We start from the raw sequence: 576,716 nt of genomic DNA on the forward strand, positions 1-576,716 counted from the left end.
AAGTCTGACCTATCAAAATATGAAATATTTTTTTGGGGAAAAAAAGGGCAAATTTGTAGTTTTCTTTTCCGTAGGTATGGGAGCACTTTCTAAGCACCGATTCACCCTCTATCAACGTCTTCATGGCCGTACCTACCATCTACAGTAAACTGATCGATTACTATGACAGCCACTTCACCAAGCCGGGCATTAAGGACTTCGTGAAGGCAATGTGCCGGCAGAATATCAGGTATTATTACAAAGCTGGTGACATGGTGAATCCGTTGTATACTGTATGCCAGGATTTCTGTGATTGTTAGTTGACAACCCAAAGATGACCTTGTTATAGTGGAAACTTAAAAAGCAGCACCTCTGCTCATATGTTATATACCATCACTTTCAATCCTAAGGATCTGCAGCTTTCACAAAACTAGAAACCCCAACATGCTAAGATGTAGTTTTGCAGCAGTTGGAGAACCATAGGTTGAAATTATGTGATTGGATCACTTTTTTAGGTCTACTACTGGACAACCCACTTCTTAAATGCTAAAGTGCCCCTGAATAAAAGCACTGATTTTTCTATTTTTCAGGTTAATGGTGTCTGGGTCGTCGGCTCTTCCTGTGCCGATTCTGGAGCGCTGGAGAGAAATCACTGGTCACACTCTACTAGAGAGATATGGCATGACCGAAATCGGCATGGCGCTGACAAACCCACTCAATGGACCGCGTGTACCAGGTAACCCATCAGGATCTAATATTTGAAGACTGCAATACATATAGAAGAGCTTAGTGTGTTTCGATCTGGTGTCATCTAGGGACCCCCTAGTTCAGCCCTTAAATCATTCATTTTTCCGTGATCCTGCTTCACTTACTGTAGCTTCATGTTCAGGGGTCTATAAAAAAAACCTCTATAGGGAACCTCCACCTTTTATTATCTTGCTGATTAATTATCGCATATATGTCTAATTTCCAAGAGCAGCATTGTCCCTTTGTAGGTACTTTTCCACCAAATTTTTTTTTGTGAATCCGATGTGCCAGACATAAGCCATATGCAAATCAGGAAGGATGTGCACTAGGGGTGTGTCAATGAATATGGAAGGTTGCTTCCGTCCTCATTGCTTCTTGCTTGGCGCCACCTTCCTCTCTCTGACAGCTCTGGCCTCCATGGCACGACATCACTGTGGTCACAGTTGCCCACATGTAAGATCCAACTAGGTAAGGTGGTAATGAGACATATTCCAGATTTCCGCTGCAACGGCGATATCTTAACACAGGCCAGAGCTGTCACTCCGGCAGAGGAGGGTGGAGCCGGGTGGCGTTGCGCCACATACCCTTACCCGTAATGGTGACGCTCAGGTGAGCATTTGCCAGGTCCCATATATTTATACAAATCCTCAGACATTGATCTTGAGTCTTGACCCATCCCATCCCTAACTTGTAGGGGGCATCAGTCTCTTTCCACGCCATACTATAACATAAGGATGCAGAAGCTCCCCCTTTTTTTGTGTTTTGCAGAATGGGTTAATTCTGTTTCAGATGCCTGAGTTTTTTTTCTCTTTTCTCTCTCTCTCTTTTCTTCACGGCACAGAGCTATGAATTATTCATGGCTAGCTCACGCCTCGCCGGGTCTAATCAGTGCTTTAATTGGAGGTTTAGATCACAGTTGGCTAATGGCTGCTCCAGCGGGGACCCGGCGCATTGTGACAGGCGGATCGCGGTGTGTCTTATCACCGGCCTGTCTCAATCCTCCCAGGGCCCCATCGTACACAGCAGCATGTGGACCCCCTGAGCCTTAGCACATGCAGCATCCTCAATTACACAGCCCTGCTCTCAGAAGAAGCCTCCGTATATAGGATGGGGTTGCGGGAGGGGACATGTGTGCATCAGGGGGTGCACGGCTGTCGGGTTTACTGAGAGTACACGAATTAAACGCACTTCCAGATCTTATTTCTGGGCGATCCATGTGCATTATATTAATACGCCCTTTAATCAATCTCAGCAGCTTATAAGAGTATATTTCATTTTTTGTATTGGGACACGTTCATATGGAGTTTTTGTTTGTTTTATTATTTTTACATGGACTTCAGTGGTCAAAATTAGTGTTAAACTCATTTTTTTCCTATATAGAGGCAGATTTCACTGCAGTAAGTTTTATAGCTACCTCATCTGGTGAGATGTCCCTTACCGAGATGATTTCAGCACCAATTTGATGCAGAACGGGGCCAGTGTGTATGCGGATCTAGCTGCAGTTCTATTGCAAAAATCATCCTTCTGGTTTTTGCAAGTAGGCAGCGTGTGGAATAGACTTGCCCTTGAACCAAAATCTTCTATACTGGAATGTTGGTATCATTAAAGAGAATGGAAGTGAGTTGGTATTTAAAAAAAAAAAAAAAAATCCAATATGGCCACCTTTTTGACCCTGACCGTATTTATGAAGATGGCATCCTTGCGAAATCAGGTCTCGAAGTTGGTGCAAATACCTGTACTCAACTGGTACACCCCAAAAAAAAGAAATTGCACTTTCCAAATTTGGATGATAAATTTTCAAATACCGCTATTGTTTTTTTGGTTTTTTTTTGGCCAGGATCAGTCGGCAATCCACTACCAGGAGTGGATGTCCGTATAGCCACTGAGATCCCGCAGAAAGAAGGAAGCTCCTATACTGTCCTCGCTCAAGGAAACGCCAAAGGCACAGAGGTAATGGCACGTTGTGGGCAGTGCCAGCGAATTTTTTATTTATTTTTTTTGTCTCCTTCCGGTCCTCCTGTAATAACCTGATCACTTCCTGGGAGACTGTGTATGATAGAACGAATTAGGAAAGCAATGAGTTCAGCTGAGGTTACTACCAAACTATTTCTCAATTTTTTCTTTTTTTTTTGTCAATGATTTTTTTTTTTTTTTATTTCGAATTTCCTGTAACTTTGTAAAGCATGTAAAATAAGAAAAAGAAAAATCAGCGGGGAATGATAGTGCGTCTTGATTTTTGATTATTCCCTCATCAGATGGCTTTAGATGAAATAACGCCAAGCAGAAATATCAGTGCTGAAAGCAAATATGTACAAAGATTGGTGCATAATTATTTTACCCAGACCCTTAGATGTAGATTTTTTTTTTTTTTTTTTTTTTGCTTGCATTAAGCGGGTTTATTGCACCGATTCAAATAAACAGGCGTACAGGATGCAAGTTTTTTGTTATTGTCTTCTCGCCTTTTCTCGACAAATCCCTCCCTCCTTTCACCCTCTTATTTCTGCCAACTGGCGCCAACCCTGTGCCAAGACTCCTAACTGGCAGATGCCGCGCGCAGCAGATGTTTTCCTAAAGATGTGGGAGCGTTACCAAAACTGTAGAAATCGCACAAGGTCAACACCAGCTGCACAAAAGGCGTATTTTTAGAGGGATTAGTGGGGTAGATGGCGGGGGAGGCATGCGTCTCTTGTGTGGTATTGGTTAATTTCAGGTGTCTCTTTCAAGGTCTCCCCAGGTTTTGAGGATAGGGACGGAGAGCTGCAGGTACGAGGCCCAGCTGTGTTCAGAGAATACTGGAACAAACCACAGGAGACCAGAGAGGCTTTCACTCCAGATGGCTGGTTCAGAACAGGTAGGAGAAATGCTCGGCGGTACAAGACGGGGGTCATCAGAGAAAACCGATTAATAGGGATGATACAAATATACCATATTTTTTACACACACACACACACACACACATTTTATGTAGAGCTGTCAATCCTTACAATGTGGAAATTGGAATTGTATTTGTGGTATATTTGTAGCATCCTTAGTTATTGGTTTTCTCTGATGACCCCTGTGTGTATGTATATACAGTGGGTACAGAAAATATTCAGACATCTTAAAATTTTGCACTCTTTGCTTCATTGCAACCATTTGGTAACTTAAAAAAAGTTGAATTTTTTCTCTTTAATGTACACTCTGCACCCCATCTTGACTGGAAAAAACACAGAAATTTTTGCAAATTTATTAGAAAAGAAAAACTGAAATATCACATGGTCATAAGTATTCAGACCCTTTGCTCAGAGACTCATACTTAATTCACATGCTGTCCATTTCCTTGTGATTCTCCTTAGATGGTTCTACTCCTTCATTGGAGTACAGCTGTGTGTAATTAAACTGATAGGACTTGATTTGTAAAGGCGCACACCTGTCTATATAAGACCTCACAGTGTATGTCAGACCAAATGAGAATCATGAGGTCAAAGGAACTGGCCAAGGAGCTCAGAGACAGAATTGTGGCAAGGCACAGATCCGGCCAAGGTTGCAAAAGAATTTCTGCAGTACTCAAGGTTCCTAAGAGCACAGTGGTAAGCATCCACGCCACCATCACGGATGAAACAATAGTATCCAGGAATTCATCAGAAAAATGGCACCAAAAGATGAGATGCTGAGAGAAAGCCTAAGGCAGCAACAGATCTGGAAGGAAGAACAGGAACATGTACCATCGACAAATAATGGAAATGCTGACATGTAGAAATCCTAACAATGGCTGGAGAAGGCTGGACTCTGAGACAGCACAGATGCACTAATCATAGCGGCACAAGAGGAAGCACCAAGTACCAGATCCATGGAGCAGGAATCTACCACACAAGACAAGACCCAAGGTGCAGACAATGCAAACAAACTTCTGAAACCGTCCAACACATGGTGGCAGATGCAATAATCAAGCAGGAACAGTGTATACTGAAAGCCACAACCAAGTAGCGGGAATTGCATACAGGAACATCTGCACAGCATATGGGCTAAGTCCCCCTAAGTCCAGGTGGGAGGCCCTAGAAAAAGTGGGGGAGAATGAAAGGGCTAAAATCCTGTGGGACTTCAAGATCCAGACAGATAAGCAGGTGTTGGCTAACCAACCAGATATTGTGATAATAGACAAGGACCAGAAGGTAGCAATGATAATAGATGTGGCAGTGCCAAGTGACAGCAACATCAAAAAGAAGGAATGTGAGAAGCTGGAATTTACCAGGGCCTCAAAGGAGAACTGGAGAAGATGTGGAAGGTGAAGGCAACAATGATTCCAGTGGTGACAGGAGCACTTGGAGCAGTGACCCCTAAGTTGGAAGAATGGCTACAACAGATCCCAGGAGCAACATCTGAGCTCTATGTCCAGAAAAGCGCACAACAACTCAACTGAGATCCTGCACAGAACCCTCAAACTCCCAGGAGGACCCGAGAATGAGAAATATTACACACTGCAGTTTCACATGGTAGGGATTGACAGTTCTACCTAATATACACTGTGGCCCCAATCATTACATCATTTTTGCCAGAATATTTGACTCCCCGCTACGTCAAAATGTGTGGAGCTGGGGTGGGACAGCGGCGTGACACCACAGCTCATCTTATTGATGAAGAACTGTGGCGTTCCCTACCTTAGAAATCTCACTCCAGCCACTGACACTCAAGATTAAAGGAAACCTGTCAACACATTTTTGGGCTACCATCTAAAAATATAATTTAGTGTCACCTATGCAATGCACAACTACTTCTGATACCCCCTGACTCCCCATGGATCATCCATAAATACCTTTTTTATTTCTCCTGCGCTGTATGGTATTATGTTCGGTCCGGTCCGGTCCGATGGGCGTGGCTTAGTGTCCATCTCTCCCCCCCACCTCGCTTGTTCTACGCATTCCTTGCGGTGAATTTCGGTGATCGCGCAGAGTTTTTGCGCGTGCGCATTCGAAAGGCACCTCGTGCGTGTGCAGTATGCTTTGCCCAACTTTGAGCAAAGCCGAAAAGCAGTATTGCGCATACGCATTGGCTTTCTATGTAACGGAAGTATTTAACTGGGGAGTCGGGGTAACAGAAGTAGTTGTGTAATGCATGGGTGACACTAAATTAAATTATATTTTTAGCTGGTATCCCAAAAAAGTGCTGACAGGTTCCCTTTAACTTTCTATCCAGATGTGAATGGACAGCTTCACATCCTTGAGTAGGAACTAATAAAAATATATATATATATATATATATATATATATATATATATATATATAATACATACACACACTGCACATTGTGTGTGTGTGTATGTGTATATATAATCCTGACCTAGGATGATCTCGGTATATAAAGAACTGTAAATAGTTATATCACCTTTTACCTTAATTAATTCATCCACAGAATAGGGTGATAACTTGCTGACAGATGGGGGTCTGACCACTGGGACTCGGCACCAATTAGCAGAATGAAAAAACTTTTATCCCTATTAGAATGGACCCGCAGTGTGTATGTCGGACCACCACTCCATTTATTCCCTACGTGGCTGCCGAGCGCTGCACATGGCTTTATCTGGCGGCATCATAGATAATGAGATGGCGGTCGGGCATCCAACAAGCCGCAAAATTTTGTAATAGGGATAAAAATTCCCTGCTGGGGGTTCCCAGCGATTGGAGATCCACTGTTCAGCAAGTGGACATCCCCTTTAAACAAAGTATTTCTGTCTTAGACATTTGTAGCTGAGATGGGACCTGTCTATGTGAGGGGACTTGAAGTTGCAAAGAGTATGAAAATAGTCGATCTACACTGTTTCTGTATCTTCCATAGAAGTGATGGGCGCTACGGAGGCGCTAGCATAGCACTGTTTACTGGGATGTAATGAAGCAATATACCTCGCTGTGGTTTGCTGCTTCTGTAAATCCCGTTTGCTTTGATGAAATTTGCGGTAACAGCGTAGAACAGATTGCTCGACTGTTTAATGTAATTCCATTTTCCTCCAGTATTCAATACCTGTGCTTGCTGTCGTTCAAGAGGATACAAATCCGTCCGGCTCGTCATCAGAGTTGTGTTTTGTCACACGACCAGAACAGATTTGCGTCCACTGGGAGTTAACAAAAGTGTGCAGTTCAATGACAGCCAGCAGCCATCTTGATAACCTAAAGGAATTGACACAGAAAGTATATTTTCATAAGAACTTTATTTGCTGAAGGCATAATATACCCTTTTATCAAAAGGGTATATGCACAAAAGTGTCTCCGATGGAATCTGCTTCAAATTAGGCACGGTCCAATCAAAAGGTAGCGGAAAAAAACTTTTAAAAAACTTTTTAAAAAGTTGTTTCCACTAGAAGCCTCATACTTAGAGTGCATTCACATAGTTGTTGTTGGTTTTTTCACGTGGATTTTGGTAACTTGCCAAGATCTACGCTAAGGTCATCACTCAAACCTCTCCCATTGTTTTGGGTTGCGGATTCAGAAAAGACGCATGCGAATCCGCAGCAGAATTTCCAACTTCAGCCTTCCATTTTTTACACACGCACGCCAGGTTTTTCACGACTCGCAAACGTAAGTAAGGCGTTGCTAAATCCATCGTTGTTCATTACGTTTTTTTGCTTTCACTCACTGCTCCTCTAATACGTCGTATCTTGCAGATTCCTGTACATCGCTGGTCGGCTCGGGGGTCCCCAGAGCTCTCGCCCCCTCGTGTCCCTCTATGAGCAGATTCCAGCACTGTATCAATCTCGCTTAATAGAGTGAAAGGGTTATTGGCGGGTGGCTGGTCTCCGGGAGCGGGTGTGAGATGGATGGCTCGTCTTCCCCCCGCCGGCCTCGCTGATGTACAATGAAATATTTATGATTTATTCCGGCTAATAAACTGAGATGAAGAGTGTGATGTATGCGAGCAGATGGAGGACTATTGATGCGGCTCCTTATGCGTGCGAGAGGGGAAGGGGGGAAATCTGGGAGATACCACACACACTTGAGAGAGACAGTCAAACACAGCTCTGCTCCCCATTGAGAAGACACAGAGGCCGAGAACCCCCCTTGGTGTATTCCCAAATTTAAGAAGGGGAAAAAAGAGATAACTTTGTCTCTGGCCAATCACTAAAAGGAAAAAAAATGTGAAAAACAGCGCTCTTCTTACACAGTGCATCAGTAAAGTACACCTGGGTATAGGTTAAATAATTAATCGTCGTGAGAAATGCTGCATCATTACGGTTGTCATAATTGATAGCAATCTTTCTTACAATTTTGGACGAGCGCCACAGCTTTTTTTTTTTTTCTTTTATTTACTGAATTTTTTAAGTGCTTTTATATAAATGCAGAAGGATTTTTAACTTATGAATGTTTCCGTACATGAGAAATGCAGGATGGGAACGACGGTGTAAGACTCATCATCCGGCCTGCAAGGAAGCTGGACCGCAGCACCTTATTGCATTATAGAGGAAAATTCAAGTGGTCGTCCATTTTTCATTTAGAAGTGGGCGCCGATCCCTACAAGTTTGGTTTCTCTAACCCCTATTTCATCGTCCTACAAGAGCCCCTCTTTTTTTTTTTTTTTTTTTTTTTTTTTGTGGCTCTCCAATATGGTCTGATTTCAGAAAAATTCTGTCCCCGACTGCAGGTTGTGTGTGTGTGTGTGTGTGTGTATATATATATATATATATATATATATATATATATATATAAGCTTTACTCACTCTCCCTGGGTCCAGTGTTGAGCCTCCAGGTTTCTGTTATTTGTCTGCAGCGCTGCAGCTTTTTAGCGGCTCTCCTTGACCTCGTGATTGGTTGCAGCAGTAGAAACGTGACATCAGCGCTGCAGGCAGTAACAGAAAACGGGAATAGCTTTGGAGACTCAGCGCAAGTCCAGGGGAGGGTGAGTAAACCACTGATTTTACGTTATTGATTTCTTTTTTTTAAGTAATCTGCACTTAAGGACAGGGGTTTCCTGAAATCAAAAAATTCCTTTATGCTCGAGGAATCATCTGTGACATCAATATATCCTATAGGGAGTGTGGACACGGGTTTTTTTTTGTTTTTTTTTCACCTTTTTGAAAAAATTTTAAAGATTGGATTACTACTTTTTGTTGGAAGCGTTCCCTGGGGGTAAATTAAGCCCCCTCTCCACCTCGATCAGCTTTCATAGAAGAGGAAATAAGTTTGTAACATCTCCCTGCATGGAAAACGAGACGCCTATTGTGAAAGGCATGGACGGGCGGCCGCTCCAGGGTGGGAGTTTAATAGAGGAGGGTCCTGAAAAATGGCTTCAGAAGGGCATTTTACAAGGACTCATCTAGCCAGGCAATCTCCGTAATCCTCACAGTGGCGCAGAACAGGTCACAACAAAGCTATCTGAGACTTTTGGGGTCTTAGCTTTAGGCCTGTTTCACATATCCGTTTGTGTTCATCAGTCAAAATCCGCCGTTTTGCAAAAAAAAAACGGATCCGCCATTTTTCTTGGCGGATCCGTTTTTTTTCCCATTGAGTTGCATTACCGGCGGATGGCCATCCGTTGGATCCGGTTTTTTGCGGATCCGCCAAAATTTTGACGTCCACCGACATGCCCGACCGGACCATGCAAAGTTTTTTCGGGCGGCCGGATCCGCATTTCTCACTGCGCATGCCCGAAAGACTTCACTCAGCCGCAAATTTAACCCTAAACTCTGTTCTGGCGGCTGAAAAATTTTCTCTGTGTCTCTCTCTCTCTCTGTCTCTCTCTTTCTGTGTCTCTCTCTCTCTCTCTCTCTCTCTCTCTCTCTCTCTCTCTCTGTCTCTCTCTCTCTGTCTCTCTTAAAATAACGGTCCGGTGCCAAACGTTGTGGTCAGTACAGGAACGGATCCGTTATCCGCCATTTTAGCGGGTTTTGACTGACCAAAAAAACTGATGTGTGAAACAGGCCTTACGAGGCTTGGAAGGATAAAGATTGCGCCATGGGCTTCTTCTTTTGGAGAGAGCTTGAAATGAACTGGATTTTTCAGTGTTTTCATGTTCACTATTTTTTATGTTTTATGTTAAGACAAAGCCCAAATTTGGGATTTATTAAAAAAAAAAATAATTGTCCTAATAAAAGTACTTTTTTTTTTTTTTTTCACTAAGGGAACCAACTTTGCTTCAGTGGCGATGTGCACACTGAGGGGTTTTTAGAGGTTTCTGGAGAAGCAGCTCTCAAAATCCTCCTAAAGAATGCAAAACTTCTCAAAAACTTTGAGTTTCTGCTCCGAAAACTTAGTAATAAGGTTCCCTGTGCATATGAGCCATAAGAAGTTTTGGAAATTGGTATTTTGAAAACTAACGCGAAAAGGGCCATCAAGCGCCATAAATGTTTCATAAGATAAGATAATCCTTTAATCGTCCCACCATGGGGAAATTCAGAGCATTACAGCAGCAAGGCAGGAACAAGTACAGATGCATAAAGGCATTACATTGACGGTAGGTACATATACGAAAAAAAAAAAATGTAACCGGACTGTCACAACTTTGGATCTATCAGTTCTCTGTTTGGGTCATTCTCCGTTTTGGACAGTGCTGGTTATACAGCCTAACTGCAGCAGGAAGGAAGGACTTTCGATAGCGCTCCCTCTCACATTTAGGATGAAGTAGCCGGTCACTGACAGTACTGCACATCTTTGTCACAGTCTCATGCATGGGATGGGAATCATTCTGCACCATGTAGCACACCTTGGCCAGTATCCTCCTGTCGCCTACTTCCTGAACTGGGTCAAGGGGCATCCCAGGACAGAGCTGGCCCTTCTAATCAGTTTGTCCAGCCTATTCCTGTCCCTGGTTGATATGCCACTACCCCAGCACGCCACACCAAAGAAGATGACTGATGGCACAACAGAGTTGAAGAAGGATGCAAGGAGTGCCCCTCTAACTCCGAAGGCTCTCAGCCTTCTGAGCAGATAAAGCCTGCTTTGGCCCTTCCTGTACACTGCATCCAAGTGATGGGCCCAGTCAAGCTTATTATTGAGGATCACACCAAGGTACTTATAGGTGTCGACTATCTCAATGTCATTTCCCTGAATGTTCACCACTACTGGTGGATTTTTGCCCTTGCGAAAGTCCACCACCAATTCCTTGGTCTTCCCGGAATTAATCCTAAGGTGGTTCCTCTGACACCACTCCACAAAAGCTTGGTTAGTATCTCTGTACTCTCTTTCATCTCCTCCTGTGATGAGGCCTACTATTGCAGAGTCATCAGAATACTTCTGCAAGTAGCAGCTAGATGAGTTGCACCTAAAATCCGCAGTGTATAGTGTGAAGAGAAAAGGGGCAAGAACTGTACCTTGAGGTGCCCCTGTATTGCAGATCACTGTGTCTGACACACTGTCCCGAACCTTTACAAACTGAAGTCGGTTCGTGAGGTAGTTAAGGATCCAGGTGGAGAGTTGGAGGTCCACACCAACAAGGCCCAGCTTGTCTCTCAGTAGACCTGGCTGTATGGTGTTAAAAGCACTAGAGAAATCGAAGAACATTATTCTCACAGTGTTCCCAGGTTTCTCCAGGTGAGAGAGTCCTATCTAGAAGGTGGATAATGGCATCATCCACACCAATGCCCGGCCTGTAGGCAAACTGGAGAGGGTCCATATCAGAGCTCACTAGAGGACGGAGACGTGTGAGAACCAATCTCTCTAATACCTTAATCAGGTGGGATGTCAATGCTACAGGTCTATAGTCATTAAGGTCTTTCGGATAAGGTTTCTTCGGAACTGGTACCACACACGATGATTTCCACAGTTGTGGTACTATACCCATTCTCAGGCTCATATTGAACAGATATGTAATGATCTCACTCAGCTGGTGCCCGCAGGTTTTGATTAGCCTTGCACTGATGCCTTCAGGACCGGCAGCCTTCAAAACTTTGATCTTATTCAGTTCTTTTGCAACCTGGGTACTTGTGAAGAACAGACCCTGGCTCAGTTGACAAGTTGCAGCAGGGGGTGAGGTTATTGTAGCAGAGAGGTGTGAATGGTATGCAGGGGCAGGAGCAGCCAGTGTTTGATTAAATTTGTTAAAGAATAGATTAAGTTCATTAAGCCCCTCTTTATCTACAACCATCCTGGATACAGTCTGTCTATGCACAGATATAGACTTTAGACCCTCCCACACTTCATGGATCCTTTTCTGTGACAATTTCAGTTCAATCCTTTTCTTATAATTAGCCTTTCCCTGCCTGATTAGATACTTCAGATCCTTCTGAACCTCTATTCTGGGGCTGATCCATGGTTTGTTGTTAGAGAATCACCTCACTACTTTTGTGGGTACCATGTTGTCTACACAGAAATTAATGTAGTCCGTTATACAGTGTGTGAGACCATCCATGTCATCACCATAGGAATCTTGCAGCACTTCCCAAGTGGTTGTTTCAAAGCAGTCTCTCAGAGCATCATCACTCTCCTCAGTCCATATCCTCACTGTGCGAGTGACAGCAGGTTCTCTCTGTACAAGTGGCTTGTACACGGGTTGGAGGTGCACTAGGTTGTGATCCGATCTTCCAAGGGGCGGTAGGGCTGACGAGGCATATGCCCTTCTCACATTGGCAAAGAACAAGTCCAATGTTTTGTTGTCTCTAGTGAGGCAGGTAACATACTGTGTGCAACTGGGTAGTATGGATGCTGGAGACACATGATTGAAGTCTCCCGAAACCAGAAGGAGTGCTTGGGGGTGAAGGGACTGCATCATAGCGCTTATCCCATCTCCCTTTTTCCAGTTGGTGTCCAACCAGCATAAGGTGGCAGCACGCGCCCTGGGTTCCCTTTATTCATTGCTTATAGGACTTCCAAATACTGTCAGCTACATACCCAACTCTCATTGCCATGAACGTAGAGAGGACGCGCCATCTTGGTCTCGGGGGCACACACATCCCCACGTGTGAGCAGTGTGTGTTAGGTCTGAGGTCAGTTTTTTCGTATCTGTCCAGCATCGCATGTTCTACTAGAAAACCCTTTTTTTTTTTTTTTTTTTTTTTTACCTCCCAGACCATCCCGGCAGCGGTATCAGCAGTTCCCAGCTACACGGACGACTCCGGGAAATAGATGATATGAAAGTCTCTTAATTCATTCTGAGCCCCCTCCCTCCTTGCGGACCACCCTGGGGAGCGCTGCTGTGTTTACTACCTCAGAGACATGACGATCGAGGCTGGGGATAGATTATCTCGATGCCTCTTACCGGCTGGGATGGATAGCTGTGCACATTACATGGGCGGACTGGGAGCAATTGGTGTAAACTGGAAAGTCAGAGAGTACATGGGATGTCCATAATTAGATGGCCCTGACCCACGCAGCCGTTTGTAACCGGCTATAAATGAAGTGATCGGGGAAAGGCCGGTGTGCGGGGACACCCATGAGGAAGAGCAAGTGCTTAACGGTCTATTCCTTTTGCTACGAATAAGTTAAAAGAGATTTTCCGGTTTCAGAAAACCTCTGTCCCCAGGCGGCTTTGTTTAAAAAAAAAAAAATACTTTCCCTCCCCAGGTCCAGCGCTGAATGCCTAGGCTCTTATTGTTTGCACCGCTAACGTTACGCCGACGTTGCTGCTGCTGATCAGTGAGCTTGAGTTGACAGCCTGAGCCGCTGAGCTCACTGATTGACTGCAGCGCTGCTGATGTTCAGCATCGGACCTGGAGAGGGTGAGTAAAAAAAAAAAAATGTGCATCAACAGTGCCATCTGTGCACAGGCAAACATGCGCTAAACCAACCCATTACTACCCATGCAACATTGGTAACCACAGATCGCCATACAGGCTGCAATAGTTATTGGCCCATGAAACGTAAAAATATGGGTTTTAGTTCGTAGCGTAAGATTTATTTTGCCAGAGCAGATGTACGTGGTAATGGGAGTTTGGTTGGTCCTTTATTGGTGGTTTTGTATATTTTCTGTGCACATTTGTATATACAGTTTGTGTGTAATACTGTTGATGCATGTAGGCCTGGACATTGGTTTGTCTGATAATTCCCTTTATTGTGCCCTGCTGTCTTAGTTTAGTTTGATTAACGAGAAGAGAGAGAGAGAAAAAAAAAATCTAAGCATTAGTTTCCTATATATTCAGACCTAGCTTGGGGGAGCATTTATGCAGGGGGCATTTATGCACACTTTATTGAAGTACAGTTTATCAAAGTACTGGCAGTTATAACATGGCAGTTAGACAGGTAAGACATTTATATACATCTACTCCCTGTACATTTGGAGTACAACAAATATATACCTTATGCATTTGTGTAATTTATATCCTGGCCGCTGCATTCACACACATCCACCGCCCAGGCTTTAACTCTCTACACGCCATCCTTATCGGCCCCTCGCTCCTTTCCTCTCCTATGAATAGCGCTCACACTCTTTTCACATTGTTAAATTGCACAGATCCATTCAGTCCCACCATTCAGCATAAGAGACGCTCTCACAAATCACTTAACCATCTGCTCACTCTTTCTATCCTCCTTCTCCTAGTCGCAGGAGACATTGCTCCCAACCCTGGTCCCCCATGTTTTAGAAAGTCAAACCCCCCAACTGCTACACGCAGAAACCCCTCTAATCTTATTAATATTCCCTGCATGCCATCTGTCTTTCTTAATTGTGTCCTTTGGAATTCTCGCTCAGTGTGTAATAAACTCTCCTTCATCCATGACTTCTTCTTTTCTAATTCTCTTAACCTCCTCGCTCTTACTGAAACCTGGATCCAGCAGTCAGACACTACCGCTGCTGCTGCTCTTTCATATGGGGGATAAAGCTTCTCTCATACCCCAAGATCAGACAAAAGAGCAGGTGGAGGCGTTGGTCTGCTTCTATCACCAAAATGTACCTTTCAGGTTATCCCTCAAGTATCCTCACTAGTCTTCCCTTCTTTTGAGGTCCGTGCCGTCAGACTCTACACCCCCTTCTCCATGCGAGTGGCGGTGGTGTATCGTCCTCCCAGCTTCTCCCATCAGTTCCTGGATCATTTTGCCACTTGGCTTCCACATTTTCTCTCCTGTGACATCCCTACCCTCATCATGGGCGATTTCAACATCCCCATTGCTCTTCCACTCTCCCCATCTGCTACTCACCTTTTATCTCTAACCTCCCCGTTTGCCTTTCGCAGCTTACTAATTCTCCAACGCATGAAGACGGAAACTCCCTCGACTTGGTCTTCTCCCGGCTTTGTGCAGTGGATGATTTCACAAACTCCCCTCTCCCGCTCTCTGATCACAACCTTCTTTCATTCTCTATCAAGAACTGCCAGGCCGCCCAGGTCACCCCCACTGTCCATACTTATAGAAACATACAGGCCATTAACACCCAGAAACTTACAATGAACTTGCAGTCTTCATTGGCCCCTATCTCCTCCCTCTCATGTCCTGATTCTGCATTGAAGCATTACAATGAAACACTTCAAACTACCCTGGATGATTTTGCACCTCCTATACATAGAACACCACAACGCAGACGCGACAACCCTGGCACACCCTGCAAACACGTTTCCTGCAGCGGTGCTCCAGGTGTGCTGAACGTCTATGGAGAAAATCCAATCTATATGAAGATTTCATCCATTATAAGTTCATGCTTAGAACATACAACACTGCCCTTCACCTCTCCAAACAAACCTATTTCAACACCCTCATCACCTCACTGTCCAATAACCCGAAACGTCTCTTTGACACTTTTCATTCCCTGCTCAACCCAAGAGTGCAGGCCCCAACCACAGAGCTTCGAGCTGACGATCTGGCCAATTACTTCAAAGAAAAAATTGATCATATCCGACAGGAAATTGTCTCCCAATCATCTCATACCATGCACTGTCCTCCCTCCCCCACTGCATCTAGCTCACTCTCTGAGTTTGAACCAGTCACAGAAGAAGTAAGCAGGCTCCTTGCATCTTCTCGCCCAACCACTTGCACCAGTGACCCATTTCCGTCACATCTGCTCCAGTCCCTTTCCCCTGCTGTCACCCCTCACCTAATTAAAATATTTAACCTCTCTCTTCTGGTATCTTTCCCTCCTTATTTAAGCATGCCATCATACATCCACTACTTAAAAAACCATCCCTCGACCAAAACTGTGCCGCTAACTTATAGACCTGTCTCTAATCTTCCCTTCATCTCTAAACTCCTGGAACGCCTGGTCCACTCCCGTCTGATCCGCTGTCTCTCTGATAACTCTCTTCTTGACCCTCTCCAATCCAGTTTCCGCTCTCTACACTTTACCGAAGCTGCCCTCACTTAAGTCTCTAATGATCTACTAACAGCTAAATCTAACGGTCACTACTCCATGCTAATTCTCTTGGATCTCTCTGCAGCATTCGACACGGATCATCAGCTCCTCCTCACTATGCTCTGCTCCATCGGCATCAAGGACACCGTTCTCTCCTGGTTTTCCTCCTATCTCTATGACCGCTCCTTTACTTTATCTTTTGCTGGCTCCTCCTCTCATCTTCCCCTTACTGTTGGGGTTCCTCAAGGATTGGTTCTAGGCCCCCTCCTCTTCTCCTTGTACACTGCCCCTATTGGTAAAACAATCAGATTTGGTTTCCAGTACCATCTCTAGGCTGATGACACCCAATTATACGCTTCTTCTCCTGACATCACGCCAGCCTTTCTAGAAAACACCGGAGATTGTCTAAACGCTGTGTCTAACATCATGTCCTCACTATATCTGAAAGTGAACCTGTCAAAGACTGAACTCCTTGTGTTTCCTCCCTCTACTAATGTACCTATACCCGACATTGCCATTTCTGTGTGTGGTTCCACTATTACTCCTCAGCAACAGGCCAGCTGTCTTTTGGGTCACACTTGACTCCGAGCTTTCATTCACCCCCCACATCCAATCACTGGCTCGCTCTTGTTATCTGCATCTCAAAAACATTTCTAGAATTCGACCTTCTCTTACTTTTGACTCTGCAAAAATTCTTACTGTTTCTCTTATTCATTCTCGTCTGGACTATTGTAACTCTCTTCTAATCGGTCTCCCTCTTACCAAACTCTCCCCCCTCCAATCTGTCTTGAATGCTGCAGCCAGGATCATATTCCTCGCCAATCGTTAGACCGATGCCTCTACCTTGTGCCAGTCCTTACACTGGCTACCCATCCACTCCAGAATCCTGTACAAACTTATTGCCCTCACCCACAAAGCTCTCCATGGCTCAGCACCACCCTACATCTCCTCCCTTGTTTCAGTCTACCACCCTACTCGTGCCCTCCATTCTGCTGATGACCTGAGGTTAGCATCCTCGATAATCAGAACCTCCCACTCCCATCTCCAAGACTATACACGTGCTGCGCCAGTTCGTTGGAATGCACTTCCCAGGTCAATACGAGTTGTCCCCAATCCCTACAATTTTAAGCGTGCCCTGTAAACTCATTTATTCAGACTGGCCTACCGCCTCAACACATTAACCTAACTATCCCTGTTTGGCATAGTCAAAAGTTTTACCATAACCAGGTTCCCCATATCATTAGCCCTCTGCATCCGTACTGTTACACACTTAACATTATGGCTGGTCCAAACAATCAGGGCAATTGTTACCACCCACCTTTCGTGTCTCCCCTTTTTCCCTCATAGATTGTAAGCTTGCGAGCAGGGCCCTCATTCCTCTTGGTATTTGTTATAATCTATGTGATTATTGTTATGCTGTAATGTCTATCGTCTGTACAAATCCCCTCTGAAATGTAAAGTGCTGCGGAATATGTCGGCGCTATAGAAATAAAATTTATTATTATTATAGTATATACATACTTGAATGTGTATCTTCTCAGGTGACACCGCAGTCTACAAGGACAATTCTTACTGGATTCTGGGCCGAACCTCTGTGGACATCATAAAGAGCGGCGGGTATAAAATCAGCGCCTTAGAAGTGGAGCGCCACCTCTTGGCTCATCCTAGTATTGCAGGTGTGTAAATTAAAAGGAACCTATATTCAATTCATGCTGCCCAAACCATTGACAGCAGGAACGCACCCTTGCAGCCAGGTAGGTCCGAAGAGCCAGCTTGAGATTATAGGGAGAGGCGAGACTAACCTGCAGCAGTCCACCTGCTAGGCTCTAGTTGATTGACAGGTCTTTATCAATGTACTCACTTGAGAGACCTGTCAATCACCTGGAGTGGTGTGAGAAGAAACCAGCAGGAAGCAGCGCCAGACTAGTCTCACCTCTGACATTGCAAAGAAAAACATACCTTGCTGCAATCACGTAACCAGGCTCTGATTCACGCCATCCATGGTTTGGGCAGCATCAATCTATTGACAGATTTGATTTGAAGGGTTTCCCCAATGTTTTAAGGATAGAGGATAATTTAGGGATTTTGAACTCTGGGACCCCACCGTTCTGGAGAACATCTTAATGGAGTGGAGGCTGAGCACATGTACTTTGGCTCCGTTTTTTTCTTATATGGGACTGACAGACGTAGATGAGTACAATGCGATGAGTCCAGGTCTTACTGGTTGTCGTCCAGCAGTCATTAAGATATCTTCTTTCCTGTGTATATGGAATAACTTTAACCCTTTTCTGCCATGAGACTTACTATCCCGTCCATGTGCCCAGGGACTTAATTCCCAGGGACGGCATAATACGTCATAGCGATCAGCGGCGCCCACGTGGTGAGCGCCGCTGATCGCGGCCGGGTGTCAGCTGATTATCACAGCTGACACCCGGCACAATGTGTCAGGGGCGGTCACGGACCGCCCCCGACACGTTAACCCCTTGCACACCGTGATCAAACACGATCGCAGTGTACCGGGGGTTAAAGGGAAGCATCGGCAGGCAGGGGTCTCCCTCCGTGCTTCCCTGAGCCCCCCACGGCAGCGCAATGTACAGCGCTGCTGCGGGGGTCTCTTTCCCTACAGGCCCCCGAATCCAAGATGGCGACGGGGACCTTCGGGGGCCTGCAGGGAGCCGGCTTCCTCAGTGCCTGGAAAGCGCGGGCACGAGGAAGCCTGCTGCACTGCCTGTGACAGATCGCTGATGTGTCACAGTGATCTGTGATGTGACAGATCAGCGATCTGTCACAGGACAGTGATGTCCCACCTGGGACAATGTAAAAAAAAAAAAGTGTTAAAATAATTTTTAAATAATCGCCAAATAAATTAGAAAAAAAAATATTCCCCCAATAAATTCATTTTTTGGAAATAAAAAAAACCAAAACAATAAAAGTACACATATTTAGTATCGCCGCGTCCGTAATGACCTGCCCTATAAAACTGTCCCATTAGTTAACCCCTTTAGCGAACCCCTTAAAAAATAAAAAACGAAGCAAAAAATAATTTATCATACCGCCGAACAAAAAGTGCAATAACGCGCAATCAAAAAGACGCATATAAATATCCATGGTACCGCTGAAAACGTCATCTTGTCCCGCAAAAAACGAGCTGCCACACAGCATCATCAGCGAAAAAATAAAAAAGTTATAGCTCGCAGAATAAAGCGATGCAAAAATAATTATTTTTTATATAAAATAGTTTTCATTGCATAAAACCGACAAAACATTAAAAAAGACCTAAATGAGGTATCGCTGTAACCGTACTGACCCGAAGAATAAAGCCACTTTATCAATTTTATCGCACGCGGAACGGTGAAAACGCACCCCCCCCCCCCCAAAAGAAATTCATGAAACGTTGGTTTTTGTTCATTCTGCGTCCCAAAAATCGAAATAAAAAGCGGTCAAAAAATGTCACGTGCCCGAAAATGGTACCAATAAAAACGTCAACTCGTCCCGCAAAGAATAAGACCTCACATGACTCGGTGGGTCAAAATACGGAAAAATTATAGCTCTCAATATTTGGTGATGCAAAAACTATTTTTACAATAAAAAGCGTCTTTTAGCGTGCGACAGCTGCCAAACATAAAAACCGCCATAAATAGTAAATCATGTGTAAAATGAGGATGATTGACCTCATGGAGATCAACATCCAACACTGCGGAGACACCATCACGTGTTTCTCAACGCAGTGATTCTAGAGCACTGCCCCCATCCCTTATGGATCCTCATTTTACACAGTCTTCTACTAGGCATTGCTCCTACTAGCCAGTTTCCTACTCCACACTGATGAGGGGCAAATACCCCGAAACAGCTCTCTGTGGATGGATACCATGTTTTGGCATAGGTGGTTTCCTTCATTGGAGACTGCCCTTCCCGTGGTTGTTCCTTCCCGGGGAAGGACCTGGCTAGTCATTGCTTGCGTTGAGAAACATGTGATGGTGTCTCCGCGGCTTCTGTTTTGCATAAATAGTAAATCAAACCCCCCGTTATCACCTCCTTAGTTAGGGAAAAATAATAAAATTAAAAGAAAATGTATTTATTTCCAATTTCCCATTAGGGCTAGGGCTGGGGCTAGGGTTAGGGCTGAGATTAGGGTTAGGGGTGTGTTGGGGTTAGGGTTGGAGTTAGAATTGGGGGTTTCCACTGTTTGGGCACATCAGGTGCTCTCCAAATGCAACATGGCGTCTGATCTCAATTCCAGCCAATTCTAAGTTGAAAAAGTCAAATGGTGGTCCTTCCCTTCCAAGCTCTGCCATGCGCCCAAACAGTGTTTTACCCCCACATATTGGGTATCAGCCTACTCAGGACAAATTGCAAAACAACTTTTGGGGTCCAATTTCTCCTGTTACCGTTAGGAAAATAAAAAATTGGGGGCAAAAATATCATTTTTGTTGGAAAAAAAAATGATCTTTTTATTTTCACGCCCGGGCGTTATAAACTTCTGTGAAGCACTTGGGGGTTCAAAGTGCTCACCACACATCTAGATAAGTTCCTTGGGGGGGTCTAGTTTCCGAAAAGGGGTCACTTTTGGGGAGTTTCAATAGTTTAGGTACATCAGGGGCTCTCCAAACGCACATGACACCCGCAGACCATTCCATCAAAGTCTGCATTCCAAGACGTCACCACTTCCCTTCCGAGCCCCGACGTGTGCCCATACAGTAGTTTTCTCCCACATATGGGGTGTCAGCGTACTCAGGACAAATTGGACAACAACTTTTGGGGTCCAATTTCTCCTGTTACCCTTGGGAAAAGGAAAAAAAAATGGGGACTATAAGATCATGTTTCTGGAAAAAATACGATTTTTTTTATTTTCACGCCCGGGCGTTATAAACTTCTGTGAAGCAATGGAGGGGTCAAAGTGCTCACCACACATCTAGATAAGTTCCTTGGGGGGGTCTAGTTTCCAAAATGGTGTCATTTGTGGGGGGTTTCCACTGTTTTGGTACATCAGGGGCTCTCCAAACGCGACATGGTGTCCGATCTCAATTCCAGCCAAAAACGTCAAATGGCGCTGCTTCCCTTCCGAGCTCTGCCATGTGCCCAAATAGTGGTTTACCCCCGCATATGGGGTACCAGCGTACTCAGGACAAATTGCACAATAACTTTTAGGGTCCTGTTACCCTTGGAAAAATAAGAATTGAGGGTGAAAAGATCATTTTTGTGGAAAAATGATTTTTTAATTGTACGGCTGTATGTTATAAACTTCTGTGAAGCCCTTGGGGGTTCAAAGTTCTCACCACATATCTAGATAAGTTCCTTGGGGGGGTCTAGTTTCCAAAATGGGGTCACTTATGGGGGGTTTCCACTGTTTAGGTACATCAGAGGCTCTCCAAACGTGACATGGCGTCCGATCAGAATTCCAGCCAATTTTGCATTGAAAAAGTCAAACGGCACTCCTTCCATTCTGAGCTCTGCCATGCGCCGAAACAGTGGTTCACTCCCACATATCAGGTATCAGCGTACAGGACAAATTGCACAATAACTTTTGCAGTCCAATTTCTCCTGTTACCCTTGGTAAAATAAAAAAAAAATTACCCTGAAGTATTTTTTTGTGAAAAAAAGTTAAATGTTCATTTTTTTTTTAAATATTAAAAAAATTCCTGTGACGCACCTAAAGGGTTAATAAACTTCTTGAATGTGGTTTTGAGCACCTTAAGGGGTGCAGTTTTTAGAATGGTGTCACTTTTGGGTATTTTCTATCATATAGACTCCTCAAAGTGGCTTCAAATGTGATGTGGTCTGTAAAAATAAAATGGTGTTGCAAAAATGAGAAATCGCTGGTCAATTTTTAACCCTTATAACTTCCTAGTAAAAAAAAATTTCGGTTCCAAAATTGTACTGATGTAAAGTAAACATGTGGAAAATGTTACTTATCAAGTTTTTTTGTGTGCCTTATCTCTGTGATTTAAGGGCATAAAAATTCAAAGTTGGAAAATTGCGAAATTTTCAAAATTTTCGCCAAATTTCTGTTTTTTTCACAAATAAACGTAAGTTATTTGAATGAAATGTTACCACTAACATGAAGTAAAATATGTCACGAGAAAACAATGTCTGTCTGAATCACCAGGATCCTTGGAAGCATTTCAGAGTTATTACCTCATAAAGGGACAGTGGTCAGAATTGTAAAAAAATGGCCCGGTCATTAATGTGCAAACCACCCTTGGGGCTTAAGGGGTTAACACTTATAAAACTTATGACTATGAAACCTTATAATGAAACATTGTTGTTCTGCTCCTAGATGTGGCTGTGATCGGAGCTCCAGATGCAACATGGGGGCAGCGAGTATCGGCCATTGTGAAAGTACAAGAGGGGCATCTACTGTCCTTAAAGGCACTGAAGGAGTGGGGCAGGTGAGTAAATGATGGAGATGTGGGAAGGTGCGAGACGTAATGGTTACTTGGCATTAACATAAGACTCCGTTTTGTGGGTGAGTTTTTAGCATGTGTGTGACACTGTACTTGATTAGAAGCCCTAAATTTTTTCACCAAGGTTTGAAATTACCAGCAGTGCTTTTTGCTCTGTCGCAGCCATTTTGCTTTTTTTTTTTTTGTACAATGTATCTGAAATGCCTCTCAGACCTTGCATGTATCTCGGTCATTGCACAGTTTCGGAGTCTAGTCAGTAACTAGATCCAGCCTTGTGAAAAGCTGAATCAAAAAAGGAGAGTTTTGGGAACGGTGCAAATGCCGTCTCTGGGATCATCTTCCAACCTCTGTAAGCTGCTGTAAAGCTTTTTACTTTCTGTGGCCACCTATATTACAGATCCATCGTCTGGCCAATCGAAATATGCGGTAGGAACTTGGATAAATATGAGTAACATTAGGCGCTATTATGATTTTGCTGAGACTTGTAGTCCTGCAGGGAGCGAATATGTACTAAGTATTAGTACAGCAGTAGCTTTCTTTATTTTCTTGACACATTTTGCATGCAGACCCGGCTCATATGTGATACAAGTATCTAAGACCTGTTCCCTTTTCTTATTTAGGGCAGTCATGGCCCCGTACTGCATTCCTGCTGAGCTCATCCGGGTGGAAGAAATTCCCCGAAACCAGATGGGAAAAATCAATAAAAAACAACTGCTCGCTCTCTTCTATCCACAGTGAGAAGGGAGGGGGGCGCAGAATATACCGTACCTGCCTGATCACACACCAAGACGAGTCTGCACACAGCCCACAATGGAGAGTGTACACAGCTATGTACTCCAGGTAGGATGCAGATGTAGCAGAGCTGAGATGTTAAGCCATGCAATAATATAAAAGTATTATCTGCATTCCTATGGAAATACTGCAGATATTATTAATATTGTTTATTTGGCTCTGCTTCATCTGTATCACCCTGACCAGAGAGCTGTATTTTATTTCTACACTTGCACGTGAAACAAAGTCTGGAATCACATTTGTAGAAATCCACTTACATGCCGCAGACACATTTCCATGCATATGTATGTAACAGATTTTCAGTCGCAGATTTTCCGGCAGCCAATCTGTTGTGTGTGAACATACAGAGTTATTACTTGATCCATGTTACAATGTGGATCTCGGCTGTAATCGATGTGAGAATATGATCTCTTGGAATGGAAAGTCACACTGATTGTAAACGCAATGAAATCTTAATAAAATGAAATCCTTTCCCGTAAGATACTTACCTATCCAATATCGCTCCATTTTCCTGCCAGTGATGTCATTACTCACGTGGATGACACAGTCTGTGATTTTTCTTATATACGGTACTACAATACAGTTGCAGTTTGTAGAACAAGCAATTAAGTCCTAAAAATGTAGGTAAAATATAAAATACAAGTTTTGGAAAATATAAAAATGTAAATTACTCTTTTTCTTAAAAACAAAGGAAGAAAACACTATATCCAGATATGGTGACACTATCAAAAACAGAATTAATTAACGCGTGCGATGATCTCCGAAAAATAGACTCAATCGCCATACTTCCCTGAAAAATTATGCAATAAAAAGCGATCAAAATATCGTATGTACCCCAAATTTGTATAAATAAAGCTGTGAATTCATCAAGCAGAAAGTAAGCCCTATATTTATTTTTTTAAACTTTGAAAAATGGCAACATCATGATCTGTCAGCTAAATAAATATATATATATATATATATATATATATATATATATATATATATATATATATATATATATATTTTTTTTTTATAAACCGCTTATTTTTACAATCACTTTTTAATATATATTAAAGAGCTTTATAAGGATGTCAGGGACAAGATCATAGACCTGCACAAAGCTGGAATGGGCTACAAAACCATAAGTAAGACGCTGGGTTAGAAGGAGACAACCGTTGGAGCAATAGTAAGAAAATGGATGAAATACAAAATGACTGTCAATCGACATAGATCTGGGGCACCATGCAAAATCTCACCTCGTGGGGGATCATTAATCATGAGGAAGGTGAGAGATTAACCTACAACTACACGGGGGGAACTTGTTAATGATCTCAAGGCAGCTGGGACCACAGTCACCAAGAAAACCATTGGTAACACATTACGCCGTAAAGGTTTAAAATCCTGCAGTTTCTGCAAGGTCCCCCTGCTCAAGAAGGCACATGTGCAGGTCCATCTGAAATTTGCCAATGAACACCTGGATGATTCTGAGTGATTGGGAGAAGGTGCTGTGGTCAGATGAGACAAAAATTGAGCTCTTTGGCATTAACTCAACTCGCCATGTTTGGAGGAAGAGAAATGCCGTCTATGACCCAAAGAACACCGTCCCCACCGTCAAGCATGGAGGTGGAAACATTGTTTTGGGGGTATTTCTCTGCTAAGGGCACATGACTACTTCACCGCATCTATGGGAGAATGGATTGAGCCATGCACCATAAAATCCTGAATGACAACCTCCTTCCCTCCAACAGGAAATTAAAAATGGGTCGTGGCTGGGTCTTCCAGCAAGACAATGACCCAAAACATACAACCAAGGCATCAAAAGAGTGGCTCAGAAAGAAGCACATTAAGGTCATGGAGTGGCCTAGCCAGTCTCCAGACCTTAATCCCATAGAAAACCTATGGAGGGAGTTGAAGCTCCGAGTTGTCAAGTGACCGCCTCAAAATCGTAATGATCTAGAGAAGATCTGCAATGAGGAGTGGACCAAAATTCCTGCTGACATGTGCACAAACCTCATCATCAACTACAAAAACGTCTGACTGCTGTGCTTGCCAACAAGGGTTTTGCCACCAAGTATTAAGTCTTGTTTGCTAGAGGGATCAAATACTTATTTCTCATGCAAAATGCAAATAAATTTATATAATTTATACAATGTGATTTTCTAGATTTTATTTTTCATCTTCTATCTCTCAATATTAAAATTAACCTGCCCTTAAAATTATAGACTGTTCATGTCTTTCTCAGTGGGCAAACTTACATTACATTAAACAGGAACCATAGTTTTAATTAATACATTAATATATCTGATCAGAGAAATCTGCTTATTTCTCCTCTAGGACTCATCTTTCATTCTCCAAGTTCTTAATTCAATAGTAAATTCAATGAAAACAGACTTTTCCATTGCTGAGATAGGAGATGACAGTTGGTGCTCATAATGTTCTATGGAGAACTGTAACTGTCGCTTAAGGGGAGAACTTGCATCAGCATGTCATTGTTTGGCCTCTTTCTCTTCCCTCCACGTAGAACTCTAAAAGCACCAACTGTCATCTCCTATCTTAGTAATGGGGAGTTTGTGTTCACGGACTACACATTTTACCCATGAAATGAGAGTGAAATATGAGTGCAGGAGGAGAAAGAAACAAATTTCTGTGATAAGATATATTACAAAATTGTTTATTTTCACCCGTACTATTAATTTATGGAATAAATTTTAAAATGATAATTTCGATGTAAGAGCTGCAGATACTTTTCTTCACCTTGTGGCAACCTCTTAAATTAAGCGCAGAGGCAGAACCACCCCTAAGTTTGAATCACAGTGTTGAAAGACTGCCCACCATCAATACGCTTACTGGTCGGCCATCATTTTATAGCTATTTACACAGGCAGGTCTCGCTTCAGATTCCCACTGAATGATATGTATTAAATCTCTCAGCAGCTATTGTTCTCGGCAGCACAAGTCCAGTTTTGACAAGACGATGTGCTGCCGAAAACAATGATCTTTCGAGCCTTAGACATTCTTGCCTCTGCTGCAGATCACTTTTACATCCCAGAAGTTGCAAGGAGCCATAGTAAGCAAAGAGCTTCTCTCTTCATTTCCTCCTCCTCCTGTCATTCCCACAGAGATGCTGCCTGAATCGGGTTACAACAGCCCACAAGAACCTCCAGCTGTTATAACTTTCCGCAGAAAAAGTAGATCTATTTCCTGCAGAGCAGACATGTAACATGGAGCACATTAGACAATAATTACCCATAGGGGGGTAAAGCAGTGCATTGTGCTGTAATATCCTGCAGGGCAGTCCTGTAATATTATGAACATTATATTGTATTTTTCCATAGAGCAGTCATGTAACATAATTCATTTTTCACCATTTTTACTTGCGGAATAGTGGAGTACACTATACTAGAATTAGCTGCAAAAAGTCGAGTATGCAGTGTATACCGCTATACCCTGGCATACAGTGCGGTATTCAATAATTGCTTGTTAATCTATAAAATGGTCATATAACATGGATGAAAATATACCACAGTTACCACAATGCAGTTATAGGACATGGTGCACATTATAGCTGAACTTGTTTAGTACATTGTATGGCGGAGAGTTCCATAGTCTCACTGCTCTCACAGTAAAGAATCCATAGTCTCACTGCTCGCACATTAAAGAATCCATAGTCTCACTGCTCTCACAATAAAGAATCCATAGTCTCACTGCTCTCACAATAAAGAATCCATAGTCTCACTGCTCTCACAGTAAATAATCCATAGTCTCACTGCTCTCACAGCAAAGAATCCATAGTCTCACTGCTCTCACGGTAAAGAATCCATAGTCTAAGGCTATGTTCACACACAGCGGTTTTTTTCGCGGTTTTCCCGCGGATTTACCAAAACATCCGCTCAAAAAATGCCTAAAATAAGCTTCCTCTTCATTTTAATGCATTTTGCACTTTTTGTGCATATTGATGCGTTTTTTACCGCGAAAAAAATCACTTCACGGTAAAAAAACGCAGCATGCTCATTAATTTTGTGGTAAATTCCGCATTTCTGGCTATTTTCTGTGTGTCTGGGGACGCTCCGGAAAAAATTGCGGCAAAAACGTGCGGGGGGAAAAAACGCACATTTTCTGGGAAGGAGTCCGGTTTTCATGCAGAAATTTTCTGCATACGTGTGCACATAGCCTTACTGTTCTCACAGTAATGAATCCGTAGTCTCACTGCTCACACAGTAAAGAATCCATAGTCTCACTGTTCTCACAGTAATGAATCTATAGGCTCACTGCTCTCACAGTAAAGAATCCATAGTCTCACTGCTCTTACATTAAAGAATCAATCGTCTCACTGCTCTCACATTAAAGAATCCATAGTCTCACTGCTCGCACAGTAAAGAATCCATAGTCTCACTATTCTCACATAAAGAATCCATAGTCTCACTGCTCGCACAGTAAAGAATCCATAGTCTTACTGCTCTCACATAAAGAATCCATAGTCTCACTGCTCGCACAGTAAAGAATCCATAGTCTCACTGTTCTCACATAAAGAATCCATAGTCTCACTGCTCGCACAGTAAAGAATCCATAGTCTTACTGCTCTCACAGTAACCCAGTTGTTAAGATTCCATAGTCTCACTGCTCGCACAGTAAAGAATCCATAGTTTCGCGGCTCGTACAGTAAAGAATCTCTTCCTGTGATGATGTAGAGGATAGCTCCTTTTCATCACTGCAGATGAGGTGTGAAAAGTTCATTATGCGGGTCTCTGCTGTCCCTCCATACACCTGCAGGTTGTCAGCCATCGCCCTCATCCTTCGGTCACACAATATGGAGCACATTACACAGGAATCACGCAGAGCATGTACACAGCACACAGTGCGCTATACCGTAATTACCCCCAAACCAGTCCTATTCATGGGGTACATTGTACTGTAATTACCTGCAGAGCAGTCAGGCAACATGGCGTCCATTATACCCTAATTACCTGCGGAGTATTTCTGTACTGTAATTATCCCAGACTCGCTGGAATCAGTCAGCGAGCTGTCATATCTGCTGCTTGCTGCAAATTCCATGAAACTCTTCTATAATTGCAAAAACTTGTAACATGCAGAACATTGTGTGCGCGCCGTAAATCAGACATGTACCCTGCAGAGCACGATACCGTAATCGTGTGCAGAGCAGATCGCGTTCACTTTGTAATTCTGTACTTTCCTGCGCACTGTAAAGGGTTAATCCCTTGGCTTTGGTCCCCGGTGTGGCCCTGATTTTGGTGACATCTCTCGGACTTGGCATTCGGATCAATACGGAGCAGCAGAGCCTCATTCATAACTGCTCCGCTGACAGGCAGGACCCAGCAGGGAATAAATAGCAGGCCGGCCGCTAACGATCCATCTCTTGGCCAGTTCAGCCGTAGGTAATGAAGGGGAATATGCCTGTTTCTTTGTGTGTTGATTGGAGGGGGGAGCGACCGGGGGTCCGAATCATTAGTATAATTCTAGAGGAATCTGTTGTGATAGATTGGAACTAAAATGGGAGTATTTGGCTCGCCACGTAGCAATTAACCTCCTGACCTAGCCACAGGACTAGTGACGGGACTAATTCTTGCAGGAGTAATGACATGCATTTTCCAGGGCCAACAAATCCCCAAAAAACGGTGCGTACGTATAACATTACAGTTCCATGCAAAATGCATCAGAGAAAAACCCACTCAAGCAAAACCCCACTCAGGCCCGGCCCTAAATATAATCTAGCGCTTCAATTTTGTCCCTCTAAAGTTAAATTTCCAAACAGATCCTCAGTTTAGTAGTCGATGGAAGCAAAGGTAAAAGTTGTAGAGAAGTAAATATACTTTCAGTGATGCACAGGTGACCTAGCCTAACTCCCCCAAAATCCCTTTAAAGGGGTTATCCGGAGTGGATGTGAATAATGCTGATGATGTTCGGACCCCTGCGAGTGGATGATGAACAGGTACCATGCACGTGTCTCATTCACGGACGCGAATACGATCGGCCGGGTTGTGGGGTTAGACCGTCATCAGCACCGTTATAACGCATTTCATTCTTATGAACATTCCTCATTTTTTGGGAAGAAGTAGAGATCATGGGTGAGACCCTTTTTATGCTTTCCGTCTCATTGAAGAGCACTACAGTCGCGCTCTCCCAGCCTGAAACTGCTGATAGCAGGGAACAATAGAGTCTTTAAGGATGAAGGTAGACACAAGTCCTTCCAGTTCAACCTATAGTTTAACATGTAGATCCAGAGGAAGGCAAAATCCACATGAGGCCGCTGCTAATTGTCCCATAATAGGAGCAAAAACGGCAATGAGATCAGCTCTCTGGATCAACGTCCCATCACAGAATTTAGTGCCCATAAGCTGTCGTATTATATTTTTCTTGAAAGGCATCCAGTTTCTCCCTGTTCTTTTGCAGTGAATCGACCATTACAACAACATGTGGCAGAGTTCTTTAATTTTACTGCTCATACAGTAATGAATCCATAGTCTCACTGCTCGCACAGTAAAGAATCTATGGTCTCACTGCTCGCACCGTAAAGAATAAATAATATTACTCTCACAGTAAAAAAATATCCAGTTTCACTGCTTGTGCAGTAAGGAATCCATAGTCTCACTGCTCGCACAGTAAAGAATCTATAGTCTCACTGCTCGCACCGTAAAGAATAAATATTACTCTCACAGTAAAAAAAATCCATAGTTTCACTGCTCGCACAGTAAAGAATCCATAGTCTCACTGCTCGCACAGTAAAGAATCCATAGTCTCACTGCTCGCACAGGAAAGAATCCATAGTTTCACTGCTCGCACAGTAAATATTCCATAGTCTCACTGCTCGCACCGTAAAGAATCGGTGTGGATGATGATGATTAATCCTTCTTTCCTCACAACGTACAGCAAACCACCTTGACGCCGTCGTAGGCCTAAGTGTAAAAAGATCATTGTACCATTCTCTGTTCAATCCCCTTATATATTTGTACGGTGTAATAAGGTCGCCCTGAGCCTTCGTTTTTCGTACTCTATACCCGCCGGTCTGATAACCCATCTATCACCCATTTTCTTATCTTGGTGGCTGTTCTCTGTGGCTGTAGTCCAGCTGTGTCCTTATAAACCGACCATACCCAATATATACGATAAGTGTGCCCGCCCTAGTGACTATAGAGGAAAGGATGCATTACTGAATGCAGGTGGCATGGCGCCCTGTAATCCTGGGCACAGTCTATCTCCTGCCTCGCCGCCCCCCTGCTGTATTTTGCTTGCACTGCCCTGTGCCTCCTTGCCTCGGCACTATCATGTCTACTATGGGCTTCCGTGCCTTGATTAATGACATTATTCGGTCCTTTTGTAATATTCTTTTAAGCTGGTGACGCTTTTCTTTTGCATTGCACCCCACCCCTATATAAAGCGTCTTTTGGGGTTATTGTGTTCTGCCAGCTTTAGCGCCGAGCTCTTCCCGGTATTATGTGTCCATTGTGCCCCGCTCGTCGGGTGTAATGACCGCTTATCTCTCTGAGGTTATGCCATCCTTTCGCTTTCTGCCCTCTGTACCGCGTGCCCAGTGCATTGTCTGCTCCCTTGCATTGTGCCGCGCGCTCCCTGTGCTCTGCCCGTGCTGTGTCTGCAGCAATCAGCAGACGGTGGAATGTGTGCCCGGGGGGGTGCTGGGCTTCCAAGTTTCTTTATAGCTGACATTATCTTTTATTGCCAGATAAAAATTCCAGGCTCGGCTGGTTTTATTACTGCTATATGTGCGGCTCATCCTATCCTCGCAGGATTCTCTCCCTTGACAACACACGGTACACTTCTGGTACTTTGCAAGGGGGGGGGGGGGATTAATGCCCCTCTGCCTTTTTTTTTTTTTTTTTTTTTTAGGACAATCTTTATGTCTGTACGATTGTAAGAATGACCCTCCCTTGGCTCCTTAAACCGCCACGACCTCTGTAATGTAACATTAGACTGATGCATCTTTCGAAAGGTACTAGCCCCCCTTGTGGGGATCGGGGTCTTGCATCCATTCACGTGTTTCTCATGGATCGGACATATTCTCTACATTACACAACATTTTAAAGCAATTTTTTTTTAAGAATTTTAGAATGATGGCCTATGCTCTGTGAGGGTCTGCCATGGGGGTCCCACCTGCTCGCAGAAAGAAGGGGCAACGGCACCACTCTCAACCAAGTCAACCCCATTCAATTAAGTTTTTGATTGACATTCCCAGTGCAAAAGAAAAACGAAAAAAGTGTGCAAAAGGATTAGGATTCGGTCTAATACAAGCCCTCTTTCCGAAACGAGCCCCCAAAAAACTTTCCATTGCAAAAAAAAAAAAAGTTTGGTGCCATAAAAAGTGTACAACGATTCAGTCTATTGCACGCCCTCTCCGAAAGGAGCCCCCCAAAACTTTCCACCTCCCTCGGCATCTTAAGATCTATGCAAGGGCCGGGTTGCAACCCTAATATCCACCAGTTCCCGAACTGCGTAGCTCTCGTTCCATCAGAAGGAGAAACGCAGGTTGGGGGGGAGGGGGGACCTGACGGCCACACTCATGTTGCAACAAAACTCTTAAGACGCAATGATTATTATTTAGCAAGCCCTATAGTTATGCTATTAGGTAGTGCTGCTGTATGCACTTGGAGGACTTGTCACTTGCACATAAATACGTGATATTATGTCAATGCTGTCGTTTTCCTGAATCCGGCGATGTTTTTCTTTTGTTCCTGCGCCTCTCCATTCCTGAGATATGGCCTTGAATATAAATTTAGTCTTTTAGCCAAATAGGCGTGATCTTCAGCTCTTCTTTGTGGGCGTGTCCTTGAGGATTCTCTCCCAGTTGACTAACAAGACTAGTGTTTTGTACAAGGAAGAAGAGGCCGTATCTCAGGAACGGAGAGGAGCAGGAAGAAAAGAAAAACATCGCCGGAATCGGGAGAACAGCGGCATTTAAATCAAGTAAAAAATTACATATTTTTGAAAAGTGACTTAGTTTTGGTACATTTCTCTTTATTTAAATATAAGAGACGTAAATAATGCCCTGAAAATACCAGAAGAAACTTCTGCACAATTGGTATATACTTGTGAGCACGCACCCAGCCGTGAACGCTTTGCACAATCGCTACGTAATGTCTTCCTACTTTGTAGCGGTTATGTAGATGAGGTGAGTTAATGCATTCATTTTGGGATTTTATGGCAGAGGGGGGTGGAGAGTTTCTTCAGCTTTTGTAGTATTAGTGCCCAGGGCAATGTGAATCCTTCAGCTGGTGTGGAGGACAGACAGAATATGCTTCGTGCTGCTCTGGCATAATGTGATGTGATGTGGCTATGCCCAGGCTAGAGAATGCCAGTGGCAGGCAACATCTGCTCCGCTGCCCCTGTCCTGCGCGGCAGCAGGCAGGTCAGAGAGGGGAAGAAGGGTGGTGCCTATGGGTATAGGATGTGCGCTCATGTGGACGTACACGGTGGGGGCGGACTGCGCTCTTGTTGAACTGTCTAGTCCATTAACACGATAAACAATATCCGTCAGTGACATTAGTCAAGGACGCGGAGACATTAGAAGAGATAGATGTACAGACAGCGAGAGCAGTGACCACTGCACTGTCAGGGAAGAGTGACAGCTATTGTGACAGGCGGGGAGATTTTTCAGAACGTTTTTTTTTTTTTCCCATATACTACATGAATTTATATACATGGCGAACTGTATAGCTCACAAAATTGCACCTAGGAGAGGAACCTACCCTGCAAGTCAGCGTCTGACCCTTTTGAAGGCCTAATCCTCGTCCGTGATGCCATGAAAGGGTCTTAAATGCTCTTTAATGGAAAAGAAACGGTGGCAACACTTGCACATCATTGCCCCTTACATGGGACAGCTATGAGTACAGCTCACAACTAGCTCCGACATAGAGGAAAAATAGAGTGGCGTCGGCCACCGCTCCATTACGACAAGGCCCCGTTCTTGGGATCAGTGGGGCTTCCAGCTGTCGGACCCTTCCAATTCTCACATTATTACTTAGTCTTTCGGATAGGTGACTGGGATGTTGTGCAAGAAAGCAGATTTTCATACTTTTTTTTTTTCCCCATAGAGTTGGGCTCCTTAAGGAAAACTAACACTTTTACAAAATTTCTCTCAATGATGTTACCTTATACGTAAAAACCCAAAGTAATGTGATTTTTGTAAAATTTCCGGCAGCCAATATTGCCTTTGGTGAAGATTTTAGCTTTGACTTTCCATCGGGCTTCTCTCGTGCTGCACCTGTGCTCTCCAACATGATGCACTTTTCCCCTGCAGGTTCTTCTTTCAACAATTCAGCGTGCCCTATGAAATGGTTGGAGTAATTGCTAGACATACATATTTGAGGAGGCCGAAGACACTCAGCACCCGAGCATGCTCAGATAACACCTTATCCCAGCATGTTCGCTCATCACTAGTAACTATCCGTGCCCTTGCCAGGTCTTATCTGAAATAGACCGATGTTTTTATAAGTAGAACCAACCTCACTGTGAATTAAAATCTTATTTTTAGGATTTTTTTTTTTTTCGTCTTTTAATCCGACGATGGTGGAGGGAAGCTGAGCTGACGCTTCATTTTCTATATACTGTTAAGGAAGAAACCAGTTATAAACGCCAAACCGCACCACCAGCGCATGTTAACCAAGCCATAATATCACAGGATGGCTCATGATATTCATTTAGTAGGGAGTAACGTACATTTTCCCATCAAGCTAATGCACGCGCCGGCCGCTAATGACTCTCGGTAAGCCAATAACAGCGCATACGTTTACACCAGTATGGAAAAAGCCCTAATTCACCGTGCATCCATCCACCCGGCCACATCCGCACATTACTAATCCCATACGTGCCCAGGATGGTTAACACCTCCGTACCGCGCCATCCTGCAAAAATTAACACTACTCCGCACTCAGCATTTCTCCAGCCATTAACACTTTCATACACTCAGCATCTAATTCTCATCCCCCTAGATCTGTGATCGTGGCATATAATATCCCCAGCGGTGGCATAAAGTTAATGCCAGCTCTCTGCCGAAGCCCGGTGTGTTCTCAGCCATGTCTGCAGATAAGGCTGTGTGCACACTGCTGCGGAGCTGATATTCCCATAGGGAGACGGCCGGGGTCTGCCAAGGCGACATTCTCTTTTCTTTTCTGCAATGTAGTACCAACAGCTGGCAGCCTTTACCCACTACACCGTGTGCCAGCTCCTGTTCGTCGCCCTCTGCTGGAGACACGGCTTCCTTATAATCCAAGGGTGCCACCACTGTATGGTGCACGCCAACATTTTCGCGAGTTGGCACAATGCATCTTCTAAGTGGCTTTCCGTGATTTCAGGGACTATCATAGGTGGTAACTGCTGTTGTGCACTCATTAAACGGTCAATTTTGACTTTTAGGATCGCTGCTTCCAATAGGTGGCGCTAGTTATAGTCCTTTTCCTCTCTGAAGAGGCATAGTTTATTTCCCAAAGGAGCATGCTTTGATGCTGGATTCTCTGATGCTTTGGAGTGCAGATGCTGGATGTCTGATGCTTTGGGGCGCTGATACTGGATGCTTTGGAGCATGGATGCTTGATGCTCTGATGCTTTGGAGTGCTGACACTGGATTCTTTGGAGCACTGATGCTGGACGCTCTGAAGCTTTGGAGCGCTGATGCTGAATGCTCAGAAGCTTTGGAGCGCTGATGCTGGATGCTCTGAAGCTTTGGAGCGCTGATGCTGGATGCTCTGATGCTTTGGAGCGCTGATGCTGGATGCTCTGATGCTTTGGAGCGCTGATGCTGCATGCTCTGATGCTTTGGAGCGCTGATGCTGGATGCTCTGAAGCTTTGGAGCGCTGATGCTGGATGCTCTGATGCTTTGGAGCGCTGATGCTGGATGCTCTGATGCTTTGGAGCGCTGATGCTGGATGCTCTGATGCTTTGGAGCGCTGATGCTGGATGCTCTGATGCTTTGGAGCGCTGATGCTGGATGCTCTGATGCTTTGGAGCGCTGATGCTGGATGCTCTGATGCTTTGGAGCGCTGATGCTGGATGCTCTGATGCTTTGGAGCGCTGATGCTGGATGCTCTGATGCTTTGGAGCGCTGATGCTGGATGCTCTGATGCTTTGGAGCGCTGATGCTGGATGCTCTGAAGCTTTGGAGCGCTGATGCTGGATGCTTTGGAGCGCTGATGCTGGATGCTCTGATGCTTTGGAGCGCTGATGCTGGATGCTCTGAAGCTTTGGAGCGCTGATGCTGGATGCTCTGATGCTTTGGAGCGCTGATGCTGGATGCTCTGATGCTTTGGAGCGCTGATGCTGGATGCTCTGATGCTTTGGAGCGCTGATGCTGGATGCTCTGATGCTTTGGAGCGCTGATGCTGGATGCTCTGATGCTTTGGAGCGCTGATGCCGGATGCTCTGATGCTTTGGAGCGCTGATGCTGGATGCTCTGATGCTTTGGAGCGCTGATGCTGGATGCTCTGATGCTTTGGAGCGCTGATGCTGGATGCTCTGATGCTTTGGAGCGCTGATGCTGGATGCTCTGAAGCTTTGGAGCGCTGATGCTGGATGCTTTGGAGCGCTGATGCTGGATGCTCTGATGCTTTGGAGCGCTGATGCTGGATGCTTTGAAGCTTTGGAGCGCTGATGGATGCTTTGGAGCTCTGATGCTGGATGCTCTGATGCTTTGGAGCGCTGATGCTGGATGCTCTGATGCTTTGGAGCGCTGATGCTGGATGCTCTGAAGCTTTGGAGCGCTGATGCTGGATGCTTTGGAGCGCTGATGCTGGATGCTCTGATGCTTTGGAGCGCTGATGCTGGATGCTTTGAAGCTTTGGAGCGCTGATGGATGCTTTGGAGCTCTGATGCTGGATGCTCTGATGCTTTGGAGCGCTGATGCTGGATGCTCTGATGCTTTGGAGCGCTGATGCTGGATGCTCTGAAGCTTTGGAGCGCTGATGCTGGATGCTTTGGAGCGCTGATGCTGGATGCTCTGAAGCTTTGGAGCGCTGATGCTGGATGCTTTGGAGCGCTGATGCTGGATGCTCTGATGCTTTGGAGCGCTGATGCTGGATGCTCTGATGCTTTGGAGCGCTGATGCTGGATGCCCTGATGCTTTGGAGCGCTGATGCTGGATGCTCTGATGCTTTGGAGCGCTGATGCTGGATGCTCTGAAGCTTTGGAGCGCTGATGCTGGATGCTTTGGAGCGCTGATGCTGGATGCTCTGATGCTTTGGAGCGCTGATGCTGGATGCTCTGAAGCTTTGGAGCACTGATACTGGATGCTCTGTTGCTTTGGAGCGCTGATGCTGGATGCTCTGATGCTTTGGAGCGCTGATGCTGGATGCTCTGATGTTCCCGAAAGACTTCTCCAATCTCTATTAAAAATAAATCGGGTGAAATCAATCAGTGCAGAATTTTAAACAAAATCATGAAATGGTGTAAAAAGATGAGCATTCACAATTGGCCACATAATTTTTTTCACTTTGAGCTAAAAATATATATATATATATATATATATATATATATATATATATATATATATATATATATATATATATATATATATATATATATATATATTTGCAATTAGTTTTCATTACAATTGCCTTCTGTTGCTTCTATGTTGCACTGTCTATCGCTGGACCACAGAATGATTTAACGAAGACTCTGTCAGCGAGCTCATTCAGACGGTGACTTTAACTCTGTTATGTCTTTTTCTGAACTCCTCTCAGCTGATCGCATCAAAGTTGAATGTGTCGGGAAACAAAAATTCTATAAAAATAAAATGGTTCATTTTTTTTCAGTGAAACCCAATTGCAAAAATGATTTTTTTGCCTCAAATACATGCATATAAAGTAAAAAAAAAAAAAAGTATCCTTAAACGTGGACAACCCCTTTAAAATAAAAAAAGCTCAAAATGTGTGTGTATACATTTTGTTTACAGTCCCTTTAAATATGAGAACAGGATGGCCGTGTGTGCCAGTCTACCACCCTCAGAGGACGTCTAGCGCTATGTCGCTCACCGAGGTTGCGATCGATCGGGGGGACAGTCAGGTGGGATGACCGTATACGGTATATCGTTGTGCGCATTGTAGACACCGCCTCGTACCTCCAGCTGCCATCATATGAGCTGAGCATATGTGGGCTGACAAGATGGCATCGCCTGCGGGCATCCTGGGTGGCACAGCTTCTGTGACTATATGAGCTGTGACAGCAGGAGCCAGGAGGGCCTCTACAGCGCCACAGCCCGCGGCAGCAGCTCTCCCGCCTCTGTATGTGTATTCGCACAATACATACTGATGACATAAATTATTTGAAGTAAGTTTCGCTGACGGACACACTCACAAGCAGAGGTGAAAAAAAAAATCATCTTGTTAACCCTGTTGACTGCTAAAACAGACTACGAAAGGTGCTCTACAGGCACCCCAAAAAGTATATTGAAGTGTAGAGAAAAACCATTGTGCTTTTAAATGTCACAACTTTTACAAAAAGTCTCCAAAATGGCAGTTTCAGGTAAAAGATTGCATCACCCTATAATGTTATTTGTAACTTTGTGAACCAGGAGGCTCAGGATGAACGATAAATACTGCAGTGTACAGACTTGTGGGAAAGTGAATAAATTCCAATCTGGGTTTGATAGTACTTGAAAATACAAGCAATTTAGCAATTTACTGCTTATTAAAATTTCCATCCGTTCTTGAGATATTGACACTTTGGTTTACAGCTTGTTGCCTTGGAGACCGACCACCGCTGCTAGACAGCAGAACATGCACTGTGCTTATAAGCTCGTTTCTATTGAGCTCGTAAGTGCGGTTTTCAAGTTGGCCAGGATTGTTCGAACGCATTTTTACCCCCTAAACCAGTGCCAGCTTCAGCGCAGTGCTTACAAGCTCGACATCAGTGGTGGTCGGTCTCCTAGGTAACAAAATAAAAATGTTAATAGCTCAACACCGGCTGCAAATTTTAAAAAGCAGTAAAGTACAAAAGTGTCTTGTTTTTACAAGCGCTATCCGTTTATATCCATCTGTGAAAATAGGAATAACACGTTAACTATTGACAAGACTTGTAAAGGTATCCTCTGGTGTCTAACCCCAAGACGTTAGAAGCCGGTATGCAAATCAGACAACTTCTTCAAAGAAAGAAGTGGAAATCCCCAAAAAGGGTTTGTGCCAAGATTAGAAGTTATGCCGTATCCACAGAATTTCCTGTTCGCTGTGTGGACCATGAAGCCTACAACTTGGCCTGTACAACATTTGGGAAGGGGGTACATGTCACAGCCGCATGATGCCAGGACCTAGGGTTTCTCATTGTAGGCACTTTTGTCAGTGGTCAGGATCAGTACAAGCTCTGCATATCCTGACATCTTTCTATCATAGCCAACAGTAATCTGTTACAATAGCTCTTCTATTGGATCAAAACAGATGGGCTTGCCATCGCTTTCCTTGGTCGCATACGACCATGTCACTTGGTCACCGTTTGCCTATTCTTGGACCACGTTTGGTAGGTTCTAATCATTGTGCTCTAAGAACACTCATTAAATCCTGCAATTTTGGAGCCTCCTTAAGACTTCACCTTTGTTGCTCAGACCCTTACACATATCAATAAATCATTAACTTCAAGAACTGACTAATATATCCCACCCCCGACAAACACGATTGTATTGAGATAATCAATGTTCTCCTCTTCAGCAGTGTGTGCAAACAAGTGCACAATTCTGAGCAAAAATGTCCTGCAATAGCCCACCAATGGAGGGTGACGTTTCGGACGGCTATGTCCTTAATGTTACGGCTGATCAAGTCCTTAAGTGCTCCTGGACCTGGTTCTGCCTCTGCCTTAGGCACAGGATCTTCATCTATTCTGGTTGGTATTGGTTCATACGGTGGACTCTGTCGCCACCATCTGCTTGTGTTTGGTACTACTATGATGCATCAGGCTGTTTAGGATTTCCAGAGAAAACAAAAAGCAAAAACAAAAAAGTAAAAAATGTATACTGCAAATAATGCATAAAGGTAATAATAATAAGGGTATTTAGTAAACATAATTTTGATCAAAATAATGTACAAGCCATCCCGCCACGTCACGGCAACCCTTGTGGGACAGTCCCTACTCTAGTATTTAAAACCTTCTCACTTGCCAAGTGGCGTGAATGTGAACAAGGGTCGAGCGGCTGAACCACTAGTAACAGTGTAGGCCAGACTGGATGGCTTTCCCAGCTCAGAAAGAGGGCGGTCACACCCATATATGCACTGAATGCACAATGAAACGAATAAAAAACAAATCTGAACTGAGAATAGTAAGTTAATGTGTATGCACAATGTAAGCGCATATCAACACATGACCATTAACCAGAGAAAACAAAAAGCATTCTCTGGTTAATGGTCATGTGTTGATATGCGCTTACATTGTGCATACACATTAACTTACTATTCTCAGTTCAGATTTGTTTTTTATTCGTTTCATTGTGCATTCAGTGCATATATGGGTGTGACCGCCCTCTTTCTGAGCTGGGAAAGCCATCCAGTCTGGCCTACACTGTTACTAGTGGTTCAGCCGCTCGACCCTTGTTCACATTCACGCCACTTGGCAAGTGAGAAGGTTTTAAATACTAGAGTAGGGACTGTCCCACAAGGGTTGCCGTGACGTGGCGGGATGGCTTGTACATTATTTTGATCAAAATTATGTTTACTAAATACCCTTATTATTATTACCTTTATGCATTATTTGCAGTATACATTTTTTACTTTTTAGTTCAGGATATTTGTGTTTTTGCTTTTTGTTTTCTCTGGTTAATGGTCATGTGTTGATATGCGCTTACATTGTGCATACACATTAACTTACTATTCTCAGTTCAGATTTGTTTTTTATTTGTTTTTTATTTGTTTTTTATTTGTTTAGGATTTCCAGTATAGTGGTTAAATCCACAGCAAGAACAGATATTCCCACAAGCGGGATGACCCCTTAGCAGAAATGCTTAGAATGACAATCCTGTCCTCAGGGATGTTAATGAAGCCATATTGGGGGTTTGTGCACATTGAGGTTGTTTTTAAGAAGTTTAGGAGCAGAAACCCCAGGATTTTTTTTTACACCCATTAAGTAAAATAGGTTACTTGCATTTTTCCAAAAAAACTCATCATAGAAACCACTTCAGGAAACGCTTTTTTTTTTTTCAGCTTTTTGATTGGAAAGTGCCTAGTTTGGAGCAGTTTCTGTCAGGATCCGCTTTAAAAAAAAAATGACACGTTTCTTTTTTCCACCAGGCATTTTTCAACAGATTCTCAGGGAAAAAAAAACTCTAAAAAGAACCCATCATTTGAACAGCAATGTGGATTTCCAAAAGAAATTAATAGGAAATGTTTTCCTTGTGTTTTTGGAGGTTTTCTTTAATCCTATATAGTTTTATTGTTAGCGTGGCTGGTCTGGAGCCGGAGTCTCCAGGAGTGGACCCTCTGGGCCGTGGCACCGAGGGGCCCCGGGCAAGCTGCCAGGTGGAACCGACCCCTACACAGGGACCGTTAGGAGCAGGCCCAGGGGTTCGAGAACCACGGTAGCCGGTACCGAGAGGGGCGTCTCAGGATGGACTGGAGTAGGACTGTGGGACTGAAGTGTAGATGACAGGACAGAGCTGGAACACATGAGACAGGAATGGAGTAAGACAGTAGACTGGAACGTGGAGGGATGGCTGGAGCAGGAACACAGGAGACCGGATTAGAGGAGGACGGAAGGACTGGAGCAGGATGGAACAGGAACACCGGAGGCAGGACTGGAGCAGGATGGAACAGGAACAAGGAGGCAGGACTGGGGTTGGACGGCAGGACTGGAGCAGGATGGAACAGGAACACTGGAGTAGGACGACAGGACTGGAGCAAGATGGAACAGGAACACCGGAGGCAGGACTGGAGCAGGATAGAACAGGAAAACCGGAGGCAGGACTGGAGCAGGATGGAACAGGAACACCGGAGGCAGGACTGGAGTGCAGCAGGGGACACGGATAGCCAGACTGCGAAGCTGCTGCAGGGAGCACACGAGAACAGGACTGTGAGACTGCAGAGAGCACACGAAGAAGCAGAAGGGAGGCGCGGCCGCGGCCTATGGCGCATGCGCATTGCATGCAAAGATGCCGTCGGCCGCGCACCTGTCAGAGGTGACCGCCGTGGCTGTCAGGCGGCGAGGGGCTGTGGCGTGGGAGCGATGGCCGGGTGAGTATGCAGAGACGGCATGACATTTATCATGTGCCAATCTGTTTAATTGTCCTTTTTAGGATGGACATGGGTGAAATACAGTAATAATAGCTGATACACAAACACGTACTGCACATAGTCTAATTCTGCACTTACAGTGGGATCGGAAAGTATTCAGACTCCTTTACATTTTTCACTCTTTGTTTCATTGCAGCCATTTGGTAAATTCAAAAAAGTTCAATTTTTTTTCTCATTAATGGACATTCTGCACCCCATCTTGACTGAAAAAAACAGAAATGTAGAAATGTTTGCAAGTTTATTAAAAAAAGAAAAACTGAAATATCACATGGTCATTAAGTATTCAGACCCTTTTCTCAGACACTCATATGTAAGTCACATTCTGTCCATTTCCTTGTGATCCTCCATGAGATGGTTCTACTCCAGAGTCCAGCTGTGTTTAATTAAACTGATAGGACTTGATTTGTAAAGGCGCACACCTGTCTATATGAGACCTCACAGCACACAGTGCATGTCAGACCAAATGAGAATCATGAGGTCAAGGAACTGGCCAAGGAGCTCAGAGACAGAAATGTGGCAAGGCACAGATCAGGCCAAGGTTACAAAAGAATTTCTGCAGTACTCAAGGTTCCTAAGAGCACAGTGGCCTCCATAATCCTTAAATGGAAGAAGTTTCGGACCACCAGAAGTCTTCCTAGACCTGGCCATCCAGCCAAATTAAGCAATCGAGGGAGAAGAGCCTTGGTGAGAGAGGTAAAGAAGAACCCCAAGATCACTGTGGCTGAGCTCCACAGATGTAGTAGGGAGATGGGAGAAAGTTCCACCACGTCAAATATCACTGCAGCCCTCTACCAGTCGGACCTTTATGGCAGAGTGGTCCGACGGAAGCCTCTCCTCAGTGCCAGACATACAGTACCTTGCGAAAGTATTCGCTCCCTCTGGAACTTTTCCACCTTTTCCCATAAATCATGCTTCAAACATAAAGACACCAAATGTAAATTTTTGGTGAAGAATCACCAAGTGGGACACAATTGTGAAGTTGAAGGAAATGTATTGGTTATTTTAAATTTTTGTGGAAAGTCAAAAACTGAAAAGTGGGGCGTGCAATATTATTCGGCCCCTTTAACTTAATACTTTGTTGCGCCACCTTTTGCTGCGATTACAGCTGCAAGTCACTTGGGTAGCCAAGACCATGATCCCATGGTCAGAATCATTAAACAAGGTCGTGCAGGAGCAACAGCTACCTGCAGAGATATCGTAGATTGCGAGTCAGATCGCGATGGCCGGAGACTACGTAATCAATGCATCTTTGGATGCGGCCAATTGCTCGGCACTTGCTGCCGCTAACGCAGTTTCTATCAGAAGAGCTCTATGGGTAAGGAAACGGCGGGCTGATTCTACTTCCAAGAAGTCCTTGACTTCCCTGCCCTATCAGTGCGGCCGTCTATTTGGGGAGAAGTTAGATCAACTTATATCCGACTCCACAGGAGGAAAGAGCGGTTTTCTCCCTCAGCAAAAGGTCAAACCAACTTTTCGCCACCCTTTTCACGCACGTTTTCGGGCCTTTCCAACCCCGGGTGGACCACAGCGGCCAATTCCGCCGCTTCAGGCCGCCCCAACCAGGATAGGGAGCGGCAGGTCTCATATAGAACCAACCCATTGGGGAGAATGTGCACTCAACAGCCCAGATCGAGGGGATCCAGATCCCAAAATCGTCAGCCAAATGACTCGAGGTATTTACCGGACGACACCAGCAAGATGGGCGGCCGACTACTCTGGTTTCGCCACGTCTGGTTCAGTGTAGCAGACGATGAATGGGTAAAGGAGTTGGTGGCCTCGGGTTACAAAATAGAGTTTGTCAAACCTTCCAAAATGTTTTTTTCTTTCTCGTCTTCCCAGGGTGGATACCCAGGCAAGAGCTCTGTTGGGAGCCATCGAATCGCTCCAGCGCAACGGGGTCATTGTTCCTGTGCCAGAGCACAAAAGGGCTCAGGGCTTCTATTCCAACCTGTTTGCGGTTCCCAAAAAGGATGGGTCTGTCAGACCTGTTTTGGACCTCAAACTTCTGAACAAATTCATCAGGGTCAGACCTTTCCGGATGGAGTCTCTCCGTTCAGTCATATCGGCCATGGAGCAGGGAGAATACTTGGCCTCGGTCGACATCCAGGACGCATATCTACATATTCCCATCTTTCCTCCTCATCAAAGGTTCCTGCGTTTCGCCATCAACGGTCGAAATTTTCAGTTCGTGGCGCTACCTTTCGGTCTAGCCACGGCTCCCGGAGTGTTCACAAAAAGGTTATGGCAGTTGTCATGGCCATATTGTGTTCTCGAGGCATATTCGTCTTGCCTTACTTGGACGACCTATTGGTCAGGGGCGGGTGGCAGGGAGGCATATGCCCCCCGGGCCGCTCCCCCAGGCGCACACGTCGGGCCGGCAGCTTTCTCTGAGCTGTGCATCGCTGTCTTACCTTGACAGCTGCGCAGCTCTGACTCTCTCCCTCCGCCCTCTCTGGACGTCTTGTCATGTGACATGGCTGTAGCTAGAATGTAGGGGCTCCTTGCAGGTCCTGACTACAGCCCATACATTCTAGCTGTCCCAGTAGTCACTGCTGAAAATGATACAATGTATGGTTCAGCGTCTACCATGACAAGAGGAGCTGTGCCTGCTGGGGATCACTTGTGACGTAAGTATGAAAAACATTTTTTTTTTTTTCTTTATAAAATTAATTAAATGGGTGAGGGGGGCTGCAAATGATGAATGGGGGTGCTGGAAATGGTGGAGGGGGCTGCAAATGATGGAGGGGGTGCTGGAAATGATAAAGTGGGGCTGCAAATAATGGAGGGGGTGCTGGAAATGATGCAGGGGCTGCAAATGATGCAGGGGCTGCAAATGATGCAGGGGCTGCAAATGATGGAGGGGGTGCTGCAAATGATGGAGGGGCTTGCAAATGATGGAGGGGCTTGCAAATGATGGAGGGGCTTGCAAATGATGGAGGGGCTTGCAAATGATGGAGGGGGCTGCAAATGATGGAGGGGGCTGCAAATGATGGAGGGGGTGCTGGAAATGATGGAGGGGGCTGCAATTGATGGAGGGGGTGCTGGAAATGGAGTGGGCTGCAAATGATGGAGGGGTGCTGGAAATGATGGAGGGGCCTGCAAATGATGGAGGGGCCTGCAAATGATGGAGGGGGCTGCAAATGATGGAAGGGGCTGCAAATGATGGAAGGGGCTGCAAATGATGGAAGGGGCTGCAAATGATGGAAGGGGCTGCAAATGATGGAAGGGGCTGCAAATGATGGAAGGGGCTGCAAATGATGGAAGGGGCTGCAAATGATAGAGGCGGCTGCCAATGATGGAGCGGGTGCTGCAGTGCAAATGATGGAGAGGATGCTGCCAATGATGACAGCGGGGCTGCCAATGATGGAGGGGGTGCTGAAAATGATGAAAGGGGCGATGCAAATGATGGAGGGGGGTGCTGCAATTTGCAAATTATAGAATGGGGCCTGCAAATGTTGGAAGGGGCTGCAAATGATGGAGGGGGGCTGCATATGATGATGTGAGGGAGGGGATAGGGGACTGCACATGAACGAAAGGGGACTGCACATGATGAAGTGAGGGGAGAATGGGGGACTGCAAATGATGAAGTGAGGGGGGAAGGGAGACAGCGAATGATGAGGTGAGGGGGACTGCAAATGATGAAATGAGGGACGGAGACAGCAATTGAATTGAAGGTGGGGGATGGGGAGAACAAATGAGGACCTGGGGGAGAGCAAATAATGAATTTTCAGGGTGATGGGAGTAAGTGATGTATTGAATGTGAGGTAGAGCAGTTGATAATGAATAGAGGGTGGGAGAGAAAGACATGACAATGAATTGGGGAGGAAGGGGCATATAAATATAATGAATTGGCGCGGGAGGCATATAGTGGGGGACATTGAGGATGCAGTGACTGGTAATGAATTGGAGGAAGAGTACAGGGGCTAATTAATGTATATATTAGGTGGGGAAATTGCTATTTATTGTTGGTGGGGGCGCGGTGGTGAATTATAATTTGTATTTGGAATGGTGTATTATTATATATTAATGGTGGGTGCACGTCTGTATTTGGATGTGTAGTATAGAAGAAGGGGGAAAAATGGGGAATGTGCTCTGGAAGCCGTGCTCTGGTTAACTTTGTGTTATTTTATGCAGAGACGAGTCCTGGCTGAAAGAAATGATGGCGGTCTGTGCTGAATAAAAAAGAAAATCAAAGATGAGGGACTTCAGCTGGAGACGTCACTGGTGAGTCAGTGTACTACCTGTACACTGACACTATAACCTGTTCACTGTGCACTATATACAGAGCTTCTGTGTATAATGTCACTGGTAATCACTGTATTACCTGTACACTGACACTACATACAGAGCTCCTGTGTATAATTTCACTGGTGAGCTCTGTATTACCTGTACACTATATACAAAGCTCCTGTGTATAATGGCATTAGTGTTGTGTTTTTTTATTAATGATCTGTATGGTAGTATTCGGTCACTATATGGTGGTAGCATGTGATCTGATTATGGCGGTATTTCTCCCTGCATCTGGTATTATTTGGCACTATGTGATGGTAATATGTAGTCTGGTCATGATATGGAGGTATTTGTTCCTTCTATATGGTATTATTCGGTCGCTATGTGGTGGTAATATATGGTCTGGTCATGGTGTGACGGTTTTTGTCCCTTGTATGTGGTATTAATGGTCATTCTAAAAAATATATGCGACTCATTCCCTTAAAGAAAAATAAATAAAAATAAACCTAAAAAGAGTATTGGATATTTTAGGAAATGTTTAATAAGTAAGAGTAGAATATGGCCCGGCCAAAAGAGTCTACCTTGTTGTGGTGGTGGCTTAAAATTTTTTTTGGCCAAAACAAAAGCTGCTGGTTATGTATGTGATCTGGTGTTTGCTGGGAACTGTTAATAGATTGGTGAGGACGTGGTGTAGAAGATGAGTTTTTCCAAGAGCGGGCGGTGGGACTGTGGAAGGCTCGAGGTGTGGCGGCAGAACTGGGATGGAGCCTGGGTGGAGTCTCAAGGGGTCCCGAAAATTTTGCCAGTATGGGGCCCCGAGATTCCTAGTGGCAGCCCTGACTGTAATCGTGTGTGTTCTGCAGGACTGGTATCTACCAATATACGGTTCCTCTAAGGTGGGACTAGTGCTCTTTTTAGTAGCATTTGTTTTTTATTTATTTATTTAGTAACAGCTTAATGTGTTTCAATCATTATGTAGTAGAAGGTGTATGGTGGTGTCATTGGTCTGATTTAGAGTGTTTTGTTATGTAGAGGTAATGGTCATATTATATTATGTATTCGCGGTGTGGTGGTGATGGTAGTGGGCATTGTGCAGACGTATTGTTTTGGCCTTTTATAGTAGTAATATTGATCATATTAGTCATTGCATTGTGTGTTTTTGGGTAGTAACAGTGGTATACTGTAATTATATATACATGCCATTTTAAATGGCTAAAGGTTGGTCTTATGGGGGAGACATGCTTTTTGGGGCTTGGGCCCTTGAGCTTTAAGGACCCTGGCAATGCCCCTGCCGTATTGTGTGTTTAAATGTCCGTGTTTCTGGAGTTGTATGTTTGTAAGTAAGCTCAGTTATGGTACCATATCTAAGCAGCAACCTTCGTTCTGATACTGTATTGATGTAGTAATCTAGATTCTGGTACAATATGTATGCCATAAGCTTGGCTCTGTTTCTGTATCTTGTAGTAGACATAGTAAGCTCTGTTATGCTTCCTTATCTCTCTAGTAAGCTCGGTTCTGCTCCCATATCTTTGGAGTAAGCTCCATTCTGCTCCCATATCTCTGGAGTAAGCTCCGTTCTGCTCCCATATCTCTGGAGTAAGCTCCGTTCTGCTCCCATATCTCTGGAGTAAGCTCGGTTCAGCTCCCATATCTCTGGAGTAAGCTCCTTCTGCTCCCATATCTCTGGAGTAAGCTTGGTTCTGCTCCCATATCTCTGGAGTAAGCTCCAGTCAGTTTCCTTGTCTACATAGCAATCTTGGTTCGGGTCTCGTGTTTATATAGTCAGCTTGCTTCTGTTACAGTATCTATGTAGGCAGCAAACTTGGTTCTGTTCCCATATATATGCAGCTAGCTCAGTTCTGTTCCCATATCTATGTACCAGCCTGTTATTAAAGCCTGTTATCTCTGCTGCTTTAATCCAGCGGCCAGAGATAAGCAGGCCAAAAGCACCGCAACTGGAGGGCCACTGCCTTGTGATTGCCCCCCAAACTGAAAAGTGCCAGCCAGCCCCTGGTCAAGGGCCCTTCAAGACGGGCGAGGGAAATGTCAACATCACGCTAGATACTCTTGCCTGATTAGGGTGGTTGGTCAATGCGAAGAAGTCATCCCTTGTGCCAGCTCAGAGGATTTCCTTCTTCGGAATGGTCTTCGACACTTGCTGAGGGTTGGTGATTCTCCCTCAGGAAAAAGCCCTAGCTCTCCGGCAGGAAGTTCGGACTCTTCACCAACCAGTCCCTCATACTGTTCGTTTCGGGATGAGGATTCTAGGAAGAATGATGGCAGCAATGGAAGCAATATCGTTCGCCCAGTTCCATTTTCGCCCCCTGCAGCACTCTCTCGTCAGCCTGGGACAAGAATCCTTTCACGCTCGATCAGCGATGCCGACTGTCCTCTCAAGTCAGGCAGTCGCTCGGATGGTGGATAACGAGTTCCTCTCTGACCCAGGGGAATCCCTTCCCCCCAGTCCATTGGTTGGTGATAACAACCGACGCCAGTCTCCTCAGCTGGGGAGCGGTGTTTCGCCACCACACGACCCAGGGACGGTGGTCGCCACAGGAGGCACTCCTCCCGATCAACTTATTGGAGACACGAGCAATTCATCTGGCTCTGCAGCAGTTTCATCACTTCTTAGCAGGCTGCCCCGTCCGGATCCAATCGGACAACGCCATGGCGGTGGCTTACATAAATCATCAAGGGGGCACCCGCAGCAGAGCAACCATGCGCGAGGTGGGGCACGTTCTTCAGTGGGCCGAAGCAAACCACTCGGTGATTTCGGCAGTCCACATCCTGGGCGTGGAAAACTGGGCGGCAGACTTTCTCAGCTGGCACGGTCTTGTGTCCGGAGAGTGGTCACTACATCCCGAGGTCTTCCAGCAGTTTTGTCAACTATGGGGAACTCCGGATGTGGACCTGATGGCGTCCAGAGTGAACGCCAAGGTGCCCACATATGTCGCTCGGGCCAGGGACCCGCAAGCAATCGCTGTGGTTGCGTTGGTTCTGCCATGGAACCAGTTCCACCTCCCATATCATCTATTTCCCCCACTGCCACTACTCCCGAGAGTCATTAGAAAGATCAAGATGGAAGGGGTTACAGCGATTCTGCTGGCCCCGTCGAGCGTGGTACGCAGATCTAATGCAGCTGCTTGGCGACTGCCAGAGCGCCCAGATCTACTTTCTCAAGGGCCGATTTGTAACCTGAACTCAGGGGCCCTGTGTTTGACGGCATGGCCGTTGAATCTTGGATTCTAACCCAGGCTGGATGTCTCTTTGAGGTACCTTTCCTGGAAAGTGGTGTTCCTAGTGGCCATCACTTCTATCAGGCGGGTTTCAGAGCTGGCGGCTCTATCCTGCCGAGCTCCGTTCCTCACTTTCCATAAGGATAAGGTGGTGCTCAGACCAGCCCCTCCTTTTCTGCCGAAAGTCGTGTCCTCATTTCACATTAATGAGGATGTTGTCTTGCCTTCATTTTGTCTAGCACTGGTGCACCGTGTGGAAAAGGCTCTTCACACATTAGACCTGGTAAGAGCCCTCCGGAAGTACGTGTCGAAGACGGCACCCTTTCGTCAGACGGACATGCTGTTCGTGCTCCCCGGAGGGCGCAGGAAGGGACTCGCTGCCTCGAAATCGATCATAGCCAGATGGATTCGTTTGATTATTCAGGAGTCCTCCTGCATTAGAGGCACGCCGATTCCAGCAGGGATCAGAGCGCACTCTACTCGGGCAGTGGGCGCCTCCTGGGCGCTTCGGCACCAGGCTTTGACGGAACAGGTGTGCAAGGCAGCAACCTGGTACAGCCTGCACACATTTGCCAAACATTATAATATCCATACTCAGGCCTCAGCGGATGCGAGCCTGGGTAGAAGGATTCTCCAAGCAGCAGTGGAGCACCTTTAAACAAGAGGTGCATGTAGCTTGGATTGGTGAGTCAATCTCCCACCCAGGGACTGCTTTAGTACGTCCCACAGTATCTGTGTCCCCCAATGAGGCGAAGGAGAAATAGGGATTTTTGTGATAAACTCACCGCAAAATCCTTTTCTCCGAGACGCTCATTGGGGGACACAGCACCCACCCTATTAGCCAAGTTGGCTTCTATTTTGTTTAATTTATACGCATTTATTTATGTGATATAAGGGTGGTCTTTTTTTCTGGACATGTTGTACCTGTATTAAGGCTGATTTTGTTGCCCTCCTACTGCTTTGGCACCAAACTGATTTCCGACCGCAATCGGGTCGAGGGTGTATACGGCGGAGGAGGAGCTATCCTCTTTTTTTCACTTAGTGTCAGCCTCCAAGCGGCAGAAGCATACACCCACAGTATCTGTGTCCCCCCAATGAGCGTCTCGGAGAAAAGGATTTTACGGTGAGTTATCACAAAAATCCATGTTTTTTGAATTTACCAAATGGCTGCAATGAAACAGAGTGAAAAATGTAAAGGGGTCTGAATACTTTCCGTACCCACTGTATGTAATCCCTCCATCTGCCATTCCTTCTTCTGTCTGTAGGTTAGACGAGGGTGCAGTAAAGAGAGCAGATTTGTCTCCAAAGGGTATGCAGCATTTAAGGACCATCTTCAACTGCTTTTTCCATGGCTGTCGATGGTATTGAAGTATGAATTCTTCTTCATAGGATCCTGTAGAAGAGGGAAAACCTCTAAAAAGTTTCTTGGGCAGCGGAACTTTCTGCAATGACCGTGGAAACTTGCCTATGGTTGGTCTTCTAATGTAGGTTTCTTCTATAGATGAAATATGTTTTTCATTCATCATCATCATCATCATCATCAAGAGAGTAAGAGCACTGATACTGTATTACACTTCTTATTTTTCACATACAAGTTTGCACCAAATATGCACCGTGTGCAATTATCCTAAAGTTGCCCATGCACCCTAGAAAGCTGTTGCATCGCACGTGCATGCATGCTCAGCTCAGCTGAGAGAGCATGAGTTATCAGCGGGAAGTAAACTGCTACTAGACACCTTATCTCCTCCATGCCAGATCATTCCTTCACCCCCCCATCATCTGTTGGGGGGGGAAGTTTAGGAGACCCTCATACAGTATAGCTAATGTGTATGGCCAGCTTTGTATATGGCCCCTCAAAGTTCTCAAGATAGCGGTGCCCTCCCGGTAATCCAGCAACGCTGCCCAGAAAGTCCAGACATCTTGAGAATAGTCCTGTGTCTTTAGCTTTCTCCCTGACTGTGTCGATGCCTGGTAAGTGTGAGTCACTGAATGCAGCTGTCTCGGCCTCACCCATCTCTTTTCCTCCATAACTCCCTCATTGCTAGCGTAGGCCGACGTGCCAACCATGGCTGAGCGATGGCTGTGCCCCGATGCTTCTCTTCTTCCTGATGACCGCACAGTGATATTTCCCCCCCCTATTAGTGCTGTACACCATCATAGCCCATCTGTGCCTGGACTTGACATGGTTAACCGACTGGAAACTAACAACCATGATGATATCATCAAGAACATCGTGGTAACGGCAAAATCCGGAGTTTGTTCTGGATAACATCTGAAATTCCTATTCTCCTTTTATTCTGGAGTAACAGGGTGTTAACACTTTATAGGTCAAGGTGGCTCCACCTGTCCGGTGGTGAAGGGAGAGCAGCGCCTTACACCGTGGGGGATGCCTCCTGCAAAACAAAAATCCTAGTGATCTCTTTGTCGTCCCTATATTACTACATACATACTTATATCTGTGTTTGGATGCCATTACGATTTTACAAATTGACTATATTGAGTCAATATTTTAGTTTTGTGGTAGCGCTCTGTATAGCATGGCACAGTAACCCAGAGTACCATCCCAACCAGAGACAAAGGGACACTTTTTTTTGGTCTCTCCTTAGTGAAAGGAGCTCTATGAATACATTTAAAAGAAATCTATCATAGGTTTTTGCTATGTAATCTGATAGTAGCATGATGTAGGGGAGGAGACCCTGATTCTAGTGATGTGTCACTTGCTGGGCTGCTTGCTGCCATTTTGATGCAATCAAATACAGAGCTCAAATATAGAGCCCTGTATAATCCCGCCTCAATCGCTGATTGGCAGCTTTCTGTGTATACTGACAGAACGCTGCCAATCAGTGGTGGGGGCGGGGTTACAGAGCAGGAGGACTAGACACCTAGTCCTGTAGTGATAATCTGCTGATAAAACACTGATTTACAACACACAGCCTAATAAGTGATGCATCACTGGAATCAGGCTCTCAGCCCCTACCTCATGCTACTTTCGGATTACATAGCAAAACTTGTTAACATATTCCCTCCCTTTAAGAGAGAGTGCAAGGGTAGAATATTTGCAAGCAAGCCCCCTTGCCTCGGAAACCAGCCACCCCTGATTCACTGCAGAGGTGGCCTGTAACCTGGGAAATGAAAATCAACCCATAGTAATAAAAATACCTTCATTCCTGAGAACGGAAAGGAGTTTTTAATAAGAGGTAAATTACAAAGTTGCTTGTCGTTCCAAGCCCTTGTACTCCTTTCAGAAGTTGCGACCAACCTTTTATTGCGCCCTGAATCGTAGCCGGACCTGGGGAGCGTTCACACACACGGATCCAACTGCAAAATCGTATAGGCGCTCCCTCAAAACACCTGTTCAGAGCGGCTTATCACATTCACTAATCAAAGTCATTCTCTGTGTAAGTGTGCGTGTGTAGCCCATTCACTATCTCCATCCATCCTTCACCCCTGCAAGATGGCTGGACCTTCATTGTAAATACAACATTGTAAATACACACCTGTACTCTGTATCTCCCTCACCTCATTGTAGATTGTACGCTCTCACGAGCAGGGTCGTCTTATTTCGTCTTATTTTGCTTTAATTATTGTATTGTTAGCGTTGTTACTTATGACTTGTGTTTTGAAACTGTTAAACTGTAAAGCGCTGCGGAATATGTTGGCGCTATATAAATAAAGATTATTATTATTATTATTATTATAGGGTCAAATTAAATTTAGTTGTTTTTTTTAAATTTTGGATGTGATATTAATTTTCTTCTCATTTAATAGTTTGTGATCACGGGAAGTCCGGACTCGCAGCAGACATCCTAAATGTCTCGGGGATCACGCGAATCTCTTAAGTCGGCTCTTAATTAGCGTAATGGAGCTTCTTGGCCCAAGACGGCAGATCAGGTATTCTCATCAGCGACGCAGACAACAGATGGGAGAGCGGCACCGATCACTATGGGAGCAGGGGAAGACGAAAAACTGTCACCCCGTTTCTTAGTTTTTGGGGGGGCGACTTGTCGGACAGCGGGGATCGCTCTGCGTTAATGGGATGAACGTTTTAGCAGATCCTCTTAGTCATCGCTTGCATTGTTATAGGGGTTTTGGCGAGATTTCGAGTAACAAGCGCCCACTGTTTCCCCACCGGACCCTTTTAACCCTTCCAGGGAATAGGCAGCCCTGCGATTTGTGATACGATTGATCTGGAGACAGGTGGCACGTGTTACATTGCACATACGGTTCTCTCCTGTATGATCCCCCCACCCCACAAGAATACAGGGGTCCGAGAGCCGGGAAGTGACCTTGAAACAGAGCAGAGTCTGTAATGGGCACAGCTGCAGACCCCATTCTCCCCCCTATACAAACACACAGCGTACACCCCCGACACCCCAGTGATTCCCCCTCCCACCCCACCGACTGGAGTAAAGTTACAACTCACAACACTTGTGCTGTCAGTCACCCCGGGAAAGGGAATCCGTCACACAGCCAGGCGGACGCAGACTCTCGTCCTTTTCCCACAGAGACCACTTCATTCCAAGCAGGATGGAAAGACGGATACTCCTGGCCATGTGCTGCCTGGTGTCCACCTGCGGACAGGTAAGAGACCACATCCGACGGCGTAGGGCTCTGTGCACACCTGTATGGTCTCACCAGAAGTCTGCGGGGAAGGAATTGCAGTAATAGGATTACTTTCCAAATTTCCATTTTCAGAGCGATTTTGGGGATAAGCAATGAAACCCTGAATTATAGAATCTGAAGTTCAAGCTCGGACGCCCGCTGACTCCTGGCATTGCCATAGCGTGACCTCGATTTTTTTTTTTTTTGTCAGGTTGGGTACGCAGCGGCGTACACGACCAGTTTCTATTCTGAGAGTCCGTAGGGCACTGACTCCCCCCAACCTATGTCATATTTCATTTAAACAATTTAAGTAGGAGTTCCCCTTTAAATATATTAGGCTTTGATGGCGCCCCTATATGTGTATGAGGACAAGATGGGGAGCCTGACGGAAGAACAGATTCCAGCAATGGCGGTGCTTATAGAGGGGCACATTATTTCCATATATGAGGGGGTGCTTCCACAGACATAACTAGGGTGACGTGTTTATGAAAGGGTGCAGTATTTTGGGGCGTTCATGAATTGCACATGTATTAATGCTGTACAGGCCTATCAGAGCAAGATTTAACCATTGATGTGAATGGGCGAAAAAAACGGACATGCCTCTGGATTTTTTATTTTAATGGACACTTGGTGAGAAAAAAAAAAATACGGACATGTGACCCTCCATAGACTATAATAGGTACGTGTCCTGTCCGGAGAGAATACACACGTGAAATAACAGACGTGGATTGAGGCTGTAGGTGGAGTTCCCCTTTAACTCAGCGCTTTGTGTATTTGTATATATTGTATTAAATGGAAAAAAAAAATGTATAAAAGTGATCTAATAACTGGGAACATTCAGAGTACGGATCGCGATGTCCGGACCCGCCGCAGATGTCCTCACCTGGACTTAGCAGCCGCTGTGTATATGAGGCTGGGAACTTGGGGTCAGGAGGATCGTGGCTGGTCGAGACATTCAGTGTGTCACTCCTCTAAGTAGGGGTTCTCCTGTAAAGTGTTCATTTTCTCAATTGTTTCTGTAAAAATAATATAATGAGTGTGAATATTTTAATTATGGAAAGTTCTGCAACTTTTTAATATATATTTAGTTTTGATCTGTGTTCATATCTCACTATACAAGCTGCATACATTATTAAAGGGTTATTTCCCCGCAAAAAATCAAGTTCTTCCCTATCCATGGGACGGGGGATAACTTGTTGAACCCTAGCAGTCCGAACATCGGGACCCCCAGTGATACCGAGATCAGGGCTCTGCAGCCCCGTCCTGAATGGAGCACAGGTGCCAATGTACAGCCTTCCCTACATTCATTGTCCATAGGACTGCTAGAAATTGCTGAGTGCTGTGTTCTGCAGTCCCATGTAAATTATTGGAATGGAGGCCGAGCATGTGCACCTCTGCTCCAGTTGGGAGAACTTGTTTTGTTTTTTGTTTTTTTGTTTGTTTGTTTTTTTTAAGTTGGGAGGAACCCTTTAAATAAATCTATTTGAACTGATGAGGCTGGTGTACTTACTATGAAAACCCATAGCAGAATGTCTGATTTTAAAAATGAGCATTTTTGAGTCCGGCTAGAAGGTTCATTTTAATGTCAGACAGGAAAACTTACAAAAGGAATGTACAGCCAATTGTGTTGTGGATTTTAAAGTAAGTACACCAGCCTCATTAGGTCCAAGAAATCCATTTAATATCGTATGCAAAGTTTGTTTTGTGAAGGCTGGCGAGAGATCCGCATTAGCTGCTAGAGGCGATGCTTGCTTCGTCTCAGTGTATCGGCGCACTCTCTCGCAGCAAGTCATTTGCACATAATCAGGACATTACTGGAATTTTGCATATATATTAGTACGGGTGCACCATGATGAATGGATATATAAATGTGTGTTAGTGACAGCTACAGCATCGCTCACATTATATCCAGATGTCCCCCCATAATAATTTCGCAGTACATATCAGACTGTGTCATTATAATTCTCCAGTTAAAGAGACAGCGCCGGAATAAATAACACCTTGGCGCTGTACGTCGCCACCCCGCGCCATAGTGGTTTGATTAATGGCAATCTTTATGATAATTTTGGTATCTCTCACAGCAGCCTGTGAACTGAAACATATGTATCCGAGCTTTTATCTGTCTGGGGAGAGTAATGATATGTCCTCGTGATGATACAATCAGCAGACGAGGACCCCGCACGTGCTCCCAGCCCTCGTACAGTGGCAATTACACAGTTAAAATCATCGTAATGATGAAATGACTGCGCCGCTCTTTTATTCCCATGATTACAGGTGCATTATGGAAAGTGCAGAGGGAGGAAATAATTGCAAGAAAAGATACAGGACCAGACTCAGGGGTGGTGGGAATTTGGCTTATGAGCAACATATGGGCTATTAAATGGTCTACGCATGACGGATGGAGGAAGCGGCGAGATAAGCACCTGAGCAATGGCCAGTAGGTTACTGGGCATACTGGTTATGTAATGCTCTGGATAAATCCAAAATCTCTGGACTCGGGAAATATTAGGCTTCTTGAAAAATGGTGCATCGTAGTAAACCAGCCTGGATTGTCACATCCTAGACATGGAGGTCGCCTCTGGGGAAAAGATAAGAGCTGCTGCTCTCTGTTGTCTGTCAGTAAGCTGATCAAGTATGTACACTGGGGTAATGGATATTCGGTATTTCCCAGCATTTTTGGACAGCGAGGACTACGTGTCACAAAGAAGATCAAAGCCCTTCTCCACTCTGATCATTATATCTCTATGGTACCATGACGGAGCCTGCACTGATCTCTCAGGATTAGTGGTCTTCCGGGACAATGTGATAGTTTCTGGATTGTAGATGGCCACAGCCTGGTCTTGTGGGTGAAGTGCAGGGTCCTGGCGCTTTTATAATGCTGGTAATGTGTGTAGGATATTCACCGGTGACAACTATTACTATTAGACAGTGAAGAAAAGTGGTCTTCTATAGCTACATCGTAGCTAAAAATCTGTCATAGGAAATCTGGTTTGGGCAAAGGGGTTTTCTTTTGGCTGTAATTTTTTTTATCTTTTAATTATATTCGGGGGGAGAAGGCCTGCTGCTTTGTCTCCAGAGCTTGGCACACAACCTACGTGAAGCCAAGTCCTAGCTGTAGATGGCGGGGAGCTTCCCTTTTTCCACCTGCTCATGGATCCCCATGGCACCCTGAAACACCCATAGGGTTGTCCTCCAGTCTTCCCACACGTCATACCTTTTTGACCCTGGTTTCTTTCACAATGGTCCTCTTGTGGGTTATAGAGTCTCCCTTTTCACCTGCGTCTCTCGCTCTGCAGGTAATCTCTTCCTTTGCAAGGGCTCTCCCAACCAATCAGGTAGAGAGCCTCTATATTTTCCATATAAATTCAATAATAGGCAGTACGTTGGCTCAGTGTGTTAGAATATTGTCAGATAAAATTGTAATAGGGGGCGGCACGTTGGCTCAGTGGTTAGCATATTGTCTGATATAATTCTAGCAGAGGGCGGAACGTTGGCTCAGTGGTTAGCATATTGTCTGATAATTCTAGCAGAGGGCGGAACGTTGGCTCAGTGGTTAGCATATTGTCTGATATAATTCTAGCAGAGGGCGGAACGTTGGCTCAGTGGTTAGCATATTGTCTGATATAATTCTAGCAGAGGGCGGAACGTTGGCTCAGTGGTTAGCCTTGCAGCGCTGGGGTCCTGGGTTCAAATCCCTCAAAGGACAACATCGACAAGTTTGTATGTTCTTCCCTTGTTTGTGTGGGTTTTCTCCAGCACTCCAAAATCATACTGATAGGGAATTTTAGATTATGAGCCCTAATGGACACAGTTGGGAAAACATCTCACACAATGGTGTGGGGCTTCCCTCTTGCCCCGGCTCTTCCACCGACTAGGAGTCAGCAGTGCCCGTGTGCCGCAGCCTGCTCCCCTTGAGCGCCCACAGGGCCACTCTTACCAACTTTTGTGGTTTTCCGAGTCCATTGCAGATAGTGCAAGCGAATGAGGTCGCATTTGCAATACGCAAGGGATTGCAACAAAAATTCAACTGGTTCTCAGTTTTTGCCAGCTTGCTTGTTGCAGGTGCAGTACCCTGTGAGTGGCAGTGCCACCCCATTCACTTGCATTATGGTGCAATGTAGCGGAGACAGAAAGTGATCTTTGACCATATAACCTGAGTAGCTAAGTCATCACCCCATCATGCCTTTAAAGTTCAGTGGTGGAAATTAGAGGGAACAGCTGCCAGATACTTGGTACCATCTCAGAACAGAAGTAAGAGTATCAGCAAGGAAGATACTTGGGAGGATTTGGCCACTTATCTCCTGCTGAACCATTAAAATAACGCTCCGGTGGACAGTGCCAGTGTGCACGTTAATGGCGAAGTTGGCTTTTAATGGCGTCTGTATCGGCATCAATAATTTTGACGGTGAAGAATATTGCCATATGTAGGTCTATACTGCCATTTAAAAACGAAACATTGAACCTAAAATACGGACGCGTGACCGCACCCTGAACGCCGCTGTTTTTCTATTCTGACCCACCGACCATAAGGACACGGCAGAGGAATCTGTGACAGCCATGAAATGTCAGGAATGTCTTCTATCTGTGACTCAGGGAGGACCAAATGTTTCTTCATTTAGCCATGGTGCAGATGCCTCATATATCTGGGTCACCGAGAGGATCACATTGACACATGGTCATGGGAATGTATGGAAAGCGATCACATATGGCCTGTGATCTGGTGATCAGTAATGGTAGATTATATACAATTGTTATATGTGGTGTGTCGTAGTCCATGTAGAGCTTTTACATTGCTTTATGTCGGGCTCGGGGACGTTGTTAATAAGACATCCTATAGGGGGGTAAGCTGTATGTAATTTTTATATAGATTTTTAGTGGGGTTGCTATATCCTAGGTCTTATGCACAATTGCCATATTGGTTTGGTATTTCATTTTTTGACTCTTCCGTCCCTGTATTAGTGCTTTCCCATACACAGATTGTACTCAAGTTATATAGCAATCTGCTATTCTGTAAAAGGGACAGGAGTCGGTGATTGGATCCTGCATCAGCACCTAAATAAAGTCCTGGTTTATGATACACCACATCCCTACATTGTTCTGCTCCTCACTATAACTCTCTGCCTTGCTACCATGTCCTGTAAATATCATGGGTGGACAGCTGGACATACTTGTAATACTCTACAGGAGCTGAGATGAAAATTACATCCAAGGCTGGGTCAAGGGGTAGGCCTAGAGCGCTGCCTCTTGCCTCCCCAAGGGGGGGGGGACCCTTGATAAAAAAAAATATGCCATGACTGAATGTCTGTGGCCGCCCACCATCTTCCTGTGTCCGCAGACATTCAGCACAATCGCATCCACCCGCTTACAACATGCATACAGTGCCGACATGGCAGAATATGCATTACATCCATGCATGGTAACCATAATGGCTTGCAATCACAAGGTCACTAATTACCTTGTACTTCATTGCTCAAGTGTAATTGTAATGCCTTTTATGACACATTCGACTTTCACAAGTGTCATCAGTTTGTACCAAAAAGCTAAACATGCTGATCGCAGAAGGTTCCCCCAGGGATGCCAGGATCAAGTCTTTTGGAACTCCAAGATTGTAGCTCTGACGCCCTGTTCTGAGTGGAGCAGAGGTGCACATGCTGGTCCTTCTCTCCATTCATTGTCTATGGGTTTGGCCGAAGAGTACTACGTGAGTCCCATATACAAAATGAGCGGACGTGTGCACCTCGGCTACTTTTCGGATGGGGTTGCTGAGCTCCATTCTTGGGATTCCATAGTCCCACTCTCTGGATCGCTCGGAGTCCCAGCAGTCAAAACCTCCAATGATCAGCAAGTTATTCCCAAAACTATGAATATGAGAATTTTAGTTTTTGGGGTATTAACCCTCTAAAGACTATTTAATGACTATTTCCTCTGCCGTAGGACTGACCACATCCCAAGAGCCAGGATCCCGGTAGCTAATGGGGCTACAAAAACTTGTGTTTGACTTAAATACTTGTGCAAACTCCAGTATAGATCCTCCAGGCTTCCAGACTAGCCATCTTCTTTCTAATTTCTGGTAGACACCTTCTATGTTTTTCTGATCCTCTGCCCGGTAGCTAAGATCTCCATTCCTATCTTAAGTAAAAAAGTGATTCATGTGCAAACACATTTTTGCAATATAGTTCTCTATAGCCTTCTTTAACAACTTCATCTTTAACATCTAACCTAGTTGGTGCCCTTGTTACTCCACCACAAGATCTGCTGATGTCCCAATATAAGGGTAAAAAAAGAGAAACATTTGTGCTATGCAAGAAGTGCGTCACCTCCTCTGACCAAGAAGTGATGGATTTTGACTTGGTCAATGTTCACACTGAGTTTTTTAGGCGTTTTCCAATAGCACTCCTCTACTATCAAGGGTCTTTAATAGCATTCGTCTCCTCTCATAGCCCAGACTGTTTGTGCCTCCTTAGCTCCAGAGCTTGAGTGAGACTGTAACACCTGCAACCCACTGTGGTTACATCTTGTCAATCAGATCACAGCTAAAATGCTGAAATCTGATTGGCGACCTGTAAGGTATGTGTCGCCATTACAGAGAATAATGCACTATTGAGTAGGAGATGTACAGTGGCCTGCAAAAGTATTCACAACCACCCCTCTCCACTTGGCAATTTTTTATGTTTTGCTGCCTCACAACCTGGAATTTCACTGGTCTGTTCTCCAAAACATTTACACATTTCTCCTTAAACCACTGGAGTGCTGCTTTAGTAGTATGCTTTGGATCATTGTCTTGTTGGAAGTTGAACCTCCGTCCCAGTCTCAAATCTCTGATAGACAGGTTATGCTCAAGAATATCCCTGTACTTTGCACCATCCATCTTCCCTTCTCCTCTGACCATTTTCCCTGTCCCTGCTCCCGAGAAACATCCCACAGCATGATGTTGCTACCACCATGTTTTACTGTGGGATGGTGTTCTTGGGGTGATGAGCTTTGTTGGTTTGGTGCCAGGCATAGCGTTTACCTTGGTTGACAAAAAGTTTAATTTTGGTCTCATCTGACCACCGCACCTTCCTCCATACATTTGTGGAGTCTTCCGCCATGTCTTTTGGCAAACGCAAAAAGAGCCTAACAATTTTTATGTGGAAGTAAAGGCTTTTTTTCTGCCCACTCTTCCATAAAGGCTACCTCTATGGAGTGCTTATTGTGGTCGTATGGACAGATTCTCCAGTCTGTGCTTGGGAACTCTACAGCTTCTTCAGGGTTACACGTGGTCTCTGTGCTGCCTCTCTGATTAATGCCCTCCTTGCCTGGGCTCAGAGTGTTGGTGGTCGATCCTCTCTTGTCAGGTTTGTTGTGGTACCGTGTTCTTTCCATTTCATGATAATGGATTTGATGGTGTTCCGGTATCATCAGAGATTGGGATATTTTTTATAACCCAACCCTGACTTGTACTTCTCAACAACTTTGTTCTTAACTTGTTTGGAGATCTCCTTGGTCTTCATGGTGTTGATTAGAGCTCAGACTGTAATGTAACAAAATTGGCAAAAAGCCAAGGGGGGGGGGATACTTTGGCAAGCCACTGTAAGGCTATGTGAACACGCTGCTGTTTTTGCTGCGGATCCGCTGTGGATCCACAGCAGTTCTGCAGACATTGTACAGTAGCATGTAAATCTATATGATTTACAATCCGCAGTGCAGATGCTGCGGATTTTTAACTGCGGAAAAGCTGCGGTTTTGAATCCGCAGAAAGAATTGACATGTCACTTCTTTTCTGCGGATTCTGCTGCGGTTTACCATCTTCTCCTTTGTAGAGGTGATAAACCGCAGGTCATTTTACCTGCGGTTCCGCAGACCAATCGGAACGTGTGCACATAGCCTAAAACTATTCAGAGTTGCTATTTGGGTTTCTTGAAGCTGTAATGGTGACCATGTGTTTTTTGTTTTTTTTTAAGCTGAGATCCTTGAGACTACAGCTGTTGCCAAAGCAACCAATCACATAGCTGCTTTCATTTAATAATCTGCTTTGGAGAATTGTAAGCTGGAATCTGATTGGGTGCTAGGGGAAGCAACTCGCTTTTTCCTCTGCTAGAGTTTTCTTTATCTCTATATACATTTCCAGGGAAGATGGTAATTCTGGATATGAGGTTCGGCTGGGGCGTGAGGTCCCCATGTGTAGGAAAGGGCACATAAGTCCCTCAGTCAGGCCGTAGGTGCGGGGTAGGCCTCACTCCCAATTTTGTGTAGGAATGAGGTAAATTCCTCAGATGTCTGTAATGTGATGCCGCTCTTGAAATCCAGGGGGGCAGGGGCAGCAGCTGGCACTTTCGGGGCCCCTGGGGACAGCTATACTCCAGCTAATCCCACATTTGTTTTCTGGGCAGCTGTATAATCAGTTACTGCACTCGGCAGGGAAGGGGGGGTCATCCATTAATGCCACACACACCTGCTCGGCGGGCGAAGGGTTAAACGTTGTGCCATATAGCGCGTCCTCTGTTTTTTCCTCCGCACGTTTTATGGGGGTCCACGGGCATTGCCAACATGGGTGTTGCTATAATGCAGTGGGGGGCCATATTGTAGATTTTGGGATTTATTATATGTATATGGGAAATGTCGGCGTCACATTAGGTAGCACAAATCAATCCATTCCTATAGTGCTGACACTTTTGCGTTACTTAAAGGGGTTTCCACGGGTCATCGATATCAGTTTGGTGGGAGTCTGACACCCGGCGCCCCCAAAATCCGCTTTTTTTAGAGCAGCGTTCACATCTAGCCGCCGCCGGAGCTTGTAACAACTGATCGCTGACTTCACGACCGATCTGATACTGATAAGTCATCAATACCCTAATAGTGGAAAACCCCTTTAATCAGCAGCAAGCAATCGGATAAGAGGTTTCCATATAGGAATCTAGAAGCAGTAGAGCACCCCCTTATGGTCTGTGTATTGTGTATGCGTCACCACAATACACTCGGGGTCCGATTTATTATTGCATTTGCGCTTTTTTTTTCTCTAGTTTTTCACCTCTTTTTGTATTTGCTCCTTATTTTATCTTTTTATTTTTATTTATTTTTTTTTTATAATTTGTCCCCTTTATGAAACCTGTTTTCTGTCTTTGCCTGTGATTTTTATTTATTTTCTAGGTTTTTTGGGTTCATCATTGTTTTGTAGATTTCCAGAAATCTTTGTCTGATATATCAATTTCAACTTTTTAAAAAGTTGTGCAGTTTTTGCTCCATTTTTCTCTCCGGAGTGATTTTATATAAATCCTGATTTTTTTTTAAAAAAAAATTTTCTGTACAAATTTTGTATCATTTAATTGAAGTCTTAAGAAAAAGGTTAAAACAAAATAAAAAAGCTTTTATATTGTTTTGTGCAAAATTAAAATAATGAAAAAAAAATTCATATCACTTCTTTGACGTGGATCCCGACCAAACTGTCCAATCAAAAGGCTGCAAAAAAAAAACTCTTCCAAAACTCTCCAAAGTTGGACCCCACAATCTAAGGAAAAGGGGGTTCATGGGATTTTGGCCCCACACTGATGCCGCCATTACTGTACGCCGCCTCACGTGCAACAATCAATCTCATTACATCGTATTTGTTACATAATTAAATGGCTTCTGGCGACAGTAATGAGTGTCCAGCTCGGCGGAGGGTGGGGAACCTCGACAGATGGCTTTTCGTTAATTGCTGACCCCTCTGTGACAGGCACCATTTGGCTTTTCTGGCAGACAGCAGCAGCTTGGATATCCTGAAGTCAGGGACAAATTACTCGTTACTGAGAGAAGGGGGCACAGGAACCATTAAAAAAAGGAGTACTGGGAGTGTAAGAGTTAAAAAAATAAAAAAAAATGTAAAGGCGCAGATAGCTGGCTATATGGAGGTAATCAATAACTAAGGAGCTGTAGAACTAATAGTTCCAGCAATGCTTCACCAGTGCGGGTAGTAGTAGGGATGATGGGGCTTGTCCCCTTCAAGCATGACACCGACTCGGCGTTTGTGGACCGGTTCCACGTGTAAGGGGCATTATTAGGGGCCACACCTGCTGCTCTATGCCATCGCAGGGAATGCAATAATGGTAATCTTAGAGGAGATATTTGTGTACGAGGCTTTTTCCTAGGATTTGTGGCCTTAAAAGGGGGTTTTACAAGATTAGAAAAAAATATGGCTGCTTTCTTCAGGACACAGCGCCACTCGTGCCCACAGTTTGTGTCTGGTATTGCAGCTTAGCTTCACTAATTCTGATGAGCTGCAATACCAGATCCAATACATGCCATACCCATACACTCCAACATATACAACATTTTTATTTCTTAAAGGGGTTTACAAAAAATGGTATCTTTCTGATCGCCGGGGATCCTGAGAATAGAGCATGGTAGCACCAAGGACAAGGCCCTGCAGATCCGTCTGAGTAGAGCGTAAGTGCTCATGCTCCATTCATTGTCTATGGGACTGTCGGAAGTAGCCGGCGCTGTACTGGGCTTTCTCCAGCAGTCCTATAGACAATGAATGGAGTGTAGGAGCTGTCCTCAGGCCTCCGGTGGCCTTTTCTCAGGATTGCTGTGTTTTCCAGTGTTCGGACCCCCAAGCGAGTTATCCCCTAAAATATGCATTGGGGCTAATTATCAATTTTGGGAAAACTAGTTTTAATGTACATGATTAACACAGAGACTTATTTCTATCCTCAAAGTGAAGACATGATTGACTTTGGGCGAGGAAGTAAATGTGGAGGGGTCAGGGGCACGACTGGTGCAGGGCATTTTGATAGAAGTCTCATTGATGTGAGGAATTGCAGCCATGATGATGTGACGACTTCTGCGGTTTCTCGTCGGCCTGCACACTTGTCTTTGTGGGATTTATGTGGGATCAGCTCCGCTCTGTACATTCCCGGGATCCGGGTATGTGAGCCCCTCAGAATGAATCCCACCAGGTGTTCCCCACAGACTTCTTGGTACCAGTGTTGTGACACCTGCGGCCCCAAGCAGCTGATCTTGGAGGTAGTGATTGGCAGCGCCCGGGTGAGCAGATCAGGTAGCCAAAGATGCCCAGACCCCACGAGGAGTAGTGATAAGGATCAGACATAGTAGCACAGTGCGATGTGTGATTAGTGGTGACACGGGGCAGCGGGTTTATTATATATATTTATAGCCACTTTCTCTGTGCCCTTCCTCACCTGAAGGGGACCAACAACAATGGGCAAAGCATTCAGATACCATAGGGGCCCAATGCTAATTGCTCCAGCCCCCTACAATGGACCACCATTGCCAGTAAACTAAATCAGTGGGCCATGTGATTTTGAAATCTGTCGAATTCAAGCTCATTTGACCAACATCTATTCCTCATCCCCCCTATACACCTGCACACTCAGTTCAGTCATTGTAATGCGGAGAGGGGAGAAAGCGTTTGCTAGACAACTCTGGTGGCTCTCCTTCTAGAACAAGGATTGGACATGATGAAATCCAGCAGCCTGATCCTCCCCCCCCCCAATATCTGCTATTGGGGGACAAGTGGCACTGTGCACATTAGATGGTTGCCTGATAATTGTGGGTTCATCAAGGGGTCTGGAGGGGAAAGGTTCAGGCCCTTCTGACCTTGGTGGGCAAACCAGGCATCATAGTAAGGGATCCTTTTTAATCTTCACTATGAGACCCCATTCTGGTAATGGGCCTGAATGTGACCCGAACGCCCTGTAATAATGTGATATAACGCGGCAATGTCCATCTCGTCCCGCAGGTCATCAGCGCAACACAAGATGAAGAAGTTGGCGTCCTGCACCCCTGGCACCAGCTGTTTAAGGCGATCGGTGAGATGCAAAGATCTAAAAGAGCCTGGGTCATTCCTACAATTTCTGTCTCAGAGAACCTTAAAAGCATCCCTTCTCAAATAGTGCAGGTATGGAAAGCAATGCTTTTATGTGCACAAATATTCCCACACATCTTGGCCCAATAGGACTTACAGTAGGTGTTATTTATGCCCCAAAATCCTAAGTCCAGCGTAACTGATCCAATTACTAATAAGAACGCAGTTTTTTCTTACATAGTTTACTGAGTACAAGGTGAATGCTGCCCTCTGTTGTACACAAGTTGAATTACATAGTAAAAATTTGCCATTAAATTCAGCTTACAGTGCAAATAATTGCGATCTGCAGACGTTCCTGTTTAGCACTGTATTTTTTTATGAACAGAAGTACCAAATTATTAAGTTGTCTCCAGTTGTTGGATCATTTACTGTGATCACTTTTCTAGTAAGCCCAAGAATGGGGCTCCGTCTGAATGGAGCGGAGGTCAAGCATCGTCACCTGCACGCCATTCGTTCTCTATAGGACTGCCGAAAAAAAAGTCTAGTGCAGTGCTTGGTTACTTCCTGCAGACCCATAGATGGTGTGTGCATGCTCGACCTTCGCTCTTTTAAGGCGATCCCCATTCTGCGGGTCACATCCCCAGCGATCGGTAAAGTAGCCCCTATCCTGTAAGATCCTCTATGTGTCGGTTAGTGATTATTTGTGTTTCCTTCTTGCAGATTAAGTCAGATAAGCAATACCAAAGCAGCGTTATATACAGCATCAAAGGGCCAGGGGTAGACGAGGAGCCCAAAGGAATCTTCACCATCAATAAAACAACCGGAATTGTGTATCTGAACGCGGTGCTGGATCGTGAGAAGATTGATCGCTTCAAGGTATATTGTACAGCAATATCTTTATATCCGTACATATTGCGTAGATGTCATCATTTCTGAGACTTCATCGCCTCTTTCTCCTTCCGCTTAGCTTCGGGCGTTCGCACTGGACAGCGATGGAGCTCCCCTCGAAGACCCCACTGATTTAGAGATCGTCGTTCTCGATCAAAACGACAACCGTCCGGTGTTCTCACAGGCGCTGTTCAAAGGATATGTGCTGGAGAACGCAATTCCGGGTAATGTGGATTCACCTATATTTGTAGGTTCAGGAGGTCCATGGTCCCCCCTACCCATACCTAGGAGCTTCTTTTATCTTCCTGGACCCTTATAATAACCGATTAGAGTGTATAGACTGTGACCATCTTGTTTATTTCCCCCCTTTAGGAACTCTGGTAATGAGGGTGATCGCCAGCGATGCAGATGATGCCAACACAGACAACGCTCAGCTGAAATATGCCATCGTCCACCAGGACAGTCCAGAGATGTTCAGTATTCACCAGGACACAGGAGAAATCAGGACCGTCCAAGTGGGGCTGGACAGAGAGGTAAAGCCACCTCCATGTTACTCGTATGAAGATTGGCGAGATTGTAATGGAACATTATATTGGATCCCTGTCTCTGTCCCTACAGTTGGTGGCATCATACAACCTCACTGTACAGGTGGCCGATATGATGGGAGACGGGTTATCCAGCACGGCCAGTGCAGTCATATCCATAGGTGACCTCAATGATAACGCACCTCTGTTCACCCAGGAAGAGGTAAAGCCGCAAATCACAGGTGTCCTAGTCCTTTTGCCCTATGAGATTGGATTTTTTTTTGCCTATAAAGAATCTACTGAGGGGTCCCGTAGAATAATCGAACCCACTGACGGGTCCCGTAATATAACCGAACTCACTGAGGGGTCCCTTAGTATAATCTGTGTGCCTCCAAGGATTAGAGATTCTGAAATCCAACCTTCCTTATTCTACCCCAACATCTGGCATTAGGGAACAGTCAGGGAGACCCCCATACACATTGGATGATTGGCAGGATTCGCTGACCTATTTTGTATATGGCCACTCTGTCTCCCATTTTATAATAATGTGTATTTCTGATTTTTTTCCACTTATCTTTCATTGTTGTAGTTTGTTATGGATGTCCTAGAGGAGAGAAGCGGGTTAGATGTTGGCAGAGTGAGTGTGACAGACAGAGATCTCCGCGGCTCCCCAAACTGGATGGTCAAATATTCAATCATCAGCGGAGACCCTCAAGGTGCCTTCTCTATTTGCACAGACACGCAGACCAATGAGGGAATTTTGTCCCTTGTCAAGGTAAAAACAAAACAGGTAGATGAAATTTTAGTAAGAAAAAAAAATAAATATAAATAATAATATATATATATATATATATATATATATATATATATATATATATATATATATATATTTATTTACTTGCAGTACCATATTGTAGCCTCCAGGTGGTACTGTGTGCACTACATTTACCCAGAAGTGTCAGGACCGGTTTATGGTATCGGGATCAGTACGCTCTACACAACTTTAGGGACGGGCGCAATTTGGGATATTTTAAAATCTAAATAATTTGGCATGTACACTCCCTGACAGAAGTTATGTCGCTTATCCATGTTATGTAAATAAAAGCTTATAACCTGACGTTACATTCATCCATTGGTTGTATAAATTACTCTTTTGAAAGCTGAAACCCTCCGAAATGTGGTTTAGGTTAAGAAAATAAATTGGCATCAATGCAGAAATATTGATCAAGTTTTGTCGCCTGGTCATATAATGCACCCAATCCTAGTTTACATCCTCACCTGTGTTCAGTAAATGAACGGTTAATTAGTGGGTGTGTATAAAAAGAATCCCAGCACCCCAGACCTTCACTTGAGCAGCAACCCCAGCTCTGACAACATGCCAAAAATCCACCCTGCGACCATAATGTTTGATGATCAAATACCAGCACTTTACTACAAAATATAGAAACCCAGGTCTTGATTCACATTTTCTGATGAGCGCTGAACTTGCAAATGTGGATATTCTGAGTTTATGAAACCAGTTCATGTACTGTACTGTCTGGCATGTCACTTTTATTTTTATTTTTTTTTAAACTTAAAATCATTTTTGCAACTGGTTTTCTTTAAAAATGTTGCACCATTCACCTTCTATAGCCCTTTTATTACACATTCAATTACTGGCTGCAGAATGAGTTAACTGAGAAACCGTCAGCGAGCTAGTTCTGACAGTCCATTTGGGGGAGATTCCTTTTTTTTTTTTTTTTTGCTTCTTGGAGCTGATTCATGACCACAGGCCACATTAATGTTGGATGTGCAGAAAAACAAGGAGCCTGTAAAAGTAAAATGATGCAAAATATTTAGTGAAACTAAATTAAAAAAAGAAAAATGGTTTGCTAATGATTTTAATCTATGTTTTGCATAAAGTCTCCATGTATAATTGTGCATTATGGGGGCTGTTATAAGCGATGTTTCTGCCAGCAAAGTGCTAAATGCAGCTTTGGGTGTGAGTAGAGCGAGTCTGCTTTTTTTTTTTTTTTTAATCTGATTTGGAGTTTCCAAAAATTATGAGATGTAAAAAAAAAAAAAAAAAAAATTGAATAATTCTTCTGTCTCCCCCAGCCTCTGGATCACGAAGCAAACGCCATGCATAACCTGACTGTGTTTGCCGAGAACGAAGCCCCACTTCTCCCCTCTGTTCCCCGCACGTCCCGCTCTCGAGCCCGGATAAAGGTCATTGTAAAAAACCTAAATGAACCCCCCGTCTTTACGGAGAACCCCATGATGGTGAGGGTGAAGGAAAGGATTGACCCAGGCAACGTTATTGGCATCTTCACTGCAAAGGATCCAGATGTCAGTCTGTCCCAGGACATTCGGTGAGATGACGTGTAATGTGACTTTGCCATATTCCCTCCTACAGCAGAGAGCTTGGAATCCCAGTATACTTGCTGGAGAGAGACCGTCTTATAGAGCGGAGTAGTGTCCATATAAAGAGTCCTTCAGGTGACTTCTGTCAAGTTAGGTAATGAGTGAATATAATTATTTGTATGAAGAAATGACATCAACTTTTCCAGGATCCTGAATGGCAAACCTGCCTAATGATACAGTATTACACATTACTTTGGGAATATATGACGTGCTGATCTGCTTCTTGATAACTTCATTTTTTTTTTTTCAGATATTCGTTGGTTTCTGACCCTGCAAACTGGCTGCTTGTAGACGTTCAGTCTGGACAAATAGGGACCAGATACAGCATGGACCGGAAGTCGCCGTTTCTGGAGAGAGGGTGGTACACGGCTCTGATCACCGCTTCGGATAATGGTGAGAGTGGATATACTCCTTACAGTGTGGTGTATGGATGTAATATACTGGTGCTGGACTCCTAAAAAGAGGCCTATTGGGTCCTGCTGGGATCTGCAGTTCATCACCAGCGAGGGTGTTGAAGTGTATTTTATAGAGTTGATGGATGTGAAACCTAAGAATCGCCTTCTACCTCCTGGCGTCCGTGGCTCATCTTCTGATTAACATCGTCGCGGAGCGACATTGTGCAAGTCCGGATCATCAAAAAGGAGAGCCACAGATGCCAGGAGTGAAGAGGCGATTACTAATATTTTATAGCTTATTTTATGTTCATGTCACCATTCTTGCATTTCAGCTGTGCCCCCACTGAGCTCCACAGGAACACTGTCTGTGGAGGTGATCGAGCTTAATGACCATGCTCCGGCGCTGTGGCAGCATTCTGCGGAGCTGTGCAGCAGTCCACACCATGGTCAGGGGATACTGCTGAGCGCCACGGATGAGGACATGCCACCCCAGTCGCACCCGTTCCACTTCCAGCTGGATCAATCCTCCATAGCCCTCACCCGTAATTGGAGCATCAGCGACGTTAACGGTAAGTGGGGGAAAAATCGTCTCCTCTTTTTCTTTTCATTTATCTAAGATGTATTTCCAGCTGTTTAGGATTTATAAAGGGCAATCACGATGGATATAAATCTGTGACTGTGATATGAAACATCACGGGCAAATCTAGGCCACAACCCTGACTTTAATGTTTAGGCAGAGGCCGCCATTACTTCATGTTGGTGGAAATGTGAGATTATCTTGGAGTGAATGTTTGTATAGCGATTTCTCCGAGTTGGCAGTCAGTTTGTTACTTCAAAGGTCAGAACAAAGAGTCCTGCAAAATACTTAAGATTTGCTCAGTAAAGCATGTCTCCCCCTCTCCTTAGGTACCCACGCCATGCTGGAACTGCTCAGCGAGGTGGAAGAAGGAGCGTACACCCTGCCCTTGCTGGTGTCAGACTCCGGTGACCCACCCTTGGCACAGCTGCACATGCTGAACGTGTCTGTCTGCCGCTGTGATGCTGTGGGCATCTGTCGTGGCAGCGCAGCCGCTCTCTTCAGCTCCGGAGCCGGCATCAGCCTAAGTGCCCTCATCATTATACTGAGCAGCGTGGCCCTGTTATTGGGTAAGTCTGAAGAAACATGCTCCGCACATGTATGTGAGCCTTCCCGTTAAGCCAGCACTAAATATTACTTTCTGCCCCCGCTCAAATGATGCCCGGTCTGGATGTTGGTCATATTCATTCCTTTACTCTAGAAGTGTAAGGACTGGTGAAGCTCAGTGTCAGGCAGCTGCATTTTCACCAGAAAGCCAATTATATTCCCTCAAATTAATTTTTAGAAATCATATTGGTAAGACAGAAACACAGACAAATAGCACGGCAGCGTATTTAATCATGTAAAGTGGCACATTCAGGCTGCTGAGCGCTGTTAGACATAAACAGGTCTCCTTCATATACAAAATCTTTTTGTCAGTCTAAATTAATCTGACCAAAATAAATCACGTTGGGTCAATACCCATCTATGTTATAATCTACAGTACCATGAAGACAAGGTATCCTCCATCATATACTGCACAGTACAGTAACAGCAAAAAAGAGAGTGAGAAATAATTCCAAAATCCACATTCAGTGAATCTGATCCTTTAATTCTTCATGATAAGAGCCACTGCCACAGATATCTGGCAGAGCGCTCCAGTGTATGGGAGTCGGACGGACCATCGGATGGCAAGCAGGCAGCCATCTCAAGGATATAGTCCTCAATCCTCCACCCTAATTTTATACATCTTTGTTCTGACCGCAGATAAGCTGCCTTTCTGAATGGAATCAAAAGGGGCTGACAAGTGATGCGTAAATGTACTCCGATTAAGTGTCATCTGAGCATGCTCAGGTGCTAACCGAGTATCTTCGGCGTGCTCGAATAATATCTTCGAGTCCCCGCACCTGCATGTCTCGCGGATGTTCAATAGCCGAGAGACATGCAGCCGCAGGGACTGGAACATATTATTCAAGCACGTCGAAGACATTCAGCAGCCGAGCATGATCAGATAACACCTTATACAAGCATGTTCGCTCATCACTAGTGATGACTCATTTACTGCCATCGTGGGGGTGATTGTCGAAATGTTTCTAAGTAAAACGACTCTAAAGTGCAATTTGTTTTTTTTTACCCAATGGGAAAAAACAAAACAAATATATTAAAACACTATGTAGTAGAAAACCTTTCCTATTCACCTGCTCACAATTATTGCATCGTTCATACAGCCACAGAGGTTTGATTTTCCTTTACCAAAAATGGAAACCTCAGATACGACACTATAAACAGAAAGTTAAAACTCATTAAATACAACGTATGATAAAAACAAAATGTGCAAATGCTCTACAGTAAGTAAATAGTAAATGTAAATAGCAGTGCATGGTTTTGATCAAGAAAACATAAAAGCCATCCCACCGCGACAAGGTGACCCAGTTGGGATGGTCCTCTCTTGAATGAAAAGCTTCTGTATGTGCCAGCATACCTCAATAGATGGGGCAGAGTAGGAGCCAGACCTTACTGTTCAGACACCAGCCTGGGGAAAGCTACATAAACTAAATGCACGTCATCTATCGAGGCCGGCGGCACAGGGAGTGGGTTTTACATTAGAGAAGACCATCCCCATGTGTACACCTTGTCATGGTGGGCTGGCTTTTACATTTTTTTTTTTGTTAATCAACAGTGTTACCTAAGCACCATATGATATTTACATGTACTATTTACTTCCTGCAGGGCATTGGCTGATTTTGTTTTTATTCTAGGTTATGTTTGTTAATTGCCACAGTGTGAATGTGCTCCTGCACACTGCACGTATATCAACATGTGCTCCAGCTCATTTCTTTGGTTTTACCCTCTACATACAGGTACAAAAAAAACCCAAGCATTTAGGCCTCATTCAGATGATCCTATTGATTAGAAATACTCATCTGACTGAGGTCCTACTGTCAGTATTTTCTATCAGTATCGGAGTGGAACATATCTAGAGAGAAATCTGTAATGGAACGGGAAGATTTGTTCGTCTTCCATGTTTTGGCTTACAAATAGGGGTGGAAAATACTGACCAAAATACTACAATGTGAATGTGGCCTAAGGCTTAAGTTACACAGCTCTGGAGATCTCCAATCCCTCCACATGTAAAATCCTCATTTACCTCCATTACATTGATGAGTGATTCTGAGCCCACCAGTGGAAATCTGTGACAAATATACCCCATAACAGTAGTAGAGAACACGGCACTCATGAAAAAAAAAAAAAAGGTGATTTGGTGCTCAAGTGAGGTATCCAACCCGTTGAATATGTAAAAATATACTTAGCACTCAGGAGTGAAGAAGCGTTTTTCTTTTATTGTGCATCCAGACAAAATTGACTCCTATCATATGAACGTTTTTGGTCCGGCAAGGGACCTTCATCAGAAAATTCCTTTAAATTCTTTAGCGGGAACTAGAATTTACAAAAAAGTAAACAAAAGACAAAACATAAAATAATTTGTCGCAAGTTGCAACAGAAATACATTCCTAGCGCAGTTACAAAAAAACACTTCTAACAGACCGTCAAGAACGAGTAATAAAGAATGGCGACTGCAGAGAATTCAGTCCTTCAGTGCTCGAATAGCGTACGAGAATTTCAGGGAAGATTTCATCCGGACTGTGTGGAAGGTAAAACATGATTAAGGAAAAACACGAGACCATAGAGAAATGGAAATAATGAAGATGAGATGGATCTTGACCCAAGGACATTGTGAACACGAAAAGGAGATCAGTGTGCGCCAAAGTGATCGTGGGATCAGTAGTCACTGTAGTATATATGAAAATAGAGACGGATACATGAGAGCGATATCAGAGGAAGATATCCTAAGGCAAGACTCAAGTCTACAGTGCTGGAAAAAATATATTATGCAGAAAATAAGTACACCGGAAAGCAAAGTATTTTTGTAATGTTCAAGAGCCCATAAATAGTGTTGCTAAATAGGCATGAGCTTAAAAAGATGCCTCATTAATATGAGGTTTCTGGACGAAGCGTCTATTTCAGGGCATAAAAAAAGAGAGGGGGTAAAGGATTATAATCGGTGATTCAAATGCATATGTGTTGTAGGTGGCCAGTAGAACTGCCCATAAAAAACTGTCGGTACAGATGCCATTTACCTGGATGTGGTGGGGCACACGGGACAAAAATAGAGATGCAGCGCTTTAATATGCAAAACCTTGCTGACGGGACTGGCGCCAGTAAACAATTACCAGTTCCAGCCCCAGTGAAATAGACGCTTCCTCCAGAAACCTCATATTAATGAGGCATCTTTTTAAGCTCATGCCTATTTAGCAACACTATTTATGGGCTCTTGAACATTACAAAAATACTTTGCTTTCCAGCACTGTAGACTTGAGTCTTGCCTTAGGAGATCTTCCTCTGATATCGCTCTCATGTATCCGTCTCTATTTTCATATATACTACAGTGACTATTGAGCCCACGATCACTTTGGGCGCACACTGATCTCCTTTTCGTGTTCACAATGTCCTTGGGTCAAGATCCATATCATCTTCATTAATTCCATTTCTCTATGGTTTCATGTTTCACCTTCCACACAGTCCGGATGAAATCTTCCCTGAAATTCTCGTACGCTATTCGAGCACTGAAGGATTGAATTCTCTGCAGTCGCCATTCTTTTTTACTCGTTGTTCTTGACGGTCTGTTAGAAGTGTTTTTTTGTAACTGCGCTAGGAATGCATTTCTGTTGCAACTTGCGACAAATTATTTTATGTTTTGTCTTTTGTTTACTTGGTTGTAAATTCTAGTTCTCGCTAAAGAATTTAAAGGAATTTTCTGATGAAGGTCCCTTGCCGGACCGAGAACGTTCATATGATAGGAGTCTATTTTGTCTGGATGCACAATAAAAGAAAAATGCTGCTTCACTCCTGAGTGCTAAGTATATTTTTACATACCCCATAACATCTGATTTTTCCATTCAGGTTTTTTCTAGTGCAGGAAAACACACGGCCCAGACCTAACTGGCTATAGGGAATATGGACGATTTTCCATTGGACTAGTTTTCCAAAATGTCTCCAATTGACCGAAAAAAGAAAACATTCCCACTAGAGGATGGCTTTTGAGTTTTCCACTCCAGGAAAAATAAATACTTGAGTTTCAATTATTGGACAACCCCTTTACCCACAAAACTATATATCCATCTGCTTTGCAGCGGGCGGAGTGGTACATGGGATGTAGAATACATTCAGGGACGTTGGTCTCCACCGGATCAAACATGGCAGACAATAGCAGGATCTGCAGGTCACAGTGATATAATATGGTTATGGCAGACAACTCCACAGCTGCTCCATCTGTCAGACATAGATAAGGAAGTGCAGTAAGCTAAACAGCAAAAAACCCAAATACTACCTGTACATGAGATCCAGGACCAGATCAGACCTGTTTCTAAAGTATACATTTAATTAATGCACCTGTTATTTGTTGCAGTCCTCGCTTTACTGCTTCTCCTGTTTCGCTGCACGGCTAGTAGCACGGCACAGAAGGGGTTACTGTGCGAATCGGAGGACGACATACGGGACAATATCTTCAATTATAATGAGCAGGGAGGTGGAGAAGAAGACCAGGTACCGGAGTGCATTAATAACATGTTAAATGGAGTTTGACCGCATAAACGCAAGAATCATACCTTCAGTTTCTGAAGAGATTATGACCCTAAGGCCACAAATTCATCAAATCTGGCGTAAAACACTTGTAAAATCTGCAAAAATTTGGGTATTCTTATGCCAGGTACGGGCAGATCTGGGGAAGAGTCTCCCTTCAAATTCTTTAGAATCAGAGCACCCTATTTATTTTGTCAAATTGAACCCGACAGGTGATACATGCTGCCCTATCCAGTCTGTACCACGTCAGGCACTTGGGTGAGTAGTCTGAGGATCCTGGGCAGCGTCATCTCCTCCCACTTCCCTTTAGTGACTGTCTCCCTATGTGTGTGCATAAGGTGAGACCTGTCATTGTAGGGGGGCAGGGAAAAGCTACTGGGGTCAGGCCTCTAGGACTAGTCACCCGATGTTACACGCTGCCCCAACCATGTAACTGCAAGCAGGTTTCTTTTATAATTGCTGTCTCCGTTCTGCAGAAACAGAAGGTGCGATTTTTCTATCCTCCACAGGCCTTTGTGCTTGGATTATACATTATTTGGGGAAGACTTTTGGTTTGCAGTTTTACTGCAGAAAACACCAGTAACAATACTGTTATCACACAGGAAGCCTATGACATGAACCGTCTCAGGAACCCCGCCATGGCAGTGCCACCGTCACCCCGCTTCAAGCCTCCGATCAGGAGAGATGCTCCGTACAGTCAGACACTTCCCCGCTATCCCCGGAGACCCTTGGACCGACCTTCTGACATTGCAGACTTTATACAAGATGTGAGTTGTTGGGTTTTATCGTTTCCATCCTTCTGGTGCCTTGTGATTGCGCTGTAACCACTGTTCTTCATCTCTTCTGTAGGGATTGCAGACGGCAGATTCGGACCTCAGTGTTCCCCCATATGACACCGCGCTCATTTACGATTATGAAGGAGAGGGGTCAGTGGCCGGGACCCTGAGCTCCATCTTATCGAGCGAAGAGGACAGTGACCAAGATTATGACCACTTGCAGGAGTGGGGTCCACGCTTCCGCAGGCTGGCAGACATGTATGGCAAGCAGTGACTATGATGACAGATCTCCATGAAGAGACTATAAATCCTCTGTCTTATGCTGGGGACATTACACCAGTCTGGGGATCAGAAAGTACAAGCTTCAGTCAACATTTTTCACAGCAATCCCAGTGTATATATTGATGGTTCGGAAATGTGCCATTTTTGAGACACTGTAGGTCTCCATGGTCCACGTGTAAATGTAAGACAGAACGGTTTACTTATTTATGGAGCGACAGGCTAGTGGGACCAGGAGGGGTAGGGTGGTGTGGAGAGAAGACGTGGCCAATCACAAAGTTTCGAGGCTTCTCTCTGCAGCAGAAAGTTTGGATCAGGGGTCCAATAAACGAGAGACCCCCCTTGTATTAATGCTGAGGACTAATACATAATGGATGGTGACTGGTAGAAAGAGTGGGGGTGCTGCTTGGAAGGATGTCATTACACCTTGATGGAAACGGGTTGGTGGTTTTACATTTTGGGAAACTTCCTGATAATTCCACATTTTATACGTGTAATAAAAAAGTCACTTTGTGGCAATCGTCAGTTGTGCCCCATCGTCTGTGAGAAGGAACGATTCCTGGTGTTTAATCATTGGTCAGAGCTTTATTTTCTTGCCCATTTATAGACTTCGTTCTAATCATTTTCTTTGTGGCACTTGCTAGCCGGGCATAGTTATCCGGATTGTAGTCGGCGCGGGCCTTGCCATGGGAAAGCAGCGGCACCGCATCCTGAGTGGCTTGTAAGAGGAGCGGAGGACGGCGCAGGCCATCTCCATGTCTCAGCGTGTCCGGGAGACCTTTCCTTTTTGTTTCTGGCAGTAGGAGAAGACTCAGGACCGATAAGATGCAGAAGGAGGAGAAGACAACATGGTGCAGGAAGTATCCAGATCGCTGCTGGAGGATGATGATTGGAAGAGAAGCACGGCCCAACATACTGAGCCCCAGAATAACGCCCAGGCCAGAACCCCTAGATGGAAGATGGAAAACACGTTTAATATTATAGTCTGTAAGCCGGCAATAGAGGACAAGGTATGAAATCCACAAACCTTAAAGGCTCCTGGCCATAGGGGTTAGTATAGAGAAGGTATAGCATGTAAGGCTCTGTTCACATCACATTAAAGGGAATCTGTCACCGGAAGTTGGAGGCCTACGTCAATGGCCTGGGTCCGGTCCGATGGGCGGTGTTTCTTCTTTCTTCTCAACCCCATCCGTGGCCCCTGTCCGCGATCTTCTCCGGTATTCTTCTCCATCGTTCGCGCGTACGCAAAGCAATCTTGCTTTGCCCAACTGCGGGCAAAGCCGAAAATCATTACCGCGCATTCGCCGGTATACTATGTTCCGGAAGTATTTTGCTGTGTTCCGGGACATAGTGACCGGCGCCATGCGCAGTAAGGATTTTCGGCTTTGCATACGGTTGGGCAAAGCATAGTGCACGAAGCAATATTGCTTTGCGCACTCACGAACGATGGAGAAGAATACCGGAGAAGATCACGGACGGAGGCCACGGATGGGGTGAAGAAGAAAGAAGAAACACCGCCTATCGGACCGGACCCAGGCCATTTACATAGGCCTCCAACTTCCGGTGAGAGATTCCCTTTAATGGCCTCTGACATATAAGCCAGGAAAACCTCCTGACAGATGCGTTCAACAGAGGTGTCAGACTAATACCATGCAACGGCAATAGTCACCCATAGGGTCCCATATTAAAGACTCTTGTAATACCAAGGTGTGCAGTCGTGGTATCTACTACACGATTTCATTCCTTTTTATTTATTTATTTTGCAGTGCGCTGACATCTGCCAGCGTGGAGGAGGCCAACAGGTTAATGGAGCCTTTAGCTATATACCAAGTGTGCGCGCGCTAGGATCTGTCCCAGCATACGTACTACACAACATAGCGTAAGGCACCTGCAAACACAATGGGGAAATAGATGCGTGTACCAGAGACTGTCTTTTGTGATTTGCATCATATTTACTATATGCTTTAGACACTTTCTGCGCCTTTTCTGCTTAGAGGTCATGATTTTTCTGAATGGTGTTTGACTTAGTGGAAAAAGCAAAATAGTCCAACTTGTGCCAAAATTTGGGAGCAAATTTCTGGCCCAAAGTAAGCAATTGTTGTACTTACCTGATTACTGTTGGCAACACCTCACTGGCGTAGAAGACACTCAGCATCACTACCGCATGAGCAGAGAGGGACCCCAGCACGGATATGGCTATGGATATTGCAGTAAAGAGGTCTAGATGGGAGACAAAGTGAGAGGGGGCTGTTATTACTGAAAGTATAGGGAGCAGGATAGACTGTAGGACCAGCGGTGTGTATGAGGGTCTTACACTGTGTCAGGGCCAGGAGCAGCAGAGAGCAGAACCCAGTCAGGATGGTGCACAGGAGGAGGACCGCACGACGGCCCCAGTGGTTCACAGTGATGCAGAGGAAAATACAGGCAAGGAGTTCACTACCGGCTTGGAGAAAATAAGGAAAAGAGCCACCGAGAGCCATGAGTTTCTGAGCAAAGCATGGTGTGATGCCACAGCCGATAAACCTGTGTGAGGGGAAGATCATGTGGGACTGCATGAATATTGGCATGAAAGCCTCGACCTGTACTTGTTCAATAAGCGTCCAGGCAGAGATAAAGGTTCGTCTATTTGGGCCGGTTGCATCCAACTTTCATGGTCCAAGTACGGACGGAGTTGTCCAGACCCCAATCTCATACGCCTGTGAGGATGTTGATTTGGGATCAGAAAACTGGTCCATGTTATGTGGTCCGTACTCAGATTATGAATGTCAGATGTGAGAAAACAGATTTATGCATAAGTGGTTGAAAACTGAGGCTCACTAGGACTGGGGAAGAGACTTACGTAGTAAACCCAAGGATCAACGCGTTCCGCCAAATAAGACGGGTCCCGAACAGACTGCAGAAGCTGTAATACCGAGGACGAGGAAAACCCTCCCAAAGCGAGTCTATTTCTGTAAGTGAGAGAAGGTCAAGGATGCACTTAGCGGAGAAGCATTAATAATTGGTATTCATTCCAGTACTTTGTAGCCGGTCTAGAGGCGAATTCTCATCTCAGATATTTATTCATTACATTTCTGGATCTTATTAAATGCTAAATTGTGCTTGAGCCGCTCACCTGAGAACAGAGTCTCCCGGCCGGCAAAATCCTCTCCTGTGTCAATCCCATTCGCCCTGGAGAAGACGCAGAGTTCGGCTTTGCATCGATTTAACTGTTGTGTTGCCAGAAGCCAGCGGGGCGATTCAGGGAAAAGTAACCGGCAGCTAAATACAAGGGGAGATGTGAGCAACGTGGGAAATGATGAAATGATCGCAATCCCGAAGCCCTGAAAAATTGGATTTGGACAGAACCCCCAATTTGAACCATTCACTACTAATAGGCAAGTGGAGTCAGTGTTTTCAGCCCTCCAGTCCAGTGTTTGGGAGGACAGACGGAAAACAAAGAAATGGTCTCATTTTCGTTGATGGTTCCTCGGGGGCGGTTCCAATACCATTTTCAAGTCTTCTAACGGGAGTCCTGACTGAGCAGACCCGAATGTGACGTGACCCCAGCCCACTACAGGAATCACTTACCACCAATATCCTGATAGTAACAGTAATGCTCCCGTTATTGCCCCTTGTAAGATCTTCCAGTCGGAGCACAGCACGGCCATCCCTGGCAGCAGCAGTTTACCTCCCAACCAGAAAAATCCTCCAATCATTGTAATCATGAGCCGGAGACCGGGCGGACAAAGCTCTATCCCTGAGGAGTCCGGAAAAAGTCTTTAATTTTAGGGAGTATAATCGTCACAGCAGGTAGAAGAGAGAATGCTCACCTGAGAGTCTGCCACATCCAGGAAAGCAGAATAATGAGAAAGCAGAAAGAAGGTTAAGCATCTTCCTACAGGTGACTAATAGGGGGATTATTGATTCTTACAAACCCCGTGGTTATAAAGCGACAACTAACCCTACAAGAGAACACAATGACCGATTTTGTGCGATGCGCCTGCCTTCAGATTTGGCTGCTGTTACCCGGCTCGACGAGTTCTTCTCTTATGTACACAGTATTTATCGGCAAACATCCGTGCGGAGACACGAGCCGCAGGCTCAGCGACTCCGGCAACTGCTATTAACAGGCTCCCAATGGCGGATTTTATAGGGTGTCGGTAAAATTCTCGGACTGGTTAAAATATAGCTTCACTCCGGAAAACCTGAACAGTTACACATTAAATCTGAATTCCGCAGAAAACAGGATCTTATGTGTCACCGTCCTGGATATGTGTCATAGAAGAAGCTGCCCATCTGCAGAGTCGGTGTTGAGTGTGACGTCCACACCTAATTCTGCATAAAGAATGGACACGCTGCAGAGAAAATCCGCCTAGAAGGTTAATTATAGAGGACGTGTAGATGAGATTTTTTTTTTTTTTTTTAGACCTCATTAGCTGGAAATATATTACAATTTTTTTTCTCTGCACAGAAAAGCTGCAGCGTGCGTATGTATCCGATGTTGTCCACTGCTGTGATTTGTTGCAGTGTAACGTGTACACGCCGTCCCCCGCACCCTCCTTCCACTTCACACTTCGGTCACAAAGTTCCAGCAAACACTTAAACCTCCCAAAGCAAATAACAGGAGACAAGGCGAGGAGGAGCAGAGACGCTGAGCCGGTGCCCGAGCGGCCCACATACTGCACTCACTTGCTATATAGAAAGACAGGAAGATTCCAGCCAGAGCCGAACCAAACACTATTCTCATGGCCAGGAAGCTGAGGTACCCAGGACAGAAGCACAAGGCCACCCCGAGCGGCAGCGCCACCACCAGGGCACTGATAAAAGCGTTCCGTCGTCCAAACCTGAAACACACAGACAGATGCAGTGAAGGATGAAAGTAAAAAAAACATTTATGCACTTTTATGCTTCGCTAAATAAAGTCCGGGTAGCGGAGGTCGTGTCATCTCTTACCTGTCACATACACATCCGAATATGATGTAGCCCCACAACCAGCCAATCAGGTAACAGATCTGCTCCAGCGGCACCTTCCATCCGTTCTCACAGACGAGGTCCCACTGATAAGAGAAGGACAAGATGCTGTGAACTGTCAGGTCCTACCATAAAGGGACACTTCACACCCCGAGGGTAATGCCCACCTCATACATGAGGGTATAGCAATATATCACTGTGGTTGGTCAGTCTGAGACCCCTGACTGCTTACAACAAATTATTTTGGGTCGTTATCGCCCGCCAGTGGTCACATGCCCAATATTAAACCCTAATCTGAGAAGTTAAAGTATCAGAACGGTCTTATTCACTAGCTTCCCGTCAACCATCATGGCTCCCGGCCGTGTCCTTCCGTTGATTTTCTGACAAGAATGACGCCCCGCTGGGATCTGACGTCCATCTCTGCCGTTCCGGGCAATTAGCCGCATTCCTGTTGCATATCTAGTGCAGAAATGTCTTTTTAAAGTAATTTCCAAGAATTGTGTGTATCTGAGCCGTTCATGTGCGATACAGAGGGGCGCACAGCACTATGAAATCCTCCATGAAGAGCTCCAGAATCTTAAAGGGGTTGTGGTCCCATAAGGACAAAGTTTTCCATATATCCTAATGCGATTGCCCAGAGGACTGATCACAACCCGGGAGACGCAGCAAGTTCATAGGGGGAAGAGGTGCAATTAGAAATGGCCATGGGTGGCTGGCACCCATGGGTGCCCGGCCAGCATTGCAAGCCTAATTCTGTATTTGCAGACGGCCCCGATGTTCCCGCAGGCAGCAGAACATGTCACGGTGCCACAAAACACGTGGCGGGTATGGCCACACCTCATCGCCCCGGGGATCTGTGCGATCAAGAAAGCAGAGACGTTAAAACAAGAAGATGAACACGACGGGAAGAAAACGGGAGGAAAGAAAGAGACTTCTAACAGCGTGGAGCCCCCTTATTACACCTTATATACAACGTGGAGCACAGAGCCCCCCATTATTACACTTATATAAAGCGTAGAGCTCAGAGCCCCCCATTATTACACTTTATACACAGCGTGGAGCACAGATCCCCAAATTATTACACCTCATACAGCGTGGAGCACAGAGCCCCAAATTATTACACCTTATACACAGCGTGGAGCACAGAGCCCCCTATTATTACACTTATATAAAGCATAGAGCTCAGAGCCCCCCATTATTACACCTTATATACAGCGTGGAGCACAGAGCCCCCCATTATTACACTTATATAAAGCATAGAGCTCAGAGCCCCCCATTATTACACCTTATACACAGCGTGGAGCACAGAGCCCCCCATTATTACACCTCATATACAGCGTGGAGCACAGAGCCCCCCAATATGACACCTCATATACAGCATAGAGCACAGAGCCCCCTATTATGACACCTCATATACAGCCTGGAGCACAGAGCCCCGCCCCCATTATGACACCATACAGCCCCCCATTATTACACCTCATATACAGCCTGGAGCACAGAGCCCCCCAATATGACCCCTCATATACAGCATAGAGCACTGAGCCCACCATTATGACACCTCATATACAGCCTGGAGCACAGAGCCCCCCATTATAACACCTCATATACAGCGTAGAGCACAGAGCCCACCATTATTACACCTTATATACAGTGTGGAGCACAGAGCCCCCCCCCCCCACTATTACACCTTATACACAGCGTGGAGCACAGAGCCCACCATTATTACACCTTATATACAGTGTGGAGAACAGAGCCCCCCCCATTATTACACCTATACAGCGTGGAGCACAGAGGCCCCATTATTACACCTTCTATACAGCACAGAACCCCCCATTATTACACTTTATATACAGCATGGAGCACAGAGCCCCCCCCCCCATTATTGTACCTATACAGCGTGGAGCACAGAGCCCCCCCCATTATTGCACCTATACAGCGTGGAGCACAGAGCCCCCCCCCCATTATTACACCTATACAGCGTGGAGCACACAGCCCCCTAATATTATTATATACAGCATGGAGCACATAGCCCCCATTATTACACCTTCTATACAGCACAGAACCCCCCATTATTACACTTTATATACAGCGTGGAGCACAGAGCCCCCCCAATATTGCACCTTATATACAGCCCCCCATTATTACACCTTATATACAGCCCTCCATTTTTATGCCTTCTATACAGTGTGGAGAACAGAGCCCCCCATTATTACACCTATACAGAGACTAGGACACCATTATCTCTGTATTAGAGCTCAATTCCCCTTTTCTGATTTGTCACTATTTCTTTTTCTTACAGTTAGAAACATTCTGGAAACCATCAGCAAGCAGTTTAGATACTGCATCATAAGTAAGAACAAGATCTTAGACTACAGTCCTTGTTCTTAGCCATGATACATTTACCCAGGCTGCTTGCTGATGGTTTCCAGATTGTCTTTAATTCATGCATTTTGCCTTGTGCTTTAGATAGCAGACAGCAATCCCCCACCTCCTCATTTCCCATACACAGGTACACTACGCTCCTCCATGTTTTCATTGGGGGGAGGGGAGTAAGTTCAGTTAGCGGCTACTTATCCCCCCCCCTCCCAGACCACAAGGATCGGACATATAAAATTCACATGCCTGATCCTTCTCTCCCAACATCTGCCATTGAGGAGAGTCAGGACCCCCCCACACACACACATTAGGTGGACCCCTGCCTTTTTAGGGTCCATAAGTGTAATAATGGGGGGTACAGGACCCCTGTCTGGGCCAGAGAGGGGGGCGGCACTAACAACATGGTTGACATGGGGATATTAGAGCATCCACAGTTTGGGTGGAAAACGTGTTATTCACAGGTGGACCCCATAATAGCCGCCAAGGAACCGAGCAAAGATCCATTAACAGCAACTTGCTGATGGTTTCCAGACACTGAATCCTGCAATTGACTGATTATAAAATAAAGACTAAAAAAAAAAGAAAAAACGTAAATGACGTCTATGGAAGTTGTCGGATTCCGCTCCGTGACGTCCATGACGGTTTCTCCCTACGGGGTACGGATGGCGTCTGCGGGCGGACCCTGCAGGGTTTGGGGGCGCTGGGCTTTAGTCACTGATCAATGGGAGAATTACATTCCAGGATGGAAGCAAAAATGCAACGAAGTATAGCTTTTTTTTAAAGAGACAGTACATGAAAATTAAGAGAAACCCTGCGCCTCATTAGTGCTGGAAGGGTTAACGGTGCCACGTGTGGCCCTCACCTGGGTGACGATGGTCTCCTGCAGCCAGCTCGGGCTCTGGGGCCCCCAGCCTGCGGGGCAGCTGCTGCCATTGCGGAGTGTGGCCCCCGGGCTGCTGCTGTTGTCGCCTCCGCAGGGGCCCCCGCTCTGGCACTGGGATTCCGGGGCGCCGGTGAACAGGACGTCTGAGGAGAAGCCCAGAGACACGAACACATTGGGCAGCCAGGAGGCGGCGGCCACCAGCCGGGTGTAGCGCCCGAAGCCGCCGGCCAAGGGCCACACTTTCCCGTCAAAATCCATGCGAGTCCTGGAAGAAGCCGAGAACGGAGGAGAGAGGCGAGAACGGAGGAGAGAGGCGAGAGCGGCGGCGGCGGCGGCCACAGCTCCAGGTGTCTGCGGACGACTGACAGGAGCCGGGGCGGCGCCACGTCCTCTAGTGACAAACCAGAAACCAATCACAGCGCAGCTCTCATCCAAAAACCTGCGCGTTACACATGAAAGCTGCAATCTGATTGGCTGCTCCCATGTAAGGCTCCAATAAAATGTCACCATGCCTCCAGTTTTCACACTGTCATGGATGCTCAGGGCCCCGGCTCCAGGGGTCCTCACGTCCCAGGGGCCACTACTCGCTGTCCAATGTCCCGCTCCATACAGCTGTATCCGGGGCTTATTGACCGCGGCAAGAGCTGGAGATTTCGGAGTCGTGCAACATTTTTATCTCTTTTTAGTCCATATTTTTGGGGGCAAAAGTAACCATAAGGCTGTGTGTCGCGCTCCGACGTCATCGCGGTCATTCTCGCAAAGGATTGCTGGGACCGGAAGATGCCGGGAGCGTGGAGAGAGGCGGGAAGGCTGCGCGGGACGCCGGAAGGTGAGAATAACAATATTTTTTATTTCAATTCTATTTTTTTTTACAGGGATATGGTGCCCGGAGGACAGTCTCCTCTCCTCCGGACCGTGGGTACCATCCGCAAATCTTCTGCTTACTTTCCGCATGGTAGGCACAGCCACATGCGGAAAGTAAGCAGAATAATGCATTCCTATGTTGGCGGAATCCCCGCGATGCCGCAAAATTAATGAGCATGCTGCGGATTTTACCGCGATGCTGGAAAATCCGCAGCATTAGCACAGCATTGCGGAATCACGCGGCAAAATCGCGCGTTTAAAACCGCCACAAAAAAAACCGCGACGTGTGAACGCAGCCCTATTGTTTCTATTATTGTGCTGTGATATTTTGCTGTCTTTTTTTCTCCCTCTTCTTGGAGGTTTTAGCCCTGTCAATTTTATGACTATTTTAATTTGGCTATTAATAAATATTGATTTTTTTTTATCATACTTTTGTTGCAGTCGCTTCTAGTCTAGTGGCCATGATGCCACAAATGGTCATCCTTTTATCCTTTTGAAATACATTATATGAAGTGTCTAACGACTATCACCTATCGGACATACACAGCTCTGGCAAACATTATGAGACCACGGCACGGTTTTAGAAAAATCAGCTTCTCTCCATGTCTGACAGCCATTCCATTCCAGTGTCAGTTGAATTCCAACCAGAGTACACCTCATTCTACTTAATGTGCTTCTGATTAGGTGATCACCTGAACCAAATCTTATTTAACAAAGGAAAGTATAAAAAACCCTGCTGTGGTGTTCACAATCCTCTTGCAATAGGACAAGCTGGATGGCAAAACAAGTGCTAGTAAAATCCCAAAAGTAATAGGAATGAAAAAAATAACTTTTAACCATGCCAAAGGAGTTGAAAAGGAAAGTCTTGAGTGAAGAAAAGAAGGACTCAATTCTGGCTTTACTAGCAGAGGGATACAGTGAGAGTCATGTTGCTTCCATCCTTAAAATTTCTGAGATGGCAGTCCATTACAACAAGGTCAAGCAGCAGACATTGGGGACAACAAAGCTACAGACCGGCAGAGGGCGAAAACAACTCTCCACTCACCGGGTTGACTGTCATCTTATTCGAATGTCACTCAGCAACTGCAGGATGACATCAAGTGACCTACAAAAGGAATGGCAAATGGCAGCTGTGGTGAAGTGCACGGCAAGAACAGTTCGTAACAGGCTTTTAGAGGCAGAGATCAAGTCATGTAAAGCTAGAAAAAGCCTTTCATCAAAGAGAAGCAAAGGAGAACCAGGCTGAAGTTTGCCAAGGACCATAAGGATTGGACCATAGAGGACTGGAGTAAGGTATTCTTCTCCGATTAGTCTAATTTTCAGCTTTGCCCAACACCTGGTCGTCTAATGGTTAGACGGAGACCTGGAGAGGCGTACAAGCCACAGTGTCTTGCACGCACTGTGAAATTTGGTGGAGGGTCAGTGATGATCTGGGTATGCTTCAGCAAGGCTGGAATTGAGCAGGTTATTCTTTGCGAAGGACGTATGAATCAAGCCGCATACAAGGTTATCCTGGAAAAGGAGTTGATTCCTTCTGCTCAGGCAATTTTCCCCAACTCTGAGGACTGGTTTTTCCAGCAGGACAATGCACCATGCCACACATCTGGGTCAATCACTGTGTGGATGATGGACCACCACATCAAATCCCTGTCATGGCCAGCCCAATCTCCAGACCTGAACCCCATTGAAAACCTCTGGAATGTAGTCAAGAGGAAGATGGATAGTCACAAGCCATCAAACAAAGAACTGCTTACATTATTGTACCAGGAGCGGCATAAGGTCACCCGAAAGCAGTGTGAGAGACTGGTGGAAAGCAGCCAAGATGCAGGAAAGCTGGGATTAACAATCATGGTTATTCCACAAAATATTGATGTCTGAACTCTTCCTGAGGTAAAACATTAGTATTGTTGTTTGTGAAAATAGTAGAGAGAGCTACTGACCAAAAAACGCAGGGATCACCAGAATACTATAAATATTATTAGGTTCACATGAACAACACCAGATAAAAACATTTAAAAGTCAAACAGAGTGACAATGCAAAAAGCACAGAAAGAGCTCATAATGGAGCCAACAAGGCCGAGCCTTGGGAGCAGAATAAACGGCTTCACAGTTCAAAAAATGGAGACATTGTGGATAGCAAAGAAAGAAAGATGGTTACACAATCAGATGGAAAACGGAAAAAAATAAAGAGATCAAGTAGCTATTAATAGCAAAACCACCTGTCTGGAACCGCTAATATGTTACCAATTTGCCCATGGAAATAAACGGGCCATGATGATTAATGATAAGAAACATACATGTTAGAAATCAAGAGCATTCATAAATAATAGCGCCTATAAGGCACATTTGCATAGATACATTTAAATGCCCAAAGACGTTACCGGAGGGTTAATTAAAGTACTCACAGTATAGAAAGCCAGCAATGCCCGTATAAATAAATGAACCGCTTGCCATAATAAGCTAAAGCCACACAGAAGACAAAGCAAAAAATACTATAGACAGGCTAGAAAATAAGCAAGTTAGACAGAAGCCATGACAAACATAACCTAAGTGATAAAGGCTGAATCCTGCCCGCACTGTCCTAACAGAATCCGCTCACATGGAGGAGCTTGTGGAGTGCCCGACGCGTGTCGCCACCAAGAGGTGGCTTCGTCAGGGGCTGAAGGGTATGTCCAATGTAAGTCCTATATATATATATATATGTTTGATAATTAGTATAATGAACTACAGCTGCGGCAAGTTACCTAATCGGCCGCGTTAGATCCAGAGGCCAGGACGTGCAATCAGACGGGGATCCAAAGCATGGTCCGTGACTCACAATGACTTCCGGGTAAATGCAGGCTGGTGGATAAAAACTGCGTGACGTAACCCATCACCCATACGCAGGCGCGAGAGGGATGGTTGCCGCGGTGACCAGTGACGCTGATACTTAGAGCAATCCGGCTCAAATAGTCACCAACGCGCCTGTGCTGAAATCCCAAAAAGTCGTACAAAATTAAAAAATTAAAGATTGTATTAAATGTTGCGCACTCACAGAACTAGAGAAATGTCGTGCATTGATTGGTTGAGACTGTATAACAAAACCAATCACTCATGCGCAAGCGCAAAAGGAATGGTTTCCGCGGTAACCTGTGACGCTGCTAACAATAGTGATCTAGCTCACAAAGTAACCAACGCGCATGTCCTGAACACCCGAAATGTAAACCTGTGCGCTTATTGTCTCCTCCAGGGTAAGAAAATAGCAACACAATGTCCAAATATAGCATCCACCATATAATAACTGTTAGTATTAAATAATGATAAACAATGTGTGATGCGCAGGTAATGCCGATGTCTGGAGGTGGAGAATAAACTGTATTAAGCACTACATACTCAAAGAGCAGAAAAATATACCAATCACTAACGCACCTACATAGTAACCGCCTGCACCGCGGTATAGTGACCGGAGTGTCTTCACACAGCAGCAGATTTGGTGCAGTGTATGTGTGAGCACTGTGTCTCTAATGACACAAATACTGATGGGAGCAGCCTGTAACAGTGTGAAGTGTTGGGGGGTGTATGTATGTATTGTGCTGCTTTCACAAATACAGGATCGCTGCTGTGTTCTTTCCAATGCTGGAATGTTGATAAAGATGAGTGCTGGTGCAGTTTACTGCCAGCCAAAGAGTGGGCAGTGGGTGGTGCTGGTCACTGGAGCTTACTGGGAGTTTGCTGGAGCTTCGCACATACACTGCACCAAATCTGCTGCTGTGTGAAGACCTCAGTGACACAGAGCTGTCTCATTCACACAGCAGAGGCTTTGTCACACAACAGGTTACATCAGTGACTGCCATCCCCTGTGCAGATTAGAAGCTGCAGACCCCCATCACTGGCCATCACACAGTCTGTTCTCACTGCTGCCAGCAGCCTGGGACAGTGAGGGAAGGAATCAATGATAATGAGTTATGTATTGTAATCATGGAGTGGCCCAGAATACAGGACGATTTTCACTCCTCCTCACTAGATTCACTTTCCATAGATCACTGTTCAGGGTGTGTGCACATGCTGCGGATTCTGCTGCGTTGTACAGTACCTTTATTTCCTATGGAAATAAAAAGCTGTGCACATGCTGCGTTTTTTTCTGCGCGGTTTTGCTGCGGTTTATAAACCGCAGCATGTCAATTGTTTGGTGCAGAAACGCTGCAGTTTTACACCTCATAATGGATGAGGTGTAAAACCGCAGATAAACCGCAGGACTTTTGTCCTGCGGATTTACCTGCGGTTTTCTCTACAAAATCCGCACACCCAAAAAACTACGTGTGCACATAGCCTCAGCGTGTGTCTGGGGGAGGAGCAGCTCTCTGCTCTGAGGCTGCTAGAGGGGGAGGATTTGTTACTGTGTGATGACGGCTTCTTCATGTGGACGGGGAGGGCCTGTAGCTATGGAGGGTGGGGTTGTTGCTATAGAGGGCATGTTTGGAGTAGAGTAGGAGGTTACGACTAGTTCTCATTTCAAAGCCATAACACCCCCCCCCCTTGGACGTTCTGTTCAGAATATCTAGAAAACCGATCAAACTAGTGACAGAAAGTAAATTACTTATTGTCATAATTCTGCAGCCCAGATATGTACTGAGATTATGTGAAGAGCCCGGACAACCCCTTTAAATCGCTCTGCGCATACGATGTCAGTAAGACAAAAAGATGGACTGCGACGGAACGGTGCACTCACAGACATCATATGATCATATCATCTTAACAATGAAGAGAAGCTGATGTTGTGGCGGGAAGCACTATGCCGTATAAGGAGCCGGGAATGAGTTCATTTTAAATATGAACTCCAGAGAGGGTAAGGCCATGTGCACACGATGCAGAATTCCTGCGGATCCGCAGCGGATTTTACCGCGCAGAAACGCAGATCCGCATTGTGATGTACAGTACAATGTAAATCAATGAAAAAAAAAACCCGCTGTGCAGACACTGCGGATTTTTCCATGGTACAAAATCCGCAGCATGTTACTTCTTTTGTGCGGTTTTCCACCTCCCCAGTCTCCAAATCCGCAGGGGGAAAACCGCACAAACACCGCAAGAAAACCGCATTAAAAATGGAAGAAATCCGCAGGAAAAATGCAGGTCATTTGACCAGCGGATTTCTTCCATTCTGCGCGGAAAGGCGGTATTAGTATCATATGTGTCTATTATAGCTTCTCTAATATCATATATTATGTATATATTAACTAATTCCTGAAAGCCATTGTTCGACAGTAGTATGACCATAATGCTTTCAATTTAGCATCATCTAATACTATGGCAAATATTATCTGGGTAATCTTAGTAACACTAATGGCCGATGTTCGGTGGTGTACTCTCATTACAAACATCAGGTCGCTTGCGTTATAAAGGTCTTGTGACTCCATGACGCGGCTTGTGAGTACACTGTGGAACTACAGCCCACTCCTGTGTGTTGCTATCACTGCATGTGCAGAGCGGTCTAATAAATGAGATCTTTGCACAGTCTGCAGCCATCTTTGGCTGTGCTCTTCTTCTCGGCGCTTCTTTATGGTTTGTGCACTAATGTGAAGTTTATAAGAGTTGAAGTCTTGGCCGCGGTGTGGAGTCCTGTTATCTTATATAGGGCAGATCAGCCCTATCAGCCGGTCATGGAATCGTCTCACCCTCTCCGGAGTTCATATTTAAACTGAACTCATTCCCGGCTCCTTATACGGCACAGTACTTCCCGCCACAACATCAGCTTCTCTCCATTATTAAGATGATATGATGTCGGTGAGTGCACCGTTCCGTCGCAGCCCATCTTTTTGTCTTACTAACATCGTACGCGCAGAGCGATGACACAAATGTGATCTTTACACATATTTTCTATAATGACATTGGGCTGTGTTCTGTTTTTGCGCTTTTTCATTGCCTGCGTCTTCACCCTAGTTTATGGGAAGTCTGGGCGTTCCATGACCAGTGTCTCCTGATACGGCTCATTAGTTTGTGAATCTGATATCGATGCGTTAGGGCATTATCTAGCTGCAATTCATTTGTTTCTGGTGGACAGTGTATACGGGATTTTTATATCGACTCTGGACGTATGGAAATTGTTGACCTATGGACGACTATTGCAGACGCTCTCCCAGTCATGAAGTGTAGAGTAATCCTCGGCCATATTTCGGCTTTTAGCACCTTTGGATCAGGAGTGTAAAACCTCCGGTCACTATACCGCGGTGCAGGCGGTTACTATGGAGGTGCGTTAGTGATTGGTATATTTTTCTGCTCTTTGAGTATGTAGTGCTTAATACAGTTTATTCTCCACCTCCAGACATCGGCATTACCTGCGCATCACGCATTGTTTATCATTATTTAATACTAACAGTTATTATATGGTGGATGCTATATTTGGACATTGTGTTGCTATTTTCTTACCCTGGAGGAGACAATAAGCGCACAGGTTTACATTTCGGGTGTTCAGGACATACGCGTTGGTTACTTTGTGAGCTAGATCACAGGTTACCGCGGAAACCATTCCTTTTGCGCTTGCGCATGAGTGATTGGATTTCAGCACAGGCGCGTTGGTGACTATTTGAGCCGGATTGCTCTAAGTATCAGCGTCACTGGTCACCGCGGCAACCATCCCTCTCGCGCCTGCGTATGGGTGATGGGTTACGTCACAGTTTTTATCCACCAGCCTGCATTTACCCGGAAGTCATTGTGAGTCACGGACCATGCTTTGGATCCCCGTCTGATTGCGCGTCCTGGCCTCTGGATCTAACGCGGCCGATTAGGTAACTTGCCGCAGCTGTAGTTTATTATACTAATTATCAAACATATATATATTTATAGGACTTACATTGGACATACCCTTCAGCCCCTGACGAAGCCCCCTCTTGGTGGCGACACGCGTCGGGCGCTCCACAAGCTCCTCCATGTGAGCGGATTCTGTTAGGACAGTGTGGGCAGGATTCAGCCTTTATCACTTAGGTTATGTTTGGCATGGCTTCTGTCTAACTTGCTTATTTTCTAGCCTGTCTATAGTATTTTTTTCTTTGTCTTCTGTGTGGCTTTGGCTTATTATGGCAAGCGGTTCATTTATTTATACGGGCATTGTTGGCGTTGGCTTTCTATACTGTGAGTACTTTAATTAACCCTCTAGTAACGTCTTTGGGCATTTAAATGTATCTATGCAAATGTGCCTTATAGGAGCTATTATTTATGAATGCTCTTGATTTCTAACATGTGTTTCTTATTATTAATCATCATGGCCCGTTTATTTCCATGGGCAAATTGGTAACATATTAGCTGTTCCAGAGAGGTGGTTTTGGTATTAATAGCTACTTGATCTCTTTATTTTTTTCAGTTAACCATCTTTCTTTCTTTGCTATCCACAATGTCTCCATTTCTTGAACTGTGAAGCCGTTTATTCTGCTCCCAAGGCTGGGCCTTGTTGGCTCCATTATGAGCTCTTTCTGTGCTTTTTGCATTGTCACTCTGTTTGACTTTTAAATGTTTTTATCTGGTGTTGTTCATGTGAACCTAATAACATTTATAGTATTTTGGTGATCCCTGCGTTTTTTGGTCAGTAGCTCTTTCTACTATTTTCACAGTTTTTGTCTATACTGATTGCAGGAGTAACCCTATCTTCTACCGATCTTATTAGTATTGTTGTTTCTAAATAATTGCAGACTTGTTTTCTTCGCATTATTTGAGGTCTGCAAGCACTCTGCATTTTTTTTGTTATTTTGACCATTTCTAATGTTCTGAAAATAAATACAAAATATAGTGCTTGGAAATTTGGAGACATGTTGTCAGTAGTTTATAGAATAAAAGAGCAATTTTCCTTTTTTGTTCAAAAATATAAAGAGAAAAGTCAGACAGACTGAAAATTTTGCAGTTGTCTCTTAATTTTTTTTCAGAGCTGTAGATATTACTATAACAATATGTAGTATATAATCGCAGCTCACATGCAAGACCTGCACTGGAGAATAAAGATACGGGACCAGCCGGACACGGTGGTGAACCATCCACTGACCCAGTGTGAGGATCAGGCGGTGTCACGATCCATTTTTGCATTTGTGGCAGCTCTGGTTCCACTGATTTATATGGTGCTATTTTCCTTTCAGGACCAGCGGGGGTTAATGTCAGTTTCCCTTGCTGGAACCCTGCTGCAACTGCAGAGTAGCTAGGTCAGCTGATGTGGGTGGTGACCACTCCCACCGTCCTTTAAATAGTCACCTGATGCATCAGCTGTCTGTCGGTGGTAGAGCATTCTATACTGACCAAGCCTGGAGGAAGGAGCTCTCTGGCTGCTGTGGTGTTTCAGCTGGTTTCGTGGTCTGGGTGCCTTTCTTCTCCTGTGCAGTGCTTTGCAGCAGAGAAGGCTATTAAGCTAAGCTTGGTGTTTTTGTCCTCGTCTGTCTTTTGTTTGTCACTGTCCCCTTTGTCACTCCATCTGCAGTGATGAGGCTAGCGCCCTTGTTGGCCAGCGCACTAGCCAGGGCAGTGCTAGGTGACAGCGAGGGACGAGGTTACTGACGGCGGTGGGGGGAAAGACCCACTTAGGGCATTAGGGGAGTGCAGGGTCAGTGTCAGGTGTGAGCAGGAGGTGTCCATCCCTCATTTCCCTATCAGTAGGGCCTTCCTCTCCCCATTTCCATCCTGTTGCGTGTGTGTTGTGCTGTCCGCTAAGCTAACCCCTGTAAGGTCTCTATATATCGATCAGGCGGCCGCAGGGCACAACGCTTTGTATATGGCATCATACATATGCATTTGCAGGACTGGATTGCTTGACATAAATATGGCAAAAATAGTAAACTGAGAAGGAATACCCATTTAATCATTTAATTATTGTGATATCAAACATTCTGTAGCTTTCTTATATAATCTCTGCCTCAATCCTATCTATCCATAATGCTCCCATCACCCATCTACATCATCTATCAGCCATCCATCTTACGGAGCACAGTGCGGCTGTAGAGGACCTGACTGTCGTCTCTCGGGGCCCGTTTCGTCCCTCTTTCTCCCACATACATTTAGACCAGTTTCTCTTTGCTTCTCTTGGCACCACTGGGCATGATCACAACTGATGGAGATGATCTTGTTGAAGCTGCTTCACACCTCTTTCCTATTCATCACATGCGCTGTGTTGTGCACACGCTGCAGCTGGCAATAAGAGACAGTCTGCAAGAGGGACATGCTGGAGCTCTGATTAGCAAAGTGAGGACATTGGCTATTGCTGCCAGAACCCCTAAAATTGATTCCATCTTGAAGAGACGTGCTGGGAAAGGGGCAATTGTGGATCAAGCCACTCGGTGGGGCAGCACCTATTTAATGACTGAGCGATTGCTTCAGCTGAAACCCTTCCTTGTAGATATGGCAGACCCTCAGGTAACACTACATGAAGGTCAATGGACACAGGTGGCAGAATTGAAGAAATTGCTTCATCACCCATTTACCGTGACTAAAAAGTTACAAGCTGAGGATTTAACTCCTGGCATTTTTATAAAGGAGTGGAAGAACTTGCTATTTTGCCTGTCCCAAAGAGGAGGTTTAATGGCAGATGGCATTGCTGCTTCAATGAGACGGAGAGAGACACGGCTATTAGAAAATAACATTCTTCTGGCAGCTGTTTATGTGGACCCGAGTCATCGTATATTGCTGGATGATCAGCAGCTACTAAAGGAAAAGAAGCTCTGACTGAGGTAGCAGGTAGGATGAGTGGGCTACAGGACAAGAGCAGAGGACTCGGGTCCTGCCAGTGCTGCTGCTGCCGTTCCTTCATCCTCATCAGATGAGGAGTTTGATTTCGACAAGTATTTGGACGACATGGAGCAGACAAAGCGTTGCTGCAAGGAGAAAGATTCCACTCCCATAGAAAACACACTGACCATATTTCAGCAACATTTTTCACTTGCTCTCAAAGAAGTCGAAGAGTTCAATCGTTCATCAACCCTGACTGTGCACGAGGCAATTCCTCTACACCCTGACATTGTTAGGGATGTTCCCATGTGGTTACGGCTTTGTCACCAACCCAAGTTACTGTAGAGAGGTTGTTCTGTAGCTTTAAAATAATGAGGTCAGATGTGAGGTCCTCTATGGAGGAGGATCTGATGGAGGCGATACTATTCCTCAGAACAAATTCATAGACTGCACACACGTTATTCAGGACGTTTTTGCTGAAAACTGTTTTTCCCACTTACTGCACAGTGTATAATAAATTGTAAGTATGCAAAAGGTTTCTGTTCTAAAGTTGTATTCTAATAAATATATTATATGTTCTATCTAAATGACTTGATTATTGTCTCATAATAATGATTAAAAGCCTGATGTCACCATTTTACTACAGCAAATTTATCACTTACACACGAGCCATGTATGAGGGAGTCGGACTTGTGGAAATTGAGGAGTCGGATTCATAGGTTTGGCTTACCGACTCCACAGCCCTGATTTTGTGTGACTGTGGGTTTCCTCCCATGTTCTGAAGACAGACCTGTAGGAGATATGACCCCTGATGGGCGCAGTGATGTCTGTAAAGTGCTGTTCAATCAATATGCTTATTTATTATGTTTCATAAGAACGGTCTCACTCTGCAGCCATTATTGCCCCGTCAGGACTCGCATCCTATCAGTATGTCTTTGGAAGTGGAGCTGCTCACACTCTGCTCCATTCATTGTTTATGTGACCATCTGGGAAAACAGACCTCTGTTATTTCCAGACATTTCTTTTTTTTTTTTTTTAAACAATCATTTTTATTAAGATTTTATATAAAACAGATTATACAATGCAACAAACATGCGGACAGTTGAAAAATTTGTCCTATATAACAGCAGGACAATAAAATTCAAAGTAAAAACAGATAACAGCTGAAAATTCTGCATAGTAGGGTTAGAGGATACAATGTGCAACATAGGAAACAAGGGTAGGGATGATAGGTAATAAGATCACAGGTCCACCAATCAGGACTGGAAGGGCGAGAATTTGGACACCACCCAGGGGAACCAGCGATTCCTTATTTTATTTTTGGTAAACAGATCTGAGGTCAGAAGGAGCTCGTATTGGTAATATTTATTGATTTTTTGGATTATTTCCAATTTAGAGGGGATAGTTATTTCTTTCCAGTGATCTGCCAGACACATACGTGCTGCTATTAGAATGTGTAACATTTCTATAGGCAATGAATGCAGTGGAGGATAAGCCCGCGCACCTCTGCTCCATTCAAGAATGGGTTGGATCTAGGACACTTGTGCACCGAGCTCTGGAGACCGTGTCATGGAGATTACTACGTGATGTTTTCTAGTACGTGGCCGTGTCAGAAATGTCCCACAGTGAACGGCCGCCCTCGCCAGTCTCTTGTCTGAAAAGACGGATACTATAAGCCTGTTGCTCCCATCTCATAACTCAGTGCACAGCCTGCTGTTGCTGGTGGTTAAGCACCCATGGGGCAGCATGGGAACACTGGGGCTTTCTTTTTCTTGTCGCTGTTTTCATTACTTCAGCTCTGACCAAGAACAATGAGATTCCTCCTCTCAGACACATCTCAGAAAATGAATTCAGTGACCACAAGGGAACCTGCTCTTCCTTTTCATGACCTGTCGGTGGGTACTGATAGGCATATTGATGAGCTAGCCATCAGGTAATTCTATAGTGGCTCAGTGGTTAGCTCCATTACCATTCAGTGATTGGGTCCTTAGTTCAATTCTGACTGAGGTTGGAATAAATCTACTTCTCAGTTGTACTTTAGAAATTGATAATGGGGCCTTCTTTAGTGTTTTCTGTCCTTTCTATAGGTGCCAGGAGTCATATAGATGACTTATGCAGCGTATAGTTCTCAGTCAGCATGATGGCCAAGTGGTTAGCGCTGCTGCTGTCCAGTGCTGGTGCCCTGGGTTCAACTCTGACTGAGGACAATGAGATTCCTCCTCTCAGGTGTATTTTAGAAATTGTAGTCAGTGATTGTAATGGTTCCTGCGATAGTCTTTTCTGACCGTCCCATAAATGCTGAGAGTCCTATTGATGATCTGGCCAGAAATAATCTCTCAGGCAGCATGGTGGTTAGTGTGGTTACCTTTCAATGCTTGGCTCTTTAGTTCAATCCTGATTGAGGACATGTCTGCTTTAGAAATTGTAAATGGACCTGCTCTAGTTTTTCCTGATCTTCCCATTGGTGCTGGTAGTAATATCAATGACTTTGCCAAAGGATATCTTCTGAGCAGCACGGTGGCCCAGTGGAAAGTGCTGGTGCTTTGCAGCATAGAGTCCTGGGTTCAAAGCCCACCATGGATGACATCTGCAAGGAGTTTGTATGTTCTCCCTGTGCTCAGGTGGTCTGCCACCCATGCTCCAAAGACATACAGGTAGGGGCTAATGATGGTGTTACCTGTGCAGCATCCAGGAGGGCTGCTTGCCCCCTTCATTGGGCAAGTAGCCACAGTCCTTATTGGATGAATGTGCTGATACAAGTGATTGGCTTGTATATAAGCAGCTCAGGTGCACCTGAGCTGTCAAGACCTTTAAACATAAGTTTAAAGGTCTTGACATATATATATCTACAAGCCAATCACTTGTATCAGCACATTCATCCAATAAGGACTGGGGCTACTTGCCCAATGAAGGGGGCAAGCAGCCCTCCTGGATGCTGCACAGGTAACACCATCATTAGCCCCTACCTGTATGTTTTTGGAGCATGGGTGGCAGACCACCTGAGCACAGGGAGAACATACAAACTCCTTGCAGATATCATCCATGGTGGGATTAGAACCCTGGACTCTATGCTGCAAAGCACCAGCGCTTTCCACTAGGCCACCGTGCTGCTCAGAAGATAAACTTTGGCAAAGTCATTGATATTACTACCAGCACCAATGGGAAGATCAGGAAAAACTAGAGCAGGTCCATATGCAATTTCTAAAGTACAACTGAGAGGTAGAATTACTCAGACCTCAGTCAGAATTGAACTAAGGACCCAAGCATTGAAAGGTAAACACACTAACCACTGAGCCACCGTGCTGCCTGAGAGTTTAGTTCTGGCCAGATCATCAATAGGACTCTCAGCATTTATGGGAAGGTCAGAAAAAACCAGAGCAGGTCCCATTACAATCACTGACTGTAATTTCTAAAATACACCTGAGCGGAGGAATCTCATTGTCCTCAGTCAGAGTTGAAGCCAGGACACCAGCGTTGGACAGCAGCAGCGCTAACCACTGGGCCATCATGCTGCCTGAGTCCACACCTCTTGGTAAGTCATCTATATGACTCTCAGCACCTATGGGAAGGTCAGGAAAAATAGACATAGCCGCCCAACACATCTAACCAATCTGTTCATTGATTTCAATTTCTAAAGTGAGGGGGAAATTACATGTATTTAAGCAAAAAAATAAATAAAAATTGAACTGAATCATGGCCAATAGTGGAAGCATCGGAAAAAAATGTAACCTGCGTAGTAATCATCATGAAGGTGCAGTCCCCCTCCTACCAGCGATAACAGGGGCTTCATTGCTGACAGACTCCAGCTGCAAATTACTGGAAGCATAACCCAAGTCTCCAGATTGCAACCCGGCTGCAAATTGAAAGAGATTTCTCAGCTGAGAAAACCCTTTAAGGGAATGTTCAGAAAATTATCTATTGTTTTATTCAAGAATTATGTAAAATGTATTTTTTTTACATTTGCTCTAGTCATTGCACAAGAGGCGGAGGAGGTGAGTTGTGACATCACCTATTGTGGATGGTGGATCCTGTGTTATCTACTGTATATAACTTTGTGTAAATCACATGATGCTCGCTCACACTCACCAAAATTCTTCAGGGGGAAAAAAGTGTTTTAAATAACAGCCTCTAGTCGCTTCCTGTAGCTATTCATGAGTTCCTGGATCCTGGATGAAGGTATTTGTGACCATTCCTGTTTACAAAACAATTCCAGTTCAGTTAAGTTTGATGGTCGCCGAGCATGGACAGCCCGCTTCAAATCATCCCACAGATGTTCAATGATATTCAGGTCTGGGGACTGGGATGGCCATTCCAGAACATTGTAATTGTTCCTCTGCATGAATGCCTGAGTAGATTTGGAGCGGTGTTTTGGATCATTGTCTTGCTGAAATATCCATCCCCTGCGTAACTTCAACTTCGTCACTGATTCTTGCACATTATTGTCAAGAATCTGCTGATACTGAGTTGAATCCATGCGACCCTCAACTTTAACAACATTCCCGTTGCCGGCATTGGCCACACAGCCCCAAAGCATGATGGAACCTCCACCAAATTTTACTGTGGGTAGCAAGTGTTTTTCTTGGAATGCTGTGTTTTTTAGCCTCCATGCATAACGCCTTTTTGTATGACCAAACAACTCAATCTTTGCTTCATCAGTCCACAGGACCTTCTTCCAAAATGTAACTGGCTTGTCCAAATGTGCTTTTGCAGACCTCAGGCGACTCTGTTTGTGGCGTGCTTGCAGAAACGGCTTCTTTCGCATCACTCTCCCATACAGCTTCTCCTTGTGCAAAGTGCGCTGTATTGCTGACCGATGCACAGTGACACCATCTGCAGCAAGATGATGCTGCAGGTCTTTGGAGGTGGTCTGTGGATTGTCCTTGACTGTTCTCACCATTCTTCTTCTCTGCCTTTCTGATATTTTTCTTGGCCTGCCACTTCTGGGCTTAACAAGAACTGTACCTGTGTTCTTCCATTTCCTTACTATGTTCCTCACAGTGGAAACTGACAGGTTAAATCTCTGAGACAACTTTTTTTATCCTTCCCCTGAAAAGCTATGTTGAATAATCTTTGTTTTCAGATCATTTGAGAGTTGTTTTGAGGAGCCCATGATGCCACTCTTCATAGCAGAATCAAATAGGAGAACTACTTGCAAGTGGCCACCTTAAATGCCTTTTCTCATGATTTGATACACCTGGCTATGAAGTTCAAAGCTCAATGAGGTTACAAAACCAATTTAGTGCTTCAGGAAGTCAGGGGTGCCCAAACTTTAACATATGACTGTAAATCCCATTGATCACCTGTGGAGAGATCTTAAAATTACTGTTGGGAGAAGACGCCTTCACATATGAGGGACCGGGAGCAGTTTGCAAAAGAAGAGTCATCCAAAAATCCAGCGGAGGGGGGGTAAGAAGCTTGTTGGTGATTATAGGGAACGATTGATCACAGTAATTTATTCCACAGGGTGTGCAACCAAATATTAAACTGAGGGTGCCAACAATTTTGTCCAAGCCATGCTTGGGGTTTTGTGTGAAATTATGTCCAATTTGCCTTTTTTGTTGTTCCAATGCACACAAAGGAAATAAACAGGAGTATAACAAAAAAAACGGAATTACAATAATTTTTGTGACATAATACTTAATTTTCTGGAACAATTTAAAGGTTGCCAACACTTAGAGCCATGACTGTATATATAACCATCCTCTACACTCATTCAGACGAGTGTATAATAGGAACTTGAGTGCCATGGAGCACACCTATACTAGCCGGTGTACCAGTTTTATTATTATTATTTATATAGCGCCATTAATTCCATGGTGCTGTACATTAGAAGGGGTTACATACAAAGTTATAGATATTGCTAACAGTAAACAAATTTACAATGACAGACTGGTACAGAGGGGAGAGGACCCTGTCCTTGCGGACTTATATTCTACGGGATAGTGGGGAAGAGACAGAAGGTCGGGGGTGCAGCAGCTCTGGCGGTAATGAGGCGGCGGCGAGGCGGCAGAATGGTCATTGCAGGCCGTAAGCTTTCCTGAAAAGATGGGTTTTCAGGTTCTGTCTTAAGGATCCGAGGGTGGTGATTAAGCAGATGTGTTGAGGTGTGGAATTCCTGAGGATGAGGGATATTCGGGAGAAATCTTGGAGGCGGTTGTGTGAGGAACGAATAAGTGGGGAGGAGAGTAGGAGGTCTTGGGAGGATCGAAGATTACGTGAGGGAAGATATTGGGAGATTAGTTCAGAGATATAGGGAGGGGACAGGTTGTGGATGGCTTTGTAGGTCAGTGTTAGTAGTTTGAATTGGATTCGTTGGTGAATTGGGAGCCAATGGAGGGATTTGCAGAGAGGAGAGACATGGGAGTAGCGAGGAGAGACAGAGGAGTAGTGAGGAGAGGTGGATTAGTCGGGCAGAGAGTAGAGGACTGCAAGAGTTATTGGGGAGGCCACAGAGGAGGGTGTTGCAGTAGTCAAGGAAGGAGATGATGAGGGCATGTACAAGAGTTTTAGTTGATTGAGGACTGAGGAAGGGACGGATTCTGGATATATTTTTGATCTGGAGGCGACAGGAGGTGGCAAGAGTTTAGACGTGTGGTTTGAAGGACAGGGCAGAGTCAAGAGTTACTCCGAGGCAGCGGACTTCAGGTACGGGAGAGAGTGTGATGCCGTTTACCATATAGATCGGGTAGGGAAGATACGTAAGATGGAGGAAAGATGATGAGTTCAGTTTTGTCTACATTGAGTTTTAGGAAGCGAGAGGAGAAGGAGGATATGGCTGATAGACACTCCGAGATTCTGGACAGCAGAGAGGTGACATCTGGGCCAGAGAGGTAGATCTGAGTGTCATCAGCATAAAGGTGGTACTGGAAGCCATGGGACTTTCTGAGTTGTCCTAGGCCAAGCGTATAGATGGAAAAAAGTAGGGGCCCAAGGACAGAGCCTTAGGGGACTCCCAACAGAGAGGGGGCGGGATGAGGTAGTGTTGGAGTGGGAAACGCTGAATGTGCGGTCAGAAAGGTATGAGGAAATCCAGGACAGGGCAAGGTCTTTGATGCCAAGGGAAGAAAGAATCTGTAGCAGTAGGCAGTGGTCGACAGAGGACGGGTCGTGAAGGAGGAGGATGGAGAACTATCTGTCAGCTGTGTCTAACATCATGTCCTCACTATATTTGAAACTGAACCTGTCAAAGACTGAACTCCTTGTGTTTCCTCCCTCTAACTAATGTACCTATACCTGGCATTGCCATTTCCGTGTGTGGTTCCACCATTACTCCCCAGCAACACACCCGCTGTCTTGGGGTCATACTTGACTACGAGCTTTCCTTTGCCCCCCACATTCAATTACTGGCTCGCTCTTGTAATCTGCACCTCAAAAACATTTCTAGAATTCGACCTTTTCTTACTTGTAACTCCGCAAAAACTCTTACTGTTTCTCTTATTCATTCTCGTCTCAACTATTGTAACTCTCTTCTAATCGGTCTCCCTCTTACCAAACTCTCACCCTCCAATCTGTCTTGAATGCTGCAGCCAGGATCATATTCCTCGCCAATCGTTACACCGATGCCTCTACCTTGTGCCAGTCATTACACTGGCTATCCATCCACTCCAGAATCCAGTACATACTTATTACCCTCACCCACAAAGCCCTCCATGGCTCAGCACCACCCTACATCTCCTCCCTTGTTTCAGTATACCACCCTACCTGCGCCCTCCGTTCTGCTGATGACCTGAGGTTAACATCCTTAATAATCAGAACCTCCCACTCCCGTCTCCAAGACTTTACACGTGCCGCGCCAATTCTTTGGAATGCACTTCCTAGGTCAATACAATTAGTCCCCAATCCCTACAATTTTAAGCGTGCCCTGAAAATGCATTTATTCAGACTGGCCTTCCGCCTCAACACATTAACCTAATCTATCCCTGTATGGCACAGCCAAAAGTTTTACCATAACCAGGTTCCCCGCATCATGTTCCCACATGCTTTATGCATCCATTAGCCCTCTGTGTCTGTACTGTTACACATTTAACATTATGGCTGGTCCATAAAATCAGGGCAATTGTTACCACCCACCTTTCGTGTCTACCTCTTTCCTCATAGACTGTAAGCTTGCGAGCAGGGCCCTCACTCCTCTTGGTATTTGTTATAATCTATGTGATTATTGTTATGCTGTAATGTCTATTGTCTGTACAAATCCCCTCTGAAATGTAAAGTGCTGCGGAATATGTCGGCGCTATGGAAATAAAATGTATTATTATGTTAGCTTTGGCTGTAAGTCACTAGTAATTTTGGTCAGGGCAGTTTCGGTGGAGTGGTGGGGGCAGATGCCAGATTGCAGGATGTCAAGGAGGGTTAGATGAGAAGTGGGAGGAAAGTTGATCATGGACATGCTGCTCAAGGAGTTTGGAAGAAAACGGGAACAGAGATATAGGGCGATAGCTGGACATAGCGGTTGGGTCAAGGTTTGTTTTTTTGAGGATGTGTGTGATGGTGGCATGTTTGAAGGCAGAGGGGAAGGTACCAGAAGTTAGGGATAGGTTGAAGAGATGGGTTAGGGCTGGAATGATCATGTTAGTGAGGTTGAGGAGCAGGTGGGAAGCGATGGGGTCAAGTGCACAGGTGGTGAGGCGTGATTTGGAAATGAGATGAGTAAGCTCTTCTTCAGTGATGTTGGAGAGGGAGGTTATTAGGAAAGGGCAGAGGTCTGGTATGTGAAGTGGTTGGGGTGGTGGAACAGTAAAGGTTTGCCTTGTTTTAGGAGTACTTGTGCTTACCAAAACCAGCGCCATCCTAAACCCAGGGACTATGATGATACGATGTGTCGCAGTACAAAATTCACAGTCCATATCCAGACCATGACTTTCGGACTGACCGCAATTCTCCCATCCCTGCAGACTCGTATACAGTCCCCTGACGAACGCTGTGCCGAAACGCGCGTCGGGGAGATGCTCGAGTTCTGACAGCCCCCACCTCTCTCCCACTGGTCCTCCCTGACGATTTTTGTGATTAATCATTTGGTATGTATTTCACAACTTTGCGCTGTTATGTGTGTATATTTCATCTATGATTACGCATGTGCCTGATGACAATTATGTCATGCTATGACACTTTAGGATTGGCTCCATGGGGAGTATTTATTTATTGGTTATAACTTTGACAAATTGTATATTAATTATGTGGGGTATTTCTATCACCACACCAGCGCCCTGTGCTCTTTAGCTGGATCCACTTTGTGGTGTTTTTGCCTTTTAAAACCTGTAAAAAATTTTAATAAAGCATTTTCTACTAATTTTTTGAACATAATATGGACTATGTGGTCGTTTTTCTGTTTCTTTGTTTTTTCTTCGAATACAGCATGGTAACAGTCTCACAGCCGCTCCATAGGACACACATGGTCCATAGCCGTTTGATGTGGGCGATATAAAAAGGGTTAACCCCCCTGCAGGCGGCTCCGACTCCTCCAGCACTCATGCTATTACATTCCTGGGCCCAGCCCATCGCTTCTGGCATGTTATAAGGACGTTGTGCACGGACTGAATCCACCAGAATCACATCCTAAGTGTTAAAGGCTACATCAGATTGGCTTAAAATATATATTTTCTCATGTTGAACCAGCGCCTCCCTTCTCTACGGACAGCGCCAGGTAGTGCGCCACACCTACATTAAGATGACATACACGTGTCCTTTATGTAATCTTGTACTCAGTCTCCACCACGGAAGGTTTTACCTTTACCTGTTGTACTTGTTAAAACCAGTTACACACTCGCAGCCCAAGGGGATGATGATCCGGAATAATCCATAATGGGTGGCACGCTGCATGTACAGGCCCGGAGCAACACAGGCTGTACAAGATTGTGGTTTGTGATATATAAACAGGCTAAAGCAATGGAAATCATCAAAACACCTAGGAAAAAAAAAAGTAAGAGTGTGTGTGGTCTCATTTTCCGTAGCTTGTATATGTTATCCGGTCTGTCTGCGCTTATAAAAGAGAGCGCTTATATCAGGTAATTGCTATTTACGACATCCCTATCTCTAGCTACAAACTTATATGCGTTTATATTCTGCAGCATGCAGGTATATCAATACACTGCAAGCTGCTCTATCCCTTCACAGCCCAAATCCATCAACAGAGCCCAATAGCCGCGAGAGAGCACAGCTGTGAATGAGCACATCATTCCCAACTATGGGGCAAGCAATGTGGATGGCCAGATCCATCAATGCTTCCTTGTTTTGATCACTCGGCCCGTTCTCCATGAGGTTGTGCAGCAAATGTGCCCACGTACCAATCTCCTGTGCTCCTGACATGTGACAGCACACTACTGTTCTCTGCTCTCTTTTACAAAGCTATTGTGCCGTCTTATGACAGAGGATGTGAACACTATCCAGGTGGAGGAACGCACATCTTGGCTCAGAACCATTCGCAAGATAAACGCCGGGTGCAGAAGGGAAGCTCCTTACTGTGATTTGGATATGGGCAGTGAGAGGATAAAGCAGCTTGCAGTGTATAGAAACACATGCAAGCTTTATACAAAAGAAACGTTTCAGAACTGGGACGCTGGAGACTGGGATCTTGTCACATAAGAGGACACCTGCGCTACAAGTGACTGATGAGGACTGTGGAGGCCCCCGCTATTGATTTTATATGCTCTCACAGGGGATTTAAGCTACTTGTTCTGAAAAATCAAGAGATGAGACCAATCTAAGAATCCTGCTTATCAGCTGTTCAGTGATGAGAAAGGGACGTGCGATTACGCTTTTATCAGTCTGACAATTGAACGATAGAGGAAAAAGTAGGAAAAGGTTACGTTTCCTTCGCCCGACCGTCTTCTGCGTCAATGGGAAGCGGCGTTTTGAGATCTACGTAAGAGATTTGCGCAGCGCAGGTAATTATGGATTCCAAGAGGCAGAGACAAGTGTTAGCATAAAGTGCCGTAAGTGTCACTCTGCTGACCTGAAGAGAGGAGCGCCGACCTGTACAGCAAGTTTTTTGACTTTTTTTTTTTTTGACTCAGAAATTATCACTGAACCCTCTAAGTGTGAAAACTAATACTACCAGATCTACTGGGAGACAATCCATCCTCCGGAGCAGCGAGCAATGACAACGCATCAATATTTAAGTTTTATAATAACTAGCTGAAGAGCCCGGCGCTGCCCGGGCATAGTAACTAACTACAGTTAGAACAAATTATAATGAGATATATATATATATATATATATATATATATATATATAGCTGAGTGTAGAGCCCCGCCCACTCCGCATAGCCACATTCACTATACTATCCCACATCATCCCATCAGCCAGAGCTACCGGACCACTACCCCTAATATCCCACATCGTCCCGTCAGCCAGAGCCACCGGACCACTACCCCCAATATCCCACATCGTCCCGTCAGCCAGAGCCACCGGACCACTACCCCTAATATCCCACATCGTCCCGTCAGCCAGAGCCACCGGACCACTACCCCTAATATCCCACATCGTCCCGTCAGCCAGAGCCACCGGACTACTACCACTAATATCCCACATCATCCCGTCAGCCTGGGGTCAGAACCAGAGCGCTGAGTGGAACGGTCCTAACTTCCATACCAGGGATCCCTTTAAGAGAGGCCTGGGGTCAGAACCAGAGCGCTGAGTGGATTTGCCCTGACTTCCATACTGGGGATCCCTTTAAGAGAGGCCTGGCATCAGAACCAGAGCGCTGAGTGGATGTGTCCTGACTTCCATACCAATGATCCCTTTAATAGAAGCCTGGGTGAGAATCAGAGCGCTGAGGGATTTACCCTAACTTCCATACCGGAGATCCCTTTAAGAGAGCCTAGGGCCAGAACCAGAGTGCAGAGTGGATTTGCCCTGATTTGCATACCAATGATCCCTTTAATAGAACCCTGGGGTCAGAATCAGAGCGCTGAGGGATTTGCGCTAACTTCCATACAGGAGATCCCTTTAAGAGAGGCCTGAAGTTAGAACCAGAGCATTTGAAGGCAATTGCCCTGACTTCCATACCAGGGATCCCTTTAAGAGAGGCCTGGGGTCGGTACCAAAGCACTGGATGGATTTGCCCAGACTTCCATACCAATGATCCCTTTGAGACCCTGGGGTCAGAACCACAGAGCTGAGTGAAACGGTCCTAACTTCCATACTGGGGATCCCTTTAAGAGAGGCCTGAGGTCAACACCAGAGCCCTGGATGGATTTGCTCTGACTTCCATACCAATGATCCCTTTAAGAGGGAAGATGTGCCTATGGGATGGAGGATGGCACAGGAGGGAGGGGGGAATCATTTGTCATGTGCTCTCTGCTCCTTTCTGGGGACAGACAATGGCTGGGAGCTTATGTTCCCAGGGATGCTAGATTTATCCCTCCATGTCAGTGTCTGCTGAGGTGTTGTCAAGTGAGAACACTGTTGCTCATAGCAACCAATCACAGCTCAGCTTCTTTTGAACAGCTCTGGTGAAATGAAAGATGCTTCGTGATTGGTTGGTGATACACACATTCATTTTTATTTATAGAGACTATTTTAGATCCATAACCAGTCCTCCTCCATAATGTAATCTCCCTGCACTATCTCCAGTCCATAATCTGTGTATGTGGGTAAAAGGATATTACATCAATCTCCAGCCCATTCACTATGCGGAGCGGTAACTGGAGACTGTCCTCCATAATCTGATCTAATCTCCAGACATCTCTACCCTAATCTACCACTTCCGCCACCATCTTTGGTCCTTACATGATCTCCTTTGCTCTTTGTCCGCTCAATATAGGCTCCAAAACATCTCATGCTTTCCGTACACCTTGGACCTTTCTCCCAACGAGACTCTCCCCCACCTCCAAAACCTTCAAAGTAAACCTCTTCAGAAAAGCCTAGAAACTAGCAATCACTCTGCTGTGGTCACCACAAAACCACGTTAGTAGCTTCTACCCTCGCTGGTCATGGGGGCAATCATTTTTCAAAACCGCTAATCAATCTGTAGGACAATGGGTCTTGTGGAAGCCTAGATAGGTCCACCAGGGTCTTCTCCACCATTATCTTGCTCGCATCAAACCATCAGGTTGATCTTCCTCTTCGCCTTGCTCCATTAATTAATTCATCCTTCTCCAGTGATTGCTCTGTTCGTACGATGGGTCTACTGTAGGCATGCCATAGCTTGGTGATCCTTGCTTTGAGTGACATGTCTGGCTTGATTTGTTCCAAGGAGGATTACTTTGTTCTTCTTCTCATCCATGGTATTGATAACATCCTTCTCCAGCATATTTTTCTACACGGCTGCGTTTGTTTTCCAGCACAAAAAAAAAAAATTGCAATGTGAACTTAGTCTAACGAGATGAACCCAGATAGTAAGAGGCAGCTGCCGCCCCCTGGTGTCGAAATTGTGTAATAGATCAATATTTCCCAATTTTAGAATTTCTCCACCTAAATCTGGCACATACCGCATCTTTCTTGGTGTCAAGGTTCCTACAGCTGAACAAGCCCATTAAACAATAGAGCAATAGTTTCCATCCTGTGGGACAACCACAACTCCCAGCATGCAGGCAGGGCACTCATGGAACTTGTAGATCTGCACAGAATAGAAACATTTGCTCTATGGCCAATCACTTGGAGAATCCAGCTTTGTATTACACACAGTACTTACCGTCAGCTGCAGAAACAATCACTAACGAAATTCACATTTATTTTTTGGCTGGTAGCAAGCCCTTCACTCTGTACCAAGGGACAGAAACTTCCATTCTAGGAGCTGAAAAACACTTGAAAAACTTTAAAAAGTGCACCAGGCAGAGTCATATTTAAAGGGGATCTGTCCAGTGAAATAAAACATGGCTTCATGTGCTTAGAAGTATATTAGGACGTTGTATTACTCCAAGGCTACAAATGTCTCAGCCCCTGGCATGTATGAAAACTTCCCGCGCCCAAAGGGTTGGAAGCCGGCTGGATAATAGGGCTCAGGTAAGATTTAACATCTGCAATTATACAAAATGATCTGCGAGTATAGCAGAGGGGACAGTGTTGAAAGGTGAGAAAGTGTTACAGGTTGAACATTTTGTTCATGGTCTTTCCACACAAATTTGACGAAATGAGCAGCTGATTTCAGCCAGACGGGCTGTGACCAAATCCTGTCATTGAGAAAAATAAAAGGGTGATAATTGCACTTTTAACACCCAAATTCTTTTCAGCCAAGAAAAGCCGCTGCCAGAGGAGTCAAGTAAAAAGAAAAATCGGACGTGTGCACAGCCCCATAGACTATCATAGGGACAAGATCCATCAGCGAAAATCACCGATAGCTCTACACTGAAAAACATAGCCCTTCTGCACGATCCCTAAAGAAGCATAAACACCATGTATTGGGGAATGAGGGGCTCAGGACCACCCAATCTTAGTGATTGGTGGTAGGGGTCCTCACCTATCCAATGTAAGCACCCACTGAATACATCAGGGAAGGGCATCAATGTGATAAAGGGATCAAGTTATGCACAGAACTGACTGATTTAAGACTTGAGGGGCCAAGTCCCATTTTGCTGTAGGACTTTGGTTATAAGCAGAAGTTCGGTGTTGAAGCGGTGCAGACAGGGTCATAGTGATAATTGGGAAACGTAGACGATAACTTGTCACCTTTATACCCATGTATTTCTGCAAAACCTAACATTCACAACTACCAGCACACATGGCATCATCTGCAAAGTCAGATTTCAAAGAGCCACCTTGCCAAAGAAAATATATATATATATATATATATATATATATATATATATATATATATATATATATATATATATATGTTTTATTGTAGACATTAGATCTTCATGGGAGAAATACAAAAGATTTCTACAGCCAATTCCTACAAAACTAATTCCCCCAAAAGTCCTTAAAGAGGGGTTGAAGAAGGATAGGACAAGGGTTTTAATATTTACTGTGGAAATTCTTCCGCCAGACTACAGTAAAGAAACCACTCGGGTCAAAAGTGGCCAGAACTGCTGTATGGCAGATTAAGAGGGGAAAAACTTGATTTTTTTTGGGGGGGTCTTATAGGAGTTGGCTTCTAAAATTCCCTTAATGTTGCAAAACTTAATACTGTGAACAAAGCTCTTCCAGCAAGACTCTAGAAGTCTGGAGACTTTTTTTTAAGCTTGTGGAATAAGCTCAGTGATTGCAAAACCAGCAAATGATAGAAAAAAACCCAAAGTCCTTCTCCGTCATTTAAGGATTTCCAAACCAGCCCTCATAGCTTTACACCTAGGTAAACACTTCTCAAGAAGGGCTTATTGGGTCATAGTGAAGGAATAATTTCAGTAGGTAAAATCAAGCAGGTTTTTCCGGTATTGTCTGGTCTGCGTAAAGCGCAGGTATCCGACAACCTCCAATTATGTAGAAAGACAATTCTCAAGCCGCCGGGTGCACAGTAATAATTTCTCTGAACATATGGCATAGCCGGTTTTGCCTCTACAGACCGGCGGCTGTCCATGCTATATAATATCTAAGAACCAAGACCATATTCCACTGTCTTACCCACTGGAGGATGCGCAAAAACAACGACACGTTGTACTTGAGGGAATGTTTAACATTTGTCATCAGTTTCTTTCTCTCCATGGAAACAGAACAAATCCTGCGCATTCCGATTCTGAAGTCCGACCTCCTGTATCGCCCACCTTCAGCCATCGTGCAGACGGAAGGAAGTACCAATGTGGACTCTGTCTGCAGCGCGTATGCAAACGCTGCATAGTCAAGCTGTAGAGCTTACAAAATCTCTTACCTTCCTCCCCTATGTAGGTCTATGAAAATTACTTCATGTTAAGGCCACAGAACTTACGCAAATGTTCGTGTGACTACTGTGTTTTCTGTACCATGTCCTAGTGGTTCGCTATTCACCTGCTGGGAGTACAGGGTGCTGGCGTCTGCTGACTATGACCCACAGGCACACAAGTGAAACCAACCGAATGCTGACCGGTCTGTAGGGAAAATAACTGCATTTATGCAAAAAACTTAAATTACGCCTCTGTACAAGCCTGTGACCCAGAATACACTTTGACCCCTGGCTTTAGAGAAACCAAAGTCATTAGCTGCTCTCTTCAGAAACTAAAGACGGCACCAAGTATGCCCCCCTCCCCTATTCATGCTTCATACCGTGTGAAAAGGTGCAATAGATGAGGATAAAATATGGATTTTTGTGTACTCACAGTAAAATCCTTTTCTCCGAGCCAATCATTGGGGAACACAGGACCATGTTGTTGCTGTCTCCCCCAATGAGGCTTAGGAGAAAGAGGGATTTTTGTTTACTCACCGTAAAATCCATTTCTCCGAGCCAATCATTGGGGGACACAGCAAGAACATAGTCGTGTGTCCCCCAAAGAGGTGTAGAAAAAAAAAAGGTCCGTATAAGCAGCTCCAATAGTATTGCAAATCCCATGGTAATAACGGAAAGCTTAGGAAATGATAAATCAAAAGACACACTAAAGATTTTTTTTTTTTTTTGTTTAATTTATTTATGAACAATATCTCTGAGGGACAAGAGCATTTCTGGCCTTCGTTCTGTACATGCAATTGTAGAAAATAACATTTTTTTTTTATTGTGTTGTATTCTGCAGGAAGTTGTATACAGCTGAATGATTGAACCGCAAAAAAAAAAAAAAAAAAGGGCAGCGCAGTGCAAAGGCAGCACCAGCACTGCCAAAACAATATGTACACAAACAAGTGGAAAATAAAAGAATTAAGAAAAAAAAAAATTAAACATTTATCAAGAACGCAAATTCTGGCTGCTGTATCAACCCACACACTGTATGGACGTGAATTGTAACAAAGGGTGTGGAGCGACCTGCTAGCTCGATATATATACAACTTATGTACAATGTCTCGTGGAACAATTACAGGAGGGAAATTTACAATCTGATGAGACATGAATCAAACATACCACAGGTGAGAAGAATAAATAATAGTTGCTACTTTACTTTGTTTGGATTGTGAAAAGACTCATGCCCTGGAATTGGGACGGGTTAATTTGTAATGGGAGAGGGGGGAGAAAAAATTTTTTTTTTCCAATAAGAAATTTACTTTAAAAGTCTGAAACAGCAAAATATTTAAAAAGGTGGATAAAATTTTTTAAAATAAAAAGAAAATTAAAAATCCAAAAGCTGAGAGGATTGAGATTGGGAAAGACTAAGGCAAAAAAAATCAAAGAGGAAAAAAACAAAAAGACTCCCAGCACGAACGTCAGCACATAGAAAAAGCGGGTCTGCAGGAAGAAAGTGGGTGCAACTTGTCGTATGTCATAGTCAGATTTTTACAGACTCCCCCAGAAAGTTTCAATTCAAATTTTACTTGCTAAAATCCAAGTTGTCGCTGAGCAGATTTCTCAGTCGTCCCGCGATGGAACGACCGGCTCCGGGTCTCCTGACCTAAACTTGACGAGGATGTCAAATCGGCGCAGGAGACCGGCATCCAGACCGTACAGCGTGGTCTGATATACATGGACGTCTGAACGCAGCATTTATTACTGCCATTTCCCCCATCAAAATCCGATAAAGATCACGCCCACTTATGTGCGCCAATTTCAAGCACACATCAGTCCCCAACATAGATTAAAGATCAAAGGGGCATCTACAAATTTAGGGAATACATTTTGGAATTTTTTTTTTTTTTTTAAAGTTTTGACTCAAATTTCCCAACAAAAAAAAATAGTCTCAATGAAGTCATTGAACGGCATTTGTTACCTGCTATGAAACGGATGCCCCCTAATCATACCTCCCCCCATAAAGCAGCAATATAACATTTTATTTTTAGTTATTTTTAACAGTTTAAACCATAAAATCGCTAGTGATTGTGGAGCCTATGAGGAGCCTTGTGCGTGACTATTTTCTCCCATGGATTTTTAGGCTTTCTTGATGCGTTATCTGGGTTTGCATTGGATTCTTGCAGATAAAACTATAATTTTGTATCCCGACCCCACCAAAAAATTAAAAGATTCTTTTGAAAAACATTTAAATAGGAGTCAACACCGATATCCCACAGCTTCAGCATGCCGACTGATACCAGCTCAGACGGCAGGAAAGTCTAGGCAGGTTGTGTTTGGTCATCCTTTTGGGGGGGGTGACAGTCACTGGGGCATGCAGAGCATGACCTCAAATACAAGGGATCCCTTTAAGGGGAGAAGGAAGAAGCTCCTTGCCTCAATAGGTCTACAGATTAAGCAACAAAGTCATGTGGTTAGTCCTAAAAATGACATTGGGGTCTGTGCTGATGAGCGTTGTGGCCATGGATGGGGGAAAGACAGGAAACACTAAAATGACTGTGCGGCAGGTATGTGCGATGGAGACGTAGACGGAGGTGGAAAAGTCCATCTAAGCAGAGAGTAAGTCAAGGGCAACTTTTCTGCTCCACCCAAAACAATTTCAGCAGACTAGGGCTGGAAAAACCAGCCCGCAATATACGGACTGGCCGGCAGCTCTCCCGAGCGTGACACTCATGTATTTCTATGCAGTAGCCCGCTCGGGTCAAGAGACGCTGGCCAGTCTGTGCATAGCGGACTCATTCTTACAGTCATCTGACTGCGCCCCTACTGGGGACTTGCTGTCATTCCGGATACATTACCGGCCCCCCCAATTACACACAAGTCATCAGTGACAGACACCCCCTTCTAGAAAGCTTCATTAGGACTACATGTACGATCACAAAAGATCACTACAATGTGCTAAAGCCAACCTTACGAATCATACTAACCAGCCGCAGCTTAGCAGATACAACAGCTATGAGTACCAAGACGGCAGAAAATAAACCCAAAAGAGATCCACCAGATCTCTAACAAAGCGGATGACCAAAAACTACATCCGAGTGTCAAATGGTCCACTGCTTAAAGAAAAAAAAACAAAACTGGGTTATTGTACCCGAGCCCCTTCTTGCCGGGTGTGTACAGACTAAACAAAACCAAAATGCTAACATGGAGACATAAAATTAGGAAAAAAAAAAATACTGAACAGAATTCTTTTTTGGCCCATCTGTCGCCCACACTCTCAGAACCCGTCTCTTCAGAGAAGTGCTGCCTAGGGTGAACTATATTACAAAGTGTTTTTTTTTTTCGTTTTTTTTTTTCTTTTGTTTTCTTTTTTTTAAAGTCATTTATTTCTTTACACAAAACTGAAAGTGATGTTACAGTACATAAGTTATTTACAACTGTGCAGTAATGTGTTTGCAAAATAATTTATCTAGAAGGCAGCAAAAAGTACATAGGGTAATGTGTATAAAAACTGTACATAATTTACCAGATACTTTTTTTTTTTCTCTTTTTTCTCTTCGTCTTTTTCATACATATAGGAGTATTGGCTCTGTAGTGTTTCAAGTTAACTTCTCCAACAAGAGAAACAAAATGCCCAAAATGTTAAAAGATCTTGTTAAGAAGGAAGGGGAAGAAAGTGACACAAACCGAGCGTCAAGTCTCTTAAAACTGAAAAACATTGGATCGCCGATGCTTGGCATGGTCAAACGCAAAGCATGGAGGGGGGAGGGGGAAGTTTTGGAATCCTAAACCAGTAAGAACCACATGCAGTATCTGCAATGGGGGTACAAAACGTAACAAAATTACCAATTTAAAAGGAACAGACCGTCTTCGCTTTGCATCGGCGGACTGGGAATTTAAAGGCTGACATGAGGTAGTCAGCGGCTGAAGGCGATTTTTTTTTCCTTTTATTAATTTCTTGTCTTATTGACAAGATGGAACGAACGTAAGAGGGAGCGGGGGAATAGTCAAATGAAAGTCTGTTCTTTAAACTTCTTGAACAACCAGATCTGGGGGAAAAAATAAAAAAACAATAGCCGTGATGAACGGGTGCACCTTCCTCCACCGGATCTTCTCTGCGACATCTCTGCAGCACAATGGAGCAGATGGCAGCGGTGTGCGATGGCGACACGCGTGGCATCCTTTGATCCCTTGCTCCGCCTGTGCATGCCCCTTCCACGGTAGATGTCTCCGCCTCCTACCGGGAGGAGTGGTGGGCTTACGCTGTGAAGAAAGTGCAATTCCTGTAAAAGGGGGTACTTTTTTTTCCCATATTAGTTCTATCATAATGCTTCCTCCTCTCATAAAGCAGCGGATTCATCAGCAAGCGAAAAAGATGCAAGTGAAGTCTGAGCTCTTCTAAGCCAAGGGGTCCGGCCCTTGCCAGTTACAAATTAAGAAAAAAACAAAAAACCTCAGGAGTCCGCCTTGTCATGCTGGCAAGAGCACAAAGTCATCGTTCACGTCCACCATTGGCACATAGAAAGAGGGAACTTCGTTGACGCACAGGGACTTGTGGCTCGTTGGGTCCAACTCCTGCATCTTTAACTGCCATTCCATCCTCTGCACCGCATTCAAGGCCGCCGCTTCATGCTGCTGTCTCATTAATACACACGTCTGCAAGAAGAAAAACCCCACAAACATCTTAGATGTCTGTCCAACAAGTAAGAACTAGATTATGAATATTTGATTGGGGAGGGGGGGGGGATTACAGTCCACATCTCGTACCTCCACTGATGACAATTTAGCAGCTCCCATTAATGTGGAGCAAAAGATTGGCAATACTCGATTCAGCAGCCGAGGCGGTAGTCTGTGGCACCAGACCAGGAGCCCTGCCGCCCCCCTACCTGCATCATCAGGGTCTTACCCAATTATTAGGTCCAGAATGTCATGACTGCACTGGGGACACAGACATATTTGGTATCGCAGATCTCAGAAACATTCGATCAAAATAAAGTAAATTAATCTATTTGGTAAATGGCGTAGTGAGGAAAAAATAAATCAAGAACACCAGAATTACTTTTTTTTGGTCGCCACATTAAAATAAAATGCAATAATCACCAAAACATCATATCTAACCCCAAAATACCCCCATCAATAAAGAAGTTAGATCTCAGCTGGCCTGGGGAATCATAGTGCCAGGTCAATTTTAGCCTTTAGTAAACATAGTAAGAAAATATATTTATAAAAAAATAAACGGATTTGCAAGGTGGTGAAGGTGTTGAGATTTTCCTAAATCCCTTGTTCTTAGGGAGGGATGGAGATCAAGCTGTTCTTTCTGTTCAATGTGTTACCCACCTAGGTGACACCTTTAACATAACCCTAAATTTGTGATGACTGATCCAAGTGAAAGGTGCATTTCGAAGGAGTAATATCTACCAATCGTAATCTTAACACGTGTGACTACTCTGACATTTGCAAAGAGGAAGCCCTCGAAGCAGGGAAGGGGGTTGCTCTGTAATAGGCAATGACTTCCACACTCACCTTCATCCTGTCGTACTTATCGTCAACATCTTGTAACCAGGACAGGAACTGGCGAGCGTTAAATCGGTCCCTGACAGACTTGTTTTCATCTCCCTACAAAACACAAGAAGTTATTGGACAGCTTATACGGAGGGGGAAACCCCGGGGCTAAACTACATATGTACACCGCACGTGGTCATGAAACGTGCCATGACCTTAGAGAACCGCCGCACATACACCTCTGCCTGAGCAGGACGCATAAAGCACTGACCTGATTTTCCAGAGGCATGTTATACACCTCCGAGTCCAGCAACATGGTGCAAGCGCTGAAAGGCACAGCCTGATTGGCAATAGTCCGGGCTGCTCGGCAATGAACGCGGAGGTTCTCCTGCTCACAAGACACAATCAGCTTCTCCTGGGGAGTAAAAAGACGATCGGATGTAAAAACCAAATGCTGGGAGAGGGCTCCCTGCTCATAGGAAGGTGACGAGGAGGAGTGTATTTGTTCGGACAACGATACCTACTCTTTCAATGCTGTGTTGTAGGCGAAGCTTCCCTCGAACGGCTTCCTGCTGCCTGAAAAGTTCTTTAAGTGGCTCCGACAACGATGGAGGAGGTGCAATCTGCAGATGTAACACAAGGATGATTTAATGGATGTCCTCTTAGTTTTCAGCATGGGAGACATGGTGCAGAGCTCACCAGAATAAAGCCAGTAGAATATGGGATAGGGGAGTTACCATGACTATTCGCAGTGCGATGCAAGCGCAGCACGTGGTCACAGCCGGAGGAATGTGAGAGGGCCGAACATCACCAATCACACTCATACTGAGGGTCCTGGGTGTCGGATGGATAAGGATTAGTAATGAGTGAGCGTGCTGGGATAAGGTGCTATCTGAGCATGCTCTGGTGCTAACAGAGTGACTTCAATGAGTCCCCCGAAGCTGCGTCTGTTATACAGCCGCGAGAACGCTAACATTTTTCAAGCACGCCGAAGACACTCTTAGCACCCGAACATGCTCCGAGACCTTATCCCAGCACGCTCGCTCATCACTAATAAGGTTCCTCAATGCTCGGCAGCACATGCAATATCCTTTGCTTTGTGTGATCATTTTCTCCTTTTACCGCTGCTATAACCTAGGCAACATGGGAGGATTTTTAAGTAAAACGCAAATGTGCTCAATTTAATAAACACTTTGCATTTTCAGAACAAGAGAATAACCCTTGAAAATACATTGTACATCTTTAAAAAAAAAAAAAAGCCATTTCATCCCTGCGCTGATGCCCTGCTTCATATAGCACAAGCAATCACAACTTTAATACAGTAAAAACTTGAGTTTTCAAAAATATAAATTGAAAGGAAAACAGAAAGATCAGCCCCATTGAAAAAAAGAACAAAACAAAAACCGATGCATACATTTTGTATCGCTATATTCAGAAATATCTAATTTATCAAAATTAATCTGATCAATAAACTGCGTAGAGAGAAAAATTAAAAATTCCAGAATTATAGTTTATGGCCACCGCAACACTGCAATAAAATGTGTTCAAAATATTGTATCTACCCCAAAATGGTTTCCGTAAAAAAAAGATAAAAAAAATAAGCCATCACATATTGCCAGGAAGCACTCACCACTGGAATGTGAAGCTTGCTGAGTGGTTTGCCATCCAGTAAATAGGAGCCGGTGTAGGTGACATATTCAGCGTAGCACTGTGGGGCTTGGGGAGTTATATAGCACAAGATTTTCCTCTTCTCTTCTATCTTCTTTCTAATTTGCAAATATTCAAAGTAAGGGTTCGACCGGTCGCTGTGATACGGTTCGATGTCATCCAACTTGATGGCGTCCACTATGGCAGCCAAAGTCTGCTGTATCATCTCCCGAGTTTGCTGACTGGTGTTGCTTATTATCTGCTGCTGGTTCGGTTTCTGCAGCTTTCTCTTTCGCGGGTGTTGCGTTTGCGGCTCTTCCTCCTCGCTGACTTTACTCTTGCCACGGGTGGTCGGTGCGGTTACCACCAGCTGCTCTTTCTCCGCCGTTGCGGAATTCTGTTTATTCTGGTTGGCAAGCATCTGAGCCCGGTTTCGGGTCATACGTAGAGGTATTTCTTCCACTTTAGGAGGCTTTGGAACGTCAATAGTCGTTTTTGGGGCCTGTTCGGGAACATCTGTGTTGGGGTTGATTTGAGGAGCCTCTACTTGGACGACAGGGTCACTACAGACTTTTCCGACTGGTGAACTTTCATCTGCCTTGGTATCAACAACCACAAGGTTCTTAGGCAAAACCTGAACACAGGTTTCTAAAGCGTTTAGGTTTGCCTGAACTTTAGCCTCAATTTTTTCTAGAGATTCCAACTGTACAAATGGAAGAGGAAACAACGCCAGGTCAAACAAGGGCTTTGAAGGTTGGGTTACTTTGGGAGCTTCCAAAGTCGATTCTTTAATTGTCTCCGCAGCCTTTTCCTCTGGTATTTGAGGCGGCGACTTAACCGCCTCCACTGCACAAGGTGGATCTTCTGGAGTTTCTGGCCTCGGAAGATCCATCTCTCCAGGGTGCATTTCACTTGTTGTACTCTCGACAGGATCATCAGAAGGAGCAGGTGGGCTTTCAGCAGTAATGTTCGACTGTTCACAGGTTTCTCTGTCATTTTCATCTTTGACTGGAAGAGGAAGTTCTGGTAATGAAAAAGATTCAAATTCCAATTCATCAACTACGGAGGAAAACGGATTAGACCAAGGCTCTGGATCTTCTTGACCGCTTGGGTGGACTTCACCAGACTGTGCAAAATTTTCTTTGACAGATGCTAAAGTGTCTACAAGGGGGTCGATGCTAACCTGGGGCTCTGTTGGTAAAACTTGGGGTTCCTCTGAATGAGTTTTGCAATTATCAAAGAAACCAGTAAGAGAAGTAGGAGACATGTAGGAGACCTGATCTTCAGGTGGAGGTGTAATTTCCTCCTCTTCCTCTTTAATTTCCTCAGGAGCGGCTTTGCATATTGGGTAAGAAACAGGAGATACTGGGTAAGGAGAATCAGATGAAATGAAAGGAACTGGAACAGGAAGAATTTTGTCTGATTGGCAGAAATGCTTCGGTGACTCGGCGAACCTTGGCGGTGACTTCACAAGATCGGATCTCATGGGCCAGCTTCCATGTTCCTCTGAATTGCTACACATTAGACCCTGAGGGATAACAGACTCAGAGTTATTTGCTGGACTCACCCAACCTAGATGGCGATCAGAAATGGTGGAATCCAAGGTATTTTCTTCAACCGGAGGAAGAAAACCAGACTCTGGTGGTGGTGGAATAAAAGCAGGTTCAGGAGGTAGAAAGGAGGGATCTGAATTGGAGGCTTGAAAGTCTGATTCACGAGGCAAGTAAGCACTCTCAGAAGGGGCAAAATTGGATGTGGCATGGATCACAAAGTTTTGTTCTGATGGTATAAAGGACGGCTCTGGGGGCATAAAATCTGACTCCTGAGGTAGAAAGTCTGGCTGTTGAGAAACATATGCAGGGTCATGGTGCAAATAATCTGACTCATGTGGTATAAAGTCAGGCTCTGACGTATAGCCATTACTGTCTGGAATAAAATTATTTTCAGTTTCTAGAAAACCAGACTCCTGCTGAATGAAGTTAGACTCTGGTGGGGAAAAGCTTGGTTCTTGAGGAAGAATGGATTCGGTAGCTTGTTGTGCTTCTGCAGAATCGCACTGCAGGCCAAGGTCTGGTGGAACAGCACTTTCTGTAGAAGGCTCTAGCAAGTCATCTCTTTCTGATGGTGAGGATTTTGCTTGTACACCCGAGTAGACACGGTCAGGAGATGGAGCAATGCCTGCAATATCACCAGGTGCAAAAGTATCATCAGGCTGGTAGCCTGGTGAGTAATAACCAGGTGACAAACATGGAAACTTCTCTGCAGGCACAAGAGGTTGGACCTTTTCTTCCACCATTATCTGCATGGGTGAACTGAAGCTAGAAGATGCTGGGACACTCTGCTGTCTAAAATATTTCATCTCGGAAGCTGGAAACTCTTCTTCAGGAGCTCTCCTTACATCAACTGAGACCGAACGACTTCGGTTAATGGAGGAAGATAATTTAGTCGGTGTTTGGTTTGGTGTTTCTGACAATCCAGTAGTCGAATACCGATCAAAGAAAGTTGGGGAGCATGCATTCATGGACATGGCAGACACGGGGAGAGTATGTTGACTATCTGAACAGTCAAACATGAGCTCTGGGTAGTCCTCAGTGCTACATGATGGCGTCCTAGGGGTCTGCATGACTTCTTCATAGCTTGGGCATGAGATTACAGATGTAGGCGTTGGGACACCGGTGGGCCTGTTTTGATCTGGTCGCGGGGAAGCTGTGAGCACTTCCTTAATTTGGGGGCCATTTAGCCATTCTTTAGAGTCATTCCCGATAACAGCTTGGGTTTTATTTTCAGGGGCAGGTATAATTAAAGGGGGCAAATCTTTATTTTTCTTTTCTTTCTGAACAGTGTCCGGGACAGATGTTTTCTTGGTACTCAAATCCAAGTTTCGCTTGCGCAACTCTTCGGCTTTCTTCTCTTTCAATTTTGGATCCCCAGATCGGTGCCTCATCTTTTCCATTTGCTTCATCCGCTCCTTATGCTTTTTGTGCCGCTCTTCTATTTCAAGATCTTTTTGGCTCAGCATCCTTTCGAAGCTAGTCATCATAAGGTCTCCATCACCCAACAGTTTCTCCCTCGGCCTGGCGTCTTTCTTGTTGGACTCTTTCATCAGTAACAGCTTCTCATTTCCATTACTGATTTTTACACTGTCAGTTTTATCTTTCTCTGTGTTTTCTTTCGATCTGTCTTTCAGCCGGTTTTCACTAAACTTCCCCAAGTCATCTTTAGATTTATCTTTCGAGTTTACTTGAGGTGATTCTTTATCTCTAGCGTTTTTTATCTCGTCCCTGTGATGCTTATAGAACGCCTCTAATTTGTCTCGGTGCTTTTCGTCTTTACTTTTTTCCCGGTGTTTATCTTTCTTTTTCTTCTCTTTTCCAGCTGATGTGTTCATGCCGTAAACTTTGTCCTTTTCGGACTTCTTTACGAGCTCTCTTTCAGAATCGTGCATATAATCGATACTTCGGTCCAATTCCTCTTCAGTCTCAGTCTTGACGCTAAATACAGGAAAAGTGTCAGCATCTCCGGCAGGAGTTTCTCGCTCGTACTGCATTGACTCACGCCTGCTGTAAGAATCCTTATCATCTGTTCGCTCAGATTTTTTCTCAGACTTTTCTTTCCGTACTTTATCTTTCTCATGACTTTTCTTCGAGGACGATGAAGAGTGTCTATTTCTTTCCTTTTCTTTCAGTTTCTCTGCTAAGCAAGGCACGGGCACCGAATCCTTGTATTTTTCCTCAACTGTATCCATGTTGGTTATTCCAGGAGTCTCAAACATGTTATTTGGATCTTGTCCTCTGTCTGTAAAACTGTCAGAAGAAATTTCACTAATTTTATCATTCGAGTCATCGTTAAGAGCTTCTTCCTCCAATTTCTCCAACATACTTTTTTCAGATTCGCTCTTTGAGAACTTCTCCTTAAAATGATCGGATTTCTCTTTGTGTTTGGTCTTTATTTTCTCTTCTGTGGGATGCTTCTTGTCCTTTTTGTCAGTTGGGGCTTTTATCTTACAGTTCTTATCTTGGTTGGAGTCTAGGGACACCCTATCCTTACGGTATTTGTCAAGAGAATCCTTGTCCTTTTTGTCTTTGTGTTTTTCTGTGTTCTTCTCTTTTTTCTCTTTTCCGGATTCTCCTTGACCCTTTTCCTTTTTCCGCTCCTTCTGTTCTCTGTCTTTCTGTTTATCCCCAGAATGCTGCTTGTCGCTGGAGTATTTTCTGTGTTTCTCAGACTGAGAACTCTCTTTATCTTGTTGGGTGTTCTCCCTCTCGTGGTAGCTGTGCAAGTCATTGTAGGCTTCAGTGATTTTGAAGTTTTGCACAAACCTCTGCTCTTCCTCCTCACTTTCGTCGGTAAAAATGTCTGAGATGTTATACCAGTTTTTTCCCTTTGCTTTCTTTTCATCCTTCTTGTCACCAAAATCTTTTTCGACCGAGGAGAATGCTTTATCTTTTTTCTCGGTTTTTTGATCAGAGAAGGATTTTCTGTCTTTGTGCACATCTTTGTGTTTTTCTTTCGATTCTTTCTTATCTCTAGACGCTTTATCGGCTTCCTTTTCCCTCTGACTCCTCTCTACAGATTTATCCATCTTCTCTCGCTCAGAGTCTTTAGATTTTTCTCGATGTTTTTCAGATTTTGGTTTTTCCTTTTTTTCTGAGGGTTCTCTTTTCTCCTTGCCGGAGTGATGCCGCTCTCGAGTCTCAGAATTTTTAGGAAAGGTCTCTTGTTCGGACTTCTCTTTAAAAAAGGTTTCTGAGCCATAGTCATTCAGGTCTTCTTTATACAATTCTTCTTGTTTTACTTTGGAATCTCTCCGATCCTTGCTCAGCAAAGAATCTCTTCTTATCGAATCTCCATCTTTCCGGATTTTCGTGCACTCTACAGAGTCCCTCCGTTTCTTGTCTTTCTCGGCTGGGTAAGAAGGGGTGCTTTTGTGAGAGTCCATTTGGTCTTTCTTTTTGTCGGAAGCTTTGTCTGAAGAGTCTCGATCCTTCCTTTTAGGGGCTACCTCCTTCTCTGGTTTATCTCCGTAGTCCCTCTTGTCTTTGCTTTTAGACTCTTTATCCTTGGCTTCTTCCTTAATAGACTCCATTACAAGTTTTGGGATTGAGTCGTTTTTACTCTCTCTAAAATCTGTGAAGGACGAGTCCCAACTATCTTCTGCCTTAAAATCAAAAGAATCGGAGGACATTTCAGACATCCATAAACCTTGGTCATCTGAAGTACTATACTTTGCTTCCTCATCTAAAAAATTACTTTTGTTGTTAAACTCTTCGAAAGTCACTTCATCCTTGTGAGACTTTTCCTTCTTCACCTTCTCCTCTTTGAAGATCTTTTCTCTCTCATTTTTAGAAGCTTTCTCCTCTTTAGTTTCAGCTTTCTTGTCTGCTTTTGAGGATTTATCTTTCACTTTCTTCTTCTTTTCCTCTTTGTGCGTTTTAGGTTTGTCTTCTTTGGGAGATTTCTCCTTGACAGGTTTTTCTCGATCTGCTTTGCTAGAGCGTTCTCGGTCCTCTTTGAACGTTTTACCATCTTTAGCCTCTTTTGTCTTTTTCGATGACTTCTCCTCTTTGGCAACTTTGCCTCCCTCGTCTCTAAAAGACCAGTCCTTTTCTTCTGACTTAACCTTGGGGAGGGACTTGTCTTCTTTCCTGAGGTGATCATGATCGTGTTTTAATACTTTTAATTTTTCCGGAACGTCAACCTCTAGGTTTAAAGACTTTTCTGATTTCTGCTTTGAGTCATCGTAGTCAAAAGAAAAGCTTTTAAGGATCTTTATCTCCTGGCTGGTCTGATTTTGAACCTTTTCTTTGCTTTTGTGTTTATGTTTCGTTTTATGTTTTTTCACTATTTTACCTTCTTTGTCTAACTTGGGGATCGCACCTTCAACATGAAGATGGAAAGAGTTCTTTTCGTAAATGCTATTATGCGCGTTACTTTTCTTTTTGTGCTCGTGTTTCTTTTTAACCTGTTTCAAAGACTCCAAGCTGGAATCTTCAGAAGAGTAATCGTAATCGCTAGTTAATCGTGTCCTTGTGGAATCTGACAACGAGCTAACATCTGACCAGGCGGGAGAAGATACAGTTTTCCAATTGTCTGTCCTCCAATGCTTGGAGTGCTGGTCTGGGATATTAGCATTGTGCTTCTGTGATGCTAAACTCCCTTGAGAAGATGCAGAAGATGCAGATAAAGAGCTAAACAAAGAAGTCTCCTTCAAAGCTAAGGCAGAGTCTTTCACACAGTTTGAGTTATCTAAGGAAAGCAGATCATTCTCCACATCGCTCTCCAAGTTCTCACTTTCGCTTTCTGAACAAAAAAGATTGTTTTTCTTCCCAAACTTTACTTCTTTGTTTTTTGTATCCTTCTTCCGCTTCTTTTTCACTTTATTCTTTTCTTTATGCTTGGACACAGGTTGCTCTCTGGTTTTATTGTTCGGTACAACGGTGTGAGCTGACAACAGGAGCTTTTCGGGAGCCCCTAAGGAAACAGAGTTTTCTTCCTCGTCCGATGTGTCGGACAAGATACGGCGAGCAGCTTTCTTTGGTGCAGTCGTATTTTTAGAGTAAGTTTTTACTTCCATTTTAGGAATAGCAATAACACTGTTCGCCGTCTTAGTCTCTTTACGGAAGTCCTTTTTCAACAGGTGCTTGTCGTCCACGGGAGGTACGCGGTCTTCCTCGTCATCTTCATCGAACTCGTACTCGTCCTTCACGGGCGTGCTTTTCGCTGCCTCCTGATGTTTGCCTTTATGTTTCGAGCCCTTTTCAAACTCTGAGTCCGTGTTATTGCCATCAACTGAGCTGGAAGGTGCAAATGAGGGTGCGTCCTCCTCTTCTGAGCTTTCTGTTAAGAAATAGAAAAAAAAGAAAGCTATAAGACTCAAATGAACAGGCAAAACAAGAAAATGTGCAATCAAATTATTTATTTTTACCTAATTCCATATAAGAAAACTTTGTGCTTTTAATACATTTATTCCATATTTTCATATTTTAATTTATAATATATATTTTTGTTTTACTATAAAGAGATTTCTCTAGTTACCTTTATCTAGAATAAAGCTAAAAGTATAAAAAATATGAAAAATTAAAAGTAAATATACAAAGATTTAAAAATACAAAATATTACGTTTATTTTCCACTCACCAGTTGAGCTTTCCTCGCTGGAGGTGTAGGTGCCTTTGCCGAGGAGAAGATTAACCATTGTTGGAGAATTAGCGACTTTTAAAGGGGTCTCTCCCTTTCGGTTACTTTGATGAGGATTGCCTCCATATCTCAACAGCAGTTTCACAACCTGAAGGAGAAAAAAAAAATTATACGCTGATTTTTTTACCTTCATTTAGCAAATATGACGAGAAAAGCTCCCGATGGCATGGACGGTTAAATGGATACCTGTGACGGATGCCATAAAATCATCTGTCTTTCAGACTTTCCAAGTAAAAAAAACAAAAAAAAAACCTTTATGCTTATTCTATATTTTCTAAACAACTTTGCGGGATGGAAAAGCATAGTATAACGTCTTGTTCATCCTGCATTATGTGGCACTTGGCCTCAGTCTAACCGGTATAAGTCCAAGAGGACGCTGATGCCATCTGGAAATGGACGGGTTAAACAAGAGCATTCCTTGTGTACATGTCAAATGGAAAGCAAAAACATTATGTAAACAGGGCCTTATAGAAAAGAAGGGAATGAATGTTGCAGCTCAGAAATGTGATTACAGAACAGAAGATTGCTACCAGGGAAGGACACACCATCTTAACACATATATAATGTGTGTAAGTGTACTTGCCTTGAAGTGACCATTATTAGATGCATCATGTAGGGGGGTGTCATCGTCCAACCCTTTGGTGTTGACCTCTGCTCCAGCAGCCAGCAACTGTTTTGCAACATCGTAGTAACCTCTGTTACAGGCCTCGTGCAAGGCCGTCCATCCTGCCAAAGAGATAAATATTTGTCTATTCCAACCAATAATCAGACACAAGGCGTTTGTATAGAGCAGGGGGTCGGCAACCTTCGGCTCTCCCGCTTTTGTGAAACTACAGCCCAAGCATTCTTACTCGTGGTCAGACAACTCGTCTGGGCATGTTGGGAGGAGATGTAGAGCTACGCCACCTGGAGGGCCATGGGTTGCCGATTCCTGGTATGAAAGGACACTGAACGGATCAGTATACAGAGGTCTAAAAAAATCAGTGATCATTTAACCCGGTAAAACGCACAATAGAAATACACAGAACGCACGCAAAACAATCCCTAGACGTTACCTGCAAAGTCTTTAACGTTGACATCTGCGCCCTCATTTATGAGCTCTTTGATACGCCGTGCATCGCCTCTTATGGCCGCCCGGTGTAAACGAGTCTCCCCCCGCTCATTTCGCTTGTTCACTTTGTCTTTGGTTTTGGAGGCAGAGTTGGGGGTCCCCTTTTGACCGACAGACTGAGAAGGATGCTTTGGTGTTGTGTCAACTAAAGGGGTAAAACAAGTTAAGATGAATTCTTATCGAAAGTTAAGTGTTCACAGTCTTTTATTAGGACAACTTACCTCACTACAGAAAGGGATTGTATTTAGCCATTATATACCATTACTCACTGTTCATCTGATCATATAAACCCCACCCCAATGATTGTTGAACGATGGGGTTGCAATACTAGTAAAAACTATCTTCTCCTGCTTTCCTGTTTGCTGGGGAAGGGTGTGCTTCAAAAGACTGGCCGTTCGGGCATGTGACATGGCTGCGCTGGTAGCCTAAACTGTGTGCTATCCAAAGGTAACATTGCCTCCGCATTCCGGAAGAGAACAGGATCTAGTTTTCAGTCCAGCTTCAGAGCAGAGTAATGGAACTCTGCCTAGGAGACTACCTCTGATAAGACTGCAGAAGTGGATGGTAAACTAGGCAACCCGCAGTAAATTTCTGTTCTTGAAAAATTGGATTTTTAATAGAAGGTAAATTTCAAAGTATAGGACAGCCTTTTAATCAACGTTGCGATAACCCCCTTTAATCAAAGCAGCACATTAGTTTTTTCTTATTTTTTATGTACAGCATTAAATTACAGCTTCCAAAAAAAAAAAAAAAAAAAAAAAATAGTAAAGGGAGTGACCACAAATCCTTTTTAAATAACAGAAAAAGTCCTGCCTGGGACAAAAAACAAAACTCTTTGTAAGAAAAAAAGTGGCACATTCACACACCTGTGATCAATACCATGCATACATCAATTGCATAAAACAGGCGATACCAAGAAAGGAAAGCTTCCTTTTTTCTGTATGTAATGTGACCAATGTAGAAGAGGGGAAAAATAAAAATCTGGAGGGAACACAATACATACACATAAATCTTGACTATTAAGTCAAACTGCCCAGTGAACGCACCGGATTCAAGCAATACATGTGCTGCTGCTTGATCATTGTAAACCCAGCTTAATGGTCTAATAAATTGACAAACAGATTTCTATTGATTTTTTTTTTTTATTTGAAGGTATTTAAAATGCAATTTGAACCACTTTTTCAGAAATGCCTTGCAATCTCAATCATTACCACAAGAGGGGGCGCCTGCTACATAAACACTGGACGTGGCTCTGACGCTGATGGATGGATTAAATAAAGCAGAACACAAATTGGAAATCCGGGAATCTGGAGGAAGGATCGTACGAAACAACATTACTAAACCAAAGACAGGAACGTATTAAACAAGGGCAGCAGCAAGACGAGGTGTGACATTAGTCGGCATGATTGTGCATGTCTGGGTGAGAATACCCAACCCTAGCTTAGCGGCAACTGGATTTCAGAAAGGAGGTAAAAGGCAGAGACGCCCCCCCATTCAGAGAGTACAGATGCCATTTACATGCAGCAGATTATGTTGGAGAGGGCAGCTGTGGGGGAGGACGTGCGATTTAACTGAAAGGCCCACACATACAGACCAATTTGGATCATTTTGTAGAAGGTGTAGTTTTTCTACTCCATAGGACGTCCCTCCCGCGCACATCCAGCTTATATGCTCGCCTCCCTGCAATAATCCTGGGATGAGCGGCCTTCTCCAGGCCGTCGTCACTCATTACCTGGGCTGTTGGCAGACTCTTCTGCTGTCATCTGCATAAGCAAAGCAACCTGCTGCCGCTCCGATAACGGGTATCCAGCTCGAATTCCAGATATCCCAATACCGAATGGTAAACTACACTTCCGGTTGGCAGGCTCCTTCTTGATTCTTTTCTTCTCCGGACCTTGCTTTTCTGTCGGAAGGAAAAAAAAAAATAAAAAAAAAAATAATGAATAAATTCTCAGTAATAAAGCTTTGATTTTAATTAAACATATTACAATAAAAGCTTCTGGAGCTGCTAATCCTATACAAATTTAAGAAGTGACTTATCATAGAATCCAGCAAAGAATCCTACATTTAATTTTCACTGGGTAAAAATGAGGAGAGATGGAGGTATCCGGGTTCAAAATAGCGGGTGCCCCGAATCGGTGGCCAAAGGACAGTCATGAGGCATGGGAAAAAGTCCTAAGGCATTTATACGAGTAGGTGCCAAGTCACAGACTAACAGTGAACAGTAGAATTGTGATTGCAGCTCTGGAATAAGTACAGATTATACACTGTATACTTGTACTTAAATATAAATAAAATATATATGTTAAATGAAATAAGTAAAAAGTAATGCTTACAATAAATATTTTATTTTTTTTATATAGGGTATCACTAATATAAATAAGTTTCTTATATTTATTTTTTCAAAGCATGCTTGTATCTACCAGCATGTAATAATGCAGCTGGAGCTTAGCAATGCAGACATGCCCATGTCAAAATCGGCCAGGTACGAGTCCCGGACCCAAGTTCATGGCACAGATGGAGTGTCAGACATGGCACCTACTGTACTACTTGCACTTATAGCTTTCATGGGGTGCGCAGTCCTTGCCTTTCATCTGTGCATTGCATGTGCATCCGCTGAAACTCATTACCTGTGTAATCTGCAATACCTTTTACTGAATGAAAAAGGTGGTTTTAATATGTGGGAGACCATTTTAAAGCCAATGACTTTCCAATGGTTTAGTGACAGGATACAGTGTATACAGGTCACTAGATGCCCAAACACTGGCGTTCCGAGTCCAATGCTGCCGGACTGAAACAAACCCCAGCTCCATTAAACAAAGGTTAGCTAATTTTTTTTTTTAGATTTAGTAAAAACCACGATACAGGTGCAAGTCTTCCTTATCCCACAGCAAACAATCCTTCATGAAAGGGGCCCTCAAATCACCAAAACAGGTTGTCTCTTCCTGCAGCTTTAGAGGTTTCGTGTCAGCGGATGACTTCTCCCTGGAATTAAAATCCTGGGAACATGAGAACCCTGAGAAGATGATACTTTAACCCTTCAGTGACACCGATGCCCTTCACATAGAAATTAAACGTATCAATGACATCTGCAAGTCTACCATGCGGGCGCGCACTACTGGTGAATATGGCAGCCACCCGACTTTAACATTACATGATACTGTTAGGAACATACAGCAACAAGCATCCCACAAACATTCAGCTTCTAAGATAATTTGCTTCCTCTGTCAACTCAATGAATATGAACGTACTTTGGAAAGATTGCGGCATTCCCTTAAAATCAGCCATTTCTTTCCATACAGGCGGCAGTTTGCACATATAAGCATAGGGTTATACGTACATTTCTAGAGGTTGCAGGATGTGGGTCACAGGCCCCGGCTTCCTGACACCGCAACTCTAACACTAGAAATATGGCCGCTTTATATAGGACTGAAATGTGAAAAATAACCACAAAGCAAAGCTGTAAAGTCAGGTCATGTTTACAGTAACAGCGACCACGTGCTCCGCCACGTTACGGCAGTACATCTGAGGCCGAGGTCCACGCCACACACCGAATGCCAGGCTTCAGCATACGGTCACTATATACCGCTGCATATCATTTTTTATGTTGTGGCTTTATAACGCAGAAATCAATAAATCCCTGCCCCCACAATCACCTATAGATCTACCAACTCTCCGGCACAGAGACCTCCAAGACAGATACTGGGACAGCTCCTCGTACCCCTGCACTCTTACACGTCTCATCTTGAAACCTTAATGGCCAAATGCAATATTGTAGGCACAATCCCCGAGATGCGATTCTCCCGCCTTCCCGTAGAAAGAGGTCATATTCCCAGCCCGTGGTGACGCCGCCATGTATCACCTCCGCAGCGCTGCAGGGGAGAAAATCTTCCCTTTGCGTTCTCCATTTCCTCCCATTATATCTTGGTGTTACGCAACATCTATCAAACAAGTTTAAGAGAAATGTTTTGCCCGAGCTTTATTAATAATAGGAGGTTGTGCAATAGGAACAGACGGAAAGCTGAAGAAGCCAAACGTTACAATGTATCAGGTTTCACGCGAGTCAGGAGGCGATCTGCTGAGTAAACTGCTCGTGCCACGTTCAAAACATCCAGACTTATTATTTCCCCGTCTGGCCTGGGCTGAGGGTGTACTCACATCCACGTGGGCAAAAACGGTATCATCAACTAAGGTTTTATTTATGTAACAAGGGAAACATTTTTAACATTCCATCTGAGGAAAAGAAAAGCCGAAACGGCATTAATAACCCACAGATCGGCAAAGCAGTTTATAAACAAGGTGAAAACCACCTCAAGCTCCTCGAGGAAAATCATCCCCTTAAAAACCCATCTTGAGGAAAGGCGACCACTTCAAGTTCTCTTCCCCCAATAAAACAATATGTACCCACAGACAAGCACTGGGGTATGTGGAGGAGCATGGAGAGAAAGATGCTGGTGACACAAATGTTCAGCTGTCAGCTATTGGGTGTACGGCCAGGATTGCCAAACACATGCCTTCCATTACATACTTTACACGTTCTCACCCAATTCCAGATACCTATACAGGCTAATGTCCAATATTCTACACAATCTCCCCATGAAACGTTAGTTGGGGCTACTAACTTGGCTCTAAATCCATAGTAAACACACAAGCTGCGGCTCAGAGGGAGGAGGCGCATATAATCCCATCCTATCACTCCACCATTAGGTTTTGCACCACTTGCATTTGAAGAGGAATCAGTGTGGGAAAAGCTGAAACCACCAGGAACTGGTCATTTTCCTTTTGCAGACGAGGTCATGCGATCTCTGAACCAGATAAAGCCCCACAATCAATCGGTGTCTCTGGTCTGGAGGACGTTTTCCCTGTATCCTCTGCAGTATTTACAGACGTGAAGGACACGTTATTACCGGACGGTATTAGGGTATGTGCACACGCTGCGGATTCTGCTGCGTTTCCGCAGCGTTTTTGGCTCTGCAGAAACGCTGCAGATTCTGCTGTGTTGTACAGTACCTTTATTTCCTATGGAAATAAAAAAAAAAGCTGTGCACATGCTGCGCATTTTTCCGCGCGGTTTTGCTGCGGTTTACAATCTGCAGCATGTCAATTGTTTGGTGCAGAAACTCTGCGGTTTTACACCTCATCCATTATGAGGTGTAAAACCGCAGGGCAAAACCGCAGAAAAACCGCAGAAAAACCGCAGAAAAACCGCAGAAAAACCGCAGAAAAACCGCAGAAAAACCGCAGCACTTTGTCCTGCGGTTTTCTCTACAAAATCCGCAGAGACTAAAAACTACATGTGCACATAGCCTTAGCCTCATCACTGAAGGCAGAGCGGCCTCGCAGACACAGAAAGAACAAGCTAAAAAGTAGAGGACATCACAGCCGACATTACCCCAGAGAAAGAAATTTTTAATTTGAAGAAAATATGCAAAACACTACAGTCCACTGGCATCTATGACATGCCCCTACACCCAGGCTGAATCAAAAGAGTCATGAAGAACTGTCATGGGGACATCAGGCCTATAATATCAATACATAAAACCTGTGCATGAGACCACCTAGGTTATCATCTGCCGAAATTCCATTGTTAGGTACACCGATAGGTATGGAAACACAAAAATGACAGTGAACAGACAAGGACACCAATGTGCGCCCATCACACCTCTCTGGGGGTCTCCAGGTTTTCCCCAAATTGTTGGGTTTTGTTTCACACTGTTTATGACAGGATCTTGTGCGGTAAATGCTTAACAGCGCTTCCGACATACGTGAACCAAGTCTTAAAAGGCAAGTATGGGGGTCTTTACATAATGCTGGTAACATGCACTCTTCTGGTCACCATTAAAAGCCATGGATATTCCAAAGGATCAAGTTCTTCCCTTATTTTTTATAGCTCATGCATCGTACCATCAGTTTGCCCCCTGTAATGTATGCCGACATATCACACTGGCCACGATCTATAAGCACTAACTATATCAAATAAAAAGCTACAAAATACTCAGAAAAAAAGATTACAGATCTAAATATTTGATGGCTTAGGACCGAGGATTTAATGCTCATAGTAAGGAGCTAGAGTACATAAAAGAAAAATAAAAAAATATCAATATCCATATATACAGTGCCTACAAGTAGTATTCAACCCCCTGCAGATTTAGCAGGTTTGATAAGATGCAAATAAGTTAGAGCCTTCAAACTTCACACAAGAGCAGGATTTATTAACAGATGCATAAATCTTACAAACCAAAAAGTTATGTTGCTCATTTAAATTTTAATAAATTTTAAACATACAAGTGTGGGTCAATTATTATTCAACCCCCTAGGTTTAATATTTTGTGGAATAACCCTTGTTTGCAATTACAGCTAATAATCGTCTTTTATAAGACCTGATCAGGCCGGCACAGGTCTCTGGAGTTATCTTGGCCCACTCCTCCATGCAGATCTTCTCCAAGTTATCTAGGTTCTTTGGGTGTCTCATGTGGACTTTAATCTTGAGCTCCTTCCACAAGTTTTCAATTGGGTTAAGGTCAGGAGACTGACTAGGCCACTCCAACACCTTGATTTTTTGCCTCTTGAACCAGGCCTTGGTTTTCTTGGCTGTGTGCTTTGGGTTGTTGTCTTGTTGAAAGATGAAATGACGACCCATCTTAAGATCCTTGATGGAGGAGCGGAGGTTCTTGGCCAAAATCTCCAGGTAGGCCATGCTATCCATCTTCCCATGGATGCGGACCATATGGCCAGGCCCCTTGGCTGAGAAACAGCCCCACAGCATGATGCTGCCACCACCATGCTTGACTGTAGGGATGGTATTCTTGGGGTCGTATGCAGTGCCATCCAGTCTCCAAACGTCACGTGTGTGGTTGGCACCAAAGATCTCGATCTTGGTCTCATCAGACCAGAGAACCTTGAACCAGTCTGTCTCAGAGTCCTCCAAGTGATCATGAGCAAACTGTAGACGAGTCTTGACATGACGCTTTGAAAGTAAAGGTACCTTACGGGCTCGTCTGGAACGGAGACCATTGCGGTGGAGTATGTTACTTATGGTATTGACTGAAACCAATGTCCCCACTGCCATGAGATCTTCCCGGAGCTCCTTCCTTGTTGTCCTTGGGTTAGCCTTGACTCTTCGGACAAGCCTGGCCTCGGCACGGGAGGAAACTTTCAAAGGCTGTCCAGGCCGTGGAAGGCTAACAGTAGTTCCATAAGCCTTCCACTTCCGGATGATGCTCCCAACAGTGGAGACAGGTAGGCCCAACTCCTTGGAAAGGGTTTTGTACCCCTTGCCAGCCTTGTGACCCTCCACGATCTTGTCTCTGATGGCCTTGGAATGCTCCTTTGTCTTTCCCATGTTGACCATGTATGAGTGCTGTTCACAAGTTTGGGGAGGGTCTTAAATAGTCAGAAAAGGCTGGAAAAAGAGATAATTAATCCAAACATGTGAAGCTCATTGTTCTTTGTGCCTGAAATACTTCTTAATACTTTAGGGGAACCAAACAGAATTCTGGTGGTTTGAGGGGTTGAATAATAAATGACCCTCTGAATAAACTTTTCACAATTTAAAAAAAAATTAAACAAAGAAATAACATTCTTTTTTGCTGCAGTGCATTTCACACTTCCAGGCTGATCTACAGTCCAAATGTCACAATGCCAAGTTAATTACGAATGTGTAAACCTGCTAAATCTGCAGGGGGTTGAATACTACTTGTAGGCACTGTATATATATATATATATATATATATATATATATATATATATATATACACACACACACATATATCTATATATATATATATCTCTCTCTATCTATATATATCTCTCTCTCTATCTATATATATATATATCTCTCTATCTATATATATATATATCTCTCTATCTATATATATATATATATATATATATATATATATATATATATATATATATATATATATCTCTATCTATATCTATCTCTCTCTATCTATCTATTTATCTATCTATACACACACACACACATATATATACACACACACTGTACACACTTACACTACCCATCTGTCAACTCCCAAGAAGTTATCAATGGTAACGTTATCCCTCACAAATATCTGCCAGCTGTCCATAACAGCCGGACTACCAAAGGTTCTCCAGTCTTAATCTGCGAGAGTGGATGGGGAGCAGGATGAACGCCATCACATGAAACCTTAAATTTATCCTCACCCTGAGTACGGTTACCCTAAAGCCATATATAAACAGCACAACAAGCGTTAACGGTATGCCAGGGGTTAATTAGGCTCTCACTACAAGTGCATTATACAGAGGAACCAAAAGCAGCACTCAGCCGGGAGGAGGAAAGCTTAAGGGTGTGTGCACACACTGCAGATTTACCTGCGGATCTTGCTAAACCCGCACAGATCAATCAGCAGGTCAAAAGACCTGCAGATTAGCCTGCGGTTTTGCCCTGCGGTTTATCACCTCTACAGTGGAGAAGATGGTAAACCACAGGAGAATCCGCAGAAAGAATTGACATGTCAATTCTTTCTGTGGATTAGAAACCGCCGCAAATCCGCACCGTCTGCACTGCTGTTTACATTTCCCATAGGATATTATGGTACTGTACACCGCAGCAGAAACTGCTGCGGATCCGCAGGGTCAATAATGCTGCGGATCTGCAGCAGAATCCGCAGTGTGCACACACCCTTACCCCTCTCTCAGAATTAAGGTGGAAAAAAATTAAATAAAGACAGCTATGAAAAAGATTAAGGGTCACAACCTCAGCAAAAGAGTATCCAAGTAGCAGAAATAAGGTATGGCTGCATATGTGAGGCAATTAAAAATGTCTCAATACTCCATCTATGTGAAAGGCTCGGCCAAGTGTGTTTTGTTACACCAGATAGTTGCAACTTCTGTGAGACCCCGAGTAAATATAAACTAATTTAGGGCTTGTTCACACATTGAGGCTTTTTTGCAGCACAATGTATGAGTATGAGCCAGGTGGTTGCTATTTCTGAAGTCTCATGCATATGCTGCCTATTTGTTTCCTTGGAGATTTGAACCTTTACAAGTATCTATTCAATTCTGCAGCTTGTCATTTATTTCAGCAGTTATCACCAAAATGAACAGGAAAAAACAAAGTAAAAACTAAAAAAACTTGCATTTTCCGTGCCAACAATGTTCTTGCAGGAGAAAAATCTGCGGCAAGTACTGAACTTGTGCACATAGCCTTACAGTAAAAATAAAACCAGTTTTGCAGTGTGACAACCCTAGAAGTGTAGGTAGGTCCACAAAACCTTCCTCCGACCTCGCAACCAACTCTGACAAATTACAATCTGGCTTCTGACCCCACCACTCCATCACAAATTACTAACGATTTACCGCCAAAGCCAACAGACAATTCTCTATAATTCTTCTAGACCTGTCCTCTGCCTGACACAGTCAGCCACTCCAATCCGCTCTTCCCTTGGTGTCCAAGACCTTGCCCTCTCCTGGATCTCCTCATACCTTTCTAATCGCACATTTATGGTCTCCCACACTACCTCCTCATCCAGCTGTCTATGTCCCTCAAGGCTCTGTCCTGGGACCCCTAGTCTTCTCCATCAATAATTTTGGCCTGGGACAACTCAAAGTCCCATGGCTTCTTGTATCATCTATAGGCGGACACCACTCAGATCTACCTCTGTGGCCCAGACGTCACCAGCACTCTGCTGTCCAGAATCCCAGAGTGTCTACCAGCCAAATCCACCTCCTCTCGCTTAAAGCTTAATGTGCACAAAACCCAGCTCTTTCCTTTCCTCCATCCCACTCAACTCCCCTATCTAATCTATCACAATTGCCTGAGTATCAACTCTACCCTCTCCTTCAAACCACACATTCAAGCACTTGCTTATTTCCACGACCCATTCCTTTCTCAATCCCGAATCTACTAAAATGTTAGTGCATGTCCTCCTCTGAGGCCTCTCAGCTAACACTCTCGCATGTCTTCAGTCAGTCGGTCTTTAACCCTACTGCCCAACTAATACACCATCCTCCTCAGCTTCTCCCCTCTGCGAATCCCTTTATTGGCTCCCAATTCCCCAAAGTATCAAGTTCAAAGTACCAACATTGACCTACAAAGCCACCCATAACATTTTCCTCCTCCATATATCTTCGACCCAACATCCCAATATCTTCCCACATGTAATCTACGGTCCTCCCAAGACAACCTCCTCTCTTGCATGTTCACCTAATCGCCTATGGGACTTGTGAGTATTCGCCATCCTCTGGAATTCTGTGCCCCAACACACCCGATTATCCACAATCTGAAAGTTCAAAACTGAAAACCCATCTCTTCTGGAAACTGGACAGCCACATCCCCCACAACCGAAGCTGCTGCAACAACCCACTTTCCTACGGTCTCCTTCCCCATTAAACTGTAGATTGCCAAGCCTGTAAGGGCAGGACCCTTCTCCTCACTACCAGTCTGCTCATTATAAGCTCTATTTGTATGTAACCCCTTCTCAATTGGTGTGTGACAACGTACTGCCATAGCTGGCATATTATGAAGCACCCTTGAGACAGAGTGATGCCTCAAACTTGTCATAGAATTTATTTGGGAGAAGTCTGGATGCTCCAGGATTCGATGAATGCCTCCTCAGCCCCTCGATATTGGCAAGTCTCAGCGTAAGTAAAACGGCTGTATTTGTGCAGAGACGACGGATCATGACTGCTGTGTGCCGTGCAGAGCAATATGCAGCACTGCAATCACATGGCTGGGGAAGTGAAAGGAGGAAGGAACGGGGCCAGATGCAGCGGCGGTGAGCAAGGCCAACGTGGTGTAATAGAAACAGGATGACAATACACTTTCAACCAAGACGCTGTATGGCCGGTACCCAACACCACTTTCACTACGATGGTTTCTAAAAAAAAAAAAAAAAAAAAAAAAGTGCAATCCCACAGTTAATTTGGCATTTTTTGCTAGGTTCACTAAATGCTAAAACTGACCCACCATTATGATTTTCAAGGTCATTACGAGTTCATAGACACTAAACATGTCTAGGCTCTTTTTTATCTAAGTGGGGAAAAAAAATTCCAAACTTTACTAAAAAAATTGCGCCATTTTCCGATACTCGCAGGGGCTACATGTTTCGTGATCTGGGGTTGGTTGAGGGCTTATTTTTTGTGAGCCGAGCTGATGTTTTTAAGGATACCATTTAGGTGCAGATACGAATTTTTGCTCGCCTGTTATTGCATTTTAATGCAATGTCGTGGTAACAAAAAAAAAAAAAAAAATGGTTGGCGTTTCGATTTTTTCTCAGTACACCATTTAGCAAACAGGTTAAACCTTTTTTTATTGATAGATCAGGTGATTCTGAACGGGGCGATACCCAATATGTGCATGTGTGATTTTTTTTTTGTTTTTTGGGGCAAACTTTTTAAACTTTGTTTTTTTCATATTTTTTAAAACTATTTGTTAAGTTTTGGCATATTTCAATAGTCTCCATGGGAGGCTAGAAACTGCCACAACTTTATCAGCTCTGCTACATACAGGCGATGCTCAGATCGCCTGTATTTAGTAGAATTACTGCATTGCTATGAGTGCCGACCATAGCAATCTGGCATCAACAACCATAGTGGTCTCCAGGAGACCTCTGGTTGTTAATCCAAAGAACCGATGACCCCCGATCACATGACGGAGTCAGCAGTGAGGGCATTTCCGGCCAGATGGCTGGGAGCGCTTGTTAAATGCCGTTGTCAGTTTGACAGCAGCATTTAACTAGTTAATAGGCGTGGGTGGATCGTGATTCCACCTGCACCTATTGCTTGCACATCCCGGCTTTGATGCAGGCTCACCGCCGGAGACTAAATTTTGTTACTGCCACTAAGTGATAGCACCATTTCAGAAGTTTGCCAGGCATGGTGGCGCACAACTTAAGGATTGCTACGTGATTTACATTATTTACATTAATAACCATAATCATGCATCAAAAGCTGCAAGTGTCAAACCATAAAAACAGAGCCCAAGAGGGAAAGCCTTGTCCATCTAGAGAAGCAAGGAGAAGCTGCTGGGACAAGTCATTTAAGGTGCATAGTCCACAGTTGGCTTTTCAAAGTATGTTTTAATGAACGAGATCTTGAAAAAATAATTTCCACAATTGGATGCGATAAAAAAAAAAATAAAAAATAAACATTCCCGTGCCGAGTTAATGTTGTGCACCTGCTGTGTACTGTGTAGTGGCTGTGTCTGAGGGTACCGTTACACATAACGATGTCGCAGCGATCCCACCAAAGATCCGACATGGATGGGATTGCTGGGACATTGTTAGCTGATCGCTGGTGAGCTGTCACAGACAGCCCCCTCCAGCGATCAGGACCTGCGAGCACGCTGGTTACCAACGTAAACATCGGGTTTCTAAGGGCCACGGCGCGGGGGGCGATCCCTGCTGGATGTCACACACAGCCATCTTGCAGGAGAGATCGCTGATGTGTCACAAAATCAGCGATATCGCTGTGTGTAACGGGCCCTTGACTGTGCAGGAACATGGTCTGATCGTACCACAGCTCCTTGGCAGGGGAGGAAGCAAAAGATGTATACAGAAATTACAGCAGATAGGTCGCAGCTGATGCTCTGAAGTGAACATTGCTTAATAACAGGTAGTGAAAGGTTTTATTCACAAAAAGAATAGGCTGTGATGATCCCTTGGCTGTGCTGTAATGTCAGTATACTCTCTTGCTTCCTCCCCTGCACAGGAGCTGTGGAATGATCAGACCATTTTCCTGCACGGTCACACAGCTATTACACAGTACACAGCAGGGTCACATTTATAAGATTATCTCAGCACAGGAACTTTTTTTTAACACATCCAATTGGGGAAATCATCATTTCAAGATCTGCTGGTTAAAATATACTTTTGTCACAACTCCTTTAAGCATAAAACATACACGGCAGCTTATAACGGAGACATGATTTGGGGAGCATGAATCATTCCCTTTAATCTGATGAGCGGAAACCAAACTCTGCCTACAAAAAAGGACCGATATCGCTACTTATTCCAGGCCTCATCATGCCACAGCATTAGAACCTAATAAATCAGACTGCCACCTTCATGGTAAGTCTACAGGTTTTGTTTTTTTGCTGGAGAGGGAGCTCAAAAATTGCAAAATGACTTTCATTGGCAATTATACTGTCACCTTCTCAAACAAGGTTAAAAAAATAAAGCGAACATGTAGAGCTGCCACCAAGATACTTACACACAAGAGCAACTAGTATATTCACGTGACTAAAGACCGTAACATCCCCAAATGAGTGCACTGCACAGACACTAAACAACCTGGATCAGACTTTCGGCATCAGCTCAAGTTTTCTTCTCAGCGCTCTGATTAAAGCAACAGGTTAAAAGCTTACAGCTGAATGGGAATGTTATCGATATACCCTGCCCAGAAGACCGTGCATCCCCCACACTGCTGCTCCGGTCTGCACAGGTCCATTAGGCTGATTCAATTAAAATGCCTTCCTAAAGATAGAAACTGCTGTAATGGACTTGATAGAATATGGCAGTGAGCAGACGGTGTGTGGCGCAGACTTTATGATGCCCTCCTGGCAGGCTCTTTTTAAGCACAGGCCGCTTATCTGAGGGATGTGGAATCTCCCTTCTACATTGCTGTTTACATCTGCGTGAAAAACTGATAGAATAAATGGGATAAAACAATGTTCTGAACACACAATGTTCTTAGAACCAATGTTTCCAACAAATGCAGCTTTCTATCTAGATTCCATAGGGGTCAAAAGAGCCATCAGGCGAACAATCAGCTGCTGCGGCCAAACTGTGTGCGCGTGGAGAGGGAACTACAAGTGCCAGCACTAGACCACGCAACATGCACATGTAGGCCACGTGTCTGAAGGTAAGAGCAGTAGCGCATAATACAAATATAGGCTCATCAGAAAATCACTATATTGAGTGCTGATACTACACAGTAAGGAAAATCACAGCTTACCAGAGCCACAAAATCACTGAGTAAACAATTCAGGCCATTGTGAGGCCACGAGAAGAAGAGAGATCCCAAATATTAGCTTGAAGATTGCAATGGGTGAAGTCAGAAAAACCTAGGCCATGCTGCACAGCTGACCATCTACCGCATGCCAGAAAATCCACAATGATATCTTCCCTGCAGCACAGCAACGCAGATTTTGGATGCAGACCATTTAGGCCGAGTTCACACGTGGCGTTTTTTTTTCACGTTTCCGCGGCGGTTTTAACTGCGCGATTTTGCCACGAAAACGCGAAAAATAAGCATCCCATGCATTCCTATGGGATTCCGCAATGCCGTGCTAATGCTGCGGTTTTTACTACGGCGGAATCGCTTCGCGGTAAAAACCGCAGCATGCTCATTAATTTGCGGAATCGCGGCGATCCCGCACCCATAGGAATGCATTGTTCCACTTACTTCCCGCATGTGGCTGTCCACACCATGCGGAAAGTAAGCAGAACAATTGCGGATGGTACCCACGGTCCGGAGGAGAGGAGACTGTCCTCCGGGCTGTGGGTACCATATCCCTGTAAAAAAATAGAATTTAAGAATAAAAAATATTGTTATTCTCACCCTCCGACGTCCCGCGCAGTCTTCCCGCCTCTCTTCACGCTCTCGTTCCCAGTAGTCCTTTGCGAAAATGCCCGCGATGGCGTCCGTTCTCGCGGGATCGCGAAGTCTCGCGGTCATTCACGCAACGTCATCGCGAATTACCGCGAGACATCGCGATCCCGCGAGAACGGACGTCATCGCGGGCATTTTCGCAAAGGATTACTGGGACCGGCTGCGCAGGACGTCGGAAGGTAAGAATAACACCATTTTTTATTTTTTTTTTTTTTACATTCTTTTACTACTGATGCTGCATAGGCGGCCTCAGTAGTAAAAAGTTGGTCACACTCGTCAAACACTATGTTTGACGAGTGTGACCAACCTGTCAATCAGTTCTCCAAGCGATGCTACATATCTTTTGGAAAACACTAGCATTTTGCAAGCTAAATACGCTTGCAAAATTCAAGTTTTTCCGCGGGAAAATCGCGGGAATTTAAAATGCGATTTTCCCGCGGACTAGAATTCCGGAATTCTCGCGGTACAGGAAAGATGTATATCTTTGTACCGTGTTAGCCAGTAGATAGAAAAATATTCAGGATTGAGAGTCCTCAGTAGTTGATACCTTTTAATGGCTAACTGAAAAGATGGTAATACATTGCAAGCTTTCGAGACTACTCAGGTCTCTTCATCAGGCTAGACTAATACAAAATCTGAAGTCACATATTTATGCACAATACAGCCTAGAAAAAATGCAATAGATAAGACAAGTGACGTGAAGCAGAACTATCAATATGGGAGAGGGAGAAACATAAATATAAACATTGGACCAGTTCATAGATAAGGAGTCTGGATGTTTTATGGTCCTCTGATTGGGGTCTAGTTCTGTGTTGCCCTGCAAGGTTTTAAAAGGAAATTCCTTAATTGATGTAAAAAGACATAAATCCATGCGACACATTCATTCCAGCACTGAGAGTGTCAAAGTTCGTCATAAATTTGTACTCCCAAACTCGTCTCTCTATCTGAGATGTGAAGTTACCTTTCAATACCAGTAATTTCATATCCATGCTGCTGTGATCAGGGATACAGAAATGTTTTGCCACAGGTAGATCCATTCTTTTTTCTCTTATTGTGTGACGATGAGCATTCATGCTCATCGTCACACAATAAGAGAAAAAAGAATGGATCTACCTGTGGCAAAACATTTCTGTATCCCTGATCACAGCAGCATGGATATGAAATTACTGGTATTGAAAGGTAACTTCACATCTCAGATAGAGAGACGAGTTTGGGAGTACAAATTTATGACGAACTTTGACACTCTCAGTGCTGGAATGAATGTGTCGCATGGATTTATGTCTTTTTACATCAATTAAGGAATTTCCTTTTAAAACCTTGCAGGGCAACACAGAACTAGACCCCAATCAGAGGACCATAAAACATCCAGACTCCTTATCTATGAACTGGTCCAATGTTTATATTTATGTTTCTCCCTCTCCCATATTGATAGTTCTGCTTCACGTCACTTGTCTTATCTATTGCATTTTTTCTAGGCTGTATTGTGCATAAATATGTGACTTCAGATTTTGTATTAGTCTAGCCTGATGAAGAGACCTGAGTAGTCTCGAAAGCTTGCAATGTATTACCATCTTTTCAGTTAGCCATTAAAAGGTATCAACTACTGAGGACTCTCAATCCTGAATATTTTTCCATGGAATTCTCGCGGTAATTTCCGCGAGAGTTCCGGTACGTGTGCACTTAGCCTAAAAAGGGCATTCCAGACTTAAGGCCCCTTTACATTCAGCGATACACCAGCGATCCAGACCACGATACGACCCGGTCAGGATCGCTGGTGCATCGCTAAATGGTCGCTAGTGAGCTGCCACACGGGCAGATCTCACAGCGACGCAGCAGCGATCTAGCGGTCGTTACTTACCTTTCAGACGCGGCGATTTTGACCTCCTCCCGTCCGCGCGTTGCTCGTCGGCGCCAGCAGGAAGCGCCCGACGAGAAATGGAGCTGCGCGATCAGCGATGGACAGCGGGAGAGCCGGTCGGCGTTAAGTATCACACACAGCGATATCGCTGCTGCGTCACCAAATCGGTGATACTTTAGCGATATTGTTAGCAATATCGCTATGTGTAAAACTCCCTTTAAGCCATGGATTATCTGACCGTTGTGGGTCAGACAGCAGACACCACCAATGGTTGAATTCAGTTCTGACTGAGTGTATAAAGGGCTTTCTCAGAACATCCATAAGATATTGATCTGAAATTGATAAACTATGGGGCAGAGTCGGACCCTACCGATCTTCTATTGATGACCTATTACAAAGGCTCACTTACACTGAGCGCTGTGCAGTGTTAAGTGACCAGCACCGTGCTTGCAAAGTGGTGTTCGCTTAATATCCTATTTACACACCAACCGACCTGACATCAGATGCGCAATCAATTATCGCTGTGCATAGGCTGCCATTGTTTTCGGCAGCACAAATCCTAGTAACAATCTTAAAACAATCTTTTATGCAAAAGTTCATTTAATATGAAGAATTTCGCTCATCAGTCGAGTGATCGGCAGCTTGTTTAGACCGCTCAATGATCCGGAAACAAGCGTACAAAGGAAAGCTCATTCACGATAGTTGATTATAAATGGACTTTAACCCCTTTCTGACATCAGGCGTAATAGTACGCCAATGTTGGAATCCCTGCCTTTGATGTGAACTCAACGCCGGAGCCCACATCTTTCCCGGGACATATCAGCTGTTATGAAAAGCTGACATATACCTCTAACAGCCGCGGGTGGAATAGCGATCCACCCGTGGCTGTTAACCCGCTAAATGCTGCTGTCAACCTCAGATCGTGGCATTGATCTCGCGCTTCCAGAGGGCGCACTGGAAATCCCGCCCATCGGTGACAGTCACGTGATCGTGGGTCACCGATGGGTTGGCATGACAACTAGTGGTCTCCAACAGACATCTATGGATGTCTGTTATGAATGGGTCACCGAATAAAAAAAGCAAAACAAGCTAAGTCACAGAGAACCAGAGAGGTTGGTAACTATGCAGATTGCAGATCCCTGATCTTACCACACAACTAGCAGTAGCAATGGAGCGTGCCTACGATGTTCCTAGACGCCTCGTCATGGCCGGAGGACTAAAGCCTAAAGCATGAAAAGGGAAAACTAGCTGCCCCAAAGCAGACCCCAAAGGAATAGATCACCCCCACACATGTATTGACGGTGAAACAAGATGACGGCACAAACACAGGCAGGAAAATAGGCTGAGCAAATGATAGAGCCCAAACTAACTAGAAAGGACAGGAAAGGAAAGATACTGTCTGCAACCTGCAAAAAACCCTACAAAAATAATGTCCAACACTTCTGATAGCAAAATTAACCCTGAAGTCACTAGACTTCTCCCACTATATCAGCACTCTGAAATATTCTGAGACAGAGCCAAAAGAGACCAAACTAGTAAGGGACAAAAAGCCAATTGACAAAATACTGGTAAATAAGAGTGGAAATTCAGCACAGCCCCCAGCCGGGGCTGGCTGACCACACCAAAAAACTGAATAGACCAACAAAATCAAGTGTGAACATTAGCAGAAAAACTGAGCTTTAGATGACTGGAACAGAGCTGAAAACCAAGAGCCGACAAGCCAGAAGGAATCACCAGCAACTGAATAGGGCGTCGGCTGTCTTAAATCCAATCTGAGACTCCTGAGATCCAATCGTCATCCTCATTCTCAGGTGGCAGATCTCCACCGATCAAATCAGCCTCTCTACCTCCTGTTACCACCAGAGGGAGTCTGGAAGGAAAACTCACAACTGGTGAACCAGAGAATGAACTCACAACAGATGTCACTGCTGGATTGCTATGAGAGCTGCCCTGTGGCAATTCTGCTACATACAGGCGATCTAATAGTAGCTTGTATGTAGCAGAGCCGATCGGGTTATGGCAGCTTCTAGTCTCCCTTGGAGACGATTGAAGTATGCCAAAAGTAAAAAAAATATATTTTTAAAAATATTTAAAAAAAAAAAAAAAAAAATGTTTAAATCACTCCCCAATTGCCTCATTTAAAATAAAACAAATCAAAACACACATTTGCTATCGTCATGTTCAGAATCACCCGATCAGTCTAAAAAAAATTATTACACCTAACCGCTAAACAGTGTAAAGCGCTAAAAAGGCAACACGCCAGAATTACTTTTTTTGGTCACCACAACACTGCATTAAAATTTAATAACTGAAAAGCAAAAGATCATAACTGCATCAAAATGGTTTCATTAAACACATCAGCTAGGAACGCAAAAAATAAGCCCTCACCCAACCTGAGATCAAGAAAAATGGGAGACGCTACGGGTATCGGAAAACGTCGCAATATTTTTTTTTAAATTTAACGAACTTTGAAAACTTTTTTCACCACTTAAAGAATCTAGGCATGTTTGGGGGTCTATGAACTTGTAATGACCTGAAGAACCATAATGGCAGGTCAGTTTTAGCAATTAGTGAACACGGCAAAAATTTAATAAAAAAAAAAAAAAAAAATCCTGTGGGAATGCACCTTTTTCCTGCAATTTCACTGCACTTGGAATTTTTTCCCCCGTTTGAGTACATAACATAGTAAAACCAATGGTGTAGTTCAAAATTACAACTCGTCCCACAAAAAAAACGAGATGCCCATTTTGACCAAAAAATAAAAGCTTATGGTTCTGAGAAGGGAGCAAAAAATGAAAATGCAAAACCAAAAATATCTCAGGTCGTTAAGGAGTTAAGGAAAACCCCTTTAGTGTCATTACCCAACAATCTTCTCCATGCTATCCTGCTGCAAACTGAAAGGAATTCTCCAATTCGGAGACCCCTTTCAGGGCAGCAGAAAATGCCATGACTTAACCAGGAACCCCAACAAATAAGTGGCATTTCAGCAGCTCCTATGCCATTGTATCCTTGACATACATAGGTGCATGTCAATTAGTTCCAGTTCATCTGAAAATGTACCGTGTGTTCAGTAAAGGGGCACTTGTATCTATCAATTTCATGACCACCGATCGGATGCACATGAGATACAGACATCAGTCGGTCAGTTGACAGCTGTGTACGTATGGCGGCATTTCATATCTCTCACCAAATGCTCTGCAGCTCATCTGCAGAGGACCAGCGAGTAAACTCCTTAGCTCAAATACTTCTCTCCTGACATCTGTGTGGGGAGACTTGGGAGGCCTCCATGTGTAATGACACTCCAGAAACCACAAGAACTTTCCATGTAAACCAACCAGACCATCCGTCATGTGGATACTCTTTACCATAAAGACTTCCAAGTAATCAGTACATATATAAAAGTTATTCTGGAAAACTCATGCAAATCAGAAGCGCATGCTGAAAAATCCCCTTTACATTTTAGAAACCAAAAACCAATAGATAAAACGTCAGCTAAAACAAGGATTTGTTTTTTACCTATAGAAAGACCATGCCTCTTTAAAGGGGCCTCCAGGATTGTACTACCATGACTGCTGTACTCCTCCTGGGCCGGCCCTCTACACGCCACACACTGTACTGCTCACACTAAAAGTTGGGCAATAAACAATGCTGGGCAGACGTTACCTGTGTCTGAATCTTTCTGATCTCCATTTGTTCCTACTGAGAAAGGCAATTTTCTTTTAGTAGTTTTCTCTTTCCCTCCATCATTTCGATCCAACTTTGGAGTTTTATTCACGGAAACTTTATCTTTATCCTGAAAGGAAAAAAAAACAAATATGTATATAGATCCTTTAAAATCCAAAATTATAGACGGCCATAAGAATTAAGCTTTTCATTTTGGGCACATTGGTTCAACAAAATACATAGCTAACAGGAAATAGTGATATTTGCTGATAAATATTTCAGGTTGAATTTGGAACTTTTATGGGAATAGGATGTCTAACAACATTTAGAGTTGTCCCAAAACTGCAAGTTTTCCTCTGTGGGACCCCCAGCAATCAAAATCGGGGCCCTGGAAACCTGACTTGGATGGAGTGGAGGCGAGTAAGCTTGGCATCCACTTCATACATAATATATCAATGGGACTGTGACACCGCCGAGCACTGTATTCAGAGTCGCCGGCAGTCCCTTAGACAATGAGCGGACTTCAAGGAAACAAACTATTTAGATCGATTCTGTACTATTTCACAATCAAAGTACTTATAACTAGGAGAAGGAAGATTAGCGATACTATGCCCGATCATAAACGCTGCTCAAAACCTAGAAGTCGGGTAGAGCAACATTTAACTTCAATATTCAACTCTTGGCCTTAGACCGTATAGATATTAAAGTTGTGTGCAAAGTTTGGAGAAAAGTCTATTTTTCCAATTCCTATTGCCCACAGCTTCATAAGGATATACATTATACACAGTTAGGAAAAAGGTCCTATAATGAAGTCTGCTTGTGACAAACCACAGAGCCCACATTACACAGCGACTATAAGGGTATGTGCACACGCTGCGGATTCCGCTGCGGTTCTAGCCGCTGCGGACCCGCAGCAGTTTTAGCTGCAGTGTACAGTACCATTGAAATGAATGGTAAACAAAAACCGCTGTGTAGACGGTGCGGAAAAATCCGCGCGGATTTCCTGCGGTTTTGAAACCGCAGAAAGAATTGACATGTCAATTCTTTCGGCGGAATCCGCAGCGGGTTCCTATCTCCACTAATGCGGAGATGGTGAAACCGCAGGACCAAACCGCAGATAATCCGCAGGTCTTTTGACCTGCGGTTTTATCTGCGGTTTTTGCAAAATCCGTGCGGATTAATCCGCAGCGGATTCCGCAGCGTCTGCACACACCCTAAAGATCTGCGTCAGAAGCAACACCGAGTGGGGGAAAAAAAACGACAACACAAAAAAACCTTCCCGTAACAAAACCATTGATCGATTGTGATCTTCACTGCAGCTGGACCGCTTATTAGCGATCACCTAAAATTGAAGCAACTCAGACAATGGTGGTCTCTATTAATAGACAAAACAGGAACCGATATTGTCTTCCAAGTGGCCCAAACTGACTGCAGCCAGGGAAACCGCCCAGAAGGAAAGCAGGAAGCTGGATGGAAGCTTGTGTTACACGTGTAACTTACAGGCGCGCTGGCATCGGTTTATAGATAAAGCCAGATGGTAGACTGGAGCGCCACACACCGCAGCAAGAAAAGCAATTATCACTGGCTAAAAACTGGGGTGCAAATAGCTGGCCTGCACGACAACAAAAGCAGGAAAACACTGGGGTTAAGGTCACCAGAGTGGTTAAAAACAAAACTGGAAGACGGGGAACACGATCGCAAGAAACAGATACCACTGTTCTGTGCAAGGACGGCTGGCGGCTCTGCTGAATGAGGTTTACACCAGCTGTAGCGGAGACCGTTACTTGTGGCCGAGTTACATAAGAGGATTGGTTGTATTTGTGTTGCACAAGTTACAGTCCTGTAACACGTTACATGTATACCATTATGGATCTTGCAGGGCAGCTCCTGCTTCAAATCAACAAATCGATAAACCTCCCTTTGTATTAGGCATTTGCTGCATAAGTAATTTCTTATATTCGTGCATTATTTTTCTGGATGAAGTCAGCAAGGCAGCTGTCCCACTACATCTCCCAGCAGAAAGCTTTCCAGGTTCCAAAGACTGGAAACATCTATGAAGAACATCTGTGCAGGTTTCTCCATGATACAAACATTTGCATTACAACTTTCTAAGGCTGGACCCACATCGCGTTAGTGCCACGCGTTTAATGCATCCCTTACTAAGCGGCACTAACGCTATGTAACGAATGCCTTACTGCACCCATTGCCAGGCATTATCGTAACGCATGTCAAACTCGGCATGCGTTAGCGATGTTCCGTTACTTTGTGACGCACCCACTAACACGGTCTACCGTGTTTTCGGATGCGTTGGGTGTAACGCACAGCGAACGGACACGTTCACTGTGCATAGACCTCTACTGTTAACGCAATGCTACCATGCTTTAGCGCAATCGGTCCAAAAAAAGCCAAAAAGGACATCGGGGTTAGTGCATCCATTTAACGGATGGCACTAATGCGATGTGAACCTAGCCTAATTATTGCTTTGATCTGGTCGGTGAAATAGTTGTGAAGCCACCGGTTTATATATATAAAAAAAAAAACCTATTCACACAAAAGAGGTCACAAACTGAAAATGGCCATGGCATGAAGGGGTTATTGTGCTTTAATTTGGGTATTCGTAACATTGAAATTAAAATAAAAGTTAACTCAAAATATATTAAAGGGAACCGGTCGTCCTTTAATATTAAACTTCCCCCAATATCTTGCTAGTGATGCAATGTGCAACACTTACATGGTCTTTTCAAGCAAAGCTTGAATCTGGGTGCAAGTCCTCAGCACCATTTCATACCTGCACATGCTCCGAAGCAGCGGCGAATCAGTGGCTAGGTGACGCATGCGCTGTGAGCACGCATGCCATGCTTGACTATTCCCAGAGCTCCCGAGCATGCACAGATCTGAAATGAAGCTGGGAACGTACACCTAGATTCGGGGTGCATGCATGGGGACCCGATAGTCCGTGCACAAGCGTGGGATTAATGGATTCATTGCTGTCCTATCGGGGCAGTCCAAGAAATTAGGCTGCGATGAATGTGAAAAATTTGAAGAGGCTGTGGATGGAAGGAGAGAGCGTCACCCCTATGACTGAAAGGAGGTATGTGAAGCAATCACCCAAGGATAGTTTTTTTTTTGTTTTTTTTTAAATACACAGTGGGAACTTTTGCTTGGAAAGACCATTTTAGTGATGCAAATTCATCACTAGCAAGATATTGGGGGTACTTTAATATCAAAAAACGACGTGACAGGTTCCCTTGAAATCAGCCTGTGATTGGGCGCACCAGCAACCCTTCATACCTTTACGCCTTGACATTTTAAGTTAAAATATATAAAATCACATCAAAAAGGGTGTAAAACACTTGCTTCACCAGTAAATTGCTTATTCTCCCACAATAGCGAGAAAAGGGTTAATAGTCACATCATTATCTGCTATGGAGATGGCTGTGAGGAAGATCTTCACCAAGAGACCAAAGCAGCATCTAATCCTAACTAGATCCCGCCAGATGAAAGGTTGGGCACAAGATCAAACGATTTCCACTGACCCAGAACACAGTGTAAGGGAGAACGAGAGCGAAGTAAAAAATGGAATTGTATTAAAGCAAGCCATTACCATGATTGCCCACATTTCGCCCAATTTAATGCCCGTGTTTACATGTGCACCCGCTCACATGGCTGAAAGCTTTGTAATCATGTCAGTAAAGTGCCCTTGTTTTCCAGGTGGTTATTGGATGCACCTCCGGCTTTAAGTCTCTGAATGTGCCTGCACCATCCGCTGGGGATCTGGACCTCCAAACAGACGATTTAATTCATTTTCACACCACCTAAAACAGGCCCAGTACTTATTTTCAAAAAACCAATAAATCTTGACATATCGCACGCACCAAGACCTATCTCTACCTATATATTCAGCCCACATAAGGACCCACTGCAAAAACAGTGGCCCTCTCTATAGGGAAGATAAGGGCGCAAATTTAGTTAACTAAAAGGTTAGTAGATGCACACAAGACAGGAGGAGGCTACAGGCAAAGGTGGGCCTATAGCAGCATTAAAGGGGGTCAGAAGAAAAGTCTGCAAACATATTATGTGACTGCAGACTGCAAGTCACCGTTGTTGCTAATCAACGACGACCCCTTTATTGAATTTGGGGGTAATTTTCATGTAGTCATAAATACAGATATTCCTAAAAGATATTATGGTGAAAACGCAGCGTAAACATTAGTGCAGGCAAAAACCCAGCACTACAGATAGAAAGGACCGCCGTAAGGACATACTAGATGGCCAGCCGCATATTGTCATCTCAATATAAAAATAAATGTTGTCCGTACAGGACGATCACAACCCAATAATGTCATTATACAGAAGACAGCTAATCCCTCAGGAAAACATGGAAGATTCCCTCCTTGCAGCAGCAAAGCCTGAGCTGTGAGTCACCATCTCCAAGGCCGGCGAGAACCACAAAAGAAACAACCAAACGCAGACCTGAGATTTATGTTCAAAGGAATTCTTCATTTTAGTGACAATACAGTTTTCCAATAAGGCATGTTCCCAACAGGCATATACACAACAATAACAGGAAATTTGCAAAGGTGACCAATTTCCTGGGCAACAAGCCGCATGAGCGGTGGCTGGTCTACGGAGGGCACGCTTACAAGCTCTTTACCAATAAGCAATGCTCTGGTGCTGGACAGATCCAGTGAACTGACTAACATCAGTGCACCCCCTCAGATGCTGCAGAGGCAACGCTGCCGGCAAGCTCAAGGGGAGATCTGCAGGGGCGGACACACCATGAGTGTAACCATACAGGGTGACGAGTAGTAAGGGGGCCACTGCCACCTCCAAAGCAGCTTCTGGTCAATTACTGGACTGCAAGGGCCCCTATACTGTTCTTATACTGGGGCCTTTTTTTTCCCCCCTTTAATTCGTTCTCTCTTAGGAAATAGATCATGTAAAAACAAAACGCTGATAAAACTCTGAAGAAGCGCTTCCATTCTTAATCAGATCCTCAAACTTTGTATAACTAAGGATGCCCTATACTCATTCATTTAGTGGATCAGTCTCGTCCAGACTGGAAACGGATTTGAAAAAAAATAAAAATAAAAAATGTGGGCATGGATCACTGAAACTGTGTTTAAGCCTTCCTTACAGGCAATTATCCATCTTTTTTGAACTTCATTTCATTGACAGATGTATGAGGGCTTAATTTTTTTTTCTTTCAGCAGGACAAGTAGTTTGAAATAAATGGTAAAATGAATGGAGGCCATGTATTTGCAGGGGGACTTTTTTTTTTTTTTTTAGAAGATTGAGGGGATAACCCAAAAGCCACAACTTTAGGTTGTGTTTCTACAATATTCAACATATGGTAAAAACGACTGGTCACCATAATTCTCCATGTCCATACATACAACTAAAAGGGAATCTGTCAGAAGTTTTTGCTAAGGAATCTGATAGCAGTATGCTGTAGGGTCAGAGACCCAGATTCCAGTGATGTGACACTTACTGGGCTGCTTGCTGCAGATCTAGCAGTTTTCTCTGAATGCTGAGCTCGGTATCACCCTGCCCACATTACCGATTAACTGCTGTGTATACTCTGCATAGGCAGAAAGCTGCCACTGATTGGGGCGTGGTTTTACAGAGCTCAGGAATGGGGGGGGGCACTACGTGGCAGCAGGTTTAATAGTCCTTCAGTGATAGAACAGTGATTTCATCAGCAGGAGGATATCAAGACTACAACAAGCAGCGCAGTAAGTGATACATAGTTGGAATCCGGGTCTCCAGCTCTATATTGTGCTGCTCTCGGAATAAAGATGGCAAAAACCTGGCAACATATTCCCTTTAAAGCGACTTTTTTAGTAAAGAAAAAAAATGAAAAATTAGAACAGTTGGAAAACAAATACTTGTTTGTTCCTAATACATTTTTTTGATCAATGAAGCTGTGCGAAGGCTTTGTGTGATGAGCAGATTTTTTTATACTACTTTGGGGTATGTAAGAAATTGATAGCTTTTATTGCGGAGCTGTGGCGACTTGCTTTTTGTTACTCTTTACTAACTGAATTTTTATATTTTGTTAGATCAGACTTTTAAGGCTATGTGCCCACGTCAGCGTTTTAAAACTGACAAAACCTGACCTCCTTCCTAGAAAACGCGTGGAAAAAAACGGGCGTTTTTGCAGCGATTTTTGCGCAAAAAAGCGCGTTTGATGCGTTTTTCCCACATGTCTTCTGGACTATAGGAAATAGCTAAAAACGCGGACTTAAGCGGAAATTAATTAACATGCTGCGTTTTTTACCGCTAAGCGTTTCCTTAGCGGTAAAAAACGCATCCATTGGCACAAAAAGGCCAAAATGCATTAAAATGAATGGGATGCTTATTTTAAGGGTTTTTTATGCGGTTTGACCCCGAAAAACACATCAAAAACGCTTTAAAAAAAAACGCAACGTTGGCACACAGCCTTAAAGAGGCAGAAATATCAAAATGTGTATTTTCTTTTTAATGGGGGATAAACTCAACTGAAACTGCCCTAACTAAAGTGACTAACGACTTACTAACTGCCAAGAGCAAGTGACACTACTCTGTCCTCCTTCTCCTGGACCTGTCCTCTGCCTTCGACACCGTAGACCATTCCCTCCTGCTACAGACTCATCTCTTGGCATCACAGACTTAGCCCTATCCTGGATCTCATCATACCTAACAGACCGAACATTTAGTGTCTCCCTCTCACACACCATCTCCTCACCGCGCCCCCTGTGTCAGTGTTCCTCAAGTCTCTGTCCTAGGACCCCTACTATTCTCCATCTACACCTTTGGCTTGGGACAGCTCATAAAATCCCACAGTTTGCAGCATCACCTCTATGCCGATGACACGCAGATCTACATATCTGGACCCAACCTCGCCTCCTTACCGACTGAAATCCCACAATGTCTGTCTGCTATCTCAGCCTTCTTCTCTGCTCGCTTTCTCAAACTGAACATGGACAAAACAGAATTCATCATCTTTCCCCCATCTCACTCTACCCCTCCACCAGGCCTATCCATCAATGTCAATGGCAGCTCTATTTCCCCAGTCCCGCACGCTCGGTGCCTTGGGGTGATCCTTGACTCTGCGCTCTCTTTCAAACCACATATCCAAGCCCTCGCCTCTTCTTGCCACCTCAAACTCTAAATTATTTCCTGGATCCACTCATTCCTCAACCACGAAACCACAAAAACACTAGTGCATGCTCTTATCTCCCGCCTCGACAACTGCAACCTCCTACTCTCTGGCCTCCCCTCTAGCACTCTGGCTCCACTCCAGTCCATCCTACACTCTGCTGCCCACCTGTCTCCCCACTATTCCCCAGCCTCCCCCCTATGCCAGGCCCTTCACTGGCTTCCTATTGCCCAGAGGCTCCAATTCAAACCCTAACCATGACATACAAAGCCATCCACAACCTGTTCCCTCCATACATCTGTGACATGGTCTCCAGGTACCTACCCGCACGCAACCTTCGATCATCTCAAGATCTCCTTCTTTACTCCCCCCTTATCTCTTCTTCCCACAACAGCATACAAGACTTCTCCCGTGCTTCCCTCATACTCTGGAACGCTCTGCCTCAACACATTAGACTCTCACCATCAACGGAAACCTTCAAGAAGAACCTGAAGACCCACCTGTTCCGACAAGCCTACAGCCTGCAGTGATCCTCGGTCTACTGAACCACTGCACGACCTGCTCTACCCTCTCCTACTGTATCCTCACCCATCCCTGTAGACTGTGAGCCCTCGCGGGCAGGGTCTCCTCTCCTTATGTACTTGTGTGTCCCTTGTCTTACACATGTTTATTGTACCTGTCTAATTCCCCTTTTCACATGTAAAGCGCCATGGAATAAATGGCACTTTATAAATGCATAATAATAATAATAATAATAATATAAAGGCAACAGATTCACATTTCTTTTAGCTATTTTATTACTTATTGGCTGGCTGCCCCTTAAAGCTTGAACCGATGCTCGAAGCGTCACATATACACAGTGAAAATCAAGAGTATAGTCATGGTAAATATGGGGGCCTTCAGCAGACCCTTGGCTGCCATAGCATAGCATGAGAGGGGATGGGTGTGTGGATTGGCACATAACTATGCAAGGATTGACAGTGGGATTTAAGTGGCTAACAGCAGATATTGGCCAGGAAAGGGGCAAGATCAGTACCTGAGCGTGCATCAAAGGCTGGGAACCCAACCAATGACTTTATAGTACATCATATGTTGGAAAGGCTTTAAAACAAAAACAGACAGCAGCACATGGACGTGTGCAACGGATGTATGAATGCAGCCTAGTATCTGCAAACATTGCTACTTTCCAGGAGACCCATATAATTGCAAGAATCAACCCATGCATTGAACATGCTATGAGTACAGAAGTGCAAAAAAGGCAGACTGGCTTTTTTCTTTACCTTTTTCCCAGTTTGTTTCTCCACCATGTCGTAGCTGAGAGAGAATTCTTCTGGCTGTGGTGTTTTAGAACACCCACCCTTGGGCATCGTTTTGCCTTGCTTATTTGGCCTTCATTTATGCCCCTATCGCTTCGTCATCAACAGTCTGAAAGACAAAATAAAATAGGTTAGCGGCTCATTGATCATTTACTTGCACATAATTTTAGAGAACATTTTATGCTTTTTGTGGTATTGCTGCATTGTTATCTGCATCCAGCACAGAAAAAAAAAAAAAAAAACTACGATAAACCCTAATGTCACTTGTTAAACAGGATTACAATGAAAGATAACACTCAACACAGGAGCCATCATTCACAATAGCCAATGGTCACAGCTCATCTCCTCTTTCCTCCTGTTTACAATGACCATTGCCTAGAAAGTCAGTAAACCTAGGTTACAAAAAAAAAAAAAAAAAAGTTATTTTCTGATGACACATTCCCTTTAACTTGGATTAGGAGTCCACAGTCTACCATGTGTCTAGTACTGTGAATCTCTTTCCAGGCCTCAGTCACAAGAATAAAGCCGAGAAATGTGGACATGTAATACAGATTGATCTCTCCCTATTTATGTCTATCGATTTCTTCTTGGGTTATGTCAATGCTCAGTTTTTTTTCTATGGTTTCAGTCATATTTCCTCCATTGCTCAGCCACAAATATAGAGCAAACATGGGAGCAAAAAAAAAAAAAAAAAAAAAGGGGGAGGGGGGGAGCAAAGAGCAGAATGCAGAGAGACTGAGCCATGTGAAAAGTGGTACTGACCGATATTATATCCACGCTCCAAGCATGCTAAGCAAGTAAAATAGCAGCAGGGGTATAACACTGGTGCCGGACACCCAAATCTGTCAGTTTGGTTGATATTAAAGGGGTTGTCCACTTTCAGGAAACCCCTTTTTGATCAAACTGTTTAGCGCCAATAATAAAGCCTATACCTCCCATGCCACTGCCATTCCCACGGTATCTGCACTCGCAGTCCAGGGCTCGCGTGTGGTTGTTGTCACACGCCCCACCGACGCATAATCAGAGCCACAGTCCCTGCCTTCACACACATCGAACATGAAGAGGATGTCCGGGCTGCAGCTGATCTGACTTTTCAATTCAACTGGAGGCGGGGGACAGTGACGCCAGCGTCGAATGGGTGCCAGCGTTGCGTACCATGGGAGCCCTGGGAGACAGAGTGCCAACACCGTGGGAAACAGCGCCGACACAGGAGGGGAGTATAGGCTTTATTTCATGGGGGCCAAGCGAGGGGTATAAAAAATTTCTGCATCTCTTGGCAGGAAAAACAGCACTTTGTGTTCCGACAGCAATGAATGCTATAGCGATAAATAATAAAGACAGGCATATAGACAGCCATATAATTGCACAACCCCTGACATTATAAAACTGCACCCTGTGGAGCTTATTGGACAGCTTTTTATGACTAAATATATAAAAAGCTGACGGCCGTGAGCAAATATCAGGCTGGGAAGGTGGTCCATGGTTATTGGGCCATTCCCAAACCTAAAATATACCAACACCAGCCCACAGCCGCCCCTAAAGTGGCGCATCACATGAGATGCTTTAAGTCCAGCGCTTTGCCTTAGCTCTTCCAGATTGCTCTGGTGGATTGACAATTGGGGTTGATGTCAGCTGTGTAGCGTCCAAAAACATAGCAGGCATCAAGCCCTGGTATTAGTAATGGAAAGGTGTTTATCATAACGTGGAGGCGGAGTAAAATGGACTGAATGAAAATATATCATAAATTGGATACAGTAGTAAAATGCAGGACGTGCAGTGACGTTTTCACGAGAATTTGGTAAAGTTCTGAAATGTCGTATAAACGCCTGTTCTATTCATGATCTCAGGATCTGGGCTTTTCTACTGCACGTCACGCTCCGAAGTGTGGAGTCAGAGAAATTGAGGAGTCTGAGGTTTGGCCTACACACTCCACAGCCCTGCGGGAGCCTACGTTGGACCCGCGTGGGAACATTTCCTTCTAATAAATTGGTGGTGTCTCGTGTTTATGCCACTTTAGGTTTTTCAGGTTACCATTTGTGGACTGTGTTAGGTTCAGTAGACTACGGAACAGGGTGGGGATAGATATAGATATATATATACACACACACACACACACAGGATAGTGTTGGGGGGAGTTTGTTTGAATAAAGTATTATTGTTTTTTTTCTTAATGGGTTAGTAATTGAAGTATCTGATAAAGACACCTCTCCATTACCAACACCGGAGCTTTATATGAGCTGTGTTTTAGGACAATTCACAGCCAACATTGACCCCAAACCCCATTAGCCCAATTGCCACAACACCAGGGCAAGCGTGAAAAGCTAAGGCAAAGCGCCAGAATTTGTGCATGTCATGTGCCGCTCCACCTCTGGGGCGGCTGTGGGTTGGTATTTTTAGGCTAAGAAGGGCCCAATGACCAGGGACCTTATCAGTCTAAATATCAGCTCAGTCTGCTTTATCTTCACAGGTTACTAAAAATGGGGGGGGACCCCCTTCATTTGATTAAATGCAATCAGAAAAAGCTGTCCAATAAGTGCAACAGGGTACACTTTTATAATATATTGGGGGTTCTGCAATTATGTCAGTACATAGGTCCATCTATATCTATAACTTGCACTGCTGCCTAAAAACACATGTAAAAATGCTACAAAGATGGAGTAAATCTGTATACATTTTCAGACCTGCATTGAATTAACTTCATTGAATTCAATAGGTGAAAAAAAAAAAAAACCTGGAAGAATTGCAATCTGCCCTAAAACCGCAGGTCACAAATAAGCAGTGTGCGCCTGACCCGTCAGGATTCTCATGTGCTTCCCTGGCATCAGGATCCCCTTCAGGTTTTGTGACAAATTTAGGCAGCAAAAGTAAGAGGTGTGCACAGCCTTAAGGTATGTGCACTCGGTGCGGATTCTGCTGTGGTTCCACAGCGTTTCTGCACTTGCAGGTCCGCAGCAGATTCTGCTGCGTTGTACAGTACCTTTATTTCCTATGGAAATAAAAAGCTGTGCACATGCTGAAGTTTTTCCACGCGGTTTTGCTGCGGTTTATAAACCGCAGCATGTCAATTGTTTGGTGCAGAAATGCTGCAGTTTTACACCTCATAATGGATGAGGTGTAAAACCGCAGGGCAAAACCGCAGATAAACCGCAGGACTTTTGTTCTGCGGATTTACTTGCGGTTTTCTCTACAAAATCCGCACACCCAAAAAACTACGTGTGCATATAGTCTTAAGGGTGCAGTCACACTTTCATCCACAGTATATTAGTCACATTGTTATGCTACAAAAGTCACAGATTCGTTTAGCAGAACTTGTCTCAAAAGTGTCATTTATGGCCTGACCCCATCTTTATCTCCACAACAAGGGTCCCATCTCCACACTCCAACTGGCATCCCACCAGCAGGGCACATTCGCTTGGTTGTATTCAGAACCCCTTAAGGCCCCGTCACACTAAGCGACTTACCAGCGATCCCGACACCGATATCAAGGTGTCAGGATCGCTAGTAAGTCGCTATGTGATCGCTGGTGAGCTGTCACACAGACAGCTTCACCAGCGATCAGCACAGCGATGCCGAGCGGCCGGCATAGCTTGCCATCGCTGTAAAAAATAGAATCAAAATAAAAAATATAGTTATTCTCACCTTCCGACGTCCCGTTCAGCCATCCTGCCTCTCTCCACGCTCCGGTCCCAGTGATCCTTTGCACGAATGACCACAAGATGTCACAGTCTCGAGGGATAACAGTCTCGCGGTCATTCGTGCAAAGGATCACTGGGACCGGAGCGTGGAGAGAGGCAGGATGGCTGAACGGGACGTCGGAAGGTGAGAATAACTTTTTTTTTTTATTATTTTTTTACACCTGATCGCTGGTCTCTCGCCTGTCACACAGCGATGCGTGCTGGCCAGCGGGAGACCAGCGACCAAAGAAGTGTCCAGAGGTTTCTTCCAGCGATCAGCGATACCGGCAGGGGGGCCGCTCGCTGATCGCTGTCACACATAGCGATCTCGCTGGTGAGATCGTTAAGTCACAAAAGTTGTGACTCAGCAGCGATCTCGCTACCGAGATCGCTTAGTGTGACGGGGCCTTTACTGTTTTATCTGATACAATGGCTGATCGGTAAACTTTTACTGATGTATGGTAGTTTGTTTACAGACCAAAGCAAACGCTGCCAACTGAGCGATGTATAAGAAATTGCTCGGCGTGCACTGACTGCCATTGTTCTACGCAGCACGAGTTTTTTTTCCCCCACAATATGTGCCACCAAGAGTAATGAATGTTTATGAGCCATAAACTATTTCACCCGATGTATGTGCACTTTACTTGTTCACTGCAGGATCGGCAGCCTGTATATACAAGATAATCAAGAAATGAGCATTTATGGTGCAGATATATGGAGCACGCTCAGAAGATGAGCCCGCACCGTGCCCATGAGACGCTGGCAGTGATGCACAGTTGGCATCTTGAAGTATCCAGTCACTTTAACTATTAAAATCAGGGCTGTGGAGTCGGAGTCGTGGAGTCGGAGTTAGTTTTCGTTGGAGTCGGAGTCGGTAGAAATGTACCGACTCCAGCTTTAAAAAAAAATGTATTAATATTTCTTAATTGAACTTTCACATGAATTTTATAAATGTTACTCAAATATATATGTTCTATCAAACTATGAACAAGTGTGATAAGCAGTTCTGCTGGAGATAGACATTTCTTACTTCTTGTGTGTCACTGTTCTCCACTGCCCTTATCTAATCTTATACTTGGTTAACCTCATGCTGCCCCAACCCCCCTACTTACAATGTATGAAACTGAAAGTGAAAATGTGTTGCAAATTCTTAGTAGTAAAGCTCCTCCTCTAGACTAGATCATACTAGGTGTGCGTCTTCCAAGCATCTCACAGCTGCCTGCTACTCAGAAGAGGAAGACTGTAAGAAGTATTATCCTTTCAACAAACTTTGCATCAGTTAACTGTGAGTACATGAGGAATAACAACAGTATTACTGACCATTATATCAGTTGTACGACCTGGCAATAATTTTGAACAATTGTTTTTAGGAAAAACAATTGTCATTTGGATTGTGAATGCAGAATTAAAAACCTGAGAATGTCAAAGAAGCATCATATTAAATCAGCTGTATTTGAACATTTCACCATCACTCAAGATAGAAAACATTATGTCTGTCAGTGTATGACAAATGATCCAGACGAAAACAAATGCTGTGAAGCCAAGATGAGTGCATATTCAGGCAAAGATAAAAATGCTCCTACCAGAGCTTCTAATCTAAAGAGACATTTACAGCGCTTTCATCCAGAAGTACTGAAAGCAGTGGATGAGAAAGACTGCATCCAAACCAATGAACCAGTGCCCAGCTCTTCCAGCCAAACAAAGGAACAGAGAACTTTGCAGCCATCAGTTGCAAGATATTTTGTCAGTTGCAAAGTTACTGTGACAATGACAGTAGATACATTTAAAAAAACAGATCATAGAGCTTGTTGTAAAGGATAGTGTGCCTATTTCATTATTTTCACGACCAGCTTTTATGTGTCTGAATGGGGAAATGGCCCGCAAGCTTGGTGTTTCTCTGGAGTGAGAGAGTATTAGAAAATTAGTAATCGAAGAAACTTTTAAACAAAAGGAAGAACTTAAAAAAAACTCTCAAGGGACGCTTTCTGTTTCTTAAAATGGATGCCTGCACACGTCACAGAGAGAACTATTTTGCCATCAATGTCCGATTTGTTTGTGAGAAAAATGAAATAGTTACCAAGACATTGGCAGTAAAAGACACCAAAGCTCATCACACCAGTGAGTTTCTCCAGGTCTTGGTGGAAAAGGTTCTGCAAGACTATGAACTTAAAAAAGAGCAAGTTCTTTCTGTCGTAACTGACAATGCTTCAAATATGATAAGTACTATTAAGCTAATGAATGAGAGTAATGATGGTGACCAGCAGCTAGAAGAACATTCTGGGTCCACAGACACAGAAATGTTTGAAATAGAGGAACACAGTATTGTAACTGAGGAGCAAACTGAAGTTGCTTCAGATGAACAGCAACATGATAGTTTAGATGATCTTGTTGAAACTGTGTCAATATGTTCTTTCATTCATCACATGCGCTGTGTTGTGCATACGCTACAGCTGGCTATAAGAGACAGTCTGCAAGAAGGACATGCTGCTGCACTGATTGGCAAGGTGAGAAAATTGGCTACTGTTGCCAGAACCCCTAAAGTTGACTCAATTTTGAAGAGACGTGCTGGAAAAGGGGCAATTATTGATCAAGCCACACGATGGGGCAGTACTTAATGATTCAGCGCTTGGTTGAACTGAAAACCTTTCTTGTAGACATGGCTAACCCTCAACTGACGCTAAATGAAAGTCAGTGGAATCAGGTGACTGAGCTGGAAAAATTGCTAGAGCACCCATTTACAGTGACTAAAAAATTACAAGCAGAGGACTTAACTCCAGGTATTTTCTTAAAGGAGTGGAAGAACCTGATGTTTCGCCTGTCCCAAAGAGGAGGGTTAATTGCAAGTGGCATTGCTACATCAATGAAACGGAGCGAGGAGCTACTATTACAAAATAACATTCTTTTGGCAGCTGTTTATGTAGACCCAATGCATCGGATTCTTCTAGATGATCAACAGCTAAGTAAAGGAAAAGAAGCTCTGTTTGAAATAGCAGTAAGGATGAAAGGGTTGCAGAACAGTCAGGAGGAACAAGAAGAATTTGGTCGTCCTGCCACATCTTCACCCTCATCATCAACTGATGAATTTAATTTCGAAAAATATTTGGATCACAAGGACCGTGCAAAGCGTTCCCTCATAGAAGAGTCATCCCCATCAAGGAACACAGCCAGTACATTTCAGCAGAATTTTTCATGTGCACTAAAAGAAATTGAGAAATTTGACCGTTCATCAAAAATAACAGTGCAACAAGTGATTCCTCTGTATCCTGACATTGTCAGATGTTGCCCGAGTGGTTACTGCTTTGCCACCAACACAAGTTAGTGTAGAGAGGTTGTTCTCTGCTCTCAAAATAATTAGATCAGATTTGAGGGCATTCATGAACGAGGATCTGACAGAGGCAATACATTTTCTGAGGACAAATTTATAGATTTCTTCTTATTAACTGCATAAAAAAGTGTTTATTGCATATTTACTTACAGTTTAGAAAAGTTTATAAAAGTTATTTGCTATATTCTAATTGTATTCTAATAAATGTAGTTTTTGCTCTAAGTGGTCTGATTACTTATATGATGGTGAGAAACTGAATACGATGTTTAATATTTTACAACAGTAAATTTGTTGTTATGAATTGGCCATTTATGAAGGAGTCGGAGCCTGATAAAATCCAGGAGTCGGAGTCGCAACTGTGGCTTACCGACTCCACAGCCCTGATTAAAATATCACTTCCAATCACTGAGCACATCATTTAAACAGCGCGATCATCTATGCATGCACCGGTTCCATCACCCCACCATAACACATTTGCTGGGTGTGGGGGCTGATGGGTCATCACGCCAGTTGGGGACCTGCTGGAAGCCCTCCATGACCACAATCTTGCCCTTCATTGAAGCATAGGCTTCATACAAGAATGTAATTTTATCTACATAAAATAAGCAAACAATCAAAAGGTTCAAATTTCCAATAAGACTAAGTCTCCCACATCCCTCAACAAGCAGTAAATCAAACAAAAATAAGCATATCCGACATCACCACTGTAGTAAAAGTTGGAGCTGTCAAAACAAAATTAAACATTCTAAATTAGGAAAGAAAAAAAAAAAAAAAAACTTAAGAAAACCTAGATACTCCAACAGCAAGAATTTAGTTTAAGTTGCAGCACCTGCCCAAAAGTTTGCAATAAGTGATCAAAATAGGGAGGGGGGAAAAAAAATAAATCACAACATTGCAAGAAAATAAATATTCTGGTTTTATATAATCAATATCTACTGCTTCCTACTGTACTCTAATACCACCCTTCCCACCAAGCAACTGCAAACACTACCCAGTCATGCTGGCAAACAGCAGCTGTTCACATGACTAGGGGTCTGACACTGCTTTTTTTTTTTTTTTACATGGCTTGTATGTAAATCTAAACTATAAATACCCTGGGAAAACAGATGACTAAAGCAGCTATGACAAATATACGGTACTTTATTTTGGGACACTTTCTTTTAAAAATGTGGCAAATCAGATCTCACTGCCTGAGGTCGCAGAAACACCTGAGCTGGCAACATCCCAGAGCACATAGGTAGGCACACTGGTTCTGCCATTTCCTCATTTATTGATTTTACTCATTTATATAGCGCCATTAATTCCACAGCGCTTTACAGACATTATCGGCACTGTTCTCGATGGGGCTCAATCTAGAATCCCTATCAGTATGTCATTAGGGTCTGTGCAGACGTTGCGCATTCTGCTGCGAATCCGCCGCAGATTCTGCTGCATTGGTACAGCACCATTAAAAGGCTATGAGAATTGAAAACCGCTGTCCACATGCTGCAGATTTTTCTGCAGATTTAAATCCGCAGCATGTTAATTCTTGGTGCTAATCCGCAGCATTTTGAGACCTGCTCCTTTATAGGAATCCGCAGGTGTCAAAACGCAGGAGAAATCCGCAGGTAAAACGCAGGTCATTTGACCTGCGGATTTAGCCAAATCAGCGCTGAAAAATCCGCAGGGTAATCTGCAACAAGTACACACATACCCATAGAGTGTGGAAGGAAACCGGAGAACCCGGAGGAAACTCACGCAAACACTCCTTGCTCATGCCTCAATACTGGCATTATACAGCTGGTACCATCATGTACATACTCATAGTTTTGCTTTGTTCCATAGATTTATAGTGATACTTGTTCCATGCATTCCTATGCTCATGCCCAACATTACCTTTAATACAATTATCCATTTTATACATAGGTATATTTATCCTCTACATCTTGGTGAGGATGTTCTAAAGTCTCATGTTATGGTCATTTTTTTTCTCATAATCAATGCCACAGAAATCTCAAGTGAACCGTAACGAAAATGAGTACTGGATTTGGCTTTTTTTTTTTTTTTTTTTAATTTTTAAAACATGAGAACATTAGAAGCCAAAACTAATAGAGTTTGATACATTAAACATTGGGACCTTTCTTATCTGCAGCACTGTCTGGACAAGATTAGTTTGTTTGACAAGTAAAAACTGGATTTTTTGCATTTCTTTTGTTAAGTTACAATTTTATGCTAGTTAATGCCAGCTAAAATGGAACTGACCCCAGAAGAGACAAGGTTAGCCTGACCCCCCCCCCCGAAAGGCAGAATGGTAATCTGGGGGCGCCCAGCTCGCAGCTGAATATCCACAGCGCCTCTCGGAGGGTGTATCCGCCACAGCGCGCTTCGCAGGACACATGGCTGAGGTAGGACATGACTGTATTCAGAACATCTTCATGGTGCCTTTAATCTTGACACAGCCATTATTTCTCTTCTAGGTAAGTGCTGCGCGCAGACATGGAAATGACAAAAGATTGCACCGGTCGGGTAGTGTTGCCAGGAAACAAGGTCAGGAATAAAAAAAACAACACAGCTTCAAACAAACACTCAGGTACATGTTGTAACGAGACCTGAACCGCTGCCGGGAACATGGAGAAATTAGAACAAATTTTTATTTATCCCAAAGGAAAAAAAAAAAAGTTTACTAAAGAGCAAAAGTGCAACTTTTCACCCATCGAATACTTGCAAGAATAAGTTGATCAGACACAAGCATGGGCACAACTCTGCAAAAACCTTATGGATTTGATGACCACTCCTGAGTAATGCGACTGCATGATCCGACCATTTATATTGCTGCACAAGGTCAGGTGAAAGTTACTAAAAAAAACTGCAACATTCACACGTCAGTCATAAGGAAAGACTCCGGGGATGGCTGCAATGAGAACTGGCAACGGCAGCAAGTAACGTTTCAGCACTTTAATCTAGAACATGCAACGAAGCCCAAGATTGTCTAGACGACCATTTCTAGGAGCAAAAAATTGGAGATGTCTCTACTTTAATCTTTTATCTACAGACATTAAGTTTTTAAAGGATATAGAAAAAAGATAAAGTGTCTTTCCTGCCATCAACGGTAATGCCGTTTGGGATGTGTTCACACCCATTATGTCGCCCATTACACGTGCATGGGGCAGCAAAGTCTGGCTTCCGTCCAGAGATCGGTTATGTGTGACCTTGAACAGGACATTTCAGCTTTATGCTGAGGAAGAAGAAAATAAAAGATTACAAAAGTCAGTACCTCTTCCGTTCACCAGTTTTTGCAGAAAGATACAAAAAGACCATAAAAGAAAAAAAAAAAGGTTTACAAATCTGCACTCAAATCCAAGTCTACAACAGAGCCGAACCCCAGACTGTCACTTAATAGGGAAGGGGAGAGGAATAAAAGAACAAGATAAACCTTGTAACGCGTCACCCACGTCCTGGTCATTAAAAAAAAAACAAAAAAACAAAAACAAAAAAACACGACAACAAAACAGTGACTACAGCAGCGAGCAGAGGCAGGCCGAGCACGTGTTCCTGCACATTACAACCCGTTGCCCAGCAACTGTAGCGTACGGATCGTCTCACCATGGGGATGGGCTTCAGCGTTTCCTGCCAGAGCTGCAGGTTGTCATCACTGAGGTCTACGTTTAGCTGCCGTCCAACATTTAATTCTGCTCAACAGTTCAATGGAGGGAACAAAAAAAAAACCAAAAAAAACCAAAACGCAACAGATACATGGATAATGCGCTTGAATAAATGCTTTTGTGCAATAAAAAAAAAGGTTATCTGTCAAGCTCTAGATCTATCCATCAAGTCCTTACAGTATACACTGCGTTCTACCTGTACACATACTGTGACCCACTCTGGACGGGCTGAGCCTTCTGCGTACGATGGACAGGCAGATGCAGACCAACTTTGGTGTTGATAACATCTCAGAACTACAACGCCTTTCTGTAGAAAATTTAATTTTTACAGAATTTGGTATTAAGATATAATGGCAAGAATCAGTGCACTGTTTACAAACACCAGACATGCATCATATACAGTTTAACGAAAGTCATGAAAAGCCACTGAATGAATGGGTCAGGATACAGCTGTCAAGCAAATGCCATTGGAAAACCACTATTTATCCATATAAGGCAGTGTTCACACATACAGAGCTCTCCACCAAAACACTGGTTCTGTGCAGGTTTCCATGTGCCCAGGATCTGGAAGTAGCAGCGCTCTGGACGAAGCATGTTCACTGCATCCAAAACATCGCCTTCTACTGAGAAAGCAGGTAAATCCGCATGTGTTCACTGAACCGTGCCGATTTATTGCATTTAATACATGTCTGTTGCAGAGATTAGCATCTCACCAAGAGAAATTTACATGCTGCGGTCCTGAAATACGTGCCGCACGTCAGTGTCAGCAGGTGATCTGCAGGCGCACACGCACGCATAATAGTCAGAGGATTTCTACAAATCCCAATCCTGGCATGAACACGCAGCGTCAAAACTGCACCAGTTCCTGATTTTGGGTATGTACCCCAAGGGTATGTGAATACAAAGTCGTTGCAGAATTGTGATTTGGAGAGTGCTTTTGAAGCAGAAAGGAGTACCTTTGCTAACTGTCTGGACGCCGTCCTACCAGCATTTATTTTTCTACAGACATGCAAAAAAAAAAAATGTGATCTTTCTATTAAGAGTCTACAAGATGGAAACCACACCTGTTCTTGTGATTTAGTGATGTATACCAGCCAAAAGGAGGCTAAAAGGACACGGTTCTGGTCTCCATCTGGTAACAAGTTTAGTGTTTCCCAAGCAGCTTTTTGGGTATATATACCAAATAGATGGCAAAAAAAAAGTTATGGGAACAGGATCCCAGTTTAACCCCTTCCTGACATGAGACGTACTATCCCGTCCACGGTACCCGGGCCCGTATGACCGGGGACGGGATAGTACGTCTACCGCGATCAGCGGCGCCCACGTGGTGAGCGCCGCTGATCGCGGCCGGGTGTCAGCTGATTATCACAGCTGACACCCGGCACAATGTGTCAGGGGCGGTCACGGACCGCCCCCGACACATTAACCCCTTGCACACCGCGATCAAACGCGATCGCGGTGTACCGGGAGTTAAAGGGAAGCATCGGCAGGGAGGGGGCTCCCTCCGTGCTTCCCTGAGCCCCCCACGGCAGCGCAATGTGCAGCGCTGCTGCGGGGGACTCCTATCCTCCAGGCCCCCGAATCCAAGATGGCGACGGGGGCCTGGGGAAGCTGGCTTCCTCAGTGCCTGCAAAGCGCAGGCATGAGGAAGCCTTGTGCACTGCCTGTGACAGATTGCTGATCTGTCACAGTGATCTGTGATGTGACAGATCAGCGATCTGTCACAGGACAGTGATGTCCCACCTGGGACTATGTAATAAAGTAAAAAAAAATTAAAAAAAAAGTGTAAAAATAAATTAAAAAAAATCGCCAAATAAATTAGTAAAAAAAAAAAAAAATATTCCCCAATAAATTCATTTTTTTAAAATAATAAAAAAAAAAAACAATAAATGTACACATATTAGGTATCGCCGCGTCCGTAACGACCTGCCCTATAAAACTGTCCCATTAGTTAACCCCTTTAGCGAACCCCTTAAAAAATAAAAATAAAAAACGAAGCAAAAAATAATGATTTATTATCATACCGCCAAACAAAAAGTGCAATAACGCGAGATCAAAAAGACGCATATAAATATCCATGGTACCGCTGAAAACGTCATCTTGTCCCGCAAAAAACAAGCCGCCACACAGCATCATCAGCAAAAAAATAAAAAAGTTATAACTCGCAGAATAAAGCGATGCAAAAATAATTATTTTTTATATAAAATAGTTTTCATTGCATAAAACCGACAAAAACATAAAAAAAGACCTAAATGAGGTATCGCTGTAACCGTACTGACCCGAAGAATAAAAGCGCTTTATCAATTTTACCGCACGCGGAACGGTGTAAACGCACCCCCCCCAAAAGAAATTCATGAAACGCTGGTTTTTGTTCATTCTGCGTCCCAAAAATCGGAATAAAAAGCGATCAAAAAATTTCACGTGCCCGAAAATGGTACCAATAAAAACGTCAACTCGTCCCGCAAAAAATAAGACCTCACATGACTCGGTGGGTCAAAATACGGAAAAATTATAGCTCTCAATATGTGGTGATGCAAAAACTATTTTTACAATAAAAAGCGTCTTTTAGCGTGCGACAGCCGCCAAACATAAAAAACGCCATAAATAATAAATCAAACCCCCCGTTATCACCCCCTTAGTTAGGGAAAAATAATAAAATTAAAAAAATGCATTTATTTCCATTTTTCCATTAGGGTTAGGGCTAGGGTTAGGGCTAGGGTTAGGGCTAGGGTTAGGGTTAGGGCTAGGGCTAGGGCTAGGGCTAGGGTTAGGGCTAGGGTTAGGGCTAGGGTTAGGGCTAGGGTTAGGGCTAGGGTTAGGGCTAGGGTTAGGGGCGTGTTGGGGTTCGGGTTGGAGTTAGAATTGGGGGTTTCCACTGTTTGGGCACATCAGGGGCTCTCCAAATGCAACATGGCGTCTGATCTCAATTCCAGCCAATTCTGAGTTGAAAAAGTCAAATGGTGCTCCTTCCCTTCCAAGCTCTGCTATGCGCCCAAACAGTGTTTTACCCCCTCATGTAGGGTATCAGCCTACTCAGGACAAATTGCAAAACAATTTTTGGGGTCCAATTTCTCCTGTTACCCTTAGGAAAATAAAAAATTGGGGGCAAAAATATCATTTTTGTGGAAAAAAAATGATTTTTTTATTTTCACGTCCGAGTGTTATAAACTTCTGTGAAGCACTTGGGGGTTCAAAGTGCTCACCACACATCTAGATAAGTTCCGTGGGGGGTCTAGTGTCCAAAATGGGGTCACTTGTGGGGAGTTTCAATAGTTTAGGTACATCAGGGGCTCTCCAAACGCACATGACAACCGCAGACCATTCCATCAAAGTCTGCGTTCCAAAACGTCACTGCTTCCCTTCCGAGCCCCGACGTGTGTCCATACAGTAGTTTTCTCCCACATATGGGGTGTCAGCGTACTCAGGACAAATTGGACAACAACTTTTGGGGTCCAATTTCTCCTGGTACCCTTGGGAAAATAAAAAAAATGGTGACTAAAAGATCATGTTTGTGGAAAAAATACGAATTTTTTATTTTCACGCCCGGGCGTTGTAAACTTCTGTGAAGCACTGGGGGGGTCAAAGTGCTCACCACACATCTAGATAAGTTCCTTGGGGGGTCTAGTTTACAAAATGGTGTCATTTGTGGGGGGTTTCCACTGTTTAGGTACATTAGGGGCTCTCCAAAGGCAACATGACACCCGCAGACCATTCCATCAAAGTCTGCATTCCAAAACGTCACTACTTCCCTTCCGAGCCCTGACGTGTGCCCATACAGTAGTTTTCTCCCACATATGGGGTAGCAGCGTACTCAGGACAAATTGGAAAACAACTTTTGGGGTCCAATTTCTCCTGGTACCCTTGGGAAAATAAAAAAAATGGTGACTAAAAGATCATGTTTGTGGAAAAAATACGAATTTTTTATTTTCACGCCCGGGCGTTGTAAACTTCTGTGAAGCACTGGGGGGGTCAAAGTGCTCACCACACATCTAGATAAGTTCCTTGGGGGGTCTAGTTTACAAAATGGTGTCATTTGTGGGGGGTTTCCACTGTTTAGGTACATTAGGGGCTCTCCAAAGGCAACATGACACCCGCAGACCATTCCATCAAAGTCTGCATTCCAAAACGTCACTACTTCCCTTCCGAGCCCTGACGTGTGCCCATACAGTAGTTTTCTCCCACATATGGGGTAGCAGCGTACTCAGGACAAATTGGAAAACAACTTTTGGGGTCCAATTTCTCCTGGTACCCTTGGGAAAATAAAAAAAATGGTGACTAAAAGATCATGTTTGTGGAAAAAATACGAATTTTTTATTTTCACGCCCGGGCGTTGTAAACTTCTGTGAAGCACTGGGGGGGTCAAAGTGCTCACCACACATCTAGATAAGTTCCTTGGGGGGTCTAGTTTACAAAATGGTGTCATTTGTGGGGGGTTTCCACTGTTTAGGTACATTAGGGGCTCTCCAAAGGCAACATGACACCCGCAGACCATTCCATCAAAGTCTGCATTCCAAAACGTCACTACTTCCCTTCCGAGCCCTGACGTGTGCCCATACAGTAGTTTTCTCCCACATATGGGGTAGCAGCGTACTCAGGACAAATTGGAAAACAACTTTTGGGGTCCAATTTCTCCTGGTACCCTTGGGAAAATAAAAAAATGGTGACTAAAAGATCATGTTTGTGGAAAAAATACGAATTTTTTATTTTCACGCCCGGGCGTTGTAAACTTCTGTGAAGCACTGGGGGGGTCAAAGTGCTCACCACACATCTAGATAAGTTCCTTGGGGGGGTCTAGTTTACAAAATGGTGTCATTTGTGGGGGGTTTCCACTGTTTAGGTACATTAGGGGCTCTCCAAAGGCAATATCACACCCGCAGACCATTCCATCAAAGTCTGCATTCCAAAACGTCACTACTTCCCTTCCGAGCCCCGACGTGTGCCCATACAGTAGTTTTCTCCCACATATGGGGTATCAGCATACTCAGGACAAATTGGACAACAACTTTTGGGGTCCAATTTCTCCTGGTACCCTTGGGAAAATAAAAAAATGGTGACTAAAAGATCATGTTTGTGGAAAAAATACGAATTTTTTATTTTCACGCCCGGGCGTTGTAAACTTCTGTGAAGCACTGGGGGGGTCAAAGTGCTCACCACACATCTAGATAAGTTCCTTAGGGGGTCTAGTTTCCAAAATGGTGTCATTTGTGGGGGGTTCCACTGTTTTGGTACATCAGGAGTTTTCCAAACGCGACATGGTGTCCGATCTCAATTCCAGCCAAAAACGTCAAATGGCGCTGCTTCCCTTCCGAGCTCTGCCATGCCCCCAAATAGTGGTTTACCCCCACATGTGGGGTATCAGCGTACTCAGGACAAATTGCACAATAACTTTTAGGGTCCTGTTACCCTTGGAAAAATAAGAATTGAGGGTGAAAAGATCATTTTTGTGGAAAAAATATGATTTTTTAATTGTATGGCTTTATGTTATAAACTTCTGTGAAGCCCATGGGGGTTCAAAGTTCTCACCACACATCTAGATAAGTTCCTTAGGGTGTCTAGTTTCCAAAATGGTGTCATTTGTGGGGGGTTTCCACTGTTTTGGTACATCAGGGGTTTTCCAAACGCGACATGGTGTCCGATCTCAATTCCAGCCAAAAACGTCAAATGGCGCTGCTTCCCTTCCGAGCTCTGCCATGCGCCCAAATAGTGGTTTACCCCCACATGTGGGGTATCAGCGTACTCAGGACAAATTGCACAATAACTTTTAGGGTCCTGTTACCCTTGGAAAAATAAGAATTGAGGGTGAAAAGATCATTTTTGTTTAAAAAATATGATTTTTTAATTGTATGGCTTTATGTTATAAACTTCTGTGAAGCCCATGGGGGTTCAAAGTTCTCACCACACATCTAGATAAGTTCCTTAGGGGGTCTAGTTTCCAAAATGGTGTCATTTGTGGGGGGTTTCCACTGTTTTGGTACATCAGGGGTTTTCCAAACGCGACATGGTGTCCGATCTCAATTCCAGCCAAAAACGTCAAATGGCGCTGCTTCCCTTCCGAGCTCTGCCATGCGCCCAAATAGTGGTTTACCCCCACATGTGGGGTATCAGCGTACTCAGGACAAATTGCACAATAACTTTTAGGGTCCTGTTAACCTTGGGAAAATAAAAATTGGGGTGAAAAGATCATTTTTGTGGAAAAAATATGATTTTTTAATTGTACCGCTGTACGTTATAAACTTCTGTAAAGCCCTTGTGGGTTCAAAGTTCTCACCACATATCTAGATAAGTTCCTTGGGGGGTCTAGTTTCCAAAATGGGGTCACTTGTAGGGGGTTTCCACTGTTTAGGTACATCAGGGACTCTCCAAACGTGACATGGCGTCCAATCTGAATTCCAGCCAATTTTGCATTGAAAAAGTCAAACGGCGCTCCTTCCATTCTGAGCTCTGCCATGCGCCGAAACAGTCGTTCCCCCCCACATATCAGGTATCTGCGTACTCAGGACAAATTGCACAATAACTTTTGCAGTTCAATTTCTCCTGTTACCCTTGGTAAAATAAAAAAAATTGAACCTGAAATATTTTTTTTATGAAAAAAAGTTAGATGTTCATTTTTTTTTAAATATTCAAAAAAATTTCCTGTGACGCACCTAAAGGGTTAATAAACTTCTTGAATGTGGTTTTGAGCACCTTAAGGGGTGCAGTTTTTAGAATGGTGTCACTTTTGTGTATTTTCTATCATATAGACCCCTCAAAGTGGCTTCAAATGTGATGTGGTCCTAAAAATAAAATGGTGTTGTAAAAATGAGAAATCGCTGGTCAACTTTTAACCCTTATAACTTCCTAACAAAAAAAAATTTTGGTTCCAAAATTGTGCTGATGTAAAGTAAACATGTGGGAAATGTTAGTTATCAAGTTTTTTGTGTGCCTTATCTCTGTGATTTAAGGGCATAAAAATTCAAAGTTGGAAAATTGCGAAATTTTCAAAATTTTCGCCAAATTTCCGTTTTTCTCACAAATAAACGCAAGTTATTTGAATGAAATTTTACCAATAACATGAAGTACAATATGTCACGAGAAAACAATGTCAGAATCACCGGGATCCATGGAAGCGTTCGAGAGTTATGACCTCATAAAGGTACAGTGGTCAGAATTGTAAAAATTGGCCCGGTCATGAACGTGCAAACCACCCTTGGGGGTGAAGGGGTTAAGAGTTATTCCCATATCCTTACTGACCGCTTAGACCAACAGCGATCCTGGGATCAGAGGGGTCTGAAACTGGGCTGTGCAGAGACTTATGAGTGAAGCGGACGCATTCGCGCTCCACTTCTACTCCATTCATTGTCTATGTACTAGTGCTGTCCTCTGCTTTCTACAGGAATCCATCTTTCAGGATAGTACAGAGTTCAGGCTGCCCATTTCAGGAATGGCCCTTTATGTAAAATACTATACTATGGCATGGTTTGTACATTACAATATATGCAGCCTTCACATTATATAGCCTTCAGTAAGGTGTTCACTGCACATTTATAATATAGCTGAAGATTCCATCATCACGTTGCTCCTCGGCAGGACTATCCCACGTTATCTAAAGCCTCTTACAACCCCCAGGAAGTCAGATTGTGTATGCAGCAGACACAAAGTTCACCATGAGGGGAGAAAAGCTAAAATTCAGTCACATTACATTCAGATGCAAGGATCACAGTAATATGTTGAACACACAGTATCATTTTAATCTCCCCATGGGGGACAACTACAAGAATACACAGGAACACAAGGACTGCCAGCAATATGGCAAGTACATAATCTTATTAAGGTCAGACTCCACGCATGGGAAAATTGCGTGGAGGCATTTCAATCCCAACCTCCCCCTCTTCCCCAGACATCTGCACGGCATAACTAGGCGCTATGTTCAACAGACCTGTTTGACAGGGAGGAGAAAATGACTGGAGCGAGTATGATGAAATAAGGCTGCAAATTCCAGCTCTCTACTAGGTCACAAGACATTGCACGTGGTTGACAACTACATTATATTCTCTGCAGGGTTTAGATTGGAAAACACTGCTGTGGAAGGAGTGATGGCCAACCCTGCAAGGCTTCTTCAGAAGGACCAAGACGTGGACATCTGTCAAACTGTATATGATAAATATATGCAGGTAAATGCTGCAACGTTTCCACTAATAGATGAACAGAGACCAAATAAGGCTACATTCAGACTCTGCACTACAGTGGCAAAACAAAACCACAGCACAACTACTCAGTGAAAATCCTGAAGACTACGACTTTAGTGATCGAATCACCCACAAGGGACGAATGGCTGGGATACAACTGCAACGTTTGCGTAAATTGGTTCTTTATTCAGGATTGCACCACGCCGCTGCCTCCTGGCTTCTTGTAGGCCAGGGGAGGTGCGCTCCTGAAGATTTGACAGTTCGGGCGTGCAGCATGGCTGCAATTGCAGTCTAAATGGAGGCAACTGAATCCAGCAAGCTTCATAGCTGCACTTGAAGGTACTCAGGCAGAGCAACACACGCTCCTTTCCTAGCTCACAAGCCACACTGACAGATAAAGCAGAGTGGCCTATAAACTAGGCTACCCGCTGTACACAACAGAACTTAGAATTTCTCTTCGTGGAAAATTACAGTTGCTTGTTTGTACAAGTCCTTTTGATTTCACTTATTAATGAAGAGAAGACAACTGAATGGAAGAAGATGGAGCCAAGAAGCTTCAAGCCTGTGAGCCTTCTATACCTGGAAAGATCTTTGAACAAATTATTCAACAGCATGCAAGTACCTGGACAAGAATGCTGTATTTAACCAGAGCCAGCAAGGGTTGTAGCAAACAAGTCTTGCCAGGTTAACCTAATTTTCTTCTATGATGGAATCACTGACTGGGTGGATTAGGGAAATGCAGTAGACATAGTATTCTTTGATTAAGTATCTCACACTAACTTTATTGAAAAAAATGTAACAAGGCAACGGTTAAGGTACTGTCACACTTAGCGATGCACCAGCGATCCCGACCAGACATGTGACGCTGTCAGGATCGCTGGTGCATCTCTAAGTGGTCGCTAGTGAGCTGCCACACAGGCAGATCTCACCAGCGACATCGCTGGGGACGGGGGTTGCTACTTGCCTGTCAGACGAGGCGATCCTGCGTCCACCCGCCCGGCTCCACGCTCGTCTCTCCACAGAAGCGCCGCAGGAAGCTGACGAGAAACGGTCCATGACGTTCTCGTGCGATCAGCGATAAGCAGCGGGGGAGCGGTCGGAGATAAGAATCAGACACAGCAATATTGCTATAACGTCACAAGTTATAGCTATATTGCTAGAGATAACGCTTAGTGTGACAGGCCCTTTAGGTGGATTCATAACTGGCTTAGTGATTGTACTAAGTGGTGGCAAACAGTTGCACATGCTATTGGAAGTGTTTCAAGTGGGGTTCGACAAGGTTCTGTCATGGCCCCAGTGTTGGCCAACATTTTTATAAATGATCTAGATAAGGACATAAGGGAACTCAAGGTAAAGTAATCAAATTTGCAGACGATGCAAAGCTAGGAGGGATAGCCAACACTAGAGAAGACCAAGTATTCATAAGAATCTAGATAAGATTGAGCAATGTGCAGCGACTAGTAGAATGGTATTTACAGGGAGAAATGCAAGATTCTACATCTGGGCAAGAAAAACAAAAGTTACATCTACAGAATGGGCGGATTAGAACTAAAAGACTTGGGTATACCAGACTGTACATAAGTCAACAGTGTGATGCAGCAGCAAAAAAGGCAAATAGTTCTGTGATGTAATAAGGGAAAAATAGAGTCTAGATCATGTTAATTATCCCCTCTACTCCTCCCCCTTAGCCAGGCCTCATCTGGAATACTGCGTCTATTACTGGGCACCGCATTTAAAAAAATAAAAAAATAAATAAACATTTAAAAATTGGAGCAAGTTCAAAGAAGAGTAACCAGAATAGTGAGCAAATTGGAAAGTATGTCCTACAAGGAACGGTTAAAGGATCTGGGAATGTTTTGACTGCAAAAAAAGGCTAAGAGGAGACTTAATTGTCTACAAATATCTCAAGGGAAGTCAGTGTGTATTAGAATAATTCTTATACTCCTCTGCACGTGGAATGAAATGGAAAGGGAGAAGGTACAGATTAGATACCAAAAGATGAAAAAATGACAGTGAGGGTGATCGTGTGGAACAGGCTGCCACGAGAGGTTTGTACGCATACATACACACACACACACCTGCTAGAGAGACAAGTTTTTCTTTAAGCCTCATTTACCTGGTGATGCACTTTTCTAAGAAAAGCTGTATAAAAACTGCAGTCTGAACTTGAATCCTGTACACAGCCTATAATGATGGCCCACGTTTATTGCATGAGATTTAATACAAAGGCCCTCATGCAGTCAAACGTGTCTAATAGTATAATCCAGAACAGCTCTTAATACGGCTTGCATTGAACATGAGACAATGACCCTATTCACATGTCTGTGAATACACGGTCGATACACGGACTGACTATAGGGCTGCGGACCTGAATCTACATCCCCAAGTTATATATAAATGTTAGTTTAGGTCACAAGACCTGCAATGTGTAATCATTAAAGTCCTATACCACAGTCGGGTATAGGATCAGAATAAGGGATCATCAGACTTCTTGTTCGGCACAACACTCAATGCAACATCGCTATCAATTGAGATGTATCTGCTGCATGGGGGATCAAATCACAGGTACAATAATATAATATAAAAAAAAAAAAAAAACACGATATAGGCTCAGTTCTAAAGCCCCAGTCACACAACGATCCACAAGTTTTGTGACGCAACAGCGATCTCACCAGTGAGACACTTACGTGCGTCGCTTGTTACCCGCCTGTTGCTGTCCTGATTGCTGGTGAAGCTGCCTGTTTGGCAGCTCACCAGCGTTCCTGACAAGGTAATAGCATTGTCGGGATCGCTGGTGCGTCGCTATGTGTGACGGGGCCCTAAGGCAACGAAATAGCAATTTCTGATAAGGATTCTGACTACAGAATGAAGAGTTACCAGTTTTCATGATCAGGTCATGGAGACCGTGTTATACACATACAGGCCACAGAACGGTCTACATATCCAGACTCCCATTTACACACGACATGCAGTTTACGGCCGCGTCATACTAACTACAGACTGCTAATGACCGCATTCACACATCAATACATTGGTTTATAAATTGTTATGTTATTGCTTAGCAACTAATAGGAGAAAAAGGTCTGGTTCTAGAAGTGCCGCTCATACAGCGCTCATGTGCTCGTCCTCTTCAGCTGAAATGTTATAACACCTCAACAGCTGAATATACCACATAATCGTGAGAGCCATAAACCGTGTGCAGTCACCACACATACTACATAATCTGGCCATAAAAAAAAAACAGATTCAAGCTTGATAATTTGGGCAGAAATCTGCTGACAATACAATGTGGGAACTTCAATAGCAAGTGTCATGATCCCGATGCAGGTTTTGACCTGCACGTCAGGGGTTAATGTCTTGAGCTCAGTGCAGGCTTTGACCTGCACACCTGGGGTTAATTATTGTGGCCTCTCTTTGGTTCAGGCAGAGCTTTTTATTGCCCTGAGATACTCCAATCCCTGTCAGTTATACTTTTGCCTTTGGCCGAGTGTTGTGACCCCTGTGTGTCTGTTCGTTGTCTTATAGCTTGCTTCTATGGTTCTGATCCCGTTCTGTCCCCCGTTGTGAGTTTGCCTGTTGATTATGTACTGTGTATCTGCTTCTCTGGTTTCTGACTTCTTGGCTACGTCTTGACTATCCGTTCTGTCTTGCCCTTTCGTAATTGTCGTGCTATCTCGTGCTTTGACCCCGGCCTGATCTGGTTTATTTCCCTGTCTATGCCTATTAGTAACTTTGTTCCGTAGTTACCATTCTATGAGTTTTCCTGCAGCTCCTAACTCTCGTGAGTTTAGGCCACGCCCCCAGCAGTCACATGCTTCAGGTCCTGTGGGTCTGAGGCACTCATCTTCTCTGCTGTTGCCCTGCTCCACAGGTATCTATGAGCCAGTGCACGTGTCCTGAGTAAGACAACCTGTGCTCAGTGAGCAAGTGCAGTGTGGTGTTCCTGACAGCAAGTTGTTTTTTTATTTACTTTACAGAAAGTGTCAAGTGTAAAGGCCCCGTCTCACTAAGCAATCTCGGTAGCGAGATCGCTGCTGAGTCACAACTTTTGTGACGTAACAGCGATCTCACCAGCGAGATTGCTGTGTGTGACAGCGATCAGCGAGCGGCCCCCCTGCCGGTATCGCTGATCGCTGCAAGAAATCTCTGGACATTTCTTTGGTCGCTGGTCTCCCGCTGGCCAGCACACATCGCTGTGTGTGACAGCGGGAGACCAGCGATCAGGTGTAAAAAAATAAAAAAAATAAAAAATATAGTTATTCTCACCTTCCGATGTCCCGTTCAGCCATCCCGCCTCTCTCCACGCTCCGGTCCCAGTGATCCTTTGCACGAATGACCGCGAGACTTTGTTATCCCGCGAGACCGTGAAATCTCGCGGTCATTCATGCAAAGGATCACTGGGACCGGAGCGTGGAGAGAGGCCGGAAGACTGCGCGGGACATCGGATGGTGAGAATAACTATTTTTTATTTTGATTCTATTTTTTACAGGATGGCCAGCGATGCCGGGCGCTCGGCATCGCTGTGCTGATCGCTGGTGAAGCTGTCTGTGTGACAGCTCACCAGCGATCACATAGCGACTTACTAGCGATCCTGACACCTTGATATCGGTGTCGGGATCGCTGGTAAGTCGCTTAGCGAGACGGGGCCTTAACACTAAGAATGGTCGCATAGTTAGGTTAGCATAATGTCTGATAAAATACGGTACTTCTAAATGGGGGCAGCATGGTGGCTCAGTGGTTAGCACTGCAGCGCTAGGGTCCTGGGATCGAATCCCACCAACAACAACATTTGCAAGCAGTTTTTATGCTCTCCCTGTGCTTGCCTGGGTTTCCTCAGACACTTCAAAGACATGCCGATGTCTAGGTTATGAGCCCCAATGGAGACTGTGCCAAAAATGTCTGTTGGCGCTATGAGTAAAACAAATTACATTTAAGTCAATGTACAAACCAGGAAAGGACTATTAGAAAATAAGGTGGAGAAGATAAAGGGATGAAGGGTGCTTTTCAGTGCTGGGGCCCTAGAATTGCCCAATGACAATCTTTGCAATCAATTCAACAGGGCTTGCAGAAATCCATGCACATGGTACAGAAAAACTACCACATTCTAATGTAAGAAATATATCTTCCATAGAAACTCTTAGAATTATCCCAAAAGTTACCCAGGGACCATTAGCTGGGGTGCGGAATCTCTCTCCCACCAAACAAGTGATACTCACCTACCGGGCTCCTATGTGGATCTAGCGTGGGTTGCTCCACGGCCTGCACGGACTCAGGAAAAGGAGACTGCAGGATTGCTGCAACCTGTGATTGGCTACAGCGGTCAAAAGTTTTTCTGAAGACACTGCTCAAATGACCTGAAAAGCTGCAGTCAATCACAGGCAGCTGCAGTCCGGCTGATGGTGGATTGCTGAAGTCTCCTCATCCTGTGTCGGTGCAGCCAGCGCTGGATCCAAAAGGGAGACATTAAGCAGTTATCACACCTAAGCAAACCTGCAACAACAGACATAGCCTTTTTTTTTTTTTTTATTTACAACCCCCTTACATTGTTACACAGAAGACAAAACTCCCCCCTAGAAAAATGGTTATGAAATAGTCAAATGTACTCCAGGACTCCATGGACCCCCTGGTTTAGTAACAGATTGGGAGGGAAAGCAAGTTAGTTTTAAGTTTTAAACGATCAATTTAAAAAAATAAATATATTATATATATATATATATATATATTTATTATGTAGGGAACAGTGGTGTTTCTCTTTCGCTTCAGCAAACTGGGAAAAAAGTGGGGTTGGAGTATGGATCTGATCCCTAGTCAAATTAACCTACAATGGGACATCACCGTCTATTAATATACAGGCAGTGTATATAGTGGCAAGTATACACGAATAGTGTAAAATTTAAAGAAAGATAAGTCCACAAAGAGGCTCAGTGGTTAGCATTGTTGTCTTGCTCCACTGGAGTCCTGATTTTTAATCTGACCAAGGCTGTATTCACATCTGTCACACACGTCCGTGTGCTGTCAAAAAAAACAAACAAAGAAAGCGGACGGCACATAGACCCATAGCTACACTTATCAATAACACATTTGATTTACAGAGGGATCAGTGTGTCCGATACAATGAGATTCATAGCATTCCTTGTTCATCGGTAAGCCGGATCAGGTTTGGCCATTAAACATCTTTTTTTTTTTTTTAAAGTCTCCAGAAAGTATACCCCCCCTTCAGCTCCAGTTTTTAAAACTGCGGAGAAAAAAAAAAAAATTGGATGAAACTCCTATACAATACGGATGAGACTGGAGAATAATTGTCTGTTTTACACGGATGTTAAAAAAAAAAAAAAAAAAAAAAAAAAAAAAAAAAAAAAAAAAAGGAAAACAGATGTGACTGTAGCCCAAGGACAACATATACATGGAGTATATGCTCTGCCCTAGTCTGTGTGGGGCACCTAGTGGTCCTGCTTCCGCTATAAAAAAAAAATAAAACAACAAGACTAAACTGGCTTATGATGCAAGAGACGAGGAAACGATTTGAGAGTCGCGACGATCTCTACAGCATTTGTTGACTACATCAACACCATACTATGAAAAGAAATATGGATGTGTATAGGAGAAAAAAAGGTGGGGATCATAATTTCTCACTATTAGCTAAAGTATCAAGACTTGGAAACAATAAAAGAAATTAAAAAAAAATTGTTTTCATATCCATAATGTCCATGAGAGCAGCATGTGGCAGTCACAGTGTGTTGCGACACAGTCCTCTATATTTACTATGAAGCAATCGCAGAATGTGCCTGCTACGGGAAGTTATATCATAAGGTTGTATTATTGATCCCTTTAATGCTCTAGAAAGCTGGTTACGATCAGTCAGCAATTTCTTGTTTAAAGATGCATCATCTCACTAGCATTAAAGTGGGCAGCATAATCACAAGGCTACATGCCACACGGCCAAGGCGGGCAGAGATGGAGCATGAATCAATGGGTGGTTGGCCCTGGGACGGCGATTGTTCCCCTTGATACACATGGATATAAAGGAAAAGGTATTTACTGAGCTGAAAATGAAAAACAATTACCATCAGCACCAATACATTTTGCAATATTGTATGGTGATTTCCACCATTCGTTAATCCCTTTCCCCAAAGGCATATCTAAAGAAGAATATAATGCTGTCTGCAGAACCTGCAGGGCACAAAACAGATTACTAAAGCTGACAATGAATTGAGGCATGCAAGAGACATCAAAAGCAATAATAAAGGTTTTTGGGACTATGTCAGAAGTAAAAAAGAAAAGTCAAAGATGCTATAGGATTTTTATGATGAAATGGTAAGACAGGATGTTGAGAAGGCCAAACTTATAAATTCCTATCTTGCATCTGTTTTCTCCCAGAAAGGAAACGTAATATCAACTGTTCTTCACTGTCCTATTAAGGGAATAGAAGAATCCAGGATATCTATAAGCAGAAAGTGAGGAAACACTTAGCTAACCTAAATGAATTCAAGTCTCCAGGTCCAGATGAATTACACCCCAGAGTACTGAAGGAGACAGAAGAAATTTCAGAACCCCTCTCCATAATCTTTGAAAAATTATTGGAGAACAAGAGAAGTCCCAGAAGACTTAAGAGCAAATGCTGTTCCCATCTTCAAAAAGGGGAAGTAGGTGGACCCAGGCAACTATAGGCCGGTGAGTGACTTCTACACCAGGAAAATTAGACATGTTTGTCAGTACCTGGATAAGAATGAAGTGATTAAACAGAGCCAGCATGGGTTTGTAACTAATAAGTCATGTCAGGCTAACTTAATTTCCTTCTATGACAGAATCACCCATTGGGTGGATCAGGGAAATGCTGTAGAAATAGCATATCTTGACCTCAGCAAAGCATTTGACAAAGTATCTCACACAATCCTTATTGAAAAAATAACTAAGTATGGAATGGACAAGGAAATTGTTAGGTGGATTCATAACTGGCTTAGTGATCGGACCCAAAGAGTGGTTGTAAATGGCTGCACATCCAGTTGGAAGAATGTCTCAAGTGGGGTACCACAGGGCTCTGTCCTGGGCCATGTATTGTTCAACATCTTTATCAACGATTTAGATGAAGGAATTGCGGGTAAACTGATTAAATTTGCTGATGACACAAAGCTAGGAGGGATAGCTAATACTAGAGAAGAGAGAGAGAGGATTAAAAAAAGATATAAATAAACTGGAGCAGTGGGCAGCAGCTACCAGAATGGTTTTTAACGGGGAAAAACGCAAAGTACTACATCTGGGCAATAAAAAGGAAAAAAGCATACACAGAATGGAAGGAATAGGGCTAAGCAACAGCACATGTGAAAAAGACTTCGGTATACTAATAGATCACAGACTTTATAGGAGTCAACAGCGTGATGCAGCAGCCAAAAAGGCCAATGCAATTCTAGGATGTATTAACAGAAGCATACAGTCTAGATCACGTGAAATCATTATTTCCCTCTACTCCTCTTTGGTCAGACCTCATCTGGAATACTGTGCCCAGTTTTGGGCACCACATTTTAAAAAACGACATCAACAAACTGGAGCAAGTTCAGAGAAGAGCGACCAGAATGTTGACCAGTCTGCAAACCCTGTCTTATGAGGAAAGGTGGCAGGATTTGGGAATGTTTAGCTTGCAGAAGAGAAGACTGAGAGGAGACTTTATAGCTGTCTACAAATATCTGAAGGGCTGTCACATTGTAGAAGGATCATCTTTATTTTCATTTGCACAAGGAAAGACTAGAAGCAATGGGATGAAACTGAATGGGAGGAGACAGATTAGACATTAGAAAAAACTTTTTGACAGAGTGATCAATGAGTGGAACAGGCTGCCACAAGAGGTGGTGAGTTTTCCTTCAATGGAAGTCTTCAAACAGAGGCTGGACAGACATCTGTCTTTGATGATTTAGCGAATCCTGCTTTGAGCAGGCGGTTGGACCAGATGGCCCAGGAGGTCCCTTCCAACTCTACGATTCTATGAGGGTATTGGAATAATGGACCTACGAAAAAAAAAATATATATTTTTGGAGCCACTAAACCCCTAACAGATGAAGTGAACACTAATATTCTTGCAAATCCATCATGGGAACTCACTGCGTATGGAACCATGTAGCTGCAGACTGGTCAGAGCCCATGTAGATTCTGGTCAACCATCGAAAGTCTGCAAAGAGCACGAAACCTAAAGAACTGGACCGTGGGGCAATGGAAGCAGGTGACCTAACCTGACTAATCATGCATTTCCCCAGGTGATGACATGTAGCCGGCCATCCACATGGTATTGGGTGGGAGGTGGAGTTTGGGAGAGACGGCACCAAGATGCACTATTGGACACACAATCTGGGCAATCATGTTAAGGTGACATGCACCACTGACCTAAAATATTGTATAGACCAAGCACCTCATCCTTCATAAAAGCAGTATTCCCCAACCTTGGTAATGCCTTTGATACACAGCAGTAAACTTGTAGGGACGTGGGACAGTTCAAGATGATTACTTCTCCAAATTGCATTCACTGCAAATTTATGCACTACAATTTCTGTGATCACCCTTGGAAACCTAATATTCTGTGTTCAACTCCAAGCTATAAAAGACCCTAAAAAACAAAACAAAATCCCCATTAGCGCAAAAAAAAAATAAATAAATAAATTGTACGGTATATTTGTCAAAAATAAAAAAGGAAAAAAAATATTCTATACTAATGCAAATAAATGTATTGATGGTGTAGGGCAAATCCATGCCACCCCCCCAAAAAGAAAAAAGCAGCTTAAACCGTTGTTATACAAGTAGAGTAGCCGCCACGAACAAGAGCGCTCACTCAGTTTCTGCCTTGCTTCACGTGTAAATGCAGCATAGATTTTGAGCATGAAAGCTGCCCCAAAAACCAACATGAAAATCTCTAGTATCATTTTCGTTAGATAAGACTGGCTCACATTTCCTCTGAAAACCTCCCAGAGCGACCTTGGAATTTAAATGAGGCAATTTGGTGTGCAGAGATCCCCGGTCTCACTCGCTCGCCTGCTCCAATCCCCCACGCACTGAACACTGCAGGAAATAAGGCACCAGAGCTGCTCAGTTTACATGCACCACAGTGTAGAACATACATGGACAAAGTCTCTGCAATCATAAAACCAGGCAACGGTGGTGGAGGCGAGACAGGCGTGTTACCGAGCCATCCATTCAGAATAAAGCTCTGGCCTAAACATGTATTTTTCTCTGGGTGAGAAAAACACCATCCAACTTGCCCCGATACCGTTCAGCAGAAAACGTATTAGTGAGCCGCGAATGCTTTGCACGCAGGAAGGATTGCAGAGGTCTTTGCTTATTCTGGTTCAGTATCCTGGCAACTGGAAGGCCATCAGTCTTGTGATCTGTGAAAATTAATTTCATTATCTCTTTTCTTACACCATAGCAGCAAGAGGAGAAGCCAAATAACCCAAGAGTGCATAGTGATGATTAACCTTGCAAAATGTCACAAAAAAAAAACAAAAAACCCCAAAGCCTCTAACCTTAAATTGGAAAATGTACCTAGGAAGCGTAGGTAACCCATTTAGTTGATCCTATGGATGTGTGTGGTATCAGCTTCACAAGCCACTGGCAGAATGTTTATGAATGCACTGGAAACAGACTACAAAAAACACTTGATTAAAGTGGCCCCAATCTGCCAACAATCTGATATGAATGGGGGTCTCTCGAAAACATAAAAGATCATGCTAGGCCCCATTCTGACAATCACAGACTACACGAAAGGGATTTGGGCCACACAAACCCAACATAAGATGCACCAGCGATCCCGACCAGCGATATGACACGGTCAGGATTGCTGGTGCATCGCTAAGTGGTCGCTAGTGAGCTGCCAAACAGGCAGATCTCACCAGCGACATCGCAGGGGTCGGGGGTCGCTACTTACCTGTCAAGACGAGGCGATCCTGACGTCCTCCCGCGTCCACGAGTCGCTCGTCTCCACTGCAGGAAGCTGACGACGAGAAACGGTCGAGGACGTTCTCACGCGATCAGCGATAACCAGCGGGGGAGCGGTCGGAGGTAAGTATCAGATATAGTGATATCGCTAGCTATATCGCTATAACGTCACAAAAACCAGTGATGTTATAGCGATATCGCTAGCTATATCGCTTAGTGTGACAGGCCCTTTAAACTACATATACAGTCATATAGGGAACACAGCCCTGCAGTATAGTTTGTACTTTCGTAGCTTTTCAGCAAGCTTCTCAATGCACCATAGGGGAATGTCACAAGATTTTCTCTCCATCTGACAAAAGCGGTTTAATTTTTCTGATCTAAATGGGATTCATTTCTCAGGTGAGGTGGGGGTTCTCCATCATGTTAGTCCATCCAAAATGGACTACACTTGTATGTCATCTGAGTGCAGTCCGATGTTTCCTATGGCCAATAAGGGTGTGTGCACACGCTGCGGAATGGTCTGCGGATTTTTCAGCGCGCATTTAGTAAAAATTTGCAGGTAGATCCGCAGGTCAGAAGACCTGCAGTTAATCTGCGGATTAGCCTGCGGTTTTGCCCTGCGGTTTATCACCTCTACAGTGGAGCATATGGCAAACCGCAGCAGAATCCGCAGAAAGAATTGACACGACAATTCTTTCTGCGGATTTGAAACCGCAGCAAATCCGCGCGGAAAATTCCGCAGCATCTGCACTGCAGTTTCCATTTTCCATTCATTTTAATGGTACTGTATAACACAGCTAATTCTGCGGCTGTTCCGCAGGGCCAAATCCGCTGCGAATCTGCAGCGTGTGCACACACCCTTAGACTTGCACTGCAGATTTCAATCTGACATAGGCACATGAAAACCAAAGCTAGCACTGGTCCGATATAACCGGTCATGTGCATGAGCCCTTACAGTGGTTAAGCAGTCAACGCACACTTCGCCTCCTGAATCAAGCGAGCAGTACCTGAAGTGAGCGTGCACAGTGTGGGCGAGCTCATCCTGCTTTGCATATGCAGCTGTCCCAAAAACTATTTTATAGAGGTGATTTCTATAGGGTCCAAGTGCTCTATATGACTGTATAAGAGGAGATTTGAGGTTGACCGACTCCTTTTAAAGCTTAAGTTTCACTGATCAAGGTCATGTGCGCCCCCCCAATGCTGAAGTTTGCTTTAGTTGTTCCTGTATCTAAATGTTCAAGCCTATCACGGATGATGTAGGGTATGTGCAGACTTTCAGGCAACACTGCGGGTTGGACGCTGCATACTCGTGGAGCGTCTAAGCAGAGTCGAAATGTTACAGCATAGTGGATGGGATTCAAGAAATCCCATATCCACTATGCGTCAGACTCCTGTGGCTCACCCGCAGAGAATGACATGTGGTGCATCTTTCCAAACCACATGCCAATTTCTCTGGCGGAGACGCTAGTCTCCGCCAGAGAAATTTCACCAATAGAATGTTTTGGACACGGTGAATATGCACTCTTCAGGGTACACATGCAGATTCACCAGACATAATAGACGGCTGCGCTTTGGATGCAGCAAACATGCGCTGAGTACAAAGCGCTGCCACTTCCGGATCATCTGCCCAAACCAAAAGAGTCCTTTGGGGTGAGCTTATTAATAGTAAACTGAAGTGTTAGGCTTTTTTTTCACACCTAATAAAGGGGTATTTTCATCTTCAAGATCCTACACTAATATGTAGTAGGTGTAATAGTGATATTAGCACATACCCCCAATTTGGAAATGTAGTAAAGTTTCTGATTCATTATGTCTTTCCTCATGTGCAGGCATTGCAGAACCTTGCTTACAACCAATGATATAGTGACAGCTAGGTGGCATCCATGGTTAAGACCACAAGCTAGCTAAGGTCCTCCAATACCTGTACATGAAGAAAAACATTGTGAATCAGAAAAACTATACTACATTTTTAAGTGGAGGTATTTTATTAATAGTATTTTTATTACCCCTATTACATATTGGAATTGGATCTTGGAGATGGGAATACCCGTTTAAACACCAGGACAATTTTCATCTCTCGCTTTCATTTTTTTGCCATTTCTTCCAAGAGCCATAGCTTCTTTTTCCGTCCACATAGCTGTGTGATGGCTTTTCTTTTTGCCGGACAAGTGCTTTTGAATGACCCCATTAATTTTATCATGTGATACATTGTAAAGGAGGGGGGTTCCCAGTGGAAAAAAAAAAAAGTGCAATTTCTTTTCTTTCAGGGGCAGTGGGGGTTACTTACCACGTTCAATACAGGGCCGTGGAGTTGTCAAGCCAAACCTCCGACTCCTTAATTTCTGACCCCACAGCACTGAGAATGTGCATAAAGTGCAGCACAGATTCATCTCAACTAAAAGTCAAGATCCTACAACCGGCAATAGAACAGGACATTTCATAACTTGCCCAAATTCTTAAAATTTTTTACAGTGCCACTGAACTACTGTATCCAATGATTACATATTTTAGGAGTCTGAATTGGTCCATTGTATACAAACTCCACAGCCCTGGTTCAATATACAGTAAACGTGACTGGGCAAAAAGACTCTCCCGGTCAGTACGATTGTGCAGCTACCAATTATGTATTGTTTATGTGTGGATTTTTAATGTGATAAAGTGGTGGGGAAAAAAAAAAAGGGGGGGGGGGGACCAAAAAACCAAAGGAATAAAAAAAACCATAAATTGCGAGGGTCGTTAGTTTGCGGAACCTGTATCGGTTTAATTTTTTTTTTTTTTTTTTCGGGATATGGGGCTGTCTAAGGATTTTTTTTTTTGCGCCCGGAGCGGACGTTTCTAATTATACCATTTGGGGGAAAAACAAAAAGGTATGAACTGGGATAAACTGGTGTGCGTGCAGCATATAAACACACACTTGTCCACTGAACAGAAAAAAAGTTGAAAAAAAATAAAAAAAGACAGACCAGACAATGATTAAACACCATGCAGTAAATAAATAGCATAGTGCATAAATATATACAGTAAGTAGGTAACATTTATTTATCAAAAAAAAATGCCAAAGCTATCCCACCTCTACACGGTGACTGTAATTGGGACAGGGCCAACGCTAATATTAAAAACCTTACAGTTTATCAAGTGACATTCAGGTAGATGAGGGCGGAGAGGGACTGCGCCCAACTAGAGGACACAGCCATGGGAGACCACATCAACAAAATGCCCAGCTCAAAGGAAAGGCGGCCACCCCTTTATATGCACAGGATGCCAACAGACAGAACGCAAGAGGTATGAACTGGGATATAAACTGGTGTGCATGCAGTGTGTGAGCACAGCGTCACACTTAGCCACGGAACAGAAAAAAATGGACAAAGGCTTTTACTTTTTTGATCAAAAACATGGTAACTAAGGACCGTATATTTTTACGCTTTGTGCTATTTATTTACTGCGGGGCATTTAATTATGTTTGTCTTTGGTTAATACCATTTTGTTTTCTTTTTAATTCCAACGTTGTGGCGCCTTAAATTTTGATCGATCGGAATTAGTAGTGCAGCAATACCAAATGTGTATTTGTTTTATTTTTAAATGGGAGTATTTTAAGCTGTTTACATTTTCTTCATTTTTCTCTTTTTAAAGCATTTAGGCTGCGTTCACACGTCACGGTTTTTAACGCGCGTTTTTGCCACGAAAACAAAAAAAAACAGCATCCCATGCATTCCTATGGGATTCCGCAATGCTGTGCTAATGCTGCAGATTTTCCCGAGGCAGAATCGCGTCACAGAAAAATCCGCAGCATGCACATTAATTTTGCGTAATCGCGGGGATTCCGCCCACATAGGAATGCATTATTCTGCTTACTTTCCACATGTGGCTGTGCCTACCATGTGAAAAGTAAGAAGAACATTTGCGGATGGTACCCACAGTCCGGAGGAGAGTAGACTGTCCTCCGGGCTCTGGGTACCATAATCCCTGTAAAAAATAGAATTAAAAAAAAAAAAATATATAAAATCGGGTTATATTCACCTTCTGGCGTCCCGTGCAGCCTTCCAGCGATGCTCCTGTTCCCAGTAATGCCTTGCGAGGCCTTTGATGACGTCGCGGTCTCGCGATACTGTAGCGGTCCCTATTCCTCACGTTACTGGGCATTACTGGGAACAGGAGCATCGCTGAGGCCCGGGAAGGCTGCGTGGGACGCCGGAAGGTGAATATAACCCGGATTTTTTATTTATTATTTTTAACATTAGATCTTTTTACTACTGATGCTGCATAGGCAGCCTCAATAGTAAAAAGTTGGTCACACTCGTCAAACACTATGTTTGATAAGTGTGACCAACCTGTCAATCAGTTCTCCAAGCGATGCTATAGATCGCTTGGAAAAAAAAGCTAGCATTCTGCAAGCCAATTACGCTTGCAAATCGCTAGTTTTTCCTTGGGAAAATCGCGGGAATTTAAAATGCGATTTTCCCACGGGAATTCCGCAACGTGTGCACATAGCCTTAGTCATCTTCAGGGACTTGAAGCTGCGATAGTCCAATCTCTTTTGCTATATAGCAGCGCTACAGCACTGATCCGTATAGTGAAAATCAAGGTCTCCCATGAACGCCGCCTTTCACAGGAGAATAGTCTTGATAAGCACAGAGGTCTTGAGCAGCCCGCAATCATGTCATGGGAGCACTGATGAGTGCGTCGAATTAACTCAATCTAAGTCAGAGGGATTTAACTGGCGACCGCTGTGGGCAAAGCTCCGCATCCCCCACGGCTGTTAAAGGCACATGATGGCTAATTAAATCAGCCATCATCTGTTGGCTCAACATGCGAACCCACATCAGAGGCAGGGAGGGACATAACGTATGACTTAACTGTGCATCATACGTAGTGAGGGGGTTGCTCTATGCACCTCCACTTTGACAAGGTGAGCAGCTGCAAAGAGAAAACTTCATTTTTTTCCCCCCTGTGGCCACATCTTCATTAAGCCTGACATACACGATTTAAGTGTCATTTACCTGTAGATTACCCTTATAATCAGCAGCTGTATAGTGTTTCTGGCATCAAAAGGTTCTAATCCTTGTAAATGTATATTGGAGAAAGGACAAAAAAAAATTAAACACCTTTTAGTCACTTGTAGAAATTACTTTGAAAACCCCAATATTAACTTTTTTTTCTGTATCCCTGTTAAGCACAATCTGCAAACCATAAACTCATCCCACCCCCAAAAGTAAAGAGCGATGAGATTTACTCTAACAAACATCATGCGGCCTCCAGATCACTTGCACCAGAGGTGCGGCATAATGAATAAACCTCTGTAAAGGAGAAAATGTGTTTTTGCTTTAATGCAATCCACAGAAGAGCTTCAGGAAAAAAAGGAAAAAAAAAAAAACAACACTCCCGGCAGGCATGCAAAGGCCTGACTGGAGTCAATTACTGAAAAATGTGGGGAATTGCTGCCTAGCGTGTTCCACACAGGCTACCGAAAATAGACCAGAAAAACAAATAGTGTGCGAGTGTGTAGGCTCTTAGTGTAAAAACCTACTCCCATGTTAGACGCTGAACACGTATCGCGATCTGTGGAAACACAACTGTGTGGCAGCCTGCCATCCGCTGCCTGCAAGTTCATGGGAGAGGGACAAGAACCTACAGCACAAGGAATAACAGTATCCAAAGATATTCTGACAAATCATTCAGACCACAGATCCTCAAACACATTTGTCTTCACTGCGGATATTTGGGAGAAGTCAGTCTCACCCCCACCTCCGTTCTTATAGAAGTAAAATCCAGCTGGAAAGAATATAGGATGCACTCTCCTATCTACAGAGTGTACAAATTTTAATATAAAAAGTAATCGTTGAGTTGAAATACACTGATCATTAATGAACTCTTAAGATTTGAACTGCTGGGCTGCTGTACGATACCAAGCACACATGGGGCTCAGACACATTGCTCCCAATACAGGATTAGGCGCTCCACATTTTTGTAGGCCTTCTGGAGTTCTGGAAATTTAAAAAAAAACAAAAAAAAAAAAAAAAAAAAAAAACACAGAAATGTAACCCATAATGCTGCTCTTCGACACGATCACCCAGCGAAGAAGCATTTCCTAGATCGCGGAAACGTTTACATGGAACGATTGTTGGTAATGAGAGAGCTAGTATATCGATCATAGAAGGTTAATATTTGGAAGGAACCTAAATAGTAGTGTCTAACCCACTGCTAAATGCAGGAGTCACTAAATCATCCCAGACAGATGTCTGTCCACCCTCTGGGCCAAGACTTCCGTTGAAGGAGAACTTACCACTTCTCATGGCAGCCTGTTCCACTCATTGTTTACCCGCACAGTCAATAACTTTTTTTATTATCTAATCTGTATCTTCTCACTTTCATTTTCATTCCATTGCTCCTCATGTTTCCATAGAGAACTCTGGAAAGGCTTGTTTACTACAAAACCATGCAGGCTCTGCTTAATTACTGTAATCTTATTTAAATACTTGCATACATTCAGTTTAATAATTCTTTCAAATATCTTTCCTGGTATAGCAGTAAGGCTTACAGGCCTGCAGTTTCCTGGCTCCATCTTTCCTATTTTTTGTAGATCGGGACAAAATTTGCCCTTCTTCAATCTTCTGGGAATTCTCCTTGAGGCCGTCTAATTATCTAATCAGTATTATGCTGCATCGGGGAGGCCGGAAGATTAACATTGACTTCACAGACCAAAAGATACTTTGTAGGCCTTCACTAGGAAAACTGGATACTTCTGATATCATTTTTTTTAACTATCCCATGCATATGTGCAATGTGAACTCACAACAAGGTCACGCTCACACAAATTTCACATCTCTTGGACAAAACAAGTCTGCAAATCCATACAATCAGTATCGTCCCGGACAGGTCCAGGATCTATCTACCCTAAAAAGTAGCACTGTTACATGTTAATAAAAAGCCTTCAAGTGTACCCAAAAATTGATTAGGAAGAAAAAAAAAAAATAAAATAAAAAAAGGGGTTGTCCACTACCTTATACTCACCTGTAGTGCCAGCACTGACTCACAGGGATTGCGCAACATTATGTCACGCTAACCCTGCAGCCAATCGGCTGGCGCTGAAATCTCCCCTCCTCCTATGGCTGCAAGATCCAGAAAAAGTGTCAGCTGCGGCAGCTCTCACTTCCTCCGAATGTTTTGATGTATGCACTGCACAGGATGGGCGAGTGAAGGAGCTGATTAGTTTGTCATGTGAGCCTCGGGGAGAGCTAGTGAAGACACCACTAGAATGGTACGAGCGGCGAGTATAAATATTTTACTGGGGTAATGACAGGAACCGAGAAGGGGTTGTTTGAGAGGCGGACAGTCCCTTTAAGAATGTCTGTACATGAAACTGCAGGACATCTAACAACCCTTGGAATATAAAGTTAGGGCTATACTAAGGCTACATTCACACATCTGTGTTTACTCTCATCAAAAGTCAATGGCTAAATGAACCATTGAGAAGTGAATGGAGGTCTGAAGTATACACAGCGTTTCATTAGCTGTATGCCGATCCCCATAGACATTAGTGGCAGAGTTTGATTCACAATATGGATAAAAATAGGACACGCTCAGTCTCATGGATCGGTTACAATGGATGAATAAGGACCAATGAAAGTATGGGTCTGGTCTCTATGTGGTCCGAGGAAGAAAAAAAAAAAATCTAAAACAGACAGAAGTGATCAGAAAAGTGAATCATGAAGCAAAAATGTCAAACCGCAAACCTTCCTACTGAATATAACATCCAATACTAAAAGTAGGTGAGGGTACATAGACCCAGGGTTTCACAATTGCTTCTCCACACAAGGTGAATGCTACACAGATTAAAGGACACCTGTAACCTGTGGGTGCAGCAATACAGGTGGTGACATAATATTGCTTTCTTCCTCCGACCATTCTTTAATCTTCCCATCCCCCCAGTTTGAGGCTCGGCTTCTGTACTCAAACCACCCCCTCTCTCTGAAGCACAATGCTGGATCGTGTTGCTCTTCACATCAAGGCTCGGATCCTATTACCTCACTCAATGCAGCTTTTGAATAAAGCAGAACAGCTTATTCATGATGGGGGAGAGATGCGGCAAAGGGCCTGTACAATACTAACTGACAGGCTGGCTTCAAGAACACATTGTGGACGGCATGAAACAATGTCCTATCGAGACCTCGGGTTACAAAAGGAGTTTACATTTGCTTTTTCTAAAGGTTTCAAGATAAAGATGTAATAGTACACTGTACAAAACAATGGCTATCATATGCTACACAGAAACATACAGGAATACTAGGTTACCAGTGTGTTTTATCTGGCTGAATAGCATCAGCCGCAAACAGTGAATTCCCATTACCAAAATCCAACCCCAGTGCATTTGGGAGAAAGCTTCATTCTGACACGGGACTTTGTACACCAGGCCTTAAAATTTCACATTCGCGTTTTGTGGGCTGGCAGCCAGTGGGTCTCCTCACCCAAACTTAGGGTCTCTAACGGTTGTAAGTTTGGGTCGTGATACCTGCAGGTCACTCAAATGCACCAGTCTGAACTCGGTCTTTAGTGCTTATTACTAAATTAGATTATCAAAAAGTTCATTTATTTCAGTTCAGTACAGAAAGTGAAACTCGTATTATATAGAGTCATTACAGAGGGATCTATTTCACGTGTTAATTTCTTTTAATGTTGATGATTATGGCTTACAGCCAATCAAAACCCAAATGTCATCTCAGTAAATTTGAATTAAAAAAAAAAAAAAGACATCTGCAAAGGCTTCCTAAGTGTTTAGAAAGGTCCCTTAAGCCCCCGTTACACACTGCGATATCGCTAGCAATATCGCTGTAAAGTCACCGATTTTGTGACGTTGCGATATTGCTAGCGATATCGCTGCATGTGATACTTACCTCCGACCGGCTCCCCCGCTGGTTATCGCTGATCGCACAAGAAGCTCCTGGACCATTCCTGTGGAGCCGGGCGGGAGGACGCAGGATCGCCGCGTCTGACAGGTAAGTAGCGATCCCCGTCCCCAGCGATGTCGCTGGTGAGATCTGCCTGTGTGGCAGATCACTAGCGACCACCTAGCGATGCACCAGCGATCCTGACTACGTCATATCGCTGGTCGGGATCGCTGGTGCATCGCTAGGTGTAACGGTAACCTTAGTCTGTTTCAGCAGCTCCACAATCATGGGGAAGACTGCTGACTTGACAGATGTCCAGAAGGCAGCCACTGACACACTCCACAAGGAGGGGAAGCCACAAAAGTTCATAGGTAAAGAAGCCAGCTGTTCACAGAGTGCTGTATACAAGCATATTAATGGAAAGTCGAGTGGAAGGAAAAAGTGTGGTAGAAAAAGGTGCAAAAGCAGCCGGGATAACCGCAGCCTTGAAAGGATTGTTAAAAGGCCATTCAAAAGGGAGTGGACTGCTGCTGGAGTCATTGCTTCACACCACACACAGACGTATCCAGGGGTTCCATGACAATTGTGTACAAGATAATTGTGTACGGACAATTGTGTACAGAAAATTGTGTACAGGCCAATTGTGTCCAAGGACAATTGTGTCCAAGGACAATTGTGTCCAAGGACAATTGTGTCCAAGGACAATTGTGTCCAAGGACAATTGTGTACAAGGACAATTGTGTACAAGGACAATTGTGTACAAGGACAATTGTGTACAAGGACAATTGTGTACAGGGCAATCGCCTTGTACACAATTGCCTTGTACACAATTGTCATTGTACACAATTGGCCTGTACACAATAGTCCGTACACAATTATCTTGTACACAATTGTCCTGTCACCGTATCCAGGACATGGACTACAAGTGTCGCATTCCTTGTGTCAAGGCACTCATGACTAGTAGACGCCGCCAGAAGCGTCTTACCTGGGCCAAGGAGAAAAAGAACTGGACTGTTGTCTGTGGTCCAAGGTGTTTTCAGGTGAAAGTAAATTTTGGATTTCATTTGGAAATCAAGGTCCCAGAGTCTGGAGGAAGAGTGGGGAGCCCACAATCCAAGCTGCTGGAGGTCTAGTGTGAAGTCTCCACAATCAGTGATGGTTTGGGGAGCCATGTCATCTGCTGGTGTACGTCCACTGTGTTTTATCAAGACCAAAGTCAGCGCAGCCGTCTACCAGGACATTTTAGAGCACTTCATGCTTTCCTCTGCCGACAAGCTTTCTGGAGATGGAAATTTCATTCTCCAGCAGGACTTGGCCCCTGTCCACACTGCCAAAAGTACCAATACCTGGTGTAAAAAAAAAAAAAGCAGTGTCACTGTGCTCGATTGGCAGCAAAGTTGCCAGACCTTAACCCCATAGAGAATCTATGGAGCATTGTCAAGAGGAAGATGAGAGACCAGACCAAACAATGCAGATGAGCTGAAGGCTGCTATCAAAGCAACCTGAGCTTCCGTAACCCCTCAGCAGTGCCACAGGCTGATCGCCTCCATGCCACGCCGCATTGATGCAGTAATTGATGCAAAAGGAGCCCCGACCAAGTATTGAGTGCATTTACTGAACATACATTTCAGTAGGACAACATTTCGGATTTTAAAATGATTTTTCAAGCTGGTGTTATAAAGTACCGTATTCTAATTTACTGAGATAATGACTTTTGGGTTTTCATTGGCTGTAAGCCATAATCATCAACATTAACAGAAATAAACACTTGGAATAGATCATTGTGTGTAATGACTTTATATAGTATATGAGTTTCACTTTTTGTACTAGAGAACTGAAATAAATTCAATTTTTTGATAACATTCTAATTTAGTGAGAAGCTCCTGTATATACCAGTCACTCAGCTCTCATTTACCAGCTTGAACATGGAGGCAGACGGGGCTGCAGCTGGACTTCCTCTTCCTGCTCAATGCGACAGGAGGCGGGGACAGTGACGCCATCACTGATTAGGCGCCGGCGTCACATGACAACAGCACAGGAGCCCTGGAGACGGAGCGCCGAGATGGAAGGGGAGTATAAGCGTTTTAATAAGGGGGCCAAGTAAGGGGTATGAGAGGAAGTTGGCCATGCAGTGGACAACTTCATTAATAACGTTTCCCACATGTGTACTTGACATCGGCCTAATTTTTTTTTAACTTTTTTTTTTTGTTAAGAAGTTACAAGTGTTAAAAGTTGATCAGCAATTTCTCATTTTTACAACACTTTTTTTTGGGGGGGAACCACATGTTTGTTGTGACTTTGAGAGACCTATATATGAGAGAAAATACCCAAAAGTGACACCGTTCTAAAAACTGCACCCCTCAAAACCACATTCAAGAATTTTAACAAACCTTCAGGTACATCACAAAAGTTAATGCAATGTGGAAGGACACAGCAAACACAGGCTTTCACGTGTGCCTGCTACTTAATGGAATGAATATTCACTTCCATGGGCATGTAGAACACGGAATATTCATTCCCTTTAGCTGTGGGCACACATGAAAGTCCTACAGCTGCAGGAAGCCAGTAGCTGATGCTACTGTGCCCGCTTCTCAAGAGCAATTAATACTCACTGCTCTCCATGCACATAGTCCCGGCGTGGGGAGCAGTGAGTATAAGGCCTGTTTCACACTTCCGTTTTTTCAAATCCGTCAAAATCCGTTGGTTTCCGTCAAAAAACGGATCCGCCATTTTTTGCAGGATCCGTTTTTTGTCCCATAGACTTCCATCACGGTTACCGCGGATCCGTCAAAAAAACAGATCCGTTTGCATCCGTTTCCGTCAAAAAAAACGGAAACGGATCCGTTTGGCGGACACAAAAACGGAAGTGTGAAACAGGCCTTACGGAAGATGTGCTCTGCTTGTAAGCAGCACATGACATTACTGCTATGGCACGGCTTACAAGCATAAATCAGCTGCTGGAATCGGAACATGATGCCGAGAGGGAGCGCAAGTGGGATGGTTAATTTTTTTAATGTTTTTCTGATGGAACCATGCATACCAGGATAGGGATGAGGGGGGCCTGAGGGGGCCATGCACACCAGGATAAGGATGAAGGAACAATTTATACCAGTATGGGGATGAGGGGGGACTATGTATGCCAGGCTTATAATAGAGGCCATAAAGTTTTACCATTTTTTATTTGGTCAAATTAGGTGCCTCTGCTTATATTCAGGTTCGGCTTATACTTGAGTATATGGTATATTTTTCCAACAAAAAAGTTGTTTTAGCGCCATTTTTTTTTTCCAGTTTTACAAGGATAACAGGAGAAAATGGACCTCAAAATTTGTTGTAATTTTGAGCACAGATACCCCATATGTGATTGAAAACTACTTTTGAGGCACAAAGCAAAGATCAGAAGGGAAGCAGTGCCAAAATGGAGTTCAGATTTTGCTGGAAAGGTTTGATAGTGCCAGGTCACATTGTCAGAGCCTATGAGGTGCCAGAAAAGCAGAAATTACACATAAATTTACATACTACACCACAATGATTTCATCTAGGCGTGCAGTGAGTATAGTACAGTCACAGAATTTAATATCATTGGGTGGTGAAGAAAGAGGAATTATATTTTTACTAAAATGTTTTTAGCCCCAAGTTTTTAATTTTTCTAAGGGCTAGTAGGGAAAGGGAAAAAAAAAAAAAAAAAAGGGACCTTAGTATGTTGTAAAATTCATTATGAATGTGCCAATACCCCAAATGTAATTCGGGAAATACCGTATTTTTCAGACTAAAACGCACTTAATCCCCCCAAAAATTGTGGGGAATATGTGGGTGCGTCTTATAGTCGGAATATACTTACAAATTGTGTGGCGGCAACAGGAGTCGGGCAAACCTGCCGCGGTCCCAGACCAACGCTACAGGGCAATGGTCACACTCCCTTCCCAGGCTGGTGCAGGAGGTTCGGCGATACTGTTGTGTGAGGGGGGCTCTGCCGGCAATTTGTGAAAGCCTGGAGGCCCCCACACATCCATAGCTGCAATGCAGTTGCCTCAGGGAAAATGGCCACCGGGGGCGGCACATGCTCAGATTGAGAGCTCGGCACAGAGATCTCAATCTGAGCATGCGCCACCCCCGGCGGCCATTTTCCTGGAGGCCACTGCATTGCAGCAATGGATGTGTAGGGGCCTCCAGGCTTTCACAAAATGCCGACAGCCCCCGAACCAAGTCATCGCCGAACCTGCCACACCCAGTCTGGGATGGGAGTCATATTACTGGCCACCCAACACCCCCTGTGACCACACCATCAGCGCTGCCAATCTCCCCTCCCCACCCCCAGTAAGCTGAAATCAGACAGCAAGATGGACCCCCATTTGGCATTAAATTTTATTCCCCAATTTCCCTTCTAAAAATTTGGGGTGCGTCTTCTAGTCCGAAAAATACGGTACTTTTAAGGCACAGTGCAATACTCAGGTGGTGAGGAAAACAATTTTAGTGCAGATCTCATTATGGTTTGCGGGTGCCATGACCCAGAGGGAGAGCCCCTGAGGTGCCAGAATAGCAGAACACAACCCAAAAGTGACCCCCATTTTAAAAATTACACCACTCATTGAATTCATCTTGAGGTGCAGTGATCATATTGACACCACAGGTGTCACAGAATTTTATAACCATTGAAGAAAAGAAAAATTTCATTTTTACCACCAAAATTTTGTTATTGCCCCAGATTTTACACTTTCACATGGGAAAAAGGATAAACCTGGCACCAAAATTTGGCCCACAATTTTGGTTGAATGTAGAAAAACCCTATATGTGGCTTACAGTAGTGTTTAGGTATACGACGAGACTTGGGAGGAACAGAGTGCCATTTGCTTCCTGGAGCGCAAATTTTCCTACCACAGTTTGCAGACTTGATATACAGACTCCCCCTAGTAGTGTTAGAAGGGTAGAATCCCCCCCCCCCCCCCCCCAAGTGACCCCATTTTGGAAGTTATACCCCTTTGGGTATTCAGGTGTAGTGACGATTTAGACTCAATGGGTGTATCTCAGAAACAAGCAGCAGTGGATGTTGCCAAGTAAATATTGCAAACTTCCATAGCAGTGCCCAGCTTGTGCTTCTGGAGACACGCACCTGTAGATTAGGCGGGCTCTCGTCGCTACAGAAATGCCATACATGTGGGCGCTAAATGAGGTTTAGGCACACTGGGGCTCAGAAGGGAGAGAAGAATTTGGAAGCACAGAATTTCTTTTGTGAGACGAGGAGCCATAGTACTTTTCCAGAACCTCTGTCCTTCCAGTAACATGGCAGCCCCATATATTTCCATTGACAGATGACATACCCGAGTGGGGACTTGCTTCTTTTTTTGGTGGATCAAGTTGAAACTTAATAGGAACATTTTTTTTTTTTTTTTTTTAAACACAAATTTTATTTCAAATTTTCATAGACATTGCTTCATTTCACATGACAAGTCATTTTTCCAATAAACAGACAATAACTCAGCCTATCATCCTCCCTTCCTACCCTCCCTTAAACAAACCCTCTTCCTCTTACATTTTCAATGGTCTCCCCTAGCAACTTCGCACACGTTATGTCTAGACCACTTGTAAAACACAGATTGCAAGCATCACCTCTGTAAAATATCACCACACATTTATCCTTTTTAACTCCTGTCCCTACCAGGACCTTACACCTCGCCTTCATTAGCTAACTTCAGATTCCCCAAATTGTTTTGGATGTCTTCCAGTAGGTACCATTCAGTATATTTAAAGGGCCTTACTATTCTCCTTATTTCCTCTTCATCACATTGTCTTACTATGAAAAGCCTCCATTTTTTTAAAGAATTTACCCGTCAGACCCTCCTTGTTCCTTTCCGCCTCCAGCTGTTCGATTCTGAGTAAAGATTTAATCTGTCCCATCACCTCTTCCATCAACGGCACACTTCCCTCAAGCCATTTGGACAGTAGAGCCCTCTTACCTATCATAGCCACCCCATGAAACAATTTTGGTAATTTGGGCCTCTGTTCCTCTCCTCCTCTTACTACCTGTCCCTTGTTCCTATAATGAAAGATCCACAGCAATGGATCCATTTCAATTTCCACACTCCCCACTTTTTGCATTAATAATTGCAATCCTTTCCAGAATTTCTGGCTCTCTGGGCATTGCCAGATCCCATGGAACAGGTCTGTTTTTGGCAATTTACATTTGGGGCACTGAGTCACTCTGTTTATCTGTTGTGTATTTGGGATGTTAAAACCATAAATTGCTCTATGCATCAGTCTATATTGAGTGTCCCTCCAACCTTCATTAATCACCTCCTTCCTCATCTTCATCCACCCCTGTAATATCTTCTCCCCTGCTTCAGAGTCACCCAGTTGTCTTGCCCATGCTCTCCAGACTTGTTCTGGGCAGATTGGAATCAAAACCTCCCTCAAAGCTTTATATAATGCGGAGATAGAATTCTCATGTCGGTCTTTCATAATAATTCTGTCCAAGTCATTCGTCACCTGTTCCATTCTAACATCCCTCAGTTGTGACATTAGCCCCTTTTCTATCTGTTTGTATTGGAGGATTTGAAATGTGGATAGCCCATATTTTGTCACGATTTCCTGGTATGTCAGCCATCTATTCTCCACCTCATGTATTAGATCTGTCACCCTTTTTATCCCCTTGTTCTTCCATTCTGAAAATAATTTGTTGTCTCTTCCCGCTGGGAAATCTGGGAACCTCCATATATCAAGATGCTTGGATATTCTCCAAGACAACTTGAATTTTTTCCTCACTGCCTTCCAGGCCATCACCGTATCTCTACATACCAGTGAGTGTTTAATGTTCCTTGGTATGTTGGCCAATGACGTGTGTAATAGTGCCCCTAAATCCCAGGGTTTACAAAACTCACTCTCCAAACGTATGTCAGAATGCCCATTTGTCTTCCTCAACCAGTCTATGGCATGTCTCATCAGGCATGCCAAATTATACCCTCTAATATTTGGCAGTTTAATGCCTCCTTGTTCCAAAGATTGCATCAATTTTTCCGTTTTAATTCTCGGTCTTTTCCCCCTCCATAGGAATGTCGAAAATGCTTTATTCAATCTATTTATGTCTGTATGTTTCAACAACATGGGGATGGTCTGCATTGGGTAGAGTAACTTTGGAAAGCACATCATTTTCAAGAGATGATTTCTACCTAGCAGAGATAACAGTAGCCCTTCCCACAACTTCAATTCCCGTTCTATTTTCTGTATCAAAGGTTTGTAGTTTAAGTCATATATCGATGCTGACGTACATCCCATCTGTATTCCTAGATATTTAAGATGTGACTTTGCTATTGGTATCCCACAGATTTCCCCCCTTGTTCCATCTGCTACCATTAGTGCCATCCTTTGCCCACAGAGAAATAGTATTTCACACTTTGTTCTGTTCAATTTAAAACCTGACAAGCTCCCAAACTCCTCTGTTTTATCACTTTCGGTAGGTCCCTCTGAGGATTGTTCATGAATAATATAATATCATCCGCAAATAGCGCTGAGTGCAGTCGTTCCTTCCCAACACTAATGCCTTCGAAACAATCTCCTTCATTTAACAGTCGAGACAATGGCTCAATGGCAAGGTTAAACAGAAGGGGTGACAATGGACATCCCTGTCTAGTCCCTTTGTTCAAAGGGAAAGACTGCGACAGGAACCCGGGCGTTGCCACCCTCGCCTGAGGATTCGCGTATAATACTCCTATAAACGTACGAAAGGCTCCCTCTATCCCCATATTGTCGAGTACCGTCTCCAACCATGTCCACCCCACGCTGTCGAACGCTTTTTCAGCATCCAGCGTGACCATGGCTGGACATTCCTCCTTTCGAAGATCCCTGTGTCTAATAGCATCCATTACCAACATGGCCCTCCGCACATTTGTCACCGCTGCCCTCCCTTTAACAAACCCCGATTGTGCCGGTGAAATTAAATTTGGTATTATCTCCGCCAACCTATTGGCCATCAATTTGGCCAAGATTTTAAGATCCTGATTTATTAATGAAATTGGACTATAGTTTGCTGGATTGTCTAGATTCTTATCACCCTTGGGTATCAATTTTATGTACGCAGTGTTGAGACGTCCCGAAATTCCACATCCTCCCAGTATTTTATTGTACATTCTAGTCAAAACCGGCGCTATCTGCTCTCCCATTTCTTTATAAAATTCCCCATTGAACCCGTCAGGTCCCGGTGCCTTGTGTATATTCAAATCCCTTATTACCGACTGTACTTCCTCTATTGTTATTTCCGCGTTCAATCTAGACAGCTCTTCCGAATTTATTTGCGAAAGTTTTATTTTTCCCAACAGATCACTTCCCCTGTCTCCCGTCTCTTCCCCCCTGCTATATAAATTCGCATAGTACTTCCCCAAAATCTCTGTAATCTCCTTTGGGTTTGAGGATTTGCTCCCGTCCGGTCTAGTCATATTAGTTATCAAGGTCATTGGTCGTCGTCCTTTCGCCAGATTGGCCAATAATTTCCCCGCTTTATTGCCAAATTTGTGTAGATCAACTTCCTGTTGTGATCGTATCAGATCCTCTCTTTTCCCCACCCAAGAGTGAAATTCCTGTCTCGCTGCCTTCCACTCCTCTTTCGCACTTTGTGTCTTGTTTGCTAAGTACCCCGCGTATTTCTCTCTGAGGGCCTCGCTTGCGTTTTGGTATTGTTTATGAGTATGCTTTCTAAGTTTAGCTACATGTCCCATCAATCTACCTCTCAGTACTGTTTTTGCAGTTTCCCAGAACAACATTACATCCGCCACATGTTCACTATTAGTACTGCTATAATCATCCCACCATTCGATCAGAGTTTTGGCAAATTCCTTGTCTCTAAGCAAAAACGACGGAAACCTCCACAGATAATCTGTCCCCCTCTGTATTGTATCAGTGATGTCTAAAAGCACTGGGCTATGATCCGATATCACCATATCCTCAATAACCACATCTCTAACCCTATGCATCAAAAGTTAGTCAACCAAAATGTAGTCAATCCTGGACCACGCTTCATGAGGATGTGAATAGTGAGTGTACTCCCGGTCATTTGGATGATGCAATCTCCAGCTATCTTTCAAATTTGTGTCCTCCAAAAGCTTGGCCATTAAACCTTTTACCTCTCTAATCGGCCTACCATCATCCCTACTATATCTCTTATCTTCCCCCCTTGATACCACCGCATTAAAGTCCCCTCCAACCACCCTTATGAGTTCCGTATCCTTTTCCAATTCCTGAGTGATGAAGTTAAAAAAAGAAGTTTGTTCATTATTGGGGGCATATATGTTATGTATACCAAATTCTCCCTGTGGACTGGAAAGCTTGATGTAGATATACCTCCCTTCCTCGTCATTGGTCTGAGACACTATCGTGTGGTTAAAATTTTTGTTGATCAAAATCATCACCCCTGCCTTGCGTCCCATGGAGCCTGACCCAACTACTTTTCCCACCCATAGTTTTTGCATACGAAAGAAATCTCCCTGGGGTAGATGAGTCTCCTGTAATAATGCTATATCCACTTTCAATCTTTTGAGGTGCCTCAATATCATCATATGTTTATGTGGTGACTTCAATCCTTTTACATTCCATGTCACTATTTTAACCATTATCCCAATTCCTCAAATATGTCAAGTCGCCATGTGGTCTTTCATATGTGTGGTGTTTTGCTTCCTTCAAGCGTTCAGTGCGCTTATGCCGTTGCATTCCCTGTACCCATCCACCCTTCCTGTATCCATTAACAATTAACAACCCCTCAACTATCCCCCCTGTACAATCAAATGTCTCTGCACTCCCATTTTTTCTGTGATGCTCCTGGCTCCGCTATTCTCCCTCAGCCATTTAATTAAGAATTATACGTAGTCTAGCCCTCATTAATTTATTACCCAACTAACCCAAACAAGGCCTTCTTGGTCAGTAGTCTAGCCAACATATAGCACCCCCTCCCTCCTTTCCCATGCATAATATTTGTCATTACTGAACCCAGAATCTTTCTTCCCAGCTTTGTGGATACCTCAACATCCAACAGAGGAGTTTATCAAATAAAAATATAAATGCGAAAGAAACCCGATCCCCCCCAGATATTAGTACTCCCCTACCCCTCAGAGTAAGCAAAACCCCAATATCAATAACATCTGGAGAGACGAGAGGAACCAGTAAGAAGAGGCCACTTCAACCCCCACTATCCGTCAATCTCTCCTCTCATAAATCCCTGAGTTCAGTCTTCAAACCTACTCCCCAGAGTCTCTCTCAAGGCACTCCCCTGCCCTGGTTTCCCGACTTGTCTGACGGCGATCTTCGTGCCTTAGGGTTCTCCATGTGAGGCTCCTTCCCTTCCGCTCTCCTTTCAGTCCATTCGTTCCAGCCCTCCTCCCGAACCTCCCCTTCCCTCTCCCCGTGTCGACCACCCCTCCTCTCCGGAGATTCACTTGTCAGGTTTCTGTCCTCCATCTCCTCCATCCATCTCTCCGCCTCTCTCAAGTCCTTTGTCACAAAAAAAGATCCATTTCGTTTTGTCACTCTCAGAAGAGCAGGGTAGAGTAGTTGAAACTTTATACCCTTGCGGTACAGTGCGGTGCATATCTTGCTGAAGGACTTCCTTTTCCGGGTGACCTCTGCCGAATAATCCCCAAAGATCAATATTTTATGTCCTTGAAGAGACAGTGGGGTCCTTCGTCCTCTAAATGCTTGCAACAACTCTTCTTTGTCCTTGTATTCCAAATATTTTATTATGACTTGGCGCGGTCTGGCTGTTCCAGTCACCCCTGCATTACCCTCCTTCCCGTCCGCTCCCCATGCGCCCGTGTTTTCTCTTACAGGGCCCACTCTGTGCGCTCTTTCCACTCTGCATGTGTGTCAGGCCCAGCGCCTTGGGAAGCTCTGCTTCACAAATGTTATCCAGCTGCCGCATGGTTATTGATTCCGGTAACCCCACCAGTCTTAAGTTGCTTCTCCTGGACCGGTTTTCTAGATCTTCCAGTTTGTCTTTCATAGCCTGGGAACCCTCCTCCATCTCCTTCATTTTCCCCTTTAACGTTGTCACCTCATCCTCTGTATTAGATAATCTTTGTTCCAGCTCTGCCACTCTGGCTCCCTGCTGTGTGATCTGTTCTTTAATGGGGGATAGCGCCACCCCCACCATGGCCTCCAGGGACTCATTTATCTTGTCTGCCAGGTGTGCTGCCACTGCTCCTGCCAGGCTATCATAGTCTATGAGCACGTCCGTTAACTGACTGCTCTGCTGGGCTGCTGGCTGCTCATGCTGCCTTCTCCCCTCCTCCTCCTCCATCAGGCTCTGCTCACCTCCCTGCAGACCGCTGTATCCCGCGCCCGCCACCATTTTGAGATCTCGTGCTGCGTGGTCTTCCCCAGCAGCTCCTGGCTTTAAATGCTTGCCGCCGCTCCGGAGAAGGTACCGCTCCATATACCGGCGTCTCCTACTACTTATCCCTCACTTCCCGCTGTCTCCCGCAGCCTTGGGGTGATCTTTGTCGGTCTTTGTAGCTGAGGGGAGCGCGGAGCTCTGTCTCCTGCGTCCTCACATCACAGCGCCGGAACCGGAAGTAGGAACATTTTACATAACATTTGGGATCACATTTATCTGGCGCTCTATGATGATCACTCACATCGGGGGTTTCCATCTATATCTGAGTGACATGATTCAGATGAAATCCCCAATGGACTCATTCACTACAATGAGGCATCAGAGTTACTCTGGACTTAGTCTGGCCTCTGTTCAATATTGTCCTTTTCAGAAGTGCACAAAACTGGTCAACTGCGCTTTTACGCACAAATAAAAAGACTGACACGGCTGGATCATAGACCAGACAGCGTCTACAGTGTCTCATTCGGCCTCATTATAGGGAATCTTCCGCCAGGGTGCCGTCTGAATGATATTTCGGAGATTTACACGTAAACCCCGATGTAAGCACTCAGCACAGGATAAATATGAGCTGAAACTTACTGCGACCTTTGGGAGGCAGAATGAACAAATCAGCAGGTGAAAAATTGTTATTTACGTTGTTTCTTGTGCTGCGTAAGGGATTAAACGACTTTATTCTTAAAGTCGGTGCAACAACAAGGCTGCAAAGGTCTTGAGACAGCTCACTGATTTTACCAATCATGAGATTTTTGTGTGGCACCCTGATGAGACACCTTTTTATAGGCCATCAGTTGAACCAGCTGATATTTTTCACCAAGTACAAAGATTGCTTTCTAATTACTGATTCCAGCTGGTGTCAGGACTTTCCATGACTTTTTGCACCGCTCTTGATTCATGTGTTAATAACTATTTCGGTGTCAGTTCTCATTACACAATTTAAAGCATGGACAGCTCTAGTTTGGTTTCTTTTCTAAATATGCTATTGACAGGCAATTGGTGACATGTTCAATACTTATTTCAGCTGCTGTAAGTAGGCATGCATATAGTTTATAAATAAAAATATATCTATACATCTATATCTAATGCATACATATATACATATGTTCATGTATAATATATACACAGTATGTAAGCATATACATTTTTCATTATGCTAAAAATGTTAAGACATTGTTGGCTTTTAGTGTTTACAGCAGCTAAACTCAGACACTATTTGTGAATATGTATGGCAAATAAGGAGAGCTAAAAGCAGGCAGGATTTCATCTTTCTGCTTTGCCTTGACCTGCTGGAGATAATACAGCAGAACAGAGGATACTAAACATTTCTCAGCCTCTCACTAGGATTGCGTAGGTGTTGAATTCTCAACAAATCACCTTAGCAACTGCTCTAAACATATGTGCAGCAAGATCAGCTGATACAGATCTGTAAATAGAGGGAAGGGAGAAAATAAAACCAGGGAGGGAAAAAAAAAAAACCTTTACGCTACAAGAAAGCAAAGCAGACGCATAAATTCTTATTACAATGAGTTCTAAAGGCAATAGAGAAAAGCCTATTATGAGAGCACAGGATGGGACAGTATATAGTTTGTTCAGGTTTAAAAAAAAAATGCCTAAACTATAAAAAACAAAAAAACAGATTATATATACATACACTGCTGAAATAAATAAAGTGAACACAAACAGTACAGATGGACAATCGACATTGCTGCATTTGGTTAAATCAAAGCAGAAAGTATCTGTCTTCGAACATTAGTTAACCGATGCCATTGGAAGCCATGCATGCTTGTGCCATCACACTGCCTCCACCATGTTTTGCAGAAGATGTGGTGCACTTTGGAGCAGGAGCTGCTACAATCCTTCTCTATACTTTGCATATGTCTTCCCATTATTTTTGTACTGGTTGATTTGCATCTTCTTTCCAAAAAGTGCTTTACCTAAACTCAGCGGCTTCTGTAGATGTATTTTGGCAGTCTCATCTGACATTAGGGCAAGTGCACACGCTGCGGATTCTGCTGCGAATCCGCAGCGGTTTTGGCTCTGCGGGTCCGCAACAGATTCTGCTGCGTTGTACAGTACCTTTATTTCCTATGGAAAAAAAACGCAGTGCACATGCTGCAGATTTTGCTGCGGGTTACAATCCGCAGCATGTCAATTCTTCATGCGGTTTCCGCTGCGGTTTCACACCTTATTATGAGGTGTGAAACCGCAAGGCAAAACCACAGGCAAATCGCAGGACTTTTGTCCTGCGGATTTTCCAACAAAGTCCGCACAACCAAAAAGTACGTGTGCACTCACCCTTATATTTTTAAGGCTGATTAATGGTTTGCACCTTGTGGTTGCTGTCATGATATCTCCTCTTTATGGTAAACTTTGGTAATGAGACACCTTCCTGGAGTTTGCAATTGGGTGGAAGTTGTGAAGGGGTTTTATTCACCATGGAAAGAATTCTGCAATCATCCACTGCTGTTCTTCTGTGGATGTTGCGTTCCAAAGATCACCTTTTTTATACACTGCTCAAAAAAAATAAATTGAACACTTATACAACAGAATATAAGTCCAAGTGAATCAAACTTCTGTGAAATTAAACTGTCCACTTAGGAAGCAACACTGGTTGACAATTTCACATGCTGTTGTGCAAATGGAATAGACAACAGATGGAAATTGGCAATTATCAAGACACCCTCAATAAAGGAGTGGTTCTGCAGATGAAGACCACAGACCACATCTCAGTACTAATGCTGTCTGGTGACGTGTTGGTCACTTTTGAATGTTGGTTGTGCTTTCACACTCGTGGTAGCATGAGACGGACTCTAAAAATCCACACAAGTGGCTCGGGTAGTGCAGCTCATCCAGGATGGCACATCAACGCGGGCTGTGGCAAGGAGGTTTGCTGTGTGTCAGCGTAGTGTCTAGAGGCGCTATCAGGAGACAGGCCAGTACACCAGGAGACGTGGAGGGGGCCGTAGGAGGGCAACAAGCCAGCAGGACCGCTACCTCAGCATTTGTGCAAGGAGTAACAGGAGGAGCACTGTCAGAGCCCTGCAAAAATTAACTCTAGCAGGCCACAAATGTGCATGTGTCTGCACAAACGGCTAGAAACCGACTCCATGAGGGTGGTCTGAGTGCCCAACGTCCACAGATGGGGGCTGTTCTCACAGCTCAACACCGAGAAATGCCACATCACACAATTACTGACCCACTGCCAAACCGGTCATTCTGAAGGATGCTGCAGGCAGCAAATCGCTCTCCACATCGTCTCCAGACTGTCACATCCACCACATGTGCTCAGTGTGAACCTACTTTCATCTGTGAACAACACAGAGCGCCATTGGCGAATTTGCCAATCCTGGTGTTCTGTGGCAAATGCTAAGCGTCCTGCACGGTGTTGGGCTGTGAGCATAACCCCCGTCTGTGAACGTCAGGCACTCAAACCATCCTCATGGAGTTGGTTTCTAACGGTTTGTGTAGACATGCACATTTGCGGCCTGCTGGAGGTCATTTTTCAGGGCTCTGGCAGTGCTCCTCCTGTTCCTCCTTGCACAAAGGCTGAGGCAGCGATAGTGCTGCTGGGTTGTTGCCCTCCTACGACCCCCTCCACGTCTCCTGGTGTACTGGCCTGACTCCTGGTTACGCCTCCAGCCTCTGGACACTACGCTGACAGACACAGCAAACCTTGCCACAGCTAGAGTTGATGTGCCATCCTGCATGAGCTGCACCATCCTGGATGAGCTGCACTACCTGAGCCACTTGTGTGGGTTGTAGAGTCAGTCTCAAGCTACCACGAGTGTGAAAGCACAACCAACACTCAAAAGTGAGCAAAACATCAGCCAGAAAGCATGGGTACTGAGATGTATGTGGTCCACACCTGCAGAACCACTCCTTCGAGGGTGTCTTGATAATTGCAAAATAGTTTCCATCTGTTGTCTATTCCATTTACACAACATGTGAAATTGATTGTCAGTGTTTCCTAAGTGGACAGTTTGATTTACTTGGAGTTATATTCTGATTAAGTGTTCCCTTTATTTGGAGAATATAAAATATACATACACATATATACACAGATTTTATATATGTATATACACACACACTTACCAAGAACATGGGTAATTTTAATTTTATAGAGTACAGCTGCATGCCTAGGTTGCCACACATCCTGCAGAAAGACCCTGGCTGGCTACCTAGGCACAGAGCATTTTTCACAAGCAGGCTTCTATGTTTGCATCCTACTCGTGCAGCTCTGAAGCTGGCCAGGTTGTGGCATCAGACCAGCCTCTGTTCCTGTGCGTTATTTCCATGCTGCGCCAGCAAGACTGCCAGTGCCAATAACCTGGGAAGAGAGCACAAGTTTAGACCAACTATCGATCATTCTCTTGGCCCAAATACTTCCCCTCCAACTGGCAAAGCAGGAAGCGGTGCACTCCTGAGGCTGCGTCTTGAGACATCCCCTCTTAGAAACACAGACACTTTTACTATATACCAAGTCAATGGAGGTCTAAGCCAAATATTGTTTGTGGGTACATGTAGACCAAGTATTGGCAGCACATGTCCGCTGCGTCCAAAGCGCTGCCAGCCATTGAATGAAAGGGATTCCGCAAGATAAACAGACATGCTGCGTCTGGAGATGCACCCATGTCAGTCTCCGCAGGTGTCTGCATGCATAGTGGGCATGGGACATTTTAAATCCCATCCATTATGCTACAGCTCTGCTACTGAAGAACTGTCACTGAACAACTATAAAGCTCAGCACAAGTTCTGCTGTAACACATTCAGTTACCAGAGTGGTGTTCTGGCTGCTATCAGTTTATACATAGCGATAACTGCAGTTGAGCAAGCACACAGCTCAAAAGTGAGAGCAGTGATGCTGGGGGCAGAGCAGAAAGTGATTTTACAGGGTTGAAAAGAACAGCTATTCAGTTACCTGTTTACCTCCAACACTTATACTGATGTGTAGAAGTCAATGGGATGGAGAGAGATGGCTAGTATGCTATGAGTTCTCCTGGAATGTAGTTACTCTTGGTCAGGGTCTGGGCAGGCACTGGTGGTCAAGTTCCAAGGAAACCAGATGTATACTATGTAAGATAAGTGGTCATTGCAGAAGAATAACAAACAGAAAAAGCAAGTAAATCGCAACTTTATTTTCATATGGTCTAAAGAGATTTGATATCTTGATGACATACCTTCAATTTTTGGTTCAGTATCTGTGTAAAGGTTTGCATGCAACAATTGTAACAGATCCTAAAATGCAGTTTCTGGAGAAGATCAAGAGCCTGTTTCCTATACTTAGAAGGGTATAGGACGCTGTGTACTTTTGCAGCATCCAGATGTAAGAGTGACCGCCCTGCCAGAAACCATAAATGTAAGAACCGTATTTTTCATTGTGTAAGACGCACTTTCTTCCCCCCAAATTTGGGGGGAAATAGGGGTGCGTCTTACAATGCAAACATACGTTTTTTGGGCTGCCGCTGTGGGTTTCCGTTACTTGCCGCCACCACGCTGGGTCCTCCCGAGATTTCAGCGCCGAGATCTCCATCTGCGCTTGCGCGGCGGCCATTTTCCAGGAAGCAAGCCACCACGCAGGCATGGATGGAATGGCAGAGCCCCCCACGCAGCACGGGACAGAGCCCGGTGGCGGCGGCAGGCACTGGGGGACACAGCGCGGTGGCGGCGGCAGGCACTGGGGGACACAGCGCGGTGGCGGCGGCAGCACCCGGGGGACACAGCGCGGCGGCACCCGGAGGACCCAGCGCGGTGGCAGCAGCACCAGGTACAGAGTGGGCGACAGCACCCCGGGGACAGACTGGTAAGCAATAAGACGCCTGGATTATAAGAAGCGCCACCATTTTATTAAAAAACTTTTTTTTTCCTATTTTTCTCCTCAAAATTTGGGGTGCGTCTTATAATCCGGAGCGTCTTATAAAGCGAAAAATACGGTAGATTTCAGAGTTGTGAGGTGCTCATGGGACAACTTGAGAATAATCCAATGTGGAAAGCAGTTCTGTTCACTTAATCTGGGCACTAATGCAGTATTTTAACTTTGAACTCAGCCCTGGATAGTGTTCTTCAGGAACAGTAATTCAGATGAACACCAACGTGTCACAACTAATGGTCCATTGCTAGGCAATATTCGCCTAATGAATATTTAAAAAAAAAACCAGCACTCCACTTTATCAGCCTGCCAACGTTCACCCAATGAATGATCAAAAGTTTGCCAATGACTTCCAGCATCGAAATAGTTCTCAGAAGCAAGCCACACTGTAAACCGAGGCTGTGCTGGCGATAACAGGATTCTGCAGGAGGATAAAGCGATTGCATAAATATTCTCTCCCACCCCTCGTTTGTGTTAGGCTGTGTGCCCACGTTGCGTTAAGCGTTTCCACAGCGCTTTTAGACAAGCGTTTCTGCTGCGGAAACGCTTAAGAAAAGCATCCAATGTAATAAAATGGAAAAAACACACATGTGCTAATGGTGCGTTTTTTCCGCTGCAGAAACGCTAAGCGGAAAAAAAACAGCATGTTCATTAATTTTGCGGAAATGTGTGAGTTTCTGCATACATTCAATTATATTGCAAAACCGCTTAGTAAAACGCATGCAAAAACGCTTAACAAAAGCATCAAAAACGCTTACAAGAGCGCTTCATAAAACGCATGAGTTTTTCCCGGGAAGAGGGTGTGCGTTTCCGCTCAGGAATATTCTGCATCAAAAACGCTACGTGGGCACATAGCCTTCATCCGTCCAGTAAACGGGCACAGATAGACTATTACGTAATCATTGGGTGCTTGTTTACTAGTCAAAATCGGTCTAAATTAGGGCTTGTTTACCGTCCATGTCCTTTTTTACTCCGACCCAAAGGCAAATTCGTGGGGACCGCAGTGCTTGGACCAACAGCCCTGTTTTATTGGCTGTGGGCCCTTTAATTGCTTCTTGCTCTGCAAGCACACAACATTCACTACTAAACGCTGCGGGGGAAGCAATAATCACATCTTGCAGTCTATGATGTAAATGCTGCAGCCAAGTGTCTCATGTGATGTATATGCTCCAGCATCTCCTATAAGGTGCATATACACAAGTTTTGAGGTCCATGTGTTGTATATGCTGCAGCCTCAGTGTCTCCAATGTGATGTATGTAGCAGCTCCAGCATATTCTATGTGATGTATATCCACCACTGACCCATGTTTTATATAGAGCAGTCTGTATATGACATACACTGTGTTCCACATTATGCAAAAAATATTTCCTCATATTTTCTCTAAATTACCTATATGAATTGCAGTCATTGTTATTTTCCAGTCATCTAATATTCTAGTATAATTGCAATGTTTTTGAACAAACTGCCTATGAAAAAAAACAGTATATTGTTAAAAATAACACTCAAAATGCATGTTCCAAATTATTATGCACAGCAGAGTTTTCAACCTTTTTATTTTCATTTTGAACAAAAAATGGTCAAATGTGAAATTATAAGCATTATCAGCCTATTACAAAATGAAATCAAACAGTTTTCAAGTCAAAACTTTATTCTAGGTGATGTTACATTTGCACATAGGACCCTTTGTTGGAAAGAAGCTTCTGAACTCTCTCGTCCATTGAATTTGTCAGTTTTTGGATGGTTTGTGCTTCAATTGTTTTGCATGTGGACAGAATACCCTCCCAGAGCTGTTGCTTAGATGTGAGCTGCCTCCCGCCATCATAGACACTCCTTCTGATGATGCTCCAGAGGTTCTCAATGGGGTGGAGGTCAGGGGAAGATGGTGGCCACACCATAAGTTTGTCCTCCCAAAGCAGCCAGAGATGCAGATGTGTTATTTGCAGCATGAGACGGTGCATTATCATGCATGAAAGTGATCTTGCTGCGGAAAGCACGGTTCTTCCTCTTGAACCATGGCAGGAAGTGCTGTTTTAGAAACTCCACATAGATTATGGAGTTCATCTTTACCCCTTCAGGGATCCTAAAGGGGCCGACAATCTCTCTCCCCATGATTCCAGCCCAAAACATTACTCCACCTCCTCCTTGTTGTTGGCGCCTTAGCCGTGTTTTCATGGGGTGTCCATCAACCAGCCATCCTCCACTCCATCCATCTGGACCATCGAGCGTTGCACGGCACTCATCTGTGAGCAGAACAGTTTGGAAGTCAGTCTTCATGTATCGTTTGGCCCATTGGAGCCGTTTCTGCTTGAGTGCAGTGGATAGAGGTGGTCGACAGGATGGCTTATGCACAGCTGCACACCTCTGAAGGACCCTGCATCTTGTTCGGGGGACATTGGCGGCACAAGCAGCTTCAAAAACTTGTCTGCTGCTATGACAAGGCATTTTTGCCGCTGCTCTTTTAACCTGACGCAATTGCCTGTTGGAAAGAGTCCTCAATTTTTCCTTAGCACGCACACGTGTGTGCTGGGAATCAGCTACATACTTCTTGATTGTGCGATGATCACGATGACGTGTCTTGGCAATGTTGATTGTAGTCATGCCTTGACCTAAATACTCCACAATTTGTTGCTTCTCAGCAGCCGACACATCCTTTTTCTTTCCCATTTTGGCAAAAAATGTAGGCTGCTTAATAATGTGGAACAGCCTTCTTCAGTAGTCTTGCCTTTATTTGGACACACCTGCCAAACTAATGTGCACAAGTATCTGCAATTGCTTTCAGTGATATAAAGAGCCCTGACACACATCACCATCAATGAGTGTAAATGACAAACAAAAAAAATTCTAACCTTATCACTCCTAAACTCTTTTTGCATAATAATTTGGAACAGTTTATACTGCAGACCTCCCACTGTTTAAAGGAGTATTCCCATCTCATAGATCCTATGCCAATATGTAGTAGGTATATCAGCAAATACCTCACATTAAAAATGTAGTATATTTCCATCTGGCTCGCCATGTCCCTTACCTCATATGCAGGGTATTGCAGTAGCTTAGGCATCCACCAAAAAACAATGTATTCCTAAGCTGCTGCAATACCCTGCACACGGGGGTGAACATAGCGAATCATAAGAATCATACATTTCTAATTGGACATAGCATAAAATTTTTAATATATACACATACACATATATACACACACTATATATTTAGGGTGTTTCATTTTTTCGAAGTTATGATTTTCATATGACTTTGCTTGAATCGTTGGTCTAAGTCATTTAAAAGATCCATGTAAAAAATTTTAGCGAAATCGATTAATATTTACAGGTTGCACACTTTGATCACTTATCTGAAAGTACTGAAATTCATGAAAACGTATCATCGACATCACACTAATGTGTATGTTGTGTTTCTATTATGTTTTGCACGTAGTTAACCCCTTAGCGACAGCCAGTTTGCAGCTTAATGACCAGGCCAATTTTTACAATTCTGACCACTGTCCCTTTATGAGGTAATAACTCTGGAACGCTTTAATGGATCCCGCTGATTCCAAGATTGTTTTTTCGTGACATATTGTACTTCATGTTAGTGGTACAATTTCTTCGATAAGTCTTGTGTTTATTTATGAAAAAAACGGAAATATGGCGAAAATTTTGAAAATTCTGCAATTTTAAAACTTTAAATTTTTATGCCCTCAAATCAGAGAGATGTGTCACACAAATTTCTTAATAAATAACATTTCCCACATGTCTACTTTACATCAGCACAATTCTGGAAGCAAAATTTTTTTTTTGTTAGGAAGTTATAAGGGTTAAAAGTTGACCAGCGATTTCTCATTTTTACAAAACCATTTTTTTTTTTTAGGGACCACATCATATTTAAAGTCATTTTGAGGGGTGTACATGACAGAAAATACCCAAAAGTGGCACCATTCTAAACACTAGACCCCTCAATGTGCTCAAAACCACATTCAAGAAGTTTATTATTACCCTTTAAGTGCTTCACAGGAACTAAAGCAATGTGGAAAGAAAAAATTAACATTTAACTTTTTTTTTTGCAAAAAATTTACTTCAGAACCAATTTTTTTTATTTTCACAAGTGTTAAAAGATAAAAATCAACCACAAAATTTGTTGTACAATTTCTCCTGAATACGCCGATACCCTATATGTGGGGGTAAACCACTTTTTCAGCACATGGCAGAGCTCGCAAGGGATGGAGCGCCGTTTGACTTTTTCAACGCAGAATTGGCTGGAATTGAGATCGGATGCCATGTTGCGTTCGGAGAGCCCTTAATGCGCCTAAACAGTGGAAAACTCCAACAAGTGACCCCATTTTGGAAATTAGACCCATTAAGGAACTTATCTAGATGTGTGGTGAGCACTTTGAACCTTCAAGTGCTTCACAGAAGTTTATAACGTAGAGCCGTGAAAATATAAAATCCATTTTTTTCTCCACAAAAATGATCTTTTCGCCCCCAAATTTTTATTTTTACAAGGGTAACAGGAGAAATCATACCCCCACAGTTATGCGATTTGTCCTGAGTACGCCGATACCCCATATGTGGGGGGGAACCACTGTTTGGGCGCATGGGAGAGCTCGGAAGGGAAGGAGTGTCATTTTGGAATGCAGACTTTGATGGAATGGTCTGCGGGCATCATGTTGCGCTTGCAGAGCCCCTGATGGGACTAAACAGTGGAAACCCCCCACAAGTGACCCCATTTTGGAAATTAGACCCCCCAACGAACTTATCTAGATGTGTGGTGAGCACTTTGAACCCCCAAGCGCTTCACAAAAGTTTATACGCGCAGAGCCGTGAAAATAAAAAGTCTTTTTTTATTTCCACAAAAGTGATTTTTTTAGACCCCAATTTTTAGACCCCCAAAGTTGGCAAATAGTGGAAACCCCTCAATTCTTGCTCCAACCCTAACCCCAACACACCCCTAACCCTAATCCCAACCCTAACCCTAATCCCAACCCTAATCCTAATTCTAACCCTAATTCTAGTTCGCCCTAACCCTAGTCGTGACCCGAGCCCTAACCCTAACCCTAGCCCAACCCTAACCCGAGCCCTAACCCTAACCCTAACCCAACCCCAACCCTAGCCCAACCCCAACCCTAACCCAACCCTAGCCCAACCCTAGCCCAACCCCAACCCTAGCCCAACCCTAACCCTAGCCCAACCCTAACCCTAGCCCAACCCTAACCCTAGCCCAACCCTAACCCTAGCCCAACCCTAACCCTAGCCCAACCCTAACCCTAGCCCAACCCTAACCCTAGCCCAACCCTAACCCTAGCCCAACCCTAACCCTAGCCCAACCCTAACCCTAGCCCAACCCTAACCCTAGCCCAACCCTAACCCTAGCCCAACCCTAACCCTAACGGAAAACTGAAAAAAAATTAATTTTCTTTATTATATTGGCCTATATAAGGGAGTGATAAACGGGGGGGTTATGTACTATTTTTTTTATTTTGATCACTGACAGTGATCAAAATAATGAATGGAATCTGCCAGCCGGAGCCAGAAGATTCCCGGCGGGCGCACTGCGCATGCGCCCGCCATTTTCAAGATGGCGGCGCCCATCGGAGGATGCCGGCGGGACGTGGGACCACCGGGAGGGGACGGAGGGTCACGGAGAGGTACCGGGGGGGGATCGGGGACCCTATTTCTCTCTCCTCTGATGTGCGATCACATCAGAGGAGAGAGAAATTAAATGTAAAATTGCGGCTTTTTTTTTGCGGTCGCCGTTATAGGGTTAATAACAGCGATCGCAAAAGCGGGGGTCGGTAAAAACCGACCGATTCATGTTCTCTGGGGTCTCGGCTACCCCTGGCAGCCGAGACCCCGGAAAAAATCCGACACTGGGGGGCGCTATTCACTTAAATCACAGCGCCGTGAATTAACGGCGCTGTGGTTTTAGTACACTTAATTACCGCCGTTAAAAGGCGTATCGGCGGTTGTTAAGGGGTTAAACTGAAATTGAGTACTAGAAAGGGAATTTGGTTATTTGAAAATTTGACTGGCGGTGAATTTTTGGGAGCTCGACTCCCTTCCAAGGAACAAGTGCTTTTAGTTTTTATTAAGGCTATGTGCACACGTATCCAGAAAATTTCTGCATAAAAACCGGACTCCTTCCCAGAAATCGCGCATTTTTTGCCGCGATTTTACCGCAATTTTTTCCCAGAGAGCCCCCAGACACAGAAAATAGCCAGAAATGCAGAATTTACCGCAAAATGTTTTTTTTTCGCGGTAAAAAAACATCAATATGCACAAAAAGTACAAAATGCATTAAAGTGAATGGGAAGCTTCTTTTAGGCGTTTGAGTGGATTTTTTGGTAAATCCGCGGGAAAACCGCGAAAAAAAAACGCAACGTGTGAACACAGCCTTACCATCACAAGGAAATGAAAGACTCTCGTGTGCGGCTAAATCCACAACTATTAAACTATAGGAAATGTGGAAGAAAGCAAGTATTCCTGTCATGACAGAGGAGAATATCCGAACTCGTACACAGAAGTTATACAAGGAATATCAACATCTGGGTAAAGAGAAATCAAGAAACACTGACTAAGCAAATATGAAGCAGCAGATTTGGAAAGGTGATCTTGGTGAGCTATTTGATATTGCCAGGCAAAATGTGATGGCCATGAATAGCGTACTAGAAGACAAAGCATTCCTTACGTCACAAAAAGAGGATCCTATGAGTTCAATGAGTGGTGTAGATAAGGTTCTTGCCTCAAGTTAAAAGGAAGAAAATACAGAAAAAAGGAGGCATACAAGATGAAACATTATAAAGAAATTGCCAAAATGAACAAGACAGTTATAGTGGAACACTCAGGCTATGTGCCCACGTAGCGTTTTAAAACGCTCACTAAAAACCGGGCTCCTTCCCAGAAATCGCGTGTTTTTTTCCGCGCGATTTTACCGTGATTATGATCGCGATTTTGCCACGATTTTCGCGTGCGATATTCAAGCACTTTCCAAGCGATTTGAAGCATCGCATGGAAAGTGATTGACAGGTTGGTCACACTCGTCAAATATAGTGTTTGACAAGTGTGACCAGGTTTTTACTATTGAGGCCGCATATGCGGCCTCAATAGTAAAAGATAGGATGTTAAAATGCTAAAAAAAATAAAAAAAAACATCGGGGTATATTTACCTTCCGGCGTCCCGCGCCGCCATCCCGGGCCACAGCGTTCCCAGTAATGCCTTGCGAGACCTGTGATGACGTAGTCTCGCGTTGCTATAGCGATCTCACGAGACCGCTAGAGTCACGCGAGACTACGTCATTACAGGGCCTTGCCGCAAGGCATTACTGGGAACGCTTAGGCCGGGAATGCAGCGCGGGACACCGGAAGGTAACTATACCCCGATTTTTTATTTTTTATTCTTTTTTTTTTACAGGGGTATGGTACCCAGGGCCTGGAGGACAGTCTCCTCTCCTCCACACCGTGGGTACCAACCGCACATGAGACGCTTAACTTCCCGCATGGTCGGCATAGCCACATGCGGGAAGTCAGCGATTCTCATGCATTCCTATGGGTGCGGAATCGAGGCAATTCTTTGCGATTCCGCACAAAAGAATGAGCATGCTGCGATTTTTTCCGCGATGCGATTCCGCTGCGGGGAAAAAAGCGCAGCATTAGCACAGCATGTGCGGAATGCCATAGGAATGCATGGGGGGGGCGTTCTGTACACGATTTTTAAACGTTTTCGCGCCAAAAATCACACCGAAAACGCTTAAAAATCGCTACCTGGGCACACAGCCTCAGTCTCATCTCCATCATCATCAATTCACGAAGAGGACGAATTTTCTGCACCACCAGTGAAAAAAAAAATCTTCTGCAGGTCGTAGATAAAAACCTCTTGATCACACACTCACGGCTACATGGGATCGAGAACAACTCTCCATTCGACAAGTACTTAATTTCTTGCAACTGCAAAAAGCCTTAGTCACGATGTTTCATGCTTTTCCATATCGCCATCTACCGTTTTCCGAGCTCGGGCGATTAACAGAAGACAAATGGCTGAGAACATGGAAAAGTTCCAAAATCAGTGGAATTCAGTTGATAAGAAGTCCTATTCCACCATGTTAGATGAAGAAAATCCCATTCAAGGTTTTCTAGAAGAACGTGTGAAAATGGTCTACCTCAACAATGTCTTGAAAGATGGCAGTCATCGAAGAGAAGATTACAAGGAGCTATTAGGCTAGTTTCACACTAGCGTTTTGGAGCGCAGCGACGGCCGCCGCTAAGCCCCGCCCCCTGCCGTGCCTCCGCCGGTAGCTCCGCCTACCGGCGCATGACGCTGCATGCGTCCTTTATCTTTATCACTGGGGGGGCGCAGGCCGTGCGCAGTATGCGTTTGGCGGCGCATGCACCTTTTTGACGGTGCGCAGGCGCAACCAAACTGCAGCAGGTTGCGTTTGGCGCAGGTCAGCGCACCGCCAAAAAGGTGCATGCGCCGCCAAACGCATACTGCGCACGGCCTGCGCCCCCAGTGATAAAGATAGGGGACGCAGGACGCATGCAGCGTCATGCGCCGGTAGACTGAGCTACCGGCGGAGGCGCGGCTGGGGGCGGGGCTTAGCGGCGGCCGTGCGCAGGCCGTCGCTGCGCTCCAAAACGCTAGTGTGAAACTAGCCTTACAACTATCACTTCTATATCTTGGAGGTTGGGATGAAAATGATTTCGAATTTAGGGTTCTAGGGGCTCTGACTGAAGCAAGGTGGATGGCAAAGGCCATATACCGTATGTACTCAAAATTGTGATATTCACTGCACAATTGCATATTTCTAATACCGAATTGAAAGGAATAAGTAGCACTTTTTGTCTAATATATGTTGGCTTTTGGCACGAGGCAGTTGTAAGTCAATAGGCTCCAAAGAATGATTTGGAGATGCTACAGCTTTGCAATATTATCCAGATAAAGGTGTCAGAGAACGTGCCTTCTCGGTGGCGAAGAGACACATTTGGTATCTGTCAGAAACTAACATAGGATTGGCATTTTTGATGAACGTATCGGCCAGGCTGAGAAGGATAAGATGTTTGAAAATTTAAGAATCAGGCTGAGTTCACACGTGGCGTTTTTTTCACATTTCCGCGGCGGTTTTAACCGCGCGATTTTGCCGCGAAAAATAAGCATCCCATGCATTCCTATGGGATTCCGCAATGCTGTGCTAATGCTGCGGTTTTTACCGCGGCGGAATCGTTTTGCGGTAAAAAACGCAGCATGCTCATTAATTTGCGGAATCGCGGCGATCCCGCACCCATAGGAATGCACTGTTCCGCTTACCTCCCGCATGTGGCTGTGCACACCATGCGGAAAGTAAGCAGAACAATTGCGGATGGTACCCACGGTCCGGAGGAGAGGAGACTGTCCTCCAGGCTTTGGGTACCATATCCCTGTTAAAAATAGAATTTAAAATAAAAAAAATATTGTTTATTCTTACCTTCCGGCGTCCCGCGCAGCCTTCCCGCCTCTCTCCACGCTCCCAGTAATCCTTTGCGAAAATGCCTGCGATGACGTCCAGTCTCGCGGAATCGTGAAGTCTCGCGGTCATTCGCGCTACATCATTGCAAATTACTGCGAGACATCGCGATCCCGCGAGAACGGACGTCATCGCGGGCATTTTCGCAAAGGATTACTGGGAACGGATGCGTGGGACGCCGGAAGGTAAGAACACTTTTTTTTTTTTTTGCATTCTATCTTACTACTGATGCCACATAGGCGGCCTCAATAGTAAAAAGTTGGTCACACTCGTCAAACACTATGTTTGACGAGTGTGAGCAACCTGTCAATCAGTTCTCCAAGCGATGCTACAGATCGCTTGGAGAACGCTAGCATTTTGCAAGCTAAATACGCTTGCAAAATGCTAGTTTTTCCGCGGGAAAATCACGGGAATTTAAAATGCGATTTTCCCGCAGAATGGAATTCCGGAATTCTCGCGGTAATTTCCGCGAGAGTTCCGGTACGTGTGCACTTAGCCTTAAACCTGCAAAGAAAAAGGAACTGAAACGGTTGGAAGGTAAAAACCTAGTTTTTGAAGGAAAAGACCTCAGCGATTTTGGTACAAGTAAAACAAAGACATTGTTTGGGATCAACGACATAGTGTATCACTGCAATATTCTTCTAAGAAGCTCCGTCAATGCTCATAAGGTGGTGAATGACACTGGGGTATTGCTCTGACAATAATAATCTTTATTTTTATATAGCGCTAACATATTCCGCAGCGCTTTACAGTTTGCACACCATCATTACTGTCCCCGATGGGGCTCACAATCTAAATTCCCTATTAGTATGTCTTTGGAATGTGGAGGTAACCGGAGTACCCGGAGGAAACCCACGCAAACACTGGGAGAACATACAAACTCCTTGCAAATGTTGTTCTTGGAGGGATTCGAACCCAGGTCTCCAGCGCTGCAAGGCTGCAGTGCTATCCACTATTTCAATCAGAGATGAACAACAGAAACAGTTCTTGTTAAGAGTTGTAAAGTATCATAGAAAAGCCGTCACCAAGCGAACAAAAGAAGGAGTTGCATCTTTCACAGCACATTAGTGAAAATCATTTAATACATATGGTACTGCCTATCAATGTTAATGCTTATTGTCACTATTATTCTAAGTTTTTAAATTGTTTGAATTTCTAATAAAAAATACTTAACATTGAAAATCTGTTGTTTTTTTTCGTACTTCCATTATAAACTGATAAAAGTGTGCAACCTCTAAATATTGTTTGAACGTCTTGAAATTTGGCATATATACTTTTTTACATTAGTGAGACTCGGGGCGTAAGCAAAGTCTGCAAAAATTTGACATTTTAGTTTTTACCATACAAAATGAAACATATCACCTTGGGATAAGATTTTGGAGATGGGAATTCCCCTTTAAAATCTATAAATATTACTGTACATGAGCAGCTAGGAAAATCCCACTATGAGAAGGCATGTAGCACAATATACATTTGTGTTCAGAACTTAAATGCTGCAAGTTCTTTTAAAAATTCATCCCCGAGGTGACTTGTGCTCCAGACCAACGCAAATCTGGAAAAGCAGTTGCCGAGTACCATCAATACCAACCTAACATCACATGTCGTACCAAAAAGAAGCAGCTCCCGCTAACCATCATCTTCAAACGGCCCCTGCAGGATGATATCAAGTGTTCCCTTGCACAAAAAAAAAACAAAAAAAAAAACACCCCACCCCTAAATGGGCCATAAAGTTAATGCAAAAATCATCCTTTAAATTTGTTGCAAGTGACAATTTATGCTATTCAGACAACAAATCTGTGTAAGGCTCCGTTTTTGCATGCTATTCTCCACGTCAAATCGATATAACAATCTTAAGGAACTTGTCAGAAAAAAATTAAATTTCTTAAAACATCTCCAGAGGGAACATATCACCGCCACATTGAACAAGTGGAACTAATTATAATGGAGGAAGAGAAACATGGGACAAGAGAAAGCAGACACTTCACCCTCAATTGAAGTAGAGATCTTCTGCAGTGACCAGGAAATTACAGCATGGAATTTTGCCGGGACGAAGAGAAAGAGGCTGAAATTCATTTACGGATAGGAGGGAAGTAATACTGCAAACCAAAGACCTTCCTCTGATCAAAAGGTGTTTTTTTTTTTTTACAGACCAGTCGGTCGAACTGGGCAGTGATTATTAGCGTCTGCATCAACCCGATATTTACGGGACAGATGTTCAGCGTCGTAGCGAAGGGACAAACAAAATGGATTCACTCACATTACTGTGAAGTCAGCAGAACCCCTCCAACTCAACGGACCAATGGATGATGCTACCAATGTCATGTTCCTGACATCTCACAATCAGTCTCCACATGAGCTCATTTAGGATGTTTGAGGGCTTAACCTTGATCTAATAAAAGAAGATTTTGGGGCATATGCCCACAATCAGGCAATGCTGAAGGTTTGACCTCCAGAGGGCAGCTGTGACAGCATAGTGGATACTGTCATAGCTGACCGCTGCGCCCACAGATGCCTGAGGATCACCTGTGGAGACTGACATGTTCCACAGCATGACAATTTCTCTTGCAGAGACACTAGTCTCTGCAACAGAAATCAATAGAATGTATTGGATGCTGTAAATCTACAGGGTTCATTGAACACAAGGCGATTTACCAGCGTTCAATAGCAGGCAGTGTTTGGATGCAGCCAACATGCGCTGCGTCGAGAGAGCTGCTAGTTTCAGATCGTGGGCACCCGGCCTTTGGGTCATATGTTCGTCCTGGAAGGTACAGCTTGCTGTGAGTTCTGTCAGTTTTCCCGAGTACCACAGCCCTCCACTAAGCTATGAACCATTTCCGTGACATCAGGTTTAGTATTTTTGTCATCCTTTTTAAGCCGAAATAATTGTATATAGTGCATTATAAACACTGCCTACCTTTCTGGATTAAAAAAAAAATATAATTTAACAGCTGTTCTTCTTGCTTTGTAAACTGCACCCCTGAAGCCATACGCTATGTGTAATGGGTATCCAATCGGCATGTATAAAGTTCCCCATTAACAGGTCTAGTAGTGTAAGAAGCCGTGGTTTTGTCCATTACTCGTCAGTCAATTCCATTATTGTCCTGAGCATTGAGGCAGTGGAGTGGCATTCCCTTAACAACTGGTAGCAGCAGTGGGATCTGTGTGATCTCTAAAGTGTCATCTGTGACAAAGCGGTAACAGCGGTGGGATCTGTATGACCCCCCCCCAGCTGTTATTCTTGACAGAGCTTACTCGTATAAGCCAATAAAGAGTTCAGGGTACAAAGGATCCATAACTACTCTATACCTTTGTCTCCAAGGTTAACGGGAACCCATAATGCACCAGTGAACAGACTCCAGGCTGCCTTCCATACAGCCAACACTCCCGTCTGCCTTTCATACATGATGGAGATTTATAGTTTGAGTGTTAAGCAAATTGAAAGCAGCAAGTTATTGTAGGCTTTAGATGCCTGGTAAATTTAAATTTAGACTAGTAACCATGAAAAAAACTGCTAGAGATCAATACAAATTAACCTAGCAAACCCCCTCAGAATATAAGTGCAATGATGACGAGGCTCCTCTGATGCTTCAGGTTTGTATTACCATATGGCACAGTCTTCACTATCGGCGACTCCAAACTGTACTTACTTTGGCCTATGACTACACGGAACATAAAATGCAGGCCAAACATCACGGTAGACTCAGCACGTTACCCAGTCATCTAATGGTCCCTTCCACAGTAAACAGGAAATCCTGCAAAGATGCCAATGAGGTTACAGGTCGGCTGCGTGTCCCTAGTCTGATCCAATATGCAGAGACAACCATACGAGTAAATCTCCAAAACATTTGTCTCTCCAGAAATACACTGATCTGTGACAGAAACAAGCGCTCAGGGAATGCTCGGTCGCATAGCCATATATGCACAGCAGCACGTGCAATTCAAGGAATCAGACTGATCTGAGGAGTCCACAAAGATTATAAAAACCAATGGAGAGAAACTGCAGCACCGGAGCCAGACGTGCATGAGAATACACAGCACTACTGCAGCATGGAACTACAGCATGAACAGACCGAGCCTTAATATTAAATGGGTAAGATCTTGTGCAGACGTGAACATCACGGGTGCTTTGTAATACAGACCCGTCTTAACCATACTTCGCTAGAACAAAGTTGGCCTCTGACACATTCTCCCAGAATCCTTTAAGCCAAATCCTCCGCTATGTGTTACAGACTCCAATACTCCTGTAATGTCAGTTCTATTTTCCTCAAGTGGAAAAAAAAAAAAGCAATCTCCATGCAAATATTGTCAAACTCACACCCTATACATTAGGCCTGCCATACACACTGCTCATCAGAGAGGTGGTGAGGTCAATGGTCTGGCTTCAAATCACAGTATTGGGGGAGGTGGAGGCGAGGGCCATTTACATATGCAGGACTCCTAAAATGAGGATCATCAGGATGACTCCTAGAGGATTAATGCATGACAAATTGAGAGATTACAGCAGGTAATGGTGGAGAGTAGCAAAATAAGTTACATGCCCATATAGTATATGAGGTAACAGACTGCACAGGGGAGGGTGCATGCTTTGATTTCTAATGTACAGCTCAGTCCCATAGCATTTTAGTTCTGCTGTGCTAACCTGTGGCAGATCAGACTCGTCGCTCTTTATGCAAAGCGACAGGAAAATGTATATATTTTTTGCATAGCAAAAGTGATCTAACGTGCTATATACTGTAAAGATATTAAGTATACACCCATATGAACCGATGGGACGATAACATGCAGGGCTTGTTTACACGGCAATTGTAACCAAAGCAAAGATAACCTGACCATCTCCGCACTTCACAATTATCAGCCATTTTATTTCGCTTCTCAGTATGGTTCAGTTAGGCTACTATTAGGGTAAGTTCCCACATTCAGGAGCTGCTGCGGTGTTGACGCTGCATATCTTTACCTAGTCCAAAGAAGAAAAAATGCAGCAGCCAGATGTTACAGCATGGAGGATGATATTTCTAGAAATCCTAGCTCACCCATGGAAAAAGACACGTGACGAGTCTTCCAGATCCATGGCATTTCAATTTCTCTCACAGGTACGCATGCAGATTTTCCCCATAGACTTGCATTAAGGAAAATCCACATACCAGTATGTAAAAAAAAAAAAAAAAAAAAAAAAGTGTTCACAAATTTGCATAATAGGTGCGGACATTCCACAGCAGATGCTGAACGTGGGAACGTACCCTTAATGGTGATGTTCAAAGTAAAATAGAAGCTTCTTAAAGCCTGCATTCAACATGGTACCCTAAAGGGTTGTACACTCAGACAATCCCTTCTGAATCCCTCCCCCAGTAAAACACCATTACTCACTTCTGATGCCGTTAAACTGGTGTCTGTACTGGCTCTCAAGTGATTGACGTTAACATTGTTACATCACATGATCTTTACAGCCAGTCAGCAGTGGCTTCGCTCTTCTCATCTGGAGGAAGTCAGAGCTGCAGTTGCTCTCACTTCCTTTGGATGGCAATTACATATGGTAAGTAGGATGGAAGAGTAGAGCCTGTGCTGACTTGGCTGCAGGGATCGTGTGGCATAAAAATGTCATGCAATCCCTGTGAAGTACAGTGCAGAAACCGCTGGAACAGCACCAAAGGCAAGTATAAGTGTTATAGGGATTCAGAAAGGGTTGTCCGAGTAGAGCACAACTGCTGTAAATATCTTTTCACAAAGGAAGACTATTCGAAACGTATTAGCACACAGAGGGATGCGCTGCTGCAGTTGTTGATGGACATATACATACACACATACACATATATATATGAGCCCATTAGGTTCCAATTGAAACTAGAGACATTGATATTAAACAAAGTCCTTATTTCATATTGCTAAATAATCAAGTTGATAAACATTCGCAGGAAATCCATCATCTTGTTTACGCACCTTCATAAATGGAACAGAACCTTATGCCAAATCCTGCAACCACTGCCAACATGTGACAATACAAAAAAAACCTTGTGCGTATTTAAATGCCCAAACTCCCAATGATTTCTAGCACAGAATATTTATATTTAGCTGACACATTCTAGAAGGGAGCAATGAGACTGCGCAGACCTTGAAATAGACAGGAATGATTGGTTACAAGCACCTAGACCAATACTTGAACTGAAATGTAGGGCAGCACGGTGGCTCAGTGATTAGCACCGTAGCTTCACACGCTGGGGTCCTTGGACAACATCTACAAGGAGTTTGTATGTCCTCCCTGTGATTGTGAGGGTTTCCTCTGGGTTCTCCTGCTTCCCCACACACAGATAATGATAGGGAATATAGATTGACACCGTGATATAGGTGTCAGTAAAGTGCAATGGAATAGGATAGTGCTATATAAGCGAAACTAACCCCTTGGTGACAAGCCAATTTTGAAGTCTGATCAGTGTCACTTTATGTGGTAATAACTGATACGATTTGCGCAGATTTATGAAAACGGATATTTTTTTAAAAAAAAAATATGAAGTTGTTGCAATCTTATTTTTTTGTCCTCAAATAATCCAGATGTATCTTATAGTCTTTCTGTGGATGAGAGGGGGGCGGTGGTTAAGCAGCGGGTCACAGGAGGCAGGAGCAGTCTGCTGTGGCCAACACTGATCCCACTGCTGAAGAAAATGAACATTCACCGCTCTCCATGCCCATAGTCCCAGGTCTGGGGAGAAGTGAATATTCTGGCAGCTGATTAAACTTTTTTTTTTCCCCTCCTCTGACACATACTGTAGGTTTATCTTATAGTCTGATGAGTCTTAGAATACGAAAAATATGGTAATTACTAAATAACATTTCGCACTACTTCACTTCAGGACAATTTTTGAAACCAGGGTTAAAAGTTGACCAGCAATTTCTCACATTTTTTTGTGCCGCCACATTTTAAACGACTGAGGTCTATGAACAAATACAAAAAGGTGACAATTCTAAAAAACTGCACCACATTCAAGAAGTTTATTAACACATGTTCTTCACCAGAATTAATGCTTAGGGTACCGTTACACCTAGCGACTCACCAGCGATCCCGACCAGCGATATGACGCTGTCAGGATCGCTGGTGAATCGCTAGGTGGTCGCTAGCGAGCTGCCACTCAGGCAGATCTCACCAGCGATATCGCTGGGGACGGGGATCGCTACTTACCTGTCAGACGCGGCGATCCTGCGTCCTCCCGCCCGGCTCCACGCATCGCTCGTCGTCACAGCATGAAGCGCCGCAGGAAGCTGACGAGAAATGATCCAGCAGCTTCTCGCGCGATCAGCGATAACCAGCGGGGGAGCCGGTCGGAGGTAAGTATCACATGCAGCGATATCGCTAGTAATATCGCTGCAACGTCACAAAATCGGTGACTTTACAGCGATATTGCTAGCGATATCGCAGTGTGTAACGGGGGCTTTAGTTTATTCGCAAGCAACAGAAAGAACCCAATGAACTAACTCACTGAACGTGTACAGAGACTCATACCAAGGTCACATTTTTGGACCGGATCTATTTTATGGAAAACATAGGGCCATTATAGCCCAACAATGAACCCGTCCAAGGGTCAAATTTAACAGACAGGAGCTTTTTGCTGTGCACAGGTATGAAAGTGTTTTTTGTTAATGTTATTGTATATACCATTATAATTAAAAGATACATACATTAATCAAAAAATCCCCCCATGGGTGCCCATGATCGACTCCTTTGCATCTGTTAAGTAGCTATGCTGATCATAAAAGGGCAGAGGAAAGGCAGCTATAACAAAAAGGAAAGGAAAGGAAGAAGTAGCTGGAAACAAGACCTGCAGTAGGGTAAAGTTCCCAAGACAAGCTTGGCCAGTCTATCAGAGGGGTCACTAAACTTGTTATTCAAGTACAAGCTCAAACTCTTACACAAGAAGTCCACGAACAAGTCTAAAGTAATATCGAAGCCTGTTGCCAACAAAGAAATGCTGCCTGAAGAGGATTACATCATCCTCGGGCGTAGCACACAAGGACGAAAATCAGATATATAGATCAGCCTGAAGGAAATGATAGCAATACCGGGAAGGGCAAGTAATGCAAAGCTACGTGGGCCTTTAAGAAGCAAACCAATCTACATTATTCACACTATATGGGGCCACAAACGCACATCTACTACGACAGTAATAGCCTAGCTACACATTCACTTGTTAAATTAGGGCCACAACGATCTCATTAGGCAATCTACATTATAAGGGTCCACTGTTAAGAATGACAAATGTAACTTTGCTAGTCATGTATCCCTCTTTGCAAGGGGAAAAAAACAAAAAACAATGCATATGATGATGGCTTAGACAGAACCATAGAGGGGCAGGGGACTAAGCCCATGCTTTATATGGCAGTATTAGGTTTGTGAGGGAAACGGCAGCTGGACAGGAGGGAGAGAACAATGAGAATAGTCAGCTTTCTGTGATGTGACCTTACTAAGGCAAGGAGCCAGAAGACTATACATAATTGATAGCAGCAGCTATCCTAGCCAAGAAACTAATGTACAGGGCTTACATACAGCCGAGTACGATTACCCATTACATCATTGGTGCTCTGCTTAGCAGCACAGCATTTTTATAGCTCTAAATTATACATTGCAGAGGGACTCAACCTGCTTGGTCCATTCAAACCAAGTGCAGTGTGCAAAATCACAAATTAGCTTTACGCATGGGTCATAAATATAACATGAGGGACTAGAGATGGAGTGCTATGTTAAATTTAAAAAAAAAATAAAAAAATACAAAAGCAGGCCCTTTTAAATTATTTCACAAGAAAGCACTAGTCTTTCTTCAGTCGCGAGCTCTGGCTCGGTTTCCTGTAGGAGGACGCGCTCAGGAATGCCTTTTGTCCAGAGTCTTCCTGTGACTGGAATGCGGTAATGTGCCACAGCTTTATAGGAGACTGGACCCGACTGCTGCTCTACAGTTCAGCGCAGGTTTAATGGCAGAAAGGTTCTGCAAAGTGAAAATACTTCAAGTGTTCGCTAGGACTATGGAAGGAGATGTAGCCTGAACAAGTTTTTAGCATTACTACAAAGTGATAACACTGTCACGACGTTCCTTCTGATCGCATCCACGGCATCAGGACAGCATTATCCTAAGAGCAGATGCCCCAACACATTGCAGATGGAGAAACACTCACAGGTAAACAGACCCCACATGGTAATAGGAGGGGGTGAAGGAAGGCTGAGACTCCTTAATCAGCCCACAGGCTCAATAAGAGACTAAAAGGGGAAAAAAAATTACAATATACTATATATTACACAAACTACTGTGCAAAAGTTCCAAGTAATCGATCTCTCTATGGTTCTTTCACTTTGCAGTTTGGTTAACGGACAAATTACCATATATACCCGAGTATAAGCCGAGGCCCCCAATTTTGCCACAAAAAGAAAAAAAAACAAAAAAAACTGGGAAAACTTATTTACTCAAGTTTAAGCCGAGGGTGGGAAATGCAGCAGCTACTGGTAAAATTAAAAAATAAAAAAATAGAAACCAATTAAAATTGAGACATCAGTAAGTTAAATGTTTTTGAGTATCCATATTGAATCAAGAGCCCCATATAATGCTCCATAAAGTTCATGATGGCCCCCATAAGATGCTCCATACAAAATATGGCCCATATTATGCTGCACAAAGGATAATGGTGGCTCTAAGATGCTCCATTGATATACATGCCCCACAAGCTGCTGAAGCTGCTGCTGCCATTTAAAAAGAAAAAAATGACAAAAATGACACTCATCGCTGGGGGCCAGGTGCCGGTGTCCTGAGCAGGCGGGGACACCGACACGCTATGCGGGTCAGATGCCGGTGTCACCGCTGGCTCAAGCCCCCGGCACTGGCGATATTTACCAGTCTCCACTCCATCGCTGCGTGCCGCTCTGTCTTCTGAGTCCCTCTGCAGTGACGTTCAGGCAGAAGAGGGCGCGGAGCGCACTAGCTACGCCATCGCGCCCTCTGACCTGAATGTCACTGCAGAGACCCAGAAGACAGAGCGGCACACAGCGATGGTGCGGGGACCAGTAAATATCGCCAGGGGCCTGAGCCAGCGGCGACACCAGCACCTGACCCCCACAGCGCGATGATGTCCCGCCTGCTCAGGACACCGGCACCTAGCCCCCAGCGATGAGTTGAGTATAATTTTTTCTTTTTATCGCAGGGACCGTGACTCGGTAAGCCGAGGGGGTCTTTTTCAACCCAAAAAGGGGGCTGAAAAACTCGGCTTATATACAGTAACACTTTTAAAGCACTTTGTAGCATTTTTGCCACACACAAGATCAGTGCTAATTTGTTTGTGATGTCTGGATGTCAAGGAAGGAAAGTTGTTAATACGATCTTTATGCAGGGTCTAAAAAGATCGCCTCACCAGACGAATGAGCATTTTGCTTGTTTGTTAGGGAGATTGACATTTTTACATGGGCTGATGTCCTGGAACGAGCATTCATCGATCAGCCTGTGGCATAAGACATTAATTTATGTTGAACGTGTGTGTCAGAGATCCAAGGCTTTATGTTGAGAGTTTATTTACACGCACTGACCGGCGGCACTAAACGATTGCAAACTGGTCAACCTTTAGCAATCAGCAGTCATTTGCAGTAAAATGAAGAGCCGACCGACCTGTAAATAAATCGCTCAGTGCACATAAGCTGCCACTGTTCTTGGCATACACAGGCCGATAAGCCACTAAGGAACATGATATTTTACGCTGTGCAAAAGATCATTTCACATGATGAATGAGCATTTTGATAGTTCATCAGCAGGAAGTTTACACCAAAAAGTAACAAGCCTTTTCAGGGTAAATGCGGCTTAACAGTGAACAGCAAATCTGAAGATTCACCCTATGGTGATAATTGTAAGTGTTTGACCCCCACCACACAAAGAAAAAAAAAAAAAAAAGTGACATCTCGTTAGATCCCTCCATTTAATCTTTAAAATGCACATACCTGGGGGGTGTCAGACATGCCTTTCATATTCATGCCATGCAGATTTTACGTATGGAATGTGACACATGTACACAGACCTGCAGGCTGGATTCACACCAGCATTCACTAAGAGGTCACAACTCCTCTTCCCCTCCGGGCACAATCACCTCTGCACAGATCACAGCGCTCGCTTATAGAAATCAAGGATTTTGTCTACATCCCATGTAAATGCTGTGAAGTATCTATCCAAATGTGGAGAACAGCAGGTCAGTCAACAAGACTGCCTCCATAATCATGTACAGAAAACAGCGCTGAATGATAAATATTTCACACAACAATAAAGGCAGGATAGGAAAAGCTATAATACATACATATACACATACAAAATCTTTCCCTAACTTGTCTTTGTTGTGTGACTACACATTGATACAAGCCGTTTAAGAAACCTCCCTCAAAACAGTCCACCAAAAACTGACAGCCAAAGGACGGCATGCGAATGCTATCCAATTTTTTCCTGGATCCATGGACTAGCATTAACAAGTTTGATCCACGACAGATCAAGATCGCCCACAGACCACTGTCTGCAAAAATACTCGAACACATGAGCAGAACATAGAGTAACTCGTACGGGTACAAGCGACGTCTGAATAATCCCTTGGCCGTAGATATAATTATAGCCTGCAATAAAAGGTGAAAGAACTGAAAAAAAAAAAATTTCTAAGTATAATTTCTTAACAAATCCGATAATGGCCGAGCACCACAGATCTAGCAGCACAATGTACCCTAGATTAAAAGGGAAGACCTTGGGTCTGTCTGTAATAAGAAGGGTCATAAAGATACCAGCCCCAAATACCTTTTCATTTATACCAAAAGCACTGGCAGCCGCATGCAGGATTACAATATGTAAGGTGATCACGAGAGAATAGATTGAATAAATCACATGGGATAAAATAGTGATAATCCCTCTAAATGCAGTGTATTAAAGCCTTTTCATGAAAGACATGCTGGGAAATGGGGTCAGGAGAGAGGCCACTGGTCTGCCTTTACAAGGAATCATAGGATCTGAGAACTCAGAGCATGAGGTGAAAACCAGAATCCCCTGTACTGAACTACGGAGCAAAAATACACGGCATGATATTGTACATGAAAGGACACCTGCACAAAATAAATGACTAGTAACGGAGAATGAGCAATCTACATTTGGTTTTGTGCATGCATCAAGAAGGATCCCCTGGAAGCAAGCCATACTTGCCATTATTACTGTGCCTTTAAGTACTTACTACAGCAGAGGTGGGGAACCTCAGGTCAAAAAGAAGTTATTCTCCAATCCCTGGGATCTAAGTGGTTGGGCCAGCAGCTTGGTGTAATGGCCGCTGACCCTGTAATTTCTTGTCTGTGAACGTAAACAGGCGCACGCGGCACATGCAATGACAGATTATGTCCAAGCCAGTGCCAGAGTGAGGACGTACTGTGCGGGTGAAATCAGCGCATTCGGCGCTCCCACTCCACAGAAGAAAGCAGCCCCGTGTCCCCTCCTGCGTTGTCCTTCAATGCTACGGCCCCGTGTGCCCTTTTTTGACATCCATGCAGCCAATCCGGATCCCTCTCCTGTGAAGACCATGAAGCATCACCCATGCCTGCTGTCATGTATGTACTCCAGTGTCTCCTATGTGATGTATATACAGAAGTCTCTGAGCCTCCTTTGTGATGTGTATATAGCAGGCTCAGTTTCTATGTGATGTATAAATGCAGATCTTCAACTGCTTGAGGTCTATAAATGTAATGTCAGCAGTGATGAATTTCCCACTGTGGGGAGAGCTGCTGTGTAACATCTGTGTTCAGTACAACTTGATGCTAGGAGTTCTTTACAAAACTTCTAGCCAAGTCACCTGTGCTCCAGATCGACACAAATCAGGAAAAAGCATAAGATCATCATCGATACCACCCAACATCACCAGACACAAAAAAAGATGTTTAAGCCAAAACATTTAGGGTGAATTAAATGTTTGACCAAATATAGCAGCATATTTTTCAACAGGGTGGGCCATTTATATGGATAGACCTAACTAAGATGTGAATGGTTGGCGATAACTTCCTGTTTGTGGCACATTAGTATATGGGAGGGGGGAACTTATCAAGATGGGTGGTGCCCATAGCGGCCATTTTGGAGTCAGCCATTTTGGATTCAACTAATTTTTTCAATGGGAAGGGGGTCATGCGACAAACTTTGAGAATTTCAAAAGAAAAACAATGGTGTGCTTGGTTTTAACATAACTTTATTCTTTCATGAGTTAGGGCCCCGTTACACGTTCCATGTCCCAGCGATCCCACCAACGATCCGACGTGGATGGGATCACAGGGACATAGTTAGCTGGTGAGCTGTCACATAAGAAAACTCACCAGCGATCAGGACCAGCGAGCACGCTGGTATCCAGAGTAAACAGCGGGTTTCCAAGTGATGCACAGTGCTTAGTTACCTGCTGTTAACCCTGGATACTAGCTCCCAGTGTCTGCTGTATGGCGCTGGGAACTCAATGATCGTTGGTCTGTCGCTGTCACACGTAGTGATGTTTGCTGCCCAGCGGGATTTATAGCCCAGACCATTAGGCAACGATTAACTGATCGCTGATCGTTGCTACGTGTCCCATGCAACAATGTCGTTCCCCCATCGCCGCAACGTCACCAATATCTTCACAATAATGTGAATAACTTCACAATATCGTTGCGTGTAACGGGGCCTTTATTTACAGGTTTATGACCACTTATAAAATGTGTTCAAAGTGCTGCCCATTGTGTTGGATTGTCAATGCAACCCTCTTCTCCCACTCTTGACACACTGATCGCAACACCGCAGAAGAAATACTAGCACAGGCTTTCAGGATCTTTTGTTTCAGATGCTGCACATCTTGTAACTTCACAGCATAGACAATTGACTTCAGATGACCCTAAAGATAAAAGTCTAAGGGGGTCAGATCGGGAGACCTTGGTGGCCATTCAACTGGCCCACGACGACCAATGCACTTTCCAGGAAACTGTTCATGTAGGAATGCTCCGACCCGACACCCATAATTAATGGTATGGTATATGGGGTACAAGGATAGTGGGGCCATTCTTCATCAATGGAAACCTAAATGCCACTGGATATCTGAAATTGCCACATGATGTGTTGCCCTCTTTATGCACTGAAGATGGCACGTTCCCCGAGTTTCTCCAGCAAGAGGGTGCACCACCACATTATGGGTGTCAGGTCTGAGAGTTCCTACAAGCACTCTATCCCCTTAGACTAGCATTTCTTCTGCAGTGTTGCCATCAGTGTGTTGAGTGGGAGAAGATGGTTGCATTGACAATCCAACATAATGGGAAGCACTTTGTAAGTGGTCATAAACATGTAAATAACTCCTGAGAGAATAAAGTTACGTTAAAACTAAGCACACCATTGTTTTTCTTGTGAAATTCTGAATAAGGTCACATGACCCTCTTACCACTGAAAAAAAAAAAATAAAGTTGGAACCAAACTGGCCGACTTCAACATGGCCGACATGGTCACCACCCATCTTGAATAGTTTCCCCCCCTCTCATATACTAATGTGCCACAAACAGGAAGCTGATATCACCAACCATTGCCACTTTATTTAGCTGTATCCATATAAAATGGGCCACCCTGTAGTTGGCAAGTTTTTATGGCCCCCAAAGGATGGTATAAATATCCAAACAACAACTACTGGCGGGGGGGTGGGGGGGAGAAAAAGATGCTCCATCCATATACTAGAGAATATATAGAACATACGGCGGCATGTAATGCCATAAAAGCTTTGCTCTACCCCCTCCCTGGCTTGGTTGAACAAATTGACAGCTAACACTCTGGGTACCCCTCTCGCTGCACCAAATATTGAAAATCAGCTGGCCTCCATACAACCATCCCCTCCATGTTTTAACGATGAGCACTTGTTTAGGTCTTGATGTTGCCGATTTTCATTACGTTTTGTCTCGTTTAAAATAAAGCTTCTGTATTTTTCACAATTCCTGGTATTTGGCTTTGACAACTTTAGTCATGTGTGGATTCAACACTTTTTTTGCACGTTTCCAAAGCAGAAACTCTAAGTGGATGGGACGTTTCACATCCGCAACACATTGTCTCTTGTGGGTACACTGAATTTTCTGTGGGGATTTTCACCAGTCTTGCATTAGATGCAAAAAAGGGAAAAAAAAAAACCTAACATGTAATCTGCACCCAATCATATCAACACAGTTTTGCTTAAGCCAAATACCAGGAAGTACCGAAAACAGAAGCTTTATTTCATGCACAAGACAAACTAATGTTAAACATTATAAAAGGCCATAGAGAAATAATGCAGAAATTCTGCAACAAAAAAATGCAACACAAAACTCATGGTAACATGGAAAAGAAAAAAAAACAAAGAAAAGAAAATTCAAACTCTTTAAAGGCCCATGTTGAAGCATGCTGTGCAATTGGCCCACGCAAGAAATCTCACAAGTAATCACAGTTACAATTAGGGCTCGTATTTTCGGTCCATGGAAAGGGAAGAAAAAGAAAAACACGACACCATTTTCTGACTGATTTTTTAAATATATGCTTGTGTGCGCCTTAACAAGCAGGTGTTTTGCGCATTTACAGTGCCTACAAGTAGTATTCAACCCCCTGCAGATTTATCAGGTTTACACATTCGGAATTAACTTGGCATTGTGACATTTGGACTGTAGATCAGCCTGGAAGTGTGAAATGCACTGCAGCAAAAAAGAATGTTATTTCTTTGTTTAATTTTTTTTTAAATTGTGAAAAGTTTATTCAGAGGGTCATTTATTATTCAACCCCTCAAACCACCAGAATTCTGTTTGGTTCCCCTAAAGTATTAAGAAGTATTTCAGGCACAAAGAACAATGAGCTTCACATGTTTGGATTAATTATCTCTTTTTCCAGCCTTTTCTGACTATTTAAGACCCTCCCCAAACTTGTGAACAGCACTCATACATGGTCAACATGGGAAAGACAAAAGGAGCATTCCAAGGCCATCAGAGACAAGATCGTGGAGGGTCACAAGGCTGGCAAGGGGTACAAAATCCTTTCCAAGGAGTTGGGCCTACCTGTCTCCACTGTTGGGAGCATCATCCGGAAGTGAAAGGCTTATGGAACTACTGTTAGCCTTCCACGGCCTGGACAGCCTTTGAAAGTTTCCTCCCGTGCCGAGGCCAGGCTTGTCCGAAGAGTCAAGGCTAACCCAAGGACAACAAGGAAGGAGCTCCGGGAAGATCTCATGGCAGTGGGGACATTGGTTTCAGTCAATACCATAAGTAACGTACTCCACCGCAATGGTCTCCGTTCCAGACGAGCCCGTAAGGTACCTTTACTTTCAAAGCGTCATGTCAAGGCTCGTCTACAGTTTGCTCATGATCACTTGGAGGACTCTGAGACAGACTGGTTCAAGGTTCTCTGGTCTGATGAGACCAAGATCGAGATCTTTGGTGCCAACCACACACGTGACGTTTGGAGACTGGACGGCACTGCATACGACCCCAAGAATACCATCCCTACAGTCAAGCATGGTGGTGGCAGCATCATGCTGTGGGGCTGTTTCTCAGCCAAGGGGCCTGCCCATCTGGTCCGCATCCATGGGAAGATGGATAGCACGGCCTACCTGTAGATATTGGCCAAGAACCTCCGCTCCTCCATCAAGGATCTTAAGATGGGTCGTCATTTCATCTTCCAACAAGACAACGACCCAAAGCACACAGCCAAGAAAACCAAGGCCTGGTTCAAGAGGAAAAAAAATCAAGGTGTTGGAGTGGCCTAGTCAGTCTCCTGACCTTAACCCAATTGAAAACTTGTGGAAGGAGCTCAAGATTAAAGTCCACATGAGACACCCAAAGAACCTAGATAACTTGGAGAAGATCTGCATGGAGGAGTGGGCCAAGATAACTCCAGAGACCTGTGCCGGCCTGATCAGGTCTTATAAAAGACGATTATTAGCTGTAATTGCAAACAAGGGTTATTCCACAAAATATTAAACCTAGGGGTTGAATAATAATTGATCCACACTTTTATGTTTAAAATTTATTAAAATTTAACTGAGCAACATAACTTTTTGGTTTGTAAGATTTATGCATCTGTTAATAAATCCTGCTCTTGTGTGAAGTTTGAAGGCTCTAACTTATTTGCATCTTATCAAACCTGCTAAATCTGCAGGGGGTTGAATACTACTTGTAGGCACTGTATATTGCTGACAGTCAATTGATAACTGTATAAATCATCCTTCGATATAGAATGACCCTTCATCAGCACAAAGAGGTTTAATGCTAACCACTATTCTATGAACTATATATAATTAACACCTTGCATATGTATGAAAGCTTTATCTACTAATTAAATATAGGTAGAACTTAAACCCACGTTACACACTGCGATATCGCTAGCAATATCGCTGTAAAGTCACCGATTTTGTGACGTTGCAGCGATATTGCTAGCGATATCGCTGCATGTGATACTTGCCTCCGACCGGCTCCCCCGCTGGTTATCGCTGATCGCGCGAGAAGCTCCTGGACCATTTCTCGTCGGTCACTTCCTGCTGGGCTTCCTGTGGCGCCGACGAGCGACGCGTGGAGCCGGGCGGGAGGACGTCAGGATCGCCGCGTCTGACAGGTAAGTAGCGATCCCCGTCCCCAGCGATGTCGCTGGTGAGATCTGCCTGTGTGGCAGCTCACTAGCGACCACCTAGCGATGTACCAGCGATCTTGACCGCGTCATATCGCTGGTGCATCGCTAGGTGTAACGGTACCCTTAAAATAATTTTTTTTTTTTTTTTTTTTTACTATGAACCCTCTACACAGATAAAGTTTAGTTTATCTGGGCAATTGGCGCTATAGGCTTGTAGAATTAATGATAGAGTGTGAAGTACTACTGCGCTCATCAAAACGTGCATAACACGAGTACTCTTATCCAATTTTAGTAGCATTGCCTATTATATCACACTCCACAAGGAGAAACGTTACCCCTTAGATTTCAGTCCAGAGCCTCTCACCTACCTAAATCAGATTTCATACTTTGCACTGACGAGGGGCAAAACCCTGAAACACCGTGTCTGCAAACTGAGATTCTGATTTGGCTTTTATGCCGAGTCATACTGCAAGGGTCGATTGCAACTCGTAGGATTTCTGCTTCCAACAGGTGGCGCTATAGAGTTCTAAGCCTCCTCATCTCTGAAGAGGCAATTTGGATTTAGGAATTAGAGATTAGTGAAGGTGGACAATTATACCGTATATTTAAAAAAAAAAACAAAAAAAACAGCAGAACAAGTGAATCATACTTCACTATTACAGCTGACCGGTACTTGTTAGTGGTACATTGGTGGGCTGAAATAAACATGTCAAAATGCACCTTTAGCTTAGATGGTTACAAGAAAACCAGGGGAAGAGTCTTGAGGAGATCATTTGCATATTCCCAGTGCCTTCTGGGATAAGTGAAGAGTCTCCGCGAGCTCAACGATCACTGGGTTTTGGCCGTTGCAGCTGAAAAGAGGAAATCGGAATTTTGGCTCATCTTTCATCGTTTTTAAGAAATCTCAAGATGGAAGAGGCCAGGAGCCATTTGGTAAGCTGCATTTCTTGCTACATGTTCACAGATTTACCAGTGGAAAAGCCAAACTTCACATGCCACAAATGCAAGCTTGTGACCCTGTTGGAGGAAAAGTTGCAAAATCTCGAAGAGAGGTTAGCTACGTTGAAGATCATTAAGGAAGGTGAAGAGTTCTTGGACAGAGCAGAATTATCTCTTCATGTTACAGAAAGAGAAGAAATTCGAAGTGCACCTGAAGAAACAGAGGAATGGAGACATGTGACCCAGAGAAGCAGGAGGATCAGGAGGCAGTCAGCACCCATACTGCTCAGAAACCAGTACCAGGCTCTCACGCAGGAAAACGATGAAGAAATACATCAGGATAAGACTTTGCCCACAAACAGCAACCTTGTACGCCTTCAGAGTCCTCCTGGATGGAGAAAGAAAAATGTTGTGAAGAAGAAACGGAGAGTGGTGGTCATGGGTGATTCCCTGTTGAGGGGAACAGAGGCCGCTATCTGCAGACCGGATATAACTTCAAGAGAAATGTGCTGTCTTCCAGGTGCAAAAATTAAAGATGTGTCTGACAGGATATCAGGACTCTTCAGACCTACAGATGACTACCCATTCCTGCTACTACATGTGGGGACAAATGACACCGCAAGAAACGACCTGGAAACCATCTGCAGAGACTTTGAAGACTTAGGCAAGAAAGTGAAAGAACCGGGAGCGCAGGTGGTCTTCTCTTCCATCCTCCCAGTGGATGGCCATGGAACAAGGAGGTGGAATAAGATTCTGCAGGTGAACAACTGGCTACGTCGATGGTGCCGTCAGCAACGATTTGGATTTCTGGATCACGGAGTGAACTACTTATACGATGGACTACTTGCTAGAGATGGAGTGCACCTTACGAAGACTGGAAAGCAGGTATTTGGAAGTCGCCTTGCTACACTTGTAAGTAGAGCTTTAAACTAGAACAACATGGGAAGGGAAGCAAAAGACCAGAAAAAGCCATACACCTGACAAATGCTATTGAGAACTCTGCTATTAGAAGTGGAAAGGAAGAACAAAGACGAAAGAATCTAATTAATAAAAATATTGGAGAAAGAGAAACCAATCACAAACTAAAATGTTTCTATACTAATGCACAAAGCATGGGCAACAAACAAGGAGAATTGGAACTACTAACACAGGAAAAGAAATATGATGTCATTGGAATCACTGAAACTTGGTGGGACAATACACATGATTGGAATACAAGACTAGAAGGATACAACTTATTTGCAAGAAACAGACTTGATAAACGAGGAGGGGGTGTTGCATTGTATGTTAGAAACACGTATATCTGCACAGAGATTGAAGCTTCAGAGACTGGGAGTTCTGTGGAAACTGTTTGGGTAAGAATACAAGGACAGAACAATGGAAAGGACACCATTGTAGGCATTTACTACAGGCCGCCTGTGCAAGCTGAAGATATGGATGAACTCTTTATGCATCAAATGGCCAAGTTCTCCAACAAATATGACATAGTTGTCATGGGAGATTTCAACTATCCAGACATTTGTTGGGAATCTCTCTCAGGCAAAACTAACAGGTCAAGGAAATTCTTATCCTCTCTTGCTGACAACTTTATCTTCCAAAAGGTAAGGGAGAAAACAAGGGGAACTGCTACCTTGGATCTAATCCTTATAAACAGGGAGGAAATGGTTGAGGAGGTAAAAGTGGCTGGGACCCTAGGAGGTAGCGACCATGCTATTTTAGAATTTTGGATAACTAGAGGCGGAAGACCTGTGAAGACTCAGACGTCAAGGTTAGATTTCAGAAAGGCAGATTTTAAGGGATTCAGAAAGAATTGGAGGGATCCAATGGCTGGATATCCTTAAACACAAAAGTGTCCAGGAAGGATGGGAAATCTTGAAAAATGAAATTCTCAAAGCACAGTTGTTAACAATTCCGAAAAGAGGGAAGAATAGGAAGCATTTAAGGAAACCAGGATGGATGAACACAGAACTTAAGCACATGCTAAAAAGGAAGAAAAAAATGTTTATAAAATGGAAAGAGGGAGGCATATCTAAAGAAGAATATAATGCTGTCTGCAGAACCTGCAGGGCACAAATCAGATTAGCTAAAGCTGAAAATGAATTGAGGCTTGCAAGAGATGTCAAAAGCAATAATAAAGGATTTTGGGGATATGTCAAAAGTAAAAGAAAAGTCAAAGATGCTATAGGATTTTTACAGGATGAAAATGATGAAATGGTAAGACAGGATGTTGAGAAGGCTGAACTTTTAAATTCCTATTTTGCATCTGTTTTCTCTCAGAAAGGAAATGTAACATCAACTGTTATTCACTGTCCTATTAAGGGAATAGAAGAATCCAGGATATCTATAAACAGAAAGATAGTGAGGAAACACTTAGCTAACCTAAATGAATTCAAGTCACCAGGTCCAGATGAATTACACCCCAGAGTACTGAAGGAGATAGCCGAAGAAATTTTTGAACCCCTCTCCATAATCTTTGAAAATTCTTGGAGAACAGGAGAAGTGCCAGAAGACTGGAGAAGAGCAAATGTTGTTCCTATCTTCAAAAAGGGGAAGAAGGTGGACCCAGGCAACTATAGGCCGGTGAGTCTGACTTCTATACCAGGAAAGATCTTTGAACAAATTATTAAACATGTATGTCAATACCTGGATAAGAATGAAGTGATTAAACAGAGTCAGCATGGGTTTGTAACTAATAAGTCATGTCAGACTAATTTAATTTCCTTCTATGACGGTATTACTGATTGGGTGGATCAAGGAAATGCTGTAGATATAGTATATCTTGACTTCAGCAAAGCATTTGACAAAGTCTCTCATACAATCCTTATTGAAAAAATGACTAAGTATGGAATGGACAAGGCAACTGTTAGGTGGATTCATAACTGGCTTAGTGATCGGACCCAAAGAGTGGTCGTAAATGGCTGCACATCCAGTTGGAAGAATGTCTCAAGTGGGGTACCACAGGGCTCTGTCCTGGGCCCTGTATCGTTCAACATATTTATCAACGATTTAGATGAAGGAATTGAGTGTAAACTGATTAAATTTGCTGATGACACAAAGTTAGGAGGGATAGCTAATACTAGAGAAGAGAGAGAGGATTCAAAAAGATTTAAATAAACTGGAGAAGTGGGCAGCAACTAACAGAATGGTTTTTAACAGGGAGAAATGCAAAGTACTACATCTGGGCAATAAAAATGAAAAAAGCATATATAGAATGGGAGGAATAGGGCTAAGTGACAGCACATGTGAAAAAGACTTGGGTATACTAATAGATCACAGACTGAATATGAGTCAACAGTGTGATGCAGCAGCAAAAAAGGCAAATGCAATTCTAGGATGTATTAACAGAAGCATACAGTCTAGATCACGTGAAGTAATTATTTCCCTCTACTCCTCTTTGGTCAGACCTCATCTGGAATATTGTGTCCAATTTTGGGCACCACATTTTAAAAAAGACATCAACAAACTGGAGCAAGTTCAGAAAAGAGCGACCAGAATGGTGACCGGTCTGCAAACCCTGTCTTATGAGGAAAGGTTGCAGGATTTGGGAATGTTTAGTTTGCAAAAGAGAAGACTGAGAGGAGACTTAATAGCTGTCTACAAATATCTAAAGGGCTGTCACATTGTAGAAGGATCAACGTTATTCTCATTTGCACAAGGAAAGACTAGAAGCAATGGGATGAAGCTGAATGGGAGGAGACACAGATAAGATATTAGAAACAACTTTTTGACAGTTAGAGAGATCAATGAGTGGAACAGGCTGCCACGAGAAGTGGTGAGTTCTCCTTCAATGGAAGTCTTCAAACAGAGGCTGGACAGACATCTAACTGGGATGATTTAGCGAATCCTGCTTTGAGCAGGGGGTTGGACCAGATGGCCCAGGAGGTCCCTTCCAACTCTACGATTCTATGATTCTAAGTGATCTCATTGCATTTTCTCAGCGTTCTTGGAAGTTTAAGGGCAACTACAACTATAATGACTGAAGCTTACAATCAGCTCATAAATAGAGTGTATTGCATAGACCTACACACATAGCATGTGCATAGAGAGAGAGAAGCGAGAAGCTTTAGACACCTTCACTCCAAAAATAAATGAATCATAGAAACTGCAAATCAACGATCTGCTAAACACATGTGATACACATCAGATGTTCCGCTGGTCTTGTCAAAATCCACTCGTTCAGCCAACTTTCATCCAATGTTTGTGTGTGTCTTTTAGGCCAAGATTTAACAAGCACATAGGCAGATGTGCTAATGCACCTGTACAATCGCAAGGCACCAGATTTTATTCATTTTTTCTTCATTTTACAGTTCCACAAGTCACCAGCAACTGCTGTTTACACAAAATCAAATTGACCCATGTAGTAACTAATCAGTAAAAACATATCTAGTGATGAGGCCTGTGCACTATATTACGTACACACAAATATATGTCGTATTTGTATATATACACGCATACCATACAGTTGCAGGCCAAGGCTTATTGCTCAACTGCAGGATGTTATTTTCCTGCTCCACACACAGCTTTTCTAAAGATGTACTGCGATATACTCCGGCTGCTGTTCGGAGCAGACTCATCCAGCCCAGCCCCCTCTTTCTCCATCACCCCCCCAACCCCCTTCTCTTCCCAGTCTTCACCCTCCCCCACTGCGGCAACGCAGATGGCAGCAGTGTGACCTCGCTGTTCCTGCCTCCTTGTTTTGATCCTGCAGTCTTGATTGTTCAGGCTAATCCCACACTCTGAGCCTTGGCTGCCGGCCAGATCTGTTATTAATGGTACAAAAGCTTCTCGGTCCTCCTACTGCTATATCCACCAATGCCATGCCTGTTTATTTTCCTCTCCGAGCCACTGTGACCCTGCACATTACAACTCTACTCACAAAACACATCTAGCTGTGAGAGCGTGTCTCTGGCACAGGGCTGTCAACTTTCTCTTCTGTGCTCTCCTGATTGGGGCCTCCATATAAGCTTGTGATAACGCTCCAGCCTGCAAACTGCCAATGTGCTGCATAACTGAACTAGGCCTGGTGATTAAGAGCCACAATGTCGCGCCATTTACCCAACCTACCATCACCGCATTCACTTACAGCAAGCTGCCTTCTACCCACAACGACCACTGCTAACAAGGTAAAATATGTCAGCCGAGGAAAATCCTGCTCTGCAGCAGGCGAGGGAAAAGGCTGGTCATAAAATTGCAGTCGCTGTCGACTGTAAACTATTCCCCTCCCCATATAGGAGTTATTTGGTATGCACATGTGAAAAGAGTGAAAAGGAATAAGCTAAAGCCAGATTTAGGCAAGATGCTCCATATACAACAGATAACCGTCATCCATCTCTACCGACTACTCTATGCACGGGAGCGATTGGCTGCAGCTTCTCACAGAGCGCAAAAAGGATAGGCAGTCTCTAATTAGACATGCTGGATCGTTATCTTCCCATACACATTAGACAGACGGCCAAGCCTGCCAATATTAGTCGGTTCGGGCACTTTCGCCTGATGTATACGATAGCCTTAAGTCATGGCTCGTCTCAGGCGCCCTAAAATTTAACATGCAAATTAGAGTCTTCCGACAGTTCGGAAGCAACCACAAGGTCACCTTACATGTCAGATGGTCATTTGGTCAAGATGGAGGGGAATATGTGGAATACTGCCAGTATATACACCAATGTCTGGCTCCGGTTTGATCCCCCCCCCCCCCCAATGACATGAAGATATATGTACAGTTCACAAATATGTTTAATCAAAAAATATATACACTGCTCAAAAAAAAAGGGGACACTAAAATAACACATCCTAGATATCTCTAAATGAAATATTCCAATTACAAATTTTTATTCCTTGCATAGTGGAATGTGTTCAGAACAATAAAACAATCAATATAAATCAAACTGACTATCCCATGGAGGTCTGGATATGGAATGATACTCAAAATCAAAGTGGAAAATCAAATTACAGGCTGTTTCAACTTCAGTGGAAATGCCTCATGACAAGGAAAAGGTGCTCAGTAGTGTGTGTGTGGCCTCCACGTGCCAGTATGACCTCCCTACAACGCCTGGGCATGCTCCTGATGAGGCGGCAGATGGTCTCCTGAGGAATCTCCTCCCAGACCAGGACTAAAGCATCTGTCAACTCCTGGACAGTCTGTGGTGAAAGGTGTCAGTGGATGGAGCAAGACTTGATGTTCCAGATGTGCTCAATCGGATTCAGGTCTGGGGAACGATCGGGCCAGTCCATAGCTTCAATGCCTTCATCTTGCAGGAACTGCTGACACTCCAGCCACATGAGGTCTGGCATTGTCCTGCAATAGGGGAATCCAGGGCCAACCACACTAGCATATGGTCTCACAAGGGGGTCTGAGGATCTCATCTCGGCACCCAATGGCAGTCAGGCCACCTCTGGCGAGGCTATGGAGGGCCGTGCGGCCCTCCAAATCATTGCCACCCCGCACCATTACTGACCCAGTGCTAAGCCAGTCATGCTGAAGGATGTTGCACGCAGATCGCTATCCAAGGCAGCTCCAGACTGTCACATGTGCTCAGTGTGAACCTGCTTTCATGTGTTTAGAGCAAAGGGCGCCAGTGGCGAATTTGCCCATCCTGGTGTTCTGTGGCAAATGCCAAGTGTCCTAAACGGTGTTGGGCTGTGAGCACAACCCCCATCTGTGAACGTCAGGCCCTCAGGCCATCCTCATGGAGTCGGTTTCTAACAGTTTGTGCAGACACATGCACATTTGTGGCCTGCTGGAGGTCATTTTGCAGGGCTCTGGCAGTGCTCTTCCTGTTCCTTCTTGCACAAAGGCGCAGGTAGCGGTCCTGGTGCTGGGTTGCTGCCCTCCTACAGCCCCTTCCACATATCCTGTTGTACTGGCCTGTGTCCTAGTAGCGCCTCCAGCCTCTGGACCCTACGCTGACAGACAGCAAACAGTCTTGGCACAGCTCACATTGATGTGACATCCTGGATGAGCTGCACTACCTGAGCCACTTGTGTGGGTTGTAGAGTCTGTCTCATGCTACCAGGAGTGTGAAAGCACAACCAACATTCAAAAGTGACCAAAACATCAGCCAGAAAGCATTGGTACTGAGATGTGGCCTGTGGTCCCCACCTGCAGAACCACTCCTTTGAGTGTCTTGATAATTACCAACAATTTCTCTGTTGTCTATTCCATTTGCACCACAGCATGTGAAATTGATTGTATATCAGTGTTGCTTCCTAAGTGGACAGTTTGATTTCACAGAAGTTTGATTCACTTGGACTTAAATTCTGTTGTATAAGTGTTCCATTTTTTTTTTTTTGAGCAGTGTATAAAAAAGGTGATCTTGGGAGCTCAACATCCACAGAAGAACAGCAGTGGATGATTGCAGAATTCTTTCCATGGTGAAAAAAAAAAACCTTCACAACTTCCACCCAATTGAACACCCCAGGAAGGCGTCTCATTACCAAAGTTTACCATAAAGAGAAGGTATGACAGCAGCCACAAGGTGCAAACCATTAATCAGCCTTAAAAATATAAGGCAAGATTAGACTGCCAAAATACATCTACAGAAGCCACCGAGTTTAGGTAAAGCATTTTTTTTGAAAGACAAGTCAACAGTACAAAAATAATGGGAAGACATATGCGAAGTATAGAGAAGGATTATGTAGCAGCTCCTGCTCCAAAGTGCACCACATCTTCTGCAAAACATGGTGGAGGCAGTGTGATGGCACAAGCATGCATGGCTTCCAATGGCATCGGTTAACTAATGTTTATTAGAAGACAGATACTTTCTGCTTTGATTTAACCAAATGCAGCAATGTCGATTGTCCATCTGTACTGTCAGGCGTCGTCCAATGACCCAAAACACACAGCGAAAGCAACCCAAGGCACAGAAGAGGACCATTATACTGCAATGGCTAAAGGTACTGTCACACTTAGCGATGTACCAGCGATCCCGACCAGCGATATGACGCGGTCAGGATCGATGGTACATCGCTAAGTGGTCGCTAGTGAGCTGCCACACAGGCAGATCTCACTAGCGACATCGCTGGGGACGGGGGTCGCTACTTACCTGTCACACCAGGCGATCCTGCGTCCTCCCGCCCGGCTCCACGCGTCGCTCGTCGTCACAGCAGGAAGCTGACGACGAGAAACTGTCCAGCCTGTTCTCGCGCGATCAGCAGCGGGGGAGCGGGTTGTAGGTATCAGACACAGCGATATCGCTTAGTGTGACATGCCCTTAAGTCACCAGATTTCCACCACATCAAGCAGTATTTCATGTACGCAAGACAAAACAAGGCAGAAAAACCCACAAACACGCAACTGAAGTCAGCTGCATTAAAGGCCTGGAAAAGAATCACAAAGGAGGAAACCTAGTGTATGGCATCATCCATGGCTTCCAGACTAAAGGCAGTCATTGCCTGCAAAAGATTCCCTACAAATAATTAAAAATGAACATTTCAATTACTTTTGAGGCCTTAAAGAGTATTTGCAGTAAAATGGTCACAATTTAACATTTCACAGGATATTTTTGTTCAACTCCTTTAATTAACCCCAGTGTACGCTAAGGGTATTTATTCCCTCATTGCAGTTTTAGAACAGCGATATGGAATAAGGCTATAAAGCTGTAGAGTAGGAAAATCTCCAGGGTCTTGGCTACCAGGGGTAGTCGAAACTCCAGAGAACATGATGGCCAGATATTTCGGTCCAAGATCACATGATAGCCATTAACTGAATCTGATTTTTTCAGCCATCCCCGAGCCTCCTGATCCATCCCGGATTCCTCTTCCTGGTTGATAAAAGCGGCATGTGCAGTGTGCCAGTCAAGATCTGTCAGCCAGTACTAACAGGAAATTTTTCCTATTGCTTACTTTTGACCACTGAGACCACAACAGAAAAAAAAAAAAAAAATAGGAAATCAAATCCCCCTTTTCACCCTTTTAAATATTTTTTTCTTTTCTTTGCAGTTGGGGGTTAAAAAAAGGTTGTTTTTTTTTTTAAAGTAAATAAAAAAATATAAGATTGATTTGACGGCTAGCGTTGAGCGCAAGTACTTGCTACACGAGTTTGCATCAGATGCTTGGATATGCACGGAGTACTGCGGATCCCCACATGGTTTTTATTATTGGGGGGAGGGGGGTATAAGCCACGAAACATGAGGGGCAGGGACTTGAGCATGTCACTCAAGCAACCGTAATATTCGATGCATACCAGAGCACCCAATGCAAACTGGAGTAGCAAACACTAGCGACCTCATTCAATGGCTACATGTTATCAAATTCTGTGGCGTACCTGTGGGTCCAAAATGCTCTGGAGAAAATCCTTCAGAGGTGTGGTTTCCAAAATGGGGTCACTTGTGAGGGGGGAGGAGTTTCCGCTGTTTAGGCACCTCAGGGGCTCATGGCATCTGCTAATTATAGCAAATTTTACATTAAGGCTGTGTGCCCATGTTGCGCTTATGCGTTGTCCGCCGCAGTGGAAACGCTTAAAAAATGCTAATAAAACATGCAATCCTATGGAATTCCGCAGTTGCTGTGCCATTGATGCGAATCGTATCGCGGTAAAATACGCAGCATATCCATTATTTCTGCGGAATCGTGGCGATTCCGACGCCATAGGATTGCATTGAAACGCTCACTTTACACATGTGGCTATGCCCACCATGCGTTAAGTGAGCGCTTCATGTGCGGATGGTACCCAGGGTCTGGAGGAGAGGAACGCAAGCATTCTGCAAGCTAAAAACGCTTGCAAAACACTTGTGGGAAAACGCATGTGAGTTCTGCATGTGTTTTACCTGCGGAGGGTAGCTGCGGACATTTCCGTAGCATTTCTGCAACGTGGGCACTTAGCCTGAAAATGATAAATATCACTTCTTCCCTTCAGAGAACTGTTGTGCAAACAAACAGTAGATTTCCTCCATAAATGAGGTATCACCAAACACAGGAGAAATAGCACAATAAATTTTGGAGTCCACATTTTTACCGCTACCATTGTGAAAATAAATTTTAGGTCTAAAGTAAATGTGAAAAAAAAATAAATAAATAAATTGTTATTTTTTCCCTTCAACACTGCTTCAGTTCATGTGAAGCAACAGAAAGGTTAAACTTTGTGAATATGGTTTTGTGCACCTTGAGGGGGTGCCGATTTTAGAATGGTGTCACTTTTGGGCATTTCCTGTCTTATAGGCCCCTCAAAAATCGCTTCAAATGTGATGTTTGGTATTGATCGGCCAACAATACACTAATAAGAGTATCAATATGGCAAATTCAAATTCAGCAACAGATTCCGAACTTATTCGCTCCACTGTTTATAACCTCAAAGTGAGTTGTCAGAATTCTAAAATTTGGCTTGGTAAGGCTACTTTCACACTTCAGGTTTTCGGCGTCAGGCGCGATCCGGCGTCGTGCCGGAACGCCGGATCCAGCAAATGTTTAGTAAAACCGGATGTGACGGATCCGGTTTTCTGCCGGATCCGTCTTTTTCTTGACAGACAAAACCGGATCCGTCTCATCCGGTTCATCCGTTTTTCTATCCGTTTTTCGACGGATTACGCCGGATCCGGTTTTTAAAATTGACCCTTGTGGCCTTCCGAACGGGATTGGCTACTGGAAAACTATATATAGCATGTTCCTACAGCCCTTCTTTGACAGGTTGTAGAGGAGAAAGTGCAGGTTGGAGAGAAGAGCAAGTTACTGGCGAAGATGGATGTTGTCATTGGAAATATTTTGAAGAATTTGGCGGATTTTATAGCGGAGGCGAATCGTTTGAGGGTGATTGTTCTGGAGAAGGAGAGAGCGAGACAGCAGCGCATCAGGCATCGTAGACTACGTTTGTGGATCCACCCCATCACAGCCAAGAGAATGACGCGTGGGGTCTATTCTACACTCTGCATGGACCTTCGACGAAACCCGGATAAATTTTTTGGATATGTTAGGATGAAAATGGAGAATTTTGATTACTTGGTGGAGCGCATTGCACACCTCATAAGAAAAGGGGACACCTATTGCCGCTTCTCTGTTTCACCCGCAGAGCGTCTGATGGCGACTTTAAGGTAAGCCACATTTATTGGATGTGATCGCATCAGAGCACACTTTCACTGCAATCTTGTTGGTGGTAATTTGTATCTCCAAGTGTTATAGGTCAGTTTTGGTATGTAATGCTGTGATTTAAAACTAATTTATTATTTTTTAATTCCCCACAGATTTCTTGCAACTGGAGAATCCCTTTCGTCACTGCATTTCCAGTACAGACTCGGGATTTCCACCATATCTGGAATTGTGAAGTACACATGCCGTGCACTGTGGGACTCCTTAGCTGAAGAGTTTTTACCAGAGCCCACAACAGAGAGGTGGATTGAAATTGCTGACAAGTTTCAACAGATATGTCAGTTTTCCAACTGCTTGGGCGCTGTGGACGGGAAACATATCCGCATTGTAAAGCCAGCTGGATCGGGATCGGAATATTTCAATTACAAGAAATATTTTTCAATTGTCCTCATGGCCATCGCTGACACGGAATACAAATTTATTGCGGTTGATATTGGGGCCTATGGCCGCTCCAATGACTCAAGTTTTCAAACTGTCTGCCATGGGGCGTAAACTGTATGGAAACACCTTCCAGTTCCCACCACCTAGACCGCTGCCGCAAACATCTGGTCCACCTATGCCATTTGTCTGTGTAGGGGATGAAGCCTTCCAGCTGTCAGAACACCTTTTGAAACCGTACTCTAGCAGAGGATTGACAAGACCAAAACGCATTTTTAATTACCGCCTCACAAGAGCAAGAAGAATGGTTGAATGTACCTTTGGTATTCTGACAGCCAAATGACGGGTCCTATTGACTGCAATCAACCTCAAGACAGAAACTGTGGACGAGGTGATCAAAGCGTGCGTGGTACTCCACAATTTTGTTATCTGCAAGGAACCCATTTCCATTGAGGACACCTCTGAAGAAACCACCTTGCAAGATTACCATGACATTACCACTAGAAGTTCTGTGACGGTTTCAGTAATGAGGGACAATTTTGCACTATACTTTATGTCACCTCAAGGCAGAGTACACTGGCAGGATGACAGAGTGTGAAAGATTTGTGCCCAACCAAACTTGTGTACCTTCTGTACCAACAGTATATACCTTTGCCAACCAAAGTTGGCTATCTTGTCATGGTCTCTATTTTTAGCTTTAGGCCACAGGTGTGTACCTGGTTGTGTTTTATGCAAAGTATTTCACCTTTTAACAAAAGTTGTGTACATTGTTATGAAATCACCAACAATAAACACAACTTTTTAGGTGAAATACTTTGCTTCAAAACACAACCAGGAACACAACTGTGGCAAAAAGCTAAAATTTACCCACAGTTATATACCTAGTTTTGAATACCATTTCACCTTTTAAATACCCTGTATTTAACCTTTTTCGCCGCAGAAAGAAATGACAGACAACCAGTGTAAAATAATTTAACTTTTATTGAAAAATGTTTTTTTTAGTAAACTTTTTTAAAATTTTAATAAACTTGTTTAATAAAGCTTTGAAAACATAAAACTGGTCATTTTTATTTAAATACACACATTATAAATCTGTGTAGTGTGTGGTGGAAATACTGCTGGAGGGGCTGCGGGACACTTCGACACTGGGAGTGTGGAGAGAGGACTGGGATCGTGGTGGGGAAGGAACAGTTAGAGGTGAAGGTGTGGAAAAAACTACAGAATGGGTGGACATGTGGGAAGCAGAAGAGGTGGTGGGTGGTGGAGTGGAGGGTTGGGCAGGGACTGTAGGAGCAGATGATGTTGATGACAAGTTGTATGGGGAAGGAGTTTGGTACGGGGCAGGTTGCTGGAAGTGGGGAGATGTCTGGTACGGGGCAGGTTGCTGGTGCTGGGGAGGTTGCTGGTGCTGGGGAGGTTGCTGGTGCTGGGGAGGTTGCTGGTGCTGGGGAGGTTGCTGGTGCTGGGGAGGTGGATGGTATGTAATAGGAGGGGGAGGATGGAAAGTGGCTGGAGGGGGTGTAGATGTAATAGAAGGGGGAGGATGGAAAGTGGCTGGAGGGGGTGTAGATGTAATAGGAGGGGGAGGATGGAAAGTGGCTGGAGGGGGTGCAGGTGGAGGAACTACTGTGGTGGGAGTATGAGGTTGGGTGGTAACTTGCTGGAGAGCAGCGTGGCATGAATGCATTACATGCATCTGCTGGGCAGGAGAGAGCGTTTCCATGCGCTCCACAACAGACCTGAAAAAGGTGTGGTTTGGCGAAGATCTTGCTTCTGAATGCATGGTTTGCAGAAGTGTCTTCACCTCCAGAATGCTGGAGTTGATCTGCTGATAGCCTGCGGAGATTTGCTCTGACAAGACTTTTAGACAGTTCTGGAAAGATGCATTCAGATGCAAGACCTCTGGCGCATAAGTCTTTTCCTGACCCCTCTGCCGCTGCCACCCAGTACCCGCAGGTGTACTAGAGGTGGCAGGGGCAGAAGGGTGGGGTAAAGGGAAAGCGATCTCCTCACCAGCAGCTTCATGTAATGTAGGCGGCCACGATGCTCCTGTGCTGGTGGATGGGACAGATGGGTCGAATGTGTGGGAAGGCTGGGAAGGTGCAGATGTACCGGGGCGGTCGAAGTGTCCCTCGGTGCCGGTCTCCTCAGGGATCGTCTCAGAAGGGTCCAATCGTGCAGGCTCCCGAGTGCTGCGGAATAAAGAGAAAAAAAAACAATTAAAATAGTGACATGGTATGGCCCTGGCTGAAAAAAAAAGTTACATCTAAACATTTTTTTGTCACATGTGGTGTGTAATATTTACCTTCTGGTGAGCATTGTCTCCCGGAGGAACGACAGGGCTCGTGCGTACTTGTACTTGCTCCTGCGTCCTCCAGATCCACTCGGGGCCCGCATCTCTTTATTGAACTCCTTCTTGAAACGATCCCTCACAGACCGCCACCGCTTCACAATTCTCTCCCCTGAAACGAGAAAGGACAAAGTGGTTAGTATACAACATCAGTGTTTCCCAAACTCCAGTCCTCATGGTCCCCAGGGGTCATGTTTTCAGGATTTCCATAGTAAATAGAAATCCTGAACACATGATCCGTGGGGACCACGAGGACTGGAGTTCGGGAAACACTGGTTTAAATCAAGCAACCGGTACTGTATATACTTACGCTCTTTAATCTGGGCCCGAGCTTCGAGGTCCTCCCAGCGGTCCACAAGGAGCGAACAGATTTCCTCCCAGAGTCGTCGGGTAACGATCAGGTCAGCGTGGCGTCGGTCAGCCATATTCCAGAGCGGCTCCCTTTCTCTGACGAGATCGATGAGGCGGTCCACATCAATCCCTCCATCCTCACCGTCAGAGTCGGGAGCACGCTGTGAAGGCTGTTAAAGAAAAAGACAAAAATAACATAATTAGCCTCCACAAAAGAAATGAAATAAAAAGTGCAAAAAAAACAAAGCAAAAATATTTATACTTACACGCTGGTGACCGCCGCGTTGCTGTCGCCGACGACCCTGGGAGGCACTGCGAGGACCTCTTGGCCGAGCACCAGATTGGGAAGACTAGAGAAGAAAACAAAAAATGTTATGTCTTTGGATGTAGGCATTTGTTTGCTGTGTGTGGTCTGCAGAACATTGTTTTCTATGTGTTGTGTGTAGTGTGATGTTGTGTTTCTGCGTTTGATGCAAAAAACTTACCAATTGTGAGCCCACTCCAAGTGTCTGTCCACCCCTTCCTTCTTCTGGGAGCTCCTCTTCATCTTGTGATTCCTGTTTTGAAATAAAAGGCAATGAATACACACATTACAGAGATGATGGATTTTGGAAATAAAAACTTACCGTCAAACGCTGACGATGCGAGGGAGGGCTCCCAGAAGATGTGCTGTCTTCCTCATGGCCAGACTCCATGGCTGTGGGTGGTGTTTCTGCTGCTGCCATTGCTGCTGCTGCATCTATTGGGCGGCTGTTGAATAAAGAGAAACAAAGGGCCAATGAATATCTTGATATTCCATAGCCCTAGTTTGGAGGAATGGGGGATTTGATAATTACCGTGTCTCATCTGCTGCTGGACTCCCCTCCCGTTGTTCAGCATGCTGCTCCATTTGGGGTGGTTCTGATGGTGCTGCTGCTGCAGATGTCTGCTGCCTTCTCCTGCTCCTGGTTCTTGGCTTGGGTGGCATGTTGGGTGTGGCTGAGGGTCCCATTGTCTTGCTTTTATATATGTCCTGTGGGCAGAGCTACTGAGCATGCTCAGACCAAAGAAACGGGATCCGGCCGCCGGATCCGGCGCATTGCGGCGCTCATAGGCTTTCATTGTATGAAAAAGCCGGATCCGGCGTGTCCGGCTTTTTCGACGGAGACAAAAAAACGTTACAGTCTTCGTATTTTCCAGACGCCGGATCGCGTCACATTGCCGGATCCGGCGAAAATCGGATGAAACGCATGGCCATCCGGCTCGATCCGGCTCTAATGCAAGTCAATGGGGGGGGAAACCGGATCCGGCATTGCATTTCGACTGATCCGGTTTTAGTCAAAAGCGCCGGATCGCGCCTGAAGCCGAAAACCTGATGTGTGAAAGAGGCCTAATGAAGGTCAAAATTGGCTCAGTCATTAAGGGGGCTAGACCTGAAGGTCTACTTCAATTGCATCTCAGTTGTCTAACTTTAAATAAAAAACAGTGGTGGCCTGCAGCACAATAATTAAAGATATGGTCACTGTCCAACTACTTCTGGGCCCAACTCCACATTCAGTAGGACGCTCAGTTTACTCTACTAAACATGTCAACCCCTAGCCTTACTAAAGGGGGTTTTACACTAAGCAATATCGCTAGCAATATCGCTAAAACGTCACTGGTTTTGTGACGTTATAGCGATATTGCTAGCGATATCGCTATGTGTGATACTTACCAGCGACCGGCTCCCCCGCTGTCCATCGCTGATCGCGCGAGAATGTCCGGCTCCATTTCTCGTCGTCTGCTTCCTGCTGAGACTTCCTGCTGTGACGACGAGCGACGCTGGAGGCGGGCGGGAGGACGCCAGGATCGCTGTGTGTGAATGGTAAGTATCGTGCGCTGCTTCGCTGCTGCATCGCTGTGAGGTCTTTCTGTATGAAAGCTCACTAGCGATCATTTAGCGATGCACCAGCGATCCTGACCGGGTCGGATCGCTGGTTGGATTGCTGGTGCATCGCTAAATGTAAAAGGGCCTTAAGACTCCAATCATGTGAAACAGGTTTGACCAGAGCTTCAACAATGTCCTTCAAGTGAGCTGACCAGAAGGCCTCAGACGGCCAATATTCACATCTGTGTTCGTCGGTTTTCACAGACGGAACACAATCTCATCACTTCAGTTGGTCATCAGTCACGGGTCAAAAGTCACCAGCACAGGTTTATGGGTCATAGAAATTGACAAGGTAATGGTCCTCTTATCAGTTTAACAAGGAAGACCTACATTAAAAGTAAAAACTTAAATAAAATCTATATAAGCAGTAGAATATTCAATGAGAATTTAAAAAAAATAAATAACTTCATGGTGCAGAAAGACTACAATTTTAAAGAATTATAAATTATATTTCAGACACATACAATTATACACAGACTTAAAAGGATATTTTTTTATGCTTCAATATTTATTCTTAAGTGATACTTTCTTCATGTCTTGTATTAGGTTTTTGTTTTTTTAAATTTTTGTCATTGATTCCACACTTTTTTGGTTCAGCCTTTAACAAAGCACTCTGTAAGAGAAGCTTTGCATTTCTAAAAATGGATACTAACCAAACCGGAAAAAAAAAGGAATTAAACTTTTAATTAAGTCCAATACCAGGACAATTCTACAAGTTTTTGATTGGTTACCGCCTAAGTGGTTTGTCTCACATGAACAATGACCAAGGGCCCCGTCACACACAGCGACTCACCAGCGATCCCGACAACGATATGAACTTGTCAGGATCACTGGTGTCGCTATATGATCGCTGGTGAGCTGCCAAACAGGTAGATTTCAGCAGCAATCAGGACAGCAACACGCAGGTAACAAGCGACGCACGTCGCTTAGTTACCCGCAGTGTACGTTAAGATACCAGCACGCTGGTAACCAAGGTAAACATCGGGTTTCTAAGTGCCGCGCGGTGCTTAGAAACCCGATGTGTGCGTTGGATACCAGCGCGCTGGTGCAGGGAGCTGGTAACCAAGGTAAACATCGGGTTTCTAAGTGCCGCGCGGCGCTTAGAAACACAATGTTTGCCAGCTCGCTGGTCTCCCACCTGCCACACGCAGCGATGCGTGCTGGCCAGCGGGAGACCAACAATCAAAAAACCGTCCAGGCCATTCGAGCACGATCAGTGATACCCGGCAGGGGGGGGCGGTCGCTGATAAGCATCACACAGAGCGATCTCGCTGGTGAGATCGTTGTTGCGTCATAAAACTTGTGACTCAGCAGCGATCTCGCTAGCGATATTGCTGTGTGTGACAGGGGCTTAAGAAACCACTGCAAGATTCACCATGTTTACGATGGCAAGTGACCTGATCTGGATACATCTGCACCACAGACACCGGGACTGTCAAAATGGGTCATTTATTGGTTGCCCATAGACATCTTTAAACTTTAGCAGTGAACACAGCTTACCTAACAGTTGCTAGACACCGACTTGGATTATTCATAGGATGGCACAGGTTAAAATCCAACCACTTTTATACTATTTCTCCCTCTACAGCAGGCGCGACCGCAAAAGACCAAAACAACGTATTGCATCATTAAACGTTAGACTTGTTTCATGTGGAGACGCAGGCCCGGCTACCTCCAGGTGGCCTATTTACTGTGCTCCATCACCTCCTCTTTCCAAAACAGAGGCCCGAGCGGACTAAATGCGGTTTATTACATGTCGTCACAGACATCGGTTTGCATAAGAGCTGCAGGTATAAAATAGTAGAAAGCATTTAATCAAGCTCCTTTTGCATAACATTAAAGAGGGACTTTTTGGTGATGTGACTAGAGAATGAAAGGTGGAACCTGCACGTGCTACGATGAGAACAATATGAAACAAGTACAACAGAGGGGTCCCAACTGGGTGGTAGGTTAAGAGACAGTGATGCAATAAAATTGGACAGATGGTAAGCACATACTTAATGATATAATAAAAAAAGTGAATACACCCATGCTGCTACAAGATGACAAGGCACATTTCAGCTGTCAGATCCTGCCTTTCTACATACACATTAGTGGCACTGTACTCTTGCTAGCGATTACAATAGGCTAGGCAAGGTGAATTTAGAAATTGCAAAAGCCAAACCTATGAACAGACTGAGGCGCTTTGATCTGCTGCAATCACAGAACACCCATGTACCCAGCTAAGAGTCTCACCACACACCCACACGTCGTCCAACATGGGAGGCGCCAGGCCTTGATTCTGAGATTTTTCCTGTCTAAACCAATCTGTGTTTGGTAACTGCTGTAAGGAGTAAAAGGAAAGTAGGCCAAAGTCCACGTAGTGAGCAGCCGGCATTACACGCATTCTAACGCTGCAACCAAACAAGCAGATTAAATACAGCTTAGAAATCCTTTTTTTTGGCACGGACTGTTCAAAGCTTCATACTCCACAAAGCTGCAAATGGACGATAATGGAAAACTACTACCTGGTGCTTCAGGTGAATCACTAACAGATATCCAGGATGTGAATCTATGCTTTATACTGCAGCTGTCAGTGGCCATAGTGATCTAACGGCATGACTGACCAATAAGACTACTATAATCAAGAACAGCATGTAATTACACCGACGCTCCTCTGTATGTCCAAATTGTTCCTGTTCTCAAGTGTGCAATTGTGGGAAAATAATCCCACAACCACCATTTTACCTGTACAATCAGAATAAATAGTAATCCTTATGACACCTGTATTAGGTCAGTGGAGAGCACAGGGGTTGTAGCACTAAGTTACTGCACATCCAAAAGTCCTGTTCTCACTGACAGAAGAATGCGTGTCTAAGGAAACGTTCACAAAGGCCTCACAGCACCTGATCGGACCGATTCAGGTTAAATAGGTATTCCTAGCTGCAAGACTATCCCAATATGCTGTAGGAGTAATATTAATAGATTTCTGATTGGGGCTAGTTATTCTCATTTCCCATGTCTTTCCTCATGTGCAGGGACATCCTTAGGTACCCATAGGTACGACCACTAGCAACTAGCGAACTCACTATAGCCGTTGTCATAACCATGCATACCACCTAAGGTCCTGCAATGCCTGCACATGAGAAAAGACTTGGCAAATCATAAACTACATTACATCTTTAATTGGAGGCATTTCTAACATTACACAGACTACATATTGAGATAGGATCTTGGAGATCGGAATACCCCTTTCAGTGGTAGCTATATACAGTATATTATAGGATACATTATATGAATCCTAAAATTTATGAGGCAAGTACTTTACAATGATGCCCTGAGAACCCCATTACTTGGGCTAGGTGAAGACTAGTACATTCTCTAATCTCAGAGAAACTGGGGATTATGCCAAGACACACTGATAAGAATTTGATCAAAAGGTGAACCAATTCTCTTAAATGAGAAGATGGAGAGAAAAAAAAAAAGTCTCCATTGTGTCAGCGCACAGATATCGGACTGTACTCAGAAGTCAAGAGTGCAGTGCGGCGTTTTCCACGGACGAGTGCAAAATGAATATCAGATCAAACCCGGGTTTGCTGCGACTTTTAACTTGGGCAGTCTTTGTTGGAGGGGGTGGGGGGTGGAATAATAAAATCGGACATGCACACAGCCACAAATAACCGGAGGTCGCCTTGTTGTTGGCTTCTGGACCCGCATGAACTGGCCAAGTAATATGCCAAGCATCTTTATTTTTTCTTATCTAGAGCAGTAATGCAAATCCAATTTCACGTTTGCACGTTATAGCGCTACAGAGTGCGACTTACTAGTCTGAAAGCAATCCGATGTTACTTCGGATCACACTAGCCGAAAATATGGCGCTTTGCACGAGCCCTTTCAGTCAATGCGAAGCTTTCATTTGTTACTGACAAAAAAAAAACCTCATGCCATTTTCAAGCTGCTGTTTTATGCCCTTTAAAAGCTGCTTTTTACTGCATTTCAGAATCCTCATGCACTCACTCCCCCCCCTCCAGCAACCAAGTTTGAGAACTGCAGAGTTTATGAAGTTTGCATCGTGTCAATGCTTTCCACAAATTTATTTTCAAATACATTTCAAAAATCGCAGCTGTGCTTTTGCAGTTGCTTAATTTCACTATTATACTAGAGACAGAACACAATCCGCACCCGAAAGGGACATCAGAATGGGTGTTTGGGACACACCGGTTTTACTGCATGTTTTGGCTGCGGGGGGGGACCCAACGTGAGATCGTTTAAGTTACACAAACGTGGAAGTCTAGGGATCTCATATGCTGACACCATCAATTTCCCCAAAGCTCTTCACACCTTGACGGATTTAGGTCAGTAATATTACATTGGCAAGGTGTGACACTAAGTATATAGAGCTGTGCTTGGTAACCAATAGAGAAGATGTAGTGGGCTTGCTGAGACTTGGATCCTCCCCAGACCAATACAGATGTCTACCATAAAGGAACTACAAGGCAGTCACCAGTCATCAGTAATGCTCGTCACATGGCCATATTCCGAAATCTAGTGAAGAAAACACTTTAGAAAAAGCAGCAAACATGGAATAACTCCCTTATTATTGGGTTGAGAGTACCAGGTAAATAAAAATGCACCAAACTGACAAACTATACTGCAAGTAAGTAAATCAGACATCTACCTAAATCTTGGACAAACTCCTAAATCACAGCCTAGACCGTGAAGACGCATATACGCCACAACACTTTGGGGGAAAATTCAATTGATTTGTGGTTTCCCTCCAAGCACCTGTTGGATGAGCTGCGTCTCTACAGCACCAGCTGCCCAGAAACCTTCACAGAGAATAACTATGGCCTCCAAGAGACTTCTGTGCCTGTGCATGAATACAGCTTTGCTATATCTTGTGAAAGCTTTGTGTAGCCCTTTGCACGCTCCACAGATGTTAATTACCCATCGGAAATGGGCTGAATTCGCTCTCAATTAAATAGTGGATCTTAAACACAAACACACAAGTTACTATTCGAGGCCGCCTGACACGAGAGCCGGTGCCAGCAAACAGGAAACCCAATAATGAAAAAAGTATGTGTATGGGCAGATGTGTGGCACAACACCGCACATCCATGAGTGGACAGGATATAATCGCAGCATTCAGCTTGCTTTTAGGGATTAAGCCTAAAAAGGGGAGGAAAAAAAAAAAAAATACACAACTACTTTGACTTAACACCTTAATGACCGCCAATACGTCTTTTAACTGACGTGAGATAAGAGAATAGCATCCCCATACAGGTGACCATCCAGCAGCTGTCGGCTGTACACTGTAGCTGACAACTTGCTGCATCAGCCACGATCAGTTTGCACCGTCCAAATCATTTTAACCCCTTAGGATGCTGCTGTTAGTGACATATAAGTGGTTAACAGAGTGTGGGGGCTTCCTCTTTATCCCCATCGGCACCCTGAGATCATGATTGTGTGGTCCTGATGTTTGCCATGGCAATTCACGACAAAATAGCGGCCTTAGAGCCTGACGGCTGTTGTAACCTATTCAGAAGTTAGCGGCATTTAGGTGGTAAAAATACACTTTTTCATTTCTGTCATGCCACTTTGCATTCATTCCTGAAAATGACCTGAAGGGTTAAATAAACTACCTGACAGCAGTTTTTAATATCTCAGGTTTTAAAATGGCATAACTTTTGGGGATTTTCCAATATATAAGACCCCCAAAGTCACTTCAAACCTGGATAGGTCCCTAAAAAAAAAAAATTTTTTTTGTAAATTTCCTTGATAAGATGAAAATTTACTGCTACATTTTTAAACCTTCTAAAACGCTAACAAAATAAAACATTTTACAAATGGTGCTGATGTAAAGCTGACATGTGGGAATTATTTATGAATGTTTTTGTGTGGTATGACAATCTGGATTAAAGGGATAAGCATTAAAAGTTTGAAAATTTGCAATTTTTTTTTTTAACATTTTTCTCAAATTTTTGATTTGTTTTATAAATAAAAACAAAATATATTGACCCAAGTTTACCATTACCATAAAGTACAGTGTGCCACGAAAAAACAGTCTCAAAATCATTGGGATTTGTTGAAGCGTTCGAGTTATTACCACATAAAGTGAGACTGGTCAGATTTCAAAAATTTGGTTCCGTCACTAAGAGGTTAAAGAGACTGTCCAGCAATACAAGCATTAAAAAAAAAAAAAAAAGAATAAAATTAAAGCATCAATAACAATCACCACCATATCTCCAGGTCCATGAATGGAGAGAAACTGGTCGGGAAAGCCTGCTCGGCCAATCAGAGCAGACTGCTTACAAACCAATTTTTTTTTTTTTTTTTTTTTTTTTTTTTTTTAGGACCCCATCACATTTGAAGTGACTTATGACAGAATATACCCGAAAATGACACCATTCTAAAAACTGCAACTCTCAAAACCACATTCAGGTAGTTTATTAACTAAAGCAATGTAAAAGGTAAAAAAAAAAAAAAAAAAAAAAAATTTTTGTGAAAAAAAAGTCAAATGACTTTAGCTCCAAATTTGTTGATTTCACGAAGTTTACAGTAGAAAACGGACCTTAAAAATTTGTTGCACATATGTGGGGAAAATCCACGGTTTGGGCGCATGGCAGGGCTCGAAAGGGAAGCACAGTTTGACTTTTTGAACACAAAAATGGCTGAAATCCAGGTCAGATATGTGGCATTCTGAGAGCCCCTGAGGTGCTTTAACAGTTGAAACCCCCAACAAGTGACCCCATTTTGGAAACTAGACCCCTTAGAGAACTTATGTAGATGTGTCATTAGCACCTGGAACCCCCAGGTGCGTCACAGAAGTTAACAGTTGTGAAGATACAAAATCACATTTTAAATACAAAAAAATGTACTTTTAGCCCTAATTTTTTTTTTCTAACAAGGGTAACAAGAGAAAACAGACCCAACAATTTGATATGAAATTTCTCCCGGGTGCACCGATAACCCATATGTGGAGAAAAACCTGTTTGGGCCAACGGCTTGAATCGGAAAGGAAGGATTGACTTTTGGAACGCAGACTTTAATGGGATGGTCTGCAGGCATCATTTAGAGTTTTGAAAACCCCTAATGTGCCTAAACACTGAAAACCCACAAAAAGAGATACCATTATGGAATCTACATCTCTCAAGGATTATATCCAGTGGTATAGTGAGCATTTTGAACCCAGATGTACTACACAATTTGATAACATTAGGTTGTCATATTCAACTTTTTTTCCCCCCACGAAGATGATTTGTATTTTTCATAATGGATAATTAGAGAAAAAGGATCCCATAATTTGTTGAATAATTTGTCCCATATGTGACTATGCGCCATTTATTTTCCTGGGATAGACTGTGAAAGCCATGTCGCATTTGAAAAGCCCCTGACATGTGAAAATAGCTCAAACCGCCATAAGTGACCTCATTTTGGAAACTTGACCCCTCAATGAATTAATCTAGGGGTGTAGTGAATTTATTCTTTTTCCCCCCTTTGGAAAGTAGTGAGAATTTTGAACACATAGGTGCCTCACAATTTTATAACATTGAGGCCTAGGAATGACATTTTAGTGGTAAAAAAATATATAATTTTTTGTATTTGCAAAAAAACTTGTGTCCGGTACACAAGGGCTAATAGGTGAAACCCAAACAGTTATTCAAAACTTTTAACTCCCTCCTCCACCCACCACTGCCCTATCCAACCTCCCTCATCTCTGCTGAGGATTTTGCCACATTTCAAAAATTAGATCGACCAAACAAGGCAAGTCTTCATTATTCAACCACGACAACCCCTTGGATACCAGGCCAATGCCCAAACCCCATACCTTCCCCCTCTCCAACATCACTGAAGGGGAGCTTAATTGTCTCCTCTCCAAATCACACCTCACCACTTTGTGCACTTGACCCCATCCCATTTCCTCCCCAACCTCACCACCATTATTATCCCATCCCTAACCCACCTCTTCAACCTATCACTAACTCCTGGCACCTTCCCCTCTGCATACATTGTGCCAAGCTTGCGGTTCTGGCTATACCCACCTGTAAATTAAGCGCCTTCTCTCCATTACAATAATGCCAAACATGTGGCCGCTTAATCCCCCGTCACACACAGCGATGTCACCAGCGACCGCAAACCCCCCCCCTCAACCGGGTATCGCTGATCGTGCTCGAATGGCCAGGAGATTTTATTGAATCGTTGGTCTCCCGCTGGCCAGCACGCATCACTGCGTGTGGCAGGCGTGAGACCAGTGATCAGCGAGCTGGCGCTGGTAACCAAGGTAAACATTGGGTTTAGGCACAGTGGGGCTCAGGAGGGGGCATTTGGATTTGGGTGTGCTGAATTCACTGGGATTTTATTTGGGGGCGGGAACCATGTCGCTTCTCCAGAGTCTTTGTTCTGACAGTAACATCGGAACCCCCAATAGCTCCAGAGACAGATGACGAACCAGAGAGTAGACTGGCTTTGGGCTGCATAAATTAGGGGTTTTACTGGTAACATTTTGGGGTACATAATATTTTCCATAGCTTCGAGAATAAGGTTTGATTTTATTCTTCCGAGTAGATCTCAAATGTAATTTAGACAAACACTCCCACAACCAACAGAACCATCCACCATAAGGCAGATGGAGACACTTCGTACTCTGCTTGGCATCTGTCCAGTGGTCTCCATCATTTTAGGTGTGCACAGAGCTGTGGTCCCCCACACCTTTGCATGAAAAAAGATGCGACACCACCAGAACCCAGGCAGTCCAAAGTGACTATCTGCCTCCTAAGTGAGGGGCTCCATCTGGGGTTGTCCGAATCGTGGTTTTGGGGTATTCACATGGAAATCCCGAGCCTTATCCAGATTTTTTGGAGGTAGAATGAATAGAAAGCAGTACAAGAATAGTTATTTTTGAGCGGTACTAGTGATAAGGCGGATTTATTCTTCAGGTCGGTGCGATTACAGCAATGCCAGATTTATATCGGAGCTTTGGTTTTTTTAAGCATGTTTTCACAGGAAAAAAAAAAAAAAAAAATGATATATATTTATTAGTTTTGTCACCATAGTTGTAGCTGTAACTTTATTTTTTGGCAACTAGAGCTGTATGAGGGCTTATTTCTTGTGGGACAAGTTGAAGAATTTTTAGGTATTATGGGGCACATAATATTTTTATCACTTTTTATTCTGGTTTTTCAGACACAAACAAATCCCAGCAATTCAGATTTGTGTTTATGCTTTGCCGTTTTTACACACTAAGATTTTTTTTTTTTTTTTTTAGCAAAATGAGTTTGTTTTCGCATTGCCATTTTCTGAGAGCTGCAACTTATTTTCTTGCCTAATGAACCATATTAGGGCATGTTTTTTGGGGGGACGGTTTGGCTTTTTTTTTATTAATTTATACAATTATGTTACATATGACTTTCTGATCCTTTTTATTCACTTTGTGAGTCACCATGACGAAAAAGCGACATTTTTGGAGTGTATTTTTTTTTTTTTTTACAGCGTTCGCCAAACTAAATAAATGCCAGTTTTATAGAGCGTTCTGGACGTGGCGAAATTAATGTGTACAGCTTGTTTACTTCAGTTTTATCAAACGCGTTTTGAGTGGCAAAACAGATTTTTGTGCTTGTTGTGTTTTTTACATATTTTATTTTTATTTTACTTTTTTCACTTTTATGTTGAGACATGTATATATATATATTTTTTTTTTAATCACTGGTCTCATACACTGCTGTACCCTTATTGCTGGTTCTCACAGGCCACCCTACCCTTGGGTCATCACATGACCTCAGGGTACCATGGTAACCATCAGGACCCACGATTCTCATCGCAGGTGGCTTGTTATTAAGGGGGAGGGTCTTGTGACCCCCTCAAAACAACTTAAATACCGCTGTCTTGATTAACAGCGGTATTTAAGGTTAATTACACCCCAATTGGTCGTAAAACCGTCTGCGGCTAATACAGCCGACACCTGCGGGAATCGCAGCCGCTCAGCAGCACTATTCTCATTTCTCAGTACCGTTAAAATGCGGCGCTGAGGAATAAGTACACAGGGTATCGGCGGTCATTAAGGAGTCAAGACTACTCCTTTAAATAAATGCCAAGACCACTGACAGCTACAAGGAAGATAAATAGCAAACTATTAAGTGTGTAACCAATAACAAAAAAAAAAAAAAAAAATCCAGTGTAACAAAAAATAAACTATGCAGAACTATGTTCTAGCAGCCGGTGGGAGTCATGGGAATAAGACCATCGATAACTTCTTCAAATTGAGATCTAGGTTTCATCTTGCAGCTAAAGTAAATCTTCTAGTTATGCAAAATCCAGCAGGATAATCACAAGCCTCATATCCTAGAATCCACACAGACTATTTACAAGTGCAGAGAACTACTCACACACGGAAAGAAAACTCAAACTCACTGCGCCACCATCCTCGGGAAACCCACATCTCCAAGCTTTAGTTACCATGTCTATACTTGCACAAGAAAGTTCAGTGACACAAGTATTCTGTAATTGAGAAACCCAGTGCTAAAGACAAAACGAAGAAAAAGCAAAAATAAAAATCATAGTGGAGAGTTGGGATTTGGACGTCAAGCAGTAAAAAAATAAAAAATAACACCTGTAAAAACGATGGATTATCCCACAGGCCTCTTCCCCCCTTTTCTAGGACCTCCACATTTAAAGTTAGCCATACACAAGATAACGTAGCAGTAGTAACCATTGGACGAAAGCTCAGTCAATTTTGGTCCACGTTTGCCTGTCTGAACAACAGTAATGTCCATATATAATCAATGACCAGTCAAATGATTTTCAGAGCAGGCTCTTGCCATGTTTTTACACTGTGTCCATACGCTGAAGGTGTGTCATTGTTTTAGTTCCCCAGTTCTTCACTCATTTTGATCAACTTTGTAATGTCTATTGCCACCTTCTAGCTGGCCATAGCCACGACATGGCAGTCGGCCAACAGCTCAGCCTCCAAAATCGCCATACACACTTGTGTTTGGAAATCATTAATGCTAGAGCCAATTGGGAAAGAAAAGACTGCTAGAAGCAACTCCTCGTTAAAAAAAAAAAAGTAAAAAAAAAAGTGATGCATTGCAATTCCTACTGACACTATCAAGGGGGAGAATTGGGACCGTCTGATATGAATGGGAAACTTTATCACATTCAATACGCCCACTAAGGTCTTCTTCACAATGCCGTGTTCTCAGTTCATGTGGGCACTCATGCAACAGCAGTGGTGGTGGTGGTATGCTGGGCTCACCGGAGCTCCTCTCAGCAGCTGAGCGCTACACACTGCAGGAGCGATGATGTTCCGGTCAGTCTGTATCCGGCGACCAGTTAGAGCAATCGCATTTCCTGATGTGACTGTTCTACTAGCGAGATTGCCGTTGGAGACTCCTGTCTGCCGTAGTCCACGTAATCCAGAGACTATTTGGTTATTTTTGACTGTTTACAAGGGACATGGGCATTAGCGATTGGTTGTAAAAGATTTTTTTTTTTTATAGGAAACAAGGGCATCAGTGATTTGGTGTTAGGCGAGTAGTGTTTTTTTATTCAATATTTTTTTTTTTTTATTTGTAAAGTTTGAGCACAGGACATTCTCCCATGTATGGCACCTGCCATCACGGTTACCAGTGAAAGTGGGTGCTGGCTGATGGGATTAGTAGTCTCATGAGCCGACACCTGTGACCTGCAGTAAGCTTTTTTACTCCTAGTCAGTCACATCTGCAGGGTCACCCTGACTTCTGACAGCATGACCCCGCAGCGCTCTGGCCTATGGTAATGATTTTACTCGCAGTAGCGTCGCAGTCGATCAGAGCCGCTGGGGTTAATCAAGCTCTCACACAGATGACAGCGAGGGAAACACCATAGAAAGTCAGTAAAACCGCAAGCAAGAACTCAAAATCCGCAAACATTTTTAGGGTATGTGTACACGTTGCGGATTTGGCCCTACGGATCCGCAGCAGTTTTCCATGCGGCGTACAGTGCCATGTTATCCTATGGAAAACAAAAACCGCTATGCACATGCTGCGGAAAATTCTGCGCAGAAAAGCAGCGGTTTATTTTCCGAAGCATGTCAATTCTTTTTGCGGAATCTGCAGCGTTTTTACACCTATTCCATTATAGGAATCTGAGCCTGCATCAAACAGACTAGGTACCAGCACGTCAAGTCAGGAAGGGGTTTAACCCACTTTATGGTTGCAGACACATGCAAGTAATCCAATTTACATAATAGATGCAGAAACTGCAACACTAAAATATCAAAATACTCATCGTGAGAAAGTAGCCATAATCAAATAAAACCAAAACTTAAGAGGCATTAAATAAAAATTGAAAGACTAGTTTCCAGCCATCTTTTTGCATAACACATTCTGAAAGCAAAAAAGACCACATACATTTCCCACTGACATCTCATTACATATCAGCAGGGTAAGGTAAAGCAGAGCTGTGCCCATTAATGCCATTTCAAATGTGAAAGTTAAAAACACTTTCATAAAGTCACAACTTTAGTTTTCCATTGATGTGTCTGAATGAGGGCTTGTTTATTTGCAGGATGAGTTGCGTCATTCGTTATACTGTACACAATGTACTGAATAACGAAAAAAACTATATATATATATAATATATATATATATATATATATATATATATATATATATATATATATATATATATATATATATATAAGTTTTTTTTTCCTTTTCCACAAAGTTTTTGGGGTCGTTTTTACACCATTCATTTTATAGTATCATTATATATACTTTTCTATCAATGGAACTGTGTGAGGGTTGGTTTGTGGGTTTGTTTTTTTTTGCGCACGGCAAGCCAACATGTTCAATACCATTTTAACTGCAATTTCTTGGGAGACGTGTTAGAAAAAATTTAGCAGCACTGTTGAACACACTGTTCAAAAAAATAATGGGAACACTTATACAACAGAATATAACTCCAAGTAAATCAAACTTATGTGAAATCAAACTGTCCACTTAGAAGCAACACTGATTGACAATTTCACATGCTGTTGTGCAAATGGAATAGACAACAGATGGAAACTATTGGCAATTATCAAGACACCCTCAATAAAGGAGTGGTTCTACAGATGAGGACCACAGACCACATCTCAGTACCAATGCTTTCTGGCTGATGTTTTGGTCACTTTTGAATGTTGGTTGTGCTTTCACACTCGTGGTAGCATGAGACGGACTCTACAACCGACACAAGTGGCTCAGATAGTGCAGCTGATCCAGGATGGCACATCAATGAGAGCTGTGGCAAGAAGGTTTGCTGTGTCTGTCAGCATATTGTCCAGAGGCGCTATTAGGAGACAGGCCAGTACACCAGGAGATGTGGAGGGGGCCCATAGGAGAGCAACAACCCAGCTGCAGGACCGCTACCTCCGCCTTTGTGCAAGGAGGAACAGGAGGAGCACTGCCAGAACCCTGCAAAATGACCTCCAGCAGGCCACAAATGTTCATGCATCTGCACAGTTAGAAACAGACTCCATGAGGATGGTCTGAGGGCCCGACGTCCACAGACGGGGGTTGTGCTCACTGCCCAACACCGTGCAGGACGCTTGGCATATGCCACAGAACACCAGGATTGGCAAATTCGCCACTGTCTCTGTGCTCTTCGCAGATGAAAGCAGGTTAACACTGAGCTCATGTGACATACGTGAGAGTCTGGAGACGCCGTAGAGAGCGATCTGCTGCCTGCAACATCCTTAAGCATGACCGGTTTGGCAGTGGGTCAGTAATGGTGTGGCGTGGCATTTCTTCGGAGGGCCGCACAGCCCTCCATGTGCTTCCCAGAGGTAGCCTGACTGCCATTAGGTACAGAGATGAGATCCTCAGACCCCTTGTGAGACCATATGCTGGTGCGGTTGGCCCTGGATTCCTCTCAATGCATAACAATGCTAGACCTCATGTGGCTGGAGTGTGTCAGCAGTTCCTGCAAGATGAAGGCATCAAAGCTATGGACTGGCCCAACCGTTCCCCAGATCTGAATCAGATTGCGCACATCTGGGACATCATGTCTCGCTCTATCCACCAACGTCACATTGCACCACAGACTATCCAGGAGTTGGCGGATGCTTTAGTCCAGGTCTGGGAGAAGATCCCTCAGGAGAACATCCGCCACCTCATCAGTACCATGCCCAGGCATTGTAGGGAGGTCATACAGGCATGTGGAGGCCACACATGCTACTGAGCATCACTTCCTTGTCTTCAGTGGAAATGCCTTAAGTTGGATCAGTCTGCAATTTGATTTTCCACTTTGATTATCATTCCAAATTGATATCTCCATGGGATATTAAGTTTGATTTACATTGATCCTTTTTTTGGTTTATTGTTCTCCACACATCCCATTATGCAATAAATAGAAGATTTGCAACGGGAATATTTCATTTAGCAATATCTAGGATGCAGTATTTTAGTGTTCCCTTTATTTTTGTGAGCAGTGTATATCATACAACATCTGAAAATACAGCAGCATGCCAGAGAACTAAAACACTCCAGAGTTTTTAACAAGGCCTCTTCCAGTAGGTAGTGTTGGCCTGAACCCAGAAAAAGCAAAATGTGAACTTGGCCTAAGGAATAATTTCCAGGGCTTGTGTACATGACTGCATCTGCGATCACACAGATCCTGAATATGCTCAGTGTGAGATTAGGTCCCGTGCACAAGGTCATACACTGGATTTTAATAGTCCCTTGATCTGTAAAAAAAAAAACTGGATATCTGTATAAAAAGTTTAAGAACACGCAGGCATTCCATCAGTGCAGTCCGTTATAAAGAAAACGAGATCCATAGAAAACATGGTCATTTAAGCTCCTGGCTTTAACCAAATTTGCATTCATTATTTCAGTGGTAAACTGATGAATGTCCATTCTACTACCATGAACATTTGTGGGACGAGTATGGTGGCTACGTCTGACTTCGGGTGTATTCAGACATGAGTGATTTTTTTTGCATATGTAAAAATAAAATGACTGATTTTTCATTGGGACTTTGGTTCAGATTTTCATCAGTGTTTGGTCTGTGAGTTAGTTTTTATCATCAGTGTCTCTGAAATGCAAAAGGAATGGGAAGAAAAAAGGAAAAAAAAAAAACCTGATGTCTTCTCATATTAAGAGGTCATGTATACATGATGGCAGGTTAACCAGTCCTTTAACTATAAAATCAGTTTTATCAACATTAATTCTCAAAACTACAGAAAGCAGCCCAGTAAGTGTCATCTATGGAATCGGGGTCTGTGTCTCTATTATGCTGCCCTAAGATTAGGTAGAAAAAACACATTATTGCACCTATCAGCTCTCTGAGGTCATTGCCAAGAAAACATTACATTATATTTTAGTGGTTGGGTGTGTGAATAAAACTAGGCACAGTTAAACACTGCTTTAGATCATATATTGATCGCTTCCTCATATTAACAGGGAATCACAGCTCCCGATTTCAACTAGGAAGGTTTTGTACACCGCTGATAGCGGATCACATGAAACACATAGAAAATGCACCTAAAATATGCAGAGACACGCTTGAAAAACATCTCTATAAAACTTTAAGGCAAGACAAACCAGGTTGCTAAGCTCATGCTCCTACTGACCCTTATGTAAAAGCTAAGGCGTTCACTGGCGTCTGCAGCTTATCAATGCCAACATTGTTCCAGCTAGCCAACCAGACCAACATCTATGCCCAACAAGCTCAAATGCCATCCTGAAAGTTAGGATTCCTGGATGGAGAGTACATTGCACATAATTAAATCTACCATGCAGTGCTTTTACCATCGCCAAAAATGTAGGCCTTTAAAGACAAGGGCACCCCTGTGGCCAAAACACCCCTATTCCAACTGTTTAGGTGCCTGTGCACACAAATATTACAGACCAGCACAGCACAGATACATACTGGCATGCTCCAACACATGGTAGATTAGTGCAATATTTCTTTACATCTGCAGAGTAGGGATCATGCATGCCACCATACAAGGGTTGAGAACATCTACAAATGCAGAGTTGTCAGTCAGATTATATTGATTGAAGGATTCCACTGCTCCTCCATTAGTTGTGGCTATCAGGGAATGCTGGGAGTTGTGGTTTCACACCAGCTGGTATGCCAAAGCACAGAAACTGGACTAGAATTGAACTATTCTACCCAATATAAGCTAGGTGCAATTGAAGAAAGTGACTGAATAGCTACAGAAAAAATACAAGACATGCTAAAAGGTAAAAAAAAACAACCAAAAAAATGGGAGTGGAAACACTCCATGTGCTCTATGGCATAAACCAGCTTAGTCTGGGCAAATAATAGCAACGCAGAAGCAGACAGGAAGTTATGTCTCTGGAAACTCCGGGTATACATTAAATAAATGGTGCCCCTGAATTGTCGTAGCCAAGGATTGTATAAAACCAAGTGTAAACAGAAAAAAAAAAAAAAAAATATATATATATATATATATATATATATATATATATATATATATATATATATATATATATATATATATTAAAAATTAAAAAACCTTACTTTGCAATAAACACCTTCTCCCCCCTCCTCCGCTGTTGATGAGGCAATATCAATGGAAAACACAACTATTCCTACGACCAATGTAAAAAGAGCCACACTGAGACCTATTAAGTAATTCAAGATCGGAAAGTTAGAAAACGCCTGATTTCGACATTCCACTTAGCAGTGTCTAGGCGCTGGGGGATAACTGCAAAACCTTCAGTGAAGAATGTCAAACTCAGCACCAAAGTGCCACAAACAGACCAGAAAAGGGAAGAACACCGAGCCTGCAGATCATTATAATTAAACACCCGCGTAGAGGAGCAGTCAGTGTTTAGCAGGCTCGCAAAGCTTCCCAGACTGCAAGAATACACAGACCGCTTATTACATTCTTAAACGTGAGAAGGAAAAAAAAAAAAAAAATAATCGGTAACCAAGATAGTGCGAACAATTTTATACATTAGGCTCAGTACATTACACATGTTGGTACTTTTTGGGGACTAAATTAGCCTTTGCAAAAGTTTTTACTACAACAGGCCTCTTTGTCAAAACTGCCCAAATTGTACACAGACATAAGTAATGAATACCTGAACACTGCTCCAAGACCCCTAAAGTCAACAGACCTGTGGTAGAACAGTTGCACAGAGGTGGCACCATGTCCACAGGACAGGATCAAGTGTCCACTTCCCCAGGTCTGCCCTCTTTTACAAAAGTGCTAAAACATTAAGGCAAAAAGGGTCTAGTAATTTACCAAGTGACAACCGTAGTTCTGTATGGATACCACTAAAGTACAGGCAGTGGGATCTCCCGAAAAATAGCGCAGGGGAAAGCAATTTGGGCAATGATCGCCTGAGCATTTAAAATTGGAGAGGTTGTCTTTATAAAAACCCATAGGCACCTCAATAGCAACAAAATCATTAGATCATCATAAAGACATAGGTTTAAAAGGAGGGGGCTTCAAACAAACATTGTCTACTGGCCCACACTAGGAAGATGGTGGTGATGCTTAAGTCATGGCCATCTGCTGCCTGAGATTACCTTTTTTCGGCCCCCGGGTAGATTCCCAGGACCCCTTACTTTCTTCCTCTGTGAGCACACGCACGCAGCTTTCACTACTAACAAGGCACAAACTATGATAACGTCCGGACGCCATTGCCAACGTCACAATGTACTTCATGGGCAGAGGAAGCGAGTGATTTGTTCGGCCCCCGAGGGATGGTATAAATATCCAAATAGTCCATGGCAGAAAAAAAAAGGTTCCCCACCCCTGCATTAGAGGAAGCAGGAGCTCAGGTAACAGCTGCCGCTTTGTTGCACCACTCCTTTATTTCATTTGTTTGTAAACAGAAGGAATTTTGTGGGCTCACTGTCCACAAGGGATGGGTGAGGCTACAGTAGGTGAGGGTAGTGCAGAGGTTTGGAGAACGAGGGTTACTGCAGGAAGAGGTAGGACTTCGGTTTATTTTGATGGTTTCTACAGCATCAGGACAGCATGAAAAATTCCAAAGACATCCTGATAGGGATTCTAGATTGTGAGCCCCATCAGGGACAGTGCCAATAATGTCTGTAAAGTGCTGTGGTATTAATGGCGCTATATATACGGTAAATAAGTAAAAAAAAAAACTCAAATAGCAGATGCCCCAACACATTACAGATGGAAACACTGACAAGTAAATGGACCCCACATGGCAAAACGGAAGGGGGTCAAGGAAGGCTGGAGACTCCTTGACACAACAGGAGTCTGGGATGTTCCTCAACTCAAGCCTGGATTGCTCAAGTATAGCCAAGTCTATGGCAGCCTTTAGTTAAAGGGGTGGTTTCATGAAGACAAACTTTGTCAACGTGCACCATTATATACATCAAGACCTCCTCCTCAACTACACCAAGGGAAAAAAAAAAAAAAAACTTTATGCCCTAGAATGCTATGAAGTGGCATTTATTGGCCACAATATAATACTGTTGCAGTCAACAGAACGGACCATGTTCACATGGCCAACAAATCATTAACCTTTTTGAACAGTGGCAAACTGGTAAGAGTGCAAGAAAAGGTTAAGGGGGGGGGGGATACATTTTGTTAATACTCCGCATGCAGTCACAGGAATGATTCATAGGCCTGCATTAACCAAATTGAAATGAACCAAGTTCTGAAGGTTTCCAGTATACTCGAGTCATGTGATTCCTGAGAACAGATGCTAAACAGTGGAAAAACCAGCATGTTTACACCGAGATAATCCATGGGAGGATAGACTGCACGTTGGCTTCATCCCCTCCTGCACTGTATACAGTAGGGAACACCTCCATAAAGTCTGGTCCATTTATAGTAAAACATACAAAAAATAATGCACAGTATACTATAATAAAAAAAAAAAAAAAAACACAGTTCCTCCAGGAACCAAAAAGGAGCAGAGTACCTATTTCTACCCTCACGATTTGTATGGAAATCACAGTAATTCAGATTTAAGCCATGTTCAGCTGATCCAGCATGTACGGGGGGGGGGGGGGAATCAATTTTAAAACTTGAGAAATCCTCGACCGCTCGTCTGAGCCTACCAACACGTTGCGTAGCAACAGACGAGGCTTTTCTAACCCGGAGCACATATAGACTGCTCTCATCCAACATGACAGATGTAGAGAACGGGTAGAAACCTTCAGTGCATTTATCTGCTGCATATTCAGTGTAAAGAGCGAGTCTACAGCAGGATCATTTGCATTGAAAAAGAGAAACTTTCTTTCGCTTCATGGTTCAGGTCATGATGCCACATCCAACACCTCTACAAAAAGTAGCAGCAGGCTGATAAAAGCAGTATGCCTGCAATCTCTGAAGCCATATTTGCAAAAGACACAATGTGAGTTTTTGTTACAGCCCTCAACTGCCTTAACCCTTTCACAACATCCGCTGTACATGTACGGTGCATGTTGCCGGGCTCTCACCCCATACCCAGCAGGTCATGGCTATGTAAAACGGCCAGGACCTGCCGCTAACAGTTGTGGGTAGAACGGTGCATCACTTGCAATTGTTAACCTGATCAATACCGCTGTCAATCTTTGACATGCGTGCGCATCATTTTCGTGCACGTGTCGCCGATGGGTTGTTGTGACAGCAAGAGGTCAGCCGATGACAAAAAAACAAAAAAACACATCAAGAACGAGAAATTTACTTTTTTGTCGCTACAAAAAAGCGATTAGTCACATCTATCCCAAAATGGTACTAATGAAAAACATTGTCTTGCACTGCCAAAGTTAAGCCATCACAGCTCCATCGGGGGTGGAGGGGAGTGAGTACAAATGTTAAGGACCTCGGAAAATAGTGACGTGAAGGGGTTAATTTAAAAAAATATAATTAAATCCACGGTCCGCATTACTTTAGTATTTGCTGTGGATTGGATGCTGCGTAGAGCCGCAGCGTCCAGATGTTACAGCATAGTGGAGGGGATTTTAGGAAATCTGGCAGCCCTGCGTAACTGGACATGCGGCGCGTCTTACCAAACCGCAGCATGTCTATTTATCTTGCAGAGACGCTCCGTCTCAGGAAGACAAATTATGAATAGGATGTGCCGACTCCGCATATGTTCAATGAACACATGCGGCATCACCGCAAGTATAACAGGGGGCGGAGAGGGGTATCTGCTGCGTCCAAAGTGCAGGGAATCCAAAACTGTGGACTCATACCCTAAAGGGGACATGAACAGCCAAAGTACATTTCCATCTACAGAAAATGCAGTGTGTTCAATGATTACACACCTCCAGATGTCCTCTGGACAGTATCTGTGAGGAGAGGGCAGAGCCGACAGTGCTGTGAGAGAAGAGCTGCAGTCATGCCTTTGTTGACTCAGTTCTGCTGTATTCTCCCTCCCCTCACACAGACTGCTGAGAGGAGATCTGGAATTGTTATTCATCAAACTCTGATTAGTGATCAATGTTATATGTACACAATGAAAACCCTCAGAGCTCTACTGTCAGAAATAAGCAAAGTGAGGACAAACCAGATCCCTTGGCAATACTAAGTATGTTGATGGCTCTTGAGTAATGGAGTTTGGGTGCAAGGTTGTACCTAGATTAAAATTTGCCAAATGGGGAGTTTGAGCACTGAGGGAGCATTACTATGCGGAAGCAAACTTTTCTGAAAATAGGTTAAGGCTGTGGGCCCACGTAGCGTTTTAAAACGCTCACTAAAAACCGGACTCCTTCCCAGAAATCGCACGTTTTATTCCGCGCGATTTCACCGCGATATTCAACCACTTTCCAAGCGATTTGAAGCATCGCTTGGAAAGTGATTGACAGGTTGGTCACACTCGTCAAACATAGTGTTTGACAACTGTGACCAGGTTTTTACTATTGAGGCCGCCTATGTGGCATCAATAGTAAATGATAGGATGTTAAATGCAAAAAAAATAAAAAATAAAAAAAAAAAAAAAAAAAAAATCGGGGTATATTTACCTTCCGGCGTCCCGCGATGCATTCCCGGGCCTCAGCGTTCCCAGTAATGCCTTGCGAGACCTGTGATGTCGTAGTCTCGCGTTGCTATAGCGATCTCGCGAGACCGCTAGTCACGCGAGACTACGTCATTACAGGGCCTTGCCGCAAGGCATTACTGGGAACGCTAGGCCGGGAATGCAGCGCGGGACACCGGAAGGTAAATATACCCCGATTTTTTATTTTTTATTCTTTTTTTTACAGGGGTATGGTACCCAGGGCCTGGAGGACAGTCTCCTCCCCTCCACACCGTGGGTACCAACCGCACATGAGACGCTTAACTTCCCGCATGGTGGGCATAGCCACATGCGGGAAGTAAGCGATTCTCATGCATTCCTATGGGTGAAGAATCGCGGCAATTCTTTGCGATTCCGCACAAAAGAATGAGCATGCTGCGATTTTTTCCGCAATGCGATTCCGCCGTGGAAAAAAGCGCAGCATTAGCACAGCATGTGCGGAATGCCATAGGAATGCATGGGGTGCGTTCTGTACACGATTTTTAAGCGTTTTCGCGCCGAAAATCGCAGCAAAAACTCTTAAAAATCGCTACGTGGGCACATAGCCTAAAGTTGGCATGCCAGGTGGATGGTGGACCTCAGTGGCAGGGTAGGAATCCAGACAATGTTGGAAAGACCACAGCATTTACCGTAGTTTCATTGAAGCAAGTTACAATCACTGATGCGTCACAGCATGTCACGTTCAGGGGTACCACATGTTACCACATGCCTGGATCTTGGCGTGTTAGCAGGCCGTGGATGTTTGGTGGCGTGGCAGACAGAAAATTTTATTGTAGCCATTATACCAGTATAGAACCAGGGATGGTAAAAACAAAACACTTCGAGCTAATCTATTTTAATTAATCAGCAAAGAGAAATTGCCAAGGCCTTAAATAGAAAGCATTCTAAAAAGAAAAAGGTACATTAGCTACAGTGCTCATGATGTTCGCCCAGCCTTGATACTACTCGGATTAATGAAATGTCAGTTTACCAAACGCACCAATCTCTCTGGCAGCAAATGTTTAAGACTAAACGGAAATGGCTTTCTTTGCACTGGCGCTGAGGTCCTAAGACACACCAGAAGAAGCAGTAAGTAAATGTCTTCCATGTAGCAGCTTGTTAATTGAGTTGCACGCAATAAGCCATGCAAGAGCGGGAAAGCAGGGCCTCAGCCTCAAAACAAAGAAATAAGCAGACTTAACAAGCTACTATATGGAAAAAGTCACGTGAAAAAGAACACACGCGCTCCGAGGCATAAAGCAAATGGTGCGGGGGAGAGCACACAATGTAACACTCACAAAATGAGCCCATTAAGATGCTTGAGCCCAGACATGCAACCAGGAAGCGCTATGACAAAATGCAAAGAAACATCAAGGATTCTGCTGAATTACAGCCAAATGAGAGAGATCACCAACAACAAAAAAGAAAGTTCTATAAAGCACAATCCTAGAGATAAGGAATATAGTGATAAGCTAAAGTGCTCGGATAAGGTGTTAACTGAGAATGCTTGTGTGCTAATATAGAGTGTCTTCGGCATGCTTTAAAAATATGTTCAAGTCCCTGCGGCTGTTAGATGCAACGCATGCAGGGGTTAACAGCCTCAAGACACGCAGCTGCGAAAACTGAGCATAATCTGTGAGCACGCCGGTCACTTGGTTAGCATACAAGCATGCTCAGATAACACCTTGTGAGCACATTCACTCTTCTCTAATAAGGAACAAAAACCCTGAATCCAACAGATCATGCAACTAGCAGATGTCTAAATTGTTCATCAATGTTGCCAAGAAGATCAAATCCACCTTCAAACAAACTTCACATCATTTCACAAAAAAGTACCTACATGAAACAATGAGAATAGGAAACAAGATAGGGCAACATCTCTGAACTTCTTGCTTTGCATGTTAACGGTCAATTGGTGACATACCACATTTCCATTAAAATATTTTTGCAAAAAAATGAAGGGTGTAAATAAAAGGCCATTAAACACAACCATGAAAACAATCCTGTACCGAAGACATACTAATAATCCAACACCGCAACAGAGCATCATAGTAAAGCAGATAAACATTGACGGCGTCCAAAACCTTGTGATCAAACAATGCTTTTAACCAAATGAGCAGTAAAGCACACACGCTAGTAAACTGTATATAAAAGGCAATATAAAAAGCATGTAGTGCAGTAACCCTTCAAATCTAAAAGTCTGCAAAGCAGATAATTAAAGGGTAAAAAAAAAAAAAAAAAAAAGTCATAAAAAGCACTGTCCACAATATTCTTTTATATCATCAAGTCACATACTGAAGCTTTATAGCCAGAGTGTACGGCGGGTGGCATCAGAAAGGGTGTTAAAAAAAAATTGCAGTAGAATATTTACCGACTCCATAGTGGAAAGCCGCGATGAGCTAGTCGCATATAAAAATCCAGTGTTTTGCCCAAGCTTGTGGGAAGATTCTGAAATAAGACAGACATGGGATTTGTTAGATGTACACTGGTAAGACAACGTGGCATTTGCATCTCAAATGTGACTAACTACAGTGCGACGACGGCACAACGCCTTTGCTCCAGTCACAATTTGGGTTCCCATGAATGAAGTGGCTTAGTCTACTTTCACATTTCCGGATTTTAAATCCGGCGGGCTGCGGCAAAAAGTTGTCAAACCTGATCCGGTAGGAACCGCAGCCCGCCAGATCATCTGTTTTTGCCGGATACGGTGCAGGAGAGGGAGAGGGAAAGAGTCTTTGCCCATGCGCTCTGCAAAAAAGCGGCCCGGCGCTGTCAAAAAACGTTGCATGGAATGTTTTTTTGCAGACGCCGAACAGGCATTTTTTGCTGTTTCCGGTTAAAGCCGGAGACGCCGCATGGCCATCAGGCGCAATGCGGTGATAATGTAAGTCTATGGGAAAAAAGCCGGATCCGGTGGCAGCAGGCGCCAGATCCGGTTTTCCCATTTTTCGCCGCATCGCGCCTGATGCTTCAAAACGGAAATGTGAAAGTAGCCTTAGCGCTGCAATCAGGACTGCGGCCCAATACAACGTATGGTGGGACCTATAAACTGTTGTAATATTGCAATATAAAGTTGTCAACTTTTATATAAGACTTTTCACATCTAAATTATAAGCATCTTTACACATTTTTCAACATTATATATATGCTCGGACACAAGTACCACAGCTTATATCATTAGACGTCGAGAAACATGCCAAAGCCAGTGCGTCACCGCATGGTGCAGCTACAGCACCACGGCAGAGACATTTAGCCTAAAAGCAATATTACCATCTTTTTTCATTTCCCCCCTCCCCAGTTGTTCAACTATAGACAGTTTGGGCCTTAGTAAAATCACATGTGATGAAACATGCAGAACACGACCGTGGGAGAGAAACATTAACATCGTACGATACAAACCTTTCATGCACTAACGCGAAAACATAACCACATGGGCTCCAAGCACGTCATAGCCAAATTATAAGGAGTACAGCAATAGAATAACAGGCTTACAGGCACATGGCAATGCCGTGCGATCAGACATGGCAGTGCTCAACACCCAGATGCTCATTATGCTGCTTTTGTGGCTGCCTTATTCATCCCTAGGTAAGGACAGCTCTGTGATACAGGAGGCCACAATCATTTCTTCTCAGATTCATTATAAGACGGTACAATATTTGCACACGGTGCTACAGTATGGCCGCTGTATTATCAGTCTCTACCATACACTCCTAAGCCAGCAAACCACCTTGCTAAAGAAACCCTACACTGCTGTGACTGCGGCATTAACAGGTCTGTAGCAAAGGATATGTGATGCATCGTTAGCAGTCACCAACACTGATCATCAGTTGCTATAGCAGCAGTCATGCAAGATTTACATGTAAAAATATCTAGTATCTGTACAAAATAAATAAGTGGGTGGCAGCAGAACATGCTCAAGGACGTGGCTTGTGAAGAACGTTCAAAGCACTTCTCTGCTTCATGTCACAAGTACAGGAGGATTTACAAACAATTCCCCAGGGTACAATAGTTTCACAGCAAAGCCCACTGCATTATTGTTAGTGGCCTTGACACAGGCAGGAAAAAAATAGAAATGACGTAAAGTACCAAAATACAAGGTGATTAAACATAAAAAAAAAAAAAACCACAACCCATAGGGAGACAACCAGCTTTACATCACCCAGCTAGGTTTTACATGTAAAGTCCTCATACAAGATGGTCACTTGGATATGCCGAAATTGCAGAGGTTTGCCGACTTTCATTTAAGGCATATGAGGGCCTTAGAGGAAAATCTATCACAAGGATTTTGCCATGTAATCCAAGAGCAGGAAAACATAGAAAGAGACCCGAATACAGCGTTGTGCCACTTACTGTAGTTTTGATAAAATCCCCATTTCATCAACGGGAGATCATTAGATGACTAGTATATCTGTTGTCAGGTAGTCCCATTCACGAGCTCGGTATAACCCCACCCCCAACACGGATTGGTAGTTTTCTGTGTACACTCTGCATAGGCAGAAGGTTGCCGATCGGTGGTGTGGGTGGGGCTATAGAGCTAAGCAGTCGAGCTCTGCTAGATCAGCAGCAGGGAAAACGGTCATTTTATCGTCAGTTTCTGCCCATACATTATGCTGCTCTCACACAGAGGGGAAAACATGGTTACAAGTTTCCCTTTAAGGGATCAGATGACCAATGTGCCACACTGTGTTCTGACTGCCACTGTAATACAAACCCTAAACTTACAGCCTCATAAGGAAATGGCCACGAGCTGGACACTTGCATTGAATTAATAACGTATACAGTTCAGCCATCTCTTAATAGGATATTCTCATATTTGATAAAAACGGTTAAAATAGCAATAGTGCAAGTTACTCATCACTGAAAATCTTCTGTTCAAGAAAGGAGGGTTCTTTGGTTTAAAATAGTATTGGCGTACAGATTAAAACCTTGTAATACCTCTTGTTGTCCTCTCTGCTTGTGAGCGGCGCCATCGCTGACCGCTCACCCGGCATCACGTGACCTCAGCTGAGGCAGCCGCTATCTGGTCAAGTTCCAGGATCCCTTGCATCACCCAGACATAACCCAGTCACGTGCACACCTCCTGATTAACTGGGCTGTAGGCAGAGTTTTGTCGCACATCACAGCTCAGTCAATCAGGAGGGGTGCACGTGACCGGGTCACGCCCAGGTGATGCAAGGGATCCTGGAACTTGACACGACATCAGCGGCGGCTGCAGCCGGGCTCACGTGATGCCAAGTGAACGTTCAGCGATAGCGCCGCTCACATGTACAGATCGCAACAAGAGGCATTTACAAAAATACTTCTTTACAAGGTTTTATTCTGGGGGGGGGGGGGGCATTATATAATGTAGAGGACAACCACTTTAAGGCTTATAAGCACTGCACTGAAGCTGGAGAATACTGTTCACCCCCCAATTCTGCAGAGCCAAAACTATCTTCTTGCAGCCTTTATGCGTACAGTTTGGACTGGCAGCACAACAATGCCACCATTTTGCATTTTCAAAAGAGTAAGATGAGAAAATAGACCACACACTTTGTTGTGCAATTTCTCCAGAGTACACATACCCCCATACATGGTGGAAAACTACTTTGTGGGAACATGGTAGGGCTTGAAAGTGATGGAGCACCCTTCAACTTTAGAAGTGAAAAATTGGCTGGAATCCATAGCAGACACCATGTAGCATTTTCAGAGCCCCTGATGTGCCTTAACAGTGGAAATCCCCCCATCAAATAATGCCATTTTGGAAGCTACACCCCTCAAGAAAACTTATCTAGAAGTGTGGTGAGCACTTTGAACCCCCAATTGCTTTATGGAAGTTTATAATGTTGAGCAGTGAGTATACCAATACCCCAGATGTGGTTGAAAACTACTTTTGAGACGCAGTGCAGAGATCAGAAGCGCCATAGTTTGAGGGTCTAAAGTCACACTGGCAGAGCCCCTGAGGTGCCGAAACAGCAGAACCGCCCCATTAGTGACCCAATTTTACAAATTACACCTCAATGAATTCATCTATGGGTGCAGTGATCATATTAACAGCACATGCCTCACATTATTTTATACCATCGAGCAGTGAAAATAAAAAGCTTTCCCAATAAAAGGTTTTAGTCCCAACTTTAGTTTTTATAAGGGCTAATAGGAAAAAACAGACCTCACAGTTTGTGGTTCAATTTCTTCTTAGTGCGCCAATACCCCCTACAAGTAATCACGAAATACTTTGAAGGCACAGTGCGAAGCTCAGAAGGGAAGTAGTGCCATATTGTAGTGCAGATTGTTATTGTTTGCGAGTGCCATGACCCAATATGAGAGCCCCTGAGGTGCCAGAACAGCAGAGCCCCCCCCCCCCCCCCCCCCAAGTGACCCCATTTCACTAACTACACCTCAATAAATTCATCTAGGGGGTGCAGTGATCATATTGACACTACAGGTGTGTCTCAGATGTTTATAACATTGGACTGTGAAGAAATACATTTTCACATGGGGAAAGAGATTAAAACTAGCAACATAATTTGTCAGTGTCAGCAATACCCCATATATGTCTGTACACTACTGTTTAGCTACACGGTGGGACTCGGAAGGGACTAAGCGCTATCGTAGAATAGTTTGCAGACTGCATGTATAGAGCCAATAAGTGTGTGTGTGTGTGTGTGTGTGTGTGTGTGGGGGGGGGGGGGGGTGGGGGGGGAGAATTCTGCTTTTCAAGAAAATTGTATTTTGGATGTTACACTACTCTGGAAATTTATGTACAGGTCTAGTGATGATTTTGAGTCCCGGTGTTTTCCAGAAACAAAACAGTGGATGTTGGAGTGAAAACTGCAAATCATTGCAGTGACCAGTACATGCTTCTGGCAACATGGACCTCAAAATTAGGCTGGCTCTCATCGCTACACAAATACCTAAAATGTCAACGCTAAATGTTGATTAGGCATACTGTGGGGCTCAAAAGGGAGAGGGGGGAACTTGGATTTTCCAGAGCCTTTGTGCTACCAGTAAAGTGGAAGCCCCCTATATTTCTATTGACATGACTGAACTGAGTGGGGACAGTCCACACACTGCCTCATAATAAAGAATCTTCAGCCAGAGGTTCTGTCTATCATGCATTACACAAATTTACACAAAAACTCCAGTGTAAGCGCTCAGCGTGGAGCGCAGGATAAACACGAGCCAAGCCTTACTGCGATCTTACGGACACAGAATGAACAAAACAGCAGGTGAAGTATCTATTTTTACAATGTTCCTCGTGCGGTTTAAGGGATTGAACGACTATCCTTTGGGTTGGTCCAATCACAGCAATACCAGATTTATCTTTTTTAATGTATGGCTGATGTCACACAGACTTTTTCAAGGAAAAAAACAAGTTTTTGCATTGCCACATTTTGAAAGCTGCAATTTATATTTTTTGTGTGACACGTTAAGGTTTTTATTGCTACCGCTATCTGGCACATTTATCCATCATTGTCCATTCTGATTATTTTTTATTTTATTTCTTTTTGGGGGGGGGGGGGATTAACAAAATCCTGCAATTTACAGAATGTTATTCATTTCATTGTGCATGTATGGTTGTGACCGCCCTCTTTCTGAGCAGGGAAAACCATCCTGTCTGGCCTATGCCTTTACTAGTGGTTCAGTCCCTCGATCCTTGTTCACATTCATGTTTTAAATACTAGAGTTAGGACTGTCCCACAAGGGTTGCCTTGGCGTGGTGCGATGGCCTGTACATTCTTTTGATCAAAATTATGTTTACTAAACACCCTTATTATCATCTTTATGCATTATTTTCAGTTTATTTTAGGATATTTGTGTTTTTTGTTTTCTCTGTGTAATGGTCATGTGTTAATATGCACTTACACTGTACATTTACTTTCTCAGTTCAGACTTCAGTTCTTTAATTTAAAGAATTGTTTGTTTTCTTAGGTCGTTCACTGCATGGTAGAACTGATAAGGCAGCTTTAGGGTACCGTTACACATAGCGATGCACCAGCGATCCAGACAACGATATGGATCGCTGGTGCATCGCTAAGTGGTCGCTAGTGAGCTGCCACACAGGCTGATCTCACCAACGACATCGTTGGGGTCGGGGGTCGCTACTTACCTGTCAGACGCAGCGATCCTGACGTCCTCCCGCCCGCGTCCACGCCTCGCTCGTCGGCGCCACAGGAAGCGCAGCAGGAAGTGGCCGATGAGAAATGATCCAGGACCTTCTCGCGCGACCAACGATGAGCAGCGGGGGAGCCAGCCCGAGGTAAGTATCACATGTAGCGATATCACTAGCAATATCGCTGCTACGTCACAAAATCGGTGACTTTTCAGCGATATTGCTAGCGATATCGCAGTATGTAACGGGGGCTTTATTCTTTGGATCAGTACAATTACATCAATACCACATTTACAGAATTTTTTTGTATTTTGCTGCTTTTACGCAACCTATTTTATAGAAAAGAACAGTTTTTGCATCGCTAGATTCAGAAAGCTATAATTTTTTTTCTCCATTGACAAAGCTGTATTGTGGCTTGTTTCTTGCTGGACAAGATGGCATTTTCAGTTCTACCATTTTTATTTCCATTCACCTTTTTTATTGTGTTTTTTAATTCAACTTTGGCAGTATAATGAAAAGGAATTGCTTTTTTACGGAGTTCAATAAAGGGCTCACCTAGTGACAGTTTCATAGGTCGGGTCATTTAGGACGCTGCAATACCAAATGTGCATTTTTTTCACATGTGCATTTATTGGCATATTATTTCTTAATCTTTTGTTTTTTAAAAAAAATATGCAATTAATTTTTTTTAAGTTGTCATTTAGTTTTTCTATGGGACTTTATTTTACTTTGATTGCTGGTGTAAGGTGTTCTAATGCATTATAACTTTCAGTGCTGTACTGACAGAATCCCCTCAGACCATGCTCTTGAGTATGGTCTAACAGGCTTGACATAGCTAACTAACCCAGAGGACATCGTGGCAATGATCGGGCCCTTGCAACAAAGTCGTGGGGGCACCATTTCTTTCTCACAGCCTTTTAAAATGCTGCAATCTGTATAAAATGCAGTATTTAACAGGGGGGGGGGGGGGGGGTAAATGTCCCGATGAGGTGTGGGCACTGTTCGTGGAAGAGACGGTAGAGTCTCAGCTCACCTTAGAGGGGTTATCCAGTCCAAATTGATAGGTCTGCAGTCAACTGTGATAGCAGACTTAAGTATCAGCTAACCAACAGGGGGGGGCCCTCGCTTAGCCCCCATAAAATTATATATTCACCGTTCCCTCGGCGTCAGCACTCAGCCTCCAGGGGCACCCGTGCTTAGTGACACATGACGCTTGGGCCCAGTCAGCACTGGTGTCACTGTTCCCACCTCCTGCCGAGTTGAGTAGGAAGAGGAAGTCCGAGATTAGCTGCAACCCGGACTTTCGCTTCAGGTTTGATTTGTCCGGAGACAGGGACAGCGACGCCAGCGCCGATTACAACACCGCACGAATGACGTCCGCACGGGAGGAGTATAGGTATTTTCTCGACGTCAAATATTTTATCAACGAGGGGTTGTCCTGGTAGAGGACAACCCCATTAAATAAGTTTGGCATCATCGTAATTATACTGATATAGACAACTATATCTCCAAGTCATTTAAACAGCACAATGAACTATTAAAACAAAACTCAAAACAAATAGTGGAGTTGCATATTTAACCCCCAAGTCTCCACCGCAAATTGAGCTCCCTTTGATCTTTTTGTTTTCCACTTTTTTCAGTACATTGTATAGTAGAATGAATAATGCCATTCAAAACATCAACTCATCCTTACACATATCCCTGCACCCCATGCCTGCCGCTCACTGCTTATTTGTCTTTTGAAATAAAAGGACTGAATTCTTTCAAAGAAACGGTGAGTGCCACATATTTCTCATACTTGCGACACGGACAACTTCTCTTGTTGAGCACCACCTGTATCCTTACAAATAGTGGTAACTCATAGGTGCAGTACTGTCTCCATAGAAAGTGGTATGGTGCCTTGGACATTCTCATAAATCGAATTCATCCTGCAAAAAAGCCCACAGACAGCAATGCCAAAAGGTAAAAATTGTCCACTTGGGAGAGGGTTAAACATTAAGTTTGCATTGTAAAATCTGGTGCCAGGTCCACGAGGCCACTCCAAAAGACAGCTTAAATTCTCATTCGGCTGATGGCGTGACCCCCTATAAATATGCAAGCGTCCGTACAAAACATTGACCAAAGATTAACTCAGAAAGCATGGGGGGGGGGGGGGGGGGGGGGGGGACATGAATAGTTCAAAACTTAATTGGGCAAGTTTCTGAAAAGTAATTTTTTTTTTACTCTGCATCATAAACAGGATGTTTGCCATCCTAGCACATCTGGACATGACGCATTTCAACTCATGAAGTGATTCACGACTTTTTGCTGAAAAGAGCTTCCATTGTGACTTGGTGAGGTTTAACAGATAAGTGTAAGGTTATGCACATGGAAAGGAGAAACAGATGCTATAATTACTTACTAAATGGGAAACTGCTGGGGAAATCAGACATGGAAAAAGACTAAGGCTAAGTGCACACGTACCAGAACTCTCGCGGAAATTACCGCAAGTATTCCGGAATTCCATTCCGCGGGAATGCCTATGCGGCATCAGTAGTAAAAGATAGAATGTAAAAAAAAAAAATAGTGTTATTCTCACCTTCCGACGTCCCGCGCATCCGTTCCCAGTAATCCTTTGCGAAAATGCCCACGATGACGTCCGTTCTCGCGGGATCGTGATGTCACGCGAATGACCGCGAGACTTCGCAATCCCGCGAGAACGGACGCCATCGCGGGCATTTTCACAAAGGCTTACTGGGACCAGGAGCGTGGAGAGAGGCGGGAATGCTGCGCGGGACACCGGAAGGTAAGAACAATATTTTGTATTTTAAATTCTATTTTTTTACAGGAATATGGTACCCAAAGCCCGGAGGACAGTCTCCTCTCCTCCGGACCGTGGGTACCATCCGCAATTGTTCTGCTTCCTTTCCGCATGGTGTGCACAGCCACATGCGGGAAGTGGAACAATGCATTCCTATGGGTGTGGGATCGCAGCGATTCCGCAAATTAATGAGCATGCTGCGTTTACCGCGAAGCGATTCCGCCGCGGTAAAAACCGCAGCATTAGCACAGCATTGCGGAATCCCATAGGAATGCATGGGATGCTTATTTTTTGCGTTTTCGCGGAAAAAACGCGCGGTTAAAACCGCGGCGGAAACGCGAAAAAAACACCACGTGTGAACTCAGCCTTAGGCATCTTAGTCAATAAGCTAAATTGGAGTGCCCAGTGTCAGGCAGCTGCCACCAAAGCAAATAGGGTCATGGGATGCATTAGAAGAGGTCTGTGGACACGAGAAGAATACATAATTCTCCCTCTGTACAAATCACTCGTCAGACCACACTTGGAGTATTGTGTGCAATTTTGGACGCCGGTGCTCAAGAAAGACATTACTGAACTTGAAAGGGTTCAACGGCGGGCGACTAAAATGATAAATGGAGTTGGTTCACTACAATACCCAGAAAGGCTATCAAAATTAGGTCTATTAACTCTAGAAAAGAGAAAACTTAGGGGAGACCTAATATATATGTACAAGTATATCAGAGGGCAATACAGAGATCTCTCCAATGAACTGTTTGTAGTACCAAGGACTGTGACAAGAACAAGGGGGCATTCTCTTCGTTTGGAGGAAAGAATTTCTGCACCAGCATAGAAGAGGGTTCTTCACGGTAAGAGCAGTGAGACTCTGGAATTCTCTTCCAGAGGAAGTGGTGATGGCCAACTCACTGAATGAATTTAAGAAAGGAATGGATGCTTTTCTTGTGAGTAACAGTATAGGTGGTTACAAATAACAGAATATTATAGGTAGATGGTTGACCCAGCTTAGGGGGAAGGAATATTTTTTCCTTATGAAGAAAATTGGCTTCTACTCTGTGGGCTTTTTGCCTTCCCCAGGATCAACAATGCATAACAGCTGCACTAAAAAGAGGCTGAACTAGATGGACATAAGGTCTTCCTTCAGCCTTCAAAACTATGTTACTAGTTATAGAGTTCACTACATTTAAGAAACCCATACTATTAAATAGCCACAGACAAGTTGTTTGGTGGAATTGCACATGCTGACGGCTTCAGCGTCAATGCACAAAAAAAAAAAAAAAAAAAAAAAAAAAAACACCTTCCAGACACTATAGCTTTGGGCTTCTGCTGAAGTCTGGCAAGAATTGTACACGTTTTCTCTGCTAGCCAGGCACTAGTAAACATGACTCAGATGTGAGATACATAAGGCAAACAACTCACCTTTATGCCTCATGCATAGGCGCCTGGTCATTAGCACAAGGAACGCCTCCAGTAATAGACTACAGAGCCTCTCAACCTCAACCGAGTAAAGGCCCTGCATAGCAACACCCATGGTACATTTTATCAACATGTCTGCTGAAAACACAACTATCCCAACCCTTCCAGTCTCGTAAAATACTTTTTGATTAGACTGGCTTGCACACTACACCCGTGTTTTATATTAGAATTACGTGTCTATAAGGCTGAAAAATAAATACACGTGAATGAGATGTCTCACAAGGGGATGTACAGATAATATGGATCTGTTTTCCAGAGCATGTAGATACACGATGCCTCACACATTCCTTCTAAAAAAGGTGCTTGTCGGAGTCACCATGTGTCCGCACTACGGCACCGCATGCATGAGGAAGGGATAAGGAGAGGTTGGAGCTTGACAGCAATAAGGGATGACCCAAGGAGTAACCATCTTACGACTATCAAATGTGCATCGAGATTAAAACCCAAAATGGAATTCATATGCCAGTCACAGAACACGTTCTCATATAGACACATACGTGGCCGCCAAGTTTGGGTCAGGAAAGTAACAGGTCCAAACATGAGATCTGTATTCAAACTAGAGTGTGGTGGGGGCAGGGGTGACACAGAAATAAAGTAAAAAAACAAAAATCAACTTTTTTTCAGTAAATTTGGTATAACTCACCCATTCAACTGTATGGAGCAAAGAAAAAAAAATTGGGTTCCTTATGGAGACAAACTGCACTTTTTTATATAGGAAACTAAAATGGTCTTGCAAAAGATTAATAGCCACTGCAAGGCTTGTATACAGATGACATGTAAAAGGAAAAAAAAAAAATATGGTCGTGTGAACCGACGCTCACACTAAAAGACATCAGTGAATTATTTATGTAGCTCCATTGATTCCATGGTGCTGTACATCAGAAGAGGCTACATACAAAACACAGATATCACTTACAGTAAACAAGCTAATAATGATAGATTGGTACAGAGGGGAGAGATGACCCTGCCCTTGCGGGCTTACATTCTACAGGATGATGGAGAAGACAGTAGGTTGGGGGGTTGCAGTAGCTGGTGGTGTTGACGTGGTAGAGTGGTCGTTGCAGGTTGTATGCTTTCTTTAAGAGATGGGTTTTCAGGTTCCATCTGAAGGCTCCGAATGTAGGGATAATCTGGCATGTTGGGGCCCAGAATACCAGAAGGATATTCGGGAGAAGTCTTGGGAGGCGATTGTGTCAAGAACAAGAGGAACAAATAAGTGTGGAGGAGAGCATGAGGTCTTGGGAAGACTGGAGATTACATGATCAAAGATAACAGGAGATTAGTTTGGAGGAGAAAGGGTAAGGATGGCTTTCTAGGTCATTGTTAGTAGTTTGAACTGGATACGCTGAGGAATTGGGAGCCAACGAAGGGAGGGGGAGAAGCAGATAAATAGCGACGAGAGATGGATTAGTCAGGAAGCACAGTTAAGGACAGACTAGAGAGGTGTGAAATTGTTGGAAGGGATGCCACAAAGGAGGATGTTGCAGTAGTCAAGGCAGGAGACGATTAGGGTATGCACAAGCATTTTAGCAGATTGAGTAAAGGACAGATTCTAGAAATATTTTTGAGCTGGAGGAGACACGAGGTGGCAAGAGTTTGAAGGACATTGCAGAGTCAAGGGTTACGCTGAGGCAGCGGCTTTCCAATAAAGGGGAAGGAGTGATGTCATTTATTGTGATAGATCAGGTAGGGAAAATACGCAGATGGAGGAAAGATAATGAGTTACGACTTGTCCACAATGAGCTTGAGGAAGCAAGAGGAGAAGGAGGATGTAGCGGATAGACACTCTGGGATTCTAGAGAGCAGAGAAGTGACATCTGGGCCAGAGAGGCAAGTCTGAGTGTAATCAGCATATAGTACTGGAAGCCATGGGACTTTATGAGCTGTTCTAGGCCATGGGTACAGAGGGAGAAAAGTAGGGGGCTTTAGGACAGAGGCTTGAGAACCTCCAACAAAGAAAGGGTGGGATCAGGAGGTAGCGTGGGATGAGGAGACACTAAATGTGCGTTTGGAAAGGTGTGAGGAGATCCAGGATAGGGCAGGTTCTTTGATGCCAAAAGGAAGAGAGGATGTGTAGTACGAGGCAGTGTCAACTGTGTCGAAGGCAGAGGACGGGTCTAGAAGGAAGAGTATGGAGAATTGTCTGCTAGCTTTGGCATTAAGTCATTAGTAATATGGGTCAGGACAGTTTTAGTGGAATAAAAGGGACAGAAGCCTGGTTGTAGGTGGTCAAAGAGCAAGTTAGATGAGAGGTGGGAGTGAAGTTCAGTGTGAACACGCTGTTCAAGGAGTTTGGAAGAGAAGGGGAGCAGCAATATGAGGCAATAGCTGGACATAGCAGTTTGGTTGAGTGATGGCTTTTTGAGGAAAGGCCAGATTATAGCATGTTTGAAAGCAGAAGAGCAGGTACCAGAAGTTAGTCACAGGTTGAAGAGATGGGTTAGTGATGGGATACATGTGGTGGGGAGCAAGTGGGATGGGGTCAAGTTCACAAGTATTGAGGTGTGATTTGGAGAGAAGACTAGTAAGCTCTCTTTCAGTGATGTTGGAGAGGAAGGTTACATGGTTAGAGCATTGGTCTTGTATACAAAGGGGTTGTGGTGATCGAACAATAAAGACTTGTCTTGCATGGTCAATCTTATTTTTGAAGTGCTTGGCAAAGTCCTCAGCAAAGTTGAGGGAAGTCGGAGGAGGCAGTTAAAAATTCAGAATAACTGGGGTTATAGGATAAGGAAGATATGAAGGTTGTGAAGTAGGGCTGTTTAGCAAAGGTGAGGGCTGATTTGAATGCTGTTAAGTCATCTTGCAAATCTGTTTTCTTCCAACACCTAATCCCACCAATAAAGTAGAAATGGACATTACAAGGTTTAAATTAAATTTTTATATTACAAGGTTAAACAAAAGTGTGCGTGTTTACTTTATAGAGCAAACAAAATGCTCACTGTTTTTTGGGGGATTTCCCTTTATATTTTTTTTCAAATAAGAAAACAGGTTATCGAAGACAACAAAAAATAAAAAGAGGGAAGAATAGTGGGCGATAGGAGGAGTCCAATCATGAAGAGGCTTTTCTTCCAAACCAGGTTTGCTTTGCTGTTGTGGTTTATGGAGGAGGAGCAGCCTAGTAATGAGGTATCCGCTTTTGCCTTTCTTCCCAGGCACAGCCTTCATTTGTGTACACACACATAAAAGGACTATCTTGATCCAATCTGTTATGCAAGCTCGCACACCTCATGGAATCCTGTGTGGCCATGTGTTTACACATGAGCCAGGAAAACCCTATATGACCTGCACGACATAAGTAATCCTGTACTCTTGATTTGTACAACATTAAGGAAAAATAGACTTGAGCAAGAGGAGCGTCTAGCCAAGACGTCTTTGCCCATTGCTACTGCAGAAAAAAAAACAAGCCTATCTTGCATACAGGAAAGTTAAAACCATTAACTACCATTAAAAAACAGCAGAAGCCAACAGTATCACAGTTTTGAGACATGGAGGCACAGGTTGCTCCTACAATTTTATCCGAATAGTCTAGGATCACCTCCCACCACTATTTAGTCTTAACATTTGAAAATATCTGACTTTTTTGCGTTGCTGCATCAATATCGGAAGTATATTTAGTAAAAGGAAGCAGAAAACAATCTTGGAACATGGTCATGACTCAGTGTGAGCAAGCACAAAGCCATACGCAAGCTTGGCAACAAGTTACTATGTGCAAAGCACTACTACATTATAGCAAGCCTGTGTGCACGCCAACTAGAAAACAGGCGAGTGGTCACTTTTGGCTTGGATTACTCTGCGACTTTGGCTGAAAAGTCAAACATCGCTCTGTGCAGCTGCTACATCGCAGTAAAACAGGTAAACGATTTGCTGAAAATTACAACTAATTGGATTTTTTTGTAACTTTCCTGTCGTGGCACCCCCTGGGCCGCAATGCAGTCTCATTCACCTTCATTAGGTAGCAACGGGTTAGCAGCGGCATAAAGCCATTTTTGGGCCGTGTACCATTTAGGAAAAATCACCGAATAACCACAGTGTACAACGTTTTCCACCGAAGAAAGCATTGGCAAGTAGAGTAGAACGGCAAATACTAAGCGTGTAATGTACACAGTATTAGGATTCAGCTCTACGAGTCAACTCCAATAGTCATCACACGACTAAAGTTTATCAGCACTGAAAGAAGCGAATAAAAAGCTAATTTCCATGTAAATCACATACTTGTGGTCACAGAAACACTGCTCGGACCCAAACCGGCCACCCAATTCTTACAAGTGTGTACAATACACAATTAGCCTTCAGGAAGCTGCACTGCTTGCACTGGAAAACTGCTTAAAAATATTACTTTTTGGGATATTTCTGGTTGCTTTACAACTCAATTAAATTGAAAAACATGGACTGCTGCAAGCTACAAAACAGGAAACCACATTTAAAAAAAAAAAAAAAATTACACCTAACGGAAGTCAATTTGAGTTATACCAAAAGTTCAATGAGAAAATAAATAACCAATCTATAAAACAGTCCAACTGAGCTAAAAAAATTTCAGTGTGAAGATTGACCGTATAATAATCTGGTTAGGTTTCTCCATCAAAAGTGATCCTAAGGAAAGCTACATTCACTCAACAGGCAGGCATTCCTCCATGCCCTATGGAGGTTCCTGTAGGCAGCACGTGGCTAGGGTCCCCTGCTATTGTAATACACTGTAAACCCAGAGAAAATCCACAATTTCGCCACATGTGAAGATACCCTTATGAAGCTTTTCATACCACATTATGTCATGTAGTTACTGAAGGTTTTAGTAGCTGAGATGAGATGTTTTCAATATAAAATTAAAAAGCACAAAAACACTGAGGAATTTTGACTTTTTAAACCCTGCACACCAAGCATAGGAGTTTTTTTTTATGTCATCTCCCATTGGTCTCTTTTAAATAAGAAAAAACACTCAAAACCATACAATCTTCATGAAGGATGCCCAAGGCCTCTTTCACACATCAGGTTTTCGCCGTCAGGCGCGATCCGGCGCTTTTGACAGAAACCGGATCCGGCGAAATGCAATGCCGGATCCGGTTTCCCCCCCCATTGACTTGCATTTGCGCCGGATGGCCATGCGTTTCATCCGGTTTTCGCCGGATCCGGCAATGTGTCGCGATCCGGCGTCTGGAAAAAACGGTGACTAACGTTTTTTTGTCTCCGGCGAAAAAGCCGGACACGCCGGATCCGGCGCGTCCGGCTTTTTCACACAATGAAAGCCTATGAGCGCCGCAATGCGCTGGATCCGGCGGCCGGATCCGGTTTTTTGGTCTGAGCATGCTCAGTAGCTCTGCCCACAAGACATATATAAAAGCAAGACAGTGGGACCCACAGCCACACCCAACATGCCACCCAAGAAAGCAACCAAGCGAAGCAGGAGAAGGCAGGAGACCACTGCAGCACCATCCGCACCACCACCACCCCAAATGGAGCAGCAAATAGAACATGCTGAGGAGGGGAGGCCAGCAGCAGAGAGACGGTAATTATCAAATAACCCATTCCTCCAAACTAGGGCTATTGAATATCAAGATATTCATTGGCCCTTTGTTTCTCTTTATTCAACAGCCGCCCAATAGATGCAGCAGCAGCAATGGCAGCAGCTGGAACACCACCCACAGGCATGGAGTGTGGCCACCAGGAAGACAGCACATCATCTTCTGGGAGCCCTCCCTCGCATCGTCAGCGTTTGACGGTAAGTTTTTATTTCCAAAATCCATCTTCTCTGTAATATATGTCTATTCATTGCCTTTTATTTCAAAACAGGAATCACAAGATGAAGAGGAGCTCCCAGAAGAAGAAGGAAGGGGTGGACAGACACCTGGAGTGGGCTCACAATTGGTAAGTTTTTTGCATCAAACGCAGAAACACAACATCACACTACACACAACACATAGAAAACAATGTTCTGCAGACCACACACAGTAGTCTTCCCAATCTGGTGCTTGGCCAAGAGGTCCTCGCAGTGCCTCCCAGGGTCGTCGGCGACAGCAACGCGGCGGTCACCAGCGTGTAAGTATAAATATTTTTGCTTTGTTTTTTTGCACTTTTTATTTCATTTCTTTTGTGGAGGCTAATTATGTTATTTTTGTCTTTTTCTTTAACAGCCTTCACAGCGTGCTCCCGACTCTGACGGTGAGGATGGAGGGATTGATGTGGACCGCCTCATCGATCTCGTCAGAGAAAGGGAGCCGCTCTGGAATATGGCTGACCGCCGCCACGCTGACCTGATCGTTACCCGACGACTCTGGGAGGAAATCTGTTCGCTCCTTGTGGGCCGCTGGGAGGACCTCGAAGCTCGGGCCCAGATTAAAGAGCGTAAGTATATACAGTACCGGTTGCTTGATGTAAACCAGTGTTTCCCGAACTCCAGTCCTCGTGGTCCCCACGGATCATGTGTTCAGGATTTCTATTTACTATGGAAATCCTGAAAACATGACCCCTGGGGACCATGAGGACTGGAGTTTGGGAAACACTGATGTTGTATACTAACCACTCCTTTCTCGTTTCAGGGAACAGAATTGTGAATCGGTGGCGGTCTGTGAGAGATCGTTTCAAGAAGGAGTTCAATAAAGAGATGCGGGCCCCGAGTGGATCTGGAGGACGCAGGAGCAAGTACAAGTACGCAGAAGCCCTGTCGTTCCTCCGGGAAACAATGGTCACCAGAAGGTAAATATTACACACCACATGTGAAAAAAAATGTTAGATGTAAAAAAATTTTTCAGCCAGGGCCATACCATGTCAGTATTTTAATTGTTTTTTTTTCTCTTTATTCCACAGCACGGTGAGCAGCACTCGGGAGCCGGCACGATTGGACCCTTCTGAGGCGATCCCTGAGGAGACCGGCACCGAGGGACACTTCGACCGCCCCGGTACATCTGCACCTTCCCACACATTCGACCCATCTGTCCCATCCACCAGCACAGGAGCATCGTGGCCGCCTACATTACATGAAGCTGCTGGTGAGGAGATCGCTTTCCCTTTACCCCACCCTTCTGCCCCTGCCACCTCTAGTACACCTGCGGGTACTGGGCGGCAGCGGCAGAGAGGTCAGGAAAAGACTTATGCGCCAGAGTTCTTGCATCTGAATGCATCTTTCCAGAACTGTCTAAAAGTCTTGTCAGAGCAAATCTCCGCAGGCTATCAGCAGATCAACTCCAGCATTCTGGAGGTGAAGACACTTCTGCAAACCATGCATTCAGAAGCAAGATCTTCGCCAAACCACACCTTTTTCAGTTCTGTTGTGGAGCGCATGGAAACGCTCTCTCCTGCCCAGCAGATGCATGTAATGCATTCATGCCACGCTGCTCTCCAGCAAGTTACCTCCCAACCTCCTCCTCCTCCCCCCACCACAGTAGTTCCTCCACCTGCACCCCCTCCAGCCACTTTCCATCCTCCCCCTCCTATTACATACCAGCAACCTCCACAGCACCAGCAACCTCCACAGCACCAGACATCTCCCCACTTCCAGCAACCTGCCCCGTACCAGACATCTCCCCACTTCCAGCAACCTGCCCCGTACCAGACATCTCCCCACTTCCAGCAACCTGCCCCGTACCAGACATCTCCCCACTTCCAGCAACCTGCCCCGTACCAGACATCTCCCCACTTCCAGCAACCTGCCCCGTACCAGACTCCTTCCCCATACAACTTGCCATCAACATCATCTGCTCCTACAGTCCCTGCCCAACCCTCCACTCCACCACCCACCACCTCTTCTGCTTCCCACATGTCCACCCATTCTGTAGTTTTTTCCACACCTTCACCTCTAACTGTTCCTTCCCCACCACGATCCCAGTCCTCTCTCCACACTCCCAGTGTCGAAGTGTCCCGCAGCCCCTACAGCAGTATTTCCACCACACACTACACAGATTTATAATGTGTGTATTTAAATAAAAATGACCAGTTTTTTGGTTTCAGTTTTATAGTTTCAAAGTTTTATTAAACAAGTTTATTAAAATTTTAAAAAAGTTGACTAAAAAAAACATTTTTCAATAAAAGTTAAATTATTTTACACTGGTTGTCTGTCATTTCTTTCTGCGGCGAAAAAGGTTAAATACAGGGTATTTAAAAGGTGAAATGGTATTCAAAACTAGGTATATAACTGTGGGTAAATTTTAGCTTTTTGCCACAGTTGTGTTCCTGGTTGTGTTTGAAGCAAAGTATTTCACCTAAAAAGTTGTGTTTATTGTTGGTGATTTCCTAACAATGTACACAACTTTTGTTAAAAGGTGAAATACTTTGCATAAAACACAACCAGGTACACACCTGTGGCCTAAAGCTAAAAATAGAGACCATGACAAGATAGCCAACTTTGGTTGGCAAAGGTATATACTGTTGGTACAGAAGGTACACAAGTTTGGTTAGGGCACAAATCTTTCACACTCTGTCATCCTGCCAGTGTACTCTGCCTTGAGGTGACAAAGTATAGTGCAAAATTGTCCCTCATTACTGAAACCGTCACAGAACTTCTAGTGGTAATGTCATGGTAATCTTGCAAGGTGGTTTCTTCAGAGGTGTCCTCAATGGAAATGGGTTCCTTGCAGATAACAAAGTTGTGGAGTACCACGCACGCTTTGATCACCTCGTCCACAGTTTCTGTCTTGAGGTTGATCGCAGTCAATAGGACCCGCCATTTGGCTGTCAGAATACCAAAGGTACATTCAACCATTCTCCTTGCTCTTGTGAGGCAGTAATTAAAAATGCGTTTTGGTCTTGTCAATCCTCTGCTAGAGTACGGTTTCAAAAGGTGTTCTGACAGCTGGAAGGCTTCATCCCCTACACAGACAAATGGCATAGGTGGACCAGATGTTTGCGGCAGCGGTCTAGGTGGTGGGAACTGGAAGGTGTTTCCATACAGTTTACGCCCCATGGCAGACAGTTTGAAAACTTGAGAGTCATTGGAGCGGCCATAGGCCCCAATATCACCCGCAATAAATTTGTATTCCGCGTCAGCGATGGCCATGAGGACAATTGAAAAATATTTCTTGTAATTGAAATATTCCGATCCCAATCCAGCTGGCTTTACAATGCGGATATGTTTCCCGTCCACAGCGCCCAAGCAGTTTGGAAACTGACATATCTGTTGAAACTTGTCAGCAATTTCAATCCACCTCTCTGTTGTGGGCTCTGGTAAAAACTCTTCAGCTAAGGAGTCCCACAGTGCACGGCATGTGTACTTCACAATTCCAGATATGGTGGAAATCCCGAGTCTGTACTGGAAATGCAGTGACGAAAGGGATTCTCCAGTTGCAAGAAATCTGTGGGGAATTAAAAAACAATAAATTAGTTTTAAATCACAGCATTACATACCAAAACTGACCTATAACACTTGGAGATACAAATTACCACCAACAAGATTGCAGTGAAAGTGTGCTCTGATGCGATCATATCCAATAAATGTGGCTTACCTTAAAGTCACCATCAGACGCTCTGCGGGTGAAACAGAAAAGCGGCAATAGGTGTCCGCTTTTCTTATGAGGTGTGCAATGCGCTCCACCAAGTAATCAAAATTCTCCATTTTCATCCTAACATATCCAAAAAATTTATCCGGGTTTCGTCGAAGGTCCATGCATAGTGTAGAATAGACCCCACGTGTCATTCTCTTGGCTGTGATGGGGTGGATCCACAAACGTCGTCTACGATGCCTGATGCGCTGCTGTCTCGCTCTCTCCTTCTCCAGAACAATCACCCTCAAACGATTTGCCTCCGCTGTAAAATCCGCCAAATTCTTCAAAATATTTCCAATGACAACATCCATCTTCGCCAGTAACTTGCTCTTCTCTCCAACCTGCACTTTCTCCTCTACAACCTGTCAAAGAAGGGCTGTAGGAACATGCTATATATAGTTTTCCAGTAGCCAATCCCGTTCGGAAGGCCACAAGGGTCAATTTTAAAAACCGGATCCGGCGTAATCCGTCGAAAAACGGATAGAAAAACGGATGAACCGGATGAGACGGATCCGGTTTTGTCTGTCCAGAAAAAGACGGATCCGCCAGAAAACCGGATCCGTCACATCCGGTTTTACGAAACATTTGCCGGATCCGGCGTTCCGGCACGACGCCGGATCGCGCCTGACGCCGAAAACCTGATGTGTGAAAGTAGCCTAAGTCTTTCAATATCGTCTGGGACCTTTTTTTTGCCATATGAAACACTTACCACTCACATCAGAAGACCTCTCCTGGCCTAAATGCTTCATGAATGAATCCGTTCGCTCAGGTCAGTAGACCAGACAGTCACATTTTCCAAGGACGATCCATGTATCATGCATGTATGACACCGGCCTAAGAATCAGTGAGCTGGTTTGGTTTATAAATTATCTTCTTTCTTCTGAATCCTCTAGGCTGATTTATTACCACAAATTTCAGCTCAATTTTCAGGTTGTCATAAACCTTTAGAAAGCTCTCCCAATAAGTCAGGAGACACAATGCATGAAAGCCATCTGCAGAGACAACTAAAAGGAACTTTACAAAACAAAAATGGCACAGACAAAAGTCACCGGACTGAATATACTGAAGGAAATATTTTCACAGAAAAACCACAACTGCACCTCAGCCACACCTTAATCAGAAGGCAGCCACTATAATTGCTCCTGTGACAATAGCACACTTCTTTCAAGACTGCCATTACATAAACCTGTGCACCAGCCAATTGCAGCAAACATTACACTGTATTCTTTGTCAAACTAAAGGGCCTGTCACACTAAGCGATATCGCTAGCAATATCGCTATAACTTGTGACGTTATAGCGATATTGCTAGCGCTGTGTCTGATACTTACCTCCGACCGCTCCCCCGTTGGTTATCACTGATCGCGCGCGATCGTCCAGGACCGTTTCTCGTCGTCCGCTTCCTGTGGAGAGACTAGCGTGGAGCCGGGCAGGAGTACGCAGGATCGCCTAGTGTGACAGATAAGTAGCGACCCCCGACCCCAGCGATGTCACTGGTGAGATCTGCCTGTGTGGCAGCTTACTAGCGACCACTTAGCGATGCACCAGCGATCCTGACTGCATCATATCGCTGGTCGGGATCGCTGGTGCATCGCTAAGTGTAACAGTACCTTTAGTTAAGAAAATATGGGAGCAGAAGATAATCCAGCCTTAGGAGCACCTAGTTATACGAAAGTGGTCAAAACAGTAAAACCAAATGGCTTAAAAATAAAGAATAGAGTAGAGCAGAGAATGTCACTGGAGATGTGCAGCAAAGCCTCTCCCTTACATCGGGGTCACACTCACGAGTGCAATGCGAGAAACCTGCCTCAATTCCCGGCACTGCCGGGACCTGAGTGTGGCTGCATGTCTTTCTATGCAGGTGAACACTCTGGTCCTGAGTGCCGGGTATTAAGGCGCGAGTTTCTCGCACTCCACTCGCAAGTGTGACCCCGGCCTTAAAGTTTAACATTCACAGGAGGATGCAAAAACCTAAATGCTGCACCATACAGCAGCACCGGACAGCAATCTCAGACAACACGTTTGTTCAGGGGACTTGGAGCCAAAACCTGCATTGAAGTCAAAGGGAGCCAAGTCACAAGCAAACTTGCAATATTTTTTTTTTCCCTGATCATCAAGTGTATTTCTGACTCAACCACAATGAAGGGGAAGAGAAAAAAAAAAAAAAAAAAAAAAAAAATCTTATTTCAGGCAGTTCCAGAGATATTAAATGGAGTGGAGGTTTGACTTCTAGACCTTTGCTCCAATCAGATGGGGCTCTTATGATCAGCGATCAATAATTTATCCCCTGTCCTACCAATAACACTCATTTAAGAAGTAAAAAAAAAAGCCACCAAAATACAAGTTCAAGAGAATTAGGCAGGTGATATAGCTAGGCTTTAGGAATTTAAAGAGAAATACCCAGATTGCTGCATGGCCCATATATCTCAGAGGTAAACTTTGTTCCTCACCTATTAGAGCAAAAAGCTGCAGCACAGGAGTCCTCATACTCCTAGCACAATGTTAATAGGTTTTGCCTTTCTAATTGTCTCTGGATAGTACCCAGCTAGGCAGAAGTTGCACCAATGCTCCCTAATTTTCTGGCATCCTTCAAGCCTTTAAGGGCCTATTCATTAAGAATGGCATAGCATACACTGATGCTATGCCAGTCGTGATGGAGTTCAGGAGGCGCTGAATTCGTCAAGAGGCACTCACCAGTTAATACATTCAGTGTCTCATGAGCGGTGTGCCTTGCGCCAGAAATGATACTATAGTCAAGGACTGGAGTAGTATTTCCAGTGTAGAAAAGCAGGAAATATTGAAAAATCTGACAGGCGGGCGTAGGGATGCCCCCAATCTGGAGAACCTGAGCCAAACTGCCAAAATAAATTAAAAAAGCCCAAAAAGTTGCACAAATTTTTTTCCCAATTTTTCAAAGCTCTTACGACGGTTTTCTGGCATAAAAGCTTTGATGAATTGTCCCCTTACTCTTTATCTCAGTCACAGACACAGCTCCAGCCAACGTGACAGGCATCTCTGATGTGACCAATAATAGCGCATCAAAGAGGAAACAAGGCAGATGACCACTACACCAGCTGGATCTCTCCATGAAGAGGTCTGTGGTCTCCATTTATTCATTCTTGATGAAATGCTATCAGGGCCAGGATACATTACAGCAAATGGCCTGCAGATTAAAGCACTTGGAGAAGTAGAACAGGTTATGCAGAGACATAATTAGGTTCCAGCATGAATCTAAACAAGCCAGCCGATGTAAACAGCCTTCCATAATGGAAACCTTACAGTAACGGCAGAGCCTCAATATTGGCTGTTTGTCTGCAGATACCAGCATTAGTATGTTTGACCAAACACGCAGAGATCTTCCGCTCATGCATTTGATGAACACTGCATGTGAAGCATACACTAGGATTATCATGAATAGGTATTGCTTTCTGGCAGGCCTAGGATTTAAAAAAAAAAAAAAAAAAAACACTGCCTGGGGAGGGGTGATAGAAAGGGGAGCAGAAAAGTGGATATTCAGGAAGAACTTAAAATAAAGCATTGTTAACCACGAGCAGTTTTCCGCCTTCTCTGTATGACACTCCAACATCAGCCCACGTTCTGAGGACAAGACTGGGTAGAGTGATAAAGTGTCTGCCAGAGATGAACAAGGTGCACAGTGCAACAAAACTTGCAACCGCGTAACACCCTGTGCACGGTCACCATGCACTTACAGCAATGGCAGCAACCATGTATTATGACAACTGATTTAGAAGAACCATGACTTGCTCACAGAATACTGTATATAAAACCACAGTCACAGATTATACCCACAGCGGTCTATGGGAGCCTTTTGGAGGCTCTGTTCCATTCAGATCTGTTGTACAGTCATGGCCAAAAGTTTAGAGAATGACACAAATATTAATTTTTACAAAGTCTACTGATTCATTTTTTCTAATGGCAATTTGCATATACTCCAGAATGTTATAAAGAGTGATCAGCTTAACAGCAATTACTTGCAAAGTCAATATTTGCCTAGAAAATGAACTTTATCCCCCAAAACACATTTCAACATCATTGCAGCCCTGCCTTAAAAGGACCAGCTAACATCGTTTCAGTGATTGCTCCATTAACACAGGTGTGGGTGTTGATGAGGACAGGGCTGGAGATCAATCTGTCATGATTAAGTAAGAATGACACCACTGGACACTTTAAAAGGAGGCTGGTGCTTGGCATCATTGTTTCTCTTCTGTTAACCATGGTTATCGCTAAAGAAACACATGCAGTCATCATTGCACAAAAATGGCCTAACAGGGAAGAGTATCGCAGCTAGAAAGATTGCACCTCAGTCAACAATTTATCGCATCATCAAGAACTTCAAGAAGAGAGGTTCCCTTGTTGCCAAAAAGGCTCCAGGGCGCCCAAGAAAGACCACCAAGCGCTAGGACCGTCTCTTAAAAGTGTTTCAGCTGCAGGATCGGGCTACTAGCAGTGCAGAGCTTGCTCAGGAATGGCAGCAGGCAGGTGTGAGTGTATCTGCACGCACTGTGAGGCGGAGACTCTTGGAGCAAGGCCTGGTCTCAAGGAGGGCAGCAAAGAAGCCACTTCTCTCCAGGAAAAACCATCATGGACAGACTGATATTCTGCAAGAGGTACAGGGAGTGGACTGCTGAGGACTGGGGTAAAGTAATTTTCTCTAATGAATCCCCTTTTCGATTGTTTGGGACATCTGGAAAACGGCTTATTCGGAGAAGACCAGGTGAGCGCTACCACCAGTCTTGTCTCATGCCAACTGTCAAGCATCCTGAAACCATTCATGTGTGGGGTTGCTTCTCAGCAAAGGGAATGGGCTCTCTCTCAGTCTTGCCTAAAAACACAGCCATGAATAAAGAATGGTACCAGAATATCCTCCAAGAGCAACTTCTCCCAACCGTCCAAGAGCAGTTTGGCGATCAACAATGCCTTTTTCAACATGGAGCACCTTGCCATAAAGCAAAGGTGATAACTAAATGGCTCAGGGAACAAAACATGGAGATTTTGGGACCATGGCCTGGAAACTCCCCAGATCTTAATCCCATTGAGAACTTGTGGACAATCATCAAGAGACGGGTGGACAAACAAAAACCTTCAAATTCAGACAAAATAAAAAGCACTGATTTTGCAAGAATGGACTGCTATCAGTCAGGATTTGATCCAGAAGTTGATTGAGAGCATGCCAGGGAGAATTGCTGAGGTCCTGAAGAAGAAGGGTCAACACTGCAAATATTGACTTGCTGCATTAACTCATTCTAACTGTCAATACAACCTTTTGTTACTCATAATATGATTGCAATTATATTTCTGTATGTGATAAAAACATCTGACAAACACAAAAACCAGAGGCCAGCAGATCATGTGAAAATATAATATTTGTGTCATTCTCAAAACTTTTGGCCATGACTGTACAGATGTGTGTAAGAGCCCTAAGAGTAGACAGTTGGGTTATGTCTCATAGGGCTCTGGTTAAAAATGTTTAACCCCTTCATGACCTGGCCATTTTTTGCAATTCTGACCAGTGTCCCTTTATGAGGTAATAACTCCTGAACGCTTCAACACATGCAAGCGATTCTGAGATTGTTTTTTCGTGACATATTGGGCTTCATGTTAGTGGTAAATTTAGGCCGATAATTTTTGCATTTATTAGTGAAAAAAAAATCAGAAATTGTGAAAACTTTCAAAATTTCGCAATTTTGAATTTTTATTCTGTTAAACGAGAGAGTTATGCGACACAAAATAGTTACTAAATAACATTTCCCACATATCTACTTTACATCAGCACAATTTTGGAAACAAAACATTTTTTTGTTAGGACGTTATAAGGGTTAAAAGTTGACCAGCGATTTCTCATTTTTACAACAAAATTTACAAAACCATTTTATTTAGGGACCACCTCACATTTGAAGTCACTTTGAGGGGTCTATATGGCAGAAAATACCCACAAGTGACACCATTCTAAAAACTGCACCCCTCAAGCTACTCAAAACTGCATTCTAGAAGATTATTAACCCTTCAGGTGCTTCACAGGAACTAAAGCAACGTGGAAGGAAAAAATGGACATTTTAATTTTTCCAACACAAATTTTCTTTTAGCATCATTGTTTTAATTTTCACATGGGCAACAGGATAAAATGGATCCTTAAATTTGTTGGGCAATTTCTCCCGAGTACAGCGATACCTCATATGCGATACCAATATGCTGGAATATTCAGCGCTTGCCATGTCAGGTTTGGAGAGTCCCTGTGTGCCTAAACACTGGAGCTTCCCCACAAGTGACCCCATTTTGGAAACTAGACCCCCCATGGAACTTATCTAGATGCATGGTGATCACTTTAAACCCCCAGGTGCTTTACAAATTGATCCGTTAAAAAAAAAAAAAAAAAAAAGAAGTACTTTTTTCACAAAAATGATCTTTTAGCCTCAGTTTTTTCATTTTCACATGGGCAACAGGATAAAATGGATCCTAAAACTTGTTGGGCAATTTCTCCTGAGCACACCAATACCTCATATGTGGTCATAAACCACTGTTCGGGCGCACGGCAGGGTCCGGAAGTGAAGGAGCACCATTTGACTTTTTGAATGGAAAATTAGCTCCAATCGTTATTGGACACCATGTCGCGTTTGGAGAGCCCCTGTGTACCTAAACATTGGAGCTCCCCCAAATTTGACACCATTTTGGAAACTAGACCCCTTAAGGAACTTATCTAGATGTGTAGTGAGCACTTTGAACCCCCAAGTGCTTCACAAAAGTTTATAACGTAGAGCAGTGAAAATAAAAAATAATTTTTTTTTCCCTCAAAAATGATTTTTTAGCACGCTATTTTTTATTTTCACAAGGGTAACAGGAGAAATTGGACCACAAAAGTTGTTGTCCAGTTTGTCGTGTGTACACTGGTATCCCATATGTGGGCGGGGGAACCACTGTTTGGGTGCACGGCAGGGCTCAGAAGGGAAGGAGCGCCATTTGACTTTTTGAGATGAAAATTAGCTCCAATCGTTAGCGGACACCATGTCGTGTTTGGAGATCCCCTGTGTGCCTAAACTTTGGAGCTCCCCCACAAATGACCCCATTTTGGAAACTAGACCCCCTAAGGAACTTATCTAGATGCATAGTGATCACTTTGAACCCCCAGGTGCTTCACAGAAATTTATAACGCAGAGCCGTGAAAATATTTTTTTTCCTAAAAAATATATTTTTTTAGTCTGCAATTTTTTTATATTCACAAGGGTAACAGGTGAAATTGGACCCCAAAAGATGTTGTACAGTTAGTCCTGAGTATGCTGGTACCCCATATGCGGGGAGGACCACTGTATGGGCACACGTCGGGGCTCAGCAGGGAAGTAGTGACATTTTGAAATACTGACTTCGATGGCATGGTCTGCGGGTGTGATGTTACATTTGCAGAGCCCCTGTGTGCCTAAACAGTAGAATCCCCCACATTTGACCAAACCCCCACATTTGACCTCATTTTGGAAACTAGACCCCATAAGGAACTTGCCTAGATGTGTGGTGAGCACCCTGAACCCCCAAGTGCTTCACAGAAGATTATAACACAGAGCCATGAAAATAAAAAATCAATTCCTCAAAAAAATGATTTTTTAGCTTGCAATTTTTTATTTTCACAAGGGTAACAGGAGAAATTGGACCCCAAAGGTTGTTGTCCAGTTTGTCCTGAGTACGCTGGTACCCCATATGTGGGTGGGAACCATTGTTTGGGCACATGTCAGGGCTCGGAATGGAAGTAGTGACGTTTTGAAATGCAGACTTTGATGGAAGTCAGCGGTCGTCATTACGTTTGCAGAGCCCCTGATGTGCCTAAACAGTGGAAACCCCCCCACATGTGACCTCATTTTGGAAACTAGACCTTCCAAGGAACTTATGTAGATGTGTTGTGAGCACTTTGAACCCCAAAGTGCTTCACAGAAGTTTATAATGCAGAGACGTGAAAATGAAAAAAAATCTTTTTTTCCACAAAAATAATTAGCCCCTAATTTTTTATTTTCCCAAGGGTAACAAGAGAAATTAGTCCCCAAAAGTTGTTGTGCAATTTTTCCTGAGTACGCTGATACCCCATATGTTGGGGTAAGCCACTGTTTGGGCACACGTCGGGGCTTGGAAGGGAGGAAGCACCGTTTAACTTTTTGATTCAGCAAAATTGGCTGGAATCAATGGTTGCACCATGTCGTGTTTGGAGACCCCCTGATGTGCCTAAACAGTGGAAACCCCTCAATTCTAACTCCAGCCCTAACCCCAACACAACCCTAACCCTCTTTCCAACCCTAACCCTCTTTCCAACCCCAACGGAAAAATAAAAATATTTTATTTTATTAGTTGTGCCTACCTATGGGGGTGATAATCGGGGGGTTTATTTACTTTTTATTTCATTCTGGTCACTGTGAGAGTGATCAAAATGAAAGAATGGAATCTGCAGCCGGAAGATTCGGGCGGGCGCATGCGCATTTTCCAAGATGGCGGCGCCCACGAGCCAGACCCGCGGGACATCGGGGGCGACAGGGGGACTCAGAAGCTGGCGGGGAGCAGAGGGAATGGGAGAGGGGCAGATGACAGCGGCGGCAGATCGCCGCTGTCATTCAGTAGCGGGGGGGGGGTGATCGCTGGTGGGGGGGGGAGGTGTCGAATCAGTGTCTCCAGCCATGGCTGGATTGTAATATTTCATCAATTTTCATTGATGAAATATTACTATTGCTCCAATTGGCTGTTTGACATTTAACAGCCAATCAGAGCGATTGTAGCCACGTGGGGGAGAAGCCACGCCCCCTGTGGTGAATTTCAAAGCCCCCTGTATGAGGTGACCTTTCATTGACCCCGGTCACCCGACCCGCAGGGGGGCTTTGAAGTCATGACACAGGGTATGCGTCATGGGTCGGATTGGCACCGACTTTCATGACGCATACGCTGTGTCACAGGTCGGGAAGGGGTTAATCTGGGCAACCATCACTGAATAAGCAAACACTCTGAAATCCCAGGATAGAGAGACAAACAGATCTCACTTCCTGCATACAGCAATGTGATAAGGTAGAAAAAGAGGATTTCCTCAAACTCTTGCCAATTGATTCATAGCACAGAAGGAAGGATCAAACAAAAGACCAACCACCTATGGCAGAAGTCTTGCTTGTACTTCCAGTACCCCCACGGAGTGCAACTACCATCATGCTCAACAAAACATTAGCACATTCGACACCTTCAGATTTAATCTTGGCTTCTAACCCATGTCCTCACGTAGGCGATATAGTCAATGGACACTTCGGTCTTGTCAGTCTGAAGAAACGCAAACAATCTTTGATCACTATGGATTTAAGAGACAAAAACAAACTGGTGCATTATATTGGCCCATGTGAACCACCCATGGAGAAGAGCCAATAAATAAACCATTTTTCTGTTTGCATAGAATTTACTATGGTATGCTGCAGTTTTTTTTAATTTTATTTTGCACCATAGGTTGGTGGGTTATAACCTGTGGGCTGGCAACTATACCCGCACATTTGCAGCTCTAATTTTTCCCTTGTACTAAAATATATTATTTTTCATCCAACGTTAAAAAAAGTTATGTTTTTACTTTTGCACATCTTTAGCTAAACACTTTCTGGTATTTTAATGCAGGTTGGGAATTAATCATCTGCAGAGACTTTGCATATCCCCCACCCTCTCCATCTTGAACGACTTAAGGGCCCTTTACACATAGCGATATTGCTAAAGCGTCACCGATTTTGTAACGCAGCAGCAATATCACTAGCGATATCGCTACATGTGATACTCACCTCCGACCGGCTTCCCCGCTGGTTATCGGTGATCGCGCGAGATCGGCCTGGTCCAATTCTCGTCGTCGGCTTCCTGCTGGCGCCGACGAGCGAGCCATGGACGCAGGCCAAAGACGTTACCCTCGCCGCGTCTGACAGATGAGTACGACCGCTGCTGCATCGCTAGTGAGATGTGCCTGTAACGGGGCCTTAACAGTACTGCAGACAGTAGTGACTTTGGCATGCCACGAGATAATGATATCACACGCAAGATTTATCAACAGGATCAAATATGGCATTGCCTAGAGCAACCAGACGTCAACTTTCATTTTCTTTACAACAGTGATGTGCGGCCCCTCAATATGGACTACATGATGGTCCACATCAGCAGATTACTATAGTGAATGATTAGAACCAGAAGTGAACCTCTACACGAAGACATACGGATATTCCCCAATATTTAAGCAATATACAAGAGACTTAAAATTTCACTAACTTAAGGAGGTTTCACATTAGCGTTTCAGGGCGCAGCGACGTCCTGCGCACAGCCGCCGCTAAGTCCCGCCCCTCCTCCGGTAGCTCCGTTACGCGTCCCCTATCTTTATCACTGGGGACGCAGGCCGTGTGCAGTATGCGTTTGGCGGCGCCAGGTTGCGTTTGGCACTGGTCGGTGCACCGTCGCCAAACGCATACTGCGCACGGCCTGCGTCCCCAGTGATAAAGATAGGGAACGCAGGATGCATGCAGCGTCATGAGCCGGTAGGCGGAGCTAGCGGAGGCGGGGCTTAGCGTTGGCCGTGCGCAGGCCGTCGCTGCGCCCTGAAACGCTAAATGTGAAACCACCCTTAGATGGTACCGCATTGGTCTGCGGACTTTCCACATGTAAAAATCTTCAGTCATTTTCCCCTAATGATCAATAGTTGGGCCAAAAATCAACAATTGATGGTTAGTCAAGAATCTGCATACATTAGTGCATGCCCTCATCTCCCGCCTTGGCTACTGCAACCTCCTGCTCTGTGGCCTCCCTTCTAAGGGTCCCGTTTCACTTAGCAACGCACCAGCGATCCCGACAACAACGATATGACCTGGTAAGTATTGCTGGTGCATTGCTAAATGGTCACTAGTAAGCTGCCAAACAGGCAGATCTCTTCAGCGACGCAGCAACGATCCAGCGATCCAAATAACGATCTCGGCGGTCGTTGGGACCTTGTCACACAGCGGCTTTTCTGACGATTCTCGCCTGCGTCCCTGAGTTCTGCGTCGCTAACGAGGTCGCTCGTCGGGGTCAAACACAGTGATGAGAACTGGCCAGCAGGACAGACGATTAAAAAATGGCTCAGGACATTCGAGCACGATCAGCGATATCCAGCGGGGGGGGGGGCGGCCAGTCGCCGCTGAGTGTCACATGTAGCAAGATCGCTGTTGCGTCACAAAATCGGTGACGCTTCAGCGATCTCGCTATGTGAGACGGGGCTTAACACTCTTGCACCCCTTCAATCTATACTAAAATCTGCTGCCCGACTAATCCACCTGTCCCCCAGCTATTCCCTAGCCTCTCCTCTGTCAATCCTTTAACTGGTTCCCCACTGCACAGAGGACTCCAGGTCAAATCCCTAACCATGACATACAAAGCCATCCACAACCTGTCTCCTCCATACATCTGTGCCCGAGTGTCCAACTACTTATCTGCACTCAACCTCTGATCCTCAAAAGATCTCCTTCACTACTCCCCACTTAACTCCTTCCCACTATCACATGCATGATTATTCCTGTGCACCCCCCCCTACTCTAGAACTCTCTTCCCCGACACATCACTCTTACCTACAATGAAAACCCTCAAAAGGGAACCTGAAGACCCACCTCTTCCAACAAGCCTACAATCTGCAGTAACCCTCGTTCCACCATAATGCTGCATGAACAGCGCTACCCTCACCCATCCCATGGGGACAGTGAGCCCTCGTGGGCAGGGTCCTGTCTCCTCCTGTACCAGTAGGTGACTAGTTTTGTTCAAGATTATTGTACTTGATTTTCATTATGTGTATCCCTTTTCACATGTAAAGCGGCAAGGAATTAAAGGCGCTATAATAAATAAATACAATGGTTTTAGACAACGCAATGTGAAGAACAATGTCAGCCTCATTAACACTATCCAATCGCTTTACTGATAGTCACGCCTGGCCCCATACTTCCATTATCATGGCTGTTCTGAGCACCTATACGGGGCAATATCAACTGTACTGTGTATGGCTGCATCGCCGAAAAAAAAAAACCCCACACACCAGGCTGACGTATGCTGTACTTTTTTCTACTGTGTATGACTGCCAGCATTTATCTAAAAATATACTAATCACCGTCTTCCCTTGGTCATTGAGCAGTGGCCCTATCGGTCTTGGTTTACAAGCACACAGGACTCAAGAGATCATTTACCATGCTACTATCATGGTGCAGTGTTGATGCCAACAGCATGTGGACAGAGCCCAACCAGACTAACATTACTCTAACCAGCAAGACAATGGTGCAAAAAAGTGACAGCTCTCAACACCCGTCTAGAGGCCACAAACAAGGCTGCGATAGGCACATCGATTTGCGCCAGCGCTACATGTGACCTCGGAAACCCACTGATCAGAGACAAGTTTGTAAACAAAGGCCGACGACTCCTACCTTGATAAATGAGGACAACGCACTGTATGTCATCCGCAGAACCCTGCATAGTTGAAGGGCAAACCAAAGTGTGTGTATTCAGGGCTTAGGAGTCAGTAAGCCAAACCTCCAACTCAGACTCCACAATTTCCATAACACCGACTCCTACAAACCAGGGCTGAGGAGTTGGTAAGCCAAACCTCCAACTCCACAATTTCCATGACTCAGACTCCCTCATACCAGGGCTATGGAGTTGGTAAAGCAAACCTCCGACTCCTCAATTTCCATTAGGCCAGTTTCACACGTCAGTGTCTCCGATACGTGTAGTGACAGTTTTCTCACGTACCGGAGACACTGACACACGTAGACACATTCTAATGAATGTTTCTATGCAGATGTCAGCGTGTTTTCACAGACCGTGTGTCAGTGTGCAAAATATGCTGACAGGTCTGTTTTTGTGCAACAGCACGGATCACACGGACCCATACAAGTCAATGGGTCCGTGTAAACACGTACCGAACACGGATGGCGTCAAAGTCAAAGGGTTAACATTGAAACTAATTTTTCCAATACACGGATGGTACACACGGACATACGGATAGCACACGGATGGCCTACATATGCACACGGACAGCTCCGGCACCGGTTTTCCCGGATAGCACACGGATGGCCTACATATACACACGGACAGCTCCGGTACCGGTTTTCCCGGATGGCCTACATATGCACACGGACAGCTCCGGTACCGGTTTTCCCGGTACTGGAATTATCTGGAAGTGTGAAACTGCCCTTACACTGATTCCACCAAAATGGGCTCCGACTCCACAGCCCTGCCTGTATTTCAACTGTGCAGGTGCAAGATATGTAGGGATCTGTGGAAGACGTTGGGACGAGGCATTCATATCTATGAGGTACAGACCCCAGACGTGTACTCAACTGGACCGCGACGATCACATGGTTCAAACTTTTAGATAGGTCCTGCTCTCGGGATGGGCCCTCCCCAATGCATATCTCAAATTCTGTAGATAGGGTGCCCAGTGGCATACTGAGTGCTGGGACCCCCATAGATCCCAAGAACAGAGAGCCCCATCCGGAAACGTGTAGAGGTACCAGAGACCCCAAAACGGTGACGACTGAGGGAGGGAGGGGTCTCAGCACTCAGGAAAAAGTCCCCTGAGTTCTGAAGAACAGAGTCCAATACTGAATGGTGTAGGAGGTGCCCGAGACCCCCAAAGAGGTGCTGAGGGGATTACTTATTGAATGCTGGAACCCCCAGAGATCTCAAGAACAAAGCCCCATCCTGAATGGTGTAACGGTGCCCAAGACTGCTGGAACTAACCAAGTGGGACAAACGGCGTGGAAGACATTTACACCCCCATTATCAAGTTCATCCAAAGCCTCATGGAAAATAATCCACAGAAATCTCCAGATTCAATCCACTACCACCCAAAAGACCACCACCACATGTAAATCCCAGCGCTGCAGCCAGGCATCCCCCATGGTAGAGGCTACGGGGTCCGCCCCCCCCCCATGGTAGAGGCTACGGGGTCCGCCCCCCCCCCATGGTAGAGGCTACGGGGTCCGCCCCCCCCCCCCATGGTAGAGGCTACGGGGTCCGCCCCCCCCCCCCCATGGTAGAGGCTACGGGGTCCCCCCCCCCCCATGGTAGAGGCTACGGGGTCCCCCCCCCCCCCATGGTAGAGGCTACGGGGTCCCCCCCCCCCATGGTAGAGGCTACGGGGTCCCCCCCCCATGGTAGAGGCTACGGGGTCCCCCCCCCCCCATGGTAGAGGCTACGGGGTCCCCCCCCCCCCATGGTAGAGGCTACGGGGTCCCCCCCCCCCATGGTAGAGGCTACGGGGTCCCCCCCCCCCATGGTAGAGGCTACGGGGTCCCCCCCCCCCATGGTAGAGGCTACGGGGTCCCCCCCCCCCATGGTAGAGGCTACGGGGTCCCCCCCATCCCCGGTGAAGAGGATACGGTGCCCCCCATCCCCGGTGAAGAGGATACGGTGCCCCCCATCCCCGGTGAAGAGGATACGGTGCCCCCCATCCCCGGCTCTTACCGTGCGCGCTGCTCTCCGGGCGGCAGTGGTCAGTCCCGACTCCCTGGCGGTTGGGGCCCCGCGGTGTTCGGACCGGTTCTGAGGAGGAGGAGGAGGGAGGGAAGGCCGCGAACTTGCGCATGGACCCAGCGGGGACCGCGGCCTACCTCCCCCTCCTCCCCTCCTCCGGTAACCGGGATGGAAGTGTGGGGGGGAGGGGAACGGAAACCAGCGACAGCCGATAACCCAACGTGTGAGCGCGGAAGGGGGTCGGCTGCGAAGCTTCTCCTGAACAGCAGCGTCCGGTAAACGAGGTCCTGACAGGAAAAAGGGGAGGAGGGGGAAAAAAGGCCCAAAATGAAGTAAAGGTGACCAAAAACACGGCGAGGCTGAGTCCCGAGCGCGCGGCGAGCGGCGGTGGTGGGGGAGGCGGAGCCCCCGCTGCCGGTTGTGTCTCCTCAGAGGCCGCTCCCGTGCGCGCCCCCAAACGCTTGCATCGCGAGCCGCTTCTACGCGCCCTTTGACTCCCTCAAGGCGCGCTCCCCGGGAGAGAAGAAAGTGGGTGGGTAGAAGGCGACGTGACGCGCTCTCCTATTGGCTGACGCCTCAGCGACTGGCTGCCTCGGCGACTCTCATTGGTCGAGTGACGCAAAGGACAGATGCGGAGGTGGGAGGAGCGAGAGAAGAGGGCGCGAGAAAGGGGGCGGGGCGCTGCTGCCATCGCTTCCCTGCTTCTGTTGTGTGTATGTTGGGATTGACGTCATGAGAGGGGCGGGGCTAAGTCTTATCTGTCAATCTTAGATAGACTGCATTCTGATTGGTCTGATCTCCTTCTGTTGCTACACACAGACGTTCCCGCCCCTTTGCTGCACATGACTGAGCCCATTCCATGTACATAGCATGTGGACATCATGTGTCATACCTGTGTGATTAGGGAGTTTTTTAAAGGGGTTGTCTACTTTTGGAACCATTTTTTTTTTTACTTAGATGCATAGATTTGAGGCAAAAAATTATTTTTGCATTTGGGCTTCATTAAACATTTTGCACCGTTTGGCTTTTACAGGCGCTTTGTTTCCCTCTAAATTCAAGTTTGATGTTATCTTTGCTCATAAATAATCTGAGACGAGCTAGAAAAAAAAAGACATGCAAGAGTTATCAACTCGCCTCTGAGCTCGCTGACAGATTCTCAGTTAACTCTCAGAAATAAACACCGCAGCACGGAGTCTATAGAAGGCAATATAGCATTGTCATGGCGTGTAGAAGGCCGTGTCTGCCATGGCTGTACTCCCATGACACTGGGCCAATTGCAGGGTCTTCAGAGAAGATTGATCATTGTGCACCACATACATGTAATATATATACAGTATATATATATATATATATATATATATATGGGCAGGGTCTAGTGGAGCGACGGACTATATTCACCGGCTCAAACAGCATTGCAGAGGCCTCTGCCAGGACAGGAAGCAATGTAATTTGACTGCTAAGGCTTGTGATTGGCTGCAGCGGTCAGGAGGCTGTGTCCCAGCTGCAGCCAATCACAGACTTCAGCGACACATCATCGATTCCTTTATCAATCGACCTATGCTAAACCATCGGGAGGCAGAGTCGGGGAGTATATCTTCTTTAATACTTTATAGCCAACACCTTCATGGTTGTCACAACCCCTTTAAAGCCCCCCATACACATTAGTGCAATGTCAGCTGAAGCCATCAATTTCAGTGGTACGGTCAAAATGTCTTATGTGCACGAGCAAAGCTGCTAATCAGTGGCTGGACCGGCGGGAGGCACAAGACAACTAGTCCTGCAGTGATAATCTCCTGATGATAAAACACTCATTGTAGTGAAACAGCAAAGTAAGCAAGTGGCACATTGCTGGAATCAGGCTCTCTTCCTCTACATCATGGTGCTCTCAGATTATGTAGATAGCAAAAACCTGCAGACAAATTCCCTTTAATAGGAAAACGGACCGTGCCCTGTAATTTACTAGTCTACTTGGGCAACAGATCCTCTTTAATTCCCCCCAAAAAATAACATTAGTGACTGTAAATATCTAAAAATACGACCAGATTATTTTTCTTGTTGTCAACATTTCGCCTAAGTGGTGCCACAAGGTGACCGCACAAACCTCCCCCAAGATGCCCCTTTTCTTTAGTATAGTGTCCTTATCCCCCGGTGACTCTGCCCTGCTTCCCGCGGATCCATGACACCTGGTTTGGGGTTTTTGCCTGCTGTAATCGCTTTTTTTCGGAGGAACCAAGGTTTTTAATCTTAGTTATGACCTTGCTTGTCAACTGAAGACATCTTGCTATCATCAGTGGAGAGCTGCGACCCCCGATGCCAGGACAGCTGGAATGACCATGCATCTTATCCAGAATATTTGGGCCCGTGCCCAAAAGATGGAAACTTACCCCACAGAAGACGAAGACAGAACCACGTCGTGCTACTCTGTGCAGATTTCCAAAACGTGTTCTAAGGTCATTGGGAGACCCCACTGCAATCCGTCTAAGATCAGCGATCCATCTTAAAGTCCCGGATTGCCCTCTTAACGGGATTGATTCAATGTATTCTCTGATCTCCAGAATGGAGGGATTTTTAATTTTACAGATCTTTGGCCTCCTCTGCAAGTTGCAAGCGCAGTTATGAAGTTGACCGGATTGCTGGATCCCACCATTTTCAAGCTGCTGAGGCAAAGCTTTCCCCATCACTGCCCTCCCTAGGGGGGAGCACACCACCCCCCAGCCTCCCAACTCCCTGCCTGCCGGAGGCGGTGCGCTCCTGAAGATTGACAGTTTGCTCCAGCGGAGGGGCGATGAAGATGGCCAGATAAAGCTCTCTAGCAAACCTTACAAGATCTATGAGAAAGAGCTTGTAAAAGATGCACTCCTTGCTGAGGCATCTAGCTATCACTGATTGACTGCAGCGGTGACCTGGGAAATGAGCAGTAAACAATAACATTCCTCGAGAATGAAGAGACAAGTACATTGTAGTGTTGCTTGTTTTTATTATTTTGTTATGCTTACTTATATATATATCGACATCATATTCCGCAGCGCTTTACAGACATTATCATCTCTGTCCCCATTGGGGCTCTCAAGTTCCCGATCACTCTGTCTTGGAGTGTGGGAGGAAACCGGAGAACCTGGAGGAAACCTATTCACACACGGGGAGGACATACAATGAGGATGAGAATATATATACACTGTCTACACCTATATCCATTACACGGCAGGCAGTCGGTGTCAACCCCCTCTAGTTCTACGTTATTGGGGGACAGTATTTACTGGGCGCGTTACGTCACTGGTCATACATCTCCTTTTCCTTCCTGTTTTTGTCGGATGTGACCCTACATACAGTACAAAACACGGCCTTCTATTCGTTATAGTGCGGCGCCCTCTGTCTTTCAGGTTGCACATTCGCACAGACGCGCGCTCTGCGGGACGGGGAATCCGACGATTGTTAGGAGCATCACTTATATTCCCACTGGGGAGCGGCCGCGTTATTACAGGGGTTCTCCACTACTTTATATTAATTTTAAAAAAAATGGTCCCATGGTTCCTCTATCAGTGGGGACGTCAGGGGCCGCTGCAGCCAATTTGATTCTCTTTCCAGTGGAGGATGTCAGGGGATCACTGCAGCCAATTTGTTTCCTCTATCAGTGGGGGATGTCAGGGGACCACTGCAGCCAATTTGTTTCCTCTATCAGTGGGGGATGTCAGGGGACCACTGCAGCCAATTAGTTTCTTTTTCCAGTAGGGGATGTCAGGGGGCCGCTGCAGCCAATTAGATTCTTTTTCCAGTGGGGGATGTCAGGGGACCACTGCAGCCAATTTGTTTCCTCTATCAGTGGGGGATGTCAGGGGACCACTGCAGCCAATTAGTTTCTTTTTCCAGTAGGGGATGTCAGGGGACTGCTGCAGCCAATTAGATTCTTTTTCCAGTGGAGGATGTCAGGGGGCCGCTGCAGACAATTAGATTCTTTTTCCAGTGGGGGATGTCAGAGGACTGCTGCAGCCAATTTGATTATTTTTCCAGTGGGGGATGTCAGTGGACCGCTGCAGCCAATTAGATTCTTTTTCCAGTGCAGGATGTCAGGGGATCACTGCAGCCAATTAGTTTCCTTTTCTAGTGGGTGATGTCAGAGAACCACTGCAGCAAATTAGCTTCTTTATCCATTGGGGGATGTCAGGGGACCACTGCAGCCAATTTTATTCTTTTTCCAGTGGGGGATGTCAGGGAACCGCTGCAGCCAATTAGATTCTTTTTCCAGTGGAGGATGTCAGGGGACCACTGCAGCCAATTAGTTTCATTTTCTAGTGGGTGATGTCAGAGAACCACTGCAGCCAATTTACTTCCTTTTCCAGTGGGGGATGTCAGGGGACTGCTGCAGCCAATTAGCTTCTTTTTCCAGTGGGGGATGTCAGGGGACCGCTGCAGCCAATTAGCTTCTTTTTCCAGTGGGGGATGTCAGGGGACCGCTGCAGCCAATTAGATTCTTTTTCCAGTCGGGGATGTCAGGGGACCGCTGCAGCCAATTAGCTTCTTTTTCCAGTGGGGGATGTCAGGGGACTGCTGCAGCCAATTAGCTTCTTTTTCCAGTGGGGGATGTCAGGGGACTGCTGCAGCCAATTAGATTCTTTTTCCAGTGGGGGATGTCAGGGGGCCGCTGCAGACAATTAGATTCTTTTTCCAGTGGGGGATGTCAGAGGACCGCTGCAGCCAATTTGATTATTTTTCCAGTGGGGGATGTCAGGGGACCGCAGCAGCCAATTAGATTCTTTTTCCAGTGCAGGATGTCAGGGGATCACTGCAGCCAATTAGTTTCCTTTTCTAGTGGTTGATGTCAGAGAACCACTGCAGCAAATTAGCTTCTTTATCCATTGGGGGATGTCAGGGGACCACTGCAGCCAATTTTATTCTTTTTCCAGTGGGGGATGTCAGGGAACCGCTGCAGCCAATTAGATTCTTTTTCCAGTGGAGGATGTCAGGGGACCACTGCAGCCAATTAGTTTCATTTTATAGTGGGTGATGTCAGAGAACCACTGCAGCCAATTTACTTCCTTTTCCAGTGGGGGATGTCAGGGGACCGCTGCAGCCAATTAGCTTCTTTTTCCAGTGGGGGATGTCAGGGGACCGCTGCAGCCAATTAGCTTCTTTTTCCAGTGGGGGATGTCAGGGGACCGCTGCAGCCAATTAGCTTCTTTTTCCAGTGGGGGATGTCAGGGGACCGCTGCAGCCAATTAGCTTCTTTTTCCAGTGGGGGATGTCAGGGGACTGCTGCAGCCAATTAGCTTCTTTTTCCAGTGGGGGATGTCAGGGGACTGCTGCAGCCAATTAGCTTCTTTTTCCAGTGGGGGATGTCAGGGGACCGCTGCAGCCACTTAGCTTCTTTTTCCAGTGGGGGATGTCAGGGGACCGCTGCAGCCAATTAGATTCTTTTTCCAGTGGAGGATGTCAGGGGACCGCTGCAGCCAATTAGTTTCCTTTTGTAGTGGGTGATGTCAGAGAACCACTGCAGCCAATTTACTTCCTTTTCCAGTGGGGGATGTCAGTGGACCGCTGCAGCCAATTAGATTCTTTTTACAATGGGGGATGTCAGGGGACCGCTGCAGTCAATTATCTTTCTCTTGTGGCTGGGGACATCTGGTGACCACTGCAGACAATTAGCTTCCGTTTTCGGCAGGGAATGTCTGGTTACTGCTGCAGCCAATTAGAGTCTACTTTTGGTGGGGGACGTCAAGTGCAGACAATTAGCTTCCTTTTCCATTTGGGGATTTCAGGGAACTACAGCAACCAATTAGCTTTCTTTTCCAGCAGCGGACATAAGAAGACCGCTGCAGACAATTACCTTTCTCTTCCGGTGGGGAACATCTAGTGACCGCTGCAGACAATTACCTTTCTCTTCCGGTGGGAACATCTAGTGACCGCTGCAGACAATTACCTTTCTCTTCCGGTGGGAACATCTAGTGACCGCTGCAGACAATTACCTTTCTCTTCCGGTGGGAACATCTAGTGACCACTGCAGACAATTACCTTTCTCTTCCGGTGGGAACATCTAGTGACTGCTGCAGTCTTCTGCTGGGTTTTTGTCATGTTCCCCCACCCTGACCCACCAGATCCCCCTTCTTGTACAATTTTAGTTTGCAGATGTTTATAGAACATGTCGGCTTGACGTTTCCAGGAGGAATAACCGCAGCTCGTGCCACAAAAGTCTGATACACTCCGTCTACTAAAAAATGGAAAAAAAAAAGTTATGTCCCTAGACTTTGGTGATTTCAGGCATTTTTTTGCAAGTTTTTATATATTAATTTTTTAATACTAAAAAAAGGACAATAAAGAAAAAAAACACCTGGTCCTAAAGGGGTTAACACAGAGCTATTATAACATGGAGCACATTATAAGGATTTATATTACAGGACAATGAGGATGAGGGGCAGTGATGGCGCCTCCTCCGGTGACGGCTCCTGGGCTGGGGCCTCTGCTCGTCTGATGACAGTGGGCGGGCAGAGCCCTCGGTCTCGGAGTCTTGTGCTCAGTCACTAGGCCGCGGAGAAGCCTCGGCCTTGATTATCAGCCCGGCCCACACATGGGGCCACTGCTGCGGGCTCTCGGGAGGAGGCCGGCCGGTCTGTGCGGAGCGTGGAGGCTGCTGAGCAGGACAGGGAACAGGAGCAGCAGCTCCGGGAGATTACTACAGGTATATGGGGTGCAGAGGCAATAATACAGGGCAGATACAGGGGTGACAGGGGTAATAATGCAGGGCAGATACAGGGGTGACAGGGGCAATAATACAGGGCAGATACAGGGGTGACAGGGGCAATAATACAGGGCAGATACAGGGGTGACAGGGGCAATAATACAGGGGAGATACAGGGGCAATAATACAGGGCAGATACAGGGGTGACAGGGGCAATAATACAGGGCAGATACAGGGGTGACAGGGGCAATAATACAGGGCAGATACAGGGGTGACAGGGGCAATAATACAGGGGAGATACAGGGGTGACAGGGGCAATAATACAGGGCAGATACAGGGGTGACAGGGGTAATAATACAGGGCAGATACAGGGGTGACAGGGGCAATAATACAGGGCAGATACAGGGGTGACAGGGGCAATAATACAGGGCAGGTACAGGGGCAATAATACAGGGCAGATACAGGGGTGACAGGGGCAATAATACAGGGCAGATACAGGGGTGACAGGGGAAATAATACAGGGCAGATACAGGGGTGACAGGGGAAATAATACAGGGCAGATACAGGGGTGACAGGGGCAATAATACAGGGCAGATACAGGGGTGACAGGGGCAATAATACAGGGCAGATACAGGGGCAATAATACAGGGCAGATACAGGGGCAATAATACAGGGCAGATACAGGGGTGACAGGGGCAATAATACAGGGCAGATACAGGGGTGACAGGGGCAATAATACAGGGCAGATACAGGGGTGACAGGGGAAATAATACAGGGCAGATACAGGGGTGACAGGGGAAATAATACAGGGCAGATACAGGGGTGACAGGGGTAATAATACAGGGCAGATACAGGGGTGACAGGGGCAATAATACAGGGCAGATACAGGGGTGACAGGGGGAATAATACAGGGCAGATACAGGGGTGACAGGGGCAATAATACAGGGCAGATACAGGGGTGACAGGGGAAATAATACAGGGCAGATACAGGGGTGACAGGGGAAATAATACAAGGCAGATACAGGGGTGACAGGGGCAATAATACAGGGCAGATACAGGGGTGACAGGGGCAATAATACAGGGCAGATACAGGGGCAATAATACAGGGCAGATACAGGGGTGACAGGGGAAATAATACAGGGCAGATACAGGGGTGACAGGGGCAATAATACAGGGCAGATACAGGGGTGACAGGGGAAATAATACAGGGCAGATACAGGGGTGACAGGGGAAATAATACAGGGCAGATACAGGGGTGACAGGGGTAATAATACAGGGCAGATACAGGGGCAATAATACAGGGCAGATACAGGGGTGACAGGGGCAATAATACAGGGCAGATACAGGGGTGACAGGGGAAATAATACAGGGCAGATACAGGGGTGACAGGGGAAATAATACAAGGCAGATACAGGGGTGACAGGGGCAATAATACAGGGCAGATACAGAGGTGACAGGGGAAATAATACAGGGCAGATACAGGGGTGACAGGGGAAATAATACAGGGCAGATACAGGGGTGACAGGGGAAATAATACAGGGCAGATACAGGGGTGACAGGGGCAATAATACAGGGCAGATACAGGGGTGACAGGGGAAATAATACAGGGCAGATACAGGGGTGACAGGGGTAATAATACAGGGGAGATACAGGGGTGACAGGGGCAATAATACAGGGCAGATACAGGGGTGACAGGGGAAATAATACCGGGCAGATACAGGGGTGACAGGGGAAATAATACAGGGCAGATACAGGGGTGACAGGGGCAATAATACAGGGCCGTTACAGGGGTGACAGGGGAAATAATACAGGGCAGATACAGGGGTGACAGGGGAAATAATACAAGGCAGATACAGAGGTGACGGGCAATAATACAGGGCAGATACATGGGTGACAGGGGAAATAATACAAGGCAGATACAGAGGTGACAGGGGCAATAATACAGGGCAGATACATGGGTGACAGGGGAAATAATACAAGGCAGATACAGAGGTGACAGGGGCAATACTACAGGGCAGATACAGGGGTGACAGGGGCAATACTACAGGGCAGATACAGGGGTGACGGGTAATAATGCAGGGCAGATACAGGGGTGACAGGGGAAATAATACAAGGCAGATACAGGGGTGACAGGGGCAATACTACAGGGCAGATACAGGGGTGACAGGGGCAATAATGCAGGGCAGATACAGGGGTGACAGGGGAAATAATACAGGGCAGATACAGGGGTGACAGGGGAAATAATACAGGGCAGATACAGGGGTAACAGGGGAAATAATACAAGGCAGATACAGAGGTGACAGGGGCAATAATACAGGGCAGATACATGGGTGACAGGGGAAATAATACAAGGCAGATACAGAGGTGACAGGGGCAATACTACAGGGCAGATACAAGGGTGACGGGCAATACTACAGGGCAGATACAGGGGTGACGGGCAATAATGCAGGGCAGATACAGGGGTGACAGGGGTAATAATGCAGGGCAGATACAAGGATGACAGGGGCAATAATGCAGGGCAGATACAGAGGTGACAGGGGCAATAATGCAGGGCAGATACAGAGGTGACAGGGGCAATAATGCAGGGCAAATACAGAGGTGACAGGGGCAATAATACAAGGCAGATACAGAGGTAACGGGAAATAATACAAGGCAGATACAGGGGTGACAGGGGCAATAATGCAGGGCAGATACAGGGGTGACAGGGGCAATAATGCAGGGCAGATACAGGGGTGACAGGGGCAATAATGCAGGGCAGATACAGAGGTGACAGGGGCAATAATGCAGGGCAAATACAGAGGTGACAGGGGCAATAATACAAGGCAGATACAGGTGACAGGGGAAATAATACAAGGCACATACAGGGGTGACAGGGGCAATACTACAGGGCAGATACAGGGGTGACAGGGGAAATAATACAAGGCAGATACAGGGGTGACAGGGGCTTTAATACAAGGCAGATACAGAGGTGACAGGGGCAATAATACAGGGCTGATACCGGGGTGACGGGAAATAATACAAGGCAGATACAGGGGTGACGGGCAATAATGCAGGGCAGATACAGAGGTGACGGGCAATAATGCAGGGCAGTTACCGGGGCAATAATACAAGGCAGATACAGAGGTGACAGGGGCAATAATGCAGGGCAGATACAGAGGTGACAGGGGCAATAATGCAGGGCAGATACAGGGGTGACAGGGGCAACAATACAGGGCAGATACAGGGGTGACAGGAGCAACAATACAGGGCAGATACCGAGGTGACAGGGGCAATAATGCAAGGCAGATACAGAGGTGACAGGGGCAATAATGCAGGGCAGATACAGAGGTGACAGGGGCAATAATGCAGGGCAGATACAGAGGTGACAGGGGCAATAATGCAGGGCAGATACAGAGGTGACAGGGGCAATAATGCAGGGCAGATACAGGGGTGACGGGCAAAAATACACGGCAGATAAAGGGGTGACAGGGACAACAATACAGGGCAGATAAAGGGGTGACAGGAGCAACAATACAGAGCAGATACAAGGGGTGACAGGAGCAACAATACAGGGCAGATACCGGGGTGACAGGGGCAATAATACAAGGCAGATACAGAGGTGACAGGGGCAATAATGCAGGGCAGATACAGGGGTGACAGGGGAAATAATACAAGGCAGATACAGGGGTGACAGGGGAAATAATACAAGGCAGATACAGGGGTGACAGGGGCAATAATGCAGGGCAGATACCGGGGTGACGGGCAATACTACAGGGCAGATACAGGGGTGACAGAGGCAACAATACAAGGCAGATACAGGGGTGACAGGGGAAATAATACAAGGCAGATACAGGGGTCACAGGTGAAATAATACAAGGCAGATACAGGGGTGACGGGAAATAATGCAGGGCAGATACAGGGGTGACAGGGGCAATAATGCAGGGCAGATACAGAGGTGACAGGGGCAATAATGCAGGGCAGATACTGGGGTGACAGGGGCAATACTACAGGGCAGATACAGGGGTGACTGGGGCAATAATGCAGGGCAGATACAGGGGTGACAGGGGCAACAATACAGGGCAGATACTGGGGTGACAGGGGCAATACTACAGGGCAGATACAGGGGTGAGAGGGGCAATAATGCAGGGCAGATACAATGGTGACAGGGGAAATAATACAAGGCAGATACAGAGGTGACAGGGGAAATAATACAAGGCAGATACAGAGGTGACAGGGGCAATAATGCAGGGCAGATACAGGGGTAATAATACAGGGCAGATAGAGGTGACAGGGGCAATAATACAGGGCGGATACAGGGGTGACAGGGGCAATAATGCAGGGCAGATACAGGGGTGACGGGCAATAATGCAGGGCAGATACAAGAGCGACGGACATTAATACGGGGCAGATACAGGGGTGACGGGCATCAATAGAGGGCAGATACAGGGGTGACAGGGGCATCAATACAGGGAAGATACAATGGTAACAAGGGCAATAATACAGGGCAGATACAGAGGTGACAAGGGCAATAATACAGGGCAGATACAGAGGTGACGGGCAGTAATACAGGGGTGACAGGAGCAACAATACAGGGCAGATACAGGGGTAATAATACAGGGCAGATAGAGGTGACAGGGGCAATAATACAGGGCAGATACAGGGGCAGTAATACAGGGCAGATACAGAGGTGACGGGCAGTAATACAGGGGTGACAGGAGCAACAATACAGGGCAGATACAGGGGTAATAATACAGGGCAGATAGAGGTGACAGGGGCAATAATACAGGGCAGATACAGGGGCAGAAATACAGGGCAGATACAGAGGTGACGGGCAGTAATACAGGGCAGATACAGGAGTGATAGGGGTAATAATAATTTCGGCGCTGATACAGGGGTAACAGGGGCAATAATACAGTGCAATGGTGACGGGTAGTAATACAGGGCAGATACAGGAGTGATAGGGGAAATAATACAGGGCAGATACAGAGGTGACAGGGGCAACAATACAGGACAGATACAGGGGTGACATGAGCAACAATACAGGGCAGATACAGGGGTGACGGGCAGAAATGCAGGGGTAGTAATACAGGGCAGATACACATCTGACGGGGAGAAATACAGGGCAGATAAAGAGGTGACGGGCAACAATGCAGGGCAGATAAAGGGGTGACAGGAGCAACAATACAGAGCAGATACAGGGGTGACAGGAGCAACAATACAGGGCAGATAAATGGGTGACGGGCAACAATGCAGAGCAGATAAAGGGGTGACAGGGGCAACAATACAGAGCAAGTAAAGGGGTGACGGGCAACAATACAGGGCAGATAAAGGGGTGACGGGCAACAATACAGGGCAGATAAAGGGGTGACGGGCAACAATACAGGGCAGATATAGGGGTGACGGGCAACAATACAGGGCAGATATAGGGGTGATGGGCAACAATACAGGGTAGATAAAGGGGTGGCAGGGGCAACAATACATGGCAGATAAAGGGGTCACAGGGGCAACAATACAGGGCAGATACAGGGGTGACGGGCAGAAATACAGGGGCAGTAATACAGGGCAGATACAGAGGTGACAGGGGCAATAATACAGAGCAGATACAGGGGTATCAGGGGCAATGATACCGGGCAGATACAGGGGTGACAGGGGCAATAATACAGAGCAGATACAGGGGTGACGGCAATAACACAGGGCAGATACAGAGGTGACAGGGGCAATAATACAGGGCAGATACAGGGGTGACGGGTAGAAATACAGGGGCAGTAATACAGGGCAGATACAGAGGTGACGGGCAATAATACAGAGCAGATACAGGGGTATCAGGGGCAATGATACAGAGTGATAGGGGCTTATAATACAGGGCAGATACAGGGGTAATAATACAGGGCAGATACAGGGGTGACTGGCATCAATAAAGGACAGATATAATGTGACAGGGGAAATAATACAGGGCAGATACAATGGTGACAAGGGCAATAGTACATGGCAGATACAGGAGTGATAGGGGCAATAATACAGGGCAGATACAGGGGTGACAGGGGCAACAATACAGGGCAGATACCGGGGTGACAGGGGCAATACTACAAGGCAGATACAGGAGTGATAGGGGCAATAATACAGGGCAGATACAGGGGTGACAGGGGCAATAATACAGGGCAGATACCGGGATGACAAGGGCAATAGTACGGGACAGATACACGGGTGACCGGAGCATTAATACAGGGCAGATACAGAGGTAACAGGGGCAATAATGCAGGGCAGATACAAGAGCGACAGGCATTAATACAGGTCAATACAGGGATGATGGGCAGTAATACTGAGCAGATAAAAGTATGACGGGCAGATAAGAAGGAGCAGTAGAGGTTACTGGATTTTACAGGTATATTTGCTGTTTTATTTCATGTATCTGAGGTTTTCTTTCTTGGAGAATCTCTGACCCTGTATTTTTTTTCCAGACATTACTGTGCAGGAAAGTGACCCCGATATCTGACGGAGTAACAGGATTCCTAATAAGACGACACGCCATTGAGAATCCGGCTCAGCTCTGGAGGCTCCTAGGTCTGTCATTTCACAGCTTACATTAAAGAAAAAAAACATATGTAAGGCGAGTTAAAGGGGTTCTCCAGATTTTCAGTATGGGTAGAGGCTGTTCTTGAGTCCCACAGCTTAGCTCCTATTACAGTGAATGGCAGCGGAGCTGCAGACCCCGTAGTAACAGGCAGTTCACACCAGCTTTGTGCCTTGGATGGTGATACAATATTGGCTCTTTATACAGGGGGAATCCATTACTTCCGCTCCACTGCTGAAAGGAGGAAAGAAAATCAGAATGAAGATTCCAATAAGAAAAACCAGAAAGAAAACGATGGTATGTAAGATTGGGGCAGGGCGGGAGGTGGACAGTAAGTGATGGCGGCAGATCAACCGACTTTTCAGACTTCCATCAAAGTGATCTGATAGATTTCCATCAGATGCTTGTTTGTGGCCAGAACAATATACAGACTTATATGTCACATTTTATGTTTCTCAGATGAGGATAAGAATAAGGAGCACCTCTTGTCAGTTTACCGAATATTCACCCTCTCTATCCTTGCCCTGGGTATATACTTTATAACCACCTTGAACACCATTCACGTGTCCTGGAATGAATTTGTAAATGAAATGTTGGCCAAGGGCGAAGTGAAGCGAGTGGAGGTCGTACCCGAGAGCGATTATGTCCAGATCTTCCTCCATGAAGAAGCCGTGGTCCTTGGGCGACCGGTAAGTTACATCCCCTAATACCCTGGCACTTGGCTTACTGCATCATTCACAGTTGGTCTTGGCCACAAATAACATTGATCCCTTATTGCCACAATTTTTTTTTAATAATTTTCTTCAGCCACTGGTGGCTGCCATTTTCATTTGTTGGTGTGTACGACACTTACATACCTCAAATATGGCAGCCCCTGGGCATAGGTGACTGCGGTCAGTGTCCGACCGCATCTCCTACACTGTGGCTGACCTGGGCACACCCACAGCTCTGGGAGGAGATTGCAGCCATTATGTTGTAGCCCACAGCTACGCAGCGATCTCCAGTTTCCCCCTGTCATCACCCACACTGCTCAGTGTGTGCAGTGACAGGAGCTGCTGGGGGAGCAGAAGTCCAGGGTGAGGTGAATATCAGCGATGGTGATCAGCAGCCTGGGATTGGTAATAACCAGGCTGCTGATCACCACTTCCCGCCACTGTCATGACAGTGTTCAGAGCACAGCAGAGTATCTTCCTTCTGTGCCCTGATCACTGACACAGCTCTGCTATGTCACTATAATGTCTCTGAAGGAGGCATACGCTGCCATACCATCGCTGTGTATATAATGCCATCATAAGTGATACGCCCCAAAACAATGGAGGGCTATGGGGTGTGCAGTATACTATATGGAGGACTTTTTTTTTTTTTTTGAACAATAAATTTTTATTGAAAGTTTACATTTTACAAATAAGGTGATAGCAAATCTCAATACAGAGCTGTATTTGCAATATGCATAAGAGAGCATGTAAACGGTTGACAAACAGACAAACTAACAACAGGGTAGGAGGTAAAGGGGGGAAGCCCGAGGAGGGGGGTATGTTGTGTCCAATTATCGTTAATGATTCAATCAGAATCAAGGGGATCTGGGTTGGTTAGATGAAATACAGGTGTGGCAAAGGCGGTGTGGTTGGCGTACTCCGCCCAGGGAAGCCATATTTTCTCAAACTTAACGACTTTATCTGTAAGTATGGCAGATAATTTTTCGTTGATCATATATACCAAGAAAGGCGTGTTTTAACCGCAGATAAATCTAAATTTGTTTTTCATGCCATAGCTATGGTTTGTTTGGCTGCCAGGAATATGAATGCAATGAGGGTTTGAGTGTGTTTAGGGATGTTGGGGATGCGTTTGTTGAGTAAGGCCTCCCAAGGTTTTTTTTTTAAGGTTTATATTTGTTATAGAGGAAACCAAATGGTAGATTCTGATCCAAAATCTACGTACGGTCGGGCATAGCCACCATGTATGGAACATATCTCCTGTGGAGTTGCACCCTCTAAAGCAATTTGGAGAATAGTTGGCGACTGCCTTAGCCACTCTGGCTGGGGTCAGGTACCATCGGGTTAGCACCTTATAGTTAGTTTCCAGCATAAGGGTATTTAATATTCCTCCAGTAGAGGAGGACCAAATTTGGGACCACTCCGAATCTGTCAAGGTGGAACCAATGTCGGACTCCCAGCGAGAAGTGTATTTTAAGCAGCGCCTATGAGAGGAGGAGTTGGAGTTGATATGTGAGGAGAGATATAGTACCTGGAGCATGTGGATTTTGACGGCATTTTTGTTCGAAGGGAGTAAAGGAGTAGGGAGGAGTAGAATTTTTTAGTAATGAGTTGACAAAGCTTTTAAGTTGTAGATAGCGAAATATCTCTCCAGGGGGGAAATTATATTTTTCACTCAGAACCGAGAATGGAATAATCCTGTCAACGTTAAAAAGATGGTGGACTCTGGTTATCCCTGCAGCGACCCATAAACGAAAGTTCCTAAGGGATTCCATGCCTGGGGGAAACTGGAGATTGCGCCAAAGGGGGGCGAGGGGTAAAAATGGTGAGATTAGCTGCGAGGAATATTTTAACGAGTCCCAAATCCTAAGAGAGTGCGTTATAATAGGATTCGAGATGTGTTTTCGCTGGGCTGGGAGAATCTATAGTAGTGTGTCGAGGGTACCTGAGTGAAATTCAGGGGCCTCTAGAGATAGCCACAGTGGGGGTTCGGAGTAGGCATGATATAGGGTCAGTTGACCCAATTGGGCTGCATGGTAATATTTAGAAAGATTGGGAACTCCCAAGCCTCCTTTCAAACGGTGACGGTAGAGGGTAGCTCTATTAACCCTGGGAAGGCCACCTCTCCAAACAAAAGCATCTACTAATCATTGGGCTATTTTGAGGTAGTCTATATGGAGGACTTTGAGGAGTGCATTAGACTATGGGGTTTGTTTTATACTATATGGAGGACTGGGGAATGCATTATACTGTGTGGATGACACTGGGAAGTGTATTATACTTTATGGGGGCTGCAGTATACTATACGAGAACTATGGGGGGTGCATTATACTATATGGAGAACTATGGGGGTGCAGTATACTATATGGAGGACGATGGGGTGTGCATTATACTATATGGAGGACTTTGGGGTGTACAGTATACTATATACGAGAACTATGGGGGTGCATTATACTATATGAAGAAGTATGAGGGTCATTATAATATTTGGAGGGCTGTGTGGGAACCTTTATACTTTATAGAGGACTATGTGGAGCCCATTATACTGTGTGCAGGTGTATACATTGTGAAGGTTTGTATGGGATCCATCATACTGTGTAGAGGACTGTGTTGGGGCCATTATACTGTATGGAAGGCTGTGTAGGGGGATCATAATGTGTTGTGGTCACCATACTTTGCAGGGAGAGTTGAGGTGGGGTACAGTACGGTCATCATACCGTGTGTGGAGGGTACTGTGGAGGAATTCACTGTGGGGGTATCATACTGTGTTTGGGGGGCACTTTTGTTGGCATCATACTTTATGGGAGCAATGAAAGCGGAATCTAGGGGCTTCAATAGAAGGAGAACTACTTTGTAAGGGCTGCAAAGTTGTGAGACATTCTTCTGTGACCTTCCCCTTGAAAAATAAAAATATATATATATAATATAATTTTTTTTTTATTTTTTTGGTGTGGGGAGGGGGGTGCAATTCAAACTTCCTCCATGGATCCTCATTATTTCTATGTATGCCAATGCTCCAAAGCTTATATCTAACTATCCTGCGGCCAGCAGTAAACAATGCAACGCTAGATAAACTGTGCAACTTTTTTTGATGAAAATTAATTGCGATAATCAGTGTGATCCTAAACTTCATTCTCTCTTCTCCTTCTACAAACACCCAGAAGGGGAGGAGAGGAGTGATGTCACACACATGTGACCAGACCCCGCCCACTTTTACTGCAGTCGTAATGTGAGCTAGTGGTACGCTAGGTTTTCAAAGCAAATTTCAGCAGCTGCTCCCCCTAGTGTCTAATAGTGGAAAATATCAAACCTATTTCAATTATTTTTCATATGTTACTCTATTAATCTATTGAAAACAAATGATAATATAACATTTTTTATTCAATTTTATTGCACCTTTCCTTTAAGGTAGCAGATAAATGGCTGTTCCTTAAGGGGTCCTATCGATCCCCAGCCCCCTTTCTGCTAGTTGTGTTAGAATTGAATGTTTCAGCATGGTATGAATATAAGTTTATCGCAACCTTGCAGGCAAAACTTTCAATAGTTTCATTTTTTTCCTTCCATCGCCCCCTTCTCGTAGGCCCGGACTTTGTTCTACAGAATGAAAGTGGCCAACATTGACAAGTTCGAGGAAAGGCTGCGCGACGCAGAAGACGCCCTGAATATCGCTGTGACCGATCGGATTCCTGTTTCTTACAAGCGCAGTGATTTTCTTGGAAAGTAAGGGCATGGCTTCTATAAAAGATGCCCTGAAGACGAGATGATTTGAAAATAGCGTGTATATATAGACTTAATCCTGCTTTGTGTCTGTTTTTCCCCACAGTGCTGTGTACACCGTTGCTTTCACGGCTCTCGCCATCGGCCTTATCATCTATTTGCTGCGTCTAATTGGCCTAACCGGTCGCCAAGGAGGTTTCAGTGCTTTTGTGAGTTACAGTATATACTCGTGTGTAAACCGACCCCCTCCCCAATTATGCAAAAAAAAAAAAACTGGGAAAACTTATTGACTCGCGTATAAGCCTAGGGTGGAAAATGCAGCAGCTGCTGGTAACTTTCAAAAATAAAAATAGATACCAATAAAAGTAAAATTAATTGAGACATCAGTAGGTTAAATGTTTTTGAATATCCCTATTGAATCAGGAGCTCCATATAATGCTCCATACAGTTCATGATGGCCCCATAAAATGCTCCATACAAAATACACCTCATATAATGCTGCACAAAGGTTAATAATGGCCCCATAAGATGCTCCATAGTATAGGCCCCATATGCCGCTACTGCTGCAAAAAAAATGACATACTCACCTCTCCATTGCTGGGGGTCAGGTGCCGGTGTCACCGCTGGCTCAGGGCCCCGGCACCTGAGATATTCACCTGTCCCCGGTCCATCACTGCTTGCCGCTGTCTACTGCATCCTCTGTCAGTGACTGCTCAGGCAGCAGAGGGCATGGCGCGTGCTAACTATGTCACCGCGCCCTCTGCTGTCAGAACGTCACTGACAGAGGACGCAGCGGCTAGCAGCGTTGGAACGGGGACAGGTGAATATTGCATATACTTAACCCCCCCGCTTATCCATGACTTTAACAAGTGGTACCACATGACCGCTGAAGGAAGGGAGACCGTGGGAGAAGCGGGGCTGCAGAGACCGCGCCGGGGGGGGTAGTTAAGTATGATCTGACACTCCCCCTCCGAACTCCTGGTATATAACTCGCGTATAAGCCGAGAGGGGGACTTTCAGTCCCAAAAAATGGGCTGAAAATCTCAGCTCATACACAAGTATATACAGTGTTGTGAATTCATTTTCTGGTCTGCCAGTCGTGAGTTCTCTTTCCGGGCTTCCTCTGGTGGTGGCAGGAGGTAGTGAAGCTGATTTAATTAGCAGAGACTTGCTACCTGATAATGAGGACGAGGATTGGACATCTGGAGTCTTAGACTGGATTTAAGACAGCCGACTCCCTATTTCCTTGCTGGTGATTTTTTTCTGCCTCTTGAGGTCTTGGTTTCCAGCTTAGTTCCTGTCATCTCAAGCTAAGTTATTTCTGCTCATGTCCACATTTGATTTGGTTTTGTCTATTCAGTTTTTGTGTGGTCAGCCAGCCCCAGCTGGGACTGTGCTGAATTTCCACTTTTATGTTACTGTATTTGCCAGTTTGCTTTTTGTCCCTTATTAGATTGGCCTCTTTTTGCTCTGTTCTCAGAATATGCCAGAGTGCTAATATAGTGGGTGAAGTCTAGTGACTTCAGGGTTTTTTTTGCTATCAGAAGTGTTGGACATTATTTGCAGGGTTTTTTTGGCGTGATTGCAGACAGTATCTTTCCTTTCCTGTCCTTTCTAGTTAGTGTGGGCCCCATTGTTTGCTCAGCCTATTTTCCTACCTGTGTTTGTGCTTTCATCTTGTTTCACCGTCAATACATGTGTGGGGGCTATCTATTCCTTTGGGGTCTGCTGTGGGGCAGTTTAGTTTTCCCCTTTTCTTGCTTTAGGCTTATTTAGTCCTCCGGCTGTGACAAGGCATCTAGAATCATCATAGGTACGCTCCACGGCTGCTGTTAGTTGTGTGGTTAGGATCAGGGGTCTGCAATCCGCATAGTTACCAACCTCTCTGGTTTTCTATGACTTAGCTTGTTTTTGTTTTCCTCTTCGGTGACCCATTCATAACAATACGGTATGTTATATTGGATGGGATCACAAAGGATTACATCCTATATGGAGGAATTCAACAACTGCTCATCTATCTATCTATCTATCTATCTCTGGCAGTCCCCAAATTATATGAATGGAGCAGCACAAACCCTTCCGCTCCAATCAAGACCAGTTCTCTCTTCCAGAGCCCTCAAAAATTGCTGGTGGTCCCATAGCGATCAGCAAGTCACTGGTAATTCCGCTCCCAGGTTACAGAAATATTGAGAGCGGAAATACCAGTGACTCGCCGCGACCTGCTCAGTAGAACGTGAACCCCAGAGAAGGGCGGAACACGGAAAAGAAACAACAGCACTGAGACTGCAGACGCGAGATTGCTAGGATTTAATTTTATTTTTTTTCAATTTTGCACGTTCGAGAAAATCTGCTCACACTCTGATAGGTCCGTTTTTCCCGTCCGGGAAATAAAACAGACTTGTGAATGAGCCCTTATCCTATGCTCGAGAACAGCAGCAACTTTTGGGACCACAACTATTGTGCAGTGTCACTTTTTCCCAATTTCAAGCATGTAGCCACTTTTTCTCGTATAGGGAAACAGTGGGGTTGGGAACAGTAGCATGGCGTTCCTCTACGCTTCTAACCCCTATAGAGTAATTTACCAATGAAATAAGGCAGCCTGCCCTGAGCTACAAATTTTGCTTTTTAGCTACCACTTACAGCGTTCTCTTCTGGCTTTAGAATCAGCTGAAGACGGCTCGTTTTACCATTGTAGATGGAGCATCGGGGAAAGGAATCAGCTTTAAGGATGTCGCTGGGATGCATGAAGCTAAAATGGAAGTGAAAGAATTTGTGGATTACTTGAAGGTAAGAAATCACATAACCATGTACAGAATATACCTGTTATATTTACATAATGATCAGCTTGGAAAAGAAGACTGGGCCATGACAAACCCTTGGTCTATCTCTGTCTGGGAGTCATACAGTCCTGTCTGGAGCAGGTTCAAGAGCCATGTTGTACCGCCATTGCCCAAATCTAAGCTCCGATCAGAGCAGTTTAACCCCTTATGTGACTGTACACATGTAACCCAAATCTTAACAATACATTTTGTAGAACCCAGAACGTTACCTTCACCTCGGCGCAAAAGTACCAAAAGGGTCGTTACTTCTTGGGCCACCCGGATGTGGAAAGACCTTGTTGGCAAAGGCCGTGGCCACAGAAGCGCAGGTGCCGTTTCTGGCTATAGCGGGTTCAGAGTTTGTGGAAGTGATTGGAGGTAAGAAATAATAATAAAAAAGTGGGGGTTTTTTTCATTAACTGACAACAACAAACAGAATATGAAATTGGCAAAAAGTTGCAGAACTTTTCATTTTTGCCCAATGTAAAGAGTAATGTTATAATTAATGAATCAGATTCCATCTGTTTGGATCTATTACAGGAAACGATTGAATGATCTGATTGGTGCTGTGGCTAGCATGGTAGATTACATGTGCTTTTTGTGATCCGCTGACCAATCATTTGTGATCCACTCTCTTCTATATTACTCTAGGTCTCGGCGCAGCACGTATGCGTAGTCTCTTTAAGGAAGCCCGGATCCGTGCTCCCTGCATCGTTTACATAGATGAAATCGACGCGGTGGGTAAAAAGCGATCATCTAACATGTCCACGTTCTCGAATACTGAAGAAGAGCAGACGCTGAACCAGCTGCTGGTGGAGATGGACGGTGAGCAGCGTCTGAGGGTGTTAAACTTTCTTTTCTTATAGATCTGATGGCTTTGAGGACCTAGTTGTTTTATAAGGAATGAGAGTATTTTGGGATTGGCATGATTTATTTTTAAGGGGTTCTGCAGTTATCTCTCACTCCTGCATGAGGAATTGATAGGTGCTGATGACATGGCATCATCAGGATGCATGCATGTCTGGCGGGTGACATTGGTGCGTCCTATTCTAATGCATAAAACGACTGCGCAAGACCCGACAAGCACTTGTCGATGCAACATTATCACCTCCCATTAAGGCCAAGTCTATGACTTTAATTTTTGCTTACTTTTCCCTATAACCCAGTCCCGCATTTTTTTTTTTCTGGTTTCTTAGTGCATCGGAGTAAACTTCCTTCCTTTGATTTATGGTTCACGGAGATAACATAGAATGTGGCGAGACGTTTCTGACTTTCCCCCCCCTTCCTCCGCCTGCCAGCTGTGGATCCAGCCTTGTGTGTTATGTAGTGTTCGGCTCTGGAGGTGGCCGGCACGGACAAGGATTGCTTTATTTTGACTATTCAGCAATGGCATCCTCTCCCGAAATGTGACACGGCGTTGTGGGACGTCAGCCAGAAATGACAGAGCACATCCTGGTTTCCTGAATTTCTCACTCGCGACTCGATTATTAATTCCCCCTCCCTCCACAGTCGTCCCATGTTAATCATTGGTGATCACAGAGTATATAGGTACCAAGGTCTGCTCTCTCCGGCAGGTATGGGCACGACAGATCACGTCATTGTTCTGGCCTCCACCAACAGAGCCGACATATTGGACGGGGCTCTGATGAGGCCGGGAAGACTGGACAGACACATTTTTATCGATCTGCCCACCTTACAGGTAAGAACAGGCTTATCTTTATGGTGAATATGTAGTATTTCATTACAGCCGCCCTCGTGCATTTTTGTCTTTTAGGAGAGAAGGGAGATCTTTGAGCAGCATCTGAAAAGCTTGAAACTGACGCAACCTGGAAGTTTTTATTCCCTTCGCCTGGCGGAGCTGACTCCTGGGTTTAGTGGTACGTGGCGGTTATCCTGAATATTCTCATCCAAGCACATCTTGTAATAATGGCGTCTTCCCGTTTTGCTCAGGAGCGGATATCGCTAACATCTGCAACGAGGCGGCTCTGCATGCGGCTCGCGAAGGCCACCCGTCCATAGACACCATGAACTTTGAGTATGCCGTGGAGAGGGTTATTGCAGGTAAATGTTATATATGTATATTTAGAATTGATTAAAGTGATTTTCCCGTATTCTAATTGTATTCCTTAGGGGGAATAATTTGTGATTTTGAGAAAACCCTTTTAATAATACAGAAAATATAATATCAATAATAAATGTCTATTACTATTGATCCAATGGATAAGTGTGGGTCGCCAGTAGAGGGACTTGTATTTTCCGTCTTCTTCTGGCGCTGCGCCCGCCTGCCTCAGTGCTACAGATATATACTGTTACCACCCACCTTTCGTGTCTCCCCTTTTTCCCTCATAGATTGTAAGCTTGCGAGCAGGGCCCTCATTCCTCTTGGTATCTGTTATGATCTATGTGATTATTGTTATGCTGTAATGTCTATTGTCTGTACAAATCCCCTCTGAAATGTAAAGTGCTGCGGAATATGTCGGTGCCATAGAAATAAAATGTATTATTATTATAATGGATCTTGTGGCCAGGGGAGAATAGAGAGCGCTGCCAGTATTTTTACTAGTTAGTATTCATGTCTAATTTGGTCACAAACCTTTTCTACACAGGGACGGTGAAAAAAAGTAAGATCATGTCAAAGGAGGAGAGGCGCGTGGTGGCGTACCATGAATCTGGCCACGCATTGGTCGGATGGCTGCTGGAGCACACGGAAGCTGTAATGAAGGTAAGACCGACTTAGGGTTGGAGAGGAACGAACACTTTATGGAGGGCGGAAAAAAAAATGGTTGTAGATTTGCATTGAATGGACATTGAGAGCATCTATTGTGTGTCGTCTCTACAGGTATCCATCGCTCCGAGGACAAATGCAGCCTTAGGATTTGCTCAGATTTTACCAAGGGACCAGTATCTATATACTAAGGAGCAGCTGTGTGAGAGGATGTGCATGGCACTGGGTGGCAGGGTGGCAGAGGCAATAACCTTCAACAAGGTCACTACAGGTATGCTACAAATTATATTAGCGCGGTTCATTTTCTTCTCTGACTAGGCCCCAATTTTTTTTTTAAGCCAAACTTGGGCATTTCTTAGTCCATATACATACACTCCCTGACAGAAGTTATGTCGCTTATCCATGTTATGTAAATAAAAGCTTATAACCTGACGTTAAATTCATCCATTGGTTGTATAAATTATTCTTTTGAAAGCTGAAACCCTCCGAAATGTGGTTTAGGTTAAGAAAATAAATTGGCATCAATGCAGAAATATTGATCATTTAATGGACACTGAATCGTCATATTTTGGCAAGACAAAAGTTGTGTCGGCCACAGAAAGTAATGTGATATTCAAACAAATAATTAACTTAAAATACAAATATATGTTGCATAACATTGGTGAATGAAGTTGTGGTGCTATTAGAGTCATAGTTAATATTTTGTGTGACTTCCATGAGCTTGAAGGACTGCATCCAACCAATGGGTGAATGTAACGTCAGGTTATAAGCTTTTATTTACATAACATGGATAAGCGACATAACTTCTGTCAGGGAGTGTATATAATGTGTGTGTAAAAAAAAATATATATATATATATATATATATATATATATAATATACACTGCGTAAAATATATATATATAATATACACTGTGTGCGTATATATATATATTGCCAAATGTAGGGTCTGATAGGGCAGTATAAAGCTTTTGGCATGCAGAGATATCTATGAATCCATAGTCACATGGTCAGTAGTCCTCCTACTGAGGGGGGCTCAAAAGAAAGTTGAAGAATTCAAAAAAGTTAATAAAATGTCAGGCTACCAACATGGCCACTGGACCAGTGACTCTTTGCACCACGCTAGTTTCAGTATATGGTAAAGGGGGAGAATGAAAGCTCCTGGCCTAAAGCATAATCTGTACCAATGCCCCCCTGCCTTTTATAGTGCTAGGCTCCTACTTGCACAATCTAGGTCAGCCTTAAATTAAAATATTTTATCACAATATGATTATTATTTCTGGAGGTTTTCATGTTTGTTGTGCAGGTGCTCAGGATGATCTACGGAAAGTGACCCGGGTGGCGTATAATATGGTGAAACAATATGGCATGATACCCAGCATCGGGCAGGTCTCCTTTCCAGACAGTGATTCCTCGACTGGCATTGGGAGACGACCCTTCAGTCAGGGATTACAGGAAATGATGGATTATGTGAGTATATATTATACTGGTGGGGGAGTAACATTTTGTGTTTAGAGATGATGGGACAAGGAATTGTCCTTCCGTCCACTTATGCAGGTATATTGTTGAGTGGTTGGTAAACGGTACAAAATGAGGCCACGTGTGAGGTCCTGGATCACCTCCTCTCCTTGGGTCTACACTGTTATGTGTCAGAGTGCATATAATCCTGATCTACTTATTTCGGATTTTCTTCATGTCGTAGGAAGCTCAGCAGCTCGTGGCAATAGCCTACAAGCGCACGGAGAAACTATTGCAGGAAAACAAGGACAAACTGCAAATGGTAGGAATGTGTATCCCTGCTACATGGCTACCTGTGCCCATATTAGCTTGAAAGTGATGTTGGTATATACCGGTGGTAAATGGTGTTGATATATACCAGCTTTAAATGGTGTCGGTATATACCAGCTGTAAATGATGTTCGTATGTACCGATGGTAAATGGTGTCAGTATGGACCCTGGAAAAGTAAAAAAAAATAAATTAAATTAGACTGCCACCCAGCACGTGGTAAAATCTAGTACCAAATTTCCTTTTGGTGCTTTGGCATCCAATACTGTAGCCTAATTTCAGGAACAGGTGTATGTTTGTGTTATTTTTCTGTCTCCCCCTTTCTCGCATGTTCACACCTTTTGTCTGTCTCCGTAGCTGGCCAATGCCCTGTTGGAAAAGGAAGTGATAAACTATAATGACATTGAAACACTTATCGGTCCTCCTCCACATGGACCCAAAAAAATGATCGCCCCACAGAGCTGGGTTGAAGCGGAGAGGGATAAACAAGACACCGGAGAAGATGAACCTCAAAGACCGCCGCCTCGGAAAGATGAGGAAGAAGAAGAGGAACCTAATATGACACCTGCTTAAAAAAAAAGAAAAATAGACATCCGGCCACAGGTCTCCGGACCTAAACTTGACAACCTCTTGGGCATATATATATGTATATATATATATATATATATATATGAGACCATGGACTTTGCGACAGGTGACCGGTGCCCGGTCTGCACTTAGACCCTGATACACCCACGAGTGGCTGAGGGCTAAAGGCCGCTTCCGAGCAGATTTGCTGCAGAAGTTTCGGTGACTGGTTCATTTATAAGAAAGCAGCTTCTGAAAATCCTTGCACCTGCAGAAGAAACATCCCGTTGAGATGAATGCAATATATGTACATACCACTGCACCTATGGAGGTGTAAAAACCTCACTCGGAGATTTGCATTTTATATTTAATAGAGCAAATTAAAGTTGTATTTTTTTTTTTTTTTTGAATAAAAGAAATTAAATGTATTTATTGTGTTTAATTTATGAAGAAAAGAGATGATTTTGTAGCCATTTTGGACCAGTCAAATGAGGGGTTGTCCTCTCCATAATTTTAACTATTGTCTGCGGGAAACCACCGTGCAAATGCTCATGTTCTGCCGGTATATTAACGGATAAGCACGGCTGCAAAGATCCCTGTTTATAGTCCCCCTATCCCTGGACACAGGGAAGCGGGTCATTTACAGCAGACAAAGCAATATTTATTGTGTGATAAAAATGGCCTGATTCCTCAGGTCAGTATGATTACTGCATGATCTAATTCTAAGGCCGGAGTCACACTGTTGTATGGCATCGGATGCGATATGCTAATGAACCTTAGCTCCTGCTCTGCTGTGAGCGTCAGCCGAGTGTCAGTGCACCGATCCTTTCGCATGACCCGATCGGAGCACTGGAGTGGAAGAGACAGACATGAATTTTTCCATGTCCTCCATTGTCGGCAGGAATCTCGCTGCACTCGGGTGACATCCGAGTGCAGTGCAATGTTTCACACGCACCCATGGACTTGTATGGGTGCGTGCGATCCGACTCTCTGATACAATCACAGCTTGCTGCCAAATTAGCATGAGAAATAAATGAAGACACGAGCTGCCCCATAGTATAACATTAGGCCGAGTGCAATCTGATATTTTTTTTATTGGATTGCACTTGTCAGATTAAATCACAAGTGTGAGCCAACCCTAAGGGTTGTTTTTTTTTTTTAAATGAAAATATGGTCACCATTTTCTGAGACTTCTGTTTAATTTTGGGGGGCAATTTTGCTGTGCGAGGGCTTGTTTTTCTTATGTGGCTGGATTCTGTTAGTACTGATACTTTTTTTTTTTTTTGTACGTTTTGATCGCATATCGATTTTTTTTTTTTTTTTTTTTTTTTTTTTTTTTTTTTTTTTTTGTACTTTTTTTTGTTTGTTTATTTTTATAGATAAGTGTGGCAGCGGAAAATTTACAGTTCTTTGTTTTTGTTTTTCTCCCTATTTACAGCATTTCTTTAATTTTAAACTGGGGGAAATCAAGTAATATGACTTTTAGAATTTTTATTTGACTTTTCAGATTTTTTTTTTTTTTCATACTTTAAAACTTTTTTATTGGCCCCTAAGGCTATGTGCACACGCTGCGGTTCCGGCCCTGCAGAACCGCAGCAGTTCCACAGACATGGCGCAGTACCATGTAACCATATGGGTTTTCAAAACTGCGCGTTTTTTTTTCCGCAGCATGTCAATTGTTTCTGAGGATTTAACATAGTAGAGGTGTGAAACCGCAGCAAATCCGCAGGACGAACGTCTCCCAGAAGTCTATTGAGGCCGGGATCACACGCAAGAAACACGGCTCTCCGAGCATAGCGATACACGGAGCCGCACGCTCCGATCCGAGTGCCGGGTATTCACTTGAGAGAAAGTTTCAGCCTTGAAGTTTGGGCCTCCATTGACTTCTATGGGGTTCGGTAGCATTCTGATTCGTTCAAACCGGAAAATCCACTCCTAGAATGATATACACACGGCAACAGCAAATAATGTTATTGCCATTTTGTGTTTTCAAACTTTATTGCTTCGTGAACATGATTAACCTCTTCAGCCTGGACTGTAAAGTTTCAATAAAGTTGTGTTTGCGTTTCCTCGTCCGGCCCCTCCATCTTTAGTGCGGGCACGCAACACGTGACGCTACAGATACCGGCGGAAGTGGACGTTCCTTTACGCGTCTTCTGATAGGCTGCCTAATTTCCTTGCTTGTGATTGGCTCCGGCGCATCATATCCCATACTGCAACGGGCGCCTTCTTCCTTTCTTTTCGGCCATTTTCTCCTCACTGAGGTATGTCTGTCTGCTCCGCGGCCGCAATGTTTCGCTATCCGTTGCCATCCTCGGTCTCGGTGACGCACCGGATGCCCCGGCCGGGTGGGATTTGATCCTTTGCTCCCGCTCGTTGGTTTGAGGGGGGTTTTGTGTTGGTTTGGGGCCGGATTGAGGCCTGGTGACCGGAGAGCGGGGTGTACGGGGGATGTCTGTGTGTATGTACAGGGCTCTGCGCTCTCCTGTGACTCTGCAGGGGGGAAGATATTCGTTGTTGCACCCTCGCAGCGCTCGTGCTACCCCTTCGTGTCTCCCCCATTCCTGCCTGACTCGCTTATTAACTAGTTATCTTCTGAAGAGTTGCAGCGCCGGCCGTGTGTGTGCAGCTGCTCCTCTCCTTCCAGTGTGCGGCTGCTCCTCTCCTTCCAGTGTGCGGCGCCGGCCGTGTGTGCGCAGCTGCTCCTCTCCTTCCAGTGTGCGGCGCCGGCCGTGTGTGCAGCTGCTCCTCTCCTTCCAGTGTGCGGCGCCGGCCGCGTGTGCGCAGCTGCTCCTCTCCTTCCAGTGTGCGGCGCCGGCCGCGTGTGCGCAGCTGCTCCTCTCCTTCCAGTGTGCGGCGCCGGCCGCGTGTGCGCAGCTGCTCCTCTCCTTCCAGTGTGCGGCGCCGGCCGCGTGTGCGCAGCTGCTCCTCTCCTTCCAGTGTGCGGCGCCGGCCGCGTGTGCGCAGCTGCTCCTCTCCTTCCAGTGTGCGGCGCCGGCCGCGTGTGCGCAGCTGCTCCTCTCCTTCCAGTGTGCGGCGCCGGCCGCGTGTGCGCAGCTGCTCCTCTCCTTCCAGTGTGCGGCGCCGGCCGCGTGTGCGCAGCTGCTCCTCTCCTTCCAGTGTGCGGCGCCGGCCGCGTGTGCGCAGCTGCTCCTCTCCTTCCAGTGTGCGGCGCCGGCCGCGTGTGCGCAGCTGCTCCTCTCCTTCCAGTGTGCGGCGCCGGCCGCGTGTGCGCAGCTGCTCCTCTCCTTCCAGTGTGCGGCGCCGGCCGCGTGTGCGCAGCTGCTCCTCTCCTTCCAGTGTGCGGCGCCGGCCGCGTGTGCGCAGCTGCTCCTCTCCTTCCAGTGTGCGGCGCCGGCCGCGTGTGCGCAGTTGCTCCTCTCCTTCCAGTGTTACCTGTGAGTTGGCTATTAAAGGGTTATGATGTCTCCCAGCAATAGACTGGTGGATAATGTGCTGATCGCAGGGGTCCGACCTCTGGGACCCTCATCAATGCCAGGAATAAGGTTCTACAGGCCCATCCTTAATAGAGCAGAAATCTCAGAATCCCTGGGGGTCTCACCAGTCAGACCCCGGAAATCAGCAGGTTTCCTCTATCCTAAGACATCATTTTTGGCAATAGTCATCTCCTACATGGGGTCTGACTTCCAGAATCTGCTTCCTTGGATCAGAGGGGGGATCCCAGTGGCCAGACCCCCATGATCAGGAAGTTACAATCTGTCCCGTGGCTAGGAGATAGCTTTGTTTTTGGGGACTAACCCTTCAATGACTGTAATTGGCTCAAGTGTCGTTGCCGTGAGACTTTTTGGGCTCATCCTGGATTGTGTGTGTTTGGTTTCTGCTGATTTCCTCCACAATTGTATTTGATGTCAACCCGATGCGTAGATTGGTGTTATGTGGTGTCCGGCCATGAGCCCAGCACAGGAAGAATGAAAACTGAGGGAGCGTGTCACATTTTAAAGTTTTGATCATTGGGGGTTTGGGTGGTAAGATCCCCCCCCCCCCCCCCCCCACACACACTGTCCTCCAGCGCCCAAGTAGGTGGTCATTAGACTTATTCAGCCAGCTATTCCAATCCGTGGTTTTCACAAACGGTTCCCATCTCTGCCCCCTGAACACCAATCGTTTAACATTTCTGACAGGTCATGAAAACTTTAAATATTAAAGGGGTTGTGTGCTGGACAGTCATCTATTGGGTCTGTGCACATATGTGCATACATAAGAATGACCCTGAATCCCTCACTTGGCTGTTGCTATATAACTGCACATGACGCCCGTACAGACAAAGGATAGACTCGACTAAAAATTTCTTAAACCTTTTTTGTTTTGTAGGGATTAAGTCACCATGGCCCCCAGCAGGAATGGCATGATTCTCAAGCCACATTTCCACAAGGACTGGCAGCGGCGAGTGGCCACCTGGTTTAGCCAGCCAGCCAGAAAGATCCGCAGGTAAGCTCACAGGTGTCTTGTAGAAAGATCCGCTGAAGTGTGTGTGGTCTAGGTCTACATTCAGATGATGACACATTCTCCGGAATCTCTGCAGCTTCTGTGATGAATCCATGTTTGAACCCCTTTCAGCCTGATGACTGTAGACCGCGACGTGTGATGGAATGATCGCATTTTCAGTGTATTGGTGACCTAGAACAGCTAGATCACTTCCTGGCATTACAACTGTCCAGTATTGGGATAAGTGATAACTTGTAGACATGTGGGGGTCTGATGTCTACGACCCACACTGTTCGACAGAACCCTCATTTTTTACATCCGCTACATTCATTCTCCATGGGGCTGCTGGAAAGAGCTGAGCACAGTAATTGGCAGTCCAATAGAGAGTGAATAGAGCATTTATGCTAATGGGGGAGAAATGGGTTCCATTGTTTGGAGTCCACCTATCCCATAGGTTAGATGATCACGTATCTTCACTGGACAACTTCTCTAACTGAAAGTTATTGCAGAAAACCATGATCTGTGCGGCTTTGCCTGAAGTACGCCACTTTTGGCGGAAGAACCTAATGTGCTTTCTCTTAACCCAAATAGGCGTAAGACACGTCAGGCCAAAGCCCGCCTGATCGCTCCAAGGCCCGTTTCAGGACCAGTCAGGCCAGTGGTAAGATGTCCGACCGTCAGATACCACACAAAGGTGCGACTTGGAAGAGGCTTCAGTCTGGAGGAACTCAAGGTGAGCTGGCAATATGGCTGTTGGTAAACTTTAAGTGGGGGGAAAAAACCGTTTTCAACAAAAAACGTACTGAATAACATTTGTAACCAACGGAATCCCAAATACAAATTTACAAGACCAGGGAAAATGAAATCATAATCCCAAGCTGAAAGCATCAGCTCCAATCAGAGAACAAGGAGAAATAGAAGCAAAACGATGTCCTTAATTAAAGATAAGTCCATTTTTATTGATAAATATACAAAACTACATATAGAATCACACGAATAAAGTGCCAGTACAATGCATAAAAATAACCCCCGCGCCCTCAAAATACCTCAGTAGAACAACCTCATGTAAAAATGCAAGTCAAGTGAAAGACAAAGGGGTAGTAAAATGTCCGCTGGCACTTTATTCGTGTGATTCTATATGTAATTTTAAAAATTGACCTTTTTTATCTTTAACCCCTTCACCCCCAAGGGTGGTTTGCACGTTCATGACCGGGCCAATTTTTACAATTCTGACCACTGTACCTTTATGAGGTCATAACTCTCGAACGCTTCCATGGATCCCGGTGATTCTGACATTGTTTTCTCGTGACATATTGTAATTCATGTTAGTGGTAAAATTTCATTCAAATAACTTGCGTTTATTTGTGAGAAAAACGGAAATTTGGCGAAAATTTTGAAAATTTCGCAATTTTCCAACTTTGAATTTTTATGCCCTTAAATCACAGAGATAAGGCACACAAAAAACTTGATAACTAACATTTCCCACATGTTTACTTTACATCAGCACAATTTTGGAACCAAAATTTTTTTTTGTTAGAAAGTTATAAGGGTTAAAAGTTGACCAGCGATTTCTCATTTTTACAACACCATTTTATTTTTAGGACCACATCACATTTGAAGCCACTTTGAGGGGTCTATATGATAGAAAATACACAAAAGTGACACCATTCTAAAAACTGCACCCCTTAAGGTGCTCAAAACCACATTCAAGAAGTTTATTAACCCTTTAGGTGCGTCACAGGAATTTTTTTGAATATTTTAAAAAAAATGAACATCTAACTTTTTTTCATAAAAAAAATACTTCAGGTTCAATTTTTTTTATTTTACCAAGGGTAACAGGAGAAATTGAACTGCAAAAGTTATTGTGCAATTTGTCCTGAGTACGCAGATACCTGATATGTGGGGGGGAACGACTGTTTCGGCGCATGGCAGAGCTCAGAATGGAAGGAGCGCCGTTTGACTTTTTCAATGCAAAATTGGCTGGAATTCAGATTGGACGCCATGTCACGTTTGGAGAGTCCCTGATGTACCTAAACAGTGGAAACCCCCTACAAGTGACCCCATTTTGGAAAGTAGACCCCCCAAGGAACTTATCTAGATATGTGGTGAGAACTTTGAACCCACAAGGGCTTTACAGAAGTTTATAACATACAGCGGTACAATTAAAAAATCATATTTTTTCCACAAAAATGATCTTTTCACCCCAATTTTTATTTTCCCAAGGGTAACAGGACCCTAAAAGTTATTGTGCAATTTGTGCTGAGTACGCTGATACCCCACATGTGGGGGTAAACCACTATTTGGGCGCATGGCAGAGCTCGGAAGGGAAGCAGCGCCATTTGACGTTTTTGGCTGGAATTGAGATCGGACACCATGTCGCGTTTGGAAAACCCCTGATGTACCAAAACAGTGGAAACCCCCCACAAATGACACCATTTTGGAAACTAGACCCCCTAAGGAACTTATCTAGATGTGTGGTGAGAACTTTGAACCCCCATGGGCTTCACAGAAGTTTATAACATAAAGCCATACAATTAAAAAATCATATTTTTTAAACAAAAATGATCTTTTCACCCTCAATTCTTATTTTTCCAAGGGTAACAGGACCCTAAAAGTTATTGTGCAATTTGTCCTGAGTACGCTGATACCCCACATGTGGGGGTAAACCACTATTTGGGGGCATGGCAGAGCTCGGAAGGGAAGCAGCGCCATTTGACGTTTTTGGCTGGAATTGAGATCGGACACCATGTCGCGTTTGGAAAACTCCTGATGTACCAAAACAGTGGAACCCCCCACAAATGACACCATTTTGGAAACTAGACCCCCTAAGGAACTTATCTAGATGTGTGGTGAGCACTTTGACCCCCCCAGTGCTTCACAGAAGTTTACAACGCCCGGGCGTGAAAATAAAAAATTCTTATTTTTTCCACAAACATGATCTTTTAGTCACCATTTTTTTATTTTCCCAAGGGTACCAGGAGAAATTGGACCCCAAAAGTTGTTGTCCAATTTGTCCTGAGTACGCTGCTACCCCATATGTTGGAGAAAACTACTGTATGGGCACACGTCGGGGCTCGGAAGGGAAGTAGTGACGTTTTGGAATGCAGACTTTGATGGAATGGTCTGCGGGTGTCATGTTGCCTTTGGAGAGCCCCTAATGTACCTAAACAGTGGAAACCCCCCACAAATGACACCATTTTGTAAACTAGACCCCCCAAGGAACTTATCTAGATGTGTGGTGAGCACTTTGACCCCCCCAGTGCTTCACAGAAGTTTACAACGCCCGGGCGTGAAAATAAAAAATTCGTATTTTTTCCACAAACATGATCTTTTAGTCACCATTTTTTTTATTTTCCCAAGGGTACCAGGAGAAATTGGACCCCAAAAGTTGTTGTCCAATTTGTCCTGAGTACGCTGACACCCCATATGTGGGAGAAAACTACTGTATGGACACACGTCGGGGCTCGGAAGGGAAGCAGTGACGTTTTGGAACGCAGACTTTGATGGAATGGTCTGCGGTTGTCATGTGCGTTTGGAGAGCCCCTGATGTACCTAAACTATTGAAACTCCCCACAAGTGACCCCATTTTGGACACTAGACCCCCCACGGAACTTATCTAGATGTGTGGTGAGCACTTTGAACCCCCAAGTTTATAACACTCGGACGTGAAAATAAAAAAATCATTTTTTTTCCACAAAAATGATATTTTTGCCCCCAATTTTTTATTTTCCTAAGGGTAACAGGAGAAATTGGACCCCAAAAATTGTTTTGCAATTTGTCCTGAGTAGGCTGATACCCTACATGAGGGGGTAAAACACTGTTTGGGCGCATAGCAGAGCTTGGAAGGGAAGGAGCACCATTTGACTTTTTCAACTCAGAATTGGCTGGAATTGAGATCAGACGCCATGTTGCATTTGGAGAGCCCCTGATGTGCCCAAACAGTGGAAACCCCCAATTCTAACTCCAACCCGAACCCCAACACGCCCCTAACCCTAGCCCTAACCCTAGCCCTAGCCCTAGCCCTAGCCCTAACCCTAGCCCTAACCCTAGCCCTAACCCTAGCCCTAACCCTAGCCCTAACCCTAGCCCTAACCCTAGCCCTAACCCTAGCCCTAACCCTAGCCCTAACCCTAGCCCTAACCCTACCCCAACACACCCCTAGCCCTAACCCTAGCCCTAACCCTAATGGAAAAATGGAAATAAATACATTTTTTTTATTTTATTATTTTTCCCTAACTAAAGGGGTGATAACGGGGGGTTTGATTTACTATTTATGGCGGTTTTTATGTTTGGCGGCTGTCGCACGCTAAAAGACGCTTTTTATTGTAAAAATAGTTTTTGCATCACCACATATTGAGAGCTATAATTTTTCCGTATTTTGACCCACCGAGTCATGTGAGGTCTTATTTTTTGCGGGACGAGTTGACGTTTTTATTGGTACCATTTTCGGGCACGTGAAATTTTTTGATCGCTTTTTATTCCGATTTTTGGGACGCAGAATGAACAAAAACCAGCGTTTCATGAATTTCTTTTGGGGGGGGTGCGTTTACACCGTTCCGCGTGCGGTAAAATTGATAAAGCGCTTTTATTCTTCGGGTCAGTACGGTTACAGCGATACCTCATTTAGGTCGTTTTTTTATGTTTTTGTCGGTTTTATGCAATGAAAACTATTTTATATAAAAAATAATTATTTTTGCATCGCTTTATTCTGCGAGTTATAACTTTTTTATTTTTTTGCTGATGATGTTGTGTGGCGGCTTGTTTTTTGCGGGACAAGATGACGTTTTCAGCGGTACCATGGATATTTATATGCGTCTTTTTGATCTCGCGTTATTGCACTTTTTGTTTGGCGGTATGATAATAAATCATTATTTTTTGCTTCGTTTTTTATTTTTATTTTTTAAGGGGTTCGCTAAAGGGGTTAACTAATGGGACAGTTTTATAGGGCAGGTCGTTACGGACGCGGCGATACCTAATATGTGTACATTTATTGTTTTTGTTTTTTTATTATTTTAAAAAAATGAATTTATTGGGGAATATTTTTTTTTTTTTTTTAAATTTATTTTTACACTTTTTTTTTAATTTTTTTTTTACTTTATTACATAGTCCCAGGTGGGACATCACTGTCCTGTGACAGATCACTGATCTGTCACATCACAGATCACTGTGACAGATCAGCAATCTGTCACAGGCAGTGCACAAGGCTTCCTCATGCCTGCGCTTTGCAGGCACTGAGGAAGCCAGCTTCCCCAGGCCCCCGAAGGCCCCCGTCGCCATCTTGGATTCGGGGGCCTGGAGGATAGGAGTCCCCCGCAGCAGCGCTGCACATTGCGCTGCCGTGGGGGGCTCAGGGAAGCACGGAGGGAGCCCCCTCCCTGCCGATGCTTCCCTTTAACTCCCGGTACACCGCGATCGCGTTTGATCGCGGTGTGCAAGGGGTTAATGTGTCGGGGGCGGTCCGTGACCGCCCCTGACACATTGTGCCGGGTGTCAGCTGTGATAATCAGCTGACACCCGGCCGCGATCAGCGGCGCTCACCACGTGGGCGCCGCTGATCGCGGTAGACGTACTATCCCGTCCCCGGTCATACGGGCCCGGGTACCGTGGACGGGATAGTACGTCTCATGTCAGGAAGGGGTTAAAGACATCATTTTGCTCCTATTTCTCGTTCTCATATGAATAACGTGTGTGCAGTCTATGAATTTGTTCTGAGGAATAGTATCGCCTCCATCAGATCCTCCTCCATAGAGGACCTCATTATTTTAAGGCTAGAGAACAACCTCTCTACAGTATCTTGAGTTAATGGCAAAGCAGTAACCACATGGGTAATATCTCTAACAATTTCAGGGTCTAAGGGTATGTGCACACGTTGCGGATTTTACTACATCCCCAGGTAAAATGACCTGTGGATTTAGTGCAGACTTTTTGCAGTTTTTATGTGGATTTCACCTGCGTTTTTACAACTGAATTGACATGCTGCGGATTCAAACCCGCAGCAAATCTGCGCAGAGTTTTGCACAGTGTTTTTTGTTTTACATTGAAAACAATAGTAGTGTACACCGAAGGAGAATCTGCTTTGGATTCGCAGGGCCAAATCCGCTGAGGATCCGCAGCAGAATCCGCAACATGTGCACAGTTAGTTTTGATGAATGATTGAACTCTTCTACTTCTTTGAGAGCAAGTGAAAAATGTTGCTGAAATATGGTCAATCTGTTTTCTATGGGAGTTTAAAGGGAGTCTGTCACCCATTTTTAGTGATATCATGTAAAGATGTCACCCAATTGTGCATCCCATAAGGATTCTATTAAAAAATTTTATTCCCCCTGACCCTGCACCTTTGAGGCATAAATACGTTTATTATCTGGTTGGGGATGTATGCAAATCGCCGTGGTCCGATGGGCGTGGCTTAGTCGCCTTCTCCCCACCTCCTCGGCTTGTTGTACGTAATCTTTATCTGTGAATTTCAGATAACGTTGGTTTCCGCGCTTGCGCATTGTAAAGGCCTCCGGCGCCTATGTAGTTTATTTTGCCCAGATGTGGGCATAGCATATAATCGCTACTGCGCATGCGCCAATATTTTCCAGGGCGGTCTATGCCCCGGAAGTCTTCACATGCTGGAACACTAAAGTTTGCGAGCCATTTCTCCATTAAGTGCTGTAAAAGCTGGTCATGCAAATAATAATGGTAGACTGTCCTTTCACAACAAGCTGAATGAGCTGTCTTTTAAGTAACATCTGCTATCATTGTTACAGTAACTGTCACTTAGAAAATATCTTGTAGCTGATGTTTGAGACGCTCTTTCCTCATTTGCCTGGCGGGAAGTGCTGGGCTCTGGTTTCTTGGTGCTGTTGTGATCTTTTTCAATCACAGCTTTAACTTCTGGGTGGCAGCGTTGTAAATGTCTTTTTAGATTGGAAGCTCTTGAAGGAGCATTTTTATCACTGCCTGAGTATGCAATGATTTTGTCATCACATTTGTTTTCATCTGGGTCTCTTATACACTGACACAATGTTTCTTAAGTCACTGTGAAATGCTCCTACCTGGACATTTTGTAATTGTTAATTCACTCTCAAAATAGTTTTGTCCTGTAAAAAAAAATAAAGGTATATTGAAATCCTTGCAAGAATAGGGAATCGTGCACTGTATAATTTTGGATAGAAATAAAAAAAACAATCTTTGCATAAATCAACAGACGACAAGTATAAAGTTTGTAAAATATGTTGTTGGGTAGCTTTACTCTGAACTTTCAATGTCAGGCTTGTCTCAGGGTACAGCTCACAAAATGCTTCACATCATTTCTTCAGTGTATGAAAAGAGGAGGAGGGAGGGAGCATGTTTGCGCTGAATCATATTCCAGAACACACACAAATGTCCTCATCGATCCTGTTACTGTATTTCCGAATTTCAGCTGTTAGAAAACATTTTTTCCCCTTACATTCTATGTATAGTGTATATAAGTCATCAGAGCAGCTAATTTCTCCAAACAGGAGATTAGAGGAAAAACCAACTAAAACATCAAGCATACAGAGACATGTGCTGGACTATTGATTTATGCAAAGTTTAGATATCCTTTAAGAAGTACTTGCTTTCCTGTTATCTCCAGAAGTTCTGAGATGAATGTAGGCATTCCTTCCCTGTGTGTTTATTTTTTTTCCCCTTATCTGTAGAAGAGCTTCACTACTTAACATGAACATAAACTGCAGCACAGATTCATATCAGGAATAGGACCGACATTTATAGGACATTTCAGAACACTCCCAAATTCTTAAGAAAAAAATATTCCCCACAAACTGCATTGAACTACTGTACCCAACTTATATATTGTCAGTCGGTCCATTGTATTCAGACTCCACAGTCCTGCATTTTTCCACTGCAAACAACAAACTTCTGTCTTATTTTTTTAAAAAATGCTTTGGAAAATCTAAGCAGTGGCCTAACAATGAACTACTGGATTTAATTTTTTTATTTCTAGGACTGCAAATCTTGCATTTTGTGTGAACAGATATAGCAAAGCCATTGTATCACAACTTTGAAGTGTAATGTGAACTCGGCTGCGTGATGACAAATCTCCGGAATCTCTGCATTTCTGTGATGATTCCCTTGAACCCTTTGTTCTGATGGCTGTTCAGTCGTCCGTCTTAATGGCTTTGGTGTATGTTGAATTTTAACAAAATGCTCTCTTGCAGGCTGCTGGCCTCAACAAGAGGATTGCCCGCACTATTGGGATCTCCGTGGATCATCGTCGTCGCAACAAGTCTACAGAATCCCTGCAGGCCAATGTGCAGAGGCTTAAAGAGTACCGCTCCAAACTGATCATCTTCCCCCGCAAACCCTCCGCTCCCAAGAAGGGAGACAGCTCTGTAAGTACTGCCATATTATATGCTGCATTATGAAGCTCATGGACATCGCATTTTCCAAGACTGATAACCTGCAGATTGCTTCCGTTCTTTCTCATCCCTCTATCCTCCCATGTGCATTGATATCTATGGTCAGAGGTTACACCAAAACACTTAAATAATCTTATACCGATGTTTTATTTCTTGTTCCAGGCTGAAGAATTGAAGATGGCCACCCAATTTAAGGGCACGATCATGCCGATCCGCACTGTAAGTTCTTACAATTTTTCATTCTTGATGATTTGGTTATGTACTACTTTAATTTCCCACTTTAAAAAATGATACAGCCATTCTGACATGAATTTTTTTTTTTTATAGTAAGTACACCAATCTCATTTGTGAATAGTTTATATTATATGGACAAATGTATTGGGACACCTGCAGGAACTTCCATTTTACATTCATAGGTATTAACGTGGAGTTGGTCAATTTGTAGCTACACTGGCTTTTTATTTTCTATAAGATTTTGGAGAGGTCTGTGGGAATTTTTGCCCCTTCCTCTAGAAGAGCATTTGTGATGTCAGACCCTGATATTTGGTGAGAGGCCGGGCTCACAGTCTGTTATAGATGTTGGCTGGGGCATCTCGTATTCTTCCGCCAACCATATGTGTTATGGATCTTGTGCACTCGACAGTCATGGTGAAAAGAAGAGAGCCTTCCCCAAACTGTTGCCACAAAGCTGGAAGCTATAATTCTCCATAATGTCTTGTGCTGAAGAATTGAGAATTCCCGTCACTGGAACTAATTGGCTGAGGCCAACCCGATGACAAACCCGTGGCGTTTTTCTCCACTAAACTGTACTGCGGGCACAAAGCAGTCAAAGGCAGGTAATGTTCTCCTAGCATTCACCAAACCCAGCCTCCTCCATCAGACACCAAATAGAGAAGTGTGATCTGTCACTGCACAGAACACATCACCTGCAGTGTCCAGTGGTGGCGGCTTTACACCACTCCATCCGACGCTTGGCGTATGTATGGTTACATGCAGCTACAAGGCTGTGTGTATGTTATACCAGAGGAGGTCTGGGCTCTGCATTATGGGGTCAGCCGAGTGTTGGTGACTTTTCAGTAGGACAGAATGGAAAAACTCAATTCACTGCTTAAGACTTGTCCCAATACTTTTGTCCATACAGTAGATCTTTGTATTGTAAAATTTGGTCAATTCCCTGTAGAGGAAAATGATGCAAATTCCTTCATGGTGGTCTCCAGGGTCTTATCTCCTCTTTGTACACATACATGCTGTCAGTGGGAACGGAATCTGCCATAAGCTCTATTAAAGGGAAGTGGGAAAGACTCATCCCTAATACGCAGGGAGAGGAGTGGGAGGAGATCCTGGAGTCTCCGATTGGAGTATCACCATCTATTAATAACAGAATGATAGTTATATATAGTAAATCAATCATATTTGACTCCAACACGACTTTCTAGGATGGGTCGATTTCAATCATCAGAATGTCTGCAATGTCACTAGATACGGATTTTGTTCACATGATATGGCAATGTCCCATTCTACATTATTGGAAGGAGGTGACGCTACTCTTGTGGTCCCTGGTGCGGGTCCCTGTTCCTCTTGAGCCACTGGTCTGCTTGTTTGGGGTATGGGATAAGGAGCTTTGGGGTCATTATGCCGGGATTTTTCTGTGCGAGACACTGTTTATGGCACGGAAAGTATTGACACTACGGTGGGTGGGGGGTTCATGTCTCTCCCTTAAAATGTGGATTGACCTGGTAAACTCAATTGTTCCATACGAGCGCACGTTATATCAAAATAGGGAATGCCCGGGTAAGTTTGAAAAGATCAGGGAGAGGTGTAATTCCTCTAATCTTAGGGTACTGTCACACTTAGGCCGGTTTCACATTTGTGTTTAGGGCCGCAGCGTCGGCCTTCGCACAGCCGCCGCTAAGCCGGTAGCTCCGCCTCTGGGCGCATGACGCTGCATGCGTCCCCTATCATTGAGGACGCAGGCCGTGCGCAGTATGCGTTTGGCGGCGCCTGCTCCCTTTTGACGGTGCACCGAGCGCAACCAAATTGCAACAGGTTGCGTTTAAAGAGAAGGCTGGTAGTGCAATAAGAGACTGCGCTGCTGTGGTAGAATTCAAGATGTCTTTATTGCCAACGCGTTTCCTGAGCCAGTCCCAGCTCACTTCATCAGGGCAGCGATATGACGCGGTCAGGATCGCTGGTACATCGCTAAGTGGTCGCTAGTGAGCTGCCACACAGGCAGATCTCACCAGCGACATCGCTGGGGACGGGGGTCGCTACTTACCTGTCATACTAGGCGATCCTGCGTCCTCCCTCCCGGCTCCACGCTCATCTCTCCACAGGAAGCTGATGACGAGAAACAGTCCTGGATGTTCTTGCGCGATCAGCGATACCTACGACCCGCTCCCCCGCTGGTTAAGTATCACACACGGCGATATCGCTAACAATATCGCTTTAACGTCACAAGTTATAGCGATATTGCTAGCGATATCGCTTAGTGTGACAGGCCCTTTACTTCGCCAGGTTGAGACACCGCATGTGAGATGATAATATGATGTAAGATACTAGGCTGCACAGTAGTAAATACTAGTTAATGTAGTTTGTAGTTTAGGATGATAAAGGCTTGAGATTTGACTGATTATACCTGCTACACAATGTATAGCCAGCTTTTCCTCCTGTATATTGGAGGGTTATGTGTGTATTTTTTATCATTTAAGCCGGTATGTATGTTATTCATCATCTTTGTTTAATAAACTAATTTAAAAAAAAAACCAAAAACTCCTTCATGGTGACTATACATGTTCTGATACCACGGTTGCATGAAAATTAGGCGGCTGCCTAGGTTGTTTGTAGGCTAACTAAGGAGGTGCCAGGGTACAATGCTCCCCTGCTGCTATGTAGATGGTGTCAGTCAATTCCTATAAGGCCAGCTTCTTGTTCTCATACCTGCTGTGATCTATATGGACAGATATGTTGTTTTCCTGTGTGGTCCTATGTGGTGTCATTAGTTCTGAGACATTGTCGATTGTAATATTGGAACCTTTGCGGGTATAAAAGGCTGGAGGGGTTCCTGTATTTCTTGTATTTTTGCTTTGGGAGTGTTGGAACCAAAGATTGTGAGGACACCAGCATGAAAACTTATCTATTGGCTGCTTTTTTTTTTTGCGCTGGGTCTGTGTAGACCATCAGTAGTACATTATGGACACTTAAAGAAATATATCTGGTGCAATTCTGATATTTATGGCAACAATGTATATGATAGAATTCTTCTTGTCCTAAATTGTCTAGTAAAGAAAATGCCTTTTATTAAGAAAGTTTGTGTAGAATGTGGCTTGATCAAATGTTGCCTTTTCCTCCTTGCACAGTTTAGGGGTCTCACAAGGTTTTTTTTTTTTTTTTATTTAGACCTACAAGAAAGAAAAACCAAGAGTCATCACAGAGGAAGAGAAGAACTTCAAAGCCTTTGCCAGTCTGCGTATGGCTCGTGCCAATGCCCGGCTCTTTGGCATCCGTGCCAAGAAAGCCAAGGAAGCTGCAGAACAGGACATGGAGAAGAAAAAATAAATCCTCCTCTAAAACTGTTAATAAAACAATATTCTGTTCTGTCCTCGAGTCGTTCATATCGGTCTCTGCCAGCAGTCACAGAAATTGTCAGTGTTTCTCCTTCCCCCATGATGGCCCTACGGAGAAAGGGGAATCTGCCCATCAAGGACAGGAAACCTACAGATAAAAAGGCGGTACCTCTCTCCCGCATCAGTTGGCTTCCTGTCTCTGATAGAGAACCTACATTCGACAATGGAATCGTATAAGAGGATTGTTGTGGGATGCCAGACTGATCCAGGCATTGGTGTTTCCCTGCCTTGACTGGCATGTGGTATCCTGAGGCGCCACCTCTGGGGTCAGCGGACCTTTTAGTGTGCGTGGAAAGGCGGCAAACGAGGATCGTTACATACTGCCTCTTCACACCAGCGCGAGACTCCAGCGCTTCGGGTAGCTAGTGCGCACTCGCTGCGTGGGCGCGCCCTATGACTCAAGCGGACACCGCGGTGCATGACTGGGTAATCCGGTTTGGGTGCACGCGCAGCTGGCTCGATGACGTTGAGGTGCTGCAATGCATGACTGGATAAGCCACTATTAGCAGGCGTGCACCGTTTCCCAAAGCCCTCCTCGGGATAATTGGAGGATATGGATCAGGTGGCTGGGGGAGGTGCCAGGGAATATTTATACAGAGGTAAGCACTAAGGCAGTGCTAATGGAGCACGGGCAGTTCCCCCCCCCTCCGAGCTATAAGTGACCAGGAGCATCCAGAGGTGCAGGTCCGGTCACAACAGCAGCAGTGGTGGCAGCAGCAAAAGGGGAAACGTACAGAAGGGGATCCTTCCCTTCGCCAGAAATGTAATAATGGAAATGGGTATACGGGATCCTAGCGCAGCAGGGGTTCCAGTGTGGCGTTAAGTGCAAGAGAGAATCTACGTGAAAGTCCACCTTGTAATTGGGGTCCCCCTATTCTTTTTAGGGAAAGAAAAGAACGGGCAAAACTAAGCATAGGATCTGTGCGCACGCTGTACAGAAGAGTTACCCACTACGTTAGAACAGACAATCTGTGAAGAGACCCAAGGATTTGCTTCATATCTTGGGTCTTTAATTAAAACGCTGGTAGAAAACCCTTTCAGGTCCCTTCAGGATGTGGTGAAAATAATGGCGCAAAACTAAACACAGGTCTTCTGAACCATTGTCTAGTAGTACGGAGAGTTGAGGGAAGGGACTCTGATACATCCAGTTCATCATAATCTTCGTTATCCTCCAGGGATAGAAGTGGATGCAGCTGTTGTCCTTTAGAGGAAACTGATATCCTCGTCAAGGCGGTCAGAGCCACCATGGGACTGGTAGACCCTTGCCCCAAAAAATCGGTACAGGACAATTTGGTGGGCTGGAGCAAAAAAGAGGTCCTTTCCACTAACTGAGAAAATCCAATCCCTAATTAAAAGGGAGTGGAAAAAAACAAAGGAAGGGCTTTCTTGCCCTGAAAAGGAAATATCCATTTGAGGACCCGGCATGTTATATTTGAGAGCAAGCGCCAAAACTTGATGTCGCAATTGCCAAAGACTCCAAAAGGTTTGTCTTACCCTTTAAGGATATGGGGGTGTTAAAGGATCCCATGGACAAAAAAGCAGATAAGTTCCTGAAGGGTTCAAGGGAGGCTGTGAGGGTTGGGCTAAAATCCGCAGTAGCTCCCACCTTTACAGCCAGGTTTCGCTGGACCAGCTGGTATCACAGCTGACTGAGAAAACCTCTAGAGACACTATATTAGGTTCTATACCTGTAATGAGGGCTGCTGCATGTCTAGCAGACTTGGTCAGGCTAGCTACTAGATCGGCAGTCTTCTCCAACGCAGCCCTGCGAGCCCTCTGGCTTAAGTGTTGACCTGGAGATCTCCAGACCAAGTCAAAGTTGTGCTCCATCCCTTACGAGGGCGAGTTCTTGTTTTGCCCCATGCTGGATGATATTTTGGATAAAGTGGGGGAAAAAAGAAACTCTTCCATATCCTCTCCAATCCATCTTACAAGAGGTCCTTTTGGAGTAAGAAATTTATTCGGAGAGCCCCCAAGAACCCAGGATAAATGGCAAGATAGGAGTAAGAGCAAGGGATTCCTGTTCAACAGTGGCCCCAATGGCAAAAAAAAAACAAAACATCCCAATGAGGATTTTCCCCAGGTGGGCGGAAGGTTCTTTCTCCCGACCTGGGAAAATATATCCAACAGCTCTTGGATATCGGACCTGATAAAATCAGGTCTAAGATGTAGTTTTCACTCTCCTCCCCATCCATCTTTCATAGTGATACCTCTGAGATCCTCAAACAAGGTCTGTTCACTGATGTCTTTACTCTCTCCATCTTGAAGGTTTGAACCTTCAGGAGCTTGTTGAGTTTTTTAAATTTAAGATCGTTCTGAACGTTCCATCTGGTTTTCTCCTTGGGAAAAGGGGAGAGTAGAATCGTTCGCCTTTTTCTTGGTGAGGGGACCTCCTGGAGAACTGCTTTCCCTACCAGACGCAGAATCTGGTAGGAAAGGCAGTTAACCATATCTTCAAAAACAGCCCTCTTGCTAGAATGGTGGTCGACTACAGACAACCCGGAGCATTACGTGGGTAATTCTAATTTCTCTGGTCTTGACAAGGGGACACGAGCCCCAGGGGTTGGGGGGCTCACCTGATGACCAGATAGCTCAGGGCGTCTGGACATAGGAATTTAAGATCAGTATCCTCAAGCAGGAAGGAACTATTGACAGTGAAGTTGGCCCTTTTAGAATTCTTGAGCACTCTTCAGTCACACCATGTGAGAGTATTCTCGGCAACCGGGTTGTGGTAGCTTATTTGATTCACCAGGGAGTAACCCGGTCCCGTCCGCATATAGAAGTGGCAAGGTCCATTTTCAAGTTAGCCGATGACAACTTGGGGTCTCTGACTGCACTCCATATAAGGGGGTAGAGAATCTCAGGGCGAATATCCTTAGTCGGACCCAGCTGAGACAGGGCGAGTGGGAACTGAATCAGGCGGTGTTCGATCAGATTGCAGAAACGTGGGGTTACTTGACCATAGATCTGTTTGCCAACAGAACAGGAAGGTAGACTTTCTGCTCAATAGATCCCATGGGGAACCCTATTGCATTGGACACCTTCATGATTCCATGGGACCACCATCTAGCATATGCCTTCCCTCCAAATGCCTTGATTTCGGCAGTTCTGAAGAAAATACGGGAGGGCAGAGCAAGAGTGATCTTAATAACCTCCTTCTGGCCAAGGAGGACATGGTTTTAATGGCTGAGGATGATGTCCATATCCAACCCTTGCATACTTCCATACCTTCTTTCCCAAGGAACTGTGCTTCATCCTCGGGTTACAAACTTGCACATGGCAGCCTGGAACTTGAAAGGGCTACCCTGAGTAATAAAGGTTATTTCACCAAATCTAGTCTCCACTTTGCTGCAAAGTAGAAAGCCTGTGACCACCAAACTATGGGAATACTTGGAGGAAATTCCTTTCAGCTTCAGGCTCCAAGTTAGAAAGGGGGGTTCCACTAACAGCCATCCTAGAGTTTCTGCAGAAGGGATTGGAAGAGGGGCCCTGTACAATTATGACCTGGCTGGGAATCTATGGATATCCAAGTTCATCAAAATATCAGCCAGGTCTAGACCCATCCCCTCTGTGTACTCCTCCGTGGGATTTAAACTTGGTCCTTGCAGCCCCAACCGAACCTCCCCTGGAACCCTTGTCAGAGGCTTCATTTAGAATTCTGTCCCTTAAAACATCACTATTTGTAGCTCTCGCATCAGCTCGTAGGTCAGTGACATTCAGGCTTTATTAGCTTGCTCTCCCTTCACACAAATTTTACAGGATATGGTTATTCTTAAAACTGACCCGGCCTACTTTCCAAAATTGGCGTCACAATTTCACATTTCTCAGGAGATCTCTCTCCCTTCTTTTTGTCCCAATCCCAAAAATAGGGAAGAGAAGGTCTTGCGCACACACTAGAGGTCAGAAGGTGCCTAATCCAGTACCTAGTGGCCACACGAGAGTGTAGGAAGGATAAGTCTCTGTGTGCTTTCAGAGCCCTCAAAAGGGGCAAAAAGCATCTAAGGGCAAGCTGAAAACTTCATTGTGCATAACTTCACCCCCTTAAAGTCAGTAATTTGTAGAGCCTCCTTTTGCGGCAATTGCAGTCTGAAATCACTGACCGGTTGAAACAAGGTTTTGCTTAAGAATATCCATGTTTTTCGCACCATCCATCTTCCCCTCGACTAGGGCCATTCTCCCCATCACTGCTGCTGAAAAACATCCCCAGAGCATGATGCTGTAACCACCATGTATCACTGTGGGGATGGTGTTCTGGGGATGATGAGCTGTGTTGGTTTGGCGCCAGACATAGCGTTTACCTTGGTGGCCAAAAAGTTCAGTTTTGGTCTCATCTGACCACAGCACCTTCCTCCATACATTTGAGGAGTCTCCCACATGTCTTTTGACAAACTCAAAATGAGCCTTACAATTTTTGTGTAAGTAAAGGCTTTTTTTCTACCCACTCTTCGATAAAGGCCACCTCTATGGAGTCTACAGCTTATTGTGGTCCTATAGACAGATAATCCAGTCTGCGCTTGGGAACTCTACAGCTCCTTCAGGGTTACCTTTGGTCTCTGTGCTGCTTCTGATTAATATCCTCCTTGCCTGGGCTGAGAGTTTTGGTGGGCTACCCTCTCTTGGCAGGTTTGTTGTGGTACCATGTTCTTTCCATTTTATAATAAATTTCATGGAGTTCCAGTGATCTTCAGAGATTGGGATATTTTTTATAACCCAACCCTCGACTTGTAACTTCTCAACAACTTTGTCCCTGACTTGTTTGGAGATCTCCTTGGTCTTCCTGGTGGTATTTGGAGATCTCATTGGTCTTCGTGGTGGTGTTTGGAGATCTCCTTGGTCTTCATGGTGGTGTTTGGTTAGTGGTGCCTCTTGCTTAATGGTGTTGAAGCCTCTGTGAACTTTCAGAAAAGGTAGTGTGTATACACTGACACACAGATTGCACACAGGGGACATCCTGTGACTAAGTATGTGACTTATGAAGGTCATGGTTTGCACCAGAAATTTGTAGGGGCTTCATAGTAAAAGGGGTGAATACATATGCACATGCCAATGTTTAGTTATTTGATCCTATAAATTTAATTTTTGCCTAGATTTCTCACTTAACCAACTTAGACTATTTAGTACTGATACATCACACACAAATCGGATTACAAAAATGTTGAAACACAGGTTATAATTTAAAAAAAAAAGGTAAAAGTCAAGGGGGTGGATACTCTTACAAGCCACTGTAACTATTCCCTTTATTATAGCGTTATAATCTCTCCGCTTGCCTCCATCAGCACCAGGTGGCAGTAGATCTCTACTTTACAATCTAAGCTCAGCGCTGTGTATTCTTCTAATTAGGACTGGTGACAAGTTCCTGAAACTCCGCACTCCATGGACTAGAACCAGATGCCTGTGTGATCATTAACCCACTTCGCACATCTTTGGGGACCGTTCCTTTCTACGACTCTGATGCAATTCGTTAAACAGAGGGACAAGCTCATCACTGAGACGATCCTCTTAATTAGGGATTTTCAAGCTCCGCTGCTACATCTGATTGGTGTGTTACATGACTGCGGGGACACATCCTCATTGCTTCCATGTCTTTCTTTACGGATTACTAATATATTGAAATTTTGCATCTGAAACATTTGCCCCTGGCCCAGAATGAGGACTGGTCCCACTTAGGTCAGTGCAGATTATTACGTGACTGTGGTGGCCATCATAAATTATCATCTCTTCCAGATGAAAGAAAATTATTCACAGCTCAGTGCCATCTAATAGTGCGTGATAACAACCAGTTAATAGATTGGCAGAGCGTCTGCGGCAGATTGCTTACCAATCGATGGCCCGCTGTTATAGCTGTACACGAGTGCTTTTCTTAATAGGGGGTCCTAACGCAGTAATCTGTGTCCGCCAACACGATGTGCTTGTACATCCATCAGCCATAACATTACAGGAATGGTTCCCGATCCAGTCCTGGATTCGTGGAGCAGTCCCGGAAAGTCAGTGTAATGTTCCGCTTTAAACCGTATTAATGTCTTTACAATACAGATGAATGTAAAGGTGGATCGCCACCATTCACCTGTGCCAACACAATATCACCCCTGCTGTGGGGGCCACACAGCACAGGGCGGAGGTCTGCTTCACTCATCATGGGAATGTGGATGAGTGAGTATATCTATGACCGTGGGGTGAAAGGGCAACATACTTGGGGATGGGGGCTGTAACGGGGTCTACCCAAGCTGGGGTACCTCTTTCAGTACCACCCCGTGTTTCCGGAAGTCCGCTCTGCGTTGGCTGGAGTCTGAATGAATGACGCTGGCTGGAATTCCTTGGTTACATGGGCGCATATAAAAGATCACTGCTTCTCCACGTATTTCCAGTCTGACATCACTTTACTCACAGGACACAGAATATATCACACAGAAACAGAGGGCAGGCCAATAGAAAAGCGGCAGGCCAGACATGCTTTACAAAAGCCGCAGGTGGCCGGAGCCTGCTGATGTTTACAGTGGGAATTACAAAGGTGGGGGGAGGGCGGACAAAAGGAGAATATCGTGTCCCCTCTGCCCAGGGGCGCAGCCTGTGGGCTGATGCATTAGGGACATGCATCTCACATAGAACCTATTATACATACATATAGCTGCACAACATATTCTGGGTGCTGAGTGGTTCTGTAACACGTAACGGGCTATTTACTATGTGAGAGTAATGCGGGCACTATGGGGCTATCATACTGATTGTGGGGCACTATGGGGCATTTTATTGTGGGGGCCATTCAAGTATCACACTGGGGGCATCACACTGCGTGGGCGATTGTGAGCACTATAGTGACATAATACTGTGGAAGACATAATACTTCATGTGTGGGCCATCATACTGTGTGAAGGCCATTGGAGGCACTGTGGGGCATCACACTGTGTGTTTGGGCCATTGGGCACTGTGGGGCATCACACTGTGTCTTTGGGCCATTGGGCACTGTGGGGCATCACACTGTGTGTGTGGGCCATTGGGCACTGTGGGGCATCACACTGGGTGCTTGAGCCATTGGGCACTGTGGGGCATCACACTGTGTGTTTGGGCCATTGGGCACTGTGGGGCATCACACTGTGTGTTTGGGCCATTGGGCACTGTGGGGCATCACACTGTGTGTTTGGGCCATTGGGCACTGTGGGGCATCATACTGTGTTTGGGCCATTGGGCACTGTGGGGCATCATACTGTGTGTTTGGGCCATTGGGCACTGTGGGGCATCATACTGTGTGTTTGGGCCATTGGGCACTGTGGGGCATCATACTGTGTGTTTGGGCCATTGGGCACTGTGGGGCATCATACTGTGTGTTTGGGCCATTGGGCACTGTGGGGCATCACACTGGGTGCTTGAGCCATTGGGCACTGTGGGGCATCACACTGTTTGGGCCATTGGGCACTGTGGGGCATCATACTGTGTGGGCCATTGGGCACTGTGGGGCATCACACTGTGTGTTTGGGCCATTGGGCACTGTGGGGCATCACACTGTGTGTTTGGGCCATTGGGCACTGTGGGGCATCACACTGTGTGTGTGGGCCATTGGGCACTGTGGGGCATCACACTGGGTGCTTGAGCCATTGGGCACTGTGGGGCATCACACTGTGTGTTTGAGCCATTGGGCACTGTGGGGCATCATACTGTGTGTTTGGGCCATTGGGCACTGTGGGGCATCATACTGTGTGTTTGGGCCATTGGGCACTGTGGGGCATCATACTGTGTGTTTGGGCCATTGGGCACTGTGGGGCATCACACTGTGTGTGTGGGCCATTGGGCACTGTGGGGCATCACACTGGGTGCTTGAGCCATTGGGCACTGTGGGGCATCACACTGTTTGGGCCATTGGGCACTGTGGGGCATCATACTGTGTGTTTGGGCCATTGGGCACTGTGGGGCATCATACTGTGTGTTTGGGCCATTGGGCACTGTGGGGCATCACACTGTGTTTGGGCCATTGGGCACTGGGGCATCACTGTGTTTGGGCCATTGGGCACTGTGGGGCATCACACTGTGTGTGTGGGCCATTGGGCACTGTGGGGCATCACACTGGGTGCTTGAGCCATTGGGCACTGTGGGGCATCACACTGTGTGTTTGGGCCATTGGGCACTGTGGGGCATCATACTGTGTGTGGGCCATTGGGCACTGTGGGGCATCACACTGTGTGTTTGGGCCATTGGGCACTGTGGGGCATCACACTGTGTGTGGGCCATTGGGCACTGTGGGGCATCACATTGGGTGCTTGAGCCATTGGGCACTGTGGGGCATCACACTGTGTGATTGGGCACTGTGGGGCATCATACTGTGTGTGGGCCATTGGGCTCTGTGGGGCATCATACTGTGTGTTTGGGCCATTGGGCACTGTGGGGCATCACTGTGTGTTTGGGCCATTGGGCACTGTGGGGCATCACTGTGTGTTTGGGCCATTGGGCACTGTGGGGCATCACACTGTGTGTTTGGGCCATTGGGCACTGTGGGGCATCACACTGTGTGTTTGGGCCATTGGGCACTGTGGGGCATCACACTGTGTGTGTGGGCCATTGGGCACTGTGGGGCATCACACTGGGTGCTTGAGCCATTGGGCACTGTGGGGCATCATACTGTGTGTGTGGGCCATTGGGCACTGTGGGGCATCACACTGGGTGCTTGAGCCATTGGGCACTGTGGGGCATCATACTGTGTGTGTGGGCCATTGGGCACTGTGGGGCATCACACTGGGTGCTTGAGCCATTGGGCACTGTGGGGCATCATACTGTGTGTGTGGGCCATTGGGCACTATGGAGCATCATACTTCTGTGTGAGCTCCGCTATTGTTCGATGCCGCCATCTGCTGGTCGGAGCTGCTGCACAATTTCTGTGACAAGAGAAGCTGTTCTATAACCAGAGGAGAGAAGCCCAGAATTGCTCCCAATGAAATGTACCTTATGTATTTGTATGTAGAGTTGAGCGACTTTAGTCGGATCGGGTTTCATGAAACAAAATTTGTTTCAGATTAAACTGGTCCGACTAGGGCAAAAAAAGAAGGTTGGAGTTTCGTCCGAAACCCGACCCCAATGCAAGTCAATGGGGAATAAAAGTCGGCATTGAGCCGATGACATTCATCCACTCAATGCCGAATTTTATTCCCCATTGACTTGCATTGGGGTCGGGTTTCGGACGAAACTCCGACTTTTTTTTTCCTTAGTCGGACCAGTTTCATCCGACTCAAATTTTGTTTCATTCGGGTTTCGCGAAACCCGATCCGACCAAAGTCGCTCAACTCTATTTGTATGTGTGTAGTGAGTGGCTATATGCATGACAGTATTGTGCGTGCATGTATGTAGTATGTGCATCCAGTATATGTGCACAGAGTACAGGGATGCAATTCTGGGACCCCACTGAAGAACAAGCTGAAGAGCCATGTTACGGGGCTGTTGAGTCGCAGTGTTTTAGGTTTCTTCTCTTAGTCACCTCCACAGTTCATAAGATCTGTCACACCAGACACACAGGAAAGGAGGAAACGTCCCACGGCGACCCCTCCAGCCAAGCCCAAGGTTAGGGCTCTGGACCCCGAGTGCAGGGCGCAGCGGAGGAGCTCAGTCTCCATCCATTGTCTGTGGGACAGCTGGAAAATCACATCTCCCAGCATTCTGACAGCAGTGAGGGCATGCTGGGAGTTGTAGTTTTGCAGCAGTCGGAGAGTCACATCTCACAGCATTCGATGACCGCTGTGAGGGCATGCTGGGAGTTGTAGTTTTGCAGCAGCCTGGGAGTCACATTTCACAGCATTCGATGACAGCAGTGAGGGCATGCTGGGAGTTGTAGTTTTGCAGCAGTCGGAGAGTCACATCTCACAGCATTCGATGACCGCTGTGAGGGCATGCTGGGAGTTGTAGTTTTGCAGCAGCCTGGAAGTCACATCTCCCAGCATTCTATGACCGCATTGAGGGCATGCTGGGAGTTGTAGTTTTGATGCAGTCGGAGAGTCACATCTCACAGCATTCGATGACCGCTGTGAGGGCATGCTGGGAGTTGTAGTTTTGCAGCAGCCTGGAAGTCACATCTCCCAGCATTCTATGACCGCATTGAGGGCATGCTGGGAGTTGTAGTTTTGATGCAGTCGGAGAGTCACATCTCACAGCATTCGATGACCGCTGTGAGGGCATGCTGGGAGTTGTAGTTTTGCAGCAGCCTGGAAGTCACATCTCCCAGCATTCTATGACCGCATTGAGGGCATGCTGGGAGTTGTAGTTTTGCAGCAGTCGGAGAGTCACATCTCACAGCATTCGATGACCGCTGTGAGGGCATGCTGGGAGTTGTAGTTTTGCAGCAGCCTGGGAGTCACATTTCACAGCATTCGATGACAGCAGTGAGGACATGCTGGGAGTTGTAGTTTTGCAGCAGTCGGAGAGTCACATCTCACAGCATTCGATGACCTCTGTGAGGGCATGCTGGGAGTTGTAGTTTTGCAGCAGCCTGGGAGTCACATCTCCCAGCATTCTATGACCGCATTGAGGGCATGCTGGGAGTTGTAGTTTTGCAGCAGTCGGAGAGTCACATCTCACAGCATTCGATGACCGCTGTGAGGGCATGCTGGGAGTTGTAGTTTTGCAGCAGCCTGGGAGTCACATTTCACAGCATTCGATGACAGCAGTGAGGACATGCTGGGAGTTGTAGTTTTGATGCAGTCGGAGAGTCACATCTCACAGCATTCGATGACCGCTGTGAGGGCATGCTGGGAGTTGTAGTTTTGCAGCAGCCTGGGAGTCACATCTCACAGCATTCGATGACCGCTGTGAGGGCATGCTGGGAGTTGTAGTTTTGCAGCAGCCTGGGAGTCACATTTCACAGCATTCGATGACAGCAGTGAGGACATGCTGGGAGTTGTAGTTTTGATGCAGTCGGAGAGTCACATCTCACAGCATTCGATGACCGCTGTGAGGGCATGCTGGGAGTTGTAGTTTTGCAGCAGCCTGGGAGTCACATTTCACAGCATTCGATGACAGCAGTGAGGACATGCTGGGAGTTGTAGTTTTGATGCAGTCGGAGAGTCACATATCACAGCATTCGATGACCGCTGTGAGGGCATGCTGGGAGTTGTAGTTTTGCAGCAGCCTGGGAGTCACATCTCCCAGCATTCTATGACCGCATTGAGGGCATGCTGGGAGTTGTAGTTTTGCAGCAGTCGGAGAGTCACATCTCACAGCATTCGATGACCGCTGTGAGGGCATGCTGGGAGTTGTAGTTTTGCAGCAGCCTGGGAGTCACATTTCACAGCATTCGATGACAGCAGTGAGGACATGCTGGGAGTTGTAGTTTTGATGCAGTCGGAGAGTCACATCTCACAGCATTCGATGACCGCTGTGAGGGCATGCTGGGAGTTGTAGTTTTGATGCAGTCGGAGAGTTGCATCTCACAGCATTCGATGACCGCTGTGAGGGCATGCTGGGAGTTGTAGTTTTGCAGCAGCCTGGAATTCACATTTCACAGCATTCGATGACAGCAGTGAGGACATGCTGGGAGTTGTAGTTTTGATGCAGTCGGAGAGTCACATCTCACAGCATTCGATGACAGCAGTGAGGACATGCTGGAAGTTGTAGTTTTGCAGCAGTCGGAGAGTCACATCTCACAGCATTCGATGACCGCTGTGAGGGCATGCTGGGAGTTGTAGTTTTGCAGCAGCCTGGGAGTCACATCTCCCAGCATTCGATGACAGCAGTGAGGACATGCTGGGAGTTGTAGTTTTGCAGCAGTCGGAGAGTCACATCTCACAGCATTCGATGACAGCAGTGAGGACATGCTGGGAGTTGTAGTTTTGCAGCAGTCGGAGAGTCACATCTCACAGCATTCGATGACCGCTGTGAGGGCATGCTGGGAGTTGTAGTTTTGCAGCAGCCTGGGAGTCACATTTCACAGCATTCTATGACAGCAGTGAGGACATGCTGGGAGTTGTAGTTTTGATGCAGTCGGAGAGTCACATATCACAGCATTCGATGACCGCTGTGAGGGCATGCTGGGAGTTGTAGTTTTGCAGCAGCCTGGGAGTCACATCTCCCAGCATTCTATGACCGCATTGAGGGCATGCTGGGAGTTGTAGTTTTGCAGCAGTCGGAGAGTCACATCTCACAGCATTCGATGACCGCTGTGAGGGCATGCTGGGAGTTGTAGTTTTGCAGCAGCCTGGGAGTCACATTTCACAGCATTCGATGACAGCAGTGAGGACATGCTGGGAGTTGTAGTTTTGATGCAGTCGGAGAGTCACATCTCACAGCATTCGATGACCGCTGTGAGGGCATGCTGGGAGTTGTAGTTTTGATGCAGTCGGAGAGTCACATCTCACAGCATTCGATGACCGCTGTGAGGGCATGCTGGGAGTTGTAGTTTTGATGCAGTCGGAGAGTCACATCTCACAGCATTCGATGACCGCTGTGAGGGCATGCTGGGAGTTGTAGTTTTGCAGCAGCCTGGGATTCACATTTCACAGCATTCGATGACAGCAGTGAGGACATGCTGGGAGTTGTAGTTTTGATGCAGTCGGAGAGTCACATCTCACAGCATTCGATGACAGCAGTGAGGACATGCTGGAAGTTGTAGTTTTGCAGCAGTCGGAGAGTCACATCTCACAGCATTCGATGACCGCTGTGAGGGCATGCTGGGAGTTGTAGTTTTGCAGCAGCCTGGGAGTCACATCTCCCAGCATTCTATGACCGCATTGAGGGCATGCTGGGAGTTGTAGTTTTGCAGCAGTCGGAGAGTCACATCTCACAGCATTCGATGACCGCTGTGAGGGCATGCTGGGAGTTGTAGTTTTGCAGCAGCCTGGGAGTCACATTTCACAGCATTTGATGACAGCAGTGAGGACATGCTGGGAGTTGTAGTTTTGATGCAGTCGGAGAGTCACATCTCACAGCATTCGATGACCGCTGTGAGGGCATGCTGGGAGTTGTAGTTTTGCAGCAGCCTGGGAGTCACATTTCACAGCATTCGATGACAGCAGTGAGGACATGCTGGGAGTTGTAGTTTTGATGCAGTCGGAGAGTCACATCTCACAGCATTCGATGACCGCTGTGAGGGCATGCTGGGAGTTGTAGTTTTGATGCAGTCGGAGAGTCACATCTCACAGCATTCGATGACCGCTGTGAGGGCATGCTGGGAGTTGTAGTTTTGCAGCAGCCTGGGAGTCACATCTCCCAGCATTCTATGACAGCATTGAGGGCATGCTGGGAGTTGTAGTTTTGATGCAGTCGGAGAGTCGCATCTCCCAGCATTCTATGACAGCATTGAGGGCATGCTGGGAGTTGTAGTTTTGCAGCAGTCGGAGAGTCACATCTCCCAGCATTCGATGACCGCTGTGAGGGCATGCTGGGAGTTGTAGTTTTGATGCAGTCGGAGAGTCACATCTCCCAGCTTTCTATGACAGCAGTGAGAGCATGCTGGGAGTTGTAGTTTTGATGCAGTCGGAGAGTCACATCTCCCAGCATTCTATGACAGCAGTGAGAGCATGCTGGGAGTTGTAGTTTTGATGCAGTCGGAGAGTCACATCTCCCAGCATTCTAGGACAGCAGTGAGGGCATGCTGGGAGTTGTAGTGCAGCAGCTTCAGCCCCGCTGGAGACCACTGCACCCATAGGACATGTGGCGGAGTGCTGCGTGTTTCTCCCCATCCCACATGCTATGAACCTGCGGTGAAGCCCCCAGAGGTGAGATGTGTGAGAACACTGAGGCCCCTCTTATCAATGTTAATTGAATTCACCACCTGGACCGAGCGCCAGTGTGATGGGAAACCCTATATTCCTACATTATCCCCATAAATACCAGCTCGGCCCCCAGTGACACAGGCAGCCGTCTCTTATTATAGATATATATATATATATATATATATATTTTTGCTGTTGAGCAGCGACCGGTTCATTTGCTCTGGGAAGAACCCGAGACGCTGAAATCAATGCAAATCCACTGAGAGGTAATAAAAGATTAGATTTAATAGCCATATGAGTGAGGAAATAAGGATCGCCTGCAGAGCGCAGCGCAGACAGTGAGAACTGCGCCCAACGGGACGGGAATTGTGATGGAGATTTTAGAAGGGGCTGCGTGAATGATACTCTTGGGGGGGACGCTTTGGGTTTGACCCTGTCATTGCCAAAACTGGGGCTGATACGTGGACGTGGGTTGTCGCCTATTGTTCTTTATTTAGTCAAAAGAATGAGGAAATTACTTAAGTAACAAATATTCAAAGAAGGATTAAAGGTCGAGCAAATAGATATTATTTACTAAAACCAAAATACCTGTCACTTCCCATAAATATATTATGTTTTTTTTTACTTGGTGTAAATCCTGCTTTTCTCCTGAATCCGGCGATGTTTTTCTTTTCTTCCTGCACCTCTCCGTTCCTGAGATATGGCCATATTGTCCCTTTATATGGTCTTTTAGCCAAGTAGGCGTGGTCATCAAGAACACACCCATGAGGAGCATTGTGCACTACGCCCACTTAGTAGCAAAGTTAGATTTACATGCAGATAAGAGTGGGCCATATTTCATCACTTTCCCAGAAGCCGTGCCCCTCTTGCCCGCAGGTAGTGTCTGGTATTTCAGGTCAGCTCCATCCATCTATAGAATTGTCCTGCTTCGTGAACACAAAGAAAGCAATTAGAAAAAGAGAACGTTATAAGGGAATTGCCCTTTAGGCGATTGCCTAAAGCTGAGCTTTCTGCGATAATCGATAGGTTTAATCGTCCATAAATTACCATTGAAATCTGCGGGAAATGTGCAGGATTGGCTCAATTATATTAGGGAATTGCTACATAAGCAGTTGCCCAATGTCTTCTCATAGGGAAGTAGAGATAAAAGATTCGCAGGTCACTGGTCCGGCGACCGTGTCCTGCAAACCTCGACGTCGTCTTTTCTGATTAGTAGGGCGACGTTACATGGTAACACGTGCATGTCTTTGCGGTTGGCTATAGGAGGTGTTGGGGATGTTGCAGGAGGTAGGAAGTTTGCAAGAGGTCAAGGGCTTACAATGTGACCACTGGACCAGAGTCTTGCAAATCTGAGCAAAGGGGAAGGGGAAACCCGTATTAAGGATATATTCTCCCCTATATCCACCTTTCTATAGGTGCCACTTTGGCACGGAGCAGTAATACAGCCATGGGCATGAGCATTCGGCACTGGGTATAATGAGAAGAGGCTTGTTGGGGGTGATCGGCCGTGCAGGGAAGCCTGGCAGTGAAGGGGTTAGTGTAGGAGAGGGCTCCGTCTATGGGTATACTGCGCAAAGTGCAAGCTGTGCCATAGTCTGAGGAATACAGAGCCAGATAGCGAGCAGGCTACTCTGCACAGATCAGCTCTCGGACCACCACTCCCAGGACAGCAGGTGAGAGCCAAGAATGCCCAACCTGGGCACCCTGAGCCCTATTCTGCCAGTGGGCACAGGGTATGCTGGGGGGCAGGAGGGAAAAGGGACCAAAATCTACACTTGGAGGGTTAAAGACCTTTTTTATGTGCAGAAGATGCAAAGAGGAGGTTTGAGGTTTCTTCTAAACCTCAAGGAAATGAACAAAAGGAGTTGTTTCCCATGTGAGAGGGGGATTTGCCTGAATTTGGAGAGAAGTGGCTTAAGATGTGGGAAGGAGAAGCCTCGGGGTGGGGACTTTGCAGGATGTTATGGGGTGAAGAAGTAACGAGTGTGGGGGTTGTATTGTGTCGGTGGGCTTGGAGGCTCCGTAGAGATGGGGCGAGGAGGACAAGCCCTCAATGCTGCATGGGGAGGAGGGGGTGAGTGGCAAAATCCTGGGGTGAACTGCAAAGATTTGGGGTGCATGTTAGTTAAGCGTTTGCACAGGGAGGTGAAAGTAAGTGATGAGGTACAGAAAGAAAGAAGGGAATAATGGGGGACAGTATGTGGTGAGAGTGAGAGGAAGGGTAAGGGGTGGTGTAACCCAGGAGGTAAAGAGGCTGGAAAAGGAGTAAGGCATGAAAAGAGAGATGGAGAAAAGTGGAGCTCAGCATGGAGTGAGGGTAAGTAGATATAGCATCAAGATGAGGGTAAGAAGTGGGGTTCATCAATAGATAAGAGGAAGTTAGAAACTGGGGTGCAAACTGAGTAAGAAGAGGGTTCACACATCATGTCAGATTGGGGGACAGTACGAAAAAGAGGTAGCAGTGATAACCCGGGAGTAGGGATAAGAGAGATGTCAGCGCCCCCAAGAGCTGAGAGCTATGGGGGTACAGTGGGGTTCAACGTAACAGGACAACGATTATTGTCAGATGTGGGGTACAGCATAATATCACAGAGGATAATGAAGTGGGGTGCATCTTAAGATTAGGCAGAGATGGACATTCAGATGCAACATGAGATTAGGGAGATGAGTAAGAATTGGGGTGCAGCTTAGGGAGATGAGACATTCTAGGTAAGGCATGAGATGTGAGAGAGGAAAAGATAAGCATTAGATGACGGGGATGAAAAGTGGGGGACTGTATGGTGGGATTGTGATTAAAGTGGGGCGCAGAACTGATTGAAAGGTTTCTGAAGAAGGGAAACATACGATGAGAGATCGTAAACATACGATAGAGAAGTGAGCCAGAGCGTGAAACTAAAAAATTAGAATTATTGGGATCCAACATGGAGGGAGGGAGATTAGTGGGGTGCAGTACAGGATGAGGGTGATTAGTGGGGTGCAGCATGAAAGGAGGGAGGTTGAGGTGTAGCATGAGAAGAATGGTGTGCAGTACATAATGAGAGAGATTAGTAGTGGGGTGCAGTTCAGGATGAGGGAGATTAGTGAGGAGTAGTATAGGATGAGAGCTTAATGGGGTGCAGCATGGGATGAGGGCGATTAGTGGAGAGCAGCATGGGATGTGAGAGATTAATGGGGTGCAGCATGGGATGAGGGCGATTAGTGGAGAGCAGCATGGGATGTGAGAGATTAATGGGGTGAAGCATGAGATGAAGATTAGTGGGGTGCAGTACAGTATAAAAGATATTTGTGGTGCAGCACGGGATGAGGGAGATTAATGGGGAGCAGCATGGCATTAGGAGGATTAGTGGAGTGCAGCATGGGATGTGGGAGATTAATGGGATGAGGGAGATTAGTGGGGTGCAGCATGGGATGTGGGAGATTAATGGGGTGCAGCATAGGATGAAGGAGATTAGTGGGGTGCAGTACAGGGTAAGATTTTTGGGGTACAGCACGGGATGAGGGAGATTATTGGGGTGCAGCATGGGATGTGGGAGATTAATGGGGTGCACCATGGGATGAATGAGATTAGTTGGGTGCAGTACAGGGTAAGAGATTTTTGTGGTGCAGCACGGGATGAGGGAGATTAGTGGGCTGCAGCATGGGATGTGGGAGATTAATGAGGTGCAGCATGGGATGAGGGAGATTAGCGGGGTGCAGCATGGGATTAGGGGGATTAGTGGGGTGCACCATGGGATGTGGGAGATTAGTGGGCTGCAGCATGGGATGTGGGAGATTAATGAGGTGCAGCATGGGATGAGGGAGATTAGTGGGGTGCAGCATGGGATGAGGGAGATTAGCGGGGTGCAGCATGGGATTAAGGGGATTAGTGGGGTGCGCCATGGGATTAGGGAGATTAGTGGGGTGCAGCATGGGATGTGGGAAATTAGTGGGGTGCAGCATGGGATGAGGGAGATTAGCGGGGTGCAGCATGGGATTAAGGGGATTAGTGGGGTGCGCCATGGGATTAGGGGGATTAGTGGGGTGCAGCATGGGATGTGGGAAGTTAGTGGGATGCACCATGGGATGTGGGAGATTAGTGGGGTGCAGCATGGGATGTGGGAGATTAGTGGGGTGCAGCATGGGATGAGGGAGATTAGCGGGGTGCAGCATGGGATTAGGGGGACTAGTGGGGTGCACCATGGGATGTGGGAGATTAGTGGGGCGCAGCATGGGATGAGGGAGATTAGTGGGGTGCAACATGGGATGAGGGAGATTAGTGGGGTGCAGCATGGGATGAGGTAGATTAGTGGGGTACAGCATGGGATTAGTGGGGTGCACCATGGGATGTGAGAGATTAGTGGGGTGCAGCATGGGATGAGGGAGGTTAGTGGGGTGCAGCATAGAATGAGGGAGATTAGCAGGGTGCAGCATGGGGTTAGGGGGATTAGCGGGGTGCAGCATGGGGTTAGGGGGATTAGTGGGGTGCAGCATGGGATGTGGGAGATTAGTGGGGTGCAGCATGGGATGTGGGAGATTAGTGGGGTGCAGCATGGGATGTGGGAGATTAGTGGGGAGCAGCATGGGATGAGGGAGATTAGTGGGGAGCAGCATGGGATGAGGGAGATTAGTGGGGTGCAGCATGGGGTTAGGGGGATTAGTGGGGAACAGCATGGGATGAGAGAGATTAGTGGGGGGCATCATGGGATGGGGATAACGTGACAGAGGAGCACAGCTAAACTGAGAGGGTAGATACAAGGTGGATTAGATGAGACATGAAGAAGACTAGTAGAATGAAAATTGGGGTACAACATATGTCAGAAGTAGCAACTGGGGCACACCATAAATCTAGGGGTTATGGTTCATTTTATAGGGATCATGGTAGAAGAGGCAATCCGCAATAGAAGATACAGCAGAGAAGCGGGGTCCTGTGGATGCTGGATATGAGCTGCCATTACTAATATTTTGGGGTACATTGAGTTGGTGACAGTAGTATGGTGAGCTGTGCAGAATAGAGAAGGAAGCTTCATGGGACTGAAAATGTAAGTCATTTATAGGGGCAAAAGCGACGGATGTGGGTGCAGTATGTCAAGGCTACAAATAACCCCTGAGGGACAGATTTACATGTGACTCCACCTTACATACATGTACACACGTGACAGTATGGTAAATAGCACACACAGTGATGTGGGGTACACTACTTTGGGGGCTCAGCTGGGATATAACATGTTTATAACTTGAATGTTCAGATCTGACGGTGACTCAGTGATACTTTGTTCTAACAGCAAGTATGACTCAGAGAACAAAATACAGATAGCGAAGCACCGAGTTCTATCACATCTGCACATGTCCCTGGTGTTGTTTCACATCTGTACCTGTCCCCCGTGTTATATCGCATCTGTACATGTCCCCCGTGTTATATCGCATCTGTATGTGTCCCCCGTGTTATGTCACATCTGTACATGTCCCCCCGTGTTATATCGTATCTGTATATGTCCCCATTGTTATATCACATCTGCATGTGTCCCCCCGTGTTATGACGCATCTGTACGTGTCCCCCCCGTGTTATGTCGCATCTGTACGTGTCCCCCCGTGTTATATCGCATCTGTACGTGTCCCCCCGTGTTATATCGCATCTGTACGTGTCCCCCCGTGTTATGTCGCATCTGTACGTGTCCCCCCGTGTTATATTGCATCTGTACGTGTCCCCCCGTGTTATATCGCATCTGTACCTGACCCCCCGTGTTATATCGCATCTGTATGTGTCACCCCATGTTATATGGCATCTGTACATGTCCCCCCGTGTTATATCGCATCTGTACGTTTCCCCCCGTGTTATATCGCATCTGTACCTGTCCCCCCCATGTTATATCGCATCTGTACCTGTCCCCCCGTGTTATATCGCATCTGTACCTGTCCCCCCGTGTTATATCGCATCTGTACATGTCCCCCGTGTTATATCGCATCTGTATGTGTCCCCCGTGTTATGTCACATCTGTACATGTCCCCCCGTGTTATATCGTATCTGTATATGTCCCCATTGTTATATCACATCTGCATGTGTCCCCCCGTGTTATGACGCATCTGTACGTGTCCCCCCCGTGTTATGTCGCATCTGTACGTGTCCCCCGTGTTATATCGCATCTGTACGTGTCCCCCCGTGTTATGTCGCATCTGTACGTGTCCCCCCGTGTTATATTGCATCTGTACGTGTCCCCCCGTGTTATATCGCATCTGTACCTGACCCCCCGTGTTATATCGCATCTGTATGTGTCACCCCATGTTATATGGCATCTGTACGTGTCCCCCCGTGTTATGTCGCATCTGTACATGTCCCCCCGTGTTATATCGCATCTGTACGTTTCCCCCGTGTTATATCGCATCTGTACCTGTCCCCCCCATGTTATATCGCATCTGTACCTGTCCCCCCGTGTTATATCGTATCTGTATATGTCCCCATTGTTATATCACATCTGCATGTGTCCCCCCGTGTTATGACGCATCTGTACGTGTCCCCCCCGTGTTATGTCGCATCTGTACGTGTCCCCCGTGTTATATCGCATCTGTACGTGTCCCCCCGTGTTATGTCGCATCTGTACGTGTCCCCCCGTGTTATATTGCATCTGTACGTGTCCCCCCGTGTTATATCGCATCTGTACCTGACCCCCCGTGTTATATCGCATCTGTATGTGTCACCCCATGTTATATGGCATCTGTACGTGTCCCCCCGTGTTATGTCGCATCTGTACATGTCCCCCCGTGTTATATCGCATCTGTACGTTTCCCCCGTGTTATATCGCATCTGTACCTGTCCCCCCCATGTTATATCGCATCTGTACCTGTCCCCCCGTGTTATATCGTATCTGTATATGTCCCCATTGTTATATCACATCTGCATGTGTCCCCCCGTGTTATGTCGCATCTGTACGTGTCCCCCCGTGTTATGTCGCATCTGTACGTGTCCCCCCGTGTTATATCGCATCTGTACGTGTCCCCCCGTGTTATGTCGCATCTGTACGTGTCCCCCCGAGTTATATTGCATCTGTACGTGTCCCCCCGTGTTATATCGCATCTGTACCTGACCCCCCCCGTGTTATATCGCATCTGTATGTGTCACCCCATGTTATATGGCATCTGTACGAGTCCCCCCGTGTTATGTCGCATCTGTACGTGTCCCCCCGTGTTAAATCGCATCTGTACGTTTCCCCCCGTGTTATATCGCATCTGTACCTGTCCCCCCCATGTTATATCGCATCTGTACCTGTCCCCCCGTGTTATATCGCATCTGTACGTGTCCCCCCGTGTTATATCGCATCTGTATGTGTCACCCCATGTTATATGGCATCTGTACGTGTCCCCCCGTGTTATATCGCATCTGTACGTTTCCCCCCGTGTTATATCGCATCTGTACCTGTCCCCCCCATGTTATATCGCATCTGTACCTGTCCCCCCGTGTTATATCGCATCTGTACGTGTCCCCCCGTGTTATATCGCATCTGTACGTGTCACCCCATGTTATATGGCATCTGTACGTGTCCCCCCGTGTTATGTCGCATCTGTACGTGTCCCCCCGTGTTATATCGCATCTGTACGTGTCCCCCCGTGTTATATCGCATCTGTACGTGTCCCCCCGTGTTATATCGCATCTGTACGTGTCCCCCCGTGTTATATCGCATCTGTACGTGTCCCCCCGTGTTATATCGCATCTGTACCTGTCCCCCCTTGTTATATCGCATCTGTACGTGTCCCCCCGTGTTATATCGCATCTGTACGTGTCCCCCTGTGTTATATCGCATCTGTACGTGTTCCCCCGTGTTATATCGCATCTGTACGTGTCCCCCCGTGTTATATCGCATCTGTACGTGTCCTCCCCGTGTTATATCGCATCTGTACCTGTCCCCCCCCGTGTTATATCGCATCTGTACCTGTCCCCCCCGTGTTATATCGCATCTGTACCTGTCCCCCCGTGTTATATTGCATCTGTACCTGTCCCCCCGTGTTATATTGCATCTGTACCTGTCCCCCCGTGTTATATAGCATCTGTACGTGTCCGCTGTGTTTATATCGCATCTGTACATGTCTCCTGGGTGTGTTTCCATGCGTTTCTCATGTTTTGTGGCTTTGTTTCTGTCCTCTGTGTGTTGTTTGTTTCATCTGTTTCCTATTTATTATACTGTATATGATATCTCAGTGTTGTATATTTTCTTCTATGTTTCTCTTCTGGTGTATATATCCATGTGTGATATATTGGTATTTACTTTTGCATTTATATCCGTTTTATGTTGCTGGTGTCCCCCATGCGCTGTGCATGTGTCTACACGTTCTAGGTGATATAGCCTCTTCTCCATATTTTATATCTGTTGTACACTAGACATATCTCACCGTGTGTGAACTGTGACATCAGTTTTGCCTCTTTTCCTTAGCATTTCCCTTTATGAAGCATACGTACCTCCTGCTGTCATTTTCACCCTCACTCCATGTTCCTTGATGACTACATTCGGCCCATGTGTCTGAATTGTTATACGCTGAGAAAATTGTGTTTTTCTTATAAAATGACAAAAACCTGTGATGTGATGTGCAGCATATGAGGGGGTGAAAGAGAACAACTGATAAACCTCCCTGGATCTAACCTTCCTCCACCAAAATACTCCTATAATATGAGTATACAGATCCATCCATCCCCACAGATAGCACAGTGATAACTCTGAGTAGGGATAATGTAATAGACGTTTCCTGCAGTCCCATGTAAAACTTACATTGCCATCATCCAGTGACCATATAGTCATAGATACCAGTTATACATGGTTTCCTTTGACCCTATATGTGTATATTGCACAGATATATCAAGTGACTCACCAGTGATTTTCTCTTTTTTTTTTTTTTTTTTCTTCATTCAGCACAGACCACCATGACTTGTCTCTGCATAATGTAACACGCGGACCTCTTTGGGCAATCTTTGTTTACAGCCCTCACCTCTACACAAACTCCATAGTGCTGTAACCAATTGCCCCAGGCAGTAATACTGCCCCACTGTGTCCTAAACAATAATACTATACCCTACAGTAATAGTTCCACCCAATAGTAATGGTTCCCCTTTTTTGCTTCCACATAATAATGCCCCATGTGTGCCTCCACATAATAGTGCCCCATCTGTGCCTCCGCATGATAGTGCCCTTTCTTTGTCTCCACATAATAGTGCCCCATGTGTGCCTCCACATAATAGCGCCCCTTCTGTGTCTCCACATAATAGTGCCCCATGTGTGCCTCCACATAATAGTGCCCCTTCTGTGTCTCCACATAATAGTGCCCCATGTGTGCCTCCGCATGATAGTGCCCCTTCTTTGTCTCCATATAATAGTGCCCCATCTGTGCCTCCACAGGATAGTGCCCTTTCTTTGTCTCCACATAATAGTGCCCCATGTGTGCCTCCACATAATAGTGCCCCTTCTGTGTCTCCACATAATAGTGCCCCATGTGTGCCTCCGCATGATAGTGCCCCTTCTGTGTCTCCACATAATAGTGCCCCATGTGTGCCTCCGCATGATAGTGCCCCTTCTTTGTCTCCACATAATAGTGCCCCATCTGTGCCTCCGCAGGATAGTGCCCCTTCTGTGTCCCTACATAATAGTGCCCCATGTGTGCCTCCGCATGATAGTACCCCTTCTGCGTCTCCACATAATGGTACCCCATGTACGCCTCCGCATAATAGTGCCCCTTCTGTGTCTCCGCATAATAGTGCCCCATCTGTGCCTCTGCATAATAGTACCCTGTCTGTTCCTCCACATAATAATGCCCCCTCTGTGCCTCCACATGATAATAGTGCCTCCTCTGTGACTCCACATAATAGTGCCCCTTCTGTGCCTCCACTTAATAGTATGCCATCTGTGCCTCCACATTATAATAGTGTATGCCCAAGCATAATAGTGCCCCTTCTGTGCCTCCACATAATAGTGCCTCTGCATCATAGTAATAATAAAGAAAATATTGTTCGATACGCGTTGCTCAGTCTTTCCGCTATGATGGGGCATGTCGGTTTATCCTTGTTCTTATGCCTTGAATAAATTTTTGTATATTTGGAAGCTGGAAACTTTTTTATTATTGATTTACTCCACGTGTGGCTTCACGAAATATCCGAGCTTCCACGCACCACTACTAGCCAAGAAAGCAGTTGAGCTGGTTACCTTTATTTTTTCCGCATAATAGTGCCCCTTCTGTGCCTCCACATAATAGTGCCCCATCTATGTCTCCCCATAATAGTTCTCCTATGGTGTCTCCACATAACATTGCCCCCTCTGTGCCTCCACATAATAGTGCCCCATGTGTGCCTCAACATAATAGTGCTCCATCTGTGCCTCGACATAAGTGTTCCATGTGTGTCTCCACATAACAGTGCCCCTACTGTGCCTTGACATAAGTGCCCATTTTGTGCCTCCACATAATAGTGCCTTTTTGTGCCTCCAAATGATAATTGTTTCCCTTCTATGGCTCCACATAATAATAATGCCCCACTGTGCCTAAACATAAGTGTCCCCTCTGTGCCTCAGTAAATTAGTGCCTCTTTTTTTGCCTCCACATGATAATAGTTCCTCCTCTGTCTCCACATGATAATATCCTCTCTGTGCCTCAACATATAATAGTGTCCCCTTTGTGCCTTTACATGATAACAGTGCCCCTTCAGTGACTCCACATGATAATAATGTCCCCTCTGAGCCCCCACATGATAGCATTGCCACATTTGTGAGTCCATATGATGATATTGTTCCCTCTTGATTCCAATAAAAGTGCCCTCGCATGATAATAAAATTATCCGACGCAGTAACGGAAGACATTTGTGCCTCTGGAGAATATAGTGTCCCCACACTATAATATTCCTTATTTGTGTCCCTACCTATTCATAATAGAGTCCCTCTGTAGCAATGTACCACCACACAAAAATGTCCGCCTTTTGTGCGCCCTTACAACTTTATTGCCCTCCTTCCAGTCCCATTACCCATTTGTGCCAAGAAAAACAACATAGTTTTGCCTCGGCGCACTCCCTGGATGAGCGGTGACGCTCTCCTCCACCTGGTACTGGGGGTGAGATGGAGTGATGCCATTGCGCTGTCTGACATCCTCCGGCGCTCCAGACTTCTGTAGGCATAGCATAGGGCTCTCTCCTGCGCCATAGTTTTCCTGAGGATGTAATGGATGTAAGTTGAATTCTGTACTTATCCAGGAGATTTGCCAGCTCCTCCGGGGGAGGTCCGCAACATTCCCTTATTTCCGGAAACCTATGCGTTTCGGAACATTCATTGCATTTAGCCCTTAACCATTCTCTGGTGCAGTTCTTCAGCCGCCCTTGTTCCTTGTATGTACAACTTCCGCCTCCCCTGCCGTTCACACATCTTCACACCTCGTCCTGGTACGTAAAAGCAGATCGCACTTTTATTTTTATGCCAGGTATTTATAGACATGACATATATTTAGATATGTGGGGAGAGTCGTGGTGGGATTCTCCTCGGCATCACTGCAGGATTGCTTGTTCCCAGCGGATACCTACAGAGGATTCCTCTGTATTGGTGGCGGGGGGCTGTTTCCGCGACATTATCACAGGTGTCTTCTATATTCCCTGTCTTCTATGATGTATATTAATGCAGCATTACACATAAAGATTAATTTAGGCAACCTAAATGAACTTAATCTCACATAAAACCTGTACATTCACTTGGAGTCAGCCTCGAGGGGGTCCATGGGCTCTAAAGGCATCAATTCATCATGTGTGAAGAAGGATGGGACATGTGGATTTCCTGATCATTTTTTTTTACTCGTGGTAGATAAGCAGGATGTGTCTGATAGCGGCTCACTTCGCTCTCCCCATGCAAACCACATACATCTAATATTGAGGCAAGAGTGCATGTGTATGGGGAAGGTGGGAGAGAGTGTATCCGACCGTTATGGCCATATTGCGGCACATCTTGCAGCAGACTAGGGTAGCCAGAAAAGTGATATTAAAGCGTTGAGTGAAATGCAAAATATTCCGATTTCCCTCTGTGCCGTCTGACATTGAACTCAATAATCTCTGAAAGCCATTGATTGAAATCCGATGATGCACACTGTGGATGACACATTATAACGGTAGTACATTCCAGCCTGGACGGCACGGCTGCCTTCCCTCCTCCATCAGGGCAGGCTTGTGATGTGTCATCCCAGTCTGCAGATACATGACAGATGTGTGTTTTGCTTTGCAGGCTCTTTCCGACTCTCATGTCCGCCCCTTGGTGCATCTTCTCCGACTGATCAATCTTCAAGACTTGGACTCTTTTAAGCTTTTGGTTTATTCCATCCCAATCTTCTACAAGGACAATTGACCATTGACAAGTGCCAAGGAACCAAGTGTTGTCAGCTCATCATCACTTTTGTACATGTCCAGAAAGTTGGGTCGTCTTTGGCTCCATATCTGGATTAACTCTTGGGCTTGAGATGAACTTGGAGCATCAAGCAAGTCAACCATGAATGTAGTTCTTTGGCTCTTAACTTTCTAGAAGTCACTAATTTGCTAATGTTGATACATAAATCTCTTGTGGCATCTTACCATTTTCAGCAGATGTATCACACCTTGTAAGAAGACCTAAAGCTACATCGATGCATAACCTATTGACCGCCTCCATTTCAACCTTCCTTTACCCTCGTCTGTAAACACAGGGCACAAATTTATAGACCAAACTTGGATCTTTGGTTGTAGATGTCTTCAGAGAACTTCCATGGTCCAGATATTCTGTAGAAAAGGCATTGTATGGAGAAGGGATCATCGTCCTGACTGTCCTCTGGAAATCGTACCGTTGACACCATCCTTTACTGGTTAACCTCCCATTACATCCTTATCCAGTAACCCCATATATTTTGGCAAGATGATGGTGAGTGAGGTTTCAGACTTGGCATCTCCGTCTTCCCTAGGCGTTGTCACAGCCACCTGTGTGTCTAAGGTGGAGCTCCGAGTGTGCTGCAAGAACCTGCTGGACCGAGACACGCTCAACAAGTCGGACCCTTGTGTCCTGCTGCTTATGCAGTCTCAGGGCCAATGGATGGAGGTAAGACCAAGACATCATGACACCTCTATATGCAGCTATTCAATAGTCCTAATCTTTATTCTGGTCAGATCTTCGAGATGATGGTTTTGGTGACTTGGCAGAATATGAAAGTAGTTATTCTTTTGTGGAATAATTTAATTATTATTATTATTAATTTTTAGGAAATTTAAAGGGAATATCCACCTTTGGAGACAATGTTGTTCTTATTATAAGTGCATGTATATGAGGCTAAAAAAAAAAATCTAATTTGCATTGGGTTTCTATAAAAATTCTGCATTGTTGGCCTTGTAGAGTCTGTGTTGCGGAATGAGTTAACTAAGAATTCGTCAGTGCGCTCCTTCTTTTATCTGTCTTTCTGAGCTCCTCTCCGCTGATTGATGACCACGGACCGCAACAAAGTTCAATGTGCAAGGTAGCAAAAGATCCTAAAACGGTGCGACATTTTTAATGAAACCCAATTATGAAATTTTTTTTTTAGCCAAAAATACATGCATTTATTTAAAAAAAAAAAAAAAAGTCCCTTTAACCCATGTAATGCCTATGCTTAGAATCAGGTCTGGGGTTGGATTCCAAGCACTACTGGTTGAAGGGACCAGATGACATCAGAAGTGGAACAGCTCAGTGCGTTGTGTTTCAAGCCTTCTTCCATTTACTCGTATAGAAGAGAGCTTGCAGTGCCTCCCATGGCCACTTCATAATCTAGGACGCTGTTTCACTTCCAATCGACTGATCGTGGGGGTGCAAGGGGTCTTTATTACTAAAGTCCAAGAAAAAGCTCAGGGGTGCATTCATAATGTCGTTTTGTTCTTTATTTTTCAAGGATAAAGTTTTCCTCTTAAGAAAAATGTTTTCGATATTGATTTAGTTTTTAGATTGTTTTTCCAATGAGTAGAAGCAATATGGGTGATGATGATGTGATCTAAGTTTTCTATCTGTATGCCCAAGTCGGGCCCCTGGGGGCCAGTACAGTGAGCTGCTGGATTGTAGTAGGTGACCATTTATTTGATATGTGGCGGCAGATGGGGGCAAGTAGAACATTTTTTGCCTTTTGTGTTGTTTTGGTTGAACCTCCTGGATCTTGTTGTGACCGAACTTCAGTTTTTGGCCACACCGGAAATAATAGGAAATGGAAATTATGATAGAGCTTAATGGCAGGTTGGTTGATTGCTCATCTAATGGTGGGGACAGGTCCTCCTAAGGTGTAGACGTGGGGGCTGAGATAAAGGCACCGTAGATACATGGGTCTGGCACAAAATAATTGCAAAACCTAGTGGGAACCCCATTTTCATAATTAGGGGGGGATCCAGTGCCTGAACCCCCTACAACCATACATTAATCATTTCTCTGTGACCAGGTATATAGTACCCAAGTTTTGTTTTCATTGTATTCCCATTGTTCCCCTGAGAATTCCGTTTTTTGTTTTTCTAAAATTCGCCATACGGTTCCAGAGATATGAGTCTTTTTATATAGTGCTAATTTCCATGGTATTTATAAAGGGGGTGTGGCCCACAGGAATCTCTGGGGGCGTGTCTCTGCATTATCACTCTGTGAACCACGCCCCTTTAGAAAAGACCATAACCATTAATCACTAAATATGAAGGCTCATATCTCTGGATCCGTATGGTGGATTTTGATGAAACAAAAAGCAGAATACACAAGAGAATAGTGGGAATAAAATAAGAACAAAAACTGCCTACTTTTGACCTGATGACAGGAACCCTTTAAGCCCAACTTCATAGTCTTGTCAAGAAAAAAAACACATTTGATCTAAATGGGGAGCAACATAAGTTCAGGCCAGTCCAATCCTTTACCTTTTATGCGCAGACCGCGAAAAGTGGAATTATCCTTTAAGTGAGCCTACTGTATGTTCTTATTTAGTCTATGCAGTTGGACAAACAGACAGATGTGTAATGCGACATGTGTAATCATCTTCTTTGCAGTGCGCCTACACAGCCCCCCGCTAATGACTGTATATTGTCGTAATGCATTACATTATGCCGTGTAAACATGAATAATTCCATTAATATCGCCTCCTCCGCTTCACGGTTAATGGTCTAAGAGTTATTGCGCTTGGTCCATGAAATGTAATTTTGCATCACATTTAACTTGGTTATTTATGTGTTCTGGAGAAACTAAATAAAAATTAATGAAACAAAAAGGTAATTGGCGCATGGACGGAGCGCGGCTGCCTCCCTAATGCCCAGGACCTGCTGACATACAGAAAGGCTGCTGCTCTCTGGGTACTAATGAAGTATTCCACTGCCTGCCATTCTCAGCGATATAACATGCATCCTGTTAGGAGCAAACGCTCTCGTAATGGTCCCAAACAAATAATAAGATTATAAACACCCTCATCTTCCAGGGCCATAATGCAGACATATGCCAGTAATTACTGCTGTTCCAGGACTCCATCTAATAAATATATATATATATACAGTGTCAACTCAGCAATAGGACACGGATGACATTTTCCATCACACATCACTTCTAGACTTCTAGATTTTGGTTTCCTGCACTGATCATAGGGTTTAATGGCGATAGAGGCCAGCAATCGGGGTCAATTTATAGGACACGTGCTCTGAGGTCTCTATAACCTTTGGGGTGCCAAGGATCCCCCAACATTTTCCCTCCTTGTCTACGCCGACCCTTGTGGAGCAGAAGCTAAGGAACCTTTTTGCTTTTTTTTTCTTCCTGCACCGTCAATGTGCTTCACCAGGTTGCAGGATGATTTTAGGTTTGGTGACCTATCAGATGTTCTCTTTCCTCATAGCCATGTCAGGCTGGCTCATCTCTGAAGGTCCTGGGATCAGGAATATAAGTGGGTTGCACTGGAGATCTGGGGTCCCAAAAAGGACCCTGTGGTCCGTGCGAGAAGATCAGTGCTAATAAAGACCAATGGTAGTTGGAGGCCATGTTGGAGATTTTACAATTAGACTCACGATCTGTTCTTGATGGTCATTTTGGTGAGGTTATCCATCCTGGAAGTGGTGGAGAAGCCGTCATGCACATGTCTTGTTCTTACTATTGAAGTCTAGTTTCGCTGCCTCCATAATTCTTGTTGACATCAATGGAGAAGGCCATGTTCTCGAGTGGTCAGATCTTCTGTATGTGGTTGGAACAGGAAGCCTCCTGTTTCAACCACATACAGAAGGTCTTGCCACTCTAGGACATGGCCTTCTCCACTGATTTATACAAGAATTAGGGAGGCAGACAAGCTAGATTTCATCAAGGTAGGAGCTGGGCTCCAGAGGAGGCATGTGGTCTTCCGTTTTATTTTATTTTTCTACTAGGGACACCACCAACCTAAGGATCTGTCAATACCTCACTACTGACACCACTAAATCATGAATCTGACCCTAAACCATAAGCTTGCTGCAGCATTGATCAACAGTCACAAACTTGGCCAATGGCTGTCTTGGAGAGCCAGTGGGATGAATTGGGCCCTCAGACCACCCTGAGGAACTAAGTGTAAAGAGTTATTACTTGTCACCTGGCAGGTGTTCTGCAAGTCATTGTAGTGACGTTCCTATCATTACGATCCTTAAAGAGATGACATCCTCGATTGTAAGACTTGTTGGGCCTTGGGGATGTTCTCATCATACGGCAAAGTTTACAAGATTTGGACACCACATGTTTGCCAACAAGTGAGGTTGGGATATGTGGAAGTTAGTGGTTGAGCGTGCACTCGGAGGTGAAGCATGATTCCTTGCAGGTTGGGTTTTGCACAACCGCAAGTAGTGAATTGAGGGGCAGCCTTTCCAAGACTCATTGTGACACATTAGGACAGCTTGTATGGCCCACCATAGCCTTACTGTAAGCCGATTTAGAGGGAACTCAGGTAGACTAGAGATTCCCCAAACCTGGGTCTTCCAGAATCAAAAGTTATCCCTTATGCACTGATGAACAAAAGGGTAACAATATTTTGAACTTCTGACTCTCAGGCTCCATATCTCACCATCCACTACAGCTTCGGCCATGAGACGACCATAATTTTATAGACAATCATCTTGGCTATCTCATACATAAATTTGACTTGCTGCTATTTAGCATATAATTAGTTCTGCAGATTCTTGTCATGTCACTGTATTGTTACTGTTTGGTCCCTAAAAGTCTAAATTTGAATTATTATTTTGTCAGTATTTTGTAAATCCACCGTTTGGCTTTCACCATTGCGTGAATCCTCCTGGGCCGCTCGCAAACAGATTCAAGCATGTCTTGAACAAAATCTGATCCCAGGTCTCTTCTACATGTTTCCCATGTTATTGCCTACTGGATGCCTCATGTATACAGCTTTATCTTCATCTCTGCCCACAAATGATCGATGGGGTTGAGGTCTGGTGAATGTGGCTGCCAATCCAGCACCTCTGTGTCATTATCATTGAACCATTTATTTGCCAATCTCCAGGTATTCCTCGGGTCAGTGTCCTGCTAGAACACTATGCCGTCCTTTTCATACCCATAGTATTTGAGTGTACGAAGTAACTCATGTTGTAGGATACTCACATATAGCTCAGCATTCAGACCACCATCGATCCTGGTAAAGACTCCAATGTCTTTAGCTATGAAACAATCCCATATCGTTAGGCTTCCTCCACTGAATTTGAAAGATCCTTCAATTTCTCGTCAGTCCTTTTTCACCTTGTTCCTTCTAGACCCATTTGCACCCATCCGAGCCGTCTATTGAAATTTGTCTCAATTCACTTGTTTCCAATTTTCTACTGTCTACTTTTTTGGAAAACTCGAGCCGACGCTTCTTATGACGATTTTGAAGTCCAGGCTTCTTCACCTTTTTTCGGGCCACCACTTGTGTAACGTGCGTCGCACGGTACTTTCATGGACGTCTGTGATCTCACTATTACAAAGCATAAGCGCCTCCTCCACTGCCGGGTTTGTCGCACCAGAACTGATAGATCTTGGGATGAGCCGACTTGTTGACTCGGAAATTTTGCCTGGACGTCCACTTCTTGGCTGGATGGTGAGATATGGAGCCTGAAAAGTCAGAAGTTCAAAACATTGATATCCTTTAGCTCTTCTGTGTATGTACGATGGGGGATAATAACCTTCTAGTCATTTGGATCTCGAGGAATCTGGATCCCGAGAATCTGGATCTCCTGTAGTCTCGTCTTGAAGAGTATGGAGGTGCACCTGCTATCATGTCAGTCATGAAGGGTTTAATCGTGTATATTTTAGGGACTTTTTAGATATCTCAGATTTGTTTTGTTTTTTTACCTGTCTTGGTTTTTTGAACAAGATGACGACAATGAATTATGCATGACAGGCGCCATTTCCATCTTAATAAAATCAGTTCCCATTTACTGGGAATATATCATTCAGAAATAATGAAGTAAAAGCAATAAATTATTTCAAAAATGGAAATGGCAGCGTCTATGGACTTAATAAACACATTACAGGCAGCGGGTAGACTGACATTTCTCATGCTGTATGAATTTATTCAACCCCCCCCCAAAAAAAAAAAAAAGTGATCCTAGTACTTGGGAAATGAATGGAGTCCCCGGCTATGTCCCAGTCCCAGTATATCATGCCTGGCTGTAATCACAGACCCGCAGCTAATAGTACTTATTTCACAGCCGCCTCGCTCATGTACACTTCTGGCAAGAATAATTAAATCCTAGGGCTTGTTGTGCCCTTTTAATGCTCGCCAACCAAATTCAGCTGGTATATATCCACTACAGCGTCTGCACTGCCGGGGATATATTACAACCTATACATCTTCCCTGCTCCTTCCAAATTACTGCACATCTGTACTGATTATGTGCAGGTACAAAGCAACGGGGGCTGCAGCGGTAGCAGTCGCATCCATGCCCTAATGGTGTCTGTGGGCGCAAATGCCGTGAGAAGTCAGAAACCTAATAAATGACCCATCATAGCTTAGTGTCCTTTTCATATTTTGAGAAACAAAGAAATAAACCCCCTGACGAAGCCACCTAGAGTGGCGACACTCGTCTGGTCTCTGGCTCTACCTGCCCCACTTCACTTCTCATGGGTTCTGTATTGTGCTGATTTGCATGTGTGGTTATCATTTGGGGTGGTTATGGAGATTTTCTCTGTCTACTTAGACCCTCTCTAGCCCCTAATGGTCTGGCTGATCTGGTCCTTGATGTTCCCTATGCCTGATCTTGGGCTGGGGTACCTCTACGCATATACGAGGTCTATTTAGTGTGCATTTCTATCTTTTTTGCACACCTCATAGTGATCAGCATCTTCTTGGGTTTACATTATCCCTTGTACGTTTTTTTGTAATTATTGGGTAGGAATTGCATCATTTTTTTTCATTGCATTTGTATATTATTGGTGTTTCTGACTCTTATGTTCTATATTACCTATGTGTGGGCTTACTAATTCTCCTATTGAGAATCCTGTTTACATGGACCTAGGGATATAGGCATCATTCTCGGTGAGGGTGATAGTTGGTAGCAGGTGGGTTGCTCTATTATGAGCATTGTATTATTTGTGTATGTGTCACATTTGTGACCATTTTTAATGCTTTTAAAAAATTTTGCTATTTGCTGTGTTGAATAAAATTTGTATTATATATGCTATGTCCTATTTAGGGTGATCCCCTGCTTATGGCCTATTTCTTTCTCTCCTTTTTGTCCTTTTCATATTTTACATCGGGGGTCAAGTTTATTTTATGCCTCTGATGTTATGACGAGCAGACGAGTGACTGGCCTCAATGCAAAATGGCTCTCACTCACCATGTGCTGTCTATAATCCTGCACCAAAGTCTGACTGCCCCATACAGCTGCGCTCCTTTATTGGTGGTATTGGGCTTTATGACCAATAAGAATAAGCGAATATCCACAGAAATATAAGTATCTCCCGTGGTGCACAATTGAATACATAATTGTCCCTCACTGTGCTTCCTGCACAAAATATCCCCACCAGACTGCCCCTCTTCATAACATTCCCCACACTGCCCCTCTTCATAATATTCCCGACACGGCCCCTCTCCATAATGTCCCACCCACACTGCCCCTCTCCATCTCTCCATAATATCCCCCACACTACCCCTTTTCATAATATTCTCCACACTGCCCCTCTCCATAATATCCCCCACACTGCCCCTCTCCATAATATCCCCCACACTGCCCCTCTTCATAATATCCCCCACACTGCCCCTCTTCATAATATCCCCCACACTGCCCCTCTCCATAATATCCCCCACACTGCCCCTCTCCATAATATCCCCCACACTGCCCCTCTCCATAATATCCCCCACATTGCCCCTCTCCATAATATTCTCCACACTGCCCCTCTTCATAATATTCTCCACACTGCCCCTCTCCATAATATCCCCCACACTGCCCCTCTCCATAATATCCCCCACACTGCCCCTCTCCATAATATCCCCCATACTGCCCCTCTCCATAATATCCCCCACACTGCCCCTCTCCATAATATCCCCCACATTGCCCTTCTCCATAATATCCCCCACACGGCCCCTCTTCATAATATCCTCCACACTGCCCCTCTCCATAATATCCCCCACACTGCCCCTCTCCATAATATCCCCCACACTGCCCCTCTCCATAATATCCCCCACACTGCCCCTCTCCATAATATCCCCCACACTGCCCCTCTCCATAATATCCCCCACTGTGCTCCTCTCTACAATATCCCCCACTGTGCTCCTCTCTACAATATCCCCCACTGTGCTCCTCTCTACAATATTCCCCACTGTGCTCCTCTCTACAATATTCCCCACTGTGCTCCTCTCTACAATATTCCCCACTGTGCTCCTCTCTACAATATTCCCCACTGTGCTCTTCTCTACAATATTCCCCACTGTGCTCCTCTCTACAATATTCCCCACTGTGCCCCTCTCTACAGTATCCCCCACTGTGCCCCTCTCTACAGTATCCCCCACTGTGCCCCTCTCCACAATATCCCCCACTGTGCCCCTCTCCACAATATCCCCCACTGTGCCCCTCTCCACAATATCCCCCACTGTGCCCCTCTCTACAGTATCCCCCACTGTGCCCCTCTCTACAGTATCCCCCACTGTGCCCCTCTCTACAGTATCCCCCACTGTGCCCCTCTCTACAGTATCCCCCACTGTGCCCCTCTCTACAGTATCCCCCACTGTGCCCCTCTCTACAGTATCCCCCACTGTGCCCCTCTCTACAGTATCCCCCACTGTGCCCCTCTCTACAGTATCCCCCACTGTGCCCCTCTCTACAGTATCCCCCACTGTGCCCCTCTCTACAGTATCCCCCACTGTGCCCCTCTCTACAGTATCCCCCACTGTGCCCCTCTCTACAGTATCCCCCACTGTGCCCCTCTCTACAGTATCCCCCACTGTGCCCCTCTCTACAGTATCCCCCACTGTGCCCCTCTCTACAGTATCCCCCACTGTGCCCCTCTCTACAGTATCCCCCACTGTGCCCCTCTCTACAGTATCCCCCACTGTGCCCCTCTCTACAGTATCCCCCACTGTGCCCCTCTCTACAGTATCCCCCACTGTGCCCCTCTCTACAGTATCCCCCACTGTGCCCCTCTCTACAGTATCCCCCACTGTGCCCCTCTCTACAGTATCCCCCACTGTGCCCCTCTCTACAGTATCCCCCACTGTGCCCCTCTCTACAATATCCCCCACACTGACCCTCTCTACAATATCCCCCACACTGACCCTCTCCACAATATTCCCCACACTGACCATCCTCATAATATCCCCCACACTGACCCTCTCCACAATATTCCCCACACTGACCATCCTCATAATATCTCCCCCACACACTGTCCCTTTCTATAATATCTCCACCACACATTCCCTATACTCAGCCCCTCTCTATAATGTTCCTTCACACTACCCCTCTCCATAATATACTCCCCCAAACTGTGTATTTCCATAACATCTCCTCCACACTGCCTCTCTTGAAAGTCTTCCACACCCCTTGCTATACTAAGCCCCCTTTCACAATCCCCCCTAAATTGCCCCAGTATGGGTTACTGTTGACTCTGTTAAAGTGGAGATAAATTACCTAAATTGCTTTATGGCCATGCAAATGTCATTGCTATACATACTGTTTGTCATAATATAATTATATATATCTGCTATGTACAGCCACCAATTCCTAGGTAGTATTGCATCATTCGAGTCAGGAGCCATTTCCATGCATATACACTGTCTACTTGTGAATATAGAAGAAATGCCCAGGACATATAATGCTTTGTCAGGGTGTTGCCGTGAGGGGTTTTGCACCGTGTCCTTAAATTAAATATAGTAAGTTGCATGTGACATGGCAGGGTCAGAGTTGCACTTTATCATGGTAGCATGGCAAAGAGCGTGAAATATTCATGTTTCCCACCAGTAGAGGGCAGACATGCAGCTGGTGCCGACAAAGAAGAGAACTATGCCGCCGCAAAGAAACACCTGCGCCATAGCTACATGGCAAGTAGGGGTGAGCAGCACTCACTATTAAGGGCTTAGTAAGGGCCATATAGAGGCACGTTACTGCCTATAATTCGTTTAAAGGGGTATATACCACCACCTAGCCATCTCTTATAATCTTTCATGTTCTGTACTTTGATTCTCCCACTAAACAAGTTGTTAGTTTTGTCCAACATGGAAAGTTTTGAAACTTTGCAAATCCCTTTATTATGGGATTTGTCTTTATGCCTGTAAAAAAAACGGCATGTAAGTAACATCCAAACCCCTTCTTTTCTCCATTTTCCTGCCTTCAGCTGCATTGGTATCAGAACGTACTCATGTGGAGTACAGCTGATGGCAGTGATGGGTCGGCTCCCGCCTCCTCCTCTGAATGTTTTGATTATGAGAACAATCTCGCCAGCAGCTTTTTTCCAGTGTTAGTGAGACAGATGTTGAACTGACCCATCACTGCCATCATCTGTACTCCAAATGAATACACCCTGATATCAATGCAGCTAAAGGCAGCAAATAAACTGGGGGAAAGTCAATAGTGTGAAGATCTTGGGCCTCAATACAAGATCGGGCCCCCACCCTACACCCCAGTCTCAAAGGGTCTCCAGTATGTATCTGGTTAATGGTTGCATTAGATTTTGTTTTATGAGTGACAGTGCTTATATTATTATGTAAAGTGAAAAATATGTCACTTGTAGTACTACCCTCATCATCCGTTATTTGTTTTAAAGAGATTGATTTTCAGGTTTGTTTGTTTTTTTTAAGGTTTCAAATGTAGGAGAGAATCTGACCGTTGTGGATAACAAATTCCAGAGTAGGGAGGAAGCACAGGAGAAGTCTAGGAAATTTTTCCTATAAAATCAATGTCACTCTCATGCGCTCTTGATCTCATTCCTCTCCCTTCCTGACAGGTGGATCGGACAGAAGTAATAAAAAGCAATCTGAATCCCGTCTTCTCCAAAGTGTTCACTGTGGATTATTATTTTGAAGAGGTTCAGAAGCTGCGATTTGAGGTTTATGACATCCATGGACACTGCAGCATCGGATCCAGGGATGATGACTTCCTGGGGGGAGTGGAGATGACTCTGGGACAGGTAATGATAATGTAATATGAAAGGCATTCATTGCCGGAAGCGCCGGAGGAAATGATTGTGAGGGTCCACGCTCCATCTATACAGAATGTTTTTAGACTCCTACTTCCTGTTGTTGCAGGAAATGCACATGCACATTAGCAGCAAAGACTGATCCTATCTTTTGTATTGAAGCATCTAATGAGCATGTGCAAAGATCACTGTGAAGGGAAACGGAGCTGTGCAATAGTATATTGTGATTGGTGGATACTGTGATATCAACTGTTACCTGTCATTGTAATTCTGTCTCTGATGATAATGACAATGCTGAAAACTCTTACTAAAGCGATAGGAAGTGTGAGTCTAAAATAGGATTACTATTATATATTTTTTTAAATAAAGATCAAGGTGTAAAAAAAGAAAAAAACATTGGCAACATTTAAGAAATAAATTGAAAGCATTTTTTTTGCACCCCTGTCATCTGTAAAGCAGTGTTACCCCCGGGGAAGAGGATTAACACAGTATAGACATACCTTAGTTGATGGTTATGCTACTTTCATGGATGAGTGGAACCAGTTTTAATCCTACTTGTTTTGTGATCAGAGCAGAGTGTCCAGTGGGCGGTCCCTTTGTGTAAAGAGTCCTGAATACTCAGTAACTCCTCCCCTTTGCTCTGAGTGCTGACTCTACCATGGTTGGGTTTTTCCCAGGGTTTGGGAGTTCAGATGATGGCAGTGATGGCTCAGCTAAGCTCCTGTGCCTCACTAACTCTGGGAAGAAGCTACTGCAGGAGATTGTTCTGATAAGCACGAGGCACAGAGGAGGAGGCAGGAGCTGACCCATCACTGCCATCATCTGTACTCCAAATGATTACATCCTGATATCAATGAAGCTGAAGGCAGGAAAATAAACTGGGGAAAAAGAAAGGTTTGGAAGCCAATTATTTGCAATTTTTTCACAGTTACAAATACAAATTCCCTAATAAACTGATTTGCAGAGTTTCATAACTTTCCACGCTGGATTTAATTATAAAAAAAATAAAAATTAAAATGACTCTTTCAGCTGTCTAAATTTCAGACCCTATTAATAAAAGCTTCCAATGTTTTTGTAGACCCCAAGTAATGATCCGCACAATAGAAGCAATTTCCTATGCCAGAATTTGTGCATTTGCATTTTTGCTCGTTGCGGCACAGGGAAGGGGGGCTTTGTCATGTCTGAAAACTGAGGGTCTCCGGGGAACGCAACCGCTTTTATTCACATCCGTGTTATCTGACCCAACCACTTCTCCAATCCCCTTGTTCATCTTCTCTTTCTCTGTTCACGTCAGTTTCCTGGCGGCATTGTACTAACCTCATGTCATCTCCACAATCCATACAAACCCACTTATACCGCGCACTTACCGCCCCCCACCTGCACAGACATCTCCGCTAATGCATCATTTCCTATTCAAAGCCGCCTTGTCTCCATGATGCCGGACTATTTAACTCCTCGTTTCCAGCTCTTATGTCAAATATAAGTGTACAGCCTGCCCTCAGTGCTACATTTGTAACAGGCGCCCTATGTTGGCAGTTTGTTTCATAGTAGTAATATATTTTATTGCAAAATAAATGAATTGGCGCAGTGGGTGCTGCAGGGGGCGCTCTGTGCATCCGGCTGATAGATGACGGTGGCGCCTCTTAGTTGCTGGATGGAGGTGGCTCCTCTTAGTTGCTGGATGGAGGTGGCTCCTCTTGGTTGCTGGATGGAGGTGGCTCCTCTTGGTTGCTGGATGGAGGTGGCTCCTCTTGGTTGCTGGATGGAGGTGGCTCCTCTTGGTTGCTGGATGGAGGTGGCCCATCTTGGTTGCTGGATGGAGGTGGCTCCTCTTAGTTGCTGGATGGAGGTGGCTCCTCTTAGTTGCTGGATGGAGGTGGCTCCTCTTAGTTGCTGGATGGAGGTGGCTCCTCTTAGTTGCTGGATGGAGGTGGCTCCTCTTGGTTGCTGGATGGAGGTGGCCCATCTTGGTTGCTGGATGGAGGTGGCCCATCTTGGTTGCTGGATGGAGGTGGCCCATCTTGGTTGCTGGATGGAGGTGGCTCCTCTTAGTTGCTGGATGGAGGTGGCTCCTCTTAGCTGCTGGATGGAGGTGGCTCCTCTTAGTTGCTGGATGGAGGTGGCTCCTCTTAGTTGCTGGATGGAGGTGGCTCCTCTTAGTTGCTGGATGGAGGTGGCTCCTCTTAGTTGCTGGATGGAGGTGGCTCCTCTTAGTTGCTGGATGGAGGTGGCTCCTCTTAGCTGCTGGATGGAGGTGGCTCCTCTTAGCTGCTGGATGGAGGTGGCTCCTCTTAGTTGCTGGATGGAGGTGGCTCCTCTTAGTTGCTGGATGGAGGTGGCTCCTCTTAGTTGCTGGATGGAGGTGGCTCCTCTTAGTTGCTGGATGGAGGTGGCTCCTCTTAGTTGCTGGATGGAGGTGGCTCCTCTTAGTTGCTGGATGGAGGTGGCTCCTCTTAGTTGCTGGATGGAGGTGGCTCCTCTTAGTTGCTGGATGGAGGTGGCTCCTCTTAGTTGCTGGATGGAGGTGGCTCCTCTTAGTTGCTGGATGGAGGTGGCTCCTCTTAGCTGCTGGATGGAGGTGGCTCCTCTTAGTTGCTGGATGGAGGTGGCTCCTCTTAGTTGCTGGATGGAGGTGGCTCCTCTTAGTTGCTGGATGGAGGTGGCTCCTCTTAGCTGCTGGATGGAGGTGGCTCCTCTTAGCTGCTGGATGGATGTTGGCCATCTTAGTTGCTGGATGGCGATGGCCCTTCTTAGTTACTGGGTGAAGGATAGAGACGACTCATCTTGGTTGCTGGATATACTGTAGATGGCTCCTTTTTAGATGCTGAGTGGCAGCGGCTCCTCTTAATCAATGGATGGATGTGGCTTCTTTTAAATGGTGGATGAAGGGGGTTCCTCTTAGTTGCTGAATGGAGATGGCTTCTCTTAACTACTAGATGGTGAATGATTCTCGTTTCACACATCCGTTTTTCAGCTCAGTCGAAAACCGCTAAAATGGCGAAAAACGGATCCATAGGCGGATTGAAAGAAACGGGTGGCACTAGACCGTTGTGTTGACGGATCCATGTAAGGTTGAATTTTAAAGGAACCTGTGCCGAGAGATAGAGAGAGAATTCTCAGCCGCCAGAACGGGATTTAGGGTTAAATTTCCGGCAAAGGCAATTTTTCGGGGAAATGCGGATCCGGCCAGCAAAAAATATGTTTCAGTGTCCGTCCAGTCATGTCAGCGGACGCCAAAATTTTGACGGATCCTACGGATGATTATCCGTCAAGATCCGCCGATAATGCAAGTCAATGGGAAGAATAATAATAATAATCTTTATTTTTATATAGCGCTAACATATTCCGCAGCGCTTTACATTTTGCACACATCATCATCATCACTGTCCCCGATGGGGCTCACAATCTAAATTCCCTATTAGTATGTCTTTAGAATGTGGGAGGAAACCGGAGTGCCCGGAGGAAACCCACGCAAACACGGGGAGAACATACAAACTCCTTGCAGATGTTGTCCTTGGTGGGATTCGAACCCAGGACCCCAGCGCTGCAAGGCTGCAGCGCTAACCACTGAGCCACCGTGCCGCCCAAGAAAAATGGCGGATCCGTTTTTTTTGCAAGACGGCGGATTTTGACTGATGATGACAGACGGATGTGTGAAAGAGGCGGATGGATGTGGCCCCTCTTACCTACTGGATAGACGAGGATTTTCTCAGCTGCTGAATGGAGGTGGCTTCTCTTAGTTGCTGGATGAAGATGGCCCTTTTAACTGCTAGATAAAGGTGTCTCCTTGTAGTTTCTGAATGAAGGAGACCCCCTTACCTGTTCGAAGGAGGTGGCCTCTCTTAGGTGCTAGATGGAGGTGGCTTCTCTTCATTGCTGGATGGAGGTGGCTCCTCTTAGGTGCTGTGTGAAGGTGACTCCTTTTGAGGTGCTGGATGGAGGTGGCCCCTCTTAGGTGCTGGATGGAGGGAACTTCTCTTCTTTGCTGGATGGAGGTGGACCACCTTAGCTGCTGGAGGAAGGTGGCTCCTCTTGGTTGTTGGATGCAAGTGGCCCCTCTTAGGTGCTGGATAGAGGTAGCCTCTATAAGGTGCTGGATGGAGGTGGCTCCACTTAGGTGTTGGATGGAGGTGACTTCTCTTAGTTTATGGATATAGATGGCTCCTTTTAGGTGCTGGATGGAAGCGCCTCCTCTTAGTTGTTGAATGGAGGTGGCTCCTCTTAACCGATGGATGGAGGTGGCTTATTTTATATTTTGGATGAAGGGAGTTCCTCTTCATTGTGAGACGAAGGTGGACTTTCTTAGCTGCTGGATGAAGGTGGCTCCTCTTGGTTGTTGGATGCAAGTGGCTCCTCTTAGGTGCTGGGTGAAGGTGGCTCCTCTGAGGTGCTGGATGGAGGTGGCTCCTCTTGGTAGCTGGATGGAGGTGACTCCTCTTGGTTGTCGGATGCAGGTGGCTCCTCTTAGCTGATGAATGGAGGTCACTTCTTATAAATTCTGTATGAAATTGGCCCTTTTACCTACTGGATGGAGGAGGATACTCTTAGCTGCTGGATTGACATGGAACCTCTTACCTACTGCATGGAGGTAGATCCTCTTAGCTGCTGGATGGAAGCGGCTCCTCTTAGCTGCTGGATTGAGGAGGTTTCCATAGATGTTGGATTAAGGTGGCGTCTCTTACCAGCTGGTTGGAGAAAGCTTCCCTTAGCTGCTGGATGGAGATGCCCCCCCTTATCTAGTGGATGCAGATGGCTCACCTAAGTTGCTGGATGGTGCCTTTCCCCGGTAGCTATGCCTTATGATAATTCTAAACCTCTGTGTGTCTGTTTCAAGTTTAAATATTTCTTTGTTATTCTTTAAGTTGAATATTATTGTGTTTCTTTTCCATTTTACTAGATTGTTGCACAGAAAAGGATTACCAAAGGCCTCTTCCTGAAATATGGCAAATATGCCGGAAAGTCCACTGTAACGGTGAGAGCGGCTCGATATTAACTGCAGTATTTATGCATAGAGCAATGTGTTCACCTCCAGGCTCAAGATTCAAGGTTCACAGATCGATTCCTGAAATATTAACTGTTACTGAATATTTTGCTCGGGAACCAAGTGTTCATCCCTGTACCCAAATCTGGTGAATCAGCTGTTTTATCTCTGTTGGTGTCCAACTGTGAGATGACCTGGGATCTATATGTATTGAACGCCCGCACCAGGGCAATTCTTCACTGCAGATTCCAGTTTTCAAGATGCTTGTCATCTAATACGGCCACAAATATGGCCCCCAATGAGCTTCTCCGAAATATTAATGGCAAATTACCTACTGAGCCATCCACTGTCCTGTACTGATGTCTCCTTTCCTGATTTCCTATTCTTTTGCATGTTTGTCACACTTAAATGTTTCAGATCAAACAAATGTAAATATTACACAACGATAACACAGGTAATCACAAAATGTAGTTTATAAATGAATGTCTTTATTATTAAAGGAAAAGGAAATCCAAACCTACAGGACCCTGTGAGAAAAAGTATTTGCCCCCTAAAACTAAGAACTGGTTGGGCCACCCTTAGCAGTAACAACTGCAATCAAGCGTTTGTGATAACTGACAATGAGCCTTTTACAACGCTCTGGAGGAATTTTGGCCACTCATCTTGGCAGAATTGTAATTCAGCCACATTGGATGGTTTCTGAGCAAGAACCGCCTTTTCAAGGTCATGCCACAGCATCTCAATCGGATTAAGGTCAGGACATTGGCTAGGCCACTCCAAAGTCTTAATTTTGTTTTCCTTAAGCCATTCAGAGGTGGACTTGCTGGTGTGTTTTGGATCATTGTCCTGCTGCATAACCCAAGTGTGCTTCAGCTTGAGGTCACGAACAGATGGCTGGACATTCTCGTTCAGGATTTTTTGGTAGACAGCAGAATTCATGGTTCCATTTACCACAACACGTCTTCCAGGTCCTGAAGCAGCAAAACAGCCCCAGACCATCACACTACCACCACATTTTACTGTTGGTATGATGATCCTCTTCTGAAATGCTGTGTTACTTCTACACCAGATGTAATGAGACATACAGTACATCTTCCAAAAAGTTCAACTTTTGTCTGATCAGTCCACAGAGTATTCTCTCAAAAGTCTTGGGGTTCATCAAGATGTTTTCTGGCAAAACTGAGATGATCCTTTATGTTCTTATTGTTCAGCAGTGGCTTTCGTCTTGGCCATGCAGGCCATTTTTGCTTAGTCTCTTTCTTATGGTAAAGTCATGAACACTGATCTTAACTGAGACAAGTGAGGCCTGCAGTTCTCTAGATGGTGTTGTGAGGTCTTTTATTACCTCTTGGATGAGTCGTTGCTGCGCTCTTGGGGTAATTTTGGTCAGGCGGCCATTCCCGGGAAGGTTCACCACTGTTCCATGTTTTTTCTATTTGTGGATAATGGCTATCACTGTGCTCCGCTGGAGTTCCAAAGCTTTAGAAATGGCTTTATACCTTTTTCCAGACTGATAGGTCTCAATTACTTTGTTTCACAATTGTTTCTGAATTTCTTTGGATCGTGGTATGATATCTAGAATTTGAGGATATTTTGGACTACTTCACTTTATCAGGCTGGTCCTATTTAAGTGATTTCTTGATTTAGAACAGGTGTAGCAGTAATCAGGCCTGGGTGTGGCTAGGGAATTTGTACTCAGCTTCCCAAAGATGTGATAAACCACAGTTAGTTTGTTTTTTTTTGGGGGGGGGGCAATCACTTTTTTCACACAGGGCTTTGTAGTTTGGATTTCTTTTTTTCCTTAAAAATAAAGACCTTCAGTTAAAAACATTTTGTGCTTTCTTGTGTTATCTTTGATTAAAATGTATATTTGTTTGGTGATCTGAAACATGTAAGTGTGACAAACATGGAAAAGAATAAGAAATCAGGAAGGGGGCAAACACTTTCTCACACAACTGTAGATAGATAGATAGATAGATAGATAGATGATATAGATAAATGATAGATGAGGATGATGGATGAAGATAGAGGATTATGATAGAAGAAGAAGAAGATGATGATGATAGATATTAGCTAGATGATGGGCATTAGATAAATAGACAATTAGATGATAGATTATAATGATGGACATCTCTTCGCGCCTCTATAATAAGATAAGATAATCCTTTAATCGTCCCACCATGGGGAAATTCAGAGCATTACAGCAGCAAGGCAGGAACAAGTACAGATACAGATGCATAAAGGCATTACATTGACGGTAGGTACATATACGAAAAAAAAAAGATATAACCGGACTATCACAACTTTGGATCTGTCAGTTCACTGTTTGGGTCGTTCTCTGTTTTGGACAGTGCTGGTTATACAGCCTAACTGCAGCAGGATGGAAGGACTTTCGATAGCGCTCCCTCTCACATTTAGGATGAAGTAGCCGGTCACTGACAGTACTGCACATCTTTGTCACGGTCTCATGCATGTGATGGGAATCATTCTGCACCATGTAGCACACCTTGGCCAGTATCCTCCTGTCGCCTACTTCCTGAACTGGGTCAAGGGGCATCCCAGGACAGAGCTGGCCCTTCTAATCAGTTTGTCCAGCCTATTCCTGTCCCTGGTTGATATGCCACTACCCCAGCACGCCACACCAAAGAAGATGACTGATGGCACAACAGAGTTGAAGAAGGATGCAAGGAGTGCCCCTCTAACTCCGAAGGCTCTCAGCCTTCTGAGCAGATAAAGCCTGCTTTGGCCCTTCCTGTACACTGCATCCAAGTGATGGGCCCAGTCAAGCTTATTATTGAGGATCACACCAAGGTACTTATAGGTGTCGACTATCTCAGTCATTTCCCTGAATGTTCACCACTACTGGTGGATTTTTTCCCTTGCGAAAGTCCACCACCAATTCCTTGGTCTTCCCGGAATTAATCCTAAGGTGGTTCCTCTGACACCACTCCACAAAAGCTTGGTTAGTATCTCTGTACTCTCTTTCATCTCCTCCTGTGATGAGGCCTACTATTGCAGAGTCATCAGAATACTTCTGCAAGTAGCAGCTAGATGAGTTGCACCTAAAATCCGCAGTGTACAGTGTGAAGAGAAAAGGGGCAAGAACTGTACCTTGAGGTGCCCCTGTATTGCAGATCACTGTGTCTGACACACTGTCCTGAACCTTTACAAACTGAAGTCGGTTCGTGAGGTAGTTAAGGATCCAGGTGGAGAGTTGGAGGTCCACACCAACAAGGCCCAGCTTGTCTCTCAGTAGACCTGGCTGTATGGTGTTAAAAGCACTAGAGAAATCGAAGAACATTATTCTCACAGTGTTCCCAGGTTTCTCCAGGTGAGAGAGTCCTATCTAGAAGGTGGATAATGGCATCATCCACACCAATGCCCGGTTTATATATGAGTATCCTTTTTTCTCTGAGCGTTCTCGGTCACACCCTGGGGCTCATTATCAGACTAATCTACTTGGGGATTTTCTGTCTGATGGATTCATTTTCTGGAGCCGCAGGATGTTTAAAGTGACAGACGCACGATATGACATCACGATATCACAGGAAGAGTCTCAAGGTGATCGGTCACCAGACATGACTTATGAAGTACCAGCGCCCCCCTGTGGTTGGGCTGTAGTCTGGACCCCATGATCCTACACCACTGTATGTGCGCCGCCCCCATTTAGTTACCGCATTGCTGACAAGTGCAACCGTGGGAGTCCATATGCTTTTGGCCCTGTGATGTACAGTAGGTGTCTGGCGATGGTCTGAACTGTTGTGTCCCGGTCTTTAATTCTTTTTTTTTGGTTTTTTTTTTTTTGGCTTTTTCGCATAGGTCATTTCAGAAGAGATTTCTGGGAATAATGGATACGTGGAGCTTTCGTTCTGTGCAAGGAAACTGGATGACAAGGTGACCGGATCGGGGTACAGCCTACTTTTTGGAGACAGATTTGCAGGTCCCTCTTCTTAGAGACTCCATAGGATGGTTTCAAAACTGTAGACTCCTTCGGCATTGCATGTTTTCTTGCATAAACCGGTTCCTAAAATGAAAACTTTTCTAAATAATTGCATTTACTTTCTTAAAATATCTTTATAGGCTATAACCCTCTAGTCTCTAGCATAGAATCAAGCGATAATACTACGTCACCACTAGAGGGAGATGAGCAGCTAGTCACATGCACACTAACAGAACAGTATGCAGTAAGCTCTACAGCTCCCTCCAGTGGTGGCTGCAGGTAGAAAGAATTGGATCAGGTGATTTGGAGCAATGAATCAATATTCTATGATATTAGTCAGCACTTGATTTGGCACCAAAAAATGGTGTTAAAAGGTTATTGTATTCACATCTCTATCCAGGGCTGGTGTATTTCCATGGTCAGGGTAAATGCAGTTTTTTGGGTTTTTTTTAAGGCTACTATCCTTCAATTTATGGTATTGTATTTTTTTTATTTATATTTTTTCACATTAGGACCTTTTTAGCAAATCAGATCCATTCCTGGAAATTTACAGAGTTAACGATGACCAAAGTGAACAGCTGGTGCATAGGACCGAGGTAAGGAGGCAAGGTGTTAGTCCAGAAACGAAAGTCACCCCTTATCCTATTGATAGGAGATATCTTACTGATCAATTTGGACTCCAGCGATCCCATGAATGGGGCTCCAGATACTGAGAATCAGGCTCTGCAGAACATCTGGGGAGAGCACATGCTCAACCAACGCTCCATTCATTGTCTATGGGTCTGTCAGAAATGGCGTAGCGCTGTGATCAGCTTTCTCGGATATGCCCATACAGAATGATTGGAGGGGAGGTCAAACATGTGCACAGACAAAGCCCCAATTTTGGGATTGCTGGCCCACACATCGATTAGTAAAAATTCCCCTATCCAATGGATATCCCCCAAGGAATAACTTTTGATCCTGGGAATACCCCTTTAAAAGGTTAAATTACGTGTGAGAATGGGCCAATTAAAGTAGTTTTCCCATTTGGAAAAACTCCTTACTCACCATCCCCAGGTCCAATCACAGTGTCTCCGCTGCCCCTACTGTCTGTTACTGATATTACGTCAACAATCACTGAGCTCAAGTGACGTCGGCTCCGTAGACGATGGGGAACAGCAGCAGAAACTCAGCATTGTACCTGGGGATGGTGATTAAAGCAACATTTGTGTTTTAAAACAAACTCTAGCCGGGGAATGGGGGTTTTACAAAATGAACAAAATTAGACAAATGAAGGGTATTAGTTTAATGAATGCATGATTGCTGAATGAGGCCCCCCATGAATATTAGGACAGGGTACCATGTCCTGTTTCCGTCAGCCGTGTAGATAATGAATGGAGAAAGCAGGACACATGTCGGACCACTGCTCCCTTCATGGGGTGAGGTGGGACAGGGGACACCCCTTTGTAGTGATCCAAATATTGGGGTCCCAGACATTATGGTAGGTTGCCATTTTATATACTTTATATACATTCTCATTTTAGGTTATTAAGAATAACTTGAACCCCGTTTGGGAGCCATTTAAGGTGTCGCTGAGTTCTCTGTGCTGCTGCGAGGAGAAGAGGAAGCTAAGGGTGAGTCATCATCGGATTCTCCATACTGAATATTCTGTAACTCACCCTTACTTGTGTTTCGCCCCTCATTATAACTCCCTCCTCTGCTTCTCTCTACTAATTCCTCATTCTCTTCCTTATCTCACTTTCAAACCCTCTTCTCCCCCCAGTGCCTTGTCTGGGATTATGACTCCCGCGGAAAACATGATTTTATTGGAGAGTTTTATGCAACGTTTGAAGAGATGCAGAAAGGAATCGGTGGGAACAAGGTGAGAAAAAGAGAGAGAATTCACAGGGAAGCGACAAGCGTGAAAAATATAGATGTTGGGTATTTAAATGGAAATTACTTGTGACTTGGCGGCAGTTCTACTCCGTAAGTCAGACCTGCCACATCTGACTAATTGTTGGGTCACACAAGAAAACGTGGAGACATTTGGCCCCTTTTTTCATAAATGCCCCAAAAACTGAGACTTTGCCAAAAATAAAGGGGGATCCAATAAATAAATACATCCTGGACCTCATATGGTCCTATTTTCATTGCTGTAATGTTTAAAAATGCTTTTCATAAGTAAAAAAAAAAAAAAAAAAAATGCAATTTAAACCTTAAAAAAACAATAATGCTTTGATGGTTTGGAGAGAGGATTTAAAGGGTTTTTTCTTACATTTTTGTAAATGTATATTGTCAGATAGTGCTTGCCAATGCCACCAATTTTGCAATTTACTGCTTGTTAAAATTTGCAGCCGTTCTTGAGATATTAACAGATATTAATTGATAAGTTTCCTAGGCAACGAGCGGTAAACAAAAGAAAAGTGTTAATATCTCAAGAATGGCTGAAAATGTTAACAAGAAGTAAATTGAAAAATTGTTTGTTTTCACAAGCACTATCCAAATATATCCACATATGAAAATGTGACAAACCCTTTAAGGCTTTCCCCATGTAAACTTCCAAAAACTAGGGGTGAACAGAGTCATTTCTGGAATATAACAGGGACTCTGAATCCTAACAGTGTCAGGATTCTGCTGTTTCCTTTCCACATTGTCAACGCTAACTGGGTGACTATTGCACAGGGCAAGCAATGGAACCTGAAGGAACCCTGTTCCTATTTCTTTTCAGGTACAATGGGACTGCGTAAATCCAAAATACAAGTTAAAGAAAAGAAACTATAAGAACTCGGGGTTGGTTATATTATCAGATCTGAAGGTAACTGATTGGCACATTTTTTTTTCCCATGTCTTAGACTTGATGAATGAGGGGCCCATTTGTGTCATTGATAAAGCAAAGACGAAGGGACCTCAAATATTATGTAGGTACAGACCGTCTCTTCTAGGAGTCCTGGGGGCGGTCCTATGTGCACAATCACACAATGAAAGCTGTCAATCACTGAGTAGGACCACCCACTGGACTCCTAAGCAATGGAAGAGCAGAAAATAAAATGAATAATACACAAGTGATATTGAATGCTTTCCCGCAGTTATATATTAATCTGCACTATAATATCCCGCTGTTCCATGTGATATATTCCCGTTTATGTTGACTGTATGGGAACGTTAAGCCATTGATACTGATTGTGGGGTCTTGTTTGTGACTTCAGGGTGTAATATTTCGGCCTCCTCTCTATTTAATAACAGATACACAGAGTCTATTCCTTCCTTGATTACATAATGGGCGGCTGTCAAATCCACTTTACGGTACGTTTCCCGTCTGTCATCTGCTTTATTTATGTGGCGTATGTTCCTACTGGCTGCTGTTAGTGAATGTGCTGAGATATGGACATGTGCATGGTCAGGGGGTCTATTGACAAGGAAAGGGGTCTTCCGTCTTGGCCACCATCATGTTCAATAAATGGAAAAATTAGGAAAAACTATGCCACATTTGCCTCTGCTCATCCTTCTCCTGCCCATCATCCCTTTCATTTTGCCCCCATAATTGCCCTGGCATTTCCACCCATTATGACCATGGTCCTCTCCATGGAAGCGAAGGAGGGGTGATCATTCTTTAACTCCCAGAAAAGGCACAATCTTGGTGTCACTAGCGGTCCTGGTCCTCATAGTTGTCCTATAATCTCCTCCAAATTACAGGGATTGTCCCATAAACACCATATATCCTCTGTCCACAGGATAAGTGCTAAATGCATGATCGCTGGGGTCACAACCGCGAGGACCCCACTGAGAGTCAGAAACAGGGATACTAAAGTTTACTGTGGGAATGAAGCTGTAGTGAGCATTGTAACTACAGCTCTAGTCATTGTCTATAGCGGTGGTATTGCACATGCTCATTGCTACTCCATTCACTGCCTATAGCGGTGGTATTGCACATGCTCACTAGAGCTCCATTCACTGCCTATAGCGGTGGTATTGCACATGCTCACTAGAGCTCCATTCACTGCCTATAGCGGTGGTATTGCACATGCTCACTAGAGCTCCATTCACTGCCTATAGCGGTGGTATTGCACATGCTCACTAGAGCTCCATTCACTGCCTATAGCGGTGGTATTGCACATGCTCACTAGAACTCCATTCACTGCCTATAGTGATGGTATTGTACATGCTCACTAGAACTCCATTCACTGTCTATAGCGGTGGTATTGCACACGCTCACTAGAACTCCATTCACTGCCTATAGCGGTGGTATTGCACATGCTCACTAGAGCTCCATTCACTGCCTATAGTGATGGTATTGCACACGCTCACTAGAACTCCATTCACTGCCTATAGCGGTGGTATTGTACATGCTCACTAGAACTCCATTCACTTCCTATAGCGGTGGTTTTGCACATGCTCACTAGAGCTCCATTCACTGTCTATAGCGGTGGTATTGCACATGCTCACTAGAACTCCATTCACTTCCTATAGCGGTGGTTTTGCACATGCTCACTAGAGCTCCATTCACTGTCTATAGCGGTGGTATTGCACATGCTTACTACTACTCCATTCACTATCTATAGCGGTGGTATTGCATATGCTCACTAGAACTCCATTCACTGCCTATAGCGGTGGTATTGCACATGCTCACTAGAGCTCCATTCACTGCCTATAGCGGTGGTATTGCACATGCTCACTAGAGCTCCATTCATTGCCTATAGCGGTGGTATTGCACATGCTCACTAGAGCTCCATTCACTGTCTATAGCGGTGGTATTGCACATGCTTACTACTACTCCATTCACTATCTATAGCGGTGGTATTGCATATGCTCACTAGAACTCCATTCACTGCCTATAGCGGTGGTATTGCACATGCTCACTAGAGCTCCATTCACTGCCTATAGCGGTGGTATTGCACATGCTCACTAGAGCTCCATTCACTGCCTATAGCAGTGGTATTGCACATGCTCACTAGAGCTCCATTCACTGCCTATAGCGGTGGTATTGCACATGCTCACTAGAACTCCATTCACTGTCTATAGCGGTGGTATTGCACATGCTCACTAGAGCTCCATTCACTGTCTATAGCGGTGGTATTGCACATGCTCACTACTACTCCATTCACTATCTATAGCGGTGGTATTGCACATGCTCACTAGAGCTCCATTCACTGTCTATAGCGGTGGTGTTGCACATGCTCACTAGAGCTCCATTCACTATCTATAGCGGTGGTATTGCACATGCTCACTAGAGCTCCATTCACTATCTATAGCGGTGGTATTGCACATGCTCACTAGAGCTCCATTCACTATCTATAGCGGTGGTATTGCACATGCTCACTAGAGCTCCATTCACTGCCTATAGCGGTGGTATTGCACATCCTCACTAGAGCTCCATTCACTGTCTATAGCGGTGGTATTGCACATGCTCACTACTACTCCATTCACTATCTATAGCGGTGGTATTGCACATGCTCACTAGAGCTCCATTCACTGTCTATAGCGGTGGTATTGCACATGCTCACTACTACTCCATTCACTATCTATAGCGGTGGTATTGCACATGCTCACTAGAGCTCCATTCACTGTCTATAGCGGTGGTGTTGCACATGCTCACTAGAGCTCCATTCACTGCCTATAGCGGTGGTATTGCACATCCTCACTAGAGCTCCATTCACTGTCTATAGCTGTGGTGTTGCACATGCTCACTAGAGCTCCATTCACTGTCTATAGCGGTGGTATTGCACATGCTCACTACTACTCCATTCACTATCTATAGCGGTGGTATTGCACATGCTCACTAGAGCTCCATTCACTGCCTATAGCGGTGGTATTGCACATCCTCACTAGAGCTCCATTCACTGTCTATAGCGGTGGTGTTGCACATGCTCACTAGAACTCCATTCACTGCCTATAGCGGTGGTATTGCACATGCTCACTAGAGCTCCATTCACTGTCTATAGCGGTGGTATTGCACATGCTTACTACTACTCCATTCACTATCTATAGCGGTGGTATTGCACATGCTCACTAGAGCTCCATTCACTGCCTGTAGCGGTGGTATTGCACATCCTCACTAGAGCTCCATTCACTGTCTATAGCTGTGGTGTTGCACATGCTCACTAGAGCTCCATTCACTGCCTATAGTGATGGTATTGAACATGCTCACTAGAGCTCCATTCACTGTCTATAGCGGTGGTATTGCACATGCTCACTACTACTCCATTCACTATCTATAGCGGTGGTATTGCACATGCTCACTAGAGCTCCATTCACTGTCTATAGCTGTGGTGTTGCACATCCTCACTAGAGCTCCATTCACTGCCTATAGTGATGGTATTGAACATGCTCACTAGAGCTCCATTCACTGTCTATAGCGGTGGTATTGCACATGCTCACTACTACTCCATTCACTATCTATAGCGGTGGTATTGCACATGCTCACTAGAGCTCCATTCACTGTCTATAGCGGTGGTGTTGCACATGCTCACTAGAACTCCATTCACTGCCTATAGTGATGGTATTGAACATTCTCATTAGAGCTCCATTCACTGTCTATAGCGGTGGTATTGCACATGCTCACTACTACTCCATTCACTGCCTATAGCGGTGGTATTGCACATGCTCACTACTACTCCATTCACTGCCTATAGCGGTGGTATTGCACATGCTTACTACTACTCCATTCACTATCTATAGCGGTGGTATTGCACATGCTCACTACTACTCCATTCACTGTCTATAGCGGTGGTATTGCACATGCTCACTACTACTCCATTCACTATCTATAGCGGTGGTATTGCACATGCTCACTAGAGCTCCATTCACTGCCTATAGCGGTGGTATTGCACATCCTCACTAGAGCTCCATTCACTGTCTATAGCGGTGGTGTTGCACATGCTCACTAGAACTCCATTCACTGCCTATAGCGGTGGTATTGCACATGCTCACTAGAGCTCCATTCACTGTCTATAGCGGTGGTATTGCACATGCTTACTACTACTCCATTCACTATCTATAGCGGTGGTATTGCACATGCTCACTAGAGCTCCATTCACTGCCTGTAGCGGTGGTATTGCACATCCTCACTAGAGCTCCATTCACTGTCTATAGCTGTGGTGTTGCACATGCTCACTAGAGCTCCATTCACTGCCTATAGTGATGGTATTGAACATGCTCACTAGAGCTCCATTCACTGTCTATAGCGGTGGTATTGCACATGCTCACTACTACTCCATTCACTATCTATAGCGGTGGTATTGCACATGCTCACTAGAGCTCCATTCACTGTCTATAGCTGTGGTGTTGCACATCCTCACTAGAGCTCCATTCACTGCCTATAGTGATGGTATTGAACATGCTCACTAGAGCTCCATTCACTGTCTATAGCGGTGGTATTGCACATGCTCACTACTACTCCATTCACTATCTATAGCGGTGGTATTGCACATGCTCACTAGAGCTCCATTCACTGTCTATAGCGGTGGTGTTGCACATGCTCACTAGAACTCCATTCACTGCCTATAGTGATGGTATTGAACATTCTCATTAGAGCTCCATTCACTGTCTATAGCGGTGGTATTGCACATGCTCACTAGTACTCCATTCACTGCCTATAGCGGTGGTATTGCACATGCTCACTACTACTCCATTCACTGCCTATAGCGGTGGTATTGCACATGCTCACTACTACTCCATTCACTATCTATAGCGGTGGTATTGCACATGCTCACTACTACTCCATTCACTGTCCATAGGTGTGATGTTGCACATGCTCACTAGGGCTCCATTCACTGTCTATAGCGGTGGTATTGCACATGCTTACTACTACTCCATTCACTGTCTATAGCGGTGGTATTGCACATGCTCACTAGAGCTCCATTCACTGCCTATAGCGGTGGTATTGAACATTCTCATTAGAGCTCCATTCCCTGTCTATGGAGCGGTAGTGAGCATGTGCAACACCACCACTATAGACAATGAATGGAGTAGTAGTGAGCATGTGCAACACCCCCTATGACAATGAATGGAGGAGTAGTGAGCATGTGCAACATCATCACCATAGCAGTGAATGGAGCGGTAGTGAGCATGTGCAAATTGCAATACCACTGCTATTCACTGCTATGGTGATGATGTTGCACATGCTCACTACTCCTCCATTCATTGTCTGTAGCGGTGGTGTTGCACATGCTCACTACTCCTCCATTCATTGTCATAGGGGGTGTTGCACATGCTCACTACTACTCCATTCATTGTCTATAGTGGTGGTGTTGCACATGCTCACTACTGCTCCTTTGGACTCCCAGAAATGTGGATAGGGGGGGGTCACATTTATTTGTTTATGAATTAACCCTTTAACCCCTTGCATGCACATCTAGTCAACATCTGCACCTTCATGGCCGTATCTGGAACTCGCTAACATGCTTGACTCTCTGCTTCTTCTCGTAAGGTTGCCATAGACTTCACAGCATCCAACGGAGATCCCCGAAATAGCTGCTCCCTCCATTACATTAACCCTTACCAGCCCAACGAGTATCTGAAGGCCTTAGTTGCTGTGGGAGAAATCTGCCAAGATTATGACAGGTGTTCCGCACCCCTTCCTCTGTGTCTGTGCTGTCTGTGACCCCAGATATGATACGTGGCCTTCTCAGTCACTCTGCATGGACCCTCACACTTGTATGTCAGACCCCTATTCACTCTTCATTGTCGCCTCTTTTTAGTGATAAACGATTCTCTGCCCTTGGATTTGGTGCTCGCATTCCTCCAAAATACGAGGTAAGAACATTTCCTCTATCTAATGGCTGGTGTCATTGCATAGTGAATCCGATAAATCGCGTGATCATTTCACGTGAATCTCCTCTGGAAAACTAATTTTTGGAACGTAAACGTTGATGGTCTTCCTCAGGATCAGGCATTCATGTTTGATTTTTATGGGTCAGATCTATGGGACCTGCAACAATTATCAAAGTGAAGGTTCTGTGGTCTGGTCCTCATAATGTACATAGGCACAGTGGCTTGTCCACTTGGCACCATGTTCCTACATGGAGGACCTCGGGCTAGGGATGACCTAGACACAGTGCAAGAAAAGAAGTGTGGCTGTGCCTGGTATTCCAACTAAGCCCCATTCAAATGAGGATATACCTGTATTCATTTTTCAGGTGGGAGAGGTCTTGGGGCTCGGATCCTCACCAATCAAACTTTAACAGTCTATTGTAAAAAGAGGTTGGTCCACCCTGGTCCTTCATGAGGAATGAAGCTGTGCTGATAAATGGGAGCTAGTGAAATGCACCATCATCCTGTACACACAGACCTCACATCCAATCTACAATACAGGGAAAAACATGCAGAACTCACATCCAGCCTTTATTACTGGGAGAGACACAGACCTTGCATTCATCCTACATTACTATGAGACACTTAGACCATAAATCCAACCTGTATTTCTTGGAGAGACACAGACCTCACATCCAGCCTATATTACTGGGAGAGATAAGCATACCTCACATCCACTATATTACTGGAAGAGAAAGGCAGACTTCACATCCAGCCTGTATTACTGGGAGAGACAGAGGCCTAACATCTAGCTTGTATTACTAGGAGAGACACAGATATCACATCCAGCCTATATTACTGGAAGAAACACACAGACCTCCCATCCAGCCTATATTACTGGGTGAGAGACATAGACCATACATCCAACCTAAATTACTGGGAAATGCACAGACTCTACATCCAACCTATATTATTTTGAGAGACATACAGAGATCACATTCAGCTTGACACACAGAGCTCACATTCAGCCTATATTACTGTGAGACACGCAGACCTCTCATCCAACCTAGATTATTGGGAGAACTCAAACCTCACATCCAGCCTATATTACTAGGAGAGAATCACAGGCCTAATATCTAGCTTGTATTAGGGAGAGACACAGAGCTCACATCCAGCCTATATTACTGGGGGAAACACACAAGTTTACATCCAGCCTGTATTTCTGTGAGGAACACGATCACAAATTCTGAAACTAGGAGCATGCTGCAAACTGCATATCAGGGGGTCTGAAAATTATTGAAGAAATGTAGATTGCTGTGTGATTCTTAGTGCAGCTTTTTTAACCAATGTTAGAATTTTTTTTACGTGCCAAAGGTGTCCTTACCATTAGTTTTCTTTCAATGTGCTGCATTATGCTTTTTCTTACCGATGTTTGCTTTTACCAACAATCTATTCTGTGACCTATTTCTCCATTCCCTCCCTTCCCCGACTTCTCACCATATCTGAGGATATTGCCTCAATGACCCTCAGTAATTAGCAGCCCGCACCGGGTCCGTGTTCTCGCACCATCCTTCTCAGTGATCTCTCGAGTTCTTCACCAATTTATTACACTCTGAATAATGCACAAGGATCTCTCTTTTATCTGCGCTCGATGGTAATGAAACGCGCTCTCAATTAAGTGCTGATGTTGCAAATCAAACAGGAAGTGTTTCTTTTGAAAAAAAAAAAGAAAATCGTCTTTGAAGGTTCTTGTAATTGGTCTTGATGTGTAAATGATTGGAAGAACATGACGAGCAAATATCGCCGGCTTTATAATGGCTCGGCGGAAGAGATACAATGTGATTAACAGTGATTTAATCTCCAGTTTTTAGGTTTTTTTTTCTCTAGTTTTGTATTGTGGAATAAATGGATTTCTTGCTTCTTTCATCCCAGCTGCTATCCAAGTATCTTGCACTGACGAGGTCTAATAAGACGCAAGCCGCTTCATGGGATGGATCTCTATAGATGTTCTCTAGTGCTACAATATAGCAGAAGATAATGTTGGTGGAGATGAGAGAGATGGGCTTGTGCTCTAAACAAAAAGTTGTCCTTTATGACCTATTCCTTTTCTTAATGATTAGCTGCAGGTGTCTGCTGCAGGGGGAACGTGATATTACATGAATCAGGCAATCAAAAAAGACATGAGCCGAAGTCGCACTTTGCTGTAAGTCAACATTCTTGTGTCAGTTCTCACGCAGCTTAGTTTGGAATGGTCAACGAAGCCTCCAGGGTGTGCCGCACTGGTGGTCCCCTCCTGTCCTGCAGCAATGACGTCAGGTTCGTCATTCCAATTACCATTCCCTGCCTTGATGATTGCCAGCAGCGGTCACCTACATGATGGATGTTACATCATTGCTGCAAGACCAGCAGGGACCACTGGACTGTCCCGGCTGGGGGTGGGGGATTGAATAAGTAAGTCATGATTATTTAAATATTTTCAAATATTTCCTGCCCTTTGCTAGTTTTTATTTATCTGATAGCATCCAAGTGATAGAAGATTATCAATGCTTTAATCGCACGCCATTGTAAAATTTACAGTGCACTGCTTAAAGCTCCGACCCTTAAAATCTAGCAGAAGCAGGTCGAGTCTCTGGCCGTTTCTTACTGCTGATGTCTTCTCTCTCGCCAGCTACATATCATTCAATGACCACTATGTAATAAATAAAAGCAGCAGCACTAACCTGCATAGCCAGTCTGGGGCGTATAGTGGGCTGCGTTCCCCTGTAACTGAGGTTCCAAATGATGTATTGTGGTAGATCGGATCACTCTGCTGGACACAGAGGTAGAAACTGAACACTGTCTCTTTAAGAATGTGCTTGGTTTATTAAATGCAGCATAAATCAAGTTTGAAAAAAGTAAACATGGCCCTCTGGGCAAAACAACAAAACACCGTCCTTCTCTTAGCGGGGATCACTTAGGGTTCAGGTCATTAAACACCCGCACAAACCCTTCCCTGGAGTGCTTCCTCTCCGCACACTGAATGCTGCTGCCTTTGGAGGCCAGCCACTTAGGCCCCAGATCACACCCTGGGGTGGAGATACGGCGGACCTCCTCCATGTAAAGCAGCTAACAGGATGCAGTAACACAGAGGCGCAGAGCAAGGGTTATAGGGAAGCCAACAAGGGGTTAAACAAATTAAATAGTGTAATGGTTATTTTAACTCCACAGTCGATTTTATCAGATTCAGCTTATCGTGACTCCGCTGTCCTTTATTCGCTTGCAGTCCAATGGGTGATGGGATGCCGGCAGAGGCCGGTGATGCATCTTCAGGGTTCCTCACGGTACACACGGCAGCGGGCGGTCATCGGTTTTGCCCCTAGTCCGTTGAACTGCAGAGCAGAAGAGTGAAGCTGTGCGCATGTTTCTACACGGCGTGTGCTTGTCTGTGCACCCGCCACTAACTGGATGCCCGCTGGTACCTGGATAGACGCACCGCAATGCTTCACTTGGCGCCCGTCTCTCCGTGCACCCACTGGTACCCGGGAGTCCCCACTGCCCCCGTCCTGGGTCTCTGCTCTGCAGTCTATCTCTCTCGGCGGCATGCAGCCGGTCCCTGCTCTCTTCCCTATGGCAAGAACTCTGACTTTTCCCGCGCTCAACTCTCACTCTTCCCCTCGCTTACCACGCCCCTTCTCTCTAGGTCATGGGTTCTTTCCGACTCCCTTTTCCTTCCCCCCTGCAACACGAGGCGGTGCCTCGGCAGTTCCTGTCGCGGTGTCTCATAGGTATCCACATAAAGGCCAGCCCATTATGCAAATAACTTAACCCCTATATATATATATATATATATATATATCACAATAAGAAAGGTCCATCTTGGGTCTGATCATTGAGGAATTAAAAAACCAACATAAAACCAGGAAAGCATAAACTGGCCCACCCCATACAGGGTTTCCTACCTAAAGGCACTTGACTGGGGTCGGCCCAGGTAAGGTTATTAGCAGTATGGGATCAGTTTTGGGCTGATTTTCGACCACTTTTCGCACTGGCGCCATATCTGAGCCTGGGAACGTATGCTGATATTTCTCTCTACGGGGTCTAGCATACGCCGAGAAGCCTCCATAACAATCGTTGTCGGGGGCCACGTTGATAAATGATTTTGATAAACATTGGAATGAATAATCGTCCAACCATAATTGTGCTTTCATCTTGAATCTTTTACTGTTTGAGTAAATTAATGGCATCAATTAGTGAAGGCTAATTACCGCTGCCGCCATTACCCTTATATGACTGCAGCTATAGCATATTCTACACAAAGGCTTTCAGATGATCCAATCTAGTCTATGGCACGAGCGACATTTCAAGGGAGCTTTTCTCTAACGTGCGGCTCCTCTGAGGCCATAAATCTCCACTTATCAGCTCATTTCAGGATTTCAGGTGCACGCAGTATTAAAATAGGTGAAGATGAGACGCCCTATAAAAAAATATTCAAATGCACCAAATTACGCATCCTGCACCTAATAAGAAAGGTGTATTGCGGGGATACAGATTATCTAGTGAGGCAGGTACATAAGGAACAGTATTATAGTAGTTATATTCTTGTACATAGGGGCAGTATTATAGTACTTATATTCTTGTACATAAGGAACAGTATTATAGTAGTTATATTCTTGTACATAAGGAACAGTATTATAGTAGTTATATTCTTGTACATAAGGAACAGTATTATAGTAGTTATATTCTTGTACATAAGGAACAGTATTATAGTAGTTATATTCTTGTACATAGGCAGTACTATAGTAGTTATATTCTTATACATAGGCAGTATTATAGTAGTTATATTCTTGTACATAGGAGCAGTATTATAGTAGTTATATTCTTGTACATAGGGGGCAGTATTATAGTAGTTATATTCTTGTATATAGGGGCAGTATTATAGTACTTATATTCTTGTACATAGGGGGCAGTATTATAGTAGTTATATTCTTGTATATAGGGAGCAGTATTACAGTAGTTATATTCTTGTACATTGGGGGCAGTATTATAGTAGTTATATTCTTGTACACTGGGGGCAGTATTATAGTAGGTATATTCTTGTACATAGGAGCAGTATTATAGTAGTTATATTCTTGTACATAGGTGCAGTATTATAGTAGTTATATTCTTGTACATAGGGGGCAGTATTATAGTAGTTATATTCTTGTACATGGGGCAGTATTATAGTAGTTATATTCTTGTACATAGGAGCAGTATTATAGTAGTTATATTCTTGTACATAGGGGCAGTATTATAGTACTTATATTCTTGTATATAGGAGCAGTATTATAGTAGTTATATTCTTGTACATAGGCAGTATTATAGTAGTTATATTCTTATACATAGGCAGTATTATAGTAGTTATATTCTTGTACATAGGGAGCAGTATTATAGTAGTTATATTCTTGTACATAGGAGCAGTATTATAGTACTTATATTCTTGTATATAGGAGCAGTATTATAGTAGTTATATTCTTGTACATAGGGGGCAGTATTATAGTAGTTATATTCTTGTATATAGGGAGCAGTATTACAGTAGTTATATTCTTGTACATTGGGGGCAGTATTATAGTAGTTATATTCTTGTACACTGGGGGCAGTATTATAGTAGGTATATTCTTGTACATAGGAGCAGTATTATAGTAGTTATATTCTTGTACATAGGTGCAGTATTATAGTAGTTATATTCTTGTACATAAGGACAGTATTATAGTAGTTATATTCTTGTACATAAGGAACAGTATTATAGTAGTTATATTCTTGTACATAGGGGCAGTATTATAGTACTTATATTCTTGTATATAGGAGCAGTATTATAGTAGTTATATTCTTGTACATAGGGGGCAGTATTATAGTAGTTATATTCTTGTACATGGGGCAGTATTATAGTAGTTATATTCTTGTACATAGGAGCAGTATTATAGTAGTTATATTCTTGTACATAGGGGCAGTATTATAGTACTTATATTCTTGTATATAGGAGCAGTATTATAGTAGTTATATTCTTGTATATAGGGAGCAGTATTATAGTAGTTATATTCTTGTACATGGGGCAGTATTATAGTAGTTATATTCTTGTACATAGGGGCAGTATTATAGTACTTATATTCTTGTATATAGGAGCAGTATTATAGTAGTTATATTCTTGTACATAGGGGCAGTATTATAGTAGTTATATTCTTGTACATAAGGACAGTATTATAGTAGTTATATTCTTGTATATAGGGAGCAGTATTATAGTAGTTATATTCTTGTACATAGGGGGCAGTATTATAGTAGTTATATTCTTGTACATAGGAGCAGTATTATAGTACTTATATTCTTGTATATAGGAGCAGTATTATAGTAGTTATATTCTTGTACATAGGGGGCAGTATTACAGTAGTTATATTCTTGTACATTGGGGGCAGTATTATAGTAGTTATATTCTTGTACACTGGGGGCAGTATTATAGTAGGTATATTCTTGTACATAGGAGCAGTATTATAGTAGTTATATTCTTGTACATAGGTGCAGTATTATAGTAGTTATATTCTTGTACATAAGGACAGTATTATAGTAGTTATATTCTTGTACATAGGAGCAGTATTATAGTACTTATATTCTTGTATATAGGAGCAGTATTATAGTAGTTATATTCTTGTACATAGGGGGCAGTATTACAGTAGTTATATTCTTGTACATTGGGGGCAGTATTATAGTAGTTATATTCTTGTACACTGGGGGCAGTATTATAGTAGGTATATTCTTGTACATAGGAGCAGTATTATAGTAGTTATATTCTTGTACATAGGTGCAGTATTATAGTAGTTATATTCTTGTACATAAGGACAGTATTATAGTAGTTATATTCTTGTACATAGGAGCAGTATTATAGTAGTTATATTCTTGTACATAAGGAACAGTATTATAGTAGTTATATTCTTGTACATAAGGAACAGTATTATAGTAGTTATATTCTTGTACATAGGGGCAGTATTATAGTACTTATATTCTTGTATATAGGAGCAGTATTATAGTAGTTATATTCTTGTACATAGGGGCAGTATTATAGTAGTTATATTCTTGTACATGGGGCAGTATTATAGTAGTTATATTCTTGTACATAGGAGCAGTATTATAGTAGTTATATTCTTGTACATAGGGGCAGTATTATAGTACTTATATTCTTGTATATAGGAGCAGTATTATAGTAGTTATATTCTTGTACATAGGCAGTATTATAGTAGTTATATTCTTATACATAGGCAGTATTATAGTAGTTATATTCTTGTGCATAGGAGCAGTATTATAGTAGTTATATTCTTGTACATAGGGGCAGTATTATAGTAGTTATATTCTTGTACATAGGGGCAGTATTATATTACTTATATTCTTGTATATAGGAGCAGTATTATAGTAGTTATATTCTTGTATATAGGGAGCAGTATTATAGTAGTTATATTCTTGTACATGGGGCAGTATTATAGTAGTTATATTCTTGTACATAGGAGCAGTATTATAGTAGTTATATTCTTGTACATAGGGGCAGTATTATAGTACTTATATTCTTGTATATAGGAGCAGTATTATAGTAGTTATATTCTTGTACATAGGCAGTATTATAGTAGTTATATTCTTATACATAGGCAGTATTATAGTAGTTATATTCTTGTACATAGGAGCAGTATTATAGTAGTTATATTCTTGTACATAGGGGCAGTATTATAGTAGTTATATTCTTGTACATAAGGACAGTATTATAGTAGTTATATTCTTGTATATAGGGAGCAGTATTATAGTAGTTATATTCTTGTACATAGGGGGCAGTATTATAGTAGTTATATTCTTGTACATAGGAGCAGTATTATAGTAGTTATATTCTTGTACACTGGGGGCAGTATTATAGTAGGTATATTCTTGTACATAGGAGCAGTATTATAGTAGTTATATTCTTGTACATAGGTGCAGTATTATAGTAGTTATATTCTTGTACATAAGGACAGTATTATAGTAGTTATATTCTTGTACATAGGAGCAGTATTATAGTATTTATATTCTTGTACATAAGGAACAGTATTATAGTAGTTATATTCTTGTACATAAGGAACAGTATTATAGTAGTTATATTCTTGTACATAGGGGCAGTATTATAGTACTTATATTCTTGTATATAGGAGCAGTATTATAGTAGTTATATTCTTGTACATAGGGGCAGTATTATAGTACTTATATTCTTGTATATAGGAGCAGTATTATAGTAGTTATATTCTTGTACATAGGCAGTATTATAGTAGTTATATTCTTATACATAGGCAGTATTATAGTAGTTATATTCTTGTACATAGGAGCAGTATTATAGTAGTTATATTCTTGTACATAGGGGCAGTATTATAGTAGTTATATTCTTGTACATAAGGACAGTATTATAGTAGTTATATTCTTGTATATAGGGAGCAGTATTATAGTAGTTATATTCTTGTACATAGGGGGCAGTATTATAGTAGTTATATTCTTGTACATAGGAGCAGTATTATAGTAGTTATATTCTTGTACACTGGGGGCAGTATTATAGTAGGTATATTCTTGTATATAGGGGCAGTATTATAGTAGTTATATTCTTGTACATAGGGGCAGTATTATAGTAGGTATATTCTTGTACATAGGAGCAGTATTATAGTAGTTATATTCTTGTACATAGGTGCAGTATTATAGTAGTTATATTCTTGTACATAAGGACAGTATTATAGTAGTTATATTCTTATACATAGGAGCAGTATTATAGTAGTTATATTCTTGTACATAGGTGCAGTATTATAGTAGTTATATTCTTGTATATAGGGAGCAGTATTATAGTAGTTATATTCTTGTTCATAGGGACAGTATTATAGTAGTTATATTCTTGTACATAGGGGGCAGTATTATAGTAGTTATATTCTTGTACATAGGAGGCAGTATTATAGTAGTTATATTCTTGTACATAGGGAGCAGTATTACAGTAGTTATATTATTGTACATAGGGGGCAGTATTATAGTAGGTATATTCTTGTACATAGGGGGCAGTATTATAGTAGGTATATTCTTGTACATAGGAGCAGTATTATAGTAGTTATATTCTTGTACATAGGGGCAGTATTAAAGTAGTTATATTCTTGTACATAAGGGCAATTTTTATTGTATAAAACCAACAAATACAATTAAAATAAACAGAATTCTTCCTTAATACAAAACATAAATTTTCATGAATGCATCAGACAATAATTACAGAACTAAATTAATACATTAGGAATAAAGGTAACTTAGAGTTCACTCCTGTGGAAGGAAGAATATGAAATAAACACTTTTAGTAACACGATCATGTTATTATCCCACAGACACACTCCTCCATAGTTTCTCATTACTCTGACTTTTCTTTATCTCTATCGCTCTTATCCATCTGAGCTCGGACACTATCTTTGTGGCTGCGGTGACGGGATGGAAGGGCTCGCTGTGGAGGGACACTCGGGTTCTCATGTGCCAGTGGTAATATTTAATGGTGGTAATGATCAGGTACATTGTCCCTCTGTCGATGTTACCGTCAGTGGATGGGACTCCATAGATAATGTCAGGGTAATTCAGGGACAGCAGTCTGGGGATTTTCAGCTTGGTCGATACTTCCGTCCATATTTCCCTACCTCCCCAGCAATCACAAATAAAATGCTCCATGGTTTCCTCTTGCTGACAACCAAGGGGACAGTTCCGATCTGAAACACTTAAATATTTTAAGTTCCCCCTCACAAAGAGTTTCCCATGTAGCGACAGCCAAGCAATGTCAAAAAACTTTGCTGGAAGTCTCCTCCCGTTGAGGAATCGGAGACTGTCCTGAAGGGTCCTGGTGGCACAATCTCTTAAGGCCCCGTCTCACTAAGCGACTTACCAGCGATCCCGACACCGATATCAAGGTGTCAGGATCGCTAGTAAGTCGCTATGTGATCGCTGGTGAGCTGTCACACAGACAGCTTCACCAGCGATCAGCACAGCGATGCCGAGCGCCCGGCATCGCTGGCCATCCTGTAAAAAATAGAATCAAAATAAAAAATATTGTTATTCTCACCATCCGATGTCCCGCGCAGTCTTCCGGCCTCTCTCCACGCTCCGGTCCCAGTGATCCTTTGCACGAATGACCGCGAGATGTCACGGTCTCGCGGGATAACAAAGTCTCGCGGTCATTCGTGCAAAGGATCACTGGGACCGGAGCGTGGAGAGAGGCCGAAAGACTGCGCGGGACATCGGATGGTGAGAATAACAATATTTTTTATTTTTTTTATTATTTTTTACACCTGATCGCTGGTCTCCCGCTGTCTCACACAGCGATGTGTGCTGGCCAGCGGGAGACCAGCGACAAAAGAAATGTCCAGAGATTTCTTACAGCGATCAGCGATACCGGCAGGGGGGCCGCTCGCTGATCGCTGTCACACACAGCAATCTCGCTGGTGAGATCGTTGTTACGTCACAAAAGTTGTGACTCAGCAGCGATCTCGCTACCGAGATTGCTTAGTGAGACGGGGCCTTTAGGGCCAGTGGAGAGTAGAAGAAAGTCCTACATATATGAGCACACAGATCTTTCCTCGTATTACTCTCAATGTAAGACTTCTCCAGTCCCCACTTCCTGACACACTTCAGACCATATTCCAGATACTGGGGGAGGTGGTCACCTGTCCATCTCCTCCTCTTGAGACTGCCGCCTCGCACCCAAGATTCCGCAAAAGGCAATATCCAGTACCTGATACTATTCGCCCACAGGGAGCTACTGTTTGAATCCATGCTCCCAAAATTTACTTTCAGAAACAAGGAGTCAAAGAAAACCCTTGGATTTAACATATCCAGCCCGCCCTCACTCCGCTGTAGGTACGTTATACCCCTCTTTATCAGGTTCATCCTGTTCCCCCACAAGAGCTGGAAGAACAGGCTGAGGAGCCTCGCCGAGAAGGATTCTGGCAAAGGAAAAACGACAGAGACATACAAGAAGATGGGGACCAGGTACGTCTTCAACATAGCAACCCTTTCTCTGTAAGTCAGCCTCCAGTTCTTCCATCGCTGAACCTTTGCATTTCCGGTCTCCAATTTTTCCTCCCAATTTAGGCTGGCATTATCTTCCCTCCCAAATTTCACCCCTAAGATCTTAATATGGGTGGATGCCTTAACAAAGTGCGGCAGATCAAAGTCTGGGTCAGATTGCAATGTCCACAGAGCTTGACTCTTCTCAAGGTTGACCAGAGACCCGGAGGCCTCTGAGTAACTTCTGATGGCCGCAGACAACATCTGCACCTCATGAGGATTAGATATCACCAGCGTCACATCATCCGCGTAGGCAACCACCTTCAGAGGCAAGCAGTGGGAGACCGGCACCCCCCAAAAGTTACACTCCTGCAGTGACCTCAGAAACGGGTCTATGGCAAAAAACATACAGGAGTGGACTCAGCGGGCAGCCCTGTCTCACCCCCGCCTCAACTCCAAAAGTGCCACCCTGCCAACCATTAATCAGAGGAAAGCTCACCGCCTCTCTGTACAAAGTCTTCAGCCAATCCACAAATTGTCCTGGAATACCGTACTTTGACAAAGTGGCCCACAGATAATCATGATCAACTCTGTCAAAGGCTTTAGCCTGGTCCAGACTGACAACATATCTCCCACACCGCAGAGCATTACATCTCTCAAACATCTCCCGTATCGAGATGACCGCTCCAGAGATGTTCCGCCCTTTTACCGTGCCAAACTGAGAGCCTACCAACAGTGCTCGGGACAAACAGACTAACCTAGAAAACAGGATCTTCGCCAGAATCTTCCTGTCAACATTCAAGAGGGCAATTGGCCTCCAGTTCTTGATGTCGCTCGGCTCCTTACCTTTAGACAGCAGAATTAATGAGGACACTCTCATGGATGGAGGCATCAGGTGATTTTCTAGACAATTTTTGTAAACATCCACAAGAATTGGAGCCAGGAGGTCTCTGAATTTCTTATAAAATTCTGCTGTTATACCATCCGGACCTAGTGCCTTCTTCAGATGTAACTTATCAATAGCCTCCTTAACCTCCTCCACCGTTAATTCTGCTGTCAAAGGAGAAAAGTCCAGATCATTAATATCAGGCGTTGGAGTTTCCTCCAAGAATTGAGTCCTTTTATGTTTACTCAGAGCCTTCCTCTGAAACAAGTCAGTATAATAAGATTTCACAACCCCCAGGATACCCTCCCGAGATTCCTGCAATACACCCTGGGAGTCAATGAGACCTGTGACCAATTTATTGGCCACCCGCTCCCGGCAATTCTCAAAGGGATCAGGTGCCCCTAAGACCCCATAATCTCGTTCAAGAACCAAGGAGGTATACCTGCTATACTGATACTGCCTTATCTCAGATTTCAACCGGTCGATCTTCTCTGTTACCCCCGCCCTCCGAATAGAGTGACTCCAATTCTTTGCGCAGCCTTAGGTACTGGCTATACTTACTCCTGCCCTTTTTAACTGACAGTCTCTTCAAGAGGCATCTGATATCATCCTTGACGTCCTCCCACCAGTCGGCCATGTTGTCATAGCAGTCCACTCTCTGTAGATGACCCTGCAAAAGGGAGTGGACACAACTCTGGACAGAGACATCATGGAGGAGGCTGGAATTGAGTCTCCATAACCCCCTACCAACATCAGCTCGCTTAGTGGCCCCCAGGCAGAAATATAGGGCAAGATGGTCTGAGTATGGGACGACTCTCTCACTCATGGCACCAATCACTTCCATGGGACTTACAAAAGCCAGATCTATTCTACTGCCTCTATTGGAGCAGGAATAGGTTAATTTTGGCTTTCGACCTCCCCGTTAAAGACGTCCCCTAATCCGGCCTGCAGGACTATGTTATTCAAGATCCTACCATCCCTCGTCACGGTTCTACCTGAGGAGCTGTCACCTGATGTCAGTATGGCATTAAAGTCCCCCGCCATTATCACTGGAAGAGAGGTGAACAGATAAGGCTTGACATCATTAAATAACTGTTTCCTGTCAGTCACCGTCTGTGGCCCATAGATGTTAATAAGCCTAAGTCGCCTCCCATGGACAGTGACTTCCAGGACCAGACACCTTCCCATAACCACCTCCGTCATCCTATGTACTGTCACATCCCTGGTGTTAAACAGAATGGCGACCCCGGCGTACGACTCCACAGCCAGTGACCAAAAAGAGGGACCAGACCACCATTCCCTCTCAGCCTCCCTCATGAGCCCCTGAGTCGTCAGCCGCGTCTCCTGCAGAAAGATGACATCTGCGTCCAGGTATCGGAGATGGTCATAGACAGTGTGCCTCGTCCTCCTCACCTTAATGCTGTTCACATTACTGGATGTTATTTTTAATGAGAAATTCGCCATCACAATGCCACAACAGAGGAGCAGAGATGTAAAAGCCGCCATCATAAGTCTGGGTCACAGATGTTCTGACTACCACCGGTCTCCATGTCAGACTGTATCTCAGTGTCAGCAAGTACGGGCTTCCGTTTTGTAGGGGGATGGTCCGCTACGTCCCTGTCATACTCAGTCTCTATTCTTTTTATCTCTTCCTCCAAGTCCCCATCAGACTCAGACAAAACATCAAACTTATTGGACACGACCATCACACCTGCCGAACGCTGTACTTTTTTCCTGCCACTCTGGCTAGTGACATACTCCTCCTCAGGTTTACGGGAGGCCTTGTCCTTTTTATTCCTTTTTACCTGATTACAGCCACTTTCTTCAGCTAGAGATGGTGATACTGAAGTGGTGGCTACATGTGGCTGCTGGACCTGAGGGACGACCTCCATGCTCCCCTCTGTACCCTCTGTACAAAGCTGCTATGATGTTACCTGAGCGGACCCCTGGTGGACCTCTGACCTGGTCAGTACTGTCCCTGACATTAAAGCCTCCTCCTCCTGAGCCTCTGTCCCTGTCACTAACTCCTCATCAGGAAGGAGCTTGCATATATTGTGCCAGGCATCAGGACAGTCCCTGTGAGGGTGGCCGATCTCCCCACAGAGATTGCACTTGATGTTCTGGCAATCTGCCGCTAAGTGGCCGACTTCCCCGCACAGGCTGCACTTTACCACGGTACAGGTGTTTGCCAGGTGACCCACTTTACCACACTTAAAACACTTTCGTGGCTGCCCAGGGTAGAAGCAAACTCCCTTCTCCCTCCCGATAAAGAAGGAGTTGGGTAAGTGAGCCGTGATATTGTTGTGCTGGCGCAGTTTCACCAGCACCTTCCATCCACCGGTCCATATACCGTCCTCATCCCTGTTTTTGGTCAGGTCGGAGACAAGGTCACAATGCCTCCGGAGCCACACCACAATGTCCTGCGGGGGAACAGCCTCATTCCAAAAGATGAGATTAACCGTGGCGGTATCCGGCTTAGATATTGGAATGAAGCTGAACTTATTCCAGCCATCAGCGTCCCTGAACTTGGGGAAATTGGCCCAGAATCTGTCCAGATCAGACATAAGCTTAAAGCTGATATCATAGCCCTGTCTGTCTGGCAGATTGATGACCGCCAAGATATTAACCGGCACAAACCCCATCTGGCGGCACAGAAGCTCCCTGACCACCAGCCTCCTCTCTGGCAGATCCTCCTTGGCACCTCTGTGCCTGAACCGCACCACATTCCTCCTTTTGAAAGCCTGCCCGGTGTAATTGGCCCCGGAGGTAAAGGACGGAGCGCCGCGGCTCCAAACATTACTGGGAGGGACCTGTGGGGCCACACTGGGCTGACTGACAGGGCGAGGGTCTGCAGCGGAGGGGCCTGTTGCACCTTGTGTGCTGGAAACCAAAGGGGGGAAATCAGACATTTTGCACATTATTATCATCATCATCATCAATCTCAATAGCATCATCAGGATGCGCAATGTCCACCACAGTCTCTGTACCCCCCTTCAGCTCCCAACCCCACATGAACAGTATCAATATCCCCAGAATTAGTGCTCTCCTGGGCTCCAACAGTAGATGCAGTCTCATGTCCACTGTCTTGCTGTTGTGCTGGGCATGCTGGGACTTGTGGTACCGCTGGGATCTGAGCCTCTTGCTCCAGCTTGGGGTCCGCCGCAGGTAGTTGCGGCTGCTGGTGCAGTATCTGACCCTCCTTAAAACAGAAGCTAGCGGGCTGCAGCACCGGCCGTACCTGCTGCTGGGTCCCACCTGGGACAATGTCTGTGCGGGAACCAGCAGAGTCCTGCACGCAGGACCTAAACCGCTCCTGGTTCCATGTCTCTGCCAGGGGCCCCATCCTCGCCAGCACACAGTCTATGTCCCGCACCACAGTCGCCAGCTCTACCCCCAGTGCATTCAGTCTCCGGTCATATGCAGAGTGATCCCCAGGATTAGCAGCCTTCAACTTGTAAATACAGTCAATTTCCATTTGCAGAAGATTCCTCTGCTGCTGCAACTCACCCATCCTCCTGACCAGTCCTGGTATCTCCTCTGCCAGCTGTAGCTCCGGGGCACGCGGTGGCTCCTTCTGGGGTCTTGCTTTAGGGCTTGACACTTTGGTTTTTAATGTCGCTGGTTTTGTGGCTCCAGCCTCCGCAACACTATTACCGCTGCCACCAGCCTGCAATCTCGTGCATCCAGAGCTCGCCATGCTGGTCACCACATGTCTCAGCTGAAGGTTCTCCTGGAGTGTTTGCTTCTCCAGAGATGTCCGTCTCTGTCTGCCTGGAGTGAGCTGCACACCTGAGGCTGGTAATGGACTCTGCCTCACCTTCTGTCCAGCCACCTGCCCTCCAGCACTCAGGGTCTCAGCAGAAGATGCCTTCTGGGATTTCCTTCCAGGCTCTGGACACTGTTTGCCTTGACCGGCCGACTGTTTAACTGCAACATCCTTGCACACAGACAAAGCTTTCTCCTGTTTCTTTCCTGTACTGAGCTTCAATGCATGATCTTTCTCCATGCTGCTGGGACTTCCATTCTGAGGTTTATTTTCCCCAGAGGCAACTCTGGGATTTTCATCCACATGAGAAGGATGGGAGTTTCCTCCCAGTATAGGCCTGGAAGCCAGGGCCTTGCTTGGGGAGATTCCCCGCCCAGGGTGGCCCCTCCCTGGGCTTGCTCCAGACATGAGGAGAACCACAGACACACAACCTCACAGCTAGGAGGCAGTATTATAGTAGTTATATTCTTGTACATAGGGGGCAGTATTATAGTAGTTATATTCTTGTACATAGGGGGCAGTATTATAGTAGTTATATTCTTGTCCATAGGAGAGGATAGACGTGTGTTTGTGAGCTCCCAGCAGGGCGGAGGCATGGCTTCTGACCCAGGTGGAGGGGAGGGAAGCTGGGCTGATGATCCAGGGAAAGCCCCTAGCCTGGAGTGTGGCCTGCCGCATGGACCTGATGGTAATGGAAAACTGGAAATGGTGGCTGGTGAGTCTTCTAAACCTGCTTGTTATGTTGTTGGATTGAGTGGTAAAGTTACAAGGCAAAGCATTTTTAAGCTGGAAATGCAAATCAGCAAATTACAAGATGAAATTAAGAATGAGACTGATCCAAAGATAAAACTGATGAAATGTGAGAGCTTGGATGTTTGCAGACGAGAGCTGGACATTCGGAAAGGAAACTTGGACAAAGATGTGAACTCTGTGCCCAGAAAGGAAACTTGGGCTATGGAGAAAAAGAGGGGAGCCAGAGCCCAGAAGGAGAATAGAAAACACTCCATTAGTAAGGACATTAAATCTGAAATTGTGCACAGTGTGGGGCAAGGATGTCTGGTAAGAAATGCAGCACTTATATCAGCCGCACAATGTGAGGGGTCTGAGGCAGCAGACAATGCTGGGAGCGCTGCAGAGGAAAGTGTGACAGCAACCGAGTGGTTAACCGCAGTAGACTCTGTGTGCAGCAATGAAGGGAGCTCAGCTCCTGTAAGTGATGAAGTAAGTGTCCCCTGTACTGTCACTGTGTGCGAGACTCTGAACCCTCCATGTCAGTGAATGGAGACCACACTGCAATAATAATGGACTTTGAACCGTCAGTGGTAATGGACTCTGAACCCTCCATGTCAATGAATGAAGATCACATTGTGCAACAATCAGTAGTGGATCTGGGCATTTTTTCAGCACAAACACGTGTCAGTGATCATGGGGCTGTTGAGAGTTCCGGCACTGCTCCACCTGCGGCTGGGGAGAGCTCCAGCACTGCTCCACCTGCGGCTGGGGAGAGCTCCAGCACTGATCCTCCTGCGGCTGGGGAGAGCTCCAGCACTGCTGCACCTGCGGCTGGGGAGAGCTCCAGCACTGCTCCACCTGCGGCTGGGGAGAGCTCCAGCACTGATCCTCCTGCGGCTGGGGAGAGCTCCAGCACTGTTGCACCTGCGGCTGGGGAGAGCTCCAGCACTGCTCCACCTGCGGCTGGGGAGAGCTCCAGCACTGATCCTCCTGCTGACCAACATCAGTTCAGGAGACTGTTCTCCAATGTAACAAGACTAGTGAACCCTCCACCTCAGAGGAGGAATGCAGTCAGGATAAAGTACACGGGACCAGAGGAGAACATCCCATCCAGAATTTATATTGGAAAAGTTCTTCTGAAAGACTTTATGAGGTTTAAGGCATCTGAGGTCTACGCACTGATCCATGTTCCATCCAGCAGGATCTATGACATCAGCTTTAAGCTTCAGTGTGATCTGGATATGTTCTGGAACATCTATAATGACACTAGAGATGATGAGATCTGGGATCATCTCCATTGTATCCAGCTGTCTAAGCCGCAGGAAATAACGGCCACTGTCCTGTTCCAGTCTGAGGTGGTGGCTCTGGCGGATCTGCAGCACTGGTTGAGCCGGCAGTGCATGGTGAGAAGTCATCCCCAGAAGATCTATGATGAGGAGCAAATATGGATTGGAGGATATTCTGTGAAAATCCAGCTACTACAGGAGAATGGTGTAACCAGACATCTGCCGCACTCCTTCTACCTGGGCTCAGAGAGGGGGATATGCTATTACCCCGGTCAACCACGTCTGTGCCATAGATGTGGGGGCAGGCACCTCGCCATGAACTGCTCTCGTATCACGTGCTCATTGTGTGGACAGTTTGGGCATGCAAAGGACAAATGCACAGGAACCGTCATCTGTAACCTGTGCTCAGGACCCGGGCATACGTTTCGTGATTGCCCTCATGCAGAGCATAATAAATATAATGGCCTGACCTCCTTGGAAATTATGGGAAAAGAAACCACAAGAGGTGCAGATGTTGTCCAAGAAGCCGGCACTGATGAGGTGATAAGTCACAGTAACAGCGAGCCTGCTCCAGAGTCTGATATAATATCGATGGATGCTGCACTATTAGGACCACCAGCCACTGAAGAAACACCTAAAGTACCACCAGCCAGAGCTAAGCCACCATCAGCCAGTAAAGTGAGATCTAAGCAATGTTCAGCCACTAAACTAAGACCTAAAATACTAGTCACTAAGGTGTCTAGAAAACCTGTCACCAAACCATCCAAGCTTCAGCCCAGTACATCTGAAGAAGTAGATAAATTGTCCGCAGTGTCCAGTGTGGATGACGAAGGTTTTGTGACCATAAAAAGGAAAAAAGCCTTTGTGGATTCCTCCAGGAAAATCACAACAGTCCAGAAAACCTCTGAGCCTCCAGTGCTGGTGAGAAGTCCAGGACGTTACAATGTACTGGGAGAAGAAGATGAAGAAGAGGCACAAATGGAGCAAGGTTCTTCATACATCATAGAAAATGTCTCTGATGAGGTGGATCCTGACCCTCCCATGTCCACAAAGAGATGGGGCACTGCAGGTGACAGCAGTGGAAGGAGAAAGAAGACCAGAAAGTTTAAGTGATCAGGATGCGGCTGAGACTAAGCTCTATTAATGTGAACAGTGTGAGGACTGGTAGCCGGCGGCAGGCGATCTACCAGCGATTGTCTGATGAGAGCTCTGACGTCTTCTTCTTACAGGAGACGTATCTGAAATGTAATGCCCATGTGTATGCAGCCAAGAGAGACTGGAGACTAGGTCCATCATTCTGGTCCTTCGGGCTGGAGAGGAATGTCGGTGTGGGAATCCTCTTTAATACCATGGATGTCCAGGTGGACAGAGTCCTGGAGATCTGTCCAGGCCGCTGTCTGATGCTGGACTTTGTACTGGACTCCATCCATTATAGAGCAATAAACATTTATGCTCCGCAGACAAGAAAAGAGCGGAGGGAACTGTTTGACCATATGAAGCCATATTGCTTAACCTCTAAAGTGTTTATATTGTGTGGGGATTTTAATAATTTGTCTTGTAATGTGGATAGATCCAGTAGTCACAAGAAACTGAGATATGATGAGACGTTTCTTAATAATATAGTCCAACAGGCCCACCTAGTAGACCCTTATGGTTCCCACCATACCAGTAAGACATACACATACCATAGGGGTGGTAATGCCAGCAGAATAGACCCGGGTGTATATAAAAAGAGAGAGGCGAGATGCTCTCAGTACAGGATCAGCCCTCAGGAGTTCTCTAACCATTGCATGGTGAGCGTGACGCTGGATCTGGCCCAAGCTGTGGTCTGTGGAAAGGGGTACTGGAAGATGAATAGCTCCATGATCCAAGATCCACGGTTCAGAGAGGCCTTCACCACCTTCTATAATGATCGTAGGACCACCCAATGTATGTGTAATGACACAGCTGAGTGGTGGGAGACCATGAAAAGTGACATCAAGCAGTTTATTATACGAGCAGCCAGGAGACATAGAAATATGGATTATATGAGATACTCTGCCCTGAGACTGCAACTGAGCCGGCTATATAGCAGGATGAATGGTGGTGAGGAGGTGGATGGACGGATCGTCAGCCATATAAAGCAGCGAATGAGGGAGCTGCAGTATGATCGCCTCAAGTCTCTCAAGGCGGAGGGACAGTTTGATAATTGGGGCGTTCATAACCCAGATCCTTTCATTGCCTGTAAAAACAGGGTCAGTAAGAAGCTAATCACTGGTTTGTTGGATGAGAATGGGGTGGAGCAGTCAGAGCCGGAGAAAGTCCACAAGATCATTGCTGATTATTATAGAGATCTCTATAAAGGGGCTAATATTGATAAGGAAGCCATTAATGCCTATCTGAAGGGGGTGTCCCTACCAACATTAGACCCCACACAGGCAGATAGTATGGCCGGTCCCATAACTGAGGAGGAGGTGAAGAAGAGCATTGACTCCGTAAAGGCCAACAAGAGCCCGGGGCTGGACGGCCTGACCAGCGAGTTTTATAGAGAGTTCAGGGACTTATTAGCTCCAGACCTGGTGCAGGTCTATAATGATTGCCTCTCTGCAGGGAAGCTTCTACCGTCCCAGTATAAATCTGTTCTGGTGCTCCTGGCAAAGAAAGGAAATCTAAAAGATATAAAGAACTGGCGTCCATTGTCTCTGCTGAACACGGATTATAAAATTCTGGCCAAGATCTTGTATTATCGGCTGAGTGAGGTGGCGGGTGAGCTCATCATTGCCAACCAGACGTGTGGTGTGAAGGGTCGGACGATAGAGGACTCATTGTTGTTGGTGAGAGAAGCCGTGACGTACATGAAGCAGCACCATGTGGGGGCGTATATTGTGGGCTTAGACCAGAGTAAAGCCTTTGATAGAGTCCATCATGATTACCTGTATCAGGTGTTGTTACAGTATGGCCTCCCGATGCGGTTTGTGCAGTGGCTGCGATTTCTGTATGAGGAAGCTATAAGCCTGCCGCTGATTAATGGTCACTTGGCCGAGCCCTTTGCGATCATGTCAGGGGTGAGGCAAGGCTGTCCTCTCAGCCCATTGTTGTATGTTTTCAGTCTGGATCCTTTCCTCAGAAAACTGCAGGATCATAGAGATTTTACAGGGCTGAGGTGCCACCTCCAAAGTATGGTGGAGGAGGTAAAGTTCTGTGCCTATGCGGATGATGTGTCGATTGTGGTGTCTTCTAGAGGTGACTGTGCGGCTCTACAGCAGGAGATCACAGCCTTCTCCCAAGTATCTAACTCCTCTGTGAACATGGAGAAGAGCGAGGCGTTGTGGCTGGGGAGTGACCGTGATGTCTTCTCTGTGCCCTTCAGAACAGTTCAGGATCAGATAAAGATTTTGGGAGTTGTGTTTGGTGCTGTAGATGATGGGAAGGTGAACTGGGAGGAGAAGCTGGTGGTGTGTGAGCAGAAGGTGCAGAGCTGGAGACACTGGAAGCTGACATATCTGGAGAAGATCCGCCTGCTGAAGACCTTCCTGCTCCCGCTGTTCCTCTATATCAGTGTGGTGTTCCCGGTGCCAGATACGTTGCTCCCCAGACTTACCAATGTCTTCTTTCACTTCTTGTGGGACAACAGGGTGAATGTGGTCAGGAGAAACATTGTTTATCTCCCTCATAAGGATGGTGGTCTCGCCATGCCTTGTCCGGAGCTCTTCTTTAATCTTTTGTTTCTCATGAAGAATTTTTCGTTTTGTAAGAATTCAGAGAAGGTGCCATGGTCGTGTTTGTTTAAGAGCCAGATCCAGCAGTTTGTGTCTGTGTGGTCGGTAGGGGACCCCATCAAGAGAATCTCAGGACGACTAAAGAATAATGTTTCTTGGTATGGTGTCCACATAATAAGTAAGGTCGTCAGATGGAGGATCTTGTATGATGACGTCAAGCAGCTTAGTAGGAAGGAGCTGTATAAGAATGTCCTGTCATCTCACTTCAGTGTCCAGGTACAACTGAGGGGCGCTCCGAGGCTGGATGTAAAATGGGCTGTAAAAAACGTGCTAGATCCCAGAGTTCCCCCTCATATGAGAGACGTAGCGTGGCTGGTGCTCCATGGTAAGATGTACGTGAGAGATATTCTAAAGTGCAGGAATGTATCAGACAGATCCTGTCCCAGAGAAGAGTGCCCCCATATGCTGGAGACAATGGATCATCTGCTGTTAGAGTGCCCCTTCAGTATGCAGGTATGGGAGTCTGTGTCCTTGTCCCTAAAGTTACCGCACCTGGTGGGACAGTCGTATGGTCAGCTGCTATACGGAGACTTCCAACCTGAGCTCAGGGCGTATAACAGAAGCTCTCTGTATATAATAAATGTGGTGACCATCTACCATCTGTGGTGTGCGCGGTGCTGCCTGCTCATCAATGAGGAAGTCCTGTCCTGTGATACTGTCAGGTACAAGATCCTAGAAAGTCTCAAGGCCGTATATAAGAAGGATATAAAGGGGAACCCAGGGAACGTGAACTGGAGGAACATCCAGGTATCGGGATTTGTCAATGTTTGCTAATGCTATTGTTTAAGTGATGTAACAGTATTTATCTCCTTTACTATTTATTGCTTTGAGATTTTAATGTAACATTTTTGTAATATATGGTTGCCAGTTTTTAAATAAAAAGATCATTATAGTAGTTATATTCTTGTACATAGGAGCAGTATTATAGTAGTTATATTCTTGTACATAGGGGCAGTATTATAGTAGTTATATTCTTGTACATAGGGGTAGTATTATAGTAGAATCATAGAATCATAGAATCGTAGAGTTGGAAGGGACCTCCTGGGCCATCTGGTCCAACCCCCTGCTCAAAGCAGGATTCGCTAAATCATCCCAGTCAGATGTCTGTCCAGCCTCTGTTTGAAGACTTCCATTGAAGGAGAACTCACCACTTCTCGTGGCAGCCTGTTCCACTCATTGATCACTCTAACTGTCAAAAAGTTTTTTCTAATATCTAATCTGTGTCTCCTCCCATTCAGTTTCAACCCATTGCTTCTAGTCTTTCCTTGTGCAAATGAGAATAAAGTTGATCCTTCTACAATGTGACAGCCCTTTAGATATTTGTAGACAGCTATTAAGTCTCCTCTCAGTCTTCTCTTTTGCAAACTAAACATTCCCAAATCCTGCAACCTTTCCTCATAAGACAGGGTTTGCAGACCGGTCACCATTCTGGTCGCTCTTTTCTGAACTTGCTCCAGTTTGTTGATGTCTTTTTTAAAATGTGGTGCCCAAAACTGGACACAATATTCCAGATGAGGTCTGACCAAAGAGGAGTAGAGGGAAATAATGACTTCACGTGATCTAGACTGTATGCTTCTGTTAATACATCCTAGAATTGCATTTGCCTTTTTTGCTGCTGCATCACACTGTTGACTCATATTCAGTCTGTGATCTATTAGTATACCCAAGTCTTTTTCACATGTGCTGTCACTTAGCCCTATTCCTCCCATTCTATATATGCTTTTTTCATTTTTATTGCCCAGATGTAGTACTTTGCATTTCTCCCTGTTAAAAACCATTCTGTTAGTTGCTGCCCACTTCTCCAGTTTATTTAAATCTTTTTGAATCCTCTCTCTCTCTTCTCTAGTATTAGCTATCCCTTCTAGCTTTGTGTCATCAGCAAATTTAATCAGTTTACCCTCAATTCCTTCATCTAAATCGTTGATAAAGATGTTGAACAATACAGGGCCCAGAACAGAGCCCTGTGGTACCCCACTTGAGACATTCTTCCAACTGGATGTGCAGCCATTTACGACCACTCTTTGGGTCCGATCACTAAGCCAGTTATGAATCCACCTAACAGTTGCCTTGTCCATTCCATACTTAGTCATTTTTTCAATAAGGATTGTATGAGAGACTTTGTCAAATGCTTTGCTGAAGTCAAGATATACTATATCTACAGCATTTCCTTGATCCACCCAATCAGTGATACCGTCATAGAAGGAAATTAAGTTAGTCTGACATGACTTATTAGTTACAAACCCATGCTGACTCTGTTTAATCACTTCATTCTTATCCAGGTACTGACATACATGTTGTTTAATAATTTGTTCAAAGATCTTTCCTGGTATAGAAGTCAGACTCACCGGCCTATAGTTGCCTGGGTCCACCTTCTTCCCCTTTTTGAAGATAGGAACATTTGCTCTTCTCCAGTCTTCTGGCACTTCTCCTGTTCTCCAAGAATTTTCAAAGATTATGGAGAGGGGTTCAAAAATTTCTTCTGCTATCTCCTTCAGTACTCTGGGGTGTAATTCATCTGGACCTGGAGACTTGAATTCATTTAGGTTAGCTAAGTGTTTCCTCACTATCTTTCTGTTTATAGATATCCTGGGTTCTTCTATTCCCTTAATAGGACAGTGAAGAACAGTTGATTTTACATTTCCTTTCTGAGAGAAAACAGATGCAAAATAGGAATTTAAAAGTTCAGCCTTCTCAACATCCTGTCTTACCATTTCATCATTTTCATCCTGTAAAAATCCTATAGCATCTTTGACTTTTGTTTTACTTTTGACATATCCCCAAAATCCTTTATTATTTCTTTTGACATCTCTTGCAAGCCTCAATTCATTTTCAGCTTTAGATAATCTGATTTGTGCCCTGCAGGTTCTGCAGACAGCATTATATTCTTCTTTAGATATGCCTCCCTCTTTCCATTTTATAAACATTTTTTTCTTCCTTTTTAGCATGTGCTTAAGTTCTGTGTTCATCCATCCTGGTTTCCTTAAATGCTTCCTATTCTTCCTTCTTTTCGGAATTGTTAACAACTGTGCTTTGAGAATTTCATTTTTCAAGATTTCCCATCCTTCCTGGACATTTTTGTCTTTAAGGATATCCAGCCATTGGATCCCTCCAATTCTCTTTCTGAATCCCTTAAAATCTGCCTTTCTGAAATCTAACCTTGACGTCTGAGTCTTCACAGGTCTTCCGCCTCTAGTTATCCAAAATTCTAAAATAGCATGGTCGCTACCTCCTAGGGTCCCAGCCACTTTTACCTCCTCAACCATTTCCTCCCTATTTATAAGGATTAGATCCAAGGTAGCAGTTCCCCTTGTTTTCTCCCTTACCTTTTGGAAGATAAAGTTGTCAGCAAGAGAGGATAAGAATTTCCTTGACCTGTTAGTTTTGCCTGAGAGAGATTCCCAACAAATGTCTGGATAGTTGAAATCTCCCATGACAACTATGTCATATTTTTTGGAGAACTTGGCCATTTGATGCATAAAGAGTTCATCCATATCTTCAGCTTGCACAGGCGGCCTGTAGTAAATGCCAACAATGGTGTCCTTTCCATTGTTCTGTCCTTGTATTCTTACCCAAACAGTTTCCACAGTACTCCCAGTCTCTGAAGCTTCAATCTCTGTGCAGATATACGTGTTTCTAACATACAATGCGACACCCCCTCCTCGTTTATCAAGTCTGTTTCTTGCAAATAAGTTGTATCCTTCTAGTCTTGTATTCCAATCATGTGTATTGTCCCACCAAGTTTCAGTGATTCCAATGACATCATATTTCTTTTCCTGCGTTAGTAGTTCCAATTCTCCTTGTTTGTTGCCCATGCTTTGTGCATTAGTATAGAAACATTTTAGTTTGTGATTGGTTTCTCTTTCTCCATTATTTTTATTAATTAGATTCTTTTGTCTTTGTTCTTCCTTTCCACTTCTAATAGCAGAGTTCTCAATAGCATTTGTCAGGTGTATGGCTTTTTCTGGTCTTTTGCTTCCCTTCCCATGTTGTTCTAGTTTAAAGCTCTCCTTACAAGTGTAGCAAGGCGACTTCCAAATCCATGCTTTCCAGTCTTCGTAAGGTGCAACCCATCTCTAGCAAGTAGTCCATCGTATAAGTAGTTCACTCCGTGATCCAGAAATCCAAATCGCTGCTGACGGCACCATCGACGTAGCCAGTTGTTCACCTGCAGAATCTTATTCCACCTCCTTGTTCCATGGCCATCCACTGGGAGGATGGAAGAGAAGACCACCTGCGCTCCCAGTTCTTTCACTTTCTTGCCTAAGTCTTCAAAGTCTCTGCAGATGGTTTCCAGGTCGTTTCTTGCGGTGTCATTTGTCCCCACAAATAGTAGTAACTATGTAGTTATATTCTTGTACATAGGAGCAGTATTATAGTAGTTATATTCTTGTACATAGGTGCAGTATTATAGTAGTTATATTCTTGTACATAGGAGCAGTATTATAGTAGTTATATTATTGTACATAGGGGCAGTATTATAGTAGTTATATTCTTGTACATAGGTGCAGTATTATAGTAGTTATATTCTTGTACATAGGAGCAGTATTATAGTAGTTATATTATTGTACATAGGGGCAATTTTTATTGTAAAAACAAATACAAATAACATTCCTCCAATAATACAAAACTGAATTCACTCGGATTGTACATACATTCATTACATATCCAGTTTATACATATCAAATTAACTTAGAGTCCATACTCCTAATTTGAGGAGAGGAGAAAAAAAAAAAAAAAAAAAAAAAAAACACTTTGCAAACAGAGCTCATCATGTTCCTACCCGGTGACTCATCCTTCTCTATCTTAGCATTTCCTAATTTCTCCTAATGATTTTCCCTATCTGAGTTTGGACATTATCTGGTTGACAGCGTCACAGATCTGAGTCGGAGTTATTCTGTTCACCACCGGTCTCCATCTCAGACTCTTCCCGAGTGCCCTCAGGTAAGGGCTTCCGCTTTGGCGGAGGACAGTCCTCTACGTCCCTATCACACTCTGCGTCAGTTCTTTTAAGGTCATCTTCAAAATCGCCGTCAGACTCAGACAGAACATCAAACCTGTTAGATACGACCATTACACCTGCAGAGCTCTGGAATTTCTTCCCGGCTCCTTGGCCAGTGTCATACCCCTCAGGTTTACGGGAGGCCTTGTCCTTTTTCTTCCTTTTCTGATTATTACTATACTCTTCAGACACAGATGGTAGCACTGAAGTAATGCCTTCCTGTGACCGCTGCCCCTGAGGTACAACCTCCATACTCCCCTGTTCTCTCTCTGAACCCTGCTGCTCTGGTGTTAGCTGAGTAGACCCCTGGTGGACCTCTGGTCTGGTCAGTATTTCCCCTGACAGTAAAGCTGCCTCCTCTAGAATCTCTGCCCCTGCCACCAAGTCCTCATCAGGAAAGTCCTTACAGATATTGTGCCAGGCGTCTGGACAGTCCCTGTGAGGGTGACCGATCTTCCCACAGAGGTTGCACCTGATGTTCTGGCAGTCTGCAGCTAGATGGCCGACCTCCCCACACAGGCTGCACTTCACCACAGTACAGGTATTTGCCAGGTGACCTGCCTTGCCACATTTAAAGCACTTACGAGGCTGCCCAGGATAGAAACACACACCCCTCTCCCTCCCAATAAAGAAGGAGTTGGGTAAGTGGGCAGTGATGTTATTGCATTGGCGCAGTTTCACCAAAACCCGCCACCCTCCCGTCCAGATCCCATCACTGTCTCTGCTTTTGGTGAGGTCAGAGACCAGGTCACAATGCCTCCGGAGCCACACCACAATGTCCTGCGGGGGAACAGACTCATTCCAGAAGATGACACTAACAGTAACGGTATCTGGCTTAGAGATAGGAATAAAGCTGAACTTACTCCAGCCCTCCGTGTCTCTAAACTTGGGGAAACTAGACCAGAATCTGTCCAGGTCAGACATGAGCTTAAAGCTGACATCATAGCCCTGCCTGTCTGGAAGATTAATCACTGCCAGGATGCTGACTGGCACAAACCCCATCTGGTGGCACAAGAGCTCCCTGACGACAAACCTCCTGTCTGGCAGATCCTCCTTGGCACCTCTGTGCCGGAAACGCATGACGTTTCTCCGTTTAAACGCCTGGCCTGTATAATTGGTACCAGAGGTAAAAGACGGAGCACCACGACTCCAGGCATTATTGGGGGGACCGTGCGGGGTCACATTGGGTTGCCGGACGGGGTGAAGGTCTGCAGCAGGAGGGGCAGCCACACCTTGTGTGCTTGAAATTAAAGGTGGGAAATCACAGACATTATCATGCACATTGTTATCAGCATCAATGTCATTATCAGACTGTGCAGCGTCCACCAAAGATACTGTGCTCCCCCAAGCCCCCGACCCCCCAGATACAGTGCGGTTATCCCGAGCATCAGAGCCCTGCTGGGCACCATCAGTAATGACCGGCACATGTCCACTTCCCAACTGTTGTGCTTGGCATTCTGAGACTTGTAGTTCCTCTGCTGGAAAGTGCAGTCCATGCTGCTGCTTGGAATCTGCTGCAGGCTGCTCTGCTGGGCATTCTGAGACTTGTGGTACACCTGCTGGAATCTGCATAACATGCTGCTGCTTGGGGTCTGCCGCAGGCTGCTGCGGCTGCAGTATTTGACCCTTTTGGAAGCAGAAACTTGCAGGCTGCAGCACCGGCCGCACCGGCTTCTGGGGCCCACCTGGGACAATGTCTGAGCTGGAGCCTGCAGAGTCCTGCTTGTGTGACATAAACAGTTCCTGGTTCCTATAAGTCTCTGCCAGGGGCCCCATCTTCTCTAGGACACAGTCCATGTCCGTCACCACTTTTGCCAGCTGTATGCCAAGCATGTTCAGAGTCTGATCATAAAAGGTGTGATCTCCACCAGGATTAGCAGCCTTTACATTATAGCCCATGTCTATCTGTTTCTGCAGCAAGTCTTTGTGCTGCTGTAACTCACCGAGCCTCTTGACCAGTCCTGGGATCTCCTCTGCGACCTGAAGCTCAGGTGCAGATGGCGTCTCCTCCTGGGATCCTGCTTTCAGCAATGTCCCTGGATGCTTGAACCCAGACGTCTCCTTAATTTTCACCACCGCTGGTTTCGTGGCTCCAGGCTCCACAGCACTTTTACTGCTGCCACCTGACTGCGACCTTGTGCGCCCAGAGCTCGCCATGCTGGCCACCACATGCTTCTGCTGCAGGTTCTCCTGGAGCGTCTGTCTCTCCAGTGAGGTTCTCCTCTGTCTGCTGGGAGTCAGCTGCACACCTGAAGATGGTGATGGCACCTCCTGAGCTGCAGGCTGCTTTCCTCCATTCAGCTTCTCACCAGTAGATTTCTTCTGGATTTCTCCTAGTTGTCCTTCACTCTGCTGGCCTTGGCTGGCCGACTGCTTAACTGGAACTTTCTTACCCACAGCCATGGCTTTTCCTTGTTCCGTTACTTTACGTACTTTCACAGCTTCATCTTTCTTGCTGCTGCTACTACTTCCAACTTTGGGACTTGCATCCGCCTTAGACACAACTTGGGTGTTACTTCCAAGTGTAGGCCTGGAAGCCTGGGCCTTGCTTGGGGAGTTACCCCGCCCAGGGTGGCCTCCCCCTGGGCTTGCTCCAGACATCAGGAGAGCTACAAACACACAACCTCACAGCTAGGAGGCAGTATTATAGTAGTTATATTCTTGTACATAGGAGCAGTATTATAGTAGTTATATTCTTGTACATAGGGGCAGTATTATAGTAGTTATATTCTTGTACATAGGAGCAGTATTATAGTAGTTATATTCTTGTACATAGGAGCAGTATTATAGTAGTTATATTCTTGTACATAGGGGCAGTATTATAGTAGTTATATTCTTGTACATAGGGGCAGTATTATAGTAGTTATATTCTTGTACATAGGGGTAGTATTATAGTAGTTATATTCTTGTACATAGGAGCAGTATTACAGTAGTTATATTCTTGTACATAGGGGACAGTATTACAGTAGTTATATTCTTGTACATAGGGGGCAGTATTGTAGTAGTTATATTCTTGTACATAGGAGCAGTATTACAGTAGTTATATTCTTGTACATAGGGGCAGTATTACAGTAGTTATATTCTTGTACATAGGGGGCAGTATTATAGTAGTTATATTCTTGTACATAGGGGACAGTATTATAGTAGTTATATTCTTGTACATAGGAGCAGTATTATAGTAGTTATATTCTTGTACATAGGAGTAGTATTATAGTAGTTATATTCTTGTACATAAGGAACAACATTATAGTGGTTATATTCTTGTACATAGGGGGCAGTATTATAGTAGTTATATTCTTGTACATAGGAGTAGTATTATAGTAGTTATATTCTTGTACATAAGGAACAACATTATAGTGGTTATATTCTTGTACATAGGGGGCAGTATTATAGTAGTTATATTCTTGTACATAGGAGTAGTATTATAGTAGTTATATTCTTGTACATAAGGAACAGCATTATAGTAGTTATATTCTTGTACATAGGGGGCAGTATTATAGTAGTTATATTCTTGTATATAGGGACAGTATTATAGTTGTTATATTCTTGTACATAGGGGCAGTATTATAGTAGTTATATTCTTGCACATAGGGGCAGTATTATAGCAGTTATATTCTTGTACATAGGGTGCAGTATTATAGTAGTTATATTCTTGTACATAGGGTGCAGTATTATAGTAGTTATATTCTTGTATATAGGAGCAGTATTATAGTAGTTATATTATTGTACATAGGGGCAGTATTATAGTAGTTATATTCTTGTACATAGGAGCAGTATTATAGTAGTTATATTATTGTACATAGGGGCAGTATTATAGTAGTTATATTCTTGTACATAGGAGCAGTATTATAGTAGTTATATTCTTGTACATAGGAGCAGTATTATAGTAGTTATATTATTGTACATAGGGGCAGTATTATAGTAGTTATATTATTGTACATAGGGGCAGTATTATAGTAGTTATATTCTTGTACATAGGAGCAGTATTATAGTAGTTATATTCTTGTACATAGGGGTAGTATTATAGTAGTTATATTCTTGTACATAGGAGCAGTATTACAGTAGTTATATTCTTGTACATAGGGGACAGTATTACAGTAGTTATATTCTTGTACATAGGGGCAGTATTGTAGTAGTTATATTCTTGTACATAGGAGCAGTATTACAGTAGTTATATTCTTGTACATAGGGGCAGTATTACAGTAGTTATATTCTTGTACATAGGGGGCAGTATTATAGTAGTTATATTCTTGTACATAGGGGGCAGTATTATAGTAGTTATATTCTTGTACATAGGGGCAGTATTATAGTAGTTATATTCTTGTACATAGGAGCAGTATTATAGTAGTTATATTCTTGTACATAGGGGCAGTATTATAGTAGTTATATTCTTGTACATAGGGGCAGTATTATAGTAGTTATATTCTTGTACATAGGGGTAGTATTATAGTAGTTATATTCTTGTACATAGGAGCAGTATTACAGTAGTTATATTCTTGTACATAGGGGACAGTATTACAGTAGTTATATTCTTGTACATAGGGGGCAGTATTGTAGTAGTTATATTCTTGTACATAGGAGCAGTATTACAGTAGTTATATTCTTGTACATAGGGGCAGTATTACAGTAGTTATATTCTTGTACATAGGGGGCAGTATTATAGTAGTTATATTCTTGTACATAGGGGACAGTATTATAGTAGTTATATTCTTGTACATAGGGGGCAGTATTATAGTAGTTATATTCTTGTACATAGGAGCAGTATTACAGTAGTTATATTCTTGTACATAGGGGCAGTATTATAGTAGTTATATTCTTGTACATAGGAGTAGTATTATAGTAGTTATATTCTTGTACATAAGGAACAACATTATAGTGGTTATATTCTTGTACATAGGGGGCAGTATTATAGTAGTTATATTCTTGTACATAGGAGTAGTATTATAGTAGTTATATTCTTGTACATAAGGAACAGCATTATAGTAGTTATATTCTTGTACATAGGGGGCAGTATTATAGTAGTTATATTCTTGTATATAGGGACAGTATTATAGTTGTTATATTCTTGTACATAGGGGCAGTATTATAGTAGTTATATTCTTGCACATAGGGGCAGTATTATAGCAGTTATATTCTTGTACATAGGGTGCAGTATTATAGTAGTTATATTCTTGTACATAGGGTGCAGTATTATAGTAGTTATATTCTTGTATATAGGAGCAGTATTATAGTAGTTATATTCTTGTACATAGGGACAGTATTATAGTAGTTATATTCTTGTACATAGGGTCAGTATTATAGTAGTTATATTCTTGTACATAGGAGCAGTATTATAGTAGTTATATTCTTGTACATAGGGGCAGTATTATAGTAGTTATATTCTTGTACATAGGGGGCAGTATTGTAGTAGTTATATTCTTGTACATAGGAGCAGTATTACAGTAGTTATATTCTTGTACATAGGGGCAGTATTACAGTAGTTATATTCTTGTACATAGGGGGCAGTATTGTAGTAGTTATATTCTTGTACATAGGAGCAGTATTACAGTAGTTATATTCTTGTACATAGGGGCAGTATTACAGTAGTTATATTCTTGTACATAGGGGGCAGTATTATAGTAGTTATATTCTTGTACATAGGGGACAGTATTATAGTAGTTATATTCTTGTACATAGGAGCAGTATTATAGTAGTTATATTCTTGTACATAGGAGTAGTATTATAGTAGTTATATTCTTGTACATAAGGAACAACATTATAGTGGTTATATTCTTGTACATAGGGGGCAGTATTATAGTAGTTATATTCTTGTACATAGGAGTAGTATTATAGTAGTTATATTCTTGTACATAAGGAACAACATTATAGTGGTTATATTCTTGTACATAGGGGGCAGTATTATAGTAGTTATATTCTTGTACATAGGAGTAGTATTATAGTAGTTATATTCTTGTACATAAGGAACAGCATTATAGTAGTTATATTCTTGTACATAGGGGGCAGTATTATAGTAGTTATATTCTTGTATATAGGGACAGTATTATAGTTGTTATATTCTTGTACATAGGGGCAGTATTATAGTAGTTATATTCTTGCACATAGGGGCAGTATTATAGCAGTTATATTCTTGTACATAGGGTGCAGTATTATAGTAGTTATATTCTTGTACATAGGGTGCAGTATTATAGTAGTTATATTCTTGTATATAGGAGCAGTATTATAGTAGTTATATTATTGTACATAGGGGCAGTATTATAGTAGTTATATTCTTGTACATAGGAGCAGTATTATAGTAGTTATATTATTGTACATAGGGGCAGTATTATAGTAGTTATATTCTTGTACATAGGAGCAGTATTATAGTAGTTATATTCTTGTACATAGGAGCAGTATTATAGTAGTTATATTATTGTACATAGGGGCAGTATTATAGTAGTTATATTCTTGTACATAGGGGCAGTATTATAGTAGTTATATTCTTGTACATAGGAGCAGTATTATAGTAGTTATATTCTTGTACATAGGGGCAGTATTATAGTAGTTATATTCTTGTACATAGGAGCAGTATTATAGTAGTTATATTCTTGTACATAGGGGCAGTATTATAGTAGTTATATTCTTGTACATAGGGGCAGTATTATAGTAGTTATATTCTTGTACATAGGGGTAGTATTATAGTAGTTATATTCTTGTACATAGGAGCAGTATTACAGTAGTTATATTCTTGTACATAGGGGACAGTATTACAGTAGTTATATTCTTGTACATAGGGGGCAGTATTGTAGTAGTTATATTCTTGTACATAGGAGCAGTATTACAGTAGTTATATTCTTGTACATAGGGGCAGTATTACAGTAGTTATATTCTTGTACATAGGGGGCAGTATTATAGTAGTTATATTCTTGTACATAGGGGACAGTATTATAGTAGTTATATTCTTGTACATAGGGGGCAGTATTATAGTAGTTATATTCTTGTACATAGGAGCAGTATTACAGTAGTTATATTCTTGTACATAGGGGCAGTATTATAGTAGTTATATTCTTGTACATAGGAGTAGTATTATAGTAGTTATATTCTTGTACATAAGGAACAACATTATAGTGGTTATATTCTTGAACATAGGGGGCAGTATTATAGTAGTTATATTCTTGCACATAGGGGCAGTATTATAGCAGTTATATTCTTGTACATAGGGTGCAGTATTATAGTAGTTATATTCTTGTACATAGGGTGCAGTATTATAGTAGTTATATTCTTGTATATAGGAGCAGTATTATAGTAGTTATATTCTTGTACATAGGGACAGTATTATAGTAGTTATATTCTTGTACATAGGGGCAGTATTATAGTAGTTATATTCTTGTACATAGGAGCAGTATTATAGTAGTTATATTCTTGTACATAGGGGCAGTATTATAGTAGTTATATTCTTGTACATAGGGGGCAGTATTGTAGTAGTTATATTCTTGTACATAGGAGCAGTATTACAGTAGTTATATTCTTGTACATAGGGGCAGTATTACAGTAGTTATATTCTTGTACATAGGGGGCAGTATTATAGTAGTTATATTCTTGTACATAGGGGACAGTATTATAGTAGTTATATTCTTGTACATAGGGGGCAGTATTATAGTAGTTATATTCTTGTACATAGGAGCAGTATTATAGTAGTTATATTCTTGTACATAGGAGCAGTATTACAGTAGTTATATTCTTGTACATAGGGGACAGTATTACAGTAGTTATATTCTTGTACATAGGGGGCAGTATTGTAGTAGTTATATTCTTGTACATAGGAGCAGTATTACAGTAGTTATATTCTTGTACATAGGGGCAGTATTACAGTAGTTATATTCTTGTACATAGGGGGCAGTATTATAGTAGTTATATTCTTGTACATAGGGGACAGTATTATAGTAGTTATATTCTTGTACATAGGGGGCAGTATTATAGTAGTTATATTCTTGTACATAGGAGCAGTATTACAGTAGTTATATTCTTGTACATAGGGGCAGTATTATAGTAGTTATATTGTTGTACATAGGAGTAGTATTATAGTAGTTATATTCTTGTACATAAGGAACAACATTATAGTAGTTATATTCTTGTACATAGGGGGCAGTATTATAGTAGTTATATTCTTGTACATAGGAGTAGTATTATAGTAGTTATATTCTTGTACATAAGGAACAGCATTATAGTAGTTATATTCTTGTATATAGGGGGCAGTATTATAGTAGTTATATTCTTGTATATAGTGACAGTATTATAGTTGTTATATTCTTGTACATAGGGGCAGTATTATAGTAGTTATATTCTTGCACATAGGGGCAGTATTATAGCAGTTATATTCTTGTACATAGGGTGCAGTATTATAGTAGTTATATTCTTGTACATAGGGTGCAGTATTATAGTAGTTATATTCTTGTATATAGGAGCAGTATTATAGTAGTTATATTCTTGTACATAGGGACAGTATTATAGTAGTTATATTCTTGTACATAGGGAGCAGTATTATAGTAGTTATGTTCTTGTACATAGGAGCAGTATTATAGTAGTTATATTCTTGTATATAGGAGCAGTATTATAGTAGTTATATTCTTGTACATAGGGAGCAGTATTATAGTAGTTATATTCTTGTACATAGGGAGCAGTATTATAGTAGTTATATTCCTGTACATAGGAGCAGTATTATAGTAGTTACTCTTATACATAGCGGCAGTATTATAGTAGTTATATTCTTGTACATAGCGGCAGTATTATAGTAGTTATATTCTTGTACATAGGAGGCAGTATTATAGTAGTTATATTCTTGTACATAGCGGCAGTATTATAGTAGTTATATTCTTGTACATATGAGGCAGTATTATAGTAGTTATATTCTTGTACATAGCGGCAGTATTATAGTAGTTATATTCTTGTACATAGCGGCAGTATTATAGTAGTTATATTCTTGTATATAGGAGCAGTATTATAGTAGTTATATTCTTGTACATATGAGGCAGTATTATAGTAGTTATATTCTTGTACATAGCGGCAGTATTATAGTAGTTATATTCTTGTACATAGGAGGTAGTATTATAGTAGTTATATTCTTGTACATAGGAGCAGTATTATAGTAGTTATATTCTTGTACATAGGAGCAGTATTATAGTAGTTATATTCTTGTACATAGGAGCAGTATTATAGTAGTTATATTCTTGTACATAGGGGCAGTATTATAGTAGTTATATTCTTGTACATAGGAGCAGTATTATAGTAGTTATATTCTTGTACATAGGAGCAGTATTATAGTAGTTATATTCTTGTACATAGGGGGCAGTATTATAGTAGTTATATTCTTGTACATAGGAGCAGTATTACAGTAGTTATATTCTTGTACATAGGGGCAGTATTATAGTAGTTATATTGTTGTACATAGGAGTAGTATTATAGTAGTTATATTCTTGTACATAAGGAACAACATTATAGTAGTTATATTCTTGTACATAGGGGGCAGTATTATAGTAGTTATATTCTTGTACATAGGAGTAGTATTATAGTAGTTATATTCTTGTACATAAGGAACAGCATTATAGTAGTTATATTCTTGTATATAGGGGGCAGTATTATAGTAGTTATATTCTTGTATATAGTGACAGTATTATAGTTGTTATATTCTTGTACATAGGGGCAGTATTATAGTAGTTATATTCTTGCACATAGGGGCAGTATTATAGCAGTTATATTCTTGTACATAGGGTGCAGTATTATAGTAGTTATATTCTTGTACATAGGGTGCAGTATTATAGTAGTTATATTCTTGTATATAGGAGCAGTATTATAGTAGTTATATTCTTGTACATAGGGACAGTATTATAGTAGTTATATTCTTGTACATAGGGAGCAGTATTATAGTAGTTATGTTCTTGTACATAGGAGCAGTATTATAGTAGTTATATTCTTGTATATAGGAGCAGTATTATAGTAGTTATATTCTTGTACATAGGGAGCAGTATTATAGTAGTTATATTCTTGTACATAGGGAGCAGTATTATAGTAGTTATATTCCTGTACATAGGAGCAGTATTATAGTAGTTACTCTTATACATAGCGGCAGTATTATAGTAGTTATATTCTTGTACATAGCGGCAGTATTATAGTAGTTATATTCTTGTACATAGGAGGCAGTATTATAGTAGTTATATTCTTGTACATAGCGGCAGTATTATAGTAGTTATATTCTTGTACATATGAGGCAGTATTATAGTAGTTATATTCTTGTACATAGCGGCAGTATTATAGTAGTTATATTCTTGTACATAGCGGCAGTATTATAGTAGTTATATTCTTGTATATAGGAGCAGTATTATAGTAGTTATATTCTTGTACATATGAGGCAGTATTATAGTAGTTATATTCTTGTACATAGCGGCAGTATTATAGTAGTTATATTCTTGTACATAGGAGGTAGTATTATAGTAGTTATATTCTTGTACATAGGAGCAGTATTATAGTAGTTATATTCTTGTACATAGGAGCAGTATTATAGTAGTTATATTCTTGTACATAGGAGCAGTATTATAGTAGTTATATTCTTGTACATAGGAGCAGTATTATAGTAGTTATATTCTTGTACATAGGGGCAGTATTATAGTAGTTATATTCTTGTACATAGGAGCAGTATTATAGTAGTTATATTCTTGTACATAGGAGCAGTATTATAGTAGTTATATTCTTGTACATAGGGGGCAGTATTATAGTAGTTATATTCTTGTACATAGGGGGCAGTATTATAGTAGTTATATTCTTGTACATAGGGGCAGTATTATAGTAGTTATATTCTTGTACATAGGGGCAGTATTATAGTAGTTATATTCTTGTACATAGGAGGCAGTATTATAGTAGTTATATTCTTGTACATAGGAGGCAGTATTATAGTAGTTATATTCTTGTACATAGGAGCAGTATTATAGTAGTTATATTCTTGTACATAGGAGCAGTATTATAGTAGTTATATTCTTGTACATAGGGGCAGTATTATAGTAGTTATAGTCCTGTACATAGGGGCAGTATTATAGTAGTTATATTCTTGTACATAGGGGCAGTATTATAGTAGTTATATTCTTGTACATAGGAGCAGTATTATAGTAGTTATATTCTTGTACATAGGGGGCAGTATTATAGTAGTTATATTCTTGTACATAGGGGGCAGTATTATAGTAGTTATATTCTTGTACATAGGGGCAGTATTATAGTAGTTATATTCTTGTACATAGGGGCAGTATTATAGTAGTTATATTCTTGTACATAGGAGGCAGTATTATAGTAGTTATATTCTTGTACATAGGAGGCAGTATTATAGTAGTTATATTCTTGTACATAGGAGCAGTATTATAGTAGTTATATTCTTGTACATAGGAGCAGTATTATAGTAGTTATATTCTTGTACATAGGGGCAGTATTATAGTAGTTATAGTCCTGTACATAGGGGCAGTATTATAGGAGTTATATTCTTGTACATAGTGGGGGGGCAAAATTCTAGACTCTGTCTTCCTGTACATTTCCTCCATAACTGTACGCTATATATCGCCTGTAGACACTGCCAGGTCTGGTTCACTGGTTGCTGGCAATATTCATTATTTTTCACTTAATTTAAAAATAAAGAATTTCGCCATAGGGTATAAAATCACGAGACCTGATCCGTACAGAAATAAAATATTGTTTACATCCCAGGTCGATCCTTAAGGGCATTGCCTGGAAAATTCTGACTAAGAACGTCAGCTTACTGCTTTTTATTCATTGCACGCCCTGGGCATTAATTTGGCATAAATAGGGCAACCGACGTTTTGCACAATTTCCAATAGGTCATTAGGATGTTATAGGGGACTGAAGGCTACATTGCAACTACAATAATAAAAGAAGGCCTATATAATAGTGCCATATAGTGTCCTAATATTGCCGCCATATACTGCCCAGATAACAGTGCCTCTGTCTTGTTTTAATCTTGTTAATCATTCTGAGAAGGATAGCGGTGGTGGTGGTGGCCACCAGAAGCCATTTTTGTGCAAGAGCATGTGTTGATATTGAGACAATATCTTAAAATTATCTACAAATTGAGAAATTTCACTCATTTTGCAATATCGCCTGATACAATGCTGTAGAGGTATGAAATGAATACCAAGACCATGCATTAAGCCACACGTACGCCATATGCATCATTCCCGGTTCATCAAAGCCCATTGTTTCTCGCCTGCACAGCCAGGTTTCTATGTAGCCGAGGAGAAGGTTCAGGAGCCCCTGAAATGTAAAGCGCCCATAGGGAAGATTGAAGTGTCAGCTTTGCCGCTCATCCAGCTGTTCCCTTGAAGTCACAATGTGTTTCCTCCGTCCCCCCGCTTCTTGTCCCCTGCAGTTATCCGCCGTCCTTGATCCATTTGCTGTATATAATGCCGCTTCCTTTTGTTGTCTCACTTTGTGCTGCCATTATGGTATTTTCTATTCCTCTGACGCTGCTTTCAGCGTTCCTCTCGTTTCTCTTCTTGTGTCGAATTTTTTTAATATATATTTTTTTACTTTTAATATTAGAAGCATTGAAAGTGCGTGTAGGTTGGACGTAAAGCATTACTCATTATCGTTGATGCATCCTGTGCACAGAAGCTCATTGTTCACATTTAATTACTCCCGACAATTAATATATGGAATATTTTTAGCGTCTAGATGTTCATCAGAGGATATAAGAAATGTCTCATTTTATATTCTGTCCGAGGCCAACAAGCAAGAAGTGACTCGATAACCCTTCTAGGCAGGAACGGTCTGGTCCACCCAAATGGGTCTTGGTCTTCTTCTGCTATCTAGACAGTAATGGTCTGGTCCACCGAAATGGGTCTTGGTCTTCTTCTGCTATCTAGACCTTAACGGTCTGGTCCACCCAAATGGGTCTTGGTCTTCTTCTGCTATCTAAACAGTAATGGTCTGGTCCACCCAAATGAATCTTTGTCTCCTTCTGCTATCTAGACACCGAAATGGGTCTTGGCCTTCTTCTGCTATCTAGACAGTGACAGTCTGGTCCACCCAAATTTGCCTTAGTCTTCTACTTTCTCGACAGTAAAGTTTCGGCACACCCATCCGGGCAGCAAGGAACTCATACAACCGTGTGGGCAGTAGAATTTATTCCCAGTACGTGTCTGATGTACCATTTGGACAATAAAGATCCTGGCCACTTACCTGGGCATTCAGAGCGCACCCATCTTTATAATAAGAGTCTGGTTCACCCAATTTGGCAATAATGGTTATCTCTGCCCTTTCAAGCAGAAAAGGTCAAATTCACCCTGCTCCACAGTGTCTGATGCACCCATCTGGGCAATAAGGGTCACATGCACCCATGTAAGAAATAAGGGTCTGGTTCAATCCACCTGAATTGTAAGGATCTGATGCATCCATTTAAGGAATAATGATCTCATCCACATATCTGGGCAATAATGGTCTTCTGGATCTATTTGGGATGAAAAGGGCTTGTCCGTCCGTCCATCCAGACAGTAAAGGTCTAATGCACCCATATGGGCAATAAGGTTTTGGTTCACCCACCTGGACGTTAAGTGCTCACTTCCACCATTTAGGCAACAGAGGTCTGGTCCAGCCATTTGGACAGTAAGGGTCCACTCCACCATCTGAACAATAAGGGTCTCATGTACCCATTTGGACAAAAAGGGTCTTAACCTCCCATTCATGCAGTGAAGGTCTGGTCCACACATTTGGGTATTAAAGGTTTGGTTTACCCATCTGATCAATATGTGTCTGGTGACTGGTCTACCCATCAGGACAGTAAGAATCTTGTGCATTCATCTAGGCAGTAGCCATCTCACCTTCCTATTATGCAGTAATGGTCTGGTCCACCTGTTTGGGCAGTAAGTGTCTGATCCACCCATGTGGGCAGTAGGGGTCTCATGCATTCATATGGGTCATAGATGTTAATTGGAGTAGACCAGACAGCACTCCCCGGACAGTGAGACCGCTATATCCAAAATTTGGGAACAACTTGCACACCTGCCAAAAAAATTGTCCCTGTGACAGGTATTCCATAATTGGTCAATGTGTATGATATTAACCCCTTACTGCACAAGTGTCCCTATATCATGAGCTTTGGACACTTAGAGAGGAGCACAGGCCATCGTTTCATGAGGTTTCCAAGAGTTCAACATGATCTGAAGATGATGGGAAAACATCCAGCAGACCTTCCCTCCCGATTAATTCGGAAGTGCATCATTAGGGCCCATTAATTATTGGGGCACAGGTGCATTTGTTGCATCGCTATGGTGTCACTATATTATTGTATGTAAACCATCTATATATGGATTATATATACCAAAAATAATACATTTATACATATTTTATAGCTTAGAGTAGGTTTTAGGCTGCACATATTGGGTTTGACCTAAATATCACAAGATCCAAGAAGGCAACAAACAGGAATCTGATTTCTCAAACTCTGTAAAGAGATTTTATTCCAGAAAGTATCGGTGAAAAATATATAGGAATGCAAAACAATTAGATTGTTTCAATAGCAAAAAGTGGCAAAAATCTTCAGCTGGATGGGAGCATCAATAACATGAGATGCTCATTGATTTCAATGGTTACTGTGTCATGCTTCATTTGTCCTGCGGGGGCACTGCAGGGAAATGTATCACTCAGTGCTGATTCTCCTACTTGATCACTAGCAATCCTAGAGGCAGGAGGTCATGGAGAAACCTGGAAATTAAAAAGGGATTGCCCTAAAAAGGACATCCCCCCCCTATATATTCTAGGACTGATATTACTTTGACGGGTGCAGGACAATGTGGTGCAGTGACATCAGTATTGTGTACATGCCGCCATACTTTGGGAACATTTGCATATCAGTTATGTGGATGATAACAATTGATCGCTCAGTAACAAAAATTTAATATGGAACCAGCGATTTTCTGCACAGTAGATATCATTGATCTATTACTTTTCAGCGGAGGACAATCGGGTAACAGTGTCTACAAGTTACAAGCAAGAATTATGCTGTCGGAGTGAATGTCACCCAGTCTTACATCATATCATTCACCAGACAAGAGATCTGCCGCTAATGAGATGTAAATCGCAGGTAATTACCGACACTTAGGGCCCTGAGATTCTCTAAGTGACAAAACCAAGAATTCATCTGAAGTCTCGGTGACAATAGATGTGAAGCCGTGTCACGAAGACATGAGACTCTGAGCAGAAAAAAAAATCACAGAATATCTCGAACTAAAGAGGAACAGATGAACGTTCCCCTGAATTCCAGATGGTCCTTTCAGAAGAATCCGGATCTCTCACATCTCTAAAGTCTAAGGATTGAAATGCACAGTATGGATGCAAGTATTGGGACTCGTGTATTCAATCATCGAGTTAAGTATTTCCACCCAGCGCCAGAAAATTGGGCATCTGGTCCATACACACATGGTTGGACGAGTCTGATGGAAGATCATGACCGGCCGCACAGACCCTGGACCTTAGCCCCATCTAACACCTTTGGGCTGAGCTAGAACGGAGATTGTGAGCCCGTCCTCTCCCTAACATCAGGGTCTGACCTCACAAATACTCTTCTGGACTAAGGAGCAAAAATTCTCATAGACAACTTCAAAATCTTGTAGATAGCCTTCCCATAAGAACAGGAGCTGTTATATAGGGGTCAACTCCATACTATAGTCTGTGAATGTAGAATGTGAACAAAGCTACTGTAGTGTAATGTGGAAATGTCTAAATACTGTCGTCCAGATGTTGTATCTAAGTTTCTTAGCTTTTTAGTTTGCCAAGAAGGCCTCCCACATTGGTACTAGTGATTGACTCCAAAGTCATCTCCAAATTCACTTGTCTTCCTCTGGACCTTTAGGATTCTTCAAAATGTCAGAGCCAATGTTTTTCCACTCTCACTAGTTCCATTATGTGTATGGGGATAGTAGACCCAGGGGAGCTGACGCCATAGGGGGTCTCGTATGCAGTCCCAAGTTATGTGGCTCGGCCTGAGGAAAATACCTCCACCAATGCATAGTTAGCTTTGGTGGGGTGTTTCTCTATGGCAATGCTCAATTCTGGGGGGGTGACTTCTGGTATTTAGGACATTTCCAAGGAAATGGAGGAGTTGTTGCTGGTTGGTTGGAGGGGTATACATGTGCTATGGTCGGGAGGAACATAGGCTGTGATTGCAGACTATACCAACAGGAGATACAAAAAGGTGTCGGCCGACCAAAAGTTGAGAGACAGTGGGTATCACCTGGTACCGGGGGCAGTGGAACTGCCTACTGATCTGGGGTTGGGATCTTGTGGATTAAGGGCACTGTATTTTGGCCATCCACCTAGCGTTGCTGTATGACCATGGATGGAAGAAATGAAGCTAACTACATTGTTAACCTTCCTGGGTGACTAATACAACCCACAACCTCAAATCTTCCCAAAAGTATAATCAACCTTTACTGGTGATCCTGGGCAGTGTTTGGGGGTGGTACCAGGTGGAAAACTAAAACATCTCTAATTTGGCAACACCAATGTTCATGGTAGTTGGGTATCGCTGCTCCATTTTATGTAACGGTAAAGGGCTGAGCTGTAATGCCACACACAACCTGTAGACAGGAAATGCATAGTTTTTGGAAGCAAACGGACATGTTTTTCTAATCCTGGACCATCCCTTTAAGTAAAATATGATACTAGCTGGAAAGTAAAATGTATGGCTAGTCCAGATCTGCTACATAGTCTTAAAATGTGGAGCTTGTACAAGTTTTCAGACTAAGAGTCAAAAACAGAGGTGGACAAACCATTGCTGCAATCTGTGTAGCCACGAGGTAAATGGCCCACTACCACCTCCAAAGCACATGGAAATGTGCATAATGATGAGCTATTGAACTGGAAAGAGACAATATATTGTTCTCGCATAGAGGTCTCTTCTTTCCGTGTCTGTTTGTTGTCAAAAACTACTCTGGTGGCCAGATATGAAACCAGCCTGTAAGAACGTCAACCTATTCTGGTCCATTAATGGTTCCTCTGACTGTTTGGGTGCTTTCTCGCTCTCTCCTAGATCCTCCATCCTGTTATGTCATAGTTTCTCGCAGCCCACAAGTTGTTCGTCTTTATCTTCTGTCTTTAACTCCATGATGTTTTTTGCGGAAATCAATGTCTGTACATGAAGTGAAGGCGGCAATTGTCTGTAGATTGGATTCCATAGGAAGCGTGAGGTCCTGTGTACTTGGAAGTATAAGGGAAGGGGAGCCACGTACAACCGTGAAATATCTTGAAGGACGTTCTTGTAGATGGACAAGACATTGGAGATCTTTCTACGTGACCGTTCTCACCTAAAGAGCAATATCCATCTTGTCCTTACAATGTCTCTTGACCTTTCTTCTCATGACTTCTGTTCCTTTCTAGGTTTCGCATGATTTCGCTATCAATTTTAACCCTGATGATGATGAATGTGAAGGTAAGGGACATGAAAATGAATTACAAATCATCCATTATTCCCAATCATCATTAGATCATTTAGAATTTTGCAAATTTAATGTTGCAAATACCAATCAGTGACCTCTAGATAAAAGTCTGGCAGGGCTTTGTCTACATGAAGGTCTGCTCTTGTAGAAGACCCAACTAGACTAGGAGATCTTATGGTTAATGTCATGACCACGAGAAAGTGTTGGGAGTAGAAATGTCCTTGAAAGGTGGGCAACCAGAAGGTCTATATCAAAACCCTTAAATAACCAGTGTTCCTGAGCCACCAAATTGTGACCAATTAGGTAACGACATGTGATACACCACTGAGGAGGATAGCCCGGCATGAACCTCATTACCTTGGTATTTTTGCATGTACTTTGCAGAATGATAAACCTATTAATCTTTCTCTTAATCACATCATCTGTAGGTATTCAAGGCATAGTGGAATCATACCAGAACTGCCTCCCCAAAATTCAGCTGTATGGCCCCACAAATGTTGCACCAATCATATCCCGGGTGGCACGGCTGGCAGCGGATGAGGAGAGGACTAAGGAGGCCTCGGTGGGTTTTCTGTACTAAATTGTGTAAAACTGATACATGATTTGTCTGTGTCTTGCCCACTCATCCATGGTCTCTTCTTGCAGAAATACTATATTCTACTCATACTCACCGATGGAGTAGTAACCGATATGGCAGATACTAGAGAGGCTATCGTTCGGGCGTCCTACTTGCCTATGTCCATCATTATCGTGGGTGTTGGAAATGCAGACTTCACCGACATGCAGATTCTTGATGGAGATGATGGGATCCTGAGGGCACCCAAAGGGGAGCCAGTGCTCCGAGATATTGTCCAATTTGTGCCATTCAGAGAATTCAAAAATGTGAGTTTATCCTTTTCTGTAGCATGATATTTCCTTCTCTCATCTGGATGTTATCGACCTTAGTGTGAGGATGCTGCTACAAGAGTTTGCATCATGCCAGAGGTCTAAATTACTGTAAGTGGGCTCAGAAATCAGTGGCCATCATGGTCGTCCAGATATATCCAGGTCTCACACAAGGCTCCACTGGAATGCTAAGAGATAAATCATTATGGCCCCATACCGTCACTTTGGACCTGCTGTCCACCACGGTAGGACTTGCCAATGCCATAGTGCTAGGTAATTTCCACATTAATCCAGCACTAAGCTGCCATCCATAGTCACTCAGTAATTCCTGGTGTTATTGTAACTGCTGTGATAGAAAGAAGATGATTACTACCCAATATCTTCAAGAAAATGAAAGTAAAGGATGCCATTTGTTTTCTGTATTTCAGGCTTCACCGGCTGCCTTGGCGAAATGTGTCCTGGCTGAAGTGCCGAAACAAGTAGTAGAATACTACAGCTACAAAGTGTTTCCTCCTCGTTGCCCAAAAGTAGATTCCCCAGACTCTGCTCTCAATTCTCCTGAATGAGCCCAGTCCCGTGACTTCGTAACCAACATCTCCCCATCCTTTTTTTTGGAAAGCTTATATCGCCCAGCGTTCCAGCCATTGTCCAATACCATCCGATGGACCAGCCAGACCCCCAACCATTCAGAAGTCCACTTTACTTCAGTTGTCGATGGAGTCACCATAACTTTCCACTTTTTTCAACCAGTGCAGGACAATAATTATTATGGACACAATGCACTGATTGGCCTATCTACTGGAAGAGTCCCCATCTACCGTGTATAACCTAGCCTCAGGTCCTTGAGATCCTGATTTATACTTTGGCCCTTCTCATCATATCTAGTGAGGCTCTGAATGTAGAATACGTTATAAGGACTGGTGGGAAATGTCTATCATTCTTGGCCTTATAGTCTCTTCACATACTGTACATTTCCATATGTTATGGTTGGGAGGTCATTCTGTAATATTCAGTTTTGTCATTGGATCTTCCATTATCCAGAACATCTTCTATATGGACAGAAGTCTTGCGTCCCTTCCACATCCCACCTCCATGATCTTTTCTGACCTCTCATTCTACATCTATAGACATTAATATGGAGTCAGTCCCTCTGTAGATATAACATCTCCTGCTCTTCTGGGAAGACTTTCTTCAACATTTTGGAGGTGTTTGTGGAATTTTTATACCTTGATCCAGAAGAGTGTTTATGAGGTCAGACCCCGATGTTGGGGAGGGTCCAGGCTCACAATTTCCAGTGCTAGTGTTGAATTGGGTTGAGGTCCAGGCTCTGTTCTTCCTTATCAAACTGCCCAAACCATGTCTGTATGGACCTTGTGTACTGGGGACTATCATGGGGAACAGAAACTGGAAGTTACAATTGTCCACAATGTCTTGTGTTGAAGTATTAAGATGTCCCTTCACTGGAACTAAGAGGTCGAGACTGACCCCTGATAACAGCCCATAGCATTATACCCCATCCAAACTGTACAGCAGGCACCATACAGTCAGGGGGGTAACGTTCTCCTGGAGTCACCAAACCCAGGCTCCTCCATCAGACGCCAGTTACAGAAGTGTGATCCATCTATCAGAACACATTTACTCCACAGTCCAGTGGTGGTGGCTTTACACCACTCCATTCGACGCTCGGCATTGTGCTTGGTGATGTACGGCTGAATGCATCTGCCTGGCCATGAAGCTCCTGGCGGGGGGGCGAAAAGTTTGTGCTGATGTTATACCGGAGGAGGTCTGGATTCTGCAGATATGGAATCAGAAGAGCGTTGGTGACTTTTCTGCCCTCTGTTCCTCAGCACTTGGTCCTCCGGTCTGTAACGTTACGGGGTCTCCACTTCGTGGCTGAGCTGCTGCGGTTTCTTCCACGTCTCAATATCACTCACAGGTGATGGGGGAAGATATAGGAGGGAAGACAAGTCATGAACGGACTTGTTACCCTGGTGGCCCCTATTACAGGACCACACTGGTATCAGTGAGCTCTGCACCATCGGCCGTTCTGTCATGTTAGTTGGCATGGCGGGGGGGCCGGAGGTTATACACCAGGGGTGAAAGGCTGGATGTTATATACAAGGGGCTGAGGTGGGGGACTGGGTGCTACACACTGGGACTGAACTGGAATTGAATGATTAAGACGTGTTCCAATCCTTCTGTCCATATAGTCTTTGTCATTACTCTTCCATCACTTTTCTGGATTTGAGGTCAAGCAGTGAATGTTCTTGCTACGTCGTCTTTTTCTTTGGTCGTAAGGCTTTTCTGAGGCAGAATTCATAATGGGATTCTGTTCATCCGACAAATTTCCATTTTTTTGTTTGACTCTTATAGGGAAAGATCTGATGTAGCCGGGTGTATTCCTTTTGAAACAGCGAGTCTTTTATAAGCTCCAATTTAACACTTCATTAGTGCTTATTTTTTTTATATCAATGGAGTCGTGGATTGAAGGGCTCGCAGAAATCCGAGTTATCAGCCACATACTCGCTCATTAAAATTATCTACAAAGGGATCTCTTGGGGTCTTCTCAGCTCGCATGAGCACACAAATCTATGACTTTACTTTTGATATCTGTCAGATTAACACATCTTATAGCAAGTCCGATAAGGAACTGGGGGGGTATCGCAAGGAAATAAAAGCTTGCGGGGGGTCTCTGAGGCCATTTACTGAAGACTTAGCAAGAACTTTATGTGAGGTCTTCGAATGATTGCCGAGGAGGCCTCTCTCTACGCTCCTCACCCACCTTCAGCCTTGACCTTTCCGAAGGTCGATGTTAACGACGAGTAGATCTACCTTAACGTTTTACAAAATCTCTTTATTTTCCATAAGGGGCAAACAATATCCCGTCTTTCAGGGAATCCAAAAGTTATAGTCCAATATACATATATTAATGGACATGCAGAACGGTGTAATGACCGGACGCCTACAGAAATAACTATGTGCCCTATTATTTCTGTAGCGCAACAATGGATCAGACTGTGTACTAAGGTAGAAGGAGTGACTAAATACACATCGTTTAATGTTTTCAATGCATGTACAGCGATCAGATCCCCGGAACCCGCTCGTTTCGTAGCAGTTAGGAAGGCCTCGACGCGCATCTCTATATACTACATGTTGGCGCTTTTGTGAGGTTTGCATGCTTCTCGTATTTGTATCCTGGAAGAAAAATGTCCCCAATAAAGATCTCTGCTCTCTCTCTACATGTCTGTTCGATTCTCTTTTGCGATATAGATAGATATATATATAAAAAAAATTTTTGTGTTAATATCCACTTTGAGGAGTTTCGGCGCTCTATAACTATATTATTTGTTGTATATTATTTCTTGTTCTTTTATTTTTTTTTTAATCCCTTTTTTTCAAAAATAAAAGCTTTACTTACCCTCCTCAGGTCCAACACTGCGTCTCCGTCGCAGCTCTCTGTTTGTTTTTCTCTGCAGCGCTGATGTCACATGGTCAGTGCAGCCAATGAGTGAGCTCAGTGACTCCGAGCGGCTTGAGCTGTTTACTCAGGGGAAGCCGCTGAGCTCAGATTGGCTGCAGCGCTGTCAATGTGATGTTAGAGATGAAAATTACAAACAGTGGGAGCAGCGGCAAAGACTTAGCGCTAGACCTGGGGAGGGTGAGTAAGGCTCAGTTTGGTTAGTTTTTAAAATAAACTGCAGTCAAGGGAGTGCAGTTTTACAAAGCCTCTTTAACTGGTTGCCCAACGGGTGAGGGGGACACATGCCTCTAGCCCACTCCTATGCCTAGGGGCGAGTCCTCATGCATATGGCTGTATTAGTACTCCATGCAAGATTCACATCACCTATAGCAGTCCATCCTGCCCTACTGTACCAATATATACCACTCCCCTCATAAGGCGGTATTTCTCTTGAATTCTTAGTGCCATATTTCATTTGATTTGTTGGCATTTATGAATATATTAACATTGCTTCAACAATGGCCTCCCTGCCATCAATATCATACTCCTGTCCTATTAAAGGTTAGCTGTAACCAAGTTCTTTCTATGTAATCTGGGAGCAGCATGATATAAGGGCATAGACCCAGATTCCAATGATGTATCACTTGCTGGTCTGTATGCTGCCATTTTTTATAAAATCCGTTTTCTTAACTGCAGATCTAGCAGAGCTCAAATGCTGAGCGGTGTATAACCCCGCCCACACCGCTTTTGAAAGCTGCCAATCAGAGCTGGGGCAACACAGAGCAGTTGACTAGGAAGCACAAAACACCTAGTCTTGTAGTGATAATCTGCTGAATATAATATTGATTTTATTGAAAAAGCAACACACAACCTAGTAAGTGAAACATCGCTGAAATCAGGGTCTCAGTTACTAAATCATGCTGCTCTCAGATTACATAGCGATACCTGCTGACATATTCACTTTTAATTAAGAGTGGGCATGATACGTTCCAGAGAAGTGACCGTCAACACAACTTCCCCAGCACCTATCACCTCCCGATGCAGGGGCGAGAGGCACCGGATAACCCCAATGTGTTATTGCATTGCTAATACGTGATGAAAAGCAGAGGTATGTCTCCCTTTTTAATACAACTCGAACCAATGCGTAGCAGTGGTGGGAGCTGATGGACTGCTCCCTGACACGCCAAGGGTTAAATGCATTTGATGTTTATGTATGTGGTCGGAGTGCCCTGGCGCGCAGGCAGGGCCGTGGGGTACTCGGTACCGGGCCCGTCGACTTCAACGGGGGGACGGTGTCACGGCGGCGGCGACCCGGTCCGTGGCCCTGGGGCGTCCATTAAATAAAATGATGATGAAAGTGGAAGGGGAAAAGTTGTTGGTGATGTGGTAAAAATGAAGATAAAGTTTGTAGATGGTTAAATACGTGACGCCACCTGTGGTGTTCTGGTCAGAGGTGACCAGCGCTGCGGTGTTGTTCCCCTGAGACTGTTGATGTGGCGCAGCTGACATAAAAATGGCTCCTCACAGGTGGAGCAATAGTCCCAGGGCAAAGATGTTAGATTAATAGTCAAAATGGCTGTGAACGTTGGGGTGCACAGAAATGAGAGAAAGACAGAGAGGTGCAGTTTCTTTACCTTTTACTGGTAATAGGTTTCAGTCCGGAGTACCACATACAGGTGATGGAATGAGTCCGGCTGGCCTGGAGGCATTCAGGAGATCCACCTTGCCAGGTGGGGATTTAGGACCTTCCTTCTGCGCTTTGTGTGTGGGTCTCCGCTGTATATAACTATGCTGCGACCCTCTAGTCGTGATGGTTTCACTAACCTGTACGGCTGTCAGCGTGAGCCTATTCCACGGGTACCGTTCTCTTCACCGTCGGCCCCGGGCTCCTTATCTGCTGCCGTGCCCTCAGGTGTTCAATGTCGCACAGGGATTTACAATCCCCTGTACTTTCAGATTCGGCGATCAGGACATGCAGCTCCTGACACCAAGGACGTCCCTTTTAGCGCTTCGCTCTGGGGTCTGCTATATGCAGATTTTTAGCTTCCCAGAGCCTCTCCATCTCTGCCTGTGTCCCTTCCCTCTTCACGGATCAGCTCTGCTTATTGAGCTCCTCATCGATCAGCTCCCTGTCTTGAACTGACAAGATCTTCCAGAAAGATCTTTTTACCTCCCGTTTAACTGCCTTGTCATTTTCCTCACAGCTCTCAGCTGCTCTTGTTTCCATGACAACCCCCTCAGCTCACTTCTAGCTGACTCACCAACCCCCTCTGCTGGCCAGAATTTATAAGGCAGCTCCCTTTTCTGACCTGCAGCAGGAATTGTGATTTAATCTATGTTACCTGGCATGGAGGTCCCCTTTCTGCCTCCAAGCATGACTTCACCTCTTAGAGGGAGGTAATGTCACTGTGACAACCGGACTCTGGAGTGTCACATGATAACTGCATGATACTCATTGGGGCTGCAGTTAGCTGAGACAGGGTTAACTGTAATGGCTGGCCCAGTTTGGGAGGGGGAACAGAGAAGGTAGCAGGTCCAGGAAGTGACAGGGCCAGTCAGGATGTGGACAGCAGTGAGCGAAGCAGCAGGTCTAGGACAAGCGGCTGCTAGGGACAGCATTGGCCTTATACTCGGGGCAGTGGATTGCTGAAAATACCCTAATCTAATGGCCTGGGGCAACATCTAGATGGCACACTCAGCTTGTAAAGCTGCAGGGAAAGATGGACTCTGACTACATGGGGCAGAAGGTATTGCAATCTAAATATACTGTTAGTGGTGGAGAAGACTCCCTAGGGCTAAGAAAGCCAGAGAGATGGACATGCTAGTTATACCGAGAGCCAGGGCTGAAGTTGCATCCGGTACCTGTGCGAAAGATAACAACCCATTGGGCCTTATCCTCTACGTCTGCCTGTTAATACTGCTATTCACCAAGTAAAAGTTTGGTTGTTTTTATGAACCTCGTGTCTCCTGGATTAATTGCTGCCCTGGTTCCAGAAGAGGAATGCCTGGACTCAGAAGAGGAGGCCTGCAGCCCCAAAGGACGTGTGATGCCCCTTACAAGTAGCAGCACACTGGGACTGGGACACAAGATATCTGTAGGATGCCAAAGCGAGTGGGAACAGAAGCTCGCCCATGACTACCTCGCTTGAGCATCTTACAAATGCACCCCGCCATGCCACCATTGGTAGGAGAGAAGAGCTGTGACCCTCAAGTGCTCATCTGGATTACATTTTGCACGAAGCCACCACAAGGCTGCCATAGTGGTGTATGAGCCCTCTGCTGTACCTCCGTATACTGACGATATCATATGCAGGCATAAAGAGGCTTTTTTCAGAACAGAATAAATGGTGGCATGCTCCATTGTTGTTAAAATGGTAATTGGCTACTTGCAGAGAACATTTCTGTATACCTCTGCTCTTCCGTGTGTCTGATCCCCTGGAGAGGTGGATCGTTACATTTCCCACAGATAATCAATACATATATATGAATGTGTAAATGTCATCTACACAGAGGACTGATCAGTGTCCATAGTGTCACCTACTGAAGTTTGCAATCTTGGACGTTAATATTGACCCTACAGAGACTTTCTACGAGACCAGAATCTTCTACAAAAGGAAAAGACCTTCATTTGCAGGCAGCTGTTTCTGGGTTCTGGCCCCTCATCAGGACACTGGTTGGCTGAGTGAGAGATACAATTACCAGCCACAATAGCTTCAATCCAAGGCCTCCTGTCAATATTGCTGCTATTCATAGCACTGTTAGTCCACATGGGCTCTTCTCAGGTCATTAGTCATGTTCATCTCTCCGTTAAATGACCAGCAAACATATGGCTGCCGTCCAGAGGCTGCGTGCTATATCCCTACACTGTAATGTGTGCAGTTCTGCTTGAGAATCACTGTCTCTATAATGTTCACCCTTTGGGGCTTAGCATCTGGCAAAACACAAAATGCCTCGTCTAAATGCCACCATATGTGATCCATGAGCCTGTTAAGATGTCAGGAAATCCAAAGCCGTAACACCATTCTTTCACCCCTTCACCAACATGTTGCCCCGCGGCTAGACCGGCCTACGAGAGATTAATCCGTTTTGCAGTTTCCATAGGTTTGTTTTTTTATGCCAAATTCTCGTCAGCAACTTCTCCGAGCTCAGAATCCTCCATCGGAAACATCCTGTTATGATAAACTGTGCTCCGGTGTGCCGCCTCCTCCTCCTCAGCCGACGGGGATTCTCCTCCTAGACAGTGGCAGACTTCATATGTTAGACATCTATTCTGTATATTTTATCTACCAAATGTGCAGATCTAAAAATATATCCGTCTGCACATTGCAAAGCGGTAACACCTTACAATTACGGCCAATTTTGCAAGTTTTCCCACCTACAAAGAATGGAGAGGGCTGTAATTTTTATCAACTGTGAAAGACAGAATCTTAAAAAAAATAATCCAGAAAATCACATTGTATGATTTTTACATAATTAATTTGCATTTTATTGCATGAAATATGTATTTGATACAATAGAAAAACAGAACTTAATATTTGGTCCAGAAACCTTTGTTTACAGTTACAGGTCAGAGGTTGACTGTAGTTCTTGACCAAGTTTGCACGCACTGCAGCAGGGATTTTGGCCCCCTCCTCCATACAGATCTTCTCCAGAGGTTTCAGGTCTGGAAACTGGCTAGGCCACTCCAGGATGTTGAAATGCTTCTTATGAAGACACTTGGTTGCCCTGGCTGTGTGTTTCAGGTCATTAAACATGCAAATTGTCTCTTCAGAGAGGAAGAGGACTTGAACTCTAGGGCCTCGTTTTGGAAGTAACAATCCTACAAGTCATTATCCACCCTTTAACGAGCCTGGCAATATGACTTAGAATAAAAGGGAAATCAGAATCTCCATTTGCAGACAGGGTGTTTGAGGGTATTGACCGTTGTCACTACAAAGTTTGAAATTTGGCTGGGTGAGAGGCTAAGACTGGGATTTAAGGGGTAAGGTTTCCCCTTGTGGAGAGTGACATGCTAGGTCTGGCAATTCTGTATGACTAGACTCATATGCGTTTCATGTGCCTCTGGGAAATAAAATATGCAGATCTCATACTTTGTACGGAGGAGGTTGTTGGCCAAAATCTCACGATACATAACCTCATCCATCCTCTCTTCAATACGGTGTAGTGGTCCTGTTCCCTTTGGAGAAAAGCACCACAAAAGTATATTTCCCCCAACATGCTTCACTGTTGGGATGATGTTCATGGGGTTGTACTCATTCTTCTTCCTCCAAACATGGCTAGTGGATTTGATACCAAAAAGTTCTATGTTGGTCTTATCTGACCACATTACTTTCTCCCATGGTTCCTATGGATCATCTAGATGGTCATTGGTGAAGTTCAAATGGGCCTGGACATGTGCTGGTGTGAACCGGGGGATCTTGCGTGCCCTGCAGGATTTTAATCCATGATGACATAGTGTGTTAGTAACGTTAATGTTTGAAAATGTGGTCCCAGCTCTCTTCAGGGCAGTGGCCAGGTCCTCTCATGTAGTTCTGGGCCGATTCCTGACCTTTCTCAGAATTATCCTTACCCCATAAGGTGAGATCTGGCATTGAGTCTCAGACTGAAGAAGATTGACAGCCATCTTGTGTTTCTTCCATTTTCTAATAATTGTGCCAACAGATGTTGCCTTCTTACCAAGCTGCGTGCCTATCCTATAGCCCATCCCAGCATTGTGCAGGTATCTAATTTTGTTCCTGGTATCCTTAAACAGCTCTTTGGTCTTGGCCATGGTGGAGATGTTGGAGTGTGATGGATTGTGTGGACAGGTGTCTTTTAATACAGGTAATGAGTTCAAATAGGTGAAATTAATAAATTTCTTGTTAAAGAAAAACTAACCAGTCTGTGAGAGCCAGAATTCTTGCTGGTTGGTAGGTAATCAAACACTTATTTCATACAATAAAATGCAAAGTAACTATACAAAAATCATGCAATCTGATTTTCTGCTTTTAATTTATAGACTCTGTCTCTCATAGTTGAAGTGTGCCTATGATAAACAAAATTACAGAGCTCTCCATTCTTTGTAGGTGGGAAAACAGGACTGAAAACCCCTGAAGAAGCCATACTTGTTGGCGAAACTGTGGATCTAGCGAATTGCTCAGCATTGTTATGAAGTGGCTGTGTATTGACTATTGATGTCCAAGGTTTTATCAAAGCCCTTTTTTTGAACTATCTTTGTGAGCATAACTCATAAATTATTTATTACTCTGACATACATACAGTATTAGTGGATTTTCACTATGTCCTATTTCATCAGTTAGACGTTTGCTGCTTATTTGAGTCAAGATGCCATCGGATCTAAAGCCATCTGCACAGACAGCTCGTGGTCTTTTTGGAGATACCATTGGTGGCAACATAGAATGATCTGCCGGCGTTTGTCCATCAAGTTAATTTTTCCTGAACCATAAAGTGTTAGTGAGTGGGACATATTCCTAAATCTTTAAGTATACAGTGGGTTTTTCTGTGTATTCCGTCTGCTTAAAGTTAGGACTGGAGGACTTGTCCCTTTTTATGGTGGTAACATGGTCATTGACTGATGCTGGCCAAATCTGATGACTTTAGCAGGAGGGCGCACCATCTGTTGTTTTTGTGGGTGTCCTGACAGCATAAATCAAGCATTAGGATGTTGGATTTTAGCGACTCTCAGGACAGAGGTGTCTGGCAGTGACTTACTCCCTTTGCGCCTTTTAGAACGCCGCACTCTCAGAAGAACTGAGCATGCATGTATATGTAATATCTGGAAGGACAGCATTTGGCAGCTATCTTCAATGTATGGCCCGATAAACAGGCTAGTAGGCATAGGGCACCAACACCTCAAATGGTCCACCTCCAATCAAGGTGATGGCAGTAAGTAACCAGTATGGATGGAAGAGTGGAAAATTGGAGAAAAAATTCCTACTGAAGCTGGACATGGTGTACAGGGGTCACTTTCTAAATTTTGCTTTTGCCCCCATGATTTTACACAAAGCTGATCTGATCTCCACTAAGTAATGCAAGTGTAGTCAATGAGGTTGGGAAACCTAGTAAGTTCAGCTCCATGCAAGACCCGTACACAAATGTCGCGGTTTTTGGAAACAGCCTTGATTTTAGTCCGGGCTAGCCCCTTTAGTTTACATCTTACATTTTCAGGGCTTCTCACGAGACTTCAGAGTTGTTCTCGCTTCCTTCAGCTCAGGTCACGTCTTATATTTCTATTCACCTCTTGACTTGATACTATAATTCAGGTGGCCACCGAGAGTCTCTTCCGTCAGAGAGGTCTCCATAACCGCTATTGTGATGATTTCATTGCTTGCCTGGGTGAAGCAGGGGTTGATGTTGTATTAGTAGATTAGGCTTTTATTACCGTCTTGTAACGCTGCTGGTCTCTAGCCTCAAAACATTCAGAAGAACCTGAGATTTAATTTAGATCTCGGTATTCAAGCAGCGACGGGAAGTACGTAGCGCGACCGCTTGGAGTGGAGTGGGATTAGCTGACAAGGGCTTTATAAGCCCGGTAATGAGAGGATGTGGCTAAAAATGAGAGTACAAGTGATGTGTTGGTCTATGGAGCTAAGGACCAGAGCAAGAATGCAAAGGGAAAGGGGTAAACTCATGCCATACATAGAGATCAAAGAGCCTACGGGGTAAAAGAAGAATAAGGACAGATTGTTATACATTTTAATGTCTGATTTTGAGTCCAGAAGACTGAAATTATTTTTAAGGGGCCCAAACTGGTATAAAAAAATATTAATACTCGCCCTCAGCTCCAGTTTTCACAGCTTACCCAGTTTCTGCTGGTCTATACTGTATATCAAACAACCCCTGATGAAGCTTGGCGAAACTCACATTGGGACATACTCTTGAAAAGTAATATATTATGATATTATCTGAACAGTTAATTGTTTAGCATTATTTTTTTTTCTCTCTGTATGCTATGACTACACAGTATATAATGATACCCCAGAGTACATATAAGCTAATAATGCCGCCTGCATATTGAGCGTATTTATAGGTATTATTATTACATTATATATTGGGCTGTCCTTCTAGCAGTATTTTTAGTCCACTCATGAGTAACACTGTTTTGCCTGTATTTTTAACTGTTTAAATAAACCTTAGTCTTTATTATTGGCTTAGATCAGAAGAAATCTAGCAGTTAAAAGGGTTGTGGGATGAAAATTATATTTAAAGGGTTTAGACTAGGATCAGAAAGTTATAAAAACACACCCTCTGCAATCCCCGTAGATCCTGTTTCGCCGATCATCGCAGCGTGCCAGAAATGCATGTACCGTAAATGCCCTCTCAGCCAATCACTGGCTAAGGCGGGTCACCACTGTAGCCAATGATTGGCTGAGGGGGCTTTTTCTGTCTATGGAAAAGGGTCCCGAAAGTAAAGGCCAGTAGGGATTGGGTAGGTGTATAAAAGAGAGCTGTGGGGAAGCAGTAAGGGTGAGAAATGATTTATTATACCAGTCTGAGCCCTTGAATAATCATTTTAATATATTCAGTGAAACATAATTAGGTTCGACATGGCCACACCAATTGTAACAATCATTAGCAATCCTAGCGTCCTTATAACCCCTGATATAATCTGTCAGGAAGCCCCCATAAATATTAGATGGTGAGATGAACACAAGAAAAAGTGCCGGCTTTGGCTGACTTTAATCTATAGCGTAGGGGCGGCCTTAAAAACTCTGGAAATTAAACACATTCCTCCAGGACCCTTCCATACATTTGACTTTCTTGTACCATATGGATAGACTCATCACAGTCTATGATGCTTTTCACATCTCACATTTTTGTATTTTTTCCAGACCATTAAAAAAAAAAAAAAAGTTAAATTTTAATCCAAATTGTAGATCAAAATCGCTCTTTCAAGTCAACAGGTAGGTGAAAAAATAGGCAGTACATGGATGTGTCTATATCATCCATGTGTTGTCCATTTTATGGTCAACAGAATTTTTTTTTCTTGCGTATGAGAAAAAAAATGAATGAATCCCGAACAAAAAATACATGACATTTTTTTTTTTAACTGCACATAAGTTTTATTATGTATGCAGAAACAAAACAGGAGTATGAAGCCATCCTAAGACTATGACCATGCACTTTAGTGCCCAATCAAAGAACATTATGACATGCATGGTAGCTTTTAATAAAGGTCTTGCACCTGGGGTGGAAGTCCAAAGTGCACCATTGGAACTTTATTACTATTCGACCCACTCCTGTGTCCTGAAATGTTATTACTACCACTCCATTGTGTTCTGCCTCCTTGGAGTGCTCCTCTCTGATAGGTTTCTGGAGCTGGAGAGTTGCCAAGAGAGTGCTCCCTTTTTTTTCTGGGAACATTCGAGGAGAGTTGGCATTATGAGGTCAGAGCAAGTAATACCCCCCCCCCCCAGAAATACAACCCTTCTACTAGGGTACACTTACAACATTTGAGAACCGGGGCCAGAGAAGACGTGCAGTCAACGTTATCCACGCTTGACTGATGAGCACCTTTATTGGGGCCAGATTTACATTTAGACTCCGTGGGCATGACCGAATCTTAAAAAGTCTTATAAAAGGAAATGTACCTATGAATACACATTATAAAATAATGGTATATATTAATAGAAAAGTGGGCTTCATAGATGTGAATATGGTACCAAATATAATGCAGTCTGATAATAGAAATTCCCTATGGGTAATGCTCAAGATTGATTATTTCTGAACCTCCGTAAAAATCCCGCAGTGCAATAATTTTTCTGCCCCCTATTACGGTACGAATAAAGCACTATAACCAGGTAAAGGAGGGCTCCTGAGACTCCACTTTTATCCGTTGTTCTAAAAACAGTAGCTGCTGGACTTTGTCACAGAGCTGAGGGTTCAGCTTCATTACTTGAGGGTCACACAGAGTCTGCTCTTCTATCTCCGCAGTGTCTCCATTCTGCCGGCTATAGACTTCTTTCCAATAATTGTAAACCTCCACGAATGCGTCTTCTCCCAGCAACCGGATACATTCCCTATACAGGCAGAAAAGAAAATTCATTGCTAAAATTTACAACATGATTCGAATAGGTAAAGTTGTCAAAAAAAAAAAAATGGACTCAATCAGGTGCCCCTTTTCAGCATGAATGGGTGTCCTAAGTGCCCCCTAGACATGGTTGGGGTATTAATTGTAGTCTGTGACTATAGAAACACATAGGTCTGCTCTAAAACTGTATGCAACGAACTGTAAAACATTCAAAAGTATCTGCAAAGTTGCCGAGACAAAAAAACAAGAAAATAAAAGTGACTTAAAAATGCAAAAGATGAATCGAGCCCTATGCCTTTTCTTATTAATTTATTCCTTCCTTCCTTGGCTCACTTAGATTTATAGTACATTTTTAGGCAGCCCAGTCCCTGCACCCCGGTAATAACTTGTTACCGGATTTTATTGACACCATATCCGTATGTGATGCATATTACTCAGGTGGTGAGGAAACATTGTGTCACCCCTGCTGACCTGGAGACTCACGAGTCTAATGGACCCAAAATGAAAAAGATTTCCCCATACCCTGGAGATATTTGCATCACCTGTAATCATGTCCTCGGCCGTGGAGCTGCTTGACTTGCTCAGGAAGTTGTATATCAGTAGTAAACTATTTTTATACCTGACCTTAAAACTAAGATCTGCAGGTAGATGTTTTTAGCTTTTTCTACTGAAAGTGATTTTCCTTGTCATTTAAAGGGAATCTGTCACCATATGTGACCTATCTAAACTATGGGCATACAGGTTACAGAATACTGAAAAAAGCCATTCCTGTGCGTCTCAGATCAGACGCCTTGTTACAAAATCATCCTTTATCACTTCATATAAGTCACCTTTTTCAGGCTCTGGGGCGGATTATGCCTGGAGATAACTCTGCCTCCAGAGCTTATTTTACATGAAAGTGGAGTTACCAGTGTGATGGATACCAGTGTGATAGTTATCGGTGTGGTTGTCGCTGTCTGCTCTCCTGATCTCACTGCAGAGCTGTGTGTGCTTATAACTCACAGGTAGACAGGGCTGCAATATTGTAATACAGCAGAGCTGAGAGAGAAGCAAAAAATGTGTTTGCAAGAAGACAAATTTGATTTCTCTTCTGTGTTAGTTACTTATCTCACTGGTAAGACTACGAACCAACGATCAGGAATAACAACATTTTGGATGCAGCTCGCCTGCGCTGCGTCCAAAACTCTGCTTTCTACGATACAAGAATCCCATGCCCACCGTGCTTCTTTTTGACACTGCATACGCTCTTACAAAACACAGCATGTCAATTTCTGTTGCAGAGATACTAGTCCTCGCAACAGAAATTTCCGCAATAGAATGTATTGGATGCGGTAAATCCGTACGGTTCAGTGAACACATGCGGATTCAACTGCGTGATTGAACGCGTTTTGGACGCAGCGGTGTCCAAAGTGTCGCTATTTCCTGTTAGTGGGCACATACTCTCCCCCTTCATCTAAAATAAGCTCTGGAGGCAGAGCTATTTTCCAGGAACCATCCTCCCCAGACACTTTGGTTGTACTGCATCATCCTGCAACGAAACTGTCCACTTCTTAACTGCACCACCCTGCCACTAGATCATGAGTTCCCCGATTTGTGCCATTCAGCAACTAAATTGTGGGTGTACTGACTGTCCCATCCTGCAACTACGCATGCTTCTTAATGAATCAGCAGCGTCTGAAAAGTGATGTGTGCCTTGTCACAGATCTTACTCGTCAAAAACTGGAGACATCACGTCCCCCATCATCCTCAAGTCCTTCCCCTGGCTTTGCCTATTTTGGTGCAACTGGTGTGAAAATGGCACAAGTTTCTAAAAGTTTGGGCAACATCACATTGCTCAAAAATAAATTTGCAGCTCATCAAAGTGCTTTGATGAATCGGGGTCCACGTCTTGCTAGTGAATTCGATGGAGATGACCGTCACTTGCTCTTGTAGCTTTGGTCATGTTCTACAATAGCTATACAATGATTAACGCCGCCTTTGCTTTGTTTTGAGAAATGAGTCAACTTGAGCTGAAAAATATTCATTTTTTTAAATTATACAGAAAAATGGAATAGATTTTGAATGCATGAAATATTGGAATAATGCCAAAGGGCTGACGTGGGGATGGGGGATGTTGCTCAGACATTTCCGCAGTTTTAATGACTAGTAATAGAGATCACTGACCCTTTATGACAAATAGAATGGACATGTGGACAACTTCTCAAGCAGTTGCTGATCTGAGAAAATGCATCTATTATATACAAATGGCTTTGTGCATAATACATTTTGTTTTCATAGATTTACATCCAGATAATATTTAAAGCTGGTAATTGACCAGAAAATGTCAGATTGAATGCACAGGGAAACTGTCAAGGGTTTACCAGGCAGAGAAGGGTCAGAAGACCGCAGTGTCCGATTTCATGTATTCCTGCACTAATTAGAAGCACTTCACCATCATATTAAACAGTGCAGCTGTTTGCAAGCAGTGCAGGGGTTAATCAGTTCAGTTGAAAGCTCCTGGAGATTTCCTGCTTTGATGGTCTCAACTATTCAGTGTTGGTCACTCCCCTCTGCTATATGTACTCACCTTTGGCACTTAGGGATTGACAGTGTTAGTTTAATACTGCCTGGATCTGGAGTTGGAGGTGTTGGTTGTTTGAGGAGGCATTTGATCTGTTGCTCGGTGATTTGTCTGTGCATATCCTCATCCTTGGTATCATTGGTGTGACAACACAGAATTTAATCTCAATTATCCAGAAATCTATTTCCAGTAGGACAGAAGGCATACGCTATTATCTTTATGTTGACTTGTTATGTTGAATTTGTGTTTTTCTTTGGTTGGTCAAGAAACAGACTATTGTTCGTATGAGCCTTTAACATTGACTCCTTGAGTTGATGTTTATTGTAACCGATCATCTGTTATCTTGGATGACAGGGATGCAGGGTAATTGAACAATACATGTTTGTTAATATGTTGATTACCAGACTAGCTAGTTTGGTGACCTGCAAAACAGAGGACGGACTATGCAGATTGATTAAATACCGGTATTCAAACAATGAGAGTTAAACTCATCCTATCTCTCCCTGACCTGTAGATGATTACCCGAGCCACAGATATGGGTATAAAAAGGGATTTCTATTGTTCTGCAAAAAAGATTCAGAGTGACTTGACAGAACAGCTGCTAAGACAATATGGCTCCATCAAGATGGACACAGATTTCACATTTTACAGGATGTCATCTTAAGGGACCACAGCTGAAAGAATAGAGATCTGCTCCATTGATTATCACTGAACCCATGGATACGTTTTGGGAAGCCAGGAGGGGGTAGTTGGCTCCAGAAACCCATGGAAGTTGCAGCTGCTCCAATTCCAGCAAGTCTGCAGACGGGTGAGACTATGCAATTTGCACCATCTTGGATATTTGCTGGGACTGTTCTTTATGTTTATTGTCTGCTTGGTGGTTCACTAAACTATTGCCCCATTGTTTTACCCTCACCCTGAGTTGTCTGGGTAGTATTATGCCCACGGGAAAAGATAGCGGGCGCTCAGTGGAATGAGTCCTGGTCCATGCGATCTTGCGGCAGTGGACAAGACCACCTACCTAGACCCATGTCTCCACAATTGGTATTTTCATTTATCTCTATGTTTTCCTTCATTATTCTGGTTTATGTATACTTATATACCACAACTCCCCACTTCACTGGGTGTTGGAGGGGACAGATAAGGGCTGATTTAGGAACTCCACAAGACACATGGCCCTGGCATCTTCACCATCAGAAGTAATCTGGTGAGCAGGGATAGCTAGGGTGCCCCTAGTATTAGGGATAGGGAAGGAGCCCCTGGCCCTGGGATATCCCACTACAGTGCTGCGACAGAAGCCTCCCAATTATCTACTCTACATGCAAGCACCAATTTTAATGGTGTAACATCTGTATCAGTGCCTTCCCTTCCTGCCTCTGCTGCTGTTGTCAGGCAGAACCGCGGTCTTGTTGCGAGTCTTGTGAGGCGACAGTTCTAGTTTGAGACTTGTAGCCCCATCCATACTGGAAGACATAGCATTAACTGCTGTGTGGTTTGGGTGAGGCTGCAAGCTATTTAAGCTCATGAAATCCTGCTGTCCACTGCCAGGTATATTTTCACCTGCTTTTGTGTAAATTGTGCCTCGTTATACTTCCATTGTATATTCCTGATTTTTTTTCACTTAGTCTTTCTTTTTGAATAATCTAATTTTTTACGCTTTTGTCCCAACACCGACCTTCTGATTTTGACCTATCTACCTGACTATTCTCTTGCCTCAGGTTCGTTTCTCTGGATAGCAGCTCTTCTGTGGAAGCAATCCAGTGGATCTGTTTTTAAGTCCAGATCCCTGTACAGTGGATAAAGGGTGAAGGCCGGTGTTCCTCTGAAATCTGCAAGACGGAGTGACTTATGCCAAATCTGTCCAAAGAAGCCATTTTGAGCCTGTGGCCTCTGACAGACGTAACAAATGAGGTACTGGTGCATATAAACATCTAACTTCATAAATCTTTTTAAAGGAGTGTTCCAGGTCTTTGATGTTGATGACTATTTGCAAGAACTGGACATCAATATGAGTTTTGACTCCTGATATCTCCAGCGATCATTAACAAAAGTGGCCTTGGTGCACTAAAGATGTCAAAGATCTGCACATGGTGCAGTGGCCATGAATGATACTGCAAGGTCATCTGTGTAAGAGAGCGCTGAAGGACTATCCATGACCAACGCAGCCCCTACAATTAGGTGATTGGTGCACCAGGAGTTGGACCTCCATCGGTCTGACCCAAAGGATCAGTCAGTAGATTGAAGGCGAAGGACATGCACGAAAATAGACTAAAGAGTTAAAGAGCACATGTCCAGTGAGAAACATAAACCCACACACATAATGAAATCCAAAATGTGACAAGGAGAGGAAACACATAGTGTGAAAACAGACTGCGCAGACTATCTGGTCTCGCTGAGACATCCAGGGTAACATACGGGAGAGATAACAATGGCAGATTTAAGCTGACTCATTACACCAGTCACTAATCCCATGAGAAACACAGGGCTATGAAACGCGTTAGTGAAATGGAAAAATTCAGGCTCATAATTGACACAACATTTAAGCAAAGTAATTTATCCCATTTCTTATTTGTAGAACTTCTATTACACGTACATACTTTTAATAGCGTTGCTAATTGGAATCAACGGACAATATATGCTGTCTACAAAGTTAGGGAAAGGGAGATGCTTTTATACTCACTCTCCATTCTGTATAATTGATGGTGGTCCCGAATAAAGAACTGCCCTGTATTATATCAGATTAGGGTATTTCAAATCTTTTGTAATAGCCATTCACGGACTCTAATGTAACCCATGAAAACTCTCAGTTTCTGGTAGTTTCCCAAGAAGAGGCTTGTCTGCTGCAAGTGACCTACTTGGATGTCTACACCCTACATTACAGGAGTGTTGGAGAAAATTGATGATACCACCAGCACATCACCACTTGCAGATTTCAGTGCAAAATGTCTGATTCTGCTATGTAGGAATCCTGGGGGTTCTAATGTGTAACACATTTACCACATGGTGGTGCCCAACCTTCTTTCTTTACCAGTCCCTACTGATCTGGTATTCTTGGCATCACTGACAAAAGATGTTGGACAGTGCAGGCTGCCCAGTCAGGATGATTGACTCTTGATCATTCCTAACCATTTTGTTTGTCTAGTTACCAATGTGCAGTTTTGGCACCTTTAAGTTTGCTGTCTCCTTTAACCAGTGCTATTTATTGTATTGTTGCAGATTTTTTATATTATGCATTTTGCCCCTGCTACTCTTCTTGAAAACCCTTTGATTTCTGCTCTGGTTTTGACCTTGGACCCTTTTGTGCCTAAATGTTCTGTCTGGATTTTGATCAAGCTTTCCCGAAACTTCGCCCTTCGACTCGTATTCTATGTCTGTTATTTCTGCTACTGACTCTGCTTGTTTAGTAACTTTTTTCAGCTACTAACCCTGGCTTGTTTAGTAACTTCTTGTAGCTAAAACCTGGATTGTTTAGTAACTTTTTTCAGATACTAACTCCCAGATTGCTTAGCAACTTTAAGCTACTATCCCGAGCTAGTTTAGTAACTTTTTTCAACTACTAAAACCTGGATTCTTAAGTAACTTTTTTCAGCTACTAACCCCGGCTTGTTTAGTAACTTTTTTCAGCTACTAACCCCGGCTTGTTTAGTAACTTTTTTTGGCTACTAACCTTGGCTTGTTTAGTAACTTTTTTCAGCTACTAACCCCGGCTTGTTTAGTAACTTTTTTCAGCTACTAACCCCGGCTTGTTTAGTAACTTTTTTCAGCTACTAACCCCGGCTTGTTTTGTATCTTTTTTCAGCTACTAACCCCGGCTTGTTTAGTAACTTTTTTCAGCTACTAACCCTGGCTTGTTTAGTAACTTTTTTCAGCTACTAACCCTGGCTTGTTTAGTAACTTCTTGTAGCTAAAACCTGGATTGTTTAGTAACTTTTTTCAGATACTAACTCCCAGATTGCTTAGCAACTTTAAGCTACTATCCCGAGCTAGTTTAGTAACTTTTTTCAACTACTAAAACCTGGATTCTTAAGTAACTTTTTTCAGCTACTTACCCCGGCTTGTTTAGTAACTTTTTTCAGCTACTAACCCCGGCTTGTTTAGTAACTTTTTTTGGCTACTAACCTTGGCTTGTTTAGTAACTTTTTTCAGCTACTAACCCCGGCTTGTTTAGTAACTTTTTTCAGCTACTAACCCCGGCTTGTTTAGTAACTTTTTTCAGCTACTAACCCCGGCTTGTTTTGTATCTTTTTTCAGCTACTAACCCCGGCTTGTTTAGTAACTTTTTTCAGCTACTAACCCCGGCTTGTTTAGTAATTTTTTTCAGCTACTAATCCCGGCTTGTTTAGTAACTTTTTTCAGCTACTAATCCCGGCTTGTTTAGTAACTTTTTTCAGCTACTAATCCCGGCTTGTTTAGTAACTTTTTTCAGCTACTAATCCTGGCTTGTTTAGTAACTTTTTTTCAGCTACTAATCCTGGCTTGTTTAGTAACTTTTTTCAGCTACTAACCCCGGCTTGTTTAGTAACTTTTTTCAGCTACTAACCTCGGCTTGTTTAGTAACTTTTTTCAGCTAAAACCTGGATTGTTTAGTAACTTTTTTCAGATACTAACTCCCAGATTGCTTAGCAACTTTTTTCAGCTACTATCCCGAGCTAGTTTAGTAACTTTTTTCAACTACTAAAACCTGGATTCTTTAGTAAGTTTTTTCAGCTACGATCCATGGCTTATTTAGTAACTTTTTTAGCTCGCTCTACACATGCATCCTGGGAGTCCCAGCTGTGAAGTCCTGTACAAGAGTTACAGGGTCAAAACCAGGGACCTGCATAGATCGTGGAAGCCCGTTTTGGGCTAATGGCACCGATACATAGTGCAAGGGAAAAGTAAAGAAGTTTACCATAGCAAGTAATAATATTACTGCTGCAGCCTAATTAGCGGCTCTGCCGCAAATTTTTCTTTTGCACTAAATTTCTCCCAGTATCTCACTACTGGAGTTTTTCTGTAACCTTCCTTGCAGATAAGTACAAGTTACCTCTGTCCGCATAAGAACCATAACTCGTGATAAGCAGGCACTATAATTCTCCAGTGTCCCCCCCGGAGAGCTTACCCAAGGGATCCGCCATCTGATTCTACTTACTGTCCTCGCACCCTGGGAGCTCAGGAGAAGAAAAGCCATGAATGACTGATCCCAGCTTGCAATCATACAATACTCTGCATCCTACAGTTTTTGCAGACGGTCTTCAGGTCTTTATAAGGCCATGGGTTTTATCATCGAGGATTGCTGATATTCTTATTTTACTGCTCATTTTAGAATCTTACGACTCCATTGATACAACTTATTGCTTTATTAGCAGCTTGAAGTGAATCATCTATGAACAGACTATGGGTCCCAGTCCCACATAACAGCACACGACGCAATTACAGGAAAGTACTCCGCTGTGTAGACAATAAAAACAATAGGAAGCGTTCATAATTGCTTTTATAATCTCACAATGGAAGCAGCCATCTTTCAAATACTATATCAACTGTTACGGCAAAGTATTTAGCATAAATTACCATTAATCTTGCCATAAATATGCAAAGGAGGCGGAAATGCATCATATTAATTACTGATTAGTTCCTGAAGTTACTTGGGCAGAAACTTTAAAGCGACATTCACATCTCAGCAGATGAGACCCCCACCCAAATGGAATATATATATATATATATATATATATATATATATATATATATATATATATATATATATATATCCCAAGAACCCAAATGAGAGCGGGGTGCACACTGCTGGGACTGCTGGGTGTTATGCCTGCATAAGCTCCAAAATATGAGGGGAATGGTGTAACAGGAAATAGTTACCTACAGTCGGAGACCAGAATTTTATGATGTAATTACGTAAAGTTGCAAGCTAGGGGCCATATAGTGATGGAGTATAATTTCCCAAGACGCAAGCAGCCATAAAAAATCATTTCTCCCACTGCAACGATATACAGAACTATGCTGGCATCAAGACTGAAGACTGTTAATTATTATCCTTCATTTCTACCGGACTGGGACCATATCATCTTATTCTAATAAACTTATTTTCCAAACCCGACAAGGGAAATCTGAGTATTAGGGCTCATAGTCATCTGCATGAAAAATGGGCAAGAGCAATCCGATAAAACAATCAGATTGCACTCTGACCAATGATCATTTGAGTTCCTGCTCATCTGCGATTTTTTTTCTTAGACGTCCAGGAACCAGAGTCTGTAGTGCAGCAGGATTAGTAATGGATCAGAGGTAGTCCAGCTCTTTTGTTCCATAAAATCCATTATTTATTGAAGCAAATTCTTTTAAAACAGCATAAATATCATCCCAGGGATCAATAAGCAACGCGTTTCGCTCCTTGCAGTTCTCATTCATTCATAGTTTCATTTTGGGCCTATATATCATATCCTGCCATACCTGACATTGACTCTGGGGATAAACCACTGCAGAACACTCAGGAGGGGACAGGAGATGACCCATCACTGCCATCATCTGTACTCCAGAAACCTTACATCCCCAGCGCAGGAAATCCTGGTATTAGCTTATCAATGTAGAGAGTAAACATTCAATAAAGTTTAGGTTCTCCCCATGATAATATTTGCACTTGATGAGTACCAGGACTCGGGGTAAACCAAGAACTCCTCCAAAACCTCAATTTTAGACATTTTATCCAAACCCAAATATTACTCACCAACCGCATATCCTAAGAGTGGAATCGCTATATGTTCTCTGGCATAATAGGAGCTTGGGGGGGATGTGTAAAACCACAAAAGATTTGCCCTTTTAAAATCAGCGTGTGTGCAGGATCAGAAAATAAAACGGAGCCGCTGACACAGATTTTGCTTCATTATGTCGGCTTTTTACAAAGAAATCAATGACGGGAGCCTTAGGCGCCTCCATCTTCTAATTAGCGGAAATCAAGGCTCTGGAAACCAATAATCTGTGTATTTCATTCAGAATTTCTCCTCCATAGTTGCAGCTCGTAACTGAGGCGCGTTCTATGCTCTGATGTAGCCGGATGGACGACGGATATATCTGAAGTCCCCCTCTGCTCAGAATTATAGAAATGACATGTACTTACCATTGTTTTTCCTCCAACTAAGGGAAGAAGCTGCAATCATAGCCGACTACACTATTCTATCCAAAGGTATACCCCCCCCCAAAAAAAACAGAAAACAAAAAAAAAAAACTCTGCTTTGTTCATCCTTCCCAGGTCCAACACAAATCTCCACTGCCTATTGTCTACACATAAATGGCGCTGCAGCCAACCAGTGAGCTCAGCGGTTCTGCCCAAGCTGATGAGCTGCCTAGAGTCACTGAGATGACGGATTGCCTGCAGCGCTGCAGACAATAACAGACGCCGGGAGTACTGGCAGAGACTCAGTGCTGGACCTGGGGACAGTGTGTCAATTCCAGTTTTTTTTAAACAGACTGTAAAGATAAGTTTTCCAAACTTAGAAAACCCCTTTGGGGACAATTTTTCATTTTTTTTTTAAATGCATGCATGTATTCGGGGCTAAAAAAATTAATTTTTACAATTGGGTTTCATTGAAGATTTTTACACCATTTGCCTTCTACAGCCTCTGCGCTGCATTGTCAAATGCTTGCTGTGGAATGAATAAACTGAGAATCCATCAGTGAGCTGGTTCTGATGGAGAGTTTGAAACTCTCTTATCTGTCTTATTCTGAGCCCCTCTCAGCTGATTTATGACCACATCCAAGTTCATTGTGTCGGGAAACAAAGATTCTGTAAAAGCCAAACGGTGCAAATTTTTAATTTAAACCCAATTGTAAAAATGATTTTTACCCCTAAATACATGCATTTAAGTTAAAAAAAAAATAAATGCATTCTTATACCCCCCATGCTAATAAAATGTCTTCCCAAAATAAATGAAGTGACCACCTAGACTCATCTGTACTAGATGCAGGATAACATGACGTGGAAGCCCCCATAATGTCACCTAACCATCGTCTACCTGCGACTGAACTGTGTGCACAGCGTCTGAGTCCAGAAGGCTCCAGGTAAGGTATCAGGATTTTCCATATTTCAGCCCCTTGGACACCATGGACAGCTCCGCAATGATAACCCTATGGTGTGTATTTCAGCACCTTGGACGCCGCTCCATGATTGGTCATACATTCAGTATTTCTGATGTCTTTCAGCACAAAAGTGCCTTTTATGTTATACATAAATGCACATATGGGGCTTAAAATCATTTTTTCAATTGGGTTTCATTAAAAAATGTGCACCCTTTTACTTTTATAGGCATATTTATTTCGCTGCACATTCGACTTTGATGTGGTCTTCTGTGGACATAAATCAATGGAGAGGAACTTGGAAAAAGCTACAAACTCTTCTATCCAGCTCACTGACAGATTCTCAGTTAACTCATTCTGCAGCCAGCAATAGAAGGTGCAACACAGTGTTTCAAAAACAATATAGCACTATTTGGCTTTTACAAGTTCCTTGTTTAGCTGCACATTCAACTTTGAGGTGGTCTGTGATCATTACTCAGTTGGGGAACTAAGAAAAAGCTACAAAATCTTCTACCTGACCACCAGATTCAGTTTACTGTCAGATTCTGGGTAATCTCATTCTGTAGCCATCAATAGAAGGTGCAACACGAAAAAAATTTCAGCTTTTACAGGCTCTTTGTTTCGCTGCACACTCAACTTTGATGTTGTCTGTGTTCACAAATCAATTGAGGAGCTCAGAAAAATCTATAAACGCTTCTATTTGACCACCTGGATAAGTTCACTGACAGATTTTCAGTTAACTCATTCTGCAGCCAGCGATATTACCATCAGAATAAGCTCACTGACTGATTCTCAGTTAACTCTTTCTGCAGCCAGCAATATTACAGTACAACACAGAGGCTGTAGAAGGCAAAATTTTTAAAGAAATCCAATTGCAAAAATGTTTCTTTTTTTTTTTAGCCTAGAATACCTGCATTTAAGTAAAAACAAAAGGTGGGCATAGTTTGTGTTTACAGCCTCCTTTCACTGCAATTTCCTCCGTGATTAGGGATCTTGTACAAATAAACATTTATTACCTTTTCCTAATCCTCTCGCTGATATTACATCCGCTTTGCAAAATCTCTGTTTATTTTCTACAAATTTTTTTTTTCTTCTTCTGCTCCAGAACATCAGGGGCTAAACTGATGAGGCAGGAAGCAGCGCCGGGGGTCTTGGATTACACCGAATTTAGAAAGTGTATATTTAGGGATGTTAACCGGCAGGCGCTACAGCATGAAATCAAGCCCGAGAGGTCACAGCATCACTCTCACTGCACCAAGGGGCGAGGACGCAGATAATATTCTGATTTATAGCGCAGCATTGTATGGATCTGTCTTGTCTTATCTTCAGAATATCCGGTAACACACTGAAGACGTTACACCCAGATGTACTCCTCCATGAGATCTGATCTGTGTCCAGGCGGTGGAGTAATTGGTTATAATCGATCAATATTTGATTTATGGGGCCTTCCACCATTTGGATATATTTTTTTTTTCTTACTTAAATACAAGTAAAAATAATTTTTGTAATTGGGTTTCATTAAAAATTTAGCACCGCTTGCTTTATAATGCCCCTGTGCTGCATTGTTTATTGCTGGCTGCAGAATGAGTTAAGTAAGAATCTGTCAGTGAGCGCGTTGTGATGGTCCAATCGGAGAGTTTCTAACTGTTTTATCTGTCTTTTTCTGAGCTCCTCTCAGCTGATTTATGACAACCCTTCTAAAAGCGATACGTGACTGAATCTACCCGACCAACAGTTATTATTTGGCTATGTAGCCTCGGCCTCAGCAGTCAGGTCACTGGTATTCGGTAAGTGGAGACCCCCTTTTTATGTCTTTACTGGGATAACCAATTTAGGAACTTTGTGTATTAGAAAGGTATGTTTAGATGGAGCTTTTAATGGGTTTTTTTTTAGAATTGATTCTGCCCCAATAGAAACATAAAAAATACGCCTAAAATCTGATGGCAAAAAGCTTCCCATTGGTTTCAATGGGAAAATGTGCCTATAGTGGACATGCTGCATCTATAATTTTTCCAGTCACGTCATTTCTTTGGCTTATTTTCTGCTTATAAATCAGGACAAAACATTACATTTTCAACATGAATTTAATTGAGGGTTTTGGTGAGCTTTTGCACCGGAAATGTGCCTTAATCCTTGGTTTATAAGTAGAAATGTATCACTAAACTTAAAAAAAAAAGTGCAGCAAAACAACACCAAAAACCAAGTGCTCTTACATAACTGTGCCCAAAATCATGTGTCTTTTACATCTGGCTTTTAGCAGAGGATCAAGTGACATTTTTCCATGATTTACCAGTGGAAAACGAGCCAAAGAACTGACATGATTGGTGACACAGGCGCATTTTCTCATTCTAATGAATGGGAGGATCAATACGGTACAGTTAGTGCTGTTCCCCGGCGCCAGGTGCTGAAGATGGCTTTCATCATTCTCCCTTGCTCTGCCGGCGATCAGGGGAGAATGATCAGAGTTATATTCAAGTGATAACAATGAGAGCAGGCGGCGGCTGATGGGACTATTGCTCCCATCAGCTTAAACCTACTGCCGCTAATAACAGTGACAGCAGGAGCGGCTGATGGGAGTATTCAGCTGCACCATAAATAAATAAATATATATCCGGCGAGGGTTCTCCTACATTTTCTATAACCAGCTGGGCAAAACTTACAGCTGTTAGCTGTCCTCTTCAGGAAGGCTGGTTATCCAGAATAGAGGGGTCCACGCTTCGATTTTTCAAATTATTTAAATAAATAATTAAAAAAAAAAAAAACATTTTTGACAACCAGCCTTGCTAAAGCAGACAGCTGGGGGCTGGGATTCTCAGGCTGACCTCCTCAGCCTAAAAATAGCAGCCCGCAGCCACCCAGAAAAGGCACATCTATTTGATACGCCAGTTCTGGCGCTTTGCCCGGCTCTTCTCACTTGCCCTGTAGAGGTGGCAAGTGGGGTTCATATTTGTGGGATTGATGTCACCATTGTATTGTCTGGTGACATCAAGCCCACGGCTTAGTAATGGGGGGGCTACACACAGATTTTTAAAATTATTTAACTAATTGAAAAATATAACAGAGTTGGGACCCCTGTATTCTTGACAACCAGCCATGCTAATGCTGACAGCTGAGGGTTGCAGCCCCCAGCTGTTAGTTTTGCCTAGCTGGTTATAGAAAATACAGGGGAACCCATGCTGGATTTTTTATTTATTTATAGCACAGGTGGTGCCTGCTCTCACTGTTATTAGCGGCAGCAGGTGTAGGCTAATGGGAGTAATAGTGCCATTAGCTGCCGACTGCTGTTGAATATAACTCTCATCATTCTCCCCTGCTCACTATAATCACTGGCAGAGCAGGGAAGAATGATGAGAGGTGTCTTCAGCACCTGGCACCGGGTAACAATACTAACTAATGCAGCATACGGGCGGCACACTGTTGCCACACGTGTGCCCACAAGTATTACACACACGGACACGGATATCTCCGGTACCGGTTTCTCAGTTACCGAAAGTATCAGGATGTGTGAAACGGGCCCTATATGGATTTTGGAGAGATATCTGCTGTAAAAACAAGATATAAAACCTCCATGTGAACATGCTCTAAAGGTAGATGTATATCTCCCCAAGTTGGTACCATTGTGGCTATTCCCCACAGTGGCACAACAGCTGGGTTCAATATGAGATGGTCTTAATTAAAGTTGACAACCCCTTTAATATGCATCTCAAATAAGAGGAATGTCACCCCTGATTTTTGTGAGGATGCTCAGATTTGAACGATCAGAGAGGGGCTTTTTTTTTTATTATTCTTCCATCTGAAATGTCTGCAGCTTCCTCTTCTGTATAGCACCTGTTGCTTCACAGTTGGGCTTCGCTCAGGACCTTTATTTAACCGTTCTGCCACAGGAAGAAAGCCCGAATGTCTCCATAGTAACCTCCTGCACTTTCCCGTCCACTTTCTATAATTGTTCTTTAATATAAAGCCTTGACAGCAGAGCTGGGACGCTGCACTGTCTGCTCTGATATTCTGCAGGGATTACCAGTAAATTGCCGTCACATTTCAACTGAGCTAATTTTTTTCATGCACTATTTCTTAAAGGGGACGTAACACCAGTTCAAAATTGGGTATTTTTGTTCTATTATTGTACTCTCGCTGTTTCCTTGAGTATTCCGTTTTTTCTTTTTTTAAAATCCGCCTTACTGTTCAAGAGATATGACCCTTTTATATTTAGTGCTAATTTTCACAGTCTTTCTGTGGGTGTGGCTCAAAGGGTAAGTATGCAGAGTAGTCTAAGACATGCCCCTTAGAGAACCCAGTGAGCCACGCCCCCTTTGTAAAGATAATAATATTAGTACTAAATAAAAAGTTGGATATCTCAGGAACCATATGGCGGATTTTAAAAAGAAAAACAACGGGATGCTCAGGGAAGCATCGGGAATAAAATAAGAACAAAAACTAATCATTTTTGACCTAATAATTAAATACCTTTAAAATCATGTCATTTCTCATAAAATACATTTTGTAGCATTTTATCACAGAACGTTGCATCTTTTTTACTTTTGTTATTCCCCCTGGAAATGTATAGTAGGAAGAGAAAAATAGATGATCCACAATTCTTATTTATGGTAATTGCAAGTAAAAGTGCAAGAGAGCCGAGACATTAACTCTTACCATTTGACAATTTAGGTGGTCATCGAACAGCGTACTGATGGATGTATGATTGACCTGAAGTGAATGGATTAAAAACCTTATAACCTGAAACGCGTGGGCCTGACTCCTAGGATTCTTTAGTCTGTTAATCATGTTTTAATGATTTAAAATAAAGGTTTTTGTTATTTTTTGCTCTATGGTTTCTGGATGCTGAATAGATTTTTGGGAAGTTTTCTGCTCTTCTGTCATCAAGTTTTTCTTGGACACAGTCTAGAACATGAACTCTCCCCCGGCGTTAATTTTAGTGGCTGAGCTTAGACTAAAAGAAACTTTTTCCTACTTTATTAATTATTGAAATGAATGGGGTATGAACTTTTCGGCTCTGATTGGAGTAAACTTTAAACTTCGCCACTTGTTTTAGATAAGCCCCGTTTCTCCAAGTACAAAAAAACTCTGCAGACAGTTTACTCCATGACTTTCCGGATCTGAGTTGTTATTTTTTGCATTCTCTTGACTTCTTTCTTTTCTAGTTTTGTGCCATTTTAATAAAAAAATGCAACCTCCAGGCTTCTTTGTAAAACTCCATAATTATTTCGCTGCTCCGGAAATATACTGCACACTGGGAAGGCAGTTGCTCGTTTCCAGGCACGGAGAGTGATGCCTCACGCTGGCATCTTGTCACAGCTCCGTACACCTGTGCGCTCTGTCAGCTTGTTTCAAACAAAATCACCGGGGACAGATCTTAAAAGAAAACGAAAGTTTGTCGTCCTTTGTTAAGAGGCGGAACACTCATCCAACTTTCAGCTGTTCGATATCACCGGGGTCATCGTGACTTAAGAGCGCACTGCCAAGTATGCACTCCTGCTAATGATCCCATATCTGCACCATATTAGAAAATTCTTAAAGGGGTCCTTTAAGACCCGTCAGCATTGCCCTAGGCCATACACCTTGCGGTGGTCTTGTCGTGGACGGAGACTCAACTAAGAAAACATTCCTTGTATCAGATATAATCAAAATATTGCAGTTTCCTCTTAAAGGGATCTGGCACACATCCCTTTATTAAAGAGTTTACCATGATTGCCTCCCCCTATTATAGAACCAAGTGAGTCCGACCTGCCCTGACTTACAGGATAGAAGATTATTTTGGCTTCTATGAATTTATCCATTATCTATTAATTACAAAATCACTTTAGTACATTGGACAACCCCTTTAAAGGGGACCGGTCACCAATTCAAAAGTGGCCACTTTTTGTTCTTATATCATTCCCGCCGCTCCTACAAGTATCACGTTTTTTGTTTTTTTAGAAATCCGCCTTATAGTTTCAGAGATACAGGCCTTTTCTATTTGGTGCTAATTTTTATTATCTTGACATGGGGGAGTGGCTAATTATGCAGATCAGGATTTGTGTACACGCCCCTTCAGTAAAGACCGTAAAAATTAAAACTGATTAAAAAGGTCCATATCTCTGGAACCGCATGGCAGATTTTTAGAAAGCAAAAACTGGAATACTCAGGAAAGCGGTGGGAATAAAATAAGAGAAAACACTGACAATCTTAAATCTGTGTGTTGTGCTGCCTACTGCTAACTGCAGAATGAGTTAACTGAAAGTTCATCAGTGAGCTCATTCTGATGATCTAGCACAGTTTCTACCTGTTTTGTGAATTTTTCTGAGTCTATTTCAGCTAATTTATGGCCACATGAAAGTTGAACATGCAACAAAAAAAAAGTCTGTAAAAGCCAAACGGAACAAAACCTGTAATGAAACCCAAGTGCAAAAATGATCTGTAGCCCAAAATACATGCATTTAAATGGGAAAAATGTCTCTAATGGTGAACATCCCATTTAAGTTGTGCTTTTTGTAGATGGAGTTTGTATGCAATGCACATAAGATGCTCAGTATTATCAGATGTATTGTCGCTATATTTGCTTCTGACACTTCTCCCTCATTCATTTGCTGCTGACTGTGCTCCTCTGTGTCTCCTGTACAAGGGCAGCTAATCTGCTCCGCACACAGGCCCCTGCGGGGTAAATGCGCCACTCTTGTCTTTCCTACTTTGTTCCTTTGATTCCCTCCTCCCCGTTCACATTGATACTTACTTTCTGAGAAGCGTGATTTCCTGCTTGCCGCAGACAGAAACAAGTGTGTCCTCTGAGTCCTGAATATCAGCTGCGGAGAGATGGCGAAAGCACAGTTCAGATAACAGTATGGTGCGGCGAGAAAGGCAGCGAGAACAAGACGACACTTACAGAGGCATCCAAACGTAAAGGACTAAATATAAATTACAAAATTAGAAATGTGAACTTGGACTTAGAAGTTCACATACATTACAGAACTTATCCTGTACTGATCCTGAGTTACCTCCTGTATTATACTCCAGAGCTGCACTCACTATTCTGCTGGTGCAGTCACTGTGTACATACATTACTGATCCTGTGTTACCTCCTGTATTATACTCCAGAGCTGCACTCACTATTCTGCTGGTGCAGTCACTGTGTACATACATTACTGATCCTGAGTTACCTCCTGTATTATACTCCAGAGCTGCACTCACTATTCTGCTGGTGCAGTCACTGTGTACATACATTACTAATCCTGTGTTACCTCCTGTATTATACTCCAGAGCTGCACTCACTATTCTGCTGGTGCAGTCACTGTGTACACACATTACATTACTGATCCTGAGTTACATCCTGTATTATACTCCAGAGCTGCACTCACTATTCTGCTGGTGCAGTCACTGTGTACATACATTACATTACTGATCCTGAGTTACATCCTGTATTCTACTCCAGAGCTGCACTCACTATTCTGCTGGTGCAGTCACTGTGTACATACATTACTGATCCTGAGTTACCTCCTGTACTATACTCCAGAGCAGCACTCACTATTCTGCTGGTGCAGTCACTGTGTACATACATTACATTACTGATCCTGAGTTACATCCTGTATTATACTCCAGAGCTGCACTCACTATTCTGCTGGTGCAGTCACTGTGTACATACATTACATGACTGATCCTGAGTTACATCCTGTATTATACCCCAGAGCTGCACTCACTATTCTGCTGGTGGAGTCACTGTGTACATACATTACATTACTGATCCTGAGGTACACCTGTATTATACTCCAGAGCTGCACTCACTATTCTGCTGGTGGAGTCACTGTGTACATACATTACATTACTGATCCTGAGTTACACCTGTATTATACCCCAGAGCAGCACTCACTATTCTGCTGGTGCAGTCACTGTGTACATACATTACATTACTGATCCTGAGTTACATCCTGTATTATACTCCAGAGCTGCACTCACTATTCTGCTGGTGCAGTCACTGTGTACATACACTACATTACTGATCCTGAGTTACATCCTGTATTATACCCCAGAGCTGTACTCACTATTCTGCTGGTGCAGTCACTGTGTACATACATTACATTACTGATCCTGAGTTACATCCTGTATTATACTCCAGAGCTGCACTCACTATTCTGCTGGTGCAGTCACTGTGTACATACACTACATTACTGATCCTGAGTTACATCCTGTATTATACCCCAGAGCTGTACTCACTATTCTGCTGGTGCAGTCACTGTGTACATACATTACATTACTGATCCTGAGTTACATCCTGTATTATACTCCAGAGCTGCACTCACTATTCTGCTGGTGCAGTCACTGTGTACATACATTACTGATCCTGTGTTACCTCCTGTATTATACTCCAGAGCTGCACTCACTATTCTGCTGGTGCAGTCACTGTGTACATACATTACTGATCCTGAGTTACCTCCTGTATTATACTCCAGAGCTGCACTCACTATTCTGCTGGTGCAGTCACTGTGTACATTCATTACTGATCCTGTGTTACCTCCTGTATTATACTCCAGAGCTGCACTCACTATTCTGCTGGTGCAGTCACTGTGTACACACATTACATTACTGATCCTGAGTTACATCCTGTATTATACTCCAGAGCTGCACTCACTATTCTGCTGGTGCAGTCACTGTGTACATACATTACATTACTGATCCTGAGTTACATCCTGTATTCTACTCCAGAGCTGCACTCACTATTCTGCTGGTGCAGTCACTGTGTACATACATTACATTACTGATCCTGAGTTACCTCCTGTACTATACTCCAGAGCAGCACTCACTATTCTGCTGGTGCAGTCACTGTGTACATACATTACATTACTGATCCTGAGTTACATCCTGTATTATACTCCAGAGCTGCACTCACTATTCTGCTGGTGCAGTCACTGTGTACATACATTACATGACTGATCCTGAGTTACATCCTGTATTATACCCCAGAGCTGCACTCACTATTCTGCTGGTGGAGTCACTGTGTACATACATTACATTACTGATCCTGAGGTACACCTGTATTATACTCCAGAGCTGCACTCACTATTCTGCTGGTGGAGTCACTGTGTACATACATTACATTACTGATCCTGAGTTACACCTGTATTATACCCCAGAGCAGCACTCACTATTCTGCTGGTGCAGTCACTGTGTACATACATTACATTACTGATCCTGAGTTACATCCTGTATTATACTCCAGAGCTGCACTCACTATTCTGCTGGTGCAGTCACTGTGTACATACACTACATTACTGATCCTGAGTTACATCCTGTATTATACCCCAGAGCTGTACTCACTATTCTGCTGGTGCAGTCACTGTGTACATACATTACATTACTGATCCTGAGTTACATCCTGTATTATACTCCAGAGCTGCACTCACTATTCTGCTGGTGCAGTCACTGTGTACATACATTACATGACTGATCCTGAGTTACATCCTGTATTATACCCCAGAGCTGCACTCACTATTCTGCTGGTGGAGTCACTGTGTACATACATTACATTACTGATCCTGAGTTACACCTGTATTATACTCCAGAGCTGCACTCACTATTCTGCTGGTGCAGTCACTGTGTACATACATTACATGACTGATCCTGAGTTACATTCTGTATTATACCCCAGAGCTGCACTCACTATTCTGCTGGTGGAGTCACTGTGTACATACATTACATTACTGATCCTGAGTTACACCTGTATTATACTCCAGAGCTGCACTCACTATTCTGCTGGTGGAGTCACTGTGTACATACATTACATTACTGATCCTGAGGTACACCTGTATTATACTCCAGAGCTGCACTCACTATTCTGCTGGTGGAGTCACTGTGTACATACATTACATTACTGATCCTGAGTTACACCTGTATTATACCCCAGAGCAGCACTCACTATTCTGCTGGTGCAGTCACTGTGTACATACATTACATTACTGATCCTGAGTTACATCCTGTATTATACTCCAGAGCTGCACTCACTATTCTGCTGGTGCAGTCACTGTGTACATACATTACATTACTGATCCTGAGTTACATCCTGTATTATACTCCAGAGCTGCACTCACTATTCTACTGGTGCAGTCACTGTGTACATACATTACATTACTGATCCTGAGTTACATCCTGTATTATACCCCAGAGCTGCACTCACTATTCTGCTGGTGCAGTCACTGTGTACATACATTACATTACTGATCCTGAGTTACATCCTGTATTATACCCCAGAGCTGCACTCACTATTCTGCTGGTGCAGTCACTGTGTACATACATTACTGATCCTGAGTTACATCCTGTATTATACCCCAGAGCTGCACTCACTATTCTGCTGGGTAGTCACTGTGTACATACATTACATTACTGATCCTGAGTTACATCCTGTATTATACCCCAGAGCAGCACTCACTATTCTGCTGGCGCAGTCACTGTGTGCATACATTACATTACTGATCCTGAGTTACATCCTGTATTATACTCCAAAGCTGCACTCACTATTCTGCTGGTGCAGTCACTGTGTACATACAGTACATTACATTACTGATCCTGAGTTACATCCTGTATTATACCCCAGAGCTGCACTCACTATTCTGCTGGTGCAGTCACAGTGTACATACATTACTGATCCTGTATTATACCCCAGAGCTGCACTCACTATTCTGCTGGTGCAGTCACTGTGTACATACATTACATTACTGATCCTGAGTTACATCCTGTATTATACTCCAGAGCTGCACTCACTATTCTGCTGGTGCAGTCACTGTGTACATACATTACATTACTGATCCTGAGTTACATCCTGTATTATACCCCAGAGCAGCACTCACTATTCTGCTGGTGCAGTCACTGTGTACATACATTACTGATCCTGTATTATACCCCAGAGCTGACACTTGTAGTTCGCTCTCATGGAAGAATAGTCTGTACCTTGATGTGTTTAGTATTCCATTGCAGAATAGGAAATGTAAGCAGCTACTCACTGTCACTGCCGGAGTCGAGGAATTTCTGCAGGTAGCTCTGGTAGGCACTTAATGTGCTGCTCTGTAAGAACACAATGAGCATTATAAGAGGATGTGACACACAACCTGCTGCAAAGGAGCAAATAACTTTATAGTTTTGTACACAATATATGCAGAGAAGAAAGTCCAAAAAGCAAAAACAATTCCTGCACATAATTTTATAATGCTAGATACAGCGCCACACTCATCCACAGGCTGTGTCTGGTACTGCAGGACAGCTCAAACTACAGAAATGGCTAATCATGAAAACAATATTTTCCACGTTGGCGATATGTAGTTTCCCTGGTGACCGGAATGTCTCCGAGACCCATCATCCGCTCCTGTCTCACTGCCATTTCTAAGTCGGCGGATGACATTTTTCAGCATAAATTAGGATCTCTGGCCATATAATTTGTAACAATCACTGGCCCAATGGTGGTAAAGGGGCGAAATGAGCAGCGGAATATCATATACTATACAGGATAATGCTCAGATGTAATATAAAGATACGAAGGTCTGTGTTTGGTGCTGCTTGAACCGGGCTGAGCTGCAACACCAGACACAACTTACTTGTAGGCTTGGAAAATGATTGTCCCTGGTTAGATTTGAACCAATAACCCGAGCAATGGAAACCTACAATGCTAACCTGGCGGAATAATGTTTATTATTGCATATATTACGTCTACTATGTACTACTGTTTATTGGCGCATGAGTCTCTGTCTCCAACAATAGTGTTATATTGTCAATAATACATTGTCTAAAGAAGAGCCCCAGGACGTTCCTGCTCACTGTTCACACTGTGTGTAGCTGGAGCACATTCTGCTTTCACTTTACAAGCTGGCAGGCGAGATGCTAAGATCCCGAGCTGTAAGAAATACCAGTTGTAAGCTGTTATCTTTGCTCATGAATAAATATATCTTCACTGATGAACAGCTGGACTGTACACAGATTATTCCACTGCCAACATCCCCACCCAGCCACCGAGCTGTCCAAGAGCTGTTCACTGGCTAAGTCATGAAAATGACTTCCAACACCTACGAGAAAGCTGTGAAAAGAGAAACTAGTTCCCATTGCTGCCACTCACTTCAATTTTTAAAATGTGCCCGAGAGGTGGAATCTCCGCGTGCTCTGTCCCAGTTGAACCCTTGACTTCAACAACATTACTAACCACTGAGCCACCATGCTGCCCAGGAGATTATTTATAGGTAGGTTATCAATATGACTACCAGCAGCAATGGCAAGATCATCAAAGAGAAAGCTAGATGCCCAAGGCATCAAATCAGTTAATTGATTTTAATTTCTGTAGAGTTTCTGAGAGGCAGAATCTCATTATTGTTGGTTAGAGTTGAGCCAATCACTCCAGTGCTAACCACTGAGCCACTGTACTAGCTGGCAACAGCCACTATATTTCCCAGCAACTGCCACTGTGCTACACTATAAACATCACCAAGCCACTACCATGCATCACTGTAGGAGTCAATAAGCTCCCACTATGCTTCACTGTAGACATCCCCAAGCCCCCAGCCATGCTTCACTATAGGCAGGGTGTTGCTTTCAGTGTATGCTTCATTTTCCCTCCTCCAAATGGTACATAATGAAACTGACACTTGGGTTGTGTTAAGGATCTGGTCAGGTGAGAAAGTCTCCAGGAATGGACCCTCTGGATCGTGGCACCGAGGGGCCCCGGGCGAGCCGCCAGGTGGAGCCGATGTAGGGAAGGTGACCTGACGGACAGACCTGTCAGTATAGAGAAGGAAAGGTTTGCACAGTTCAGATAGTTGTCAGTTACTACAGTGGGGAAACAGCTAGGAAAGTGTAGTGGACGTGCAGTACCGGGGTTGACCATTAGAGGGCAGGGAGGAGTGTGAGCAAAGGACTTGACATCAGCTTAGGGCTTAGGAAACTGTTGGTCATGGGGGGCGGAGTTACAGGGAACCAGGAAAGGTATAAATTTGAGGGAGGGTTCCAGAAAGTTCCAGTCCCCAGGGGGAGCTCAAGTGACAAGAGAACTACGACAGTCTGTGCGCTCTGAGGAAAGCCAAAGCAGGGGGACTGAGGAGAGAGAACGAAGTACCGCAGAAAAGATGAGGCACTGAGGTAAAGCATACCGTATTGAGAGAGACGACTGTTCAGTTGAAGTACTGTTGGTTTACGAGCCTAAGGCGGCCACAGTGACAGATCTGACAGGAGCGTCGAAGAGTGCAGAGGGGACGGTGTATACATACACGTCCCCAGTGTAAAGTACGGTGTGCGGGAAGCGGCTCTGTGAACGGAGGGCCGATAAGTAAAGTGAAGAAGTGCATTGAAGTGCAGTGTACTGTGGAGGCCGTCAAGTGGGCGGCAAGAGAGAATAAAACTTGGACCTGTTGTACCCGACATTTGCCTCCATCGTGTCTCTGTTACATCTCTGCGCGGTAAGAGAGGGACCACCCCCCAGCTTGGCCCACCGACCCTACACCGACCCCTATACAGGGATCGTTAGGAGCAGGCCCAGGGGTTCGGGTACCACGATAGCCGGTACCAAGAGGGGCGGCTCAGAATGGACTGGAGTAAGACCACGGAAGTACAGAGGGATAGCAGGACTGGACCACAGACAGCACGACGGAGCAGGGACACGGAGGACAGGACCGGAGTAGGACTGCAGTACTGGATCATGGACAGCAGGACGGAAAAGGGACACGGAGGACAGGACCAGAGTAGGACTGCAGGACTGGGCCACGGAAAGGAGGACGGAGCAGGGACACGGAGGACAGGACTGAAGTAGGACTGCGGGACTGGACCACGGACAGCAGGACGGAGCAGGGACACGGAGGACAGGACCAGAGTAGGACTGCAGGACTGGACCACGGACAGCAGGACGGAACAGGGACATGGAGGACAGGACCGGAGTAGGACTGCAAGACTGGACCACAGACAGCAGGACGGAGCAGGGACACGGAGGACAGGACCGGAGTAGGACTGCAGGAGAGGATCATGGACAGCAGGACGGAACAGGAGCACGGAAGGCAGGACCGGAGTAGGACTGCGGGAGACAAGTGTAGCAAGGTAAGAAGCAGCGGTAGCGGGAGAGGGGCCTATCGTGCTGTATGACACAACGATCAGGCGCCTCCAATACAGGAGGGCGGCCTGATATGCCCCAGTCTAGTCTCCCATTGGTCCGGCGGTTCTTCCGGGTCAGGGCTCCGCCGAAGCACGAGACGGGGAGGAGGCGCGGCCTAAGGCACATGCGCATAGCATGCCGAGACGCCGTCGGCCGCGGACCCGGAGGGAGAGACCGCCGCGTCTGCCAGGCGGCGAGAGGCTGCAACGCGGGAGCGGCGGCAGGGTGAGTATTAGGCGGCATGACAGTTTGCTGCATAATGACACTGATGCTATGGGTACAGGGTAATGACACTGATACCTTGAATAGGGAGTAATGATGCTGACAATTACGGACCTGAATAATTACACACTGATTCTTGGGATATACGATAGTGACACTGAAACTTGGGGTTCTCCTCTTTCTGGCTGGATGTTCATCTAGTTCTCAACATCCGTTAGTGACAATAACCCTGAGTGAAGAATGAAGCAATATTGTGTCTCGTTGTTTGTACCTCCCCATACTGGTTTAAGCATGGTGAATCTTCTGATTTTTCTTGTCTATTGTTTATGCTCATCCTGGAGCCGGTCATGCAGATGATGTGATCATCTCCTCTTTGCACAATGATAACAATTATCAACAATCTAAATGTAAACAATTTTTTTTTGTGATATTTATCCGAGGTCGAGATCTATACTGACCTGCAGTCCAGAAAATTATCTGCTATAATATATAGTATATAACCGCAGCTCACATGCAAAACCTGCACTGGAGAATAAAGATACGGGACCGGCCGGACACAGTGGTGAACCGTCCACTGACCCAGTGCGAGGATCAGGCGGTGTCATGATCCATTTTTGCATTAATGGCAGCTCGAGTTCCACTTTGATTTATATGGTGTTTTTTTCCTTTCAGGACCTGCGGGGGTTAATGTCAGTTTCCCTTGCTGGAACCCTGCTGCAACTGCAGAGTAGCTAGGTCAGCTGATGTGGGTGGTGACCACTCCCACCGTCCTTTAAATAGTCACCTGATGCATCAGCTGTCTGTTGGTGATGGAGCATTCTATACTGACCAAGCCTGGAGGAAGGAGTTCTCTGGCTGCTATGGTGTTTCAGCTGGTTTTGTGGTCTGGGTGCCTTTCTTCTCCTGTGCAGTGCTTTGCAGCAGAGAAGGCTATTAAGCTAAGCTTGGTGTTTTTGTCCTCGTCTGTCTTTTGTTTGTCACTGTCCCCTGTGTTGTTCCATCTACAGTGATGATGCTAGCCCCCTTGTTGGCCAGCGCACTAGCCAGGGCAGTGCTAGGTGACAGCGAGGGACGAGGTTACTGACGGCGGTGGGGGGAAAGACCCACTTAGGGCGTTAGGTGAGTGCAGGGTCAGTGTCAGGTGTGAGCAGGAGGTGTCCATCCCTCATTTCCCTATCAGTAGGGCCTTCCTCTCCCCATTTCTAGTCCGTTGCGTGTGTGTCGTGCCGTCCGCTGTGCTACCCCCAGTAAGGTCTCTACGAATCGTGACAGGCGGCTGCAGGGCACAACGCTTTGTATATGGCATCATACATATGCATTTGCAGGACTGGATTGCTTGACATAAATATGGCAAAAATGGTAAACTGGGAGGGAATACCCATTTAATCATTTAATTATTGTGATATCAAACGTTCTGTAGCTTTCTTATATAATCTCTGCCTCAATCCTATCTATCCATAATGCTTCCATCACCATCTACATCATCTATCAGCCATCCATCTTACGGAGCACAGTGCGGCTGTAGAGGACCTGACTGTCGTCTCTCGGGGCCCGTTTCGTCCCTCTTTCTCCCACATACATTTATACCAGTTTCTCTTTGCTTCTCTTGGCACCGCTGGGCATGATCACGACTGATGGAGATGATCTTGTTGAAGCTGCTTCACACCTCTTTCCTATTCATCACATGCGCTGTGTTGTGCACACACTGCAGCTGGCAATAAGAGACAGTCTGCAAGAGGGACATGCTGGAGCTCTGATTAGCAAAGTGAGGACATTGGCTATTGCTGCCAGATCCCCTAAAATTGATTCCATCTTGAAGAGACGTGCTGGAAAAGGGGCAATTGTGGATCAAGCCACTCGGTGGGGCAGCACCTATTTAATGACTGAGCGATTGCTTGAGCTGAAACCCTTCCTTGTAGATATGGCTGACCCTCAGGTAACACTACATGAAGGTCAATGGACACAGGTGGCAGAATTTAAGAAATTGCTTCATCACCCAATTACAATGACTAAAAAGTTACAAGCTGAGGATTTAACTCCTGGCATTTTTATAAAGGAGTGGAAGAACTTGTTGTTTTGCATGTCCCAAAGAGGAGGTTTAATGGCAGATGGCATTGCTGCTTCCATGAGTCGGAGAGAGACACGGCTATTAGAAAATAACATTCTTCTGGCAGCTGTTTATGTGGACGCGAGTCCATCGTACAGTGCCTTGTGAAAGTATTCGGCCCCCTGGAACTTTTCAACCTTTTCCCACATGTCATGCTTCAAACATAAAGATACCAAATGTTAATTTTTGGTGAAGAATCAACAACAAGTGGGGCACAATTGTGAAGTTGCACGCAATTTATTGGTTATTTTAAATTTTTGTGGCAAGTCACAAACTGAAAAGTGGAGCAAACTCACTCCAGAAGTTGATTGTGGATCTCTGTATGATCCAATGTTGTCCTAAATGACTAGTGATGATAAATATAATCCACCTGTGTGTAATCAAGTCTCTGTATAAATGCACCTGCTCTGTGATAGTCTCAGGGTTCTGTTTGAAGCACAGAAAGCATGATGAAGACCAAGGAACACAACAGGCAGGTCCGTGAAACTGTTGTGGAGAAGTTTAAAGCCGGATTTGGATACAAAATGATTTCCAAATCTTTAAACATCCCAAGGAGCACTGTGCAAGCGATCATATTGAAATGGAAGGAGTATCATACCACTGCAAATCTACCAAGACCTGACCGTCCCTCTAAACTTTCATCTCAAACAAGGAGAAGACTGATCAGAGATGCAGCCAAGAGGCCCATGATCACTCTGGATGAACTGCAGAGATCTACAGCTGAGGTGGAACAGTCTGTCCATAGGACAACAATCAGTCATACACTGCACAAATCTGGCCTTTATGGAAGAGTGGCAAGAAGGTGGAAGAAGGTGCTCTGGTCAGACGAAACCAAAATCAAACTTTTTGGCAACAATGCCAAACGATATGTTTGGCGTAAAGGCAACACAGCTCATCACCCTGAACACACCATCCCCAATGTCAAACGTGGTGGTGGCAGCATCATGGCTTGGGCCTGCTTTTCGTCAGCAGGGACACGGAAGATGGTTAAAATTGATGGGAAGATGGATGGAGCCAAATACAGGACCATTCTTGAAGAAAACCTGTTGGAGTCTGCAAAAGACCTGAGACTGGGACGGAGATTTGTCTTCCAACAAGACAATGATTCCAAACATAAAGCAAAATCTACAATGGAATGGATCACAAACAAACGTATCCAGGTGTTAGAATGGCGAAGTCAAAGTCCAGACCTGAATACAATCGAGAATCTGTGGAAAGAGCTGAAAACTGCTGTTCACAAACGATCTCCATCAAACCTCACTGAGCTCGAGCTGTTTGCCAAGGAAGAACGGGCGAGGATTTCAGTCTCTCAATGTACAAAACTGATAGAGACATACCCCAAGTGACTTGCAGCTGTAATCGCAGCAAAAGGTGGCGCAACAAAGTATTAAGTTAAAGGGGCCGAATAATATTGCACGCCCCACTTTTCAGATTTTGAATTTCCACAAAAATTTAAAATAACCAATAAATTTCATTCAACTTCACAATTGTGTCCCACTTGTTGTTGATTCTTCACCAAAAATTTACATTTGGTATCTTTATCTTTTGAAGCATGATATGTGGGAAAAGGTTGAAAAGTTCCTGGGGGCTGAATACATTTGCAAGGCACTATATATTGCTGGATGGAAAAGAAGCTCTGACTGAGGTAGCAGGTAGGATGAGTGGCCTACAGGACGGCCAAGAGCAGAGGACTCGGGTCCTGCCAGTGCTGCTGCTGCCGTTCCTTCATCCTCATCAGATGAGGAGTTTGATTTCGACAAGTATTTGGACGACATGGAGCAGACCAAGCGTTGCCGCAGGGAAAAGATTCCACTCCCATAGAAAACACACTGACCATATTTCAGCAACATTTGTCACTTGCTCTCAGAGAAGTAGAAGAGTTCAATCATTTATCAGCACTGACTGTGCACGAGGCAATTCCTCTACACCCTGACATTGTTAGGGATGTTCCATGTGGTTACGGCTTTGTCACCAACCCAAGTGACTGTAGAGAGGTTGTTCTGTAGCCTTAAAATAATGAGGTCAGATGTGAGGTCCTCTATGGAGGAGGATTGGATGGAGGCGATACTATTCCTCAGAACAAATTCATAGACTGCACACACGTTATTCAGGACGTTTTTGCTGAAAACTGTTTTTCCCACTTACTGCACAGTGTATAATAAATTGTAAATGTGCAAAAGGTTTTTTGTTCTAAAGTTGTTTTCCAATAAATATATTGTATGTTCTATCTAAATGGCTTGATTATTGTCTCATAATAATGATTAAAAGCCTGATGTCACCATTTTACTACAGCAAATTTATCACTTACACATGAGCCATGTATGAGGGAGTCGGACTTGTGGAAATTGAGGAGTCTGAGTCAGAGGTTCGGCTTACCGACTCCACAGCCCTGATTTTGTGTGACTGTGGGTTTCCTCCCATGTTCTGAAGACAGACCTGTAGGAGATATGACCCCTGATGGGTGCAGTGATGTCTGTAAAGTGCTGTTCAATCAATATGCTTATTTATTATGCTTCATAAGAACGGTCTCACTTTGCAGCCATTATTGCCCCGTCAGGACTCGCATCCTATCAGTATGTCTTTGGAAGTGGAGCTGCTCACACTCTGCTCCATTCATTGTTTATGGGACGTCTGAGAACGCAGAGCTCCGTTATTTCCAGACATTTCTATAGACAATGACTGCAGTGGAGGATAAGCCCGCGCACCTCTGCTACATTCAAGAATAGGATGGATCTAGGACACTTGTGCTCCGAGCTCAGGAGACCGTGTCATGGAGATTATTACATGATGCTTTCTAGTACGTGGATGTGTCAGAGATGTCCCACAGTGAACGGCCGCCCTCGCCGGTCTCTTGTCTGAGAACATGGATACTATAAGCCTTTAGTTCCCATCTCATAGCTCGGGGCACAGCCTGCTGTTGCTGGTGGTTAAGCACCCATGGGGCAGCATGGTAACACTGGGGCTTTCTTTTTCCTGTTGCTGTTTTCATTGGTTCAGCCATAGCTCCCAAGTGTCCCGGATTTGGCAGGACAGTCCCGTTTTTGATTGCATGTCCCGCTGTCCCAGGCGGTAGCTTATTTTTCCCGCATTTCACTGAGCCGTCACGCCCCCCCAGACAGACCCACCGGCCACCGCAGCCCCACAGTGATGAATCCCAGTGCCGATCGCTGAGTTCTTCAGTGCGCACAGGAACTGTGATGAGGTCACAGGAGGGGAGGAGTCAGGGGTCACATGATCAGGGGTGTACGAGGTGTACGGAGCGGAGCCGCGTGTGTACGAGGTGTACGGAGCGGAGCCGCGTGTGTACGAGGTGTACGGAGCGGAGCCGCGTGTGTACGAGGTGTACGGAGTGGAGCCGCGTGTGTACGAGGTGTACGGAATGGAGCCGCGCGCGTGTACGAGGTGTACGGAGCGGAGCCGCGCGCGTTTACTAGGTGTACGGAGCAGAGCCGCGCGTGTACTAGGTGTACGGAGCAGAGCCGCACGTGTACGAGGTGTACGGAGCAGAGCCGCACGTGTACGAGGTGTACGGAGCAGAGCCGCACGTGTACGAGGTGTACGGAGCAGAGCCGCACGTGTACGAGGTGTACGGAGCAGAGCCGCAAATGTATGAGGTGTGCGGAGTGGAGCCATATGTGCAAGGAGTGGAGCCGCATGTATTCGAGGTGTACGGTGAGGAGCCGCGTGTGTAGGAGGTGTATGGAGCGGAGCCGTGTTTGTACGAGGTGTACGGAACGGAGCCCTGTGTGTACAAAGTGTACAGAGCTGAGCCGTGTGTTTATGGAGCAGAACCGCATGTGTATGAAGTGTATGGAGCAAAGCTGCATGTGTGCAAGGTTTACGGAGTGAAGCCATGTGTGTACAAGGTTTACAGAGCGTGGCCGTGTACGAGGTGTGCGGAGCGGAGCCGTGTGTACGAGGTGTTCGGAGCATAGTCGCACATGTACGAGGTGTATGGAGCAGAGTCGCACGTGTACGAGGTGTACAGAGCGGAGCCGTGTGTATGAGGTGGACGGAGCAGAGCCACATATGTACAAGGTGTACGGAGTGGAGCCGCACGTATGATATAGGTTTGCACATGTACGAGGTGTGCGGAGCAGGGCCGCACGTGTACGAGGTGTGCAGAGCAGAGCCACATGTGCATGGGGTGTACGGAGCAGAGTCGCACGTGTATGGGGTGTACGGAGCAGAGTCGCACGAGTACGAGGTGTGCGGAGCACAGCCACGTCTGTACGAGGTGTACGGAGCAGAGTCGCGTGTGTACGAAGTGTACGGAGCAGAGTCGCATATGTACGAGGTGTACGGAGCGGAGCCATGTGTGTACGAGATGTACGGAGCAGAGACGCACGTGTACGAGGTGTACGGAGCAGAGCCGCACATGTATGAGGTGTGCGGAGTGGAGCCATATGTGCAAGGAGTGGAGCCGCATGTATTCGAGGTGTACGGTGGGGAGCTGCGTGTGTAGGAGGTGTATGGAGCGGAGCCGTGTTTGTGCGAGGTGTACGGAACGGAGCCCTGTGTGTACAAAGTGTACAGAGCTGAGCCGTGTGTTTATGGAGCAGAACCGCATGTGTATGAAGTGTATGGAGCAAAGCTGCATGTGTACAAGGTTTACGGAGTGAAGCCATGTGTGTACAAGGTTTACAGAGCGTGGCCGCGTGTGTACAAGGTGTACGGAGCAGAGCCGCATGTGTACGAGGTTTACTGAGTGGAGCCGTGTATTTTCGAGGTGTATGCAGCGGAACCATGTGTGTACGAGGCATACAAAGCGGAACCGTGTGTGTATGAGGTGTCCCGGATCCAGCGGGACAGTCCTGATTTTGATAGTCTGCCCTGGCAGGGAGCTTACTTTTCCCGCGGACACAGGAGTACACGGCGGAGCCCCAAAGAGAACTTTAAAATTCACACGTGACATTCCACCGGAAGCGACGTGCTAGAAGCTTACCGGAAATGAGGTAATTTCAGGAGGAGATTGTGACGGAACCATGGAGGCACTTCAGGGAATGCTTCAGATCCATCACCATGTCCTCCTCCGATAGCGTGGAGAGCAGGATCACCTTGGACTCAGGGATGCCGGCCATGTGAGTGGATCATAATATGTCCTGCACCAGGAGGCTCAGGGGGACATTACAATGAGAGCCGGGCTGCTATAGTATCTTTATAGAATCTTTCTTTGTCACTCTGTTTCTTTCTTTCTCTCTAATCTTTCTTTCCCCTCTTCCTTTCTCTCTCTGTTCTTTCTTTCCTCTCTTTCTTTTTCTCTCTTTTTCTCTCTGTTCTTTCTTTCCTCTCTTTCTTCTTTCTTTCTTTCTCTCTGTTCTTTCTTTCTCCTCTTCCATTATCTCTCTCTGTTCTTTCTTTTGCTATGTTCTTTCTTTCTCTGTTCTTCCTTTCCCCTCTTTCTTTCTCTCTTTAATCTTTCTTTCACTCTCTGTTCTTCCTTTCTCTCATTCTGTTCTTTCCTTTCTTTCTGTTCTTTCTTTCTCTCTGTTCTCTCTCTCTGTTCTTTCTTTTTCTTTCTCTCTCTCTGTTCTTTCTGTACCATCTTTCTTTCCCATCTTTCTCTCTCTGTTCTTTCTTTCATTCCCCTCTTTCTTTCTCTCTGTTCTTTATTTCTTTCCTCTCTCTCTCACTCTCCGTTTTTTTTTTCTCTCTCTGTTCTTTCTTTTCCTCAGTACTAGTCAGTGTGCCCACAGTACCAGCCACTGTGTCCTCAGTACCAGTCAGTGTGATCAGCAGTGCTAAATGGGTGTGTTTTGGGCATGGACATGGGTGTGGCTAGTTGTGAAACGGGTGTGGTTGGGGCGTGGCCTAAAATTTGCCGCAACGTGCCGCAGCCTTTGTCCCTCTTTCTCTTCTTCAAAAGTTGGGAGGTATGGGTTCAGCTCTGACCAAGAACAATGAGATTCCTCCTCTCAGACTCATCTCAGAAAATGATCAGTGACCACAAGGGAGCCTGCTCTTCCTTTTCATGACCTGTCGGTGGGTACTGATAGATAGGCATATAGATGAGCTAGCCATCAGGTAATGCTCAGGCAGCGCGGTGGCTCAGTGGTTAGCTCAATTACTTTTCAATGCTTGGGTCCTTAGTAGAGTTGAGTGACTTTGGTCGGATCGGGTTTCATGAAACAAAATTTGTTTCAGATGAAATTGCTCCGACTAGGGCAAAAAAAGTTGGAGTTTTGTTAGAAACCCGACCCCAATGAAAGTCAATGGGAAATAAAAGTTGGCATTGAGTGAATTACATTCATCCACTCAATGCTGACTTTTAATCCCCATTGACTTGCATTGGGGTCGGGTTTCGGACGAAACTCCGACTTTTTTTTTGCCCTAGTCGGAGCAATTTCATCTGAAACATATTTTGTTTCATGAAACCCGATCCGACCAAAGTCGCTCAACTCTAGTCCTTAGTTCTACTCTGACTAAGGTTGGAGAAATTCCTCCTCACAAATGGGCCTGCTCTTCCCATAAGTGCTTGTAGTTTTATCAGTGATTTTGCCAAAGGGTATCTTCCGAGCAGCACGGTGGCTCAGTGGTTAGTGTGGTTACCTTTCTTTTCCAAATAATTTTCTTGAAGGGTTTTCAACAATAATAGGGGGGAGAATAAGGAAAGGAAGGGAAGGAAGGAAGGGAGGGGAGGGGAAGGAAAGAGGGTTAAAAAGGAAAGGAAGGGAAGGAAGGGAGGGGAAGGAAAGAGGGTTAAAAAGGGAAGGAAGGGAAGGAAGGGAGGGGAGGGGAAGGAAAGAGGGTTAAAAAGGGAAGGACCAAGTGGTCCTGTTAAACTGCTGATCATATAACATTTTGTGAGCCAAAACAGTAAGTTATGCAGTCATGTAAGTGAATCCAGTAACTACACAGAGCAGTAATCAACAGCTTAAATCAATTGTCTTGAAAAAAGAACAAACACAGTTACAATATGTCTTTAACTTAATGGATATAAAGTGATTCATCTGAACCATTTACTTGTATATTTGTCGAAGTTATTGTTGACGGTGGCATTTTCAATTCAAAGGACTTGTGGAGTGATATACGTTCCTTTATGTCCTGAATTTTGGGGACATCAGGTCTCTTCCAATGGAAGGTGATGGAACATTTAGTGATTAGAAGGATGTGGATGATTAAGGGGATAAATGAGTGGTTTATATCTTGAGAGTTGAGGGACAATAAAGCTAGCTGGGGGGAGAGGGTAATAGGGTCGGGAAGAAGAGAATTAATGAGGAGGGACACGTCTCTCCATAGTGGTTTAATTAGTGGACAGTACCAGAGCATATGCAATAGGTTTCCGTAATGTCCGCATCCTCTCCAACATAGTGAGGAGTATTCTGGAATGATTTTTGATAGTTTTGCTGGGGTATGATACTGTGTGCTTACTTTTCAACGCTTGGGTCCTTAGAATTACTCTGACCTCAGTCAGAATTGAACTATCTCTCAGTTGTACTTTGGAAATTGTAAATGGACCTGCATTAGTTTTTCCTGACTTTCCTTAGGTGCTGAGAGTCATATAGATGACTTACCCAGAGGCTAGTTCTCAGGCTGCATGATGGCCCAGTGGTTAGTGCTGCTGCTGTCCAATGCTGGTGCCCTGGGTTCAACTCTGTCTGAGGACAATGCAATTCATCCTCTCAGGTCTGCTTTAGAAATTGCTAATGGACCTGCTCTAGTTTTTCCTGATCTTCCCATAGGTGCTGGTAGTAATATCAATGACTTTGCCAAAGGTTATCTTCTGAGCAGCACGGTGGCCCAGTGGAAAGTGCTGGTGCTTTGCAGCATGGGAGTCTTGGGTTCAAATCCCACCATGGATGACATCTGCAAGGAGTTTGTATGTTCTCCCTGTGCTCAGGTGGTCTGCCACCCATGCTCCAAAGACATACAGGTAGGGACTAATGATGGTGTTACCTGTGCAGTATCCAGGAGGGCTGCTTACCCCCTTCATTGGGCAAGTAGCCTCAGTCTTTATTGTGCTGATACAAGTCATTGGCTTGTATCTAAAAGCAGCTCAGGTGCACCTGAGCTGTTTCCTTTTTAAAAAAAAAAAAAAGTTTTGCTTTAACTTTATAATAAAGGTGACAGCTCAGGTGCACCTGAGCTGCTTATATACAAGCCAATCACTTGTATCAGCACATTCATCCAATAAGGACTGAGGCTACTTGCCCAATGAAGGGGGCAAGCAGCCCTCCTGGATGCTGCACAGGTAACACCATCATTAATCCCTACCTGTATGTCTTTGGAGCATGGGTGGCAGACCACCTGAGCACAGGGAGAACATACAAACTCCTTGCAGATGTCATCCATGAGTGGGATTAGAACCCTGGACTCTATGCTGCAAAGCACCAGCACTTTCCACTGGGCCACCGTGCTGCTCAGAAGATAAACTTTGGCAAAGTCATTGATATTACTACCAGCACCAATGGGAAGATCAGGAAAAACTAGAGCAGGTCCATTAGCAATTTCTAAAGCAGACCTGAGAGGAAGAATCTCATTGTCCTCAGAAAGAGTTGAACCCAGGGCACCAGCGTTGGATAGCAGCAGTGCTAACAACTGCACCATCATGCAGCCTGAAAACTAGCCTCTGGGTAAGTCATCTATATGACTCTCAGCACCTAAGGAAAGGTCAGGAAAAATTAGAGCAGGTCCATTTGCAATTTCTAAAGTACAACTGAGAGGTAAAATTGCTTCAACCTCAGTAAGGTTTGAACTAAGTACCCAAAGATAAGTATTTGAACCCTGGACTCGCATGCTGCAAAGCACAGCGCTTTCCACTGGGCCACCGTGCTGCTCGGAAGATAAACTTTGGCAAAGTCATTGATATTAGTACCAGCACCAATGGGAAGATCAGCAAAACCTAGAGCAGGGCCATTTGCAATTTCTAAAGAACACTTGTGAGGAAGAATTATTCAGCCCTCAGTTAGAGTAGAACTAAGGACCCAAGCATTGAAAGCTAATCACGCTGAGCCACTGTGCTCCCTGAGAACAAGCTGATGGCTCGGTCATCCACATATCTATCAGTGCCCACGGACAGGTCATGAAAAACTAAAGCAGGTTAAATTTCTAAAGTACAACTAAGAAGTAGAACTACTCTGACCTCAGTCAGACTCGAACTAAGGACCCAAGCATTGAACGGTAATTGAGCTATCCACTGAGCCACCACAGAATTATGTGATGGCTAGCTCATCTATATGCCTATCAGTAGCCACCGATAGGTCATGAAAAGGAAGAGAAAGTTTCATTTGAGCTCTCTGATTTTATTTTCTAAGATATATCTGAGAGGAGAAATATCATTGACCTCATCAAGGGTTGAACTAGGGACACAAACATAGGATGGCAGTGGAGGTAACCACTGAGCCACCATGCTGCCTGAAAGATTATTGCTGGCCAGATCATTAATAGGACTCTCAGCATTTATGGGAAGGTCAGAAAAGACCAGAGCAGGTCCCATTACAAACACTGACTACAATCTCTAAAATACACCTGAGAGGAGGAATCTCATTGTCCTCAGTCAGAGTTGAACCCAGGGCACCAGCATTGGACAGCAGCAGCGCTAACCACTGGGCCATCATGCTGCCTGAGTGATCACCTCTGGGTAAGTCATCTATATGACTCCCGGCACCTATGGGAAGATCAGGAAAAATAGACATAGCCGCCCAACACATCTAACCAATCTGTTCATTGATTTCAATTTCTAAAGTGAGGGGGAAATTGGGGAGCTGTTTTTTTTTGTGAATGCAACCTTGTTCAATATATTGTAGAAGTGAACTTTTCTTGTTTTTATTTATTCAATTCTTTAGTTTTCTTTATTTAAAACAGTAGCACAAAAACAGAAAAAGGTGACATTTCAGGAAAAAAGTACACCAGCTACCAGGTGGTCAGACAACTTTTCTTGCACCCGGGTTGTCAGGATTGGACTGTTTTACCTGGATGCTAACACTCACCTGTTGCTCGGACAAAGGCAAAGAGATTGTGAGCAATGATCCGTCTGAGGACTCCTCTTCTTCACTACAGATGTCTGTGCGAAACAAAAGAAAATACAGATCATGATTCAGGCGAATCTGTATCTATGTAATCTGAGAGGGGCATGATGTAGATGTAGAGACCCTTATTCCAGGAATGTGTCTGGGGTGTGTTTTCCTATTTCATTAAAATTAGTGGTTTATCAGCAGGAGATTATCACTACAGGACTAGGTGTCTGGTGCCTCCTGGTCCAACAGCACCACCATCAGTGATTTGGAGTTTTCTGCCTATGCACAGTGTACACAAAAATCTGCCAGTGACGTGGGCGGAGTTATACAGAGCTCAGCATTTGAGCTGTTACACAGAGCTCAGCATTCTGAGCTGTGCTAGATCTACAGCCAAGAAAACTGTGATTATATCAAAATGAGAGAAAGCAGCCCAGCAAGTGACACATCGCTGGAATCAGGGTCTCAACCCCTATATCCTGCTGTTCTCAGATTACATAACGAAAACCTGATGACAGATTCCCTTTAAGGCCCTATACATATGGTCATGTTAGACGTACATGTTATATTCGTGTTTTTCTGGGATAAAACAACGCATTATTGTGTATGGGACTGTTCAAATGTCCGTTTTTTTGTGGGATCAATTGTCCAAAAAAATAATATATATATATTTAATAAACAGAGAAACTTGGAGGGTTTTTTGCATATAAGAAAAATTTACAAAAAATAGTTGCTTTGTTTCTTTCACAAAGAAAGGAGTTAGGGATGAAAGCATTGTGTATTGTTTAACAGACTTGAAGAATTGTGAATGCAGCTCTGGAGTATAATACAGCTATGTTCCCTGGCCGATCTCACCGATATTTAATAAACATGAGTTTTCAGTAATGTATCAGAAGATCCTTGGAGCTTATAGAGTCTGCATGAAATGACCTTGCTCAATGTCCTTGGAAAAGGTTTATTATTATCGTCAGTATGTTGCTTTTGCCAAGAAGCGGAGAACAGATTTATTCATCATGGAATAATGTGATCTCAGTGAGATAAATGCATGAACTGGAAAACATGACAATACTTGGCTTCCAAGTGGATTTTCATTATGACTATAGAAGTCTAAGTGCAAAAAAATGTTACTGCTATAGGAAGCGAGTAGGTGGAAAGTGGAGAAATGCATTGTAACTAAGGCCTAAATTGTATCTCTGATGGTCATTCGTTTCCTTATCACATCACACACATTAATCATCTGTGCTTCCATGCAAATAGAAAGGGTAAATACTCTGTAATTTCCTCATTAGGAAACATATCGACAAGCAACGTGTGTACACTTAAAGGGGTCCTCTGGGAACTTTAGAATAGCTATCAATCCTCGTTTATTAGGGGTCTTATCACGTCCCACAACTTGGGAATCACACAGTATTGTATTGTTGCATTGCTATTCCATAAGGTTTGCCTGTTAGAAGTTTGCCTTGTCTCTCTCCCTGTCTGCCTTCCCTTCTCTGATGTCTGTGACCCCTCCCCTCATTCTGAGTAAGTGAGCCATGTTATGAAGCTAATGTCTTGCATTCTTGGTCCAGTATAATCTTTTTTTACCTACTATAATAGCGCACAACTACAAGAATTCAGCTTGAAAAGAAATCTTCATCATACGTGCCTCTGCTGACGAATCAAGCTATCTAATGAAATCTCTTTGTGTGAGTACTGGTACGAAGAGACAGCCAAGAAATAGTCTCACAGTCGCAGTCTAGTTATGGAGTTAGAATAGGTCTGATTAATAGATTGTGCACCGATTTGCTGAATAAAGGGATCACAGCACTCTAGTCAGGACCCTGACCCCTTCATTGTTTACATGAGTACATGCCAACACTCTAATAGCCAAAATCAGGACATTTAATCTGTGCCCCGTCCCTACTTGGCACCTTCTTAAAATGTCAGAACCACCCTCGTTTTGAGTGGGTCCTGGTTCCTAAGACTTTACCACCCAAAATCTGGACACTAGGTACAGTAGCTCGGCCAAGCCCCACTTAAAGAGTAGCTGAAAAGTCAAAAAATGTTTGACAAGTTGGAAGTTTTGATCGGTGGAGATCTGTGTCCACTGAATGGCAAAACAAAGGAGCAGAAGAGGCGATACTCGTAGGAATGGCCCCATCTTCAGCTAACCTTGCCTCTCAAAGCTTTGCATCTTGATTTTAGTGATTGGCCAGGGTTTCGGCACCCTGATTTTTACTATTTAAAATTTCTGACATGACAGGGGTCTTCCCATAATACATCGTATTTTGAACTATTGTTTCGATTTTCGGAGATTCGTTCGTTCGGAAGTTTAGTTTATGCTGGTATGTGTTTATGTGGTACTTTGATGTAAATGTGATTACTTGTTTATGTATATCTCAAATGTCTTCTCACTCCTTTTCTTTCCCTTTTCTTTCCTCCCCTCCCGCCCATTTTCCCTTCCCCTTTTCCTTAATTTCTTTTATCCTTTTTTTTCCATCACCCTCTTAAATTTAAAACTTCAATAAAGTTGGTTTGAAATAAAATTTCTGACATGTTCGGTAGTCTGCACATTGAGTTTTTAGGAGTTTTTTGGAACGGGTCCACTTGAGAAACACTTGGCGGGGGTGAGAAAAAAGTGGATGTCACTTCTATGAAGAGGATGGAAAATCTAGAAAGTAGGCACTGTCCAATCACATGGCTGCTTACAATGAAAAATAAAATCCCCCCCCAAAAAAATTCCTTTATTAGAAACACTTAAAAATCTATTTAAAAAAATAAATAAATAAAAAAAGAAAAGAAAAAATAAAAATAGAAATGTATAAAGCAAGACATAATTGAAGGTAAACAGACAGGTAGAGAAAACAAATGTTCAGGTTTTCTGGACCATATTTTGGCACAATATTTTCTATTGTCCATTGCAATGACAATTGGAAGTGGAAACACGTCGAGGCACACTGTGTGGAGCAGTCACAACCAGAGGACACGTTGTCTGAGATATATTTACCGTACTATTATTTGTGCTATTGTATATTGAGATATGTGGACCTAAAATCGTGGGACACAATTTTTTTAAACCACAGGGTCAGTATGGGACTGTTATTTAAAGGGATAACTATTTGGGACCACATCATGTACAATTCTTTTCACTGGCTCACTGGGTTCCATCTCCAGCCATAGGATCATAGAATCATAGAATCGTAGAGTTGGAAGGGACCTCCTGGGCCATCTGGTCCAACCCCCTGCTCAAAGCAGGATTCGCTAAATCATCCCAGACAGATGTCTGTCCAGCCTCTGTTTAAAGACTTCTATTGAAGGAGAACTCACCATCTCCCGTGGCAGCCTGTTCCACTCATTGATCACTCTAACTGCCTTAATAGGGTAAGATCTTATATTCCATATGCATAATTGATTTCTCCTTATCACTCTCAAGTCTAAAAAACACTGTTGTCTGCAATTAGAAAATGATAGCTACCGTCCTCCAGGAACAGCGCCCCACCAGTCCACAGGATGTATGGGGTATTGCATCTTGGTAAAAAACTAATAATGTCCATTTTTCCCCCATACATTTTTTGCAATTAATTTGTATACTGCACTGTCTACAATGATTTATATTTCCGCCTCTGGAAAATGCACCAAAACGTCCCCCTCGCCTCCCTCTCTTCATGTCCTACCATGGGGCTCCAGGCCAAATAATTAGGAGAGGGGAATGTGGATACAATACCATAAGGGATACAGGCGGCACCATTCAGATATAGGGAATTACCAATACATTTGCTACATTATTACTTATCAATAATACATGTGTCCATATCGCTGAGGCTTTCCTGGTCTCCTCTGCAGCTTAGAGATGGTAGCTTTATATATATAACATCCAGATACTGACAGCCGGTAATAGTCGTCTGTCCTCTCCTATCTGATCACATGCTAACTAGAGGAGCTTGCACACCCCAAAGGGAAGTACAGGAACTCCAGCGCACGGTGAAAAATCTATCCTGCTTGTCAGGAGGAGCTCAGACGGTTATATCTGCAGACAGGGTCAGACAAAGAGGAGAACACAGATGATGACATCCTAGGATGGAAAAATAATGAATATCAGTAAAAGAATAGACTGACTCTATACAAGGACCACCCATCTACCAGGCACCATTCAGAACACTGGAGAAATTTTAGTGAGTGGAAAAGGGATCTTTAGATAAACCTCCCAAATTTGAAGGCTAGGAAAAAAGAACACATACTGCAGAGCCAAGACACATCCCTAACCTCTCCCAGTGCTTTATATGCACCCACAGAAATATATTGCTCTTAGTGAAGCCCACTATGGTTCACACATAGTACGAAACTCCTTTCATAGCCACCACAGTACCCACCACACAGTATGATGTCCTCAGTAACCCCCCCCACAGTATGAACGCCTCACACATACTATGATGCCTCCAGAATGGTACACCATACACAAAATGGTGCCTCCACATTGTCCCACCACACACAGTATGATGTCCCCACAGTACATTCCCCCACACAGTATGATGTCCCCACAGTACATTCCCCCCACACACAGTATGATGTCCCCACAGTACATTTCCCCCACACACACAGTATGATGTCCCCACAGTACATTCCCCCACACAGTATGATGTCCCCACAGTACATTCCCCCCACACACAGTATGATGTCCCCACAGTACATTCCCCCAACACAGTATGATGTCCCCACAGTACATTTCCCCCACACACACAGTATGATGTCCCCACAGTACATTCCCCCATACACAGTATGATGTCCCCACAGTACATTCCCCCCATACACACACGGAGTATGATGTCCCCACAGTACATTCCCCCATACACAGTATGACGTCCCCACAGTACATTTCCCCCACACACAGTATGATGTCCCCACAGCACATTTCCCCTATACACAGTATGATGTCCCCAAAGTACATTCCCCCCCACAGTATGATGTCCCCACAGTACATTCCCCCCACAGTATGATGTCCCCACAGTACATTCCCCCCATACACACACAGTATGATGTCCCCACAGTACATTTCCCCCATACACACAGTATGATGTCCCCACAGTACATTTCCCTCCACACACAGTATGATGCCCCCACAGTACATTTCCCCCATACACACAGTATGATGTCCCCACAGTATATTTCCCTCCAGACACAGTATGATGCCCCCACAGTACATTTCCCCCATACACACAGTAAGATGTCCCCACAGTACATTTCCCTCATACACACAGTATGATGTCCCCACAGTACATTTCCCCCATATATACAGTATGATGTCCCCACAGTACATCCCCCCCACACAGTATGATGTCTCTATGGTACATGCACTCACTGTACGTTCCCCATGCAAAGTATGAGGCACCCAGAGTACATTCCCCCCACACACAGTATGATGCCTCTACATTGCTCCCACACATTATGATGCTCTCACTGTACATTCCCCCACATACAGTATAAGGCACCCACAGTACATTTTCTCATACACAGTATGATGCCCCTACAATACCCACCATAAAGCATGATGCCCCTACAGTACATTCCCTAAACAACGAACTGTATGTGGTTCACCACACAGTATGATGCCTCAGTGACCCCACCATATAATATGATATCCCAACACATACTATGATGACTCCACAGTTCCTACCGCACACAGTATGATTCCCCCACAGTAGACCACCACACACTATAATACCCGCAATGTCTTACCACACAGTACGATGCCCCACAATGATCTCTCAAACACAATATAATGCCCAACACAGTATGATGCCCCCATACTATGATGGCTCCATGGTGCCCACGACACAATGACAGCCCAGACAGCCCCCCAGAGTATGATGCCCCCACAGTCCATTCCCCCACGCACAGTATGATGCCCCCACATTACATTCCCACACACACACAGTATGATGTCCCCACAGTACATTTCCCCCCACACACAGTATGATGTCCCCACAGTACATCCCCCCACACAGTATGATGTCCCCACAGTACATTCCCTCCACACACAGTATGATGTCCCCACAGTACATTCCCCCACACACAGTATGATGTCCCCATAGTACATTTCCCCCACACAGTATGATGTCCCCAAAGTACATTCCCCCCATACAGTATGATGTCCCCACAGTACATTCCCCCCCACAGTATGATGTCCCCACAGTACATTCCCCCCCATACACACAGTATGATGTCCCCACAGTACATTTCCCCCATACACACAGTATGATGTCCCCACAGTACATTTCTCCCCCACACAGTATGATGTCCCCACAGTACATTTCCCTCATACACACAGTATGATGTCCCCACAGTACATTTCCCCCATACACACAGTATGATGTCCCCACAGTACATTTCCCCCACACACAGTATGATGTCCCCACAGTACATCCCCCCCACAGAGTATGATGTCTCTACAGTACATGCACTCACTGTACATTCCCCATGCAAAGTATGACGTACCCAGAGTACATCCCCCCCACACACAGTATGATGCCTCTACATTGCTCCCACACATTATGATGCACTCAAGGTACATTCCCCCACACACAGTATGATGTCCCCACAGTACATTTTCTCATGCACAGTATGATGCCCCTAAAATACCCACCACAAAGCATGATGCCCCTTCAGTACATTCCCTAAACAACGCATGTGGTTCACCACACAGTATGATGCCCTCAGTGACCCCACCACATTATATGATATCCCAATACATACTATGATGGCTCCACAGTTCCTACCGCACACAGTATGATTCCCCCACAGTAGACCACCACACACTATAAAACCCACAATGTCTTACCACACAGTACGATGCCCCACAATGATCTCTCAAACACAGTATAATGCCCAACACATTATGATGCCCCCATACTATGATGGCTCCATGGTGCCCACGACACAATGTATGATGCCCCCAGACAGCCCCCCAGAGTATGATGCTCCCACATTACATTCCCACACACACAGTATGATGCACATAGTGGCTCACCACACACTTTATGCCCCACATTGCCCATCACACAGTTGAAGTTAGGACATGCCACCGACCTCCCAGGACAGTAGGACAGCTTCCCAAATTTGGGACTGTCCTGCTTGATCCAGTATGTTTGGGAGGTCTATTTAGGTACTATCAGATATCAGGACCCATGTGCCACTGCTACCTCGGCATCCCCGATAGCTATACCACTGCAATAACCTAAAGCAAAAGCAAGACTGTCCATTATAAACAATCTGCCTGCCACCTTCATCCAAATGGTACTAAAAAATGGCCAATCTAATGGTCACTATTGGCCCAAACTGTTTTTTTTCCTTACTCCTTGCTTTGTGATCCAAATAAACCAAAATCTGCAAGCAAAGTCCACTTTTCAAAACTGTCATAAGCAAGTACTAAATGCAACCTATGGTGTAGAAATGATGGTAGCACAAAGCAGTTATGCACTTCTCCATAATTGTACGGATGTCTTACCCCAATGATGGGATGGGAAATAGGGACGAGTCACCTGATATACTCCAAATGTCCATCTGCCGTACAAGACACCAGTATAGTAAATGGCGCATATTGGTGGGTTCCTAAATTTTGCATTTGATGCTAGAAGCTACATGGTGACCTTCTGCACCCCAATGCCGGTGTTGTTTGCTAGATGACGGCCTGAATACAAAACTGTTCCTTTGTCAATGAACTTAAACATTTTTAAATGTATCTATCAGAATGGACTAGAATATGGAGATGTGTTTTTGGCTTCCTTCTCCCAGCTCAGACCAATTTTCTTCCCTTTTGTGCTAATCTGGAGTTACCGTCTCTACTATGGTAGTAAAATGCATTACTGGCAATTCCAAATCCTTTTTCTCGTTGTGTGACCGGCGCGGGCTCATTATAGGATGATACAAGCCCAATGTGTCAATGTCTCCGCTGTATTAGTAAACCCCCTGACTGCACTTTTCATGTCTTCCTTAATCCAGTGCTATCTAAAGTATAGCTACTAACTAAACACCATGTAATTGCTATGCTCCTGGTTTGTTTTTCTTCAGTTCTCAGAGGAGACATCAATTACCATTCGCTTAATGAGCCCCTGTAGTGATTTCCTTTCAATGTGTCAGCCTGTTATTACCGGACACCACCGGGAAATGAGCCTGATGCCTGATCTGCTACTCATACCGGCAGAGCAGCAATGTGCCACGGTGTAAACTGGCTGCCCTACAACATGGGCTTTGTGGGGCCTACCTAACAAAGAAGTCATATAAAAATGCTGTGATGCCATAGTATGAAATATAAAACACTAGTGAAGCCAAAGTATTCTCCATATAAGATGTGGCTAAGTAGCCAAGACTCCTTTTCTGTTGGTACTGAAAAATATTTGTGGGATTTAAAGGGAACCTATCACTTGCCACAAATATGTCACTTATTATCTAGTCTAAATGTCGCTGTTCTCCTGAATCCGGCGATGTTTTTCTTTTCTTCCTGCGCCCCTTCGTTCCTGAGCTATGGCCCCATCTTCCCTATATATAAATTTAGTCTTTTTAACCAACTGGGCGTGGTTCTTAATAACACGCCCACGAGGAGAGTTGAGTGTCACTAGGCTAACAAGATAAGATTTACATACAGGAAAGATGGGGCCATATCTCAGGAACAGAGAGGCGCAGGAACAAGAGAAAAACATCGCCGGATTCAGGAGAACAGCGACATTTACACCGGGTAAAAAAATTATATATTTATGGCAAGTGATAAGTCCCCTTTAAGTATAGGCATTGCCATGCGTGAATGCAGAAGTTGGCCAAGGTATTCAAGCTACATTATAGGACATTAATAGCACATGAGGGTTGAAGGTCCAGTCAGTAGATTTTGCATAAGTGCTCAAGGCTGTGGCGTACCACCGATGCAGAGGCACATATGGTTTTCAGAATGTTTGATAATCGCCATTACCTCCCATAAAATGACTACTAGTTGTAAGAACTTAGACATCATATAAAACTATGTTGTCACAATGATGAAGCCATTGATTTGCGACCCACCAATGAATACCCACAGTGGATATATTGTAGGATATCTGCTACAGAGTGTGTTTTCCTACAAAGATCCTAGGCTGTACAGGTAGATGTGCTATAGACTTGGGTGAGTCTCAGCCCAATCAGTATAATACGGATGCTATAATGTCCCCGAGACGCTGCTTCCTAAATAAAACCAATGTTTCTCACTTCAAGCATATCCTTCCTATTTGGCTCCATTTCATGCTCCAGTAGTAGGTGATTCCTTCCATTCCGGGCCATTGATTGGTTTCAAGGTTAACCCATCTCACTTAAAGCGACGGGTTCAGGTAATCGCTATTATACGGCGAGACACGAAAGGTGAGCGGGTTGTAGCATACAAATTACAGCTTGAAATGAAAGACTTACTGATATATCCAGTATACATAATATATCCAGCCGTCTGCACAGACTTATTGAAGCCCCTGTCAATATTGAATGCGTTTTATCAGGCATAATGCTTATTCATCATCGGGTCCTATCACCTGTTACATATTAATACTATCGTCATCTGGAAGATCATTCATCAACGGGTGCTTTATTGGGGATAACGATGAGGACTGACAGTAGGTTTCCTATTCAAATGAAAGCTGAAATGAAGAAGATATCTGTGGTTTTCCTATATTGCTTTACACATACATAATAATCTATAGTGATACATCTAGTTCCTTAATTATAATCAGCATGAATGGTGTAACAGAGGAGATGTCATCATGTCTTGTTATTTTTTGAGATGAATGAGACAAATTACAAGTCTTTTGATGTTTAAAGGGGACTTGTCATCAGGTCAGGAGTGGACAGTTTTTGATCTTATTTTATCCCTACTGCTCCCCTGAGTTTATAGTTTTTTGTTTTTTTTTTAAATCCGCCATATGGTTCTAGAGATATGGGCCTTTACATTCGAGGCAAATGTTTCTGCTCTTAACGACGGGGGCATGTCTCTCAGGATTCTCTGGGGGTGTGTCTTTCAGCTGTTACCCTGTGAGCACTTCCCCCTTAGCACTGATTATAAAGGCTCATATCTCTGGAACCGTATGGCAGATTTGAAAAAAATTAAAAAAGTCATACTCCGGGGAGTAGCGGGAATAAAATAAGAGCAAGTACTAGACATTTAGCAACTGATGAAAAGTCCCCTTTAAACATCATAGGACTTGTGTTAATATGTCCTCTCAAAAACTGGCAAGATGTTAACTTTGAAAGACGTGAGAAAGCCTAGAACATTCTGATTCTTCAAAACTTTATTTCTTGGGAGAACCTAGTTAAACAAATGCCTAATGTAAATGTGAGGGTAGCAGGTATAGGTCACAAGATCCATAGAATAGGGGACACAAATCCGCCATTCTGACAATTAGTGGGACCTAGAATCAGGGGTGGGAATATCGCTGGTGCAGCCAAAAGATGGAGGGGGGATCCAACTATTTCAGCTAGATATGCATCCAAGGGTGCACATTCAGCTGAAATCTATTGCGGTGCAGAGAACCTGCCTGGTCCCTGCTCTGCAATACATGCAGCTAGCTAATCAGAGGCCGGAAGCTGATGTCGGCGTGTCAGTGACCGGAGGGCATGGAGGGGACGCCAAGGTCAGCTGCTGGCTCTCACCCCGGTTGTAGAAGAGGACCCTGTGCGGCGTGTGAGCGGGGGGAACATAACAAAAACTTGTTTTTAACGTATTACAAAATATAGCACATTATACCATGCTGGGGGACATACAGTGGGGGAAAAAAGTATTTAGTCAGTCAGCAATAGTGCAAGTTCCACCACTTAAAAAGATGAGAGGCGTCTGTAATTTACATCATAGGTAGACCTCAACTATGGGAGACAAACTGAGAAAAAAAAATCCAGAAAATCACATTGTCTGTTTTTTTTTCATTTTATTTGCATATTATGGTGGAAAATAAGTATATGGGCAGAAACAAGCAATCAAGATTTCTGGCTCTCACAGACCTGTAACTTCTTCTTTAAGAGTCTCCTCTTTCCTCCACTCATTACCTGTAGTAATGGCACCTGTTTAAACTTGTTATCAGTATAAAAAGACACCTGTGCACACCCTCAAACAGTCTGACTCCAAACTCCACTATGGTGAAGACCAAAGAGCTGTCAAAGGACACCAGAAACAAAATTGTAGCCCTGCACCAGGCTGGGAAGACTGAATCTGCAATAGCCAACCAGCTTGGAGTGAAGAAATCAACTGTGGGAGCAATAATTAGAAAATGGAAGACATACAAGACCACTGATAATCTCCCTCGATCTGGTGCTCCACGCAAAATCCCACCCCGTGGGGTCAGAATGATCACAAGAACGGTGAGCAAAAATCCCAGAACCACGCGGGGGGACCTAGTGAATGAACTGCAGAGAGCTGGGACCAATGTAACAAGGCCTACCATAAGTAACACATTACGCCACCATGGACTCAGATCCTGCAGTGCCAGACGTGTCCCACTGCTTAAGCCTGTACATGTCCGGGCCCGTCTGAAGTTTGCTAGAGAGCATTTGGATGATCCAGAGGAGTTTTGGGAGAATGTCCTATGGTCTGATGAAACCAAACTGGAACTGTTTGGTAGAAACACAACTTGTCGTGTTTGGAGGAAAAAGAATACTGAGTTGCATCCATCAAACACCATACCTACTGTAAAGCATGGTGGTGGAAACATCATGCTTTGGGGCTGTTTCTCTGCAAAGGGGCCAGGACGACTGATCCGGGTACATGAAAGAATGAATGGGGCCATGTATCGTGAGATTTTGAGTGCAAACCTCCTTCCATCAGCAAGGGCATTAAAGATGAAACGTGGCTGGGTCTTTCAACATGACAATGATCCAAAGCACACCGCCAGGGCAACGAAGGAGTGGCTTCGTAAGAAGCATTTCAAGGTCCTGGAGTGGCCTAGCCAGTCTCCAGATCTCAACCCTATAGAAAACCTTTGGAGGGAGTTGAAAGTCCGTGTTGCCAAGCGAAAAGCCAAAAACATCACTGCTCTAGAGGAGATCTGCATGGAGGAATGGGCCAACATACCAACAACAGTGTGTGGCAACCTTGTGAAGACTTACAGAAAACGTTTGACCTCTGTCATTGCCAACAAAGGATATATCACAAAGTATTGAGATGAAATTTTGTTTCTGACCAAATACTTATTTTCCACCATAATATGCAAATAAAATGAAAAAAAAACAGACAATGTGATTTTCTGGATTTTTTTTTCTCAGTTTGTCTCCCATAGTTGAGGTCTACCTATGATGTAAATTACAGACGCCTCTCATCTTTTTAAGTGGTGGAACTTGCACTATTGCTGACTGACTAAATACTTTTTTTCCCCACTGTATAAACCAGGATATGGCATATTATAGATGGATTAGGCACATATATACCATATACCGTATTTTCCGCTTTGTAAGACGCACTTTTTTTCCCCAAAATTTGGGGGGAAAACAGGGGTGCGTCTTACAAAGCGGACATGCCTTACCTAGGCTGTGATCGGGGGCGTCCGGCGGTTGCTGGCCGCTGCTGCGGGTGTGTCCGGTGCCGCGTTGTGTGCCCGTCAATGCCCGGGGCTCTGCCAACATTGTGCGACAGGCCAGAGCCCCGGCATTTCCTCAGTTCCCTGTGTGCCGGTAAAAAGATGGCCGCCGGCGCGTGCGCAGATGGGATCTCGGGACCCAGTTCTCGAGAGATGAGATTTGAAATCTCATCTCTCGAGAGGTGGGTCCCGAGATCCCATCTGCGCACGCGCCGGCGGCCATTTTCCCTGGGTTCCCTGTGTGCGCGCGGTGGTGCCTGCAAAAAAATGGCCGCCGCGCATGCGCAGATGGGATCTCGGGACCCAGCTCTCGAGAGATGAGATTTCAGATCTCATCTCTCGAGAACTGGTCCCGAGATCCCATCTGCGCACGCGCCGGCGGCCATTTTTTTTTTACCGGCACTTCAGCGCACATATACAGGGAACCAAGGAAATGCTGGGGCTCTGGTCTGTCAAACAATGTCGGCAGAGCCCCGGGCATCGATGGACACACAACGCCGCACCGGAGCACCTGCAGCACCGGCCTCCAACCGCCGGACAAGTGGAGAAACCTGACACCAGCACAAGACTCTGCAGCAGCAACAGCACACATCGGAGCCCCCCCTCATCCCTGAATGCGGCCTGCAGCATCACTCCACGCCTGCCTCCTCCAGCAGCGAGCCTGGGACCCCTCTACACCGCAGCCACCAACCCCGGTAAGCAATAAGATGCAAGGATTATAAGAGGCACCACCATTTTATTAAAAAATATTTTTTTCTTATTTTTCTCCTCAAAAATTGTGGTGCGTCTTATAATCCGGAGCGTCTTATAAAGCGAAAAACACGGTATACTTGGATGGGGGACATTATACCAAAATGGGAAACATATATATATATATATATAAAAAAAAAAAATAATTAAATGGAAAAAAATCAGGCAGCACTCCAGTTCAAGGAAAAATTGTGGACTTTACTCCAGCACCAAGTGGTGCGACGTTTCGACTTCGCAGCACGGTCTTTGTCAAGCACAATATATACTGTATACACACAAGTCTGGGGGACATGTATGCGAGGATGGGGGACATGTTTACCAGGATGGCGGACTTGTATACCAGGGTGGGAGACATATATACCAGGATGGGCGACATATATACCAGGATGGGGCACATTATAACAGGATAGGGGACATGTATACCAGGATGAGTGGCATGTATACCTGGATGGAGGACATACAGTCATATGTAAAAGTTTGTGCACCCCTATTAATGTTAACCTTTTTTCTTTATAACAATTTTGGTTTTTGCAACAGCTATTTCAGTTTCATATATCTAATAACTGATGGACTCAGTTATATTTCTGGATTCAAATGAGGTTTATTGTACTAACAGAAAATATGCAATCTGCATTTAAACAAAATTTGACCGGTGCAAAAGTATGGGCACCCTTATCATTTTCTTGATTTGAACACTCCTAACTACTTTTTACTGACTTCCTGAAGCACTAAATTGGTTTTGTAACCTCATTGAGCTTTGAACTTCATAGCCAGGTGTATCAAATCATGAGAAAAGGTATTTAAAGTGGCCACTTGCAAGTAGTTCTCCTATTTGATTCTGCTATGAAGAGTGGCATCATGGGCTCCTCAAAACAACTCTCAAATGATCTGAAAACAAAGATTATTCAACATAGCTTTTCAGGGGAAGGATACAAAAAGTTGTCTCAGAGATTTAACCTGTCAGTTTCCACTGTGAGGAACATAGTAAGGAAATGGAAGAACACAGGTACAGTTCTTGTTAAGCCCAGAAGTGGCAGGCCAAGAAAAATATCAGAAAGGCAGAGAAGAAGAATGGTGAGAACAGTCAAGGACAATCCACAGACCACCTCCAAAGACCTGCAGCATCATCTTGCTGCAGATGGTGTCACTGTGCATCGGTCAACAATACAGCGCATGCATAACGCCTTTTTGTATGACCAAACAACTCAATCTTTGTTTCATCAGTCCACAGGACCTTCTTCCAAAATGTAACTGGCTTGTCCTAATGTGCTTTTGCATACCTCAGGCGACTCTGTTTGTGGCGTGCTTGCAGAAACAGCTTCTTTCGCATCACTCTCCCATACAGCTTCTCCTTGTGCAAAGTGCGCTGTATTGTTGACCGATGCACAGTGACACCATCTGCAGCGAGATGATGCTGCAGGTCTTTGGAGGTGGTCTGTGGATTGTCCTTGACTGTTCTCACCATTCTTCTTCTCTGCCTTTCTGATATTTTTCTTGGCCTGCCACTTCTGGGCTTAACAAGAACTGTACCTGTGTTCTTCCATTTCCTTACTATGTTCCTCACAGTGGAAACTGACAGGTTAAATCTCTGAGACAACTTTTTGTATCCTTCCCCTGAAAAGCTATGTTGAATAATCTTTGTTTTCAGATCATTTGAGAGTTGTTTTGAGGAGCCCATGATGCCACTCTTCATAGCAGAATCAAATAGGAGAACTACTTGCAAGTGGCCACTTTAAATACCTTTTCTCATGATTTGATACACCTGGCTATGAAGTTCAAAGCTCAATGAGGTTACAAAACCAATTTAGTGCTTCAGGAAGTCAGTAAAAAGTAGTTAGGAGTGTTCAAATCAAGAAAATGATAAGGGTGCCCATACTTTTGCACCGGTCAAATTTTGTTTAAATGCAGATTGCACATTTTCTGTTAGTACAATAAACCTCATTTGAATCCAGAAATATAACTGAGTCCATCAGTTATTAGATATATGAAACTGAAATACATGTTGCAAAAACCAAAATTGTTATAAAGAAAAAAGGTTAACACTAATAGGGGTGCCCAAACTTTTACATATGACTGTATATGCCAGGATGGGGCACGTCATACCCACGATAGGGCCCCGGATGTAGCACATTATATCAGGAAGAGTAACAGAATTGGGGACATATAAACCAGGATGGGGCACATTATACCAGAATGGGGGATATTATACCTGGATTTGGAACATATATACCAGAAAGGGTGACATACAGTGGGGGAAATAGGTATTTGATACACTGCCAATTTTTCGTGGTTTCCCATGTACAAAGAACGGAGATGTAGGTAATGGTTATCATACGTACACTTCAACTGTAAGAGACAGAAAATAATTAATTTGCATTTTATTGCATTAGTAATACTGAAATACACCGCACGCTCCGGTCTGCGTGCCGGTGGCAGTGCCAGGTTTTCATGCGAGAGACTCGCACGAGAATCGTGTGAGTCTCTTGCAAGTGAGTATGAGCCCTTACAGTAGTAATACACTACGCCGTCATGGATTAAAATCCAGCAGGGAGTGCAAGCTTCACCTGCTCACACCAGCACATGTCCAGGTCCCTTTCAGGTTTGCCAATGACCATTTGATTGATCCCGAGGAGGCATGGGAGAAGGTCATGTCATCAGATGAGACCAAAATAGAACTTTTTGGTATCAACTCCACTCGCCGTGTTTGGAGGAAGAAGATGGATGAGTACAACCCCAAGAACACAATCCCATCCGTGAATCATGGTGGGGGAAACATCCTACTTTGGGGATGCTTTTCTGCAAAGGGGATAGAACTACTGCGCCGTATTGAAGGGAGGATGAATGAGATCATGTATCGCGAGATTTTGGCCAACAAACACCTTCCCTCAGTAAGAGCATTGAAGATGGGTCGTGGCTGGGTCTTCCAGCATGACAATGACCTGAAACACACAGTCAGGGCAACTAAGGGGTGGCACCGTAAGAAGCATTTCAAGGACTTGCAGTGTCCTAGCCAGTCACAGACCTGAACCCAATAGAAAATCTTTGGAGGGAGCTGAAACTCAATGTTGTGCAGCGACAACCCTGAAATCTGAAAGATCTGAAGAAGTTCTGGATGGGGTCCAGCAAGGAGCAAATTATCCCAAGGAGGGGACCAGGATGAGGAACATTATATCAGGAAGGGGTCATTAAACCAAGAAGTAGGCCAGGTTGAGAGACATTATCCCAGGAAGGGGCCCTGTATGGGGGGTATTATTACATGGGGGGTATTATTACTGAATGGGGTGTCTTTTATTAAGCACTATTCTCTCTAGTTATGTATGGGGCGGTCCCTTAATATATAGTGTCTAGTGATGTGCGAACGTGCTTGAATAATGAGTTATCTGAGCATGCTTGGGTGTCACCCAAGTACCTTCGAGACCCTGCAGCAGCATGTTTTGCGGCAAAAGACAGTTACAACACATGCAGGGATTGCATGTTTGTTAGCAATGCCCACAGGTGATGCGGCTGTCTACCGCCTCAAAACTTGCAGCCACAGGGTCTCAAAAATATTATCAGAGCACGCCCAAGATACTTGGATAACAACAAAGCATGCACAGATAACACGCTCAACACTAGTAGCGTCCTCTGTTATGTACAATGCTGTCCCATTATTACATACTATTATGTCTTGCTACTTATAGCACCGTCTCTTACATAGCATATTCTCCTTATTTTTGTTAGTCACACTGCCCCTTCTCTTTATTACATAGTCCACTCTCTTATTAGATATAAAATGACTGCTGATGGAGTAGCATATGACCAGAAGACCAGTCCATCAGCTACTCCATTAAAAAAGAAGCTTTCCCATGCTCCATCAGCAGTAATTTCAGTTTATATCTAACAAGAGAGGATGGTAACTAATAAAAACTGGGAGCTATAAAGAACAAAAATAACAAGAGAGGGCACTGTGTAATAAGGGACAACAATATACATAATGAGAGGAGACTATGTAATAGTCTCAAACTATTATAGATCACAGACTGCACATGAGTCAACAGTGTGATGCAGCAGCAAAAAAAGGCAAATAATTCTAGGATGTATTAAGAGAAGCATAGAGTCTAGATCACATGAAGTTATTATTCCCCTCTACTCCTCCTTGGCCAGGCCTCATCTGGATTACTGTGTCCAGTTCTGGGAGCCACATTTTAAAAAAAGACATCAACAAACACTGGAGCAAGTTCAGAGAAGAGCGACCAGAATGGTGACCAGTCTGCAAACCCTGTCTTATGAGGAAAGGTGGCAGGATTTGGGAATGTTTAGCTTGCAGAAGAGAAGACTGAGAGGAGACTTAATAGCTGTCTACAAATATCTGAAGGGCTGTCACATTGTAGAAGGATCATCTTTATTTTCATTTGCACAAGGAAAGACTAGAAGCAATGGGATGAAACTGAATGGGAGGAGACAGATTAGATATTAGAAAAAACTTTTTGACAGAGTGATCAATGAGTGGAACAGGCTGCCACAAGAGGTGGTGAGTTCTCCTTCAATGGAAGTCTTCAAACAGAGGCTGGACAGACATCTGTCTTGGATGATTTAGCGAATCCTCAGAGAAGAGCTACCAGGATGGTGAGCGGACTGCAAAGTATGTCCTACAAGGAAAGGTTAAAGGATCTTGGAATGCTTAACTTGCAAAAAAGGAGGCTAAGAGGAGACTTAATAGCTGTCTAAAAACATCTGAAGGGAAGCGTAGAGGGATCATCCTTATTCGCATTTGCACATGGAAACATGAAAACTAATGTTATGAGACTGAAAGGGAGAAGATACAGATTAGATATTAGAAAAAATTTATTGACAGTGAGGGTGATCAATGAGTGGAACAGGCTGCCACAAGAGGCGGCGAGTTCTCCTTCAATGGAAGTCTTCAAACAGAGGCTGGACAGACATTTGTCTGAGATGGTTTAGTGAATCCTGCGCTGCAATATATATATACAGTATATATATATATTTCTTGAACACACTTCTAGCACAGGCGCCCCAAGCTGTCAGTGTCCGCCTCCGGACACAACGGTCTAACAATTTTTGCCTATTCAGTAAATAGGTGATGAATTATGTAGGCTGGAATACGCCTTCAAAAGGGGTGTCTAATAGGTGAAAACATCTTTCAAAATGTGACCATTGTGGTGATAACATAAATCACCCAGGATCTAGACGTGACTTGATTTTGCACCTCTGACAGCCGTGGTTCAAGTCACTCTGGTCGTGAAGGACCCCCTTTATGACGGCCATATTATCTAATATGGACAGGGATCGACCTCAAGAGACAACCAATTTAAGTCTTGAATCCCCCATGTTAACTCTCATGAATGATTCACATCGCCCGCTGACACAATGTCGCCTATTTGTATCTTAGTCGGGAATACATTCAAATGCACTTTGCTTAAGTCAAGACGTGAAAATTTAGCATGACTTAAAAATGTATCTCATGTGATAAATTTAGGTCAAATATGCTTAGTAGAGCAAATTAATGTGAAGCTGCGGAGGTTTGATGAATTATGTGCCACACTCCCGGGCACTTTGTTTCTGCACTTCCAGGGAAAACCCCCCCACTAAAATGACTCCTGTGACCACAGCCATTAGAAGACAGAGGGTTTACAGAGCTGTAAAAAGACCAATTTGTTAGAAACCTTAGAATTGTCTTCAGAGATATCCGTGGAATAAGCACAAGAATGCCAAGGCTCTAAGACACTTAATGATCTTTCTCCATACCGATACAGATTCACTATTGGAAATTGTTAGGTCCTAATAAATACAAAGAAACATCCCTATGGTAAGAAACATTAGGTCATTATCTACAGGCACACATTCAGTCCTAGTATCTATAAAATACGCTTAGGTCAGTGGCAGGCAAGGAGTAGTATGGGCCCTATAACTACAGTAAAATGGGACCCCCTGATATTGCTAGAATAGAATAGTCTGGGGATTGATAATCCCACCTACCATTAATTTGAAAAACAAACGTGAGAAGAACTTGTCCCTTGATTCTGAGTTACATCCTGTATTATACTCCAGAGCTCCACTGTTGATGCAGTCACTGTGTACATACAATACATTACTGATCCTGAGTTACCTCCTGTATTATACTCCAGAGCTGCACTCACTATTCTGCTGGTGCAGTCACTGGGTACATACATTACATTACTGATCCTGAGTTACATCCTGTATTATACTCCAGAGCTGCACTCACTGTTCTGCTGGTGCAGTCACTGTGTACATACATTACTGATCCTGAGTTACATCCTGTATTATACTCCAGAGCTGCACTCACTGTTCTGCTGGTGCAGTCACTGTGTACATACATTACATTACTGATCCTGAGTTACATCCTGTATTATACTCCAGAGCTGCACTCACTATTCTGCTGGTGCAGTCACTGTGTACATACATTACTGATCCTGAGTTACATCCTGTATTATACTCCAGAGCTGCACTCACTGTTCTGCTGGTGCAGTCACTGTGTACATACATTACTGATCCTGAGTTACATCCTGTATTATACTCCAGAGCTGCACTCACCGTTCTGCTGGTGCAGTCACTGTGTACATACATTACATTACTGATCCTGAGTTACATCCTGTATTATACTCCAGAGCTGCACTCACTATTCTGCTGGTGCAGTCACTGTGTACATACATTACTGATCCTGAGTTACATCCTGTATTATACTCCAGAGCTGCACTCACTGTTCTGCTGGTGCAGTCACTGTGTACATACATTACTGATCCTGAGTTACATCCTGTATTATACTCCAGAGCTGCACTCACTATTCTGCTGGTGGAATCACTGTGTACATACATTACATTACTGATCCTGAGTTACCTCCTGTATTATACTCCAGAGCTGCACTCACTATTCTGCTGGTGCAGTCACTGTGTACATACATTACATTACTGATCCTGAGTTACATCCTGTATTATACCCCAGAGCTGCACTCACTATTCTGCTGGTGCAGTCACTGTGTACATACATTACTGATCCTGAGTTACATCCTGTATTATACTCCAGAGCTGCACTCACTGTTCTGCTGGTGCAGTCACTGTGTACATACATTACTGATCCTGAGTTACATCCTGTATTATACTCCAGAGCTGCACTCACTATTCTGCTGGTGGAATCACTGTGTACATACATTACATTACTGATCCTGAGTTACCTCCTGTATTATACTCCAGAGCTGCACTCACTATTCTGCTGGTGCAGTCACTCTGTACATACCTTCCTGATTTTATACTGATCCTGCGTTACATCCTGTATTAAACTTCAGAGCTGCACTCACTATTCTGCTGGTGCAGTCACTGTGTACATACATTACTGATCCTGAGTTACATCCTGTATTTTACTCCAGAGCTGCACTCACTATTCTGCTGGTGCAGTCACTCTGTACATACCTTCCTGATTTTATACTGATCCTGCGTTACATCCTGTATTAAACTTCAGAGCTGCACTCACTATTCTGCTGGTGCAGTCACTGCGTACATACATTACTGATCCTGAGTTACCAGCAGAATAGTGAGTGCAGCTCTGGAGTATAATACAGGATGTAACTCAGGATCAGTATAAAATCAGTCATCCAGTATTATTCTCCAGAGCTGCACTCACTATTCTGCTGGTGCAGTCACTGTGTACATACATTACTGATCCTGCGGATTGTACAGATGTTTGTGACTAGAGATATATTTAATACTTTATATGTGAAGTCCCATCACACATTGACTGCATAGTTCTGATTAAGAAAGATGTATATATTTGTACCGTGTTAGCCAGTAGATAGAAAAATAGGAGACCCCAATCAGAGGACAATAAAACATCCAGACTCCTTATCTATGAACTGGTCCAATATTTATGCTTCTCCCTCTCCCTCAATGATAGTTCTGCTTCGCGTCACTTGTCTTATCTATTGCATTTTTTCTGTGCTGTGTTGTGCATAAATATGATTCTTCAGATTTTGTATTAGTCTAGCCTGATGAAGAGACCTGAGTAGTCTCGAAAGCTTGCAATTTGTTACCATCTTTTCAGTTAGCCATTAAAAGGTATCAACCACTGAGGACTCTCAATTCTGAATATTTTTTTAGTTCTGATTACAAATTACTAATAAATCCAGCCAGTACTGACAGCGGTGCACAGTGCACGGAGCATCGCAATAACCTATTCTCGGCTTATGCCAAATCATCTTCCAATACAGCAATTAAGTCATGAAAGATTATTAAATGTGACTCTGGAGTCAGATAATTAGTGGATCGGTACTGGATATTACTCCTTTACTGAATGCCCCTATGACTTGTTTTAATTTATTTTTTCCCTTTAACCCCACGTCTTCTGCCTATTGAAACCTCTTCCTGGCAGAGGGTTGATATGATCAGTTGTAATTATCTTTAATTGGTTATGTTGTTTCTATTAGACCGGTTTCTAATTAACTCCTGAGCTAGACGTAACTGCGGAGCCCAATGGATCCTTATACAACGGACCCGATTGCTCTGGAAGGGGCACCAGCCGGCAGGAGACTTGTAGTATCTATTTTTGCGCTCCACCACATAGGACGATGTGTATTATGTTGCTCTCAAAGGGTGTATCTGAGATCTTCATTTTCTGGATTTACTTAATTGTGTCAAATACAGGGTGATAATACATGTGCAAGACAAGACAGGATAAATGGTTTTATGTGACAAATATTACACATCAACTAATCTGCAATATAAGGGCATTTATGGCCAAATATTGTGGCCTTGGGCAGGGCCATTATTTATCCCATTGCTATCCCATAGTTTCTGTAATCCTCTTAACACCTGACCTGTTCCCCGTAACATCTATAGTGGTTACCGTAAGAAAGATGAACCAATCATCAGAGTGCCATGTGCTCCATCAAAATATAGGAATCCATAAGTTTTGGGCTTAATATCTTCACTTATGTGGCACAACTCTGTTGTCGGCGGTCCCGGGACCAGGGGCTCCTTCCCCATCCCTACCGCTAGGGGCGCCCTAGCTCACCCTGCTTCTGGATTATTTCTGATGGTGAAGATGCCAGGGCCATGTAGCTTGCCTTGCTCCTTCAGTTTGTACTCTTTCCCCACCCAGGGAAGAGGGGATTAGTAGTAGTAGTAGTATACCAGACTAACAAGGTAATACGAAAAATACCAATCATACAAATATACTCACCCATATAACAGTGAAATGCACCGGGGAGTGGAGGATGGGGTTAAACAAAGGTAGGAGAAGAAAAGGAATTATCACACACTCAAAAGCTAGCAACGCTAACAGATAAATCCACTAAACTCTGTCTCCAATGACGACCACGAACAACCTCCAGCTATGCAGCATAAGTTAGCTTTGACAATGAGTGCTAGAAATGGAGCCAAATTATACAGGAGATGGGAGTGGCTAACAGTGCACAGCTGAGAGCCTTGACACTCCAGGAGCTCTCAGCTGAGCAGATTAACCCCTGCACTGCTAAAAGAAATTTATACCATTTAATATGAAGGTGAAGTGCTTCTAATCAGTGCAGCAGTAGGAGAAATCAGATGCTGCGGTCTTCTGGATCCTCTCTGTCACAATAAACTTGTGACATTATGTTTGCCACATGTCTTCGTGGCTGCAAAGTGATAGATATATTTTTGCTTATAAGTCCAAATTGAGATCAATACTTGATTCCCTTTCTAATGTGACCCTTGGATCATATACACCAAGATCCAAGATAACTGGTTATTACGTCATGTGTCTGGAAAATTATATTACTGCCCTATTGGATAAGCCTATATATTATATATTCCCATTGAGTGTAATCTGGAGATTTTCTTCCTATATTTACGTTGCACCTGCTCCTTCGCGGTTCCTCATTTCCCGCTGATGCTGATCTCCTGGCTTTGGTCACTCTGTTATTGGGCCACATACATGAGTATTTTCTAACCTCTTATGGCCAGTGGGACCAATAATTACTGCCTTACACCAAGCCATGATGCCCTGGAGAGATCCTCCTCCATCACCCTGGGTCGGGTCTGAGAAACAAAATCCATTTAGTATTAGGCATTTTGTCCTAGTCTCATTTGCCTTATTAATTTGATCACGTCTTCTTGTCTCCTTCCCATCCCGACCTCTGCCTGTCTACCATTTGCAATTAAACTCTGCCCCTCTGACTAAAAATATTGCCCACAGTTTCAGTTCCACAAATTGGCATTTTCTGTTCATCCACACACCAGTTGTTGTCAGCAGAGACTATTCTGGTGAGGTGGTTCCTAAAAAATCCAAAGGTCCAGGTGGGCACACAAGCATCAGTGCAGCAGGCAGGTGAGGCATGTGCGAAATGGGTATGAGATACTGGAAGCTGTACACGGATAGCAGAGGTGTCACGATCCATGCTGGATTGTGACAGATAAAAGCACTTGTAACCTTTTTTTTCCTTTAAGCTGTTTGCTTAAAGTTAGTTTTGCCCCCGGTGGCCATTAGGGTCATTACACAGTGGTGTATTTAGTTCTAGTTTTGCCCCCGGTGGTGGCTAGTATTATTACACGGGAATCACTAGCAGGTGTGATTGCTCTGGCTCTTGCCTATAAAGGAGAGTCTGGTGGTCTCACTCTCTGTTGGTGATATTGGTCATTTCCAACCATCCTTGGTGGAGAAAGGAGCTAGAGAAGAGTTCCTTGCAGCTCAGTCAGAGTCCTGGTGTGGCAGGAGCAAGAGTGAGGAGTTCCTTGTAGCTCTGACAAAGCTTTGGTGAAGTAGCAGCTATTCAGGAGGAAAGCTGCACTCAGGTGCTGAACTCTGTTGCTTGGAGCAACAGCAACAGAGCAAAGCTAAGTGCTTTTTCACTGTTTGTAACTTTCCTTATGTGTGTTTTGGTGCAGTGGTGGGATTAGTTTCTGCACCATCCAATTCATTAGAAAGGGATAGGTGCAGGGCGAGCTAGGGTTTTCAGGTATCCAGCTCGTCACCAGGTGCGGAACCTGTCTAGGGACCGTCAGGAATGTAGAGACACTGACTCAGGGGAGTGCAGGAGGTCTCCACGTCCCCGTTCCCTATTGCAGCGCCCTCCATTGTTTCGGTTTCGCTGGTGTTTCCCTTAACTCTGTAAATTTGCCCTGCTGGAGGCGGTGTATCCAGATACACGTGTAATTATTGAAATTCACCTGCTGGAGGCAGTGTATCCGGCTGCACGTTACATTGTTTAAATTCGCCCTGCTGGAGGCGGTGTATCCAGGGTCACGGGTGTCATTGAAAATCGCTCTGCTGGAGGTGGTGTATCCAGTCTCCTGTGACATCACAAGAGGTACTGGAATCTGCAGATACACAGGCACGTGAGATACGGGAAGCCACAGTAAGACAGACATCTGAGGTACCCAAAGTCGCAGGCAGACAGATAACTGATGTACTGGAATCCGCAGGTAGAATGGTAGCTGAGGCACTAGAAGCTGCAGGCAAACAGGAAACTGGGATAATGGAACCCGCAGGCAGATATCAGAGGTACTGGAAGCCGCAGGCAGATATCAGAGGTACTGGAAGCTGCAGGCAGATAGGTAAGTGAGGCACTAGAAGCTGAAGGCAGACAGGTAAACTGAGATACTGTAAGCCACAAGCAGATGGGTAACTGAGGGAGTAGAAGCCACTGGCAGACAGGTAACTGAGGTACTGGAAGTTGCAGGCAGACAGGCAGCAGAGGCACTAGAATCGGAAGGCAGGCAGATAACTGAAGCACTGAAAGCTACAGGCAGACAAGAAACTGAAGCACTGAAAGCTACAGGCAGACAGGAAACTGAGATAATGGAAACCGCAGGCAGATGGGTAACTGAGGGACTGGAAGCCACAGGCAGATGGGTAACTGAGGGACTGGAAGCTGCAGGCAGACAGGTTGTTGAGGCACTAGAAGCGGCAGGCAGACAGGAAACTGAACTGAAAGCTGCAGGCAGACAGGAAACTGAGATACTAGAAACCACAGGCAGATAGGTAACTTAGTGACTGGAAACCGCAGGGAGCCAGGAAACGTCCTGGAGACATCAGACAGTGAACTGTGCACAGACAAACTAAAAGTCTTAATAACAAGACCCAGGTGTGTATCTTGGTGATCCTTATGTAGCCCCAGACAGATGTTCAGAGTTCAGCAGACTGGGGTGAGGGAATCAAAGCCCGGATCTGAGCCAGGTGCGTAATAACCCTGGATTTTTTCTTTCGGAAAGTCCAAAACCACTAAGAAGGGTTTAGAGTAAAAATATTCACAAAACACTTAAAGTATGCCCCCTAGTTTGCCCTGAGCCTTAAAACCTCTTAGGCCTCTTTCACACTTCAGTTTTTTGCATCAGTTCAAATCCGCCAAAAAGTCAGAGAAGCGGATCCGTTCTCAACTGATGTGAACGGATGGCACAGGATCCGTTTTCAGACGGATCCTGAAAATGAGGAAATAAAAGGAACTGCTGGGAGAGAGAGAGAGAGAGAGAGAATTTTTTTTTCTTGTTTTGTCCGGCACCCAGAAAGAAATTCGGGTTAAATGAGTGTCTGGAGGATCCGCCAGAGAAAAAAACGTTGCAAGCTCCGTTTTGAAATCTTTCAGGATGGTGACGGACAGCAACTTTTGGCGGATCCTCAAAAAAAACGGATGCAACGGACGGCAATCCGTCACAATCCGCCATTAATGGAAGTCAATGGGGGAAAAAAACGGATCCTCAAAAGAAAATTGAGGATCTGTTTTTTTCAAAACCTGGCGGATTGTGACTGATTGTAAAAAACTGAAGTGTGAAAGAGGCCTTAGCGACCAAGTGGGATGACAACATCTCTGGTTAATTAGTTATACCAAAGAGTCATTAGTATGTATCTATATGCATATATCCATTTGAAAGTGGCATCAAAATGGTTATACTGTCATGGCTGTAGGTTATTTTATTATCTATTTTCCATTCTCCCATTGATAGAACCCATCACTGAAAGGATCATATCTACAAAATAAGCAATTGACTGATTTAAAGGTATTTTTTTACTGTCGACTACCTCTCCACAGCTTAACTATGAGGGGGTAATTAATTACTGAATCTGGATACTAGATTAGCTGCATATATAAAAATAACAAGTAAATAGGCATTGACACCTTAGACGAGACATTGCTCCATTTAATGCATAGTTCACAGATGGATTCTTGCCTGTAGACAATTTCTTAAGGTTGATGACCTATATTACAGCAGGAAAGGCCAAGGCCAAGCCATTTATCTCATGATTCCCAGTCAGCTGCTGTTAGTTGGCGGAGTGCAGATGAGAAAACTGAGGCCAGCAAGAGTCAAGGCTGGCCAAACATCATTGGAGATATACCGTAGATCAATGCCAGTAGGTTTGCCGTTTGGCTGATTATCATGGGAACCATACTTAATCATAAAATACTCCACTGGTAGGCGTGGGAGACATAGATCAGCACCGGCAGATTTATAAACCTCATGTGAGGTGTAAACTTCCATTACAAATAAGCTGTAAATCCAAAAAATAGGAGCACTAAAATAATAATTAGCATCATGATTATCAGAAAACAAAAGATTTACAGAATATCAAAGCGGGAGATACGCCGAAGAACAACCCATCAAAAGAAATGAAGATCTAGAGTAAGGAGATTAAGTATCAGACTCCTACACTGGCTGTGGGTCCATAAGGGTGAAGAACATCTCAGTGACCATAGTAGTAAGATATTTGGCATTAGAGATCACAAACCTCCACATATATCAGCAGTTATGTTCATCTCATTGAAAGACGCTCACCTTCCTCCTTCGTAGCTCTGTCCTCTACCCAATGGACCTGTGGAAAAGGGGAAGGTGGAGATATTACTTGTAACGTTGGATATATTACGTTGTGACCATACGTGGTCAAAGGTGGACCAAGAAGAATCCAAAAGTTCTCCTATAAACTTGGAGAAATATGGAATGACAACTTAAAGATTAAGGTTTTGACTTACATTGTATGAAAATTACTTAAAAAAAAAAAAACTTACATACATGATGATCACCCCTAAATGTATGTTAGATGTGGGGCCCACCATTGTCTTACGTACATCTGTCTTGAGATCGGTGCCCTATTGTGAGCAGCTGTGAATGGAGAGGTGGTCAGAAATGAAATATATCGATGTGTGGATCTCTCCATTCATGTGTATGGGAATTCCAGTCACCTTCTCTACTGACGACTGGGCACAATGGAGCACAGATCGTGACATAGATGGGGGTCCCATTGGTGGGAACAGGATCTAGCATATGCTCATGGAATATCCTGTGGATATGCCATAAATGTAAGAAATGGGAATGCCCCTTAAATCTTTGGAGTATGGCTTTAAAAGCTGAAATATTATCTTGAACAATGAAATCCATTTACTTTTTTTAATGTTTAAACTGTTCCCCACCGATCAGCTGAATTCTGTGACATACTCATCAGTGGCCACCAAGCAATATATAAAGCTAAAATGTTCCGCCCGTGCATCGCTTATCTCTGCCCACTGCAGGAGACGTTTTCTGATGGGTGGAGGTGCCGAGTGTTAGACCGTTACCGATCTTATCCTGATGACCTATACTAGGGTCAACCTCTTAAAAAGTGAGAAGATGGCTATGGTCAATGCAAAGGAAGAAACAGCTTATGAGAAGGACCTAATGGAAGTCATCTTGTGCTGGGATTGGAGACACCAGTAACAGAAGAAAAGCCTCATAGTATGATGGTGATTACTTTATCAAGACTGGTCAGGGGCACTTGAGCCTTGGCATGAGGCATCCAGGACAGGAACACCACGATGTATAGGAATTGGTAGAAAAAAATTTCAACCTGTCTGTCCAACCTAGCATGGACCATTTATGATACTGACAGTGGTCTTCAACCTTTCTTACATTGAGAGCTACATTTACCTCTGAGAAATGGTCACAAGGCACATTCAGAGCCCCCCAAGCAGTGACATCCACCTCCTGCCTCCACTGCTAAGGTGGTCAGTTACATCCTAGGGTGCCCACCTTACTCCCATTTGGTGTTCTTGAATATGGTATTCCCTATTGTATCCAGTTTCAAGCAACTGGAAAAATCATGATATCTCCAGCTTACTCTAGCTCTACACCCCCTACATGAACATCCAGAGCTGCTCTTCTGGGCAAGGCCACCCAAAAAAGTCCCACCTGGACACCTGCTCGTCGTAATTGTTAGACCTGGACTGTCCCACAGCCGCGAGTCACACATCAAGGACCCGCGAGCCACAGGTTGGGGATCTCTCCTGTAAGCCATAGAAGCTATACTAGGACTGGAATACTACTTTTGCACCCCTGACAAAGCAAATTTAATGAGTAAAAATAATCTTTATTTTGTTGTAATTCTTTCAATGTTTACACGATCTTTATTGGCATTTCTGGGGAGAAAAAAAAAACGAGAAATAACGTGACAATTACAGTGGCCCTATAATTTTTTCGCTTTGCAATCCATTAATGCTATCCGTGTTCACATAACGTTGCACCGGGGCTGCATAAATGACTGTGTAAAATGGAGTATTATGTTAATATATCTTACAGGGAAGCGGCGTGTCACTGTGACATTATGTTGCAGTCAGGGTTTTTTCTCATTAGGGTGTTTAATATGACACGACGCTGTTGTATATACCTGGGGGACATAACACTTGGTTATTTATCTTGGTGTATACCAGCAGGATAGAGCTGCTTTCCCCTGCTGGACAATTACATATTAATCCGTGTCATAATGAAAATGGGAATTTATGAACGCAAATGGATTGAATATGTTTTTCATACATAATGCGCAGGATGAAGATTACTGAGCTAAATGTTAGTGACAGAATCATTTGCTGTATGGGGGGGGTCTCCATACAGAGTAATTATCTAATAGGATTACATGAAATATGCATAGAAAACACACAGAAAACACAAAGGCCTAAAAGTCAGATGACGCCACTTTGGTCCATCAAGTGCGGAACCAGGCGGTACAGAAGCTCACTGGCATCTTCAACTGGTCGCCCATACAATGGATGTTGGGATTTCCATGCCAGTCCACCATACACAGACATGGTGTGACCTTCCTTTATGATTCCTTTCCACTGGTTGACATGTGGCGCCCCTGAGGCTCAGTCGCCACAGAGGTACTGCACCTTCCTCTCTCCTAAGGTGTGGTGCCCCACCATCCAGGTAAGTTGGAGGCTCCTGACCGCGCTCCAACACTCGCACCCCACACAATAGAGTAGTTCAGCACAACCACATTGCGGCTCCTTGCTTAGAGAGTAGCAGAGCACCTTTGGTGGTTCCCTGCTTGGAACACTAGACGTGCTGGGAGGTGGGTGGAGTTCAGAATATATATATATTGAGAGGGATGGTTTAGGATGAGAGGTCAGATGAGAGGTCAGTCTGACAGGAGGTCAGTGAGGAAGGAAGCCCACTCGGGAGGAGTGGGGATCCCTGGAAGAAGGGATGGAGGAAGGAGTGCTGCAGCTGCCTCAGTGACCTGAGCCAGCTGGCACAGGAAAGGAAAGGAAAGAAGGAGAAGGACATAGACCTGAAGCCTGAGCTTCCATAGAAGGGAAAAGACAAGTACGGAACATAGGAGTAAAAGGGAACACAGAGGACGTGGGTTAGAGGAAGAACCCTGCCTAGAAGTTCTAAGCGCAAGGCCGGGGCCCGGTCCCTGAGGTTGTATGGACACTAATGGTTCTGCAGCAGACACCGGTGGAGTAGTGGGCTGTAACTGCACTACTCCCATCAAAGACTTGAGGGCACAACAGCAATACGGATAGAGAGCCAGGACTTAGGAGTAGAGAGTCCCCAAAGCAGGCTACAGCTGTCTGCCGTGCAAGTAGAGTTCTTGGGAACATCTGTCAGGAGGAACTCCAGAGTACCACGGTACTGGACATCTTCACACTTAAAGGCGCTATAGAGGAGACGTTCAGGAAAGGCACATAAGTTGGCGGAGTGTGGAGGGGAGCTTTCCATCTTGCCTGGAGGTTGACTGAGTCCCTGACCCGGAGGACACGGCACAGAAGCGGGCACTACAGACTGTGAGTAAAGCTTTGGAACTACATGCCCTGGTGTCCTCCATTCCTTCCTGCGTCCGTCCGCCTGACACAGCTACATCCCCTGCGCCCGACACTACATCACCTAAGTGTCTCCACATCTACACTGCCCTGGGACAACAGCCCTGCCTGTGGAGGGCTATACGACCATTGCTGCACCACACCATCTGTCCCGGAGGATCTGAATGCAGCGTCGGCTTAACACCTCCCTTGCCGAACACCACAGGTGGCGTCACGAACTATTACATTTAACACCATTCATCTTCCTATTACTTGGGCGCCCAGGGCCACGGTCCGGGTCACCGCCGCTGTGACACATCCCGCTGATACCGGCCCAGTACCGAGTACCCCACGGCCCTAGGAGGGCGACCCAGACACATGCCTTTGTTTGGCACAAATACACAATCTATCAAATCAAAGAAGTAAATGGGGATACCAGGAACTACGTCCAGATGACTGGCATAGACTTACATCGTCATCGGCTTGGTGTCTCCTGTTCTGCTCCATTCTCTGGTGGTTTTCTTCGTAAACCCTTTCAACTGCTCTCCTGCAAAAGGAAACCATTAGACGCTCTTTTTGATGTTCATCACGCACCACTCTTTGTCAGCGTACATTTGCTTTATTTCTAGTGGGGGGATTCATAAGTCTGCAGTCACAAAGAGTGACTGCAGACATATCAGTTTTGACCAGACAAACCTCTTTAAAGAGAAAGTCATCATCAGAAAATGATCTATTGTTTAAGTCAGGTTTTTGTGTTAAATTTTTTGGCAATTTTTCTGTTCCATATCACAATCTCTATTAAAAATAAAAGAATAGAAATCTTACCATTTTCTCACTGGCCACTGAGGCTTTTTTTTCCGTGTTTCAGGAAGCAACACATGTACATTAGCAGCAATAGACTGACTCTGCCCCTATCTTATGTATTGAAGCATCTAATGAGCGTGTGCACAAGTCATTAGAGGAAAGCAGGGTCAACTGGTGGATCTTGTGTTACCAGTAGTGATGAGCAAGTATACTCGTTGCTCTGGTTTTCCCGAGCATGATCAGGTGTCCTCTGAGTATTTTAGTGTGCTCGGAGATTTAGTTTTCGTCGTCTTATCTGCATGACTTGTAGACAGGCTGAATACATATGGGAATTTCCTAACAAATAGGCATTCCACACATGTATTCAAGCTGTCTAGCAGTCGCAAATCATGCAGCTGAGGTGACGAAAACTAAATCTCCAAGCACGCCAACGAGTATACTCGCTCATCACTAGTTACCAGCTGTGTATAGAAGTGTTGCCTGACTTTGTATTCCTGCCTGTGATGATAATGAGGTTGTTGAAAACGCTTCCTGAAAGGTGTGGTTCACCTGGTGAAGTGGATTCTCTAAGCCTCAGGTCAGGATGGGTGCACGGACTTTGGGCGCTGGGGCGGAAAGCAGGAAGGCATGTAGGAAGCTGTGAGGACTCGGCACACTTGGGAATCCTGGGTGCATCAGGATGGATGCAGTGGAACCAAGCAGGGGTGGAAGCAAGTCAAGTAGTGTGCATAGAAGATGGAGTGTACCAAATGAAAGTCTTGATACTCAATCCTAAGACACAGGTGTGTGTCATAATGGGCCTTAAATAGGATTAGAGAGATGACGTCACTAAGCCATGCCAGGCAACCTGCAAAACCCGACGTGGAGCACAACAGAGGGCAACGGACACAGGGGAAGGAAGCAGAGCCCGGGATCACAAGATGACTAATTCCGTTTTTTAATAAAGATTGTGATATGAAAAAAAAAAAATACAGGGAACACAAAAACCTAATTTAAACAATAGGTCGTTTTCTCTTTAACAGGTCGCTGGGGCTTTTCTTGTCATAATACACATTGCATAATTTATGTTCTTTGCGAGTTGAACTAATAGGTGGTAACTTTTCTTGAATAATGTATTACAGGTTATTTTACTATTCTTTGCCATCATCTAGGCTTGTATGGCTTCCTAAAGTGGAGAATTGGAGCCAAAAAATCTCCAGCAAACAATCTGCAAAAGTAGGGAACTCTGGTGTAGAACTGAGTCCCCTTCACCATTATTTTAGTAGGCACTCCCAGCAACTCACTGTGCTGTACACTGCAGCACCTCTCCATTCAAGTTACTGTAGGTCAACAATCCAGCCAGTAACTTGACGCTTGTGGGCCCCAGTGCAAAAGATCCCTAAATGATGGAGGTCCCCCAAGACTCTTGCCAATGTGGCCAAATCTTTCTAGAGCTAATTTGTAATTTGCAAACTTAAAGCGTAACTTCAGACTGTAGAAAGAAGAGTTAATGGCGCTGAGTATCTCGTGTCAGCAATTGAGGGCCGGGGGTGTAGTATCAGTAAAATGTGCAAGTCGGGGGGTATATGATAAAGAAACAAATCTAGGGCGATTAGAAGGAGCTGAGAGAAGAAAATAATTATCCGGAGATAGAAGAAAACCGGACTTATAATGAGGTTTCGCTGATCGACAAGACAGCGCGCGAGAGAGGGAGAGCTGCAGGAAAAAAAAAGAGATAATTGCTTGATAGATTCTATTACTTTTTTAGAAACAGAGATGGCAAATGATGGCTAAGTGTATTTAATTAGAGTGGGGGTGTCTGCTGGCTGCCAGAGATTCTCAGAAGGAGGCAGAGTGCAGGTGTGAGGGAGTACAGGCACATTCAGCGAGCGCCTATGACTGTGCCAGGGGTTGGCAGGGTGGGGAGCGGGTTATTCTAGCGCAGATAATAGTCTGATGACTCTTCTTCCAATCTTTTCTCCTTCTATACAGATGCCAAATGTGTATGACGTCACATAGTGGACGAGCGGAGGCGTAGCGTAAAGCTCCCGGGCTCTGGGGCACCGTCTGCACCGCGCTTATCCCTCCTAAACCATTATATTGAGCGGCGTGCCGTTGTGTAAAATCTACATGCATTAAAACAGTGAACCTCTTTTTGGGGGGTTGGTGGAGGTCTTCGAATTTGGACCACTAGAGATGATGCATGAATGTGCAAAAAGCAGTGTATGGGGTTCAACAAAAAGTCTAAGAGCCAGTATACAGGCCACGAAGGAGACACGCTTATGCAGGAGCTCGGTGCTTCTGCCTGTTGACCATTTCACTGGCAGAGTGTATTTTTTTTGCTTTTTTGAGGGATCGGTGGGGTCCTAAAATTTGGGCCACCAGGGATCATACATACAGTTGTGCTCAAAATGTTACATATCCCGGGCAGAATTTTTGCTTTCTTGGTCTTTTTTCGGAGAACATATATGATAACACCAAACCTTTTTCTCCACTCATGGTTAGTGGTTGGGTGAAGCCATTTAATGTCAAACTACTGTGTTTTCTTTTTTTTTAAATCATAATGACAACCTAAAATATCCAAATGACCCTGATCAAAAGTTTGCATACCCCCTTTCTTAATACCGTGTATTGCCTCCTCTAACATCAATAAATGCTTAAAGTCTTTTGTGGTAGTTATGGATGAGGTTCTTCATTTTCTCAGATGGTAAAACTGCTCAATTTCCTTGGCAAAAGGCCTCCAGTTCTTGTAAATTCCTGGGCTGTCTAGCATGAACTGTGCGCTTGAGATCTCTCCACAGTGGCTCAATGACATTGAGGTCAGGAGACTGAGATGGCCACTCCAGAGCCTTCACTGTGTTCTGCTGTAGCCAATGACAGGTTGACTTGGCCTTGCGTTTTGGATCGTTGTCATGTTGGAACGCCCAAGTACGTCCCATGCGCAGCTTCCAGGCTGATGATTGCAAATTTGCCTCCAGTATTTGCTCATAACGTGCTGCATTCATCTTTCCTTCAATTTTGACCAAGTTTCCTGTGCCTTTGTAGCTCACATATCCCCAATACATTAGCGATCCACCTCCGTGCTTTACAGTAGGAATGGTGTTCCTTTCATCATAGACCTTGTTGACCTCTCTCCAAATGTAACCTTTATGGTTGTGGCCAAAAATTTCAATTTTGGTCTCATCATTCCAAATTACCTTGTTCCAGAAGTTTTGAGGCTTGTCTCTGTGCTGTTTTGTGTATTGTAGGTGAGATACTTTGTGGAATTTGCGCAGTAATGGCTTTCTTCTGGCGACTAGACCATACAGTCCATTTTTCTTCAAGTGCCTCTTTATTGTGTATCTTGAAACAGCCACACCGCTAGTTTTCAGAGAGTCCGGTATTTCAGCTGATGTAATTTGTGGGTTTTTCTTTGCATCCCAAACAATTTTCCTTACCTTTAGTAGCCATTCATACCAATTTGTGTCAACTTCTGAGCATGTTATCAGGCCAAAATCACCAGGTTATGTGAACTTTTGATCAGTGTCATTTGGATGTTTTGGGTTGTCATTAGGATTTAAAAAGAGAAAGCACAGTAGTTTGACGATAAATGGCTTCACCCAACCACTAACCGTGAGGGGAGAAAAAGGTTTGGTGTTATCATTCATATTCTCTGAAAAAAGGTCAAGAAAGCAAAAATTCTGCCCGGGTATGAAAACTTTTGAGCACATCTGTAGCTCATTCTGCAGTCGGCAATACACAGTTGAAATGTTTAATGAAACCCTATTAGAAAAATGCTTTTTTTTAAGCCCTAAATACATTTAAGTGAAAAGAGAAATCTGTCCCCAAAGGTAGATAACTCCTTTAAGGATTGTACATGCTTCATGCATCACTTACTAGATAAGAGGTTTCCCATAAAGGAGGATTGATAGTAGCAAAATGGAAAATGCAAAAAGGCAGCTACTGTCAGTAGCCTTCGCGTCATGGATCCAGTGCCGTATATCAAGAAATAGTAAGAAATTCTTTATTTTTCTTGCCATTCACATTCACTGATTCTAAGTATTCGGATATCCTTTATATGTAGAGTATAAAATCGCCAGGAAAAAAAAAAGAAAAAGAAGGAAAACTGAAACGTTGTTCCTAGTGGTCATAAAATAAGATTTCTGTCCCAGAGGGAGGATCAGGAGACAGTGGAAAAACTGATAATCTGACTGATCCAATTAGATTTTTCTTGATGGAGCGCTCAGGTAACATGCGGGGCGATAAGCGGCCTCTTTGCATGACAATAAAGTGAGACAATGATATAACCTTGTTAGCGGATTACCGACGCAGATATCACAGGGATGAAATGAAAGAGATACGAGGAGATATAAACGCAATGCAGTGGGATGAAATCCTAAAATATGATCTTATGTTAGAAAAGGGAAAAAAATTTTTTTTATAATAATTCACTGCGGGTGTATAGCTTGTCCAATAATCAGGAACAATCATTCCTAGGTACAGTGTTGTTCAAAAGTCCTGCATAGGCGTGAAGAAAACTATATGCTTCATACTCCTGCATCTCTACAGTGAAACTGGTGGAACATACAGTATATGTTTTTGTAATCCCTCATTGTATGCCATACTCATTTTTGAATGTCCCAAGTGTATAAATTGTTATGGTATGTGCATTTTTGATAATTTTTTTTACAGCATAACCATACCTACACCAGTACAGTGTGTAGAATGGTGGAACAGGTTTCTAAGTTCATTAACTTCCAATGCAAGTTCACACAGCCTTAAATTTTACTTTTTAAGATTTATTATTTTTGATTTAATTCAGAGTCCTGAAAAGGGCCTTTTGAGTGCATCTTTAGCTTCTAATACTTTATTGGCCAGCCTTTGCTCTTGAGCACCAGCTTGCATCTCTGTGGCATTGAGTGAACAAGCTTCTGCAGATGTTCACGAGTGATGATGTGGTTCCAGGCCTGTATCAGAGCCTCAATCAACTCACTCTTGGTCCTTGGCTGTTTTCTAGATATCTCTAATGATACCTTGTGCCACAAATTTTCTATTGGATTGAGGTCCGGGGACTGAGCTGGCCAGTCAATAGGAGCCACCTTGTTCTTTTTTTCCCATTCTGTTACTGTCTTAGCTCTGTGACAAGGAGCATTATCATCCTGGAAGATATCATCCCCTGAAAACAGGTGTTGAGCAGAAGGCAGCATTTTCTTATTAAGCATGTCTATGTATTTTTTTGCATTAACCATACCCTCCACAATATGAAGCCTTCCAACACCATTGGCTGCCATACAGCCCCAGACCATTCCTTTCATCGGATGTTTCACAGAGAAGCTCAAACACTCTGGTTTGTACTCTTCATGTCGGAACCTTCTCACATAAGACTTGCCATCATTTCCTACAATGCAAAAAGTGCTTTCATCACTAAATAGCACTTTTTCCCACTCCTCCTTCCTCCATTTTAAATATTTCAATGCCCACAGTTTTCGCCTTTCTCTTTGTATGGCTGTCATCAATGGCTTCTTTCGGGTCTTGCACCCTCTCAATCCTGCTTCCAAACATCTCTTCCTAACAGTTGATGTGATTGGCTGCCATATTCAGGTTATGATTGGTCACAAGAACCTCATCTGTGATTGGCTAATTTTGGATCTGAAGCTGTCTTTCAATTCCCATATTGTTGCAATAATTTCAGGCAAAACTGCTTCAAAAGCTAAAAATATTACAGGGAGAGAATGCAAAATTGTATTCTGAACAAAACCATATACAGTGGGGAAAAAAAGTATTTAGTCAGTCAGCAATAGTGCAAGTTCCACCACTTAAAAAGATGAGAGGCGTCTGTAATTTACATCATAGGTAGACCTCAACTATGGGAGACAAACTGAGAAAAAAAATCCAGAAAATCACATTGTCTGTTTTTTTTTCATTTTATTTGCATATTATGGTGGAAAATAAGTATTTGGTCAGAAACAAGCAATCAAGATTTCTGCCTCTCACAGACCTGTAACTTCTTCTTTAAGAGTCTCCTCTTTCCTCCACTCATTACCTGTAGTAATGGCACCTGTTTAAACTTGTTATCAGTATAAAAAGACACCTGTGCACACCCTCAAACAGTCTGACTCCAAACTCCACTATGGTGAAGACCAAAGAGCTGTCAAAGGACACCAGAAACAAAATTGTAGCCCTGCACCAGGCTGGGAAGACTGAATCTGCAATAGCCAACCAGCTTGGAGTGAAGAAATCAACTGTGGGAGCAATAATTAGAAAATGGAAGACATACAAGACCACTGATAATCTCCCTCGATCTGGTGCTCCACGCAAAATCCCACCCCGTGGGGTCAGAATGATCACAAGAACGGTGAGCAAAAATCCCAGAACCATGCGGGGGGACCTAGTGAATGAACTGCAGAGAGCTGGGACCAATGTAACAAGGCCTACCATAAGTAACACACTACGCCACAATGGACTCAGATCCTGCAGTGCCAGACGTGTCCCACTGCTTAAGCCTGTACATGTCCGGGCCCGTCTGAAGTTTGCTAGAGAGCATTTGGATGATCCAGAGGAGTTTTGGGAGAATGTCCTATGGTCTGATGAAACCAAACTGGAACTGTTTGGTAGAAACACAACTTGTCGTGTTTGGAGGAAAAAGAATACTGAGTTGCATCCATCAAACACCATACCTACTGTAAAGCATGGTGGTGGAAACATCATGCTTTGGGGCTGTTTCTCTGCAAAGGGGCCAGGACGACTGATCCGGGTACATGAAAGAATGAATGGGGCCATGTATCAAGAGATTTTGAGTGCAAACCTCCTTCCATCAGCAAGGGCATTGAAGATGAAACGTGGCTGGGTCTTTCAAGATGACAATGATCCAAAGCACACCGCCAGGGCAACAAAGGAGTGGCTTCGTAAGAAGCATTTCAAGGTCCTGGAGTGGCCTAGCCAGTCTCCAGATCTCAACCCTATAGAAAACCTTTGGAGGGAGTTGAAAGTCCGTGTTGCCAAGCGAAAAGCCAAAAACATCACTGCTCTAGAGGAGATCTGCATGGAGGAATGGGCCAACATACCAACAACAGTGTGTGGCAACCTTGTGAAGACTTACAGAAAACGTTTGACCTCTGTCATTGCCAACAAAGGATATATCACAAAGTATTGAGATGAAATTTTGTTTCAGACCAAATACTTATTTTCCACCATAATATGCAAATAAAATGAAAAAAAAACAGACAATGTGATTTTCTGGATTTTTTTTTCTCAGTTTGTCTCCCATAGTTGAGGTCTACCTATGATGTAAATTACAGACGCCTCTCATCTTTTTAAGTGGTGGAACTTGCACTATTGCTGACTGACTAAATACTTTTTTTCCCCACTGTATAATATGTCATATTAGCATCGAAGATATTCGACAGAAAACGTTTAAAACTTGAAAAATCAATTTATCCTATGCTTTTTGAACACCACTTGTACGCTTGTACTCAATTATCTATCAGCCTAAATAAAAGAAAAAAAAAACCCCAGATGAAGCTCTTGGCGAAACACGTTTCATTTGTGCACTGGTGGGTGAATTCTTCTCTACCACCTGATATTAACTTCAGTATTTGATTACAGTCAGTGTTCAAGTATTTCTTGTCATCTTTGTATAATATAAGATTATGGGGAGAAAAATAAACATTTTCTTTTTTTTAATGTAGTACTTGCACTTTGGTACATATCTTGGCTCCTGGCATCTTCACAGAAAATAATGTTTTTTTCTAATGTCTTTCTTCAATGAGTGAATTGTCTTCTATCTTGCTAGGTTTCCCCACAAAGTGTCTTTCTTGTTTGTGTAGCTGTTTAATCAGTCTCGGCAGCATATCTATGTAAACAGAGCATGTGCTGCCGAGAACATGATGTTTGATGCTCGCATATTGCCAATCGTTCCGTACGCATGGAGGTGTGGTCGGCCTGTCTGAACAGCTATTTCAATCCCACCGATCGGCTTCCATGTAGCCGAACAGCAGATAAAGACTACAATCGGGCTGTCTAAAAGCAGAAGCATGATAAGGCTCTAGGAGATAAAGCACTAAAACCATGAAAGATAGAATTACTAAGACATGCTGGGTGTTGTAGTTCTGCAACAGCTACAGAGCAGCTACTAAAACTGGTCACTGGTGGTCTGAATGCTGCAATTCCCACAATATCCTCTAGAGTTGCTCTTTGCAGTGGTTCTGGCTTTAGTAATCTAGCAATTAGTGGGTCCTCTCTACTCCATATTAATTATGCTTGCCAGCTCTCCCAAAATGTCTGGGAGCCTCTTGAGAAAAAAGGAAGACCTTCTGAATTGCTGGTAAATCTTCAGGAAATCTGCCTAAAATTTTCGGAAAGCAGAGCTTCTGGAAAGTTTTTAGACACTAATGCTCTGTCTAATGAGAGATCGTCTTGCATCGAAATCTACATTCAGGAACTGTGCAAGATGCACGGAGGAAGAGTGGAAAAGTCATGACCCGAAAAAGGGTGACATGTCTAAGGGAGAAAATTTTACAAAGGCTCACCCTTGAAAGCTGGCAAGTATGTCATACTCTAATGGCACATTCAACTTTGATGTGGTCATAAATCAGGTGAGACGAGCTCATATAATGATGGATAAAAGAATTTCAAACTCCCTATCAGACAGTCATAGCGGGCTCACTGATGGATTCTCAGTTAACTCACTCTGAAGCCACTAGTAGACAGCACAAAACAGAGGCTATAGAAGACAGATAGTGGATTTTTTTTTTAATGAAACCCAATTGCAAAAATGATATGTAGCCCCAAATACATGTAAGTAAGTAAACAACAAAATTGTTCCAAAAGGTGAACACATTGAAATGGGAAAAAAACAATTGCTCCAGTGGTACACACTTACTTCAACTTCTTCATATGAGTTTCTGGTTCTTCTTCTTGACGGATTCTCCTCCGTTGACGAGGAGCCATCTCCTGCACCGCCCTCATGGCCTGTAGACTGTCTAGATGGAGCTTCTCTTCCCTGTGAGACATGACCACAGTATATTCTCAGTGTATAGCACTGCAGCCTTGCAGCGCTGGAGTCCTGGGTTCGAATCCCACCAAGGACAACATCTGCAAGGAGTTTGTATGTTCTCCCCGTGTTTGCGTGGGTTTCCTCCGGGTTCTCCGGTTTCCTCCCACATTCCAAAGACATACTGATAGGGAAATTAGATTGTGAGCCTCATCGGGGACAGTGATGATAATGTGTGCAAACTGTAAAGCGCTGCGGAATATGTTAGCGCTATATGAAAATAAAGATTATTATTATAATAATAATGACGATATAGTCACTATAAGGGTATGTTCACATGTGGGGTTTGTGTTGCGCTTTTTTTTCTGTAGCAAAATTTCTGCGTTTTTACATAACCAGCAAAGTGAATGCAGACTTAAGAAAATATCATGCATGCGCTCGTCCTTTAATTACATTTTTTGAGCTGCTGGGAGTTTTTTTAAATTTGTAGAATGTCGATTCTTTTGGCATTTTTGCAGCATTTTCACCAAGTTAACTACTTCTGTAATTTCATAAGGACCAATAAATTTAGGTCCAAGTTTCGCAGAGGGGACCTTGAGCCTTATGTTCTTAGTAGACAACCATACCTTATCCCCAACCTGGAACACAGGTCCCACGGAACGTTTTTTGTCTGCAAAAACCTTATATTTAGTCTGAGCCTTCGTAATGTTCCTTTGGACCTCCCGCCATAACTTCCCCAACCGATGGATTTTCTCATCCGCCCCAGGACACCCAAAGTCGAAACAGGAGAACCCTCCAAAATGTGGATGAAACCCATAGTTGCAGAAAAAGGGGAATATGCACGTAGACTGGTTAATGCGGTTGTTAACCGCGAACTCGGCCAAAGGTAACGCAGTACTCCAATCATCCTGTCAGGCTGAGATCAGGCAATGCAGAATTTGCTCCAGAGACTGATTGGTCTGCGCAGTCTGACCATTAGTCTCCGGATGATAAGCGGATGAAAAAGACAGACCAATACCAAACCTCTTACAAAACGCCCTCCAAAATCTGGAAACAAATTGTACCCCCCTATCAGACACCACATTCAGGGGAACCCCATGAAACCGCACCACATGCTCAACAAACAATCTGGACAACGTTTCCGCATTAGGTAAAGCCGCCAAGGGTACAAAATGTGCCTGCTTACTAAACCTGTCCACCACTACCCAAATTACAATATAACCCTTGGAAAGAGGAAGATTAGTGATAAAATCCATGGACAAATGGGTCCATGGTCTATCAGGAATTGGCAGTGGCACCAATTTCCTGGCCGGCCGGATATGGGTGTTTTTCGCGCGAGCACATACCCCACAAGCAGACACAAATTCCCTGACATCAGAGGCTAAAGAAGACCACCAGAATATCCTAGCGATGGCCCTCTGGGTAGCCTAGATCACTGGATGTCTACCTAGAACTGAGTCGTGGAACTCCCAAAGGACCCTGAGACGAAATTGAACTGGTACAAAAAGTTTATCCACCAACTTAGCCAGAGGGGCAAGAGACTGAGCTTCCTTAATCTCCCACTCCAACACAGTAGACACACCCGCCACCATCACCCCAGGCTGAAGAATGGAGGATGGAGGTTCAGGGGGAGACACCGGATCCAGATTGCGTGACAAGGCATCAGCCATGACATTTTTAGATCCTGGCCGAAAAGTGATGGAGAACTGGAATCGGAAAAAAAAAGCAACCATTTCGCCTGTCTAGGAGTCAACCTTTTAGCAGACTCAAACTAGGTTATTGTGGTCGGTAACCACGATAATAGGATAGACAGCCTCCTCCAATAAATGCCTCCATTCTTCAAAGTCCAACTTCACGGCCAGAAGTTCTCGATTCCCAACATCATAGTTTCTGTCCGCAGGAGAGATTGTCTAAGTGAAAAAAGCACAGGGTCTCAAATTAGTCAAAGTGGCAGGTCCCAAGGACAACACCGCCCCCACCCCCACCTCTGAGGCTTCCACTTCAACAATAATTGGTTCAGACAGGTCCGGTTGAATAAGAACCGGAGCAGACATGAAACATTTTTTTAAAAACTGAAATGCTGCCACCACTGTGGCTGACCAATTCTTGATATCAGCCCCCTTTTGAGTCAGATCTGCCAGAGGTTTAACTACCTGTGAGAACCCCCTCATAAACTTGCGATAATAATTTGAGAATCCTAAGAAATGCTGCAGAGCCTTCAAATCATGAGGTTGAAACAAATCGACAATGGCCTGCACCTTATTAGGATCCATGCGATAACCCTCAGCAGACACAATTGTTACGGTTGTGCTATGGAGAGGAGAGAGGTACAACCCGGAGTGGACCCTCTGGGTCACGGCTCCAGAGCCCCTGCGGGCGAGCTGGCCAGGTGGAGCCACCCCCTATACAGGGAGTGTTAGGGGCAGGCCCACAAGGGATGAAACCGTGACAGTCGGAGCCAAAGGGATGACTGGGTAGGCACTAGGGAATCAGAAGTAGAGAATCCGAGAGGCTACAACGGAGGAGCTAACAGTGGCTGCAGATCCAGAGGCAGGGAGTAGCCGGTTCAGACGGGGGACGGAGGCTGCAAGAGAGGGAGGTATAAGGTAACAAAAGACACAGAGCTCAGGGGAAACAAAGCAAAGCACACATAGGCTAGGGAAGCCCAAAGAACCTAACGGAGATAGGAGCAGGGGAAGCGAGACACAAGAGCAAGGGAGACAGGGGCACAGGAGGAGTACTAGAGAAGGACACAGTGGCTGCTAGACACAGGACTGACAGGGTACACACAGAAGAAATAAAGGGCCTGAAGAATGGGCGAACGCTGGCCGAACGGACAGCAACACCGCAGGGTTAACAGGCGTCTTACCTGGGAAGACACCGGGAAGATATGGCCGGTGGGCACCGCCATGTTGGGGGCGGAGCCAGTGCGTCAGAGGTCCCATCAGTCTGAGCACCGGGTGAAACGTCGGGCGCATGCGCGCGAGACCGACGTCTAGGAGGCCGGATATCAGGAGCAGGGGTGCGCCGTGGAGTTGAAGCACGGCGAGAGGTGTGCCCGGGCCTGCGTAGGTAGGTGACGGCGCTGGTAGGGGACGTGACAACAATGAACCCCAGAAAAGACAGTTCCTGAACAAAGAATGGACATTTCTCTAGCTTAGCAAAGAGACAGTTCTCCCGGAGCCTTGGGAGAACTTCCCGAAGATTACCAATGTGAGCCTGTTTATCAGGTGAGTAGGTAAGTATGTCATCCAAATACACAACCATAAAACGCCCAATAAAGTCAGAGCACACATGAGTGATGAAATTTTGGAAGACTGCTGGTGCATTGGTCAGACCGAAAGGCAAGTTCTCAAACAACCCTGCAGTAGTGAGAATAGCAGCTTTCCACTCATCCCCCTCCCAGACCCGGATAAAGTTATATGGCCCCAGCAGATCCAATTTCGAAAACCACTTAGCCCCAGACAACTGGTTGTACAAATCAGGAATAAGTGGGAGGGGGTAAGTATTTCTCAGTTATCTTATTTAACTCTTGAAAATCGAGGCATGGGCGCAAACCACTGTCTTTTTTCTTTATGAAAAAGAACCCCGCCACCATGGGAGAAACAGAAGGAAGAATGTGTCCTTTCCTTTACGAAGACTCTCGGAAATGTATTCTTTCATACCAGCCCTCTCAGGACCCAAGAGGTTATACAAGCTAGCCTTGGGCAATTTAGCACCTGGAACCAGGTCAATGGTACAATCAAATGGGCGATGTGGTGGTAAAACTTCAGCCTCTTTTTCGGAGAAAACGTCCACATAGTCCTTTAGGTACTCCAGAATACCTTCCAGACCAACGGACGACACAGACACAGTAGCAAGACAACTTTCAGAACAATTAGATCCCCATTTAACAATATCCCAGGAACCCCAGTCAATAATTGGGTTATGTCGTTGCAACCAGGGAAATCCTAACACCAGGCCAGCAGGGAGGTTATCCAAAACAAAACATGACATACTCCTGATAAAGGGTCCCAACTCTGAGGGTAAATTCTTCAGAAACAAAACGGTGACCGTCCTTGGTGAGAGGTGTAGAATCAATGGTCATTATTTTTATAGGAGTCTCCAACCTAACTGTCCCTAATCTACAGCTGACCACCAGCTTAGAATCAATCAGGCTCAATGATGACCCACAGTCCACAAAAGCCGAAGTAAGGGAAAAGCAGTTTTTAACACCAAGTTCAACCTTTAATAGTATCTTAGAAAATGAAGAAAGGGGTACCTGAGAGTCTGAATGCCCTCCAAGATGATCACCCAGACTCAGCCGCTTGTTAGTCAGTGGGCAGGAGGGACAGTCCTTTTTCCATTGTCCTGGATCACCGCAGTAAAAACACAGATTTCTGAAACGCCGCTGTCTCCTTTCTTTCTCTTTGAGGTTGATAGCTCCCATCTCCATGGACTCCAATGTAGGACTGGCTCCCTGTTATGAATGGGTCACCGAGGAGAAAAAAGCAAAACAAGCTAAGCCACAGAAAACCAGAGTGGTTGGTAACTATGCAGATTGCAGATCCCTGATCTTACCACACAACTAGCAGTAGCCGTGGAGTGTGCCTACGATGAACCTAGACGCCTCGTTACGGCCGGAGGACTACATAACCCTAAAGCAAGAAAAGGGAAAACTAACTGCCCCAGAGCAGACCCCAAAGGAATAGATAGCCCCCACACATGTATTGACGGTGAAACAAGATGAAGACACAAACACAGGCAGGAAAATAGACTGAGCAAATGATGGGGCCCAAACTAACTAGACAGGAAAGGAAAGGGAAGACACAATCTGCAACCTGCAAAAAACCCTACAAAAATAATGTCCAACACTTCTGATAGCAAAATTAACCCTGAAGTCACTAGACTTCTCCCACTATATCAGCACTCTGAAATATTCTGAGACAGAGTAAAAAGAGACCGAACTAGTAAGGGACAAAAAGCCAATTGCCAAAATACTGATAAATAAGAGTGGAAATTCAGCTCAGCCCCCAGCCGGGGCTAGCAGACCACACAAAAACTGAATAGACCAACAAAATCAAGTGTGGACATTAGCAGAAAAACTTAGCTTTAGATGACTGGAACAGAGCTGAAAACCAAGAGCTGACAAGCCAGAAAGAATCACCAGCAACTTTATAGGGCGTCGGCTGTCTTAAATCCAATCTGAGAATCCTGAGATCCAATCGTCATCCTCATTCTCAGGTGGCAGATCTCCACCGATCAAACCAGCCGCACCACCTCCCGTCACCACCAGAGGGAGTCCAGAAGGGGAACTCACAACTGGTGAACCCGAGAATGAACTCACAACAGTACCCCCCCCTTGAGGAGGGGTCACCGAACCCTCATCCACGCCACCAGGCCGATTAGGATGGGCCCGGTGAAAAGCACGAACCAATCTATTGGCATGAATATCGGAGGCAGAGACCCAAGAATTATCCTCCTGGCCATAACCCTTCCATTTGACCAAATACTGGAGTCTCCGTCTAACCAAACGAGAATCCAATATTTTCTCTACCTCATATTCCACATTGCCTTCGACCAACACAGGGTCAGGAGGTGCTGCCATAGGAACCACTGGCTCCACAAACCTCTAAAACAGAGATTTGTGAAATACGTTATGGATCTTGAACGTAACTGGAAGAGCCAATCAAAACAAAACAGGATTAAGAATTTCCAAAATCTTATAAGGACCAATAAATCTTGGCTTAAATTTAGAACCTTCATAGGAATATTCTTAGACGACAACCAAACCATATCACCCACTTTAAACTGGGGACCAATGGTCCTATGCCGGTTGGAAAATCGCTGGGCCTTTTCCTGAAAGAGTGACAACTTATCCACCACTTGGTCCCATATCTGCTGCATTCTCTTAACCACAGTGTCCACACCAGGGCAGGACGAAGATTCCACTTACCATGAAGAGAATCGAGGATGAAACCTAAAATTACAGAAAAAGGGTGACATCATAGTGGCAGAACTAGCTCTATTGTTCAGTGCAAATTCGGCCAAGGGCAAAAATGAGACTCAATCATCCTGATCAGCAGATATAAAACATCTCAAATAAGACTCCAAGGTCTGGTTTGTTCTCTCAGTCTGTCCATTGGTCTGGGGATGAAACGCAGAGGAGAAGGATAACTGAATTCCCAGATTGGAACAAAAGGCTTTCCAGAATCTGGAAACAAACTGAACTCCTCTGTCGGACACAATGTTCTCAGGAATCCCATGTAACCGAACCACCTGTTGTAAAAACAAGGGCACCAACTCAGCAGAAGATGGCAACTTTGGGAGTGGTACAAGATGGACCATCTTCGAAAATCTATCACAAATCACCCATTTAACAGTCATTCTCTGAGAGAAAGGAAGATCAGAAATAAAATCCACTGAGATATGGGTCCATTGCCTCTTGGGCAGCGGCAAGGGCATCAGCAACCCACTAGAACGAGAACAGGGTTTAGACCGAGAACAAGTCCCACAGGACTGTACAAAATTCCTGACGTCAGGAGATAAGGCAGGCCACCAAAAGGACCGAAACACCAAATCTCTGGTACCAAAAATACCTGGATGACCAGCCAATGCGGAGCAATGAATTTCAGACATCACTCTCTTTCTCCACTGGTCAGGAACATACAATTTTCCCATAGGCCAACGCTCAGTTTTATCCTCCTGAAATTCCTCCAGGGCACGTCTCAAATCGGGCGAAATGGCAGAAAGAACTACCCCCTCACCTAGGATGGTAGTAGGCTCAGTCACACTAAGAGAATCGGCAAAGAAACTCCTAGAAAGGGCGTCTGCCTTAACATTCTTAGTGCCCGGAAGAAAAGAGACCACAAAATTAAAACGCGTGAAAAAAAGGCCCATCTAGCCTGTCTAGGATTCAAGTGTTTGGCCGACTCCAGATAAATCAAATGCTTTTGATCGTTGAGGACCACAACTTGATGTCTAGCTCCCTCCAACCAATGTCTCCACTCCTCAAATGCCCACTTCATGGCCAACAATTACCAATTCCCCACGTCATAGTTGCGTTCAGATGGGGAGAACTTTCGAGAAAAGAAGGCACAGGGATTCATCTTAGAAGTCACAGGGTCTTTTTGGGACAAAACAGCTCCTGAACCAATCTCAGAAGCATCTACCTCCACTGAAATGGAAGTGAGACATCAGGTTGCCGTAAAACTGAAGCTGAAGTAAATCTCTGCTTAAGCTCCTGAAATGCTGAGATAGCCTCAGGAGACCAATTCAGCACATCAGCGCCCTTCTTGGTCAGATCAGTCAGTGGTTTGACAATACCAGAAAAATTACCTATAAATTTACGATAGAAATTAGCAAAACCCAAAAACTTCTGGAGGGCCTTCAAAGAAGTAGGCTGAACCCAATCATAAATGGCCTGTACCTTGGCCGGGTCCATTTCAATAGTCGATGGAGATAAGATAAATCCCAAAAATGAAATCCTCTGTACACCAAAGAGGCATTTTGATTCCTTAACAAACAGGGAATTCTCTCTCAAAATCCGGAACACAGTCCGGACGTGTTCCACATGAGAATCCCAATCACTAGAAAAGATCAAAATATCATCCAGATAGAGGATCAAAAACTTATCCACAAAGTCACAGAAAATATCATTCATAAAGGACTGGAAGACAGAAGGGGCATTAGTGAGCCCAAAAGGCATCACCAGATACTCAAAATGTCCCTCCGGAGTATTAAACGCCGTCTTCCATTCATCCCCGTGCTTGATGCGAATAAGATTATACGCCCCCCTGAGGTCAAGCTTAGTAAACCAGCTGGCACTCTTAACTCTGGAGGATAAATCAGACATCAGAGGTAACGGGTACTGATATTTAACCGTCATCTTGTTAAGGGAACGATAATCAATACACGGTCTTAATGAACCATCTTTCTTGGCCACAAAAAAAACCCCAGCACCTAAAGGTGACGAGGATGGTCTAATATGACCCTTCTCCAATGACTCCTTAATATAGGATCGTATAGTATGTTCGGGTACTGATAAGTTGAAAAGCCGACCCTTGGGAAATTTACACCCAGGCATCAACTCAATAGCACAGTTATAACTCCTATGAGGAGGCAAAGACGCAAACTTGTTCTCACTAAATACACTAGATAATCAGGAATATCATGAGACTGAGGAGAGGTGGAGAAAACAGGAGCGTCCCTAAGAACACACTGACAACCCCAACTCACCACAGACCCAGATTTCCAATCCAAAACTGGATTATGAGTTTGCAACCAAGGAAAACCCAGAACAACAGTATCATGCAAATTATGCAGCACCAAAAATTTACAATTTTCTTGGTGGTCTGGGGCAACCTGCATCGTCACGGTCATGATTTGTAGTTTTGCCCTGTCCTGTATTTTGTATAATATGTCATTTAACTTTTCTATGGTTGTATTTGCTGTAAATTAACCATGTCTCCTTCCCCCAATACTTTGCAATGTCTTGTGATGTACCTGGACCATAATCTAATTTAGGCTTGTGTCAACAGCTAGTGGAACTTTGGCTATTGTTTCCTAAGCAGAAGATGGCCTACAATACATATCCTGTAGACTCAGTGGAGCCCTTACATTTCTAGAATCTTCTGATGGCCCAAACCATTGAATAGTAGGTGTGACCCCTACCCCCCTTCAGATGGGCTGATCCCAGGAGCCCTGACAATACATTCTTGTTTTAAAATCAGTTGTGATTTGAGTGCGGACGTGAAGGAGTCACGAACTGAGTTGAGGCCAGCTCGTGACGTCCGTGGGATTGTGTGGAATCCTGTGGACTATTGCGAGGATTATTGTTATCGCATCTGGCACAAGGACTATCGTGAGGTGCCCGGATTTGTTTCCATTGTGTGGACTTATTGTGGACTTCTCATGGACTCCAAGGACATTATGGATATTTGATGTTGTATGCTCCCTGCCTTAATAAATCTCGTTGGATCATCCCTCAGCCTGTTGTCCCTACTTGCTCTGTCGTATACCCCATCACAAACTGGTGGCAGCAGTGGGATCAGAGCAGAAGGAATGGAGGACAACGGCCCATCAACATCTGGAACCAGCACCGTAGAGTACAAGAACTGGACTGCGGTGAACCTACAAAAAAAAAGGCCCGTGAACTGGGAGTCAGCTACAAGGGACTCTCCAAGGAGCAGCTGATTGAGGCTTTGGAAGGAGTTCGCCTGCAAGGATGACGCTGAGGAAGGATCCCCACAGCAAATGGAGGAAAGACTGCAGCCGGAGGTAAATACCCAAAAAAGTGGGTTGTGTGGTACGAGGTGGAGTTGGCATTGCTGGGAGAAGAGGCTACCATAGAAGATAAGAGGGAGGCAATTCATAGAGCTCAAGAGAGGGCATTGCTGGAGAGGTAGCTCGCTGTGGCAGCAGCTAGAAGCTCCAGACAGGCTGTAACCCCAGCACCCACCATGAGGGAACTCCCCAGAGTGTCCCGCAAAGACTTCAAGCCATTTAATGAGGCTTCAGGTGACATTGAGGGCTTCTTCCAGGACTTTGAGCATCAGTGTCGATTAATGGAAGTCCCGGAAAGGGAGCGAGTCCGACATCTGGTGGAGCTGCCGCAGCCTATAGAGCTATGGACGCTCGGTGGAACTGTGAGTATGCGGAGATTAAACAGACTATTCTAGAACATTATGCTGTGACCCCAGACACTTACAGGACCCAGTTCCATACTTTAGCCTGTGATGAGGAAGTGTCCTTCAAGATGTATGCCCACAGACTCAAACAAATATGTCATCGCTGGCTGGAGGGAGAGGAGGCCTTAACTTGGGAGACCTTCCTCCAAGTCATCCTAAAAGAGCAGTTTTACTTCAAGTGCCCCGCTGAGATCCGGGAATGGGTGCATGAAAGGAGACCAGCCACTATGGAGGAAGCTGCAGCTCTAGCTGATGAGGCTCTCACCATCAAGCCTCAGTGGAAAAAACTACTACTCAGTGAAAAAAAAACTACCAGCCCCCCAACGCTGGCGGCCCCTGGTCCTTCGGCCTCCAATATTCACCATCCCACTAGACCATCAACTCATGGAGACCTTCGTGTGACTGTGCCTCGCATTACTCCTGCTCCACCTTCGGGACTACGACGTGGAGGAAGAATCCCAGAGCGCAGATGTTATAGATGTGGGCAGCCTGGGCATCTGCAATTCCAATGTCCAGGTGTTCGGAGGCAGGACAGCTACAGACCGCCTTTGCCTGTTCATTATCTACAGACACCCTCACCAGGAGAAGAGCTGGATTCAGTCCCTGATGACTTGCCAAGTGACTCTGATATCCTGGCTCCCCTAACCGGAGTCTATGGGGTGCGAGCCCCAGCCACCTGTTCTTCTGATCTTCAGCACAAACAACTACAGGAGGTCGTGCTGGATGGCCAAAAAGTTGTTGACTTCCGTGACACTGGGGCTTTTCTCACCATAGCCGATCCCCGAGTAATTCAACCAGAAGCAATTCAAAAGGGACCAGGAATTGCCATTGAATTGGCTGGAGGTACCCAGAGATATATTCCAAGAGCGAGTGTGACCCTGGATTATGGCTTTGGGGCAAAACAATGCGTGGTGGTTGTGATGAGCGGCCTCCCTGCAGACGTTCTTCTAGGAAATGATGTGGGAAATCTTCATTGCCACTTTGTCGGTGCGGTAACCAGAAGTCAAGCCAAGAGAGCAGCTAATGTGGACGTGTACAACCCATCCATGGAAATGAGGCCACCAGAACTGCCGTCACAGCCGGTGAGTGGTTCTTCTTGTGGGGACAATGTGAGTGTTACTTGGGATAAAGTTCAGTTTAGACAAGAGGTAAATACTGACCCCACCCTAGCTAGTTTTAGAGCTCGAGCTGAGATAGGGCAGTTGGGGGAGAACGGGGAAAGAATTATCAAAGAAAATGGACTTCTGTATCGGGTTACCAATGCTGACTCCCTAGATAAGCCCTGGACTTATAGCAAACAGCTGATTGTTCCTCAGAAATACAGAATTCCCCTATTACACCTTGCTCATGACGTTCCTACTGCTGGCCATCAAGGCAAAACCCACACTGAGAGACGATTGACTCAATCTTTCTATTGGCCTGGGATTTCCCAAGCCGTAGCGCATTTCTGACGAACTTGCGACATATGTCAGTGTAGAGGGCGACCCGGAGATCACCCAAAGGCACCCCTGCAACCTCTCCCTATAATAGAAGAACCCTTTCAAAGAGTAGCTGTCGATATCATTGGACCTCTGGCTAAACCAAGTAAATCTGGAAAGCAGTACATTCTCACTGTTGTGGACTATGCCACCCGATATCCAGAAGTTGTGGCCTTGTCAAGTATTTCTGCAGCCAAGGTGGCCGAGGCCCTGGTTACCATTTTCACCAGAGTAGGATTCCCCAGTGAGATCTTGTCAGACCAAGGCTCCCAGTTCATGTCAGAGCTGGTCCAGTGTCTGTGACGCACCTGTGGAGTACGAGCGATCCGAACGACCCCGTATCATCCCCAAACAAATGGACTTTGTGAACTATTCAATGGCACTCTGAAGAATATGCTGAGGGCCTTCACTGACAGAGATTCAAACTGGGAGAAGTACCTACCCCATCTCTTGTTTGCCTATCGGGAAGTTCCCCAGGAGTCCACCGGGTTTTCCCCCTTTGAACTACACTATGGAAGAAAGGTCTGAGGACCCTTAACCCTGCTAAAAGAATATTGGGAGGGACAAGTTGAAGATACAGAAGAGCCTGTTTTCCCTTATGTCCTAAAGCTGCGAGAAACCCTGGCTCAACTCGCTAGTTTAGCCCAGAGTCATGTGCGTATGGCTCAAACCAGACAGAAGACATGGTATGACCGTAAAGCACGCTATCGGGAGTTTGTAGAAGGACAACAGGTCTTAATGATTTTTCCCCATCGGCAGAATAAACTGCAGACAACATGGGAGGGTCCCTTCCGGGTTCTCAGAAAACTAAATGATACCAATTATCTTCTTGCTTTAGATGATCGGGGCTAAGACAAAAGACTGTCCATGTGAATATGATTAAGGAGTACCATGACCGGAACCTTCCAATGATAGCAAGCTGTCGGCTAGCTTCAGAAGACGGTCAAGAGGATGAGGACTCCCTACCTGATCTCGTGGAAGCAGCGAGAGCCCCATCCACTGTGGAACAGGTTCCTCTGGGAGATCACCTGGATTCCTTGCAGAAAAACCAGATGCTGGGAGTGCTTCAACAGAGACGGACTGCTTTCTCATCCCAACCAGGTTGAACCACTGTCACCCAACATCATGTGGACACTCAGGGTATCCGTCCCATACAACAGGTTCCTTACCGGGTACCTGAATCTGTTCGAAACACCATGCAGCATGAACTGGAGGAGATGTTACAGCTTGGGGTAATCCAGGCCTCCCATAGCCCTTGGGCCTCTCCTGTGGTGTTAGTACCCAAGAAGGATGGGAGTACTTGATTTTGTGTGGACTATCGACGACTAAACGACCATACCGTCAGCGATCCTTACCCAATGCCCAGTATTGACGAACTTCTAGACCGACTGGCTGGGTCCCGATATGTCACTACCTTGGATCTCAGTAAGGGATACTGGCAAATCCCTCTCACGGAGGAAGGGAGAGAACGGTCCGCTTTTATAACCCCCTTTGGTCTGTATGAATTTCTAAGCATGCCTTTTGGAATGAAGAATGCCCCGGCAACCTTCCAGAGAATGGTGGACCAGATCCTCCGGGGATGTGATGACTTTGCTTGTGCCTACTTGGATGATATCGCCATCTTCAGCCAGACGTGGGAGGAACATCTGAATCAAGTAGCCATTATTCTTGACCTGATTCTTGCAGCCAGCCTAACCATTCGACCCAATAAATGCCAATTGGGGATGGGTGAAGTCCAGTACCTAGGGCATAGAGTAGGAGGAGGGAAGCTCCGTCCTGAACCTGCCAAAATCCAGGCTATTAGAGACTGGCCTGTACCCCAAACTAAGAAACAAGTTATGGCTTTTTTTGGGCACTGCCAGTTATTACCGAAAATTTGTTTCGCATTTCAGCACTGTGGCCAAGCCTGTTACCGACCTGACCAAGAAAACGATGCCCCGGCTGGTGATCTGGACTCCAGCCTGTGATGAGGCTTTTAACCGGCTGAAGGACGCCCTGGTCTGCGACCCTGTTCTGGCTGCTCCAGATTACAAAAGGAGATTCATTGTGCAGACAGACGCCTCTGCTTATGGACTGGGAGCTGTCCTCAGCCAGGTGAATGCAGCTGGGGATGAACACCCCATCGCCTACCTTAGCAGGAAACTGCTGGACCGAGAAGTGGCCTATGCAACTGTTGAAAAAGAATATCTGGCTGTAGTGTGGGCCCTTAGGAAACTAAGGCCGTATCTGTATGGACGAGAATTCACTGTCATTACTGATCACAATCCCCTCACCTGGCTGAACTGAGTCTCTGGGGACAATGGACGTTTACTACGATGGAGCCTGGCTCTGCAGCCCTATAACTTTACCATACAGTATAGAAGAGGCAGCCAACACCAAAATGCAGATGGACTGTCCAGGCAGGAGGAGCCCTGAGTCTGGTCAGCCATGCCTGTGTGTACTTAACAAGCGATCTGTAGAGGTCCCTAGTACGTACACAAATTGGGAGGGGAAGGGATTGTCATGATTTGTAGTTTTGCCCTGTCCTGTATTTTGTATAATATGTCATTTAACTTTTCTCTGGTTGTATTTGCTGTAAATTAACCATGTCTCTTTCCCCCAATACTTTGCAATGTCTTGTGATGTACCTGGACATAATCTAATTTAGGTTTGTGTCAACAGCTAGTGGAACGAAGAAGCCCTGACGAAGAAGGTCCGTAGACCTTAGAAACGCGTTGGCTTCTAGTTTGGCCTGCACACGCTCCCTTCCTACCCCGGTGACGTCACCCAGCCTCGCCTCCTTCCCTCCCCTCCACGCCACAGCTGCTGTGTACTGGCGGCGCCTCTCGGCCGGAGCGCGCCGCCGCTCTTCTCCACCTTCAGCGGCTGTTAGCGCTGGAGATCACCCTACCACATCGCCTATTGGGGTGACTTTTCTTCAGCGTCACATCCCCGACTCACACCGCTGTGGCACGCGCACCATCGCATACAGTTCATCCCGGTGTGTTCGCTACTTCGCTACCAGCAAGGCAGGACTGTGGTCTGATTTGTACTCTGGATAACCCCACTTGCGCAGGTATATTCTTTTTTCATTTATTCATTGTATAATATGTCATTTAACTTTTCTCTGGTTGTATTTGCTGTAAATTAACCATGTCTCCTTCCCCCAATACTTTGCAATGTCTTGTGATGTACCTGGACATAATCTAATTTAGGTTTGTGTCAACAGCTAGTGGAACGTTGGCTATTGTTTCCTAAGCAGAAGATAACCTACAATACACATCCTGTAGACTCAGTGGAGCCCTTACATTTCTAGAATCTTCTGATGGCCCAAACCATTGAATAGTAGGTGTGACCCCTACCCCCCTTCAGATGGGCTGATCCCAGGAGCCCTGACAATACATTCTTGTTTTAAGATCAGTTGTGATTTGAGTGCGGACGTGAAGGAGTCACGAACTGAGTTGAGGCCAGCTCGTGACGTCCGTGGGATTGTGTGGAATCCTGTGGACTATTGCAAGGATTATTGTTATCGCATCTGGCACAAGGACTATCGTGAGGTGCCCGCATTTGTTTCAATTGTGTGGACTTATTGTGGACTTCTCATGGATTCCAAGGACATTATGGATATTTGATGTTGTATGCTCCCTGCCTTAATAAATCTCGTTGGATCGTCCCTCGGCCTGTTGTCCCTTCTTGCTCTGTCGTATACCCCGTCACAGTCACCTGGGTCCAAAACTGAGGTTTATTCTCCATCAAAGGAGTAGCATCAATACCCCTCAAAGGAATAGGCGTCCGCAGAGGCGTCATGGAAAAACCATAACGTTTAGCAAAGTCCAAATCCATCAGATTCAACACTGCTCCTGAATCCACAAAAGCCTTGGATAAGGAGCAGATCAGTGTAATTGCCAAAAGAAACTTAGGTTGTATACTGCCCACAGCAAATGTGTGTGCAAAACATTTCTCTCATTTTGGGCAGACAGAAATAATATGAGAGCCGTCTCCACAGAAAAAGCACAGCTTATTACACCTTCTAAACTCCTGATGTTGCGCCCTAGACAAAACTCTTATCACATTGCATAGGTTCAGACATTTGTCCAAAAGGTGGCAACTCCTCTCGTGTAGTTTTGCGTTCACGTAAACACCGATCAATTTGAATGGCTAATGACAGAATCGTCAAGACCAGAGGGAACAGGAAATCCCACCATAGTATCTTTTATGGTTTCTGACAAACCCTTCCGAAAGAGAGCTGCCAAGGCACCATTATTCCTGGTAGTAAGGACCGCCCACTTTTGGAATTTTTGACAGTATAACTCTGCAGAATCCTGACCCTAGTTCAATGCCAATAGGGCTTTCTCAGCTTGATCAATAGCATTAGGTTCATCATACAACAACCCCAAGGCTTGAAAAAATGCATCCACATTAGTCAGAATAGGATCTTGAGGTGTCAAAGAAAATGCCCAATCCTGGGGATCGCCGCGCAGCAAGGAGATGACAATTTTAACCTGCTGCGCAGAGCTCCCCGATGAATTAGGCTTCAAGGCAAGAAATAATTTACAATTATTCTTAAAATTCAAAAATTTAGACCGATCCCCAAAAAACACATCAGGAGTAGGGATCCTTGGTTCAGCAGCATGTGAATTAGCGCGGTAGGCGTAAATTCCCCACACTTCAGCAGTGAGCTGCTCCACACGATCAGACAATTGCTTAATGTCCATTTAAAAAAAATCCTCCTACAGCCCCAGAGAAAAAGAGGAAAAAATATACAGATCTAAAAAAAAAATTCTGACACTTCTTTTTTTTTTTTTAACAATTCTTTCCTGCTTTTGAGTACCCTAGAATCTGCGGTATGGCTGGTGATTCTGTTATGAATGGGTCACCGAGGAGAAAAAAGCAAAACAAGCTAAGCCAAAGAAAACCAGAGTGGTTGGTAACTATGCAGATTGCAGATCCCTGATCTTACCACACAACTAGCAGTAGCCGTGAAGCATGCCTACGATGAACCTAGACGCCTCGTCATGGCCGGAGGACTACATAAGCCTAAAGCAAGAAAAGGGAAAACTAACTGCCCCAGAGCAGACCCCAAAGGAATAGATAGCCCTCACACATGTACTGATGGTGAAACATGATGAAGGCACAAACACAGGCAGGAAAATAGGCTGAGCAAATGATGGGGCCCAAACTAACTAGACAGGAAAGGAAAGGGAAGACACTATCTGCAACCTGCAAAAAACCTACAAAAATAATGTCCAACACTTATGATAGCAAAATTAACCCTGAAGTCACTAGACTTCTCCCACTATATCAGCACTCTGAAATATTCTGAGACAGAGCAAAAAGAGACCGAACTAGTAAGGGACAAAAAGCCAATTGGCAAAATACTGATAAATAAGAGTGGAAATTCAGCTCAGCCCCCAGCCGGGGCTGGCAGACCACACAAAAACTGAATAGACCAACAAAATCAAGTGTGAACATTAGCAGAAAAACTTAGCTTTAGATGACTGGAACAGAGCTGAAAACCAAGAGCTGACAAGCCAGAAGGAATCACCAGCAACTGAATAGGGCGTCGGCTGTCTTAAATCCAATCTGAGAATCCTGAGATCCAATCGTCATCCTCATTCTCAGGTGGCAGATCTCCACCGATCAAACCAGCCGCACCACCTCAAGTCACCACCAGAGGGAGTTCAGAAGGGGAACTCACAACTGGTGAACCCGAGAATGAACTCACAACAGCTCCCCTTCCACTGGAGAATAACGGGGTCTCAAACTGCATCACATTTCTCGCCCGCAGCCTGCGATCCATTCGGACGGCCTGCGTCATAGCGTCCTCCAGAGAATCAGGAGGATGGTGAAGTGCCAAGGCATCTTTCAGACATACAGACAGGCCTGTATGGAACAAGCCCCAGAGGGTGGCATCATCCCAAAGGACCTTAGCATCCCAGCATCTGAACTCTCAGCAAAACTACTCGGCTGAATGCTTTCCCTGATATACACTCATCACCATGTCCTCAGCCATACGCACCCGATCAGGCTCATAATAAATATGCCTCAGGGACTCAAAAAATACATCCACAGTCATTCTCTCAGGGGCAGTGGTAGGAAGGGAAAAATCCCAAGCCTGGGGGGCTCCCCTTAACAGAGACATAATGACCCCTACCTTCTGACTTTCATCCCCAGAAGAGTGTGGTGTTAATGAGAAAAAAAGCTTACAGTTCAGCCCTCCTTGAAAACTTTAAATTCGGCAATTTAACTGGGGACTCACGGAAAACTAATGTAACAGCTCGAGCCCCTGTCCTGTGAGCACCAGATGATAAAGCCCCCAGCACAGTGTCAGCTATCAGCTGCTGAGACTGAGCCAGAACTCGTCCCCCATTAAGTTTCTGAGACATCTGAGTCAGGTGCTTTACCTGCTCAGAAAGAGCGTGCATAGGATCCATCACACACACACACAGGAAAAAAAAGTAGCAGCCCGTGGTCCACCGTGCAGAGATGTTATCTGCTGCCCAGTAATGGCGGACGCTATATGGCGGTATAATAGAAGAAAACACGTGGTTTAACGTCACCCGGTGTGTACAGAGGCGGACTCTGTTGCTTCATAGATCCGCACTACAGTGGAATATAAATGCTGTAGCCTGTTAAAGCTCACAGAGCTTGGCAAAGTGAGCACTAGTGTACAGTCACAGGACTCTGTCCCAAAAACACAGGGTTAGAGTCCCTCTAGACCCACTAAGCGCGTAGCATTGCACCTGCGAACACCACTAATAGATGCTGCCTACCGTGGAGTGCAGACCAAGTGCACAGTGGCGTAAAGGCAAAACCACTAATTGGCGTTGATGCTAGTCCCTGACTCTGCCTCCTACCTGCACTATCAGCCTATGCACTAACTGGCAAGGCTGAAGAACACATACGTACCAAGGGTAGGGGTTTCATAATGAGTCATTCACCAGAGACATTCATATGTGCATACAACACTCACTCCATATTGTCTATACTAGCACATGGCCTTTCGGCTATGCGATCCTTTTATAACCGCAGCCTTCCAGGACCTTCCTGATGGCCCAATCCGAGCTTCTTGAGGATCTGAGCATGTGACCTCTGACTACCAATGAGCGGTCGTCTCACGGGCATGCTCAGATGGAGAAAAACAGGGCTTAGTCCCAGGGGCATCTGCTCGCCGCTGACTAATGCTGGATGCTATAGCTGAACCTGGGGCGGCAGCAGCAACCAATTGCATAGCATCAGCTTGAGCAAGAAGCTGGGACCGACGTCTCTGCTGAGCAGGAACCTCTGCCACTGAAGAAGAACTGGAGACTGCAGCGGACATGGCTTGTGATTCCCCCTGTGCAGGGGTGGGAACTCAACGCCTAACACACACTCTTCTATACTAAAGCTGTGCACACATTTTCGAAAGCTGTTGGCCAAGAAAAGGTTCAACCAGCTATCTTGCTCACCCTGTTGAGCGTTCCTGTGTACACTTTGAAAGAGCCATTCCCTGGTGCTGGTTTATTGCTTAGACAGCAAAAGGATCAACATCCCAAAATCAACCATGTCGGATCCTTATCTCCCCACATAATCATCTGCCCATGGCCCCCTAAATATATATTAGACATAGATGGGTTCAGTTGACATTAGTCTACTCTTTATAATGGACATAACACTGACCAGGTTCAATGGAAAAAAAAAGTCCTCTCCCCTAACAGATGTCCATTTGTGTGTATTTTTTCCAGCTGGCTTACTGCTTTTGGCATTCTGATCAAAGACTGAGTGCATATTTAATGATGAAGATATTCTTTGGATTTCCATCAAATGTCAACAAAAGGGGTCAAGATGGAGATTGTTGGACATGTCATGGAGTTCAGGGACTTTGGTCACTTGCTCATGTGTGGCATAGTTCTGTATGTTGGCTTCCATGTTTGTACTTATCTACACCAACTTCAGCACAGGTCCTAAATCGATATAGAAAAAAGGATCAATCACAATCAGAGGCCAATGAAGGTTCCAACTCTTCTTTACTAGAGATGATCGAATATGTTTGGAAATAATCGCAGAATCCGAGAAGATGCATCTGACAAAACCACAACATCATAAGAATAGGAAGTTCTATAAAGAATCTATACAATAATAACTGCATTATAGAAAAAAGATACAAGCAATATTATCATAAAACAATTTGTTCTGTTTTTGGTAAGAAAGGAAAAAATACAGAGGACAAAATTAATCCATTTCCCCATTCCAAAATTCCTCTTTCTAATAAATGGATCTACTGAGCACGGTGGTTCAGTGGATAGCACTGCAGCCTTGCAGCGCTGGAGTCCTGGGTTTGAATCCCACCAAAGACAACTTCTGCAAGGAGTTTGTATGTTCTCCCCGTGTTTGCGTGGGTTTCCTCCCACATTCCAAAAGACATACAGTTAGGGAATTTAGATTGCGAGCCCCATCGGGGACAGTGATGGTAATGTGTGCAAACTGTAAAGTGCTGTGGAATATGTTAGTGCTATCTAAAGAGTAATAAGTGTCAGAGTATTACGATGTGTGTGGATTTGTCGCTAAACCCGAAGGGTTTCCTGATGCCAGGGAAGCGAATGAGAATCCAGAAGTCTCATGCACATGTTACTAATTTTTTCCTTGCAGATTTAAACCTGAAACACGTCAATTCTTTCATCGTTTTTGCTGCAGATTTCATCCATAGTAGTGAGTGGGGTAAAATATGCACCAAAAAACGCAAGTAACGCAGCAAAAAAAAAAAACTGCCTATTTTACGCAATGTTTTTCCTGCAAAGAGATGCAGAAATTTCTGCACCAAATTCTTAATGTGTGCACATACCCCAAGGATACAATGACCTTTATTAAGGTGTGCGGAATTATTAGGCAAACTGTAAATGGGCCATAAAAGACATTTAGCTGACTGAAAAGTCAAAACTTGTTACCATGATACTGTTTAATGTGTGTATACAATTTAATGGGTGTTTCCACTTAACCTTAAAATTTGAACTACATCTGAGAACTGAGATTCATAGCCGCATTTGAACCTTAATTATGTAATGTATTAAATTCCCCCTTTCCTACTTATATTTATTTCCTAAACAGTGTCGGTACATGAAATTTTCTGCTTATAATCATACATTTTTTTAAATTGTATTTATATTATTTAATTTTTAATATATATATATAGCCTACAAAGATTATATCTATCTATGTATCTGTCCATCTATATGATTCATGCTGTGACATCACAGTATAATCTATGTCACAATGAGGTGATGACATCATCACATTCTACATTCCAGTGTTACAGCCCATAGGAAATCACTGCCTCACAGACCCCCAACGGTGAGGGAGTTCCTTTTGTTTTTCGTGACGAACGAAGCAAAAATTGATTCCAAAATGTATAAAGAGAGAAGACGAGCCCAACGAGATCGGGTACTGAGAGAGAGGAGAGGATTAAATGAAGAGCAGGTATTATTATTCGCTTTAGGGCGAAAAGACATTACTTTACCGAACATGGACACTGACGCCTCTGAAATGGTGTCCAAGCGACAAAATCTAGAGAAAATGAGAAAGTCCAAAAGACATGAGATCCTTACAAAGAGAAGGATCATGGAGAACCTCATGGAGTCCCACTCTGCAGCCTCCGCTGAGCTTCAGAGGGCCATACTTATCTCCTTAAAAAAAATTGGAGATCTGGCCCCTGTAATAAGGATGAGGAATAAAGAAGCCGTCCTAAATAAGCGGAGAAACATCGGCGCAGATATAAAGCTGGACGAGGTTCTCCAAGAAACTCCAAGACAGGTCTCATCCAGATCTGAAAGGAAAGACATCCTGGACCTGCAAAGAGCGGCAGTCAAGAAAAGAATTCGGAACAGCAGAGACTGGGTTATCCAATGCAGGAGGCATCTGACCTATGCTACACCCATTATTAATGGGAATGGTGCACTATGGAGATCGCAGTCATCAGCCAAAACCATCAGCGTTTCTTCACCAGAAAGAGCAATGGATGAAGATGAAACAGGTAAGATGGAAACAGCTCAGTAGAATAAGACTGGGGACGAGGGGGATTATACTCCTAAAATTATGTGCAGACCTCAATTATCAATGCTGACTTGTGGAAGAACTGTCCTTGTTACCCGTAGCAACCAGTCACAGTTCAGTGTTTTATAGAATGTTAAGAACCGGAATCTGTGCTGTGAATCGCTGCTATGGGCAACAGGGACATTTTTGCATTTAGACAGTAAACGAAACACCAAATATTCGACATTTCCTGCTGATGTATAGAGTTCTGTTTAAAATTGTAATATTTTTTTTTTTTCAGTGGGCCGAGCTGTAGCTTTGAACGACACCATTTATTTTGTCTTTCAAGGTTTTTTTTTTTTTAATTAGTTTGGTAAAATTGTATAGAAAAAAGGGATTCTGACTTTTTTTATTGTGTTAATTGTGTGATAGAAATGACCTCACAAAATAATTCTCCATGTCAGATACAATTCTGGTAATGCCCAATATGCATACGTTTTCATTTTACTAAAATGGTGAAAGAAAATTAGAAGTGTAATAGGAAAAAAACAAAATTGGTTTATGTCACCATATTCTGAGACATTGTAACTTTCTGATTTTTACAAAAATGCAATTTTGGTATTTCCATTTTTTTTCTCATTTCAGTATTTACTGTTTCTTAGAATTATTTGTATATTGTTGTATATCGGACTTATACTAATGGAGTTATCCTAGTTATGCTTATTTTTCATTTTTTTATTATTGTTATTATTATTATTATTATTAATTGGGAAGGTTAAGTAATTCAAACTAAATTTTTTAATTTTTTTTTTTAAAAACTTTTTTTTATTTATTTCAATTTTTAGTATTTTTAGAAGACTTGACCCGGAGATTTTCTGATCTCTTGTAATGGGACTGTATCGCTGTATATAGCTTTAGTGACGTTCTCATATGAAATTAAGCCAGGCTGGTCTTAACATTTGGATGAAAGTAAAAGATAGGGCCCATATAGTCATTACAGCCAATAAACCCCTTGCAGTTGTGTCCTGAGGGGACTAATGGGTGCTGGTGCGCACAAATCGGCATTCACTTAATTTAAGTATCACTGTTAGCAATGAAATAGTAATACTGAAGCAATCGGAGTGTGATCCAGTCACGGCAGTTATAGGCAGGTGGCAGCTATGTAATACAGCTGGTGTTAGCCTGCTGAAATGCATGCTCAGCGCCTGAGCCTGCATTTAATAGAAAGTGTATTTCCATTATTTGTTCTCAAAGAGATTAACAAATCCTATATTATCTCAGCAGGTGCAAACGATATGATGACCTCTGACGTAGCAGATGCGAAAGCCGAAGACCTTGGTGATGCCAGCTCCCCTGTTTTACCTGTGAGAGAATTGGTTAAAATTCAAAATCCTATTGAACTTCACAGACTTGATTTACTCACTAATATTGGAAGAGGATGCTACGGAAAGGTAAGAATGAATTTATACTACTCCGTGCTTCCCAAAGTATTCTCCACCAGATACACAGAATGGTATAATTATTCATTACAGGATCTTCATATGTAATGATAATTGGGATACACCAGTGATCCATTACACAGATCCCTAGAATAGATGAGAGTTTGGTCTGATCTTCTGTGATTTTTCTCCAGGTCGTCTTGGCATCAGATCGGGTCAGCAAAGAACTACTAGCCCTTAAGATCATGGAAAAGAGTTGTTGTGATGAGGAAACATTCTCTACAGAGTTAAAGGCCCTAAGTATTGGCGCTGGCTGCCGCTTCATAACATCTCTGCGGGGCTTTGTAGAAACACCACAAGCATATATAATAGCCATGGAGGCAATGGCCGGAGGAGATCTGTTTAGCCAAATGTTAGAATCGATGAAGTTTGATACAGAGACAACAAGGTAAATGTCTTAGGCTGAATCATAATAATCTGTTGCCCGTTCATTATGGTCCTAAAGTGTGTGTAACCACTGATCCATCCTCTACTTTCTTCTCCACAGACGCTTTGCAGCAGAAATGGTTTGTGGAATCCAGTTCCTCCATGAACACGGCGTGATACATCGGTAATCAGTTCATCTTCATAAATCTATGTTGTCACCTTACATATTTATTGTAGAAAGTTCTTTTGATGAATTTTCCTCACCATTAGTGTCTGCTACTTTTCCCTGCAGTGACCTGAAGCCTCATAACGTTCTCATTGATGGAACTGGACACATAAAAATCTGTGACTTTGGCACTTCAGCCGTGAATGTGGGCAAGGATGACGTCTTGGACGAAGTTGTAGGCACGAAGGGTTACATTGCGCCTGAGGTAAGGAACATCCCTTAATGATTGATGCCGATAGTAGGATTGAGTACTAATCTGAGTATCCTGCTCATATCTCATCACAGACCGGTCCTCATAGGCTCTGTGTGTAAATCCCCTCCCCGGTATATTCAGCTCATCTCCTATCTTATATTCCTACAGGTATTGGATAGAGAAGGCTACAATCATCTGGCGGATTCCTTTTCATTTGGTGTCATCCTGTACATGATGTTTGTGGGGACGTGCCCATTCTATAACAGTGGCGATATGGACGACTACCATGAGTCTTTGGACAACATCCTATATTTTCCACCCTGCATCTCCATCGATGAGCTTGACATCCTAGAAGGGGTAAGTAGGAATAGGTGAAGAAGGATGATGGTAAATTATAAGGAAGGATAGAGGACATGATGCTGACAGTCCATAGACATTGTGTAATAACGTATCAATAATAATACACAATATAATGATTAATGGTCTCTCTCATCTTCCAGCTTCTCTGCAAAATTCCATCTACTCGTTATGCCATAACATCGTCCATTAGAGAGCGCCCATTCTTCCACTCCATAAACTGGAGCGACGTGGAGTCCGGCAGAGCCGAACCACCGTTCCATTACGAAGATGTAAGTATAGCACATAGGGACATCCATAGTGTTACCTCTGCCCAGTAGCACACATACCCACCATACACCTCATCATTATATTCCCCAGTATACAGTATATTTGTGAGGAGCCAGTTCTAAGAAATGTAAACTTCTCATCTTAAAAAGGAGAAAAGCAGCGCTCACCTTTAAAAATCACTTTTTCATTAACGTCCTTTAAGACATATCATCAGTAGAAAGAGAAGGATCAGGTGCGGCTGTTCAGAGAGACCAGCCGATATGTTCTACAGGACATTAATAAAGGAGTATTTTTATATGGCGAGTGACGCTTTTCTTCAATTTTGGCCTGCAATTGTTTCCCCAGTTTGGTGTCTATTAAACTGAGCTTCCCTGTGGTTCACGCACACTTTTTTAAATGTGCAACCTGCGATATTGTGATCTCCGCCCAGACTTTATGATGGTGTCGAGTCGCTTCAATTTCTTTATTTTGAATATATTTCTTTTCTTACAGGAGTAATAGGCTGATATAAATCAGCCCCATTCCAGCAACATCGAGGAATGAAGCTTTATCTAATCGGATGAGACAATTACCTGGACTTTCTAATTTACCGGACTGTGACAAATACTACAGAGCTTCCACCACATTAACAGCCACGTAGATTCGAGCACCAAACATCCAGGGATGTATTCCGATCGCCATATTTGGGGTCAGGAAGGAATTTTTTTCCCCTTAGGATATTCCAACAACAAGTCCTCGGGGTTATTTTTCGCCTTCCTCTGGATCGAAATGGCAAGTAATCAAAGGCTGGAATTGAAGGACTTCTTTCAGCCAAACTTGCCGTTTGGTTGACTCATGTACACTGTGGTGGTAAGGACAAGACTACTGGATATGGACAGAGAAGGCAGCGGCTGCTCCTTCTCCACTGGATATAGACAAAGAAAAGGCAGTGGCTGCTCCTTTTCCACCGGATATTGACAAAAAGAAGGCAGCGGCTGCTCCTTCTCCACTGTATATGGCCAAAAAGAAGGCAGCGGCTGCTCCTTCTCATACTTGGCCATAGGCCGGAGTCACACTTACGAGAAACTCGCTTGAGTCTCGCGTCTCAACACACGGCACTGCCATCAGCACTTGGACCTTAGCACTCAGCTGCATAGAAACACACTCCGCTCCTGAGTGCCTGCGCCAATTGTGACCCCGGCCATATACAGACACTACCGGGTCATGGACAGAATGAAGAAGCGGCTGCTCCTTCATCTACCTGTCCATGGCCAGACAGAAGGCCATATGGTTGATCACGGTGCTGTAAGACTCCAGGAAAATTCCATCTACACAGATCACACGTCACACATCCCTGCTCTTCTCCTCTCCATCGTGTGTGATCCAGACCTGGATGTGCAAAAACAGCACAAGTGCAACCAAAGGCCCGAGGAGCGGAATCATCAACATCTGCTCCTTTCTATAGAAAGCTTCTGTATCTACAGACTTTCTTATTCCATCTTTGCATATTAGTAACAACTTTTATGCAAAAATAAATATATTGAACATCTATGCTGCTTCTAGATGGATTCTTCTGATATACAGACCTGCTTCTTGGTATTTTTATTAATATCCTGATGACCTAATGTAAATGTGGAAGGGGCTGAATACCTCTCATAAGAATTTCTGCATACAGTAAAATATTTAAGTTCTAAAAAGAGATGAGTGAATTTAATCTACTCAACTTTACAAGTATCCTCACTTACTCCTCTCCCAGTAGCATAACTTCTGTAGTAGCAGAGGTTGAAGTTGCCCCAAGCCCCTCACTCAGACGGACCCTCCCAAAGCTTAACTTATTGGTGAGGGCAGCCAGATGATACAGAAAGACTTGATACAGAATGGTAGGGGGTACACTAGATGAGCCCTGAGATAAGGGGGATAGAGCGACGTGATGAAGTCTGAGAGCGACGTGATGAAGTCTGTGACTCTGAAGTATAAGGTGCTCAGTGCTCAGAGACATGGCCGAGGTGAGGAAAGCTGAACCTGACCACCACTCAGCAAGACACAGAAGGGGAAATATCAAGACTGAGCCAAGAAATATCTGAAGACAGATTTTTTAAAGGTTTCATGGACTGATGAGATTAGAGTGACTCTTAATGGACCAGATGGCAATGGTTTTAGACACCAGCAAGGTGAAGGTGGGGAATAGCTATGGGTTGGGATTATTAATGATGAGCTTCATGGACCTTTTCAGGTGGCAGAAGAACTTAAAATAAAGTCGCAAACCTATTATCAGTGTTTAGAAGACTCTTTCTTCATACAGTGGTAGAGGAAAAGATCTGTACATTTCAAGAAAATTATGATTGTTCTGCAGGACAATGCTCCATCGCAGCATCAATGTCTCCACTGCTTGGCTGCCAGTAAAGATGAAAAAATAATGACACAACACCTTCCTCACCCGACCTAAACCCTTATGAGTAATTGTGGGCCCTTCTTAAATGGGAGATTTACGGTGAAGAAAAACAGACACATTTCTGAACAGTATAACACACAAAAATGAACTGTAACCTTCAATTTAAAACAGTGGTCAAGTTCTGAGAAAAGATCCATGATAAAATTATTTTTAATGATTAAAAATAAAAAATAAAAACATAATTATAAGGAGAAAATTTCATGTAAGGGAAGCAGTTTAGGAAATGTGATAAAACACTCCGGGATCGCCTTTGCTGGGGTCAAAGGTCACGTGCGTTCCGCATGAAACTCAGGCGCAGAGCTGGGATTCGGGTGTAACTGACACTGGGTCAGGTTTATTAACAGTGAAAGCAATGCAAAAGGAAATAAACCATAAAACAAATCCTTGCCTGTCCGGCACTAACTAAACAATGGACAACCTAACTAGCAACTGGCGGGCTTCTCCCGTCCAGCCAAACCACAGTTGCAGTGGGCACTGCTTTCACTCACGTGTGTGTCTCTCACACAGACAGGCTCTCTGTGTTCCCAGGCTGAGACACTCACACAACCACCTTGCATCCTTTTATATCCACCTCCCATTATCCATTAGTAAGCAGGTGCGATACTGACCAGACTAGGCCACATAGGAAAGGAATCTGGGCGAGATATACCTGCCCTCATCCACTATTCCCACATGATTCTCACAGAAATAAATATAAGTAGGAAAGTGGGAATTCAATATATTACAGAATTAAGGCTCAAATGCTGCTATGAATCTCCATTTCCAGATGCAGTTCAAATTTTAAGTGGAAACACTAGTGAGGAGCGAACGTGCTCACCACTACTTATTACTCGTCTGAGTATCACTGTACCGAGCATTTTTGGGAGCTTTCTAGAGCGCCAATTAACATGCAGGGATTGTCAGCCATTCACTGTAATGCCGCAGCCATCTTTGTTGTGGCCTTACAGTGATTGGCTGGCCGCACAGCGTCATTAGATCTACTAGAGACCTGACGCTGCCCTGCTCGGCGCATTCAGCTCCGGATTCAGACTGTTTAGAGAGAGCTGCTGCTGAGATAGGGACAGATTTGTGCTTTTATGAGTTAGTGTGGTTCTACCTTTGTTCAATCAACATATCAATCTAAGCCAACAGTCCTTTTAAGGACTAATTAGTGGGTATATAGACTGCAGTGCTAGGTAGGCAGGGGAGTCTATGTGCGCATATCCACATCAGTGCAAGGCATGTAGGCACTGTATGTGAGTAAATAGATCTCACTGCATACATCAAAAGGGTCCATTACTGTCTGCTGCTGCCTATTATATACGCTGCTCAAAAAAATAAAGGGAACACTAAAATAGCACATCCTAGATGTGATGTGAGACTATGATAGATCTCCTGGAGTGGACCCGCTGGACCGTGGCAACGAACCCCCCACGGGCGAGCTGGCCAGGTGGACCACCCCCTATACAGGGAGTGTTTGGGGCAGGCCCGCAGGTAATTATCACCACGGCAGCTGGTACCCAGAGGGAGTACAGGAGGGCCGACAAGAGACCGGAGATGCAGGCGGAAGACCTCCCCTGGAACAGGAACACGGTTGGCGGGCAGATCGGGAGCATGGCCGAGACGGAAGGAAGAGGACACCAACTAGACAACACAGCCAGAGGACCGGGACAGACCGGAACGCGACCTTGAGCTCCAGAACCTAGGAGAGAGGACAGCGGTAAGATGGGACAGCTTAGCGGCAGGAAGGAGACAAGAGTGCGCACAGGGACAGGGGCCAGAATCACTAAGCAGGGCATCAGTGATAATCAGGCACCGCCAGTAGGAAGAGGCGGCCTGATATAGGGTGTCGTAGCAGGAGTTCCGGGTCATGGCCCCTCACAGAGCTGGGAGGGGAGAGCGCGCGACCTTAGGAGGGATAGGGAGCGCGCGTGCGCCTGACACCAGTGTGCGCGCGCCCCCACCGCGGAGCAGGAAGCTGGCCTGGGGTGCTCGCCCGACGAGGCGCAGGAGATTGGGCAGAAGCAGGCGCCGGGTCCGTGCGACGGAGGAGGGAGGCCCGCCGATAGGATCGTGGGAGCCGGGACCGTGGCGTGGAGACCACCCAAGAGTGCGGCAGAGGAGCAGGTACAGGCGGGGACCGCGGCGGCAGCAGCGTGACACTAGATGTCTCTGAATGAAATATTCCAGTTGCAAATTTTTATTCATTGCATAGTGGAACGTGTTCAGAACAATAAAACAACAATTATCAATGTAAATCAAAATGAATATCCCATGGAGGTCTTGATTTGGAATGATACTCAAAATCAAAGTGGAAAATCAAATTACAGGCTGATCCAACTTCAGTGGAAATGCCTCATAACAAGGAAAAGATGCTCAATATTGTAGGTGGCCTCCACGTGCCTGTATGACCTCCCTACTAAACAATACCTGGGCATGCTCCTGATGAGGCAGCGGATGGTCTCCTGAGGGATCTCCTCCCAGACCTGGACTAAAGCATCCGCCAACTCCTGGACAGTCTGTGATGCAACGTGACGTTGGTGTCTGTCACATGTGCTCAGTGTGATCCTGCTTTCATCTGTGAAGAGCACAGGGCAACAGAGGCGAATTTGCCAATCCTGGTGTTCTGTGGCAAATGCCAAGCGGCCTGCGCGGTGTTGGGCTGTGAGCACAACCCCCATCTGTGGACGTCGGGCACTCAGACCATCCTCATGGAGATGGTTTCTAACCGTTTGTGCAGACACATGCACATTTGTGGCCTGCTGGAGGTCATTTTGCAGGGCTCTGGCAGTGCTCCTCCTGCTCCTTCTTGCACAAAGGCGGAGGTAGCGGTCCAGCTGCGGAGTTGTTGCCCTCCTACGGCCCCCTTCACGTCTCCTGGTGTACTGGCCTGTCTCCTGGTAGCGCCTCCAGCCTCTGGACACTACGCTGACAGACACAGCAAACCTTCTTGGCACAGCTCACATTATTGTGCCATCGTGGATGAGCTGCACTACCTGAGCCACTTGTGTGGGTTGTAGAGTCCGTCTCATGTTACCTCGAGTGTGAAAGCACAACCAACATTCAAAAGTGACCAAAACATCAGCCAGAAAGCATTGGTACTGAGATGTGGTCTGTGGTCCTCATCTGCAGAACCACTCCTTTATTGAGGGTGTCTAGATAATTGCCAATAATTTCCATCTGTTGTCTATTCCATTTGCACAACAGCATGTGAAATTGATTGTCAATCAGTGTTACTTCCTAAGTGGACAGTTTGATTTCACAGAAGTTTGATTTACTTGGAGTTATATTCTGTTGTTTAAGTGTTCCCATTATTTTTTTGAGCAGTGTATATACCTAGCTGCAGGTATCCGTGGCTAGGAATAATTTTTTTTTTGCACCTGAATCCTGCTAATTTTATTACAAAGCAATCCAGAGCCCCGTTTTTCTACATTTATTTGCTTGTTCACACTGCAGACTACAGCCAGATCATTTTAATACAACAGCGTGAAAATCCAGCAATTTAAAACGGCTTTGTCTGTCCCAGGCCTCACACCTGAGTGCGCAGAAAATTCTGGCCTTTTGTGTGGTACTGTAGTAGTTTTTGGAGTGTCTTACAATAGTTTTGGAAACCATTTTGCTGACCAAAAAATATTTAGATAACATAGAAACAACTGCAGAGAGTTTACATCTCCATAATTTTTATACGGAAAAATCGTAAAGAAAGAGGTAATGAAGAAAAGAATAATGCCCAAATAATGCAAAAAGTGCCAATAGCTTTATTCAGTACAAATAGGGCAAATACAAGTGTCTACAATAAATACCAGGTGAAACATATGTAATAAAAACCAGTGGATAATAATGCAACCATGGTGTGACAAACAGGCATGTAATTTAGAGCAAGCAGGGATTAGTTATAATTATGGTAAAAAGTACCCATGCGTTCCCTGATCACAATATTCAGGGCAGACAAAGTTAAGCCCAATATAGAGTGGGAGGGACAGCATATGTACCTATATATAAAAGAGAAGGGGCTAAACTGAAGTCACGGAAAAAACAGAAAAACACCCCTTTCATGTAATGACAAGAGGGAAAAGAATTTCATGTACAATTGACCGCAGAAGCAAATTTTAGGCCATGCCCCCGACCACACCTATTTCTATTTTCACAACTAGTCACACCCATGTCCACTCCCAGTCGCACCCATTTAGCACTGATGATCACTCTGACTGCTATTAGGGGCATAGTGGCTGGCATTATGGGCAGAGTGGCTGGTACTGTGGGCACACTGACTGGTACTAAGGAAAAGAAGGAAAGAAAATAGAGAAAGAAAGAAAGAAAGGAGAGCGAGAAAGAAAGAACAGAGAGAGAGAAAGAAAAAGAGAGGGAAAGACAGAACAGAGAATGAGAAAGAAACAGAGAGAAAGAAAGAACAGAGAAATAAAGAAACAGAGAGAGAGAAAGAAGGAAAGAAAGAAATAAAGAAAGATTTTATAAAGATACTATAGCAGCCCGACTCTCATTGAAGTGCCCACCTGAGCCTCCCGATGCAGGACATATCATGATCCGCTTACATGGCCGGCATCCCTGATTCCAAGGCGATCCTGCTGTCCGCGCTGTCAGAGGAGGACACGGTGATGGATCTGAAGCATTCCTGGCTCCGTCACAATCTCTTCATGAAATTACCTCTTTTCCGATCAGCTTGCAGCACATCACTTCCGGTGGAACGTCATGTGCGAGTTTTAAAGTGCTCCTTGGGACTCCGCCGTGTACTCCTGTGTCCGTGGGAAAGACCCACTTTGTATGCCTCGTACACACTTGGCTTCGCTCCGTACATCCACTACACATATGGCTCCACTCCGCACACACGGCTCTGCATACCCCATACACACGCGGCTTCGCTCCGTACACCTCGCACACGCGCGGTTTTGCTCCATATCATTGTAGGCTGCGGTGTGTCTATCTGGGACGGCGAGAATGGCGTCGGTGGATGCGGGGGGGCGTGGCGGCTCAGTGCAATGCGGGAAAAATACCGTCCTGGGCGGGACGCGGGAGGGGGGTGTCAAAAACGGGACTGTCCCGCGGGAATCGGGACGCTTGGGAGCTATGTTGTGTAGGTGAGGTAATACAAATCCACCTATAACATGGACCATATTTGGCCGTGCGGCCATGCGATCCTTTTATAACTGCAGCCTTCCAGGACCTTGCTGATGGCCCAATCAAAGCTGCTTGAAGACCTGGGCATGTGACCTCTGACCACCAATGAACGGTCATCTCTCAGGCATGCTCAGATGGAGAAAAGCAGGACTTAGTCCAAGAGGCATCTGATCGCCGCTGACTTATGCTGGATGATATAGCTGAACCTGGGGCGGCAGCAGCAACCAAACACATAGCATCAGCCTGAGCAAGACGCTGGGACTGACGTCTCTGCTGAGCAGGAACCTCTGTGGCTGAAGAAGAATGGGAGACCGCAGAGGACATGGCTTGAGATTCCCCCCCGTGCAGTGACGGAAACTCGACGCCTAATATTACCCCTGTTATGAATGGGTCACCGAGGAGAAAAAGATTAAACAAGCTAAGTCACAGAAAACCAGAGAGGTTGGTAACTATGCAGATTGCAGATCCCTGATCTTAACCACACAACTAGCAGCAGCCATGAAGCGTGCCTACGATGATCCTAGATGCTTCGTCACAGCCGGAGGACTAAATAAGTCTAAAGCAAGAAAAGAGGAAAACTAACTGCCCCAGAGCAGACCCCAAAGGAAAGACAGCCCCCACACATGTATTGACGGTGAGACAAGATGAAAGCACAAACACAGGCAGGAAAATAGGCTGAGCAAACGATGGGGTCCAAACTAACTAAACAGAATAGGAAAGGAAAGACACTGTCTGCAATCTGTCAAAAACCCTACAAAAATAATGTCCAACACTTCTGATAGCAAAATTAACCCTGAAGGCACTAGACTTCTCAATTATATCAGCACTCTGAAATATTCTGAGACAGAGCAAAAAGAGGCCAATCTAATAAAGAACAAAAAAAAAACAAATTGGCAAATACAGATAAATAAGAGTGGAAATTCAGCACAGCCGGGGCTGGCTGACCACACAAAAAACTGAATAAACCAACAAAATCAAGTGTGAACATTAGCAGAAAAACTTAGCTTGAAATGACTGGAACAGAGCTGAGGACCAAGACCTGACAAGCAGAAGGAATCACCAGCACCAGAATAAGGCGTCGGCTGTCTTAAAT

At 44.3% G+C, this 576,716-nt stretch overlaps 6 protein-coding genes and 2 non-coding genes across 13 annotated transcripts; 6 read left to right on the plus strand and 2 right to left on the minus strand.

Moving 5' to 3' along the window:
- The first annotated feature begins 17,441 nt into the window (after positions 1-17,441).
- CDH15 (cadherin 15) lies at positions 17,442-76,204 on the plus strand. 3 transcript variants are annotated; one of them, XM_073583491.1, is made up of 15 exons: positions 17,442-17,576; positions 22,178-22,289; positions 65,090-65,248; positions 65,876-66,031; positions 66,123-66,267; positions 66,416-66,576; positions 66,662-66,790; positions 67,157-67,342; positions 68,665-68,918; positions 69,221-69,363; positions 69,698-69,934; positions 70,272-70,511; positions 74,888-75,024; positions 75,663-75,827; positions 75,910-76,204. In XM_073583491.1, exons 2-15 carry the CDS (start codon positions 22,209-22,211, stop codon positions 76,108-76,110), a joined length of 2,394 nt encoding a protein of 797 aa, XP_073439592.1. In that variant the 5' UTR covers positions 17,442-17,576; positions 22,178-22,208; the 3' UTR covers positions 76,111-76,204. The 3 variants fall into 3 exon arrangements, with proteins under 3 accessions (XP_073439592.1, XP_073439614.1, XP_073439603.1); XM_073583513.1 differs by lacking the exons at positions 17,442-17,576; positions 22,178-22,289 and adding an exon at positions 52,511-52,659; XM_073583502.1 differs by lacking the exons at positions 17,442-17,576; positions 22,178-22,289 and adding an exon at positions 53,227-53,349.
- Positions 76,205-76,680: 476 nt separating this feature from the next.
- On the minus strand, positions 76,681-84,661 carry SLC22A31 (solute carrier family 22 member 31). The gene is made up of 9 exons (XM_073583572.1): positions 84,304-84,661; positions 81,048-81,151; positions 80,784-80,938; positions 79,683-79,851; positions 79,228-79,373; positions 78,955-79,063; positions 78,430-78,638; positions 78,224-78,335; positions 76,681-77,063 (listed from the first exon to the last, which is right to left on the minus strand). The coding sequence occupies exons 1-9, from the start codon at positions 84,580-84,582 to the stop codon at positions 76,682-76,684; spliced, it is 1,665 nt and encodes a 554-aa protein (XP_073439673.1). The 5' UTR covers positions 84,583-84,661; the 3' UTR covers position 76,681.
- Positions 84,662-111,460: 26,799 nt separating this feature from the next.
- On the minus strand, positions 111,461-312,290 carry ANKRD11 (ankyrin repeat domain containing 11). 3 transcript variants are annotated; one of them, XM_073583604.1, is made up of 14 exons: positions 311,766-312,290; positions 277,832-277,908; positions 182,838-183,001; positions 154,569-154,713; positions 146,148-146,277; positions 127,764-127,934; positions 125,976-126,176; positions 125,504-125,646; positions 124,861-125,008; positions 117,708-124,561; positions 116,602-116,700; positions 116,349-116,492; positions 116,099-116,191; positions 111,461-115,231 (listed from the first exon to the last, which is right to left on the minus strand). In XM_073583604.1, the coding sequence occupies exons 4-14, from the start codon at positions 154,653-154,655 to the stop codon at positions 115,046-115,048; spliced, it is 8,256 nt and encodes a 2,751-aa protein (XP_073439705.1). In that variant the 5' UTR covers positions 154,656-154,713; positions 182,838-183,001; positions 277,832-277,908; positions 311,766-312,290; the 3' UTR covers positions 111,461-115,045. The 3 variants fall into 3 exon arrangements, with proteins under 3 accessions (XP_073439705.1, XP_073439695.1, XP_073439714.1); XM_073583594.1 differs by lacking the exon at positions 182,838-183,001; XM_073583613.1 differs by lacking the exons at positions 182,838-183,001; positions 277,832-277,908.
- Positions 312,291-318,184: 5,894 nt separating this feature from the next.
- SPG7 (SPG7 matrix AAA peptidase subunit, paraplegin) lies at positions 318,185-337,749 on the plus strand. The gene is made up of 17 exons (XM_073583584.1): positions 318,185-318,444; positions 324,882-324,984; positions 325,202-325,291; positions 325,454-325,683; positions 329,288-329,427; positions 329,531-329,633; positions 332,086-332,211; positions 332,459-332,621; positions 332,895-333,068; positions 333,818-333,942; positions 334,018-334,120; positions 334,194-334,304; positions 334,850-334,965; positions 335,083-335,239; positions 336,275-336,438; positions 336,671-336,748; positions 337,112-337,749. Exons 1-17 carry the CDS (start codon positions 318,334-318,336, stop codon positions 337,325-337,327), a joined length of 2,310 nt encoding a protein of 769 aa, XP_073439685.1. The 5' UTR covers positions 318,185-318,333; the 3' UTR covers positions 337,328-337,749.
- A 1,695-nt stretch (positions 337,750-339,444) lies between these two features.
- RPL13 (ribosomal protein L13) lies at positions 339,445-353,748 on the plus strand. The gene is made up of 6 exons (XM_073583627.1): positions 339,445-339,585; positions 341,654-341,770; positions 342,359-342,500; positions 349,954-350,127; positions 350,317-350,373; positions 353,551-353,748. Exons 2-6 carry the CDS (start codon positions 341,667-341,669, stop codon positions 353,707-353,709), a joined length of 636 nt encoding a protein of 211 aa, XP_073439728.1. The 5' UTR covers positions 339,445-339,585; positions 341,654-341,666; the 3' UTR covers positions 353,710-353,748.
- Positions 341,837-341,923, plus strand: LOC141097857 (small nucleolar RNA MBII-202). Its single transcript, XR_012234062.1, has one exon. It is a non-coding gene; the product is annotated as a small nucleolar RNA MBII-202 (small nucleolar RNA).
- Positions 349,824-349,901, plus strand: LOC141097855 (small nucleolar RNA MBII-202). The gene has a single exon (XR_012234057.1). It is a non-coding gene; the product is annotated as a small nucleolar RNA MBII-202 (small nucleolar RNA).
- Positions 353,749-369,012: 15,264 nt separating the features above from the next.
- Positions 369,013-456,700, plus strand: CPNE7 (copine 7). Of its 2 annotated transcripts, none has more exons than XM_073583640.1 (16): positions 369,013-369,132; positions 379,663-380,502; positions 390,817-390,999; positions 395,906-395,980; positions 399,809-399,883; positions 400,442-400,525; positions 401,453-401,542; positions 401,692-401,790; positions 402,637-402,723; positions 403,152-403,211; positions 408,334-408,467; positions 408,605-408,659; positions 452,518-452,569; positions 453,005-453,138; positions 453,222-453,458; positions 453,890-456,700. In XM_073583640.1, the coding sequence occupies exons 2-16, from the start codon at positions 380,323-380,325 to the stop codon at positions 454,025-454,027; spliced, it is 1,683 nt and encodes a 560-aa protein (XP_073439741.1). In that variant the 5' UTR covers positions 369,013-369,132; positions 379,663-380,322; the 3' UTR covers positions 454,028-456,700. The 2 variants fall into 2 exon arrangements, with proteins under 2 accessions (XP_073439741.1, XP_073439751.1); XM_073583650.1 differs by lacking the exon at positions 369,013-369,132 and adding an exon at positions 378,692-378,836.
- The last annotated feature ends 120,016 nt before the right edge of the window (positions 456,701-576,716 follow it).

Source organism: Dendrobates tinctorius, unplaced genomic scaffold (assembly GCF_039654945.1).
Source record: "Dendrobates tinctorius isolate UK_male_01 unplaced genomic scaffold, ASM3965494v1 ptg000009l, whole genome shotgun sequence".
NCBI classification, from domain to species: domain Eukaryota; kingdom Metazoa; phylum Chordata; class Amphibia; order Anura; family Dendrobatidae; genus Dendrobates; species Dendrobates tinctorius.

Coding starts and splice junctions, on each gene's coding strand:
- CDH15 (XM_073583491.1), top strand. CDS start 22,209: ATGGGGGCAGCGAGTATCGGCCATTGTGAAAGTACAAGAGGGGCATCT. Junction 66,268..66,415: donor GCTGGAGAACGCAATTCCGG/GTAATGTGGATT, acceptor TCCCCCCTTTAG/GAACTCTGGTAATGAGGGTG. Junction 66,577..66,661: donor AAGTGGGGCTGGACAGAGAG/GTAAAGCCACCT, acceptor CTGTCCCTACAG/TTGGTGGCATCATACAACCT.
- SLC22A31 (XM_073583572.1), bottom strand. CDS start 84,582: ATGGATTTTGACGGGAAAGTGTGGCCCTTGGCCGGCGGCTTCGGGCGC. Junction 80,939..81,047: donor TTCGGATGTGTATGTGACAG/GTAAGAGATGAC, acceptor TGTGTGTTTCAG/GTTTGGACGACGGAACGCTT. Junction 79,374..79,682: donor TTACTATCAGGATATTGGTG/GTAAGTGATTCC, acceptor CCTTGTATTTAG/CTGCCGGTTACTTTTCCCTG.
- ANKRD11 (XM_073583613.1), bottom strand. CDS start 154,655: ATGCCCAAGGGTGGGTGTTCTAAAACACCACAGCCAGAAGAATTCTCT. Junction 125,647..125,975: donor CAACGTTAAAGACTTTGCAG/GTAACGTCTAGG, acceptor TCTCTTTGGCAG/GATGGACGGCCTTGCACGAG. Junction 116,493..116,601: donor TACAACACAGCATTGAAAGA/GTAGGTATCGTT, acceptor TTTACTCCCCAG/GAGAAGCTGATTGTGTCTTG.
- SPG7 (XM_073583584.1), top strand. CDS start 318,334: ATGGGGCCACTGCTGCGGGCTCTCGGGAGGAGGCCGGCCGGTCTGTGC. Junction 333,943..334,017: donor TCGATCTGCCCACCTTACAG/GTAAGAACAGGC, acceptor TTTGTCTTTTAG/GAGAGAAGGGAGATCTTTGA. Junction 334,966..335,082: donor ACACGGAAGCTGTAATGAAG/GTAAGACCGACT, acceptor TCGTCTCTACAG/GTATCCATCGCTCCGAGGAC.
- RPL13 (XM_073583627.1), top strand. CDS start 341,667: ATGGCCCCCAGCAGGAATGGCATGATTCTCAAGCCACATTTCCACAAG. Junction 341,771..342,358: donor CCAGCCAGAAAGATCCGCAG/GTAAGCTCACAG, acceptor TAACCCAAATAG/GCGTAAGACACGTCAGGCCA. Junction 350,128..350,316: donor CCAAGAAGGGAGACAGCTCT/GTAAGTACTGCC, acceptor TTCTTGTTCCAG/GCTGAAGAATTGAAGATGGC.
- CPNE7 (XM_073583640.1), top strand. CDS start 380,323: ATGATGGTGAGTGAGGTTTCAGACTTGGCATCTCCGTCTTCCCTAGGC. Junction 399,884..400,441: donor CAAGGAAACTGGATGACAAG/GTGACCGGATCG, acceptor TTTTCACATTAG/GACCTTTTTAGCAAATCAGA. Junction 400,526..401,452: donor AGCTGGTGCATAGGACCGAG/GTAAGGAGGCAA, acceptor TTCTCATTTTAG/GTTATTAAGAATAACTTGAA.